Genomic DNA, 545,510 nt, shown 5'->3' with positions numbered 1-545,510 from the left:
GGGACAGTGAAGCTTGTTCCTCTTAGCAAAAAAAAAAAAAACAAACAAAAAATTCTGGACACCTCACATTGGAGGATAGGCACCATGCCAGTGTGTGTGCATGTTTGTGTGTTTTTCATGAGAGAGACAGCGAGAGCGAGAGCGAGAGAGAGAGCGAGAGAGAGATATGAGTCAGAGGGCATCTTGTTAAGCGTATGCAGAGAAAGAACAGTAGAGGGAGCTCTACTCTGTGGACACACTTCTCACTAAAGTTGTTTTTTAAAGTTGGTTAAAGGAGGGGGGGGGGTCTGTTGGCAGCCATCACATCACACATCAAGGCCCTCTCTCCTCATCTCTCACCCTTCCTTTCCTGCTCCTCTCACTATTCCCCAACTACCTCCAATCCTGTCTCACCTGTTCCCTCCTGTCTCCTCCCTCCTCTTCCTCACATCTTCTGATTCCATCCCCTTTTCCCCCCTTTCTCCTGCCTTCCTCTATTCCCCCCTTCTCCCTCACCTCCTTCTCTAACCTAGGAACGCAGGGGTCACTGTGGCCTAATCCTCCCCTCCCATAGCCGGTCTAATACCTCTTGCCGCCACCCCTGACATCTCAGACTTCACAACCTGCCGTGTCATGACCACCGTCTGAAGCCAGGGGGGGGGGATATAATTGACTCTGACACGCAGTCACTTTTCTCCCTCTCTCCCTCTCTCCCTCTTCTATATGTCTTTCCCCTTGGAGACAAAAAGCTCATATGAGAAGAGGCCAAGGGGACCACACAAAGCCAAAATGGCCGCCCACGAAACAGAAAGTTGAAAGGGAAACGAATGAAAGACACCTCCGGGTCTGTAAACTGTGTTCTGTGGGATCCAAAATAATTGTCAGCTAGCTGCAAAATTTTGGCAATGGCGGGTACATGTTTTTTTGTTTGTTTGTTTTTACTTACTTTTCGCTTTTATTGCATTGACTTGATTTTTATTTGCTTCAATTTGCAACAAGTGGCAGTTCAACCTTGGACTCCTCTACACTTTTGCCCAAGAAAGTTTGTTTCCTTAGTTTTCCCTTTCCTGATTGTAAAAAACACTCAGACACTTAAGGACATATGACCCCACACAAGACATCGAGAGAGAGAGACAGAGAGAGAGAGAGAGAGAGAGAGAGAGAGAGAGACAGAGACAGAGAGAGAGAGACAGAGACAGAGAGAGAGAGACAGAGAGAGAGAGAGAGAGAGAGAGAGAGAGAGAGACACACACACAGAGACTCAACCCTGGCCTGCCTTTCTTGTTGAACCTGCAACACAAATGTGAATTTAACACAAAAAAAGCTCCAGACCAAACATCCCTCCACCTCTTCCTGCTGTGTGTCTCTTGGTTTCTGTCATGGCGTCATGGTTTCTGTCATGACAGTGGCATCTCTCATGCTATGAGAATTACACTATATGTACAAAAGTATTGGGACACACCTCATAATCATTGAATTCAGGTGTTTCATTCAGACCCATTGCCACAGGTATATAAAATCAAGCAGCTATCGGTCATTCTGAAGAGTTGAGTGAATTCAAGTGTGGTACTGTCATAGGATGCCACCCTTGCAATAAGTCAGTTCATGAAATTTCTTGTCTGCTATATATTGCACAGTCAGCTGTAAGTGGTATTATTGAAAGGTGGAAGTGTTTAGGAACAACAGCAACTCAGCCACGAAGAGGCAGATCATGTAAAGTCCCACAGCGGGGGTCAACGAGTGCTGAGGAGCATAGTACATAAAAGTCGCCAATGCTCTGTTGACTCAATAACTGGAGAGTTCCAAACTTCCTCTGGCATTAACATCAGCACAAAAACTGTACGCCGGGAGCTTCATTGAATGAGTTTCCATGGCCAAGCAGCTGCATGCAAGGCCTTACATCACCAAGCACAATGCCAAGCATCAGATGGAGTGGTGTAAAGCACGCTGCCACTGGACTCTGGAGCAGTGGAAACGTGTTCTGTGGAGTGACGAATCACACTTCTCTGTCTGGCTGTCTGATGGACAAGTCTGGGTTTGGAGGATGCCAGGAGAACATTACCTGCCTGACTGCATGGTGCCAACTGTACAGTTTGGTGGAGGAGGGATAACAGTATGGGGTTGTTTTTCAGGGGTTGGGCTAGACCCTTTACTTCCAGTGAAGGGAAATCTTAATGCTTCAGCATACCAAGACATTCTGGACAATTCTATGCTTCCAACTTTGTGGGAACAGTTTGGGAAGGGCCCTTTTCTGTTCCAGCATGACTGTGCCCCAGTGCAGAAAGCAAGGTCCATTAAGACATGGTTGGGTGAGTTTGGTGTGAAAGAACTTGATTGGCCCACACAGAGCCCTGACCTCAACCCTATCGAACACCTTTGGGATGAACTAGATCGCGAGCCAGGTCTTCTGATCTGACATCAGTGCCTGACCTCACAAATGCTCTTCTGGATGAATAGGCAAAAATTCCCACAGACACACTCCAAAATCTTGTGAAAAGCCTTCCCAAAAGAGTGGAAGCTGTTATAGCTGCAAAGGGGGGACCAACTCCATATTAATGCCTATGGATTGAGAAAGACCATGTCATAAAAGCTCCTGTAGGTGTAATGGCCAGGTGTCCCAGTACTTTTGTACATATAGTAGTGTATCCGCCAATCGCCAGCCTGATGCACTGTCATGTATTGTGGAAGTTATGGGGCAGGACCGGAGACCCAGTTCGGAGTTCCCGTGTCTGCTCCATTAAACCACATCGAAGCATGATGTCAGAAGTAAAGAACTAAAGTAAAAAGAAAGTAACAACTATCACAAAATGGAAGGACTCAAGCCACCCGCTGCACTTGACCTACTTCACAGTAATCTGTTGGGAAAACTGCAGAAGATTCCGCAAGGGTTTGAGCTGTATCTAGTTGCAACGGCATGCGCTAGCAAGCCAGCTAAGGTACAGTCCTCTCTATTTCTTCACGTAGCCAGCGAAGAAGTAGTAGAAGTGTACAATACCTTCACATTCGAGGATGCCAATGACTAGGATAGTCTGAACAAAATAATGGAGAAATTTGAGGAGTACTGTAACCCTAAAAAGAACATAACTTATGAGAGGTACAAATTTTTCCACCTGTGTGCAAGGGGAAACGTCCATTAGCCAGCACATTACAGAGCTAAAGCTAAGGGCGAAGTCATGCAAGTTTGGAAAATTGCAAGAATCCCTTATCAGAGACAGGGTTGTCTGTGGGATCATGTCAGATGCAATGAGAGAAAGACTTTTAAGAGAAGTTGACATTACTCTCGAAAAAGCTATCCAAATATGCATTGCGTCGGAAAATGACAAAAGCCAAAATTCTGCAAATGTATGACGAGGAGCGTAACGCACAAACCTCTGCACATGAAAGCAAGCACGTAGATGCATTGAAGCAGACATGCAGAAATGAACAGAAAAATAAAACCAAAGAGAGTGAAAAAGACAAAGCAAGCAAGTTTAATTGCAAAAGATGTGAAACTGAGCATGCATCATCCAATTGCCCTGCATACGGCAAACAGTGCAAAGAACTGTGAGAAAATGAGCCACTTTGCTAAGATGTGTAGATCAAAGTGCATGCGGTTAATGACGATGACATCACAGATCAGAGACCCAGTCTGTTCGTCGGTGTAGTCAGCCACAGACGGATGGACAGTTGAATTGAAAATAGCACGCAAATGTGTAAAATTTAAAACTGGATACTGGTGTACAAGCCAACGTAATTCCTTACAGCCTGCTGCAGAGAATTGGGAAAAAGAATGTACTTAGACACACAAATGTGAAGCTGTCTACTTAAACTTGAGACAACATACCTGTGAAAGGAAAGTGCAACTTGACATTAAAATATAAGAACAAAACTTTGTAGTGGAATTCATTATGGTAAAGACAGATGCTGAACCAATCATGGAAATTCATACATGTGAGGAAATGTGGCTCATCCAGAGAGTGATGGCATTGAATAAAAGTGACAAAATTGACATTTTCAGGGAATATGCTGGTGTGTTTGAGGGCATATGTTGCCTTGAGGGAGAGCACACAATACGAGTAGATGAAATGTGGTTCTGAAAGTCCACCCACCTAGAAAATTCCAGTCACTTCCAGAGAAAAACTCAAAACAGAATGAACAGAATGGAAAAAATGAAAGTGATCAGAAGGATTGAAGAGTCCACCCAGTGGGTGAACCCCCTGTGTAATTGTTGAGAAGTCTAACGGGAAATTGAGAATCTGTTTAGACCCCTGTGATCTCAACACAGCGGTCATGAGAGAACACTACCAGCTACCAACAGTAGATGAAATAAGTTGCAGACTCTCCAAAGCCAAATACTTTACAGTGCTGGACGCAAGTTCAGGTTTTTGGCAACTCAGGCTAGATTATGCCAGCTCTCACCTTTGTACATTTTGACACTCACTTTGGCCGCTACAGATTCCTCCGACTCCCATTTGGTGTTAACTCGGCGCCGGAAGTGTTCCACAAGGCGGTGAGGCAGCTGTTCGAGGGAATTGAAGGTGTTGAAACCTACGTTGATGATATACTCATCTGGGGCGAGACAAAGGAGCAGCACGACTGCAGACTGAGGCAAGTGTTGGAGAGAGCAAGGGCAAAGAATTTCAGTGAGTAAAGAAAAAATGTAAGGTTGGCATGGAGGAAATCAAATACCTAGGTTACATTCTCTCAAAAGATGGTTTGAAACCGGATCACAGTAAAATAGAGACTGTCAGAAAAATGCCTACTCCAGAATGCAAAAAGGATGTGGAGTGATTCCTAGGCATGGTCACATTCCTAGCAAAGTTTATTCCAAATTCGTCACAACACACTGAGCCATTGCGTAGACTTAGAAGAGATGACATCGCCTGGCAGTGGCAGGATGAACATCAGCGCGCATTCAACAAGCTGAAAACAATGCTCACTGAAGCCCCCTTACTCAGGCACTATAATGTGAGACTACCAGTAACCAGTCTCTGCTGATGCATCTAAAAGCGGACCGGGAGCTGTCTTACTTCAAGAGGACAAGCCAGTAGCACATGCATCATGCGTGTTGACTGAAACTGAACAGCGCTAAACGCAGATTAAGAAAGAAATGTTAGCAATTGTGTTTTGGGGCAGAATGCTTTCACCAGTTTGTGTATGGGAGAGAGGTCAATGTGCAGCCTGACCACAAACCACATCGAAACGGCGTCTAAATCACATGAGCTGAGCTCAATCTGCTGTGTGTACACCAGATCAGCAGTGACACCGGTGCTCTTTCTACTGATTTCAAAATCAGAATCGTCATATCTTTTTGCATTGTGTGGTAAAGGAAACAGAGGATGAAGAGTGCTCTGAGGCAGACTCCGGTGACTACAGCAGTACCAGCTACTCACATCCCACACACAGCGCTTTTATGGAGCTGCTCTGACACGGTTGCCATCAAAGCAAAATTGTCTACGAATGCTCTTCTTGACTCTATTTTTAAGTCTTTTCCGGCAAGTCCGGACAGAAATGTGTCCGGGCAGTGTGGCTCAAACCCTTGACCTCCTAATCACTGGTTGTTTGTAATGTTGGCATTTAAGGAATTGAAGCCCATTCTACCAATTGCCCTTGTTTTACATCCATTGAGTCTGAAACATATCATTAAAATCCTTGTTTGTGTGTATCATGTCTGTGTGTAAATTTGTTGTGGATTACCGGTCTCATTTGCAGCAAACCCCACAAACTTGTGTATATTTTGTTTTATCTTGTTTAATTTAATGACTATTGATATTTTTTCACTTTGATAATTATAATAAGTATTCTAATCTTTCTTTTTATTTCAAAGGATTGTTAAGGTGCCAAATAGGTAAAGGCATTTTTTTTTCTTTTTAATTTTGCACACACACACACACACACACACACACACGTGCGCACGCACATATGTATACACACACAGAACTGGACATGCATGAAATCCTTCACGTGAGAGCACATGCTCATGGAATTAGGAATCCCTTGCCCATCAACATCACACACACACACACACAAACACACACACACAAAACCACGCATGCACGCACACAACACTGTACATTGGAGGAGAATATATACACAGGAATAATCCAGGCATTAAATACATATACAGTGCTTTGGTATGACATGATTGGTTGTGCAGTCTGGCAGTAATGATATACCTGAAAGCTGAAGAGATGACTTTAATAACCACTGAACCTCTGACCCTCACTGTGTGTGTGTGTGTGTGTGTGTGTGTGTGTGTGTGTGTGTGTGTGGTGGATATAAGTGGGTTGGGGGTACATTTAAATTCTGTGTGTGTGTGTGTGTGTGTGTGTGTGTGTGTGTGTGTGTGTGTGTGTGTGTGTGTGTGGTGTGTGTGTGTGTGTCTGTGTGTGTGTCTGTGTCTGTGTCTGTGTGTAAAAGTGGTTGAGGTACATTTAAGTTTTCTATGTATGGATATGTGTGTGTATGTGCTATGTGTGTGTGTTGATTGTGTGCAGTTGGGGTTTGTTGTAAGTATAAGTATACCCTTGCCTCCTGTTCCTTTAGGTATGTGTGTGTGTGTGTGTGTGTGTGTATATGGTTTGTATAACCCTAACCTTAACCTACTTAGCATGAGACACAAGTCTGGTCGTATCACTCTTCTGGAGGTGAAAACAAACAGCCTTATGTTCCCCTCACCCTGATCTCTGACCCCGGGGCCTGTATCTTCCTCCCCTTCACGTTCAAACATGTTGTCGATAAATTAAAACGAACCAATAAATATTTCTGCTATTCACTGCAGCCTTTACTTCTTTCCATCACTCACATCTCTCAGGTCATTCCAAAGGTCACAGAAACGGATGTTTTAATTCTGTTGTCTTGGCCACTGCAGTGTTGACTCTTGACCTCGTCGCTGGTACTGACTTTTTTTTTCCTCCCGTCTTGTCTTTTTTTCTCACCCAATTGTACTTGGCCAATTACCCCCACTCTTTCGAGCCGTCCCAGTCACTGCCTCCACCTCTTCTGCTGATCCGGGGAGGGCTGCAGACTACCACAGGCCTCCTCCGATACATGTGGAGTCACCAACCGCTTCTTTTTCGCTTGACAGTGAGGAGTTTCACCAGGGGTACGTAGCACGTGAGAGGATCACGCTATTCCCCCCAGTTCCCCCTCCCCCCGAACAGGTGACCCGACCGACCAGAGGAGGCGCTAGTGCAGTGACCAGCACACATACCCACATCCGGCTTCCCACCCGCAAACACAGCCAATTGTGTTTGTAGGGAGGCCTGACCAAGCCGGAGGTAACACGGGGATTCGAACCAGGATCCTCGTGTTGGTAGGCAACAGAATAAACTGCCCACGCTACCCAGACGCCCCCTGGTACTGACTTATTACGTTGTGGTCTCGGAATGGCAGAAGCTTTTTGTACCATTTCCCTCATTGTGAGTTACTGTGGAGGAGATTACTGGCGAAACACCTGCTATGGAAGTGCAAACAGAACATGGTCACACCAGCTGTGTTCCTCCACCCTGCCGCACCGCCCAAACATGACTTTGTCTTGTAAAACTGAGTACCGTTCAGCTGACCTGACACCCAGAACAGCCACAGAGGTCTATGGGTCAGTAGAGTGGGCTTCAAAACAGGAACGTTGCCTGTTCAAATCCCCCACACATGCTGAGAATATCTGGGGGGGGGTCCCCAAGTAAATGTATATTACTCTACCTTACCTCAGACACTCCAATACCACCGAGGCACCCATGAGCAAGGCACTTAATCCCCCAACTGTTCGGTGAAATAGTTGTATGACTCTAAGTCTATTGGCTCTGGAAATGAGGAGCACTCACCCCCTTCAACTCGTCAACTGTGCCGAAGATTCCTTTTAGCAAAGGCACTTGGGTTCAACTGCTCCTTTGAAGCTGTTAATTAAGTAGTATCTTTATAGGCCTTCATTCACTATGTATGTAAGAAGCACTTGGAGACTGTTTTTGTCATTTAAAGTGTGTTGTAAATAAAATAAAATAGAATAAAATAATAATGGAACCACTTTACAATAAGGCTCACTGTAGCTATAAAGATTTCATAAATGGTTACTAATTACTTTATTAATGGTTAATAACTCATTTGGATAATGCATTATAAATCAACAATAAAATGTTATATTGCACGGATAACAAGACTTTTTGGGTTGCCATGTTGGGAGTCACATTTTATTAATGCAAGAGTCTCTCCATAGACATTTTCTCGGCAACCATGTGACTGGCGAGGACTGTCAATTCACGTTGTCACTGAGAGGGTGTACAAATAACACAACTTGACAATGTCACACAATGTATACACAAAACATGATTTCTGCACAGTAGTGACGGCTGCTACAGCTACAGTTAGGTTTAGGATCAAGGTATTGGTTAAGTTTACGGTTCGTTAATGAGGCCGCCCATACAACTATTCAGCTATCTTTGTCTAAGCAGGTCGTTTCCAATTTATGGGGACTCTCCCCATGTGGTCTCCCAACCTGGCAACCCAAAACGTTTTTATTGATTAGTTATAACAACTTATCAATTTTTTTAACAAATAATGAGCTATCAACTCTTCATGAAGTAACTCTTACTAAAGTTAACTTTGTTAAGTGTTACCATGAAAAAAATCATCACGATTATCATTGTTGTTGTTGTTTTATTAAGCACTTGTGTTCAGCAAGTCTTCGCCAGATTAAAGAAGGTGATATTTGAACCAAACAAAGGCAGGAAATTTTGTTCAAGGCAACAGGGAAAACAGATACAGATGTAAAACAGCCATCACAGAAAGCACATTTGCAACATGCTGTTGTCAAACCCCGACAAGGAATACTAGCTCTGCAGCACTAACACACAATTATCCATGCACCGGGGCAGTGCTGACTCTAATAGGTTCTGAGTCTGTGTGAGGTTATGATGGCCACCACTGCACACATGTTTGGAGCGAAGACCCAGGAGTCCACCTCCACACAAAACAGCATTCCTACGTCTAACTTCCCACTGGCAGACTCATGTGATATCACCTGACCTTCTACTGTACCGCTATGAGCCAGCATCTCTCCCTGTCTATCTCAATATCACTCTTTTTATCTATGACATGCTCATGCACACACACACACACACACACACACACACACACACACACACACACACACACACACACACACACACACACACACACACACAGGATACTGTACACAAATTTCGGGAAAACAGGTTTCAACTCAGCTAGACAGCTGAAGTGACAGATAAACAGCATGATTGTGTAACCCAGGGTCATGTCAGGGAACTGCGGCATATCATTTGCACAATGCATAGCCACATACTGTATGGAAGATGAGTCGGATAATACAGCAATATCACAAAGATTAAGTTTGGTAAACCACTAGGCCGAACTGGATGTGCTCCTATATAAACATGTAGCATCTATCATCATCTTGCTTGTGTCAAATCGTAGATAAATATTTACATCGATGTAAACATGTCAGTAAAAGGGTATTGCATTCTTACTGGAGGTATTCCATGTTTATAATTTAGCATCTTCCAGAAATGCAGAATATAATAAAAATCGGTGACCAAGACAAACTTTTTGAGACAGCTGAGTTTACGCCGTTTCTATGAACATACACACCCCATGAAGTGACAGTAGGGAACTTTTTCAACATGCATCTAATCTTGGCACACAGACCTCCAAAATAAACCTTGCAAAGTGCATGGTTATTTGTCACTCAATCTGACACCGCTGGTCAATAAATGAAATCCTGACTCTCGGGTAAGGATCCGACGAGTGGTGCAGAGCTGGTGAAACTGTACAATAGATCCATTTTTAACCATTTGTGAGGCAGTTTTAGTGCCTGGCTAAATGGATCACACCCACTTCCAATGATTTAGCTAGCTGTTTACTATCACAAAGAAATCTACTTTAGCCACGCTGCAGTCCGGAGAATAGGAAAGAAGAGTAAAATAGTTTTAACAGCACATCACCTCATAACGTGCCACTTATATCACCTTTACATATTCAAATTGTGGAGCTTTAGTAGGAAATTAGTATGAAACAATGACCAGTCAGTATGGCAAACAGATGAAGAAAAGGTAGAGAACATAAGAAGATAGAAGAGTTTGTAGGATGTGGTTCAGTGGGCTTAAACACACACCGTCTGTGGGAAAAAGTTCATTCACTGGTTTACAGCCTGCCGCAGCCTTATAGTCGTGTGTAAAGTGCAGTGAAAACCCCAGAGGTTAAACAATGAAATGCAGAACAAATATTACAGTCATACTACTTAATGTGCATCACCAGCATTGCCCCTGACACATACACACACACACACAACACACACACACATACAAACACACACATGCGCACATGCGAAACTATCGACTCACAGCTGTTTAAGCTGGCAACATTCAAAATAAACTATTCAAATGAGAAGTGTTGATCTTTGCTGGCTTACTTGGATGTGATATATCTCCACACAGCTCCCTGCTCTGCTCCTGGTGGCATCCTTGTGCATGGTGGTGTCCATTCTCGCCGACATCTCCGCTTTGAGGAACTTCTGCCCTGCTTGCATCTCAAGTGTGTGTGTGTGTGTGTGTGCACGTGTGTGTGTGTGTGTGTGTGTGTGTGATCTGTAAACGTCCGTGCCCACAGTCCCAGCCACTCTTCCAAATTGCTTTCTCTGTCTCTTTATTCGATCTGTATTTGTCTGTCTTCTTTTTCTCCTCGTCTACTCTGTAGTCCTCTGTTCTTCTTCTTCCTCCTCTTCCTCCTTTCACTCTCTCTCTCTCTCTCTCTCGCACTCTCTCTCCAAGTATGAAATGCGCTGTTCAACAGGTGTGTGTGCGTTCTCTGTAGATGCGGAGCAAAAAGATAGAGAAATTGAGCTCTCTGAAGTTAAATGTCCCACTCATGAGCCTCTGATCAGTCATGAGTATGCTCCATCTCATAAGGGCTCAGAGCATCACCAGGCTCGCTCCCAGGACCTCACTCCCAAACACACTGGTTCTCCAAAGGTTCTTCCCCCCCTTCATCCGGGACTCCAGCCTCACTCTTGTTCATCAGCCTGCCTGATGGATGGTCTGGTCTCTCTGTTCGTCTGTCTGTGTAGCTAGTGCACTGGTCCAAGTGGCGGGATTATTAGGTGCTGTCCTGTTCTGGTTGAGTGCCCTCTTTCTCTCTGGGTGAACTTGTCGGCGTTGGTCACTTCCCCTCCTTCCCTCCTCTCTACTCCCCCTGACTTGTTGGGCTGGCCTGTCTGGCCCCTCAGAGTAGCTTCCCATTGGCCGGGCAGGTGAAAGAGAACATACAGGGGGAGGGGGCTGACGGCACAGGAAGGACCGACGGGGGTGACGGATGGAGGAAATGTGTGTGTGTGTGTGTGTGTGTTTGGAGGTAGGGTTGAGGGGGGGGGCTGGCAGAGATTTCCAGACAGATTTTTTTTCTGCGTGGGAGGGGGATCAAAGTGGACATATGCGATGGGGTAATGTGTGTGTGTGTGTGTGTGTGTGTGTGTGTGTGTGCGTGCGTGCGTGCGTGCGTGCGTGCGTGCGTGTGCGTGTGAGACTGCTGGTGTGGTGCAGTGTGATGGAGGGGAGGAGGGGGGCTAGCTGATGTGTTACAGAAGAGTTGGTCACATACTGACTCAAAAACAGTCCCATACAACACGCATTCTCTCTCTTGCTTGCACACAAACACACACACACACACACACACACACACACACACACACACACACACACACACACACACACACACACACACACAGATCGTATCTTTGTTCATATCTGCCAGGTCATGCTCTTCGTCTAATAAATCACGAGCAATAACATTTCTTTGAATCTGAAAACATCTTAATTTCCTCCTCCTCAGGGCTGATTTCTCAAAACTCCCCCTTCTCCTTCCCCTTGTCATCCTCTGCAATCCCTCACTTCCCCAATCCTGTCCTCCTCCTCCTCTCTTCTTCTTTAACTCCACAAGCTCCTCTATCAACTCTCCTGCCGGCCATCCCGCCTCCATTCATCCTCTTCTACCCCACCTCCTCCGCCTCTGCTTTACCCACTCCTATCTCACCTCCTCTTTTCCTCCCTCCTCCATTTCCCTCTGCTCTCCCAGCATCTTTCCTCTTCTGCTCCCTCTCCCCTTCGCACTCCTCCTCTCCTACTGCGCCTGCTTGACTCAATCCTCCTGAAGGTGAACAGCCAAGGAGAAGCAGAGGAGAGGAGAGAGATTAAAAGGGAGTTGGGATGAGAGGAGAGGAGAGGTGAGAAAAGGAGGGACAGAGAACTCACAGAGGAGACGCAGAGGACAGTGGGAATAGCACAGCAGATTACTGTCACCCTCTTTACAGAATGTCGGACTTGAAACAAACAGTCAGGGCACAGACAGACAGATAGATAGATAGATAGATAGATAGATAGATAGATAGATAGATAGATAGATAGATAGATAGATAGATAGATAGATAGATAGATAGATAGATAGATAGATAGATACACAACCCCCTAGCCAGAAAAACTGAAGTTACAAAAACAATACCGAAACAGCTCCTCTATAGTCGGCGTGTGTGTGTGTGTGTGTGTGTGTGTGGTGTGTGTGTGTGTGTGTGTTGGCCTCTGCCTGTCAGTGTCACTCTGTGCTCCTCCCCATTGACAAACACTACACTGGCCTTGTTCCCCTCCGCCCATTGCCAACCCCACAGACTATTGGTATTCAAATGGCCGTGTTGATATGAAAATAAATGTCATTGTGCTGTCTCGTGTAACTCACCGCGGCAGCCATGGCAGATAATGACTGAGCATGTCTGTCTGAGTAGCACTGACCTGCTCTTTTGTTTGGAGTGTCACACACACACACACACACACACACATTCACACACACACACACACACACACACACACACACACACACACACACACATAATTGAAAGAGTGTTTTTTTTTTCACTTTGTTGCTTTATTTTTTTCTCTGTCTGGCTGACTATCAATTTATTTCTCTCTCTTTCTCTCTCTGTCAAAGGTTTCAAGTCTGTTCAAGTCTGTAAAATATCTCATCTACACGTTTCTGTGAAGGAGCCTACACACACGTGTGTGTGTGTGTGTACATTTCTGTTTTAAGTGACCACTGAGTTTACAGTGGGTGCCCATAATATATGACTGACTGAGCATATAAAGGGTATGGAACATCTTTGTACATATAAACTGTGTGTGTCTGTGTGTGTGTATGTGTGTGTGTGTGTGTCTGTGTCTGTATGAGACACACAAAGAAAGCAACAGAGCCTGGTAATTTTTGCATGGTATACTATATGTGCTCAAATGTCAATGTTTGCATAAGTGGGTGTAAAAGCTTCTATGCAGTACTTAGGGCAGTACTTTTGTTAAATACCAAGGGTGTTCTTTGCGATATTGCAGCATTTTCCATTGAGCTTTTCGTTATCGCGACTTCAGACTTGGCACCAGAAGAATAGCTTGATGGAAACAGCTACTGTGTGTCACATGTACTGTAGGAACCTGATCGTTGACATGGCCCCCCACCCAGCTCCACTTACAACGGGGGGTTTGGGGTGCGAGGAAACCAAAACAATGGCAAACCAGATACACTGAATATCATTCTGCCACCGCTCCTTTTGTCTTTTTCTCTTATTTCTCTCCTCTCCCCGCCGGCTCTCCCCCATCCATTTATCTCTGTCTGGAGTTGGTTGGTGCTAGGAGGAGGTGGGGTACTGTTTCTGGAGACACAGTTGAAAGGATTACAGCCTGGATGGGTTCAGTCATCCTCTGAGTGTATGACTGAATGTGAGCGAGAGCTTGGCTGGAGAGGGAGAGAGGGAGAGAGAGAGAGAGAGAGAGAGAGAGAGAGAGAGGAGAGAGAGAGAGAGAGAGAGAGAGAGAGAGAGAGAGAGAGAGAGAGAGACAGACAGACAGACAGACAGACAGACAGACAGACAGACAGATAGATAGACAGAGAGAGAGAGAGAGAGAGACAGACAGACAGATAGACAGAGAGAGAGAGAGAGAGAGAGAGAGAATAAAAACATGACAAACTACTAGAGTTCTAGAATGGAACAAGGCCCGGGGCAAGCTCAGAGGTCGGGGATTAAGAGGCTTCAGATCTACTCATCCGTCACATTTCAATGGGACTTTTATCATTAGATGTCACCAGAGCCCTTTAAAGTGACAGTCTGGATACAACGAAAAAGTACACAGATTTTGCTGACACAGCTATTGGATCCTCTTCCAGGAGGATTTACTGTTATTTGTGTGTAATGTCATTTTGTTGTACATGAATCCAGATTTTTTTTTAGTTGCTGCTTTTGCTCCCTAGACAGGAATCCCTATTTTCTACCATGTGACTGGTAGGGTTGATGATTTTAAAAAAAAAAACCCTTAGAGGATTACATGAGAAGTGCTCATCAGCAACATCGACGTGCCTGTTTAACGACGAATGACTTTCACCCCTCCACACTAATATGTGTTCAAATGAAAGCTGCTTTATAAGGTTAACGTAGTACATGGTTTCAGCTTGTCCATGCCCAGTACATACTTTTGAAAAATGATTAATTGGGAGTGTAAAGCAAAGTGGGAGAAATGGGTGCATCTCTACAACTGAGGGTGTGGAGCTGTATACCTCTGACTCCTGACAACCGGTCAATTATTTATTCATTCATTTATTTGTTTATTTTTGTTTTTGGCAATGTGAAGCACTTTGGGTGTCTAGGAAAGCGCAATATAAATGTAATGATTATTATTATTTTATTTTTTTTTAGCAGGGGAGGTCAACTGGGGTCAGCCTATCTCAAAATCTCCATTACTACATCACCACTTGAGGTCAGAGGTTCAACAGCGGTGAAAATTTCAACTGAGAGAGGGCGGCACAACTACGTTTTTTTTTTTTTGGTGAGTGGTTTGGTAAAAGCACATTGGTCAGTGTAGACATCATGAAAGAAACGAAAGAAAGAAGCCAATTTTATTTTGTCATTGTAGGTTACAACGAAATTGTATGTTACAATGAATGTCTTTTGCATTAACCCATCCTATTGTATAGGAGAAGTGGGCAGCTACGGCACCCACGGACCAACTTCAGTTCTTCTTTCCATTGCCTTGGTTAGGGGCACGGACAGGAGTATTTACCCTAACATGCATGTCTTTTTGATGGTGGGGGGAAACCGGAGCGCCCGGAGGAAACCCACAGACACAGGAAGAACATGATGCAAACTCCACACAGAAAGGACCAGGGACGGCCTGGGGTTCGAACCCAGGACGGTCTTGCTGTAAGACAACAGTGTTAACCACCGGGCCACGATGCTGCCACCGATGTCCAGTATTGATCGATTGAATCATTGTAGAAGGTGTCTGTAGGTCAAACGAGTTAATTTGGGGTTTAATTACGCCTTAAGTGTTTTGACAGTTGAACATTTGTTCAGTAGAGCCCTGTTTATCTATGGCATTTAATTTGTGAAATATTTTGAAATGTTAAAAGTGTCTGTTATTCTTGGGTAACACAAAGCAACAATCTTTTAAACGATTGTATTAAGGACTAAAAATTTCTCTCAGGGCATAGAAACATGTTTTTCTTGCCGTTTGAGTAAATCGAATCTGATTGGTTCATCGCTTAGGATAAATTATGGTTGTCATCCAAGGGGTGAAATTTATCCACAATACAACCATGATATATGAGCCAGGTTGACTTGTTGTCGGACACAAGTCGAAACATAAAGGAATCACTATGCAATTAAACAGAGAAACAACGGAACATTCTTTACTCGGGGCTGAAACACCAACGCTGGTGAAACATAATATAAGACTATGGAGTCAATGACAGAATTTAATGCAGTATCAATCAAAGCTCATGTCATTGCATTACTGTGGGTGTTTCTCAATAAGAGCCCCGATGAATCATTGGATCTGCTTAATAACCATGCTTTCATCTCTGAATTCTCTCGTCAGAATCAACAGATTTGTTTTTCATTGAACTTCCATTGAGCCACTTTGGAGCAACGCACAATATAGGACAGGCTGACGAATCGCTACTGGAGAAGATTCAAGTTTCCTGTTGAAGAGTGGCAGTATTTCTCAAACTTTATGGCTCCTATCCCATAAAAATAAAGCAAAATCTACTCAAAATCCCCTACTGAAGGCACAAAAACCCAGAACTATGAACTATGACACCAAATGATGATTTTTATATTCCCTTTAGAGGCGATTTTATTCGATTAACTACACACGTAGCCAAGTGGCTGTGAATGTTCACGATTGTATGCAGCTCACCCATGCGTCTGGGCAATCCCAGGTTAAGCACCACCGGAAAGAGATACTTGTATTTTGACGGCATGTGAAGACTTGTTTGGTGTTCCATCTCAAAGCTTGATCCTAAAACCCCTGCCCTGGCTCCATCCTCATATGTGTTTACGTTTGCCTGGCGCTCCAGTTTCAGTGGTTAAAAGGGCTATGTTTTTGTATATGTAAGGATTACACTCTCGCTGTTGTCACACCAAGATGAGAAATGTCCGTTTGTCTTGGTTGGATGTTTAGAAAGGCAGAAGGGGAAATTGTAAACCAGTGAAGACAGCAGTGATACTCACTTAGCATTTTAACACACACTTTATAGAGACCTACATATTTAAACCCATGAGGCATTTCCATTACAATCTGGCAAGGGATCATCGCAAAAACAAATGTCAATTTCCCCCATTCAACACAACCAATCACCCTTCTTGTAGACCTTTTACAAAGGAACACAATCTGGCATAAGCACAGCCCACCAACCGACTGACTGACCAACCAACCCATGGGTCTGGGTCTGGATTTGACTAATTGGATCATAGCTCAGTCAAGCTTTGATAATACCTCACAGACAGTTGACAGGGACAAGCTAACAAAGAGTTTAAAGGCAGCGGAGGGCAAGAAAGACGTCCAATTAGTGTCCGCCTCAGTGCCCACAGCACAATGTCTTCATTTTTAAACCTGTCACATAAAAAAAGCCTTCGTATTCAATATTCCATGTCTTTGGAACAACCCACCTCTGGAGGGGACACTGTTAGCAAACTCTGCACCTTCTCCATGGTCACACCAGAGACTCATTGCTGTATTTTCATATTTAACTGATGACTTTAAAGGGCTTTATCATTAGGAGGTTTTAGCTAATGGATTATTGTTTGACAATGTACTAGTACTGGCAGAAGAAGTAGTAGTTGTATGAGCAGTAAAAGTAGAAGTAGAAGGTCATAGTAGTAGTAGCAATGTCAGCATTTATATTATGATTTGTGTTACATAGCCTCTGTCCGGCCATTAGACAGAGCAGTTTCCTTAGACAAAAGAGAGACGGTTATAGTAGCATGCAAGCCAACCTAATTATCACATCAGGGGAGAGGGGAGCTGGGTTAATGACTATCTGCAGCAGACAGCCCATGGCTATGATTAGAGTAGTGTGACATAACAGCTAACCATCAAGTCCTAAGCTTAGGTAAGCTGCACAGTACAGGCCAAAAAGTACTGTAAAGAGTTTTTATGTTTCTTTTTGAAATTGATGCACGTTCTCACCATTTTTACATGACTACACACACTTCTGGGAATCATTTGCACCACCACTGCAGGAGTTAGGCCAATGTTAGCGCAAGTTTCTGGGTTTTTTTTTTCTTCAATTTCTTATGTTTACTGTAATATATACACCTTAATAACATCTGTCCTTAACTGTGGAGGGGTATTTATGCCTCGGATTAGCTTAGTTCCTTTAACTGAAGCTTAACAAATAATTAAATCGCAGTTTACTGTACATACAGGCATCGTAGTAGTACTTAGCCTACCGTCTTCTTAAAAACATTCCTGGTCAGTGTTCTGTGCCTCGTGTATTTATTTATTTATTTTTTTTTACTGTTAAATCTATAATGGTAAAAAAGGGGATTAGTGTCTGTTGAATAGGCTTACAGGTGGATGGGAGCCATACGTTTTTTTTTTCCCCGTATCTCAATGTTAGCTTTGACTTAATTATTTGTTTTTTACACTGGTATCAGATCATAAGTACTGTCTGGTGGATTAACCTGTGGAATTGGGACTTCAACATTTGTACTTCATGTTTTTACATCAGAGGGTAGAATTTAATTATGAATAACTGAATGAAGATGAATGACTGGTATTGGATCATGCATACGCTGTGATATAACTTTAAAGCTGGAATCTAGCTATTAATATGAATATTAATAACACCGATGAATATAAAAAAAGTATTTCTGATTTTTTTTTAAATTCATCTGGACCATGGAGAGAGGCTACATAATACTAACTAGTTTACTTACCATAGCTGGAGACGCCCTCTTTAAACCATTATTTACATTTTAGACTGGGTAGGACAAATGCTGGTGCAGCAGCAAATACGTTTCCATATAGTTCCATGTAGTTTGTAATACATTAGATTACCTGTGTTAGCTTTTGTCCGAGGACGCCAATTTTACAAAGGTAGGAACGGTCTACTGCCAAGCTGACAGCGCACAAACAACAATGGATGCAACATCTTGTTTGTAGTTGTTGCTGCCAGAGGGGGGGATATCACAGATTTCAGCTTTAATGAGCGAGTAAGCAGATGTCCCAGTAGCTATGCAAGATAACCTAACCAATTACAAGTTTGAATCCCATCTGAAAAGATTTAGGTGGAATAACTGAACCAACCGACATGGACTCCCCTACCTCAATCTCTACAGCAGTGTTTCCCAAGACAAACCTCAAGTACCCACTGTCCGACAGATTTTTATTGTGACATCTGCCTACATAGGCCTGCTTGATCTTACTCAGGCTATCATATTATAGCCCTAAATTATGCCAGGTGTGCTCAATCTGAAACAATTTAGAACTAATTTGTTGAGTAAGTACAAGCAGGCTTACCAGTGCAGGGTTACTTGCAAAGCACTACAACACTATTTACACTGCTGTCCACCAGTAGTGGTACAAGATTGTGAGTGTGGGGCAGGACGTCACTGAAGAAGCGCTAAGTCAACCTTCCCTGGCTGAATAAAGATGAACAAAAAGCATTGCAGTGTGATCATTTTTCATATTCTCAGGCCCTCTGGGAGAGGGGTGGCCTAACTAGGTGTTTTGTATAAGTTAGGTTGTAAGTGCCATCCTGTTACTTTTGCTAATTTTATCTCCTTTGGGGTTTTAAATTTCTTACTCACTGCCCCCCCCCTTACTCTGCATCTTAATTTATAATCCTCCTAATTCAGGTAGCTTTATCTCTGAGTTTTCTGAACTTCTATCCATTGTCGTGCCTAAATATGACAGGGTGCTTATTCTTGGTGATTTTAATAGTCATGTATGTTGTTCTTCCCGTTTCCTCATCTCATATTTTTTAGACTTTATAGACTCTTTTATCCTCCTTCAATCGTTAAAGTGACTACACATTCCAAAGTTCACATTTTAGACCTTGTACTCTCATCTGGTTTCTCTCTCAAGTGTCTTAATCTGGTGGATATGCTTGTAACTGACCATAAAGGTGTTGTTCCACTACAGCTCGCTATTCCTAGTCACTATCCTAAAGGACACTTACATTCTCAATGCTGGTTCTGCAGTTAAATTCTGGGACACGTTTAATTCATCATCCTTTAATCCTTCTATATCCCCTCTCAATCCAGATGCACAGATAACTTCATTCAATGATCAGTGCCTATCCACCCTCAATCAAACTGCACCATTTAAAACTAGAAAACAAAAATCAAATAACCTCCCCTGGCTGAATGATCCCACTTGAGCCCTTAAAAAATCTGAATGACAAAGGAAGGTCAACAAGTCCAAAAAAAGCACATAACACTCTACCTGCCTTTGTTGATTGGTGCGATGATAACTTCCTTGAACTTAATGTGTCAAAAACTAAGGAACTTATCATTGATTGTGGAAGAACAGTGATAAACCCAAAGCTCACAGTGATAAACCCAGGAGTCTCCATGGACACTGATGTTCACGGATGACATTGTGATCTGTTGCGAGAGTAGGGTGTAGGTTGAGGAGAGCCTGCAGAGGTGGATATATGCACTGGAGAGAAGAGGAATGAAAGTCAGAAGGAGCAAGACAGAATACCTATGCATGAATGAGAAGGAAGACAGTGGAATGGTCAGGATGCAAGGAGTGGAGGGGACAAAGGCATATGAGTTTAAATACTTGGGGTCAACTGTCCAAAGTAACGGGGAGTGCAGGAGAGAGGTGAAGAAGAGAGTGCACATAAGGTGGAGTGGGTGGAGAAGAGTGTCAGGAGTGATTTGCGACAGAAGGGTACCAGCAAGAGTTAAAGGGAGAGTTTACAAGGTGGTTGTGAGACCAGCTATGTTATATGGTTTGGAGACAGTGGCACTGACAAAAACACAGGACGTGGAGCTGGAGGTGGCAGAGTTGAAGATGCTAAGATTTTCACTGGGAGTGACAAAGAAGGACAGGATTAGGAACGATTATATTAGAGGGACCGCTCAATTTGGACGGTTTGGAGACAAAGTAAGAGAGGCAAGATTGAGATGGCTTGGACATATGTGGAGGAGAGATGCTGGGTATATTGGGAGAAGGGTGCTGAATATGGAGCTGCCAGGGAAGAGGAAAAGAGGAAGGCCAAAGAGGAGGTTTATGGATGTGGTGAGGGAAGACATGCAGGTGGCTGGTGTGACAGAGGAAGATGCAGAAGACAGGAAAAAATGGAAACGGATGATCCGCTGTGGTGACCCCTAACGGGAGCAGCCGAAAGTAGTAGTAGTAGTAGTAGTAGTGATAAACCCAAAGCTAGCACTATATATGACGAGGATGTTCCAATTATTGACACTTATAAGTACTTAGGAACTGCGTTCGACTCCCAACTGAAGTTGGATGTAAACACAGATTCAATTATCAAGCATGGACATCAAAGAATTCACTTATTGTGGAAGCTTAATTCCTTTAATGTCTGTAACACCATCTCATGTATTTTCTACCAGTCATTTATTAAAATTCTTTTAACTTTTCCTTTATTTGTTGGTTTAATGGGTTGTCTGTGAAGGACAGGAATAGCCTAAACAGTATAGTTGAGATCTGCTCCAATGTAATCAGAATCCAGCAGAGAGACGTGTGCTCCCAATGGGAGAAACGTGTGGCCCAGAAAGCAAAGGAATTATTAGCCAATCTGACCATGTCCTGTCCAGTGAATTCACTGTAATGCCCTCAAGCCAGCGCTATAAAGTATGCCCTTGGAAAACGAATCACTATTCTAAGTCCTTCATTCCTTCTGCTATCAGGTTGTTAAATGCCAAGAGTACTCATTTTAAATGAATGCTTTATATTGTTTTAAACCACAATAGTTGGTTTATACCTTGTTTGTTTTTCACATGGCTTGTGGGCCTATACGTTCACTGAATGTTGCACTGGAATGTAATGTGCAATGCATCTTAGGATGCTTTATCTATTTATTCTTTTAACCTATGGGAATTTTTATCCTTCACCTGGTCCTCGTGTGAGTCTGCATGCAAGGCCAGATGAGGGTGACAGTTTGCATCTCTTGCCCATGTACTGATCTGTCTATTGTCTCTGACATACTGATGATTGCCACTTGTCTGAGTTTTGTGTATGGTCTGCGTAGATTGTAAAACTGAATTGCCCTTCTGGGATAAATAAAGTTGCCTGAATCTGAATCTGAATAAAAACCAAATGTTAATTTACCAGAAAGCAGATAAGGATGCGGGATCGGTTTACTTCTCTGAATTGATCTCTAGAAATAACCACAATCCTTAAATTATCTTTAGGGTTATTTATTTATTCTGTTATTAACGGTCTCTCCACTTCATTTTCTGAACCTGACATTGAGCTGTCCGAAAAATGTCTTGCTCATTTTGTAAATAAGGGGGAGAATAACAGGTCCCAAATCCAGCCTGGTCCTTGCATTTGTTCCATTCCCCATGTTAATTCTGCCTCCCATTTTAAACTCCTCCTCCTGCATCTTCGACATCATCTCCACTAAGCTGCTCAAGGAGGTATTTTCCACTGTTAGCCCAGTTATTCTGCAAATTCTTAATAATTCTCTGGCCTCTGGTTCTTTTCCAGATAGATTTAAGCATGCCATTGTTCATTCATTGCAAAAGAAACCTAATTTGGATCCCCTGTCCTTAAGTAACTACAGAGCAATCTCCAAATTGTCTTTTTTTTCCGAGGCTCTATCTTTTAATGGATACTAATAGTGTTTTTAATAGTTTCCAGTCTGGTTTTAGAGCACTTCATAGTACAAAGGCAGCTCTTGTTAAGGTTATTAATCACCTACTGCTGACTGTATACAGAGGTGACGGCTCGATTTTAGTTCCTTTAGACTTAAGTGCTGCCTTTGACACAGTCAACATCCTCTTACATCACATGGAGACTTGGGTTGGCATCAAGAGCTCGGCTTTTAGTTTTTTACATTCATATATCTCCAACAGAACTTTTTCTGTCATTCTGGGTAACTCTACTTCCTTGATGGCTCAGTTGAGTTGTGCTGTCCCTCAAGGCTCAGTTCTTGGCCCCCTTCTGTTATCATGTTTCAATGTTATATCCTTCTCTCACTCAGACGTATGACTCATTTTTTTTTTACATGGGGAAGGTGGTCGTGTGGCTCTGGTGGTGTCTGGACACTGCTTGGCATTCTCCTCATCATATACTTAATATATTTTATAATTCCATTATAATTCTGTTATCCTCTTTCAATGTTGTATTCTGTAAATTGTGTAAACACAACATCCATTGCACGTTGTCCGTCTTGGGAGAGATATCCCTCCTCTGTTACTCTGACTGAGGTTTCTTCCTATTTTTTCTCCGTTAAAGGTTTTTTTTTTAGGGAGTTGTTCCTTATCCGATGCGAGGGTCTAAGGACAGGATGTTGTGTTGCTGTTAAGCCTCCTGAGGCAAATTTGTAATTTGTGATATTGGGCTATACAAATAAAATTTACTTGTTTTGACTTGACTTTTCTATATACATGCAACCTCTTGCCCAGGTTATTAAAAAATCATGATGTGTTTTACCATTTCTATGCTGACAACAGTTATACGTGCCACTAAAACACACAGATACAAGGCAGCCTAGCAAATCCTACAACTTGCTTCTCTAATTTTAAATAATGGATGTCCAAATGTTTTCTTAAATTTAATGATGATAAGTCCAAGGTCATTCTGTTTGGTCCCCTAAATTCCATCAGCCCTTTTGGTACTAACCTTGGTGGTCTGTCAAATAGTATTAAGCAGGCTGATAGGAATGTAGGGGTAATATTCAATGCTAACCTCTGTTAGCATCTCTATAATCAAATCAAAAATGTTGTTCAGTCATGTTTCTTCCAGCTCAAGATTATCTCTAAAATCAGATTATTTTTTATCAATTGCTGATCTACAAAATGTTGTACATGCTTTTACATATTCTCAGCTTGCCTATCGTAATGCACTTTTTTCTGATATTCGCCAGGGCTCCCTCCACTGTCTCCAGTTGGTACAAAATGCCGCTGCTCGGCTCATTACCAGGACAAGAGAGGCATGATCATGTCACTCCTGTGCTTGCCTCCCTACACTGGCTCCTTGTTAGATTTCGAATTGATTTTAAAATTTTATTGCTCACTTTCAAGGCCTTAAATTGTCTTGCTCCTAAATACATCTCTGATTTATTGACATGGTATATGCCCTCTCGACCATTGAGATCTGCACATGGAGCCCTGATGGTTATTGCCAGGTCTCGGTTTGTTACAAAGGGTGATCGGGCTTTTGCTGGTAGAGCCCCCACACTATGGAACTCTTTCCTGTTGAGCTAAGACGAACTAAGTCTCTAGTTTCTTTTAAATCTTGTCTCAAAACTTTTCTCTTTGTGAAAACTTTTATTTTTATTTATTTATGCTATTTTTATTTTGTTCCTATTTATTTGGTCTTATTTGTTTATTGTCTTTACCTCCTCTGTGCTCATGTCCTTTGGTTTTGTTTTCATTTTTGCCTTGTCTGGTTTTATTTCTTCTGTAAAGCACTTTGTAACATTGTTAAGAAAAGTGCAATAAAAATAAAGTTTATTATTATTATTATTATTATTACTTCTTTCACGTTTCCTGTTTTACATCCTGTAGAGCTGGGTCCAAACTATGGACCTGAGGCACTATAGGGCAGATGTCACTTGATTGACAGTACTCGTCATAATATGTGGGCTGTTCCAAGTAGGACAATCTTCTGGACTGCACTGATGTTGATGTTTCCTGGGGTACGGTTGGTGAACTTTTCTATTCCCTTCTTCATGAGTCCTAGAGCTCCGATGACCACTGGTGTTGTTTTGGTATTCATTCCCCACATCCTGTTGATTTCAATCTCCAGGTCTTTGTATTTGGTCAGCTTCTCTGTGACTTTTACTGAGGTGTTTTTTTCGGATGGTATTGCCATGTCGATGAGCATGCACCTCTTTTGCTTCCTGCCCTTGATAATGATGTTGGGCTTGTTGGCTTTTATCTCTCTGTCAGTGTGGATGGGCATGTCCAGAGGATGGTGACATAATTGTTTTCAGTGACTGTTTTTGGCTGATGTTCGTACTACTTCTCAGTCGTCTTGATCTTGTAACTCCTGCAGATCTTCCAGTGCAGGTATGCTGCTGCCTTGTTGTTCCTGAGACAATGTGGTCAATGGTTTCTCCATACATTCCACAGATTCTGCATTTTGGGTCTTTTCCATCTTTGATGATGCGATGGTGATAGGATCTGGTTGCCAGGCTCTGGTCTTGTGCAGCAATTATCAGGCCCTCCGTCTCTGCTTTCAGCCCGGTGCTCCTCAGCCACTGGTGTCTTTTGTTGGTCCACGTCTGCATCTTTCATTCTTTTTGGGTATTTCCCGTGCATTGCTTTGTCCTCCCAGGTGCCGCTGGCCATGATGTTTTGCCTTCTGTTTCACTCATTTGGCATAGATGTTGCCTCATTTTCTGTTGGTGGGGTTTTTGGGACATCAAGCTCTTTCTTGAATTGCACAGCTTCTTTATTGATGGAGTAGATCTGATGTTTTGCTATTCGGAGGAGTGGGTCATTTGTTTTTGTCAGGTATGCATCCAGCCCGACAGTGGTAGTCTTGAAGGTCAGTTCGAGTTGGACTAGGCCTCGTCCTCCTGAAACTCTTGGTAGGTACAGCCTGTCGACATCTGCTTTGGGTGGTGCATCTTCTCCATGGTCAGCATCTTTCTTGTCTTGGTGTCTAGCCTCTTGATGTCGTTCAGTTTCCAATTGATGATGTTGAAGCTGTACAACACTACAGGTATCGCTACGGTGTTGATAGCTTCAATTCTGTTAGCCGCATTGAGTTCGCTCTTCAGTACCATACGCACTCTCCTGTGGTACTCTTTCCGGATCTTCTCCTTCATGGTTGAGTGTTGTATGCTGTCTCCTTCGTTCACTCCTAGGTACTTGTGTGCGCTATCTTGGTCTAGCTCTTTAATTATGGTGTCAGTGTCAAGGTCTAAGTCTGCAGTCTTGGTAAGTCTTCTTTTCTTGAAAGTGGCTTTGGCACACTTGTCAATTCCAAATTCCATCTTGATGTCGTTGCTGAAGGTCTTGACGATGGTGAGTAGACCCTTCTGCTGATTGTTATCCTTGGTAAACATCTTGAGGTCATCAAGGTAGAACAGGTGGGTCAGTTTGCCATTCTGTGATTTGTGCCCATAGCTGCTGTTGTTCAGTAGATTGCTGAGTGGTGCTAGTGCAAGGCAAAAGAGCAGTGGTGATAGTGAGTCCCCTTGGAAGATTCTGCTTCTGATGTTGATCAGACTTGATGTTAACGACCCCTCTGCATGACGGAGATTCAGGATGGTCTTCCAGGTCTTCATGCTCTCCGTGATGAATTTGACAGTTGTTGGGCAGACTCTGTAAATCTTGAGGCTCTTCTCTATCCAGGAGTGTGGCATGCTGTCAAATGCCTTCCTGTAGTCAAGCCACGCTGTTGACAAGTTCTTTTTTCCCGATTTGACCTCTTGCAATATGGCTTTATTGATGAGTAGCTGGTCCTTGCATCCATAGCTACCTTTCTTACATCCCATCTGTTCAGCTGGTAACAAGTTGTTTTTGTCGAGGAAGCTGTAGGTCCTCTCTGTGATGATGGAGGTGATGATCTTGTACATTGTTGGTAGGCAGGTGATGGGTCTGTAATTATTTGGGTTCTGTGTCTCCTCACTCTTCAGGAGCAGGTACGTGGTTCCCCATGTGAGCCATCTGGGACATTTCTTTGGATTCTTGATGATATCATCGCAGGCCCATGCGAGGTCTTCATGGATGCTGCGCAGGTTCTTGAGCCAGAAGTTGGCAATTCTGTCTATCCCTGGTGCCTTCCAGTTGTTGGTCTTGTTGATAGCAGCAGTGGTCTCAGTGGTGTTGATGTCTGACCATTCTTAGTGCTGTATATATTTGTATTGTTCCTGTTGTTGCTGGATCCATGTAGCTCCCTCATTGTGTCTTTTGTTGTTCTCCCAGATCTTACTTCAGAACTCCTCGACTTCTTTGATTGTAGGTGGTTCGTTGATGTCTATCTTATTCTTGCTCAGCTCACGATATAATTTTTTGGCATCTTCTTTGAAGATCTTGTTTTGCCAAAAGAACTTGCTCCTCTTGTCGAATCTCCTGAGTCTCTGTGCCTTTGCTTGAATCTGTTGTTTTAGCATCTCTTTTACTATTGGTATATCATTCTTCTGTTTGATGTTGAGCTTTCATTCCAGTTGTTTTCTTTTTCTCTCTTTGATGTTGGAGTTTTTCTCGACTTCACTCAGGAGTGATAGTTGTCTCCACAGTTTCCTAATCTCCTTCTCAATTTCCTCCTTCCAAACTGGTTGTTTTCTCTTCTGTTTTTGTTATTGTCTTGGTCTTTTTCCTACTGTATCTTCTATGGCTGAAGCGGCTGCATATGAGCTGGTTGATTTCTGTGAGGTTCAACGGTCTTGTCATCTCACGCTTGATGTTTCGGATGGCTTCGTTGGCGAGTATGACAGCTTCTTTGGAGTGGTGGTCTTTCTGATCTTTGGGATTATTAGTCGTTCTTCAATAGGAATATCTTTCAGGGTTTCCCATCTCTGCCGGATAATTACTGTCATCTCTGCTTCTTTCTCGTTGTATTTTTCCTGGGCTGCCTCTACTTGGTGTTGTACTTCTGGGGGGTCTGTGATGGTGGTTTCTGCTTGTTCTTCTTCCTCTTCACCAGTTCCTGCTGTCTTGTCTGGTTTGTTGATATTTAGCTCCTCGATGCTTGTGTTGGGGATGCTCTCTCTGATCTTTTCTCTTATGTTTTCAAGTTCCCGGTCTGTTAGTCTTTGGTTTTTAATGATGTCGCGCCTGACATGGGAGTTTCTTGGCATCCAGATTCAATCTTTCCATGGGGTGTTTTTCTCTCCAGATGTTGTAGGCAGCTTTGGACATTGACGTTACTGTCGGTTTTAGTGAAGCAGTATAGAAAGTTTCCATGACATCTTTATACTCTTCCCTAAATCATTTCTGTCTTGTTCTTTTTGTTGGGTTTTTAGTTGTTGTACACAGAAGGCCACTGTGAGGAGTGTCCTCGGTGTGGTGTTCCTCTAGTATTTGGTGGGTAGAGTTTGTTCCAGTAGCAGACTTTTCGATCCCAGCCTGGTCCCTCACTGGGGATCACGGTCTTTGCTGATCCGCACGATGACCAATGCAGTATGGTGATTTAGTTAGTTGTAATTGCATCATTGTGTTTAATTGTCAGAGCCCCTTTGGCCGCTTGTATTGCTGGCTTGCCATACTTGCGTTGCCCGGTCCATGGAGAAGTTCATAATAATAATTTTTATTACCATTATTATCATTATTTGTGGTCATCATGAAATAATTGCTTTTCCATGACTTCAAACCTGATTACAGCTTTATCAAACTGCCCTTCATCCCAAGGGGAGATGTTGTTGGGGATGATGGGAAATGGCATGCCCCTCGTTAGCTCAAATGATTTTTAAAAGATATTTCTCCTTGTGAGAAACAAATTCATGACAAGAAAATTTGAGAAGACCCATCAATTCTAATTCCCTTCACTGCACTTTTTATCAAATTTGGACAAATCACCAGCTTAGCTTATCCCCTTATCAAACTGAATATTATCCCCTTATAAGGGAAGGATCTCCAAATTTGATAAAGCTTTGCTCTCAATTGTGTTTTCAGAGGCCAGCGCTGACTGACAGTTGATGCGTTCGCGGCCCCGGGTTAACAATCTGAAGACTCTCCCAAGGAGTCAGATGAGTGACAGGGCACCTGGCACAACGCCACATCATCACTCCTTCTGTCTCTCTCTGTCTCGCTCTCTTCCCTTCTTTCTCCTGACACCCTCTCCATCTCTCTTGTTATGTTTTGGTGTGGTCATCACACCCTCTCTCTCTCTCTCTCTCTCTCTCTCTCTCTCTCTCTCTCTCTCTCTCTCTCTCTCTCTCTCTCTCTCTCTCTCTCTCTCTCTCTCTCTCTCTCTCTCTCTCTCTCTCTCTCTCTCTCTCTCTCTCTCTTTCTCTCTCTCTCTGTTCTTCTCTCCATCTGGTTTGTTTGGGGCTGTCTCCCGGGTCGGATCATTTCATATTTTCCCCTTCTGTCTTCTCCATAAGCGTGTTTATCCTACTGCATTGCTTCATGTCCTCTCTAATAAAAATGATAAATCCACAAAATCTCTCCACATGCTTTGGTTTTCTGTGTGTGTGTGTGTGTGTGTGTGTGTGTGTGTGTGTGTGTGTGTGTGTGTGTGTGTGTGTGTGTGTGTGTGTGTGTGTGTGTATTTGTGGAGAAGGGTGACCTGTCCCTGTGTAGTAAATAATACCACAACCTACATTCATGATGACATATGAAATATGTGGAAAGCTGTTTTCATACATATCTACACAACAATTCAAACACATATGGGCACAAAAGCATAAAAAGGCACACACCCAGATGCATGCGCACGTCACTTACCTCCAGCAGGAAGGTCAACTAAAGATACAGACACACACATACTGTACGTAAATCCTTCAATGTCTCTGCAGGATATGCACTATGAAGGTTGCCATAACAAGCTGGAGCTGAACACGCTCAAAACAGTGGAGATGACAGTGGACTTCAGCAGGAGTCCCCCAACAGTGCCCCCCACCCCACCATACTCAACAGTGCGGTGTCTGTGGTGAAAACCTACAGATTTCTAGGTTCCACAATCTCCTAGACTTAAGATGGGCATCCAACATAGACACAACAATCAAAAAGGCCCAGCAGAGGATGTACTTTCTCTGCCAGCTCAAGAAGTTCAACCTGCCTCAGGAACTGTTGATTCAGTTCTACACTACAATAATCCAGTCTGTCCTCTGTACATCCATCACTGCCTGGTTTGGTTCGGCCACCAAACAGGACAGGGACAGAGTACAACAAATAGTTAAGTCTGCAGAGAAAATCATTGGTGCCAACCTGCGCTCCATTCAGGACTTATACACCTCCAGAGTCAGGAAATGGGCAGGCAACATCACTGCTGTCATTCAAATGAACGCTTCACACTGTTAAATAAATCCAACGATTTTGTATATACTGTACTGTATATTGTATGTATACTGGTACGCTGTCATGTTCATCTACCTCAGGCATGTATGTAAGGAACCTGCTAACATCTATTTCAGCATCTCTGATATATATTCTCCTTGTATGATGACATGATATGAGATGAGATGAGAGATGAGAGATAATATATTCTCTGCACCATTGCACTTTATCACCTCTTATTTCACCAGTATAAGTCAATCCTTGTGCATATATATCTGAAGATTGTTGTGTTGTAGTGTTGTTATTCCATGGTAAGTACACTGACTGAGCCAGGAAACCAGAGTCAAATGTCATGTATGTGCAAACCTACGTGGCCAATAAAAATTATTCTGATCCTGAATATTGTTATCATATCCTCCACTTATGATATGAAAGTCAGTAAATGGTTTAATTGATAGATATTACACTGATCGATTACATGCATCAAACACCAACAAAGCCAGATGAGGGAACCACAGATGCCTTACCAACACCAAAGGTGTCTTGAAGCGATGTCCAATCTTATTTCCACCATAATATGCAATGTTTCAAAGCATCTGTGTCTAAAAATGAAGGTCTACAGGCAAAAAGAGTTGTTTTTTCTGTCAGAGAGCAGGCTGTGGTGAGTAAGACTCTAGTTGTGGCGAGCGTCCAGGTAGCGTAGTGGTCTATTCCATTGCCTCCCAACACAGGGATTGACGGTTTGAATCCTTGTATTACCTCCGGCTTGGTCGAGCATCCCTATAGAATAAAATTGGCCGTGTCTGCGGGTGAAAAGCCAGATGTGGGTATGTGTCCTGGTCGCTGCACTAGCGCCTCCTCTGCCCCACCCCCCCAAAACCAAAAAGATTTTGGGCTGGATAAAAGCATAGGCTGCTTTTGGGGTTTTGTGGAGCACAATGGGTAGATCAGACTGTAGCACCAGCACTGTTGAGGAATGATGTTTCATTCCCACTGGTAAAAACTAGAACAAAAAAAAACAACAACCTGCAAACAGCTGTAAGGCTGATGATGCTGGTGAAAGTGACCTCAAGCAGCATTTTGATCGACTGTCATCTTTCATCCATCCCCATCTCAAAAAATGACCACATGAGAATTCAACCTCAAAACAGTCTCAAAATGTAGCAGCCCTTTGAAATCCATAAGCCATCATAAATCATTCCCAGCAATCCAACTACCCCCCACTGCCACCACCACCACCAACTCTTGTAATGACTGTAAATAGGCCAAATTATTCCTTGGAAAATGCAACACGGGCCATAGGAGAAAGAAATAATACTATCTGGGTCACATTACCGTAGTGTTGGAGGTATGACATTTTGGACGACATTCTCCAAACGAAAACACGACTGCAGATATGCGGCCAACTTTTGTGGCTGGCTGTTTCATGAACTCATACTGGGAGTGGTTTAGATTAGTTAAATATAACTCACATATTTGTAGTGTAAACTTCTAAAGTTTACACACCCTTTTAAACACCATTAAATCAGAACTATTTCATTTTTAAACAAGAAAAACAAGAAGGGAACTTGTCTGCCAGCATGTTAAAAATTAAAAGTGAAACACTGTGTTATAGGTTTGTAATGTGTGTGTGTGTTGTGTATGTCTGAGTATGCACATTGTGTGTGTGTGTGTGTGTGTGTGTCTGAGTATACACACAATTTGTGTGTGTGTGTGTGTGTGTGTGTGTGTGTGTGTGTGTGTGTCTGTGTGTGTGTGTCTGAGTGTGCACACTGTGTGTATGTTTGTGTATACCACTGTGCACCAATGTGTGTTTGTGTGTCTGAGTGTACACACTGTCTGTCTGTGTATGCCACTGTGCATCAATTCGTGTGTGTGTGTGTGTGTGTGTGTGTGTGTGTGTGTGTGTGTGTGTGTGTGTGTGTGTGTGTGTGTGTGTGTGTGTGTGTGTGTGTGTTTCTTCCATGTGAGTGTGAATGTATCTGCATGTATGTGTGTTTAAGTGTGTGTTGGCAGTGTACTGGCCGCTGAGAGGAGGAACAGTCTGTTGTTGAGCACTGAGACTCAGGCTGACAGAAGAGCTTAGTGCTGAGCTGTAGTATCTAAGTTACTTCCATCAGGTCTACTGAAGGGGTGCATTTCAAGAAAGGGCAGACATAAAGGTCAAAGGTAAGTCAATGAACACGTCCAAAACCAGATAAGGGTAGAAAGATCCACCCGCATGTGAAGACACATCTTCAACATAATCAAGAGAGCCAGAAAGAGAGAGAGAGAGAGAGAGAGAGAGAGAGAGAGAGAGAGAGAGAGAGAGAGAGAGAGAGAGAGAGAGAGAGAGAGAGACAGAAGAGAGAGAGAGAGAGAGAGAGAGAGAGAGAGAGAGAGAGAGAGAGAGAGAGAGAGAGAGAGAGAGAGAGAGAGAGAGAGAGAGAGAGAGAGAGAGAGAGAGAGAGAGAGAAAGACAGAGCGTGGGGGTAGACTCGTATGTCCTTAACACATGTCAAAGACAGACAACTGAGTATTCCTGTAGTTGATGGAGGAAAAGGGCCCATTTTCTATCATTCATGTTGACTTTCTGGACACTGGTGCTTTGAGAGAGAGAGCAAAGATTTGACTCCACTTTAAGGATCGGAGCTTATTTTTGCCCTGCCTGATGTTTCCTATTAAGACTTTGCCCCTTTGGTACTCACTAGCAAAGCACAAACTAGCCGAGCCTGACCTCTACAGTACCCCCACGAAGGCAATCTCCCAACTTTTACAACAGAACAGTCATTTACCACTTTTAGGAGACTGCATTTAGCACCTGTAGGACTTCGGTATCTCTGAGCTGTAGATGGGGGAAACATGGCCATGGGGGGCAATTAAACGAAATTACTCTTAACTACAGATTGAGAGAACATTTAGGAAAAAGGGAACTGGTGACAGGAAGGAGTAAAAGTGTCCACAGTTTGCATGTCGCCTTTATATGTGCCAGTCATGAACATATAACTTCACCCACCTGCATTGTTTTATGGCTTTTAATAGGTGGATTTGAACAATGGGGCAAATGTCTATTAGCTGTGACAGATTGCCTGACCTCACCCTGAACTGCAGTAATGTGCAATGATGAAGGTAAACACTCCTTTTCTTTTTCATTACATTCAACATCTCTGCTTATTTAAGGTAATAATCAACAGGTAGCTGAAGGGAAGATAGAAGAATTTGGATGGTTTTTACATAGCGAGTAAATCGTACACAGCTAAGCTCACACCAAGGTGACCGTGCAAGCTAGCACCAAAATACATGCAATCACATGGTAGCCTATGGTGAGTTTCACAAAATAGAAAACAAAACACCCAAAGACAGTTACAGCTTGGTCATTTAAATAACTTTTAGTCACTTACAATTGGCAAATGAGGCAAGATTTAGTCCCTTGCCCATGATGGGGACTAAACCTAGGAACTTCTGGATATTGGATCTCCTTTCTACAGCCATCATGCTGAGATGCAATAAAAATGGGTCTCTATTTTTTTTCAAAATGTTTTATGTATAACCCTTATCTTTTAGTGTAGCGTTTAGATGGTTTGCCTGACAAGAGCTCCATTCTCAACCTCCAAGGTCCCCTCAGCAGGTAAACATTCCTAAGCTGGGACTCCGGCAGGGAGATCGGGTGGTGGAGCGGAGGGCAGCATCCACCAAAGTATACTGCCGAGCAGTGGGATATATCTCCCTTAAGGGGCTTAGCTAGCGAAACAGTTTTACACCTAGATAAACATCTGATCCTATCACATGTTTATCTAGGTGGTCACAGAGTCATAGAGAGACAGGGTTTGGCCGCTGGGCAGTTTCTGGAGGAGGTATATTTGTGGCCGACACCTCTTCAACCCCAAAAAACAAGGCAGCAGCACACCCCTCCACCACCACCCCTGCCCCCAGTGGTTCAGCATGACCTAACTTTCTCTCAGTGGCTCTGGGTTCCCATTACAACAGCATATAAAGAGTGACTATGATTTACACAAGGAGTTTCACCTGCGGCTTACCTTCCACCTCCAGTTGTATAATGTGAATTCAGTTAAGTCTTCCACTTCACTCGAGAGTGATTTAAGCTCGCTGATAGTTTTCTTTCTGTCAGTCTGTGTGTTGGTACAATTTTTATTTCTAGACTTTTAGTTTTTTTTTCATTCTTACCTGCTTCAATTAGCCATTTGTCTCCCTTCTTCTTTTTTTTTAGCTGTGCAAGAGAGCCATGTATTTTATTCTGCTAAATAGCTGAATAAATCAGCCATAAGTAAGTATAATTTAATTACTGTAATGCAATATTACAATGATTAAAAGAAATGCGTAGAACAATGTTTTTTCAAAGAGCAAGAATAGGAAACAGGGTTCATTGAATTCCATCAGCAACCAGTATTTTGAAGTGATTTATTGCTTCAAATAAGGTCTTTGCACCATGCTACAGTTGTAACAGCATTTGTGCAGCACGTGTGACGTCCGAAAGGCAACAGAGCTCCAAAATGTGCGTGACATGCCAGTCATCATACTCAGAAAAAACACTTAAGAAATCCCAGCTAGCCTTCGGCACCCCGGGGGAAAAGAATGCCTCAAACTACGATGATTCAGCACTCAGGTTGTGGTCTGGGTCCAAATAGAGGCATTTTTTTACACAACAAACTGCAGCTGGTGGGAGCTTTTATCCAAAGCATCTTAAACTGTCATGCCCATATTAACTAACCACAGGGCCCTGCATGTTCAGTGCGCCCGCACATAAATAGAAACTATTTTAAGGAATATAGCTGATGGCTTCAGAGATTGCGCTTAGTGGACCCCCCTATCAAAAAGTTGTATAAGTCCTTAGTCCAGTGCACTTTTTTTTCATTATGGTAAGTGGTAAAATGGACTGCACTTAAAAATTGCTACATAAAAATGTAACTCAGATATTTTAGAGAAGAAAAAAAGACTATGTATCATTCCAATTGAACCTTTTTTGATGTTCACAAGGGAAAAATAATTAAAACCTGAATACAGCTGTGCAATTATCTTGCACAACCGCAATCCTTTTTTTGGTCCGTTTTTGGTCACTTGTGGTATCTCAAATCTTTCAGGTCCCAAGGTCATTTGCCCCACTTGCCTGGCCCGTAATCCTGCTCTGTGCATCATCACTGTTAATAATATGGATTCAATATTACAAGTACAAAAAACAAGAAAATACTTAACAGCTAAAAATACCAAATCCTTGTGCATTTTACATAAAGATTAAGGAAATCCTGTCAGTTTGAATGCCATGCTCTTCCCATTATGCCCCCGCCCCGTCTTTGTTGGTGTCACGTTCTACCGGTTGAGCTGCAGGGCAGCACCTTTCTCATTGATGAAGCTAAGATATGTATACCATTCTGCAAATACAGAGTCCTGCATTGACAGAGTGATGTTTGAACCAGATGGGAGTAATTCAGTGCTTTTTTTTTAATGCCGCACATGCCTTATTGGCCCCGGGTCAGAACTAGGGGGGGGTCAAGTGTTGTTGTTGGAGGTGAGGGAAAGGGGGCTCTGGTCTTGGCAGACGTGCCTGGGCTTGTTTCTGCCTGAATTTCATCCCAGAGGCTGCGGCTCATCTTCACCTCAGCTTTACTCAGATGGAGAGAGGGGGAACCCTGGGCCGTGCAAGGTCTCATGTTCTCCAAAAATAGTGACGTGATCAGGGTCCGCGGTGGTGCAGCGGTCTAAGCATCGGCTTTGTGTCGATGCAGTTGCCCACTGGGGACCGGGGTTTGCGCCCCGGTCTCGTCAGATCCGACTATGGCTGGACTCGATGAAGCAGCAATAATTGGTAACGCTGTCTTCGGGAGGGGGGCGGAGTCGGCTTCTGTTTGTCACATGAATGTGTCTGTGTGTGTCGGAAAAAGCAGTGTATTCTGTCCTACGTGTTTGTGTCCATGTATAAACAGGCCGACAGATAGCCAACATGAAGAATCCCAAAGAAATACAGAGTCCCGGTCCAAGTTGAGGAACTTTACTGAAGAACTTTGAGAATTCAACCTTTTTTGTAAAAAGACGATGCTCTCCAAGGCACAAACGTAGATAGAAGCAATAAACACAGGAGCTGGGCAAACATATGAAACTCCGCATGGAAAGCTGGACTGTACTGTTACCATGACTATCAAGCAGGAAACTATTTCCTGAATTTAAGTCACGTGAGAAAGGCTAGGGGGAGCAAATTAACTTCAAAATAAAAGTACTCTTCTCACATTCTAATAAAGTAACGTCACACTCCCCGCCTGGTATAATTACTATACCACTACCTTAAACTAACATGAGGAGCATGTCTGGAGAACACAAACTAACTCAGTCCATATCTTCAGCAGGCATGAGTAGGACTGTCTCGGAGACAGGCCTCAGGAAGGTCTTTGTAGATCCATATTTTGTGACCTTGAGCTCAATCTTCCTGACCTTTCCATCCTGGCCAGGGAATGTCTTTGTAACAAGAGCCAGGGGCCACTCGTTCCTCGTCACTTGATTGTCCTTCAGCAACACTAGGTCGCCCTCCTTGGCGTTAGGACGCATGTCCTGCCACTTTCTGTGACTTTGGAGTGTGGGGAGGTACTCACGCCTCCATCGGTGCCAAAAGGTGTTGGCGAGATGTTGCACCTGCCTCCACTGCTGGCGGTGGAGATCTTTGCTGTCAAAGGTCCCCGGAGGGGGAGGGAGAGTACACACCTTTTGCGTCAGTAGCGAAGCAGGGGTCAGGAGGAAGGGAGATTCTGGGTCCGAGGAGATTGGTGCGAGGGGCCTGGCATTGATGATTGCCATAACTTCTGCCATTAAGGTAGACAACACCTCATGAGTAAGGCGTGATTGGCTGGTTTCCCTGAGTATGGAGTCAAGAATACGTCTGGAGACTCCAATCATACGCTCCCAGGCTCCTCCCATATGGGAGGAATGAGGAGGGTTAAAGATCCATGAACACCCTTCCTCACCCAAGTACTTCCTGACGTTGGGCTCTTCGGGATCTGTGAGGAGCATATGCAACTCCTTGCAGGCGCCTGTAAAGTTTGTACCACAGTCAGAACGAATCTGCTTCGCAGGGCCTCTCACTGCAAAGAATCGTCGTAAGGCATTGATGGAACTTGATGTATCCATCGATTCGATGAGTTCGATGTGCACAGCATGTGTGCTCATGCACGTGAAGTGGACTGCCCACCTCTTGATGTTAGTTTGACCGCCACGGGTTCGTCTTGTGGTGACAGCCCAAGGACCGAACACGTCGAGTCCTACGTAGGTGAAGGGTGGCTCTGTGCTCAGACGGTCGGAGGGTAGGTCCGCCATTTTCTGTTCGGCTGTCCTCCCTCAAAGTTTGTTGCAAGCCACGCATTTGCGGAGGATGCTGTTAATGCACCGCTTGGCTCCGACGATCCAGAATCCTGCTGTGCGGATGGACCCTTCCGTGAAGATACGACCCTGATGTTTGACTCTCTCATGGTAATGCCTCACAGGGAGCATCGCAATGTGGCTGCGAGCTGGGATGACGACTGGGAACTGTTCTCTTGTGTCGATTGCTCCATGCTTGAGCCTTCCCTCTATCCTCAGAAGACCATCTTCATCCACGTAGGGGTCCAGCTTCCTTAGAGGACTGTGTTTGGGAATACTTTTCCCAGCAGCCAAGCAGGTGAACTCTTCTCTGTAGGTCTCTCTTTGCACACAGCTGATGATGAGTGTCTCTGACATTGATAGCTGTTCCGCTGTGCAAGGCTTTGTGTGACCGGTACAGGTTTTGAGGTTGTCTTCCACAGCAGCTTTTTTGAGCTCCAAGATGCGGGTTAGGGATGCGATAGCTCGCACAAGAGACTTCTATAAGGAGAACCGCTCAAAGCGATGAGATCCCAGGTGAGCTGGAGGGACGGAGAAAGTCGTGGCATGAGAACGCACCTCACTGTCAGAATCCGGGTCGACGAGTTCGTGAGGCTCCTCTTCAGGAGTATGAACTCCGTCAAGTGGGGTCAGGAAAGGGGGTCCTGTGAGCCATGTAGTGTTTGTTAGCTCGGCGGCAGGTACCGATCGGGTAGCATGATCCGCTGGGTTTTGAGCTGTGTGGACGTAGCTCCACTGTTCTGGTTTGGTGAACTTCCTGATTCGCTGCACTCTGTTGCAGACATACACATAGAACCGCCTGGTCTGGTTGTATATGTACCCTAAGACAACTTTGCTGTCTGTGTAGAACCGCATCGTGTCTACACTGATGTCCAACTCCCTCTACACCAGCTCTGCCATTTCCACTGCCAGCACAGCGGCACCGAGCTCCAGTCTTGGGATAGTATTAGCGGACGAAGGTGCCAGTTTCGCCTTTCCCAGGACAAAACCGACATGACACTCTCCATCACTGTTGATCACCTTGAGGTAAGCTACCACGGCGATAGCCTTCACTAAAGAGTCAGAGAAGACGTGGAGCTCATTCCTTTGCACGGTAGATGATAGGGTGGTGGGAGTGTAGGCTCTTGGTATCCTGATGTCTTTCAGGTCTTCTAATGAATCTTTCCACATCCTCCATTCTGCTTCCTTTTCATCTGGTAGAGGGGTGTCCCAGTCGAGAGCTTCATTGCAGGTGAGTTCTCGCAGCAGAAACTTTCCCTGAATGACGACTGGAGCGACGAGACCGAGGCGGTCAAACAAGCTGTTCACCGTGGCTAGAGCACCTCTGCAGGTGAAGGGCTTCTCTGTGGCCGTTGCTCTGAAGGTGAAGATGTCGTGCTTGCGTTCCCAGGTGAGTCCCAGGCTGCGTTGGATGAGGGTGGAGTTGTCGTCGAAGTCCAAGTTTTGCAGTCCCTTTGCATGGTCTTCTGGAGGGAAGGCCTCCAGGACATCAGAATTGTTTGACGCTATCTTATGGAGTCTCAGGTTTGAGGCAGCAAGCATCTCCTGTGTCCTTTTCAACAGGTCGATGGCTTCTGTGGCTGACGGGAGCGACTTGAGGCCGTCGTCGACGTAGAAGTCGCGTTCCACGAAGTGCTTTGCAGCCATTCTGTGTTCCCTGGAGCCGTGTTCTGCTGCTCGGTGAAGTCCATAGATGGCGACAGCTGGGGATGGTGAGTTGCCGAATACGTGGACTTTCATGCGATACTCGACAACCTCTTGGTTGGGGTCGTTGTTGTTGAACCACAGGAAACGCAGGAAATCTCTGTTGTCTTCTCGAACGACGAAGCTGTGAAACATCTGCTCGATGTCTGCTATGACAGCCACTGTTTCCCTTCGGAAGCGCAGCAAGACTCCCAGCAAGCTGTTGTTCAGATCCGGGCCAGTAAGTAGCACATCATTCAGGGAGATGCCATGATGTTGAGCGCTGGAGTCGAAGACAACCCTGATCTTGTCTGGCTTTTGAGGGTGGTAGACGCCGAAGATAGGTAAGTACCAGCACTCACTTCCCTCCGGTAGTGGTGGGGCCAACTCAGCCTGGTCGTAATCAAAGATGTTTTGCATGAAGGTGACGAAGTAGGCTTTCTTTCCAGGGTGCGGCGGAGAGAGGTAAGTCTGCTGAGAACTTGGTCTCGATTGTTCGGGAGCCGTCGACGAGGGGATCGGAATGGGAGAGGCGCCACCCAGCTGTTGGTGTCGTCCATCACCATCTCTCTGTCCATGAACTCCAGGAACAGACGATCTTCGATGGAAAGCCCCACTTTGTCGTCATCTTTAGTACTCTGGAAGATAGTGCTGCCTAGGCTGCAGTCATCAGGGACTGGGGTGTCATGTTTGACGCTGTAAGGAGGAGAGGTGCTGTTCTGTGCTTTGGAGCTGAAACTTTCCTTGACCTGGAGACGGTTGGGGCACGGAGTGAGGAGAGATGGCCTTCCGTTTTCGAGCACGCTGGTGTGATAGGAAGTCACAGCTGCTGGCTTGTGGGCTGAACCCAGGCACACGTCCCCTATAACCACCCAACCCAGGTCTAGACGTTGGGCATAGGGGGCGCTGGGAGGACCATTGTGTTGCTCCCTGACTTTATGGACCTGAAGGATGTCGCGTCCCAGAAGTATAAAGATCTGGGCTTCAGGGTCCAGGTGAGAGATTCTGCGAGCGATGGACTTCAGGTGGCTGTGGTGCTGTGCAGCTTCTGGGGTCGGGATTTCTGACCGATCGACAGGCATATGGTTGCACTCGATGAGTGTTGGAAGCACCACACTTATTTTTCCATCCAACGACTCCGCCAAGAACCCTGTGGCTCTTCTTCCAGATGTCTAGGTGACTCCTGCACATGTGCGCAGCGTGTACGGTGAGTCTGAACCTCTGATTTGGAAGAGGTTGAAGATTTCAGACCTTGCCAGAGATCTATTGCTCTGGTCGTCCAGGACGATGTAGATGTTAGTAGCTCTGTCTGGGTGTGCTTTGGGGTATACCTTCACCAGGCAGATTTTGGCACAGGATCTGAGGCTTTGGCCTCTGCCACAGACTTCTGTGCATTTAGAGGTGACTGCTGGTGGAGGCGCCTCCTCTTCACCCTCCCTGCCATGCTCTGAGGTGGGGTCCTTGTCTTTTTTGTCCCACGGAGGGGGTCCAGGGTGGAGCGCCGCTATGTGGTCATCGCTCTTGCATTCGCTGCACTTCAAAGTTGCCTTACAGTTCTTCGCCAGGTGAGTTGTGGAGGAGCAACACCTGTAGCAGGCACCATTCTCTTTCAGAAAGGCTTTGCGCTCCTCAAGAGGCTTGCTTCGAAAACCCCGACATTTCTTTAGAGGATGGGGCTTCTGATGGATGGGACATTGTTTCCCAATGTCGTCAGGCTTGCTGCTCGAACTGCGTGACTGAGAAGCTGAGCGGTTTGTTGAGACCTCTGTCTTGTGGGTGGAGACATGCCTTTTGGCATGTCTTGATTCCTTTTCTGATCGCTCATGTTTTGAGGACCCTGAGGAGGACTTGTTGGACGTTTTCAAGGGAGCTGAAGGGAGAGTAAAGCTGGGGTCGTTTCTTCTGCGTGCCTCGCTGCAGAGAAAGTCTGCGAAGAAGGTGAATGGGGGGAAAGAGACATGGTGCTGCTCTTTGTACTGGGAACCCTTAGTTATCCACCTCTCTTGTAGACTGTGTGGCAGCTTCTCAACGATTGGGTTGACACCCCTGGCGATGTCCAGGTACGAGAGCCCCGGCAGGTAGCCCTCATACTTAGCAGAGTCTAACTCCATCAGCAGGTCTCCCAGTTCCCTCAACTTTACGGGGTCTTTCTGAGAGATTTTTGGAAAGTTCTCTAGCCTCTCGAAGAGCGCTCTCTCAATCACTTCAGGGGAGCCATAGCACTCTTCTAGGCGTTCCCAGACAAGTTGTAGGCCCACTGCAGGGTTGGCGATGTGCACAGAGCGAATCCTTGTAACATGCTCTGAGGACATTTTTCCTAACCACTTTGTCAAGAGGTCAAGCTCCTCGCTGGCAGTTAAGTTCAGTCCTTCAAAGGTGTTGAAGAAAGAGGACTTCCACGTCCAATAATTTTCTGGGCGCTCGTTGAACTGGATGAGACCAGAATTCACAAGCTCTCAGCGCACCAAGTACCTCGCAATGTCATTCATACCAGTCGTGTCATCACGATGTGGCTGCGGTGAGGCTCTGAGAGGAGAGTGGTGCAGCTGAGCAGGAGGAGGCTGAGGAGGGGAGAGCTGAGCAGGATGTTGGTGATGTACTGCAGGTGTTGACCTCGCAGGTTGCTGTGCCGGAGCTGCCGGCGCTGACCTCGCAGGTTGCTGTGCCGGAGATGCAGGCGCTGACCTCGCAGGTTGCTGTGCTGCAGCTGGCATTGACCTCGCAGATTGCTGTGCCGGAGCTGCCGGCGCTGACCTCACAGGTTGCTGTGCCGGAGCTGCAGGCGCTGACCTCGCAGGTTGCTGTGCCGGAGCTGCTGGCGTTGAACTTGCAGGTTGATGTGCTGCAGCTGGCGTTGTGGTTGCAGGTTGCTGTACTGCATGAACATCGTTCGTGGCTGAGAGGTGAGGGGCTCTGAGCGGCGTATATCGTTCTAGTTCTGGGGGCTCCTTGTAACTAGTCTGTAGCTGAGAGTGGTGTTCGACGTAGTCACGTGTGTGTCGAAGGCTGTTGCTAACCGATTTGTATTGACTCTTCTCGCTTCCCTCACGATCTTCAAGTTCAGCCGCTTCTTCGAGAACTTGAGCTTCTGCTATAGCTGCCGCTACCTCCTTCTCATGCCCCAATGTTGATAACTCGGCGGCTATTTGAGCTTCTTTAACTTTAATGTCAGCTGCTAGACGAGCCTCTTCTGCCTTTAATTCAGCTTCCCGTTGACCGTAGGATGCACATGCGTGGACAGCTTCGACTTTGGCGCGAGCCCTGATTGCAGCTTTGCCAGTTGAGGAGGTTTTAGATCCAAATGATGAAGCGGAATGTAGAGATGCAGCGTCAGGTGAGCGGTCCTGTTTCGTCTCATCACCTTCAGTGTTTCCATTTGTTACGCCGTTGTCCATCATTGTTTATTGATCCTGTTGCTGTATTGCCCGCCGTGAAGTCGTCTTTTTACTATTCTGTCCTACGTGTTTGTGTCCATGTATAAACAGGCCGACAGATAGCCAACATGAAGAATCCCAAAGAAATACAGAGTCCCGGTCCAAGCTGAGGAACTTTACTGAAGAACTTTGAGAATTCAACCTTTTTTTTGTAAAAAGACGATGCTCTCCAAGGCACAAACGTAGATAGAAGCAATAAACACAGGAGCTGGGCAAACATATGAAACTCCGCATGGAAAGCTGGACTGTACTGTTACCATGACTATCAGGCAGCAAACTATTTCCTGAATTAAAGCCATGTGAGGAAGGCTAGAGGGAGCAAATAAACTTCAAAATAAAAGTACTCTCCTCACATTCTAATAAAGTAACGTCACACAGTGGTTCGGCCTGGAGTCGCCTTGTCACGAAGGTGGCGAGGCGTCTCCTTCGAGACTGCCGGCTGGAGAGATGCAGTTGGCGAACACATGCAGTACGAGGCTGGGTGTTTGAACTAATATAGGGATCGATTGGCCACTAAATTGGGAGAAAAAGGGAAAAATCAGAAATAAATTTAAAAACAAAAGAGTGAAGTGATCCACGCTCACTCGCACACATGTACACACTCACACAATGTAGAGAATAAATCTTGAGTGCACACAGCCCCACAGATATGTACACATCTGCATGCAAGCACTCACGCATACTCACACACTCTCACACACACACACGCACACATACACATTCCATACTCACACTGTCCCACAGACCTATATTTCATCCTTAACTTGTGTGCACTGTTTTCCCTATTCCCAGTACGTATATTTACTGCTGAGATAGAGAACCCTATTCTTTCCCACTCAGGGGAGCTTTGAAATAGAAGCAGTGATGAAATATTGGCCTACAGTCATAACAGGACAGGTGAGCTGTGTACATGAGAACATAAGCAAATTCTCTCTCTCTCTCTCCTATTACAGGTAGACGGATTGTAGAAGTCATGTTGTTTCGTTGCATAGCTGCTATACTCAAGTATAGCTGTACACTGACCCTGACACCGAGACAAATTGGGGAAAAAAATAACTTTTGTTTGAAGAAGTTATGACAAATGGCCCAATATTCAGTTTGTTGATAGCGTAGACTTGTTTAGCAAATAATTGTCTGATGGGCGAATGCACCGCTTACATGAGTGGATACTTGTATGGTAGCAATTAGTGTGTACAGTGTTAATGTTGGATGATGCAGGGATACATGCTACAGTGGCTACCATGTACTGATGGCACATAGACATGGCAATGGTCTGAAGAATAGAATAATCGGTTTGTAACCAAAAAGTTGCTGGGTTCATTCCCCTGAACTGGTTGGAAGAAAATTGAGAATGGCAAGGGAATGAATGAACGAAGCTTTACTCTCACTCACTGTTGAGGTACCTTTGAGCAAGGCAATTAATACTCAACCCCTCCAGTGAAGCAGCTCATTGGCCTATAGTACTGGGCAGCTCCCAAGTGTGAATATAAACCAGTGTTGCTGAAATAAGGCATTTGCGCTCAGCAATGAATACAGCTTTATGTCATATAAACTATCTCTGTCTTATAAAAACACCACTCGGAGAATGCGAAAGCTGGATTCTTCGTCCTGGTAATTTTTTTTTTTGTCCGTGGCAATGTGTCTGTATGGGCCTTGATGAAATAGGGAGAAGGGAGAGGGAGACAGAGACAGAGAGGAAGAAGTGGGAGGATGGCAGATGGAAAGAAAAAGTACATAGGTCATCAGTCTTTTCATCCTGACTTGAAGGGAGATTTCGCTCGGAAAACTCGTGCTGTGTTGGCAACGTGACCTGTAAGTGACGCATTCTTCACTACAAGCCAGTGGGGCGGGGGGCTTTAGAGGTGTGTGTGTGTGTGTGTGTATGTGTGGGGGGGGGCATGTCTGATAGCGCACATCTGGTTTGCAAATGTAGTTTTTAATGAAAGCAGTCTGTGATGGGGCGACACAGCACATCTTCACTTTTGAATTGCATCTTTTGGCCCCAACTCCCTCTTTTGCTCTCTCTCCCTGTCATCACCATATTCTCTTTCCCTCACGCACTCCGATACGCCTGTTCCTTTCTCTCACCATTTCTCACCTCCTGCGTTGGCCGATAACCACTCTGACAGGAAAACCACACCCTGCAACCCTAAATCTATGTCATCTGTTACCTGAATGCAAACCTGTGCTGAAAGCGCTGGCCATAGCTTCACCATTTCAGGGCAAAGACCATTAAATTAATCCCTGATGATTATTTTTTTCATTGCTATAATAAGAAATAATCCAGTGGCCATTATTGAATATTAGCTCAAAAACAACCACTGTTTTCTGCAAACCAGGTTTTCTAGAGGACATTACCATGACTTCATTAATGGTATATAAATTCACTTTTCCTCCTCGTAGAAAGTTACTGACCTGATTTTAATGGCATTAGATTCATTCCTTTTGGATTGCAGCCATTACAGACCTGACATATGATCGAGGGTCTCATTAATTTCATTTACAACGGCAATCATCACCCTTCTGAACCTGACTGGGTGAGCATTAGCTAGCTGTCTGGTTCACTGCCAATGGGTGAATTAGCGATTCCTGTCTAAGTCAGTTAGCCGAAAGCGCTAATGAGGCCCATTTATCTGCACCGGAGACAGGGTAAATATTGTGCTTCATAACATTTGCCACTAATGGCTAATGGCTCAGCATGCTAAGCTACCAAAGGATCAGCCAAAGGAGAAGAGGAGGAGCCAGTTTGACTGGTTTAGCAAACACAAGGTCAAATTAAAAGTCAAAGATTACGAGGCAGGGGTGGTCGAGGTTATAGGTTAGACAAGCAGGCTAAGAGAAAATTAATGAGAAACGCTCACCTCTCTTGTCACTAACCACTGTCGAGTCCCCTTGGAGCAAGGCACTTGGTGTCTAAGTGCTCCCACGGTGCTGCTCTGTAGCCAGCAACATCAAAGACTTTCATTGCAATGAGACGCTGTGAGGTGGGAACATTTTTTATTTTTTATGAACTTTGTTTATTCAATTTTCCACACACGTCACAGCAATAAAATAAATGCACTTGTAATTTACAATGTGTTATTAAGTTGCAATGTGAGAAAAATCAATTCAAAAATAAATGAATAAAATAAAATAAAATAAGACAAAAATAATGTGAACTTGGTCAGTTTGATCCAGAACAAAGTCAAAGTCAAAGTGTCTTTATTGTCCCTTACAGGGAAATTAGTTTGCAGCCCATATAATAAAACTCTCACACAAAAACAAAACATACAAACATCAAGGCAGAATTGACAACAGGACATAGTGGGCAAGGAGAACCAAAGGATTTCAAATATACAGACCAAGGAAGCAAGCAATCTGCAGACAACAGATGAATACTATCTACCATTTAACAACTGAATGGCAGTGGGGACAAAGGAAGCCTTGTATCTCTAAGTCCTAATACAGGGCATCCTCACCCGATGACCTGGGGGTAACAGCTCAAACTCTGGCCGAAGGGGGTGACCTTGGCACTCCAGAAGGGAAGTAGTCTTTCTGAATACCTTCCTATTATAAAGGTCAGTAAACTGGGCTTGACTTCTCCCTGAAATCATACTAGCCCATTTGATGAGTCTATCAAACCGTTTTTTATTGGCCAGGATTAAGTTACCAAACCAAGCAACAATACAGTACATTAAAACTGTTTCAATAAAACTTGTATAAAAGACAGTCATCATCCGGGGGGGAGATATTAAATGTCCACATTTTCCTCAGGAAAAAAGTCCTTGTTGGACCTTCTTTTATGTGGAAGCAACATGAGTTTCAAAGCATAATTTTTTGTCAAAAACAACCCCCAGATATTTGTAGCTGTCCACAAGCTCAATGTCAGCACCTTTAATACTGGTTGGTACAGGACTAGGAGGAGTCTTTCTAAAGCTGATCATCACGTCTTTCGTTTTAAACAAATTTAAGTGGAGAAAGGACTCATCAAATCAAGATACAAAATCATCGACCACAGGTCCATGTTGTTCCTCCTCCCCTTCAAGAAGACTTACAATCACTGAATCAGCCGCAAATTTGAATATGTGTCTATTGGTATGGTTGCTGCGACAGTCATTAGTGTACAAGTAACGGGGAGAGGCAACAGCCCTGAGGGGAACCGGTTGAAGAGTACAGCTGATTGGAAAAAGAGCCATTAACCCTCACACACTGGGACCTATCAGTCAAGAAGTCCAGTATCCAGCCAACTAGATTAAGATCCAGACTGAAGAGATGAATTAGCTTTTCTGCTAACAGATGTGGCTGGATCGTGTTAAAGCCTGAGGAGAAGTAAACAACAGCCTGGCATGAGCATTTGTCCTCAAGATGATGGTACAGAAAATGTAATAGTGTTATCATGAGATCTAGTACACCCTATCGGGCCTGCATGCAAATTGCAGTGGATCAAGGGATTTCTCCACCTGTGATAAAACCTCATTTTTAATGAGCTTCTCAAATATCTTCATGATTAGAGATGTCAGCGCTACTGGCCTATAGTCATTTATTGTCACAGGGGGTCTAGTCTTGGCAATTGGGACAATTGTGGAGTGTTTGCATAATTTAGGGACCCTCTGTTGCTGAAGGGATCATGTGAAAATAGTGTGAAATATTCCACACAACTGTTCAGCACAGGTTTTAAGATCCTGGCCACAGATATTATCAGATCCAGGGCTTTTGCTTGACTTGATGACTTGGAAGTGTTTTCACACACTTTTGATATCCACAATCAAAGCTGGGGAGCTCTAGTGCTGTTCTGTAATGCATTCAATTTATCTGTGAAGTCATGATTATCAAACCTTAAGTAAAATTTAACTCATCAGCCAACTGTTGATCTGAACATGCCACAAGCATCATTACATAGTTATATAGCATCATTACCCTGTAGGCTAAAAGTATCACTAAGATGGTCTTTATTCAGGAATAACTGGGGAGGTAAGTTTTTCTGCATACATGAAGAAAGGGCAATGGGAAAGTTTATAACTGTGTGAGTGTGCAGCTATGCATACATTCACAATCGAACTGTCACAATAAGTAAAAAGGTAATACCAGTCCAGCATGTGTAAGGAGGAGACAAAGTGATACTATGATTGCCCTCTGCAAAAGGAGGACTATATGGGCTGCAACTGTGGGGGCTGATGCTGAGGCTACAATAACTGTGGATTGCCATAAAAGGAGAAACCCTTGAAAAAAAAAAGGTTTGCAGGAGCTATCCCAGTAGAGTGCATTGTCTGAGTAATACAGCTGTGTGTAGGCATTTTAAAGTGCTTACTCTCAATAGCACTTAAGGGTACGAGTATAAGGAAGCAAGGTAAAGCCAACATTTGTTGAATATCACAAACTCCAATCCAAAAATAAAATAAAAAAAGACACCTGCCCTCCAAAAAAGGCCATTTAAACAAAAGAAAGAAGAAGAGACAATTTGTCATTGTAAGCAAGCACACAATGAAATTCATCCTATGCATTTAACCCATCCGATGGTATAGGAGTAGTGGGAAGCCATTGTGCCGCACCCGGGGACCAACTTCCACTTCTTTTTTCCTATTGCCTCAGTCAGGGGCAAAGATAGAAGTATTAACACAAACATACATGTCTTTGAAAAGGAAAGAAGAAGAAACAAAAATAATTCCCAGGGTAACCCAAGAAAGCCATGGTCATTTTTGGAAGCTCTGCGGTCCTCTGCCCACATCAGCAACTACACACTCGGTTTGGCATTGAGCTGTGTCCAGTAAATGTCAAAGCAAATGGGTCAGAAAACATCCCTTGCTCAGGTCCTGCTGAGGCAGGGAAATGAGTGGGAGCTGATCTGACCTGCAAAGACGAGGACAAAAAGCAAATAAGCATGGAAAAGAGCACTGCGGAGGCCCATATTTACAACAAGTCCTCCAATACTTGTAAGAAGTAAAGGTAGAATGAGTAGGATTTTCCTAAAAATCAATGTATAGATTCACACAAAAATAATCCTTCTCAATCATCACTTATGACCCACTAGACATGTGTGACGGTGTCTGTATCTGCAAACACCCTGTCCTCTGCCTGCATTTTCCTATGGTACGCTTCTGGGTGTTAAACTTTGGGCAGTGGGACTCTAAAAAAGCATAGCAACCAGGTGCCAGATTGAGATCGAGGAAGCTACGACAATTGCGAACACAACGCTGAAAAGATGCAAATATAGCGAGACAAAATGCCAAGCACACAAAACCCGTTCCAAAATGAGAGGGAATCTGGGGTTGGCTCTCACCCGCTGGCGAGCACCGAAGGAGACGATGGGAATGAAGAGTGACGTGGAGCTGGCCTGTACACTGGGATGTGTTCTGGAAACTGTGGTGAGGGGGCATGTCCTTCTAGTGTTGTTGAGCCGTGGAGGGGAGGGGCCAACTTTGATTGTTGCGTTTACAAGCCGCAACCTACAAATCCTACTCAGTCTACCTTTAAAGTACTTAACGTGCTGTGCTCCCCCCTTTTTTTGGTACACCTCTGCATCACTGCTGCACTGCAGCTGCGTCGCTGTCATGTGGAAATATATAGAAAATCTTTGGCTGCTGTAACAGACAACAATCTGGGGACTTTTTCTGACTCCTGTTTACAGGAGTCACAAAGTGCTTTGGTTAAGATGGACAAAATTAAAGGGTACAAGCTGCCTGGCCGTCGCGGTACCAGTGTAGAAATAACAAGAGGTTCTAGACTTCTACAAGAACTTCTGCTGTTGTGTAATTTGAACGGGAAGATAAATGCATGAAGTATGCCTTTGACAGTGGCTATTTCTTTTCCCTTCCAGCAAAGTTCTAATCAGGTCTTTCTATTTTCTCTTTTTTGTTTGTTTTATTCCCTCATAAGGCTCAGGAACACTTTTTGCTGTGAGTCTTGGCTGGAAAAAATGTCTCTCAGGAGACACAAGATGATGGACAACTCCAAAGCTGGTGACAAAGAAGTTGAGTTTCAGCAAAATGAAAGGAGATGGAATATGATGTATGTTGTGACCTCTGACCCCCCCTCTCCCCTCAATGTGGATCTTTGCATGTTTTCAGCAGAGACGTGTGTGTGTGTGTGTGTGTGTGTGTGCACGCGTGCGCGCGCAGTGCAGTGCAGTGAAGCATAAGGCTGTCACTGATTACTCAAATCTGCTCTGAGGTCGCCATCTCCATCTCTGTCACTTACCATTTCTCTCTCTCTCTCTCTCTCCCTCCCTCTCTCTCCCTCCCTCTCTGTACATCTACCTCTTACTTAATCTTTAACACTATTTCTGTTTATCTCTTCATCTTGTTCCCCTTCCTCCTTCCTCATTCCTTTGATAAGTGTTGCCCCTGTTGTGTGATTGTGTGTGTGCATGTGTTTTAATGCGTGTGTGTGTAGACGAAAGTGAGGAAGCGAGACTGAATGTGTGCATGTGTTTGTTGTGTGAGGGAAAGAGAGCTGGCATAAGCACATATTTTGTTTTTTGCTTGTTTTTGTGTGTTTGTGTGTGTTTCGAAATGTGTGAGTAGATGAGTGAGAGATAAAGACTAAAAGGGGAGAGAGAGTAAATGAATGTCTGTGATTGTGAGTGAGGTCACGATCATGTACAATTGTGGTGTGTGTGTGTGTGTGTGTGTGTGTGTGTGTGAGTGAGAGGGTTCACATGTAGTTTTTGCTCTGGCATATGCCCTGGTTCTTTGATTTGTCTCATTTCTGATGCCGCAGGTCTCGGACAAAGCAGAGCACAGACAACCAGGATCATTCTCTCTTTCTCTCTCTCTGTCTTTGTTTTCTTTCTCTCTGTCTCGCTCTGTCTCTGTATCCAAGCTGTCCGACGACATAATCTCCTCAAAATCTTAAATCTCCTTGAGTGCACAGCCGTCTCTGTCGTGGCCCGTTTCAAAATAACACGCTCTCCATCTCTTCTCTAATCGCAACCACGGGGAACCAGATAAAGCAATCCTCCAGATGTGAGGTCGGTATACAAACAACCGTCAAAATTCGGTTTTCTTGTTGAATCGCTAGTTTATCATAGTTGCTGATTCGCCAGGACTCTGACATTTGTTTGCATCGTAAACTGCTGGACACTCAGCCCTTTAGACGTGTTTGGCCTGGTCATCGTCCAAAAAGAAGTTTAGCTAAACAGCAACATGCAGGAGGGGATTGATGTAAAAATATAGGTTACTGTGTTCCATGTACGGACAGATTTAAAGCCTCACACCTTCTCCGCCCCTGCAAGTCTTAAATCTCACTGACAGGGCATGACGTGCACCACACCCGGGGAGATTAGGCTGCGGAGGACATCTCCCTATCCGAGGCCATCTCAGGCGATGCTTCCTCAAGATCTTGTCTCACCTACGTGACTGATTTAGAACAAATTTCATCTGCTCGTCTGCAGCAGGTGAGTTTGCATGAATGCCAGAGGGGACGGCACATGGGGGTGGGTATCTACAGGCTTGCACCTGGTTGAGATTTAAATGCCCATACCAAAGGAATTGTTCTTGGAAGAGCATATAAAAATATGTGAACCTTTCCTCCTTGGGAGTGGATGCGAAATGCTCAGCGTTAGACTGCGATATACGCACACCTAGAATGAGCCTCTAGAAGATAAAGAAGATGATTCCGTGTCCATTAAAGTTGCTTTTGATTATGTGCAGATTTCAATGAACACTACCTCTTATAAATTATCATATTGGTAATAAAACATACATTTTCTATCTCTGATTTGTAGTCCAGCTAAACAGGAATCAAACTAGAGAATATATCTTTGGTAAGAAACATCAAAAGAATGCATTATCAGTAGCTATAAAAGCAGAATAACGCTGGAAAAGTCAGATGCTTTCAGCATAGTATGCTACTGTTAAACACTCAGCATCTTTTTCTGAAATATATACATATACTACATACATAAAATTATTCACACATTCATTAATATTCGGTATCACAAGTATGTCGTCAAAAGGGAAAAGAAAGAAAGCTGCTTTATTTTGTCATTGTACAATGACATTTGTTCTCTGCATTTAAGCCATCCTATTGTATAGGAGCAGTGGGCAGCTGTGCTGCAGTGCCCGGAAACCAACTCCAGTTCTTCTTTCCATTGCCTCAGTCAGGGGCACAGACCCTAACATGCATGTCTTTTTGATGGTGGGAGGAAACCGCAGCGCACGGAGGAAACCCACGCAGACACGGGGAGAACACGCAATCTCCACACAGAAAGGACCTGGGACAGCCTGGGGTTCGAACCCAGGACCTTCTTGCTGTGAGGCAACAGTGCTAACCACTGAGCCACCGTGCTGAAAAGTAGGTAAGATATAAACTGTACTGAAATGCAAACTATCACATCCAAGACTTAACCAACGTCAATTTGCAAGTTTGTTGGGCTTTCTAGTGATAAATCCAGTGTCCTCAACAGCTGCATCACAGCACGTCAACAGAAATGTTCAGTGGTAACAGATTTTCTCGCTTTGAATGAATGAACTTCCATTACAGAGTAAGACATTCTACCACTCCAACGCTGTGTGGGGGGCTGGAAGACTGACCAGAAGAGTTCACAGTATACGTCAGTGGGCTCTTCCTTCGTAATAATATCAACATTTTCTTCACATTCCTCACATTATCAGCTTTGGTGATCGTAAAACTTGTTATGAAACAAGATAAACAAATGGCATTCCTCAGGAAACGTGTTGGGAAATCCATCTAGTAACCCGCAACGTAGGTGACAAAAAAAGCGCAGCTTCGGCCAAAACACTTTATCTGTTTTATTAAAGGAAGCATGGGAGTCGTATTTGGCCAAATGTGGCCATGAACAAATCACTTTGCTAGCAAAAGTGTCATCTCTCATTACGTTCATAGGGTAGTGTGTGTGTGTGTGTGTGTGTGTGTGTGTGTGTGTGTGTGTGTGTGTGTGTGTGTGCGTGCGCGCGTGTGAGAAAGATAGATGGAGAGCGATATAGAGACAGAATTATGAATCTCTGCTTTTTGTATTGTGTGTATTGTGCTGTTGAAATAATGAATATGTACTGTGTTTAAACACTCCCACTGGGATTTATGGGAATCAAGTGAGAACTATTTTATCTCTGTTGGAATGGTCTGATCCCAGCTCAGTAACTGGGTCTCATAAATAACACACACACACACACACACACACACACACACACACACACACACACACACACACACACACACACACACACACACACACACACAATGGCTATAGCGATGGGCACCCAAAGGCAATTTAGACAAACGCACACAGAAATAAAAATTTACATGTATGTACAAATATATACAAAAGCACACACCATCACATTCACACATTTTCACCCACACATACACACACACACACACATTTCCATGCCCGCCCCCCACACACACACACAACTCTCATATATTCTAGATTAACAGACAAATATTTTTTCATGTGTGTGCAGAGGCACAGGCTTTACAAGCCAAAATCTCCAAACCTGTATGGAGTTTGAAAGAATGAAAGGGCCGACCCTGCTGGCAACAGCAGCCGCACTGGGCAACCCACTGGGCTCCACCAAGGAATTCCTCTGGGACTGTAAAAACGAACCCGCCATAAAAGTACCAGTTGAACTGAGCCAACGACAACTACCAACCCATCTCTAAAGTGACAGTCACAAGTGTCCTTCTTCAGTGTCAGTCACATTCGCTCAACTATGCATCCAACTCAGCTTAGGAAAATTACATAGAACTCTTGTGGTTGAAGGCCATTACAGTCTTGATGTCTGCTTATGACGCTCTTCCCCATGGGTGAAAGTGCCTCACTTTTTATCATTAGTCATTTCATTTACATTCCGAGCACTTTACAGTTTTATAATTAGATATCTGTTGAGGTAATAGTTCTGTTGGGAGTTAATCCTAGCCATATCAATTCAGCCCCTACGTAATGGAATGCTAAACCTGGCCATGTCAGGAATCAGGGACACTTTATTTATCATTTCATTTCATGTACTTGTGTCCATGAAATTAAATGAAATATCGTTTCCCCCAGCCCACAGCAGTGCAACACAAAGACAAAAACACATATCCAAAAATTACAAGACCATATATTCCTCCGGGTGCTCCGGTTTCCTCCCACAGTCCAAAGACATGTAGGTCAGGTGAATTGGTCATAGTAAATTGTCCCTAGGTGTGAATGTGTGTGTGTGTGTGTGTGTGTCCGCCCTGTGATTGCTTGGCAGCCGGTCCAGGGTGTCTCCCCGCCTACCGCCCAATGACTGTTGGGAAGGGTTCCAGCATCCCACAACCCTGAGAGCAGGATACGAAGTTTGGATAATGGATGGATGGATATATCAAACTAAAAAAAAAAAAATCACTGCCCAGGAGAACGAATGCAGTTTGACTGTTGGAACTGCAGGTCTGCATGAGCTAACAGTTAGCTTAGCCTGCCCGGCTTCTGTCAAACCACCCTCGGTGTTTCGTCCTCAGGCACAGCTCCGGCAGGGCTGAGGTCCCTGGGCTCCCCCAGCCGATCCAAAGCCAGCTCTCCCAGCCAGACACCTTCAACACACTTCCCCACACTCCACACGACAACACTGAAAACACAGTCGACGCTAGGCGAGGCCGCCGCCAGACCACCCTCAGTGTTATCAGAACTGCCGGTCTGCATGGGCTAGCAGCTAGCCTAGCCTGCCCCGCGTCCCGTCAGACCATCCTCGGCACTTCCTCTTCAGGCGCAGTTTCGGGCAGGGCCATGGTCTCTGGGCCCACAGGACACAGCAGACCAAGCTCTCCCAGCCAATTAATTCAGTGACAGCTCCCAGCCATCAAACGAAGAAAACTTAGACACAGACGTGGACAAAGACACTGCATGGACGTTACTGGGTGAGGCCGGCTGTTGCAAATGTAAGTTCGCGCCGCCATTTTCCCACACCAGTACTGGGTAAGGCCACTGCAAACATGAATTCATGCCACCATCTTCCCATGGACGTGCTATGCTCTATCCATTGAACAAAATAACACCATAGATTGTGTTCAATATTTGGGATAAAAAGATAGGTAAAGCTAGAGTGTTTTGACGCTGAACTGGTTCCCTATAGCACAGGTTGATACAAGCAAAACCACACTGCTTTATCATGTATGTTAACACAGAGATGGGTTGGAAGGCTAGGCAGAGGGAAAGTTATGGGATCCCCTTTGCACAGGAACCATGTAACATCATGTTTATCTACAGACGATAAGTGAAGTAGGTCAAGCCCGACATAATTTTTGCTTGTGAGGTTGGCTACTGAGTCCCTGCATGAATTACTTGCCTATTTTTCTGGAGTTGCTGAAGGGCTGAGCAACCTCTTATAAATGTCACGACATCTCATAAACATCACATCAAACTGACACCCCTCTTGTAAAAAGTAAGACCTTCAGTGACTGAGCAGTTTTACGGCTGAACATAATTCAGGTCATGAGCAAAGTTCAGGGATTCTTCTCATCTGAGGTTCACAGGCAAAGTCGTGCCCTTACTATTCACATTTAATTTTTCTTCCAATGCCATCACACACACGCACGCACGCAAACACACACATATACGTATATATATATATATATACACACACACACACACACACACACACACACACACACACACACACACACACACACACACACACACAGAAACAAGTTCCAGTCTGCATATTTGGCCTTTGTTTTCTAAAAGGCATGGTGAAAACGTTTTAGCATAAATTTGCCATTACAGCGTGCCTCTTCTGTTCTACATTATAATATTTGAAATTGGCAAAAAGCCTTTGTAGCCTCGAAAGTATTAAAAGAGGCCAGATGTAGAAAAGCAGGCTGAGGGAGTTAAGGAGTTTGATTTGGTAACCCATCCCAACTTTGCCTGACCAGCCATGACATGGCCGGACAGGGTAGCCTCAATCCAGCTCAGCTCCATGTACCCTGGTGATGTGACTCCAGATGGGGATGGACAGCAGCAGTATGAGGGGGGTTGTGGTATGTGGAGAGCTATGCGGATTTGAACAAAATGAAGTAGAGCAGAGGTAATTCACCCAAAGGGAAGAGATGGATGGATGGATGGATGGATGGATGGATGGATGGATGCACCACTGGATGGGGGTAGGGCACATTTTTATAGACACAGTGGAAAGAATTAATAAACAGATGGATGAGAGAGAGAAAAGCAGGAATTGGAAGGATGTGGTTTTATATGTTTCTACCTCTTTACCGAAGCATGTTGTACAAGCTGGAGATGCAAGAGACTTTTCATTGATCCCAGAGCAAAGGGGGGTTACAGTCATCTGAAAGTGAATTGATGAAAACTTGAAAAACTTTTTCCAGATCATAAATGACAAAACATGACCTCATTCGGCAATCGTTTGCTGAAATCACAGACAGAGGCAGATGAGTTTGTGGGTTGATCAAAGTACCAAACATTTCCCTCCCGTGCCGAGAGTAATTTCACTCGGGGGTGCTGCTGATTTGCATTATGTTAAATGTTCAAAACAATCAGCACAAGGCAAATGACAAAGAGAAAGACATTTTGCTATGTGTGAGTGTGTGCTACATGTCAGTGTATGCCTGCTGTTGTCACTGAACTATATATTATAAGGTACATGTCTCCAGCCAGTCTTGCTATAAATGCTATGAATACAATATGTGCTATCTTTATGTGATGTGAACTTCATCCCTGCGATCCCAATGAGATGTTCTTCACACAATGCAAACGAGAGCTTGTTCTACGGTTTATCATTCAGAAACATGATTCTGAGCTAGTTTACAAAGCATTTCTGAGCCATTAACCTAGATGCTATGTGCTGTGAGTCCTAGTTTTGAACAATCACAGACCTTTTTTTCCTGACTGGGAGGAACCAACAGCGACACAATTATGGATGCTGGATTTTATTTGTGTGCAATTTCCTTCACCACCAATGGAGCTAGAGTATAAATCAAATGTTTGCAAATCCCCGTCAGAAAAAGAGTGTAAACATCCTTTCGGACTAAACTCTTTAGCTCAGTTATTTTTTCTTCCTTCACATAATTTTTGCACTGCAATTCTCATTCGTATAAAACAGCATATGGTTTCAACCACACAACTATCAGGAATATTGTTTCCCTCAGCCCACAGCAGTGCAACACAAAGACAAAAACACATATCCAAAACCTACAAGAACACTTGTATCCAAACTAAAAAAAAACAACAAAAAAAAACTGCAAAACTACAAAAACATATATATCCAACATATCCATAAAACATTTTTTTTCTTTTTTACTGTTCAGGGGAGTGAGTGCCAGCAAGGATGACTGTCAGAACTGCCGGTCTGCATGGGCTAGCAGTTAGCTTACGCTGCCCCACTTCTGCGTCCTGTCAGACCACCCTTGGTGTTTCCTCTTTGGGCACAGCTCCGGGCAGGGCCGCAGTCCCTGGGTCCACAAGATGAAGCAGACCAAGCTCCCCCAGCCTATCCAGCGCCAGCCCTCCCAGCCATCAGACAAAGACACAGACGCGTACAAAGACACTGCATGGACGGCACTGGGTGAGGCCGCTGCAAACGTAAGTTTGCGCTGCCATCTTCCCACACTGGTACTGGGTGAGGCTGCTGCAAACGTAAGTTCGCGCTGCCATCTTCCCCCACCAGAAACGCCACCGTACTCCACCATATCCATTACGGTTTATATAGTGTACTGACTGCATCACCTTATACTTCTGTCATCCCTTATGGATATGGATCAGCCTTCAGCTGTGATTGGACAGTCTGATCTCTGGTTGGTCGGGACGCCTGTTCGGGGGGGAGGGGGAACTGGGGGGAATAGCGTGATCCTCCCACGTGCTACATCCCCCTGGTGAAACTCCTCACTAAGGCCTGACCTGCCTTATTCCGTTCTTGCTATTGGACAGTGATGCCAGATGTGACCGGAATGTGATCAATGTGAACAAATTGTGAGGAGAGGTCATGTACATGCAAAAATCATGATATGCTGTCCCAGAGCATGTGATCAACATGTGCATTTTGTTCATGGGTACTGTCAGCGTGATTATTAAGTACACCTTCTTTGTAAATATCAACCAATCCTTTTCTGCCCTCCTTGCTTGGTTCCCTCCATCCACCCATCCATCTACCTCTCCTTTCTACTGTATTGATCAATCTATCCATATCCTCCCACCTCCACCTGTTCATCCACCCATTTGGCTTCTAGTTATTAAAGACAGTTTATATTCAACGATGTTAATAGTAAAAAAATCAAAAAAGAATCTGTATGCTTTCTATTTGCGGGTGGTTTCCTTATTTAGTATGGAGTGCTCTCCGAGTGGATTAACTAAAACCAAAGCAATCTCAGAACCCATCGGCTATCATCTGACGATGATTTAGCTATGTGAATATTTACAATGTCTCTGTCTGTCTATTGAATCTAGAGATTAAACCAAAATGACTGAAACACTTAAAATCCATCTTAAAAAATGGCCAGTGACAATTTAGACCACAACCAAAATGGCTGACACAGCTCATCTTTGTGACATAAATCTGAATTAATCATTTATTCATCTCTGCCACCGCCCTGCAATATGGACATAAGGAGCATTTTATATTTCCAAAACGGTTTGTCTTCAGTTAAAACTTAATCACAGGTCATTTTGTACACATGATGTGCTGTTGCACAGGAATTTGGCTGTAGAGGAGCAAAACACATGCGGTATCATTCAAGCTCATAATGAAATGACTATTTCTTTTAGGCAATTCCCTGTGGCTCAAATGGCTTGCAGAAGTATCTGTGGTATGTTGTGGACTCTCTCTCTCTCTCTCGCTGTCCTTCTCGTTCTCTCTTTCAGACAGGCCTGTATCTTGGACGTTTCCAACATATATATATATATATATATATATATATATATATATATATATATATATATATATATATATATATCTTGGACGTTTCCAACATATATATATATATATATATATATATATATATATATATCTTTGTTTAAAGAAACACTCAATGATAGGGAAAGTGCTCAACAAATAAGGAGCAAAATAATCTGTCAGCTGGTGATTGCTTATGGCAGGAAACAGGCTTGTACTGTCTCATAAAGAATTTACTTGACTCACTGGATTATATATATATAATACCTACATTCTCCAAGCCACTAATCAATGTAACCACCATCCCAGACTTCTCCAGGAAACCCCAGCATGTGGTCGCTCCAGAGAGAGACCCCTCATTGAATGACAGAGATTAAAAATACCCATCTGATTGACAGAACGAAGGTATACTTTTTATGTTACTCAGTCTCTCATTTCTGAACAACAGAGTGTTTACATCGGGAATCAATCTGTATCCAAAAAAAAGATCCTTTTCTCTTTTCTTTTTTTTAGCAATAAAGCGCATCATCACACACTGTTACAGATGAGCTCAATCACATTTCAGACTTTACATCTTAATGGATCACTTACAAAAACCTGGCTGAAAATTGATATGTTGCATATATAAAAAATCTCCCTCTCACTCTTTTTCATGTGGTGTGTGTCTTCCTCAAGCTTGGGTCCTCTACCAGAGGCCTGGGAGTGTGAGGGTTCTGTGCAATGTCTTAGCTGTTCCTAGGACCACACTCTTCTGGACAGAGACCTCAGATGTTGTTCCTGGAATCTGCTGGAGCCACTCTCCCAGTTTGGGGGTCACAGCTCCTAGTGCTCTTATTACCACTGGGACGACTGTTGATTTCACCTTCCACGTCTGATCTAGTTCTTCCCTCAGCCCTTGGTATTTCTTTAGCTTCTTACGCTCTTTTTTCCTCATGTTGTGATCACTTGGGACTGCTACATCAATCACTACTGCTGTCTTCTGTTCCTTGTCGACCACCACAATGCCTGGTTGTTAGCCAGCACCTGCTTGTGAGTCTGGAACTTGAAGTCCCACAGGATCTTAGCTCTGCCATTGTCAACCACCTTTGCTGGTGTCTTCCATTTGGAGTTGGGGACTTCCAGTCTGTATTTAATCAGTACAGATATTCCTATACACTATCCCAGCCACTTGGTTATGCCTCTCATTGAACACTTTTCCAGTTAGCATTTTACTCCCTGCTACTAAGTGCTGGACTGTCTCAGGGGCATCTTTGCACAGCCTGTGTCTTGGGTCTTGTCTGTTGTGGTAGACCCCTGCCTCAATCAATCTGGTCCTAAGTGCCTGTTCTTGTGCTGCTATGATTAGAGCGAAAGGAAGTTTAATCAGTTCATCCAGACACAACTTTTATTGAGAGAGAACGTTTCATCACTCATCTATGATCCCTCGGTTCAGAGATGGTCATTCCCTTTTCACATAGATGGCCTCTTTGACTCCCTGTTCAAACCAGCGTTCCTTCCTATGAAGAATGCGCACATTCTCATCCTTGAAAGAGTAGCCACTGGCCTGTAGATGGGTGTAGACTACAGAGTCCAGGTCTGACATGTATGCTTTTCTGTGTTGTGCCATCCACTTGGCCAACATCTGCTTGGTTTCCCCGATGTACAAGTCACAGCAATCTTGCTGGCAGTTAACAGCATACACTATATTGCTCTATTTGTGCTGGGGGACCCAATTCTTGGGGTGGACCAATTTCTGGCGCAGAGTATTTTGGGGTTTGAAAGCAACTGAGATGCGGTGTTTGGAAAACATTCAACTTTCTTTGATTTTCTTACCAGGATTATTGAGCATGCATAACGACAATATGATCAAAGCCTCTGTGCTGTCCTTCAGTCCAGCCTTTTCTAGCCACTGGTAGGATTGCTCAATATCAAATGATAAATGAATAAATGAATTCAAATGGTAAATGAATTCAAAATGGCTGCCACCAAGTGACTCAGTGGAATGAGTCACTGCTTGAGCCTGAGATAAAGACAGCACACAATGAAAGAACGTCTCACCATCCAGTCACAGCAGAAGAGTCTGACTGAAGGGTCTTTGGGGTCAGCATCATAGTGATGGGGTGTAACACTGTGGTTTAATGTGATTCACGTTTGTCTCCAACAGAAACGGCCACTAAAGGACACTGTTGTATAGTTGAGCTGTCACAGCATGTAAAAGCAATTTAAGGAGGTGATTGGTACATGTTGGTTGGGCTATGTTCAAAGCTACATACAACCTATACTACAGTGTACTGTGTATGTATTGCATTTCTACTGTGTAGTATCAGTTTTGAGTATGTAAGAAGAGTATGGATGTATGTTTGAGTATGCAGCTGGTGTTACTAGACAGACACACATGCCCCACAATGCACTGCATCTGCACAACATCCATCAACTGTAGCTCCATACAATGGATGTCTCGGCAACAGATGCAACTAATACATGTATGGAAATTTTATAACCATTTTTCCTATTGTCGAAACATTTAAACTAGTTTTATTACCTGTGCATATGCTAATGATTTTGCCTGATGTATCTGTGAATTATCTATGTGCAGTAGTCATTTTACAAAACTGCGTTTTCAAAATATTGGTTAAATATTGGTCTATAAAATCAAGGTGAGTTAACTGCCATTTAGAGTTTGATTGTGAGAAATCACTATAGTCATTGATGTCTACTGAACACATAAGAGGTGTGAGTTAGCAAGCCACCAGGCTAGCTAGCTGGCTGGTATTAAATACCTCTGAGGCAAGTCTTTGTCTATGAGCATAATACCTTTGCTGTCATGTAACACTATTTGCAGGTGATACAGCTGGGTAAAGAAACAGTTGGAAAAGGGAAGATTTTATGAATGGGAAGAAATGGTCATTCAGATGTATAATATACTGTTTGAGTATTCTGTCATTTTTGGGTGATAATATGTTTAATTACTACTTGAGTATGCAGTATATAGTACATACACACTGAGTATGTAGTGTGGTAGTAACTGTATGTGATTTCAAATACAACCTTAGTTTTATGATAGTCTTTAAATATGCCACCAGCAACTCTCAATAAAGAATGTTAAATGATTATAGTATTGCAAGTAGTATAGTACTGTAACTAGCATTCACTCATTCATTTCACTTTTTATGCAGTTATGTTAATGTGAATGCTAGGGTTGCCAACATTGTCACCATGTTGCCACGGCATTGACGGTATGTATGCTGTGTGAATTGTCCCCATTGTCACCATGGTGGCACCATTGTCACCATGGTGGCACGGCATTGAGGGTATGTATGGTGTGTGAATATACAGTGTATACTCATATTCTTATTCCATTGGAAAGGCAAGAAATGTGTATATTCCATTTATTCTATATGTAGCTTTACTAAAACTGTATTATTATATAAGTTTGTGTGAATAAACCTCAGAATAAATTATTAAAGAAATCAAAATTTAGACCTTCACAGCAAAAAAGAACAAAAAAAAGAACAAAAAAAGAGAGAGAAAAAACATTTCAAATGCAAAAGAGGAAGGGGCATGACTCACCAAGTCTGTTCTTCCATGGATATTTTTTGCTGCTCTTGACTGATTCAAGCAGCCCTTTGTCCTTTTGCACAGTCAGAGAGAAATCCTTACATGACAAGACACAGTTCACTGATATTTGAAGTTCATTTTCAATCAGCTCTGTGCTGCATCTGTTTCTTGAGTCAGACCATTTAATGGTCATCAGAGAGAAAATCCTCTCTACAAATGCATTTGAGCCTGGCACACTGAGGACAAATGAGACAATCCTGAACATGTTGGTCAAGTTGACTGACCTTATGTTTTGGAAAACTGCCACCCACTCCTCACTGATGGATTTTGTGGTATCCCGTCCAGTTTTCTGTATTTCCTCCCGGCTAGCACAAAACTTCATAGAGTTGGTCCATACTGACTGTCTCTGTCATTTTGAGGGCAACCATAACCTGCTCCAGGTCAGTGAAGGAGAGCCCCTCATAGAGGCCGATTGGTTTCAGCTTCACCAATACATTTTCTCATGAAAAATCAAACAACATGTATGCAATGGCAGAGTCATAGAACATCAAGTCCTGATGCTTCTTGGACCTCTGTGCTGGCACTTGTTTGTCCATCAGCTGCTTGGTTTGGTATCCAAAAAAAAACTCCTGTTTCTGCTGAAGCATCTTCATTTTGAACTTTCGGACTTTCTTGTAAACGTCTGTGATGAAGAGCTTTGTCTCCTTCAGCTTTTTTACAAGTTGGTCAAAAACACCTCCCACGATGTGGAAAAAGCACAGATAAATCTCAGCAGCTCCAGTTTTTTTCTCCCCCTCAAAAATCCTTTCCTCATCCTCAAAAATCCTAGAGTGCCACGGGACAGGTCTCCCCAAGGGATCTGAAGTATGAAGTAAGAGCTGGCCAGCTTTGCAGGAGACAACTGACAGCTGGATGAAGAGAGAGCCATCGTGTGCAAACATTACGCAGAATTTCACACCACTGAGTGTCAACAAAGGCAAGAAACGCAATTTTGTGACTCACAACAGACATGGTCCATTGCATTGGTAAGGATATGTTGGAGAGGAAAAATTAAGATAATTACCTGTCATATTGCCTCCTCACTGCAAAACAGGAACACATGGGAAACAAAAGCAGACAGATTTATTGAAAGCAACAAGACAAACCCTTGAACTAAGTTTTGGTTGATTAAGGCTTTCAACCATTTTTGATTAGCTGCCGCACATCATAAGTGCATCTTCAGACGTATAATGATTAGAACATGTACTTGCAAAAAAAAATAACAACAATCTAACAGAAATTATTTCTTTTATTATTTTGCTACATAACGATAACCAGTAGGGGGTAAGAGGCCGACTTACTGAAGAGACTGTACCATGGCAAGCTACTTTATTACAGGTAGTCCCTGGGTTACGAACACCCAATTTACGAACGCCCGTACTTGCGAACCAACTTCCGTAAAGCCTTTTTTTAATCGAGTTACACACAATGGTTCGTACTAACGAACGGATGGACTACTTTGCGCGACGCTCATAACACTTCATGTTTTAGGCGGTTCATCGGCCCGAGGGAGAACAACGCCATAACGTCGTGGCCATTTTAAGTCAGGTCGCGTAATCATTGTTGTGTGCCACTGTAATTTTTTGTGCGTTTGCCTTCATAATCATGGCTTCAAAGCGTAAATCTGATGCAAGTGACGGTGATGCATCGAAGAAAAGGAAAATGATCACGATTGAAAACGAAAGCGGAAATAATAAAGCATTAAGAGAGAGGTGAAACGCTCATCATTTTTTCACTTACCCGGTGAGGCGAGCCCCGAGCGGGCTCTCGTTTCTGATATCCAGCAGACGGCCTCCGCCGGTCGCAACCCGCTCCGGGTACAGTGGCAGGTGGGGAGTTTGAAATGTAAGAAATGTTTCTTTAAACTTTTTATACCTGGGCGTCTGGGTAGCGTAGGGGTCTATTCCGTTGCCTACCAACACGCACATCGCCAGTTCAAATCCGTGTTACCTCCGGCTTGATCGGATGTCCCTTCAGCCGTGTCTGTGGGTGGAAAGCCGGGTGTGTGCTGGCCGTTGCACCAATGCATCCTCTGGTCGGACGGGGCGCCTGTTCGGGGGTAGGGGGAACTGTGGGGGAATAGGGTGATCCTCCCACGCGTTAAGTCCCCCAGGTGAAACTCCTCACAGTCAAGTGAAAAGAAGAGGCTGGCGACTCCCAATATTTTTTTCCTAGGAGGAATCCGGGAAGTTCCCGCCATCAGGCGCTAGGATTGGCCAGATCTGCCTGCCAGTCAACTTTCCGGATTCAGCCCAAGAAAAAAAAAATCGCTTACCGTACACACAGTTAAGTTGGCACAGTTAGCTTGGTTGCAAACGTGGCTAATGGCTAACAGTTAGCTAGCAAACGTGGCTAGGGTTAGGGTTAGGGTTAGGGTTGTTGCGCGTTCGCATCGGCCTTGACTGACAGGCAGATCTGGCCAATCCTAGCGCCTAAGGGCCGGATACAATTGGGGAGAGAGAAAAAAAAAGGGGGGGGGGGTCCAAAAAAATGTTTTTATACCTATACACACATTCTCTCTCTCAATTGTGTACTGTAGTTGCACTTATTATCATTTACTGCATTATTATACTTATGATGTTTTAGGTAAAATATATAATTTAAACTACGACAAACATGTGACTAATTAATGCTAGCTGTGAACTGTACATAACTGTTCTGATTTACATACAAATTCGACATAACAGACTCAAAAACAGGACTCGTTCGTAACCCGAGGACTACCTGTGTTGGTGAGAGGTTTGTTTTGCCGTGTTGTGTTTGTCCATCCATCCATTTTCCGAACCGCTTACCCTGCTCTCAGGGTCGCGAGGATGCTGGAGCCTATCCCAGCAGTCATTGGCAGGCAGGCGGGGAGACACCCTGGACAGGCCGACACACACACACACACACACACACACACACACACACACACACACACACACACACACACACACACACACACACACACACACACACACACACACACACACACACACACACACACACACACACACACCCAGGGACATGTTCTGTCTATGGCAAACAGTGTGGATCACAGATTGGGCTTTACAGCCAGAAGAAGACTCACAAGTGACAGAGGCAAGATTGTCATCGTCGGACACGACGGACAACCTTAAGCAAGTAAGCAATGTATGTATGTATGCATGTATGTATAATGCTCTGCTTGATATAATAAGTTGTCTGATGTGGTTTTTTTCAGCAAAATAATTTCAATTATCTTGTTAAAATCTTTAAAATCACATCTATTCCTTTACCCTCATTAAAAAAAATCCAGAATCTATGAATATGCAAATTATCCCCACCATCAATTCAAATCTCACCCACCCCCCAGGCCCCTCGGCAAGTGGTAACATAGTAGTAATTCAGCCGTACATGTACAAACCGGAAAATAATTGTGAAGAAGAGCAAATTGGACAGGGTCTCATAAAAGTGGATGTATCAGAATAATAATGTATTTTATGTATTGCTCTCTACAACGTTAGAAAGGCAACAGCAATAGATTAATGAGCCTTTGGCTTGATTATCAATCAGCTAATAATGTGTTGCTTAATGTTAGATAAACCTTGGTCCCGCTGCACCAGCTCTGACAAGTTATCTGCCTTATGAAGATAAACACTCAGATGCGCAGTGAGGAAGAAACACTTTGAACACCATAGAAAGTTTCTTCTGTCGCCCTCAACGTCCACCTAGCCTGCAGCCAGTCTCTCTCTCTCTCTCTCTCTCTCTCTCTCTCTCTCTCTCTCTCTCTCTCTCTCTCTCTCTCTCTCTCTCTCTCTCTCTCTCTCTCTCTCTCTCTCTCTCTCTCTCTCTCTCCCGACCTACATTTACCTCACCAGCTCAGCCACAGTCCTGTTTTCCATCAGGCTCATCAACCCAGCAGTATAAGAAACACTGCTCTTCAACCACTCATCACCAGATCGTTGTTTGAGCTACTACGTTAGTCTCATGCGCTTGGCCGTTTCAGAGTATTTTCCCAGTGTTGTTATTTGTTAGTTTAATCGCCTTTTCATTGTGTTTAGTATTGCCACTCTCCGGTTCATCTGCATGCCTGGCTGCCTCGCCTGCTGGTCCTCGAGCTCGCCCCTTCATCCGCCGGTCTGCCATGGCCTGGCTCTGCTATCTGCCTCTGCCTCTACACCATCATCTCTCTGATGCCTGCCATCCTCAATGAACCCCTTTTCCCTGCTTGCCTTCATCCCTTGTCTGGCAACTGTGTTTACTAGTCTCGCCCTTAACAGTCTCTGGAGAAAGAAAAAGGAAAATAAACTTACCAGTTGACCAACATGTCTGTTCGTACCCGCTGTGTCCCCAGGATAAATGGATGGTACAGCATCAGGCTAAAATATAAGTTCCATGGTAAAATTCATCTGCTTTTGTGATAAATTTTCAAAACAGTGCTCTTGAAAATGATTACTGCAAACCCGTGTTTTCTCTAGAAGTTTGGCTGGACATTAGGATTTTTCCAAATAGATTGCATCCATTTCTCTCAGATCTTCAGATCCTTTGGTAATAAATTAAGGCTCACTGTTTCTCTTTTTGTAAATTTGCAACCAAAAACAAAACACGTCCCTGCCATCATTTTGAAAGTAGTTAAACTGATAGCTGGCAAAATGATGATAAGTAGCTAAACCTGGCTTCTCTGGCTCACATCACTGAAGCGGGTGCAAATGATGATATGTAAAGCACCACCCCGTCCACTAACGGGATTGGTTCCTTAGCCTTGTGATGTATGAAATCCTGCCTGACTGAATCAGTTTTTGAGACTGTCCTTGGTACATTGGAAATTTCAAAGCCTCTATGCTCAGTCATGGTGATAAGTGCTTATTTTGCTCCTGGTATGTCTTGTAACGTTACCCTAACATCACATGTTAACAAGGTTAAAAACTTGATTTTCATCAGAGGGGGTCTTAAACAAAAAGAAAACTAAAAGACAGTTCAAATATGAGGAATGGCACAATGTAATTTGAGCTGACTTTTTGACTGCTCCAGCACCGGTACCATAACAGCACGAATAAACGTTCATCACAATCCAAGCGGAGGCTGACTTGAACGGGTTTTCACAAATGATGGCTCACTTGATCTGAGGTCAAGTGAGCCATCTTATTTACTCTCTTTTTTACATACTCTTTTTTTAACTTTTTTATATACTCTTATTTAATACAGTACTGCAAGAAGCAATTTACATAACAAATAAGCCTATACATTGGGCCACCACCTCCACAGGTTACACCACACATGAAAGCATAAACAACACCCTTTAGGCTACATCAAGAACCAGCATGCATAATTATACAACTATATGCGTGCTCATCCAGAAACGTAGCCACAATTACAAAAGTGCAAACAATACCACCTTATATAGCACAGTGAAAAAAGCAGGGGAGACCTTTTCCCAAGATAGATAAGTGGATTTATGAACTCACCGCTGGAACAGCTGGAGTCTAAATTTTGCACATTGCTAAGTTTTAGTTTTGTTTACCGCCAAGAAAAACCCACATTAGTGCCACCCACCTAACGTTTCTATGTAACTATTAGTTCAACCTTGTAATATAATTGATTGGCTGGTCATAGAATGCGGATATGGTAGTCGTTTTTAGTTGGCTATTCAGCAGGTTGTTATTTTTACTAAGAAATTGTTTCCTAGATGCAAACTATCACTGTATTTTTTGCTTTATTTTGCATTACATTATGTCTTCCATTACTAAATTGTATGACTTAATTTTATTTATAGCTGTAAAAGTATTTCACTTTTTTTTTTTTTTTTTTTGGTCAAGGGGAGAATTCAGCTGTGGTGACAGCGACCTTATTGGACAGGTCTGGACCCTTACGGCCCACCCATAACACCAACACTGCTCCTATGCCCCCTCTCTTACATCACAGCTATGTACACCGTGCCTAATAGCCAGACCAATCATTGTTTGGAGATTGAATGCAAAACACAATTGAGGATATAGCTACATTACACAACCAGCTAACGTAGACTGGAGCAGCTAGGAGAGGCCTATGGCAAAGCTTAGGAGGCTCAAGATGCTCTTCCTCCCTCCAGTAAATTAATTCTGAATGCTAGGAATCTACAGCTAAAGCTAGCCTGGAGGATAGCGGGGTTAGCAGAGCATTTAAAGCTACGCAGAGATAAACCTCTGCCTGTCTCTCATCTCTTAGTAGGGTTCCCAATTCTCAAAGATTGTATGAGAAGACCCCAGATTTAAACAAAGTCTCCTTGAAATAAAAAAATTAGTCCAGGAAGATTTTTTTTTTTACTATCTATGAGTAAATGGTTGAATGCAGACAGTGGGCACTGAATTTGCATTGCTGTCTTACAGTGCATATCATATTATGGCACATATGCAGCAATGTTAATGTATCATAGATCATCATTGTAATTGAATTCAATAGTGGATTTTCTTTCTTTATCATAACAGCATTCGAGATAGTTGTTCAAGAACTGGGCTACAGCATTTTAGGTCATGTTTGCACTATGTGCATTTTATGTCCTCTCTTTGTGTAAATATCACTGCCTCATATGTACTTTATGTCCATTTGGACAGCGGCATACCATGTCCAGCAATCGGGGACATCTGTCAACTCAGCACTTTTAAACTCTTAAAACAAAGTCAATATGCTTCTATACTGAACAAGTTGCAGTATTTTACCAATATTGATTGCATCAGCTCCTTTATGTAGCACAAATACCCATTTTTCCCTCCTTATGTTTGGTTAGCTCACAAAAAAGCAAGTTGATGTCAGGTGTAATCCTCTGAAACCCTTTTTCCAACTCAGAAAAAAAAACAAGTTCGGGGTCTGCTTTTTGTTTCCGTCCACCTGGCAGCTGCTTCCTATAACTGTTTACGTAAAAATCGTGCCTGCTGACATTGGAGAATTTGGAGTAGTGTGAACATAGCCTTGGCTGACACTGAAATCCAGTGTGACAACGCGTACAGCAGTAGAATAAGTTTAAATTTGTATGACGGTACGAACAACCAATGCTAGAAAAGGTCAAGGGTCAGGAACATAGCATCTACTGCAGCGCAATGAAATTTTTTTTTACTTCAAGTGTTGAGGTAAGTAAGTAGAAAAGGAGGGTTAGCGAGGAGGGGTTATATGATTCAGAGACCACGATGGGAGGTAAATTATTTTCTTGCTTTCCTCCTCCTTACTGGGGCCACATAACTCAGTTTTACAATTTCAGCTTCTTCGTTCATTTTCAAGTGAATGTTTCTATCATAACCTTTCCTTTAGTTCAGCTCACAATAACACTTTAAGAGAGCAGCAAGGGAGTGCCAGTTCCCTCCGTGCTTGTCAGAATGACATTTGATATGGTTTCTCACATGTTTACCTAAAGCTACCTGCTTAGAGTGGGATTCCCATAATACCACTGATCTAGTTTTGTAATATGATAAACTGCAATGTGATTTGGGAGACAAACTGGTATTAGCGCGACATTCCATATCTGCTGTATTTTATGAATACAGGTGCAGAGGATTAAGTCCTTTAAAGTTAAGGAGAACCAATGAGAAGACAAGCTTCAGTTGATATAAAACGTTCTGACTGAATGATCTCGCTCCCACTGAAAACTACCATTTCCTAATCAAATGCTGCATTTCACAACACTGAAGGCCACAACATGGTGAGTGACTTGTGATTACATCACAAAACAGCAGTGTGGGGGGGGGGTCTGTATCATGAAGCTGGATAACTACATCAGCCAGATAACAGCACTGAGTAAAACCTGGAACAGCTCTTTTTACTTCAGTCCATGTTCCAGATTTGGGGGATACTGGATTTTACTCAGCAAAATCATCCCGTTATCTTCACTACCCTACTTTGTGATACAGGCCCCTGCTTTTTCTGGTTGATGACCCTGGTTTCACAACAGAGAGGGGGCGTGGAGTGAGGGGCTCCTTGATCATGAAATAGGCATTTTGTGGGAGTTCTCATTGACCCTGGTTTGGTCCTGCTGAAGGTATTTTGGGTGTAGTCATCCTGAATTGAGCTTTTCAAAGTGTTATATGCTATGACCACTGGTACCACCCAGTGCTGTAAATATACCCACTCATGGTAGTGTTTGATGCTATCAATAAAATCATCCAAATAATTTGTTATTTCCCTCTTGTATTGTGTTAGAGAGTTATACAAGGGATCTGAATGGAAAACACAAGTCATTCCTGAGTTCGTGGATCTTAGAGCACTGTAAGGAGGGAACAGAGACAGATGTTGGGCAAACAGGTTGAACACAAAGGGGAGGAAAATGATTTGCTTTAGTGTTTGCGTTGGTGTGCGAGTGTGTGAAAGAGGAAATAACAGGTCAGAATTTTTCCAGAGACATAGAAAACGGTAAAAAATTGCTAGGGATTTGGTTAAGGGTGAAGGGTGAAGGGTGAAGGTCAGCCATGAAAGAATAATGTGTCAAGGTTTAAGTTGTAAGGCAAAAGCATGTCATCATACAAAGATATATTAAATAGATTCATATTGTTTGTGTGTGTGTGTGTGTGTGTGTGTAGCTAGCTGTTAGATAGATAGATAGATAGATAGATAGATAGATAGATAGATAGATAGATAGATAGATAGATAGATAGATAGATAGATAGATAGATAGATAGATAGATAGATAGATAGATAGATAGATAGATAGATAGATAGATAGATAATTTTATTAGCCACATGACCAAGGCCAGTGGAATTTGTAAATGACTTTTAAGGGAGATCGCAAGCGAGACATGCACGTGTAAATCCTCTTTATTTGGCCATGCGTGTTTATTCATACATGGAATTTAGGGGTTCTCGATTTACTTACATAGAATAACAACACAGTAATCTTCAGGAATATATACAAGGAATGAATATATACAGGTGAAACAGGAGGGCAATCGTGTAATGGTGCAGAGTGCAAAGATGCTGGAATAAATGTTAGCAGGTTACTTATATATACATGAGGTAGGTGGACATGGCGGGATATGCATGTATACATGCAATATACAGTATATACAGCATGCTTAGATTTATTATGAAAATATTGAGTGTTCATAAGCGTGATGGCCTGCGGAAAGAAACTGTTCTTGGGTCTGGTTGTTTTGGCGTACAGTGCTCTGTAGCGCCTACCAGAGGGGAGGAGTTGGAAAGGGTTGTGACATGAGTGTGACGGGTCTGCAGTGACGTTGCCTGCCTGTTTCCTGACTCTGAAGATGTGTAAGTCCTGAATGGAGGGCAGGTTGGCACTAATGATTTTCTTTGCAGTCCTGACTGTCCATTATAGTTGGTTCCTGTCCTGTTTGGTTGCCAATCCAAACCAGACAGTGATGGATGTGCAGAGAACAGACTGGATTTATTGCAGCGTGGAATTTAATCAACAGTTTTGCATTTCCTGAGCTGACAGAGAAAGTACATCCTCTGCTGGGCCTTTTTGATGATTATGTCTGTGTTGTGTTGGACACCCTCTTTAGCTCCTGAGAGATTGTGGATCCCACAAACCTGAAGGTTTCCATAGGATGGGAAATGGTATGGTGTGTAAGGCAAGCATGCTTTATATGTTATGGTGTATGATCCATGGTGTAGGTCACAGCTGAGCCAACACAAACACACTTCTCACACCAGCCCGTATAACACCAGAACCAGAATAGATACAAAAAAAGTTTACAAAGCCCTTCTCCCCTTTAACAAGTGTGTGTGTGTGTGTGTGTGTGTGTGTGTGTGTGTGTGTGTGTGTGTGTGTGTGTGTGTGTGTGTGTGTGTGTGTGTGTGTGTGTGTGTGTGTGTGTGTGTGTGTATTCTTAACATGCTGGTTAGTGGCACATGTTGTTGTGACTTGACATCAGCACATAATTAGTACAGTGTTAAAATGTCGTACACAATAAACCTCAGGGCAAATGAGACACACGCAAAATAGTGGCCGTCACTCAGGCTGCGTAATCACGGCCTGTGTATATACAAAATACCAGCTACGTAACCATCCAGAAATGTGTTGAACAGAGTCAAAATAGGGTTTAAAAACGTGAGGAAATTGACTTGGTGGGTTTCTCACTTGGAAATAACTCACATTTTATACATAATTTTTGAGTATATATAATTACCGGGGGTAACAGATAAAAATGAATAAAATACACAGTTTTAACTGTTGCAAATCTTCATCTTGGTCCTTCGAATTTAGCAGGTCATAAAAACAGGCATATGTATATATGCTGGGAAGTGATGTGAATTATGTCCAATGGATATGGATCATTATGCAGCAAGCAGTTACTAATTTCAGTTACACATTTTCTGATTGGACAAAACAAATTCCCATTATTTCTCATTATGCACAGCTAGCTGCACTGCTTGCTACGTATGTCCTATGTCACGTCACTGTAATGATAGGGAAGCTATTTATCAGACCTCCTTGTTTGCTCATTTGTTTTATCGACTATATATACTTGTTTCAGCAAAAACTTTTGCATCAGCATTTGTAACCCTCATGAGAGACGAAAATAACAAAACACGAGTTCCAGAGAACAAGAGGAGTAAAAAGAGAGGAAAGACACAGAGAAGGATTGACAGAGAGAAACAGAGAAAGGAGGGCAGCACAGTTCTTGGTAGATGTGTGTTTCATTTCTACACAGATGACAATTGAGGGATCTATTTGGGTCATAGATGTTTCACATTTCCTTTGTGCCAAAAAGGAGAAAAACTCCATCCACACATGTTGGAGTTCAAGTAAGGGGAAGGTCTGTTCAACTCAAGTGGCATACCACAGAGCAACAGCCAAGAGAAACATTAATATCTGCCCCACTGCATCAGAGAAAAGAGAAGATATCGCAAATATGATTCACTGAACTTTTTCTGGCGTGAAGTTGATCCAGGGGGAAAAGGTATTCCTCAGATTTGACCCCAGGTATGCAAAGCCATCTAGATGCAGAAAGGAGGACTGTTGTGGTCCTACTGTGTATGAGCTGGAACATTGATAAAGAAAGCTGAGGTTTAATTAGTAAATATGTTTTTCAGCAGTTTTAGGTATGACATTTATTTTGATGCCCAACTTCCTGTCTAATCAGTTACATCACGTCATGGGAGTTCGGCAAGTTCCTGTCGTCAATGTGTTTGAGAGCAGGGGCGCCCGGGTAGCGTAGCGGTCTATTCCATTGCCTACCAACACGGGGATCGCCGGTTCGAATCCCCGTGTTACCTCTGGCTTCGTTGGGCGTCCCTACAGATACAATTGGCCATGTCTGCAGGTGGGGAGCCAGATGTGGATATGTGTCCTGGTCGGTCAGGGGGGAGGGGGAACTGGAGGGAATAGCGTGATCCTTCCACGTGCTACGTCCCCCAAGTGAAACTCCTCACTGTCGGGTGAAAAGAAGCGTCTGGTGACTCCACATGTATCGGAGTAGGCATGTGGTAGTCTGCAGCCCTCCCTGGATCAGCAGAGGGGGTGGAGCAGCAACCGGGATGGCTCGGAGAGTGGGGTACTTGGCCAAATGCAATTGGAGAGGGGGAGGTGAGTATGAGTGCATAAGAGCAAAATGGGTTCAATTTCAACAGAATCTTCTTCATTCCTCTTTTCATAACCCTTAACGTGGCATTATCAGTGAGTGAATGCTGAAAATGTTCGTGTTAGCTTTAATGTGTTATTTTAAAGAAAAAGTAGTTGGATTGTACTGTTATTCGAGTTAGTCTGTTTTGCTAACGTTGCTACTGCTGCAACGTTAGCAGCATTTCCAAGTGGTATCATTGCTTGCGCCGCTGTCGCAGACAACCAAATTGCTTTCTGTTTATTAGCAGTCTGGCTACTGTCGCCGATGGTCTCATTATTCTATAGCCATTACACTGTGCAATGTACATTTACTTAATAATGTTAAGTTAAAGCAAAAGAGTTGTCTACTTCCACTTTAAATCCTGCTGAATACAACACCTGCCCGTTCCTTGGAGGATGCTGAGAAGAGTTTAGGTGGTGGTTTAGTTCAATACACACATGTACATTGAATGAGAATGGTATAGTATATATTGATGGGTAGAGCATTGCACCCATGCTGCCAGGATGAACAGGTTTAGTTATCACTAGGGGCTACATAAAATTAAAATATGCACACGTGGTACTTTTCAGAGTTCTGGGGAGGAAAAAATCATCCATAAAAAATGCAAACCTGTTATGTTAGAGGCAATTACAAAGGCCCGACAATGACCTATGTTCTGCACACACACACACACACACACACACACACACACACACACACACACAACCATAAACAACCACATACAGGGAAACAACCGGCTTCACACACATATGCACATACATAGAGCCAACAGCTTTCATCAATACATAGAGTTATTATAGGCACCTACAAACAGGGTAGCACTAATATGTATGTACAGATATTACAATACATGCACACACGCACACACACACGCACATACACCCACACACACACACACACACACACACACACACACAGGACAGGACTCATTATGGGCCAAAAGTGAATACATTCTGATCAATAAGTTGATGCTCTTGTCCAAAGTGACTCAGAATGAGTCTGCACCAGCAGGGGGAAAAAAGCAGTCAGTCTGACAACATATCAAGCAACCAATTATAAGGAGGTTAATAGTGTGAGCTATAGCATGCTTGGTGTGAGGAACAAAGAATTTGTTTGCTTTGTTTTATTTGATAAAACAGTGAAGAGTCACAAGAAAGACGAGTCATGATCCAGAGAACCAGAGATAGACACCAATTTACAAACTACAGACCGATTTCATTATTGTCACAATTCTCTAAAATATTGGAAAAACTATTTGCTCCTAGACTAGACAAATTCATTGAGAAGCACAGCCTGCTGACCGATAGCCAGTATGGGTTTCGACCAAACAGATCAACATCTCTGGCACTGATTGAATTAATAGAAGAAATAACTAATTGCATAGACCAAAAAAAGTTTGCTGTGGGAATATTTATAGATCTCAAAAAGCTTTTAATACTATTGATCACAATAGATTAATAGACAAATTGGAAAGGTATGGTATCAGAGTGGTGGTTCAGAATTTGCTAAAAAGCTATTTAAGTAACAGATACTAGCAGTTTGTAATGATAGGTGAACATAAATCGTTATGCATGATATTACTTGTGTTGTACCCCAGGGGTCGGTTTTAGGTCCAAAACTGTTCATCCATCCATCCATCCATTTTCCGAACCACTTATCCTGTTCTCAGGGTCTCAGGGATGCTGGAGCCTATCCCAGCAGTCATTGGGTGGCAGGCAGGGAAACACCCTGGACAGGCCATCAGGCCATCACAGGGCCGAAGGAGTCTAACTGTTCATTCTGTATGTAAATGATATATGCAAGAGATCAAAAATATTGAAATTTGTTTTATTTGCTGATGACACAATATATTTTTTCTGGTGAGAATTTACAGCAGCTTTTGGAGGTTACCACAGTAGAAATGGAAAAATTAAAAAGGTGGTTTGACAAAAACAAATTATCCTTAAATCTCGACAAAACACAGTTTATATTCTTTGGAAATTGTAAAATGAACATCAAAGTAAAAGTGGTGATTGACAATGTCCAAATAGAAAGAGTCTATGAAAATGAATTCCTAGGTGTGATACTAGACCACAAAATCTGATGGAAACCTCATCTAACATATGTGCAAGCAAAGCTGGCAAGGAGCATTGCAGTCATGAGAAAAGCAAGACACATTCTGAATCATAAATCATTCTACACTCTGTATTCTTTTATTTTACCACATCTGAACTATTGTGTGGCGGTATGGGGTAACACCAACAAAATCAACCTATAACCATTATGTATACTACAAAAAAGAGCCATAAGTTTAGTTAATAATGTAGGATATTGTGAACACACCAACAAGCCATTTTTAAAGTCCATTGCCTTGAAGTTCAGGGATTTAGTAGAATTTAACACAGCACAAACAATGTTCAAAGAAGAAACAATCTACTACCAAGTAATATACAAAAAAAATTCTCAGATGGAGAAGGGGAATATAATTTGAGAGTGAAATTAAACTTCAAGAATAGGTGTTTATACAACTTTGATTCGTTTATTCAATCATTCATTCATTCATTCATTCATTCATGGGCATGAATGAATGAATTTCAATCTGTGGGATAAAATTGTGGAACATTCTGAGCATGGAACTAACCCAGCCACTGAGGATGCACAAGCCAGTTTATTCTTAGTGCCGGTCCCAAGCCCGGAAAAATGGGGAGGGTTGCGTCAGAAGGGGCATCCAGCATAAACTCTGTTTATTCTTGTTACATGACATTAGGATGTTTAATTTTTAATGATTCATTTTTGATTAAATCGCAGCCTTTTGCAGTTACATAATTGCACAGGCTGACATGTGTGGAGGTGTGGGAAGATAGTGACGCAAACTCACATTTGTGGCGGCCTCACCCAGTACCGACTATGCAGTGTCTTTGTCCACGGGTATGTCTAAGTTTGTATCATCGTGTGAATTTTTATTTTGATCATCGATTTTTTTTCCATTTAATGGCTGGGAGAGCTGGTGTTGGATCGGCTGAGAGAGCTTGGTGTGCTGCGTCCTGTGGGCCCAGGGACCACGGCCCTGCCTGGAGCTGTGCCTGAAGAGGAAACACCAAGGCGGTCTGGCGGCAGCCTTGCCTAGCGCCGACTGTGCAGTGTTTTTGTTTGCGTCTGCATCTGTGTTTGTGTCGTGTGGAGTACGGGAGAGGTGTGTTGAAGGTGTCTGGCAGGGAGAGCTAGCGTTGGATCGGCTGAGGGAGCTTGGTCTGCTGCATCCGGTGGGCCCAAGGACCACAGCCCTGCCTGGAGCTTTGCCTGAAGAGGAAACACTGAGGGCGGTCTGACAGGATGCGGAAGCAGGGCAGGCTAAGCTAACTGCTAGCCCCTGCAGACCGGCAGTTCTGATGGTCATCCTGACTGGAGTTCGTTCTCTGGACAGAGGAATTTGTTTGGACTGTGTTGCACTGAGTGGACTGTGTTGTTAACTGTTTGTGTTTTTTTGCTTTGTTCTCTCTGTTTTTGTATTTTTTTGGTGTTGTCATTTTTGGGGAAATTTTGGATGTGTGTTTTTGTCTTTTGTGCTGCACTTCTGTGGGCTGGGAGAAATGAAATTTAATTTCTTTGTGTATGCAAGTACATGTAAGAAATGACAAATTGTTCCTGATTCCTGATGCGTTTCTTTTTTTTTCTTTCACTCATGTGTTTTTGATGTTTCTTTTTTTTCTCCTATTGTTCACAGTTGTTGAGTTTGTATTGGGCAGCACAACTTGCATTGTATTTGAACTATACAGTACAGTGGGAATTGAGTTTGTAATGTATAGTAGCTGAATTAAATTAAGAGTAGGTTAGAAGGGGTAGGAAAAAAGTGTATACTTCCTCCTACTCCTTTTCCAACATGTAACAAATAATCTGATGCATATGGAGATTTGTTTGCTGAGCTTGATGTGTGGATGTGTTGATCACTTCAGATTATTGGCAATGGCTTATCTGTATGTTATATCCTGCTTATTTACATGCTTGAAATAAATAATTATCATCTCATGATAAACAGAAAAGTCATGGGCCAGATTTGAACCTCAGACATCGCAGCTTCGCCTGCACCTGCATGGACTGGGAGTGGCCTGAATTCTTCTGTGAAGTTCTGTGACAGTTCATCATGTAAGAGATGGGGGGGGGGGTCAGATTGTGTTCACTTTATCTTTTCATTCATGTAATAAGCACTGTAAAAGAACAAAAAAACGCAAAACAGATATCCAAACATTTATGGTCATCATATGATAAAGGGTTGAGAAAACTTAACAGTATGCAGACTGTAGCCTTTTCTTCTTTTTTTTTTTACAATCAAATTGGAGATTGGAAGGTTGCTGGTTCCAAACCCTCAAGCCAGCACGGGGGAAAATGAGGGGGAAAAAACTGAGAAAGTATATCTGAGGTATTTCTGACAAAAGCACTTAACAGCTGCAGAGGCTTGGCTAGCTCCAAGCTGTCAGTGCGTATGAAAGGTGTTGATGTGGAGCAGGGCGGCACAGGAGAAGAGTAGACATTTATGGTCAGTTCATTTTTTAATTAAAAAAAAAACAGACTAGAAAATAAAAAAGTTGAATTCTTTGAATATCATATGACAAAGTTTTACAGGATAATAAAACATTTTTAAAAATTGCCAAAATATGTGTGCCATTTGCTAAAATATACTGGGTAAATAACTTGGTTTAAAAAAAAAAAGAAGACTGAAAGCCACAAAATTTACTTGTGGTGAAGCTGAGGGGTTCATTGCTCATACAACGCTACCTCTTTGATGACTGTGTTTTATTATCTTTGCTACGCAGCGAAGCGTCTGCTCAAATGAAGTTTTGGATATGGTTGTGGTTTGTATGGCCATACTAAAGTAGAGAGAGATGAACATGTGCTTACCCAATTCATCTATATCATCTATACCAATTTAATCTAATTCAGGATTAGATTAGATTAGATTAGATTAGATTAGATTAGATTAGATTAGATTAGATTAGATTAGATTAGATTAGATCACAGGGCTCTGGAGCCTAGCCCAGCAGACATTAGGCAAAAGACAGGGAAACACTACTGAAAGGTCACCAGTCCATCACAGGGCAATCGACACAGTCAATCACTCACCATTCACATCTATGGGCAATTAGGAAATTGCTGTTCATCTGACATGCACGTCTTTAGGAGAAAACCTATGCAAACATGAAGAAAACAGGCAAACTTGACACAGATAGTCTGGAATTAAAACCAGAACCCTTGTGCTGTAGGCGACAGTACTAACCACGAAGCCACCATGTCGCCCTTACCCAGCACAACGGAAATTTATTCCTTTACCAAGGGGTGGAGGTCACCATATGAAAACATTGGGAAAGAAATACATAATTAGAAACCCATCCATGTCACATTGGCACACGTGCACACACACACACACACACACACACACACACACACACACACACACACACACACACACACACACACACACACACACAGAAGGAAGCACACGTGCACAGAAACATACATACCCACTCACACAGAGAGCGGCTCTGGTCTGTGTACAAAATGACAGGGCTGGCTCACGTCTTTCTCCCATTAAGGAAATGGTTTGTGGTACAAGAGGTTGTTTTGAAAGAACCATTACCATCTAATCTGAGCTGGTGTTTTCATTCCTCTATCTCCATGTGGGACCACTTGCAGAGTTCTATCTGCCTTTACTGGTTTCAAGGCAGAAGAAAGTGATTTTAATCAAGAAATGTTTAAGGGTCATGTGGTTGTTGAGATATCAGGGCCATGCCATCCAGTAAGATGCCTGGAATGAAGTGGTGAAGGTTTTGAATGGTGGGTTTTGGGTTGAACACCTAAGCATCGCTCTCTTTCTCGCCGTCATACAAACACACACACACACACACACACACACACAGTTTTGCATTTTTAAGTATTGAAAAGATCAATCACGATAATTCATGTCTTTATGCATGCTCAATAATCCAGGTAAGAAAATGGCAGAGAGTTGAATCAGTTCATCTGGACATAATGTTTAGTGGGACGTTGTGTCCAGATGAACTGATTCAACTTGCTGCGTCGGTCATGATGTTGTCAACATTGTTTTAACCAATGCTATTTGTTTCCAGTCAGTGAACTACTCCATCATATGAGAATATTGTAGAAATAAACTATCTACACAATTTCAATTTATTTTCAGTTTTCGTCTTTACTCTTTGTATAGAAGATCCCCAAAACTACTTAACCACCTTGAATAGTCATTTCTGTATGAAACCTTAGAAAGTAGTGTTTCCTCTTCACAATGTAATTTAATGTCCTTCATCATCATTTAAGCATACCGCTGAGTAAATACCTCAGATCAGAGCTGCAAATTTGCTTAACAATAAAACCTTGCCTTGATGTGACCTAACAGGCTGTGTCCTATAATATTGTTAATTATATTGCAAAAGCAACAGTGTTTTTTGTTTTTGTTTTTTTCTTTTTTGGATAATGACAAACACACTTCTTACGCCAGCCCGCGTGACATCCACCGGGTTGGATACAAAGACCAGTTTGCAAAACCTTGTCAGCCTTCCAGCACTTCTGTGAGCATATGGTAAGGTCTGCTACTCCCTTATTTAGAAACCATGCCTTCACCCCCGCCCCATATCCCCTCAGAAAGTGTTTGAAGCCCCGAGGGTCAGGTCGATATTGTCAGGCACTTCGGTTCCCACAACAAACAGGCCCGCCTGAAATCTCCAACTAATCATCACAAACGGTCATGAGATGCTCGGATACACCCGACACACTGCATTGACTCTTACACAACCACCGCCTGGCTTAATACTACTTTGTTAATCGACCTGAGGTTTTGCAAGAACCTGCCTATGTTTTGTAAGGCTAGGATGCCCCCGACGCATTCTTCAAAGATGGCAGTGAGATATTGTAATGCTACTCAAATAGAGAAAATGAGGCATCTGGGTAGCGTGGCAGTTTATTCCGTTGCCTACCAACATGGGGATCGCCGGTTCAAATCCCTGTGTTACCTCCGGCTTGGTTGGGTGTCCCTACAGACATAATTGGCCGTGTCTGCGGGTAGGAACCCAGATGTGGGTATGTGTCCTGGTCGCTGCACGAGCGCCTCCTCTGGTCGTTCGGGGTGCCTGTTTGGGGGGAACTAGGGGGAATAGCGTGATCCTCCCACGTGCTACATCCCCCTGGCGAACCTCCTCACTGTCAGGTGAAAAGAAGCGACTGGCGACACCACATGTATCGGAGGAGGCACATGGTAGTCTGTAGCCCTCCCTGGATCAGCAGAGGGGGTGCAGCAGCAACTGGGACGGCTCGGAGGAGTAGGGTAATTGGCCAGATACAATTGGGGTGAAAAAGAGGGGGAATCCCCCCCAAATAAAAAAGAGTAAATGAAGGAAATACAGTACTCATCCAAGCTGACCGCGCCCTGTTCGTCCAAGAAAAGAAGACGACACCCCAGATTTTAGAGAAGATGGCAGTCGTGTTTCTTATAGATAGATAATGTTTTTAAAGAGATTTGTTTTCACCTTTTTTACAGAGCCCCACATACAGTGAATACATGTACACATACACACACCACAAGTTACACATAGAGAACAGTTAGACAACTATACATTAACATGAGATATTATACTGGGTTTCCTCAGATGTAACACAGGTTGCTAGCTCTTTTGTCGACATAGATGCTAATGGACTGTTGCAACTGTTCCAGCAGCTTTGGCGAGTAAAGCCTATATGATTCATTGTCCAAGATTACTGATATTACAGACATTAACTTTGTGGTCACAAACACATCCTCAGGCCCAGAGACACGGATGAAAACTCTTTAAATGTGAAATGTAAGTGGCACCATGTCAGCGCCTTCCTCACCGCCGAATCACAATGACATGGTTGAACCAGGCAGCTGCTGATGTTATAGTAATCTGTTAGTTCGAGTCTTCAGTGAGCTTGGTTTGCCATATCTCCTTTTTAATAACAACTTTTTTTTTTTGGATTTTTCCCCCTTTTTTTCCTCCCCTATTGTAGCTGGCCAATTATCCCACTCTTCTGAGCCCTCCCGGCTGCTGCTCCACCCCCTCTGCTGGGTGCAGACTACCCCATGCCTCCTCCGATACATATGGGGTCGCCAGCTGCTTCTTTTCACCTGACAGTAAGGAGTTTCGCCAGGGGGACATAGCACATGGGAGGATCATGCTATTACCCCCAGTTCCCCCTCCCCCCTGAACAGGTGCTCCGACCGACCAGAGGAGGTGCTAGTGCAGCGACCAGGACACATACCCACATCCGGCTTCCCACCTGCAGACATAGCCAATTGTGTCTGTAGGGACGCCCAACCAAGCCGGAGATATCACGGGGATTCAAACTGGAGATCCCCGTGTTGGTAGGCAACGGAATAAACCACTACGCTACCCAGACGCCCCAGTAATGACAACTTCTATGCTTCCTGTAGCTCAACAGTACCGGCTTTACTCTGCCATATTTTGCTGCTATGGGGACGACACAAACTGCTATACAGCATATTAGACAGTAACCATTAGAATGGTTCAGATATTTGAGGATTATTGCTTCACAGAGACCACTGCCCGAAAGGGAGATTTATTTACATGTAAATCTTCAGGATTTTGCAACTTTAACCACTTTTATTCTTTTGAACTTGTCTCCCAGTATTTACCTCAGCTTCTTTTTATGCCCTGTTTGTAAAACACTTTGCAAACTGACCGTAGATAAGTACTATTATAAGATTTTTTTATTATTATTATTAACTGTGAAAACATTATGCTGCCTTACTGTCATGACCTTCAGACACTATGCAACTTCACTGTCATTCACACTCTCCCTCTCTCCTCGCTCCCTGTCTGTTCTGTTTGAGGATGACCGCTTCACAGTAAACACAGATTAGACAACCTGATAGTTTCGCCTCTAGGCCATGTTTTTTTTTTTTGTGTGTGTTTGTTTTGTGTTCGCGTGCATGCCTGGTGTCATCGCATACACTCAAGTTAATTTAGCAGCTGCGTGGTCCGAGCCGTGTTTGTCGCAGTGTTGGATTTAAACACGTCACCCCTTATGAATGGAGCTGATGTGCGCACTTCTCTGTGGGTGTGTGATGGAATGCATGTTGACAACATTTAAACCTGGTAACCCTATAATACTTGTTACACAAACCACAACACACACACATGCACACACACACACATGCACACACACGCAATGTTTACATGCACACGAACACAAGTGGCTGTGGGGTCAGTGGCTCCATACAGTATGTGAGGTATTCATTAGAGACACTTTACAGGCTGTCAGCTCATATTAGTGCCTCTATAGAACGATAAAAGTCACTTTGTTGCACTGCTCTTTATCAGTCCATCAGTTTATCTGTCCATCCATCTGGTTCTATCTATCTATCTGTATGTTTATTATATTTATCTGTTGCCTTGTTTCACTGCCGTTTATTGTAAAGCGACTTTGAGTGTTAGAAAAGCGCTATATAAGTTTGATTTATCATTATGTTTATTATTATTATTATCTACTGTACGTATCTATATATCTATGTGCTTAGTCTTACACTCAAGTGAAAATACTTTTTATTAAATAAAGCATTTTGTGGAGCGCTTTTAATCACAATGATCTTGGAAAGGCCATGAATCTATTTAGCACACAAAAAGACCATACACATACACTGTCTCTACACTCTGTCACACACTACTCTTGTCAATGCAGATATGTTCCTTTTTGTTTTGTCTCAGTCTTTCTCCGGTCATTCTTTACTTCTTTCACCAGAGCTCTAATCCCTGATTTCACGACTCTCCTTCTCCATTACCCTGAAGCGTCATCCTTTCCCTCCTGTCTCTCGTCTTCCATCTTTGTCACCCCCTTTTTCCAACTTATCATGCCATTATATCAGTCCCAGATGTTGTTTTGGAAGTGCCTCAACAAATAAACACAGGCACTGAATGCACGCAGCGGCGGCATGAGCATCATGAGGCCAGACAGCACTGCTGATTACACACAGCTGTGTGCAACAGGTAAACCATGCACGCCTTAAAATATGTACCTCCAGCCTGCTCAAGCTGCTCATATTTACCAAGAAAAAATGTTGGCAGTGTGTGTGTGGCAGAAGCAAGGACCGTGTTTTTCTTCTATTTAACCTACTTTTGATAATTACCGGGACAACTTTTATTGTATGACCTAAATTCTGCAGCTAATTGTCAAGATAAATGGCAAATGGACATTTTATATAGCACTTTTCTAGCTGCAACAGCCACACAAAGCACTTTACAATCAACGAATGCCTCACATTCACACACACACCGAGGTTAACCATGCAAGGTAGCAGCCACTTTATCTGGAACAGTTAGGGGTTAGGTGTCTTGGTCAAGGACAAATCAACATTTTTCCTCAGGAGGAGCTGAGAATCAAACCGGCAACCCTCGTTACCAGACGACCTGTTCTACCTCTGAGCCACTGTCTCCCATTTCCATACAAGATACATTTTACGATTTGTGTTTGCAAGCGGAGCGTCCTCCCATCTGTCTTCAAATGGCTTCCTGGGGATACACAATTTAGATAATCCTAGAGACGTGTGACAGCACTGGAGCGAAGAAATGGCTGGATTGCAGTTTTCTACTTTAAGTGGTCGGTTGCACGTTATTAAATGCAGAGGGAACTGCCACAGGGGAACACTTTTGCATTACTTTTCTAAGGAGTTGGTTACAACAGGAGCAGTTTTTTTTATTTTTATACAATGAAGAAATTGTGCTATGAACAGAAAGGCTACAGATGCACCTAGTTATCTACAGGTCTACAATATTACAATGCAATATGAAATGAACAAAGTACTGGCCTCCAGATTTCACCAGTTTTACTCATCCATGACATGCGATGAAGGCTTAAATGCTGCGGACATTGGTCCAAAGGCTTTCAAAGAGTGGAGGAACAATACTGTTTTTTTCCCATTGGGCTTAATAGAACTGTGTTGTGTGTAGCTGGCAACCCAGTGGCCTCGTGCCCATAAAACAGATGGAGAATTAGCATGTTGGGCACAAGCCCAGGAGAGCTATGTTGCAGAAATCTCCTTAAGAACCCACTGAAGATCTGGCTGGTTAGGATAACTTTACATTAACCCGTGCAGAAAAATACAAGCCACAGCTTAAGCAGCTCATTTGCTTTGTGTCCCAGTTTCTAAAATAGTCGAAATTATGGTTACTAAATACTCTAAAATGCATCAGGAGGGACTTCTGGAAATTCTACCTATGTAGTAGCAATCGTAGAAAGAACCATTTGCAGAAGATAATATGGTAGTAGTAGTATGCAGTTGTATCTTAATTATTGCACTTGTACAAATTATACTCTATAACATCACATTGCTTACTGTTTCTAGTAGTCTGAGGTATTGAGGGAGCACACCAACAAAAATTGCAACAGATGTTTTGACAATGTGGATGAGTAAACAATCCATTTTGTTCATAGAGTATAAAAAGTACATAATCGGTGATGCTTCAGCCAAGTTTCTATCTAGAGGGATGACAGAAGACTCTTGAACCAAAATGAACTTGTCCATAGAGCTCATCCAAACACAGAGAAGACTCATTCAACTATCAAAGATGTCTGGGGAAGAGGGAAGGAAAAAGAGATGGAGGAAAAGGTAAGAGGGGGGAGAGGGACAGTTGTTTTGGAGTAAAGTGGGGTACAGTATTACCTTGGAAGGAGGAGGATTTTGTGTCAAATCACTTGTGTTGCCGTTTTCTTTTTTGCCAGTACTGATGTTGTTTGTTGGGATGGATATAGTTTATCTTTCAGTAATCATGAAATGGAGCCCTTTTGCAGAGACTGTACATGGATACTGACATGCATGAAACTGCTTCCAGTCACCAGGCAGATGATGTTAATTTCAATGAAAGGCTGATGGTTCCTGTAAGAGAACTCTCTTTTCCTTTTCCTCCTCCTGCCGGGACGTCAAAGTGCAGGGTTGGTTACAGACAGGCCCCCCAGAGCAGGTAACATCCTTTGTCTTCTGCCCTTCCATTTATTTTGAAGCAGAATGTACCGAGTGTTGAATTTCTGTCCTACTGATAGACTATGTGAGCCGGGCTAAGACCGGTGGGAGACAAACTAGTTTTGTGCTGTTGCCATTGCAAAACATCAACATAGAATTCATCAAAGAAGACAGTCTCAGATCAAATCCAGCCTTGGATCAAATCTTGCCAGCCCCCCACCCTGTGTCTCTCCCATGATATATACCTTAAGCAAGGCACATATATACTTGATCAAAGACTCCTCAGTAGTGTGGATGCTTGCCAAAATGGAGGCTTGATAACTTTAACCAGACTGGACTGCAGCTTTCTGAGTGTGTGTCTGTGTAAGCATGTGTGTTAAGGGGAATGGATTTGTGTGTGTGTGTGTGTGTGTGTGTGTGTGTGTGTGTGTGTGTGTGTGTGTGTGTGTGTGTGTGTGTGTGTGTGTGTGTGTGTGTGTGTGTGTGTGTGTGCGCGTGTTTTACATGGCCTCAGTGATGAACACATCCCAAATTCACAGTATAACAAGGTATGTTGACAGCATACACACCATGAGTGTGTTTACTAAACACTGCTGTTCCTCTACTAAATGAATAATTCTTAAGAAACCTTTAGATTACCAAACTGCTGGCATTGTTCTAATACTTTCCAACAAACCTGATGAGGTTGCCTTTTAAAGCCAAAAGCCTTGTTAACTAAATATATAAAACACATGTTCACATGAAACAAGGACACACATTATCAGATGCAAAGCACAATTGTTGTGTGACTTTGTTGTGAACAGAAAAATACGGGATAATTGTCTTGAGTTCATAATTGAAAGTAGCCCTAGTACTGAATGCACATTTTGAGTTGAGCAGCTAACATTATTTACATCATATCCTGATTGGATGCTTAACATTGACATTGTAAAACAAATGCTTATGCACCGGTTCCACAGAGCTCAAGTTAGCTCATCTGAATCATGTTTTTAGCGAACCGACAACCCCAAAAAGCAAGCTGACACTTCAGAAACACTTAAAAACATTTACCAAAAGATCAATATGTTTGAGCACGTTAAAGCTGACAGAGATGCAAGTAAGATGTACTCTATCAATGGAGTTTCTGTGAAATCCTACTTCAAATGTAACCATGTGGAAAATAACAAGTGACTGAATATGAGAGAGGCTAAGAGAGAATAGTGGTGGTGGTGCAGGGGAATATTTTTTGCCAGTATTCTTTCCAATGAGGGTTATAATGCTAATTGAAAAAAAATAAAATAAAAACACCAAATCTTTAACATCGTACAATAGCATGGTACAGCTATATCAGTTTGTGAGTGAGTAGGTTCAAAGCCAGGTCCGTGAGGTACTTTGCATCTACAAAGTTGTCCCATCAAAAAAAAAAAAGCTCAACGTTCAATATTCCAATCTTTTCCGTAAAAGTGCCATCATTCTGCCATTATTTGTTTTAACTCTTGAGAATCAAAGAATAACTTTCTAAGAGCAGCTACCACTTATTGTAAATGGTAGATACTGTATCATATTGTGAAACAGAACTTTTCAAAAGTATGCGCTGCATAAATCAGCCTTTATTTTGCATCAAGAGCCACTGGATTCCATTCGTGACACAAAGTTCATGTGTATTATAAAACAAAACCTAAATACACCTCTGGCCTTTTTCCAGTCACAGTGACTGTACTCTCTCCTGACCTTCACCCCAGTGACGCAGGCTTGGTTCTGTGCCCATGGCCTTGCCTGGCCTTGGATTTTCCCTGTCAGGATGACAAAGACAGGTATACATCATCAGTCATCAGTATGTGCCTGCGGATGATTTCATTCATCCCTTACTCGATTACAATAATCAGATGGGTGAACTGCCTGCCCTTCTATGTCTCTCTCTTTCTGTCTTCTTTTTTTGCCATTTGCAAAGGACGTGTTGTTAATAACACCCCGACTAACTAATCAAGTTATCTTGTTTGCTCCGTGCCTGCGCACCGTGTTGCGATCATATCCTCATATCCTCGGATGCTGAATGAGCGGCGTGACGCAAGCGGTCAGAGCAGGGCCCATGTGAGGGGCATGGCACAGGGACATTGGCACGCTGTTCACAAGCTACATGGGGTTGCAGTGAAATATTGTCTGGTCATTCCTGGAAGAGAATTGGTCCAGAGGGATTGGTCCAGTTTTACCGAAGGGCAGAAGAGAAGAAAGGAGGAGAGAGGAGAGAGAGAAGTGAGTGTGGAAAGTCCGATTTCATCTCAGGCCAACGCCAGTCATCCCAATTAATCATCATCCATCTGGATGCTGGCGCTGAGAGAGGCCCGGAAGAAATCTGTGCCAGTCGACTGGTCCATCCACTCACAACTCAAACACAAGAGCAGCAATGCTCCACTTTTCTGGAGTCAGTCATGTCAGAACTCTTATTTCCATCTTAACTTGAAATTCTCCGTGGTGAGGTTCAACAGGTTATTTCAAAAGAAGGTCATGAGATGAGAGGAATATTCTTTTTGAAATTCATTCAACACACTAAACGAAAACATAAAGCAAACATGGCACTCAGTTCAGTTTCCCCCTTTTTCAGAGCTGTGAGCAACAGTTGAACTCAACGATTTCTGGCTTCCCTTACACACTGCCTTGGTGTCTCTCGGCCAACTCTCTCCGCCTGCTCACCGACACTTAAACATGCTTCAAATGAAGTAGTTTGTATGACTCGCCATCCAAACATGTCAGGCGGCAAAGACATTCATACTTTTCTGAATGGCAAAAGTCATAAACTGAACATTACGGTGAGAAGTCTTTTTTATCACAATACAAAGAGTCAAACAAATGTGGATAAAGGCAAACACCAGTTTTTCCTCAAAGCTATCATGGTTAGCAGTTGGCAGTCAACACAGTGGTGAAAATAGTCATGTGAAGAATGAGCAGATAGAATTTGCAGACGACTTGAAATCCTGCCTACTTTCACACCTAAGCACACCTGGCTAATCACTGTGGAAAATGAGCATTTGAATTAAAGTTCCCATGAAATCAAAATAGATGTTTAAGTTATTTTATCATATATGGCTTGCACTGATCATCACCTATACACCAGTATCTGGCCCAACAATGATGAAAAAGTCATTTTGTAGGTATTCTTAATGGTATTTTTAGAGTTTGTCATTTCCTGGAAAATGTTAAAAAAAAGTCTTGATGCATGCTCAATAATCCAGGCAAGAAAATCAAAGAAGGTTGAATCAGTTCATCTGGCTACAACGTTTATTGATAGATATGTTTCATCATTCCACTCACTCCATCGCTGAACTCGACTGATGAAACGTATCTGTCAGTAAAAGTTGCATCCAGATGAACTGATTCAACCTTCTTTGATGACAAAAAAAAATGTTGATGACTCATCTTGTATATACTAATTTTGCATCCATTGAAACACTTTCTCGAATTTTAATGTCCCTCCCCCTTAACAGTTACTGACCAACACACAGAACCTACGAGCAGGCTAGCAGTTATGTGTGGTTGCTGTTTTCTAGCTGGGGAGATCTGCGAGAAGGACCCGGTATGTGTCCAGAGTCGCCGTTGCACACCCCTCTGCTGGTCCACCTTCCAGTACAGTGTCAGACACTGTCTCGTGGGGCCCCCTTCCATCTGTGGTGCATTCAGTGCTAAAGGCTACTGTAAATGCCAATTAATATCCATGACAAGTCCCTCCCTAACTTCCTGTTTTTACAGAAAATATGTAAATATATTGAATCAAATAGCACTCTGCTAGCTGTTTCATATGAATTAAAATTCATAATTCAATTCAGAAGCTGCCGCTCACCTTAACACTATGAGGCCCCACTCCCTCTCTGGCCACTGCAGCACTGAGTCCCTTCAAGGATACTGATCCATATCGTTTCATTTACACCAGAGTTAAGCATTAAACCTGCAGAGGTTTAAGAGTGTTCAGGAGTGCCTATTGTGATAGTCTTGATCAGGTATGTCATAATCCCATTTCTATCAAGTCAGGGTCCAATATTTGGCATTCTTATCACTGGAGCCAGAAGCCAAAGTCAACCGCCTTTTGTATGTTAAATTCCTCAAAGGAGCTACAAGCACTAGCGATGATTGCATCATTAATGTACAAGGTGCACACATAGGAAGATAAAGATCTTGGAAACAATGCAAGACTTGAGTCAATGAAGAGAGAAGTCACATCATTTCTCCTCTCTGCTTAAGGGGTATGCCAAATATTCCAAGCATGCATGTGGGTGTGTGTGCATGCTGGGGGTGGGTGTCATTGTCATTTTGAGATTAAAATCAATTTGAAGACATGCAAGCAGTATGAGAATGTGGCTGGACAGGCATGGAGTTGGGCAAGATGTTCACGGGTTTTGTTTACTGGGTCCTCTTCATTCTCCGGCACCACTGACCTAGATATGGTGAGACGGTACCAGAATCTGCTGGCACAACTCTCATGCCCTTACTTGGTACGCACACACAAACACACAAATAATCTCTATGCTCTCTCATACACATCTCTTGTCAATACAATTGTGCTTCTATCTTTTTTGTGTGTCTGTCATCTTCATCTCGTTCTCGTCTATCCTTTTCTCCGTCTCTTCCCTACAAACACCCCCACCCCGTCTTCCCCTGTCACTCTTCACTGTAAAGAATAGCAAAGAAACACCAGCACAAAAAGCAAAAAATTAAAAACCCAAACACACACACTCTGCTCAAATATTTACAGTCCGACTCAATCCATGACAGGTTTAGCAAAGTGTCGAGGACTTTTTATCATTGCAACCCAACAGTGTTTTTCCATTTCTTTTTCTTTCTTTCTTTCGTTTTTTTTTTTTTTGGTCCCTGTAGTCTCAGCTGGGTAAATAAACTAAGCCGGTCCAGCGATGTAGCACCGTCAGTTTGACAGGAATGAGCCTATGGAGCCTTAACACCAACTAATTCCTCAGTCTCATTAACCCGCTCGCTCTAAACAGAGTTTTCCTGGCACACGCGAGATGATATCTGCAACATCTCACTCTTTGACACAAGCTTTTAACAAAAGCCCAATAATGGCTATTACAGATAGGCTGGCCAAGACAAACAGAGCGATTCCACTCCCACATCACGTGCAGCAGCACTCACTGATGTCACCCTAATCGTGTTCCTCTCAATCCCTTCCTGGCATGTTGACTCATTTTCTTACTTTCTCTGGCGATTGGCCATGTTTGATCAACTCCTGCTCCCTTGTAAATGGATGCAGCAACAACACCTGTTACCCTGGCAACAAGACTGTTTTACAAGATGATCATGGCGGAGGGATCCAGCAAGCCAAGCGAGCCCAGCGGTGCGCTTGGATGGAATTAGTTCCATGTGTGGAGGACTTGGATGGTCAACTGGAACGATAGACAACTGATCAGTGTGTGTGTGTGTGTGTGTGTGTGTGTGTGTGTGTGTGTGTGTGTGTGTGTGTGTGTGTGTGTGTGTGTAAACAGGCAGGGCGTGGAGCTAAAACTTATCGACTCAGTCTTACCTTTGACATAATAGTCGATGAATGAAAGCCCTGGAAGAGATTGAAGGACAAAAATTGAGCAGGCTGACTCGGTGGGAGCATTCCAGACCACTCTACGTGCTATAATTCTACAAAGCCAAAAACAACGTGGGGTTGGCTGTCAAGGAGTCCCCACTGGGTTGCAAATTTAACAGCTGTATTCATCAAGATAGAAGTATTCACCAAGTTGTAAACAATGCATCCACACCCCTGGCCAGCGCACGGCATCACTCATTTAATGAGTTACAGTTTGCGGCAAACCCCAGAGTTCATTGCTTCACTTTCAATTTTATACCTTTGTTTTCTCAGGAAAAACAGCATCTCCATAAAGCAAAACGTGCTTATTTATAACACTTCACTCTCGGTGCTTTCATCATACTATTTTATAGGCCGCTAAAGTTTTTCTCTTCTTTGTTGGTCAATCGGTTTTTCTGCACTGTAGGCTGGCTACCTTCAGTTTCCAACAAAAGTTGGTATTCCTGATCCTTCCATGCCATGTTGGTTTGTAACTTGATAATGGTGACCAAATTACGACTATATCAGAAAACAATGAGACGACAACTGTGTTCATCTCTACAGTGAAACAGCACGACAACAGTGAGTTGGGATTGACTGAGATGCAGTGAGGCTTTAACCAGATACTGTGCTATATCTATTTACCTGGTCTGACAGACAGTCATTCCTCTCAGTCAAACATGTGTTTGTGTATGCCTGGATCTGTGTCTGTCTGTGTGCATCAGTTGTCTACTGCACGTGTACATGTACATGTGTATACCAGATCAAGCACATGTATGCCGAGGTACTGTGTTTTTTTATGGTTTCATGTTCACTTCAGCATGTCTCTACACACTTAGTTTATGTGTGTGTGTGTGTGTGTGTGTGTGCGTGTGTGCGTGCGTGCGTGCGTGCGTGCGTGCGTGTGTGTGTCTGGCTATCTGTACTACAATATAAGTAAATGTGTGTCATGCAGCATTGCAATGTGCCTCCCTGCCTGTGTGTTTAGTTCTGATGCAACAACCCAGGCAGTGTCTCCATTCATTAGCGAAGGACTCTGAGGCCTGAATCTGCAAGCCTGAGAGCGCGCACTTAAATGAGCAGAGGACATCATCCTCAGTCTTAGAGCTATGTTAGCGATAATGTCAGTGTGCAGGAGGAGAGAGACAGAGAGGGGGAGAGAGAGAGAGAGAAGTCACAGGAGCAGTGAGATGTTTATGGAAACATGTTGAAAGTGGCAAGAAGAGAGAGAGAGAGGAGTTCACAGAGCAGAAAGATGGACAGAGGGGGCCAAGAGAGGTAAGAAGCTTGGAGAGATGGGTGCGGGTGATATAAATGGAGGGGAAGGAGGAATGAGGCAGAGGAAAGAACTCCAGAGCCTTCAGGAGGTGCTCCGAGGGTAGAGAGTGGCAGCACATGTGAGGGGTGGCGCAGCGGGCAGAGAGAGGAGGAAAATGAATGCTAACAAGGCAGACTAGGACAGAGAAAATAATGAATGAATGTGTGTGTGTTTTTGTACCAGGTTTTTCTATCCTGATGGGAACTAAATGTCCCCATTAGGATAGAAAAATATGCAAGTAAAGTTTTATTTATATAGCATTTTTAAAAACATACAGTTACAAAGTGCTTTACACTCAATCAGAAAAATACGAGTAAATACATAAAATAAATTGAATGAATATAAAACATGGCACAGGGAGTAACAGACCAAGCTAAAAACAAACCAAAACAGAAGGCAGGGATGGGGATCTATAAAAAGGCTTGCCTAAAAAGATGGGTTTTTAGAAGCCACTTAAAATAGTCGAAAGACTCAGCAAATCTAATGGATTGGGGAAGATTATTCCAGAGGCTTGGGGCTAAAACTGCACAGGCGCGGTCACCTTTTGTTTTGCAGTTGGAGTGGGGGATAGATAAAAGACTGAGGTTTGAGGACCGGAGTGGTCGGGAAGAGGAATAGGGAGATCGGAAATGTAATTGGGGGCAAGCTCATGCAGTGCTTTAAATGTGATCAATAAAATCTTACAGATTATTCTGAATTTTATGGGAAGCCAATGGAGGGATGCAAGAATAGGGGGAATATGGGACCTACGGTTAGTTCTAGTTAGTAGTCTAGCAGCTGCATTCTGAACCAACTGTAGAGGATTTATAGTAGCTTGGTTGAGGCCAGAGTAGAGGGAGTTACAGTAATCTAGACAGGAGAAGACAAAAGTATGAATTAATATTTCAATATCCTTAAAAGACAAAATATTTTTGATTTTTGCAATATTTCTTAGCTGAAGAAAACAGGATTGGACAAGCTTAGTAAAATGGTGATCAAAAGACTCTGGTCATAGATGATACCAAGAGTTTTAGCGGTAGGTTTGATGTTTGAAGGAAGTGGACCAATAAACTGAACTGCAGTGGTGAAGTTCTCGGGACCAATTAAGAGAACTTCAGTTTTGTCAGGGTTTAGAGGGAGGAAATTAAGGGACATCCAGTCTTAGTTGGCAGCTAAGCAATCATGAAGGGAGGACAGTTGATTCAGGTTATTGGGTTTGGCAGAGAAATAGATCTGATATCATCAGTATAACAGTGGTATGACATGTCTTGAAAGTGACTAAACAAATGACCCAGAGGAAACATGTATAAAGAGAAGAGGACTGGCCCAAGGACAGATCCCTGAGGGACTCCACACACTAGGGGAGCTGACAAGGATACATGATTGTTAATACAAACATTAAAATATCTGTAAGTCAGATAAGAGCGAAACCAATTTAACATTGTACCAGAAATGCCAACCCAGTTCTCCAACCTATCAAGTAAGATGGCATGATCGATGGTATCAAAGGCAGTGGTTAAATCTAGAAGAATAAGAGAAGAGTATTCACCTTTATCAGCATGCATAAGAATGTCATTGGACACTCTTAGTAATGCAGTCTCAGTACTATACTTGTAACAAAAGCTGGATTGAAATTTATTAAAGATGTTATGCCTCTCGGTCAGCTGCAGGATTTGGTCCTCAGTAATTTTTTCTTTTTTTTTTTCTTTCTTTTTTTTTCTTTTCCTCTTTTCCTGTTTTTAAACAACATACACCCAAACAAATTCACAGAAAAACAAACAAAGTAAACATACACAAATTAAAAACAAAACAATCAGACAAGACACATAGCCATAGAGTCCATATGAATATTCATGCAGAGTATCATCTATTTCAATGTCCACATTCCATTTCTGTGAAGAATAAGCCCCAGACCTCCTTAAACATGTTCTCTCTACCCGCCACTCTATAAGTGATTCGTTCATATGTTGCCATCTTATACATTGTTTCCATCCATTCATTGTAGGTTGAAGGAGCAGAAGATTTCCAGTGTCTCAGATTGATTCTACAGCCAGTTATCAGAGCCAGCTGTACCCATAGTTTCATACGATTAGACATTCTGACATTTTCTGGTACCAGACCCAAAAGACACAGTGCTGGGGTTTTAATCAGTGATAACTTCAACATCCCGTTCAGAAAAACAACAATGTTGTCCCACATACATACTGTCTTCTCAAAATAATACAGTAGATGTACTAAAGTCCCAGACTCCTCCCCACATCTCCAGCGAGCATTATTGTCCCTTAGTTTCAGTTAGGCCAGTTTACATGGGGTCCAGTAGCTTTTATTGATCACCTTATAATGAATGAGTTGTGACTGTGCTTCACGTGAGCATTTATGCCACAATGCAACAATCTTCTCCCAGACCTCTGTCGAACTCTCCCCCCCAACATCCTTTTCCCAACCCATTTTCAGGCCCTCTAGTTGTGGCATGTGTGCTTCCCTAATATGCACATAAAATATTGAGCCCCCCCCCTTTTTCCCATCCACGTTGTATGGAATAGATCCTGTATTCTAGTTTGTGGATTCAATTCAGATTTTACCTGGCCCAATATACAATGCCTAATTTGCAAAAATTTCCAAAAGTCCGATTTGTCTAGATTATATTCTGTCTTCACTTCCTCAAAGGATTTCATTCCGTCTTTCCCAAACAGATATTCAAGGAGATGTATACCTGATCTAGCCCACCTTTCCCACATGAATGTCTTCTTGCCTATGAGAAGCTTCTTATTGTACCATATGGATACTTTAGGTGTGAGATATGTATTGGATTTCATAATATGATGTGCCACTCTCCAAGACTCCCGAGCAAAAGATAACACTGGTTTCCTGAATGGTATTGCTCTTCCCATTTGTGTCAGAGATGCCTCTAGGGAGGAAGGATATATCAGTTCTTCTTCTATCCTTACCCAAGCAGGAGCCTGGTCTGGAGGAACATTCATTTTAGAAAGTTGGGGAAGAGAGAAGACATAATGGTACCAGTCAATCTTTGAGAGTGACAGGCCCCCCTGTTCTTTAGCTGCGTATAACTTAGTACGGTTAAATAAGGGCTTTTTCCCCATCCAAATAAAGTGCTCAATTACTGTGTTGTACTGTTTTAACAACAAGCGCGGGAATGATAAGGGTAGCATGTATATAATATATTGTGTTTTAGGTGCTATAATCATTTTCAACAGGTTTATTCTACCCAACAGTGATATATTCATCTTAGTCCAATTCTGCAACAGAGATTGACTGTTTTGAATGATAGGAGCTATATTCGATTCCATTATCTTATTCAGACCCGGTGTTAGTTTAATCCCCAGATATGTTAGGCCGGACGGCATCCATCTGAACTGCCATTTTTCTCTAATGACCGGTGGGCATAATTTGGATAGTGGCATGGCTTCTGATTTTGTCCGATTGATTGTATATCCCGATATCTCAGAGAAAGAGTCAATTACTAAATTAATTTCTGATGCAGCCATTTCAGGATTACTGGATACCACTAGGATGTCGTCAGTATATATAAAAAAAAAGTTTATGTTCTTCCCGACCTACTTGTATTCCCACTATATTCTTATTCGTGCGTAAGGCCAGTGCTAATGGTTCGAGAAAAAGAGCAAAAATGTGAGGCGAGAGAGGTGAGCCTTGCCTAGTGCCACAGCTCAGCTTAAAAGAGGGTGACATGATGCCATTGTTGAGAACAGTGGCCATCGGATCTGTATACATTAGCTGAACCCATTGTAGGAATGATGGTCCAAACCCATATCTCTCTAGAATAGAAAAAAAAGGAAAACTCCACCTTATCAAAGGCCTCTCTGCATCTAGAGAGAAGGCAACCACTGGGTCTTCTCCATTTCTCGTTTTCCACATCAGATGCAAGAGTCTGCATAAATTATCAGCTGAGCTCCTCCCCTTTACAAATCCAACTTGATCTGGATGTATTAGAAGTGGAATAACATCCTCTAGACTGGTTGCTAGAATCTTGGCCAACACTTTTTCATCCACATTGATTAGTGAGATTGGTTGAAAATTACCACAGTACTGCGGGTCCTTCCCTTTCTTATGAAGTAAAGTGATTACTGCTGGTCTCGTGCTTTCCGGGAGTTTACCTTTCTGTAAAGCATATTGATAGACAGCAGTGACGTGTGGTGAGGTTCGTGGCTGGTGAGGCACTGACTTTTTCAAAGTCAGATTTACAAATATATGAACCCAATATAGTAGCTTCAATTCACCATTCATTTGGTGCAGGGGCCCGTCTGTCATCATTAACATCATCAAAGCCCCAAAAAGCCTCCCTCACTTCACATGCCAACTCACTTCTAGCCACATAACGCAAAATGACAGAGATCTGGGCTTTGTTTGTGACATCTGTTGTCTCGTCTACTTCTACAACAACAAATGGGGCTGCATTAATCTCCTTTTTTATATCATTTCTTATCACATCACCGATTGCTTCAATTAAATCGTTCTGAATTCTGCCAGAAAAGCCAGAAAACACTGTGGATGTCTAGCTAAATGTCTAGCTAACCTTTCATCTTTCTCAGCAAAAGCATGTAATAGTTCTACATAGTTGCCACGATTAGAAGAGCTTGCACTCTCACCGTTACCACGAAATGCCAGTTCCTGTTTGGCTAGGAAGCAGGTTGCATTTATGAGGTCTTTTAAAATCTCTCGGTTTTCCTTTACCTTAGCATTGTGGACGGAAATATTTAGTCTCCGTTGTTAATGCAAAGCCAAATCTATTCTTGAAGAGCCAAAAGTTTTCAAAGCAATTTGGCTTTGAATATGAGTAGTTTATCTTTCATGTTTGCTGAGGCTTCTTGGTAGATTTTTCAAGTCACAAAATCCCGTGTTAGTCCAGACATTATCGCATGTTGAGAACAAAAGACAGGGAAAGCAGAAAAGGCGGTTTCTTGTAGCACAGCCACACAGCCAGTTTTTTCAGGTGTACCACCACTCCATTTGAAAAGAGTGAGTTATCTTCTGTCCCGTTGTTTGAAGCAAACCTTTTAGCTCCGGCGGCATTGGTCTTCCATCATTTATCACTTCACTTTTTGATTGAAAGTCCAGTTTTGAGAAACTTTTGAGCTTAGATATAGAATCTACCATTTTTGCAGTCAGAATTTTTTTTCAAAATAAACGAACTGCTGTAGTGAACTTGACTCTGCGTTAAAGAAGAGCAACAGCGTAAGAAGAAAGCATCCTGTAAACCCAAGGCCTCACGCATATGCCCCCTTCAGTGAAGCAGAGGTACTGGCTGCCTCATCTCATGCTTTTTCAGTGCGGTTTTATGTAAGATCAGCAAGACTAAATATGTTATACACATACATGAAATAAATTAACTATTTTAAGGAAAGTGAGGACATATAATAAAAGTGTCTACAAACATTACATTGGTGACAAACAGTGAGAAAGCAAAAGGCATGCGCTCAACCCAGTTTGTGAGGGATTGCACAATCCGAGGTGAGGCTCCACTCCTCGCTGCCTCAACTCGCGTATCTCCCCTCTAATTGAACAGGAAATATGCAAATTCAGCGATTTTGATAATAAAAAGGGGGGGACATAACTACATACACAGGTGCATGATCCGTCAAAACTATATTACCAATTGTAGCACTAAGCACTTGGTTAACGAAAGCCCTAGATATAAGAAAATAATCAATCCTAGAATATGTGGCATGGGGGTGAGAGAAAAAGGTATAATCTCTTTCTTGTGGGTGTAATAACCACCATATATCAATAAGTCCCAGTTCTTCCATCATCAACTCTATTGCGGCCATTGATGCAGACCTATAGCTGGGTCAGCTTGATTGAGAGGATTTGTCCAGTTTCAGATCTCTAACCTGGTTGAAGTCTCCCCCTACAATTATATTGTCGTTCCCCACATTTCTAATTATATTGCAGACATCATGGAAAAAATCTGGCAATACTGAATTCGGACCATAGATATTAGCCACTGTCACTCTTTGGCCTTCCATTATAGCATCTAAGATGACCCATCTACCTTCTTTATCTGAGATGTGCTTCAGCACTTGGAAGTCTACGTTCCTCTTAACAAGAATAATCACCCCTCTCTTCCTAGCAGGGAATGTGCTATAATAAACCTGTCCCACCCAGTCTCTTTTCAATTTGTCAGATTCCTCCTCATTCAAATGTGTTTCCTGAATAAGGGCTATATCAGCCTTTTTCTGTTTGAGAAATGTTAGGATTTTTTTCCTTTTAATAACATGTGTGCACCCCGCTATATTCCAAGATACTATTTTAAGAAAACCCATACTGAATTATTGAAGTATCTGCATAAAAAATAATATTTGCCCTATATGCATTTATCCCTCGGATCTGAAAAATATATAGCCTACTTGCACTGCAATTAGTAGGCCTACTGCCTGTATTCGTAGACTCATTATGGCTAGACATCGGACACATAACATGAGCATAACCTACAGGACTAAAAGACACAACAGACAAAAAAAGAAAAACAAAACTGAACACTAGCTGGCCTCCATGCCAGTCATTCCCATAGTTTAACTTTAGTGAGTCCATGGAACTGGTTGATCCCGTCGAAGGCTCCACTACTGGCTAGCCAACTGACTCAACCCTCAGTCCTTAACACACAACTTAGTGATTGCATAACGTTTGGTAGGCCTACCCAGGCTGCAAAATGATTAATTTCCCTTAGTCCCTACCTCATGGCTAACATATTCCTGTTTCTATAAACAAGTAGACCTACAGCAACGACCTCAGATTAATACCAGAGAGCCCCAGTTAATATCCCCTGCGGTATAGGCTTTCCTGTCTCTTTCGCTCCCCGCCTACCATAGACCGGAGCTATTTATACATGCTGGTGGAAATAATGACACGATAAAAAAAAACCAAGACATGGTCCACCAGTAATAATTATGAACTCAAGTGTCACGTTACAAGTATAAGCAAATACAAAGCGTGTAGTGTAAACTACCCCGCTAGCCTGTAGAGGGAGGACAAACCTTGCCCACATCTTGTCACGCTGGTCAGCGGCAAAGAAAAATAAAGTCCACCGGTTAGGCTACCTTTCGCTGTGGTTTCCACTCGATACAGTCCCGTCCATAAATGGTGACATCATGGTCCTGTTTTCTGCGAGTGCTCTCTAAACCAAACAAATAAGAGTTGTTGCTGTATCAATGTCAATTCAATTTCAAAGTCAGTTAGCCGAGGTCTCGAAATCCCAAATTAATCCTCGCCATCAGTGAGCTCACCTCTTTCCACAGAGGCCCCTGTTTTATCTCCCAGGCGGCTGAGAAAGAGCCTAGCTTCCGCCGGGCTGGAGAACTGGTGTTGCCGCTTGTTAAGCGTGAAGGTCATCGTGGCTGGCTATCGCAGGGCATAGACGATCTTGCGTGCCTGCAGCATCCGCCTTACCTCATCGTATTTCTTGCGTTTCTCCTGTATGTCTTGGGCGTAGTTTTGGAAGAAGTAAATCCTCGCGTTTCTCCAGCTCACTTCTTTCTCCCTCCTAGCTGCTGCTAGCACTGCAGACTTAGCCTTATCTCGCATAAAACGAACGATGGTGTGCCTCAGTCTGGAGTTGTCATTCGGGGGTAGGCCCACACAATGAATCCTGTCAGCTATGTACCACTCATCCACGTTTATTCCCAAACTCTCCTGTAGCAGTGTTTTGAGAAAGGCATCATAATCTTGGCCCTCCGCCCCCTCCTTGATACCCAAAATCCTGATGTTCTGGCACCTGGAGTAGCCCTTCAAGGTTGATAGCCTATCTCGCAGCAGCCTGTTTTGCTTCACCATTTCCTCCATGACTGGGCCCTGTTTAGCGTTGTCATCCTCCAGCACTGATATTCTTCATTCGGCCCCGGTAGTTCTGTCCCCAAGCTTTTTAACAGTGTCATTCAGAGAATCCATTCCACTTTTCACTCCGGATACATCTTTAGCTAGAGTCTCAAGGATGGTCCGAATGCCCTGTAGTTCAGTAGCCACTTTAGCTAGGTGAGGGCTATCCGTAGCTTCACGCTGCGTCGCCATCTTGCTCGTTGGTTCGGTAGAAGTTTTAGTTCGCTGATTTTGAGGCGGATTACGAGTAAAATAATGACTCTTTTGGGACATATTCAATCATGTAACCGCGAGGCACAAAATAGACGGAATTACACAATCATAATCTAGATTTTTCTGAGAGTTTTGTCGAATTGGCCAGACCCTACATCTCCTATGCAGCCATATTGGGTGAGCGTACCATGTGACTCCCCGTCAGTAATTTTTTCAAGGATTTTGGATAAAAAAGAAAGTTAGGAAATTGGTCAATAATTCTCTACACTTGTTTTTTGAGGAGAGGATGAATATAGGTATTTTTGAAATAGTTAGGTACGGACCCAGATGTGAGTGAGCAGTTGATGATAGAGAGCAGTCTGGGACCTACACCAGGGAGGAGGGATTTTAAAAAGGTAGTATAAGTAGTATTTTATTTTACAGAGAGTGTATTTCGATGTGTGTGTGTGTGTGTGTGTGTGTGTGTGTGTGTGTGTGTGTGTGTGTGTGTGTGTGTGTGTGTGTGTGTGTGTGTGTGTGTGTGTGTGTGTGTGTGTGCACATGCGTGCATGCATGCATGTGCGTGCGTGCATATGCACATGCTACAGCACTTGGGGCCTGATTTTTAGGTGGTATCTGACCTCACACAACACAAGGTCTCAACTGAAAATATTACAGAAGACAGTATTCATGTATAACTGGTGAATATTGATGTCATTCCTACAACCCCCCCCCCCCCCAAAAAAAACAAACAAGCCCTGTGATTTATGGACTAAAATAACATGAAAGACCTATGAATAAAAACAGAAATGGAGGTTTGGTAATGAATGGGGGGGGGTATGAGGCTGTGACAGCCAGTCATATGATAAACCACATCCGCAACCAGCTCTTTATCTCAGATCTGATGATTAGATGAGAGGTTAATGAATCATAGCAAATGATCTTTATGATTTGTGACTGTCTGTGTATTTCAGAAAGATTGGTGTGGCTCCTTTTCCTTGAGAAAGTGAGCTAACTTTCAGTTGCCTGATGCTGATGTGGGCTGTCTAAATATGAGAAACCTTTTCATTACGGAGGAGAGGGAGGCTTTTTTCTGCAAAGCTGAAACAGGGGGGAGTTCATGGCTGGGAGAACAAGAGGCCAAAACAGGAAGAATTATTCAATGTTTCGTCTGATCCCTCTTGATTTCCAAATCACGTTGGGGGGTTTTTTAGCACGTATTTGAGTCTGTTGTTAAAAGCTTGCATGCTCATAAAGATGAAGGATGAGAGGTTTCTTCAATGACATATGGGCCTTTTTTATTCCAAGCTTCTTTTTTGATTAATTCTCCACATTTTAGAATAATGTGATGCCCAATTCCGATATCATTTAAAGGTGAATATATTTCTCTGATATATACTAGAAATCCATAGAAGTCGTCCCTCTTCCTTGTCTTCTGACTATTTTCCTGACTACCTCTTTGGACACAGAGGTATTATTTTCTCCATGGCATCATGGAGAAAATAATACATTTTCTACATCAGTCAAACTAACGGAATCTGTGCTTAGGGCAAGTATAATTTCTTTGGTCGAGCTTCAGTTTTTTTTGTGTGATTTATTTCAACTACTTGTAGGCTGCCTTCTTACTTCTTAATTGCTTACATGCCTACTTCTTAATTCATGTCATGTTTAAGGTGATCTGTGTGAGTGACACAGCCAGTCTTACTTTGCTAGTAACAGGCGTAGCTTGAACACAAGTCAAGGAAGTCGTGCCAAGCTTCATTTTGATCGGTAATGTACGAGCAAGTATTGACAACAGTCGGTAGTTTTGTCAGCGTTTGCTCATTGCCAAGCCTAAATCAAACAGACCTATCATTAATTTTATTAGCTGCAGCTGAGTTTATCCTGCTTTGCTTACACTGGTCCCAAGATATCAACCCAGCACTTATAGATGGGTTTTCTCCTTCAGATGGTAGCAAACTTACTAACGTGCTATGGGGTTTAGTTGTTCTTTAAAAGCTCCAGAAATCATCCACCTTTGATGACTTGGGACACAGTTATACTGTCCAGACTGCAGGTATTATTCCAGTTCAGCTAGCTTAGTTTAGCCCAGAGGGAAACAATAACTTCTGCCTTTGGCATTCATGTAACTGTAAATGTGACATTTCAGGAAGTAATTTTGCTCAGAGCCATTTCTCCAGATTACAGGGCGGTGAGTGCTGCGGTGGCGTAGAGCCACCGCTCAGCGCCACGGACTTTCGTCACCTCACAGACATTCAGACAGGTGTTTCACTTGGGCCGTTGTCACAATTTATTGTCTTGGTGACTGACAGGGGGGCGGGCCGGTATTACACCTAGTGTGTAATTGTGGCTGCTTTTGGCAGCTGATGGCATTGCTGTCATTGTGCTGCCTCGCCTGATACATGTAGTGACACACCAAGTGCAGAGCTGGAGAGAGAGTGAAAGAGAGGGAGAGAGAGTAAGCGAGAGAGAGAGAGAGAGAGAGAGAGAGAGAGAGAGAGAGAGAGAGAGAGAGAGAGAGAGAGAGAGAGAGAGAGAGAGAGAGAGAGAGAGCGAGAGAGAGAGAGAACTTAATGGGGGGGAGGAAAGGAGTTTAAAACATACCGATGTTTGAAATGACAGCAGGTGCGCCGGAATTGTTTCAGAAGTGGGGGGGGGGGCAACAATGATATACTATATGCGTGTGCAGGGGTGTACTGTATAGTGCTATAAGAGTGCACTGGAGTGCAAGTCCGTATTTGCGATTTTAGTACAATAAAACATGTTATTGAAGACACGTGTCCGCCCCATCTCTTTACTTTGTTGCAGTTAGGCAATCTCAATGTAGCATTCTGTGTTGAGCTTGAGCGCTTAAGTAATACATTGTATTCAGTTTTGAAACCCACTCTTTCTGCTGCCTGCCCAAGGGGTAGCGGTATAATTCAAACATAAACCAGCTAGTGCATGTGGGATTAGTTACAAACATTTCTTGTTCAATTAGCCTAAACTACGAGTTTACAAGACAGTAGCACTATAGTAGCGAGTAAGCAGTAGTAACGGCAATGTTGCCATGTGTTCAGCAGCGCACATCTGTACCAAAGCCATATTTAACTAAAAATCAGAAAAACAGCTTATTGCTTCATCGTCACATTCCTCACCAAAATTATTTAGCCACTGGTAAATTATTTTGGCTGCTATGTAGGCTACAATGCATTTGATTTGTGTTGCAATGTACCCTTTGATTGGATTAAAATGTGAATATTCTTCCTGATTTATGTCTGCGTGTTTTATTTGACCTAATTTCTTAGAGTGGACGGGAATGATTGAAATGTCTTTTTACCGTACGTGTAGCAATATAGGGGCATTAGTGGGGATACAGGGATTCCTGACTTTAAAAAAATGCGGAAAGAGGGTAAAGGGGGGGGCAATGGCCCCCTGCACCCCCCATGCCGGTGCCCCTGAATGACAGGGCATAATTTAAGAATCCCAGTTATATTGCTGTGTGTGTGTGTGTGTGTGTGTGTGTGTGTGTGTGTGTGTGTGTGTGTGTGTGTGTGTGTCAGGTCAGAATATGTGCATGTTTCAGTATGTTTTTTGTGTGTTCATGTTTGTGCAATTATAGCCACTGTTGAAGTGTGTTTGTATGCAGATGTATGGGCACATTTGCACATATATTTGCATTTTTTTTGTATATGGCTTTACATGTTTATGCATGTGTGTATATATATGTGTGTGTGTGTGTGTGTGTGTGTGTGTCCATGTGTTTAACTATTTCTGACAAATACCTTTATTCCATTATTTCTACAGACAATGCCCCCTCTTTAAAAATCAACATTTAATTGCACCTTATCTCTCTTCATATGGTATCACTGATGCCTAGTGGTAAACAGAGTTCAGAGAGAACTGACAACACATTGCCAAATCGTTCACACTATTCTTCATACACACGCTCATGCATGTGCATATGCCTCACCTGAGCCAGGGTTCATATCTGTGATGGGATTAAATGACAGACATGAGCAAAGAGGCGTGCTCTGGTGGACGCTGTACAATTGTCACCCCAGCAATACATTAACGACCCCAGTTCTCAGCCCAAAGGCTGCTGCCTCCTGAAATGGAGGTTAATTGTAAGCTGGTGATCATCACCGGCCAGATGAGCCATGTGTTCCCAATTGAAATGGGGTGGAAATTTTCACCGCCTCCAGAACAAACTATGCTGCTGCCACAGCATCCAAATGGTGTAAACCCCAATCTTTCATCTCTTACTCCAACCCAGATCCGCACCTTGCTCCAATGCTACCCATCAGCACACACACACACACACACACACACACACACACACACCCACATACACCATGTCATCCTATACTTACAGGGACCCCTCATTGACTACATTCATTCCGTAGCCCTTAACCCTAACCTTAACCATCATAACTACATGCCTAATCTTAACCCTTACCCTTATTTTAACCTAATCCTTATTCTAACCTTAACTCTAAACCCAAGTCCTAACCCTAAAATAGACCCTTTTCCTCATTGGGACCCATAAAGTGTCCCTACAAGGTAGATGGTTTCAGGTTTTCTATCCTTTTTTTGGGGGGGGGGATTTTTCCCCCTTTTTCTCCCCAATTGTACCCGCCCAATTAGCCCACCCTTCTGAGCCGTACTGCTCACTGCTCCCCCCACCAATCCGGGGAGGGCTGCAGACTACCACATGCCTCTTCTGATACATGTGGAGTCGCCAGCCACTTCTTATCACCAGATAGTGAGGAGTTTCGCCAGGGGTACGTAGCATGTGGGAGGATCACGCTATTCCCCCCAGTCCCCCCCCCCCGAAAGGGCACTCCAGCCAACCAGAGGAGGCACTAGTGCAGCGACCGGGACACATACCCACATCCGGCTTCCTGCCCGCAGACACGGCCAACTGTGTCTATAGGGACACCCGACCAAGCCGGAGGTAGGCAACGGAATAGATCACCACATTACTCAGACACCAGGTTTTTCTATCCTATGGGGATGTTTGGTCCCCATTAAAATAGAAAAACCTGGTGCATGAACGCACATGTGCATGCACATGCGCGCACGCGCGCACGCGCGCACGCACGCACGCACGCACGCACACACACACAAGTTTTGAGAAAAGTATTTTGTTCAAAGGCATTTTAACAGTAGCCTTGAGGAGGATCAGAGTGTTTGGTCCGCCGAGACAAAGAGGAACATGGTGCAATTTTAATCTTTACTTTTGCAAAAACAAATGCAGCACAATTTAATTGAGTTGTTAACTCCAGTGGAGCTAAAGAAAGGAGTTAAACTCCTTTGTGCAGGGTGCCACCAAAGACCTCACTACCTTACATCACTTTCTATCTCCCCAAGAATAGTTCTGATGGTACATTTCAATCCCATCAGCAAATCTCACTGACTGTGGTTGTCTTCATTATACTTCCCTGTTGTTTGTTTAAAAGGAGTTTAGGTCATGTGTACCTCGACAGTAGAGGGGGTCGAAGTTTCACAACTGATTTAGCCTAGTTAATAGGCCATGGTTAGGGTTAGGGGTTCAATGTCCGGTGTAGTCCATGGTATTAGCACCGTAAGGGTTAAGGGTTTAATTTGACACTGAGGCCACCTATCCTGAAACAGTACGCACATGGTACGTATTGTATGACGCTTTGGATACAAATGGTGGGTTTATTTTGCGTTGTGGGGTGATGTTGGCCCTTTCTATTGGAGGGTTGATTGGAAAAAGCTTGTCACACGTCAGTGAGAATGAAGGATCATTGAGGAGAAGCCCGTTTCAAAACACCAGCCCTGTACACAACATTGCTCATGGTAGCGCAGGCAATATGGGAGCCAGAAGAGACGTAGCCATCATATTCCTCATGATCCTTTGGACAGTCTGCTCATATACTAGGCCAACTTTCCCTTCATTTGTCTCCTTGGACCTGGCTAAGCCTAATCCGATTCCTGCCTCTGGACCAGGTGTGTATATCTCTCTATGTGTATTCAAATGAGTGTGTGCACGTGTGTGCACTTGTGTATACTGTACGTCTCAGAGCGGATTTATAATAACAGGCTTTATGATGAACAGCATCTTGTGTGCTTTTAGTTCATACTGGAGCTGAGTCGAAGAGACAAACAGTGGGTTTAGGAACCCATCAACTACTGGAAATTTTCAAACAGGGCTTTGAAGCAGCACAATACTCTAAGGATATACAGTGCTGCTTGAAAGTATGTGAACCCCTTGAGCAGTTTAGATTTTTCTGTTGTTTTACCATGATTTTCTTATTCTATCATCACCAGTTTTTATGTATGAAATGTCAGATATATATTTATCAATTTCATGTACTTGTTTAGTGGGACTTGTTTAAGTAGCCCAAAAACTACATGAAACATGGAATTAGTGTATGTGCAAAAGTAAGTGAACCCCCAGCTGCATTGGTTAAGTCAAGCAGGTAACAGACTCAGGTGAAACACATTTGGGTGCTTAATTAATCATTTAAGCAGACCAATGAAATGAGACATCCTTGGGAAAGGGTTTGGCCTGCACTAATTAAAAGAGAGAGGAAACCAACCAAACTACTGTGGTCCCATACAAATCAACAATGCCGAGAGCAAAGGAGATATCCGAGGACATGAAGAAGAGGGTAGTGATAGCCCATCAGTCTGGGGAGGGATATAAGACCATCTCCAAAAGATTCCAGCTCCATCCATCCACTGTAAGACAAATAATGTACAAATGGAGGGCCTTCAACATGACAGCAACTCTGCCTAGAAGTGGACACCCATCAAAACTATCACCCAGAAGCACCAGAAAAATAATAAATCAGGTAAAGGCCAACCCACACATCACCTCTAGAGAGTTGCAGACCTCTCTGGTAGCATCTGGGACAAATGTGCATGCGTCTACAATCAGACGAAAATTGAATAGCCATGACATTCATGGGAGGGTTGCTAGAAGGAAGCCTCTGCTCTCAAAAAAGAACAAAGCTGCCCATTTCAACTTTGCCAGAGAGCACTTGGACAAACCAGAGGCCTTCTGGAAGTCCATTCTCTGAACAGACGAGTCCAAAATAGAATTATTTGGTCACAATCAAAACCAACATGTTTGGAGAAAAGCCAACACTGCATATGAAGAAAAGAACCTCCTCCCAACAGTGAAGCATGGTGTTGGAAATGTGAAGGTCTGGGGCACCTTTTCTGCTTCTGGACCTGGACGACTCCATATTATCCAAGGAACCATGAATTCTCCGGCGTATCAACAAATTCTTGACCAGAATCTCCTGCCATCAGTCAGGGAGTTGAAGCTGGGACGAAAATGGATTATGCAACAAGACAATTACCCAAAGCATTCCAGCAAAACTACAAAGGAATGGCTTCAGAGAAAGAGGATTCGTACTCTGGATTGGCCCAGTCAAAGTCCGGATCTTAATCGAATTGAAATGTTGTGGCAAGACCTGAAGAAGTTGGTACATACCAGATGTCCCTCCAACCTCTCTCAACTGGCTGAGTTCTGCAAGGAGGAGTGGGCAAAAAGCCCCATAAGCAGATGCGAGAGACTGGTTAGTGGTTACAGAAGACGTTTGATTGAAGTAATGGCTGCAAAAGGAGGAGCCACAAGCTACTAATACAAGGGTTCACATATTTTTGCACATGTTAAATTTTCAGTTTTTGTGAAATAAACAACCTTTGTTGAATTAAATAATGAAAATATATCGCGTTTTGTGTGTGTATCCATTATTTGGAAGGTGTGCTTTACAAATTGGGATTTGGATGTATGTGTCATAAGCTTATTTTAATGTTTTTTACAAAAACAGTGACCATGTCTGGAGGGTTCACAAACTTTCAAGCAGCACTGTATATCAGGAAAATGCCTCCTGCCAAGTGAAACAAACACAGGTGTGCAGCCCCCGTCAGGGCCCAATTACCTTACTACATGGGATAATTTCATGTCGTTGGAGGGGCGATATTCACAACACACTTCAAATGACTGAGGAAAAAAAATCCATAAAGAAATTAATAAACCAACAGGAGTGCTGCATTATAACCAAAAGGATTTTGAGAGGTTATGATAATGATCTTCATACTACAGCTTTACTTCAAAGCCTAAGATTTTGTAACGGAGCCACTCAATATAAGATCCCCTTACAACAAATTTTGTATTTGTCAGGATTTTGTTGTTTATTATCAAACAACTCAGACTTTTTTGTTTTTAATAATAACTGAGATTTGGCTTAGTGAAGGTGTCTTTGTCCCTTTATTTGAACACTTGCCCCTAATTTTTCCTTCCTTCACCAACCTAGAGTTCGGCTATCGTGAGAATCAGGAACATTTGTCATTTCATTCCATGTACCTGTGCACATGAAATGAAAGGAAATATCGTTTCCCCCTAGAGTGCAACACAAAGAAAAAAACACATATCCAAATAAGAACACATATATCCAAACTACAAAAAAATAAAAAATAAAAGATAAAAACTACAAAACATATATCTAGCCATCCATCCATCTATGATCCAAACCGCTTATCCTGCTCTTAGGGTTGCGGGGATGCTGGAGCCTACCCCAGCAGTCATTGGGCGACAGGCAGGGCGACACCCTGGATAGGCAACATATAAAACATCCAACATATTAAAAAAAACAAAAATTCACTGTCCAAGAGAGCAAACGCCAGGATGTCGGGATTGTGGTCTGCATGGGCTAGCAGTTAGCTTAGCCCGCCCCACTTCCGCGTCCTGTCAGACCGCCCTCGGTGTTTCCTCTTCGGGCACAGCTCCAGGTAGGGCCATGGTTCCTGGGCCCACAGGATACAGCAGACCAGGCTCCCCCAGCCGATCCAGCGCCAGCTCTCTCAGCCATCAAACGAAGACACAAAATTAGGCGCAGACGTGGAGAAAGACACTGCATGGACTGTACTGGATGAGGCCACCGCAAACGTAAATTCGCGCCACCATCTTCCCACACCGGCACTGGGTGAGACCACTGCAAATGTGAACACCACCATCTTCCCAGATTAATCAGATTAATTCCTGATGGCCTGTGGTGATTTTAGCCTGTCTGCAGCCATGGCCCAAAGTGCAAAAAAAAAATATGAATGATACAGACTTGTATGTTAAAAGACAGCCTACAGCACAGAGGAACCAGACTGTTAATCAAAGCTATGTATAGTGGAGTCCAGGTTAGTGAGCCCAGGCCCCTATTGGTTGGTCCATTGCTAGTCGTGAAACATGATAAATTAAACATTACCAACATCTGTCAATCGATCAGTCTTTTGATACTGATATTGGTGTGATTTTCTTCAGTGCCACCAGCAGCAATAGTTGGTGCAAAATCATCCAAGTGTTTTAAAATTAGTGCCCTGTTCATAGCCATGGACACTACAGCGTTTCTGAGTGTGGCTCAGTGAGTCAGAATAAGATCAACTCACTAGTAAGCTACCATGCTAACAACTACCTATTCATTCATTCATTCATTATCCAAACAACTTATCCTGCTCTCAGGGTCACAGGGATGCTGGAGTCTTTCCCAGCAGTCACTGGCCAGCAGGCGGGGAGACACCCTGGACATGCTGCCAGTCCATCTCAGGGCCGACACATTCATACCTAGGGACAATTCAGTATGGCCGATTCACTTGACCTGCATGTCTTTGGACTGTGGGAGGAAACCGGAGCACCATTTCTTTTGGAGTTTTTTTAGAATTAGTATCTTGGGGTGGCACGGTGGCGCAGTGGTTAGCACGGTTGCCTCACAGCAAGAAGGTCCTGGGTTTTAGCCCTGGGGTAGTCCAAACTTAGGGGTCGTCCCGGGTCATCATCTGTGTGGGTTTCCTCTGGGTGCTCCGGTTTCCTCCCACAACTAGCTATTATTAAAAATAAAAACAAAAAAAAACCCTTTACCTTAAACCCCATTCATGCATGCTGTCTAACCCATAATTCTTCCATCAATTTTATGTATCTGGCTCATGTGTGAATACGAGCTGGAGTACATATTCCAAAAAATTGCACTTGAAATTTGTCGATTCAAGACCTAATAACATTTACGTAAAAATGACCAAACGGTGAATTTGAGTTGCGATATTTTATTGATCCCAATAGGGAAATTACACTCTGCATTTAACTCATCCTAGCTGTGTAGCTAGGAGCAGTGGGCAGCCGCTGTGCAGTGCCCAGGGACCAACTCCAGTTCATCTTGCCATGCCTTGGTCAGGGGCAAAGACAGGAGTATTAACCCTAACATGCATGTCTTTTTGATGATGGGGGAAACCAGAGCAGCAGGAGAAAATGCACCATAGACACAGGGAGAAAATGCAAACGCCACACAGAGCATGACCTGGGATGCCCCCAAAAGCCACCAGAATGCAATATCAATTTTGTATAAGAGAGAAGCTAGGGAATCAGTCATAAGGAATGCATCTGAGACTAGTTCAAATTTTTCTGAAGTGGAATATTCTTTTGCAAACTAGCACGTAACAACATATTTATAAATGTCTGGAAAATATGCCAGCTAAGAAATAGACCAAAAATGGACTGTCTTAGAAATAAGACTTTGACTCTGAGTCGATGGAGAGGATGAGCTCAATAGTCAGCTGTGTTGTACAGTTATATGGAAACTGGAGAGTGCTGCCATAAATAAATATGTCAAAATAACGTTAGTTATAGATGCTGTAGTTTATGATCTAAAAGAAATTCTATAGGAGCGGGGAGCAAGATAGAAGACATGTCACGTGTTAACAAACGCTATCTATAAATCTCCCAGATAGAAGCTGTATGTGTGAACAGGGAAAACCACTGGTGGTGCTGGAAAATATCACTCCAACGATGTTAAAGGATGTATGTTTGAAAGCGGCTATAACAACTTAACTGCAGGTACATAGGAATATTAACAACCTGTACACAAGGAGGTCTTCATCCAGGCTACAGATTCACTGGAAGTTTCAGTTGTCACATATGTAGTATAATAAATGTAAATTCTTCTGCAAAACTTCAGCTCTCCTCTTTATATTTGCGTGTGCCCACAGCACTCCCAAAGACTTTTGGGACTATACTTGATTTTTCCAAATAGTTCCTGTCTTTGTTCTATGAACACCTGCATACATTTTGTATTGTATCGCCTTAGAAGGAGCAACCGGCTTTTATTTTTATTTTTTACATTGTTGAGTTATAAACATTCTAAGCCCTCTGTGTTGTTGAAAATGTGTAGTGGTGTGTACTTTCTCCTGAAAATGCTAAGACAAAAAAAAAATTGCACTGTGAAGACAGGTGAACAACCCGTTTTTAGAAAAGCACAGAAATTTACTATGGGGAAAATATTCAAGGTTGAAGGCCTTTAAGGAACACTGTGACTATCAGAGGTCATTCATATTAAATGTTAAAAAGCACTGGGTTCCAATGGAACAGGTTAGAAATACAAATGTGTGTTGTGCAAATCGACCTGGGCCTTTACCTCATGTTTTTGCCAAGGTTTTTCTTTTGTAAGACTCTAAGTGAGTCTGCAAAGATGCTGCTCCTACATGAAGGAAGTGGGGGAGGGGTGCAGCGCTGTACGACAAAGAGATGATGGCTGAATGTTTCCTTGAAAAATCGATTGCTCCTGACAGATGTCCCCTACCGACAAACAGGAATCTCTCAACCGTCCATTGGAGCATCTGTCAAATGACAAGACCCAAGTAAAAGCAGCCATCCACTCTACATGTAGGATATGCACTCACACACACACACACAGACACAGACACAGACACAGACACACACACACACACACATATCATCACTCAAATGTGTCCACCAGGAAGTTTCAGATCTAGCTTCCTTTTCGTGTTAATTCCAACAGTGTGGCGATGCTCTAATGCAGATTCCTGACAGCCCTGAGAGGTTTAACTAATTTTTAGCACTCTGAAACACTTTGTGATTAAAATTAGAAACACTTTGGGGCATCCGGGTAGCGTAGTGGTCTATTTCGTTGCCTACCAACAGAGGGATCCCCGGAACAAATCCCTGTGTTACCTCCAGCTTGGTCGGGCGTCCCTACAGACACAATTGGCCGTGTCTGCAGGTGGTAAGCCAGATGTGGGTATGTGTCCTGGTCGCTGCACTCACTAGCGCCTCCTCTGGTCAGCTGAGGGTGCCTGTTCGCGAGGGGGGGGGGCTTGGGGGGAATAGCATGATCCTCCCACGCACTTCGTCCCCCTGGTGAAACTCCTCACTATCAGGGGTAAAGAAGCAGCTGGTGACTCCACATGTATTGGAGGAGGCATGTGGTAGTCTGCAGCCCTCCCCAGATCTGCAGAGGGGGTAGGGCAGCGACCAGGACAGCTCAGAAGAGTGGGATAATTGGGGGTCCTTGGTGGTGTAGCGGTCTAAGCATCGGCTTTGTGTCGATGCAGTTGCCCACTGGGGACCGGGGTTCGTGCCACGGTCTCGTCAGATCCGACTATGGCCGGACTCAATGAAGCAGCAATAATTGGCAATGCTGTCTTCAGGAGGGGGGCGGAGTCAGCTTGTGTTCGTCACGTGAATGCGTCTCTGTGTGTGCCGGAAAAAGCAGTGATTCGGCCTGGATTCACCTTGTCACGAAAGTGGCGAGGCGTCTCCTCCGAGACTGCCAGCTGGAGAGATGCAGTTGGCGAACGCATGCAGTACGAGGGTGGGTGTTTGAACTAAATAGGGCTCGACTGGCCACTAAATTGGGAGAGAAAAAAGGGAAAAATCAGAAATAAATTTAAGAAAAAATGAAGAGTGGGGTAATTGGCTGGATACAACTGGGGAGAAAAGGGGAGGGGGGAAAATCACACAAAAAAAAAGAAATTACCAATACTTCAACATTTAGCAAAAGTGCATTGTGCTTCAAATGGTTTCTTGCTATTCTCATAGTAACAGCAATTTGATGAGCAATTCTCATATGCATTTTTCTCTTTTTCTACTGATAGCTATGAAAAAACACACAAAAAAGCCCAGTCGATATAGAGGCTAATCTTTCCATACTGTAGATCAGGGGACCTTAAATCTCCTTCGCAGGGCCTTAGTATTTTAGTCTTGTTCTGCTACCTGATCTTAAGAAAACATGCCAGTGTTCTTGTCTTGTGGGGGCCCACCAAAAGCAGGCCTGTACCATATTCTGGGGCCCCAAACCGAAGTCCAAAAAACACTGCAGACAGATACAGGGCTATATTCACATTAAGAGCTCACAATTGAATCTGCGTGTTAGAAATACTTCCTCAAACACTCTCTCTCGGCACATTTCTTTGGGAATGGGAATATAAGTATTCCTATAGTAGTGCTGTTACCTTACTTTGTGAGAAAATGGAGGGCCTGCTTTGTATGTGGGTCATGTGATAAGCCAAATCACCAAACATTAACCTTGCCTTCCTCCCAACCGCCTAACCTCCTCACCTCTTCTATCGCCCACCCAAGAAGGCTAATGCTCTCACGACCTGAGTTCCACCACAGAGCAGCTGACAGGTAAACACAGACACACACACACACACACACACACACACACACACACACACACACACACACACACACACACACACACACACTTTCAGTCCTTTCCCTTAACTTCTGTCTTCCTTATCACTCAAATATATACATACTCTAGATGGTCTACACACTCACACACATGCTTTTCTCTCTCTCACACACGTGCACACACATACACACATGCGCATGCGCTCACACAGTCTCTTTCCCTTTAATTGCTTTTTCATATACACCCTCAAAACAATCTCTCTCTCTCTCTCTCTCTCTCTCTCTCTCTCTCTCTCTCACACATGCACACACGCGCACACACAGTATATACATATACACACACAAACACACACAGTTCGTCTCCCTCTTTCCCTTTCTCTTTCACACTGTTTATCATACACACACTCAAAATAATATCGCTCACACACACACAACACACACTCCCACACAAGTCAGAGCCCTCGGTGTCGATCCCCGCCTCAGTTTGAGAACGGGGCCTATCAATGCTGAGAAGCAGGTCAAGCATTCTGTAAGTGCAGCAACGTGAAATAATTGCAACACAGACGGCTCCCTTCTTACCATTATATCACCCCCTCATCCCTCCAACCCCTATCTCACCCACCCACAATCCCCCATGCCACTCAGAACGACATGTTTGTTGTTGTTTTTTTAAATTTCTTTTAAAGGCAACGGCCTCCTCTGATGCAAAGTGTTGAGTGGTTTGTCTTTGAGGGAGAGGATGGAGTGGGGGGGGGGTGACTCATTTGAAAGGATGGACAGGTTATGAAATCCTGAGTGACAGAATGATTAGCAGCCCCAGGCTAACGAGGAGCCTGGTTGGTACGATCTCTCTGTCTCTCTCTCTCTTTCGCCGTGTGATGTCCAACACGTATTAGGTCAAATCAGCTGTGAGGCTGTGCTCAGAGATCAAATCGCTTTTCAAGTTTGATCCCATCACTGGTACCTCGTCCTCCAACACCACCCATATGCCTAATGCTGCTTTTAAACATGTGGGGGGGGGGGTGGAAAGAGGGCAAATTAGGGGAGCAGGGAAGCAACAGAATGTATATAGTATATGTGTGTGTGTGTGTGTGTGGTTGAGTGTGTATTTGAATATTTGAATATATATTGTATGTAGGAATGTGTGAATGTTAACACGGGCAAGAGAGGAGGGACGGGGGGGGGGTGACTGAGGGCAGAGAGGGTTCACAGGCAGAATCCCCACCAAGGGTTGTTTTTAATGAGGGCCATTGGTGTTACCATCAGCTGGTCTACTGCCCTTCTTTCATGTGGGATCTGTGCTGCTAGCATCAGTCCGTTGTGGGATTAATACCAGGCACTTTGATGTATGTCTGTGGTTCCCAGGGCCCAAGTGGATATCTTGGGGGCAACTTGGATCAAACCATCAGTTGATATCTAGCAATAGAAAGTCAGAAAAACCAATGTGTCTAAATTGTAGTTTGGCAGAGGCCACAGCCATGTTGGGTAACAGACACCGAGATCATAAAGGACTGGAATCAGAAAGCCCTGAGGATATTCAAGGCTCTCTACTGGCATGCACGTATTTAGCAAAAATGGGGCGTCCAGGTAGCATAGCGGTCTATTCTGTTGCCTACCAACATTGGGATTGCCGGTTCGAATCCCCGTGATACATCTGGCTTGGTCGGGCATCCCTACAGACACAATTGGCCGTGTCTGCGAGTGGGAAGCTGGATGTGGGTATGTGTCCTGGTTGCTGCACTAGCAACTCCTCTGGTCGGTCGGGGAGCCAGTTCATGGGGGAGGGGTTACTAGGGGGAAATACCGTGATCCTCCCACGCGTTACGTCCCCCTGGTGAAACTCCTCACTGTCAGGTGAGAAGAAGCAGCTGGTGACTCCACATGTATCGGAGGAGGCATGTGGTAGTCTGCAGCCCTCTCCGACTCTGCAGAAGGGGTGGAGCAGCAACTGGGACGGCTCGGAAAATAGGGTAATTGGCCAAGTACAGTTGGGGAGAAAAGGGGTGGGGGTTGTTTTAAGTAGCGATTGTGGAAAAAAGGCTAACGGTATTCCCTCTATGCTGCTGATGAATCATGTTCAGTGGTGCGGCCGTTTCAGTTACAAACAAAAAGGAGCAGTCCTGTGTGTGTTTGCACCAGCTGACCTGGAATCTGATTCTGTTCTCAATCAGATATTGGCCCGTGGTGATAAAAAGTTTACTTTCCGGACATGATGAAGATAAAGAAATTTTATATTGTCAACGACTTAGGTTCAAATTTTCTAAAACAATGTTTATAAACAATTCACTTTAGACCAAATTACCAGTTGTCATTGTTATGCCATTTTCTATACACATGTGCCTGATACACTAGGACACTTGCTTTTAGGGCGAGATTTGCCTTTTGTGTGTCAAGGGGTCTTTTTTTCCCAACCAAACAAAGAGATTATGAAGGGTGAACATGCAACCGTCATTCTCTGTTGCCCATGCTCTTTTCATGCTGTGGTGGTAGCCCCAGGCTGCAACCACTTAACATCCAGCCATGCCTCTACAGTACATGTATGTTGGCCTTTCTGGGTTTGCCTCAAACCCTGACCTGGGTGGAGGGAAGACGCTATTATCACACCACTTTCCAAAGACGTCGAGTCCTCTGGGGTTGTTGCTAAATCAAGCAGCAGACTAGGGGTTCCTTGATAGCAGAAAAAAAAATAATGATAAAAAAAATCTCAAGAGCATTTTTCGCAGAACCCCCTTATGTTAAAGGTTTGAGAAGTATCATCAGTGTTAATGAACAGCTTATAACAATAATAATAATACTAACAATAACAATAATAAAGGACTTTGTGTAGCACTTTTCTTAACATTGTTAAAAAGTGCTTAAGTAGTCTCTCAGTGGTTGCCATCTGAAGGTTCCCCCTTTTGCTTTTTAGAGTGCAAGCTGTCAATCCAATTATTTCAATACCTCCACCCCACTAAATGTGGGAGGCAGGCAAATGAAATGGGGGAAGGAGGAAGGGGTTGTATTTTATTGTTTAGAGCGATATCTATACAAAATATATAATGTGTTTTTTTTTCAGAAACCGTCAATGGTGTTGATAAAAGTATGCAACAAATGAGGGGTGGAATATCAATATAGATGTAGGAAAAAAACTTTTAACACATAGCAGTACAAGCTTGTTTCGTGCATCGCACACTCACATATATATATATATATGCATATGGCTTCCTATTGCGTTAACTTCTGTCAAGTGAGTTGACCTACAATAAATGATTCAGGAAGTAGCTGGATGTTAACAGAGGGGTAGTTAGACAAGCTCTGTGTCAGACATCAGGAGAGGGTTAACGAGACAGCATGGCTCAATTAAGAGCATCATTAACGAGGAAGTGATTTGAAAAAGGATTGTGTGTGTATATGTGCGTCTTTGTGTGTGTGTGTGTGTGTGTGTGTGTGTATGGGGATGGAACGTTTTCGTTCTTGTAGAAACATGAGAGAAATCACCCGAGGATGGGTAGTGACCCACATTTGGGAGAGGAAAGAATGGAGGGCAGTCCCCGTCCCCCAACTGGCACCCCCACAGACCCCCAACCCCAGGCAGCTCACCGCTTGGTTCATTACCCATGATAAACATGCCTCCTACCCCCAACACTGATACAAACACGTGCACACACACACACACACACACACACACACACACACACACACACACACACACACACACACACACACACACAGGGCGCTCCCTGCCCCCTCCGTCAGCCTGGCATATACCTCTGACCAGATTCCTTCAGTGCGCTAACCAGATACATAACTACACACTGTTTCCATCTGTTGGAATGTGGAGTACACAGTAAGGCAAGCAATTCTTTTGTTTGCCATATGGTTTGCAGCCGGGCTGGTTCAAAACAAGGAAGCAAGTTATCTCAGGCAGCAACTAATTAACAGAAAAAGTCTTTACGACCTACAGTAAAAAAATCAATTGAGACTAAGATGATACCCACGGAGCAACGATTTGATAGCTGGGAAGTAAGTGTGATGAGCACTGTGAATATTGACCACAAGCACAGTCTGGAGAAGGATGGTGTAATTAACTGCCCAAATTTGTTAGAAGCTGATTTTTACTAAACCACATTCAATTTCAAGGATTGATTGTTATCCAACTTCCAATGAGAGTGATACTAGAATGATGTAAATTTATATACCTCCAAAATTTGAAGAAGCCAAAAATTAGATCATTAAAGCCCCTATTAAAGTAAAAAGTGTCCTCACAATTTCCCATTGACATTTTAAAGTAATGAGAGTGAAACGCTTTAAAATAGAGTTCACTGATCCATTTGATTAAATTTAGGAGAGTATTGAAGGAACAGATTGTCTCCTTGCCCAATAAGTGCATATATCTCCACTTTTTATCCATCCATCTGAGGGAACAACAAGTGACTCCTTTGTTTACCATGTGGTCATGAGGCAAGAAACATCTTGCAAACAACCAAACGCCCATTTACATGGAAACAACCAGTCATTGATAACCTAAGATTTTGTGAACTTAACAACCAGCTCTAAGGTTTACTTTGCGCTCCGCGCAAACTTTACGGTGAATGTGAGCTCATCAAGACCTTAAGAGCCTTGGGCTGGGACTTTGCACACCACTTCATGCACACCTATACTGTAACGATAGCATATTAAATACTGGGGCAGGCCACGCCAGTTCCTGTTAATCTTTTAACCAACCTTAGGGCCAATGTGTTAACTGATCATGGTTGTTTCCCAGTCTCCTATTAGCAGACAGGTGTACTTTATACCTCGAGGGGTTTTGACACCCCCCCCCACCACCAAGGTGGTCTCCTCTCACTCCAGGTTGATGCCTGAAATCTATTCAACCTGACACTTTGGCTGTGGTAGGCGGTGTACTGTTAAAACGCGTCTGTTTCCAGTTGTTCTTTGGGGCTACACCCTGCCAGCTTTAAACGGAGACCCCCACCTTGATGTGTGCAGTGGTGTCATCTGACCCCCAGGGAATTTGAGTGCACCCTCCTTGAAGGTGAACGTTTTGACCGTGGTCCTTGCCACGCTTACCTTTACTATCTGATGGCTGTGCTCCTCTGCTCTGCATCGGCTGTCAGTGCCAGTTACTGCTGCTTCAGCGGGGGGCTGGCCAATGTCCTTGGGCGGCAGTGCTGTTGGCAGCTGCATCCAGGACAAAAGAAGATACACAGCGCCGTCGTGAGTTCAGCTGAGCACCGTCGCTATTGGTTAGAAAGGAAACAAAAGAATATGACAACATGCATTGTGTAAGAAATATATATTTTGAGACCCATACTATATGAATGATATATTTAAATGTGGATTATTTGAGAAACAACAGCAAACTCACTCCTTAGATGAATGAAATATAATGGAATAACACACATAGTAGACACAAACACATACAATGAAATGAAAAAGCAACATAAAGTGTCTTAGTAAGGTGTTGGGCCTCCAGAACAGCTTCAATGTTCCTTGTCATAGAGTCTACAAGTCTCTGAACTCTACTGGAGGGATGGACACCATTCTTCCAAAAGATATTCCCTCATTTGGTGTTTTGATGATGGTGGTGGAACGTGCCATCTAATACGTCGGTCCAAAATCTCCCACAGGTGCTCAATTGGGTTGAGATCTGGTGACTGTGAAGGCCATAGTATGGGATTGACGTCATTTTCATCCTCATCAAACCATTCAGTGACCCCTCGTACCCTGTGGATGGGGGCATTGTCGTCATGGAAGAGACCACTCCCATCAGGATAGAAATGTTTCATCACAGGATAAAGGTAATCACTCAGAATAACTTTGTATTGATTTGCAGTGACCCTTCCCTCTAAGGCAGGGATAGGCAACATGGTCCAGAAAGGTCCGGTGTGGGTGCAGGTCTTTGTTCCAACCAAGGAGTTACACACCTGAGTCTAGAAATCAAGGTCCTTCGCAAAGACTATTGGTTGACTAATAGAATCAGGTGTGTAACTGCTTGGTTGGAACAAAGACCTGCACCCACACTGGACCTTTCTGGACCATGTTGCCTATCCCTGCTCTAAGGGGACAAGTGGACCCAAACCATTCCAGGAAAATGCCCCCACAGCATAACAGAGCCCCCAGACCCCCCTCACTGTACGGGCAAGGGTTCAGGTTTTTCCTTTAATTTGTCACCCGTCTGTATATATAGTATATGAGACACAAACACTGTTTTAAAAATCATAGTCTAATACTTGTTCAAATCATTCATATCATTTGTGGAAGACCACTTATAGTAGCGCTTCAATGTTGGTGATGTGCGCTGTGTATGGGATTTGCAGCATTCTTCTATATGCTCTAAATTCAAGGGCTTACAGATGAGCGTAGTGGAGGGAGGGGGAGCTGCGATGGATAGGAAATGGTGGAAGAGACCTGCTGAGGCATCAGCTGTGCTCCTACGACCTCCATAGGTTATGGAACTGATGATGATGATGATGACATAGTAGTGGCTGTAAATCGTGTTCGGGACCTTTAAACATAAGGAGGCGCATCTCATCCCTCAGACATAGGGTAAGAGGGGAAATGATGAGATGTCTCCTAAAACATACTGTAACGTGCATGGATAAGAAGACACAGTTCCTGTAGTTGCGTTGTCCCCCCGAATTCGCTACAATACATTTTATTTCAGCATTTTTATCTCGCATGAAAAAAGGGTCTAACATGAATCATAAAAAGTATTTGATTGAGAAAATCACTTTTATTCTCTCAAACTCTGTGGAAGCAGCCCTACATTGTCTGCTACACCTGCATGTGGTTGATCAACTGCCATCGAGTGAAATTACATCTTATTGCATCCAGGGATGAGCAGCATGATCCAGAAACTGGTGGAATTTGCCTTGTGATTTGGCGTCCCCAAGTGGGTGCAAAAAAACATCCTGGTTAACGTCTGAAATTTGCAATACACGTAATTATATTGACGCAAATTTTGACATAAATCATGTAGACTTACATCGTACAACACAGCCATACATGTAAATTAGATGCAGCTCTTCTGAACTTTAATCTGTATTTTATGTACAAAGTTTTGCTGGCAGAGAACAGTTATGTTAGATCATGAGGCCATTCTTCTTTCTTTTTTTTTTCAGGAGAAATATGTTTTTTACCATTTGAATCTTGTTAAACTGGGGAAAAGGTGATGGAGGCTAAAAAGGTAAGAGCAAGATTTCCAACGCATCATATCCACATTTGTCTATAACTACACACAAACTGCACCAGTATCGCTTCTTTTATTTCATATCGCTTGATAATCAAGCTAAATATCAATGTTGTATCCTACACTTTAAATAAAATAGCTTTCAGCTGGAGAGACCTCACATGTGCTGCATTTACAACTTTATTTTTCTTCTTCTCTGACACTGCAACAAACATGCAGGCAACCCACTGTCCTCCTTCGCATCCAGCAGTCCCCAACTGCAACAACAGGACACAACATTTCCCCCTTTCTTGAAGGAATAACTCTGCATGTGAAACAGCAAAATAAAATTATGTATGAACTGTATGAACAGAACAGTATGACATTTTTGGGTTTTTTTTTCCCACATAACTATCTTTTACTTACAATTAGAACAGTTCATATACCCTGTATCAACTTCATCTTACAAAGTCTGCTAACCACTGTGGTGGTCTTCTGGCTCTCATGTTGCACCTAGCGTCTGGTCCCTGTACATTATGCACATTCTCTGCCAAAGTGAGCCCATCAAGCACAGTCTCATTGTACTCACTGGTATAAGCTAGAGTCTCCTTTGGGAAGCGCACCAGCTTTGATGCATTCCACTTCCGACCATTGCTGAGAAGGTACGTACTCGATCCAACTTTCTTGATGACTGTCATGGGATGTGTGTATCTGGACAATCCCTTGTAAACATGCACAGGTCTCCAGACCTGTACAGCATCGTTGACTTTAAAGGTGAGTACTTTTGCTCCTCTCCTTCTGTCTGTGTATGCCTTACTCTTTTGTTGCTTGTGTCTAACAGTCTCTTTAACTTGCTTGTGTGGTGTAGGTTTGTGTGAGACACGAAGGATTTTCAATTTTGTAGGCATCTCTCTATTCCTCAGTAACTCGAATGAAGTGGTCCCTGTAGTAGCATGTGGTGTAGCGCGATAAATCTGTAAGAACTCTTTTACTGCTTGTTTCCATGGTGTGTGCATTCTTTCTGCAGTCTGTATACATTCTCTCAGTACCCTCTTGAATCTTTCAATGGCTCTGTTTGCTTTTAGATAGTAGACACTGGAGTGTAGGTGTTTTAGCTCCTTCTCCCTGCGAAAGTTTGTGAATGCATGGGAGGTAAACTGACATCCATTTTCAGAGACTATATAGACAGGGTTGCCTTCGCAGCTGAACATTGAAGCCAAAAACCGAATTATCACCTCTGTCGTGATTGCAGGTGCGAATGCGACTTCTGGACACTTATTGTAATAGTCTGAGAGTGATGGCATAACGACAGTCCCATGTAGCATGCTCAAAGGGACCTGTTATGTCAATGGCCACCTTTTCCCATGGCCCATCTGACAATTCCACAGCAGTAAGTGATGCAGGTGAAGTCTTGTCATTGTACTGGCATGATACACATGAAGCTATTCTACACTGTACACATTTGTCCATTTGTGCCCACCAACATAGTTCACGCAGTCTCTGCTTAGTACGCACTATTCCCTGGTGCCCCTTGTGTGCCAAATCTATCACTTTGGACTGCAGTGAAGAGGGAACAACCAGGCAATCAACACCTCTTATGACACATGCAGGGAGGTGTGTCGAGGGTGTCTGGCTGGGAGAGCTGGTGCTGGATCAGCTGGGAGAGCTTGGTCTGCTTCGTCCGGTGGGCCTGGGGACCACGGCTCAGCTTGGAGCTGCATCCGAGCAGGAAACGCCAAGGGCAGCCTGACAGGACATGGAATCAGGGCGGGCTAAGTTAACTGCTAGCCCATGCAGACCGGCGGTTCCGACATTCATCCTGGCTGGCATTCGTTCCCTTGGACAGTGATTTTTTTTGTGTAGTTTGGATATGAGTGTTCTTGTAGTTTTTGGATGAGTTTTTGTCTTTGTGTTGTACTGCTGTGGCTGGGGGAAAAGGCCTTTCGTTTCATTTCATATACGCAAGTGCATGAAGTGAAATGACAAGTAAAGTGAATCAAGTGCAACTGGACTTGGTTATATATATCTGTGAAGACGTTTCGCCTCTCATCCAAGAGGCTTCATCAGTTCGTGCCTTTCTGACTAGACCAAGCTAGTCTGACTGGCTGGTGATGAAACTCAAGATATTTAGCCTCTTTGGAGTCTTTATCAGAGCTATTGATGTCAATGGCTTTTTTGTGTTTCGATGTTTAGCAACGATAGTCGTTGGAGGTGTTCGTTTCGACTTCGTTAGTGCTCCACATGAGTCGTTGGAGCCATTAGTGACCGACTGTTGTTCTTGGAGGCTAAGCTTTTGAGTCTCCTGGGTAGAGATGAATGGACGGCATTGCAAGTTGGAGATAGGTGGTGTCGCAGACCTCCTCCTCTGTTGAGGGATGGTTTTCCCAGTTTCGCATAGATGGCTTCTTTCACCCCTCTTTCAAACCATCTATCTTCCCTGTCCAAAATATGTACGTTGCTGTCCTCGAAGGAGTGGGTCTTCTCCTTTAGGTGTAGATAGACTGCTGAGTCTTGTCCTGAGGAGTTTGGCCTTCTGTGTTGGGCCATCCATTTGTGTAGTGGTTGTTTGGTTTCTCCTATGTATAGGTCAGTGCAATCCTCATTGCATTGTACAGCATACACAAGATTGCTTTTCTGGGTGTGTGGTACACGGTCTTTGGGATGAACCAGTTTTTGTCGGAGTGTGTTGCTGGGTTTGAAGTATACCTGGATGTGGTGTTTGTTAAAAATTCTCCTGAGTTTCTCGGAGACCCCAGAAACATACGGGATGACTATGTTATTCCTTCTGTTCCTCTTCTCCTCATCGCTCATCCGGTTGGTCTTTCTGGAACGTGCTGCAGTTTTCACAAAGGTCCAACTGGGGTAGCCGCAGGTTTTTAGAGCTTCCCTCAGGTGTTTGTGTTCTTTCCGTTGGGCCTGAGTGCTGCTGGGCACATTGTCAGCTCTGTGTTGCAGAGTTCTGATGATGCCCAGTTTGTGTTGCAGAGGGTGGTGTGAGTCGAAAAGTAGATATTGGTCTGTGTGTGTAGGTTTTCTGTAAACCCCAATGTGGAGGCTCCTGTCTTCCCTAATGTGGACGTCACAGTCCATGAAGGGCCAACTGTTGTTCTTTACGTCTTCCCTTGTGAACTTAATGTTCTTGTCCACTGAGTTGATGTGTTTGGTAAACGCTTGCACCTCTTGTGTTTGGATTTTGACCCATGTGTCGTCCACATATCTGAACCAGTGGCTCGGAGGTGTTCCTCTGAAGGAGTTCAGGGCCCTGTGTTCTACCTCTTCCATATATAAATTGGCTACAATGGGCGATGCTGGTGAGCCCATTGCACAGCTGTGTTTCTGTCTGTAAAACTGGCCCCTGAATTGGAAATATGTAGTGTTCAGGCAGAGGTACAGTAGTTGGCAAATCTGGTCTGGGCTGAGGTTGGTCCTATTGTGGAGGGTGTTGTCACGTAGCAAACGTTGCCTCACAGTTTCCAAAGCCTCCATGGTTGGGATGCAGGTGAATAATGAGGTTACGTCGTAGGATACCATGTCTGTGGATGTTCTCATTCATCCAGGTCATGGTTATCCAAAGGAATTGAATCAAGTGCAACTGGGCTTGGTATATATCCGTGAAGACGTTTCGCCTCTCATCCAAGAGGCTTCATCAGTTCGTGCCTTTCTGACTAGACCAAGCTAGTCTGACTGGCTGGTGATGAAACTCAGATATTTATCCTCTTTGGAGTCGTTATCAGAGCTATTGATGTCCATGGCTCTTTGTGTTCCGATGTTTAGCAACGCCCATTGTTATCAGAGGTATTGATATGCGTGGCTCTTTTGTGTTCCGATGTTTAGCCACGCCCGTCGTTATCAAAGCTATCGATGTCAATGGCTCTTTGTGATCCGGTGTTAAGCAGTGACGGTCGTTGGGGGTGTTAGTTTATATATATAGTATATGTGTGTGTGTGTGTGTGTGTGTGTGTGTGTGTGTGTGTGTGTGTGTGTGTGTGTGTGTGTGTGTGTGTGTGTGCGTGTACATACGCCAAGCCCATTCATTCACACACAAGTTCTTGCTCTTACTGGTTTTCACAAGATTAGAAAAAAAACATGGTTATATTGCAAGTCGCACCAGTGCGCCTAGGTTTAAAATTTACTCCCACTGACGCCAAAACTAGGTGCAAAATGCGACCAAATTGTCGCATTCTGGAGCCCTAGGAGCTATGAAGTCAACCTCCAGTAAGGCAGTACTAAAAGAAGCAGGAGAGACACCACTGAAGTTAAGAAGAGAAACTCGCTCTTGCATATTGGGTCAGATTAAAAGGAAGTGGGGAAGAAAACCTTACAAAGAAGACGTTACATGATTGTTGGGAATATTCTAAGATACAGAGTTATGGGTTTGGGTGGGCAAGAGACAAAAGGGCGAGGACATATGGAATGGAGGTCTTCATATGGAATGGAGGGTTCACCAGGTCCACCCCATATTTAAGTAGCATACCCCCTTGGCTGTCCCCAGAGGTAAAGATAGACATGAGTATTCTGGGGGAAAAAAGAGAATGGTGAATGAATGAATTGGAAGTTGAAACAAGTGTGTACCTGAGAAATAGTTATCACAGTTGTCTCAAAATCTACACAGATGGTTCCAAGAGCAAACAGGAATGTGTGGGAATTGGTGTGTATGTCCCTGGGTTTATATTTCCAAAAGAACCTCTGACCAGTTATCAGTATATACAGCAGAAATAGTGACAGTCATTATTGGGTTACAGTGGATTGAAGAGGTCAGACCTGATAGTGTGGTTAATTTTACAGATTCTATAGCAGTCTTGGAAAGTATACAATCAACAAAAACTGTCAGAGAAGATTTAATCATTGACATTTACCAGAATTTGCTAACACTACACAGAGGTGGTACAGATGTACAATTCTGTTGGGTACCAGCACATGAAGGACTGAAAGGGAATGAGTGTGCAGATAAACTAGCAAAAAGGGCATTGCAAAAGGAAATAACAGTATCAGTTCGACTTGGAAAGGGAGAAGGAAATGCAGTGATTAAGAGGAAAGGAATGGAGATATGGCAGAAAAGGTGGGAGGAAGACCAGAAAGGAAGGGGGTATTACAAAAAATAAAGATATGTCGTAACAAAGAACTCTAAAGAAAGGAACAAAAGGGAGGAAATCATAGCAACAAGACTAAGATTGGATCACACAGGATTAAATGGCACTTTGTATATATTGGGGAAAAGAGACAGTTATAATTGTGAGAACTGTGGAATTAAAGAAAACACTGAACATGTAATATTGCATTGTAACATGTATGAAGTGGAAAGAGGATAAAGTCTTAGAGGGGGGACAGGAGTGGAATCTGATGGGGATAGTGGGAACAAAAGGAGAGGGAGAGGCGATTAAAATCACCAGGAAGGCACTATTTACTTTCTTACGTGACACAAGGTTGATGGGTAGGATTTAAGAAATAGTAAAATGACCAGATTATACACACTCTTGTACAGTAGGTGCCGGTATGCACCTTAAAGTTGTTTGCCATCCGCCAGTATACCGAGAGAATAAGTAGAGGAAGAAGAAGAGGAAGAAGAAGAAGAAGTTGCGTTACCCCGAGCGCCTGCATGGCCATGTGGTGCAGCACTCCTAATGTGGCTAAGCGGTTTTTTCCTTCCTTATCGCCACTGTCGCTGCTAACGACCCATATTGCCTTCACAATTTCGCGCGAAGATGGCCGCAAATAACAATACGACCAATGTGCTTTGCAAACTGTGCGGACTTGCCTACACTTTACCGGGTAACATTTCACATTTCCTTTTGTTCTCGGTTCCTTTCGCATTGCGGTTATTAACGTTGGTCGAGTTCAATTAGCTTGCTAGCTAGCCAATAACATGCTGTTGTGTACTTGGTGTGTTCACGTTTAACGAGAGGCGGGACGGGAGTGGAATGTGATGGGGATACTGGGAACAGAGGGAGGGGGGATTAAAATCACCAGGACGGCACTATTTACTTTGTTAAGTGAAGCAAGGTTGACGGGTAGAAAATGACATGATGTTACACACTCTTGTACAGTAGGTGACGGTATGCACCTTAAAGTTGTTTGTGATCCGCCAGTAAACCAAGAGAAGAAGATGAAGAAGAAGTTGCGTTACCAACCTGCGCGGGTTGACGCTAGATCCAATGGGGTGTAGGCACGGAGGTAGACGTGATTGGTTGTTGCGTCGGCCAATAGACAGCGCGGAACCTCGAGGCGCACTGACTGCCAGACCGACAGACAGAACAATAGTTGGGGCGAATAAAGTTAACGTTAGTTAGCTAGCGATAGCAATAGCGGTAGGGTTAGGGTTACAGTACGATCTGGCAGAGTTAAGGTCAGTTGTAAGCTAGCTAGCTAAATGTTTCAGTGCGCATCGTTTGTTTCAAGTCAGCGCGCTTCGAGGTTCCGCGCTGTCTATTGGCCGATGCAACAGCCAATCACGGCTACTTCTGTGCCTACACCCCGTTGGAGCTAGCGACAACCCCCAGAGCGCCTGCGTGGTCACGTGGTGAATCGCTCCTAACTTGAAAAGGCGTTTTTTTTCCCTTATCGCCATTTCCCCTGCTAACGACCCATATTGAGTTCACAATTTCGCGCGAAGATGGCCGCAAATAACAACACAACGAATGTGCTTTGCAAACTGTGCGGACTTGCCTACACTTTACCGGGTAACATTTCACATTTCCTTTTGTTCTCGGTTCCTTTCGCATTGCGGTTATTAACGTTGGTCGAGTTCAATTAGCTTGCTAGCTAGCCCATAACATGCTGTTGCGTACTTGGTGTGTTTACGTTTAACGAGAGGCGGGACGGGAGTGGAATGTGATGGGGATACTGGGAACAGAGGGAGGGGGGATTAAAATCACCAGGACGGCGCTATTTACTTTAAGTGAAGCAAGGTTGACGGGTAGAAAATGACATGATGTTACACACTCTTGTACAGTAGGTGACGGTATGCACCTTAAAGTTTGTGATCCGCCAGTAAACCGAGAGAAGAAAATGAAGTTGCGTTATCAACCTGCGCGGCCTGACGCTAGATGCAGTGGGGGTGTAGGCACGGAGGTAGACGTGATTGGTTGTTGCGTCGGGCAATAGACCGCGGAACCTCGAGGCGCACTGACTGCCAGACCGACAGACAGAACAATAGTTGGGGCGAATAAAGTTAACGTTAGTTAGCTAGCGATAGCAATAGCGGTAGGATTAGGGTTACAGTACGATCTGGTAGTGTTAAGGTCAGTTGTAAGCTAGCTAGCTAAATGTTTCAGTGCGCATCGTTTGTTTCAAGTCAGCGCGCTTCGAGGTTCCACGCTGTCTATTGGCCGATGCAACAGCCAATCACGGCTAATTCTGTGCCTACACCCCGTTGGAGCTAGCGACAACCCCCAGAGCGCCTGCGTGGTCACGTGGTGCATCGCTCCTAACTTGAAAAGGCGTTTTTTTTCCTTATCGCCATTTTCCCTGCTAACGACCCATATTGAGTTCACATTTTCGCGCGAAGATGGCCGCAAATAACAACACAACGAATGTGCTTTGCAAACTGTGCAGACTTGCCTACACTTTACCGGGTAACGTTTCACATTTCCTCTTGTTCTCGGCCTTTGGCGTTGCGGTTATTACGTTGATCGTGTTGAATTAGCTTGCTAGCTAGCCAATAACGTGTACTCGGTGTTCTCGTTTAATACTAGAACGACCGTCATTTCACTCCTGCCTAAAACGAGCATGGTCGGTCAAATTGACGGCTGGTTTTTAAACTATATTCTGTCGCGATAAATCCCAAATTGAGATATTAATGCATTGCATATGTTAGTATGTGTGTTAAGAAACGACTGACACCAAAGTTAAAATTTTTACAACTTAAATACTATTTTTCAAACACTTTAAAATGGCCGCTGTCCAACGCCTGTAAATACTGCAATGCTGGGGTAGTAGTCATGGTGCGTCTGAAACGGCGTCTGTAAATAGACATGTTGGCAATAATCAGAAATCAAGCCTAGACTATCACTCTGCACTGGAGAACGCTTTTTTTCTAGGACTGAGCAATGAAATCCCGAAGGATATGATGTGACCAACACACGTCGTAAACGCGCAAATTACGTGCGGTCAATTTTGACCGGTCATGGTCGTTTTAGGTAGATCTTATAACTTTTTTGTGCAATTGATCTAAAACTCCTTTTAATCCAAATATATGCCATTTTAGGAGATTTAAGGAAGTGGCGGGGCGGTATCTTTTTCACGAAGTTAAGCTTGAAAATCCAAAACGGACAGATGAACGTCTGGTCGTTTTAAATTCAAGTACTGGTGCCACTTGGGGATTTGTATTTGCTATTAAAACAGGTTTTTTTCTGATGTTATAGGTGTACATCACTCTAAATGTGAGTATTTCTTTCGCGAATTTGTGTTTCACAGATGATGAAGTTTCGGGTAATCTGCCCCATGTGCTGCTGTGTGGCCATATCTACTGTTCCGCCTGCCTGGAGTCCCTCGAATTCGCCAAGGTCATCCTTTGTCCTGAGTGCAAGGTAAAGTTCAAGCAATTATTTTTTTTTTCTCCCCGGTTGTACTTGGCCAATTACCCCACTCTTCCTAGCCTTCCCGGTCGCTGTTCCACCCCCTTTGCCGATCGGGGCAGGGCTGCAGATTACCAAATGCCTCCTCCGATACATGTGGAGTCTGCCGCGAGCCGCTTCTTTTCACCTGACAGTGAGGAGTTTCACCAGGGGGACGTAGCGCGTGGGAGGATCATGCTATTCCCCCGAGTCCCCCCCTCCCCCAACAAGCACTTCAACCGACCAGAGGAGACGCTAGTGCAGCAACCGGGACACATGCTCAAATCTGGCTTCTCACCTGCAGACATGGCCGATTGTTTGTCCCCCCCCCCCCTTTATTGACTAATTGACAGCAATTGGTACACATGTCACATTTTTTACAGTATGAATGACTACAGTACAAACAAAAATGCCAGGGGGGTAGGCCAAATGAAAAATAAAAAGAATATAAAAAGGAAAAGAAAAGAAAAACATTTAAGATCACAATTCATTTACATACATATTTTACAGCGAACAGATGTCATTACAGTTTTTTGGGCCTAGAATTAATACTTTTTATGTACTGTTCAAAGCCTTTACAAATAAAAAAATAAAGAGGGGTCTTTGGTTTGTAAACTTGCACTTAGGTATATAGAATTTAGCTAGAATAGATTTATAATATATGCTCTTTCCTCAAATTTATTGTCATAGACAAAATCTGAAAATAATATACTCATAAAACAATGCAAAATCCATGTAGAAGATGTCGCTGATGAATTTTGGCACATCTTTCCATGAGTTCTAGAATATTGACAATGCCAAAAAAGATGGGGCGCAGTTTCTGGATGAGCTGAGCATAAAGAACAATTTATATTTATATCGGCCTTCAGTTTCTTGAGAAAATGCTTTGCAGGGTAAAATTTATGTAAAATTTCAAAGGAAACCTCTCATCTTATTAGTAATAAAGTATTTGTGAGTCAATGACCACACTTTTGACCAAGGAATATTCTTGGCAGAGTTGCTCCAATAAGTAGTGACATAAGGCTTTGTGACAACCTCACTCTGAAACAAAGAGCGAATAGCTTTGTTATTATTCTTGCAGGATGGTGAGAAACACATTTTCCCACAAGGAGAATCAGCAGGATTAACCAAAGGAATATCTTCTTGAACTAAACCCTTGCACAAAATTACAGAACCATTAGGAATAGGAACCATTATCAGAGCAAATTCCTTAATTGTGACAGGAAAATTGAAATGAGAGATGAATTCATTGTAGTTCATAAGATGGCCTTCCAGGGTAATCAGTTGACTCACCAAAAAGTTGTTTCTGTCAAACCAATTCTTCAGAAATATACTCCTGTTTTTATATAAGATATCCCCATTGTTCCAGATATAATAATGTTGTGGTGAGAAATTGCGCTTGTAAATTAATTTCCACGCCAGTTTTGTGAAAATTTTGACAGCTTAACTGATATTTTATTTATTTTATAATCGCATACCAATAGGAAGGGGAGCCCTCCAATTTGGTTAAAACCAAATTTGGGAATGAAGTTCCACATGGAGGAGTAATTTTTCAAAAAATGTTCAGGGTAGAGAAGTCCAAAAAGTCAAGACCACAATTTTTTGCAAGATTTGATAAATACAGATTTTCTGATGTAATGAATATGATTTTTCCACAAAAAATTAAAAAAAAATTTGGCAGGTTTGTTTTCAAGGAAAAGAGTGGATGCAACATAAACAAGCCCTAGAAATACCTTCAGCTTTTGATAGGAGGACACGTCCCTTCAAGGACAGATCTCTGTTAACCAGCGATAAATTTATTTTCCTCCTTTTTTTTTAATAATTGGACTAAAATTAAGAGCACGTCTGTCCTCTTGATCCTTGGTTACAAGAATGCCTAAATAATCAACCTTTTCCTTGACAAGTTATCATCAATAGAGATTATGTCACAGCTTTTTAAAGCAAATAACTCGCATTTGTTTAAATTCAGACAGCGACCTGAAGCTTTTGAAAATACATCAATAATTTTGATAGCAGGCTTTACTGGCAAAGCATTTTTAAAATATTTCAACCTGCAATATAGACCCTTCTAAGTTACTTGATTTTATATAGTGACAAAAGGCTTGTGTAACAATTAGGAAGAGGTAAACAGACTGAACAGCCTCGGCGTATACCTCTTTCTAGACAGAATCTTTGAGTAGTACCATCTCTTGATTTCACAGAGCTGTTACCATTTGCATAGAGGGGTTTCATGGCATTGCAAAAGTATGTTCCAAATCCAAAGTTTTCAAGAATTTGCTCGCGTGTCAGACAGCTTTTTGGCCACACTACAATCATGGCTTTTAATTAGATCAACCCGAAAGTTGGACAGTCCTGTAAAAAAGGAACTTGTTTTGTCCGCGATGTCCGGGTGCTTCCTGCACATGGTGCAAAACATTTTTGGTGCAGTCTCCTCATTGCTATCGTCCTTGCCCTCAATGGATAGCCATTTGAAAGTCTTTGACCAGTGCGTTTGATATTTCCGTTTTCGTTTGGTGCTGTCGTAGCTTTTGTTATAGTCAGAGGAACTGCTGGTGCTTGCACAGGGACCCTCGTCAGCTGTCAGGTCTCGATAGATTAAATCCATATCTCAAAAGCGAATACATGCCTCCTTCAGCTTCGACGTGATGCAACTAACATAAGTTAGTTGGCTAAATAGACTAAAACAACGTTAACGATGTTTTAATTTTGCTTCCATCTAAAATATGTCAATAGTTATCCAGACTATCTAACGTTAGCTAGCGTTGCTGCTTAGCTAGCTAGTTAATTTTAGCTAACATAACCAATGTGGTTGTTAGCTAACATTAACTAGCTAGCCAACGTTGCTGCGCTAGTTAATTTAGCTAACAGCTAGCTAACCAATGTGGTTATGTTCACTAACTATTCTAATAAATCAACTACCTCAGCCAACAGTACATTAGTACACTCTACTAATTAGCCAGCTAACTTAATTTAGCACTTACCAATTGCCATAACTTGTGGAAGTTGTTCTTGGGGTCGCTGTCGTAGAGTCCACTGTACGGGGTAATAATTCCAGAGACCTCAGCTCGCAGACGTCCAGCAGCACAGATGCGAGTGTGTATGCACCAGTGATAAGAAGCAGCAGCGATCCCGCCAGAAATTCAAGAACCAATTGGAATGTCTAATATTGCGTTTTCAAGAATAAACCGCAAATGAAGATATTATTTTGGTATTTACAGCCAATGGTGAGCTGACAGAGGAGGGGGGGAAAAAAGGTTGTAGACAGTTTAACGTTAGTCACTTGTCCGCCAGGCTTTTAAGTATTAACAAGCGGTAGCCCAGGCACTTTATCTGCTTGTCCCGGGTGCCTGGGCTACCGATTTGTCCACCCCTGGTGTAGCTGGCAGAGACGGGAACTCCTCCTTGGTTATGCAACGGACCTCCAAATCACCTCCGTCTTATGAATAATAATGGCCACGGCTAGCGAGTGCACACGCTAAGCTAGCTTTCTTGTGTTCACTTGAAAGAGATGAGGGCTCACGTTTTTTCCCCATTTCAGGATAAAATCTTTGTGCGCTGAGTGAAGAGTCTCACTTGAACAATAAACAGGCAGATAATCTTGATAAATAGTAGGGTTTTCGCAAGTCTATCAAAAGTCTGGTGCACAGCGTCGCAAAGACGGTCCGGTCCGCTCAGGCTGCCATCTTGAATGGTCCTCAGTCACAGCCAATTGTGTCTGTAGGGACACCCGACCAAGCTGGGGATTTGAACCAGCAATTCCCGTGTTGGTAGGAAACAGAATAGACTGGTCTGCTACCCGGATGCCCAAGCGATGATATTTTGCTACGAGACTACTGTTGTAAGTTCAAAATGACACCAGGTCAGGTGAAGTTCTGTTGTTCCTGCTCAGCAATTTTTTGTTGAAACATATGTCGTTAAAGAACGACCAAGACGATTATTATGACCGTTTTGGATTTTCAAAGTTTAATAATTTTGTGAAAGAAAAAAAAGATACAGACCTGCCACTCCCTAAATTCTCCTAAAATTGCATATATTTGCATTTAAAATGAGTTTTAGATCAGTTGCACACAAAAAAAAGTTATGATAAGAGCTACCTAAAACGACGACGAGCAGACAATGACCGTCTCGTAATTTGCTTGCGATCATGCATGTCATGTCACTATTTATGACGTGTTTTGGTCGCGTCATTTCCTGCACGAGGTTCATTGCTCTGTCCTAGAAAATAACTAGCGTTCTCCAGTGCAGAGAAATAGTCTAAATTTGATTATTGCCAATATGTCTGGTTACAGACGCCGTTATAGACGCACCATGACTACCACTGACGCATTGCAATATTTACAGGCGTTGGACTGTGGCCATTTTAAATTGTTTGAAAAATAGTATTAAAAGTTGTTAAAATGTTAATATTGGTGTCAGTTAGTTTCTTAACAGACATACTAACATATCTACTACTACTACTTTTGGCAGTTCCCATTAGGGGTTTCCACAGCAGATCATCTGTTTCCATCTCTTACTGTCCTCTGCATCTTCCTCTGTCACACTAGCCACCTGCATGTCCTGTCTCACCATGTCCATAAACCTCCTCTTTGGCCTTCCTCTTTTCCTCTTCCCTGGCAGCTCCATATTCAGCATCCTTCTCCCAGTACATACCCAGTATCTCTCCTCCACAAATGTCCGAACCATCTCAATCTTATCTCTCTTGCTTTGTCTCCAAACCGTCCAACCTGAGCTGTCCCTCTTATACACTCGTTCCTAATGCTGTCCTCCTTTGTCACTCCCAATGAAAATCTTAGCATCTTCACTCTAACTTTCTTTATTTTAATGAAATTTTACTTTTTAATTTTATTTTTAGTTAAATTTTAACTTCACTTTAACTCTGCCACCTCTAGCGCCACCTCCTGTCTTTTTCTCAGTGCCACTCTCTCCAAACCACATGTAACTATATAATATGTACACTATATGTACAGAAGTATTGGGATACCTGGCCATTACACCTACAGGAGGTTTTATAACATCCCATTCTAAATCTATAGGCATTAATATGGAGATGCCATCCCCCCCCCTTTTTTTCTTTTTTTTTTGCGGCTCTAACAGCGTCCACTCTTCTGGGAAGACTTTCCACAAGCTTTTGTAGTGTGTCTGGGAATTTTTGCCCATTAATCCAGAAGAGCATTTGTGAGGTCAGGCACCGATGTCGGACAAGAAGACCTGGCTCGCAGTCTCCATTCTAGTTCATTCCAAAGGTGTTTGATGGGGTTGAGGTCAGGGCTCTGTGCAGGCCAGTTAATTTATCCACACCAAACTCACCCAACCATATCTTAATCAGGGTATCCGCGGAGTCTTAAAAAGTCTAAAATCGTAAAATCTCAATTTTAGGCCTTAAATTGTCTATTTTAAGTCTTAAATGGGATTTTGACAGGTCTTAAATAAAAATTGACTAACGTTACTTTTATAAAGTTACAAAGTTAAGTCTCACTTTTATTTTAAGAAATTTTTTGATTACACTGTAACAAAACTACAAAACGGAACAAGCATGGAACCAATAATCACTAACGTTAACTGCAGCCCGGTCAGAATTTATCGGCGCACAGCACACCCAGCATGAGGGCTTAGCTGGCCAGGCAGGTAGTTGAAGTTGGCAGAGACAACGGACGAAGCAAAGCGAGTGTGAAACAACGGCCTTAGCGAGCGTGTACTTAAAAAAACGAAACCCAATGTTACTTGCATACAACAGGTAAGTGCAAGTTTAATTATAGATGATTAGAGAACAGTGAATTCAGTGCGTGGTTGAAGCCTGCTGAAAACCAATTTCAAGCCCGCTGCAACTTATGTAAAAGAACTTTGCAACTTGGGATGTTGGGTATAAAATCATTACAATCGTATGCAAAGTCAGAGAAACACAAAGCGGCCATTAAAGTGCAGCAGCAAATGCCCGCTATCAACCAATATTGTCGTACATCAGGAGTGGGAGCTTCAAAATCTGACCCCAACACAACGCATTCTGCAGCTCCTCCAGTTAGCGACCTTTGGACAGCATTTGGATCTACGCCAACATTGAAAGCGGAGGTGCTATGAATATTACACACGGTGACTAAACATCAGTCATATAACAGCAACGATGGCATCGGTGAGCTGTTTACAACCATGTTCCCTGACTCTTGACATCGCTAAAACCTTCACCTGTGGAAAGGACAAGACGACGTACGTCACGCGATTTGGACTGGCAGACTTCATTAAGAGAGACCTTATCTCCAGAATTAAGGGCCCATTCGTGCTGATGTTTGACGAAAGTCTTAATCAAACCAGCAAAACCAAGCAGTTGGACCTGCATGTACGGCTCTGGTAAGGTGAGCAGGTACAGTCGAGGTACCTGGGATCACAATTTATGGGACATTCTACCTCCCAGGACATACTGAAACATGTCAAAGTAAGTAAATGTTTTATTAGCAAGCATTACATAATTTTACTGTCCCATCAATTGTTCTTTTTTTATTAGCAATGCTGTGGCAAAGTGTAGTGATTTATCCTGTCGCATGTAGTTCACTTGTTTGTCTAATTTTGTTATTGTTTTAATCATCCCTTAAGTCAGTGGTTCAGAAAAGGGGAATACATTCTTTTCACTATAATTCCATCCATAAAAACCAAACTCTTATCAGATGAGGACAAATTATTATTAAATGGGTTCTGTTTTCTAATTTGTCAGTTTAGGGGTCTAGTAAAGGGCAAAGTTTGAGAACCATTGCCTAAAGTGCAATACTAACTAGATATAAAATTATAAAGAACTGAGTAAGACTCAGACACTTACTTGAACTTGACCCAGAAAAGTGTAAAGGTTTTTCTCTTTTCTTTTTAAAAAAAAATGTATTTATTAATTCTTCTCAGGAGTGTGTGGACCAATTTAACCTCAGGAACCTGGTGTCAGTCTCAATGGATGGGCCCAACATAAACTTCAAGTTTTTGGAAATTTTCCAGCAGGAATATGCTGAAGAGTATGGAGGTGCTCAGCTTGTTTCTGTGGGGAGCTGTGGCTTTCACACATTACACAACGCTTTTAAAAGTGGCTTCTCCATGTGGCAGGTGGACAAACTTAAAAGCCGTGCACACACTGTTTCACAATGTACTGCTAGAAGAGAACACTACAGTGCTATCACCAGTACCACCGTCTTCCCTTTATTCTTCTTTGGTCACCGGTGGATAGAGAACCTGCCTGTGGTAGAAAGGGCTCTTGCAGTCTGGCTCCCACTTCAGCAGTATATGAATGCGGTGAGAAAAAAACAAATCCCAAACCCTGAGACAGCATCCTTTGACACAATAGAAGCAGCCCTGAAGGATCCACTCATCTTGGCAAGACTACATTTCTACATGACTGTCGCCAGGACCTTCAATCCCTTTTTGAAGAAGTATCAAACACACGAGCCAATGATGCCTTTCCTCAACAGGGACTTGGCTGAGTTGAGCAAAGTAATGATTGTGGATAGCACTACACATTATCATCCCAAAGCTCTTGACACTGATTAGGCTTAATTCATCTGTACACTGTGTTACTGAAGAATAGTTACATTCCTCACATTTAGTTCATACATTATAATTATGATGCACCTGTATAGAGGAGACATATTTACTTTTTGAGTTTGTCTTTTGACAGGGTCTTCTTAGACGCTTTATCAAGAGAGAGGTCCTTCAGGACATCACTACAGTGCAGCTAACCAAACTTGATGTAGCTGACAAGAACTGGCTCCAACCAAAGGACATTGACATCAGCTTGGGTGCTGAGTCTGCCCTCAAGGTAGTGTGGTAATTTAGAAATTTCATTTTATCATTTATGTTCAGGATGCATGTAGCATATATCATTTTATTGTATTTACACATATTCCCCTTTTCAGAGCAGCAAATGTTCAGAGCTCAGAGTCCTTGAGTTTAAAATGGACTGCATACAGGGACTATGTAACATCATCAGAAAAGTGCAGGAGAAGAGCCCTCTCAAATATCCAACAGTTTGGCAGATGGCTTGTCTGGACCCCTCTGTCATGTACAGAGACCCAGACAGATGCAAGAGGCAGATCACGTGTCTTGTTCAGACATTTCTGCAAGACAAACAGCTGACAGGAGGTGTTTCTGCTGGTAGGAATAGTTCTGGAATAGGCTTTGAACAAAAGTAAGAGGTCCACATTCAGAAATATTCTTTATATTTATTTGACCTGTTAGTGTAGTGCTGTAAAAAAAAAAGTCAATGTTTCAGCCAGACATTTTTTGCTCAACCTTTATAAATAGACAATTACTAATGGGCTTATCACAGAAATAAACATTTCACATAAGCAATTGTAGCACTTTTCTACAGGTTTCTCCATTTTATCTGTTTTGTGTGCACCTTTTCTTATGAGTGTGTATCTCTTACTTGGTTGTTTTCTGTTCTGGTGGTCCTGCGCCTGTTCTGTGTGCAGTGGCTCATTTGTATTGGAATAGGCTTTGAAATTGTACATCTTCGTAAACAAATGTAGTTAGAGCAGTGACTTTGTTCACCACCATTACAGGTTGATATAATGTAATGATTAATCTATGTACTTTCTCTTCACTTTTTCCTTTTTCATCTGTTTTGTAATAGGTGACGTCATTCTTCAACAATATGAAGCTTTCCTGTCCCTTGAGAGCAGAAGTGAGGAGTTCTTCTTCCCACCGATGCAAAAGATACTGGACATCTTCCTGTGTGGCTTCCTTAGCAAGCTCTATCCTGAGCTTTGGACTTTTTGCCAGAAGCTGCTCATTTTGTCCCACGGACAGGCCTCTGTGGAAAGAGGCTTTTCTGTCAACAAAGAAGTTGAGACTGTCAACATGCAGTAGGACACGATGGTTGCACACAGACTTGGTGTGTGACTTTGTCAGTCAATATGGAGGGGTTATCACGGTTCCTCTCACAAAAGAACTCTTGACATCAGCAGCATCAGCCAGGGGTCCGGGTATCGTATACACCTAGATCAAGAGAGAAGAAAGCAAGAGTCTGATGCAAAGGCCCAGAAAAGAAAGGCTGCAGAGGATTACCTGGAAGAGCTAAAGAGAAAAAGGAAAACCCTCCAAGAAGTTTCTGAAAGTCTGGCTAGAGATGCAGACATGTTTGCAGAACAGGCTGAAGGCAAGACTAGAAGTCAGATGGCCCAGCTCATAATGAAGTCAAATGCTCTGAGGAGGGGCTGCAAGGAAAAATTAGCTGAGCTCAAGAACATTGTGAAGGAGATTGAGGTCAAGAGAGAGGAGCTCAGATCAACGTATCCTAGTCCTTGTGTGCGCACACAGACACACACACACAGACTCAGACACACACATAGTGTAGGCATTAGCTGTAGAGTTTGTATTAAGAGTTGTTGGTTATGAGTTCAGAATACAAAACCAACAAGAGTTCATTGTTATCCAGCGTACTACAGGATAAGGTACGTTTTTTGCGTCATTCTATATGATTTCTGGGAACATGGTTGTAAACAGCCCTTTGTCTTCATTTGTAAAATTACACTTGAGCTCTGTATAGTCATTAATAAAAATATTTTGCAAGTAATTAAGGGACTCCTTCGTATTTTCCTTTGTCCTTCATACTTTTTTTTGCCAGTATGGACAGCACAAACAGGCTCTAACAGGTACTATTTAATGAAGATGCCAGTTGGGGACCTGTGAGGCGTCTGTTTCTCAAACTAGAGACTCTAATGTACTTATCATCTTGCTCAGTTGTGCAACGCGGCCTCCCACTTCTTTTTCTACTCTGGTTAGAGCCTGTTTGTGCTGTCCTCTGAAGGGAGTAGTACACACCGGTGTAGGAAGTCTTCAATTTCTTAGCAATTTCTCGCATGGAATAGCCTTCATTTCTAAGAACAAGAATAGACTGTCGAGTTTCAGATGAAAGTTCTCTTTTTCTGGCCATTTTGAGCGTTTAATTGACCCCACAAATGTGATGCTCCAGAAACTCAATCTGCTCAAAGAAGTGCCCATCCAACCAATCCAACTTGTGGGAGCTGCTTCTGGAAGCGTGGGGTGCAATTTCTCCAGATTACCTCAACAAATTAACAGCTAGAATGCCAAAGGTCTGCAATGCTGTAATTGCTGCAAATGGAGGATTCTTTGACGAAAGCAAAGTTTGATGTAAAAAAAATCTTATTTCAAATACAAATCATTATTTCTAACCTTGTCAATGTCTTGACTCTATTTTCTATTCATTTCACAACATATGGTGGTGAATAAGTGTGACTTTTCATGGAAAACACAAAATTGTTTGGGTGATCCCAAACTTTTGAACGGTAGTGTATGTATACGGGTACAGGGAAAAAGATTTTAATGTATAGCAGTAGAGGCCCTTTTCGTGCGTTTCGCACTCATCAGCTGCTAATAATGCTAATTTAGCAGCTGATGAGTGTGAGACGTACGAAACAGGCCTGTACTGCTATGCATTAAAATCTTTTTTCCTGTATCCGTGTTGATATTCCGCTCCTCATTAGTCGAGCACTCGACACCATTGACGGTTTCGGAAAAAAACGCTATATATATACACTCACTGGCCACTTTATTAGGCACACCTGTCCAACTGCTCGTTAACGCAAATTTCTAATCAGCCAATCACATGGCAGCAACTCAATGCATTTAGGCATGTAGACATGGTCAAGACGATCTGCTGCAGTTCAAACCGAGCATCAGAATGGGGAAGAAAGGTGATTTAAGTGACTTTGAACGTGGCATGGTCGTTGGTGCCAGACGGGCTGGTCTGAGTATTTCAGAAACTGCTGCCATGGAAATTGATGTTAAATTTGGTATTGTGGCTTGGAGGATTAATGGATATTAAAGAGCCAGTGACAGTGGTAAGATGAACAATGAAAATCTTTTTTGTTCTCCACAGGTGGAATCTACCCTTTCTGAGGGTGGTGTGTACGGGCTACAGGAGGACAGCAGAATCATTGGCCTCATCTACATGGCCAAGATGAAAAGGTACGCATGGATACTTAAGATTTTTGAATAGCATCTTCTTGAATCTTCACAAAATATTTGCACCCTATCAGTGAAGCTGGTAGAGGAGAAAACTCGTGACATAGTTATTCATCTACCAGTTGCTCTTCAATGCTAGGGGTGTTGGGCATTTAGTCACCTTTATTTTTTTGTACAAGTTATGCTATTGTTGCGGATCATCTCGGATGTCGGTGCTTCTATGAATGCACCACCCTGGAAAACTTATCAAACCAATCTGCCCTTGCAGCTCCATTATCCTGGAACAGTAATGAAACCGAGAAAAAAATAAAGGTAACTAAATGTTATATGTGACAAATCAAACATTAAAAAAAATTAATGAAAATAAAATCTAACGCACCATGGTATGCTTTGGAAAATGGCGGGAGTTGTTTGGGGTGACAGTGGCTCGAAGGTAGAGCAGGTTGCCACTTCAAGCCTCAGTTCTTCCTTGCAAAAATGTCTGTGTCCTTGAGCAAGACACCTAAGAGCTAATAGCCCCCAATGAGCTGGTTGGTGTGCATGAGTGAATGTGAGGCATTCATCGATTGTAAAGCGCTTTGAGTGGCTGTTGTAGCTAGAAAAGCGCTATATGAATGCAGTCCATTTAAAATATCTGCTATTTGTAGTAAATAGGTTAAAAAAATCAAAAAACACTGGTAGGGTCTTTTAACATCGAAAGGAATGCTGCAATTTTTGTCTTGTGTCTGTGAAGTCACCAACGGATGTAACCTTGATGAATCAGGTGAATCAACCGAGGCAGGTATTTGAACTGTTATTGGCTAATTGGGAACTTGCGTTTTGGGACGGTGCTTGGGCCATGATAGATGACGATTTGTGAGTTTAAGAAGAGACATCGAGATGAATATACCTACTGAAAAACACCCATTGTGTAACTGGTTTGGGGAATTGATTATGGTGTATGGGTTAATATGTGGAATGTTAGTTTGTGTCTGAAGGGGGCAGTCAAAATAAGATGTACTAAATATACAGCTAGGGATGCACTGATACCCACAACCAGTATCGGTCCAACTCGGGAAGGACTCAGCAAGAAATTTTTCCATTCTCAGCTGAGATGGATGGCATTGCAGTGCAACACGTGTCCTTCGGTTTAAAGACATTAATTATTAAGAATTTTGTTATTCTACAGTATTGCTATTTGTTAAGCATTTACCAAAAGGTTTGGTGTGTTTTATTCCTGTTTGTAATTCCGAGGGATTTGTTTGAACAAGGTCCTATCTATGCACTTTTTGTGACATAACGGCTTGTGACAATTTGTTCTTATCATGGATAAATTATAGCTACATAAATGCTCATTATAATAAGCACCAAATCCGAGACGATGCCTAACAAAGCGCTGTGAAACAAAAGCGCAGAAACGGCATGCTAGGCGCCGAGATTTATATTTATAAGACTGATATTTATTGATGATTTCTTAATTGTCATTTCTCAGTGCTCGCATATGTTGAAATGAAATTTGTCCTCTGCATTTAACCCTTCCTATACAGTAGGAGTAGTGGGCGGAGCAACTCCAGTTCCACATTCCGTCAGCTATTATTATTAGCCTGTAACAACAATACTTTTAATGAGATAGCCGCAGTGGCGCCCCCAGAAATGTTTCATCGGCGTGGCCAAATGGGGCCACTGAAAATCTTGGGGTGGCACACCAAAACCAAAAGCCATGACGGAATTTCGGGAATTCTGTTATGCTGTTGTAGTATACTGTATAGGCTAGTTGAAAACTGTCAATATGAGAGTTAAAAAAAATACATTATTGATTTAAATGAACAGCACCTAATGTAAAATATCAGATAGAAGCATATTATGCATAATCAGAAGCATATTCTGCATATGCGGCTCGTGGCTGGGGGGGCCAGTAGTATCAGGGTGGCCGTGGCAACCCCTTGGGGGCGCCACTGGATAGCCGTAACAGTAGGCTTACCAATGTAATACGCCAACATTTTTCTGACAATCGACGAACTGTAATAAATGGAACAAGGTAGCACAATTATAATGATAGCAGCATACATTTCAATAAACAATTTAAATGAAAATAAATGAATGACCTTACATAGAATAAAATTAACTGTAATAAATAGAACAAGTTAGGCATCACAGTTATAATAACAGCAGCACACATTTTAATGAGCAGTTTCTTTCCAAACGTTCAATTAAAATTTAATAAATAAGAAGCTACTCTCTTGTAATTTGGAATGGCGACAGCATCTGCTGCTTCTCTGAGCTGTTGTGCAATTTTGACTCTGGTAAGGCTCACTTGTATTACTTTGGTTTGTAAAACGAAGGCACAGAGTTCCCACTCCTGAGTTATAAAGTGACAGGTGACAGCCATCTACACTTCCGTACTCACCAAGGTCCAAATGTCTGTTGTGAAACTTCACTAGAACGACCGGGATTTCACTCCTACCTAAAACGACCATGGGCGGTCAAAATGACCACTGGTTTTTAAACTCTATATTCTGTCAAGATAAATACCCAATTGAGATATTAATGTATTACATATGTTAGTATGCATTTTATGAAACTAACTGACACCAAAACTAACATTTTAACAACTATAATACTATTTTTAAACAATTTAAACTAGAGAGACATGGTCGAACTTGAATAGCAAGTGAAAATATTACCTGAAAAACAAAACGGAAAATGCATATTGCTAATCTCACAAACCTAACAAGGCCTATACAACATGAAATGTAAAAAAAAGAACTGAAAATAAAACGGTCCCAAACAAGGACTGGAACTTTTAAACTCTATATTCTGTCAAGATAAATACCCAATCGAGGTATTAATGCATAACATGTGTTAGTATGTCTGTTAATGAAACTGACACCAAAGCAAAATTTTAACAACTTTTAATACAAATTTTCAAACAATTTAAAATGGCTGCTGTCCAACGCCTGTAAATACTGCAACGTGCTGGTGGTAGTCATTGTGCGTCTGTAACGGCGTCTGTAACCAAACATGTTGGCAATAATCAGAAATCAAATTTAGACTATTTCTCTGCACTGGAGAACACTAGTTTTTTTTCTAGGACAGCACAATGAACTTGACGAAGGAAATTATGTGACCAAAACACGTCTATAAATAGTCACATGATTCGCACAATCACGTGCAAATTACGAGATGGTCATTTTGTGACCGGTCATGGTTGTTTTAGGTACTTTTTTTGGTGTGCAATTGATCTAAAACTCAGTTTAAATGCAAATACAGTGGTGCTTGAAAGTTTGTGAACCCTTTAGAATTTTCTATATGTAACCCCTACCATATAGGTAGGGCCTGGGTTCTGCTTTAAATAAGTGGCGCTATTACCTGAAGTAATACACTGTTGAAATTGTTACCGAGTGTTTCTTAATACTTAGATTATAACTATTGGCGGTGCCTCCATTAAATGTGTGGAAGTAGTTTGAATATGACTTCCTTTTAAACCTTTAAATGTATTTATATTTTAATACAACTATGAATTGTCTATTCTAAATGTCTATGACGACGCAACACATTTGCTTTAAATTCAAATATACCAAAAGGTAGGTATTTATTAACCGGATGTTAATGTAAAATATTTGTAGTTTGCAATTATCAACAGTCAATAATAATAATAAAAATAGACAATGTCACAATATGTATAAACACATGGCTCAAAGCCTGTTCCAATTCTATTCAATAATAATTAATATTTCCAATAAAACTCTGTTGTCAACTCAATCAATGTAAAGACAAATTGTACATGTACCAATAAAACTGTGGGCTCACACACTCTCACAAAATGTAGCGCAGTCCAAGTGTAACGTTACCGTTGCAGGCCTGACGTTGCTTGTGAGTGGTGAGGCCTTAAAACTGTAATTGGCCGCTTCGCTTGTTTCTGGACACAAGCATAAACAAAATAGCATGTGCTTAATTTCAGTACTCGCATATCCGTGGAAAAGGAATGGGGAAGAGGTGGCCGAAGAGCGGTGAAGAGAGGCGTAGAGAGGCAGAGATGGGGGGTGAGGGGTCAAGCACTCTGCTGCAAGCGCAGGAGAATGACTGAGGGCGCGAAGAAACCACCGGACAGTCACAGGCACACCAGGGGAAGGAAACGGTCTCCGCAGTCGTTCAACGGAGAACTTTCCTGGTCCTTGGTCTCTCACCTTCGACTATGTCCAAATCCTGAATCAACAGGATACACTGAGCTACCAAGTCCAAATACCATCTCAATTTGATCTAGTATCAACTTGTCACTTAAACTAGCGTTAGCAACCTAGCTAACATCACTATGTTAAGCTAACCGCTTGCCGCGATTAGCTATTACAACATTCATATTACACTATAACGGGGAGTTACAGTTGACAAACATAACAAAAAAAACTTTTACCTCTTGTACATCCAGTTAGTACATACATCCCATGGATAACGCTCTGTTGATCCCGACGTTATGTACAAACAGCTCACAATACAGAATAGCAGCTTTCCTCAGCAGTGTCCTCAAGGGTTCTGATTCTTTACCTCACGCGACCTAACATTGTAGTACTAAGTCCCGCCCCTCTATCTCGGCATACATTTTGGTTGGCTAAATATTACAGACGTACCAATGAAAGAAAAAGGAATGAATGACATTTATCATCACGTTAGGCTGTAAACCTAACAACCAAGCTAGGAACACGTACTGTATATTGTACACATCAAATAAACCAGGCTCATGAATGAACTCACATTAGAGCTTGTAAGTTGTACATATCATAATTTATAACCATTGTAAATAAACGTGTACATAACCATGAAATGAACTGTAGCTTATTTATTGAATGTACTGTAATCTTATTTATTCATTTAACTTTTTCTGTTTTAACTTATTCATTAAATGCTCATAGCTCACTTTATCCACTAGGCTACATATATTTCTGCATAAATATGACCTAAAACATCATCAGATTTTCACACAAGTCCTAAAAGTAGATAAAGAGAACCCAATTAAACAAATGAGACAAAAATATCCTACTTTGTCATTTATTCATTGAGGAAAATGATCCAATGTTACATATCCGTGAGTGGCAAAAGTATGTTAACTTTTGCTTTCAGTATCTGGTGTGCAGCAATAACTGCAACTAAATGTTTCTGGTAACTGTTGATCAGTCCTGCATATCGGCTTGGAGGAATTTTGGCCCATTCCTCTGTACGGAACAACTTCAACTCTGGGATGTTGGTGGGTTTCCTTACATGAACTGCTCCCTTCAGGTCCTTCCACAACATTTCGATTGGATTAAGGTCAGGACTTTGACTTGGCCATTCCAAAACATTAACTTTATTCTTCTTTAATCATTCTTTGGTAGAATGACTTGTGTGCTTAGAGCCGTTGTCTTGCCGCATAACCCACATTCTCTTGAGATTCAGTTCATGGACAGATGTCCTGACATTTTCCTTAAGAATTCGCAGGTATAATTCAGAATTCATTGTTCCGTCAATGATGGCAAGCTGTCCTGGCCCAGATGCAGCAAAACAGGCCCAAACCATGATGCTACCACCACGTTTCACAGATGGCATAAGGTTCTTATGCTGGAATGCAGTGTTTTCCTTTCTCCAAACATAACGCTTCTCATTTAAACCAAAAAGGTCTATTTTCGTCTCATCCGTCCACAAAACATTTTTCCAATAGCCTTCTGGCTTGTCAATGTGATCTTTAGGAAACTACAGGTGGGCAGCAATGTTCTTTTTGAAGAGCAGTGGCTTTCTCCTTGCAACCATGCCATGCACACCATTGTTGGTCATTGTTCTCCTGATGGTGCACTGCAAAAAACAATGAACTTAAATACAAGAAATAAACACTGAATTTGAGGGGGAAAGTACTTAATACTAGTGAAATTATCTGTCCACGCAGCAAGATAATTTTACTTGACAAGAAATCTTAAAATAAGTTGGTTCCAGTCTAGAAATAAGTAGGTTCGGATAGTGTTCAAAGGCTTGAAATAAGAAGAAAGTGCTAGTTTTTAGATCAAATTACTTAAGACCAGACTTGCTACAGCGCAGTAATAAGTGAAATACACTGAATATTAGCAAAAATGTTTTTTATTTATTTCTAATTTTTCCCCTTTTCTCCCAATTTAGTGGCAAATCGCTGTCTATTCTAGTTCAAACACCCACCCTCGTACTGTATAGGTTCGCCAACTGCCAATTATTGCTGCTTCATTGAATCCGGCCATAGTCGGATCTGATGAGACCGAGGCGCGAACCCCGGTCCCCAGTGGACAACTGCATTGACACAAAGCCGACGCTTAGACCGCTACACCACCGCGTCAGGGGAGGGTGCCCCAGACACAGCCAACGCTAAACCATACACGTCAGAGCAGCTGGATGCTGTCAAAAAAAATCAAGAGCTGTAAAGATTACTACCAAATTTTCGGAGTTGAAAAATATGCAAATGAAGCAATTAATTCTTAACTCATTTTTTTGCATTCTTAATTTTAGCACATTGAAAAAGGAACAAGAAATCAAATCACTAATTTAAGTGGAAACCCCAGTATATAGTCCACAACAACAGTTTGTTATGAAAGGCTGCCACCCTTTAGTCATTCATCTGTCCATCCATTATCCAAACCGCTTATCCTGCTCAGGGTCATGGGGATGCTGGAGCCTATCCCAGCAGTCATTGGACACCAGGTGGGGAGACTCCCTGGACAGGCTGCCAGTCCATCACAGGGCCAACATACACACACGTTCACGCCTTGGGATAATTTAGTACACGAGTGTTTTGAACCGTGAAGACCGTATCGAACGATTCAGAATTCGATCCAGTATCGTCCCACCTCTAAATACAACATATGCATAAAGTGTATGTTTAACAGTGCAATATGTATAGTTTGTTTAGTATGTTTTTCATGCGTATTTCTGCCTGTGATTGTGTATTAGTGATATATTTTTTGTCCCATATGTTAATTACAACATCAGCATGAAGTATGTTTAATATCTCAATGTGTATAGTCTGTTTTCCATGTATATGCATGTCTGCACTATGACAAAAATTGCTTCCAAAGTGCTAATATACGCAAATGCAAAACACTGGTTTAATAGATTTGTAATAGTATGTTTTAGTACCGTGTTTCAGATCACATATATTGCCATGTTCAAATGTTCTACTTTTTTTTACTATTATTTAGCTTCCGCTGGCATCTTTCTGGATCTTCTTTATAAACTCTTGCACTTTGGTTGGGGTTTTGAAAGTGTAGGTTTGTTCTTTGTGTTACCAAAGCTCTCGCTGGGTGAATCACTCCATATCAGATCCCTACATTGTGCATTCCTGGCGGACCAGGTTGAATTGTTTCCTCAGTTGGTGTGTTCGTGCAGCTAGGTCCAAGTTAAACCTTACTTGCTGGTCATTGTACTGAATGTCTTTTTTTTTTTTGGCCTGTGTAGCAACATGACTGCCAGCTTGCCCTTGTAATTGAGGAACTTCATTACTAGTGTTCTTGGTGGTGCCTTGGTGTCCCTCATCAGTCCGATTCGGTGCACCCTTTTTAAAACAACTGACCTCCAGTGCGCGCTGGAGGTTGCGTTCTGATGAAGCCAACAAACCACATCATCTGTGAAAAGCAGAGATGCAATTCTGAGGTTCCCAAAACGGACACACTCCTCACTTTGGCAAGATCTGATAATGGAGCTAACTTTGTGAGTTCAAATTGGGAGTTGAAAGGGGCCCTGCATGAAGTCAATCAAGGCAAAATCCAGAAATCACTCCTGCAAGAAGGTAAAAAGTGGACTTTCTATTCTCATGAAGCATATCATGGAGGTGTTTTGGAGTGCCTCATACAGCGGTCAAAAGAACACTGTTCAGTGATGAAGCAGCAAATGCTGGATGATGAGACCCTGCAAACAGCTCTGTGTGAAGTAGAGGCTATCTTAAACAACCGTCCTATCACATCATTGAGTGACGACCCAAATGATCTCGAAGCACTAACACGCAAACACCTCATCCATCTTAAAGTGAAACCAGTACTACCACCTGGTCTATTCAAGAAGGAGGATTTGTATGTCCACAGAAGATGGAGGCATTGCAATACATTGCAGATTTGTTTTGGAAAATGTGCATCAAGGAATATCTCACTATGATGCAGGAATGTTAAAAATGGCACAAATCACAGAAGTTTTGCCATAGGAGACCTTGTTTTGTAATGGATGATACATCAACCAGGAGCTCATGGGATGCATCATAGAAACACTGGGCGATTCCCAAAGGATTTGTCTACTGTGTTCGTCTCAAGGCACAAACATCTGTATTGGAACGACCAATCACCAAGCTGTGTCTTCTGTTTGAAGCAGTGTTGAAGCCTTTACAAAGGTTTCACATACAGGTAGTCCCCGAGTTAGGAACTCCCATACTTAAGAACTTCTGTAAAGCCTATTGTTTTAAAAAATGGAGTTAGACACAATGGTTAGTACTAACGAACGGACGGACTACTTTGCGCGACACCCAAAACACTGCAAATTTTAGACAGTTCATCAGCCCAAGGGAGAACAACGCCACACCATCATCACCATTTCAAGTTGTGTTGCGTAAACATTGTCATGTGCGTTGTGTTTTCACTTAAATTTTTCATGTGTTTATCCTCGTAATCATGGCTTAAAAGCGTAAATCTGATGCAAGTGATGGTGATGCATTGGGAAAAAAGGAAAACGATCACGACTGAAATGAAAGTGGAAATAATAAAGCGTTCAGAGAAAAGTGAAATGCTCTTATCGTTTTTTCACTTAACCAGCGAGGCGGGGAAAGGAAGACCCACAATGTAAGCAGTGTGAGCACAAGGAAGACCCACAATGTGGTCGTCGAAGTTGCTGGCCCCCCATGTTGCGCACACTAGGCGCAACATTGATGGTGCGCTTGCATCCTTCATCTGTCTAGTTGACAGTGACATGCTGGCTCACATCGTGGCATGGCATTGTAGCTGAGGCACATCTGGGACCTGACAGTGGCTGAACTAAAAGCTTTTCTTGTCATACTTTTCATCCAGGGCGCACTGTCTAAAGGCATGGAGTTGTCCAAGCTGTGGTCTGAAAAATGGGGCATCCCGTTTTTCAGGGAAAACATGTCCAGTAACCGCTTCAAGGAGATCATGCAGTTCCTGTGATTTGACAAAAAGGGAGACCCGGCATGTACGTCTGCAGGATGACAAGTTCGCCCTGATATCAGCCACCTGGAACAGGTTTGTTCCAGGTTTAAAGTAAAACAGGTGTAAACTGGTTTTGCTCTTAGGTGCTCGTTTTGAGAGAAGATGCACTTATGACCTCTGATGACTAGTAGTTCTCCTGATTTCCTACGTTAAATGCACTTATTGTAAATCGCTTTAGATAAAAGCATCGGCTAAATTACTAATGTAATGTTTGTGGAGAACTGCATAGCCTGCTACAAACCTTGTGCCGACATCACAATAGATGAGCAGCTGTTTCCCACCAAGGCCCAGTGTAAATTCCAGCAGTACATGGGCAGTAAGCCAGACAAATTTGGCATCAAATTCTGGCTTGCTGCAGATGTACGCAGCAAGTACATGTTAAACGGGGCTCCTTATCTGGGTAGAGATGAGACGCCGCAAAGAGGTCTGCTCTTAGGAGAGAATGTGGTGTTGTCTCTGGTGGCTCCCTGCCTGGAGAAGGGTAGGAACATCACTACAGACAATTTCTTCATGTCTCTTGAGGCTGGCCAGCATCTTACAGAAAAAGAAGACCAGCCTCGTTGGCACCCAGGGGAAAAGGAAGCGTGAGATGCCCCCCTCCGCAAAAGGGAAGGCAGAGCGGTTCAGCACCAAGGTGCTGAAATGTGGTGACGTCACACTCTTCATCTACCAGGGGAGGCCAAATAAGAATATGTGTGTATTGAGCTGCGTGCACACAGCTGTTGGCATCACAGATGGGCCGAAGTCAAAGTCTTGTCACGTACTACAATAACACCCAAGTATGGCGTGGACATCTTGCATCAGATGGTACACATGTACTCGGTGAAAAGTGGTACGTGCAGATGGCCAGTACCAGTGTTCTACAACATCTTGGCCCTGGCTGGGATCAATGTCCACATCCTCTACAAGGAGTGCACTGATGCCAACATAACCCAGAGGAACTTCCTGCTTCTGCTGGGAGAGGAATTCGAGAGCAGAGTTTATGAAGGGGAAGTTTGCCCAAGGTCCCAGTCAGCAGCTGAAGATCACAGCACCGCAGCAGACATCAACACGGAGGCAGTGCCAGGTTTGGAGAGGCTGCAACAAGAAAATCTGGGACTGTTTCAATGGTTATTTTCAGTTCTTTTTTTGTTATTTTTCTTAGATTAGCAATATGTGTTTTCTGTTTTGTTTTTAAGGTTTGCCTTTTTTCATTGTTTTTTAAAAGGTCTGGAGTTCATTCCCAGTATTTACATTTGCATTTGATAGCTGTTCATCGGAACTCTCAACATCAAGTCCATAGAGGTGTCAATACAAGTGATGGAGGCCATCATTAGGCTGAAAAAGCAAAGGAACTATCAGATGGATAGTAAACACTTCAGGAGTGGCCAAATCAATATTTTGTTACATTCTTAAAAAGAAAGAATGCACTGGCAAGCTCAGCAACACCAAAAGGCTTGGAAGACCACGGAGCACATCTACAGTGGATGATCACAGAATTCTTTTCCTAGTGAAGACAAACGCATTCACAACATCTAGTGAAGTCAAAAACACTCTTGAGAGGTAGGGGTATCATTGTCCAAGTCTACAATCAAGAGACGCCTGCATGAAAATAAATACAGGGGGTTTATGACAAGGTGAAAACCACTGGCGTCACTTAAGAACAGGAAGGCCAGATTAGACTGTGTTTAAAAACATCTAAAAACCTACCCAGTTCTGGAACAAGGTTCTTCGGACAGAAGAAGCATTGATTAACTTGTACCAGAAGGATGGAAAGAGGAAAAGTGTAGAGAACAAAAGGAACAGCTCATGATTCTCAGCACACCATATCATCTGTCAGACATGGTGGAAGTAGTGTTATGGAATGGGCATGTATGGTTGCCAATGGAACTTGGTCAGTGGTGTTTATTGATGATGTGACTACTGACAGAAGTAGCAGGACAGATTGTGATCTTTATAAGACTATACCATTTGCTCAGATTTAGCCAAATGTCACAAAACCGAGAGGACGGCGCTTCACACTGCAGATGGATAATGACACAAAACAAGCTGAGAAAGCAACCCAAGAGTCTCTCAAGGCAGAAAAGTGGAATATTCATCAGTGAACAAGTCAGTCACCTGACCTCAACCCAATTGAGAAGTTTTTTCACTTGCTGGAGATCAAACTAATGGCCAAAAGACCCACAAACAACCAGCAGCTGAAGGCAGCTGCTGTTAAGTCTTGGCAGAGCATTTCAAAGGAGGAAACTCAGAATTTGAAGGTGTCGATAGGTTCCAGACTTCAGACAGTCATTGACTGCAAAGGATTTTCCTCCAAACATTAAATATAATTGTTATAATCATAGTGATGTTTGTTTGTCCAATTATTTTTGAGCCTCTGAAAATGGGATGACCCTGTATATCCATGGCTGTAATTCCTGAACAGTTAATGCCATATTTTTATCCAGCCCCTTAAATTAAAGCTGAAAGTCTACTCTTCAATCACATCTCAAATACTTCATGCCAAATCCACTGTGGTGTTGTACAGGGGCAAAATTACAAATATTGTGTAACTGTCCAAATACTTATGGACCTAACTGTATATAAAAGAGTGAAAAGTGTGTGACAAGATGTCCTGGTCTCCCCTATTATAGTTGTTAAAATGTTAATTTTGGTGTCAAGTCATTTCCCAGCAGACATACTAACATATGCAATGCATTAATATCTCAACTGGGTATTTATCTTGACAGAATATAGAGTTTAAAAACTGACCATCATTTTGACCGCCCATGGTTGTATTAGGTAAGAGTGCAATCCCGGTCATTCTGCTGTTGATGGCAGTGAACGCTACAGTCTATATATTAAGACAAACATTTGACTAATCAAGGTTTTTTTTTTACCTATATACACATTCTCTCAGTTATAAATACTGTACTGTAGTTACATTTATCATTATTACTACATTATATTTATGATTTTTTTTCTTTTTAGGTAAATTATATACTATATACGAATATGACTATTGGACTAATTAATGCTAGATGTGAACTTTACATAGCTGTTCCCCCTTACATAAATTCAACAGACTCAAAAATGGAACTGACACCACCTATCTCCCACTTACAATGCCGTGCTTTCATCTCTACCCAGGAGACTCAAGAAGCCTAGCCTCCAAGAACAACAGTCGGTCACTAACGGCTCCAACGACTCATGACCACTGAATGGAGCACTAACGAAGTCGAAACTAATACCCCCAACGACCGTCGCTGCTTAACATCGGATCACAAAGTGCTATGCACATCAATAGCTCTGATAACGACGGGCGTGGCGAAACATCGGAACACAAAAGAGCCACGCATATCAATACTTCTGATAACGACGGGCGTTGCTAAACATCGGAACACAAAGAGCCATGTACATCAATAGCTCTGATAACGACTCCAAAGAGGATAAATATCTTGAGTTTCATCACCAGCCATGATTTTGTTTATTATACCTTCAGGTTACATATTTTTTCGTAGACTTGGTGCGCAGGCCATGGACTGCCCAACCTTTTACTATTTGTGCACAGGTAATGTAGGCGAGTTTTTCAGTAAAATGTTGGGAACTGAAGCTGTGGTTGAGATAGTCTTTAGACCTCGTTGGGTGCTTTTTTTATGGCATGAATGAATTTTTTCGCTTTATGGAGCAATCACCGAAAGTTGAATCAGTTCATCTGGACACAGCATTTGTTGAAACGTTTCATCGTTATCTGAAACGTTTCTCTCAATAAACGTGTCCAGGTGAGCTGATTAAACTTTCTGTGATTTCCTTACCTGGATTTTTGAGCATGCATAAAGACAGTTTAGAGCAATGTTTGGTACATTTTTGAGTGTGTTAAAGAAATGAATGTGATTTTTGAAGTGACGAAGTTCTTGAAAGTGAGTTGGAAACGACCACTTAATGTCCGTTTTTAATATCAAAAAGCCAACACAGTGAAGTGTAAGGTTACAGTGGGACTGATCTGATTTTTAAACTGCACTTATTTGTTTTGCCCAAACAGTAGAACCAAGTGTTGCAGAGAGTATGAACAGTCAACTTCCATGGAGGATGAAGTCCAAACGGAGGATACAGAGGAGGTAGGATGTAGAGATGTAACGGTATGAAAATTTGATATCACGATTATAGTGACCAAAATTATCACGGTTATCAGTATTATCGCGGTATTGTTAAAATGTGCTGAAAATGTTCAAAAAGTACTGATACACACAGGGAAATCATTTCACCAAGTTTTATTTTGAAAACCACAAATAAAATTAGCAGCACTGTGCACTTTTTGTTTGCATAAACATTAAAATAATAAAAATAAATAAAATAATAACATTCCTTATGTAAACATATGGAAAAAAACATACAAATGTGCATTAAAGATGTCACCATGTGGCCATGAGAGGTAACTGCACTTTTGCACATTGCAAATAAGAAAACGGCAACCAAAAAGACATTTCTTCACATTTTAACAAGCTTTGGATATAATCTGCATTAGGAATGCTGTTTTGGTAAAGATAAGAATATGAAACAGTTTTATTTAGCTCAGTGCTCATGTTGAACATTAGGGCTACTGTCACTTTAAGAAGATCGCAAATTTCTGTGTATGTGAACCAGGAAGTGTCTAGATTTGTGAGTGTTGAGTTGGTGGTGATTTTGGAGACTGAAGCTATACAGTTTTCTTACCGTAGCCGTAGTAATAACGTGGCAGTAATAGCCAGCCTAAGTTATAATTTAGGGAATTATTATTTGATTACTCCTGTATGAAGATTTCGCTGTGGAACCGGAATACATTTTCGTTTTGTTATCTTTTTACACCGGAGTCCTGTGGAGGTTTTTTCCTTGCTTTTCCTTAAAAACGTACTACGCACGAGTAGCAAACTTTAGCCAGTGGGACGGACCGTCGGCCCTCACAAAGAGTAATGTTTGGTAACATGAAAGCTCAAGTTTACATTATTGACAAGCTATTAGCAAGTTAGACCTGCAAACCATGACATTTTCCCCCATTCCGAAGTCCCCACATCAGGCATTCAGCTAAAAGTTAACTTATCTTGCATTCGCTGTAAAGTTGTGGATGGTGGTCACGGAGATGACTCATAAGATTAGAAGTGTTGCCCCCTTTCGCAGCGATTTTCTTTCTGCATGTTCTGCAGACAGGGTAACCATCTTCGATCAGTTTTCCCTCGGCACTCTTATGCTACGTTCAGACCAAAGGCGGCGAGAATTTTTTGGGCGGCGCAAATGCATGCAAAGTCAATGGGAGGAGGCGAATGGGCGGAATAATTCGCGGCGAAATTACGGGCGGCGTGAATTCGGCGAATCGAGCGACAAACGCACCTTCGCGGGAGTTCAAAAATGTCCAACTCAGGCGAAGATTTCGCCAGGCGATAGCCAATCACCTTCAAGTAGGGATAGACCCCGCCTTCATGTTGGGAAAGAATACACGCCCCCTATCCAGAGTTCCGGTGAAATTCGCCAAGCTGGGCACGTCTCCAGTTTATGCTATGAACCCAAACCGAACGCTGACGCCGGTTTCGGCGGCGCAAGTTGATATAAAGCAAAGCCGCTGCAACTGATCTCTGTCGCTCATCCATGATGATCACAAGTAAACAAAAACTGCTCGTGTGTGGTATTTGTTGTGTGCGGTCTAGCAAACTTGCTAGCAGCGTTGGTGTAACTAGACTGCTTGTTGTGACATCAACACAGCGAATTCGCGTTCTGTTCGAACACACCTGGCGGAGCTGGCGGCCAAACTCTGGCGAACAAAGTGGCGCCAACTCTCTCGCCGCCTTTGGTCTGAACGTAGTATTACAAAAACCAAAATACGACCACACTTCAGACTTAGTCCTCTTAGTAGGCGAAAAAATCTCCTGAGCGCCGTCACTGCCTGTGCCTTCCATGTTTCATTGAGGCAAAACAAAGCCACGTTGTATGCTGCGCCTGCGCGCCTGCGTCTGAGAGACTATGCTGGACAGTATTTACCGTGAGTTTTTCAAAGCGCAGTAATCAAACATGGTTTTAACGATAATTATAATTTGGAATGGTAATACTACCGTTGGGAATTTTACCGCAGTTAATCATTAAACCGGTAACCGTTAAATCCCTAGTAGGATGTCATCATTAGTGTTATTGGTAAATTAGTCAGGTAAAACTATGCATGTTGCACATGTGACCGTATGTAAGACGAGGATACAGGCAAATACGTGAGACAAATTTAAAAAAAGGGGGGGGGTCTATTCTGGCAGAAATTACTTAAAAACTATATATGTTGAGTGTGGCGGTTGTTTATGAATGTCTAGAATGAAGCAGTAAGATCTGCGCACTTAAGTTGCTCCCAAAAACTAATTTATTGGCAATGTTTCCAATAAATTAGTTTATGGGAGCAATTTAGTATACAGACCTTACTCCATTCTAATTTGGTAATTTTTGTCTTGCACCTTGATATTTTCTGGATGTGCGCATACTTGGTTCCTCTTGTGTTTATTCCTGTGTCTATTTTCTAGTCTGCAGGTGTAGACATTATGGAGAGTGCAATAGATGAGGCCCTGGCACAGGCTGCAGAGAATCTTGCCCAGCTAGAGCACATCCAACAGGTGCTCTATACATACTGTATATTTGTTCATGCACAAACACACCAATGCACACACACGTTACATGGCCAAAAGCATATGGACATCCCTTCTAATGAGTGGATTTCATTGTTTCAGCCACACCCACTACTGACAGGTGCATAAAATCAAGCATAAAACCATGCAGTCTCCATAGACAAACATTGGCAGTAGAATGGGTTGTGTTGAAGAGCTGTGTGACTTTCAGTGCGGCACCTTGATATTTTCTGGATGTGCATATACTTGGTTTCTCTTGTGTTTATTCAATTTCTGTCTATTTTCTAGTCTGCAGACGTAGACAATATGGAGAGTGGAGTTGATGAGGACCAGGCTGCAAAGAATCTTGCCCAGCTAGAGCACATCCAACAGGTGCTCTATACATACTGTACATTTGTTCATGCACAAACACGCGAACACCCATTACTGACACGTGTGTAAAATCAAGCATAAAGCCATGTAGTCTCCATAGATAAACATTGCTAGTAGAGTGGCTTGTGCTGAAGAGCTGTGTGACTTTCAATGTGGCACCTTGATATTTTCTGGATGTGCGGCATACTTGGTTCCGCTTGTGTTTATTTATGTCTATCTATTTTCTAGTCTGCAGACGTAGACAGTATGGAGAGTGCAGTAGATGAGGCCCTTGCACAGGCTGCAGAGAATCTTGCCCAGCTAGAGCACATCCAACAGGTGCTCTATACATACTGTACATTTGTTCATGCACAAACAGGCAAACACCCATTCTGACAGGTGCATAAAATCAAGCATAAAGCCACGCAGTTTCCATAGACAAACATTGGCAGTAGAATGAGTTGTGCTAAAGAGCTCTGTGGCTTTCAGTGCGGCACCTTGATGTTATCTGGATGTGCGCATACTTGGTTTTTCTTGTGTTTATTCATGTCTGTCTATTTTGTAGTCTGCAGACGTAGACAATATGGAGAGTGGAGTTGATGAGGCCCAGGCTGCAGAGAATCTTGCCCAGCTAGAGCACATCCAACAGGTGCTCTATACATACTGTACATTTGTTCATGCACAAACACGCAAATACACACACGCACACGCACGCTACATTGCCAAAAGCATATGGACATCCCTTCTAATGAGTGGATTTCACTTTTTCAGCCACACCTATTACTGACAGGTGCATAAAATCAAGCATAAAGCCATGCAGTCTCCATAGACAAACATTGGCAGTAGAATGGGTTGTGCTGAAGAGCTGTGTGACTTTCAATGTGGCACCTTGATATTTTCTGGATGTGCACATACTTGGTTTCTCATGTGTTTATTCATCTCTGTCTATTTTGTAGTCTGCAGACGTAGACAATATGGAGAGTGGAGTTGATGAGGACCAGGCTGCAAAGAATCTTGCCCAACTAGAGCACATCCAACAGGTGCTCTATACATACTGTACATTTGTTCATGCACAAACACACACGCACGCTACATTGCCAAAAGCATATGGACATCCCTTCTAATGAGTGGATTTCACTTTTTCAGCCACACCCATCACTGACAGGTGCATAAAATCAAGCATAAAGCCATGTAGTCTCCATAGACAAACATTGGTAGTAGAATGGGTTGTGCTGAAGAGCTCTGTGACTTTCAATGCGGCACCTTGATATTATCTGGATGTGCGCATACTTGGTTCCGCTCGTGTTTATTTATGTCTGTCTATTTGCTAGTCTGCAGACGTAGACAGTATGGAGAGTGCAGTAGATGAGGCCCTGGCACAGGCTGCAGGGAATCTTGCCCAGCTAGAGCACGTCCAACAGGTGCTCTATACATACTGTGCATTTGTTCATGCACAAACACCCAACACCCATTACTGACACATGCATAAAATCAAGCATAAAGCCCGCCAGTTTCCATAGACAAACATTGGTAGTAGAATGGGTTGTGCTGAAGAGCTCTGTGACTTTCAATGCGGCACCTTGATATTAACTGGATGTGCGCATACTTGGTTTCTCTTGTGTTTATTCATGTCTGTCTATTTTGTAGTCTGCAGGTGTAGACATTATGGAGAGTGCAATAGATGAGGCCCTGGCACAGGCTGCAGAGAATCTTGCCCAGCTAGAGCACATCCAACAGGTGCTCTATACATACTGTACATTTGTTCATGCACAATCACGCAAACATCCATTACTGACACGTGCGTAAAATCAAGCATAAAGCCACGCAGTCTCCATAGACAAACATTGGTAGTAGAATGGGTTGTGCTGAAGAGCTCTGTGACTTTCAATGCAGCACCTTGATATTATCTGGATGTGCGCATACTTGGTTTCTCTTGTGGTTATTCATGTCTGTCTATTTTGTAGTCTCCAGACGTAGACAATATGGAGAGTGGAGTTGATGAGGCCCAGGCTGCAGAGAATCTTGCCCAGCTAGAGCACATCCAACAGGTGCTCTATACATACTGTACATTTGTTCATGCGCACACACACACACGCACGCTACATGGCCAAAAGTATATGGACATCCCTTCTAATGAGTGGATTTCACTGTTTCAGCGACACCCATTACTAACACGTGCATAAAATCAAGCATAAAGCCATGTAGTCTCCATAGACAAACATTGCCAGTAGAATGGGTTGTGCTGAAGATCTGTGTGACTTTCAACGTGGCACCTTGATATTTTCTGGATGTGCGCATACTTGGTTCCGCTTGTGTTTATTCATGTCTGTCTATTTTCTAGTCTGCAGACGTAGACGTTATGGAGAGTGCAGTTGATGAGGCCCTGGCTCAGGCTGCAGAGAATCTTGCCCAGCTAGAACACATCCAACAGGTGCGCTATACATCAGAATCAGAAATACTTTATTCATCCCCGAGGGGAAGTTGGGTCCTATTAGAGACACTCATGCGCTAGTAAAGAAAAACTAACAAGATAACAAGAAATAGAAATAAGAAAAATAGAAGATAAAATAAGAAATAGAAATATTTAAACAAATATGCACCATGCTCCAGTGTATAACATCCTATCTATACTGTATTAGTGCATTATGAAACAATAGGCACATACTGTACATTTGTTCATTCACAAGCACTCAATGCACAGACACACATGCTATATGGCCAAAAGTATATGGATGTCCCTTCGAATGAGTGGATTTCACTGTTTCAGCCACACCCATTACTTTCACAGGCGTAAAATCAAGCATAACGCCATAAAACAAGCATAAAGCCATGCAGTCTCCATAGACAAACATTGGCAGTAGAATGGGTTGTGCTGAAGAGCTCTGTGACTTTTAAGTGTGGCATTGTCATAGGATGCCACCTTTTCCAACAAGTCAGTTCATCAAATTTCTGCCTTGCTTGCCTTGCTTTTCTCTTTCAAACATTCATCTCTGTGTCTCACTACAGGGAAATGTTCTCTGCATCATCCTCACAAGCTTCTATTTCATTACTCCAGCCAGTGTTGGCTGGCAGTCGTAACGCTTGCGTTTGGGACAGAACAACCTGCTTCCCCTTTAAAGAGGGAAAGGCGTCACTTGTCATTGGAAAAACCACTTCTCGCTTTACTCAGAAAGCTGAGATTCTCTGACTGCCAACCTGTGTGTCCATCTTGACAGCCCACCAGTGCAAGCTAATCTCTTGGTCACCAGGTGCTGCTACCTACTGTGTTGGTCAGTCAAACAACCTGTTTTCTTTACCATAGAGAATAGGCTCTGAGAGTGTGTGTTAGCTGCCTCTATGCAACTAACATGCAACTATTTTGGCTAACCATGTTAATATTCACAGCATAGTAAGGTACCAAGCTATGCAAACACCAATGGGAACCTCCATACTAGCTAGGTCAGTTTAGCTCACCATAGCCACCCAACCATCAATGAAAGTCTCTTTGCTGTACAGATCTTCGACAGTTTTCATTCCCTTGTCAAACCAGGTTTGGAAGGTGAGATCAATACATGATGGGTTAAACAAGTGGTTACGACTTATTGGGGAATGACAGAATGGTTTGTTAAGACCACAGTGCCTCCTGAATTGCATCCAAATCTTTATAGTGTGCGTAACAGTGGGCATAGAGCTTACAACAGAGACAAGAGGTAAGCCTGAACATACTAAAGAAATAAAGAGACTGCTGGGAAGAGGACATCTCCATTTGCGCCCAAAGAGGAGTGTTCTCTAGGTTGGGCCAGTAGAGAAGCTTCTGAAGATTACATGCCCAGTAGTAATGAAAACTTGGAAAGGCCACCCAACCCTACAACTTTGGCCATTGGACATACGCTTACTTAATGCACCATAGTTTGTTTCCCCATAGAAAGAAGGATATAGCCTGGTCTAATTTTGTGAAGAAGCAAAAATTCCCACAAACACACTCTAAAATCTTGTGGAAAGCGTTGGGGGACTCCGTATTTATGCCTATGCCTATGGATTTAGAATGGGATGTCATAAAAGCTCCTGTAGGTGTAATCACGGGTGCAAACTTGTTACCTTACGGCAAAATTCGCCATTTTTAAATGAAAATAGGTCATTTATGTGACTCATATAGATCCGGGGAGGTTTTTTTGAAGGGGGGGGGTCTGTGAGCTGGCATTGATAGTTATAGGCCTATATTGAAAGCGAGTGGCCAGCTGCATTTCTGTTGTGCAGATGACGTTTTTTCCTCTTTTTTATTTTTTATTTTACTTTATCCAACAACCAACCAACGGCATCAACAAGTAGCCTACCAGCTAGCCTACCAGCTAATCGGAGGCAGAGTAAAGCGGATCATCACTTCTACATCACTTCTGATTTTAGATACGTTTGTCAGGCGCGCGCTGTTTGCTGTCAAGCTCAGTCGGCTAACTTCACTTACACTAAGCTGTCATCGAGATCCTGTCCTTCTACACAGAAAGACGCAATTCCCTTCACACAGGTGAAACAGTTTACGCATTCAGTTTACAGAGGACACAAGTATGCTCAGTGGGACACCAACATAAGGAGGAGATAGATATATATAATGGTAAGTGAACTGTTATGTGGGTTTCTTGTTGCTTTGTTATTTAACGTTTAATGTTAGTGGAACTACCACCATCAGCGGTCACTCTGAGGCAACAGCGTCACGAATTTGTACTAAAAACGTAACTATAGTAAAACCAGACAACATTTGATATAACAATGTACCTCAATTTGTAGCTCAAATTGTCCTCGAATCAATTCTGGTTTTCAAATCCAACAGTGTGATTTCGTTTTTTAGCGGGGTTGCTAATATTGACGATAGCACTGCAAATCCCATTCAGAGAGGTAGGCTACTACCGTTAGTGGTCAGCAGCTTCAGGCTTACTAAATTTGCAAATAAAAGGCTCAAAATTTGGATTCAGACTGTCTTTGGTATGTACTTGTGGGAGAGTCGTTTAGTTTTTCGTTGCTGTTTAGAATTTCAGTTGGGGGTGAAAAAAGGTTTAAATATGTGTGACTGCTAATGGTAGTAGTATACCTCTCGAGGTCACCGTTAATGTTGGTGTTGACGCTACCTTAAGTGATTGACTATTCCCTTATTCCTAAGTAACGTTAAAGCACATTGAGTTGCAGTTGTGTATATGTGCTGTACAATTAGCTTGCCTCGTCTATAACTTTAGCATCAAATTTGACCAGTCCAGGTAGCCTAACTTTATTGCTCACCCAGTTCAATTTGTTTTCAGAATGACAATGAGAGATGTTGAGGAGAGAGATGCCCTTACTATGGCTCAGCTTGAGGCAAGAGTCGGGTGCATGTGGAGCTGGCCCTGGATGAAGCTCGACTGCAAAAGTGAGGTCAATGGGAAGGAATGTGTTCCCAATGTCCCGGTTCTTTAAAAAGATTGACAAGCCAGGCCGTGCCAGATGCAGTCTCTGCTGCAAGGAAATAAATTATGGGGCCAAGGGCTCCCATGCCCTTTCGGCTCACTGTAAAATTGATAAGCACAGTCAAAAGGTCATGGCTATCATGACCACACGTAGTGTTATGGAAGGGACAACACAGGGACCATCACAGCAGGGCACAGCAGAGCAAGGCCCATCACAGATGGGAAAAGGGTGAAGGTGCCTGTCGCCCTTTTTGAAAGGGTTGCAAATTCTGAGGTGAGTGTTAGCCAGTATGTGCTAGTTGTTATCTATATTGATATAGGCTAGATCATTAAAGTCCCTCAACTTCAATAAGCAGAATAGGAAGTCCCCCAAGGATGCCCCGTAGTACAGTGAATCACAGTATTGATTTGTTTAATGCTGTCAAGTTTATTTATCATGATGTGCTTTGTAGGTGGTGGAGAGGGGGGGGGGAGAGAGAGAGAAAAAAAACTCAAGATTTTTGTGTTTTTCCAGGCAATGGTTCTTGGAACTATTGCGGAGCATTCCCTCCCCCTGTCTGCAGCTCCAGTAATTGTGGAGCTCGCCAAGACACTGGCACGGGATAAGCCTCCCGGACATCCAGTGCTGAGCAAAGCAGGAAGACTGCAGTGGAGGAGGACAGGGCAGCCAAAATGAGGCACATTTCTTCTCAAAAGAGGAAAAAGGCTCTGGAAGTACTGGTGCAGGCAAAGAAGAAAATAATGTGCTTTTCTTGGGTGGGGTGGACAGGAGGAGAGGTATTATTTATTTTATTTTTTAATGTAATTTTTTAATTGAATCTCTGCCAACAAAAAGTGTTTGGTTCAATCTTGGCTTTTAGATTCATATTCCTGTTTCATTCATGTTCTCTTGCATTCATATTTACTGCAGCTCCTTAGGTCGGCAGGTTATAAAATAAATGTCATAAAATAAATGTGTGGCAAATAAAGAACTCTTAATGTTACTGGAGGGCTGTCCATAGTATCTCTTTATAAAATAAATGTCCCAATCATTTATATTCACTCATTGGATTGCTGTGTATTCTCTTCAGTTGTGGTTTCTCTCTCTCTCGGACACAGCTCTGCACTGTTTTAAGTTCCCCAACTTTGTCCCCCTTACATTACTTTTGTAGCAGTAAGGTGAATGCTAGGGTGAATTTTTTTCCCCTATATCCTCATGCTAAAATCGACTCTACAGCCATTTTAAAATTGATATTTACTTTTTTGGGGGGAGGGGGCACGCCCCCAGACCCCCCCCCCAATAGGGTCCATGTTCTTGTCACCTTTTTCACCCCTGATGAGTTTGCACTCCTGGTAATGGCCAGGTGTCCCAGTAGTTTTTCCATATAGTGTATACTGTGGTGACCCACATATATATAACGAGAGACATTCACCTAAGAGGACGGTGTACCTTTAAGGGAAGAGGCGAGGGGTCAGATAATGCACTTCCGGTTCATGGTTCAGTGTCGTTGTCGAATGTATGACATGCTAAGTTGGAGCTAGTAAACTACCTCGACTACGTCTACTCTCACGTCTCCTGTCTCGTTGTTTTCTAACTCCACATTGGTGACCCCGACGTGATCGAACTACTAATACGAGTATGTCTGACAACGAAGACGCCGGGAATAATGCTGCTGCGGTACCCGCTCCCGACGCCGGTGCGAACAGCATGGCTATTGCTAACGCTAGCATTTACGCCGCTACTGTGAAGCTACCCGACGTTTGGCAGCATAATCCACGGCCGTGGTTTCAACGTGTGGAAGCCCAGTTCCAGCTGAGAGGGATAACGCAGGATGCAACGCAGTACTTCCACGTAGTGGCGGCGTTAGACGCGTCGACAACGGCGCGAGCAATGACACTGTTGGAAGCTCCGCCAGCTGCTGGCAAGTACGATGCTATAAAGACATTCCTCCTGAAACTATTTGAACTGTCGGAGCTGGAGAAGGCAGACCGTTTACTGTCCCTGAATGGCCTCGGCGACGGCAAACCGTGTGAGTTAATGGAAAAAATGCTGTCTGTGCTGGGATCGGCTGATCCGGCCTTTCTTTTCACACACATTTTTCTGAGGCAGCTCCCCGCACCCGTACGCACAGCACTGGCCAGTTCTCCTCTCGCCGCCTCCCAAGGACTACCGTTCTCTGGCTGCTGAAGCAGACAGGGTTTTCCTGGCCAACCGGCAACAGTTTGTGCATGCCCTGCTACCCCACAAGACCGCCCCACCATCACCTGTGTACGACTATATGGACACCGCGGCTGCGGTGACAGCCCGCCGCCAACCTGACGACGGGCTCTGTTATTACCATGCCAGGTTTGGGGCAAAAGCAAAACAGTGTCGCAAACCCTGCAGTTACAGGGTTCAGGGAAACGCCAAGGCCGGCGCTTGTTAACGGCTATGGGTGCCGGCCGTGACTGCAAGCTGTTGTTCATCAGAGACTCCTTGTCGGGCCGGCGGCTGCTGGTTGACTCTGGCGCTCAACGCAGCATACTACCAGCACAAGCTGTGGACATGATGACCGACAGTCACGGCCGACAGATGGACGCTGCCAATGGCACGTCCATTCGGACGTACGGTATCAGACATGTGGACGTGTGTTTTGGCGGCCGACGTTTCGGCTGGGACTTTGTGATGGCTGCTGTATCCACCCCGCTCCTAGGTGCGGATTTCCTCTGTGCTTTCAACCTACTGGTGGATGTTAAAAACTGTCACGTGATTGATGCCGCCTCTTTTGCGTCATACCCCTGCACGCTTGGGGGGGCTGGAGCGCTGTGCCTCGCTAACACACTCTCCACCGGGGATCCATACCAACGCCTGCTCGCAAATTTCCCCGAGCTCACCACACCCACCTTCTCCTCGGCAGTGGCCAAGCACAGCGTGGAACATCATATCCCCACAGTGGGCCCCCCGGTTTACGCCCAGGCCCGACGCCTCGACTCAGCCAAGCTCGCAATAGCCAGGGAGGAGTTTTCGACTATGGAGCGCCTCGGCATTGTCCGCCGTTCTGACAGCCCGTGGGCTTCCCCTCTTCACATGGTTACTAAGGCCGACGGGGGTTGGCGCCCGTGCGGGGACTACCGTCGCCTAAACAATGCCACAACCCCCGACCGGTACCCCATACCGCACATACAAGATTTCTCTACCCACCTGGCGGGCGCTGCCATCTATTTCAAAATCGACTTTGTGCGGGGGTATCACCAAGTGCCGGTCCACCCACTGGATGTCCCAAAAACGGCTGTCATCACACCCTTTGGGCTCTTTGAGTTCTTACGTATGCCTTTCGGCCTTAAAGGGGCGGCGCAGACGTTTCAGCGCCTTATGGATTCTGTGCTCCGCGACATGCCATTTTTGTTTGTGTACTTAGACGACATCCTCGTGGCCAGCGCGTCGGCGGAGGAACACATGACGCACCTCAGACAGCTGTTCGACAGGCTCAGCGAACACGGCCTCATCATCAACCCAGCTAAGTGTCAGTTCGGGGAGTCGTCCATCACCTTCCTCGGGCACCACATCACTCCACAGGGGTCCGTTCCCCTCCCTGCCAGGGTTGAGGCTGTCACCATGTTCCCCCGCCCCCGCACTGTACAGTCGCTGCAGGAATTCCTGGGCACGGTGAACTTTTATAACCGTTTCCTGCCCCATGCCGCCCACATCATGCGTCCCCTGTATGAGGCCCTGCGGGGTAAGAAGTCTAAGGACGAGCTGGACTGGTCTTCGGGGATGGACGAGGCTTTTGTGGCCGCCAAGACTGCGCTGGCCAACGCTGCGCTGCTAGCTCACCTGTCGCCTGCCGCCCCCATAGCCCTTACAACGGATGCCTCCGACTACGCCGTGGGGGCCGTGTGTGAGCAGTGGGTGGGGGGGGGCTGGCAGCCGTTGGCGTTCTTCAGTAAACAACTCCGTGAGAGCGAGCGCAAATACAGTACCTTTGATAGGGAACTACTGGGTCTCTTCCTCCCAACCAGACACTTTAGGTTCCTATTGGAGGGCCGACAGTTCACCGCTTTCATGGACCACAAACCGCTGACGTTCTGTATGGCCAAAACCTCAGAACCGTGGTCTGGGCGTCGGCAGCGCCATCTCGCGGCGGTTTCGGAGTTTACCACGGACATACAACACGTGTCGGGCAAGGATAACTTCGTCGCCGACTGCCTTTCACGGGCGGTTGTTAACGCCGTTCACTTGGGACTCGACTACGCCGCTATGGCAGCGGACCAAGCCAAGGACGCGACCGTTCAAGACTACCGGTCGACCCCTACGGCGCTACGGCTGGAGGACGTGACGTTCGACGTGGCCAACACCACCCTCCTCTGTGACATCTCCACCAGTCAACTGCGCCCCCTGGTGCCTACTTCCTGGCGGCGCCGAGTTTTCGACACCGTCCGCGGCCTTTCCCACCCGGGAGTGAAGGCCTCGACCAAGCTGGTGAGAATCAAGTTCGTTTGGCCTGGGCTCCGTAAGGATGTTAGAGCCTGGGCCGGCTCGTGTGTGGCGTGCCAACGCGCCAAGGTGCACCGCCATACCAAGGCCCCTTTGGCGCTGTTTGTGGTTCCAGAGAGGCGGTTTGACCACGTCAATGTTGACCTGGTGGGTCCCCTGCCCCCCTCCCGTGGTTATACGTTCCTCCTCACTATTGTGGACAGGGCCACCAGGTGGCCAGAGGCTATTCCCTTGTCCTCCACGACGGCAGCAGAGGTAGCACGGGCGTTCATCGGCTGCTGGGTGGCCCGTTTCGGCACGCCTGGTGACATTACGAGCGACCGGGGCTCCCAGTTTACCTCGGAGCTCTGGACGGCGGTCGCTGAGCACCTGGGGGTGAAGGTCCACCGCACTACGGCGTACAACCCGCAGAGCAACGGACTTTGTGAGTGGTTCCATCGGGACATGAAAGCCGCTCTGCGGGCAAGCCTCACTGGCTGCGACTGGATGGACTGGCTCCCGTGGGTCATGCTCGGCCTGCGTTCGGCCCCGAAGGAAGACCTCCAGACCTCCTCCGCTGAGCTGGTGTATGGCCAGCCCCTGCAGGTTCCGGGGGAGTTTCTTCCGGATGCTACGGCTCCCTGGTCGGCCGCCTCTCACCTCAGTGCGTCCCGGAGCGCTGCCGATGCCTTCGCTCCCGTTCCGATGTCTCAACACTGCCTCCCCCGGTCCTACGTCCCCAAGGATCTGCCATCGGCGAGGTACGTCTTCATTAGGAACAACAGCCATCGGTCCCCGCTGCAGCCCCCGTACGACGGGCCCTTCCGCGTCCTGGAGGCGGGGGATAAGAACTTTGTGGTGGTCATGGGGGGCAGGCCGGAGCGGGTCGCTATAGACCGTCTCAAGCCCGCTCACTTGGACATTGGGGAGCCAATGCAATTGGCCCTACCCCCGCGGCGGGGGCGCCCTCCTAGGTCGGCCCCGGCACCTGCCTCTGTTCCTGCTTCGGCCCCGCCTATGGCCCGGGTTTCGGCCCCATCGGTTTCCCCTCCTGTGAAGCGCAGCCGTTATGGCCGCAGGGTCCACCCCCCGACTCGTCACCTGTTTTCCCCGTGACTTTGCACTATGTCATTGACTGTTCTGTTGTAGAGTCTATTTTTATGTTCATGACTTGCGCTTTTGCTGTTTTGCATTGTTTTGTGTAGGTGAATTCTGGGGGGGCCTGTGTGGTGACCCACATATATATAACGAGAGACATTCACCTAAGAGGACGGTGTACCTTTAAGGGAAGAGGCGAGGGGTCAGATAATGCACTTCCGCTTCCGGTTCACGGTTCAGTGTCGTTGTCGAATGTATGACATGCTACGTTGGAGCTAGTAAACTACCTCGACTACGTCTACTCTCACGTCTCCTGTCTCGTTGTTTTCTAACTCCACAATACTGTATATATAGGTACATTGGGCATGTATTTATTTTGGTTGGCATACGTGCAAGTATAACAATGTATGGGTACATCTTGGACTGTGGCCTCGTGGGGTGCAGGCGGTGTTTGAGGGCAGATTGACATGTTGATTTGGTGTATTTCCAATTGACCATTCTTTTTCCCCCCTTTTTTTCATGTTATGTATGTTTTTATGTATGTACAAGTATTTTGTACTTGTATCTTTACTTATTTAATTCACTCATTAGTATTATTATTGCTGTTGGGGTTGTTTTCGGTGTTAGCTATTAGAGAGAGGAAATGGTTATCGGTGTCTTTCTCTTTTCATTTTTTTTCTTCTTGTGTGCTTTTGTTAAGGTGCAGGGGTTGGAGAAAACAAAATATGAAAAATGGTGACCTGTAATCCCAGTATGTATTGTTTATTTGCATGTTTTTCACCAGTAAAAATATATATTAATGACGACAACTGTGTTAGCATATATCAATAGACAGGGCGGCCCGTGGTCCCATCCTTGGCACATGTTGGCTCAAAAACTATTTGGCGCAGGGTTTGTCTCCTGTCACTAACTTTTCCCACTGGCCAAAAAAACCCACTAACAGCTGCCTTTTTACATTGACCAAAGGCAGACATTAGCAGGTTTTTTGTGGGGGGTTTTGGCCAGTGGGAAAAGGGTATGAGAGCCACTTATTTTTCAGGTGTCTAGAATTTGGGGGAAGACCCAAAGGCAGATCACAATATGGGAATTGGGCTTTCTACCCTCAGGTTTTGGCACAGATTTGAGCTTGCTTGGTCAGGCCCAAGTTGACGGCTAGTCAAAGTCCTGACTTGAACTACATTGAGATGCCGTGGCAGGACATTAAACGAGCAATTCATGCTTGAAAGCCCTCCAATGTCACGGACTTACAGCAATTCTGCAATCACGTACTTAGAGCAATTCTGCAAAGAAGATTGGGCCAAATTTACTCCACAGTAATGTGTAAGAATGATCTCCAATTATAGAAAGTGTTTGGTTGCAATTGTTGCTGCTAAAGGGTTGCACAGCCAATTTAGTTCAAGGGGGCAGTTACTTTTTCACATGAAAGATATGGGTGTTGGATAACCTTTTTCCCTTCAATAAATGAAATTATCGCTTAAAAAAAGTTTTCTGTTTCTTTGTGTTCTCCTTGTCTAATACATTTTGTATAAGGATCTGAAACCATTCAGTGTGACAAATATGCAAAATTAGAGGGAATAAGGAAGGCGGCAAATACTTTTTCATGGCACTGTGCATCTCCTGATCACAAGTGGTTGTATATGCTCTCTCCAGTGAGGGCATGGGCATATTTATATAGACTGGACAAAAGCCCTTAGGAGGTCTGGCCAGTTAGTTATGTATAAGCCCCATACTGGCAAGCCCACTAGTAAACAATGCTTCTCCCGCGGTATTGTGGGAGCAGTTTCTTTGGCCTACACCAGCAAGGGGCTACAACAGCTCAGCCATGAAACAGTAGGTCACACAAGCCCACAGAATGGGACTGCAGAGTGCTAAAGTGTGCAGCATATAAAAATAGTTGCAACATTCACTACTGAGGGCTAAACTGCCTCTGGAAGCAACGTCACCACAAGAACTGTTGGACCGGGAGCTTAACGAAATGGGTTTCTATTGCCGAGCAGTCGCACACAAGCCTAAGATCACCATGCACAATGCCAAGCTTCAGCTGAAATGGTGTAAAGCACACCACGATTGGACTCTGGAGCACTGGAAATGCATTCTCTGGAAGGATGAATCATGCTTCACAATTTGGCAAGTTTGGCTGAATCTGGGTTTGGGGAATACCAGGAGAATACTACCTGGCCGAATGCACAGTGCCAACTGTGACTTTTGGTGGTGGAGGAGTAATGGTCTGGGGCTGTTTTTCATGGTTTGGGCTATGCCCCTTAGTTCCAGTGAAGGGAAGTCTTTAATGCCTCAGCATACAGTGACATTCTAGAGAATTGTGTGCTTCCAAATTTGTGGCAAAAGTTTGGGGAAGGCCCTTTCATGTTTCAGTATGACAGTGCCCCTGTACACAAGGCGAGGGCCATAAAGACCTGTTGGTGTGGAAGAACTTGACAGGGCTACACAGAGTCCTGACCTCAACCCATCCAACACTTTGGGATGAATTGGAAAGCTGACTGCGAGCCAGGCCTTCCTAACATCAGTGCCTGACTTCACTAATGGTCTTGTGGCTGAACGGTTAGCGAATCCTTGCAGCCATGTTCCAAAATCTAGTGGAGAGTCTTCCCAGAAGAGGGGAGGCTCTTTAAACAGCTAAGGGTTGACTAACTCCATATTACTGCCCATGGTTTTGTAATGAGATGGTAAACAAGTACATACACTATATGTACAAATGTATTGGGACACCTGGCCATTACACCTACAGGAGCTTTTATGACATCCCATTCTAAATCCATAGACATTAATATGGAGTTGGTCTCTCCCCCCTCCCCCCTTTGCAGCAATAACAGCTTCCACTCTTCTCGGAAAACTTTCCACAAGATTTTGGAGTGTGTCTGTGGGAATTTTTGCCCATTCATCCAAAAGAGCATTTGTGAGGTCAGGCACTGATGTCGGATGAGAAGACCTGGCTTGCAATCTCTGTTCTAGTTCATCCCAAAGGTGTTCGATGGGGTTGAAGTCAGGGCTGTGTGCGGGCCACTCAAGTTCTTCCACACCAAACTCACCCAACCATGTCTTAATGGACCTTGCTTTATGCACTGGGGCACAGTCATGCTGGGACAGAAACGTGCCCTTTCCAAACTTCCCACAAAGTTGGAAGCATAGAATTGTCCAAAATGTCTTTGTATGCTGAAGCATTAAGATTACCCTGAAAAACAACCCCATACCATTATCCCTCCTCCACCAAACTGTACAGTTGGCATAATGCAGTCAGGCAGGTAACGTTTTCCTGGCGTTCGCCAAACCCAGACTCGTCCATCAGACTGCCAGACAGAGAGGTGTGATTCATCACTCCACAGAACACCTTTCTACTGCTCCAGAGTCCAGTGGCAGCGTGCTTTACACCACCCCATCCGACACTTGGCATTGTGCTTGGTGATATAAGGCTTGCATGCAGCTGCTCGGCCAGGGAAACCCATTCCATGAAGCTCCTGGTGCACAGTTTTTGTGCTGATGTTAATGCCAGAGGAAGTTTGGAACTCAGCAGTTATTGAGTCAACGGAGCGTTGGTGACTGTGAAATATCTCGAAGGGAAGAAATTTCATGAAATGACTTATTGCAAAGGTATCTAGAAGGGAATACATTTCACGAAATGACTTGACAGTACCACGCTTATTCAAGCATGGTACTGTCATCCTGTGACAGCACCACGCTTGAATTCACTGAGCTCTTCAGAACGACCCATTCTTGCACAAATGTTTGTAAATGCAGACTGCATGGCTAGCTGCTTGATTTTATACACCTGTGGCAATGGGTCTGAATCAAACACCTGAATTCACTGATTAAGAGGTGTGTCCCAATACTTTTGTACATATAGTGTATGTGTTGTTCTGGTTTCCACATACTTTTGGCCATGTAGTGTGTATATATAAACCTTGCAGAACAAAGCTTGAAAAAACAAAGATCAAGGAGTCAAGTGATAGCTGTTTTGATGCTGTCCGTAGTAAAACCGTTTTGATTCTCACAACAGTTGGCAGTGAAAACGTCAGAGGGAAAGAAGTTGGAAGTTCAAAAGAGGCACAAGTTGTCTCCATGGTGCATTCTCCATTACAGGAAATCCTCAGCTATAATTGTGCTGCCCTATGAAACAAATATCAGTTTGTGAAGGATAAATGTTAAAAACAAGGAAACTGACAAAAAAACGTCACACTTAAAACATTTTATAATCTGACCATGTTTCCTAATGGCAGTTGGCATTTTGGTTGTTTTAATTCTAAATCTTCCATCTGTCCAGACTTTGCTGAAGGGTTTGGAGGCTCAAGTTAACAGAGAGAAGTCACGGCTGTTGATGGAGCTGAGCAGCGCTGTGGACAGGGCCACACAAATCCTTCATAAGAGGTATTAGAATGAAGCTGTATACTACTACTACTACTACTACTTTCGGCTGCTCCCATTAGGGGTTGCCACAGCAGATCATCTGTTTCCATCTCTTTTCTGTCCTCTGCATCTTCCTCTGTCACACCAGCCTCCTGCATGTCCTCCCTCACAACATTCATAAACCTCGTCTTTGGCCTTCCTCTTTTCCTCTTCCCTGGCAGCTCCATATTCAGCATCCTTCTCCCAGTATACGCAGTATCTCTCCTCCACACATGTCCAAACCATCTCAAATCTTGTCTCTCTTGCTTTGTCTCCAAACCGTCCAACCTGAGCTGTCCCTCCCTAATCCTGTCCTCCATCACTCGCAATGAAAATCTTAGCATCTTCAACTCTGCCACCTCCAGCTCCTCCTCCTGTCTTTTCGTCAGTGCCACTGTCTCCAAACCATAAAACATAGCTGGTCTCACTACTATCTTGTAAACCTTCCTTTTACTCTTTTTGGTACCCTTCTGTTGCAAATCACTCCTGACACTCTTCTCCACCCTGTTTGCACTCTCTTCTCAACCTGTCTTCCGCACTCCCCGTTAACAGTTGACCCCAAGTATTTAAACTCGAACACCTTCATCACTTCTACTCCTTGCATCTTCACCATTCTGTTGTCTTCCCTCATTCACGCATGTGTGTATTCCATCTCGCCCCTACTGACTTTCATTCCTCTTCTCTCCGGTGCATACCTCCACTTCTCCAAGCTCTCCTCAACCTGAACCCTACTCTCGCTACAGATCACAATGTCGTCCGCGAACATCTTAGTCCATGGAGAGTCGTGCCTGATCTCGTCCATCAACATTGCAAGCAAGAAAGGGCTCAGAGCCAATCCTTGATGTAATCCCACCTCCACCGTGAACCCATCTGTTATTCCAGCTGTACACCTCACCACTGTCACACTGCTATCATGCATATCCTGTTGCACTCCTACATACTTCTCTGCCCTCCCGACTTCCTCATACAATACTACACCTCCTCTCTCAGCACCCTGTCACATGCTATCTCTAAATCCACAAAGACACAATATAACACCTTCTGATCTTCTCTATACTTCTCCATCAACATTCTCAAAGCAAACATCGCATCTGTGGTGCTCTTTCATGGCATGAAACCATACTGCTGCTCACTAATTGTCACCTCTCCTCTTAAACTAGCTTCTGTTACTCTTTCCCATATCTTCATGCTGTGGCTGATCAACTTTATACCTCTGTAGTTGCTACAGTTCTGAAACCATTCAGTTCATGAAACCATTCTACTTGCTAATCATCACTTCTCTTAATCTAGCTTCTAATGCTCTTTCCCATATCTTCATGCTGATCAACTTTTTTTTTTTATTTGGAATCACATATTAACAGCATTTTGACATAATCATCTTCAGTTAGATCCTTTTATAAAGGGATCTCTCTTTTCTGAATCTCTGATCTACTCTTTACAGAGCAATTATAGAACATGGTGTGTTTTTCCATTTGAGATAAAAGAAAAAAGAGAGAAAAAGTACAAAAACCATACGTACATAAACAAATTTAAACAAAAGGACGTTTTGGGAAAATTTACAATTTCCACCTCTCAAAATTTTTCAAATTTAATTTCCTCAGGCCTCATGGAGAAGGTAATTCTTTCCATCACAAAAATGTCATGAATTTTATCATACCAGTCCTCTAGAGATGGGGTGTCTAGCTGAAGCCATTTCTTCATAATTGCTTTTCTAGCAGCTACATTCAATATTACAAATAAGTAACTAGTATTAATGTTTGTGGGTGTTGCATGTAATAGACCAAAGAGGAGTTCATCCCAATTAAAAGTAATTTTTGTCCCAAATATAGTCACTAATTCTGGTTGAATTCGATTAATCTTTCACCCCCATGCAACAAAGATGCAGTCAGTGCTGTGTTTGTTCAGGAGAATACAAAGTTGAATTAATTAAGTGTAAACCGCTTTGAGTGGCTGTAGCAGCTACAAAAGTGCTATAAACAATGCAACTTGATTGATTGATTGATTGATATAAATCTTATGCCAAAAGGTATTTAACTCTTGGGCAGGCCCAAAACAAGTCGTAGTGATTGGCTTCCTGGGAGCTACAATTTCTCCAGCAGCTGGGAGAGCCTGAGTGGTGAGATGTCTGAACAGGTGTGATGAAATATCTACTAAGACTCTTCCAGCCAAACACTCTCCATGAGGTTGCGCTTGTTATCCTCCATTGAGATTTGCAATATATGTTTCCCTTTCCCATTTTTGTTTTATGTAGGTGGTACTTGCTATTTTAATCTCCTGAAGTCCCCTGTATAGCCTAGAGATTATTTTAAGCCCTGAATCCATGCTATAGGCACTAACAAAAACTTTCAATAAATTATTTTCAAATGCCTTTTGACTCTCTAGCATAAAACCGTTAATGTTATGGCGTACCTGAAGAAATCTATAAAAGTCACTATTATTTAACCCAGGTAGTCTTTTCGAAGTCCCAAAATGCTCAGCGTCCCCTGATTAAAAAAAAAAAAGGTACAGTATAAGGAGAGGCCCTGATTAGCCCATCCTTTATAACTCACATCTAATTTGTTTAGGGTAAAGTCAAGGTCGTGAGAGCACCATCTCAGAATTCTTATCTGTTCAAACCAACGATTCTTAGTGATATTATTTAGCCATGTTTTCAGAGATGAGTTAGTCTACTTATTACCTATTTCTATTAAGTTTTTTTATTAGTCTTTTATCCCCTGTCCGTGCCTGACTTGGAACTTCCCCGGACATGTTCTTCAATTTCTTTCCATCTCGCTTGGTAATCAGAATTGCGCCGATATATAATAGTCCTTTAGGCAGGGGAGTGCAAGTCCTCCCTTGTTCTTCATCAGCTGAAGAGTTTTAAATCTTATCCTTGGTTTTTTTCCCTTGCCAAATGTACCGCGATATTAATTTATCCCATTCATTGAATTGTTTGTCAGTTATTTCATTTGGAAGAGTTTGAAACAAATATCATACCCTAGACAAGATACTTATTTTTACTGACTCTATTCATGACTCAAAACTTAATATTGGAATTAAATTCCATCTTTTTATGTCCTCCTTTATTTTATGACTTAGCAAATTAAAGTTTAAGGCATACAACTTTGTTAATTCTTTGGGGATGTTTACTCCTAAACATCTCATGTGATCTAACTCCCAATTTAGTTGGATTTTAGAGTTTATGATCTGGCTAGGCAGAACCAGAGTTAGACAGAACCAAAGTTATCTAAGAGTGACAATAATTTCAGAATTCAGCTCTCTGGGTTTGACAAGTAAATTCAAATGTCTGCAAATAGAGAAATTTTATGTTCTTGACCTAGCAGTTTTATACCTGTAATATTTTTGTCCTAAATGATCCCCTGGTTTAACGCTTCAATACATATTGCAAACAGTAATTGACTTGTTGGGCAGCCCTGTCTTGTCCCTCTTTCCAGGCTGAAAGAATTTGATATGGCTCCATTTATTTTTGTTCTCGTCTGAGCTATTATACAGTGCTTGAATTATTTTAATAAAAGTCTGGTGAAATCCAAATTTCTGTATTACTCCCAATTGACCCGATCAAAAGCTTTTTCTTCATCAAGACTCAGTAGTACTGCCTGTAGTTTATTTTTAGCTATGTGTTCAATTACATGTAACTTTCAGCGAATGTTGTCTTGTCTGCCTTTGCTGAATAAACCTGCCTGATCTAGACTTATTATTTGGGGGAGATCCCCCCCCCAATTCTTTTTGCCAGGATGTGGGTAAAGATCTTATAATCTTGGTTCAGAACACTTATCAGCCAATAGCTTCCACATTCAAGTTTATCTTTACTCTCCTTTGGTATCAAGGAGATTGCTGCTGCTTTCCAAGATGGGGGAATTATACCAGTTTTGAGCACATGGTTATATGTGACCTTCATTGTAGGGATCAACAGATCTTTCATTTCCTTGTACCACTCCAATGGAAAAACATACGGTCCTGCTGCCATATTGGGTTTTAAATTTGATATTGCCTTTTTGATTGCCTGATCTGTAATTTCACTAATTAGAAGCTTATTTTGTGGTGGAATGAGGAAGTACAGCAAAGTATACAGAGGAAGAGGTTGGCAAAGAAGAAATGGAATAGTCAGAGAGATGAAGAAAGTAGACAGGAGTACAAGGAGATGCAGCGTAAAGCAAAGAGAGAGGTGGCAAAGGAGAAGGCGTATGGTGAATTGTATGAGAGGTTAGACACCACGGAAGGAGAAAAGGGCTTGTACTGATTGGCTAAACAGATGGACCGAGCTGGGAAGGCTAAACAGATGGACCGAGCTGGGAAGGATGTGCAGCATGTCAGGACGATCAAGGATAGAGGTGGAAATGTGCTGACAAGTGTGGAGATTGTGGTCAGAAGGTGGAAGGAGTACGTTGAGGGGCTGATGAATGAAGAAAACGAGAGCGAGAGAGAAGGTTGGATGCTGTGGGGATAGTGAATCGGGAAGTGCAGTGGATTAGCAAGGAGGAAGTGGAAAGGCAGTTGGTCCTGATGACGTCCCCGTGGAGATGTTTAGGAGAGATGGCAGTGGGTTTTTAACTAGATTGTTTAACACAATCTTGGAAAGTGAGAGAATGCCTAAGGAGTGGAGAAGAAGCATACTGGTACCGATTTTCAAGAACAAGGTTGATGTGCAGAACTAAAGCAACTACACAGGTATAAAGTTGATCAGCCACAGCATGAAGCTATGGGAAAGAGTAATAGAAGCTAGATTAAGAGAAGAAGTGATGATCAGGGTTCCTCGTTTTCTGCTGGATCGCCAAGTCAGCTAGTTGATCTGTTTCAAAAGGGAAATTGGGTTTTTCAGAACAGTCACAGGTATCACCCTCTCTGCCATGTCCACTGTTGGTCTCTGCTGTGTTGTACACCACTGTGCCATCCTCATAAAACACTCTCATTCTGGCTGAATACAGGGTCTGGAACCTTATTTTTCTTTTCTTGAGCACAGCTTTTGCGTCTGCGTATTCCCTCTGCCTCCTCAGCTCTGGAGCATAGTAATAGTCCAAATATGCCCTTTGTCCTTGAAAATCGAACCCTTTTTTCTGCCAAGGCAGAAAGAGACTGTAAATTCTACTATATAATTAAGCATTTTTCCACTGCAATTAATAACATCCACAGCTGAACTCGGAATCAACAAGATACTGCGTGTAGTTCATGATAATGTGAATTTCATGCCCCGTTTATCATGACTGAGTTACAGGGAAAGGCACATTTTGATGTGATGAGGGGAGAAAATTACAGTAAATAGAAGCAGATTTCATGTTTGCACAACTCATTAACCCTGAGCAAACTAGAAAAGCAACAGGACAAAAAATACTCACGCTGCCATGCGGGTACAATTGGCTGTAAGGACGTAGACGGGTTTGTTTATGATGACCCATGCCTCGTACATAGCCGTCTTGTGTCCTTGTCTTTGACTTTGCAAGACTTCGGATTTCAGGACACAAAACTCGGGAGTCTGTGTCATGGTATTTTACATTTTGTATGTGACCACAGACAACATAGTTGTAAGCATCCAGTGACTTGTATGCCCGTAACTTCTCTCTTGTGTATACACTCGGTTTCTCCACCAAATATGTATATATATATCTGGCCACTGGATATTAGGCCACTTAGTAACGTCTTGCACCCACTTGGTAATACCACGTGGTAATACCACGCGGATCTGGAAGTCGGTTGCCGTTCGCCAAAGTTAATTTATTCAGGTAACTTTCGCGATCTTTTGGCGTTAATCCCCTTGCATAGTTTGACAAACTAGCTAACTCCGCCATACTTCCGTTGCCTAAATGCGCGCGCATCCACACCTACGTCATCACTGTTTACAAACTGTAAAAGGGTCTATTTTTAGTGCTGTAAAATAGGGGAGCTCCAAACCTTTCATTGATAAATCTTCCATGAAGGTAGTCATTGTTATCATGCTTTCTTCAGCTCCTTAATATACTCCATATATTCTGACACTGTGGCATCACGATCGCCCCTCTAAATCAGTCATTTTAACCTGAATTTGCATATAGAGCTTCACCAGCTCAGACAAAACATCCTCCAATGATTGGATTCGAGTCTCAGTCATGTTGATTCGCTCCTCTGCTTCTTCAACCCTTTTGTAAATTTTATTAATATCTTCTCTTATGTAATTGCTGAATGCAGTCCTTTCCAAAATCACATAGCTCTTTCAGGATCAAGCCCATGTTAGCATGGTGGTTCGGCTCCAAGTCTGTGACCGACTGGATACCGTCCTCTATATTGTTACTAGCTTGTGAAAGTTTTTCATCCTCTTCTTCCTCATGTTCTTTACTTTGTGCAACACATTTCTTCCCCTTTTTAGGCATTTTCGTTCACCCGCTGTATCTACACTTGCTTTAACACATTTTTGAGAAAAATCGAGTTATATCGGGCAACTTTTAAATCTTGATGTCGGGAACCTATCGCTTTATGCTGCCATCACCTAGCGAGCTAGCCCGGAAGTCCAGTTGATCAACATTATACCTCTGTAGTTGCTACAGTTCTGCACATCGCCCTTATTCTTGAAAATCGGTACCAGTATGCTTGTTCTCCATTCCTCAGCTTTCCTCTCACGTTCCAAGATTGTATTAAACAGTCTAGTTAAAAACTCCACTGCCATCTCTCCGAAACACTTCCATGCCTCCACGGGTATGTTATCGGGACCAACCATGTTTCCACTCTTCATCTTCTTCATTGCTGCCCTCACTTTCTCCTTGCTAATCCATCACACTTCCTGATTCACAATCCCCACATCATCCAACCTTCTCTCTCTTCTTCTTCATTCATCAGCCCCTCAAAGTACTCCTTCCACCTTCTCAAGACACTCTACTCACTTGCCAGCACATTTCCATCTCTATCCTTGATCGCCCTGAGGTTGAAGCTGTATAAACATTCACTAATTAGTGTGCTGCCTTTAGCGAAAACAAGTGTGCTTTTAAACTGCCCCCCCCCCAAAAAAGAATCCCTAAAGAAAAGTGAATTGAAGCAAACATTTTTTTAATAATTTTTTTTCACATTTTCTAGTTATTGCATGTGAATAGTCTCTTCGAACAGTGCTTACTGTAACAGTGAGATATTTTTGAGCTTGATTTTCGTGTTCTGTGACTGATGAAATTGGGTTTCTTTGCTGTACTTAACCTTCTGGTAATGATTAATTGTAGGTTCATTGCTGTATAACGAGGGGTTTCACAGAAAGTCGACTATCAAAACCACTAGTCGACACAGTGCGTAGTTGTAGAGGAGTCATTCATCTGCTTTTAGCACTGTGCAGTAATTAAGCAGTGGCAATGCATCTACACCAGGTACGCACCTGGGGATGCTGGTGATTCTAACTCAGATTTGTTTGATTTGAACAATTATTCTTTCCGTTATGTCATATTAAATAAACAGAATTTAAGGTATTAAGAGAAGGAAAGACTCCCACTATCCCTGTGTTTCGGTGTGATGAAGTGACCATGTTAACTAGTGACTTTAGTGACGGCAGCTGTTGAAAACACGAACAGAACATGTAGTGTCCTCCTAAAAGCCTTTTAATTTTACTTATTTTTCAATCAATTTTAAACTCACACTCATCTGTGTTTAAAATCTATGCTAACCGTTTACACAAGTTAAATTGTGCTCAGCAAGACTCATTCACCTCTCATAATGTTTCTTATAATGTGGAAAACAAACCACAGCTGGCAGTGCAGCAGTATTTTGTACCGTTATCCTAAATCAGATAGTGGACCCATATTCAAGTATTTAACCTGTAACGTTATAATGTCAAATTCCTGATTCAACGCTAGCTGTTTTGCTAATCTGTTTTTCTCCACATTGAAAGTAACTTCAAGAAATCTGAGTGCTTCTTTTTGGCAACACCGTTTTACTTATTATGACAAAAAGGACCAGACGAATATATACTGTATTGAACATTCAATTTAGGCTTTTCAACAGCTGCTGTCACCACGACAACCACAGATGCACTCAGCTGAAAGGCACCACATTATGCAATTTTTTACCTTAAAATAACAGCTTCAAAATCATTTTGATGGTACACTGACTTCACTGACTTCGCCATCCTAGGAAAAAAAATATTGCTCACAGGAGATCATACCCTCTTAACCCAAGTTAAATATTGCAAGAACAGGTGCTCGGGGCATGGAGTGGGAATGAAAGAGGGACAATTTTCCCTATTTATTACAAGTCGGTGTACCATCAAAATGATGTGACGCTCTTAATTTAGGGTAAAAAGTTGCATAATGTTGCATTAACACGGTCACTAGTTAAACTGAAACACATGCAAGAAAGCAGTCACATTGTTACTGCAGTCAAACTCTCAGACAGGCTTGCGGAGGGTTTAGTCATATCAGATTGCGGCTCATTTGTAAACAGCCTCTCAGAGCCAGTTGAAGACTCTGCTGTTTCATCTACCCCTCAGATTGGTCCCACCTACATTAGTTATCCCTTTACTGGTTGTATTTTAGACATTTTTGACAAGAATTGATTGTTGTTATTGAGTGAAAAAATATCTTCTGTGATTAATCCCCTACTCGACTACTTTTTGGGAGGAGTTGATGACTAATAAAATGGAGCAGTCGTGAATGTCCCATGTGTAACCATGTTGATCAAGCTTAACACTAGAACGACTGGGATTTCACTCCTACCTAAAATGACCATGGGCAGTCAAAATGACCGCCTGTTGTTAAAGTCTATATTCTGTCAAGATAAATACCCAATTGAGATATTGATGCATTGCATATGTTAGTATGTCTGTTAGGAAATGACTGAAACCTAAATTAACAATTTTAACAACTAAAATGCTATTATAAAACAATTTAAACTTCAGAGAGACGTGGTCGAACTTGAATAGCAAAATCGAAAAAGTGAAAATATTACCTGAAAAACAAAATGAAAAACACATATTGCTAATATAACAAACATAACAAGGCCTATAAAATGTGAAATGTAAAAAAAGAACTGAAAATAACTATTGAAACAGTCTCAAACAACAACCGGGACTTAAAAACTACTAGAACGACCATGATAAATAAATACCCAATTTAGATATTAATGCATTGCGTATGTAAGTATGTCTGTTAAGAAATGGCTGACACCAAAATTAACATTTTAACAACTTTAATACTATTTTCCAAACAATTTAAAATTGCCGCTGTCCAACGCCTGTAAATACTGCGACACCTCAGTGGTAGCCATGGTGCGTCTGAAACAGCATCTGTAATCAGACATGTTGGCAATAATCAAAAATCAAGTTTAGACTATTACTCTGCACTGGAGAACACTAGTTTGTTTCTAGGACAGAGCAGTGAACTTCGTGAAGGAAATTATGCGACCAACACACGTCATGATGTGCACGATCACATGCAAATTACGTGCGGTAATTTTGACCGGTCATGGTCGTTTTAAGTAGATCTTATAACTTTTTTTTTAATTTTTTTTGTGCAATTGATCTAAAACTAATTTTAATGCAAATATATGCAATTTTAGGGCCATTCAGTGAGTGGCAGGTCTGTATCTTTTTTCTTTTTCCACAAACTTATTAAACTTTAAAAATCCAAAACAGTCAAAATGGCCGACTTGGTCGTTCTAGTACAAATTCAAAAAGTACACCTGTTTTTACCAAACCGTTCTTTTCGACTGTCACTTAAAGATGAACAGGCTGCACTCAAGACTTGCACTGAATATGTAGGCATGCTGATATTTCTAAGAACAAAACTGTCGTTTTGTCCTTCCACAGTTCTATTCAAGTCTACATCATTGGGACTTAGGACTAACATTTTGTTACATTCACATATGAATTGAGTAAAACATTCTAAAATAACGTGTTTATTTTTTTTTTTTTATGTATACTGTTTCTTTTCCACCCAAACGAAACTGGTGCTCAGGTGCTGTCACACAACATTTGACAGTGCCTAGCTAAATGACATAAGGATTATGACGTATGTAATATTCAGACTGTCATCTCAAATAGGGAGACCAGGGCAAAGAGAGTTTTGAGCAGAGAGTCTTATTTAGTTGCTCTGAAATGTCTTGGCCCTGTAAAAAGGCCCAGCCATGATAAAAATCTAAACCTGGCTCTGTTAAATATCAGCGCACTTACAAATAAAACCTTCTCTATAAATGATCTTATCTGGGAGGAGAAGCTAGATTTTATTCTTTTAACAGAAACTTGGCTTGGTTCAGATGCAGCTGCCCTTCTAGCTGAAGCCTCTCCTCCAAACTACAGTTTCATTCACTCTATACGTGAGGGTAAGAGGTGGAGGGCTGGCAGCCATTTTCTCAGATGTTTTTAAATGTAAGCGCTTGCATCTAGGCAGTTTCTCATCCTTCGAGTATCAGGCGATCTTATTAGAAAGTCAGTCTTCTGTGTTACTGGTTACTATTTATCGGCCTCCAAAGCATACAGCCTTATTTTTACCTGAAATATCAGAACTACTGTCGATTTGTTTTACTAATTATGACAGAATTTTAATTTCTAGGGACTTGAATTTGCATGTGGATAACGTCTCGGACGGCAAAGCTATGGAGTTTGTACAGCTTCTGCTTTCCTTTGATTTTATTCAACAAGTTGTTGGGCCAACCCACAACCTTTGCCACACCGTAGGTTTAGTGATCTCTAGAGGGCTGAATATTGATGTTGACAAGATTGTTGATACTGATTTATCAGATAACTACTGTTTGTTTTTTCACATGATTGTCTCTGACTTAGCAAAAAACAACACAGAGTGTATCATAAAAAGACGTTTTCTTAGTCCTTCTGCGGTCATTAACTTCCTTCATCACCTGTGCAGTATTCCTCTGTCAGCTGATATATCCTCAGTGCATGATAAAGTTAACCACTTCAACTTTAAACTCGAGTCAGCTGTCAACATAGTGGCTCCTATGAAAACTAAGGAAAAAAATCACAGACTACAGTAATACCCTGGAAGACTGAGCAAATATGTTTGCTCAAGAGGGATTGCTGTAGAGCAGAGCGAATATGGGAAAAAAGTAAGCTTACAATCCATGTCGAGATTTTTAGAAAATCTATATTTGTTTATAACAATGCGCTGCGCAAGTCAGGCTCATTTCTCTGGCATTATAAATGAAAACCGGAACAACTCCAGTCTTATTTTCCACAATCATTCACCATATAAATCCTCCCCAGTCTCATGAGCAGTTATGACCTGCATCCAAATCAAAATGTAATGAGTTTGCATCACTCTTTGATAATAAAATCATTAATATCCAAGCAGGTATCATAAATAAGGTTGTTAATCCAAACAGTCAAACTACTAGTAACGATTCTCGGCGAAATCTAATTTCCTTTTGCAAAATTAGTGAAGAGGAACTTTGTAAAACCATCTTATAGGCCTATTACTTCTAATCTGCCTTTTCTGGGCAAGATTTTGGAAAAGGCAGTGTGTAAACAATTGGATGGGTTTTTGCATGAAAACAAGATTCATGATAAATTTCAGTCCGGTTTTAGAAAAGGACACAGTGTTGAAACAGCGCTTGTAAAAGTAGTCAACAATCTCAGAGTGAGCGCTGATAATAAAAATGTTTCCATTCTTTTACTCCTTGATCTGACGGCTGCCTTCGATACAGTTGATCATGATATACTTTAAGACCGCCTTGAGAATTGGATTGGCCTTTCAGGCACTGCCCTGTCATGGTTCTACACATATCTCAGTGGCAGAAGCTATTTTGTTAGTCTTTCTGACCATGTGTCAGACAAACATGTAATTTTCTCAGGTATTCCGCAGGGTTCTATTCTTGGTCCTTTATTGTTCTGCCTGTACATGCTGCCGCTTGCGAAAATTATCTGTGATCATGGAGTGAATTTCCATTTTCATGCTGATGATACTCAGTTATATTTATCTGTTGCGCCAAATGACCCCAATGCTCTCAATCCCTTGATGAATTGTCTGTCTAGTATTAAACTATGAATGAGTGAAAATCTTCTCAAATTGAACAATGACAAGACAGAAATTCTCATTATAGGCACTAATGCACAGAGAAAAATGATATCAAGTAGAATGGGAAGTCTGGCTGTACAGAATAAGACTGTAGTAAAAAACCTGGGTGTCATCATTGACTCTGAGTTGGATTTTAAATCACATATCAACAATGTTACAAAGGGTGCCTTTTTTCACCTAAAAAATATTGCTAGAATTAGACCCTACCTCTCCCTGGAAGACGCCAAAAAGGTGACGCATGCTTTTATCTCTTAATGTCTACACTATTGCAATGCACTTCTTACTGGTTTACCCCAAAAAAAGTATCGATAAGCTGCAACTAGTACAGAACGCAGCAGCAAGGGTTGTAACAAAAACCAGGATGAGAGATCACATTACCCCAGTTTTAGCATCTTTACACTGGCTTCCTGTAGCATTGAGGATTGATTTTAAAATTCTTTTACTTGTGTTTAAAGCTCTACATGGTTTAGCACCCTCATACCTATCTGGCTGCTTATCTGATTATGTTCCGAGCTGCTGTCTTAGATCCTCTGGTGCTGGCCTGCTCAGTGTCCCTAGAATGAACTACACTAAGTATGGCGAAGCAGCATTTTGTTTTTATGCACAGACGGCTTGGAATAGATTCCCACAACAAATAAGAGAAGCAACATCCATAAATAGTTTTAAGAATCAGCTCAAGACCCACTTTTATGCTCTTGCTTTTAATTAATTCAATTTTATTTCTTTTACTCTTATTTTTTTATCTTGTATTGTGGTTTTATTTCTTGCCTTGTTTTGTTTTTTGCCTAGATCTGTGTTTTATTACTTTTAACTTATTTTATCTGTATTGTTGAGTTTTATTGTTTCCCTTGTTTTTAGTGTAAAGCACTTCGAACTGCATTTTATGTATGAAAGGTGCTATACAAATAGTTTATTATTTTTTATTATTGTTTTTTATCTCCTTTTTTTTTGCTTTATATTGTGATTTATTATTTGTATTATGTCTTTAACAAGTACACAATTGGCCACTCAGCTAAATTCCTTGTATTTTCAAATATACTTTGCCAATAAAAGGTTTTTGATTCTGGAGATTATTGTGAGGTTTGATATGGAATTATTTCATTAGTAAGAGCATGACAGTTGCACTTCCAAGGTCAGGGGTCCCAATCTGTGTGAAAGAAGTTGAGCATTGTTGGTGCTTTCATTTGCTTTGTTACCTTCCTTGATTAAAAAAAAAAAAAGGTACTGTGACGTTACTTTATTAGAATGTGAGAAGAGTACTTTTATTTTGAAGTTTATTTGCTCCCCCTAGCCTTCCTCACGTGACTGAAATTCAGGAAATAGTTTCCTGCCTGATAGTCATGGTAGCAGTACAGTCCATCTTTCCATGCGGAGTTTCATATGTTTGCCCAGCTCCTGTGTTTATTGCTTCTATCTACGTTTGTGCCTTGGAGAGCATCGTCTTTTTACAAAAAAGGTTGAATTCTCAAAGTTCTTCAGTAAAGTTCCTCAACTTGGACCAGGACTCTGTATTTCTTTGGGATTCTTCATGTTGGCTATTTGTCGGCCTGTTTATACATGGACACAAACACGTAGCACAGAATAGTAAAAAGACGACTTCACGGCGGGCACTACAGCAACAGGATCAATAAACAATGACGGACAACAGCGTAACCAATGGAAACACTGAAGGTGATGAGACGAAACAGGTCCGCTCAACTGACGCTGCATCTCTACATTCCGCCTCATCATCTGGATCTAAAACCTCCTCAACTGGCAAAGCTGCAATCAGGGCTCGCGCCAAAGTCGAAGCTGCCCGCGCACGTGCATCCTACGGTCAACGGGAAGCTAAATTAAAGGTAGAAGAGGCCCGTATAGCAGCTCACCTGAAATTAGAAGAGGCTCGTCTACTAGCTGACATTAAAGTTAAAGAAGCTCAAATAGCCGCCGAGTTATCAACATTGGGGCATGAGAAGGAGGTAGCGGCAGCTATAGCAGAAGCTCAAGTTCTCGAAAGAAGCGGCTGAACTTGAAGATCGTGAGGGAAGCGAGAAGAGTCTATACAAATCGGTTAGCAACAGCCTTCAACGCACACGTGACTACGTCGAACACCACTCTAAGCTACAGACTAGTTACGAGGAGCCCCCAGAACTTAAACGATATACGCCGCTCAGAGCCCCTCACCTCTCAGCCACGAACGATGTTCATGCAGTACAACAACCTGCAACCACAACACCAGCTGCCACACATCAACCTGCAAGTTCAACGACAGCAGCTCCGGCACTGCAACCTGCGAGGTCAGCGCCTGCAGCTCCGGCACAGCAACCTGCGAGGTCAGCGCCTGCAGCTCCGGCACAGCAACCTGCGAGGTCGATGCCAGCTGCAGCACAGCAACCTGCGAGGTCAGCGCCTGCAGCTCTGGCACAGCAACCTGCGAGGTCAGCGCCGGCAGCTCTGGCACAGCAACCTGTGAGGTCAACACCTGCAGTACATCACCAACATCCTGCTCAGCTCTCCCCTCCTCAGCCTCCTCCTGCTCAGCTGCACCACTCTCCTCTCAGAGCCTCACCGCAGCCGCATCGTGATGACACGACTGGTATAAATGACATTGCGAGGTACTTGGTGCGCCGAGAGCTTGTGAATTCTGGTCTCAGCCAGTTCAAAGAGCGCCCAGAAAATTATTGGGCGTGGAAGTCCTCTTTCTTCAACGCCATTGAAGGACTGAACTTAACTGCCAGCGAGGAGCTCGACCTCTTGACAAAGTGGTTAGGAAAAATGTCCTCAGAGCACGTTACAAGGATTCGCTTTGTGCACGTCGCCAACCCTGTGGTGGGCCTACAACTAGTCTGGGAACGCCTAGAAGAGTGCTGTGGCTCCCCTGAAGTGATCGAGAGAGCGCTCTTCGAGAGGCTAGAGAACTTTCCAAAAATCTCTCAGAAAGACCCCGTAAAGTTGAGGGAACTGGGAGACCTGCTGATGGAGTTAGATTCTGCTAAGTATGAGGGCTACCTGCCGGGGCTCTCGTACCTGGACACCGCCAGGGGTGTCAACCCGATCGTTGAGAAGCTGCCACACAGTCTACAAGAGAGGTGGATAACTAAGGGTTCCCAGTACAAAGAGCAGCACCATTTCTCTTTCCCCCCATTCACCTTCTTCGCAGACTTTCTCTGCAGCGAGGCACGCAGAAGAAACGACCCCAGCTGTACTCTCCCTTCAGCTCCCTTGAAAACGTCCAACAAGTCCTCCTCAGGGTCCTCAAAACATGAGCGATCAGAAAAGGAATCAAGACACGCCAAAAGGCATGTCTCCACCCACAAGACAGAGGTCTCAACAAACCGCTCAGCTTCTCAGTCACGCAGTTCGAGCAGCAAGCCTGACGACATTGGGAAACAATGTCCCATCCTTCAGGTCCATAAAGTCAGGGAGCAACGCAATGGTCCTCCCAGCGCCCCCTATGCCCAACGTCTAGACCTGGGTTGGGTGGTTATAGGTGACGTGTGCCTGGGTTCAGCCCACAAGCCAGCAGCTGTGACTTCCTATCGCACCAGCGTGCTCGAAAATGGAAGGCCATCTCCCCTCACTCCGTGCCCCAACCGTCTCCAGGTCAAGGAAAGGTTCAGCTCCAAAGCACAGAACAGCACCTCTCCTCCTTACAGCGTCAAACATGACACCCCAGTCCCTGATGACTGCAGCACTATCTTCCAGAGTACTAAAGATGACGACAAAGTGGGGCTTTCCATCGAAGATCGTCTGTTCCTGGAGTTCATGGACAGAGAGATGGTGATGGACGACACCAACAGCTGGGTGGCGCCTCTCCCATTCCGATCCCCTCGTCAACGGCTCCCGAACAATCGAGACCAAGCTCTCAGCAGACTTACCTCTCTCTGACGCACCCTGGAAAGAAAGCCTAAGATGAAAGCCGACTTCGTCACCTTCATGCAAAACATCTTTGATTACGACCAGGCTGAGTTGGCCCCACCACTACCGGAGGGAAGTGAGTGCTGGTACTTACCTATCTTCGGCGTCTACCACCCTCAAAAGCCAGACAAGATCAGGGTTGTCTTCGACTCCAGCGCTCAACATCACGGCATCTCCCTGAACGATGTGCTACTTACCGGCCCGGATCTGAACAACAGCTTGCTGGGAGTCTTGCTGCGCTTCCGAAGAGAAACAGTGGCTGTCACAGCAGACATCGAGCAGATGTTTCAGAGCTTCGTCGTTCGAGAAGACAACAGAGATTTCCTGCGTTTCCTGTGGTTCAACAACAACGACCCCAAACAAGAGGTTGTCGAATATCACATGAAAGTCCACGTATTCGGCAACTCACCATCCCCAGCTGTCGCCATCTATGGACTTCACCGAGCAGCAGAACACGGCTCCAGGGAACACGGAATGGATGCCAAGCACTTCGTGGAACGCGACTTCTACGTCGATGACGGCCTCAAGTCGCTCCCGTCAGCCACAGAAGCCATCGACCTGTTGAAAAGGACACAGGAGATGCTTGCTGCCTCAAACCTGAGACTCCATAAGATAGCGTCAAACAATTCTGATGTCTTGGAGGCCTTCCCTCCAGAAGACCATGCAAAGGGACTGCAAAACTTGGACTTCGACGACATCTCCACCCTCATCCAACGCAGCCTGGGACTCAGCTGGGAACTCAAGCATGACATCTTCACCTTCAGAGCAACGGCCACAGAGAAGCCCTTCACCCGCAGAGGTGCTCTAGCCATGGTGAACAGCTTGTTTGACCCCCTCGGTCTCGTCGCTCCAGTCGTCATTCAGGGAAAGTTTCTGCTGCGAGAACTCACCTGCAATGAAGCTCTCGACTGGGACACCCCTCTACCAGATGAAAAGGAAGCAGAATGGAGGATGTGGAAATATTCATTAGAAGACCTGAAAGACATCAGGATACCAAGAGCCTACACTCCCACCACCCTATCTACCGCGCAAAGGAATGAGCTCCACGTCTTCTCTGACGCTTCAGTGAAGGCTATCGCCGCGGTAGCTTACCTCAAGGTGATCGACAGTGATGGAGAGTGTCATGTCGGTTTTGTCCTGGGAAAAGTGAAACTGATGCCTCCGTCCGCTCATACTATCCCAAGACTGGAGCTCTGCACCGCTGTGCTGGCAGTGGAAATGGCGGTGCAGAGGGAGTTGGACATCAGTGTAGACACGATGCGGTTCTACACAGACAGCAAAGTTGTCTTAGGGTACATATACAACCAGACCAGGCGGTTCTATGTGTACGTCTGCAACAGAGTGCAGCGAATCAGGAAGTTCACCAAACCAGAACAGTGGAGCTACGTCCACACAGCTCAAAACCCAGCGGATCATGCTACCCGATCGGTACCTGCCGCCGAGCTAACAAACACTACATGGCTCACAGGACCCCCTTTCCTGTCCCTGCCTGACGGAGTTCACACTCCTGAAGAGGAGCCTCACGAACTCGTCGACCCAGATTCTGACAGTGAGGTACGTTCTCATGCCACGACTCTCTCCGTCCCTCCAGCTAACCTGGGATCTCATCGCTTTGAGCGGTTCTCCTCATGGAAGTCTCTTGTGCGAGCTATCGCATCCCTAACCCGCATCTTGGAGCTCAAAAAAGCTGCTGTGGAAGACAACCTCAAAACCTGTACCGGACCCACAAAGCCTTGCACGGCGGAACAGCTATCAATGTCAGAGACTCTCATCATCAGCTGTGTGCAAAGAGAGACCTACAGAGAAGAGTTCACTTGCTTGGTTGCTGGGAAAAGTATTCCCAAACACAGTCCTCTAAGGAAGCTGGACCCCTACGTGGATGAAGATGGTCTTCTGAGGATAGGGGGAAGGCTCAAGCATGGAGCAATCGACACAAGAGAACAGTTCCCAGTCGTCATCCCAGCTCGCAGCCACATTGCGATGCTCCCTGTGAGGCATTACCATGAGAGAGTCAAACATCAGGGTCGTATCTTCACGGAAGAGTCAATCCGCACAGCAGGATTCTGGATCGTCGGAGCCAAGCGGTGCATTAACAGCATCCTCCGCAAATGCGTGGCTTGCAACAAACTTTGAGGGAGGACAGCCGAACAGAAAATGGCGGACCTACCCTCCGACCGTCTGAGCACAGAGCCACCCTTCACCTACGTAGGACTCGACGTGTTCGGTCCTTGGGCTGTCACCACAAGACGAACCCGTGGCGGTCAAGCTAACAGCAAGAGGTGGGCAGTCCTCTTCACGTGCATGAGCACACGTGCCGTGCACATCGAACTCATCGAATCGATGGATACATCAAGTTCCATCAATGCTTTACAACGATTCTTGGCACTGAGAGGCCCTGCGAAGCAGATTCGTTCTGACTGTGGTATGAACTTTACAGGCGCCTGCAAGGAGTTGCATATGCTCCTCACAGATCCCGAAGAGCCCAACGTCAGGAAGTACTTGGGTGAGGAAGGGTGTTCATGGATCTTTAACCCTCCTCATTCCTCCCATATGGGAGGAGCCTGGGAGCGTATGATTGGAGTCTCCAGACGTATTCTTGACTCCATGCTCAGGGAAACCAGCCAATCACGCCTTACTCATGCGGTGTTGTCTACCTTAATGGCAGAAGTTATGGCAATCATCAATGCCAGGCCCCTCGCACCAATCTCCTCGGACCCAGAATCTCCCTTCCTCCTGACCCCTGCTTCGCTACTGATGCAAAAGGTGTGTACTCTCCCTCCCCCTCCGGGGACCTTCGACAGTAAGGATCTCCACCGCCAGCAGTGGAGGCAGGTGCAACATCTCGCCAACACCTTTTTTCACCGATGGAGGCGTGAGTACCTCCCCACACTCCAAAGTCGCAGCAAGTGGCAGGACATGCGTCCTAACGCCAAGGAGGGCGACCTAGTGTTGCTGAAGGACAATCAAGTGACGAGGAACGAGTGGCCCCTGGCTCTTGTTACAAAGACATTCCCTGGCCAGGATGGAAAGGTCAGGAAGATTGAGCTCATGGTCACAAAATATGGATCTACAAAGACCTTCCTGAGGCCTGTCCCCGAGACAGTCCTACTCATGCCTGCTGAAGATATGGACTGAGTTAGTTTGTGTTCTCCGGACATGCTCCTCATGTTAGTTTAAGGTAGTGGTATAGTAATTATACCAGGCGGGGAGTGTGACGTTACTTTATTAGAATGTGAGAAGAGTACTTTTATTTTGAAGTTTATTTGCTCCCCCTAGCCTTCCTCACGTGACTTAAATTCAGGAAATAGTTTCCTGCCTGATAGTCATGGTAACAGTACAGTCCAGCTTTCCATGCGGAGTTTCATATGTTTGCCCAGCTCCTGTGTTTATTGCTTCTATCTACGTTTGTGCCTTGGAGAGCATCGTCTTTTTACAAAAAAGGTTGAATTCTCAAAGTTCTTCAGTAAAGTTCCTCAACTTGGACCGGGACTCTGTATTTCTTTGGGATTCTTCATGTTGGCTATCTGTCGGCCTGTTGATACATGGACACAAACACGTAGGACAGAATAGGTACCATATGTATTGTAAAGGACTGCAGATAAAAGCATTACTCCACCGTTGCTGTATGTATGTATCTATGTATTTAAGTGATTTGGGAAAACATCCTGTCATTTTCATCTCAACTGCAGGGGTAGGGCCAAAGTAATGACCCTCTGGAGTGCTTTTCAATTTTGTCAACAGGAGGGAGGCGCTGTTGAGTGTGGTCACAAACATAGAGGTGCATTTCTCCTTTAGCCAAATGGAGGTGTTCCGCATCCAGAAGAGGATGAAGGACCTAGAGATCGCCATGCAGAAAGCCAGGCAGCTGCGTTGCTTCCCATCCCTGGAGCGCTATTGCAACCTAGATGAGGTATGGGACATTTAGTTTTATCATCCATCCGTCCATCTATTATCTTTAACCGCTTATCCTGCTGTCGAGGTCTTGGGGATGCAGGAACCTATTCCAGCAGTCAGTGGGCGGCAGGTGGGGAGACACTGGACATTGTGTTGGTATTATCATGTTGGTATACATAAGTGTTTTTTGTTATTTTATATTTTTTGTACTGTATTTGAGTAATACACTGTGATATATTTTTTCTACTGAGTTCTGTGTAACATATACTAGTTTTGTGGAAAAAAATTCCTCCCTGAGAACAATAAAGTCTTATCTGTTTATTGTTTATTGTTAATAAACAGTCTTATCTGTCTAGACATAGGCATAACCACCCAATAGTACTTCATCCAACTGAGCTCCATTTTCTAAGTTCACGTAAACACACACTTGCTAGTCACACATTTTTTCATCTAATTTATTCCTCATTAAAATGTGTGCGTGCGTGTGTATGTGTGTGTGTGTGTGTTAATGTCAGCTGCTGGAGACTTTAAAGACTCCTCTGGATAACCTATCGTTCGATATGAGCTGTGTCACTCTGGGCTCTGGACTGAGGTTGGTAGTTTGAAACCTGCTATTAAATCTTTAGATGGGTGTTACCACCTGTCAAATCATGGTTACATTTTGGCTGGTTAACTTGTGTTCCCAACCAGCCATTGTTTGGAGGTGCTCTTCTGTTCTCTTTTCTCTTCTGTTCTCTTTTCTCTTCTCTTCTCTTCTCTTCTCTTCTCTTCTATAAATGGATTTGGTCGGTAAACTCTGGTTGCTAGTCAATGCACTGGAAAATCAAGTTTCCTCCCATCTAAAGCCATTTTATCCACATTACTTTTTATAATTGTTAGTCAAATGGGGATTCACTGAATTCTACTGTTTTCATCGATTTCAGTGGATTCATGTTCACGTTTTTATGTGTGCATAAATGGCTGTCTGTATGCCTGTGCACATTTTTAGTTCTGTGTGTTTGTGGAGACGCATGTGTATTTGGTCTGCCTGCACTATGACTGTGTTCCTGCATTCCAGCTGCATTTTCCATCCTGAGGATCTAACTCGGAGTCTGAGCTTGTCTTTGACAATAAGTGCAGGTGAACCAGAGCTGTAAGTCAACACATGCACAACTCCCTTTACTCTTTTTGTTTTTTAACTGTTTTTAAACATTTTTTTTGGAGGGGGGGTGTCCAATATTTCGAAAACACTACTGAAGGGTACAGTTACTCCTCAAACTAAACTGCATATCATGCTCACATTTATACCTCCATAACCAGATAGAGATCTTGTTAACTGGCTTGGGTTGACTATGGTTCTGTTTGCAAGTGATGTCAACTGTCTTTTTTTTACCTTTTTAGTAAGCCTTCCCCTTTCCAGATTTTGTTTGTTTTACGTCAATCAGTTCACTTCACACTTGAGTTAAGCATGATTAATTTCAAGTAGAAACATTTACTTCATTTCAATTTAAATTTTTGATTTCGTGTTTTGACCGACTGATGCATTTTTAGACACACATTTCAGGCATTTGCTGAGCTGTGACCACAGTGGCTCACAAAGAGACTATCTTCATATCATTTTGAAATGAGGTGTCTTATTTTTGTAGTTTGTCAGAAGAGCCTCCTCCTGGACTCCAGCACCAGGAGCCCTTCTTGCATGGCAGGACACGTCCTGGTCAGGTCAGGAGGGGCAGCAGCACCTTGCCTTGTCACAAAAAAGCCTCCATCCCTCAACAGCAGGACCAAGACAGCCAACGTTGGCAAATCTCCCCCCAAAGACCATTTCCCAGTTCCAGCCTCACTCACCAAGCTACTGCCCCAGAGCTGGAAGCACCAGACGTCATTATCGAAGAGGTTATCCAGGAGGAGCAAGAGCAAGGTTGGGAGAAAAAAAAAGTTTGGTATCTGAGGAAAAAGGTGGACATAGTGAATTTTATTTGTACTTTGACTGTTTTATTAGCTTTCTTTGTTTATACCCAGTATATCCTTTGGTTTTCTGCCTTGTTAGAAGTATCCAGACCCAAAAAGTATTGACCTTTTATTGTTTGATTCTATTTTTTTCCTGCTGATCTACAAAATGTACATCATCTCAAACTTCTCAACAGTTTGCTGATAATTAAAAACCAAAATTGTGAGATGTAAAAAGTAATAATACCCCTTGGAACTTAAAAGCAAACTTTGCTTTGGTATAGCCTTACCTACTCACCGAATTTTGTTGATTGCCAGCTGTGTAGGAAATTGTATCACCTATTTTCAATTAACTCATGAGGATAAATACCCCTTCTCTCTATGAGGACCAACAGCATGGTGGAAATTTTCCACAAAACAAACCACAGTAAAGATAAAAGAGCATTCAAAACAAGCCAGGGATCTGAAACCACAAATCTAGGTAAAGGTATAACACCATCTGAAAGGGGCTTAAAATATATTGGAGCTCACTGCAATCCATGATACAAATGTGGGGGAAAAAATGAACCTACAACCATGCTGCCGAGGTCAAGCTGCCCCTCTAAACTTGACTAACAAAAATGGCGCTTGTTAGTGAGCTAATGTGACGCCTACTGTCATTCTGGGTTGCAAAAGCCTTGTTGCTGCAATTGAAGATGATGGTAAAGGCTCAACAGTTTCTAAGGCATGCACAAAGCCTTAATGGAAGAGTGGCAAGGAAGAAGCCCTGGCTGGAAAAAAAATACATACTTGTCTGTAAAAAAATGTTTGCAAAACATTACTTGAAAGATATCGCAAAGATGTGACAAAGTCTTGATAGTCTGTTGAGTCTAAAGTAGACATTTTTGGCTTGAACGCAAGTGGTAAGTATAGTGTAACTCCAACACTGCATGTTAGCCATCCATCCATTATCCAAGCCGTTTATCCCAATTGGAGTCGCGGGATGCTGGAGCCTATCCCAGCATTCATTTGGCAGTAGGTGGGGAGATACCCTGGACAGACCGTCAGTCTATCCCAGGGCCGACACATTCACACCTAGGAACAATTTAGTATTATTATTAGTATTTAGTATTAGTAGCAGTTGAGTAGGGTGGCACGGTGGCGTAGTGGTTAGCGCCGTCACCTCACAGTAAGAAGATCCTGGGTTCAAGCCACGGAGTAGTCCAACCTTGGGGGTCGTCCTCTATGTGGAGTTTGCATGTTCTCCCCATATCTGTGCAGCCCATCATACTTCACAATCCCAGTATACCTTCCTGACAGCCCCTAACTGAAACAGTTAATTTGTTGACGCTCCCTAAAGAGCAAAACATGCGACAGGCCGTGACGTCACCGCAGCAACACAGAATCAGCGCAAAGCTCAGGAAGTCTGTTGTTCTCCGCAGAATGTGCAGCATAGCAGAGCGGCAGACCAGACAGAAGAAAACAAAAGGAGTGAACATAAAGACCTGAGGAGCGAACATAAAGACCTGAAATCTGAGCATATGGACTTGAAGAGTAAATATAGAGACTCGGAAAAGAGAAACAAAGAAAACGATATCACAGGAGTAATGGAGGATACAGAGGAAAATTTGGCGGCACCGATAGAAGAACAGGACTTCGCATTGGGGGTGAACGCTGGAGGAGAATACTACTCATCGCTCTGTATGAGAGAGGAAGAGTCCTGTTCTTTTTTTGTAACACCCCGTTCTGAGAGAGCACCGATCCATGCTAAAGCAATACGCACAGCCTGTCTGGTCCTTGAATTTGTGGTAGGGACAGAACTGCTTTTTTTTTTTTTTCTTGGAACTGAGTGCCCTCATAAAGACTTGCTGGGTACCCACTTTATTTAGTTTATTTTTCTTGTGGACCTCTTTTGGGTCCAGTGTTGTTGTTATTCTGTGTCAACTTTTTGAGTCATCATCAGATAAATGGTCAGCTGTGCCACTGTGTCCGTGATTATTCCGTTATCAGAGGTTTCAAAAGAAGTTAAAATAAAACAAGCCAGTCTCCTTACGATCCTAGAATTGAGATACGGGCCTTATTTCCATCTTAGGTAAAATAAGTACAGTGGGTTACATCAGTGGCGAGCCAGCCAGGAGACTGGTTATATACTCTGATAACAGGAATTAATTTTTTTTTTTCGTCTTTACAATATTTTGCATGCTAAAGAACCCAAGGTCAAAATGGAACATTGTAACTGTTGTGATATGCATCGGCAGAGCTGCCTTTTTGTCTCTGGTATTGACGAAATGTATTCAGATGACTACATCACTGATGTTTTTAAGGACCATGGTGACATAGTGAAGTGCATAAGAGTCCCTGATGAAGGAGGTATACCTAATGGGGGGTTTCTTATCCAGTACAGGGATGAAAGAGCGATAGCTTGTATAGATCCAGACTTCTTAGGCACAACATTTAGTCCTGACGATTTTAATGAATCATGGCATGTTACCGCCATACAAGAAGGAATAGTTCAGAAACCTGAGGAACTAAGAAGCGTAGATGAACAAATGTTTGTTGCAGCAGTAGCAGGCCTAAGCAGGACCAGTCTGATCCAGATGCTCCAAACTCAGCTTTCCAGTCTTGAGATGGTTGGTGATACAGCCAGCAATAAGGACAATAATGATAAAGGGGCTGAGACACCTCAGAGGCCATCATGTCTAGATAAGAGTCTCATCAACCCACCCAGTGTCCAGAGAGTAGTTGTCAAGCATGTAATAAAAACTGTATCTCAGTCCTCGCATGTCAGCAAAATCCGCACCTTCTCGGGAAGAACACCAAAGCCCAATGGAGAGGTTGATTATGAGACGTGGCGCACTCAAGTAGAACTGTTATGGAGCGCCTCTTCCAGCCCAGATACCCAAAAAGTCCAAAAGATTTTAGAGAGCTTATTGAGCCCAGCTAGTGACTTAGTCAAAAGTCTTGGTTATCGACTCCGCACCTACTCTGTACCTCACCCAGCTTGACGCAGCTTTTGGGGTAGTAGCCAATGGAGAAGAGCTGTATGCAGCATTCCTGGGTGCAAACCAGAATGCTGGGGAGAAACCCTCTGTCTACTTGACTCGCTTACACGTGATGCTCAGTAAAGCTATTGCGGGGGGGGGGGGGCATGTCCATAGAAGGTTCACACAAGCAACTCATCAGACAATTCTGTAGAGGTTGCTGGGATCAAACGATGCTCAATGAGCTCCAGCTTGAACACCAAAAGCCTAACCCCCCATGCTTCCCTGAGCTGTTGCTACCCCTCAGAAAGCAGGAAGACGGACGATTGACAAAACTGAACAGAATGGAAGCACCTTGGAAGCGCCAAAGCTATGTCTCGCATGCACTCGGTCTATGGCCTGTCCCACCGTGATGAGGAGTCAGATGAAACTGAAGCTGTTTTTTTTTTTTTTTTTTTTGCCAGAAGGCAGCCAAAAAGAGTCTTAACTGAGACCCAGAAGCTTGCCCAGGAAGTGGCTGATCTAAAGAAACAACTTGCTCCCTACAAATCAGCATCAAGGCCCAACGAAGCAAACACTCCCATTATGCCCCGAGCCTGGTTATGCTTTAAATGTGGAGAAGATGGCCAGTTTGCCGTCCAGTTTTTGAATGAACCAAACCCTGCTATTGTACGTCAGAAGAAACTTAAGCTCAGCAAAAGATGTGAACAGTGGAGGATGCAACATCAGGGCCAGCCCAACTTCTCTTTAAACTTGAGTGGCTCCTGCTGCAGGGCGTTCAGGAGCCGTACACCCCTTTTTATCTAGTCCCATGCCAGCTGACCTGGAAGCGAATGTAGTGAAGGCCGAACAATATATCTAGAATGGTTCACCCCTTGGTTGGAGGCCACCCCATGGTCATGAAGGGCCACGTTGCACCACAACAGTCCTTGTCGAAGGCGTTCAGTGTAAATGTATTTTAGACACCGGGTCGCAGGTTACTACGGTCTCAGAGACCTTTTACTCAGACCATCACTCATCTTTACCTGTTGTCCCTATTGACGCACTGCTTGAGATTTTGGGCGTTGGTGGGCAGCATGTCCCTTACATAGGTTACACCCAAGTCCTTATATCACTCCCAAAGAGTGTTACCGGCATAGCAGAGAATATTTCCTCCCTGGTTCTCATTGTACCTGACTGTGACTTTAATGGAGAGATCCCCTTGCTGGTTGGGACCAGTGTACTTGACAGATTGTATCGGAATGGAGTTGAATGAGAAGGGCTGAACTTCCTATAGGAATGTGGACTCAGTGCAGAATGTCTCGTGCTATTCCATTACATTGCTCAGACTCACAGTGAAGAAGAGGAAGCAAGGCTCGTGAAGCTGCTTGGACATCACCCAATTGTCATTCCAGACGGACAAAGAATGTGTGTACCAGGAGGTGTTAGGATGAAGACGTCCACACTTCTCTTATGTGTTGGAGCCTCTTACAACCTCTCCTCTGCCAGGTGGCATCTTCCTTGTACCAACACTACTGGACGTTCCCTATCAGTCTTTCAGCAAAGTCCCCGTCCTCCTTCACAATATAAGTTCACATGATATCACACTGCACCCAAACCATGTGATAGCGGGAGTGATGATGGCTCAGTGTGTTACACCTGTGAAACCTGATGACACTGCTATATCCTGTGGCCTTCCAGACCATGAACACAGAAAGCCCGCCGAGTGACAAAGTATCATGCAGTCTGGAAGACTCCCATTCCAGCGGAGTGGAAGAAATGCATCGCGGACAAGTTGAATACCATGCCTGAGGTGTTTGCACTTGATGACTTAACCTATGGTTGCACCTCTGCAGTCAGACATCGGATAAGACTTCAGGATGAAACCCCCTTCAAAGCAAGGCCCCGGCCTGTTCACCTATGTGATAGAGAAGCTGTTAAGCAACATCTTGAAGAGCTACTGGATGCAAGGATCATAAGGGAGTCGGAGAGCCCATTCACTTCCCCCATAGTAGTGGTGAAAAAGAAAAATGGGAAGATCAGACTATGTGTGGACTATCAGAAACTGAACATGTGTACAATCAAAGAAACCTTCTCGGCCCTTAGCGGAGCTAAATGGTTCTCTGTTATGGACCTCAAGTCAGGTTACTATCAAGTTGAACTCGCTGAAGAAGACAAACACAAGACAGCATTCACATGCCCGTTGAGTTTTTGGGAATTTAACCGCATGCCACAGGGCGTTACCAATGCACCCTCCGCATTTCAGCGGTTAATCGAGAGATGTGTGGGAGACTTGCACCTGAATGAAGTCTTGGTCTTCCTAGAAGATTTGATTGTCTTCTCAGACACCTTGGAGGAGCATGAAAACAGGTTGTTGAAGGTGCTGAATAGACTCAAGGACTATGGTTGAAATTGTCCCCTGACAAATGCCACTTCTTCCAGTCTTCTGTGAAGTACCTGGGCCACATTGTAGATGCCGATGGCATCCATACTGACCCGGAGAAGATATCAGCCTTAAAAGACTGGCCAAGGCCCACCAATCGTAAAGAGCTCAAGTGCTTCTTAGGGTCACCATTGACAACACCGTGGTGACGCCAACTCGGACTGCAAGGAATCTGGGTGTGATCCTGGATGACCAACTGTCATTTGCTGCAAACTTTGCATCGGTTGCTCACTCCTGCAGATTTCTCCTCTATAACATCAGGAGGACCCATTCCTCACCGACGAGACGGCACGGGTGCTCATCCAGGCTCTGGTCATCTCCCGGCTGGACTACGGCAACTCCCTCCGTGCTGGCGCCCCAGCGTTGGTCATCAGACCTCTGGAGCTTGTTCAGAAAGCTGCAGCTTGTCTGGTGTTCAACCACCCTAAGTTCTCCTACACAACTCCCCTTCTTATGTCTCTACACTGGCTCCCAGTAGCTGCTCGCATCCAGTGTAAGACTCTGGTGCTAGCCTACAGGGCAGTGAAAGGAAGCGCTCCTTCCTATCTCCAGGCCATGGTCAAGACCTACACCCCCACCCGACTACTTCTTTCTGCTGCTTCGGGACACCTGGTTACCCCATCGCTCAGAGGCCCCTGCTGCCGATCGACCCGGTCACGTCTCTTCTCTGTCCTGGCCCCACGGTGGTGGAATGAACTCCCCACTGATGTCAGGACAGCGGAGTCGCTGCCCATCTTTCGGCACAGGTTGAAAACTCACCTCTTCAAGAACTACTACCCTGTTACTTGCTCTTAGCACTTATTGTATTCACTCTTTTAAAAAAAAAAGTCTTTCTTGCACTTTTACTTTAGCACTGGTTTTGCTCTTAGATGCTTGTTTAGAGAGAAGATGCACTTATGACCTCTGATGACTAGTAGTTCTCCTGATTTCATACATTAAATGATGCACTTATTGTAAGTCGCTTTGGATAAAAGCGTCGGCTAAATGACTGTATTGTAATGTAATGTTTGCGGGGCACTACAGGCACTTCGTACGAGACTGCTCAAAGTTGGCAAAGCCGTTGAATGGTCTCACTGCTGGCTACGTGGGCCCAAGGAAAAGAGGAAAGGATTATAAGAAAAAACCTCACACTCCAGTGAGCCCCAGCCAGCCTTTTGGAAATGAATGGACACCGGATTGCGAAACCACTTTCAGAACGCTCATAGGCAGGTTAACCTCAGCACCTGTATCGGCTTTCGCCAACCCCAACCTCCCTTATGTTCTCCACACAGATGCCTGTGGAAGAGGCCTGGTACAGCCCTTTATCAAGAGCAAGAAGGGAAACTTAGGGTCATAGCCTATGCTAGCAGAGGGTTATCCAAAAGTGAACACAACTATCCAACGCACAAGTTTGAATACTTAGCACTGAAGTGGGTTGTGTGCGAGAAGTTCCATGATTGTCTTTATGGTGCAGAATTCACAGTCCTCACTGACAGTAATCCTCTCACCTATGTGTTGACCTTTGCAACACTCGACGCAGCAGGCTACCGCTGCTTTTCTCAAGGAAAAGGAGAGGATCGAGAAGTTTCGCCAACGTGTGCTGGACAGGCATAATGAAGTACTGTCGGAAGACACCTTTCACTGCCCTCTGCCAAATACACTCACTTCGACTAGAGGTCTGTGAATATCCCCAGGAACCCCTCGCCTTAGCAGAGTCCCTAGTAGTGGGCTCCTCTGCCATTCCCCTGAGTTACATCTGCCTTGCACAAGGAACTCTTCCGGAGATGACTCAAGAGGACTCACATAGGACACAGAGGGCAGACCCATCCATAAGAAGTGTCATCCAGCTCATTGAGAGAGACACTAAGCCTTCATTCAGAGAGACCAAACTGGAGCTACCAGAGGTCAGGTTCTTCCTCAGGAATTGGAACGAACTCAAACTCAAAGATGGAATCCTGTTCAGGAGATATGTTGACAGAGGAAAAGAAGGCTAGCAGTTAGTCTTGCCCGAGGAATACAGAGCCAAAGTATTAGAAGGTGTTCAAGATGAGTTGGGGCACCTTGGTTTTGAGCATGCCCTTAACTTGGCCCACGCCCATTTCTGCTGGCCAAAGATGGCTCAAGCGGTCAATGTGAAGTGTCACACCTGCGAGAGATGCTTCCGAAGAAAAACAAACCCCAAGAGGGCTGCTCCGATGATGGAACATCAGCACAAGCTACCCCCTTGAATTGGTGTGCATGGACTATTTGTCTGTTGAACCAGACAACAAAGATAGACGAAATGTATTGGTGATTACAGACCACTTCACCAAGTTTGCTGTGGCAATTCCCATGAAAGACCAAAAAGAAAGGACTATAGTTAAAGCGCTCTGGGAGAACTTCATCGTTCACTACGGGTTCCCTGCCCACCTTCATAGCGATCAGGGAAGAGACTTTGAAAGTCACACCATAAAAGAGCTGTGTACCTTGATAGGAGCAGAAAAGGTAAGGACTACTCCCTATCATCCTTTTGGGAACCCAGTCGAAAGATTCAACAGAACCCTGCTTGGCATGCTTGGAAGACTGGAGGACAAAGACAAGTACCACTGGAGAGACTTCGTGAAGCCCTTGTCCATGCATGTAATTGCACAAAGAACAACACCACCGGCTACTCTTCTTATGAGATGATGTTTTGCAGGCAATTAACCTAGTTCTGGGATTCCAGCCACGGGAATCAGGCCAAGACTCACTCTTAAGTATGTAAAAAGCCTTTAAGAGCGGCTGCGGGAAAGCTATGCTCTAGCTGCATAGAGTGCACGGAAGATGGGAGAGAAGACTATGACAAGGGTCAATGCTAAGGTCAGAGCAGCAGAACTGATGGGAGGTGACAGAGTCTTAGTGCAAAATGTCAACATCAGAGGGAAACACAAGCTTGCAGACAGGTGGGAGAGAGTGATCTATATAGTGGAGAAGAGGATGGGAGATGGACCAGTCTATGTCATCAGGCCAGAAAAGGGTGATGGCCCCATATGTACCCTACACAGGGACCTCCTCTTACCATGTGGATTTCTACCTGTCACCGATGGGAAGGAAGCTGGGCAAAAAGGCCCGTCTGAGATGATGAGGTTGAGATCCAGAGAGTGGCCAGCAATGAATACAAGGGGCAACACACTGACCCGTGAAGAGGATGTTGATGTCTACAGCAGCAGTGATGAAAAGGAGCTTGTGGGGATTCACAGGCCCGAAGTGACTGTGTTGAGACCCTTCATCGAGACTGTGGAAAGGAGAGTCGAGAAAAGCCCCCCCCATAGACTCGGATGGGGCCTGGAGCAGACTCCTCCTGTTGACAGCTTGGAAGCTGCCAATGGCAGTACCCGTCATGCCCTGAACCATTCACCCCAAAGAGAGATTCGGCAACATGAAATGGAGCCTCTTCATGACAACCTTGAGTTTGTGGATACAGCTCAACAGCATGAGTGCGATGACAGATCAGATCTCACAGCTGTAGATGGTGAAGTAGCTGTGCCCATCAACCCTCCGCTTCAAGATGAACAGTCAGAAAACAGAGTCCCACAAACTGAAATCAAAAGGTCAAGCAGACTGGGACAACGGCGTGGTAGACTGCACTACAACAGCCTTGGGGAACCCTTGATCCTGGCCATTGCTGCATTTTGCAAGAGTCTGGAAGGCCTCCTCCAGTGACCTGCCGAGTGGCGGATCCATGAAGGGACTCACACGTTCTAGGGAGGGAGTATGTAGCCCATGCCAATTCACAATCCCAGTATACCTTCTTGACAGCCCCTAACTGAAACGGTTAATTTGTTGATGCTTCCTAAAGAGCAAAACGTGTGACAGGCAGTGACGTTACTGCAGCGACACAGAATCAGCGCAAAGCCCAGGAAGTCTGTTGTTCGCCACTGAATGTGCAGCATAGCAGAGCAGGAGATCAGACAGAAGAAAACAATTAGAGTGAACTTTGAGACTTGAAAAGTGACCATAAAGACCTGAGGAGCGAACATAAAGACCTGAAATTTGAGCATACAGACTTGAAGAGTAAATATAGAGACTCAGAAAAGAGAAACAAAGAAAACGATGTCACGGGAGTAATGGAGGATACAGAGGAAGATTTGGCGGAATCGATAGAAGAACAGGACTTCGCATTGGGGGTGAACACTGGAGGAAAAGACTAATCACTATTTAAGAGAAGGGAAGAGTCCTGACTGTTTTTTGTACACCCTTTTCTGAGAGAGCACAGATCCACGCTGAAGCAATACCCGCAGCCTGTCGCCACCCCCCACCCCCACCCCCGCTCAAGAACGTTTGGTCCTTGCATTTGTGGTAGGGACAGAACTGCCCCCCCCCCTTGAACTGAGTGCACTCAAAGACTTGCTGGATACTCACTTTATTTAGCTTATTTTTCTTGGAAACCTCTTTTCGGTCCAGTGTTGTTGTTATTATTCTGTGTCAACTTTTTGATTCGTCATTAGATAAACAGTCAGCTGTGCCACTGTGTCCGTGATTATTCCATTAACAGAGAGGTTTTAAAAGAAGTTTTTCTTTCTTTAAAAAAAAAAAACCAAGCCAGTCTCGTTACGATCCTAGAATTGAGATACCCCTGTACTGGGCCTTATTTCCATCTTAGGTAAAATAAGTACAGTGGGTTACATCCGCTTGGGTTTCCTCTGGGTGCCCCAGTTTCCTCTCACAGTATAAAGACATGTAGGTCAGATGAATCGTCCATACTAAATTGTCCCTAGATGTGTATGTGTGTGTGTGTGTGTGTCGGCCCTGTGATGGCCTGGCGGCCTGTCTAGGGTGTCTCCCCACCTGCTGCCCAGTGACTGCTGGAATAGGCTCCAGCATCGCTGCGACTCTGAGAGCAGGATAAGTGGTTTGGATAATAGATGGATGGATTAGTATTAGTAGCAATTTAGTAGGGAGGCATGGTGGCGCAGTGGTTAGTGTGATCGCCTCACAGCAAGAAGGTCCTGGGTTCGAACCCCAGAGTTGTCCAACCTTGGGGTCATCCCTGGTCGTCCTCCTTGTGGAATTTTCATCTTCTCCCAGTGTCAGCGTGGGTTTCCTCCCACAGTCCAAAAACGTGTAGGTCAGGTGAATCGGCCATACTAAATTGTCCCTAGGTGTGAATGTGTTGGCCCTGGAAGTAACGCCACCCCCACCATAAAGTTTGATGGTTGATCATGTTATGGGGATGCTTTTCAGCAGCAGTTGCTGGCAATCTGGTCTGGTTTGAAGGGAAGCTGAATGGCGCACAATGTAGAGAGATCCTGGATAGAAACATGCCCCTTCTGCAAGAATGGTTTAAACTGGGGAGGAAGTTGTCTTTTTCAGCAGGATATCAGCCTAAAGCACTTTGCCGGAGCAACTCTGGAGTGACTTAAAATGAAGAAAATTGATATTTGTCTTGATGCATGCTCATTAGTCCAGGTATAGTATCTCAGAATAATTGAATCAGTTCATCTGGACCCAAGGTTAGGTGGGTGAAACATTTCATCTATCATCTAAATGACTTTGTTGGCCTCAATTGACTGCAGGTATCCCCAACCTTATAAACGGCATAGTAGCATTACAACCGAAAGTGGTGCTCTGACACCAGCAGGGTTTTTCACAGGTTTTTCACATGTGATTCGACTCGAAGGCTTTCTTGAAAAAAGCTCCGCTGTCTATGTGCAAGCTGCCTTCTTCAACAAGTTTCACTGTCACTGAGCTCGTGCGCCATGGTCACTCTGAGCTTGCTCTTCGCAATCGCAGGAAATCTCCGACATGACATGAAATAGACCCATAGATATGAAGCCAAACTGTTAAATAAGATACTGATAACCTGTCTATTAACTCGATTACTATTGGTCCAAACCTCGGAAATTGCAAGAAAAAGGGGCTGAATGGGCTGAACTTGAAACAAGCTGTTAAAACACTTTCGGAGAGGATTTGAATTTCTGTTTTTTTCTCAATTCTTATCGTTTTGCTGCTGGTAATTTTCCTTTGGCGCTGGCTAAAACCTCATTGGGGAGCACCAAAAATTCCTGTATGCAGGAAAATCTTTGACCAATATTTATGTGGAAATTGCCATGACCATTAGAGTTACAATCGCCACGTGTACTACTCGTAGTAGATTGGGAAATAGCTGCAATCACAGCACTGTAAGAGGACAACAGATGTACTCTTAAGCCTCCCTCTTCGATTCAGGGATGGCTGTTCCCTCTTCACATAGATGGCCTCTTTATGTAGATGGCTTCCTTGACTCCCCGTTCAAAGCAGCGCTCTTCTCTATTAAGGATGTGACATCCTCATCCTTGAAAGAGTGGCTGCTGTGCCTGTAGATGGGTGTAGACTGCAGAGTCCTGGCCTGACGAGGTAGCTCTTCTGTGTTGTGGCATCCATTTTGCCAGAGTTTGTTTGGTCATGTGTTTATCTGACAGTGACACTTCACCTAAGTTTTTCCATGTTAGTTTTACAAGCAAAACCATGAAACTTATATTAAAGCCAATTTCTTCTGATTTTGCTACAGCACTGGTGTATCCCATTACAAATGTGCCATTTTTATGCTTTATGTTAGAACTGGGGAGAAATATATGAGCTCACTATCATTTTCTGTCTTCTCTAGACTCTGACCATGTGGCTGATCTTGATGATTTGAAAGGTAACAGTGCATATTCATAACATAAAAAATAGTATAGCCAGCCGCTCTGATGGCCGAGCGGAATAAACTGCCGTTCTTGCAATCCGCTCGTCGTGTGGCTGGGAGGTTCGTATCCCAGACTCACTGTAACCGGTCACGGCCAGAGCGTCCACGGGGTAAGGCATTCATTAGGCCACCCTTACCCAAGGAGTAGTGGGTGTAGATCGGTGTAGTGTTTGGGGGCTCGTTGTTCTCCAGCGACCCCTCTGGCCCATCCGGGCACCTGCAGCCAAGCAACCGAAAGCAGCTCCTTCGCGGCCTGAAGGTAATGCAATCCATGTGAGGCTTCAGCGTGTAAAATAGCGAGAGCAGCTGACACAAGTTTGAAGGAAGCTGGCGTTATGACTGTCTCCTTCCTGTGGAAACGTGAGCCAGAGGAGTTATTCGACAAGAGTTCCAGCCATATGGCATTGGGTTAATTGGGTGGGATAAGGGGGAAAATTAGAAATAAATTTATAAAACAAAAAAAAAATGGTATAGCCATGCTCAGGTTTGTGGAAGAATACTAGCATGTGATAGTTCTGAAAGCTTTTTTGTGAGATGTACGCTAATGCCTAGTTCACACTGACGGGTATTTTTGAAAAGGGGTTTTTTCCTGCTTCATTCTTAAAAAAATATCCCATCCACACAAGCAGTTGAAAAAAGGTCTCCGTCCAAAGGAAAATGCAAAACCATATGCTACTTAACACAGTGGAAGCGCTGTCAAGAGTCGTCAATTTTATTTGTATATCCCAATATCACAAATTATAAATTTGCCTCAAGGGGCTTCACAGCAACACAACATCCTGGCCTTAGGTCTTCGCATCGGATAAGGAACAACTCCCTTAAAAAAAAACAACAACAACGGACAGACAAAGGATGACTGAAGGAGGAGAAGGGTGGCTACACTTTTTTCTGGAAAGCAAAAGCTTCCGCCAGGATCCATGTCATTGGATTTTCCATCAGGAACCAGATCATCAGCCACTTGTCTGAGCTTCCTGTGGGGATCAGTGAGCATCGTCTGGTGCATGCCAACAACCAGATGGCAACAGTTGTGAGTGCCTATGCCCCTACTTTAGACTCTGAAGAGGAAGTAATAGAGACCTTCTTTGCCTGCTTAGACGAGAAACTGTCAGGAATCCCCAAGGAGGATAAGATTATTCTGCTAGGAGGCTTCAATGCCAGGGTGGGCCGGGATCAACACCTCTGGAAGGGCGCTATAGAAAAGGGGGGGGGGTCAAAAGTTAAGTCTGTTTGTATAGCCCAAAATCACAAGGTAGACCCGTAGCGCTTTACAATGAAAACAATATACAACAATATACGACAAATAAAGAACTTTATATTTGCTTACACAAAATATTCATAAACATATGGGCATAACACCAAGATGTGTATATGATGACATCAAACAGATTTCCTTTGACAGAAGAGAAACCTTGAGAACGCTTGCATTTCGTTAATCTTGCTAATGTTGCATAGAACCTTTTTTTTTTTTTTTACTTGCCTAAAGATAACTCCTATGACCGGGGCCCGTCAGACATATCAATCACCCCCTCCAAACCCAACCACATGGGCAACACGCTGTCCGGCTAACACTTCAGGGGGGAGGTATTGGTGGGTTTCCACTTGAAAACCTCACCTCATGGCTCGACTGATGCTAAATTTGCTAACGTTGGCAAAGCTATCTATGGCACAGCTAGCAGACTTTAGGGAAATGCTCTCTAGGTTGGGTAACCGCTGCTACGTCACTTAGAAGTTACCACTTCACCCTGGTTTATTACTCAGTTGCTCGACAGTTACCAACCACCAACATGTCAAGTTGTGAAACGGCTTTCTTCTGTGTGCAATTTAGACCCTGTATCTGTCGGGTACCACTCAATGGAGGCTACCGAGTTAGCTAAGCTATCTTCAGGAACTAACGCCTATTCCCGTGGCTGCAAAATGTTAGCTAGCCTAACCGGGTAGCAAGGCATTGGGAACATCAACTCCAATTGAGTTCTGCTTCTTAGCAAATGTGCTCAGTATGACCTCACCATCACTAACACTGTTTAGCCAGAAAAACAAATTTAAGACATCTTGGAGACACCCTTGCTCTTAACAGTGGCATCTCCTTGACTATGTGATTGTACAAACCAGGGACCGCTGTGACGTGAACATCACAAGGGCCATGATCAATGTAGATGACTGCTGGACAGATCATCGCCTCATACGCTCCATGATGTCCGTCAAACTCGAGAGGAAGATTCAAAAGACGTAGATCCAGCCAAAACTGAACCTTGACAGCCTGAATGAAACTGCCACCCAGCAGTGGCTTCAGGCCTCTGTTGGGGAAATCCTTCAACAGGAATATCCTGATGACATTGAGAAGCACTGGAAAATGCTCATATCCACCATCCTCGACCCCAACAAAACCACCCTTAGGTATACGTCCAGAAAACACCAGGACTGGTTTGATGAGAATGACACAGAGATAGAACAGCTCATCACCAAGTAAATGAAGGGCCTTTTGTGCCTGGTAAAATTATGTAACCTGTGAGGCTAAAAGAGTGGCTCACTCCAGAGCCAAAGCGGACGTCAAAAGATGGGTGGGGAGCTTAAGAACTCTGGGTGGACAGAAAAGGCTGTGGAAATCTAGCGACTGGCAGACTCGGGTGACACCAGAGGCATTTTCAGCTCTACTAAGGACGTCTATGGTCCAAGCAACCGTGGCTTACACCCCCTGCGCTCAAAGGACAGGCAGGAGCTGCTGAAGGACAATGAGTCCATTAACACCCGATGGAAGGAGCACTTCCAGGAACTCCTCAACTGCAACGGCACAGCTGAACCAGACATTGGCAGCCACATTCCCCAGAGTCCCATCAGAGAAGACATTGCAGAACCTCCCACCATGACAGAGGTTCAAGATGCCGTCAGGAGCCATAAGAACAACAAGGCTACCGGTCCAGATTGATCCCAGCTGAGATCTTAAAGGATGGTGGACCAGAGCTCCTGCACCACATCCATGTGCTTCTCTTCCTGAAGGTCTGAGAAAAAGAAGAACTTCCCTCAGAGCTCAGGGATCCTTTAATAGTGGCCATATTCAAGACGGGACAAGGTGGAATGTGGGAATTACAGAGGTATCTCACTCCTGTCAACAACATGCAAAGTCCTCGCTCGCGTTCTCCCAAACTGACTGCTACCACTGGCTGAAAAAGTATTCCCAAAATCTCAGTGTGGTGCCTCCCATCCAGAGGTACAGCAAGACATAATATTTACAGCACGCCAACTCCAGGAAAAATGCTATGAACAAAGGCAGCCTTTGTACATGGTTTTCATAGACCTGACAAAGGCCTTTGACTCAGTAGACCACCAGGCTCTTTGGAGCATACTATCAAGACATGGCTGCCCTGAAAAATACATCCGAATATTGAGGCCTTGTACATGACTGCATGTCAGTCACAGCGCTTAGCAACAGCAGCTCTTAGTCAGAGCCCTTCACTGTGGAAACGGGTCAAACGGATCCATCATCGCGCCCACCCTATTGCCATCTTTATTGTTGCCATACTCTACCTCATTGGTGGAAGATCTGCCACGGGGGATCCCAATCCTATACAGAACTGACTGCAGGCTCTTCAACCTTAATAGGTTCAAGGCCAAGAGCAAAGTTTGCAACACAATCATGGAGCTTCAGAATGTAGACAACAACGCCATCACAGCACACTCTGCAGGAGACCTCCAGGACATTCTGAATGCCTTTGCCAAGGCATACAGACCCTGAATCTAGCATTAAACATCAAGAAGACCCAGGTCTTATATCAGCCTCCACCCAACCAGCCATCTACCCAGCCCACCATAAAAATGGACAACAAAATTATTGAAAACGTTGATCACTTCCCCTAACTCGGCAGCCTTCTCTCCTCAAAAGCTGACATTGACTCTGAGGCCACCCTTCGCCTGAGTTGTGCCAGTGGCACTTATGCCAGACTCTGGAAAAGTTGTTGAAGACCGATACCTAAAGGCCTAAAAAAAAAAACCTCCCGGTCTACAGAGCTGTTGTTCTCGTCAACCAGCTGTATGGAGCAGAGTCATGGACCCACCTACAGCAGGCACCTGAGAGCCCTGGAGCAATAGCACCAAAGATCAGATTAGAAAAATCCTGAGGATTAGCTCGAAGAACAGACGCACCCACATCAGCGTTCTGGAAGAAGCCAACATGACTAGCATCACCACCACAATAGTCTCTCATCTCATCTCATTATCAGCCGCTTCTTCAGGGTTGGGTCGCGGTGGCAGCAAGCTAAGTATGGCACTCCAGACATCTTTCTCCCCAGCAATGCCCTCCAGCTCCTCCTGGGGGGTCCCAAGACATTCTCGGGCCAGATTGGACATTTATTCCCTCCAGTGAGTTCTGGGTCTACCCTGGGGTCTTCTCCCAGTTGGACATGCCCAGAAAACCTCCAAAGGAAGGTGCCCAGGAGGCATCCTAATCAGATGCCCGAACCACATCAACTGGTTCCTTTCAACGCGAAGGAGCAGCGGCAGCTCTACGCCTAGCTCCCTCCGGATATCTGAGCTCCTCACCCTATCTTTAAGGCTGAGCCCGGACACCCTACGGAAGACACTCATTTCAACTGCTTGTATCCGCAATCTTACCCTTTCGGTCACTCGGGTTGGAACGAAGATTGACTAGTAAACTGTGAGCTTTGCCTTCCGGCTCAGTTCCCTCTTCACCACAACGGTTCAGTACAACGTCCGCATTACTGCTGATGCTGCACCAATCCGCCTGTCAGTCTCCCTCTCCATCCTACTCTCACTCATGAACAAGAACCCAAGATACTTGAACTCCTTCATTTGAGGCAGCAACTCATCCCCAACCCAGAGGGACCAATCCACCATTTTCCGATAGAGAACCATGGCCTCAGAATTGGAGGTGTTGACTCTCATCCCAGCCATTTCACACTCCATTGCAAACCGCCCCAGTGCATGCTGGAGGTTGCGTTCTGATGAAGCCAACAAAACCACATCATCCGCACAGCCCGGAGATTAAATTCTTAGGTTCCCAAAATGGACACACTCCTCACCTTGGCTTCGCCTTGAGATCCAGTCCATGAATATCACAAACAGAATCGGGAGACAAGGGACAACCTTGGCAGAGTCCGACACCCAACAAAAACGTGTTTGACTTTGTGCCAAGAATGTGGACACAGCTCTCACTTTGGTTATACAAGGACCAGATGGCTTGTAACAACTGCCCCGGTACCCCATACTCCCACAGTACCACCCACAGAGTGCCTGGGGTACACGGTTGTAATCCTTCTCCAAGTCCACAAAATACATGTAGACTGGGTGGTCAAACTCCTATCCCTCCCTCAGCACTTCCACAAGGGTAAAGAGTTGGTCTGTTGTTCCACGGCCGGGGCAGAATCCGCATTGTTCCTCCTGGGGCCGAGGTTCAACAATCAGTCGGAGCCTCCTTTCCAGCACCCTAGAGTAGACGTTCCCAGGGAGGCTGGGCAGTGTGATGCCCCAATAACTACTTCAAAGATCTCTGCCAGGGTTATAGGTGGGGCTTCCCCGAGTCTTCAGACTCTACTTCCTCCACTGAGGACATGTTAGCCAGGTTCAGGAGCTCCTCAAAGTGTTCTTTCCCCACCGCCCGACAACATCCCCAGTCCGAGTCAGCAGTTCCCCTACCCGGCTGAACACAGCCTGCGTCAAGCCCTGCTTCCCCTTCCTGGGTCGACGGATGGTTTGCCAGAACTTCCTTGAGGCCAACCGAAAGGCCTCTTCCATGACATCGCCGAACTCTTCCCACATTCGAGTTTTTGCTTCCGTGACCGCCAAAGCTGCAGCCCTTCTGGCCTCCTGGTACCTGTCTGCTGCTTCAGGAGACCCCTGGGCCAACCAAGCCCGAAAAGCCTCCTTCCGCCTGACGGCTTCCCTCACCGCCGGTATCCACCAGTGGGTTCTTAGGTTGCCACCTCGACAGGCACCGATGACCTTATGGCCACAGCTCCTACCTGCCAAATCTGCAATAGAGGCTTTGAACATGGCCCACTCAGACTCAATGTCCCCAGCCTCCCTCAGGATACACAAGAACTTCATCCGGAAGTGGGAGTTGAAGACCTCTTGGACAGGGGCCTCCGCCAGACGTTCCCAGTTCACCCTCAGTACACATTTGTGTTTGCCAGGTCTGTCCAGCAGCCTTCCCCGCCATCTGATCCAACTCACCACCAGGTGTTGATAAGTTGACAGCTCTGCTCCTTTTACCACCACAATAATGGAGCACCAAATACGATGGACAGGCAATGTCGTCTGCTTGTCCAACACACATCTCTCCAAACAGATTCTGTCCTCCCAGCTGAAGAAGGTCATCGAGCTGCCAGTAGGCAAAAGAAACGTTTCAAGGACAATATCAAGACCAGTCTGACAAAGTTCATCACATCGAGCAACTAGGAACACATGGCGCTGGATAGGCGGTCCTGGAAGAAATCCGTGCAGGAAGGAGCTGCACGTCATGATCAAACTCCACTGTGCCGCAGAGAAAAAAATTACAGCACTGCAAGGAGAGGGAGAAAAAGGGCTCAACTAACACCACTTTCCCCTGTCCACACTGCACCAAAGATATGGATCATGGCTCGGCCCCTACAGCCATCTGAAGACCCACAAGTAGACACCACAATGGAGAGGACAGTCTTATTTGCTTCGAGTTACCGCCGGTGACTGAAAACAGCTTCTGGAAATCTTAATCCTGGAAGGAGTTTTCCAAAAGGTCTGTTTTCAGTGACCTAAAATGCAGTTTAATTGTGGACAAAAGGTCAAAACGCATAGAAAAGCTAGGTTTTCAAAAATGCCCATGTACATGTGGACTAGGCATAAAATGTTTGCCTCCAACTGGGAGCCCTAGAGAAACCTCAAATGACCCCTTAGATTTTGTGTGGCAGTGTAACATTTACAGAAAATGTTACCCATGTGTTAACCCCTCTGTGTGCTGTTGATTTGTCAATAGCTCCTCCCAGTACCACTGCTTTTTCTTCTTCTAGGTTTTGAATAAAGGCGCAAACAAGACTAACCTTACAAGTACTTGCATATTATGAGCCCAAAAAAGTCCACCTCTCTCTGGCTTATACTCCTTAAACCAGCTTCTGTATCTTGGCCTTTTATTATTATGAAACGCAATCATCTTTGAGATGCAGGAATATTTGTTTCCTTTGTATTGTCAGGATGCTATGACTTAAACCTTATTTCCCACATTTTTTGCTTATGTTTTACTTCTCTAGGAATAATAATGATAATCGTTACCTTTATATAGCATATTTCTAGACACCCAAAGCACTTCACATTGAAGGGGGTAACTCACTTCAACCACCACCAATGTATAGCAACCACCTGGTTGATGCACGGCAGCCATTTTGTGCCACGACGCTCACCACACATCAGCTTGAGGTGGAGAGGGAGGAATCATTGAGCCAATTACATGGGGGGGATGATTAGGTGGCCAGATGGAGAGAGCCAGGTTGGGAATTTTGCCAGGACACTGGGGAACCCCCTACTCTTTGCGATAAGTGCCATGGGATCTTTAATGACCACAGTGAGTCAGCACCTCAGTTTAACGTCTCATCCGAAGGACGGCATCTTCTACAGCACAGTGTCCCCGTCACTGCACTTGGGCATTGGGATTTGATATTTGTTGTTTTTGTATTTTTCTTAAAAGGACCAGAGGGAAGACTGCCCCCTACTGGCCTACCAACACCACTTCCAGCAGCAATTCAGTTAGGTAGATAGACTTATTAGAGATAAGATAATGGTCTTAATAGAGACTTATTGTATAGTTGCACTAATTTTTATGTTGTTTCGGATAAGGTTAAATAATGGATGACCAAAAAGCAAATGTAAATGGTAAAATCAGTTATGCACATTAAAGCATAGTGAACATTGCAGTATTATTAGGAATTTAGGTTAGGTTAAATTGAATGCCTAATCTTTTTTTGTGGAACCCCTGCTCCCTCATTGCAGCTTTCCCATTTACTGGTCCACAGTTGGCCAGTGGTAGGAGGTTCAAGAGGAGAAAGAACATTGACACCCCAATCACAAAGGAAAAAGGTACTGGAAAGATTTATGAATATTGCTGCAATCAAAGATTAATGTTCATAAAAAGGTTGTTGAAAATTTAGTTTTTCACAAGTAGTAAATAAAACGGTCTTTGCCGACAGATTTCTGTGTTGTTGACTTGTGTAATAAACCCAAAACTGATACCAGCGATATATTTCTAAGTACCACTGTAATCTGCTGCTTCCTCAGTCTCATCTTTGTCGCTTTTCATTACAGATTTCACCCCTAGACTCCCTTTACACCTCTCTTCCTCCCTTATCCTTCAACCTTTAATCCCAGTCAGTGAGTTGGTCCTGGTTACTCATGTAGTGAACCCCAGTCACTTCTATATCCATTATGTGGCTGGAAAGAGAGAGGGCATGAAGCTGTTCAAGAAGATCAACCACCTCTGCTCTGGAGATGGGAGCCGCTTCTCCCTTGATGACACATTGGAGACTGGTGTGTGTGTGTGTGTGTGTGTGTGTGTGTGTGTGTGTGTGTGAGCGCACATACACGAGAAGAATTAGGGTTATGTTTAACTTACACAGGTACTGTTGAGGTTAGAATAATACAAAAGTATTTCTACATGTGCAAGGCTGTGAGTGAGTGAGGGGGGAAAACTGATGACTCCTGTTACATTAGGTCGATTCCTTATGACAATTTTTGTCCCTTAAAACATTAAATAGTAACTAAACCTCAGAGAATTTCACTGAGTTTGCTGACATGTACAAATGAAAACCATCTTAAGGTTAAAAACATACTGGGCTGGTCTTGGTATTCTGTGATGTAGGCATTGCAGGATAAACTTAGTATAATTATCTTTTGTTGAAGGAGGTAACTAGATGATTCGAACGCCTTTGCGAGAACTTGACACATTATATCGCATCATGCTAACTGTTAGGTAAGGCTGTGGTTGAGAGGAACCAGTGGGTATGTTTCTATTCAACTGTATAGCAAATTAACTTTTCTAAATTCACAAAAAAACCAAATGCGAGTTAAGTGTGTTTCCATCAGATCTGTTTAAGTGAATAAATCCCTGAACGTAGTTTTACGTGTTCTACATCAGGGGTCCCCAACCTTTTTTGCACCGCGGACTACATTTAAAAACATTGCAACTCACCAATATCACTGAATCAATAGGAGTCCTGAACTTGTTTCCCTGCAGTAAGACGGTCCAGTTGAGGGGTGATGGGAGACGGTGACAACCAAAGGGTGTTTCTTATGTCCAGTCTATTCCGCTGTTTTGTTTTCATTCCGGAAAACCCTGCTTCACGGAGATATGATATTGGAAATGGAAGCAAAGTTTTCAGTGTTTTCGTGGCTTTCTCAGGATATTCAGCCTTGACTTTGATCCACAATGTCAGCAGAGACATTACGTCAAACATACTTCTCAGCCCACTGTCATTTGCAAGGTCGAGGAGTTGATCTTCTTCCCGCTCTGACATGGACAATTTGCCGGGGACATTCACAAATGGGTCACGGATCCATTCCTTTACATTTTATTGGGTCATCTGTGGTTGGGAAGTAACGCTCAAATTCTGTTGACAGCGAAGCCAGGTGATCGCGCACCAGCTGGGAGAAGGATGGTGCAGCCTCAGTCTCCCAAAATCCCAGCTAATGTTTGGAACATGTCAAATGTGCCCCTGTCCACTCGCCGTCCTCACAGTTCCAGTTTTGCTTTGAATGCAGACACTTTGTCTGCCAACTTGAAGACAGCTGTCATTCTCCCCTGAAGTGACAAATTGAGTTCATTGAGGAGATTGAAGATGTCACACAGATAAGCGAGTTTTGTTATCCACTCCTTGTCACTGAAGTGTGCTGCCAGCGGTGACTTTTGTAGCGGCTCTCTTAACTCAAAAACCCTGGCCAGGGATCTCCCCCTTGATAACCACCTGACTTCAGTGTATAAGAGAAGGCGTCTGTGCTCTGTATCCATTTCCTCGCAAAGCTGCTCAAACAGACCTGAGTTAAGGGCGTTATTAAAATGGTAATTTTAATAACGTCACTCAATACGCTGTTCAGATCAGGTGACATTTTTCGGCTTGTCAGCATTTCTCTGTGTATCACACAGTGTGTAGACTGGCATTCAGGAGCAACCTCTTCGACTTGGGTAGTGAAACCAGACAGCTGTCCAGTCGTAGCTGCAGCCCCATCTGTGTATATTCCAACACAGAATGACCAGTCCAGTTTGTTAGACACGTAGTCATCCAAAGACTTGAACAGTTTTCCCTCAGTTGTGTTAGTTGGCAGCAACAAAGCACACAAAATATTCTCATGCACATCGTCTTGTAATATATATCGTACATAAACCAGCAATATTGCCTTGTTGTCGACATCGGTAGACTCATCGACCTGGATAGCATACAACAGTGACTCATTAAGCCGCTCCAACAACTGTGCTTCTGTTTTTCTCCGCTATTTCATTGATTCTTGAAAATGTGGTAGCTGAAAGAGGAACCTTTGCCATCTTGTTAGCTACTGCTTCCCCCAACAGTTCACGGCACATGTCCTTGGCAGTAGGCAGAATCAATTCTTCGCCGATAGTGAAAGGCCTCTTAGCCTTAGCAATGCAACTAGCCACTAAGTACAGCACTCTCAGAGCAGGAGCATTTGTAGAGGTGGTGGCTCTCAGCACTTGCTTCTGTCCTGCTTGCTCGCATTGTTTTCGCTCAGAGAACTCCACAGGTTTGTCTTTAAGTGCAGGGTGCTTGGACTCAAGGTGCCAAAGCAGTTTTGAGGGCTTCATTGCCTTATTAATTTGACAGCTTACCTCCACATATCACACACTGGGGGCTCAGAGCATGCAAGTCACCGGTCGCGATAAAGCCTTATTTTAGGTATGACTCGTCGTATTTCGTATTGAAGGAAGCTTTCTTTCTTTTCTTTCTTTTTTTTTCTTTTTTTTTTTTTCTGTCTCGGCCTCTGCTGTCTCTGCGTTATCATCGTCATTAGACCTTTTATCTCCTCTACCTCTTCCGAAGAAACTCTCAAGTGACTTTTGTACTCATGGTAGCTAACTAGCTGCTAGTAGTGAGTTGACTGAGTGCACCTGAATTATGAAGTTAGTTACCATTGGTCTGCCGAATGCCACATGAATGAGTGATAAAATTACATCATTGTACACACTTCAAGTATCCGTTTCAAATTAAAAGCCCTCTAGCTTTTATTTGAATATTGTATATCATATTGTTTCTTGCGGCCCAGTAGCAAATGCTTTGCGGCCTGGTGCCGGTCTGGGGTCCAGTGGTTGGGGACCCCTGTTCTACGTCAATGTCCTTACTTCAACACACCACAAAGGTAGACCAGTTAAATAGCTGATCATGTGATTAAATTCTTGTCGACTTTTTTTTTTTATCTAGCACTTGCATTTCCATCAGCTATTTGGTGTGTGTATTCCTACAAGCAAAAACCACCTCAAATGAGTATACTTTTTATATATACAGTGCATCTGGAAAGTATACGCACCCTTTAACTTTCCCCACATTTTGTTATGTTACAGCCTTATTCCAAAATGGATTAAATTCCTTTTTTTTTCTCATCAATCTACATACAATACCCCATAATGACAAAGTGAAAAAGGTGTTGTAGAAATTTTTGCAAATTTATTAAAAATAAAAAACTGAAATATTGCATGTACATAAGTATTCACACCCTTTATTCAATACTTGGTTGAGGCACCCTTGGCAGCGATTACAGCCTCAAGTCTTCTTGGGTATGAAGCTACAAGCTTGGCACACCTATATTTGGGGTATTTGTCCCATTCTTCTCTGCAGATCCTCTCGAGCTCTGTAAGGTTAGATGGGGAGCGTTGCTGCACAGCTATTTTCAGGTCTTTCCAGAGACGTTCAATAGGGTTCAAGTCTGGGCTCTGGCCGGGCCACTCAAGGACATTCACAGACTTGTCCCGAAGCCACTCCTTCGTTGTCTTGGCTGTGTGCTTAAGGTCGTTGTCGTGTTGAAAGGTAAACCTTCGCCCCAGTCTGAGGTCCTGAGCGCCGTGGAGCAGGTTTTCATCCAGGATCTCTCTGAACTTTGCTCCATTCATCTTTCCCTCGATCCTGACTAGTCTCCCAGTTCCTGCCGCTGAACAACATCCCCACAGCATGATGCTGCCACCACCATGCTTCACTGTAGGGATGGTATTAGCAAGGTGATGAGAGGTGCATGGTTTCCTTCAGACGTGACGTTTGGCATTCAGGCCAAAGAGTTAAATCTTGGTTTCATCAGACCAGAGAATCTTGTTTCTCATGGTCTGAGAGTCCTTTAGGTACTTTCTGGCAAACTCCAAGCGGGCTGTCATGTGCCTTTTACTGAGCAGAGGCTTCCGTCTGGCCACTCTACCATAAAGGCCTGATTGGTGGAGTGCTGCAGAGATGGCTGTCCTTCTGGAAGGTTCTCCCATCTCCACAGAGGAATGCTGGAGCACTGTCAGAGTGACCATTGGGTTCTTGGTCACTTCCCTGACCAAGGCCCTTCTCCCCCGATTGCTCGGTTTGGCTGGGCGGCCAGCTCTAGGAAGAGTCCTGGTGGATCCAAACGTCTTCCATGTACGAATGATGGAGACCACTGTGCTCTTCGGGACCTTCAAAGCTGTGGAAAATTTTTTGTACCCTTCCCCAGATCTGTGCCTCGATACAATCCTGTCTCAGAGGTCCACAGACAATTCCTTTGACTTCATGGCTTGGTTTCTGCTCTGACATGCACTGTCAACAGTGGGACCTTATATAGACAGGTGTGTGCCTTTCCAAATGATGTCCAATCGATTGAATTTACTAGAGGTGGACTCCAAGCAAGATGTAGAAACATCTCAAGGATGATCAGTGGAAACAGGATGAACTTGAGCTCAATTTTGAGTGTCATAGCAAAGGGTGTGAATACTTATGTACATGCAATATTTCAGTTTTTTATTTTTAATAAATTTGCAAAAATTTCTACAAAACCTTTTTCACTTTGTCATTATGGGGTATTGTGTGTAGATTGATGAAAAAAAAAGGAATTTAATCCATTTTGGAATAAGGCTGTAACATAACAAAATGTGGGGAAAGTGAAGGGGTGTGAATACTTTCCGGATGCACTGTATATATAGCCCAATGACTGCTGGGATAGTTTCCAGCATCCCATGACCCTAATTAGGATAAGCAGCTTGGAAAATGGATGGATGGGATTTTGTTTTTATATTTTTATTTGTTTTGTTTTGTTTTTAATTTTGTGTTAACATTCAGGCTTTTCCCATTCGAAACATCAAATTTTGCCAAAACTGGCTTGATGGAAACCTCACTGTTGACTGAGCCTGTCAGAGGAGTTGAGACTCCAACTGAGCCACCCACCTAGCCAACCTGTTGCCACTTCACCACCAATCATAAAATTTGATACAGTACACGCTCAACCGGGAGAAATAACTCCCATAACCCCCCATCATACACATTATTCCCAGTTCACAGAAAGTTGAATCGGTTTATCTGGACACGTTTATTGGCAGGAACTTTTCATCACTCATCCAAGTGACCTCGTCAGTCTGAACTGACTGCAGGTATTCCCACCCTTATAAACTGCACAGTAGCACCACAACCAAAACCAACGATTGGTTTCATATGCAAATAGGTGTGACCACCAACTAGAGTTTCAATGGCCATGTGTACTATTCAGAGGATTGGGGAATAGTTGCAATCACAGCATTGTAAGATGGCGACAGATGTACTCTGAGCCAGCCAGCCCCCCCCCCCCCCCCCAGTTCAGGGATCGTCGTTCCCTCTTCACATAGATTGCCTCTTTGACTCCCTGTTCAAACCAGCGTTCCCCCCTATCAAGGATGTGCACATCCTCGAGAGTGGCCACTCACAGGGTCAAAGAAACCATCTACGTGAAGAGGGAACGACCATCCCTGAACCAGGGGGGCTAAGAGTACATCTGTCGCCATCTTACAATGCTGTGATGCCAGCTGTTCCCCAGTCCTCTGAATAGTATACAATGGCCATTGAAACTCTAGTTGGTGGTCACACTTATTTGCATATGAAACCAATCATTGGTTTTGGTCGTTGTGCTAGTGTGCTGTTTATAAGGTTGGGGGATACCTGCAGTCAGTTCAGACTGACGAGGTCACTTGGATGAGTGATGAAACATTTACCCCAATAGACGTTGTGTCCAGACGAACTGATTCACCTTTCTGTGATTTTCTTGCCTGGATTATTGAGCATGCACAAAGACATTACTTCCAGTTATACACAGAAAAGTACACAAGTACTTGGAGAATAGAAATTCCCTTTAACAGAACTGCTTTTCTCATTGTAGATGTAAAGATGCATTGATGGGTTTGTTTGTAACTTAGCAAATATTAGATTACTTTAAAGAGATACTTTCATGCTGTTTCTGAGCACATTTATAACACGGGTGGTTTGAATTACAACGGAAAGGTAGGTGTGGTTTTGTGTTTTCATAGCTATTGGCTACTGAAATTCAGGGTGGTCTTGTGGGTGTGACCAGGTGGGCTAAACACGGGCTAAACCGCTTGCCGTAGAAAAACGAGAAATTCACTGGTAACAGCCCCCTTCCTGCTCTGTCGTCACTAAAAAAAAAAAAAGGCGAGCGACGAGACCACTGATAGCAGCTTTGAGTTTGCGGATGTGGAAGTGCAAGACAGTTCCTCTTTCTCAGTGGAAGTTTACTCACCTCACAAATATGTTGCTCAGCCAATACAGCTGTATTCCTTTGAGCCAAAAGGGTGTGTCTCCGCTTTTATAGTGTCCCAGTACAGACACGCCCTCTGTGCTAATGATAATTCGCGATGCTGCAAGTTACCACATTTTCGCCAACCGGGAATCAGTTACTCGACCGCCGATATCTCTCGTCTGGCCATAAATGTGATTTTAGAGCTACCGTTTGTCTCATCGATCACATCCACACTCCTTACATTGATTAACAACAGGAAGAGGCGGATTTTGGTGCAAGTGTCTCTTTAAAATAAGTATATCTGTCACTAGTAGATGTCTATCATGTAGCTTATTAGAAGATGTAGATGTAGTAGATGTCTATCGTGTAGATTGTGTGTGTGTGTGTGTGTGCGTTTTCATATCCCAATGATGGTTTTAACAGCCAATTGCTCAGTATTTCATAAAACAAAATTATGTACAAAATCTAAATTCTAGTTGGGTGTCTGTATGGCGTGGCGATCTATTCCGTTGCATACCAACACGGTGATCGCTGGTTCGAATCCCTGTGTTACCTCCAGCTTGGTCGGGCGTCCCTACAGACAAAATTGTCTGTGTCTGCGGGTGGGAAGCCGGATGTGGGTATGTGTCCTTGTCGCTGCACTAGTGCCTCCTCTGGTCGGTCGGGGTGCCTGTTCGGGGGGGGAACTTGGGGGAATAGCATGATCCTCTGTTGCGCTACGTCCCCCTAGTGAAACTCCTCACTGTCAGGTGAAAAGAAGCAGCTGGCAACTCCACATGTATCGGAGGAGGCATGTGGTAGTCTGCAGCCCTCCCCAGATCGGCAGAGGGGGTGGACCAGCGACCGGGACAGCTTGGAAGAATGGGTAATTGGCAAGTTGGCCAGATACAATTGGGAAGAAAAAGGAGGGGGGGGGGTTCAATTCTTGGGAGAAATTTTTGCTGGAGGACAATTTTAAAAACCTTAATGTTAATTCAACCCCACAGGCTACGGAGGATATGTTCAGCAGTGTTTACACACAGTATCTTAGAGACTAGCTCATGTCCTCTTTTGGTCTTTACAGGAGTAAGTGGTTTACATCCAGCTTTCATATCCCACTGTTGTGTATCCCTGTAAACATGTATTCTTCAGAAAGGACATTTCTCTGCTCAGCCCACTAATTTCATCCTGCCTCTCTACTGAGCTTTTGATATTTTAAAACCTCAAAAGAATCTTTCATAAACAGTATAAGTGCTTTTCTGGGTTATCATAAATTTGATGTGACACATACATGTACCAACTTGGATGGGATTTTGTGTGTGTGTGTGTGTGTGTGTGTGTGTGTGTGTGTGTGTGTGTGTATATAAACACAGCCATCACCTCGCCTGTGTGTGTGTCTCTGGTTCCCTGTCAGGCTCCATGGTCTTAGTTAAGAAGGAGGAGGAGTGGTGGTGCAGGGCCTCTGTGACAGAACTGTTCCAGAAGGGCTGCCAGGAGGCGGTGGCTGTCTGCCCCATCTCTCTGCTGGCCTACTGCCATGTCTTCTTCCTCGACTATGGCTTCACCTGGAGCATCATACCCCAGAGGTACACGCACAAAAGACCTCACACATGCAACAAATATTTTTATGCCTCTGGAGGAACCGCACGCAGAACACAAAGAAATGGTTTCATTATGGTTTGTGTATGTTTAGATATAGGTGAAGGTTTTTTCAATTATGAGGTTCTGGCTCGACTTTTTTATTTTTTCAGTTTCAAATGAAATATTTACTATAACAAGCAAAAATGTATTCATTTATTTAATCAGGGAGGTATTTTCTTAATCTATATATCCACACACACAGTCATACATGCCCTTTTGCCTTCTCCAGCAAAGAAGAGACTACAGAATCTTTAATGGAGGGTGTGAACGAACGTCTCAGGAAGGCAGAGTTGTCTGAACTTAGGTGCATTGCTCCTCAGGCCATCAAATGCTGCCTAAAGGACATAGTCCCTGCTAATCAGGTAAGAAAGACTGCTCTAAGACATGCATGGGGGGTGAAATAGAGACTAAGTATGAACAATACGTTAGAGTAGCAAATCCCCTGTCATCACTAAACCCACAGGGCTTTACTGGGTTTTTTGACAGATGAGACGATGATGTTTAAATACCAGAGATTTAAATGCTGAGGGGAAAATCGCCCATTTTTAACCTTATCTCTGTCTATCTGCAAAAGGGATAGCACATGAAAAACACCTGCAGTTTTTCGTGATCATTTCCGCATCACTGGAGCGACAGTGAAACAGAGCTTTTTTTTCTTTTCTTTTTTTTTCTGCCAAGTGACATATTGTGATGTCGTTTGGTTGTCATCAGTTGCCTTTCATCTGTCCAAAGCCAAATAGGCTGACTCAGGATAGCTGCACCTGCACATACTCCACTACAGTTAGTTTTTCAATTACTTATTTAGCAGATGCTTTTGTCCAAAGTGACTTACAAGAGTCAGCAATTACATAGTCAAGTTTTACCAACAGCCATCGCAGTGCTAAATAGTATTATAACCAAGAATGCATGTCATGTTAAAGGCATTTAAAGTATGATTTCCTTAGATCAAAGTTTTTGTAATTGTACTAGTAACCATATAGGTGGTATTAGCAGAGGTAGTACTGTAAAATATCCATATTTGTGTGTGTTTGTGATCAGACCACTGGCTGGGATAAGAAGGCACAAATTGAATTCCGTCATGTGATTGGCTCTTCGGCGGTGGAGATGCAGGTCCTTGGGCAGGAGAAAGACTACCTGCTGGTAGATCTAAAGAAGGCCCTTATGGATTGTGCCAGTAACATGCCAGTCTCCATCCGCGAGTACCTGGTTTTAATTGAAGTGGCCCGGTAGGTATATGTTCCCTTACTTGCATATACAACGTGCAAGGAAAGTAGTATAGGCAAAAAAAACACCACCTAAAGGATTTTCCCCTTTCGCAGTGCCACATTTGAAAATGTTTAGTGTATTTATTTAAAGTGTAAAATAAAAATGTTGGCTGTCCTTGGGTAGGTGTTTATACCTTTTCCACTCTAACTCAATTGCAAGAATTTTTGCACTGAAAGAGCCAGCATTCTGATAATCATAAACACCAATCTTAAATGCATGTTAATTAATGTATTTCTTATCACTTTTCCCTAAGTGTTGGGTTATATCTTAAGTTTACGTGAGCAGTGCATCAAATCAAATTCCTGGTAATGTGAAAAACTACTTGGCAAAAAGAAAAAAGATTCTGATTCTGTTTAATGCTCTGTCATCCAAAATTCACCTGCTAATATATACTGCTGTGAAGAAGAAAAAAAGAAGAACCGGGATTACGAGAGTAACCTGAAGATTGGAGCTTGCTCTTACTGCGAATTGGTCTCCATGCTGTGTAGTGAGATGAGCCTCCTGAATTTGCACCCGAAATGCTGTCAGAACTTTCATTTATAATTTACACCGCAGCCTCTATAATTCTCAACTGGGAAAGAGGCTGAAAAAAGGCATAGAGAAAACATACATATTCGTACAGGACCAATATTATCAGATGACATCTGTTTGCTGAAATATGGTAGGTAATTTGTGCAGGAATTTTTACTCAGCAAATTACAGACATGGACGATTTGCACGGGATTAAGGTCAGACAACTTTCACAATTATATCAAATTACTAGATGTCCCCAGGTAATATTAGTCCTGTACGAATAGGGCTTTGGTTGTCTTTAGGCTCTTGGTTTTAAGAAGTTACGCATTTTGGGCTGATATTGTTGTTTAAGCCCACGCCCACCCCCCCAAAATATGGCTCCTAGTCAGTCCTCAACAAACGTACAGTGATTGCAGCAAACTAATGTCCACTGAAGGAGTTAGAAAATGACAGATGTTGGCAAGCATGTCAGGTATCTGCTGCCTTTCTACTAATACTACTACTTTTGGCTGCTCCCGTTGGAAGTTGCAATAGCGGGTCATCCGTTTCCATCTCTCCCTGTCTTCTGCATCTTCCTCTGTCACACCAGCCACCTGCATGTCCTCCCTCACCATATCCATAAACCTCTTGGACCTTCTTCTTTTCCTCTTCCCTGGCAGCTTCATATTCAACATCCTTCTCCCAATATACCCAGCATCTCTCCTCCACACATGTCTAAGCCATCTCAATCTTGCCTCTCTTGCTTTTTCTCCAAACCGTCCAACCTGAGCGGTCTCTCTACCATAATCGTTCCTAATCCTGTTTTTCTTCATCACTCCCAATGAAAATCTTTGCATCTTCAACTCTGCCAGCTCCGCCTCCTGTCTTTTTGACAGTGCCACTGTCTCCAAACCATCTAACATAGCTGGTCTCACAACCATCTTGTAAACCTTCCCTTTAACTCTTGCTGGTACCCTTCTGTCGCAAATCACTCCTGACACTCTTCTCCACCCGCTCCACCCTGCCTGCACTCCCTGTTACTTGACCCCAAGTATTTAAACTCATACGCCTTCATCACGTCTACTGCTTGCATCCTTACCATTCCACTGTCCTCACTCTCATTCACGCATAGGTAGTCCGTCTTGCGCCTACTGACTTTCATTCCTCTTCTCCAGTGCATACCTCCACTGCTTCAGGCTCTCTTCAGCCTGCAACCTACTCTCGCTACAGATCACAATGTCATCTGCAACATCATAGTCCACGAAGACTCCTGCCTGATCTCATCCGTCAACTTGTCCATCACCATTGCAAACAAGAAAAGGCTCAGAGCTGATCCTTGATGTAATCCCACCTCAACCTTGAACACATCTGTCATTCCAAATGCACACCTCACCACTGTCACACTGCCCTCATACATATCCTGCACCACTCCTACTCTTTCCCATATCTTCATACTGTGGCTGATCAACTTTATACCTCTGTAGTTGCTATGCTTCTCCACTCCTCAGGCATCGTCTCACTTTCCAAGATTGTGTTAAATAATCTAGTTAAAAACTCTACTGCCATCTCTCCTAAACATCTCCATGCCTCCACAGGTATGTCATCAGGATCAACTGCCTTTCCACTCTTCATCCTCTTCATAGCTTCCCTCACTTCCTCCTTGCTAATCCACTGCACTTCCTGATTTGCTATCCCCACATCATCCACCCTTCTCTCTCTCTCGCTCTCATTTTCTTCAAAAATCAGCCCCTCAAAGTACTCCTTCCACCTTCTCAGCACACGCTCCTCGCTTGTCAGCACATTTCCATCTCTATCCTTGATCGCCCTAACCTGCTGCACATCCTTCCCAGCTTGGTCCCTCTGTTTAGCCAAGTCATTTTCTCCTTCCTTTGTGTCTAACCTCTCATACACCTCAACCATATGCCTTTTCCTGTGCCCTTGCCACCTCTCTCTTCGCTTTACGCTGCATCTCCCTGTACTCCTTACTTTCTTCATCTCTCTGACTATCCCACTTCTTCTTTGCCAACCTCTCCCTCTGTATAATTTGCTGTACTTCCTCATTCCACCACCAAGTCTCCTTGTCTTCCTTCCTCTGTCCTAATGACACACCAAGTACCTTCCTAGCTGTAACCCTCACTATTTCTGCAATGCTTGCCCAGCCATCCGGCAACTCACTACCAACCAGTGTCTATTTTAACTCCTCCCTGAACCTCACACCTTCTTCAGCTTCCACGTTTGGTCTTCGGCTCTGCCTTCACTTGCTTCCTCTTCTTGGTCTCCAAAGTCATCTTACAGACCACCATCCCATGCTGCCTGGCTACGTTCTCCCCTGTCACCACCTTGTAGTCTCCAGTCCCTTTCAGATCGTGCCTTCTACATAATATATAGTCCACCTGTGCGCACGTTCCTCCACTCTTGTACGTCACCCTGTGTTGCTCCCTCTTTTTTTTATGTATATTTTTTATCGGTGAAAAACAAGCAAACAACAAACAATACTGGGAATACAAGTCACCATTTTTGATATTTCCTTTTCCCACCCACCCTTCCACCCCACCCAACCCCTGCATCTCAACAAAAGCACACAATACAAAGAAAAAAAGAAATATATATATATATACGTGTATAAAAGGGGAAGACATATGAGCCTTTGGAAATGCTGGGGTGCTGGGTTTGGCAAAGTTGCGAATTTGAAAATACCTAAACAGATCAGAATGTTCTAGTTTGAACGTGGAACGTAATTGTGTAAAGCTAACAAACAGGCCATCAACATAAAGATCACCCAGGCAGGATAGGCCTTGTCTGCGCCAGACGGCAAATCTCGAATCAATCTTGGCTGGTTGAAAGAGTTGATTGTTGCAGATAGGTGTAGCTAGGGGCAGAGAAGTCCAGCTGAGCTGTTGCTTAATTTGTTGCCAGATTTTCAAAGTGGTAATTACTATGGGGTTAGAGGAGTGCTGTTTAGGCTTAAATGGAAGACTGCTACACACCAATGCTTTTAGGGATGAGGAATGACAAGAGTTAGCTTCTAACTGAATCCAATTATCATTAGTGTCTGAGATCCAGAGTGCAATTTTATGCATGTTAGCGGCCCAGTAATATAATTGAAAATTTGGTAGACCAAGTCCCCCCTGTAACCTCCCTCTGGAGCAAAGATTTACGAATTCGTAGGATTTTACCCCCCCCCCAAAATTTGAAATTATTGAATCCAATTGACGAAAGAAATGTTTAGGTAAAAAAATAGGTAGGCGTTGAAGTAAGTATAAGTATCTGGGGAGCACGTTCATTTTAATGGATTGTACTCTACCTGCTAGGGAGAGGGCTAGGCTGTTCCATCTCTGCAGATCAGTTTTCACCTTTGCTGTTAGAGCCGTAAGATTTTCCTCACACAGAGAGTGGATGGAAGTTGTAATATTTATTCCTAAGTATTCCTAAGACTTTAGCAAGTAACTTTTCGTCAACATTAAGAAGCGAAATCGGTCGATAAGAAGAGCATAAATTGGGATCTTTGTCCTTTTTAAGGATCAGTGAAATAGAGGCTTGAGTAAGTGTTGGTGGTAGTGTGCCTTTTTGGAGAGAGTCCTCGAACATCTCCAAAAGCAGAGGTGCCAACTGATTGGAAAACTTCTTATAAAATTCAGCAGGATAGCCATCCAGTCCCAGGGAGTTCCCATCCTGCATTGACTTGATGGCATCCATTATTTCATTTAAATTCAGAGGTGTCTCCAGGTTTTTGTGTTGTTCTGGCATTAATTTAGTAATATTGAGCCCATTAAAGAAATGTAACATTTCAGTATCATCAGGTGAGTCAGATTTGTATAAATCAGAATAATAGGCTCTGAAATTCTCATTAATTTCAGAGGGGTTAGATGTCAGTGAACCTGAGTTACTGGTTATTTGAGAAATTTGCTGTGAGGCCATCCTCCCCTTCAACTGATGTGCGAGAAGGCGCCCTGCCTTATCCCCATGTTCGTACAATGTTCCCCGAGCTTTAAGCAGCATCTTCTCTGCATCCTTTGTGGACAAAAGATTGGATTCAGTTTGGAGAGCAAGTCTTTCCTTGAACAGTTCAGGAGATGGTGAAATGGAACATCGGCGGTCTAGATCAGCTATTGCCTCTGTAAGCTCACGTTTTCGTCCCTTTCGTACCTTATTATGGTGAGCAGTATATGAAATTATCTCACCCCTAAAGAATGCCTTAAGGGTTTCCCTTAGTAAAGATGGACTGGTATCATCAGTTTTGTTAGTCTCCACAAAGAGGTCAATAGACTGGGTGATAAGATTACAAAATTTAGCGTCAGACAGAAACGTGGAATCCGATCTCCAGAAGTGACTCTCTCTATGATGGTTTTCAAGGCTCAAGTCCAGTATCACAGGGGAGTGGTCAGAATCATCTATAGAGGAGTATTCAACTGAGGTTACTGCGGGAAGAAACGTCTTATCTATAAAAAAAAAAATCTATACGGGAGTAAGAATTATGGACATGTGAATAAAAAGAATAGTGCCTATCAGTTGGATTAGAGAATCTCCATGGGTTGACAAAGCCGCACTGATCCATAAAGGTAGCCAGCACTTGCGACATCTTGGAAGGTGTAACTGTTCTCGAGCTAGATCTGTCTAGACTGGGATCCATCACACAATTAAGGTCTCCTCCAAATATTAGCTTGTGAGTGTGTAAATCGGGAAGCGACGATATAAGTTTCTTCATAAAATCTACATCATCCCAATTTGGGGCGTACACAGAGACAAGAACAACCGGAGTTTGGTAAAGGGAGCCAGTTACTATAATATATCGCCCGTTAAGAGTCACAGATGATGTTAGAGGGAATAAAATTTACTTTTTTATTAATCAAGATGGATGCTCCTCTCGTTTTAAGGTTGAATGTAGAGTGAAAAATATGACCTATCCAGGGTCTGCTAAGTCGTTGGTGGTCTATTGTACGCAAGTGGGTTTCTTGTAAGAATATGATGTCTGTTTTTAAATGTTTCAGGTGAGAAAATACTCTAGCATGCTTCACAGGTCCATTCAAGCCCCCTACGTTCCATGAGATAATTTTGATGGAGCCTCTCACTCTCACCGAACTGCTTGGGTTATTCGTCATAACAATCTCTGAAAGTCAAATGATAATGGGATACGGTGACTTGGTTCAGTTGAAAAGTCGTCAGGCATACGTGCAAACCCAGTAAGGTACTGCAGCAAGAAGAGTGATAGACACATGCCAATCTGAATGCAAAAAACAGGTAATGGGCAAAAAAACAAGCAAAACAAAAATATACACCCCCCCCCCCCCCGTACCTATGCTCATCTTCCCACCTATGATGAGCTGCAGGCAAAACTATTTATTAACTTCCGGAATAACTAAATGAAAGCACTATCCTTCTTATTCCTCTATCCTTAAAACAGAGAGCACTACCGAGCTTGCATATGTACTGTAAACACACATCAACAGATTTAGAAGTAAAACAGGAACAGAGCAGACTAGCACAAAAATGCCAGAAAAAAACAACCTAGTATATGTGTGCACGCCCACATCTACATACCCATACATACATATGCACATGCAACTATATACACACACGCACACATACACGTATGCACACGCTTAATCGCACACGCAAACACACAAAAACTCCGCACCATTATCTTGAAGGGTCAAAGCCGTTTAAGAAGCAGGTTCTGATTTTGAGATGACTGCAGTTTGAAAAAATAAAAGTCCGAAGTAGACTTCTATGTTCAGTGGGTGGCGTAGTTGTCCGAAGGGACTCCGTTTTTTGTGTACTTGGTTTGAGGAAGCCAATATCATGGCGATCACGGCAGTGGTGGAAAAAGTCCAATTGTAGTGTCCGGAATTAATATTTAGTCCACATGTCCATATTCCAATGGCAGAGGTCCGCAATCCAAAATCAAACGTTAGTGTTATAACGAGGAACTTTCGTCGGGTTGAAATAATCGCATTTCAAAAAAAAAAAAGGGCCGAGGTGCACGGTAGCCAAATCAGCCGCTCACCGTGAAACCTGGAATTATTTAATTGTTTATATAACTGATGCCTGGCCCGGACCGAATAGGAAAGCCTCGGCAGTATTTCAGGAGCCGTGTACGTTGCGAGCTTGTTTACTCATATCAATTTGCCAGGTGTTGGTTGTAGAACATTTCAGCCTCTTCTGCGGTGTGAAACTTGTGCGCCACGCCCTGGTGTGTTAGTGTAAGTACAGCTGGATGGCGGAGTGTGAACTTAATACCTCTCTTGTAGAGTTTGGACTTTATTCTGAGGAATGTGGCGCGCTTCTTGGCCAGCTCGCTGCTCATATCTGGAAAAATAAAGATCCTTTGACCCTGATATACAAGTTGCCCTCGTTTTCTCGCTAGGGTGAGTACCTGGTCCCTCTATTTGTAGCGTAGAAAGCGAAAGATCATGGGTCGGGGCCGTTCTCGTTCCCCTGGTTTTGCTCTCAACATGCGGTGTGCCATTTCAAGCTCTGATGGTGAGGTGAACGACTCGTCTTGCAATATGTCAACGAAAAATGTAGACACAAAATCTGTGGCCGAACGTCCCTCGTAACCTTCGGGTAGTCCAATTACTCTGACGTTGTTCCGACGAGAGCGATTTTCGAGGTCTTCTGTCTTGTGTTTAAGATGAAGGTTTTCAGTTTGGAGTTGTTTCAGCTGTGTTTCAATGCTGGTTAGCCTGTCGCTATGGTCGGAAAGGGCAGTATCCATCGTAATCATACCAGAGCCCAGATCTTCCACCTTGATTCGAACCGCATTTAAGGTCGCTTGAATAGGAGACAGTGAGGCTTGTATTTAGGCAGAAATCGCTGCTCTATTCTTCTCCAGTTCAACTATCAGGTCGGCGATGGTCAGAGCGGAGTTAGCTACTTCTGCGGAAGCCATTGTTAGCTTAGGCTCTGGAGGTATGGTAGGGCCCGTGGTCGTAGGTTTTCCTCTCTGGGCGCCGGTCCTATTTTTGCCAGACGTTGTTAAAATTTATATTGTAGCCCGTTCCTGCAACACTGAATGAATTCGCGATTTACTGTTGATGTGAATAGTAAGGATTTACGAAATCGCTCGGGAGCTGCTGTCTGTACGTCTGCTTCACTCGGTCGCCATACCCGAAGTCCCGTGTTGCTTCCTCTTCTTGAAATATGTATTCACCACAACCATTTCTATCCTTTTTGCAAAATCCACCACCATCTGTCCTTCCACTTTTCTCTCCTTGACATCATACCTACCCATTACCTTCTCATCTCCTCTGTTCCCTTCACCAACATGCCCATTGAAGTCCACTCCAATCACCACTCTCTCCTCCTTGGGTACACTCTCTACCACGTCATCCAACTCACTCCGTAATTCTTCTTTCTCTTCCATCTCACACCTAACTTGCGGGGCATATGCGCTGATAACATTCATAAATACACCTTCGATTTCCAGCTTCATACTCATCACTCTGACACTCTCTTCACCTCCAGCACACTCTTGACATACTCTTCCTTCAGAATTACCCCTACCCCATTTCTCCTCCCATTTGCACCACGGTAGAAGAGTTTGAACCCACCTCCGATGCTCCTGGCCTTGCTCCCCTTCCTCCTGGTCTCTTGCACACACAGTACAGGTGCATCTCAAAAAATTAGAATATTGTGGAAAAGTTCGTTATTTTCCGTAATTTAATTCAAAAAGTGAAACTTTCATATATTCTAGATTCATTACACATAAAGTGAAATATGTCGAGCCTTTTTTGTTTTAATCTTGATGATTACGGCTTACAGCTCATGAAAATCAAAAATCCAGTATCTCAGAATATTAGAATATTACATAAGACCAATCCAAAAAAGGATTTGTAATACAGAAATCTCGACCTTCTGAAAAGTATGTTCATTTATGCACTCAATACTTGGGCAGGGCTCCTTTTGCACGAATTACTGCATCAGTGCAGTGCGGCATGGAGGCAATCAGCCTGTGGCACTGCTGAGGTGTTATGGAAGCCCTGGTTGCTTTGATAGCGGCCTTCAGCTCATCTACATTGTTGGGTCTGGTGTCTCTCATCGTCCTCTTGACAATACCCATAGATTCTCTATGGGGTTCAGGTCAGGCGAGTTGGCTGGCCATTGAGCACAGTAATACCATGGTAGTTTTGGCATTGTGGGCAGGTGCCAAGTCCTGCTGGAAAATGAAATCAGCATCTCCATAAAGCTTGTCAGCAGACAGAAGCATGAAGTGCTCTAAAATCTCCTGGTAGACGGCTGTGTTGACTCTGGGCTTGATGAAACACAGTGGACCAACACCAGCAGCTGACATGGCACCCAAATCATCACTGACTGGAAACTTCACAATGGACTTCAAGCAACTTGGATTCTGTGCCTCTCCACTCTTCCTCCAGACTCTGGGACCTTAATTTCCAAATTAAATGCAACATTTATTTTCATCTGAAAAGAGGACTTTGGACCACTGACCAGTGGTCCAGTTCTTTTTCTCCTCAGCCCAGGTAAGACGCTTCTGACGTTGTCTGGTTCTGGAGTGGCTTCACATTAGGAATGCGACACTTGTAGCCCAGTTCCTGGGCACGTCTGTGCGTGGTGGCTCTTGATGCACCGACTCCAGCCTCAGTCTACTTGTGAAGCTCCCCCAAGTTCTTGACTTGCTTGACAATCCTCTCAAGGCTGCGGTCATCCCTGTTGCTCGTGCACTTTTTCCTACCACACTTTCCCCTTCCAATCAACTTTCCATGGACAGCACTCTGCGAACAGCCAGCCCTTTTAGCAATAACCTTCTGTGGCTTATGGGGTATGGTCAAGAGGAAGATGAGAGACACCAGACCCAACAATGCAGATGAGCTGAAGGTCACTATCAAAGCAACCTGGGCTTCCATAACACCTCAGCAGTGCCACAGTCGATTACCTCCATGCCACACCGCATTGATGCAGTAATTCGTGCAAAAGGATCCCCGACCAAGTATTGACTGCATAAATGAACATACTTTTCAGAAGGTCGAAATTTCTGTATTATAAATCCTCTTTTTTTTTTTTTTTTTTTTTGGTCTTATGTAATATTCTATTATTTTGAGACACTGGATTTTTGATTTTCATGAGCTGTAAGCCATAATCATCAAGATTTAAAAAAAAGGCTTGACATATTTCACTTTGTGTCATAAATCTAGAATATATGAAAGTTTCACTTTTTGAACTAAATTACGGAAAATAATGAACTTTTCCACAATATTCTAATTTTTTGAGATGCACCTTTATACCTACCTTTCTTCTTTCCATCATGGCAGCCAGCTCTCTCCCTTTACCAGTCATAGTGCCAACATTCAAAGTTCCAACTCTCACCTTCACACTCCTACCCTTCCGTCTCTCACTGCCTTTGGACATGCCTTCCCCCTCTCCTTCTCCTTTGCCCAACAGGAGCATAGTAGTTTCCACCGGCACCCTGCTGGTTACCAGTACCGATGGCGGTCGTTGGTAACCCGGGCCTTGGCTGATCCAGTATGGAAATGTTATTTATGATCCAAATATTTGATCTGGCAAAGATTTTACGCCGGATGCCCCTCCTGATGCAACCCTCCCTATTTATCTGGGCTTGGGACCGGCACTAAGAATGCACTGGCTTGTGCATCCTCAGTGGCTGGGTTAGGTATCCGCTGCATTTGTTTTAATTTTACTTGGCATGTTTGCAGCCCTCTAGTAGAAATAATATAGCCCCTTTGAAGATGTTTTACGTCTCAATGTGACTGTCCAGTTAAATCAAGGAAAGTTAGATAAAAATGTCTTTTCTGATAATTTATCTCTGACTTTGTTTCTCCCTCTCTCTTGCATCTTTCTTTATTTTCACACTGTCTCTCTACCCATCTTTTGGCTGTCTCTCATTCTTGCCGTCTCCTGTTTCTCCCTCAAGGTTTTATTCCCCGGTGATATGTGATAGAAAGCCACTGCTTTTTTACCCTCCTGTCTACCCACTGGTCAACATAGAGCTCAATGCTGTGGTGACACATATCAACAGTCCCTCTGACTTCTACATCCAACTGGTACCCCACCACCACACACACACACACACACACACATGCATATTGACTAAATATGTCATTTATTGATTATAGTTCTGCATTTAATTAAAGTACTTACACTTGGATTTCTTTATAACGTGATCTGCCTATACAAAGTGTTTATACACACACATATATATATTAGGGCTGGGACTTTAACGCGTTAATTTGATAATTAATTATAAGAAAAATAACAGCGTTAAAAAAAAACTCATTTTAATTTACACTCCAGTCAACACGGAACGCCTCTCAGTGCACTCGTTTCTGGCATACGGGTTATACCAATGCACCGAGTGACGTCAGTCAAGCGGAAGGCGGAGTAGGTCAGGCTAACAAGTTAGTATGCTAACAACAGATGTGATGGGCGACAAGGATGACACCGCGTTGCTTAGCTCTGTGGATGGGAAATTTACGTTTAAAAAACGGTCGGATGGAAGCCTAGATAAGAGCACTGTTGTGTGCAGACTCTGCAACAAAGAGTTTGCATTCCACCGCAGTTATTCTAGCCTCCGGTATCACCTAAATGCAAAACACGTTGCAGCTAGTACGAACACCGGAGCTAACGCTAATGCTGGTGCTCCTAGTACAACCAAGCAGTCGCCAACCGACTCTCCACCAGATGACGGGTTTCAAAGCCAAGATGGGTAAGTCCATGTCTGATAAATTAACAAACTCACTGGCGAAATGGATTGCTGTGGACTGTAGACCACTTTCGGTGGTAGAAGATCAGGGGTTACAAAAAGTACTGTGGTTACAAAACAAACTTGTTTTGAACAAAATAAACAGGATTTTGTTGTTTAAACTTATGTATGTGTCTATTCATTGATTTAGTCATCTAACAAGAGCTGTTTGAATTGAAAAATGTTGCTTCTGGCGTCAAATATCAATATGCGATTAAAATGTGATTAATGACGATTAATTAATTACAAAGCCCATAATTAATTTGATTAATTTTTTTAATCAAGTCCCGCCACTAATATCTACTCATATATTTTCGGAATGTGTGTGTGGTGTTAGTGTAGATAGCGGGACCGAAAACTAAAGCACTTATGATCCTAATTCTTCTTGGAGGTGGTAGGTATTGTTCCAGGGAGTAAGGGAAAAATCCCAGAAAATTAAAATTATGCATAATTATGCATAAATGTGCAAAATAGGCATTTTTCTAAAAATGGGTAAAAACCACTTTTCTCGGCATTTCAGATGATTCTGAGCATCTTTGATTTTTTTCACCTATAGTGCATCCGGAAAGTATTCACACCCCTTCACTTTCCCCACATTTTGTTATGTTACAGCCTTATTACAAAATGGATTAAATTCCTTTTTGTTCTCATCAATCTACACACAATACCCCATAATGACAAAGTGAAAACGGTTTTGTAGAAATTTTTGCAAATTTATTAAAAATAAAAAACTGAAATATTGCATGTACATAAGTATTCACACCCTTTGCTATGACACTCAAAATTGAGGTCAGGTTCATCCTGTTTCCACTGATCCTCCTTGAGATGTTTCTACATCTTGATTGGAGTCCACCTCTAGTAAATTCAATCGATTGGACATGATTTGGAAAGGCACACACCTGTCTATATAAGGTCCCACTGTTGACAGTGCATGTCAGAGCAGAAACCAAGCCATGAAGTCAAAGGAATTGTCTGTGGACCTCTGAGACAGGATTGTATCGAGGCACAGATCTGGGAAAGGGTACAAAAAAATTCTACAGCTTTGAAGGTCCCGAAGAGCACAGTGGTCTCCATCATTCGTAAATGGAAGACGTTTGGATCCACCAGGACTCTTCCTAGAGCTGGCCACCCAGCCAAACTGAACAATCGGGGGAGAAGGGCCTTGGTCAGGGAGGTGACCAAGAACCCGATGGACACTTTGACAGAGCTCCAGTGTTCCTCTGTGGAGATGGGAGAACCTTCCAGAAGGACAACCATCTCTGCAGCACTCCACCAATCAGGCCTTTATGGTAGAGGGGCCAGACGGAAGCCTCTGCTCAGTAAAAGGCACATGACAGCCCACTTGGAGTTTGCCAGAAAGCACCTAAAGGACTCTCAGACCATGAGAAACAAGATTCTCTGGTCTGATGAAACCAAGATTGAACTCTTAAACCTGAATGCCAAGCGTCACGTCTGGAGGAAACCAGGCACCTTTCATCACCTTGCTAATACCATCCCTACAGTGAAGCATGGTGGTGGCAGCATCATGCTGTGGGGATGTTTTTCAGCGGCAGGAACTGGGGGACTAGTCAGGATCGAGGGAAAGATGAATGGAGCGAAGTACGGAGAGATCCTTGATGAAAACCTGCTCCAGAGCGCTCAGGACCTCAGACTGGGGTGAAGGTTTACCTTTGAACACGACAACAATGCTAAGCACACAACCAAGACAACGAAGGAATGTCTTCGGGACAAGTCTGTGAATGTCCTTGAGTGGCCCTACCAGACTTGAACCACATTGAACATCTCTGGAAAAATCTGAAAATAGCTGTACAGCGACGCTCCCCATCTAACCTTACAGAGCTGGAGAGGATCTGCAGAGAAGAATGGGACAAATACTCCAAATATAGGTGTGCCAAGCTTGTAGCTTCATACCCAAGAAGACTTGAGGCTGTAATCGCTGCCAAGGGTGCCTCAACCAAGTACTGAGTAAAGGGTGTGAATACTTATGTACATGCAATATTTCAGTTTTTTATTTTTAATAAATTTGAAAAAATTTCAACAAAACCTTTTTCACTTTGTCATTATGGGGTATTGTGTGTAGATTGATGAGAAAAAAAAGGAATTTAATCCATTTTGCAATCAGGCTGTAACATAACAAAATGTGGGGAAAGTGAAAGGGTGTGAATACTTTACGGATGCGCTGTATATAAAAAAAAATTTCTGGGACTTAGAAATGATTTGGCATTATGCAAAATATATGCATTTTTGCAAAAATGCACTTATGATCCTAATTTTTTTGGGAGGTGGTAAGTATTGTTCCAGAGAGGACCAGAAAAATGGCAGAAAATTATAATAATTATGCCTAATTATGCAAAATATGCATTTTCTAAAAATGGCTTAAAAACCACTTTTCTCGACATTTCAGATGATTCTGAGCATTTGGGGGGAGGGAGTTGGAATGGGGGGGTAAACCACTTTTCTCGGCATTTCGGATGATTCTGAGCATTTGGGGGGAGGGAGTTGGAGTGGGGGGGGGGTTAGGGGCAGGGGGAAGGCGGTTAGCTGGCAGGATGAAGAGGAGGGAGATTTAGACGGGTGGATAACCAAACCGCTACATTGTAGCAGGGTTCTTCTAGTGTGTGTGTGTGTGTGTATATATATATGTGTGTGTGTGTATATATATATATATATATAGTTTTCTTCCAAAACCATCAATGGTGGTGTTATAAGTGCTCAACTAAGGAGGAGCGGAATATCAATACAGATGCAAGTTTTAGTACGTTGCAGTACAGACCTGTTTCGCGCATCGTGCACTCATCAACTGCAAGTGCGCATGAACAGGCCTGTACTGCAACTTTAAAACTTTTTTCCCCTGCATCTGTATTGATATATATATTCCGCTCCTCATTTGTTGAGCACTTTTACCAACACCATTGACGGTTTCCAAAAAAACGCTATATATAATCCAGTGATTCAATTAAATTCTTTATGAGACAGTACAAGCCTGTTTCATGCCATATGCAATCATCAGCTGTTAATTAATCTACTCGGGAAAGAACATCATGTTCTTTCTTCATTAAATGAAACCCTCAATGGTAGAAAAGTGCTCAACATATACACTACCGTTCAAAAGTTTGGGATCACATTGAAATGTCCATATTTTTGAAGGAAAAGCACTGTACTTTTCAATGAAGATAACTTTAAACTAGTCTTAACTTTAAAGAAATACACTCTATACATTGCTAATGTGGTAAATGACTATTCTAGCTGCAAATGTCTGGTTTTTGGTGCAATATCTACATAGGTGTATAGAGGCCCATTTCAAGCAACTATCACTCCGGTGTTCTAATGGTACAATGTGTTTGCTCATTGGCTCAGAAGGCTAATTGATGATTAGAAAACCCTTGTGCAATCATGTTCACACATCTGAAAACAGTGTAGCTCGTTACAGAAGCTACAAAACTGACCTTCCTGTGAGCAGATTGAGTTTCTGGAGCATCACATTTGTGGGGTCAATTAAACGCTCAAAATGGCCAGAAAAAGAGAACTTTCATCTGAAACTCGACAGTCTATTCTTGTTCTTAGAAATGAAGGCTATTCCATGTGAGAAATTGCTAAGAAATTGAAGATTTCCTACACCGGTGTGTACTACTCCCTTCAGAGGACAGCACAAACAGGCTCTAACCAGAGTAGAAAACGAAGTGGGAGGCCGCGTTGCACAACTGAGCAAGAAGATAAGTACATTAGAGTCTCTAGTTTGAGAAACAGACGCCTCACAGGTCCCCAACTGGCATCTTCATTAAATAGTACCCGCAAAACACCAGTGTCAACATCTACAGTGAAGAGGCGGCTGCGGGATTCTGGGCTTCAGGGCAGAGTGGCAAAGAAAAAGCCATATCTGAGACTGACCAATAAAAGAAAAAGATTAAGATGGGCAAAAGAACACAGACATTGGACAGAGGAAGACTGGAAAAAAGTGTTGTGGACGGATGAATCCAAGTTTGAGGTGTTTGGATCACAAAGAAGAAGGTTTGTGAGACGCAGAACAAATGAAAAGATGCTGGAAGAATGCCTGACGCCATCTGTTAAGCATGGTGGAGGTAATGTGATGGTCTGGGGTTGCTTTGGTGCTGGTAAGGTGGGAGATTTGTACAGGGTAAAAGGGATTCTGAATAAGGAAGGCTATCACTCCATTTTGCAACGCCATGCCATACCCAGTGGACAGCGCTTGATTGGAGCCAATTTCATCCTACAACAGGACAATGACCCTAAACACACCTCCAAATTGTGCAAGAACTATTTAGAGCAGAAGCAGGCAGCTGGTATTCTATCGGTAATGGAGTGGCCAGCGCAGTCACCAGATCTGAACCCCATTGAGCTGTTGTGGGAGCAGCTTGACCGTATGGTACGCAAGAAGTGCCCATCCAACCAATCCAACTTGTGGGAGCTGCTTCTGGAAGCGTGGGGTGCAATTTCTCCAGATTACCTCAACAAATTAACAGCTAGAATGCCAAAGGTCTGCAATGCTGTAATTGCTGCAAATGGAGGATTCTTTGACGAAAGCAAAGTTTGATGTAAAAAAAATCTTATTTCAAATACAAATCATTATTTCTAACCTTGTCAATGTCTTGACTCTATTTTCTATTCATTTCACAACATATGGTGGTGAATAAGTGTGACTTTTCATGGAAAACACAAAATTGTTTGGGTGATCCCAAACTTTTGAACGGTGGTGTATATATATATATGTCTGATAAAAGATTTGAATCATAACATTATCAGCTATATTGCAAAGCATAAATGATGAAATATGTGCAGCCATGCAACTAATACTTATCACTAATCAGCAACAGTTTATTTGCAGATTTCAAATTGGCAGGCAGAACTATACCAAGGAAGTTTTTTTTGTGTGTCTAGAATTAGCTGTTTTAGATTATCATTTGGATGGGAAAATGCCTTGATCTGGTCAGTGAAGTTATATCAACTACCTAATTCGTTGAAGCGGAAGCAGTGAAGAGGTTTTGCTGTCTCACATTTTCTCACCGTCTCTTAAGGTTTCTTTTTCCAGTGTCTGTCTTACCGTCTCTGGTACGTGTTATGACTTTCCGTCTCTCTCTTTCTCACTCTTTGTCTGTGTCCCACTGTCTCCACCTTTTATCTTTTATGTTCTTTCATCTGTCTCTGCCTCCAACTCTATCCCTCCCAGGTTGATGACATGGAGTTCATGCTGCTGACAGAAAAGATGCAGGACTATTACAGCTCAGCCTCAGCAGACATGGATGATGATAATCTCCGGCTGTACCACCCCACCCTAGAACAGGCCTGTGTGGCTCCTTTTGATAAGGCCTGGTACAGAGCCATGATCACAAGTGAGTATTGGGATGTGTGTGTTGTTGGGGTGGGTGGGCTAATATTTGCAATTATGTGGTACAGTTAAGGTCAAAATTATTAGCCCCCAAGGAACTATGGAACATTTCCCTAAAATTCTGCCCAATGTTTGCATCATTCATAAAACTTTACGTCATAAAACATTCATCAATGTTAAGGCCCCTATTTGGTACATTTTGGAATGTAAAATAAATCTTCAGGTTTGCGTTATACCACATGTAGTGAAAAGTTGGGGTGGTCAAAATTATTAGCCCCCATGTGATTTTTTTTGTTGTTTTGCTTTCAAAACACACCTGAGCAATCAATCAGCTTTCAAACCACACCTGAGCAATCAATCAGCATTGAACTTTACTTGAGGGACTCCAATGAACAGGGCTGGTGGCACTTGAAAACTTGATTGAGAGGGACTGTTCTTAAATTCTTGGTAAGAAGTAATTTCATCATGCCAAAAAGTAAAGAAATCAGTCTGGAACTCAGAAAGAAGATCGTGGATGCTCATCTTAAGGGGGAAGGCTTTACTGACATTTCCAAGCATTTCAGAGTGTCTAGAACAGCTGTACGTTGCATCATTGCAAAATACAAGGAGACACATTCTGTTAAACTAACCTGGGCGTGGTCAAAAATGCAAGATTTCAAAAACTTTGGAGAGGGAAATAGTCAGCGATGTCAACAACAATCCCCGGATCTCTGCCAAGATGATTGTAGCTGAACTGGCCTCTTTTGGACTTGATGTTTCAAGGAAGACTGTTGTGCGGGCTCTTCACCGTGGTGGGCTTCGAGGTCATCATCCAAAAAAAAAAACTCCATTGCTCACACAGTGGCACATCAAAGCCAGACTGAAGTTTGCCCGTGAACATTTGAAACATGGGCATGAGTTGTGGAAGTCTGTCCTTTGGTCTGATGAGACTAAACTTGAGCTGTTTGGGCACATGGATGTTGTTTTTGTTTGGCGAAAGAAGTGAGAGGCGTTCAACCCTAAAAACACAGTTGCCACAGTTAAACATGGTGGCGGGAGCATAATGCTGTGGGGCTGTTTTGCTGCTTCAGGCGCAGGAAACCTTGTTATGGTGCATGGGATCATGAAAAAGAAGATTATGTTGACATTTTGAAGGATAATGTAAAGAAATCTGCTGCCAGTCTAGCTTTGGTCGCTGCTGGGTCTTCCAGCAAGACAATGACCCGAAGCATACATCCAAGTTGGTCCAAAAGTTTTTGAAGGACACCAAATTCAAGGTCCTGGAGTGGCCCTCTCAGAGCCCAAATCTCAATCCTATTGAGAATCTGTGGCGGAAGCTCAAGGTTCATGTCCATGCTCGAAAACCACGCAATTTGGATGAGCTGGAACAATTTGCCATGGAAGAATGGGCTAACATCCCTCAAGAGACATGTGCCAACCTAGTTAGGAACTACCATAAGAGGTTGTTGTCAGTTGTGAGTCAGAAAGGTTGCACTATTGACTATTAATTGTTAGAGGGCTAATAATTTTGGCCTTGTCATTTTTGTTTTTCTTGTTTCAGTTCAGTGCATCAGTAAAATATCTTAAGCTTAGTGGAGATTTTGTCTTTGTTCTTTTGAAAGCAATTAAACTATAAACACTTTTGGTTATGGTCATTTCCATGGAAAAGTTAAGGGTTTTGTTTAGTTTCATAAATGGGGCGAATAATTTTGACCTTAACTGTATATTGGAGCAAAGGAAAAAGTCTTTTCTTCTGTCCTGTGATAGACTTGTTACTGTTTTTAGGCAGGTGTTATCCTTCAGTATAAGAAGTTTGAGCCTAAAGAGGGGGTTTTGGCAATTCTTTTTGGAACTAAATCCTCTGCTGCATGCTGCATAAAGACACTTAAAGAAACACCTTTGCTCAAATGAGATTTTAATCGTTCTGAAGATTTTGTTTGTTGTAGTGTTTTGTTTGTTTGGTTTTTTTTTAAGACTATATTTTGGCTTTTTAGCCTTTATTAGAAAAGGATAGTGGTGCTGCAAAGGTCCCAGGCTGGATTTGAACGTGGGATGCCTTATTCAGGTCTGAGCCTTTATAATAATAATAGTCATTACATTTATGTAGCGCTTTTCTAGACACCCAAAGCTCTTCACATTGAATGGGGTAACTTTGTCTGACATCCTTTGTCTGACTGAGACGTGGCTAAACCTGCTGGTGCCAGACAGAGTTATATGTCCAACCGAGCCCTTTGTTTTTCGGGCGGACAGAACAGAAGAGTCCGATAATCCAAGGGTGGAGGAGTCTGCTTTATTATCAACCGCAACTGGTGTAACCCCAAGGACATTAAGATTCTTTCTCGTTCCTGCTCGCTGAACCTGAAGCAGTTGACGATCTCATGCCGTCCACTCTACCTTGCCCGGAAGTTCAGCTCAGTCATCACCACATCTGTATATATTCCACTACAGGCAAAAACCAATGTAGCACTATCAGACTTAGATGATGTGCTATGCTGACATCAAAACAAGTACCCAGACGCGGCTATGGTGGTGGCAGGGGACTTCAGTAAAGCGAACCTAAAAAAGAAAAGTCATGCTGAACTTTCATCAGCACATTACGTGTGCTACCAGAGGGGATAGAACTTTGGATCACTGCTCCACACCGTTCAAGAGAGGCTACAAGGCTGTCTCTCCCCCTCCTTTCGGAAACTCTGACCATGCTGCCATTTCCCTGCTTCTGGCATACAGACAAAAGATTGCACGTGAAGCGGTAGTGACGACGGACGTGAAGCAGTGGTCCGACCAATCAGAGGCCGAGCTTCAGGACGCTCTGAGTGACGTTGACTGGGAGGTGTTCCAGTCGAGTTCCAGTGACGTCAGCGAGTTTACGGAAGTGGTTACAAGCTTCATAGCAATGCTTGTCGATACCATTGTCCCCACAGTAAAAGTTAGGTCCTTTCCTAATCAAAAACCGTAGGTTGATAAAACCATCCGCGATGCTGTAAACGCACGCACTGCTGCCTAAAACTACGGTCTTGTATCCGGCAACATGGACGAGTACAAGACAGCGTTCTACAGTCTGAGAAGGGCGGTAAAAGGAGCTAAGAAGAGGTACAGCGATAGGGTGGAGGCACGGATGGAGCAACGTGACACCAGATGTCTATGGCAAGGACTACAAACAGTAACAGTAAGAGAACATCCCCCGCAATTGGGAGTACCGATACATCCCTAGCGGACGACCTGAACTCCTTTTATGTACGTTTTGAGGCTAGCAATAACAGCGCTAGCTCGTCGGCTAGGAACGACACTGTTAGCATAGCCGAGCTATGTCCTACAGCTGGGGATGAATATCCACTCTCGGTGACTGAGCATAGTGTGTGGAGGTCTCTGGCAGGGGTGAACACAGGGAAAGCTGCTGTGCCTGATGGCATATCCGGGCGAGTACTGAAGACCTGTGCTAATCAGCTAGCTCCAGAGGAGAGGTGACGATTGGCAAGCAGCAGTTTTTTTATGCCACAAAAGAGCACTACAGATGCAATGTTTGCTCTGAGAATGTTAATGGAAAAATATTGAGAAGATCAGAAGGGGTTACATTGTGTCTTTGTGGAATTAGAGAAAGCATATGACAGGGTGCTGAGAGAGGAGGTGTGATATTGTATGAGGAAGTTGGGAGTGGCAGAGAAGTATGTAGGACTGTTGCAGGAGTGGGACAGTGGTGAAGTGTGTGGTTGGAATGACAGATGGGTTCGAGGTGGAGGTGGGATTACAGCAAGGAATAGACTCTGAGCTCTTTTCTTGTTTGCAATGGTGATGAACTGGTTGACGGACGAGACCAGGCAGGTGATCTGTAGTGAGAGTAGGGTTCAGGTTGAGGAGAGCCTGGAGAAGTGGAATTATGCGCTTGAGAGAAGAGGAATGAAAGTCAGTAGGAGCAAGACAGAATACATATGTGTGAATGAGAAGGAGGATAGTGGAATGGTGAGGATGCAAGGAGTAGAGGTGATGAAAGTGTATGAGTTTAAATACTTGGTGTCAACTATTCAAGTAACGTGGAGTGCAGTAGAGAGGTGAAGAAGAGAGTGCAGGCAGGGTGTAGAGGGGTGTCAGGAGTGATTTGCGACAGAAGGGTACTAGCAAGAATTAAAGGGAAAGTTTACTTTACAACTTCAGAGAGACATGGTCGAATTTGAATAGCAAAATTGAAAAAGTGAAAATATTACCTGAAAAACAAAATGGAAAACACTTATTTCTAATCTAACAAACATAACAAGGCCTATAAAACGTGAAATGTCAAAAAAAAGAACTGAAAGTAACCATTGAAATGGTACCAAACAACAACCGGAACTTAAAACTACTAAAACGACCATGGGCCATCAAAAATGACTGAAATTTTAATCTCTATATTCTGTCAAGATAAATACCCAATTGCGATATGAATGCATTGCATATGTTAGTATGTCTGTTAAGAAATGACTGACACCAAAATTAACATTTTAACAACTTAAATACTAACATTCAAACAATTTAAAACACAAACAAATTGAACTTGGAATATTTATTGTGAATAAGTCAAATAAAACATTGAAAAAAGTAGGCAAACCTGAAAAACAAAACAGAAAACAAATATTGCTAATGTAAGAAAAATAGCAGTATCTATAAAAAGTTAAATGGGGGGGGGGGCGCAAAATAACCGTTTAAACAGTCCCAAACGACGCCAATCCCACCACATGCATGCACACTGACACACATTGGGAAGCTCCTCCACTACCACAATTAGCGGTCATAGGCAATGCAAACCACGTCTCTTCTTCACTCACCTTTGCCACACAGGTGTTTGTGGCATTTAGTGCAGATTTCCCAAGTTCTGTTCTTGTAGCCTCTTCGAACCTGGCACTGCCTCCGTGACGGTGTTCGCTGCGCTGTTGTGATATTCGGCTGGTGACTGGGACCTTGTGCCAACTTCCCTTTCCTAAACTCCGCTCTCAATTTCTCCACCAGTAGAAGCAGGAAGTTCCTTCGGGTTATGTTGGCATCAGTGCACTCCTTGTAGAAGATGTGGGCATTGATCCCAGCTAGGTCTAAAATATTGTAGAACACCGCTACCGACCATCTGCACGTACCACTTTTCACCACGTACATGCGTACCATCTGAGATGTCCATGCCGCACTTGTCGTTATTGTAGTACGTGACAGACTTCGGCTTCGAGTTCGGCCCATCCGTGATGCCCAGGGTTGTGTGCACAGTGCTCAATATGCACACATTCTTATTTGGCCTCCCCTGGTAGATGGTGAGCATGACGTCACCACATTTCAGCACCTTGGTGCTGAACGGCTCTGCCTTCTCTTTTGCGGAGGGGGGCATCTCACGCTTCCTTTTCCCTAGGGTGCCAACGAGACTGGTCTTCTTTTTCTGTAAGGTGTTGGCCAGCCTCAGAGACATGAAGAAATTGTCTGTTGTGTTGTTTCTCCCCTTCTCCAGGTATGGAGCCACCAGAGACAACACCACACTCTCTCTTAAGAGCAGACCTCTTCTCCGCGTCTCTTCTCTACCCAGATAAGGAACCCTGTTTAGCATGTACTTGCTGTTTAAATTTGCAGCCAGCCAGAATTTGATGCCAAATTTGTCTGGCTTATTGCCCATGTACTGCTGGAATTTACACCAGGCCTTGGTGGATAACAGCTGCTCATCTATTGTGATGTTAGCACCAGGTTTGTAACAGGCAATGTGGTTCTATACAAATCTGTTCCAGGTGGCTGACATCAGGGCAAACTTGTTATCCTGCAGACGTACATGCCAGGTCTCCTTCTTGTCACACCGTAGGAACCGCATGATCTCCTTGAAGCGGTTCCTGGACATGGTTTCGCTGAAAAACGGGATGCCCTGTTTTTCAGACCACAGCTTGGCCAACTCTATGCCTCTAGACAGTGTGCCCCAGATGAAAAGTATGACGAGAAAACTTTTAGTTCAGCCACTGTCAGGTCCCATGAGCCATCACCAAGCTGCCAACATGCCTCAGCTACAGTGCATGCCACGATGTGAACCAGCATGTCGCTGTCAACTAGACACATGAAGTATGCAAGCGCACTGTCAATGTTGCACCTAGCGTGCGCCATGGGACTGGCAATTTCGGTGGACACATTGTGGGTCTTTCTTTTTCTAGGATGATCAGTTGGCAGGGGGCCCTTCCACACCGTCCCGTCTTTCCTCTTTACCAGACCTAGATCGGGAAGACCAGCTCCGTCAGCCGTGGGCAGGACATCTGTGTCTGTAGTCTCTGGTGGAAGCACAGACCTCTTTTTCCTCAGTGGAGACTCACATTCACCCTCAGATGAGGATGAGGACGACCTGTTTTCATCCATCCAGGAATGGCCGCCATCACTCACAACCTCCGACAGCTCGCCTGCATCGGAATCGCCACTGTCCAACACCTGTTAATACTGCAACACCTCGTGGCATTCATGGAGCGTCTGATACGGCGGCTGTACCCAGACATGTTGGAAATATTCCTTATCAGACTGTTACTCTGCACTGGAGAACGCTAGTGAGTTTCTAGGACAGCGCGATGAATGTTGCAAAGGAAATGACACGACCAACACACATCATCAATAGTGGACAACCGAACATGACGTGCGCCATGACACGCAAATGACGAGCCGTCTTCTTGACGCCTCATGGTCATTTTAAGTAGCTCTTATCATAACTTTTTTTTTGTGCAATTGATTGAAAACTCATTTTAATGCAAATATGTGCAATTTTAGGAGCATTCAGGGAGCAGCAGGTCTATATCTTCTTTTTATTTTTCCTCTCACAAAGTTATTTAACTTAGAAAATCCAAAACCATCAAAATGACGGCCTTGGTCGTTCCAGTGTTAACCGTGCCTATGTCTACCTGGATAAGCCAGCAAGCACTGCGAGGGTCATGTTCTTTGACTTCTGTAGTGCCTTCAACACCATCCAGCCGTCTCTATTGGGTGAGAAGCTGACAGCAATGCAGGTAGATGCCCCCCTTGTGTCCTGGATTATTGACTACCTTATTGGTAGACCACAGTATGTGTGCTTGCATACTGTATGTCAGACAGAGTGGTCAGCAACACTGGGGCTCTGCAGGGGACAGTCCTGTCTTCCTTCCTTTTCACCCTCTACACCATGTATTCTGCCACCCCTATACGCCCTGCATAAGCTGGCAGATAGACAACTCCTCCAGTCACCACGCTGAAGAGGGTGCTTAGTTCCATTCCGTTCAGTGGTTGACTGGAAGTAGGGTAAAACTACAAGAGAGACAAGAAAATAAGTATATAAAGTTCAATACCTCAATAAAAATGACTGAAATAATATTTGAGTTTCAAGTGTGTTACTGCTGTGCAATTTTTAGCATACACTTTATTATTGACCAACTAAGGTGAGTATTTTGGCTAAACTGATGACAATGGATTATCACATCCAACTAATTCGCTAAAGTTAGCATTCGCTAATAACCGCACATGTAATATGAACTCATACAATAAAATATGAAATATTACATCAAGCCAAACTAATATGACTTAAGACTTGTGTTAAGAAAACTAACCTACCGACAGTTCATCCAAAATCATGAAATGTATCCATCCATCCACTATCTTGACCACTTATCCTGCTGTCAGGGTCACAGGGATGCTGGAGCCTATTCCAGCAGTCATTGGACAGGCCGCCAGGCCATCACAGGGCCAACACACACACATTCATTCCTAGGGACAATTTAGTACGGCCAGTTCACCTGACTTAATCTCTTTGGACTGTGGGAGGAAACCGGAGCCCCCCAGAGGAAACCCACGCAGACACAGGGAGAATATGCAAACTCCACACAGAATGACCCGGGATGACCCACCGAGGTTGGACTACCCCGGGGCTCGAACCCAGGACCTTCTTCCTGTGAGGCGACTGCGCTAACCACTGCGCCACCGTGCCGCCTGCATGAAATGTATGTAGAGGAATATCGATATCGTGAACAAAATGTCTCGAGGCTTTTTCCAAGTTTTCTGTTAACTAATATACACTTCCTGTACTGTCAATATTGTATTGATGACATCAGTGAACAGAAAACTCTTTTAAAGAGATGGTACACATTAACTATACTGACAGCACACTCCCTGCCTGGTAGCCTAGGATACTACTACCTTTGCCTGTAACAACCCAAATAAAGAAAAGCTGACCTATCATTCCTCTGCGGGAAGGAGTGTCAGTACTTGAGTTATAGCTCTTAGGAAAAACTTCATCCCTTCTTTATCCACAACCTTGATTTCCACCTTACGGATTTTTCTGTCATCACTCGGGAATACTTTGCTGATGTGCCCTAATGGCCTGCCGTTCCTTTTGGACTGAGAGTCTTTTGTAAGCACTACAGTCCCTTCTGCGATGTTCTCCTTGGTAGCCTGCCACTTTCTTCTGGGTTGAAGCGTAGACAGGTATTGTTTCTGCCACCTGTCCCAAAAGGTGCTTGCCAAGCTCTGCCCCCGTTTCCATCGGTGCCTGTAGAGGTGAGTACCATCAAACTTGCCTGGAGGAACAGGACATGGACCAGACCTCTGTGTAGGTAGAGTTGTAGGTGTCATAATGAAAGGGTCCTCTGGATCTGTGGAGACAGGCATCAGAGGCCTGGGATTCACAATGGCAGTCACCTCGGCCATTAATGTGGTAAGCACTTCGTGAGTAATTCTTAAGAATCCCATTCGAAGCATCATAGAGTCCAGACTTTTACAGGTAATGCTAATCATCCGCTCCCACGCACCCCCCATATGTGAGGCATGGGGCGGGTTAAAGATCCATGCTCTGTGAGAAACTTAAGACACTTTTCTCGTACAAGTTGGAGGGGGTGTTCAACTCCGCATGCTCCTACAAAATTGGCTCCTCGATCGGAACGTATCTGCTTCACTTGACCACGAATGGCGATAAAGCGTCTCATGGCGTTTATGAAGCAAGACGTGTCCGTACTCTATGATCTCAATGTGGATTGCTCTGATGCTTAGGCAGGTGAATAGCACTGCTCATCTCTTATTGTTGGCATGGCCTCCCCTGGTGCGCCGGGTAGAGATGGTCCAGGGCCCAAACACATCAAGTCCCACATATGTAAATGGAGGTTCAGTGCTGACTCTGCCCATGGATGTCTGCCATTTTCTGCACTCACATCTGCCACGAAGCCTTCGGCATGTAACACATCTGAAGATGAGGGAGCATACGGATCTTTTAGCTCCCACAATCCAGTAACCTGCCATGCATACAGCACTTTCAGTTAAATGCCGCCCCTGATGGTGAGACTGCTCATGATAACGTCTCAGAATGAACACTGCAACGTGATGTCATCCAGGGATTATGATGGGATTCTTCTCATTATGTCCAATGTTTGCTTGAGAACTGTCAGCAGGCCATCCTCTCCTATGACAGGATTCAGGGCAAGTAGGGGGCAATCTTGTGGGAGGCTCTCACCATTTCTAATGCACCAGGTCTAGTACTCTCAGGCCACTGGCATGAACTTCTGTAGGGAAATCACTCATGACTTCTTTACAGTGTGAGGTGAGCTCGTGGAGCCTTAAGTTAGAACAACCCAGCATCTTTTGTGTTGTTTTGAGGAGGTCGATGGCAGCTGCAGCGGTTACTAATGACTTTAAGACATCGTCAACATAGAAATCTCTCTCCACAAATTCTCGGGCATCTTCTCTATACTCTGCCTCACCCTCTCTTGCCGCTTGTCTGAGACCATAAATCACAACAGCGGGAGAGGGCTGTTGCTAAAAACATGGAACTTTCATCCTAAACTCTATGACAATCTTGCTTTCGTCATTATCCTGATACCAGAAGAATCGGAGGAAGTTTCTGTCTTGTGGTCGGACAACAAAGCAGTGGAACATCTGCTGTATGTCTGTAGTAATAGCCACTGCTACTTTGCTGAAAATGACTATAAAATTAAGTAATAGCCACTGCTGCTTTCCTAAAAATGACTATGAAATGATATTAGTTTTAAGTGTGTTACTGTTACGCAATTTCTAGCATACACTATTATTGACCAAGTACAGTGTGTATTTTGGCTAAACTAATGACAACAGATTATCACATCCAACTAATTCGCTGGTGTTAGCATTCACTGATAACAGCACATGTAATATGAACTCATACAATAAATTACGAAATATTACATCAAGCCAAACTAATATGACTAACAAGTATGACTTAAGACTTATGTTAAGAAAACTAACATACCGACAGTGCATCCAAACACATGAAATGTATGTAGAGGTATATCAATATCGTGAACAAAACGTCTCAAGCCTTTTTCCAAGTTTTCTGTTAACTAATACACTTCCTATACTGTCGATATGGTATTGATGACGCCATCAGTAAACAAAAGACTCTTAAAGAGACAGTACACCTGAACTATACTGACAGCAAACCCCAGACTTCAACTGCCACAAAGAGTCCTGCCATCTTAAGAAGTTCTCTGATGACTCTGATGCTGTTGTCGCATGCATCAGTAAGGGGCAAGGAGGCTGAGTACAGGGCTGTGGTTGGAAACTTTGTCACATGGTGTGAGTGGAACCATCTGCAGTTCAACGTGACTAAGACAAAGGAGCTGATTGTTGATCTGAGGAGGGACATGACACCAGTGACCCGTTTCCATCCAGGGGGTCAGTATGGACAACTGTGGAATACTGCAAGTACCTGTTGGTGTATTTAGACAATAAACTGGACTAGGCTAAGAACACTGATGCCCTCTACAAGAACTGACAAAGCGGTCTCTACTTTTTGAGGAGACTGAGGTTCTTCAGAATCTGCCAGCCAATGTTCAGGATGTGGTATGAGTATGCTCTCCTGTTTGCTGTTGTGTGTTGGAGCAGCAGGTTGAGGGTAGCGTATGCATACAGGCTCAATAAAGTGATCCGCAAGACCGGTGACGTTGTGGGGGTGGAACTGAATTCTCTGGCAGTGGTTTCTGAAAGGAGCACGCTGTTGAAGTTAATGTGCCATCATGGACAATGTCCCCCATTCACTCCATGACAGGCTAAACAGGCACAGGAGTACTTTTAGTAATACCAACGATGTCACTAAAGTTACACGATTGGTCGGCTGGCCACCCTTAACAACGGCCAATGTCTTTTCAGTGATCATGTTACGGCTTAATTCCACGTGCACAGCTGCCTTGCGTTCCTCTGGAGCTAATCACAGCCATACTAGACAGTGCTTGTGATTTTGCCAGACGCACCACAGCATGTATCAGAAGCAGGTCTCTGCTCTGCGCTGCTAAAAAATTGCGTCTAGTCTATTTTTGACAAAAGCCACATCAAGCTGTACAAAGCAGATCGAGCCGGACAGGAATTGGATACAGGAACGGTCAAGTTTCAAAATAAAACACCCTGTGCAGAGTGCAGATTCCTGATCGTATATCACATCACTACATCAACATTACATCATAACCTGTGGCACCATGCCAGAAGTCAGAAGTAGGAAATAAACAAACACAATTAAAATAGACAAAAACAAAACCATTTAACTATTAATTCTGCTTACTCATGGTAGAATCAGAAAAATCAAGAAAAAATGACCAAGTCAACAAAATCGGACAGGCAAAACTCTCCGTTTCTGAAACGCTCTCGGTGGGGTATGAAGCAGAACAAAACTGCGTTGCAGACACGATGTCATAGAGCCATGCCCGGTGGAATCAAGGCATTAGATGACTGAGTGAAAAAGTTACACGATTTGGCTGCTGGATCAGGTGACCAACGACATCACTTAAGTTACACGATTGGTCAGCTGACCAATGACATCACTGGCAAACAGAACTATGGTATGAACGTAGCTTAACCATGTCATGTGTTATACTACTTTCGTATACTTTAACAAATATTACTGGGACCACTACAGAAAATTGCAGATGAACATTTGATATCCAGGAATTCACATTGTAGACACTACCACTGACTATCCCTCTAAAAAATTGGCCACAGTTTCGAACATGGACCATACACAATCCAGCCATATACTAGGTTTTGTCCTAGTCTTGTTTACATCACAAAAACCTACCGATTTAACGGGTTTGTAGACTTTTTATATGCACTGTATACCAGCTGTTTCACAACATTGTTGAAAGATTTATCGGCTCGTTAGTTATGCTTTTTAATTGTTCATTCATTCATGTCCTATTCAACATAAGCACTGGAACAAGATCGTACAACTTTCTGCAAATATAAATCAGCTGTATCGACAATGTTATTAGTGGCATTTCCTTTGTCGTATACCCTCTGGAAATTCCATCTTAGAGATAGGGTGAGGAGCTCGAACGTCTGGAGGGAGCTCAGAGTAAAGCCGCTGCTCCTTCGCATCGAAAGGAGCCAGTTGAGGTGGTTCAGGCATCTGATTAGGATGCCTCTTGGGCACCTTCCTTTGGAGGTTTACCGGGCATGGCCAACTGGGAGGAGACCCCGGGGTAGACCCAGAACCTACCGGAGGGGGGCTACATGTCCAATCTGGCCTGGGAATGCCTTGGGATCCCCCAGGAAGAGCTAGAGGGCGTTGCTGGGGAGAGGGACGTCTGGAGTGCCCTACTTAGCTTGCTGCCACCGCGACCTGACCCCCAGAGAAGCGGCTGAAGATGAATGAATGAATGTTAGGGTTAATACTCCTGTCTGTACCCCTGACTGAGGTATGGCAAAATGAACTGGAATTGGTCCCCAGGCGCTGCATGGCGGCTGCCCAAGGATGGGTTAAATGCAGAGAAAGAATTACCCCACATATTAATAAATTTGTAAAAAAAAAAAAATTTAAAAATTCACCTACGGTGACGAGCATGCTCCCAACTTTATTTAATCCAAGGTCTAAGAGTACAGTGTCATTCTTGGTTTGAGGCCTGACCTTACTGTTTTAATAAGAGCACCAGGCATTATACCAGTGTTCCTTTTTGTTACGTTCTCTTATACAAGGCTTAATATCACATTGTCACTATCCCAATTAGTTTAGTGGTTATGATGGGAACCAATACAAGATTTGACCGTTTGTTAACAGGCGTATATGTATGGGCATGCATTTGTGCTTGCCTGTCTGTAAACAGGTTTTCCAGGGGTCAGAAAAGTAGAGGTTCAGTATATGGACTTTGGCAACAAGCAGATCCTGTCCTTCCGTGACCTGAGGAAGATCAAGGATGAATTCTTTGACCTCCCTGCTAAGGTGAGAGCAAACCTAACCGTTTTATCCCTCATAGATTAAATGATTGATTGGTTGACTATAAATTTGTATTTTGTGGCTGGAAAATACAGAACCAAACAGAAGTAAAAGCAATGTTTTTATCCCTCAGATAGATAAAAGGATTGATTGGTTGACTGATTGATTGGTTTTTGTACTTGGAAAATACAGAAGCAAATGAGCAATTTCAGTAAATCATTTGATTTTGAGCATAACTGGGGAGACCTAATTGATATATGGGTCTGTTTTCCAAGTCCTCTTTTAATCTTCCCCCCAACTAAAATGTTCCTAAACATGAAAATTAATGAATTAGTCTTGACTTCAGAGTGGGGGGAATTTCTGTAGTTGAGCCTGACTGCTGACCTTCCTGTGGTCAAAGAAATTTAAAAAAGAAAAATAGAGAGAGAGAGAGAATTTTCAAATTAGATCAATAAACTAATGCATAGCTATTCATCATCATAACGTGAGGCTTGTGCAGTAATTAACTGGTCAGACAGGTTCCTGTCCACTAGGTCATAAGGAATATGGACAAAGCAGTGTCAGTCAGGAAACTCCTGAGCAAAGAGCCATTAGCCACGTTTTCACGGTACACCAATTGTACTCCAGTCTGTGCTGCTCATCAGCCCCTCTGCTCTGCTGCTTATTGTGCTGGCTTGTCTGCTGCTTACCCACCTCCACTCCACCTGCCACCTGTTGCCTACTGTGTGGGAGATTGTGCTTAATATTTTGATAAATATCGTGCATTCTCGGTTCAGTCAGTACATACAAGCAGATCTGTTCGTCGTCAAAGCTAAATATCGTATCACCGCTCTAATGGAAACCAAAAAAAAATCTTTTTTTTTTTTCCTTCCACATTTTTCCTTAAGTTGACTCGACCAAACTGTCATTAAGCTAACCGAATGTGTCTCCTCTCTCTACTCAAGGCCATTCGGTGCTGCCTATCAGATTTGTCTCTGCAGCAAGGAGAAACCTGGAGTGATTCCTGCACCGACCGATTTATCAGCCTAGCTCACCAAAAACTGGTCATTGTTGTTGCCACAGGTACTGTGTTTGTGTGTGCGTGTGCGTGTGTGTAGATGGACCTTCGGATACAGACAGGTTTACAAGCGATGCACATCTTGGTTTGATATACGTTGGTCTGATATACCTAGCTAGATATTATATCAATCTAATAGTGATATGATATGAGACTAGATATCATCTGGGATTTTGGATATCAATATCTTGATTTAACTTAAATGTTGTCATTCTGCGGTCTTCAAACTTGCATTACAGTAAAGTGATAACATTTTCTTATTAGACTTATTAACTGAGTGAAATGAACAGTGAATGTCTACCAATTTAGTCATCATATCCGCATTACTAATCATCTCTCAATTTTTATGCCTCCGCACGGTGATAGCCATGGCCAAATAGATGTTTTCGAATCCCATTCTTGTGAACGAGATATCTCAGGTACCCGGCACAAACATCCACTTGGACTCAAGGATGAACTGATCAGAATTTGGTGGTCAAAGATCAAGGTCACTGTGACCTCAGAACTCGAGTTCATACGCGAAGTATAACAAAGTTTCACATAAATGTCGAATATGATAAAAGATGAAGTGATGACATTATAAAGGTCAACTATAGTGTGACATCATAATGTTCTGCAAAAACTCTTTTCCAGTCATTATTTAATGCCATAACTCGGGAACAGAAGGGGAGATTGTGAACATGTTTCACATTTGGTGGGATACTGAATTGGTGACACTACTCTCGGTTGCCCACTTTGAAACTGGTGATTGTATAGACCTCCTGTGCCGCTATGTTGAAGATGTGTGTGAAGCGTCCACGTTTTAGAATTTGTAGCTTCTTTGCAGCAACATCCATATCTGAAGTATTGTCTACTTTCATGGCTACAACTTCGTGTTTTATCGGAATCAGCTTTATTGGCTAAGCATGTTAACACACGGATTTTGTTTCTCACAATAAACTTACACACTAATAGACATAAAGCCAAATAAGAACAGCAACGCTGAGGCAAGGGGAAAGACAATGAATAACAAGCTAGACAACAACAAAAGGAATGGTTTTCCAAATACATTTGACTAGGGAAGTTTGCTTACCACTGTAGCTGAGAAAACAATCTTGCAATGAATGGGTGCAGAGCCTGGGCTGAAATACTGGGGAGGTTCGTCCGCGGTGGTGTAGCAGTCTAAGCATCGGCTTTGTGTCGATGCAGTTGCTCACTGGGGACCGGGGTTCGCGCCCCAGTCTCGTCAGGTCCGACTATGGCCGGATTCGATGAAGCGGCAATAATTGGCAACGCTGTCTTCGGGAGGGGGGTGGAGTCGGCTTGTGTTCGTCACATGAATGCATCTCTGTGTGTGTTGGAAAAAGCAGTGGTTCAGCCTGGATTCGCCTTGTCATGAAAGTGGGGAGGCGTCTCCTTCGAGACTGCCAGCCGGAGAGATGCAGTTGGCGAACGCATGCAGTACGAGGGTGGGTGTTTGAACTGAAAAAATAGGGATCGATTGGCCACTAAATTGGGAGAAATCAGAAGTAAATGTATAAAAAAAAAAAGAAATACTGGAGAGGTGATGAGCTGATTGAAGGCAGGTGTTGCATGAGCTGAGTCACTTTGTTCATAGAACAGCAACCCAAATCGCATCATGGTCACTGTAATTAGGAAGCAGTTTGCATACACGGATTTTGTTGGTTGCTATACACATTAAGTCTATTAAGGTATTTTTGTATAGCCCAATATCACAAATTACAGATTTGCAGTGGGCATAACAGCAACACAACATCCTGTCCTTAGACCCTCTCATCAGACAACAGGGAGAACAAATAGGAAACCTCAGGGAGAGCAGCAGAGGAGAGATCTCTCCCACGACGGACAGCGTGCAATAGATGTTCTGTTTACACAATTTACACAATACAACATTGAAAGAGGATAACAGAATTATAATGGACTTATAATTTTTTATATTTTTAATTTGATTTAATTTTTTTTTTTTTTTGGTTATACATTTATTTCTGATTTTTCCCTTTTTTCTCCCACTGCTTTTTCCGACACAGCCAGAGATGCATTCATGTGACAAACAAGCCGACTCCGCCCCCCTCCCGAAGACAGCGTTGCCAATATTGCTGCTTCATCGAGTCCGGCCATAGTCAGATCTGACAAGATCGGGGCACTAACCCCGGTCCCCAGTGGGCAACTGCATCAACACAAAGCCGATGCTTAGACCGCTACACCACCGCGGACCCATACTTATAAAATTTATGAGGAATATGATGCGCAGGATGCCAAGCAGTGTCCAAAAGCCATCGGGACAGTCCAGGACCCAAGCCACGCGACCAGCATCATTATGTAAAAAATGTAAACAAAATTATATGGATTTATAAAAATAAAATGTGATGAGGGGCATGGCAGGCAGCGTCCAAGTGGCGACCACCATCACCATGGAGACCTGGGAGGAGAACGGACTGCACATGCACACAAAGGAGACTCACATGACACCATTCACACACAGAAAAAGACAAAGGAGAAGACATCATTCAGAGAGAGAGAAAAGAACTGAGAGAAGAAAAAAGTTTGCAATAGTCATTAGTCATAATCTATACTCTAATCTTTTCAGCAGAACAGTGGTTGGTAAATTCATTGAGACATAAAACCAACCCGCCATGGAGTATAGGTTGTGAAGCACTCAGCTTAAAGACAACTATTTGTAAGCTAAGGCAAAAAGATGAGATTTAAGTTTGGATTTAAAGGACTCAACAGACTCTGATTGGCTGATGGCAGCAGGCAGGTTGTTCCACAAGAACGAAGCCCGATAGGAAAAGGCCCTGCCACCAGCTGACTTCTTTTTAACTTTGGGCACACACAGGAGCCCTGTATTTTGAGAGCAAAGAGCTCGAGGTGGAATGTACGGTTTAAGGAGATCAGACAGGTTAGATGGGGCTAGCCCATTTAGGATTTTATAAGTCAGCAGAAGCACCTTTTATTCTGATCTAACATGGATAGGAAGCCAATGAAGGGAGGCAAGAATTGGTGTAATATGGTCAAATTTCCTAGATTTAGTTAGGATTCTAGCAGCAGAATTCTGAACCATCTGAAGACTTTTGTACTAGAATGTGGCAGACCTGAAAACGGAACATTACAGTAATCGAGTCTGGATGAAACAAATGCATGTATTAGAGTCTCTGCATCAGCCATGGAGAGAAGACCAAATTTTAGCTATGTTATGTAAGTGAAAAAGGCAGTCTTGGTGATTTCTTTAATATGCTTATCAAAGGAAAGGCCGCGATCAAACGTAACACCAAGACTTTTGGCTGCCACACTTTGTTAAACCACAGAGTTGCCGATTGTTATCTTTACTTGATCAAATTGGTGTCTGTGTCTAGCAGGGCCAATGACCAGCATCTCGGTTTTATCCGAATTTAAAAGCAGAAAATTAAGTGACATCCAGTTTTTCACAGTAGCCAAGCAGGCCTCTAAGTTAGTCATTTGAGTATGATCATCAGCCCTTAAAGGCACATACAGCTGAGTATCATCAGCGTAGCAGTGGAAATTTATTCCATAACTGCGTATAATTTGGCCAAGAGGTGTAATGTAAAGAGAGAAAAGTAGAGAGCTAAAAACTGAGCCCTGAGGCACACCATATTTAACGTCAGAAAATTTTGATATGATATTACTATAGCAGACACAATGTGTTCTTCCAGATAAGTAGGACTTAAGCCAAGAGAGAGCTACGCCAGAGACACCAAAATTACAATTTAATCTTGCGAATAGTATACAGTGATTAATGGTGTCAAAGGCTGCGCTGACGTCCAGAAGTAGAAGTAGAGAAGTGGAATCAGTGTCGATAGCTAGTAAAAGATCGTTCACCACTCTGGTCAGAGTAGTTTCAGTGGAACCATTTTTATGTGTTGTGAATTTCGCATGCTGTTGAAAGCCGTGTCTTTTCCATTATTTCCTGGCCGAGCGCACAATGGTGCTCAGTGAGGAGGTCAAGGTTGAAGTCACCAACAGTCATCGATGACCTTCCAGTTGCACTGATGACCTGTACTAAGTTGTTAACACTAGAACGACCGGGATTTCACGCCTACCTAAAACGACCATGGGCGGTCAAAATTACCAGTGGTTTTTAAACTCTATATTCTGTCAAGATAAATACCCAGTTGCAATATTAATGCATTCCATGTGTTAGTAGTATGTCTGTTAGGAAACGATGGATACCAAAATTAACATTTTAACAACTATAGCACTATTTTTAAACAGTTTAAACTTCAGTGAAACATGGTCGAACTTGAATAGCAAAATTGGAAAAAGTGAAAATATTACCTGAAAAACAAAATGGAAAACACCTATTGCTAATCTAAGAAACGTAGCAAGGCCTATAAAACGTGAAATGTAAAAAAGAACTGAAAATAACTATTGAAACAGTTCCAAACAATGACTGGAACTTAAAAACTATTAGAACAACCATGGGCCGTCAAAATGACCGCCCACAGTTTTTACACTCTATATTCTGTCAAGATAAATACCTAGTTGAGATATTAATGTATCGCATATGTTAATATGTCTGTTAATAAATGACTGACACCAAAATTAACAATTTTAATACTATTTTTCAAACAATTTAAAATCGCCACTGTGCAACATCTGTAAATACTGCAACGCCTCAGTGGTAGTCATGGTGCGTCTGAAATGGCATCTGTAACCGGACATGTTGGCAATAATCAAAAATCACGTTTAGACTATTACTCTGCACTGGAGAATGCTAGTGTGTTTCTAGGACAGAGCAATGAACTTCGCGAAGGAAAGGTGCGACCAACACACGTCATAAATAGTGACATGACGCGCATGATCAAATTATGAGCCATCTTTTTAACGGCTCATGGTCGTTTTAGGTAGATCTTATGTATATTTTTTTTTTTGGCAATTGATCTAAAACTAATTTTAATGCAAATATACGCACTTTAGGGGTATTCAGGGAGTAGCAGATGTGTATCTTTTTTTCCCCCCACAAAGTTATCCATCCATCCGTCCATTATCCAAACCGCTTAGCCTACTCAGGGGCGGGGATGCTGGAGCCTATCCCAGCAATCATTGGGCAGCAGGCGGGGAGACACCCTGGACAGGCTGCCATTCCATCACAGGGCCGACACACACACACATTCACACCTAGGGACAATTTAGTATGACCGATTCACCTGACCTACATGTCTTTTGAACTGTGGGAGGAAACCGGTGGACACCCATGCAGAACACGGGAAAAACATGCTGACTCCACACAGAGGACCACCCAGGACAACCCCCAAGGTTGGACTACCCTGGGACTCAAACCCAGGACCTTCTTGCTGTGAGGCAACCACACTAACCACTGCGCCACCGTGCTGCCGCATGGAGTGCAATGGTTGGTAAATATTAAAAGTTGTCTCTGAGCAAAGCCAACATTATAGGGTGGGACACCACCATCATTATTTGTCTGACCAAATTCGATTTCATTCAGAATTTGGCAAATCAAATGTATAACTGATATTGTGGTCTATGTAATCGATTGCATTGAATGCAGTCGATTCATCATCACAAAGTTATTAAACTTTTAAAATCCAAAAGACAGCCTTGGTCATTCTAGTGTTTAATGTGTTGTAGAATAGAGTCATTGAGGAGCTGGGTGGTCTATACACAGTTACAATACGAGTCCACCCTCTTCACTTGTCCCTGGATGACAACTACGACAGGGGACCTCCTGTTGCTCTGGTAGTCCAACACAAACTCATTGGTTTTCTTTCATAGCATTCGTTTCGTGTCTCATTACGAGTAACGCCCCGGGTGTGCCCTCAACAGAAACCTTTATTACATTACGCCAGCCAATTAGCTGTCCTTGATGACGTGTATGTCATAGGAGGCCACTAGCCTTCTCCAATTATAAAGGGCTGACTTACCATAACTCACTATTCATAAACCTCTCCTCGACTCACAGAAGCTAACGCCCACAATGGAACAGCCGCTCTGGAGTCTAGCTAAACTATTCACAGATACGAGTTACCAACTCGGTCGCCGAATGCTTGGCTCTGGGTCGTTTGTTCAGTTCATAGGGCAGCTCGAGCTTCACTGTAACCAAGTAGCAGCTCGAGCACTGCAACTAGCTAGAAGCAATTCTAGTTGTCTGCGTCCAACTAGTGGTTAAAGTAACAATACTCCTCACTAGCCAAACCAAGAGTAGCAGTACTCCCCGCTTGCTAGGTAGCCATACCTCACGCAGTTAGCCCTGCAGAGTAGAAATACTTAAATGGTTAGCACTCACACCAGCTACACGGAGCTACATCACTGTTTACCCAATGGAGCAATGGAAAGTAGCAATATTTTTTCCCAAACTCACTAGCTGAACAGTAGAAATACTATGCTTTGTATCACACGCCACTTCCAGCTTCAAAGCCAGTGGGCACGTATAGAGCTATTTGTGCACGGCCACCTGTAACTGTTTACACAACTCGGCTAACGAGAAGCTTATTAGCTCTCATGCCTATAGTAAGCTAACCAGGGCTACACCACGGAAACCAACGGCCCCTACTACGGGGGACAATCCACAGGCATGAGCCTGTCCTGCAGTAATAAAATATCACAATTGAACTCTCACACGGTGTGTGCATCCCATCTTGGACTACAGCACACTTGGACAGCTCTAGGTTCACCTGGGGAGTGCATCAACTATGCCTGATTCTCCCCCAGATTTTTCATCATCGACTAGCGTGTTCAGCTAACCTGTTGGGAGGGGATCCCCTCTTTGTAGTTACAGTGAACAAGAACAAGCAAGAACAGTGTGACTTCACTGTTAGCCTGGAACAATCCACCGCTGCAGACATGAAGTGGGGTGACGAACTCGACGCTCTTCTCTCCCCCTTCCACAAGAGGTGATGGGAGGACTGCCTCGCAGGGGATATACCAAAGTCAAATCAAGTCAAGTCAATTTTATTTGTATAGCCCAATATCACAAATCACAAATTTGCTTCAAGGGGCTTTACAGCAACACAACATCCTGTCCTTAGACCCTCGCATTAGAAGTCAGCTGGTGGCAGGGCTTTTTCCTATCGGGCTCCATTGTTGTGGAATAACCTGCCTCCTGCCATCAGAAAATCAGAGTCTGTTGAGTCCTTTAAATCCAAACTTAAAACTCATCTTTTTGCCTTAGTTTGCAATTATTTGCCTTTAAGTTGAGTGCTTCACAACCTTTACTGGATGGCGGGTTGGTTTTCTGTCTCAATTAATTTACCAACCACTGTTCTGCCGACGAGATTATCGAGTATAGATTACAGAGTATAGATTATGACTAATTGATGACTTAATTGATTATGGCTAATGACTATTGCAAACTGTTCTATTCTCTAACATGTCTTTTCTCTCTCTGAATGATGTCTTCTCCTTTAGCTTTTTCTGTGTTTGAGTGGTGTCATGTGAGTCTCTTGCGTGCATGTGCAGTCTCCGTGGTGATGGTGGTCGCTATTTGGATGCTGCCTGCCCTTCCACTCCTCACATAAGTTTTTCTTTTATTACGTGATGATGCTGGTCGCGTGGCTTGGGTCCTGGACTGCTCCGTTGGCATGTGGACACTGCTTGGCATCCTGTGCATCATGTTCTTCATAAATTTTATGTCCATTATAATTCTGTTATCCTCCTTCAATGTTGTATTATGTAAATTGCGTGAACACAACATCCATTGCACACTGTCCGTCTTGGGAGAGAGATCCCTCCTCTGTTGCTCTCCCTGAGGTTTCTTCCTATTTTTTCTCCCTGTTAAAGGTTTTTTTAGGGAGTTCCTTATCCGATGAGAGGGTCTAAGGACAGGATGTTGTGTTGCTGTTAAGCCCACTGAGGGAAATTTTTAGTTTGTGATATTGGGCTATACAAATAAAATTGATTTGTTTGATCTGGATAAGGAACAACTCCCGAAAAGAAACCCTTTAACAGGGAGAAAGAATAGGTAGAAACCCCAGAGAGAGCAACAGAGGAGCGATCTCTCTCCCAAGACGGACAATGTGCTTGGAGAGGATAATGAGGCGGACAGCGAGTCAAAGGGGGGTTCAGAACTGCTCATCGCTGATGATGAAGATGACTACTCCCCCCTGGCACTATTTTGTCAGGCTGCAAAGCCCTCACCCATGGCAGCAAACAAGTAGCAGGATGGGGACACCTCATCCATGGCTATACTGGATATGGACATGCAGGACAATCTAAATGCGTCGCTGTGAATCTCAATATCCCATAATCCTCCGTACAAGCAGTCAACTAGATTTCGCTATGACGGGAAAAACCTGCCCAAGGTGAAAAAGTCGGGAAAATGGCTCCTTTCCATCTTCCTGGAACTCCTGGATGAGCTGGCTGCTACATGGGGAGACAAGCACCCCATCTCCAGTGGCTCCCTACTCGACTGTGAGGGGATGGTGGCAGAGGAGTTGCATCATATGCCGCAGGTGGAGCCAGTTGTGGCCTCTCATCTTCACCCCACTACTCCGATGTCAGCATTTGGGTCCTCCCTGCTCTCCAAAACTGGCTGCGTTCAGTCCAGTCTGACGGATAAAAGCTACCAAGAGGCCACCCTCTCTGTCTGGATCCTGTATGCATCTTCACTCCTAATGGCCTACCAGGCAGAGCTGGAGGGAGAGATGACAGCGAAACCGTATGTGAAATTTGTGTAGGAAATTTGCATCATTACTGTCTACACCTTAGGCAGAGCAGTGGATTTGATGGTCCTGCAAGAAAGAGCCAGGTGGCTAAATCCCACCAACCTTGCCACTAGGGATAAAGAAGATATCCTGGATATGCTGTTTGTCCCACAAATTCTCTTGGGCTCGGCAGTATCCTCCATGACGAAAAGATGCGAGGATAAGAAAAGGGAAAATGAAGCCCTCAATCTCTGCCTGCCCAGGAAGGTTTAGCCAAGCACTGCAGGTCCCCCTCAGCAGATGTTTGCAGAAGCAGTGGTGCGCCCCATGCCTGGCTACAGGATCCCCAAGCTTCCCAGGGCACAGTGTTCTTCAGGCCACTCCCGGGGCTTCACATGCTAAGACCACTTATTCCCCCCATAACTCCATCGGGGGGAGCTTTATCTCCCACTGGTGGGGTAGAGATTGTGAGGGCCAGGCCACAGATGTGTCACCCCAAGAGAGCGCCATTACACCATGGGTAAATTGGCCAACCAGTCAGACTAGCTTGGTCTATCTAGTCAGAAAGACACGAACTGATGAAGCCTCTTGGATGAGAAGCGAAACGTCTTCCCGGAAAAATACGAAGTCCAGTTGCACTCGATTCAATTCCTTTGGATGGCCAACCAGTCCACTTTCAGTAAGAAAGGCATGCACAGAATTAGAATGGGTGTAAAAAAACAATAGACAGGGGTTACTGACTGCAGTTTGCTATTGTTCCGCCTCAGTTTAACAAAATAATCTATTCTCCAGCTTGGGGTGGGGGGGGGGGGGGTTCGGCTCAGCTCGGCTCATATTTTACAAGAGGAGATCAATTCTCTGGAGAAAGCCATAAGAATATTCCGCCTGCTCAGAACCAGGACAGATTTTATTCAAGATCCCTCCTAACCCCGAAGAGGCAGGCAAGGCGTCCGAGCTATCACAGGAAATACAAATTCAGAACGTTGACACACATATATCAGGCAAGGCGTCCGAGCTATCACAGGAAATACAAATTCAGAACGTTGACACACATATATCTTCTGCGTTTTTGTGCACTCAGGAGATTGGTTTATGTCAATCGAGAGGCACATATTTCCACATTCCCATATACCCCTCACACAGGAAATATCTGCATCAGACATGGGCAACTGGCGGCCCACAGACTGCATTCGGGGCCCCGTCCTCACTCAGTACTTCCTGCTGGTCAATTTCCAAATATCAATAAATTGTTGGTTTCGCAGTTGTTGGAAGCAAGCGGGCCATTGAACCACATTTGAACCGGATCCCAATTGTAATTTTACTGTCCACAGATAGAGGGTGCTCCCTCGAAACACAAGAGGCCTGTAGCCAAGCAACTGCTTGCACATGGTCTCATCATGATCTCGGCGGGCCTCTTCCATGACAAGGAGAGACATGAGCGGCAAAAAAAAGAAAACTTGACTGGCAAAAAAAAGAAAACTTGACCTAGAGAATAATGTCTTCCAGGCAAGATGGGGAAACAGAATATCTTTTTACGGAATTCAAAGGCAAACCTATGTGTTTAATGTGCCTGGAAACAAAATCAGCCATGAAGCATTTCAACTTGAGTTGCCACTACAAGACCACGCAAAGACACAAATGTGGCATTTACTCCGGAGGTGCCAGAGCTCGGGCTGGACGATGAACCGAATTTCAGTTACAATTTTGGCTTCCCACGATCATAAAAACAAGATGATCGAAGTAAAACAATTATTATGCCGCATGCCGCGACGTGTAGGCCAGTGTTAGGTTGTGCTGTCAATGCAATGCACCCGTCTTTTCCAGCTAGTTGTGTACCCCACCCCTCCCCTAAAGCTCAAACAGTTTAACTTTTCCCGTTCATGTTAAGAGGTTGGAGGGGTGGCATGCGTTTTTCAGTCTTCGAGTGAAACAACGTTTAGAAGATGGCAGAAAGGCGGCCTTTGGTGGAAAAGAAAGGTAAAACCAATTCAGTTGCCTGGAAGCATTTTGGTCTGGGGGTGTCGGACTTGGAACAGATTAGAATAGTGTGCAAGATTTGTCACATGGTCGTGTCTGCACCCCAAAGCAACACGACCAATTTGTTTAATCACCTGAAGTCCACTCACAAAGTGGTCTATGACGAAGTTATAAAGGAGCAAAAGACACAAAAAGGTAAAAGCTCGTCGACTTCAGCCAGTGCCACCGCAACAAAGTCTTCTATTAAGGAAGGACACTCTACAATGCCACCGCAAATCCCACCAGCTCCAGAAGACATCAAGAGATAACAGATGCTGTAACATTCAGGCTATCCAGACATGTGCCCTATCAGTACCGTTAGCAACCCGGGGTTCAAGAAACTAAACACTTTGGACAAGCGTTACATGTTGACATCGCGTTAACATTTCAGCAGAGTTACACTGCCTGCCCTGTATGATAAATGTTGTGCTGAAGTTGCAAAAGATGTCTCTACAGCAGGGTATTTTGTCATCACAACGGATTTATGGTCAAGCCGCACCATGGAGCCGTATATAAGCCTCATGTTGCATTACATCGATGCAGAATTCACCATGAGGACAAAATGTTTCCAAACTGCATTTTTCCCTGAAGAGACGACACAGGGATAAACATCGCCGATGGTCTGAGGCAAGCGATGGCTGCATGGGATTTAAAGGAGGAGAACCTCGTCTGCATTACTACTGACAATGCCTCAAATGTCAAGCTGGCAGCTGAACTCAGTGGCTGGATAAGGCTGCAGTGCTTCGGGCACAGACTCCTCTTGGCCATAGGTGAGAAGTTGTCCTTCCTCCTGATTGTGTGACATATGTGATGTCATTTATATTTTTAAAAAAAAGCCTTGGCAGCCAGGTGGTTTCTTTTTTTTTTTTTTTTTTTTTTTTTGGTCAATGCATGTTAGTAGTGTTTCTTGGAATGCTCATTTTGGCCACAAGTGCACCACTACAGTTTATATGTTAACACTTGTAATACTGATATTGATTATAACAAAGCGTGGTAAGTAGTTTTTGCAGTAGGTCGTGGCTATGAGTGCACTAGAACACAGTTGGTGATATTTATTTTTATTTGTTGTTTTTACATATTACTATTATTTTTTTATTTGATTTTAGTTTATTTCTTGTTTTTCAGTTCAATTATATTTTAAGTTCAAAGTCATGTTTTAATGGTTCAATAAACGCATATGTTTTCAAATCAGTGAATAATCGTGTTTAATTGGGATTTCAATATCAATCAAAATAATCGTGATTATGATTTTTGCCATAATCGTCCAGCCCTAGCCAGAGCCGCTATCATCACTGACTGTAATGGCTTGAATTACTTGGGACAAAAAACAATGAACCTACAAGCCATGAGGAGGCTGAAACCGGCTAGAACTTACTAATTGACACGTCCGTGTTGAAGTAGGCCACTTGTCAGATCAATGATTGAATTTCCACAAGGTCTGTTGCAATAATACTCCACGAGTGTATTTATTTACACCACAAAAATATCCGATGCACAATTGCATGAAAGATGCAAAGCAAACGGTACAACCTTGACAACTGCACAACAAACGACATGACGTGATGGTCAAAAACTTGTTTGCCCTCGCCGGTAACAAACACACCTGAATGTCATCAGGACCATACACATTATATAGACAGGTAATGCATTTCCGCTCTGACAGGTAGAGCCACGTACTGGGCAATAAAGGGAACTGCCATCAAGAACCCAGTTTCATAAGGAGGCATAATGCATAGAATGATACATATTGCATAACAATAGAGAAATGCAAGCAAAATAAATGAAATATGAAATGTGGCACTAAACCAGCGAATTGGCTCTAACACGCCGGCCCCTAATTGTTACATGTTGGCAGGCGTAACAATTACACCATGTAAATGCAACCAAAGAGCCAAAGTGTGCCATAGGGAACAATATTGCGTTAACAGTCTCAAGTCTGTGAAACTGCTGCCTCGTGCAAAAGACAAAGCTTGGTTACTGGTCGCTCCAACACGTTAGATTTGGTCTTAAGACGCACTGAGCGCACCAAGCCGTTCTTGTCTGGGAAGGTCTCCAAAACTCTGCCGAGGAGCCAAGAGCCTCGAGGAGCTGCAGAGTCGACCACAACGACGATATCTCCAGGTACAAAATTTCTCCTGGGTTGACTCCACTTTTGCCGTTCTTGAAGGAGAGGGAGGTACTGCTGTACCCATCTTTTCCAGAAAAGTCCAGAAATATACTGAGCTTGCCTCCACCTCCTCTTCATGTACAAATCCTCCTTCACAAAGAGCCCAGGCAGTAAGACTGGCTTGCCTTTAATCAGGAGAATATGGTTGGGAGTGAGCGGTTCAAGATCGTTAAGATCGTCGGAAAGTTTGGTGATGGGGCGGTCGTTTTATATTGCCTCCACTTCGCACAAGACAGTGTGCAAATGCAAAACGACGTAAGAACCTTCCTCACCATCCGGATAACTCACTCCCATGCGCCTCCGTGGTGCGATGCTCCTGGTGGGTTGAAACTCCAGTGAATTCCATCTTGGAGCAAGGCTCCCTTCAACCGTTCCTGATTCAGAGCTGCAAGAACCTCCTTCAACTCTCTCTCCACTCCCACGAAATTCGTTCCATTGTCAGATCGCATCTGAGATACCTGCCCTCTTCTGCAGATGAATCTCCATATGGCGTTGATGCATGCATCGGTATCCAGAGATGGCACCACTTCCAAGTGTACAGCTCTACTTGAGAAACAGGTGAAAATCACCCTGTGGCGCTTACACATACTTCGGCCTCTCTTCACTTCAAACAGCCCGAAGTAGTCAACTCCAACGTTTGGGAAAGGAGGTAAATCAGGCAGAAGCCTTTCCTTGGGCAAATCTGCCATCTTCTGTTCTCCTACGCTTGCACAGTGGAGCCTGCAAAAGCAGCACTTTCCAATGATCTTCCTCACAGCTGAATTGGCGTTTGTGATCCAGAACTTCTTGTGAAGCTTCAACAGTGTATGATTTCTTCCACTGTGTCCCAGTTGTTCGTGGATGTGCCTCAGAATGAGTGTGGAGATGTACTGATCTTTAGACAGAACAAGTAGATGTTTCGTTTCTTCAGGCATCGCCACTCTACTCAGTCGTCCGCGAACTCTCAAAAGACCATCATCCAATCGTGGGTCCAGCTTGTAGATCACACTGTCTCTTGCAAGTGATTCTCCAGCTGATAATGCAGCTATTTCCTTCTGGAACCTTTGTTGCTGACGGCTTCCAATAGGTCATCCAATGACAAGGTCTGCCCTCTCAGGGCTCCTTTTGCCTTTCCCATCTCTGCCTCAATGTGCCTGGAAGAACCACGTGTATCCTTCTCATGGACCTTAACAGCCTGCAACTCCCTCCTCCTTTGTACCAGCCCCAGAACAGTCCTCTTCACCTTTAGAAACCATGCCACAGCTGTCTTGAGTTTCTTCCAATCGGAGAAGTAAGTAACAAGCTGTTCTGTAGCATTAGGTGTGTCTGTGATGATCGTGTTCACGACAACAGGCTTCTTGACCTCTGGATCATCGCTGGCAACAATGCAGTCTGCTGTATAAGTAGGCCATTCATCCACAGGCTGAGAGAGGAACTTTGGGCCCTCAATCCATCTGTCACCAGTCAGCAGTTCTTCAGCTTTCATACCCCTGGATGCATCATCAGCGGGGTTGTCTCCCCGCTGATGACGGGGTTGGTGTTGATGTACTTCCATTGAGACACGTCGGTCATTTCTCTAATGGTTGACACCCTGTTTGCGACGAAGGTATGAAAGCGCTTGTCCTTTTTTCTTATGAACTTGATCACTGACATGCTGTCTGTCCAGAATGTTGATTGATCCAACGGCAGCTGAAGCTCAGTCTTCCAACATCTGGTCCACTCGGACTGCCAGGACCGCAGCTGTCAGTTCAAGACGAGGAATGGTTATATGTTTCAGAGGTGTGACTCGCTTTTCCCAGAAGGAATGAAATATGGATTCTGTTCCTGCTATTCTGCAGCCTAAGATAGGTAACAGTGCCAAATCCATGTTCACTAGCGTCAGAAAAATTGTGTAAATTCTGCAAGAGTGGGGCGTCCAAAGTCTTTAGGCTTAACGCATCTGTTGACTTTGAATGATGTCATTTTTTCCAGTTCCTCCAGCCATCTTGTCCATTGATGTGCAATATCTTTGGGAATGTCATCATCCCAGCTGCACCCTCTTCTACACAGCTCCTGCAGCATGGACTTGGCAGGCAGTGTAACTGGGCTAAGGAAGCCCAGGTGATCGTACACTGAACTCACGATGGACAGCATACCTCGCCTGGTATGCGGTTGCTCCTTCTTCACCATCTTGAATTTAAAGGAGAGTGTTTCCACACACCACAGTAGCCCTAGGGCTTGCTCCATTGGAAGCTCATCTCTGTCCAGATTCAGCTCTTTCAAGTCCCTTGCCCGGTGCTCTTCTGCAACTGACTGCAGCACTGACCGGCTGTTGCTGGTCCACTTGGTCAATGTGAAGCCGCCTCTGACAAATCTCTGAAAGAGCTTGGACCATGGCCACTACCTTCTCCTCTGTGGGTAGGCTCTTTAAACATCGTCAACATAAAAGTTTCGCTTGACCGTGTCAACAACATCGGCAGCAAAGTGATTGCGATTGTCTTCAGCTGTCTTCTTTAGTGCGTAGCTCGCACAACTTGGGGAAGAAACTGCCCCGAACAGGTGCACCATCATTCGGTGTTCCACAACTTCCAGACTTGTATTGCCCTCAGGCCACCAGAGAAAGCGAAGAAAATCTCAGAACTTTGACCTGGTAAAACATTGACTTTATGTCTCCCAGGAACGCTACTGGGTCCTGTCTGAATCTTACAAGAACACCAAGCAGCGAACTGGTGAGATTAGGGCCTTGTAACAGTTCACTGTTCAGTGAAGTTCCCTGGTATTCAGCACCGCAGTCGAACACCACCCTTAAGTTGCCCTTTCTTGGATGATGCACACCATGGTGGGGAACATACCAGACTTGCCCAACTCCACGATCCAGCTGATGCTGAGGCACTTCCTCAGCATATCCATTCCTGATAACGTCAGTGAAAAAGCTGGTGTATTCCTTGTGAAACGTTTCATCTTTCTTGAACCTCCTCTGTAATCCAAGTAGTTGTTGCTTGACCACACAGAGGTTGTTGGGAAGAGCAAGCTGGTCACTTCTGAAGGGCATCTTCACACTATAGTGTCCATCCGTGAGCTGTGCTGATTCATCCATGATCTTCAGAAATCGAACATCTTCTCTTGACATTCCCTTTTCTTCTGAATTCCTTTCGTTGAAATCATGGTTATATTTGTTGCTCAGCATCTCTTCCAATCTGCTCACGGAAATCCTATTGACATTGGCCACTGGAAGCCCATTTTCAGAACCATTATCTGCTCTAACACTGACCTCAAAGGAAAAATACAGCGACAGCGGAGCCTGTTTACCAAACCCACGTCTACACAGGAGTCCTCTCTCAGGGAGGTTTATGCTGTTTCCCTTGAGCTTGCTAAAGCAAAGAAGCCCTTGTCAGATGGTGAAACTGAAGCTATGTGCAGTAGAGATGGCTAAAGCTTTTGGAGATAACATGGCTGTGGGTGAGCTTCAATGGCTTTCAGTGGCTTCATCGGTGTATTTGTGAACGGGTGAATGTGAAGCATACATTGTAATAAAAAGAGTGCTTTGAGTGATTGATGGACTAGAAAAGTGCTATATAAAATGCAGTTCATTTATTATTTTACCATTTTAAGCTAAATGCATGTTTACTTGAAACATCATGGAATGGGAGGGCAGAGTAGAAATGCACTACAAACGTGAATATTAGTTCTTAGACTTAGACTGCTTTTATTGAGATCAACTGCTGTACCAAGGGTTATGGAATTGGGTCGGATTTGCTCTCAAGAGGCAGCCTGCCTATGTGGAGTGGAGATTTTATCTGAAGGTGATAAAATTATTTGGGAGAGGTACAGTCAGACAGAGGCCCTGTGATGGCCTGGTGGCCTGTCCAGGGTGTCGCCCTGCCTGCCGTCCAATGACTGCTGGAATAGGCTCCATCATCCCCGCGACCCTGAGAGCAGGATAAGCAGTTAAGACGATGAATGGATGGATGGACAGTCAGACAGATAGATGTCTTTGCAGCTCGTGAGAACTCTCAGGGCCCATCTGTAATTTTGATAGCCCCATGTTGGACGGGGAAGCATTAGTTAGTGGACATAATTCAACTTTTTTGTGGTCAGCTGGCCCCACTACCCCTCCACAGAGATCTGCTGTCTCAGGCGCAGTGAGAAATATTCCACCATTATCCAGAGAGACTGGCTCTTGGTCTGGCCCCTGAGCAGTCTAATTTGACAACAATGGGGCTTCTTCAGAATGTTATTGATAAGATTCAAAAAGCCAAAGCCCCATCGACTAGGTCACTCTATGACTGCAAGTGTTTGAGGAGTGCTGCGGGTGGGATAAAGCCATTCCCCCTCAGTGGTCTGTATTGACGATTCTGTCTTTCGCGAAAAATTTATTGGAAAAAGATAGAATTTTTTTTTTTTGGATTTTCCCCTTTTTTTCTCCCCAATTGTACTTGGCCAATTACCCCACTCTTCCGAGCCGTCGCTGTCACTGCTCCACCCCCTCTGCCGGGCCGGGGAGGGCTGCCGACTACCACGCCTCCTCCAGTACATGTGGACTCACCAGCCACTTCTTTTAACCTGACAGTGAGGAGTTTCGCCAGGGGGATGTAGCACGTGGGAGGATCATGCTATTCCTTCCGGTTCCCCCTCCAAACCCAAACAGGCACCCTGACTGACCAGAGGAAGCGCTAGTGCAGTGACCAGGACACATACCCACATATGGCTAACACCCGCAGACACGGCCAGTTGTGCCTGTAGGGATGCCCGACCAAGCCGAGAGTAACACTGGGATTCAGACCAGCAATCCCCATGTTGGTATGCAATGGAATAGACCGCTACACTACCCAGACACCCAAGGTAAAGCATGTCTACCATCAAAGTTCACTTAGCTGCCATTTTGGCTTGCCATATGGGTTTTGACGGTCACACAGTTGACCAACATCCACTGGTGTGTCGCTTCATGAAGGGTTCATGTAGGAAATTGCCTTAGGTGAGATCAGGGGTGGAATCATGGGATTTGCCTACTGTCCTGGAAGATATCTCACAGACACCTTTTGAACCACTAGAACAGGTGGCTATGAAAATTATGTCTTTAAAAGATTGCACTGCTGATGGCCTTAACCTCTGCAAAGAGCAGGTGAAATTCATGCTCTGTTTGTAAATGATGAATGCATGCACTTTGTAATTGATGTTTTGAGTGTATGTTTTCATCCTAACCCAGCCTGTAAGTGCATACCAATAGAGCTGAAATCTTTCAACCCTCCACTGTTTGCATCTACAGAACAGAAATGGCTACATAATCTGTGTCCTGTCCAGGCTCTACAGACATTTGTGGACAAAACAGTTAATTTCAGTAAATCTGATCAGTTTTTTGTGTCTTGGGCAAAACCTCACAGGGGAAATCCAGTTTCAAAATAGGTGCTTTCTGAATGGATAAAGTGGGGACTATTGCTTTTGCGTATTCTAGTAGAGGCTTGCAACCTCCAGCGGGTCTGCGGGCACACTCATCTTGAAGTTTGGCATCATCATGGGCACTTTTCAGGGGTGTCTCTATTCAGGACAGTTATGCAGCAGCTAGCTGGTCTTCACCTCTTACTTTTGCTAGGTTCTATAGCCTAGATGTTACAGCACCCTCGTTGGCTCAGTTGGTGCTAAGTATGAGGTTGACTGAAGATGAGGATTTCACACGAGAATAGGCCTGAGGGTTCGGGCTGTTTCTCACTTCTAAAGTGATCCAGGGGTTTGTATATCCCTTAGTGAGACACAAAATGAATGCTATGAAAGAGAACTTCAGGTTATTTACATAACTCCAGTTCTCTGAGTAGCATGAGTGAGTTTCTTGATGCATGCTCAATAATCCAGGTCAGGAAATCATAGAAAGTTCTGGACATGTTTATTGGGAGAAACGTTTCGTCACTCATCTAAGTGACTTCTTCAATCTCAACTGACTGCAGGTGGTATCTACTACTACTAATACGTTCAGCTGCTCCCGTTAGGGGTTGCCACAGCGGATCATCCGTTTCCATTTCTTCCTGTCTTCTGCATCTTCCTCTGTCACACCAGCCACCTGCATGTCCTCCCTCACCACATCCATAAACCTCCTGTTTGGCCTTCTTCTTTTCCTCTTCCCTGGCAGCTCCATATTCAGCACCCTTCTCCCAATATACCCAACATCTCTCCTTCACACATATCCAAGCCATCTCAATATTGCCTCTCTTGCTTTGTCTCCAAACTGTCCAAGTTGAGCGGTCCCTCTTAATATAATAGTTCCTAATCCTGTCCTTCTTCATCACTCCCAGTGGTATCCCCACCCTTATTAACAGCAGATTTGCATAATGAATGAACCAACAATCGGTTTCACATGAAAATATCCCTGACCATTAACTAGAGTTAAAATGGCCATGTGTACTATTCAGTGGGATTGGCGAATAGTTGCAGTCACAGCATTGTAAGATGGTGACAGATTGTATTGATTGTAAGATGGCTGTCGCCATGTTTTGTTGTGTTCCCACCAAACGCAAAGCGAATTTTCGCCTCGCTTTACGTGCGTGAGTTTGCTCGCAGAATCATTGGTTTTTATTCGCGTTACTCATGCGAGTTTTGCCGCAGGATCGAGTATGTGAACCTGCGATGATCAGCTTGTTCTCCATTTTCTGACTCAACAGGATATCAGTGACGTCAGGAGAATCTCAATGCTGATAGGCTTTCGCAACAGCGTCATGCGAATTTCTCACTCAAGTTGAATATTTTCAACTCGCACTAAGATGCAAATGACATGAAATTCGCGCATTCACGCCATTCGCATCGTGTTATTCGCGTCGCCTAGCACGAATACATGCAAATTCGCATCTATTTGCATCTTTGCATTGACTTTATATGTAATCTCATCACGTGAAAAAATTGCTTCGCATTTGGTGTAAACACAACATTACAATGCTGTGATTGCAGCTGTTCCCCAATCCTCTGGGAATAGTACACATGGCTATTGTAACTCTAGTTAATAGTCACAGCAGTTTGCGTATGAAACCGATCATTGGTTCGATCATTATGCAGCTGTGCTGGTTATAAGGGTGGGGATACCTGCAGTCAGTTGCAACTGAAGAGGTCACTTAGATGAGTGATGAAACTTTTCTCCCAGTAAACGTTGTGTCCAGATGAACTAGTTCAACTTTCTGGGATTGCATCAAGACGTTTTGACTCATTTCGTCAAGGATTTCCTTAAACTTGTACATGAGTACAAGCGAACAGCACTTAAAATGGCAGACTATACGAACCACCTGAAATTCAGCCACAGGTGCAGACAGAATGGGATTTCACCCAAGAGCCTGCAAATGAAGTCTTTGGTCAAAAGCCACTGAGCTAGCAAGATCCTCCAGAAGGCACAGAGTCAGCTGTTGAATGAACAGGTGAGACAAACAATTTTTTTCCATCGACACTTTGAAAGCCAAAGAGCAGATCCAACAGACTTAAGTCGCATCTAGATGAGACCACTTTCCAACTTGTGATTGAGTTCACGGAGAAGGCTCGTCTAGCACAACATGGAAAGTTGAAAACCAGGCAGCAAACGAAGTTGGACCTACTTGCTGAGAGCCAGAGACATTGGCAGATGACAAACGGTGTGCTCAATGGCAGACAGAGAGATGGACGCCAGACTACATGCCAGTGATGTGGCGAAGTGCCTGAAGAATCTGTCCGACAGACAACTCACCCAGGCAGAGAAGGACATCCTTGCTAAGGGGCTGAATTTTGCTGCCATGCTGAGGCAAATTCCGCTAGTGGAACTGATCACAGTGATGGAATTGGTGATCCGTAACAACAACGTCACAGACCCAGAAGTGGCGCAACTGCAGATGAAAGTTTCAGCTTGCCTCAGCAATGCGAAGCTGCTACCGTCCAACATCTGAGGTGAGAGTAATGCACTCAAGACTAAGGATAATAACATCATCATCCTTCCGGCAGACAAAGGCAGATGCACGGTTTTATTAAACCAGACACTTTCATGAGAAAGTTATGACGCTGCTTAGTGGCATGAATACTTATGAACCCCTGATATGAGATCCAGGCAATGGTTACAAGAAAAAGGTGATAGGTTGTTTGAAGCTATTAGAACAGGACAATGCTATTGACAAAATTTTGTACCATAGATTATACCCAGGGGAAGCTACACCTAGTTTGTATGGTTTACCTAAAAAACATAAACAGGATGTGCCATTATGGCCTATTGTTAGTATGATTAACTCAGTGACCTATAATGTCTCTAGCGTCTATTCTTAACCCGTTGGTAGGCAGTAATGAATGTCACATTCAGAACTCTTTGGATGTTGTGGATAAGGTGAGGGACATTATGGAGCGGGATCAAACGTTGTTCTTTGATGATGTTACGTCTTTCTTCACGTGCGTTCCAGTTGATGAAGCAGTGGAATGGGTCTATATGAAATTACAGGACGACCCCACCCTTAGCATTAGGATCACCCTTAACCCTGACCAAGTTTGTCAGCTCCTGAAGCTGTCTCTTCAGTCCATGTACTTCACATACAGGGGCCAGTACTATAGGCAGAAGGATGAGTGTGCTATGGGTTCCCAAGTTTCACCCATAGTGGCCAACCTCTATATGGAGGTTATGGCTGGACCCAAATATCTTGAGTATTCGGATATTTGTTTGTCGTTCGTTGGGTAGGTATTCAGTTTCAATTTTGGGATTTGGACTTTTTTTCCTTTATTTTTTTTTTTCTTTTTTTTTGCTGAATGTACAGGTGCATCTCAGAAAATTAGAATATTGTGGAAAGGTTCATTATTTTCTGTAATTTAATTCGTAAAGTGAAACTAATATATTCTAGATTCATTACACATAAAGTGAAATATGTCGAGCCTTTTTAATCTTGATGATTACGACTTACAGCTCATGAAAATCAAAAATCCAGTGTCTCAATATTAGAATATTACATAAGACCAATAAAAAAAAGGATTTATAATACAGAAATGTCGACCCTCTGAAAAGTATGTTCATTTATGCACTCAATACTTGGCCGGGGCCCCTTTTGCACGAATTACTGCATCAATGCGGCATGGCATGGAGGCAATTGGCCTGTGGCACTGCTGAGGTGTTATGGAAGCCCAGGTTGCTTTGATAGCGGCCTTCAGCTCGTCTGCGTTGTTGGGTCTGACCCCCCACAGTCTACACACATCTACAGACCAGTGGCCACTCTTTCAATGATCAGGATGTGCACATCCTTGATAGAGAGGAACAGTGGTTTAAACGTGGCATCAAAGAGGCAATCTATGTAAAGCAGGAACGACCATCCCTGAGGTGCCTAAGAGTTCATATGTTGCCATTTTACAATGCTGTGATTGCAACTATTTCCAATACTCTGAATAGTACACATTGCCATTGTAACTTTATTTAATGGTCATGGTAATTTGCATACGAAACTGATCGTTGCTTCAGGTGTTTTGCAACTTTGCTGTTTATAAAGGTGGGGATACCTGCAGTCAGTTGAGACTGAAGAAGTCACTTAGATGAATGATTAAACAGTTCTCCCAGTAAACATGTCTAGATGAACTGATTCAACTATCTGTGATAAGTGAGTGTCTCACCAGACCACCCTCTTTTCTGGTGTGAAGCGAGGAAGAGGTGGCTTAATTTTTGAATAGTGAGTGATGGTATGTCAGTCCTTATATAAAGGACCAGCCCTCTCTCTATGTAGAGAGAGGGCTGGTGGCCTCTTATGGCCCACACATCATCAAGGCCAGCTAATTGGCTGGCGCAGTGCAACAAAACCTTGTGTTGAGGGCATGCAAGGGGCATTACCCATAGTGAGACACTCACTCTTTTTACTTAGAGAACCAGGGTTATGTAAATAATCTTAATATTTGCTGACATTTACATTCAGGTGATTATCGTTGCCCCATGTGATGAAGGTCTCTATTAGTCCTCTGTACTACTACTACCACTTTCGGCTGCTCCCTTTAGGGGTCACCACAGCGGATCATCCATTTCCATCTCTTCCTGTCCTCTGCATCTTGCTCTGTCACGCTAGCCACCTGCATGTGCTCCCTCACCACATCCATAAACCACCTCTTTGGCCTTCCTCTTCCCTGGCAGCTTCATATTCAGCATCCTTCTCCCAATATACCCAACATCTCTTACTCTGCACACATCCAAGCCATCTCAATCTTGCCTCCTGCTTGGTCTCCAAACTTTCCAATCTGAGCTGTCCCTCTTAATACACTCATTCCTAATCCTGTCCTTATTCATCACTCCCAGTGAAAATCTTAGCATCTTCAACCCTGCCACTACAAGGTCCGCCTCCTGTCTTTTTGTCAGTGCCACTGTCTCCAAACCATATAACATGGCTTTCATTTTAACGCTGGTACACTTCTGTCGCAAATCACTCCTGACACTCTTCTCCACCCACTCTACTCTGCCTGCACTCTCTTCTTCACCTCTCTTCCGCACTCCCCGTTACTTTGAACAGTTGATCCCAAGTTTTAAACTCATATTCCTTCATCAGCTCTACTTGCATCCTCACCATTCCGCTGTCATCCCTCTCATTCATGCATATGTATTCCGTCTCGCTCCTACTGACTTTCATTCCTCTTCTCTCCAGTGCATACCTCCACTTCTCCAGGCTCTCCTCAACCTGCACTCTACTCTCGCTACAGACTCCTGCCTGATCTCATCCATCAACCTGTCCATCACTATTGCAAACAAGAAAGGGCTCAAAGCCAATCCTTGATGTAATCCCACATCCACCTTGAACCCATCTGTCATTCCAACCGCACACTTCACCACTGTCACTTTGCCCTCATACATATCCTGCACCACTCCTACATACTTCTCTGCCACTCCCGACTTCTTCATACAATACCACACCTCCTCTCTCGGCACCCTGTCATATGCTTTCTCCAAATCCACAAAAACACAATGTGTAACTCCTTCTGATCTTCTCTATGCTTTTCCATCAACATTCCCAAAGCAAACATCACATCTGTAGTGCTCTGTCGTGGCATGAAACCATACTCCTCCTCGCTAATCGTCACCTCTCCTCTTAACCTAACTTCTATTACTCTTTCCCATATCTTTATGCCATGGCTGATACTGCTGTAGTTGCTACAGTTCTGCACATTGCCCTTATTCTTGAAAATTGGTACCAGTATGCTTCTTCTCCACTCAGGCATCCTCTCACTTTCCAAGATTGTGCTAAACAATCTAGTTAAAAACTCCATTGCAATCTCTCTTAAACACCTTCATGCCTCCACAGGTATTTCATCTGGATCAACTGCCTTTCCACTCTTCATCCTCTTTATTGCTGCCCTCACTACCTCATTGCTAATTCACTGCACTTCCTGATTCACTATTCCCACATCGTCCAACCCTCTCTCTCGCTCTCGTTTTCTTCATTCATCAGCCCCTCAAAGTACTCCTTCCACCTCTCAGCACACCCTCCTCGCTTGTCCAACACATTTCCATCTCTATATTTGATCACCCTAGCCTGCGCCGCATCCTTCCCAGCTCAGTCCCTCTGTCTAGCCAGTCGGTATAAGCCCCTTTTTCCTTCCTTAGTGTCTAACCTCTCATACCACACACCTTTACCTTTGCCACCTCTCTTCGCTTTACAGGAGTCAGGAACACTGTCATTTCATTTCATTATGCTACATCTCCTTTTATTCCTGTCTACTGTCTTTATCTCTCTGACTATCCCACTTCATCTTTGCCAGCATCTTCCTCTGTATACTTTGCTGTGCTTCCTCATTCCACCACCATGTCTTCATTCCTCTGCCCAGGTAACACACCAAGTACCTTCCTAGCTGTCTCCCTCACTATTTCTGCAGTGGCTGCCCAGCCATCCGGCGGCAACTCATTACCACCCAGTGCTTGTACTAACTCCTCCCTGAACTCCACACAGTAGTCTTCCTTCAACTTCAACCATTTGATCCTTGGATGTGCCTTCACTCTCTTCCTCTTCTTTGCTCTGCCTTCACTCTTTGGTCCTTGGCTCTGCCTTCACGCTCTTCCTCTTCTTGGTCTCCAAAGTCATCCTAGCTGATGCGGTCTAGCTACGTTCTCCTCTGTCACCACCTTGCAGTCTCCAAACCCTTTCAGATTGTGCCTCCTACATAAGGTATAGTCCACCTGTGTGCATTTTCTTCCCTCCACTCTTACACTTAATCCTGTGTTCCTCCCTCTTCTTTAAATATGTATTCACCACAGCCATTTCTATCCTTTTTGCAGAATCCACCAACATCTGTCCTTACATATTCCTCTCCTTGACACCATACCTAACTATCAGCTCCTCATCTTCTCTGTTCTCTTCACGGACATGCTCACTGAAGTCCACTCCAATCACCACTCTCCCCGCCTTGGGTACACTCCACCACTTCATGCAACTCACTTCAGAATTTCTTTCTCTTCCATCTCACATCCAACTTGCAGGGCATATGTGCTGATAACATTCATCAACACATCTTCGATTTTCAGCTTCATACTCATCACTTTGCCCAACACTTTTCACCTCCCAACACATTCTTTACATACTCTTTTCTTGAGAATTACCCCTACCCCATTTCTCCTCCCATTCGCATCGTGGTAGAAGAGTTTGAAACTTCTTCCAATGCTCCTGGCCTTACTCCCCTTCCACCTGGTCTCTTGCACCCACAGTATACCTACCTTTCTTCTCCATCATATCAGCCAGCTCTCTCACTTTACCAGTCATAGTGACAACATTCAAAGTTCCCACTCTCCCTTCCACACTGTCAACTCTTCCTCCTCTCCCACTGCCTCTGGACATGCCTTCCCCCTCTCCTTCGCCCAACAGTAGCATAGTTTCCATCGGCACCCTGCTGGGCAACAGTACTGGTGGAGGTCGCTGGTAACCTGGGCTTTGACCAATCCAGTATGGAAATCTGATTTATGATCCGCATATTTGATTTGACAAAGATTTTACGCTGGATTCCCTACCTGATGCAACCCTCCCCATTTATCCAGGCTTGGGACCGGCACTAAGAATGCACTGGTTTGTGCGTCCTCAGTGGCTGGGTTCTCTCAGTTCTCTGTTCTGTACTCCTCTGTAAAAATAGTCTCTTAAGTGAAACCAGCATGTTTCTCCCTGGAAATTATTCACTGGAATTGTACATGTCAATATGATAACTTCCATTTCACTAAAAAAAAAATCCACTTAATACCTTTCATTAAATGAATTACTTCAAAGTTTTCTCTACAGATATTATGAGTCTGGACAGACATGGATTTAAACTGCAAACTTTACATGTTGGTGGAGGTATACAACCACGAGGCGGTATTTCTAGTTTTGAGTGTAAATATCTTATAGTCATCCCAAGGTATTCAGTCTAAATTGTCATGATATGTTATTTTGTCAATATCGCCCAGCCATACCCAGTTCTGTTTGTATCACTCATTTGTGTGTATGATATTTTGCTTCAGCCTAACCTTATACTCTCAATGTCCTCTCCCAAGAGGACAGATCAATCTAAGTTCTCTGTCTCTTTCTTTCTGTCTGTCTACCTTATACAGTATGATACTATTAAACATAGCATCTTCAGTCGTCTTCCTCTAAAGGCTGTGTAGTGACAAGAATTTGGCAATATAATTTGGGTAATTATACAAATCAAGTTGAGTCAATTTTATTTGTTTAGCCCAATATCACAAATTACAAAGGTCACGATTCAGTATATTGTGGTGTATTATATAATACTACAAACACTGTGCTGCGCTATATTGACAAAAGTATTGGAACAACTGGCCATTACACCTACAGGAGCTTTAATAACATCCTATTCTAAATCCATAGGCATTAATATGGAATTGGGCCCATTGCCTTTAATTGCATTATCTCTGTATTAACACAGCATCCTTCCAACCAACCACAAGGCACCATGAAAATTGGTTATCATACTTCAGATATTTTTTTGTCTGTCTATATTTTGCCATTTCTATTCATTTTTCTTATTTGCAACTTCTAAAATGTGCATTAAAAACACACCCACTAACCCTTTACTTTCCCTAACCTGTTAGATAGGCTAGGTGGCTGTCTGTTTTTCTGTGTGTGCATGCCTGTGATGTAGTGGAAATACAAATACACAAGTGTAAGATTATTTCTCCCTTGTCTCAATCCAGAGATGGTACCGAAGACCGTGCCCCAGCCTGTCAGGCTGTATGAGAGCAGCTTCGATGGGCCAATGAACAACATTGCTGACCTGTTGGTCACAGAGAAACTTGACTGCTTCGAAGAGAGGTATGAGACTTGATTTTTATTTATTCCCTTCCTAAAGATCTTTTCGCCATTTCTGAAAAGATCAAGCGGAGTTCTGTTCCAGTTTTGGTTGTAAAGGTCAGAGGGCTTATTGTAAGTAACTTGACAAAAACCTAATGGCAAAGCTCAATTTTTATACAGAATAGTATACTTTACAGTAACATATTGGACAGTTTGGAGACCAAGCAAGAGAGGCAAGATTGAGATGGCTTTGACATGTGTGGTGGAGAAATACTGGGTGTATTGGGAGAAGGATATGGAGCTGCTGAGGAAGAAAAGAGGAAGGCCAACGAGGTTTATGGATGTGGTGAGAGAGGACATGCAGGTGGCTGGTGTGACAGAGGAAGATGCAGAGGACAGGAAGAAATGAAAACGGATGATCCACTGTGGCGACCCCTAACAGGAGCAGCCAAAAGTAGTGATAGTACTATTACTACTACTGCTACTACTGCTACTACTTCTACTACTACAGAAATGTAACTCAAAGCGCTTTACAGAAATGTAAAGCGCTTTGAGTGGCTGTTGCAGCTAGAAAAGCGCTATATAAAATGCAACTTGATTGATTGATTGATTGATAGTAGTAGTTGTATACTTTACAGTAATAATTGTCTCTTTACTTGCTCTCTTTTACAATAAATCTGTTCTGTCCTGTAGCAATATCAGCTACAGCAGCGTTTCCCAATTCAATACTCAAGCCCCCCCCTGTCCGACAGATTTTCATTGTAACCTTGCATATTCAATTCAATTCAGTTCAATTCAATTCAATATACTGTCATTAAAAACAATGTGCAGGCACATGTTAAAAATGAAATGAGGGCTGTGGCTTCACCAAACAGTGCAAGACAGACACAGACAAACACAGCAAACACAATATAAGATATACACACATGAAGACCAAAAGCTAAAAACAAGTTAAAAAAGAGCAAGAGTACAAAATATTTAAAAATATCCACAGACATTCAGTGGATGGCCAGGTTCAGGTGGGCAACAGCTTGTGGAAAGAAGCTGTTTTTGAACCTGGTAGTGCGGGCTCTGAGGCTTCTGTACAGCCTCCCAGAGCTCAGGGGGGAGAACAGTCCATGGTTGGGGTGGGTAGGATCTCTGCTCTTGCTCAGATCCCTTCGAAGGCAGCGTTTGTGATAAATATCTTTTATGGCTGGGAGCTGGGTACCGGTGATATGCTGGGCTGCCTTGACAACCCGCTGCAGAGCTTTCTGGTCTACTGAGGTGCAGTTGCTGTACCACACTGGGATGCAGCTGGTCAGGATGCTCTCTATTGTGCAGTGGTAGAAGTTGGTGAGAATTTTGGGGGATAGACAGGCGCTCCTCAGCCTCCTCAGGAAATGCAGGCGTTTTCTGGCCTTTTTCACAAGGGCCTGGGTGTTTAATGTCCACGAAAGTTCCTCGCTGATGTGGACTCCAAGGAATTTAAAGCTGGAAACACGCTCCACTTCTACCCAATTGATGTGTATGCAGTGGCGCCCCCAAGGGGTGGCCACGGCCACCCTGATACCATCCCTGCCCCCCCCCGCTGGCCCCCCCCAGCCATGAGTCGCATATGCAGAATATGCTTCTGATTATGCATAATATGCTTCTATCTGATATTTTACATTAGGTGCTGTTCATTTAAATCAATGTATATTTTTCTTAACTCTCATGTTGACAGTTTTCAACTAGCCTATACAGTATACTACAACAGCATAATACAATTCCAGAAATTCAGTCATGGCTTTTGGTTTTGGTGTGCCACCCCAAGATCTTCAGTGGCCCCATTTGGCCACACCTATGAAAAATTTCTGGGGGCGCCACTGTGTGTATGGGGGAGTGGCTTCAGCTTCTAGACCTCCTGAAGTCCACAATCAGCTCCTTTGTCTTCTGCACATTACGGACAAGATTGTTGGTAGTACACCATGATGTTAGGTGCTGAATCTCGTCTCTGTAGGCCGTCTCGTCATTGTTGGTGATACGGCCAATGACTGTGGTGTCATCTGCAAACTTCACTATAACATTTGAAGGGTGAGTTAGCAGGCAGTCGTGGGTAAAGAGGGAGAAAAGGAGGGGGCTCAGAACACAGCCTTGAGGGGCACCTGTGCTGAGGATCAGGGTGCAGGAGGTGTGGTCACCTAACCTAACAGACTGAGGTCTGTTGGTCAGGAAGTCCAGGGTCCAGTTACAGAGGGAGGGATTGAGGCCAAGGGAGAGGAGTTTGGTGGTTAGTTTGGCGGGGATGATAGTGTTGAAGGCAGAGCTGTAATCTATAAACAGCATCCGGATGCATGTGTTGTTAAGTTCAAGGTGGGCCAGAGCAAAGTGCAGGGCAGTGGCAATGGCATCCTCAGTAGACCTTTTGGGACGGTAGGCGAACTGATGTGGGTCGAATGTGGGGGGGGATAATGTTTTTGATGTGAGCCAGAACCAGTCTCTCAAAGCACTTCATGGCAATGGGGGTGAGTGCTATGGGTTGGTAGTCATTCAGACATGTGGATGTTGGTTTCTTGGAGACAGGAATGATAGAGGTGGTCTTAAAGCATGCCGGGACTATAGATTGGGACTGTGAGAGGTTAAATATAGTTGTGAAGACCTCAGCCAGCTGGTTGGCACATTCCCAGAGGACCCGACCCGGTATGCTGTCCGGTCCGGCAGCCTTCCATGTGTTCACTCTGCGCAGTGATTCTCTGACCTCTGCGATTGATAGAGTGAGCACCTGGTTTTCTGGGTGGCTGGGGATTTTTGTGGCTGGGTCAGTTTTGTCCTTGTTGAAGCGGGCATAGAAATGATTTAGCTTGTCTGGCAGGGATATGTAGGCCTGCTTGTACTTACTCTTTCAATCATAGTACTTGATTATTCCGATTGTGCCAAATCTGAAATAATTACATGCCATTTGTTTGAGTAAGTACAAACAGGCCTACTTATGCAGGGTTGCAGCAAAAATCTGCAGGACAAGAGGGGCTTTTAGGACTGAATTTGGAAACACTATGCAACAGGATGGCACCCATGGAGCTAGTAGAACGTTTGCTATCTTGATCGTCATTACTTTAGCAAGGTAAATTCTGGCTGACAGGGCAGCATGAACTAATGTCTCTCTGTTTCATGGCAGTCTCACTAGACAAGTTGCCTCGACGCTGCCCTAGATGACCTTGAGAGAATATATCTATGGTTGCCCTTGGCAACATTATTTACTTGTATAACAGTGTAGAAAAGTGGGTGGAGAGTCACCAATTAATTAATTAATCAAAGACTGGTTTTGACATACAGTGTGTATTTTCTGTGAACACGTCTGGCAGTACAGCTAGATGTCAGCTTGCTCCAACTGACCTGTGAGAAGTAGCATTCTGTGTTTCTAGGCATCAGATATAGAGTAAGAAGTCTGGAGACAAGAATAAATCATCAGTTCTTTGTAATAATAATAATGAATAATGATGATGATAAACTTTATTTATATAGCTTTTTTCTTAACAATGTTACAAAATACTCAACAAAAGGAATAAAACCAGACAAAGGCAAAAATGAGGATAAGACCAAAGGACATGAGCACAAATGGGGTAAAAACAATAAATTAGTAAGGCCAAATAAATAGGAATAAAAACAGTATAAATAAATATCAAACATTTCAAAAAGTTTTCACAGAGAGAAAAGTTTTAAGAACAGATTTAAAAGAAGCTCGAGATTTGGTGTATCTTAGTTCAGTGGGCAGAGTTCCATAGATTCAAAAAATGTTATTTGTTATGTCTCATTATAAAGGGACAACGGATGTAAATTCGCAGTATTGCTACAATTCGGCATGTTACCGTGTGTATCTGCGATACCAGTGTTCATTAGTTAGCATTGTCCCTATTCAAATAAACAAACAAATAAATACAAGTACAAGAGAGTAAAATTCTTGTGTTTTGACTCCTCAACACTGCAGCAACAACAGTAACTGAACAACAAAAAAGCAGTAATAATAATAAATAGTGCGCGGTGTATGTAAGGTGCTGTGTGTGTGGGTGTCTGTGTCTGTGTGCGTCTGTGTAGGCCCAGCCTTAATAAATGTGCATATGTGTGTGTAGTTGTTTGCATATTTGTGTGTGTTTGTGTGTAAACTGATTATCTGCAGAAGACCATAGGTCAGTACAAGATCTATTGTGGGGGCTCTAAAAGCAAAAGCCCGATCACCCTTTGTTGACAAACTGTGGCCGGGGAATAACCAGCAGGACTTCACCTGCGGATCTTAATTGTCGAGAGGGTGCATACCAGGTCAATAAATTAGATGTATGGGCGTCTGGCTAGCGTGGCAGTCTATTCCATTGCCTACCAACACGGGGATCTCTGGTTCGAATCCCAATGTTACCTCCGGCTTGGTCGGGCGTCCCTACAGGCACAATTGGCCATGTCTGCAGGTGGGAAGCCGGATGTGAGTATGTGTCCTGGTCGCTGCACTAGCGCCTCCTCTGGTCGGTCAGGGCGTGTGTTCGGGAAGAGGGGGAATAGCATGAGCCTCCCACACACTACGTCCTCCTGGTGAAACTCCTCACTGCCAGGTGAAAAGAAGAACTGGCGACTCCACATGTAGGAGGAGGAGGCATTGTGGTAGTCTCCAGCCCCCCCCCCCCAGCTTGGCAGAGGGGTGGAGCAGTAACCAGGATGGCTCGGAAGAGTGGGGTAATTGGTCAGGTACAACTGGGGAGAAAAACGGGGGGGGGGCAGATGTATTTAGGAGCAAGACCATTTAAGACCTTAAAAGTGAGCAGTAACATTTTTAAGTCAATTCGAAATCTAACAGGGAGCCAGTGTATGGTGGCAAGAACAGGGGTGATGTGATCATGCCTCTTTGTCCCGGTAATGAGTCGAGCAGCTGTGTTTTGAACCAACTGGAGATGGTGGACGGAGCCACGGTTGATACCCGAGTAAAGTTGGAATAATCAAGCCGAGAATAGATAAAAGCATGTACAACTTCTTGTACCTCAGACATTGATAAAAATTATCTAATTTTAGAGATTATCTTGAGCTGGAAGAAACATGACCGAACAACATTTTTGACTTGATTATCAAAACAAAGGTTCACATTGAATATTACCCTCAAATTCCTAGGAGCCTGTTAAATACTATTTGAAAGACCGCCAAGATTAATACCAAAAGGGATGATGGAATTCGGGGGACCAAACAAAGGAATAACCTCAGACTTACCGTCATTAAATTTAAGAACATTTTGGGACATCCAGGATTTAATATCCGAGGCAAATTGTGAGATTTGCTAGGCTGCTAATATCTGTGGATTTTAGCGGCATGTATAACTGTTTGAGCATAAAAATGGTAAAACGCATCATGATTTTGAATTCACACAGCCAAGAGGCAGCATGTATATAGAAAACAGAAGGGAGCCCAGAACTGAGCCTTGAGGGACACCACAACTCAACGAAGTCATCAAGGAAGTAGTTACCCAAAACAACAGAAAGTTGGAGAGGTATGAGCGTAATAAACTAAGAGCCAAGCCCTTGATGCATACCCAAGTCTCCAAGCGATGTAAGAGGACAGCATCATCGACTGTGTCAAAGGCCACACTTCAGTCTAAAAGAACTAAAATCAAGCAGTCACTTCTGTCTGCTGTCAGCAGTAGGTCATAAATAACCTTAACTAGAGCTGTCTTGGTCTTGTTATCCTCTTTCGATTTTGTATTTTCTGTACGCACAACATCCATTGCACATATTTCCATCTTGTGAGAGAGATCCCCCTGTTGCTCCCCGAGGTTTCTTCCTATTTTTTCTCCGTTAAAGGTTTTCTTTAGGGAGTTGTCCCTTATCTGATGCGAGGGTCTAAGGACAGGATGTTGTATTGCTGTAAAGCCCACTGAGGCACATTTCTAATTTGTGATATTGGGATATAAAAATTGACCTGATTTGACAATGTCATTCAGATTTTCTACAGTCTTTTAAAGGCTGAAGTGTGATTGTTCAGCCAAGGGAGGATATTTGATTTGTTTCCTAGTTTTAAACAGTACAATTTGATCGAGGATGATCCAGGTTCTGCTAGTCCGGGGGCTGCTGGTCCTACACATACAGATGCTGTTGTAGAGTTTATTGAAAAGTGTCACACTGATAGTATTAACTATGATGTAATGAACACAGACTGTGTTCATTACATCAGAATGCAGAATGTTCTCTGGAGGAGGAATGTGAGATGTTGATAAAGACTCTTCTAATGACAAGAATAGGAAACCTGATGATGTGTTTGAGCCTTCTAGTAAACCTTCTACTGGCGACAGGCATGGGTGCAAGTCCATGAATACTGGGATGGCTTCCAGTGCTTTACCTGTGCCCCCATCCATTGAGTTAGTGGTTGTGTCAGGAAGGGCATCCGATGTAAAATTTTGCAAAATCATAATGCGGATGACAAGACCATATTGGGCTGGTCGAGGCTCCATATGGGAATGGTCGAAACCTTGGTTAAAAATGGCCACCATTGGTGTTGTGCCGTCACAGGGTACCAATGAAAACTATAAAATCCGCTGTGGCGACCCCTGAGAAACAGGGAATAAGCTGAAAAAAGAAGACGAATTTGATAGAGGATGGATAGGCACTGACCATTGAATGAATTTAACAGTGCATCTGGATTGAGAGGGGATATAGTAGAATTAAAGAATAATTAATTAAAAGCATCACAGAATTTAACTGTGGAACCAGCATTGCGAATGCGAGACTGTCTTGTAGGGTAGAGACTAGGAATAGAGAGCTGTTGTGGAACTTTAAAAAACAACAGCATTATGGTCAGTTACAAGCATATCCACCAGATTAAGACACCCGAGAGAAACCAGATGAGAGTACAAGGTCTAAATGTGACTTTTGGAATGTGTGGCCCCTTTAACAGATTGAATGAGGTTAAGACTCAGTAAGATCTAAAACAAAAATGTGGTGAGGGAATGAGAAGGATAACATACATGAACATTAAAATCACCAAGAATAAGCACCCTGTCATATGGCATGACAATGGATAGAAGCTCAGAAAACTCAGAAATAAAACCAACTGAATTGGGGGCCCTATAAATTAAGATGTAAAGGGGACTTGCCAGTGATTAAGAAAGTTAAAGCCTCAAAGGAGATAAAATTACCAAAAGTAACAGGATGACACTTAAGACCTAACTTATAAAAAACAGCTAGGCCACCCCCTTTTCCAGAGGGCCTGGGAATATGCAAAATCAGGGGATCTAGCCTCAGTCAGAGGAACAGTGTCCCCTGGGGACAGCCATGTCTAGGTAATCAGAAAAAAATCAAGCTCATAAGAAACATGATAAAGGACTTATTACCAAATATCTCACAATTTCTACCATTAGATATGCTGTGTGGATGAGAGGCCTTGTGTCGTCTGTAGGGGGGGGGGGGGCTCCCAGTGGGGGGGGGAGGACTCCCAGTGAGAGGGTTAACAACAGATGAGGCCAGTGGAGGAAGCAGAACTGTGGGGGTTCCACCATAGGGGGAGATGGAGGTTCTGGGAAGGAAGTGTTGGTTGCAAACAATCAGTTATTCTGCATTCTTTATGTTCTTTATTAAAAAGGGAAAAAAATCCCCCTTCAACTTAAAATTATTTTCTTGAGTTAATTTCTTTTATTTTTGTTGTATTGGTCCTTTTATTTTTGTTGTATCAGTGTATTGTTATATTTTTTGTTGTATATGTATGAAGTTAGAATGATGAACATTCAATATTGATGAGGGGAAAAAGCCAATGATTTAGTCCCCAAGTGTTAGATGCAGGTGTTGTGAGTTTTGAGTACAGTGAGCATTTGACATATTCTGCTTATTCTTCATACTCTGGATCTTCCACAGACTGAGATTGGAGGTTAAATTTGTAGCTTCAGCTTCAGGGTGTTTTTAGGCTCTTGAGAAGAACAGCTAAAGAAATGCCCTGTGATGGCCTGGCGGCCTGTCCAGGGTGTCTCCCTGCCTGCCGCCCAATGACTGCTGGGATAGGCTCCAGCATCCCCGTGACCCTGACAGCAGGATAAGCGGTTTGGATAATGGAGAATGGAGTGGATGTATCAGTCCCATTATTTCACTTAAAATTCATTTTGTATTTCTGATGTACATTTTTCTGTATTCCACCATCATTATCATACCCCCATTCTCTGATTGCCACTCTCTTCCCTCCTCCTCTCCATCCCTTTCCCTCACTCTTTCATTTATCCATAATGTTGTCAGACACTTATAATAACGATCTGAACCTGTCAGTGGCAAAAACAAGCACTTCAGTGGACATACTTTGAGGTAGACAAAAGCCCCGTTTGATTACATTGCAGCAGCTGTTTAGTGGTTGCCGGTAACCACTTACTCCTTCAGTATTGGCCCATTCCAAAGATGTTTGTTCCTATTAATTATTCCAACCCTAAAAAAAATCCTGAGTTAAGAGTTCAGCATTTTCAGCTTCTTTAGGTACTGACTTCAGCTTCCAACTGCCACTATTACACTTTAACATGCATGATTTTCAGTTAGGTAATTAAATGCATTTCAGTTCATATCAGCTGGTTTTATTAGCCATTTTCAGCATTGCTTCAGCAATTTTCTTAAGCTTTTAGCTTCCTCATTTTACTTTACCAATTCAGCTGTTTTTGCAGCAATTTTCAGCTTTTTCGTTCTGCTATCAGCATTCTCATGCATTTTCTGCAGGAAATGCATTTTCTAGTTTGACTACCTTTTCTTCCTGTCAATCATTCTTCCCTCTTTCCCACCCCACAAACAATTCTGTCTCTTATGACCTCCTCTTTTCTTCATTGTCCCCTCCTACCATTGCCTGAATCCTAGGAATGCCATGCCCCCCATCGAGGAACCACCTGTCTGGGACCCTCCGTTCGAGAACCTTTTTTTGACCGCCAATGGGGAGTGTTTCACAGACGATAGTGCATCAGGCCCATCACCCCCCATGGACCAGGGTGCGGAGCTCATGGAGTTTCAGCCCAAGCTGTGGCTCCCTGCCTCCCTTAACAAGCTGCAGGTTCAGGTCACCCACGTCAATTCACCCAGCAGTTTTTTTGTACAGCTCATCCAGAATGACCACCAACTCAAAAGGTCAGCGCTTTTAACAGAACATCTGCATTACTAAACATGTTAACACTGTGGTAGTCAATATAGCAGGATTCCACTATACTTAGATGTCTCCTTTTTGGGACTGCTAGCACTTTCTTAGCATTGTGCACAGGATGCTACCCATCTTCTCATAAATGTCAGAGATGGTTAGTTGGTTAGGCTATGTTTTTTTTCTACTTCAGAATGTTGTTCACATCCTTGTATTTTTTGCTGAGCATCACACCAAGACAAACTTTGTGCAGATTTACTTTGCTACCTATAAACTTGAACTGTAAGGACTGAGTGTGTGTACACAGTGGGGCTGAACAATTTGGGGAAATAATCTAATTGCGTGTTTTTTTTTTTGTTTTTTTTTTTAAACAATATTGCTATTGCGGTTTAGTATGCGATTTTTTTTTTCAAAGTTCATTTTCTTCTGTGTTATCTACTAAATACAGCAATAAATCATTCTGTAGTATGACCAACACATCAGTCAACATATAAACTGTTCTTCCATGTAGTCCAGGCCTACTTGTTATGGTGAAATGAGAAGAATTGATGCATGAATTGACGCGAATAACATATCTTCATTTAACTATTTAATTGTAAAAAGAAAAACCTTCAATCACAGTAGAATATTGACTAATTGATTTAATGTTAAGCCTTGTAAACATGTCATGTAATTATCATGACTTTAGCTTTTTAATAAAATCTGAGAAAGGAATAACAGCCCTGATGTGAACATCATGAAAAAAAATGTGAATCTTACTGATTTCCAGTCAGTAACAGTAACAAATCACACAAACTAAAGTGCAGAAATATAAAAAATAACAAATCTGTGGCTCTACCACTCTAAAAATATTTCAGTTCAATTCAATTTATTGTCATTAAAAACAATTTGCAGGCACATGTTAAAAATGAAATGAGGGCTGTGGCTTCACCAAACAGTGCAAGGCAGACACAGACAAACACAGCAAACACAGTATAAGATATACCCACATGAAGACCAAAAGCTAAAAAAAAGTTAAAAAAGAGCGAGAGTACAAAATATATATACTTCTCAGTCAACATTCTCAAAGCAAACATCGCATCTGTAGTGCTCTTTCGTGGCATGAAACCATACCGCTGCTCGCTAATCGTCACCTCTCCTCTTAACCTCACTTCTATTACTCTTTCCCATATCTTCATGCTGTGGCTGATCAACTTTATACCTCTGTAGTTGCTGTAGTTCTGCACATCGCCCTTATTCTTGAAAGTTGGTACCAGTATGCTTTTTCTCCACTCCTCAGGCATTCTCTCACTTTCCAAGATTGTGTTAAGCAATCTAATTAAAAACACCACTGCCATCTCACCTAAACATCTCCATGCCTCCACAGGTTTATCATCAAGACCAACTGCCTTTCCACTCCTCATCCTCTTCATAGCTGCCCTCACTTCCTCTTTGCTAATCCACTGCACTTCTTGATTCACTATCCCCACATCATCCAATCTTCTCTCTCTCATTTTTTTCATTCATTAGCTCTTCAAAGTACTCCTTCCACCTTCTGTCTACTTTCTTCATCTCTCTGACTAGCCCACTTCTTTTTGCCAACTTCTTCCTCTGTATATTTTGCATTACTTCCTCATTCCACCACCAAGTGTCCTTGTCTTCCTTCTTCTGTCCAGATGACACACCAAGTACCTTCCTAGCTTTCTTCCTCACTATTTCTGCAGTTGTTGCCCAGCCATCCAGCATCTCTTCACTACCACCCAGTGCCTGTTTTAACTCCTCCCTGAACTCCCTCTTCAACTTCCACCATTTGATCTTTGGCTCTGCCTTCACTCGCTTCCTCTTCTTGGTCTCCAAAGTCATCCTTCAAACCACCATCCGATGCTACCTAGCTACATTGTCCCCTGTCACCACCTTGCAGGCTCCAGGGACTTTCAGATCGTGCCTCCTACATAAGATATAGTCCACCTGTGTGCACTTTTCTCCACTCTTATTCGTCACCGTGTTCCTCCGTCTTCTTGAAATATGTGTTCACCACAGCCATTTCCATCCTTTTCGCAAAATCCACCACCATCTGTCCTTCCGGTATGGCAACCTGGCTAAAATGTGTGAGATGGCATGCAATACAGTTTATCCAGTGTCTTTACCAAAGTCGTAAACTCGGCCGTTGTCATGTTGAGGGGTATCATATCTTTCCCTATGAACTCCGCTATGGCCTGAGTAATGTCGCGGTGCCGTTTTGAATCTCTTTCATTTGGAGATATACTCGAACATTTCGGTCAGTGATCCCTGCTGGCTGGTATTCAGCCTACCTGACACTGGTGGTTGGGTTTGTAGCCATGCAGTTGTCATACATGGCCTTGTGATGCTTTCTTAAATACTGGAACAGATTTGTAGTGTTGCCCTGTGTTGAGCTATGGTAGCAAGGCACGTTCCGCAAAATACCTGACTCTGCAGCATCTTCTTTCCTTAATCCAAAATAGGTCCAGACAACCGTACAGCTAAAAATATACAAATTGTATATTTATTATTTAATTGTATTTTGCTTCATGCTAACCAGTACACTTGAATCAGTGGCTTCAGACACTGAAAATATTACTGACAGTTTTATTATGCCTTCTTGTCCCCTTTGAATGTTGTGGACTCAAAGTTAACACTTTCTATGGAATGACCCAAATGCTAGCTAGATGGCAAGACTGTGTAACCTACTATGAAATGGCAAGGAAAGTATGAGCTGTTTTTGGTTACAGTCGATTTGAGTTTTGGTGGCATTCTAGGGGAAACAGGTTAAAAACATACACAGCTGGCTAGCTATGTCTTACCTTTGCCATTCTGAGGTACATCCCCCTGCTGTGAGCGTAGCACCGCGATTCTGTAACCCAACCAGCTACAGAGAACTGGTAAGCATCCAGACTTTTGTATGCTTTTAGGTCAGCACCTGTGTATGGGGACACTCCGTTGGTAAAATAGTGGTACAGATCGTGTGGATTGAACTCGGGCAGACTGGACGATTTTGCTAGGTCTGTGAATACATCGGTAGGAAGAAGGTACGGGTCGGTAGCTAACCCTGCTATCGCTAGCTTCTCCACATATCGCTCTTTGTGCCGTCCTACAAGGTGACTCACTTCACAGGGCAACTCCAAAACATTACTCTGACTATTGGTAGCCATCACTTAAATTTAAACTATAATAGCTACTCATCCGTTGCAATATTTTGTTTGTTTTTGTTGTTCGCTTTTGAATTTCCCAGTCTATCACTTACTGCCGTCTGTCATGGCGCAGTCTCCCTCGTCACGTGATAATTGTGACATGTCTGCAAAGGGTGAATATAACTCATAGACTGGCAATGTCTCCTCTACTCACAAGACATGAATGGTATGAGAGTAAAGAATATACACCGATCAGCCACAACATTAAAACCTGCTTGAACCAGTTTTTCATGATTAAAAATGCTTTAAACTGTATACACTTGTCTATAAACACTTACTATTTCATTATTGATTATGATATGTGGACTTACATAATAAGATAATCATAAGTGAATTGCATTCAAAAATAACATTTTTAGACGAAAATGGTAATTTTGTAAGTACATTGGGAGGGGTGGGGGCATTATTTTGTTATTTAAATAAATTGATACATACTGGTGTTCGTGATGACATCTATCTTACCAGGTGATCCAGGTCCTGCAGAATTTTTCATATTTAAAAAAAAAAAGATCACTTACCATATTTAAAAATGCATGGGCTCTAATTCCACATTAGTTTCACCCTTCTTCCCGTCATTGGAAATACATGGTGCTGCATGTGGTGAAACTGATTAAATTTAAAGCAATTTTAATCATTAAGTAATTTAAGGTAGGTGGTTTTAAATGTTGTGGCTGTATAATATTCAAGAAGTAATTACAAATATATCCCCCCTCCCCTCCCTTTTCAGATTGTAGGCGCCATGTTAGGGGGGGGCAAACATAAGAAACTGGAAAGTTCAACAGGGTCCATCCCGAAGATCAACCCTGTATTCTTTCAAGAACAAGATTTGCGGCCAATCCAGGCGGAAACACTATTCACAACCTTCATCGTTGAGCACAATTTACCTTTGTCTGTAGCTGACCATGCTGGACCACGATTTAAAAAGATGTTCCCCGATAGTCAAATTGCCAAACAATACAACTGCGCCAGAACCAAAACCAAAACACTTGCCTTGAGCGACAAAAAGAGCATCAGTGATGTTGTGCGCCATTGCCCATACACTATTGCAACGGATGGGAGCACAGACATGGATGATGTTAAGTTGTATCCCGTTGTTGTCCATTTGTATGATGCCAGTGTTGGCAAAATAGTAGTACTACTGCTCAAACTTGTTGAGTGTAGAGCTTCTACTGGACGAGGCATCTATGATCTTATTGACTGTGAACTCAAAAAAGAGGAATACCATGGGCTAACTGTGTTAGCTTTGCAGCTGACAATGCTGCGGTAATGCAGGGCTTAGGGGAAGGTGTTGCAGCATTCATCAAGGCAGAGAATCCACAAATTTACTTAGTCGGTTGTGCCTGCCATCTCATGCACATAGCTGCAAAGAAGGCTGCCAGACAGCTCTGTGTTGGTATTGAGGACCAGCTTATCACAATATACTATTACCTTGACAAAAGCAGCAAGAGGAAAGCCTTGCTGCGTGATATACAATTGATTTGCAGTGTTGACGTGTGAAAGATACTGAAACTGGCCTCTACGAGATGGCTGTCCTTTGGTCAGTGTGTGATTCAGCTGCTCCAGCAGTGGGAACCTCTGACTCTGTTCTTTGCTGAAGAGGCAACAGGGAAGAATAAGAAGCCAGTGCTCTCCACAGCCCCCACCCTGAAGGCCAAGTCCTCCACAGGCCCCACACAACCCCCACCCTGAAGACCAAGCCCTCCACAGGCCCCACCTTGAAGGCCAAGCCCTCCACGGCCCCCACCCTGGAGGCCAAGCCCTCCACAGGCCCCACCCTGAAGACCAAGCCCTCCACAGGCCCCACCCTGAAGGCCAAGCCCTCCACGGCCACCACCCTGAAGGCCAAGCCCTCCACAGGCCCCACCCTGAAGACCAAGCCCTCCACAGGCCCCACCCTGAAGGCCAAGCCCTCCACAGCCCCCACCCTGAAGATCAAGCCCTCCACAGGCCCCACCCAGAAGACCAAGCCCTCCACAGCTGCCAGCCTCACTCAGCCCAAGTCAGCTGGAGAAACACAGCCCTCACCTTCCAACCCAGCAGAGTTTAACCTGAATGCGTTCCTCTTTCGCCAAACAGAGGTTGGTAAGAAAAAAGACAAGGCAAAAGAAAAGGAGAGGGAACAAGAAAACAAAAAAGAAATTACAAAACCAGAGAAGGTTTACAAGTTCCTAAGTGAGCCTCATTCCAAGATGTATGCGCTCTTCCTCAAGCAGGCAATTCCCCTGTTTGACACTGCAAACCAGTGTCTTCAGAAGGAGGAGTCTTGCATTCAAACATTACTTTTCACATTAGAGCTGCAGCTTCAGAAAATTCTGCTGGCATTCGGCAAAGTTGAACATGTAATGGGAATGATGGATGAAATTCGAGGTAGAAGCAAGCCTGCACTTTACAGAAAACGGGACTGTCAGCTGGCTGATGAAGACCTGTCTATTGGCCATGAGATGCATGAATTCATAGAGAGCCAAGGTAACCTACAGCTGACTGATTTTTTCAAAGACGTCAGGAGCAACTTCCCACAGCTGCAGATTATATGGTGGCAAAGTTCCCCTTTGGGGATGAACTGCTGCAGCATGCAGGGGTCGCAGACATGCATAGATGCCAGACCACAAGTTTCTCCTCTCTCAAGTACTTCATTCACATATTCCCTTGCCTCCTGCCCAAGGACGTGAGTGTGGATGCAGTTGATGGTGAATTTAGGCTGTTACAGGCGACAAGCCTGGGTGATGGTATCTTTTCCAAGAGGGCTGATGAGGCTTGGAGGGAGGTGGGTCTTATGACAACAGGAGGGAGAAAGCTTTTTGCTGGCCTGTCTGCTGCCATGTTGGGGAGCTTGGTCATTTTTCACAGCAATGCAGATTGTGAAAGAGTCTTCGGTTTAGTATCCAAAAACAAGACACAGTATCGTGCCAGCCTCAGCACTGAAATTTTGAGTGCACTTGTTATCAGAAGGGTGATGATGGCTGCCAAAAGCACTATATGCCATACAGAGGTTTACAGTGATACACTGTTAAGAGCAGCAATGTCTGCCTCTTATGAGGCTAAGCTTAAAAGTGCACCTGGCACTTAAAGTTGGACACCCTGAGAAAACTTTTTGAGCTGATAAACTGTTCTGGGGGGTTTTAGGGTGCTTGAGTGATTTTAGGCCTCCATAAAACTTTTCAGTTTATTTGGGCTTCAAACTTATTTTTATTTTTTTACCCGATGCAAGCCTACTAACATGGTGAATAGTCATGAATCCCAATGACTGGTGGTTTTGTTTTTTGATTTCAGTATTCAATAAATAAGTGGGGGGGGGGGGTTTCACAATGTACTGCGTGATGTCTTTTTTTTCAGCATGTACTTTCGGCACGCACACAAACACAAATTATAATTTTTTTGTATGTGCGCACACGCAAAAATGACTACTAATTTTTATTCTTTAGGGTTGGCAGGTCTGGCAATAGGATAAACAAATCCTGAAACCTTTCAACCTTGGGGGGCACACGCTGGCTACCTCACCTTCAGAGTACTCACTGCTTTATGCAACAGCTTTAGGCCAGTGTTTGCACATTTTGAGCATATAGCAGAGGCAAAGGCAAATGGTGCAGACATGATTGCCAGGGTTCGTTTCACTTGTAAATTTTTTGAAAAGCTACAAGTTACTGCACTTTGTCTTCTTTTTACTGGACATTCTTGACCAGTTGTCATGCCTGAGCTTAAAATTGCAAGACAACGCCACAACATTGAGTGACGTCCATCAGGCTCTGGGGAAGACTTATCTTTCTCTCACAGCAATGCAGTTTTCACCAGGGCCACACCTTGATGCATTTTTGAAGGAGGCTCAGGGCGGAGTTTTCCAGGAGGTACAACTCATTGGCTGTGAGGATGGCAAGCTTGAATACGAGAGAAAGAAAGTTCCTCAGAGCATGGAGAAGTACCTCAGACAGCGGTTCGACTTTTTTGATCAAGACCTGCTTGCAGCTGCCCAGGTTTTCAACACCTGCAACTGGCCAAAGAACCAAGAGGATTTGGCAGTGTATGGCAATCACCACATCACCACACTCTGCCAACACTTTTGGCCTGTGCTGGAAAGAAATGGATGCAATCTTCAAGAAGTACAGGAAGAGTGGATGGATTTAAAAGCACTTGCACAGCACCAACAGTTCACATTTGATGCCCCTGCACTGATTTTCCAGGATGATCACAGGTAGAGATTCGCCCACATCAGCCACCTGTTTGAAATTGTTCAAGTCCTTCCCATGGCCACAGCAGTGTGTGAGCGTGGATTCTCAACACTGAAAAGAGTGAAAAACGATTGGCAGTCCAGGTTGAGCACTGACATGCTCAATAAACCTTTGTCAAGAGCCTTTTTGACAGCAAGAAAAATGGGAGCCTTAAGAGTCCCCATACGAGATCTGGAAGAGCACCTAAAGAAGACCTACTCTGATGTCCGGAGACATGAGCCAGTCACCATCCCGGATGACATGCCACCAATTCACCCACCTGACCACCATATGGATACAAGACCCCCCCCCACATGGAGCGAGGTGGAGAGGACGGTAAAGCAGGCAAGATCGATGTCAGCTCCTGGGCCCAATGGTATTCAGTATAGACTATAAGAACACTCCTAGAGTCCTGAAATACCTCTGGAAGCTGATGAAAGTCGCATGGCAGAAAAGAGTCATACCCAGGGCATGGCAAAGAGCAGGAGGCATTCTGATCCCCAAGGAGAAGAACTCTTCCTGCATCAGCCAGTTTCACCAGATCAGCCTTCTTAATGTAGAGGGAAAGATATTTTTTAGTGTGATTGCCCAAAGGCTCTCCACATTCCTGCAAAGAAACAACTTTGTCGATACATCAGTGCAGAAAGCCGGGATCCATGGCTTCTCAGGATGTCTGGAGCATGCTAATATCATCTGGCACCAGATACAAGCTGCCAAGAAAGAACGGAGAGACCTGCACGCGGTTTTCTTAGACCTTGCCAACGCTTTTGGATCAGTTCCTCACAAGATCCTGTGGACGGCGTTTGATTTTTTCCATGTCCCCAAAAATATCACAGAGTTGGTCAAGACCTACTTTCAGGATCTGCAGTTCTGTGTCACAACACAGAACACCACCACCACTTGGCAACATCTGGAAATAGGCATTATGGCGGGCTGCACTATTTCCCCTCTGGCGTTCACCATGGCGTACATGGATGACTTGACCACCATAGCAACAGCAAAACCATGCACCAGGCGCCTGCTGCAGAAACTCCAGGAGAACATCAAGTGGGCACGAATGGAGTTTAAACCAAGTAAATCTCGCAGCATCTCCATTGTCAAAGGCCAATTAACAGATGAACGGTTCTGCATTAGTGATCAACCAAACCCCACAGTCCGGGAGAAGCCCATCAAGAGCCTCGGACGGTGGTACAATGCAGACCTCAAAGACACCCAGCAACTGGAGCAACTTCGCCAGGATACAATCAGTGGCCTCAGGCAAATCAACAACACTGCACTGCCCGGGAAGTTGAAGCTTTGGTGCTTTCAGTTTGGGCTGCTACCCCGACTCATGTGGCCAATAACCATGTACGAAGTCTCACTATCTCATACCAATCACTTGGAGAGGCTAGTGAACTCGCAGGTGAGGAAGTGGCTTGGACTGCCAAGGTGCCTCAGCAGTGTTGGACTCTACGGCAATGGAGCCCTCGCACTGCCAATTTCCAGCCTGGTTGAGGAATTCAAATGTGCCAAAGTGAGACTCGACATGTCCCTCACAGAATCCTGAGACCCGGTAGTGAGAGGAGTTGCTCCAACCCTAGCAACAGGGAAGAAATGGACCCCGACTGCAGCTGTACTGGAGGCGAAATCTGCCCTCCGCCACCGAGACGTAGTAGGCCATGTTCAACAAGGCAGAGGCGGCCTTGGCCTGGGAATAAAAACACCTACCTGGCAAAAGGCGACTACTACCGAATGGCAAACTATGGTGGTTGAGGAGGTTCGCCGACAGGAAGAAGCAACCAGATGTGCTAAAGCCGTAGCACAAGCCAAACGGGGTCGCTGGATGAGGTGGGAGGGTGTTGAAAAGAGGAAACTCACATGGAATGAGCTCTGGAGCATGGAATCAAATAGGCTGAGTTTCATCATCAAGGCCACATATGATGTCCTGCCCTCTCCCATAAATCTAAATCTCTGGTTTGGAGAGAATCCATCTTGCTCCCTGTGTACAGCCCCAGCAACCCTCAAGCACATCTTGGTTGGCTGCAAGACCAGCCTTACCCAAGGCAGATACACCTGGCGACACAATCAGGTGCTCAGGTGCTTGACAGCTGAACTCGATTGCAAGAGGGTTTCCATCAATGCCCAACCCTTCAACAACCAGGAAAGGCCCCAGCGTTTTCCAGCTTTCATTCGGGAGGGGGATAAACTGAAGGCCAACCCTTCACTTCCCAACTTAGGCTCACTAAACACGAATTTGGCTACATTTAGAAGTATGTGTTATAGGTTTTCTACTGCTTTTTGTAATGTTTTCATTACAGACGTGGCTGACCTAGGCACAATGCTGGGAGGGAGGGAGGCAGGGATGTAGGGAGCGAGAGAGCATGTATGAGGCAGAGGCATGGGGGAGTGCGAAAAAGAGACTGAACTAAGAGACAATGTGTGTATGTTTACAAATGAACTTGAGTTTTCAATTAAATAAATAGTTACATATTTTCATTCTGTTAATGTCTTTATTTATTGATGTGTCACAGTTAAGGAAGGCTGTGTTAAGTTGTGTTAAATTGCGTTTTCTGTGTTTTTACATTTGGGCCACCAAAAAGTACTTTGGCCACCAAATTTAGGGGCTTGGTAGCCCATGGGGCCAGTGCTTGAAAATATTAGCGTCTATCCCTGAACACCTGAAATATTGGTTTATAGTCCAAAAGGTTGCCGTTTCAATGGGCATATATTTTTTAGATGTCTTTGTGTCACCCAGTTGTAACCTAGGCATCCATTCTGCACACCTTTCTTAGCAAAACAAGATTTCACTCAACTGATCTTTATCAGGCACAATTTTAGTTCTCATGTTTTATAACCTAGGTTTCATGTGTCTTGTTTTTATAATTTTTTTTTTTTCCTATTGGATGGTTTTGTCACCCCTATCTGCTATCCCCTGTCCTGTGCTCCCTGCTGTTTCCAGGATTTGGGAGCTGTTGAAGCAGGAATATGGGACTACAAAGCCTCAGAAGATAGAGTGGGAGGCAGACATGCCCTGTGCTGCCCTCATTAATGGGGTCTGGGAGAGAGGCCAGATCTGCACCAATGACACATCAAACAACATCGCTGAGGTATGACCACTGACATTGACTCCAAACTGATAGAACTTCCGGGAATCAGTCCTTAAAGTGCAGCCTGAAGCATGTATTTCCCCAGTGCTTGTATGGCATTTGGGGCAAGTCCAACCCATGTAGCGTTATCCAACATGCTGACTCTTAAACCATGATGGAAGAAAAATCAAACCAAAATGTACGTATGTATAAAATGCGACAAGTTACAACCATGGTAGTTAGGGTTTAAAGTTTAATTGGATTTTATGCAAGTGTACATCCATGCTGAAAATGTATGATCCTGTTGTACGAAAAAGTGCTGTCAAAAAAAGTATATCCTAGAAATGAAGGAAATGGTGATTCTGTCATCCCCTGGTGCCTGTTACCAGGTGGTGCGTTATGATTTTGGCAGCAAGGCAAAGCTTCATATCAGCAACTTAAGGCCACTTCAGCCAACCCTGGTGGGCTCTCTGGCCCTGGAGTGTACCCTCAGCGACATCAGGTTACACACACACACACATCACAGCTCTTTTCTGTTCTGGCCCCACAGTGGTGGAATGAACTCCCCACTGATGTCAGGACAGCGGAGTCGCTGCCCATCTTTCGGCACAGGTTGAAAACTCACCTCTTCAAGAACTACTACCCTCCTACTTCTTCTTAGCACTTATTGTATCCACTCATTTTAAAAAAAAAACTCTTTCTTGCGCTTTTACTTTATCACTAGTTTTGCTCTTAGATGCTTGTTTAGATGTACTTATGACCTCTGATGACTAGTAGTTCTGATTTCCTACGTTAAATGCACTTATTGTAAGTCACTTTGGATAAAAGCATCGGCTAAATGACTGTAATGTAATGTAAATACAGTCTGTGCCAGTCATACACAGGTGCATATGATTTCACACAGTCAGGCACTAACACATTTGCGAACCTTCACATCTGTGCACTGTTATACATACTGTGATATGGCTACAAACTTTGATGCAGATTGGAATCCCAACTGGCAGTATCTTTCCACTTACCCCTTTCTTTTATACTCTCTCTCTTACACTCAACATGTCTCTTGTCTCTCAATCGCTCAGACCTGCAGGAGGTTGCTCCACTTGGACAGCCACAGCCTGTGACTTCATCTCTTCCCATCTGACAGGAGCCTCTGCTGTCATGTCAATCAAGGTTTGCATCTCTCTGCGTCAGTCCTTAGTGGGGATACCAAGATTTTGAACTTCGATATCATACTTGTACAAATTTTGACATTTGATACCATTTTGATACATGGGCAAAAAAATCCAAAAATAGAAAAAAAAATTACTCAGTGATTTCTGTTGACGAAGATAGAAGAAAATCTTATGGATTAAAAAAAAATCAATGTATTTGATAACCCTAGTCCTTGGTCCTGGTCCTCTCCTTTTTTCTTTTTTCTTTTTTTTTTTTCCCTCTTGTGTTCCTGTCCTGTCTTGTGTTCCTGTAGATGTGACTCGTACATGCGCGAACATAAACAATTTACTCAAAATGGTCGCATAACAAACCTTTTCTTTTTGGGAAGTGCAAGTTTGTATTGGACATAGTCGCATTCATGCGAGGGTCCACCTGGAGGACCGCGCGTCCACTGACTGACAGGCAAAACGTTTTTATTTGGAAGATTTTTTTAGCTTGAGCGCTGCATATTAAAAACTTTTTTCCCATATTTCCCGTTCAGTCAACTTGGGTGCTGTGCAAAAGTCATAATGGTAGGAAAACATTGGTTTTTCTGTCTGTTCATGTGTGTATCTGTCCACTGTTGATCTCACATACTACTGGGTTTGTCAGGCCAATACATTTTGTGCAGTTATAACTGTATGATCAAGGACCTCTTTGTTGTTGTGGTGGTTCAAAACCTTTGGAAAATCTTCTTTTACACTGCAATTGAGTGCTAGCTCCTCAGCTGTCCAAGCACTGAGAAGGAGAGATACGCAGGCAGTGCCTCCGTATTTTCCCTTCTCACGTTAGACGAAAAAAGGGGTGATTTGTCACCATGTCTGAGCACCAGAGAAGGGAGATGTGCTTGGCAGGGATCTGCACTCGAGTGCACTCTTCTAGTTTTATCTTTCTTTCTGTCCTCTTCGGACCCCCTGCCCATTTTGACCAAATGTTTCTTTCCTTGTCCCTCCTCTTCTCTCCCCTCTGTTCCTACAGTTCCGCTACAGAAACACTTTTTTTAAATTGTGACCATCACCTCATTAAAACTACATACTGATTTTTAACATTTTATCAATATAGAGGTGGTGTTTTTAGTTTTTTACTTATGTCTTTTCAACAAGTTTTTACAGTTTGTCGAAATAACTGTACCCTTGTACTTACCAGATTTTCTCTTGGGAATCAGTAAAGTTCATCTTGCCTAAATAGACAAAAATTTGAAATGGGAGTCTTACATGATATGAAACAATATTTTGTTTACTGGCTCCTGCCCTCCTCTCATCTATTCTCTTCTCTCTCCTTGTTCAGGAGCCAACAGATATGGGTCCCATTCCTGTCAGTCTGATCTGTTCTAACAGGGCTGGGCAGGATGTCAGCATGGCAGACTTGCTGGTCAACGAGGGCCTTGCGCTCAAGCAGAGGAAACCAAGGTGTTTTTGTGTGGCTCTGGGTGATTTTGTCTCTGCTTAGCAGTGCCTATGTCCATGCACACAAACATATGGTTCAAAGACATCTGTTCCTATTTTCAACCCTGTTAGTTTATCCTTCTTGCTTTATTTTGATCAGAAAGGTGAACACTACACACCAACTGCTCAAGTTCAGAAATTACGTATCCCTCTGTTTTTGGTATCTGTCCGTAGAGACATTTCTCCTTACCTAGCCATCAGTCCTTCTACACATTTCTTTTACCCATCTGTATAGATGTCTATAATCTATTGAACAATACTACTACTTTCGGCTGCGCCCGTTAGGGGTCGCCACAGCGGATCATCCGTTTCCATTTCTTCCTGTCTTCTGCGTCTTCCTCTGTCACACCAGCCACCTGCATGTCTTCCCTCACCACATCCATAAACCTCCTCTTTGGCCTTCCTCTTCTCCTCTTCCCTGGCAGCTCCATATTCAGCATCCATCTCCCAATATACCCAGCATCTCTCCTCCACACATGTCCAAGCCATCTCAATCTTGCCTCTCTTGCTTTGTCTCCAAACCGTCCAACCTGAGCGGTCCCTCTAATATAATCGTTCCTAATCCTGTCCTTCTTCGTTACTCCCAGTGAAAATCGTAGCATCTTCAACTCTGCCACCTCCAGCTCCACCTCCTGTCTTTTCGTCAGTGCCACTGTCTCCAAACCATATAACATAGCTGGTCTCACAACCATCTTGTAAACTTTCCCTTTAACTCTTGCTGGTACCCTTCTGTCGCAAATCACTCCTGACACACTTCTCCACCCACTCCACCCTGCCTGCACTCTCTTTTTCACCTCTCTACTGCACTCCCCGTTACTTTGGACAGTTGACCCCAAGTATTTAAACTCAAATGCCTTTGTCACCTCCACTCCTTGCATCCTCACCATTCCACTGTCCTCCCTCTCATTCACGCATAGGTATTCCGTCTTGCTCCTACTGACTTTCATTCCTCTTCTCTCCAGTGCGTACCTCCACCTCTCCAGGCTCCCCTCAACCTGCACCCTACTCTCGCTACAGATCACAATGTCATCCGTGAACATAATCGTCCATGGAGACTCCTGCCTGATCTTGTCCGTCAACCTGTCCATCACCATTGCAAACAAGAAAGGGCTCAGAGCCGATCCTTGATATAATCCGACCTCCACCTTGAACCCATCTGTCATTCCAACCGCACACCTCACCATTGTCACACTTCCCTCATACATATCCTGCACCACTTCTACATACTTCTCTGCAACTCCTGACTTCCTCATACAATACCACACCTCCTCTCTCAGCTTTCTGTCATAAGCTTTCTCTAAATCTACAAAGACACAATGCAACTCTTTCTGGCCTTCTCTATACTTCTCAATCAACATTCTCAAAGCAAACATCGCATCTGTGGTGCTCTTTCGTGGCATGAAACCATACTGCTGCTCGCTGATCATCACCTCTCCTCTTAACCTAGCTTCTATTACTCTTTCCCAAATCTTCATGCTGTGGCTGATCAACTTTATACCTCTGTAGTTGTTACAGTTCTGCACATCGCCCTTGTTCTTGAAAATCGGTACCAGTATGCTTCTTCTCCACTCTTCAGGCATCCTCTCACTTTCCAGGATTGTGTTAAACAATCTAGTTAAAAACTCCACTGCCAACTCTCCTAAACATCTCCGTGCCTCCACAGGTATGTCATCAGGACCAACTGCCTTTCCACTCTTCATCCTCTTCATAGCTGCCCTCACTTCCTCCTTGTTAATCCACTGAACTTCCTGATTCACTATCCCTACATCATCCAACCTTCTCTCTCTCTCATTTTCTTCATTCATCAGCCCCTCAAAGTATTCCTTCCACCTTCTTAGCACACTCTCCTCGCTTGTCAGCACATTTCCATCTCTATCCTTGATCGCCCTAACCTGCTGCACATCCTTCCCAGCTCAGTCCCTCTGTCTAGCCAATTGGTACAAGTCCTTTTCTCCTTCCTTGGTGTCTAACCTGTCATACAACTCACCATACGCCTTTTCCTTTGCCTTTGCCACCTCTCTCTTTGCTTTACGTTGCATCTCCTTGTACTCATGTCTACTTTCGTCATCTCTCTTACTATCCCACTTCTTCTTTGCCAACCTTTTCCTCTGTATAATTTGCTGTACTTCCTCATTCCACCACCAAGTCTCCTTGTCTTCCTTCCTCTGTCCTGATGACACACCAACTACTTTCCGAGCTGTCTCCCTCACTATTTCTGCAGTGGTTGTCCAGCCATCTGGCAACTCTTCACTACCACCCATTGCCTGTCTTTACTCCTGCCTAAACTCCACACAACAGTCTTCCTTCTTCAACTTCCACCATTTGATCCTCGGCTGTGTCTTCACTCGCTTCCTCTTCTTGGTCTCCAAAGTCATCCTACAGACCACCATCCGATGCTGCCTAGCTACGTTCTCCCCTGTCACCACCTTGCAGTCTCCAATCCCTTTTAGATGGCGCCTTCTACATAAGATATAGTCCACCTGTGTGCACTTTCCTTCACTCTTGTACGTCACCCTGTGTTCCTCCCTCTTCTTGAAATATGTATTCACCACAGCCATTTCCATCCTTTTCGCAAAATCGACCACCATCTGTCCTTCCACATTTCTCTTGTTGACTCCATACCTTCCCATCACCTCCTCCTCCCCTCTATTCCCTTCACCAACATGTCCATTGAAGTCCGCTCCAATCACCACTCTCTCCTCCTTGGGTACCCTCTCCACCATGTCGTCCAACTCACTCCAGAATTCTTCTTTTTCATCCATCTCACACCCAACTTGCGGGGCATATGCACTGATAACATTCAGCAATAAACCTTCAATTTCCAACTTCATACTCATCACTCTGTCTGACACTCTCTTCACCTCCAGCACGCTCTTGACATACTCTTCCTTCAGAATTACCCCTACCCCATTTCTCCTCCCATTCACACCATGGTAGAAGAGTTTGAACCCACCTCCGATACTCCTGGCCTTACTCCCCTTCCACCTGGTCTCTTGCACACACAGTATGCCTACCTTTCTTCTTTCCGTCATGTCAGCCAGCTCTCTCCCTTTACCAGTCATAGTGCCAACATTCAAAGTCCCAACTCTCTCACCTCCACATGCCTACCCTTCCTCCTCTCTAGCTGCCTCTGGACATGCTTTCCCCCTCTACTTCTCCTTCGCCCAGCAGTAGCATAGTTTCCACCGACACCCTGCTGGTTAACAGTACCGGTGGCGGTCGTTGGTAACCCGGGCCTCGACCGATCCGGTATGCAAGTCTTATTTATGCTCCGCATATTTGATTTGGCAAAGATTTTACGCCAGATGCCCTTCCTGACGCAACCCTCCCCATTTGTCCGGGCTTGGGACCAGCACTAAGGATGCACTGGCTTGTGCATCCTCAGTGGCTGGGTTCTATAATCTATTGAACAGTGGTTCTCAATCCAGTCATCAGGAACCCATAGGGCGGTTAGGAATGGAAGTGGCGCTGTTGCTGAATGGAGGTGGTGAATGGAGGTTGCTGAATGGAGGTGTTGCTGAATGCTGTTACTGAATGGAGGTGGCTCCATTAGGAATCGAGGTGGTGCTGGTGCTGAATGGAGGTGGTGCCATTCCTAATAAATTTTTTGTTCAAACTTCAGAATAGACAATTTATTAGAATAAAACCTAGTATATGTCATTTTTTGAAAAATAACAGCCAAACGTCTGCATTATTATCAACGAGAGGTTTAAGCAGAGATAGTCAAAACACAACCATTTGGGATAGTTTATATCATAGCCATTTCACTCACTTGCAGCATGTGTTGGACTAAGCTATCATTACAGATGTCATTTATTTGTCATAATGCCCATCTGTCAGTCTAAACATTGAACATGCAAGTCTAGTCATCTCTTATCTATCCATTCATTTGTTCGCTCAGCTAACCACAGTAGTTGTGCAGCTATATCATTTTTGTTCTTGGGTTTTTTTCTCCAGACAGTATCTCACAAATGTTGCTTAACATTCTTCTAGAGAGACTGCTCTGCCGAAACCAGAGAAAATTGTCAAGGAGTCCCAACCAGACGGGAGTGAAAAAGATGGCACTGAAACAGATGGCAAACACACCCCTCCTGATCCCCCTCTACCTACTCCCCCTCCTGTTGCCCCTTCTGCTACCCCTCCCACTGCCTCTCTTGCGTCCCCTCTTGTTGCCCCTGCTGCTGACTGTCCTGCTTCTTCTTCACTCCCCATCCCATCTGTCTTTGACTCCAACCTTCTCTCTGCTCCAGAGTCGGCCCACTGCGCTCACCTGTCTACTGAGAAGGTGAGGAACCACACACACACACAACAGGCAAATTTCTTATTCATAAGGATTTTTAGAGTACCAACAGAACTTCTGGATGGTGGTGAGTAATCCGCTAGAGTAGATGGTAAAATAGACTACTAGCCACAGGCAAAAACATTATACTCAGCAGTGCAGGGATGAAGACATCAATACTCCCATTAGGATGGTTATGGAAGATGGCAGAGTTGAGGAGAGACAGCAGATAAGAGCTAAGGCGAGAGTCCGTTCAAGTTTATTTGTACATCCCTAAATCACAGTTAAAGTCTCTGTTGGCCTTTACATTCACACAGTGAAAAACAGCTTTACAGCAAAATGACAGTGGATGTCACTCTTCCTTAGACCCTCGGTTTGGATGAAAAACACTTACTGAAAGCGGTTCATACCGACATGTAGTGATAATTAAACAAGGCTAAAGAAAAGTGGTAGAGTGGTCGAAGAGGATTTTATCCCTGAAATATAGAAGGATATTAGGAGGTTTAGAGGTGAAGAATATAGTTGGTGTGCAGAAAAAAAGAATTCTGCACACCAACTACACTCACTGGCCACTTTATTAGGTACACCTTGCTAGTACCGGGTTGGACCCCCTTTTGCCTTCAGAACTGCCTTAATCCTTCGTGGCATAGATTCAACAAGGTACTGGAAACATTCCTCAGAGAGTTTGGTCCATATTGACATGATAGCATCACGCAGTTGCTGCAGATTTGTCGGCTGCACATCCATGATGCGAATCTCCTGGTCCACCACATCCCAAAGGTGCTCTATTGGATTGAGATCTGGTGACTGTGGAGGCCATTTGAGTACAGTGAACTCATTGTCATGTTCAAGAAACCAGTCTGAGATGATTCGAGCTTTATGACATGGCGCGTTATCCTGCTGGAAGTAGCCATCAGAAGATGGGAACACTGTGGTCATAAAGGGATGGACATGGTCAGCAACAATACTCAGGTAGGCTGTGGCGTTGACACGATGCTCAATTGGTACTAAGGGGCCCAAAGTGTGCCAAGAAAATATCCCCCACACCATTACACCACCACCACCAGCCTGAACCGTTGATACAAGGCAGGATGGATCCATGCTTTCATGTTGTTGATGCCAAATTCTGACCCTACCATCCGAATGTCACAGCAGAAATCGAGACTCATCAGACCAGGCAATGTTTTTCCAATCTTCTATTGTCCAATTTTGGTGAGCCTGTGCGAATTGTAGCCTCCGTTTCCTGTTCTTAGCTGACAGGAGTGGCACCCGGTGTGGTCTTCTGCTGCTGTAGCCCATCGGCCTCAAGGTTCGACGTGTTGTGCGTTCAGAGATGCTCTTCTGCATACCTCGGTTGTAATGAGTGGTTATTTGAGTTACTGTTGCCTTTCTATCAGCTCGAACCAGTCTGGCCATTCTCCTTTGACCTCTGACATCAACAAGGCATTTTCGCCCACAGAACTGCCGCTCACTGGATATTTTCTCTTTTTCGGACCATTCTCTGTAAACCCTAGAGATGGTTGTGCGTGAAAATCCCAGTAGATCAGCAGTTTCTGAAATACTCAGACCAGCCCGTCTGGCACCAACAACCCTGCCATGTTCAAAGTCACTTAAATCACCTTTCTTCCCCATTCTGATGCTCAGTTTGAACTGCAGCAGATCGTCTTGACCATGTCCACATGCCTAAATGCATTGAGTTGCTGCCATGTGATTGGCTGATTAGAAATTTGCGTTAACGAGCAGTTGGACAGGTGTGCCTAATAAAGTGGCCGGTGAGTGTATATTCTTGGATGTCATGACAGCGGAGTCATTGCCCATCTTTCGGCGCAGGTTGGAAACTCACCTCTTGAAGAACTACTACCCTGTTACTTGCTCTTAGCACTTATTGTATTCACTCATTTAAAAAGATTAAATTCTTTCTTGCACTTTTACTTTAGCACAGGTTTTGCTCTTCGATGCTTGTTTAGAGAGAAGATGCACTTATGACCTCTGATGACTAGTAGTTCTGATTTCCTACGTTAAATGTACTACTTGTAAGTCGCTTTGGATAAAAGCGTCGGCTAAATTACTAATGTAATGTAAAATGGTTTGGGGCTAGATAGGGAGTTTAGGTTCCAATTTATCAGAATGAGTTTTCATACAAGAGCAGGTAACATCAGGGTATGGATATGAGACATGAAATATTCCTATAAATGTGTTTTTGTAGAATTGCCACTCAGTAGGTAACAACATCAGAGCAGGCATGGGAAACTACTGTGACTGCTACAGAAAACTGAAATATCTCATCTGTTTCAGTTCAGCTTTCATTTTATCCATTGGTCTGTCTCTACCTGTATCATCTCACTTGCTCACTCACGCGCACACACACACACAAGCAGGTGAGGACTCAATTTTACCCTCCCCCGGCGCTTCCCTGCCATGGTCTGCAGCAGATGACCATCACTGCCATTGGAGATGACAGCCTCATTTACGCCAGGACGCATTATGCAGGTGCTGTAACTCACTCAAGGTCATATTGACATTCATTTTCTGAATATTCTGATTTCAGTATAAGGAAATATTATAATTGGTTGTATCAGGAATGTACACTTGGTATAGCGGTTTTCTAAAACCGAATTACAATGTAAAAAGGGTCATTTGTAGACACCACACCTTTTTCGTTACTTGCACAATGTTTGTTTTTTTTTTTGCTTAGCGGGATGCAAATGAAATGCTTAAGCAATAAATAAAATTTAGCTTGATTGATTGAATTATAGGATTTACTGAGATTTTTTAAAATGAAAGATTCCCTTTGGGCTTGAAAAAAATTTTCTGCACACCATAATCCATTGTTTTGGGAGCTGTCTGAAGCACCCGTCCCCTTTTTATGATTTCAGCTCTTAAAATTATGTTTATTTATCTATCCGTCCAACTCTGCATGTAATGGAGTATTTGAGGGAGACCTGAACATGTTTAAAGAATGACGGATAGATTGACAGATCATCTATTTTCACCCATTTCATGGCAGCATTGAAAAACACCCTACCTCCATACAGAAATGGGTTATTTCTTTGCCTTGTCAGCGAGGAAAAGTTGCTCATGTCACAGTCAAAGTTGTAGTGGACCCCATAAACTTAAGTTTATCCAAAGTTTAATGGTGAAGAAAAATTTACCCACAAATCGTTCACAAATCAAGTGAGCACCGTATAATTTTCTGTCATGTTAAATTTCTGTATTTGTTAAAAATGTACCTACAAACCAATCCCTCCCTTGTTTGCATCATGAAAATTGAATCCCTTTCATCTGGGTAAATTAGTAAATGAAAGAATATCTTAAAAAAAACTGAATGAGTAAATGCTTGCTACATCAGGATGTCAACTGGAGCAGCTGAAACAGCAAATCAACTACGACATGAAGACCTTCCTCAGACAGAAGCACTACACCTGGAAGTCTGTCCAAGGCTGTGCTGTCAATGGAACTGATATGCTGTGGCACCGCGGGCAGGTGCTGGAGGTCCATGGAGAACAGATCAAGGTCAGGAACTAGTGCACAGTCTCAAACACCCACATAAACACCCAAGTGTAGCAACGCTTATTATGATTCCTCTGAGCTGCAGTGGCTCAGGAGGTACAGCAGGTGCTCAGCAATTGGAAAGTTGCTGGTTTGATCATGGCTCCTCTCACCTCATGTCAAAGTGTCCTTGAGCAAGACACTGAACCCCTTACTGTCCTGACGAGCAGTTTTGGTGTCTTGCGTGGCAGTCTCTGCCATCTGTATGTGTGGATGGGCATTACTGTTTGGAACTTATTCGAAAAAGGTTGAAAAAAGCTGTGTCGAAATGTAAAAATACTGTTTCTTTACTTGTCAAAAGACGTCTTGAAACATTCAAGATTTTCAAGACAACGTTTGTTCTGACCCTGGTGTCTCTTTCAGGAGTTTTAAGCCCAAAGAGCTACAAATTTATCTGGGGAAAAAAAATCTGTCAAGGATATTTAAATGACAAATTTCACAAGTGATTTACAGGGGGGGGACAAATACAGATAAAAACATGATTAATTACCAAGGATCCATAAGCACTGCAAGATCAAGATACAGAGCTTGTGTGTGTGCGTGTGCGTGCGTGCCTACATATTTTAGTCAGGTTATCCACGGAGTCTAAAAAAGTCTAAAATCACAACATCTCAATTTTAGGCCTTAGATTGTGTTAAATTGTCTATTTTAAGTCTTAAATACGATTTTGACAGGTCTTCAATAAAAATTGACTAACGTTACTTTTATAAAGTTACAGAGTTCAGTCTCACTTTTATTTTAAGAAATGTTTTGATCATGCTGTAACAAAACTACAAAATGGAATGAGCATGGAATCAATAATCACTAACGTTAACTGCAGCCCGGTCCAGAATTTATCGGAGCACAGCACACCCAGCGTGAGGGCTTAGCTGGCCAGGCAGGTAGTTGAAGTTGGCAGAGACAACGGACAAAGCAAAGTGAGTGTGAAACAACGGCCTTAGCGAGCGTGTACTTATAAAAACAAAACCCAATGTTACTTGCATACAATGGGTAAGTGCAAGTTTAATTATAGATGGTTAGAGAACAGTGAATTCAGTGCGTGGATGAAGCCTGCTGAAAACCAATTTCAAGCCCGCTGCAACTTATGTAAAATAACTTTGCAACTTGGGACGTTGGGTATAAAATCATTACAATCGCATGCAAAGTCAGAGAAACGCAAAGCGGCCATTAAAGCGCAGCAGCAAACGCCCACTATCAACCAATATTGTCGTACATGAGGAGTGGTAACTTCAAAATCCGACCCCAACACGACGCATTCTGCAACTCCTCCAGTTAGCGACCTTCATACAGCATTTGGATCTACACCAACATTGAAAGCGGAGGTGCTATGGATATTACACACGGTGACTAAACATCAGTCATATAACAGCAACGATGTTATCGGTGAGCTGTTTACAACCATGTCCCCTGACTCTGACATCGCTAAAACCTTTACATGTGGAAAGGACAAGACGGCGTTCATCACGCGATTTGGATTGGCAGACTTCATTAAGAGAGACCTTATCTCCAGAGTTAAGGGCCCATTCGTGCTGATGTTTGACAAAAGTCTAAATCAAACCAGCAAAACCAAGCAGTTGGACCTGCATGTACAGTTCTGGGAAGGTGAGCAGGTACAGTCGAGGTACCTGGGATCACAATTTATGGGACATTCTACCTCCCAGGACATACTGAAACATGTCAAAGTAAGTAAATGTTTTATTAGCAAGCATTACATAATTTTATTGTCACATCAATTGTTCTTTTTTTTATTAGCAATGCTATGGCAAAGTGTAGTGATTTATCTTGTTGCATGTAGTTCACTTGTTTGTCTAATTTTGTTATTGTTTTAATCATCCCTTAAGTCAGTGGTTCAGAAAAGGGGAATACATTCTTTTCACTATAATTCCATCCATAAAAACAAAACTGTTATCAGATGAGGACAAATTATTATTAAATGGGTTCTGTTTTCTAATTTGTCAGTTTAGGGGTCTAGTAAAGGGCAAAGTTTGAGAACCACTGCCTAAAGTGCAATACTAACTAGATATGAAATTATAAAGAAAAGAGTAAGACTCAGACACTTACTTGAACTTGACCCAGAAAAGTATAAAGGTTCTTTTCTTTTTTATTTATTTATTTATTTATCTATCTATCTTATCAATTCTCAGGAGTGTGTGGACCAATTTAACCTCAGGAACCTGGTGTCAGTCTCAATGGATGGGCCCAACATAAACTTCCAAGTTTTTGGAACTCAACATGCAGGAGGACACAATGGTTGCACACAGACTGGTGTGTGACTTTGTCAGTTTCTATGGAGGGGTTACCAAGGTTCCTCTCACAAAATAACTCTTGACATCAGCAGCATCAGCCAGGTCCAGGTATCATATACACCTAGATCAAGAGAGAAGGAAGCAAGAGTCCGATGCAAAGGCCCAGAAAAGAAAGGCTGCAGAGGATTACCTGGAAGAACTAAAGAAAAAAAGGAAAACCCTCCAAGAAGTTTCTGAAAGTCTGGCTAGAGATGCAGACATGTTTGCAGAACAGACTGAAGGCAAGACTGTAAGACAGATGGCCCAGCTCATAATAAAGTCAAATGCTCTGAGGAGGGGCTGCAAGGAAAAATTAGCTGAGCTCAAGGACATTGTGGAGGAGATTGAGGTCAAGAGAGAGGAGCTCAGATCAACGTAGCCTAGTCCTTGTGTGCGCACACAGACACACACATAGTGTAGGCATTAGTTGTAGAGTTTGTATTAAGAGTTGTTGGTTATGAGTTCAGAATACAAAACCAGCAAGAGTTCATTGTTATCCAGCGTACTACAGGATAAGGTACATTTTTCGCATCATTCTATATGATTTCAAGGAACATGGTTGTAAACAGCCCTTTGTCTTCATTTGTAAAATTACACTTGAGCTCTATATAGTCATTAATGAATATATTTTGCAAGTAATTCTGGGACTCCTTCATATTTTCATTTATATCCTTCATACTTTTTTTGCCAGTATGGACGTGAAATGGGTCTTAAATTGCATTCATGGTGGCCTTAAAAAAGTCTTAAATTTAACTTATTGTAACCTGCAGATACCCTGTTAGTGCTGGTGCGTGTCCATACATACACTACATGGCCAAAAGTATGTGGACACCCTTTCTAATTAATGGGTTTGGCTATTTCAGCCACATCCATTGCTAATAGGTGCAAGCATACAGCTATGCAATGGGTCATACTGAAGAGCTCAGTAACTTTCAACTGGTCTGTTATAGGATGCTACCTTTCCAACAAGTCAGCTGGTCAAATTTCTTCCCTGCTAGATTTTCCCTGGTCCACTGTAAGTGCTGTTATTATGAAGTGGAAATATATAGGGGCAGCAACAGCTCAGCCATGAAGTGGTAGCCCACACAAGCGCACAGAACGGGACTGCCGAGTGATGAAGCATAAAAATTGTCTGTCCTCGGTTGCAACACTCACTGCTGAGTTCCAAACTGCCTCTGGAAGCAACGTCAGCACAAGAACTGTTCGTCGGAAGCTTCATGAAATGGGTTTCCATGTCTGAGCTGCTGCACACAAGCCTAAGATCACCATGCCCAATACCAATGCATTTTCTGGAGTGGTGTAAGGTAAACTGCCATTGGACTCTGGAGCAGTGGAAACTTGTGTTCTGGAGTGATGAATCACGCATTACTATCTGGCAGTCTGATGGACCAGTCTGGGTTTGGCGGATGCCGGGAGAACACTGTCTGCCCCAAATGCTTTTCCAACAAGCCCCCAGACACACGCTGATACTGACACTGGGCACACACACCCCCCACCCCCTTTGAACACTCTCCGCACTACATGACATACACCTACACACATGAACAAACACACTCACATGCACAAACACAGCACAATATGTCTATCTGCCCTACTATGCCCTCTGTTCATAGACACTATACTTTGCATAAAGCCTGAATTAACCTGTAAATAACTCTTATTCTACAATAACTTCTCATTCTGTAAATATCTTTTTAAATTTCTCATTTAACATTTTGTAAATAGAGTACTTGCCATATTCCCAGTGTTTCCATGTTAATGCACCTTATTTCACCTATTTTTAAAGTATTTGGCAGTAAATATGATTCGGATGGTCTGGGGCTGTTTTTTGTGGTTTGGGCTAGGCCCCTAAATTCCAATGAAAGGAAATCTTAAGACTACTACTACTACTACTACTTTCGGCTGCTCCTGTTAGGGGTCGCCACAGTGGATCATCCGTTTCCATTTCTTCCTGTCCTCTGCATCTTCCTCTCTCACCACATCCATAAACCTCCTCTTTGGCCTTCCTCTTTTCCTCTTCCCCGGCAGCTCTATATTCAGCATCCTTCTCTCAATATACCCAGCATCTCTCTTCCACACTGTCCAAGCCATCTCAATCTTGCCTCTTGCTTTGTCTCCAAACCATCCAACCTGAGCTGTCCCTCTAATATAATCGTTCCTAATCCTGTCCTTCTTTGTCACTCCCAATGAAAATCTTAGCATCGTCAACTCTGCCCCCTCCAGCTCCGCCTCCTGTCATTCATCAGTGCCGCTGTCTCCAAACCATATAACATAGCTGGTCTCACAAGCATCTTGTAAACCTTCCCTTTAATTCTTGCTGGCACCCTTCTGTCGCAAATCACTCCTGACACTCTCCACCCTGCCTGCACTCTCTTCTTCACTCCCCATTACTTTGGACAGTTGACCCCAAGTATTTAAACTCATACGCCTTCGTCACCTCTACTCCTTGCATCCTCACCATTCCACTGTCCTCCCTCTCATTCATGCATAGGTATTCCGTCTTGCTCCTACTGACTTTCATTCCTCTTCTCTCCAGTGCATACCTCCTCCTCGCCAGGCTCTCCTTGACCTGCACCCTACACTCGCTACAGATCACAATGTCATGTGCAAACATCATAGTCCATGGAGACTCCTGCCTGATCTCATCTGTGAACCTGGCCATCACCATTGCAAAGAAGAAAGGGCTCAGAGCCGATCCTTGATGTAATCCCACCTCCACCTTGAAACCATCTCATTCCAACCACAATCATTCCAACTACAGCATACAAGACTTTTTTTCTTTTTGATTTTTCACCCCCTTTTTCCGCTCCCCAATTGCACCCAGCCAATCACCCCACTCTTCCGAGCCGTCCCGGTCGCTGCTCCACCCCCGCTGCTGATCTGGGGAGCGCTACAGATTACCACATGCCTCCTCCAATATATGTGGAGTTGCAAGCCGCTTCTTTTCACCTGACAGTGAGGGGTTTTGCCAGTGGGACGTAGCACATGGGAGGATCACGCTATTTCCCCCAGCCCCCCCCCCCTCAAACAGGCAACCCAACCGACCAGAGGAGGCACTAGTGCAGCGACCAGGACACATACCCACATCCTGCTTCCCACCTGCAAACACGGCCAATTTTGTCTTTAGGGATGCCTGACCAAGCCGGAGGTAACACTGAGATTTGAACCGGCGATCCCCATGTTGATAGGCAATGGAATAGACCGCCACACCAGCCAGACGCCTGCACACAATGACATTTTAGAGAATTATATGCTTCTGTATTTGTGGCAACAGTTTGGGGAAGACCGTTTTCTGTTTCAGCATGACAATGCATGCCCCATGCACAAAGCGAGATCCATAAAGACATGGTTTGACGAGTTTGGTGTGGAAGAACTTGACTGGGCTGCACAGAGTCCTGACCTTAATCCATCCAGCACCTTTGGGATGAATTGAGATGCCGGCTGTGAACCATGCCTTTACCCCAACATCAGTGCCCGGCCTCACTAATGCTCTTGTGGCTGAATGGGAGCGAATCCCCGCAGCCTTGTTCCAAAGTGTAGTGGAAAGCCTTCCCAGAAGAGTGAAGGCAATGCCCCCATGCACAGAGCGAGATCCATGAAGACATGGTTTGCTGAGTTTGGTGTGGAGGAACTTGACTGGGCTGCATAGAGCCCTGACCTCAATCCATCCAGCACCTTTGGGATGAATAAGGATGCCGGCTGTGAACCAGGCCTTTTCCCCAACATCAGTGCCAGGCCTCACTAATGCTCTTGTGGCTGAATGGGAGCGAATCCCCGCAGCCATATTCCAAAATGTAGTGAAAAGCCTTCCCAGAAGAGTGGAGGCTGTAATAGCAGCAAAGCGGGGACTAACTCCATATTAATGCCCATGGTTTTGGAACGAGTCGTTCAACAAGCACTTGTGTGGTATTCGGGTTTCCACATAACGTCTAGCCTTTTAGTGTGTGAATACACTATACACCTTGCAGAACAAAGCTTGCCAAAACAAAGACCCAAGGAGTGAAGTGACAGCTATTTTTATGCTGTCAATAATAAAACCATTTTGATTCTGTCAACAGTTGGCAGTGAAAACGTCAGAGAGACAGAGTGTGAAAGCAGTTTTTTTTTTTTTTTTTTAGTTTGAAGTTCAAAAGAGGCATATAATTGTGCTGTCCTACAAGTCGAGCTTTTTATAGCAGCAAAGGGGGGACCAACTCCATATGAATAGCCATGGTTTTGGAATGAGGTGTTCATCAAGCACGTATGGATGTGATGTCTGGGTGTACATACTTTTGATCATGTAATGTAAGTTTATATACTCTTTATTAGTCAACATTTAATTAATGTAATTGGCCTTAACTCAAACTTTTGAGGGACTGTTTTAAAATGGGGGTTATGGATTAGGTTATATTGTGGTGTAGGTTAAGGTCAGAATTAGATTGAATGTTAGTCAGTAATCCTTTGTGTGTTGTTAGGTATTTTATGTGGACTATGGCCTAGTAGAGAACATTCCTGTGGCCCATGCGTACCCCATGCTGCTATATGAGGACGTGCCACAACTCTGTATACCCTGCAAGCTACAAGGAGTCATTCTAGTAAGTGAGAGTGTGTGCATGTGATTGCTTTGTAAAACCTCACAAGACATATAGCTGCATACTTAGATTTTTCCTATGGAGAATGCACCTGTGAGGATGTCACAGATACATTTTATAAGTATAAGTATGGCTGTAGAGAAATGGTTAGATATCAATCTTATGTCTGTCATCACATCTCTCTCTCTCTTTTGCTCTCGCTCTCTATCTCGGTGGGCAATGTGTGGCAGCAAGATGCAGTGGATCTGCTCAGAGAACTACTGCTTACCCGCTCTGTGGATGTGGAGGTCTTGGTAAGGCTTAAGTAGAAACTTTACAACAATATTGTATTGATGCATGCTAGATATTCCAGGTAAGAAAATCAGAGAAGGTTGAATCAGTTCATCTGATACAACTTTTATTGACAGATACGTTTCATCACTCAACTAAGTGACATCTTCAGTCTAAACTGTCTGCAGGAATCCCAACTCCTTATAAACAATACAGTTGCATAACGACCGAAACCAATGACCAGTTTCATATGCAAATATGGGTGTGACCATCACCTAGAGTTTCAATGGCCATGTGTACTATTCACAGGATTATGGAATGTTTGCAATCACACCATTGTAACATGGTGACAGATGCATAACGACCGAAACCAACGGCCAGTTTCATGTGCAGTTCTGGGTGCGACCAACCAGCCTTTCAATGGCCATGGTCAAACAGGCCATCTATGTTAAGAGGGAACAACCATCCCTGAACCGGGGGGGGGCAGCTTAGAGTACAGCTGTCACCGTCTTACAGTGCTGTGATTGCAAATATTTACAAATCCTCTGTGAAACTCTAGTTAATGGTCACACCCATATTTGCAGATGAAGCTGGTCGTTGGTTTTGGTCATGCATCTGTTGCCATCTTGCAATGCTGTGAATGCAAACATTCTCTAATCCTCTATGAGTAGTGCACATGGCCACTGAAACTCTGGTTGGTATTCGCGCCCATACAGTGCATCCGGAAAGTATTCACACCCCTTCACTTTCCCCACATTTTGTTATGTTACAGCCTTATTCCAAAATGGATTAAATTCCTTTTTTTTCTCTCATCAATCTACACACAATACCCCATAATGACAAAGTGAAAAAGGTTTTGTAGAAATTTTTGCAAATTTATTAAAAATAAAAAAACAGAAATATTGCATGTACATAAGTATTCACACCCTTTGCTATGACGCTCAAAATTGAGCTCAGGTTCATCCTGTTTCCACTGATCATCCTTGAGATGTTTCTACATCTTGATGGGACTCCACCTGTAGTAAATTCAACTGATTGGACATGATTTGGAAAGGCACACACCTGTCTATATAAGGTCCCACTGTTGACAGTGCATGTCAAAGCAGAAACCAAGCCATGAAGTCAAAGGAATTGTCTGTGGACCTCCGAGACGATATTGTATCGAGGCACAGATCTGGGGAAGGGTACAAAAAAATGTCTACAGCTTTGAAGGTCCCGAAGAGCACAGTGGTCGCCATCATTCATAAACGGAAGAAGTTTGGATCCACCAGGACACTTCCTAGAGCTGGCTGCCCAGCCAAACTGAGCAATCGGGGGAGAAGGGCCTTGGTCAGGGAGGTGACCAAGAACCCGATGGTCACTCTGACAGAGCTCCAGCATTCCTCTATGGAGATGGGACAACCTTCCAGAAGGACAACTATCTCTGTAGCACTCCACCAATCAGGCCTTTATGGTAGAGTGGCCAGACGGAAGCCTATGCTCAGTAAAAGGCACATGACCGCCTGCTTGGAGTTTGCCAGAAAGCACCTAAAGGACTCTCAGACCATGAGAAACAAGATTCTCTGGTCTGATGAAACCAAGATTGAACTCTTTGGCCTGAATGCCAAACGTCACGTCTGGAGGAAACCAGGCACCTCTCATCACCTTACTAATACCATCCCTACAGTGAAGCATGGTGGTGGCAGCATCATGCTGTGGGGATGTTTTTCAGCGGCAGGAACTGGTAGACTAGTCAGGATCGAGGGAAAGATGAATGGAGCAAAGTACAGAGAGATCCTTGATGAAAACCTGCTCCAGAGCGCTCAGGACCTCAGACTGAGGCGAAGGTTTACCTTTCAACACGACAACGACCCTAAGCACACAGCCAAGACAACGAAGGAGTGGCTTCAGGACAAGTCTGTGAATGTCCTTGAGTGGCCCAGCCAGAGCCCAGACTTGAACCCCATTGAACATCTCTGGAAAGACCTGAAAATAGCTGTGCAGCGACGCTCCCCATCTAACCTTACAGAGCTCGAAAGGATGTGCAGAGAAGAACGGGTAGGTGTGCCAAGCTTGTAGCTTCATACCCAAGAAGACTTGAGGCTGTAATCGCTGCCAAGGGTGCCTCAACCAAGTACTGAGTAAAGGGTGTGAATACTTATGTACATGCAATATTTCAGTTTTTTATTTTTAATAAATTTGCAAAAATTTCTACAAAACTTTTTTCGCTTTGTCGTTATGGGGTATTGTATGCAGATGGATAAGAAAAAAAATGAATTTAATCCATTTTAGAATAAGGTTGTAACATAACAAAATGTGGGGAAAGTGAAGGGGTGTGAATATTTTCCGGATGCATTGTATTTGCACATGAAACTAGTTGTTGGTTTCAGTCGTTATGCATCAGTTTAGACTGAAGATGTCACTTAGTTGAGTGATTAAACGTATCTGTCAATAAAAGTTGTATCCAGGTGAACTGATTCAACCTTCTTTGATTTACAACAATTTTGACCACAGATCATGGGGGCTTGCAGGTTCTTAAAGTAACCATACACTTTCGATACTCTACCTGCAACAAATTATTTTAAATTGGGAAATCCCAAGGGCATCTGGGTAGCGTAGTGGTCTATTATGTTGCTTACCAACACGGGGATCGCCAGTTCGCGTCCCCGTGTTACCTCTGGTTTGGTCGGGCGTCCCTACAGACACAATTGGCCATGTGCGGGTGGGAAGCCGGATGTGGCTATGTGTCCTAGTTGCTGCACTGGTGCCTCCTCTGGTCAGTCAGGGTGCTTGTTTGGGGGGGGGGGGCAAAACTCCTCACTGTCAGGTGAAAAGTGGCTGGTGACTCCACATTTATCGCAGGAAACACGTGGTAGTCGGCAGCCCTCCCCGGATTGGCAGAGGGGGTGGAGCAGCAACTGGGACGGCTTGGAAGAGTGGAGTAATTGGCCGGGTACAATTGCAGAGAAAAGGGGGGAAATCCAAAAAAAATTGGACAATGCCCTCTGAGTCTTAAATAATTTTTTATTACGTTTTTTTAGCTTTTATCTTCCAATCATGTTTCGAGAAGTATAAAATGCTCTACTTGATATAATAAATTGTTTGTGTTTTTCCTGCACAATAAGTTCAGTTAACATGTTAAAACCCTTAAAATCACATCTACTCCATCTCCCTCATTAAAAAACATCCGGAATCTATGAATATGCGAATTATTCCCACCCTCAATTTACCCCCCTGCACCCGCGCCTGCTGCTGCTTGGTAAGTGCTATTATAGTAGTAATTCAATTCAACCGTACATGTGCAAACCAGAAACCAATTTCGAAGATGATGAGAAAATTGGGACAGGGTCGCATACAAGCAGATGTATCAGAATGGTAATGTGTTTAATGTATTGCTCTCCACAACGTTAGAAACGCAACAGTAATAGATAATATGAGCCTTAAGCTTGACTATTTTATCAATCAGCTAATAAACTGGACAACGAAGATTTTGCTTCCTGAACACTTTTGGGTGTATTTTATGGATTTTTGGCTGCTGATCACAAAAATCACCTTAAAATTTTCCTATCACATACCATATTGTTGATATAACCAATTTTTGTAATTTCCCGTCATATTTTAAGTCTACTAGTATATTGCCCACAAAGCAAGTTGTTTTGGTCAGTCCAATCATGCCTGGGTATGCACTCAGTGTAGGTGCTATGCAAAAGTCAATATGCTGGTGTGACAAAGTGGGTGATAACACAACCATTTTTCCCATCATAATCTCAGTTGTTACCAGGTGATGGCTTTCCTTGCCACAGTGGTGCAGCCTTAAACTCAGGTGCTGCTGATTGACCCTGGGGAGTATTTAAGCAGTAGGTTTGGAGTTGTTAGGGGATAGGCTGTCAGGATGTAGATGTGTGCATGTGATGTTCATTTAAGTTCTAGTATTATGAGTTGAGTCTTGTTCAATTAAGTTGAGTTAACTGTTAATTTGTTTATTTTGCTTTGTACATTTTTTTTTTCACATGTAGCTACACTCTGTAAATAAATCACTCTGGTTAAATGGAAACAGTTCTGAATCTGCTACCTACATTTTAGCCACTCAGGCCAGGCTTTTTCCTGGGAAAAAACTTCAGTTATTGAGAACCATACAGTAGGATGACATGGTGGCTGGCAGAGCCATACTCCTTGTGCACTTTAGTCTGTGTGGTTTGTTACTGTAACTGACTGGATATCTGCAGCCATACCAACATGTACCCTGGCTCTGCCAAATGACAGAAGCTAAACAGCTTTGGGCTTGGCTAGTACTTGGATGGGAGACCTCCCACGAAAACTGTGTTGCTGCCAGAAGTGGTATTGGTCAGCTAGTAGGGGGCAATCTTACCTCTGGTCCTAATAAAAACAACAAATATCACATCCCAATGCCCTAGTGTAGTGACGGGGACACTATGCTGGAGGAGATGCTGTCCTTCGGATGAGACGTTAAACCGAGGTCCTGACTCACTATGGTCATTCAAGATCCCATGGCGCTTATCGCAAAGAGCAGGGGGTTCCCTGGTGTCCTGGCAAAACTCACAACCTGGCTCTCTCCATCTGGCCACCAAATCATTCCCCCATGTAATCGGCTCAATGATTCCTCCCTCTCCACCTCAAGCTGATGTGTGGTGAGCGTTCTGGTGCAAAATGGCTGCCGTGCATCACTCAGGTGGGTGCTACACATTGGTGTTTGTTGAAGTGAGTTACCCTCTTCAGTGTGAAGCACTTTGGGTGTCTAGAAAAGCGCTATATGAATAATATAATCATCCATTATCCAAACCCCTATCCTGCGCTCAGGGTTACGGCGATGCTGGAGCCTATCCCAGCAGTCATTGGGCGGCAGGCAGGGAGATACCCTGGACAGGCCGCCAGGCCATCACAGGGCTCACACACACATATTTACACCGAGGGACAATTTAGTACGGCTGATTCACCTGACCTACATGTCTTTGGACTGTGGGGAGAAACCGGAGCACCCGGAGGAAACCCACACAGATACGGGGAGAACATTCAAACATAATCATTATTATTGTTATTATTAAATATTGTTTTAGGCATGGCTGGGCATGCTTATTCAGGTTCGATGCTGGCAGACATGCTGTAAAAGCTGCTCGCATTTACAGATGCTGTTTGAACACATGTTGATGCACATGTTCTTCAGGCAATAGCATAGTGAGTATACTCAACAATAGGATTCATTGTCTTCAGGAACATTTAAAACGGCAGAAATGTCTCATCAATGGTGCAACAGCTGCGATACATTCTGTTACATTTGTGGCAAGTATACGCCTAAGGCTCAAAGACGCACCATGACTGCACTTATTAAGAAAGCCTATGCACTCTACTTCGGATGTAAAATTGGTAACCAAGAGAAACCCTGAGCTCCTCACATTTGTTGTGCAACATTTGCAGTCAACCTGAGAGATTGGCTCAGAGGTACTCGGACATTAATCAATCAATCAGTCAATCAAGTTGCATTTTATGTAGTGCTTTTCTAGCTGTAACAGCCAGTCAAAGCGCTTTACATTTCTAGTCAAATCTGAATTTCAGACACTCATTACAATAGAACACAAGCCGTTTTCTGTACAATTGCTATCTATTTCGAATGCATAAGGCCACCGAAATGTGATTTACAACGTCAATGCCATTTGCAGTCCCAATGATATGGTGAGAACAGAAGGATCACGTGACCGACTGTAACTCCTGTCTGACCAATGTATCTGGCTTCTCTAACAATAAGAAATCTATTGAATACCCATCTGCCTTCAACCACGAGACCAGTGCCACATGATGACAGTTTGCCAGTACCGAAGCCACCTGAGACATGGAGCCTTGATGAGGCAGATGAAGATGCCACAACGCATGAACCAAATGTGGAAAACGACACTGATCCAGATGTTGAACCCTTTATGCCTGGTTATCATCATCTGATAACACAGCCAGAATTAAACGACCTGGTCAGGGACTTAGATTTGTCAAAAGCTAAAGCAGAACAACTTACTTCAAGATTTCAAGGATGCGGTTTGCTGTCACCAGGTACAAAAATTTCTGTTTCGGAACTCTCAAGAACATTTGACAAACTTCTTTAGTTGACAACCTCTGTTTCTGCGCTGACATTGGTGGATTGTTTATGGGTTTGGATTGTGTGCATGACCCACAGCAATGGAATCTTTTTATAGATTCGTCAAAGTTAAGCCTGAAATCTGTCCTGTTACACAATGGTAATGTCCACATTCAGTACCCATTGGCTACGCAGTGCACATGAAAGAAACCTATAATAACATACAACTGTAGTTGAAACATAGAGTACAACAATTACGACTGGAACGTGTGGTGATCTAAAAGTATTGGCACTGCTACTAGGAAGGCAGCTTGGATATACAAAGTACCGTTGTTTCTTTTGTGAATGGGATAACAATGCTAAAGAGTCACATTTTATATTTATTCAATCTGTTTTATGTATTTATTTGTATTTTGTGTATGGAGTGCAAAGCACTTTGTAACTGTATGTTTTTAAAAGTGCTATATAAATAAAACTTTGCTTGCTTCCTTGCTTACATTACATTAAAAGAACTGGCCACTCTGTAAGCATATCATTCCAGGGCAGAAAAGCGTGGTGCATAAACCACTTGTCGATCCAACAAAGATATTTCTGCCTCCTCTTCATATAAAACTCGGGACTGATGAAAAATTTTATGAAAGCAATGAACAAAGAAGGTGATGGATTTCGCTAATTGAGACTGATGTTTCCAAGAATAACTGATACTGTGTGTGCAAGAGACCAGGTGGAAGGGGAGTAAGGCTAGGAGCATCAGAGGTGCACACAGGTGGACTATATCTTGTGCAGTAGGCATGATCTGAAAGGGTTTGGAGACAGCAAGGTGGTGACGGGAGAATGTAGCTAGGCAGTATCAGATGTGGTCTGTAGTATATCTTTGGAGACCAAGAAGAGGAAGGGAGTAAAGGCAGAGCCAAGGATTAAATGGTGGAAGTTGAAGAATGAAGACTTGTATGGAGTTCAGGGAGGAGTTAAGACAGGCACTGGGTGGTGAAGAGTTGCCAGCTGGCTGGGCAACCACTGCAGAAATAGTGAGGGAGACAGCAAGGAAGGTAATTGGGGTGTCATCAGGACAGAGGAGAGAAGACAAGGAGACTTGGTGGTGGAATGAGGAAGTACAGCAAATTATACAGAGGAAGAGGTTGGCAAAGAAGAAATGGGATAGTCAGAGAGATGAAAAAAGTAGACAGGAGTACAAGGAAAAGGCGTATCGTAAGTTGTATGAGAGGTTAGACACTGAGGAAGGAGAAAAGGCTTGTGCCGATTGGCTAGACAGAAGGACTGAGCTGGGAAGGATGTGTAACAGGTTAGGGCGATCAAGGATAGAGATGGAAATGTGCTGGCAAGGGATGAGAGTGTGTTGAGAAAGTGGAAGGAGTGCTTTGAGGGGCTGATGAATGAAGAAAATGAGAGAAGGTTGGATGATGTGGGGATAGTTAATAAGGAAGTGCGGTGGATTAGTAAGGAGAAAGTGAGGGCAGCTATGAAGAGGATGAAGAGTGGAAAGGCAGTTGGTCCAGATGACATACTTGTGGAGGCATGGAGATGTTAAGGAGAGATGGCAGTGGAGTTTTTTTAACTAGATTGTTTAACAAAATCTTGGAAAGTGAGAGGATGCCTGAGGAGTGGAGAAGAAGCATAATGGTACCGATTTTCAAGAATAAAGGCGATGTGCAGAACTGTAGCAACTATGATCAGCCACAGCATGGAGATATGGGAAAGCGTAATAGAAGCTAGTTTAAGAGGAGAGGTGAAAATCAGCGAGCAGCAGTATGGTTTCATGCCACGAAAGAGCACCACAGATACGATGTTTGCTTTGAGAATGTTGATTGAGAAGTATAGAGAAGACCAGAAGGAGTTACATTGTGTCTGTCGATTTAGAGAAAGCATATGAAATGGTGCCGAGAGAGGAGGTGTGGTATTGCATGAGGAAGTCGGGAGTTGCAGAGAAGTATGTAGGAGTGGTGCAGGATATGTATGAGGGAAGTGTGACAGTGGTGAGGTTGGAATGACAGATGGGTTCAAGGTAGAAGTGGGATTACATTAAGGATCGGCTCTGAGCCCTTTCTTGTTTGCAGTGGTGATGGACGAGATCAGGCAGGAGTCTCCATGGACGATGATGTTTGTGGATGACATGATCTGTAGTGAGTAGGGTGCAGGTTGAGGAGAGCCTGTAGAGGTGGAGGTATGCACTGAGAGAAGAGGAATGAAAGTCAGTAGGAGCAAGACAGAATACATATGCGTGAATGAGAGGGAGGACAGTGGAATGGTCAGGATGCAAGGAGTAGAGATGACAAAGGCATATGAATTTAAAAACTTGGAGTCGACTGTCCAAAGTAACGGGGAGTGTGGAAGAGAGTGCAAGCAGGGTGGGGTGGGTGGCGAAGAGTGTCAAGAGTGATTTGCAACAGAAGGGTACCAGCAAGAATTAAAGGAAAGGTTTACAAGATGCTTGTGAGACCAGCTGTGTTATGTGGCATGGATGAAAAGACAGGAGGCAGAGCTGGAGGTGACAGTTGGAGATTCTAAGATTTTCATTGGGAGTGACGAAGGCCAGGATTGGGAACGATTATATTAGAGGGACAGCTCAGGTTGGACGGTTTGGAGACAAAGCAAGAGAGGCAAGATTGAGATGGCTTGGACATGTGTGGAGGACAGATACTGGGTATGTTGGGAGAAGGATGCTGAATATGGAGCTGCCAGGGAAGAGGAAGGCCAAAGAGGAGGTTTATGGATATGGTGAGAGAGGACATGCAGGTGGCTGGTGTGACAGAGGAAGATGCAGATGACAGGAAGAGATGGAAACTGATGATCCACTGTGGTTACCCCTAACAGGAGTAGCCAAATGTTGTAGTTTCCGAGAATAACTGATGCCAAGCTTGAGGAAGGTCATTTTTTTGGTCCACAAACCAGGCAAGTCATCAATGACAGGGAGTTAGAAGATTTGTTAGTGGGGCCAGAGAAAATAGCATGGAAAGCATTTAAGGATGTTGAGAATTTTCTTTCCAACTGCAGAGCACCAAACTACATTGAGCTGCTTGACAACATGCTTAAAGCATACAAAACCATGAAGTACAACATGTCATTGACATTAATTTTCTGCATTCACACTTGCTGATCTTGGTGCAGTCAGTGACGAACATGGTGAAAGGCTTCACCAGGACATTGTGACCATGGAAAAGAGGTATCAGGGCAACTGGAATCCATCAGTGCTGGCCAACTATTGTTTGACACTGACACAAGAGGCACCAGATGCTGAGTACAAACGAAAATCAGCTGCAAAACATTTTAAGCTCAGTTGAACTAACACAATGTGTCAGCATCGTTATGCGATTAAACATGTTAAATTCAATAAAGGTGGCATGGTGGTGCAGTGGGTAGTGTGGTCGCCTCACAGCAAGAAGGTCCTGGGTTCAAGCCCCGGGGTAGTCCAACCTTGGGGGTCGTCCTCTGTGTTGAGTTTTGTGTTCTTCCCGTGTCTGCGTGGGTTACTTCCGGTTGCTCCGGTTTCCTCCCGCGGTCCAAAGACATGTATAGTAGGTCAGGTGAATCGGCCATTCAAAAAGTTGTTCCTAGGTGTGAGTGTTGGCCCTGTGATGGCCTGGCGGCCTGCCCAGGGTATCTCCCCGCCTGCTGCCCATTGACTGCTGGGATCGGCTCCAGCACCCCTGCGACCCTGAGAGCAGCATAAGTGGTTTGGATAATGGATGGATGGATGGAAATTCAATAAAAGTTATTTTAATGTTTCTCCAAATTCCTATGTGATGCAGCAAATCTGAAATTATTTTTGTGTTCAGCTTGACATTGTCTATCGTAATCTCTCCTTTTTTTTTCCAGGAAACAAAACGTTTGAAAAAATGTGTTGTCCAGTGAAATGTGTTGCTAATGTTGGATAAACCTTGGTCACGCTCACGAGCTCTTGACAAATTATCTACCTTGTAAAGACAGTCAGATGCAGAGTTAGGAAGAAACACTTTGAACACCATTAGCAAGTCTCTTGTCATGCCCTCCATGTCCACCTCACCTGCAGCCAGTCTCTCTCGCTCGTCTCGCTCTCTGTCGTCTGACCTTCAGTTACCTCACCAACTCAGCCACACACATATTTTCCATCAAGCTCATCAACCCCAGCAGTATAAGAAGTCTGGCTCTTCAACCACTCATTGCCAGGTCGTTATATGAGCTGCATTAGTTTCGTGCGCTTGGCAAATCTTTCAGAGTATTTTACCAGTGTTGATGCTTGTTAGTCGCATTGCATTGTCATTGTTTAGTGTATTGCCACTCTCCAGTTCGTCTGCCTGCTTGCCTACCAGGCTGCCTCGCCTGCTGTTCCTCTAGCTTGGCACAGTCCAGCTGCACTCACTTCTTTGTCCAGCGTGGCTCTGTTATCCGCCTCTACACCATTGCCTGCCATCCTCTATGAACCCCTTTTCCCTACTCGCCTTTGTCCCTTGTCTGTGTATTGAAAATGGGTTCACTGATCTCGCCCTTAACAGTCTCTGGAGAAAGGAAAATAAACTTCCCAATTGACCAACATGTCTGCTTGTATTCGCTGTGCCTCCAAGATGAATGGATGGCACAGCGTCAAGACTTAAATATCTTTTGTAGCAAAACCCCTCTGTTTTTGTGATAAATTTTCAAAACAGTGCTCTTGAAAATGGCTATTGCAAACCTGCGTTTTCTCTAGAAGTTTGGGACATTAGGATTTTCTCAAATGAACTGCATCCATTTCTCTCAGATTTTCAGATCGGAAAACAAAATGCGTCCCTGCCATCATTTTGAAAGTAGTGAAACTTGCAGCTGACAAAATAACGATAAGTAGCTACACATGGCTTCTCCTCTGGCTCGCATTACCGAAGCAGGTGCACATAATGACACATAAAGCACCACCTCGTCTATTAACGGGATTGGTTCCTTAGGTTTGTGGCATGTGAAATCTTACCAGACTGAATCAGTTTTTTTTAAGTCTGTCCTTGGTACACTGCATTTTCAAATTGGACGTGATCAGCCATGGCATTGACTACTTATTTTGTTCCTGATATGTCCTGTAATATTACCCTAACATCACATGTTAACAAGGTTAAAAAATTGATTTTAATTGGGGGGTCTTAAACCATATTGGAAAATATGGTGGAGGAGCAGCCAGTCATCGCGAAAAGGCATGGTTGGCTAATTTTACTGTAATTGTACTACTGTTTTCTTTCCCATGCTAGGAGCTACCCAAACACCCGAGAGGCTGTCTGACAGTTCAGATTTATTTGGATGGATTGACTCTCAGCAGGATCCTCTGTCACCAGCAACATGCCTTTGTGGACCCAACTGCTCCAGAACAGGTTTGTGTGTCCCCATGGGTTTGTTTGTTTCAGAATTTACCCACAATCCTGCAGTGTCAGACTACTTACGTTCTCAGGGACAAAAGCAATGCTATTGATTTTTTTTAAAACTATTTTTAATGAACTTTGCATATTTTTCACACATGCACACACACAAATAACAATAAACTAAACAATGAACATATTTAACAAAGTAATAGAACAAAAACACATCGGACAAAAGGGGAAAAAATAGAAGCACTCAACAACACAGCAATTTCAAAATAACTTTGCACCTTGATGTCCAAGGAACTCCAACAAAGGTTTTTTTTTTTTTTTGTTTTTTTTTTAATGTTCTTTTAGAGCACGCCTATTGCGGGTGTAAAAGCAAAAGGAGATATACAGCAGAAAATACATAACTATATACATAAAATATTTAAAGAGACAGCTAAAGGTGAACAGAGCCTGCAGGGTTGAGCCAAGTCCGTATTCATCTAGACAGCATTATTGTTTGTATTTTTGTCTATTTATTTATTTATTTATTAGCCATTTTCCCGTCTTTCAAAATGTCCTTCTTTCATCTGTAACCTGTATGTGAGATCCTCCATCCCTACGATATCGTCTATGATGGTCAACCATTTTTTGTGGTTTGGTGCATCCGTCCTGAGCCAGTTCTTTGTGATGGCCTTCTTTCTAGCAGCAAGGAGGATCTTGATCAAATATTGGTCTCCCTTATGCACGGCTCCTACTATGTGTCCCAAGTATAGAAAAAGACAGGATCGGGAGATTTTGTAACCCAAAACTTTTGTCCTATTTAAAATGTCTGGTATCAATATTGTTTTTAGTGTTATTTACAACTTTTGGCGTTTAATGTTTCTTTTGGTTGTTTCGTTGTTTTCACTATGCTATTTATTGATTGGTGCATATATTTTTTTTCAATCTTACATTATTTTTTAGAACTGAAATTGTGATCCTCGTCTTCACTTAGTACCCAAGTTAGTGATCCACAAGCGTTAGAGGTTCAGATAATCCTGAGTTACAATCCGTGTCTCGGAAATGCTTGTTGTAATATTGTTGTTGATTTAATGTTTTTAAATGGGTTTTTTTTCCTTGTAGGAACACAGAGGGATGTGTTCTGACCTCTTCCTGGATGACTGGGATATTGACACTGAGGTATTATGGAAGTAAAAATTAAGAAACTTGAATTGTAAAGAACCTCTAGCATCAAAGCAACATACACGTGTATTCACCCAAGTGTACCACTACAATTGTGAGGATATTCGCTTAAATGTCCTTATGCCCTTGCTGCTAGATTTAACCTTTGCAATTAGAGTTCATTATAGGTTATCATGTGATCGGGAACAAAACATAAGATTAATAATGAAAAACCTTTTGTTTATTTAATTAAAATGGACACAAAGAAATGTCTATCGGCAAGACATGCCCACAGGCAGCAGATAGTAACAGGCAGGAGTGGTGTCAGATGGTTTTGCTGCTTCCAGTGTGACTTCACTGTAAGATTGATGATTTTGTGCCCAGGGTCTGAAGTTGCCAGACAGTCCCAGGCTGGGGACCTTCACCTACTCCGCACTGCCAGAGGAGGGCGAGCACTTCCCGGTCAGGGTTAAACACCTGTGGACCCCCAATGATGTAAATATTAACCACAGATATACTCTTCATAAATATATGCTGTTTACTCAATACTAAACTTCTAGTGATGCCAACTTAAGAGGTGTGACACTAACTGAGGCTGTTCAAACCTGGCATTTGAATGTGTCCTGAGTGATCTGATAACAAGTGGACATTTCTAGATACAGTTCTGAACGCAAGCAATGCAGCCTCAAGAAGTCTTGAGATCGAATCACTCAGGATGCATTTTGAGGTGGCCTCGGATGCATGTGTAGTCTCTACGCAAATGTATCCCCGTCCACGTCGAAAAACCGCCTAGTCATCACCTAGATCTGGACACAATCTGGATATATCTGGGTTCAAAATACTAGGTCTGAACAAGCCCTCTAAAATGAGATGAAATGACCTTGAGTCACTCAGGAGACAGATTAATTTAGTACAGGAACAAAACATGGAAGTCCAAGTTGGTGAGTGAAAGGTTGAAAAAAGATGAATAAGTAAACTTAATCTTATATAATCTTAATGATGTAAATAAAATTTCCACTGGCTTAAAAATTCTTAAATACAACAAATTTATAGTTCAATTTATGTGGTATATCTGAAGATTTGCAAATGTGTACATAAACCAGTATCAGAATTGCAGTTGTCTGCTGCTTTACCATGTGTGTGCATGTTTGTGTGTTTCATACCATAAAACAACTCATTTATTCTAGCTTTTATCAAGTGGAGATGTCTATTTACTCTGTCCTGCAGTTGTTTCTGTGGGCTTTGGATGGTTCTGCTGCTGCTGAGGTGAAGGTTGGTGGAGAGACTTTGGTGGAAGCTCTGGCCAGAGTTACTGCAAACATAGACAGTCTGCCCCCGCTCTCCAATTTCTATTTTGGTAAAGCCCTAGCTGGACTTGTTATATGTATACATTTTCTACAATATACTACAATATACATTTTCTACATCTTTTTTAAAGTTGGGAAATTTCACAAATGTTTGGGAAAGTATCGCAAACTTCTTCAATTCTAAATAAGCAACGTTTATACAGTTGTTATACTCTTTGGCCAGTTGCTCTGATGTTTACTGTGGGAAAATAATTCCCCCAGTCATGATGAGGTATAGATAGCCTCATCGACATCCTTAGGCCAGAGAAGAGTTTTTGTCCACAAGCACCTTTTAAAATGCACTCCAGAATCCATCAGCCACTTTCTTTGACTTCCTAGCCAACTAGATTTGAAGAAAAAAGTTGAACCTTTAGGACGATGGTTTGTTTTCTGCCAAACCAGTTGATGGGAGTACATTTACCAGCAGTTGGAAGGCACTTTGGAAAAAAGAGTTTGAAAAAAGAGTTTTAATAGCAGATGCAAAAATTTCAAACTAAAATATTTGTTCAAAATGCAAAAAAAAATGTGCTTACGTATAAAGATCAATTTTCAAAGTTAATACTTCGAATCCATTCGTGTTTACATGTTTTGTATTTGATTGTACCATATTATGCATATCTATTAATATTTATCAACAAAAATTACTCTGCATGAATGTTGAATGAATTTGGATTGAATGTGCTATGTCTTTATCATTGTATGTTTTCGTAGAGGCTCCGTGTCTGGCAGAGTATATTGATGGCAAGTACTACCGAGCCAAGGTGATGGACTTTTCCATCAGGGACCCTGTCTTGATCATAGTGCAGCATGTGGACTTTGGCTCAAATGACAGTCTTCCTATTAGCAAGTAAGAATCTCACCCTAGATTTTACCTTCTTTTTACTCTTGAACAGAGGGAATCTTAGTTTACCAAAGTCTTCATATTATTGTTTCAGTTATACGAATTTTGCTCCTAATAGTGCAACAGACTCTCACATACCTATTTCTTTATTAAATACATTGGTTTGTGTGTGTGTGTGTTTTTTCGTTCCTTTGCCTCAGGCTGCGTCAGATGCCGGCAGAACTGCTGCTGTTCCCTGCCAAGGCTCTGAAGGTGCATGCGGCAGGGTTCAAGGCTCCCAGGGATCCTCCCAAGAAATATGTGTTGCCCTACTGCCCCCAGTGGAGCATGAAGGCTGTGAAGCTCATGTCTGAATTACTGCACCAGAATGTCACAGCCTTGGTTCTGGTATGGATGCCAAATACAGACCATCATGCATTCTCTTGCACAGTGGGGGGGGGGGGGGGACTTGGCTACACTCGTTGAATAAAAACATTAAGCCAGGAGAGGCTGAGCTGTACAATGATTTTGACAATAGTTCAGACTAAAGATACGGTTTCATTCATTAATACACAGGATCCACAGGTTAAATCTCTTCTGCTGTTATTTAGGATGCTACACAAAAAACACAACTCAGCAAACCAAGACAGAAAATTTTAACCAACTTCTCTCACTTGTATCAGCATAAATCTCCATAAACCCGATTTCAAATGGCTACTAGCCTGCAACAACCAATGAGAGTGCTAACACGAGTATGTATTCTTACACTTAATACCAACAACTTTAAGCTAATGGGATGGCTGTCACTACAGGCTTGAAACAGTTCGCTCAGTAGCTAAAGACCTACTTGCAACCTTTGGCTACCAAACTGCAACAACCAACAAGAGTGCTAACTTGAGTATTTCACTGGGGTTAAGTGGCCATCTTCTATCCAGATGTTTGTTGAATTAGGCCCACAACACTTCCAGAAGGCTCAGCTTTGAGTTCTGGCGTCCCTGAACCACCTCCCTCCAGAGACACATGCGATGCCCTCCACCTACCACAAACCTGCGAGAACATCTCATGGCGACTCCCCCAAATGAGCTGATTTCTTGTCATCCAAAGCCTCTGACTAGCCATCCCCGTTGTTTCAGACAACTCCTTTAGGGTTAATCTCAGAGCGACCTCAAATACTTGATTCTAGAAAAAACATCATTGATCTCACTACAACCCCTCTAACATCTTTTAATGCCAACCATGACCCCCTGACTCATGCCTTTTAGTCGTCAACACAAAACAGTCTGATTTTTAATATTAATGAGATGATGAACGTTTTCTCGTGTTCAAATACTGGGTTTACTGAATGACATTTTTGTGAAAATAATATCTGAATGAACGGTTATGTGGTCACTGGTGTGCAAATATGTCTTTTACCGCAGCTTCTAATGTGACCAAACCAGTTGGAAGTTATTAGCAGTGGTAAAATAATTTTATTTTGAAACACACTTGGTAGTATAATCATTACCGGGAACCGTTTGTGTAGCTGTCAATTTCACTAAGACACTTTACACACAGTTTTCCTCCCATTCACACAGGGTAAGTTTACTGTAAGGAATAAACCTTTTGTAACCCCAGTCTCCAACACAAAACTCAATGCTTGTATATTGCTGCAGTGCCAATATTCAGTTATAAATCATTTACATTCAAATGGCAGTCAGTTCTCTTGCCCTTGCGGTCCATAATGGTGCTTTCTCTTAGTGCCTTTAGTCACACAAACATCACCAAAAACTAAGGATATCTTGTCAGAAAACATATCTCCTCCCTATGTCTCTTCCAAATCTTTTCAGTTAAAATACATAGCTTCATAATTATTAATTGTTGCGAGTGGATTCATTTTGATCATCTCCTCTTCTTGCATACATGCAGACCAGAACACCGGATCTGACTGTGGTGCTGTATGATGAGAAAGGAGACCTGCTTCACCTGCCTCTGGTAGCCAGCGGCCTGGCTGAATTGGATTGAACCAGAGAGCATTTCCTAATTCATGTGGGTTATGTTCAGGTTTGTTCCCAACATTGACCTTTTTTTGTTGTTTTTATCTAATGATCTCAAATCAAGTTGAAAGTGAATATAGCACTCCTTAACAACAGTCATACCTGAGCAAGGCTGCAGTAACACTTAACCACCCCAGCTTTTTTTTTTAGGTCACATTCTGCTCTGAATGCTTATTGTGGCAGGATTGATCACTTACTTATTAGGTTTTTGAGGATAACTGAGCGATTTTTTTTAACAACCCTGAATTCTTAATGTGCCTTGGTGCAATTTGATGATAGAAGATACATTTAAACAAGTGGAACTGTAGTGAATCATTTCTAAGATGCTTCCATTTCAGCTCATGCCTTTACTCACTCCTGCTGACCTTGACAATGTTGGAACTGTTTGCATTTCATAGTGACTGGTGAAATAAACCTACCTGCGTTTAAGTGTTGAAGCAACCGTTTATATTCATTTTGTCTTTAACTGATGTTTTATTCTTCTCTCTCCCCCCCGGTAGGATTGCACCCGATGACAAGTTTTGTCATTATGTCATACTAAATATCACAGTCTTTAAATAAAGCAGTTTCAATTTTGCAGTTTGTGTGAGTTTGCCTTTCTGAATGAGAACCCTTCCATTTAAGCAGATTGAAGAACTCTACCTACCTGTTAACCCTTCATGCAAAGTTCTATTCTTGTTTAACACTAATTCCACATGTTCTATTTTTTCACCTCATCTTTACCAACAAGCATACAAAGCAAAGCCACTTTGTGTTTGTTATTGTTGTGTTCTCAATGGGTAACTATTTAGAAACTGTTCCTGTGCAATGAACCATCACAAACGTACTGGCATAATGATTCCATTTCCAAAACCAAAAAATTTACATTTATTTTACAAAATAAACAGTTGGCTGAGAAAATAAGTATAAAAAAAATTTTCCAAATTGAAATTGCTATTCATGGGGCGCCTGGGTGGTGTAGCAGTCTATTCCGTTGCCTACCAACATGGGGCTCATCAGTTCAAATCCCCGTGTTACCTCCGGCTTGGTCAGGCGTCCCTACAGACACAATTGGTAGTGTCCGCGGGTGGGAAGCCGGATGTGGGTATGTGTCCTGGTCACTGCACTAGCACCTCTGATCGGTTAGGGCACCTGTTCAGGTGGGAGGGGACTAGCATGATCCTCCCACACGCTATGTCCCCCTGGCGAAACTCCTCACTGTCAGGTGAAAAGAAGCGTCTGGCCACTCCACATGTATCAGAGGAGACGTGGTAGTCTGCAGCCCTCCCCGGATCGGCAGAGGGGGTGGAGCAGCGACCAGGACGGCTCGGAAGAGTGGGGTAATTGGCCAGGTGCAATTGGGGAGAAAAGGAGGGGGGGGAATAAAAAAAATTGCTATTCACACCGGCTAAAAAAAAAAACATGTATCATTCTGTATATCTGTCGAATACCCAAACACACAAAATACAATGAAGCAGTACTTGCCTGAACATGCCATGCCAATGAGCCTGTCTGGCAAAAGCGTTGTTGTTCTCTAAGATGGTATTTGTAAACCTGTGTAAATGCTGAATCATCCTTTACATACAAAATTCTGAAAGAGGGAAAGAAGACTAGAAAATGACCACCACGGACACAGTTGCCTCCCCAAATCTGTTGATCTAAAACATCTGGGTACCAAACACATCATCCTTTACATACAAAATTCTGAAAGAGGGAAAGACTAGAAAATGACCACCACAGACACAGTTGCCTCCCCAAATCTGTTGATCTAAAACATCTGGGTACCAAACACATCTTTCCTCTACCTCAGGGACCAGATAAAAGATTTAATTTGTGTGTGTGCGCAAATTGTATTAAATCAGTTTTTCGGGGGAGTGTTAACTTACATTTGGTAGGCAAATGTGCTACCCCCCTCCATATGCACACCCCACTGTAAAAAAAGAAAAAAGCTGGTCTTTGGTGTTGGTTTCTGAAAGTGTTGGTGTCACACTGTTAAACAGCAAATCTAACTTCAGGGAGGAAGCTCATGCTGTGATGTTATTTTCTCTTGGGGAAATTAAGCTTGGGTTCCCAGTCCAGCCTAAGATCAGGACTCCTTCACCCATTTTGGTTGGAAGCACAGACAAACACCTCCCTTGTCACCAGCCGCTCCAAGATACCCTACCAACATGGCATGACTTGAAATTTTCTCAAATACTAAAAATTCAACAACCACTTTATAGTGATTAGAGCCAGGCTTGCTCGCCAAGGGTACAGGTGTGCTGTAGTTTGGTCGAAGTGGCTTTTGTGACATTTCCCAAGTAATCAATGATATCTGATGTTCCTGTTAACTTTTGTACAGTCTGATTCAGCAGTCTTTGAAAATATGTTGTATTTTAACAGAATGTCCCTCAGGACCCAGTAAAACCAGGTGGAGGTGGGTGGGGAGCTGAACTGAACTTCCACCCTGAGCCTCACTGTCCCTACACCTTGGTATCCATGACAATGTTGCCATCTTTATCTTTGACCCTGACCCGTCCGGTAGGATAGCGGGTCTCCTGTCTGCCATCCGTATAGACGGTCTTCACCGTGCCGTCTGGGTACTCTCTCCTCTTGTAGTCAGCTGTGTGGATCTCTTTTTGACCTGTGTTGAACTGGATCTCCTTGCTGCCGTCCCTGGATGAGAGAGAGAGAGAGAGAGAGAGAGAACATGCATTGAGCCTCATTTAGCATTAGCAGTTAGAAAGCAGGTTTTTATCATATACATGAATGGATCCATTGAAATTACAAGATTAACTCCATTAAGTGGGTATGTGATTGGAGGGTTATATCCTGTTCATAGATGGTGGCTTTAATTTGTGTTGAACAATAAATGTGAATCTTTGAACTAGGTATGCACAGTGTTTTTGGCTGGCACCAAATTTGTCAATTCTCAATGGATACAAATGTATAAATTCATTTTGCTTTGGAACTATGCTTTTAATTAAATACAACAGTAAAATTCCTGATATTTTCTGCTGGAGAAAATGGTTTGGAAACAATGAAATGTCTCTCCCCACTGCTAGCAGTACTTTATTTACTTTTTTTATGTAAAATAACTGGGAATCCCCGTTGGAAGTGACACTTGAGTGGCGCACAAGCGCTCTTTCATCGAATACCACTGACTTCATCTCCCATAAATACATCCAACCGAATGCTGACTGTTCTGGGAAGTACAAACCACCAGAAAATGGGTAGCGTTTTGTTTATTCTTGCTATATGACTTAGAGGTTTTGATTCAACATATCGTGGTGAGGGGGCACGGTGACGCAGTGGTTAGCGCAGTCGCCTAACAGCAAGAAGGTCCTGGGTTCGAGCCCCAGGGTCGTCCAACCTTGGTGGGTCGTCCCAGGTCGTCCTCTATGTGGAGTTTGCATGTTCTCCCTGTGTGGGTTTCCTCTGGAGGCTCCGGTTTCCTCCCACAGTCCAAAGACATGTAAGGCAGCTGCACTAAATTGTCCCTAGGTATGTGTGTGTGTGTGTGTCAGCCCTGTGATGGCCTGGCGGCCTGTCCAGGGTGTCTCCCTGCCCGCCGCCCAATGACTGCTGGAATAGGCTCCAGCATCCCTGTGACCCTGAGAGCAGGATAAGCGGTTCAGATAATGGATGGCTGGATGAATATCATGGCAAGCTAGTGTGGAAGGAGTCGAGAGGCAGAAATTTCTATTTAATGGCAATTCCCGTGTCCCATACACCGCATGACCCTGGGAATGCTCTTTTATTTGAACACAGAACTACAACAATGATTTCCCCCCAAGGTCTCCACTGGACACGTTAGTCTAAGTTGAACCCCCAAACAAACACACAACCACAATAATCAAAACGATTTCAGCATACACGTTAACAGTCCCACGAGCCCTTGTGCTCCCCCAGCACAGAACTGATAGAGCGACCGCCCTCTCTGGTCGCTACATAGCCCCCTACCTGAGGGGTCAGTTGTCCTTCACAACCCAGTCACCCAAAACAAAGTCCCTCAAATGTCTAGGGTGCCATCGCTAGCAAACAGGCTGCCAGGGACTCGCAGGAAGTGCAACTGAAGGGGACTCGCACTGATTGGCGCATGGGGTGCTGCTATCACTCCCCTCATCAACAAGTGGAGTAAGGAGGGGCAGTACAGGGAGAGTCTGTCCTGGTGAAGCACCAGTATGTGCGCCTGGTACACCACCTCAGACAGGCCATGACCTACCAGTGGCTGTGAAGCTTGAGGGAAATCGCCTTCTTGTGGATGAGACAATACACCCATACCTTGTCCCCTGGCATGAAGGCCTGTCCAAAGCACCAGCTGTCATAGGTCCTCTTCTGCCGCACTCAGGAGTTGGCCTGGGCCAAGTGGGTGTAGTCGTGGACCACCTGCAGGAAATCCCTGTCTTTGGAGGTAGTCCATTTCTTTTCCCCCGGCAATCTCAGGCTCGGGGGGGCCTCGACTCCCAGACGTGCACTGGCTGGGCTCCTGGACAGCAGTCAGGTAGGACCACAGGGGCAGGTGGTGGTCCCAGTCCCGCTGGTGAGGATGGCAAGCTAAGTGGCCAGGGTGTGGTTGAACTGCTCCACCAGCCCATCACTTTGAGGATGGAGTGTTGTCATCATCTTTTTCAACCCCAGCCGCCGGCATACCTCACGGAAGACCTGGGACTCGAAGTTCCACCCCTAGTCACTGTGGAACTCGGTGGGAACATCTCCACCAGCCTGTCTGCTGTTGTGGTAGAGCTCTGATCCGGCACCACATATGGCTCTGGCCACTTTGTGAAGTAGTCCATAGCAATGAGGATGTAGTGGTTGCCGGAGTTGGTGACAGGAAAAGGTCCAAGGATGTCCACCCCTTCTCGCTCCATTGGGGCCCCCACCAAGTACTGCTGCAGTAGGGCATGGAAGCACTGTGTTGGTCCCTTCTGAGTGGTGCAGGAGTCACAACAGTGCATGTGTAGCTCCACGTCTCACCAGTAGAACTGCCGCCTGAGACGGTGGAGGGTCTTGGCATTCTCGTAGTGCCCCGCCCCCACCAAGCCATGGACCATCTGGAGAACCTGGGGACGGGACACCAATAGCTGTAGGAGGTTGCTCCCTCGTCTGGCAGCTTGCCACCTCCGATGCGCCAACCTACATGGAGCTCAAAGTTGCCCCATTGACAATGGTAGGCCTTTACCTCGGGCCCAAGCGCTGACACCTCTGTACACCCGGGGCGCCGCCCCGTCTCCAACCAACTCCTCACCAGCGCCAGGGTCATGTCCACCTCCTGCTGTTGTCTCAGTTGCTGCGTGGTCAGTGGAAACTGCCTCTCGTTGCTGGCAGTCTGGACGGCTGCCATCGTCCGCGTCATCTGGCCCCGCTCCTCTTGCTGCTGGCAGTAGTGGCAATCCAATGCTTTACAGGGGCACTGGGAGAGTTGACATGATGTCATCCCGCCCGATACTGGATTTCAAAGTCGTACCCTTGAAGGGCCTCCAGCCATCAGGCCACCTGGCCCTCAGGGTGCTTGAAGTTCAGGAGCCAGGTAAGTGAGGTGTGGTCGGTGCAGATGAGGAAGTGGCTGCCATGCAAATACGGCCAAAAGTGCCCTATTGCTAGAACCACTGGCAGCAGCTTGCCTCAGATGATGCAGTTGTTATTTTCTACCCGACTTGGCGTGGAGTAGGCCACGGCACGCTCCCCATCTCCTCCCCACTAGGAAAGGCCAGCCCCGATCCCCACACTGCTGGCATCAGTGTCCATGATGAAGGACTTTTTGGCATCGTAGTGGGCCAAGTAGGCCAAGACTGGGACTTCAGTTAGAGCCGCCTTGAGTCGGGTGAAGGCTGCAGCACAGGCGTCATCCTATTTGAATGGTTGGCCCCTGTCAGTCAAGCGGTGGAGTGGACTGTCGATGGTAGTAAAGTCCCGGATGAAACGGCGGCAGTATGACGCCAGGCCCAGGAAACTTGGCAGCTCACCAACATTAGCAGGGGTTGGCCAGTCATGGACAGCAGCCACATGTACTGACTATGTGGCCCAGGAAATTTGTCTCCCCCTTCAGTAGGTGACACTTGACGGGGTTCAGATGTAGCCGGGCCCGACAAATGGCGGCATGGACCTCACGCAAGTTGGACAGGGGTCCGTCGAAGTTGTTGGTGTGTAATAGCAGGTCATTGAGGTACACGATGTAATGGCTCCGGGGTACATCCACCAGCACCCTCTATCAGCTGCTCAAACGTAGCTGGTGCATTGCAAAGCCTGAATGGGATGACGCGGAACTACCACAGACCCTGCCCAATGATGAAGCTGGTCTTCAGTCTCGCGTCAGGGGTCAACTCCACCTGCCAGTAGCCGCTGTGCAGGTCGAGGGAGCTGAACCAGCTGGACCCCATGAAGTCGTTGAGGGCATCGTCGATTCGAGGGAGCGGGTAAGAGTCCTTTTTCTTTTTCTTTTTTTTTTTAACGGCATTAATGCATCGATAGTTCACACAGAACCACCAGCTGCCACCTTCTTCCTCACCAAGATGGCCAGAGCCGCCCATGGACTGTCGGAGGGCTCAATCACCCTGGCAGCAGCCATCTCACGGATTTTGTCCCACCTGCCGCTTAGCGAGGGCTAGCCGATGGGACCACAGATGGTTGGGCTGGGCAGGGCCGGTCTCGATGGCATGCTGGACCAGCGCAGTCTGCCTGCACTCTTCGTCTCTAGCAGCGAAGATGTCTGCATAGTCATCGAGGAGACATTTTAACAGGTGGCGCTGCTATGGGTCAAGGCCGTTACTGCCGCATTGCCATAAGTCATGTATGGCCTCAGTTGTCTCAGCGGAGGGCAGGAAGGCAGGCTCAGCGGTCAGGGCTGAGGCAGGTTCGGGTAGTGCAGGGCTACTGACGGTGAATGTGCTGGCAGGCAGCTTGGATGGTGGTCTGGGCAGCTGGGGCACAGAAGCACAGGGGCTCTGTGCCTGCTGGGCGACAGCTGCTTAGCGACTGGCTCATTGGTCTGTGGGTCTGTTGTTGTCCTGACCGGACTAGAGCACCACGGTCTTCATGCCGAGGGTGACGGAAACCCCGGACACATTAACACGGACTCCCCAGCAGGTCCAGGCTGATGATGCAAGGGTCCAGGACTGGGCATGGCGAGGTGAATGTGCTCTGGCATGAGTCCCTGCAGGATAGCGTGGAGGGCCAGCTCCTCTGGCGGCTGCGTTGAACTGCGGGTAACCATGTTGGGCGTGCAGCTGCACATCCGTGGCAAGGTTCCCAGGTTCTCTCCCTCTTGGCGTCGGTGGCTGGCTAGCTGCTCCCTGTTCTGGTCAGTGAAGGGGCATTGCCCAAATCGCCTCTCCGGCGCCATGGTCAGGGCCTGGAGGTCCCGCTGCTCCACTGGGGCTAGGTCGAGGAGTATCTGCAAAGCCTTTCCCTCCAACACCAGAGTCAGGTGGATGGCAGCTTCTTCGTTGCTCCATCCGCAGTGTCATCCTGTTGTGCTTGGCTGGTGTTCTATGCGCAGCAGCCCGCCCAGTTGCTTGGGGGCAGTCGGTGGCAGCAAGTGTTCCCCTGTATTGGCCCTCCTGGCCTTTAGGGGGCGGTGGGACCATGGCGCACTGGAGCCATCAGGGTGAGCTGGAAAACTTCCATCTCTGGTGGGCTCTATCTTTTGCCATGCCAGATTTTCCAAGTGCCAGTGGGTCAGTGTGGGGAAGCCTGGCCCGAGTGGCTAAAATGTAGGAGGCAGATTCAAAAGTTTCTTATTAATAAAACGATTTATTTACAGGGTGTAGCTACAGATGAACTGGACAAACTCAACTCCCAATAATTGAGCTTAAACAAACAAATAAATGAACAAAACTCAATTCACAACAATTGAGCTTTAAATTAACAAATAAATGAACAAAACTCAACTCATAACAATTGGAGCATCTCGTGGACACATCTACACCCTGACGTCCTACAGCCCCTAACAACTCCAAAGCTACTGCTTAAATCCAGGGTGCCCAACCAGTCGGGGCTGACTGCCAGTCGATCGCGAGATGATTGTGAAAAATGGAGTTAGATTTGGGGGGGAGGGGAGATTAATTCATTAAAAAAATCGGCAGTCCCTTGTGGTCACATCTTGATTGACATCGAATCTGACTAACCATTGAGAGAGAGGCAAGGTCATTTTGCCACAGTTTTGGAAGTGTGGTTGGAGTCATTCTCCATTTGGAAGACCCATTTGTGACCAAGCTTTAACTTCCTGGCTGATGTCTTGAGATGTTACTTCAATATAGCCACAAAATTTTCCTTCCTGATGATGCCTTCTATTTTGTGAAGTGCATCAGTCCCTCCTGAAGCAAAGCACCCCCACATGATGCTGCCAACCCTATGCTTCATGGTTGGGATGGTGTTCATCGATTTGCAAGTTTCCCCATTTTAACTCCAAACATAACGATGGTCATTATGGCCTAACAGTTCAATTTTTGTTTCATCAGACTAGAGGCCATCTCCCCAAAAAGTAAGATCTTTGTCGCCATGTGCAGTTGGAAACTGTAGTCTGGCTTTATTGTGGCAGTTTTGGAGCAGTGGTTTCTTCCTTGCTGAGCAGCCTTTCAGGTCATGTCAATATAGGACATGTTCTACTGTGGCTATAGATACTTTTGTACCTGTTTCCTCCAGCATCTTCACAAGGTATTTTGCTGTTAGGGGATTGATTTGCACTTTTCTTGCCAAAGTACATTAATCTCTAGGAGACAGAACACGTCTCCTTCCTGAGCAGTATGATGGCTGTGTGATTCCATGGTGTTTGTACTTCATACTATTGTTTTTACAGATGAACATGGTACCTTCGGGCATTTGGAAATTGCTCCAAAGGGTGAAAAAGACTTGTGAAGGTCCACATTTTTTTTTCCTCAGTTCTTGGCTGATTTCATTTGATGATGTTAAGCAAAGAGGCACTTAGTTTGAAGATAGGCATTAAAATACATCCACAGGTACACTTCCAATTGACTCAAATTATGTCAATTAGCCTATCAGAAGCTTCTAAAGCCATAAAATTTTCTGGAATTTTGCAAGCTGTTTAAAGGCACAGTCAACTTAGTGTATGTAAAATTTTGACCTACTGAAATTGTGATACAGTCTGTATACAATTGGAAATATTACTTGTCATGCACAAAGTAGATGTCCTAACAAACTTGCCAAAACTAGTTTAAGATGAAATTTGTAGAGTGGTTAAAAATTAGTTTTAATGACTTCAACCTAAGTGTATGTAAATTTCTGACTTCAACTGTAGATATGGTTAATAAGTTCAAAATACATACACAACATACATATCACATTTGTGTGATTTAAACAACTGTCTGTGCAGATTACGCTTCACTAAATGGGACAAAAATAGACTTGGAAGTGTAAAAAACGTGACATGCGAGTGAGACGTCAAAAAATGCTTTCCACATGGATTGGCCTGAAGATTTTAAAAGCTGACTTATTAAGGCTTTTTTTGTAGTGGTGTTTAGTAGCTTTTTATGAAAATTTCAATAAGAATTTTTAATGCCAGTGAAGAATTCATCCATCCATTATACAAACCACTTATACTGCTCTCGGGGTCGCTGGGATGCTGGAGCCTATGCCAGCAGTCATTGGGCAGCAGGCGGGGAGACACCCTGGACAGGCCACTTGGCCATCACAGGGTCCACACACACACATACACCCCTAGAGACAAATAGTATGGTCGATTCACCTGACCCGCATGTCTTTGGTTTGTGGGAGGAAACTGGAGCACCCAGAGGAAACCCATGCAAACACGGTGAGAACATGCAAACTCCACACAAGGGATGACCCGGGATGACCCCCAAGGTTGGACTATCCTGAGGCTCGAACCCAGGACCTCCTTGCTGTGAGGTGACCACACCACCGTGTCGCATGAAGAATTGAAAGAAAAAAAATGATTTAACTTGCAATCACACACCTTAAAAAAACAATATATTGCCCTAATAATGTTCTTGGAAATACCCGAGGAAGGTCAACTATTAATCAATGTTTGCAGGACTCAATTTTTAATCAGCTAACTGAAACTTTGCAGCATCTCTGAGCGAGGCTTGGGCATAAAAAACGTTTTTAACAATATTTTCCTCTAAACATAGAAAAAGGCTCAACTTAGAAAGTTGGGAGTTGGTTTCTGACTTACGGGTTAACCAGTATGATGGTCCCATCTGTATGCATACTCTCCTCTTTGCCATCTGGATACAGATTCTTCACAGTTTGGTCAGGGAAGATGATCTCCTTACGACCATCCGGAAAATGCTTCTCTGCACAGGAAATGCACACACATGTATATTCCTCAACATTGACAAAGTGCGTTGTTGCAGTGTTTGTTACTGCCCATTACTAGAAAGAAAGAAGACTTATTTTGTCATTGTAGGTTACAATGAAATTTGTTTTCTGCATTTAACCCATCCTATTGTATAGGAGCAGTGGGCAGCTGTAGCACCTGGGGACCAACTCCAGTTCTTTCCATTGCCTTGCTCAGGAGCACAGACAGAGGAGAATTAACTCTAAATCCATGTCTTTTTGATGGTGGGAGGAAACCAGAGCACCTGGAGGAAACCCATGCAGACACAGGGAGAACATGCAAACTCCACACAGAAAGGACCTAGGACTGCCTGGGGTTCGCACCCATGACCTTCTTGCTGTGAGGCAACAGTGCTAACCACTGGGCCACCATGCCGCCCCAGCAGGTGTAAGAATTGACAATATGGAAATCGGGCATACAGCTTAAGCTAAGACTTAAAACTGGTTGTTTTTTTGGTCCAAGACCAAGATCCATTTACTTCTACTGTTTGATTCATTTGTTCATTCATTCATTCATCAAAGACATTGGCTAGTTTACCAGGCTGAATGCCTGATGGAGTTGACCAACTTCTAGGGCCATTAATAGTCTGAATGATGTACAAAAAGGGAAGGAAAAAAAACAAAACATGTGAGATGACTTTGATGGTCAAATATCTGATTGTCTCACCAGTCTGGTTATTGGGGAACTGCAGGACCTCCATGCCATCAGGGTAGGTGGTGTGTGTGGTCTGGGTATCAATGTAATAGTAGATCTGTCATGGAAGAGGACAGCATGGATCAAGATGAAAGAAAAGATCAAATTCACCTGAGGATTAATAAAATGTATTGGTGTTCTTTTTTTTTCCCTATGGAAGTAGGCATTTCCTAATTGTTCCAATGGAATTTACAAGTGTATGTGTAGCAGTGTGGTGCTCCGCCAAAAAAAAGTGTTCAAACCTTAAATGGATTTTAAATTATATTAACAACAAAAACTTGCTTACCACTCTCTGGTCAGCCATGACCTGTTTGGTGTCACCATTAAAGAAGCTGACCTTGGTCGTCAGTCTGTCCGCCGACATTTCCCTCCTGGTTCCGTTCGGGTAAATGATGAGGCATCCTCCACCAGGCAGGGCCTTCTCCATCTGAACAGAATCATGAGTTTAGTCAGCAGGTGCATCAGGATTCTCATTTAATCTTAGGTTCTCAAAGACATGAGTAAAAAGACACAAGTAAAAAAAGATGTTGAGAAGAGCCTTTTCTTCCACTACAACATTTTTCTAATTACAGAAACCTTGGTGTCTGCCTACAGACCTCGCTGAGCTCTTGTCTCCTGACTGAAAACAAAGAAAACCACATCTTTCAGTCTTCTTGTCTTGGCATTGTTTGTGCAATTGTATCCTTAAATTTTTGCATATTCTATGAATACTGCATTTTATGAGTTGGTATAAACCCCACTTCTCATTACAGTTGACTCGTTCTTTAACAAGTAGGTCTTGCCACCTTCATAACCATCTAACGCATGGGATCATGATTAAAATCCCGCATGCTCGGCCATCTGTTGGATCAGTATAGTGTATGACTTGAGGTCTGATCATTATCATTATGCTTCACAGCCAGGGCACACATTGTGTTATTATCAAATCAAATACATTTTATTTGTATAGCCCAATATCACAAATTACAAATTTGCCTCAGTGGGCTTAACAGCAACAAATTTGCGTCAGTGGGTTTAACAGCAACACAACATCCTGTCCTTAGACCCTCTCATCGGATAAGGAGCAACTCCCTAAAAAAAAAAACCTTTAACAGGGAGAAAAATAGGAAGAAACCTCAGCGAGAGCAACAGAGGAGGGATCTCTCTCCCAAGACAGACAACATGTAATGGATGTTGTGTTTACGCAATTTACACAATACAACATTGAAAGAGGATAACACAATTATAATGGACTTATAAAATTTATGAAGAATATGATGCGCAGGATGCCAAGCAGTGTCCAGACGCCATCGGAACAGTCCAAGTCCCAAGCCACGCGACCAGAATCACCATGTAAAAAAAAAAAAAAAAATTATATGGATTATTAAATAAAAAGAAAATGTGATGAGGGGAATGGCAGGCAGCGTCCAAGTGGCGACCATCATCACCACGGAGACCTGGTGTGTGTTATAGTGTGGCTTTATTTGCTAGTGACTGGGTTATGGCACTTGTCTGACTGCTACGTTCCATCCAGATTTAGTTGAGGTTCTAAAGGTGGCCAGATGAAGGCCAGACCACAAATTGACCCTGGCCAGAGGAAACGAGGTATCAGCAGAGTTTAAAACCTGCTGTAATCACTCAACACATAGAGATCAATGTTATCTATATAGTCTTACCTTTCCATCAGGGTGTGAGATGATATCCTGGTCTGACTCTGGCTCTTTGGACTCATTTGATTCTGGTTCACTTTGTAGGCAGACTCTTACCTGTGAAGTTGTATTTTAACAAAAAAAAAAAAAATTTTGCATAGTGAGCCGAATGCTGGACTCAACACAGTCAAAGGTAACTGGTGCAAATGGACACAACATCCCTACACATGTGACATCTTTGCGAGTGTGTGTGTGCTTTTAACTTGTTGCAGCAGCTACTGTACGCCATTGCTGCTCTACCATGAGGCTATGGGATGTTGAGAGTTTGTATGTAAAGGGTTTACATTGTTCAAAGAATTATTTGAACTGTCCATTTGAAGGTCCCATTATTTTTGTATCATTCCTGTCAGTTTGTCTGAATGCCAAAGAAAGACACCTCTTTGCTTACTGTGCTTAATGAAGTCATTTTGGATCATGAGTGATATTCTTACAGGTGATGAGTTCTGAATGTGGTCCTGGCTTCTGGTCTGGTGTGTGGGCCCCTCATCAGTACTCCTCACAGAGACTGTGGGGGTAGAGGAGCCTGGCCCCGCAGGTTTCCTCAAGCTGCTCTTCATCCCTGTCAGGAATCGAAAGGAAACAGCTGCTTGAGGTGGAATCTCGTCCGTGGTCACAAGATTCCATAGGATTTAGCTCAAAGTGATAATTCGATTTGTACGATATATTGAGTTAGATTTTTATAGATCAAAATAACAAAACGGTTTTGGTCAGGGGTTTTTTTTTCGGGGGGGGGGGGGTTCCTGTTTGAAATTGTTTAAGAATAGAGATTCTTCTGTGGTGTGTGGGAAGACGACACACAGACACGGGACACAAGATGGCGAGCCAGACCCACGGACTACATTTCTAAGGATGAGGATGCAGGTCAGGTGAATTGACCATAGTAAATTGTCCCTAGTTATGAATGTGTGTGTGTGTGTGTGTGTGTGTGTGTCGGCCCTGTGATGGCCTGGTGGCCTGTCCAGGGTATCTCCTCGCCTGCTGCCCAGTGATTGCTGGGATAGGCTCCAGCATCCCCGTGACCCTGAGAGCAGCATAAGCGGTTTGGATAATGGATGGATGGATAGATAGATCAAAATGATTTCACTGTTTTGCAGCTCACAAACACTTGGAGCGTTTATGGTTTCAAGATTCTCATTTTTACTAATTGTAACTAAACCTTGCACACAGTTTTAAAGTCCTAGATTTCAGTTTTGTTTTTGTTTTTTTATTATGCAAAAAAAGTTTACTGAGTCAAGGCATCTCTTAAATAACACTCTGCCTAGTACAACGAAAGGCTTCTGCTGCTGTTAAGCAAGCAGCTCTGGGAGCACTTAAAAGTTAAGTGCCTTGCATAAGTCAAGTCAAGTCAAATCAATTTATTTGTATAGCCCAGTATAAGGCATTTAAATGTTAAATGCTAGGTTTATTAAAGTTTGCTGTACCTGTAGTGCCAATACTGTTTTTCCTAGGGCCCCCTCTAGTGGCTGTAGCACAGCTGCTTTGAGGAGGACTGTTTTCTCTTGTATCCGGTGGGCTCTGACAACAAAGAACAGATCACATTCATTGTTAAAAGCATCATTCACAGAAAGATTAAGAAATAAACAGGCTGCACAGGTATGGAAAAGTTGTGAGGAAAATTGTGATCATTTATGGGTCTTCAAAACTTAAGGAATAGTAAAATAAGAATGTTATTCCAAAGAATAAACATTCTGTTGAATTATATGGCTCACCCACAGTATAGAAAAATATAACTTAATTTAATGATGACCATCTTGCAAACAAGAAAGCAAATCAAGTTCTGGAAAATTTAATTTTGAGTGAATAAGAACCTGTGGCATAGGCAGATGTTGGTGGGCACAGAAAATCAGGTGGGCCTAGCCCAGCCAAGACCAATCATACCTAATAGGTTCTGAAACGCAAATGTTAACCAAAATAAGCCATTACAGCTATACTTGCCTGAATGCACCACAGTTTCATTATACAAGCCTTATACATCATCAGAGGTAAAATTACAAGCCAAGACAAACATTAACAGCATCGTATAGCCTGGCGATCGGGGAAGACAGTCGCTGGACTGATATGTGCTGGGGAAGCGCAAGGGATTGTGGGATTTACAATCATGTTCCGATCATTATTTTGTTAATGTGTCATTTTCTTATTATTGTTTGTTTGGGGATTGACTCAGACTGGGTAGACCACTATGTTACTGACTGACTGTAGGACCGTGACCAAGACTGATGTGTTCCAGAGTGACCTCGCTACGGGAAGCCATTGTTCGGCAACCACTGGGGAGGGGCAGAATAAAGGAGCACTCCTGGGCTCGTACGGTGTATGGGACACAAGAGCTGCCATTAACTGAATCCTTGCCCCTTGCTTCTCCTTTCCCATCAGTTCCGTTCGGTTCTGAGGGAGTGTTAAAATTAAATAGCGCTCTAGGTGGTCATGTGTTGTATGGGACACGAGAGTTGAGATAAAGAGATCTCTATCTCTCATTCTTCCACGCTGGCTTGCCACATTGGTGTCAGAACTGGGATTGAGTGAAGAATGGAGAGGGAGCTCCACAGACTACAGTGGGCCATTGAGCAGACCCATTGGCACTTGGCAAGCGAGGAAGTACCGCCACCCCCAAGAGACCAGGAGGACCAGCCCTGAATAGCTGGTGTTTTGGCTGCCAAGGAGCCTTCTCTGGTAAAATGTTAGTGTGGGGACCTCTTCTGAGGAGATCTTTTACCCCTACACAATTTAGTCCTAAGTTTATTCTGTAGGTGAGAAGGTAAAAGGTTGTAAATGTGAAACCGAAAACAGTGCTACTTTAAAGTGTATGACATAAGAAATAATCTATTCTACGCTTTACTATGCCCACATCAGTAATTGGTGGTTTAAATATTGCCATTTTTCCAAAGCGCTATATAAATGTAATCCATTATTATTATTATTATACAAATTTCCTTTAACTTCATGCCATAATACAACATAATAACTGGGCCCATTCCTTGGGCCTAGGGTTAGAAGGAGGTAGAAGTCTATTTGATGGATAGTGCCTTTCTTAGGATATGGTATGTTCCAAGTAGTGCAATCTTCTGTAATTCTTGTATTTTGATGTTACCTGGGATCTGTTGGGTGTATTTCTCCATCCCTTTTTTTACAAGTCCCAGGGCTCCGATCACTACTGGTACTGTTGTGGTTTTCATTTCCCACATTCGTTCAATCTCGATTTCAAGGTCTTTATATTGTGACAGTTTTTCAGTTACTTTTACTGAGGTGCTCCTTTCAGTCAGGATGGACATGTCGATGAGTAGGCAGCTTTTTTCTTTTTTGTTCTTGGTGACGATGTCTGGTCTGTTGGCCTTTATCTCACGATCTGTCTGTATTGGCATGTCCCATAAGATTGTGATGTGGTCTTTTTCTATTACTGTTTGGGGCTTGTGCTCGTAGCATTTTTCTTTTGTGTTGATGTTGAATTCTTTGCAGATGTTCCAGTGCAGGTATGTGGCGGCCTTGTTGTGTCTTTGTAGGTATTCAGTTTTGGCCAGCTCAGGGCACCCTGCCACGATATGGTCAATGGTTTCCTGGAATTGACCATATCCTGCACGCTGGGTCTGTGCCATCTTTGAAGATTTTGCTTCGATAGTAATTGGCCTTGATGGCCTGGTCTTGGGCAGTGATGTGAAAGCTCTGTTTCAGATTTCAGCCCAGCTGTTTTGAGCCATTGGTTGGTCATATGTTGGTCTACATCTTTCTCACCTAATCTTTTTGGGTATTGCTCGTGCATTTGTTTCCTTTCCCATTTTTGTTTCATTTGTTCTTGGGCATGACACTTTGCTTTTTGTTTGACTTTTCAGGCGTGGATGGTTGTAGAGTCATTTTCAGGTTGCAGTGTTTCAGGGAGGTTGACCTCCCTTCTGAACATTGTGGCTTGGTTAGCTACGGAGTACTTTTTTTGTCTTTCATGCTCTCTAGCAATCATAAGTCATTTTTTGGTGTTAAGGTAAGTATCTAGACCTATTGTTGTTGTTTTGTAGGCAGTTTCTAGTTGGATCAGACCCCTGCCACCCTTGTTTCTTGGGAGGTACAATCTATTCACATCTGATTTTGGGTGGTGCATCCTCTCTAAGGTGAGTATTTTTCTTGTTTTTCTATCTAGTTTCCTGTCAACGATGTTGAAGCTGTAAGTTACGACTGGTGTAGCCAGGGTGTTGATGGCTTCCATTCCGTTGGATGCATTGAGTTTGGATTTTGTTACCATTCGTATTCTTCGGTAGTACTCCTTTCTGATCTTTTCTTTCATTTTGGCATGTTGTATCCCGTCCCCTTCATTCACTCCCAGGTATTTGAATGTGCCCTCTTGCACTAGGTCTTGGATGGTGGTGTCTAGGTCAATTTGGATGTTTTCAGTGGTAGTAAGTTTTCTTTTTTTGAATGTAGCTTTGGCACATTTGTCTAGTCCAAACTCCATTTTGATGTCATCACTGAAGCCTTTTACAATGGTCAAAAGGCCAGTTTGTTCTTGGTCATTCTTGACAAAGGTTTTCAGGTCATCAATGTAGACTAGATGGTTAATAGTGCATGAACCTGTAGTATAACCATAGCTGGTGTTGTTCAGGAGGATAGTGGAGTAAGAGCTATGCAGAAGAGGAGAGGAGAAAGAGAATCGCCTTGAAATATGCTGCTATTGATGTTGATCTGCCTTGAATGTAGCGTCCCATCTGTGTATTTTAGAACAAGGATTGTTTTCCATTGGCCCATATACAAGATAGCTCCGCCAAAGATACATTTCAATAAATTCCAATAAAAGGTGCAAAACTGAGGTTGCATAGTGTTTCAAACATGTAATTTTTACCCTTTATCAAGTTATCCTCTTATCCCATTTTATCCTTTTTGCCTCTATATTATTAGTGTTATTATAAATGTTAATATTATTACTTCTATCGCTATCATGTTAATAAGGGTATGATGAAACTAGACACCAGGTATCCCAAAAAAGAAACAACTTAGAATGTTGGAAAATAGATGTTAAACATAAGAATAACTAGGCAATCTAAATGATATCAACCTCGAAGCTAAATTATCATACTCCAAATACAACAAACTTTTGACCCAACATAATGTCAAGTTAACAAAAGTTTAAGTAGAGGCGGTAGTTTTGTTCAGGCATGTGTGACAAAGTGAGATGTGACTGTGATAGACTGGCGGCCTGTCCAAGGTGTCTCCCCACCTGCTGCCCAATGACTGCTGGGATAGGCTCCAGCATCCCGCGACCCCAACTGGGATAAGTGGCTTGGATAATGGATGAATGTGTGACAAAGTTTACACATCATTCACTGTGAGTTTTTTACCATTAATGTAGGCAAATGGACCTTGAAACCCCCCCCCCCCATCTTTTCTTGCCTGTTCAACTGAAGGCCAAAGCTTGTTCCTGGCATCCTTAATTCCTTGAGAGAGGTCCTCCGGTATCCTGATGTTCTTTTGCTTCAGAACAGCTCATGGCTTGGCATCCCTCCAAATGTCCCGGTGTATGCGAGAGACAAATTGCACAATTATACGCCAAGATATTATCAGAATGTGGACCTAGTCTGTGCACAATATCCACAGAGTTGGAGAGCTGGTCTGCAATGTCCGAAGAAATCTCACTGAAAAGGCTGATTACAAGCTGTTTCACATTCTCGCCTGCTCACTCATTCATCCCTGCAACTCTCAGGTTCCATCTTCTCTTATATGCATCCAATTCTTTACATTTGTCATGAAGAGTAGCCTTTTCTTTTTCCAACCTCACGACTCTACCGTCAATGGAATCCACTTTTTCAGCTACGGTTTCCATCTGTCTGCCTAAAGAGTTGAGAGTCAGCAAGGTTGTTTATCGACATACTGTTAGTATTGACACCTGCTTCCACAGATACCAGTCTCCACAAACATTCCTCTTGCATTTTTTCCACATGTAGCATCAGTGCTAGCATAGCAGAAGGAGCTTCAGGAGTATTGGTATTGGGTTGTATCTTCTTAGCAGGGAGAAAGGAAGGGGTTTCAGGTAGCGGAGCAAGTTCTGCTTCAGCTTCATCAAATCTGGTTTCTAAAGATTTTTTGGCATAACTGTGCATAACGTTACGAATTTCTTTGTCGGATTCCATGATCAGCACACGTGGTAAATAGCAAGTCACTCAGAGTCTGGCAGAAACCTTCAAACACAATATTAGCCTAAATTGTGGATGTTAAGAGGAAAGAAAATGTATCAGAACACGTTTGGAGTAGTTAAAGAGCAAGATCAAGCGCCAAATACTTAAACTCAGAATTTTATCGATAGAGCTTCTTGTCTCTGATGTTACGCAGACACTATCTTGGTCCGTCCGGCACTGAGGGTCATGTTGGAATGCGGCTGATTATACTTGTTCAGGGATACGCGTGATACAGGAAGCTGCAGAGGACAGGGAGAGATGAAAACCAAGTAGTACCGGCTGCAGCCTGCGGGAAGGCGGGGTTGGATGTCCAGCCCCTCCCATAGGTCCAGCCCCGCCCACAACCATTGCATCAACGTGCTTCGTTCCCCAACCCACATCGATTGCTCACCATGCTTTTAATTTGACATTTTACTGATAGAAACATATACATACTGCATTATCTCTCATTTTAATACAGTATCTCTGTAATACAGTAATAATACAGTATTAGGCAAATGTAGGCAATATTCCAAACCATTATCATGAGACAATATATACATACGGCGTTATCTTTTCTTTTTCTTTTTTTGTATTTTCCCCCTTTTTCTCCAGCCAATTACCCCACTCTTCCGAGCATCTCAGTTGCTGCTCCACCCCCTCTGCCGGTCCGGGGAGGATGCAGACTACCACATGTCTCCTCCGATGCATGTGGAGTCGCCAGCCACTTTTTTTCACCTGACAGTGAGGAGTTTCATCAGGGGGACGTAGCACGTGGGAGGATCTCGCTATTACCCCCAGTTCCCCCTCCCCCCCGACCGATCAGAGGAGGAGCTAGTGCAGCAACCAGGACACATACCCACATCCGGCTTCCCACCTGCAGACACGGCCAAATGTGTCTGTAGGGACGCCCGACCAAGCCGGAGGCAACATGGGGATTTGAAACAGGATCCCCATGTTGGTAGGCAATGGAATAGACCGCTACGCTATCAAGACGCCTTCTTATCTATCATTTTAATACAGTATCTCTGGTTGTATTAGGCAAAGGAAAAGGTCACGTAAATCCTAAAATTATGGATTTGGATTTTGGATAAATTTACGAAAATAAGTTCTGTAGCAAACAAAGGCTTATAATATTGACATGTTTTGTTCACCAAGATAATCCCCACAAATCAACCCACTTTTTAACAAATTTTGATCCACACAGGCAATTAATAGACGTCTGAAGCACATAATAGCTTCAAAATTAACAGTCGTGATATTAACAGCCATAATTTGTGTTGCAGAACAAAACGTGAAACTCTCAGGCTTATGTTAAACACAGGACATTATTTTCTGCATAAATCGCTGTCACTGTCAATCTATTGTGGGTGGAGTGGACCTGTGGGCGGGGCTGGATGGCCAACTCCGCCTTCCCGCAGGCTGCAGCCATTACCTCCTCATGGAAACGGATGAGCCGCGACCCCTGTGGTGACCCCTAACGGGAGCAGCCGAAAGTAGTAGTAGTAGTAGGGATACCTGGAGCTGTAGAACCTGTCAAGTTCTTATTCTGACACAAACAGAAGGAACAGTGCCTGGAGATATATAAGCTCAAGAACTTGGGATAACTGGTGAGCATGATGATATGCTGTTTTTACATTACTAATTGTAATGGGAGATGGTTGTGCTAGCTAGCTAAATTTACTTTGATAATGTTTGTTCTAACATTTTCTTGCTATACTTAACATTGTCAGTGTCCCACAAATGTTGACGTGATACACGTTTCCCTCATTAAAAGTAACAATAAATATTAAAACGATCAACAGTAATGCCCTTTCAGTCATTAATGTGTACAACGATGTATACATGTAGCTACATGTATGACTACCGTTAATCTCGTCACTGCATTGCATTTACACAGAGGACGAGGTTCAAAAGAAATGAAATATTTGAGAGACAAATCCATAAAGGAGAGGAAAGTGGACAAGGAGAAGAGAAGTGGCTCTGAGTGAGGAAGTCAAAGGAAATGGAAATCATGAACCTCTTAGTTTTCTGGGGCATTTTCTTAGGGACAGGCAGACTTCATCAATCATGGCCCAGGCCCCAAATCCGAATTTACTGAGGTAGATAATAAGAATGAAATTATCCACAGATCTAATTTCAGTCAATCCCACAAGTTTTTAAGTTGTTGACAATGGTAGATCGAATAACAAATATTGATTTTAATTGTTTTGAGTTTTACAATTAAGGCAAATGTGAACAGAATTGAGTTACAGTAATAAAAAAAAGTTTTGCCAATATTTTGCCTTAGTTTCATGATGGTAAACTGGCATACTTATTTATTTGGCAAGTATAAGTTGGTCGCTGTAGAAAAATGATTTTATTTGGGTAGCTGCAAGGTGATGATACAGCTTGGATAATTAAAATATATTTACCTGTGTAAAATATATTTACCTAATACATAAGTATTTATCTGATAAGCCCCATCTCAAAATTTATTATTCTGCTAAAAAACAAACTTTGACTTAACCTCATAGGAGAGCCAAGGTGAGTGCCTCATAACCCTCACCCTGGTTCCAATGCAGCCAGACCCCCACGCCAGGGGCAGCAGCTAGCCAGTAAGCAGCCAGTCTGCATCTCCTCTGCCTGTCACCCTCGTCTCCACTGGGTATGTCCCCATGGGAAAGAGGAAGAGGAGTACAGAGCCAGACCTCTCCAAATTCCAGAAGAGCATTCTCAGCAACCTAAGTAAACCGCAAAACTGATGAACTGTATTTCATGAGTTTTGTTAGAACATTTACAAGATTGTCCCAACAGAAAAAAGCAGAGGGAGTTCTCTACGAAGCCGAGTTTGACTGGAATGGGGTTACAATCATTGCAGACAGGGGTGACAGACACAAACACATTTTTGTGTGATAACGCACACTTTTGTTTGCAGTTAGTATAATTTTCATATTATTATATTTTTTTCAACAACAAAAAAATGTTTACCTGTCCCACAGACTTTCCACATCACTTTTCAGGTGGTGTCCACTTTGCAAAGACCTTCCTATTTATTATTGTAGTCCTTGCCTGGTTTAAATATTGCATTTTATATTGAAAAGTAGTTGTATTTTTATGCATTCAAATATTTTAATACATGTTTTTTATTGTTTTCAAACATGTGGTAGTGATTAATAAACTAATCTTCTGAAATGAGGCAATGAAGCATGTTTTGTTAAAAATATGTTTATTGCATCCAAATGTAGGCGTATCGTGACTATTACCAAATTGCTTTTGTCAGATATTAAATGTGTTCCTGCCATGACACTGCACCTTCAGTGGACGAGAAATACTCTTGTGAACTTCTCTGATGGTGATAGCCTCTCGTGAGGCGTTGTTGTTGTTCATTCAGCTGAGATCCCTCTGATGCTACATGTGGATGGTCCTCTGTCAGATCTGCCCTCAAAAGGTTGTGGAGGATACAGGTGGCTTTTACTGCTTTCTCTGCCATTTCTGGGGTCACTCCCACTACTCTCCTGCACAGCTGCCATTATGTTGAAAGTATACCAAATATGCATTCCACCATTCGTCTGGTCCGGGACAGCCTGTAGTTGTAGAGCCTTTTTTTTTTCTCCCTATGTTTTGGCCAGGATGTGGTCACATCATGGTGTCATCGGAGGGGAAATGCTTCATCAGCAACAAAAACCTGTGGCATAGGCCCCAAATGTTCAGTGCCAGGGAGAGATGTGTCATCTGGTATGTCAAGACTGCCCTGATGACGAGCTCTTCCAAATGCCGAAACAGCCAATGAACCACTGCCGCTGCTTCAGCAATAAGCCCCCACCATCCACCACCTTGAGGCAATACTGAGCATTTACAACAGCAAGAAACAAGATTGATAAAGATCCCTTATAATTAAAGTATAGGGATCCGCTGGAGGCAGGGGCCTGGATCACTATATGCTTACCATCCACTGCCCAAACACAGCTGGGGAAATTCCACATCCGCTGGAAATCAGCTGCAATTCCTCTCCAGCATTCCCTGGTAGGTTTTGACATGTATTCTCCTATCAGGTTATCCCATATGGCTTCACAAACATTTTTAATAATGCCTGCAACTGTGGAGTGACCCACACGGTAACTGAAGGTGATGGTCTTAAAGGAATCCCCAGTTGCAAGATACCTGTAACAAATATACATATATTGAGTGAGTGTGTGTGTGTGTGTGTGTGTGTGTGCATATAAAAATAAGAATATGACATAGGAGGATTTAAGGACATTCCTAGATTTGGCATGTGAGTAACTGGCTGAGGCTGGGTTGTACCAACAAGGATTAATTTAATCTAAGATATATAAGTAGCCCACTCATCACTTGGCAGAGAAGTTCAACAATTTAATGGTAAAACATCAATTTTTTAAAATTGAATCCTTGCTGGTGTAACCCAAATGCATAGACCAGATAATCACTGGCAAAAGGATTATTGCTTTGTCTATGACTTTGAAAGAATTTCTGATTATCTGTTTGGAAAAAAAGTAATTCAACATTGCCTTTCAACTTCTAATTACCTTAGACAAATGCACAGCAGTTGCGCCGGAGAGATGTTTTCACGGCAGAAGTTCTGTTTTTTGATACTCAGGCCAACATTTGTCAGACGTCAAACTGATCTTTGTCCACTCTGAAATAAGCATTGGACATCCTATCATCCAGACGAAGCTCCTTGATCAGTTGCTGAAATTCTCTGTATTCTTCTCTTTTTTTGGGGGCTTGAAAGACGAGATGCACCCAGACACGGCGGGGGTTTTTTTTTTTCCTTTTCCAAGAAAAATCGAACAGAAAAACCGTGAGAGATTTACGGTGCTGGAAATCCATTTATCTTTGTTTTGATTTTTTCTTATAGTCAGTGAGGTTTACTACTAAATTACCACAACTTTTCCACATGAATGGCCAAATCAACAGAATGCCACAAACCTGTTGTGTGAATTGGATTAATTTCGTATTCCACGTGGCTTTTGGTTGATTATAAACGGCAGGCACGACAGTACCACAACCTCCCAAGTACCTTGGATAAAGGTTCAAACGGCACGGCTGGCGTTTTCCATGTGATTTTAGATGCAATGTGAATGGCCCCTAAAAGTGCCAATGGAGAACCCCCATATTAGTCCAAGGACACTCACAGCAAATTTAACCCCTTTGGCGCTGGACACTCTGCCACTGTCAAAGATTTTAGGCCCCTCCCTCTTCTCGCTTTCCATTTCTCCATTTGTGAGGCCCTTCTTCCAGGCACTGAGGCGGAGCTTCTCCAGGGTGTGGACCTTCAAATGGTCATGGGAGTTACAGATTAAATTATAGAATTACAAACTGAGGCCAAGAACATGACTATCGTATTAACAAGGTCATGAGAGAAGGGAACAGGACAAAAGAGTCACTTATAAAAATTGGCAAAATCATCTGAAATATAATTTTTAGATATGATCTTCTAGCCCCAATAGAGCAACAATGGTAACACTTTATTTGAACACTTTATTTGACCAAATGACACTTAATAACACAGTCAAACATTGATTAAAAAGACTCATTCATGTTGATGACAGGTGTCATTTCATGGTTTTGACGGTGTCATGTCAGTCTTATGCATACCGCTTCAAATAAAGTGTTACCCATTTTTTTAAATAAATCGTTATTTTCTCAGATATGGACTTCCCATGTGAAAGTACTTTCAAAAGGATGAAAGGTCACAACCATACCTCTTCCCGGAGGGCGCTGTTCTCGGCACTCAGGGAGTCTATCTGTTGTCTTAGGCGGTTGTGTGTGATGGACCAACGACTCTCCTTCCTCCTCAGCTCCTCCTGCATGGAGCTCAGCTGCTGCTTCAGGAACTGACAGGAGGAGGGGGAGAGAATGAATTCATACAATTATTGGAGAAATTACTTTTATGACTTTTAAAACTGGTCTAGGACTGTTCAGACTATTTAAGTTGTACAGCACAGGGCATGCTGTTTGAGATCAAGTAGAACATAATAACTTACAATGTGAGTGTCCACACAAGGGCTGAAGTAATGATTTGGGATTTGGATTTCATGACAAATTAAATATCTATAAGAGTTTTATTCTATATTGTTGACTTTGGTAATAACAGTACATTAGACAGGAATTTAAAAACTTTTAAACCCCTTGATTTCACAGCACATGCAATTACAGCATTTAGGAGACTGTAGGGAGTTTTGGTTTTTATGCAGAGGGTGGCATAAGTAAGTTTGAGTATAGTAGATACAGTAAATAAAATGTTTTTGTGTTTTTCAGTTTTAATGCCATGAAATCTACATGTGAGAAGACATGTCAATTTTATTTTTATAGCACAATAGCCTCAGTGGGCTTTACAGCAACACAACATCCTGTCATTAGAACCTCGCATCAGATAAGGAACAGCTCCCTAAAAACTTTATTGGCAGATCCATTAAAATATATCACAAATATGAAATAAGCCGATAATAACAACTACAAAGCTTTGTATCTTAATCTGAGAAAACATAACCTAAACAATAAAAAAATGCCAATGTGTAATATTCAACATCTAGGAACATAAATTACAGAAATATTTGACATTTTAAAAAGACACACGGCTTTCCAAGTTGTTAATACCACCAATGACACATTCAAATAGTCTTTTTTCACAGTCTGAGATGATTCTTGTAAAATGGGAACAAGTCACACAGGAGAAAGGTGACGAAGGCAACTCCAAAGGCCTTTCGGTTTATATAATACTTGCATGAAAAGGGGTCTTTCCGTATATAAATTTATCATTAAAATAATAGTATGCAATCTCAATGTAAATATAGCAAAATGCTCAAACAGCAGTCTGCTCCACCAAATGCCATTACAAAAAAAAAGACAAAACTGAAAAACTGAGCTCTAACAGTCGTCAAAATAGCGAAGTACAACCAGCCAAGATGTTGCTAGCCTAACCATCCAGCGCTGTACTTGAGAGCTCACTGAAGCATCTTACTTTTAAATGCTTGGAGCTTTGGGGATGGTTTGTTGCCATCCAAGTTCATCAACACTTTCTGGAAGAACTCAAATGTGAATTTGAGTGCCTGGGGATAGCTCAGGTTGAGTGTGTAAATCAGTCCAAAAAGCATGGCACCTATAAAGGAAATACTTCCCAGTTCACACGTCTCCACATCTATCGGGGGAGGCATGTGGTAGTCTGCAGCCCTCCCCGGCTCAGCAGAGGGGGTGGAGCAGTGACCAAGACGGCTCGGACAAGTGGGGTAATTGGACAGGTACAATTGGTGAGAAAAAAAATCCAAGGGGGAAAAAAAGTACTTAGTGAAGGCAATGCTTATAGGGGACCGATCCAATCTAAACACCGATGGTGTCATTATTCTATACCCATTGTGCAATCAACACTTACTTCATAATAATAAGTTGAAGCAAAAAAGTTGTCTACTTCCACTTTAAATTAATTTCCTCAAGGACAATAAAAATGTCTATTCTTTAATTGGTTAGATCCTACTTATAATCTTTGAAAACGACTATGTAAAAAAAGTTTGTTAATCTGAGTGGTTAAATATTTAAAAGGGTTGCCTCCTAACGGTCACTCTACAGTGTCTCGAATGAAGCAATGTCCACACATCAAATAACGTTTGGTGTTCCGTTTTTACTGTGGTCTGCCATGCATACACAATCCCTTCCATCTGGTGCATTTCCTGAATCTCCCGGATAGGTCAGTGATGTCATCACCTAGCATCGTGCTGGACTAGACCATTACTGGATCATACCATTATATCCTGACCTATGGATATTACAGTTAAAAGGTGGGTTGACATTCCATTACATCCAAATGCATCTGTGCATGTAGACATCTGTATGTATGTGTGTGGGTATGTGCCCGCATGTATACGTGTTTGTGTGTTTTTGGGTCTCTGCATCTGTCTGTCTCACCTGGATCTCCTCTCGTTCCTTCTTGTCCGGGATGGCCCGGGCAGCGGAGGAGTGTCTCTCAAACACCTTACGTGCCTTCTGGAGCTTTTTGGTCTCCTCTTTCTTGTGCTCTTCAAACCTGGTCAGCTCCTCTGCCTTCCTCTGTTCAAACTCCAAATGCTCTTTCCTGTAAAATATACTCGTTAAACTTAATACTGAGCACATCTATATTCTATATTTTTCTCTTGAATAATTCTGAAGTTTTGATGACACAGTCCAGCACCCCAGGAGAGCATCAAAAAACTCTTAAAATTGACTAATTGAAACACTTATGGTTCACGTTTTATATTTTTCAATTCATCAAAACTTGTTTAGCTAAAATTTGCTTGAGATTTGGAAAGCGATATGATTAGTAACTCTCACATACAGAACAGTTTAACTTGTGTTTTGTTAGAGCATCTTCTTTGGTGTCTTTCCTGAGCAAAGACATGTGCTACAACCAGCCCACTGAACTGCATCTATGAAGGCGATGACCTTATTTTTCAGGAAAATTGATCCAAACTAGATAATGTGCATGCAATTTCAATTTCAATTACTTATGCAAAATAAATTAACTCAAATAGCACAGCAACAGGTTGAGGAATGGTAGTCAAGAAATAAACAGTAGACTATTTTTGGAAAAAAAAGGTAAGGCAATATTTAAGTAGGAGGCAAAAAAAAGTAAGGCAATATTTAAGTAGGAGGCATGTTTAAAGATGTTTAAAGATGAAGTTTTGGCCAGTGACTGTGTTACCTGAGGTTTTCTTGGTTTCTCTCATTCTCCTGTCTTATTCTGGTCAGGACAGCATTTTCCTTCTTGAAGCGCTCAATCTCTATCTCCAGCTCCACCAGTCTCTCCCGCAGTTGTCTGGATTGGACCTGCTGGCCTGAGAGCACAAGGACATATCCATTTAAACACCCATTGACAAATCAAAGACCTTGCATAATTAGTACACTGGCAATTAGAGTTAACAAAACGGTGCATTTTTTTTTACTCCAGTGTTGCTTCCCTCCAATATCTCTGATATTGGTATTACTGTGTTTTGCTTCTACAGTGGGCTGATGCACTTTCTTATTGCATTACATTCTGTAATTGACCTAATGTTACAATACAATTTGATACCAGTGATCAGCATCATGTATCTGGAATGGGACATCAAATCTTTTAAACAGTTATCAATGAGTGATCAGCAAGTTAGGCACAATATTGTGCATGCTTATTCATTTAATCTAGTTGGCAACCTGGAGCAATAATATCCCTCACATTTCAGAAATTACAAAATATCGATTTTGACAGTGTGGAAGTAATGGCTCGGCTGTTGCTCTCAAACTTTGACACCTGGAAAACCATCCAAGTCAACAAGCCTACCAGAAATGTCTTCACACAATCTCAAATAATAAAATTGTTGGTGCAGAACTGAAAACCAGGGTCCACATTCACCAAGTATTTCTGAAAAGCTTTACTAATTTAACACTATTTGCCTCTCACTTGACTTGACCAGTCAAGCAACACAAGGACTTTCTCACAGAAATTTGAATCAGTTCACCTGGACACAGCATTTATTGGGGGGTGTCATCACTCTTCCAAGTGACCTCTTCAGTCTGATCAGTATGTGTTGGATTATGGTAAAATATCAACAATCAAATGTCCCCCATCACCAATTGCAATTTCAGTCTAATACTGCTTTCATACTGGCCTAAAAAAAAACGCTAACATCCGCCTTTTTACATTGACCAAAGGCAGACATTAGCGGGCTTTTTGTGGGTTTTTGGCCAGTGTGAAAGGGGTATAAGAAGTCTAATCTTGTCATTTTTCACATCCTCCTTGGTGAACTTGATGTGGTTGTCCAGAGTTAATGTGGTCAGTGAAATGTGGTACGTCCTAATATTTAAATGTAACCTTGGTGCCATCCACAAATCTGAACCAATGACTAGGTGGTGTGCCTGCATAGGACAGCAGAGCCCTCTTTTCCACTTCCTCCATGTACAAGTTGGCCACTATAGTGTTAAGGGTGGTCCTATAGACCCCTTATCGCATGACATAAAAGTTGCATTGTAAACAAGATGCGCGCGCAGAAAGTGAGGCAAAACATAGCCGAGTAACAACGTGCGCGTCTGCTACTACTACTTTTGGCTGCTCCTGTTAGGGGTCACCACAGTGGATCGTCTGTTTCCATCTCTTCCTGTCCTCTGCATCTTCCTCTGTCACACCAGCCACCTGCATGTCCTCCCTCACCACATCCATAAACCTCCTCTTTGACCTTCCTCTTTTCCTCTTCCCTGGCAGCTCCATATTCAGCATCCTTCTCCCAATATACCCAGCATCTCTCCTCAACACATGTCCAAACCATCTCAATCTTGCCTCTCTTGCTTTGTCTCAAAAGAGCTGTCCCTCTATTATAATCGTTCCTACTCCTGCCCTTCTTCATCACTCCCAATGAAAATCTTAGCATCTTCAACTCTGCCACCTCCAGCTCTGCCTCCTGTCTTTTCGCCAGTGCCACTGTCTCCAAACCATAGAACATCGCTGGTCTCACAACCATCTTGTAAACCTTCCCTTTAACTCTTGCTAGTACCCTTCTGTCACAAATCACTCCTGAAACTCTTCTCCACCCACTCCACCCTGCCTGCATGCTCCTCTTCACCTCTCTTCTGCACTCCCCGTTACTTTGGATAGTTGACCCCGAGTATTTAAATTCATACGCCTTCGTCACCTCTACTCATTGCATCCTCACCATTCCACTGTCCTCCCTCTCATTCATGCAAAGGTATTCCGTCTTGCTGCTACTGCATTTCATTCCTCTTCTCTCCAGTGCGTACCTCCACCTCTCCAGGCTCTCCTCAAGCTGCACCCTACTCTCGCTACAGATCACAATGTCATCCGCAAACATCATAGTCCATGGAGACTCCTGCCTGATCTCATCCATCAACCTGTCCATCACCATTGCAAACAAGAAAGGGCTCAGAGTTGATCCTTGATGTAATCCCACCTCCACCTTGAATCCTTCTGACATTCCAACTGCACACCTCACCATTGTCCCACTTCCCTCATACATATCCTGCACCACTCCTACATCTCTGCAACTCCCAACTTCCTCATACAATACCACACCTCCTCTCTCGGCACTCTGTCGTATGCTTTCTCTAAATCTACAAAGACACAATGCAACTCTTTCTGGCCTTCTCTATACTTTTCAATCAATATTCTCAAAGCAAACATCACATCTGTGGTGCTCTTTCGTGGCATGAAACCATACTGCTGCTCACTAATCATCACCTCTCCTCTTAACCTAGCTTCTATTACTCTTTCCCATATCTTCATGCTGTGGCTGATCAACTTTATACCTCTGTAGTTGTTACAGTTCTGCACATCGCCCTTGTTCTTGAAAATCGGTACCAGTATGCTTCTTTTCCACTCTTCAGGCATCCTCTCACTTTCCAGGATTGTGTTAAACAATCTAGTTAAAAACTCCACTGCCATCTCTCCTAAACATCTCCATGCCTCCACAGGTATGTCATCAAGACCAACTGCCTTTCCACTCTTCATCCTCTTCATAGCTGCCCTCACTTCCTCCTTGCTAATCCACCGCACTTCCTGATTCACTATCCCCACTTCATCCAACCTTCTCTCTTTCTGATTTTCTTCATTCATCAGCCCCTCAAAGTATTCCTTCCACCTCCTCAGCACACTCTCCTCGCTTTTCAGCACATTTCCATCTCTATCCTTGATTGCCCTAACCTGCTGCACGTCCTTTCCAGCTCAGTCCCTCTGTCTAGCCAATCGGTAGTCCTTTTCGCCTTCCTTAGTGTCTAACCTCTCATACAACTCACCATACGCCTTTGCCTTTCCCACCTCTCTCTCTTTGCTTTACGTTGCATCTCCTTGTACTCCTGTCTACTTTCTTCATCTGCAAATATGCAGATGAAGAAGTGATATCACATGTTGCCAAACATTGGCTGGTGACTGAATACCTCATAGACACACCAAGTATACAGTGGCTTGCAAAAGTATTCATACCCCTTGAACTTTTCCACATTTTGTCACATTTCGACCACAAACATAAATATATTTTATTGGAATTTTATGTGAAAGACCAACACAAAGTGGCACACAATTGTGAAGCACAAAGAAAATTATATATTTTAAAAAAAATTTACAAATAAAAAACTGAAAAGTGCGGTGTGCAAAAGTATTCAGCCCCCCTGAGTCAATACTTGGTGGAACCGCCTTTTGCTGCAATTACAGCTGCAACTCTTTTGGGGTATGTCTCTACCAGCTTTGCACATCCAGAGACTGAAATTTTTGCCCATTCTTCTTTGCAAAACAGCTCAAGCTCAGTCAGATTAGATGGAGAGCGTTTGTGAACGGCAGTTTTCAGATCTTGCCACAGATTCTCAGTTGGATTTAGGTCTGGGCTTTGACTGGGCCATTCTAACACATGAATATGTTTTGTTTTAAACCATTCCTTTGTAACCTTGGCTTTATGTTTAGGGTCGTTGTCCTGCTGGAAGGTGAACCTCCGCCCCAGTCTCAAGTCTTTTGCACACTCCAACAGGTTTTCTTCCAAGATTGCCCTGTATTTGGCTCCATCCATCTTCCCATCAACTCTGACCATCTTCCCTGTCCCTGCTGAAGAGAAGCACCCCCACAGCATGATGCTGCCACCACCATGTTGGACAGTGGGGATGGTGTGTTCAGAGTGATGCGCAGTGTTAGTTTTCCGCCACACATAGCGTTTTGCATTTAGGCCAAAAAGTTCAATTTTGGTCTCATCTGACCAGAGCACCTTCTTCCACATGTTTGCTGTGTCCCCCACATGACTTCTGGCAAACTGCAAATGGGACTTCTTATGGTTTTCTTTTAACAATGGCTTTCTTCTTGCCACTCTTCCATTGTGCAGTGCACGACCAATAATTGTCCTGTGGACAGATTCCCCCACCTGAGCTGTGGATCTCTGCAGTTCGTGCAGAGTCACCATGGGCCTCTTGGCTGCATCTCTGATCAGTGCTCTCCTTGTTCGGCCTATAAGTTTAGGTGGACGGCCATGTCTTGGTAGGTTTGCAGTTGTGCCATACTCTTTCCATTTCCGGATGATGGATTGAACAGTGCTCTGTGAGATGTTCAAAGCTTGGGAAATCTTTTTATAGCCTAACCCTGCTTTAAACCTCTCCACAACTTTATCCCTGACCTGTCTGGTGTGTTCCTTGGACTTCATGATGCTGTTTTCTCCCCAATATTCTCTTAACAAACCTCTGAGGCCGTCACAGAACAGCTGTATTTGTACTGAGATTAGATTACACCCAGGTTGACTCTATTTAGTCATTAGGTCAACATTTGATCATTCAGCAATCATCAGGCAACTTCTGAAGGCAATTGGTTGCACTCAGAGAAAAGGGGGCTGAATACTTTTGCACACCGCACTTTTCAGTTTTTTATTTGTAAAAATTTTTTAAATCATGTACAATTTTCTTTGTACTTCACAATTGTGTGCCACTTTCTGTTGGTCTTTCACATAAAATTCCAATAAAATATATTTATGTTTGTGGTCGTAACGTGACAAAATGTGGAAAAGTTCAAGGGGTATGAATACTTTTGCAAGCCACTGTATTTACGAAAGAATGGATGAAGGCATACACGTCTTTAGAAGCATACGATTACTTTGTTGGCGGACACCTCCAAGACTGCTTTTACCATCCATTGTTGTTGGTAGTTTCGGCTGCTCCCGTTAGGGGTTGCCACAGCAGATGATCCATTTCCATTTCTTCCTGTCTTCGGCATCTTCCTCTGTCACACCAGCCACCTGCATGTCTTGCCTCACCACATCCATAAAACTCCTCTTTGGCCTTCCTCTTTTCCTCTTCCCTGGCAGCTCCATATTCAGCATCCTTCTCCCAATATACCCAGCCCTAACTTGCTGCACATCTTTTACCATCCATTATCGAAGGAAAACAAGTTTTGCTTCATCAAATCAAAGGTAAGCCCTCTTAATTTGTTTGAATTGTTTGTATTCAACAAAAGTTGAATTGTTTGTACGGTTGTGAGATCGAGGCTGGAGTCAAATTATGATCTCAAACATCATGACACAAGAAAGCTGATGGAATCGTTGTCAAACTTGAGGAAGGCTAGGCATCAACAACTCAAACTTTGGTTTGGCAGTTGCTCTACTAGGACAGTATCACATTTAGCGCTGTTACTTACATATGTTCAATCACAATACTTACTTATAAGAAACAGATACACACCACATATGAAATGTTCTCCACAAATCTTCGCGTTTGATATTTGCTCTTCTGACCACGTCTTCCAGTCCTTCCAACGGATCGCATGAATCCATGCCTGTATTCTTCATTTTTTGATTTGATTTTTCCTTTTCGGCGTGCGATAAAAATGCAGATGCTTGTTTTTACCATCTTTACGATTTGTACAACCGACAGCGTTCGAAATTAATGTAGTAACGTTTACAAACACAAGACTCGTGGCCCCTTTTTGCCTCACAATCTGCACACACATTTGGAACATGTAAACAAGGGAACCCGTCTGTTGCTAACAGTGTTGTCCTGTAATATCATACAGACCACCTCCACTGCTTAATCAACAGGAACACACTTGAAGAGAGACTTAACATCATAAGAGACCATTGTTTCATCCCCTTCCATAATAATGTCCCTGGGTTTCCTCCAGGTGCTCCGGTTTCCACCATCAAAAAGATATGCATGTTAGGGTTGATACTCCTGCCTGTGCCCTTGACTAACGCAATAGAAAGAAGAACTGGAGTCAGTTCCCGAGCACTGCAGCTGCCCACTGCTCTTATACAATAAGATGGGGTAAATGCAGAGAACGAATTCATTGTAAGTATACAATGACAAAATAAAGTGGCTTTATTTCTTTCTTCACCTCATCCACAAAATCCATATTGTTCTGAATGTGATGTTCATTACTGCCTACCAATGGGTTAAGAATAGATGCCAGAAAAAAGATGTTATAGGTCATTGAGCTTATCATACAAACAATAGGCCGTAATGGCACATCCTGTTTATGTGTCTTAGGTAAACGATACAGACTAGGTGTAACTTCCTGTGACAAAATAGGTGAGAACACACCATTTGTCCCATCATCCTAATCATTACCAGGTGTTGGCTTTCCCTGCCAAAGTGGTGTAGCCTAAACTCAGGTGCTGCTGATTGACTCCAGGAGTATTTCAGCAGTTGCTTTGGAGTTGTTAGGGTTGTAGGACGTCAGCGTGTAGCTGTGTGCACGTGATGTTAATTTAAGCTCAATCGACTCTGTGCATAATCGTAGTCCACTGACTTCCTGTTTCTATTGCAGCAGTCATACCAGTTTACTGTTTGTTGGCGTGTGCCACCAACAATGGATTATTTTTCGTGATGCCTGGAAGATTTACCATGGATAAATGTCAACGACATGCACAGAATTGTCGACAAATTTTCACCTGCACCTACCAGCAAACGGGTGAAAAACTTCAAGTTGTACATATCAAGTTACGTCCACAATTCAAGTGTGCATTTTAACTTCTGGAGTGATTCTGAATTGCTGGTTCATCTAGAATAGAGTGAGTATCATCTTTCTTGCTTAACAAGTTGCTATTAGTCTTATTCCAGCTGCTTGAGTATTAGTCCTTTTCTCTATACAGCTGCTACTGGTTCCTAGTGGGAACTAGTGGGATCTTATTCTAGCTGTAGTTGTTTTTCACCTAGTGTGTCCTTAAATATTTCTTGTTACCTAGCTGTTTTGACTAAGTTATCCCTTTAGCTTATAAATATATTCCTTGGTAACTTGCTGTTTGCAATTTTAATTGTATTGTGTGAGGTTTGATAGAGTTTCACATAAGTGACCAGTTTCTGGGCAATAGGCCTATTTTCAGTGTACCTCTTTGGCCAATTGGGTATTAAGTGGCCAGGGTTTGGCCTGCACTCATGGCAGACAATTGGCAATCGGTGTTCTTTAAATCACTGCTGCTCCTTGGAAGCGTCAGCTTCCAAGCGTCAGGCATACAAGTCTAGGTTGAACGAAGGCTATAGTGAACAAAGGCAAGCGCGACTTTGTCAAGCCAAGACTTTGTCAAGCAAGGACTGCTCTTTTTAGATCCGGTCAGTCATCTGTATTTTGTGTACCTAGTATAGACTATATGTTTCCTTCGCATTCCTGTCCTTTCCTCTTCCCAGGGCTGGCATAGACGTTGGGTCACTCCTAGGCGCTGTGACCCTACCAAGCTCATCTATCCCACTCTCTCCACTCACGTTGAGCAAGTGGTGACGGAAGAGCTCTGGAATTGCCAGTCTGCGGTGCCAAAAGCTGAGTTTATCTCAGGCTACGCATCCTTGCTCTCCCTCAACTTTCTTGCTGCAACTGAGACCTGGATCACACCAAAAAACACTACCACACCCGCAGCTCTGTCTGATGTGTACTTTTTTTTCTCACACTCCCAGAGCTGGGAGGCGAGGTGGTGGTACTGGCCTGCTAATCTCCCTGAAATGGAAATACTCTCTTGTTTCCATTCTACAATTTTCTCCGCCCTCTTTTGAATTTCATGCTGTTACTGTCTCTTATCCAGTCAAACTTACCATTGTGGTTGTGTACCACCCACCATGCCCCCTTGCTGAGTTTCTGGAGGAGCTCGACACACTTGTCTCGCACTTCCCTGTTGATGACTCTGCACTTATCCTTCTCGGTGACTCTGGTCAGGCTTCCCCACACTTTCCCTGGGTATAATCTATGGTACAAAATTCTGTCAACAGCATTGTCTTGTTCTAACAGCTTCAGGCAATCGATCACCTTTTTCTTGTAAACACTGCCTGGATCTCATTTCAGTATTTATGTCACTAAGTAACGTCATAACTTTCTCATGATAGTCTTGTCTGGTTTAAAAACCTAGTGCACCAGCCTTTGTCCACCGAAAGGATGATGATGTTATTGTCCTTACTAAGAGTTGTGATTGCATTCCTCTCGTCTCGGCGCCTTCGCATTGCTGAGGCAGGCTGAAATTTTCATATGCAGTTGCTTTTGGGTACGTGATGTTACGGATCGCCAATTCCGTGGCTTTGATCAGTTCCACTAGTGGGATTTTCCTCGGCATGACAGCAAAATTCAGCCCCTTAGCAAGGATGTCTTTCACTGCCTGGGTGAGTTGTCTGTTGGGCAGATTCTTCTCTGGCGTGTGTCTCTCTGTCTGCCGTTGAGGGCACCGTCCATTGTCTGCCAATATCTCTGGCTTGAAGCAAGTAGGTCAAACTTCTTTTGCTGCCTGGTTTCAACTTTCCATGTTGTGCTAGACGAGACTTCTCTGTGAACTGAATCGCATGTTGGAAAGTGGTCTCATCTAGATGCGACGTAAGTCTCTGTTGGATCTGCTCCTCTTTGGCTTTCAAAGCGTCTGGTAAAATTTATTTGTCTCACCCATTCGCTCAACAGCTGGCTCTGTGCCTTCTGGAGGATCTTGGTGGCCCTTGACCGAAGATTTCATTTCCAGGCTGAGGCTGAATCTCAGGTGGTTCCTGTAGTCTGCCATCTTGCGTGCCGTTCGCTCGTACTCATGTAGAAATTTAAGATAATCTTTTCCATAAATTAGTCCACCCCAAGGATCGGGTCCCCCAGCATAAAAAAGCAATATAGTGTATGCTGTTAAGTGCTGGGAGGACTGCCGTGAATTGTACAACGGGGAAACCAAACAGATGCTGGGGAAGAGGATGGTACAACACAGAAGAGCTAACGTGTGAGGCCAGGACTCCACAGTCTAAACCTATCTACTGGCCAATGGCCACTCTTTTAAGGATGAGGATGTGCATATCCTTGATAAGGAGGAACACTGGCTTGAACGGGGAGTCAAAGAGGCAATTTATATGAAGAGGGAATGACCATCCCTGAACGGGGGGGGGGGCTAAGAGTACATCTGTCACCATCTTACAATACTGTGATTGCAACTATTTCCCAATTCTCTGTGAATAGTACACATGGCCATTGTATCTCTAGTTAATGCTCACGGCAATTTGCATATGAAACCGATTGTTGTTTTCGGTCTTTATGCCAGTGTGCTATTTATAAGGGTGGGGATACCTGCAGTCAAGTTGAGACTGAGGAGGTCACTTGGATGAGTGATGAAATGGTGTCCAGATGAACTGATTCAACTTCCTATGATTTCCTTACCTGGATTATTGAGCATGTATAAAGACATAAGGACTTTCTATTATAATTCTTGTTACTGGCAGTAATAGTGCTGGTGGCATATTAGTATTGTTTTATCTCACCTGGAGCCTCTTCAGCTCTTCGGGGCTCAGAAGGTACAAGAGCCTGAGGAGATGCAGTTTGGACGTTGGGCTTCAGCGAGGGAAACAACTTCGTCATGAGCTGGGAGGTAGGAGAAGAATATGCCTCTTGATTGGCTAGACTGACAGTCATGACCTTATCAGATTCTGCCCCTTTGGTCACTGCCACCTTCCGTGTCAGAAGCCTCCCTGGCGGAGAATTGGTGTTAGGTTGTGCCTTGGAAACTACCCTGATTGCTCTGCTGTCATTAGCGAGGCCGACATGAGCATCCTCAAAGTCGTTCCAGGTATCATCATCATCAAACACCAGTGCACCACGTTGCCTGTCATTGTCCTCTGTTAATGTGTTGTCATCAGGGTCAGTGGAGATGTGGTCACTCTCTCCATTGTTCCCATCCGTCATGTCCGAAACAGTCTCCCTGCAACTGTCCTGGTCCTGGTATGACCGCTTGTCATAGGGCAGGTTTGACGGTGCAGGGAAGTAAAGGTTGCTGGGAAATGTGGGTTGTTTGACCACCACTTCCTCACCTCCAAATTCAGAACTGCTGCAAGAGACATCAGAGATCACCAGCTTGCTTTCACCCCCATTTTCGTCCACTTTCTCGCCATTCTCCTCTTCATCATCCTCATCTTCATCACTAGTTTTACTTTTTTGTAAGTCATTTTTCACCTTCGGCCTAGATGCTTGTGACTCAGAGGAGTGGCTTTTAGATATGATATTTACATTGCTGCTGCTAACACTTCCACTACAGATCTGTGCTTTAGGGGGAGATTTGATTGGGGTGGAGGAGAGCCGTCGGTGGTGGAGCCCCTTAGCAGCCTGCAGCTGTCGTTGCTGCTGGTCCATCTGAAGAATCTAAGAGCAAAAAGTAGAGCACAGTTTTTAATTAATGACACAGAAACCAATGGTTTACAGGCAATAAAAACACTGAATAAACCTATTAAAAAAAACAATGTGAGGATACAGGGAAAATGCAGGCTTCACATGTAAGGCTAAAATCAAGACAATATTGTGGTGCTATCTCTGATTGTGTAAACAATTTGGCCACATTATCCTGGAGTGAGTTGCATAAAACTACTAAGATAATTAAAGACTAAACCTGAGGTAAAAACTTAACCAGCCACAGGAAAATGGTAGAAAAACGAAAATAAGACAACGATGAGTCAATACAACATAATTGCTCAAAGAGATCAGTAATCAAATAAGTAGGGGGAGTAAAAGTACCTTTGTGACAAAGGAGGAGTTGGAGGAGAAGGAGAGCTCCTCAGCAGCTTGCTCCAGTAGTTCAAATTCTCCCAGCTCTACACTTTCCTTCTGCCCGTCACAGTCCCAATATCGAAGTTTCTCCTGGAATGACAATTCAAAGGAATCCTCCGGAACCAGTCCTTCTCTTTCTTTCTCCTCTCCTCCTCCTCCTACCACCTTGTCTGACCCCGTTCTTCCAGGTTTTACCTTGAAGCTGCCAGATCCACTGTCTCTGACACGGTCACTGTCAGCCTTGCCTCGCCCTCCTAACACGCCCACCTCTCTAGTCACAGAAACTGGGTGCACATCACGAGTCCTGGGCTTCCTCACTGTATGACCAGACTGACCCGGTTCGCCCACCCTGCTGCCGTTTTGGTCCTCTGCATGTCCAAGCCGACACATCAGTTGATGTTTTTGGTATCGCCTCCCCTCTGAAAACGTATGAGTTGAATCTGCTCCTTCCATGTTTTGTCTCTGGTGGCTACCCAGGACTTTGGCATGCACTAACTTGCTCTCTGCCCTGAAATCCTGAGGAGAGCAGGGACCTTTTGGCTGATTCTCCTTGTTGACTACGGCTGTTTTACGCTGGATGGGGATTCGCTGGCAACTGCTAGTGGTAATTTTCTGGAAACCTGCAGGCTCCGAATTGCTCTGGGAGATTGTTCTGGACGGGGGTTTCAATCTGGGATCTTTCTTCACCTCCCTCTTCAGTATGGAAGCTTTGCAGTTGTAGGTGAACCTGGACAGGCCCTCACCTCGCTTTAGAAAGACCCGCTTGGGAGGGGCACTTACCACATCAGCACTTTGGGTGTTCTGTTAGGGCCAAGTGACAAAACATGGGTTTTTAATATCAAATTAATACTAGACATAATTGTATAATAGAATCTTCTTTTATACAATCTATGAACTCGCTCGACCAACGTTACTCTCTGTCACTGCTAGGGGTGTAAATAAGTTTCCTCACGATACAATATTATATCGATTCTTTGGACAACGATACAATATTGCTGATAGTTTAACTACATAGATGCAAGATGGTTTGTCTGTTTTTCGGAAATCTAAGTACTATATTGGCTGTAAATCCGTTAGCAAATCTGATGATTTTTGTCAAGTAGATGTATGGAGATGATATAATGGATAATGGGGATGGTACAAAAAAGCAGTGGGTATTGGCTTTACTTGCATTTGATGTAAGAAAATGTATAATTAAATGAAGTAAGGCACAGTTGCTTAATGTTTGTGTTCTTGCAATAATTACAAATGCTTTTTTTTTGTCCATTTACATTTATTTGCAATAGCATATTTGACAACCTTTTTTTTCTTGTCTTTTTTTATTGAAAGGTTTTTAACCTTATGGCTTATGCCTTATGATTTTTGGCTAATGACTGATGGATCAAATCAAACTGCTGAACCTGCCAAAATAAAAGGAGGGGGAAAAAGAAAAGCTTTTTGGTCATTGAGTGGAATCCAGTTTAAAACTTTCGGGTAGATGCATCAATCCCTTTCAAGTGGGGAAGCTGCACATATTCCAAAAACATAACTTGACGAGTAGTACCAACAATAGATTCTAACCAATTTGCATGAGCATTACTGTGAAAATCTAATCTAAGTGAAACATGACAGCCATAGACTACTCAAAGAAAATAAATCACCTTACGATCTTTGTTAAGCAATAAGCTATAAAGACAGGTGGAACAGCTGTCTGACACAATTTGAAAAAAGGAAAAAAAATGTCCAACAGCGTCAGATGAAGGACGCCTCCACTTGCAGCCTTCAAATGAACAAACGGGTAGGGATAACATAATTGCTATTAAATGATCAGGGTGCACAACTGCATACAGTTTTTGGTCTAGTTTTATGAATTGGCATTGCTTTTCAGGCCCCATCGATCAGACAGCAACCACTGAAGACGGCTTGTTTGTCATTTAGTCACTGCCCTGTTTTGTGAAATACTCGTTAGAAATCAGTGCAACAAGAACGTGCATATGACCCAACTGCCAGTTCCTATTTGTGTACGCTTTGAATTGCGCTTTACAGGTTAATTATTTACTGAGGTGAATTCTCAAGGAGGCAGACCATTAAATTAGCAAAATAAAAGGACAAAAATCACCCCCAAAAAAAAAAAATCACCCAAAAAAACCCAGCGCCAATCGCCGATTGCTGATATATTACTCCTGCACTCTTCTAGTTCTACCTTGATACCAGCAGGCAGCAACATCACATGGCTAGATAGTGACACCATGCTTTTCCATGTCTTTTACACCTTTGTTGATTAGTAATTATCATGTTTAGCTTGTTTATTCATTTCACCTTTTTGCCACAAGTTTGCACTGGAGCAATCACTTGCTTTCATTTCTTTTTTAATCTTATTTTCTCCCCAATTTTACTTGGCAAATTACCCCACTCCTCTGAGCTGTCCCAGTCACTGCTCCACCCCCTCTGCCGCTCCGGGGAGGGCTGCAGACTACCACATGTTTCCTCCGTTATATGTGGAGTCACCAGTTGCTTCTTTTCACGTGACAGTGAGGAGTTTCACCAGGGGGACGTAGCACGTGGAAGGATCACGCTATTCCCCCCAGTTCCCCCTCCTCCCGAACAGGCACCTCAAAGGACCAGAGGAGGCGCTAGTGCAGCGACCAGGACACATACCCACATCCAGCTTCCCACCCGCAGACAGCCAATTGTGTCTGTAGGGGCAACCGACCAAGCCGGAAAGCAACACGGGGACTCAAACCGGAGAGCCCCATGTTGGTAGGCAACAAAATAGACTGCTATGCTACCCGGACGCCCTTGCTTTCATTTTTTGTACTAACAAAATATGGGCATCAACAGTCAGCAGGAGAACCACTTTGCTGTTACAAGCCTACAAGCTACAAGGAAAAACCTTTTGTTCTATCTAACCTGTTGCTCCTGGGCCAATCGAAGCCTCTGTTCCTCCAGCCTCAACTGCTCCTCCAACAGCTCCTCAAACGTCTGCTTCTGACCACTGATACCTGGCTTTATGGGCCTGGGGGAAGACAGACAGACACACACACACACAAACTTAAATACATATACAAGGAACACATTCAAGCAGACATAAGTGCATTCAAACAAACACCTACACACATCAAACAAATCCAAAAGACAAATGTGCTCAAACACAAGCACACACACATTCAGACTTAAGCATGCAAATATACAAACATACACACAGAAAACTACTACTACTACTTTCGGCTGTTCCCATTAGGGGCTGCCACAGCAGATCATCCGTTTTCATCTCTTCCTGCCCTCTGCATCTTCTTCTGACACACCAGCCACTTGCATGCATTCTCTCACCACATCCATAAACCTCCTCTTTGGCTTTCCTCTTTCCCTCTTCCCTGGCAGCTCCATATTCAAAATCCTTCTCCCAATATACCCAGCATCTCTCCTCCACACATGTCCAAACCATCTCAATCTTGTCTCTCTTGCTTCGTCTCCAAACCATCCAACTTGGGCTGTCCCTCTAATGTACTCATCCTAATCCTGTCCTTCTCCCATCATTCCCAATGAAAATCTTAGCTTCTTCAACTCTGCCATCTCCAGCTCCGCCTCCTGTCTTTTTGTCAGTGCCACTGTCTCCAGATCATATAACATAGCTGGTCTCACAACCATCTTGTAAACCTTCCCTTTAACTATTGCTGGTACCCTTCTGTCGCAAATCACTCCTAACACTCTTCTCCACCCACCCCACCCTGCCTGCACTCTCTTCTTCACCTCTCTCCTGCAATCCCCGTTACTTTGTACAGTTGAACCCAAGTATTTAAACTCATACGCCTTCGTCGCCTCTATCCTTGCATCCTCACCATTCCACTGTCCTCCCTCTCATCCATGCAATATGTATTCCGTCTTGCTGCTGACTTTCATTCCTCTTCTCTCCAGTGCATACCTCCACCTCTCCTCCACCTGCAACCTACTCTCGCTACAGATCACAATGTCATCTGCAAACATCATAGTCCATGCAGACTCCTGCCCGATTTCATCCATCAACCTTTCCATCACCATTGCAAACAAGAAAGGGATCAGAGCCGATCCTTGATGTAATCCCACCTCCACCTTGAACCCTTCTGACATTCCAACCACACACCTCACCACTGTCACACTTCCCTCATACATATCCTGCACCACTCCTACCTACTTCTCCGCAACTCCCAACTTCCTCATACAATACCACACCTCCTCTCTCGGCACCGTCATATGCTTTCTCTAAATCCACAAAGACACAATGTAACTCCTTCTGGTCTTCTCTATACTTCTCAATCAACATTCTCAAAGCAAACATCGCATCTGTGGTGCTCTTTCATGGCATGAAACCATACTGCTGCTCGCTAATCGTCACCTCTCCTCTTAATCTAGCTTCTATTACTCTTTCCCATATCTTCATGCTGTGGCTGATCAACTTCATACCTCTGTAGTTGTTACAGTTCTGCACATCGCCCTTATTCTTGAAAATCGGTACCAGTATGCTACTTCCCCACTCCTCAGGCATCCTCTCACTTTCCAAGATTGTGTTAAGCAATCTAGTTAAAAACTTCACTGCCATCTCTCCTAAACATCTCCATGCCTCCACAGGTATGTCATCAAGACCAACAGCCTTTCCACTCTTCATCCTCTTCATAGCTGCCCTCACTTCCTCCTTGCTAATCCACCGCACTTCCTGATTAATATACATATTAATATTAATCATATAATATATAACAATTAATTTTCCTGATTAATAAACACACACAGAAAACATGCAAACAAATGTGCATAAAGACACACTGAATATATTCAGTCCAATATGTATAACCACACACACACAGCAAACACCTTCCAACAGACAAATGTGCATATGCACACACACAAAATCAACAAAAATATTGAAACAAAAAACATTTTAAAAAAAACACACATGCATAAATTGCCTATGAAATCTCCAACATCTGGTATGTGCAGTACTCTGCTGCTTCACTGAGCCATGAGTCATGAGTTACATAAATTCAGTTTATATATCTTATAAATCCTTTAGTGCCCTTCCTGAGGTGTCTCCCATTTTTGTTAGGGGTTGTGCAAACATTCCCTCGCCCAAATTGAAGGCCTAAGGGTGTCCATGTTATTTATGGCAATACTGTACTTACAATACTTGGCAATACTGTAGTTCGTCATAGTCATGCCAATAAAGTAAATTGAATTTAAATTTACTGTATCTCTTTCTCACTATGTAAATATAAAGCCTTACAGCCATTCAGCAACATATCTGTATTATGCAGACTAACGAATAACAAGAAAATGACATGCTTCGCATGTACTGTAACAACAATACAGGAGTTCATTTGTGAAAATGGTTACCTGTCCTTTAAGCTGTTCTCTTCATCACCATGGTGGTCTTCAGTGATGGACTTGCCATTATGGGCCATTAGTGTAGCTTTATGCCTCTCAGAAAGGTTTATATCCAAACTCTTTTCTTGGTCCTTTTCTGTGGAACTTAATATATCTGTTCCTGACAGAATAAAATGTATTAAGAGGTTCATATAGGTGGGCCAAGTACCTTGTTCAATGGCTAATATGCACAATTTATGTAAAAAAAAAAATTTTTTAAAAAAAGCTGTCCCACCACCTGCCTGGCTGTCCCTCTCCTCATGGTCTTGTTCTCTTCGTAGTGGACCTTTCCTTCCTTCCTGTGGCGACTTCGTGACCGTTTGAGGCGCACAGGGAGGGGGACGAGGGGCTCTGTGGTGATTAATGGTGGGGCTGTATGGCACTTCACTATGAGGAGAGGCTCCCTGAAGTGTGGTCTCTTCCCAGTCTGCTCCTGAGAGCCTGGACATCTCTGTGTAATCTGCAAAATGCATTACTGCATTACATTCAGCTGTCTATGTGGACAGAGACGGAGATGTTCTCTGCATATGTCTTTTTTATATATATATATACGTATATATACTTTAATGATCCCCGCCCATAGGGAAATTCCTCTCTGTATTTAACCCATCCTAGTTGTGCAGCTAGGGGCAGAGGGTAGCCTCCGTGCAACGCCCGGGGACCAACTCCAGTTCGGCTTGCCATGCCTCAGTCAGGGGCACAGACAGGAGTGTTAACCCTAACATACATGTCTTTTTGATTTATTTACGCTAGTAAAGATGATATATATTGATAAGGTTTACAGATATAGTTTACTTTTCATGAGCATTACATTAGCTGGCTGACTTTTCTTAAACCGGAGAGTGAAAAGATCATTTTGAATATGACATTGTTAAAGTTATCAGATTGCTTGGCTGAAAGTATCGTTTCCTTGCTTACCTGCGTCACAGTGCTGTGAGCCATTCGTTACTCCCAGCAGCCTTTTCTGTTCCTCCTGTAGGCGAAGAAGCTCCTCCAGCTGATGGGTTTTCAGCTGGTCCTGCATTTGCTGCTGCCACTGCTTTAACTAGGGAATGCACACAGGTGCACACACACATACACGCATATACCCTTAGTTTGATTCCTCCAAACCCACCCCTAGTGTTTCTCATACAGTTTGACTTGTGTCCACTAACAGACAGACTACTGACACAATATTTCACATGAAATAATAAATACATTTCTAATCTTTACATATGCGCTTGCATCTTTTTAGGGCTTGGGTCCACAGTCCTTGGCTGCCACTTACCTGTCCAACATCAATAGTTAGTCAGAAGAACAAGCAAACGAGTGAAGGGAAGCAAGCAGATAGTATACTTACATGCAAGAATGTGTTGTGTAAAGATATTAGGAAAACAGAAAAAAAGTGACACAAAAACATAGAAATCCAAACTAAATAACTAAAAATAAACTAATTCACACCCCTAAGACATTTCTTTCTTGACAGTGCCAACACTTCATTACACATCACAGTATTAACACTGATTTCAAATCTGATTTCATACATTCTGATTTTTGATTTTCTGGATAGGCTATTTCAAGCCAACAATCAGTCATTCTCTTGGCCTATTGCTTTTGAGACTGCAATGTCACAACAGATGTAAGCTGTAGACTGAATCGCAGGTACAAGGCAGTGTGTGAAGAAGTATATTTTACACAGGGTTTTGTTAAAACAGTCATAGCGTTTTTGAGCCTGCTGAGAGTACGTGTAGAGGTGGATGCTGAAATGCACTGTGGAGCTTTCTTAAGGTGTTGGGGTCTAACTCAGTGAAACACCAGTGAGGGAGTGTGCCTTCTATGAAGGAAATTGGCGTAACACATTAAGAATTATCTTTATTTATTGTGTATTTGATTCTCTATACCATGTTGGTCAAATCTGATTTAAAGAAGGTCTGTGCATTCTAGTACTAGGCTCTGAACTCTCAAGAGAGGGGTAAGGAATATCTAAGATGAAGGGATGGAAAGTTTTTTTTCTCCACTTCCTGTCTTCTGTTCATTTCTTACAATGTCTTGTACAACTAGGAGCTGTCATATAGAGAGCTCTTCAAGTGTCTCTCTGTTTCTCCCTGTAGTCCAGGGTTCCCTAATTAGTTTTCCTCAAGGGCCAAATTATGTCATGCATGCCAAGCCAAGGGCCAAAACGTCCGGGTTTTTTTTTTTCCTCCATTGCACCAGTAAAAGTTGTTTTATGTACAGATCGTGTTGCTGCTATTACGATTATTATTATCATCATCATTAGTAGTAATAGTAATTTAGGCCTGGGATTCTCAAAGACTGTGTTGAAGGTCAAACGAGGGGGAAAAAATGCATTATTTAATCAAAATAAGTCCAAAACCAACCATTTAATTATGGACAAATGGACAAAAATAAATGGATGTTCATTCACCAATCAGTGAGAGTGACAGGATAAGGCAATCCTTCTGATGTCAGGCCTGCATTCTGTTGTGGCAAGCCTGAGGCATTGGCCAAGATGTGCATTGGAGAGTCTTTTTCTTTCCTGGTTCTTGACTGAGTTCATTGAAGAAAACGATGACTTACATATAGGTACATGGAGGGGAAAATTGTGAGGAGCATTGCAATTGTGCTCACGTTTTTGAATTGAGCTTGGGGAACCCCGTTGATCCAAAAGTCACTTATCCTAATGTCCTTGTGTTGTGCTTTGAGCAAATCAGATGTTCCCGTCTCCAAGACCTCCTTCTGAAGAGTTCTCATCCATGGAAGGTACCAGCCTTTTGGCCTCTGCAGTCCACTAGCTATCAGCCAAAACGGAGAACGGCTGTCTCAAGAAGAGGAGGATGTCACCTGAGAGTTTAGGGGAGCCTTCAAACCGTTCTTTTAAGTTTTCTGCCAGGCTCGTCACGAAATCCTTATTTGCTGGATCCTCCCACATTTCATTCATCACGCAATGCTCCCAACCATGGAAAGTGCAACTTTCTCCTGTGAATGTCTCTCTCCAAAAGGTTCAGCTTTGATGGAAAGCTTCAACCGCCTCATACATGTCCGCAACACTGTGGTTCTTGCCTTGTAATTGCAGATTGAGGTGATTTACATGAGACAAGATGTCACACAAAAAAATAACATATGCCATCACCTTATTGTCACTCAAACACCTCTGATATTCTTGGACTTTTTGGCTCCGCAGTCCAGATAAAAACGACACAAGCTCATCACACAGGTCACACACCCTCTCCAACACATGGCCTTTGCAGTGCCAGCGAAAATCATTATGCAGCAAAAGATCCTTGGGTTCCGCTGACATTTCCTCCAGCAATTCTCCGAAAAGGCAGTGTTACAGACTAGAACTCTCGCGAATGAGATTTACCAGTCTCGTCACAGTATCCATCGCTTCTTTGATTTCCCCAACACAGTTTAGCACACAACACTGATTTGTGAATAATGCAATGAAATGCTAAGAGTGCTGGGCTAGCAGTGGCAAGCCTTCTTACCAAGCCCTTGTGTTGTCCCACCATTGATGGAGCCCCATCAGTGAAAACGGACACAATTTGCTCACATCCAAGCCATTCAAACTGTTATTCATTAAAGATGATTTCCCCAGTTGTGCACCCAGGCAGAGGAAGCAAACAAAGTAGGTCTTCCCATCAAAAAATCTTGTGAACACAGATAGCTGTTCCATATTGGTTCAGTCACAGGACGAGTCTATGGCTAGTGATATGGCTTCTACTTTCTTCAAATCAGTGAGTAAATTGAAAAAACACTCCTCCGCTAAACGTTCTACTGTACTTGTTGCCGTGTTAGCCGACAATGGCACAACTGTTTTCTTGTTTTTCTCATGACTTAAAACTTCACCATCCATATCAATTACATACATTTTAATCAACTCAGCATCAGCAAATGGCTTCTTAGCTTTAGCAAGGTTCCATGAAACATGCCGGAATGCAGCCGTTGCACTCTCTTGTGCCAACGTTGATTTACAGATAGTAGAAACGAAGTGCTTGTATGATGTTACCATATTTGCTATTTTTTTGTTTGCGGTGATCTGATTTTGTAAGGTAGTTGGCATTAAAATTGACAGCATTCATAGTGTTGAAGTGCTGCTTTAGATTATCTGCTTTGCAGACAGCTACGGTTTGCATGCATATCAAGCATGTCGGTCTGGCATTGGCATGATCCGGTAAAATAAAACAAGACCGATCAGTCCTGTCAGAGTTGAACTCACGAATATCCTGGTTGACAATGCGTTTTTTCATATAGGCAATGTTCTTGGTTTAGGACAGTTAGTGGGGCGGCATGGTGGCCTAGTGGTTAGCACTGTTGCCTCACAGCAAGAAGGTCCTGGGTTCGAACCCCAGGCCGCCCCAGGTGCTTTCTGTGTGGAGTTTGCATGTTCTCCCCATGTCTGCTTGGGTTTCCTCTGGGTGCTCCGGTTTCTTCCCACCATCAAAAAGACATGTTCGGGTTTTTTTATGGTTTTTTTGGGGGGGGGTCCTCCCGAGCCATCCCGATCGCTGCTCCACCCCCTTTGCCGATCCAGGGAGGGCTGCAGACTACCACATGTGGAGTTGCCAGCCACTTCTTTTCACCTGACAGTGAGGAGTTTCACCAGGGGGATGTAGCATGCGGGAGGATCACGCTATTCCTCCCAGTTCCCCCTCCCCCTTTTTTATGGTTTTTTTGGGGGGGGGGTCCTCCCGAGCCATCCCGATCGCTGCTCCACCCCCTTTGCCGATCCAGGGAGGGCTGCAGACTACCACATGTGGAGTTGCCAGCCACTTCTTTTCACCTGACAGTGAGGAGTTTCACCAGGGGGATGTAGCATGCGGGAGGATCACGCTATTCCTCCCAGTTCCCCCTCCCCCCCGAACAGGCGCCCCAACCGACCAGAGGGGGCGCTAGCGCATCGAGACGTTAGGGTTAATACTTCTGTCTATGCCCCTGACCAAGGCAATGGAAAGAAGAACTGGAGTTTGTCCCCGGGTGCTGCAATTGCCAACTGTGCCTATACAATAGCATGGGTTAAATGCAGAAGACAAATTTCATTGTAACCGAACAACTGTACAATAACAAAAAACAAACAAACAAATAAATAAAGTGGCTTTATTGGTTATCTGTGACTTAGCTGGTGAGTGGCTCTGTGTAGTCAAGGACCGTAGAAAGCGCACAGTACATTTTACATCTACACGCGCTCTACAGCATAGGTCAAGTGTATGTGTGGGGTAAGGCCAAAATAAAGTAGAGCAGCACGCACGGGCAGCATGGTGGCCCAGTGGTTAGCGCTGTCGCCTCACAGCAAGAAGACCCCGGGGTTGTCCAACCTTGGGGGTCATCCCAGGTTGTCCTCTGTGTGGTGTTTGCATGTTCTCCCCGTGTCTGCAGTGGGTTTTCTCCGGGTGCTCCGGTTTCTCCCACCATCAGCAAGACATGCATGTTAGGGTTAATACGCCTGTCTGTGCCCCTGACCGAGGCATGGCAAGACAAACTGGAGTTGGTCCCCGGGCGCTGCATGGCAGCTGCCCAGTGCTCCTAGCTTCACAGCTATGATGGGTTAAATGCAGAGCATGAATTTTCCCATGGGGATTAATAAAGTATATCAAAATCAATAATCAAAATCAAACTTTATTTCACATGTTGCGCATTTTATTTCACGTTATGACAGGTGCGTTAGTACCAATGGATCAGTATGGGCAAGACATTTGGCTCTCCGCTTATTGAGGGTCAGGGCTGTAGTCTGTGTCTAAGTGCTTTGTAATTCTATATGTTCCACCTTGGCTGGAGATAACCAGATGTTTAACCAACCTATGAAATTAGGCATGGGAAATGTATATTCATTAGTTGGCTAAAGTTGACCAATGAATAAGTCTTTCTTTGTCTTGAAAAGGTATATAAGGAAGACAACTCCATTGTGTCTTTTGAGAAATACAGGGCAGTGGCCCATGAGGTGGTCTGACTTGTATTTCTCTGTATTGTATAAAACTAATTGTCTTGTGGTGACAGGCATGGGCTTAAGTCCATATATACTGGGATGGCATCCAGCGCTTTACCTATGCCCCCATCCATAGGGTTGGTGGTTGTGTCAGGAAGGGCATCCGACGTAAAATATGTGGATTGACAAGACTATATTGGATCGGTCAAGGCCCGAGTTAACAACAGCCGCCATTGGTGCTGTGCCCTCACAGGGTACCAATGGAAACGATAAAACCCACTGTAGTGATCCCTGAAAAACAGGGAACAAGCCGAAAGAAGAAGTATAAAACTAATTGTCTTGTCTCTGTATTGTACAATACTAATGGTCTTTTAGCAATCAACCATCGTTGTTTTGTGTAATTATTTCTGAGTCCACAGTGTACACAGGTAAAGTTCCATGACACTTCTCAATAACCCCAATGACATGACAGCACACACAGGCTCAACCCACCAAAAGCCGGGTTAGGCTGCATAGTAAGTGATGCTGTCTGTGAAGATGGACCACTAGATTCATGACAAAGTAGTCAAATGTTAGTACACGAGGTCAGGACATGGATTAACACATTAGCTTGTTGTCTCAATTGGTATTCATGCTTACTGTGGACTATAGCGCTGGGGAGTGTATTATCATATCATGTGTATTGGTAAAACAATGTCCTTAATTGTTCCTACATAAACCATTCAATGATTTAGTGCTCATTTTCTCAAGGAATACCCACTTCCTAGTGACAAAAATGCTTCACCTTTCTTCGAGTGCATAATCTCATTCCCTAGGGTATTTAACGAGAGATGAAAACGCTAAACACATTAGCCTCTTTCAAGAAGATTCTTTACAGTTAGAGAAGGAACATGAGCCTGAGAGGTATGGGTGAATTTTGAAAATTGAAAACAGATCATACGCTGAATAGGTTTAATGCTGAAATCTGGTATTTTTCTCCATAAACAGGTATTTTATCCATCTGGACAATGGAACCAGGTTACATAAGACTAACTGCCATGTTTACTGTGGTTGGAGACACTCTCCATATACTGCTGTTGAAATGTTTGCCCAGTCAAGCAGGAAAAAGGATTGAAAATGTAATGATGATGTGGTAATGCTCCCGTTGGACAGGTAGTGTACCAATTCTACAACCAATATTACAGTAGAACAGTCTTGTCTTGTTGTTTGATGTCGTTTGTAGTGCTGGGCAATTTGGAAAAAATTATCACGGTAATGATGCAGAATTTTATACGATATATCTTCGTCTTCTTTTGGCTTGTTTCCTGTTTCCCAGAGGTCGCCACAGCAGATTTTACAGTTTCCACAGCACCAGTGGCAGTCGTTGTTAACCCGGGCCTTGACCAATACGGTATGGTCTTGGCAAAATATAATGATTTGGCAAAACTTTACATCAGATGCCCTTCCTGACACAACCACTAACCCTACAGGTAAAGTGCTGGATGCCATCCCAGTATTCATGGACTTGCGCCCATGCCTGTCGCTGTATTTCTATATATATGTTTGGTAACTTATAGTATAATATCAAACCAAAACTAGTTTTCAGATAATTCCTCTCATATTTCAGACCCCATTTTTAGAGGAATACTTGGTCATAGATTCTCGTTATCATTAAGTTAAGATACAAAAATTGTGTACCACGGCATGCCATTTTTACAATTGTGGTAACTGTTATCTGCTGAGTTGACGGCACTCAAGTGGCTGCTACACCTCACTGGTAGTTTTGGCTGCCTCGGGGAGGGCCAGATCAGGGAAATCACGAATTTCAACTTTGTAAAAAAAAAAAAGAAAAAGATATCTTACCTGTTCAAGCTTCATCATCAGGGAAAGCTCGTGTGATTTGCTTGCAGGATCTACAAAAATATCCAGTTTCCCTGCTGACTGCCTGTCGGACATAACGTTGACGCTGAGGCAACTGCTGTTCGTAGAGGCCGGCAAAGGAGCGAAGTGAGCGCTGAAGGAGTCGTCGGGTCCCCGCGGCGGAGAGCCCCGGCTCGGTCGGAGGTGTCGCAGAGAGTCGCCCAAGTCCAGGCAGGGGTCCAGGATCACCCCGGCTCTGGAGCTGCTCGGCATCCACCGGGCGACTAAGTCTGCCTGAGAGAACTCCGATCCAGGTGGAGATGTCATGACCAGGTTCACTGTCAACCGGCTCGCTAATCCAGGGTTAAGAAAGCAGATTATTGCGACAGGTTAAGTGTCAGACATCCATTAATAAACGTTGGTGACATTTATAGAATACACCCGGGTCTGGAAAAGGCTACCTATAGTAGCCGGTTTACGTGGATAGAGTTAATCACATAGCAAACATGTCACCGGAGATGTGTTTGTTTAAAGGGGTGTTGTTGTTAGCAACAGCAGGAGACACGCAACTAGACTCGGTGGTTGAATTACACTGTTATATGCTATTTATCTTTCCGTTTAAACAACTTTGCAAAGTGCTGCTATGCCAGTAAGCGCGTCTTAAAACACAGTAATCAGTAAGCACGTCTAACGCTGGAGTTTCCAGTACGCACGGACTGTAGCTAACTACTCCGTAGGCAAGCGCAAAAAGTTTCGAATGAAGTTATCGGAAATCGCAATTTAGGAGAGGGTGCAACCATATTAACTAAACAGCATCAGTAACATGCATTATTTACCTGCAATAAAGACGACGGTTTTAATTAGTCGTGATATTTATCGCGCTAAAGCCTGGAGATAAACAACGGCAAACGGCAGGAGTTTCAAAACCTGCCGCCATAACAAAACAAACCCCCGCGAGTAAAGGAAATAACCCCTCCCCGCCTTTCCAATAAGTATTGTTGCATCTTGGGTAGTGTAGTGTAGTTAAAATTGCTCAAACGCGAATCGTTTCAGCCATGTTTATATTTTGGAATTTCAGTTTTGTCATACGTTAATATTTTGATAGTATTAATTTCCGTTCGTGATATGGGCCAGTTTGATTTTGGCCAAGCATGACGGTAAAGGATACGTCCAACCGTGTTATAACTTGATCGTACCATTAACGCCTTTCAAGTCTGAGCATTTTAATCCCTCTTTAGTACGTTTGCGACGTGAGACGTAAACAAATAAATGCAAAGCATTAAAAATCGCTATCAAACACACCTTTTTTTCGAGCACCGTGAACAAATATGAAAAGTAAAAGCTTGTCAGTGCCGCGTTTGACCGTGTTTGTAATACATGAGAGGAATAACTCTGATACCAATTCTATTCCTTTCCCTTTTCATTTATTATTTCTATTTTTGTTCTATTTTTTATTACGTTCCATTCACTTTCATCCAGTTTCTTTCACCTGCCTATACCAAAATGTTTGAACGAATCAGCTCCTTCAAAATCACTTCCAGGTGAACTCGCGGTGTTTCAAACAACAAGGTTAACATATTGTAATATATAATAGGTTAACATATTGAAAGCTATAAACAAGCTGTCTGTTAACAAGGCAAGTGGCTTATATCATATTACTGCTGAACACCTTAAATATGCCAGTCCAAGGATAGCTCCTCTCCTTGCTATTTGATTTGCTGGCTTTATGGTCCATGGCTTGTTAACAAAACTACATGTTGTCTGTGGTGTTAGTGCCAGTCATTAAGGACAAAGCTGGTAAAGTATGTAGCCTAGAGAACTACAGGCCTATAGCTCTAGACAGCATACTGTCAAAAGTCCTAGAAAGAATACTGCTGGATAGAGTACATTAATTTATCAACTCCACGGATAACCAGTTTGGTTTTAAAGCTAAACATGGCACTGGCTTATGTATATATGCCTTAAAGGAAATTATTAACAAATACAGAGGCCAAAACTCATTGGTTCTTGTGTGTTTTATTGATGCTTCTAAAGCTTTTGATCGTGTTAATCATAGACAGTTGTTTGTTAAGTTGAGTCAAAGAGGGGTGCCAAAGTACTGTAGCGAATTCGGGGGACAACGCAACTACAGGAAGTGCCGCGGCCGCGAGGCGAACCCGTATCGCCCGCACCGCAGGAGACATCGCTGACCGCTGGACTAAGGGGTCAGCCCCGCCCCGCGAGCCAGCGGCCATCGTGTCTTCTTATCCACGCACGTTACAATACATTGTGAGAATTCTGGCTTATTGGTATGCCCACCACACTATGCAAGTGAAATGGGGGTAATAGTGTTTCAGCCCTATTTGGGGTTAGCAATGGTGTCAGACAAGGGGGAATTCTGTCTCCAGTTCTCTACAATTTATATATTGATGATTTGTCCAAGCAGTTGAAAGCCTGTAACACTGGGTGCATGATTGGTAATACCTTGGTGAACCATGTATGCAGATGACCTTGTCATCCTTAGTCCCTGTAGCGCTGGTCTCCAGCAGCTCCTTGATATATGTTCTGTGTATGGTGTGGAGCATGATATCAGATACAATGCTAGTGTAAACTACTAATAAGACACGTTAGGCCCTAGCTAACGGGTATGACCCTTTAGTCGCGCGGTTAGTGATGTCGCCTTGTGGCGCAGTACACCCCGTATCGAATCTCGCACCGGGCAAGAAAATAACCGGTTACACTAGTAAGCGTGTTGTCATGATCAGCAGAACCAGAGAGGTCAATCATCTAAAACTTCCTGATTTTAAATTGTCTGATAATACTCTTGGGGTATGTAATAAGGTGAAATATCTTGGACATTATATTACTGAACAAATGACAGACGATGATATTTATAGGCAATGCCGCATGATGTATGCACAAGCAAACACTCTGTGACACAAGTTTGGGATGTGTTCGGTTAATGTGAAGATGTCTGTTCAGAGCATAGTGTACAACACTAATGCACACCTGTGGTCAAACTATAAAAAAGCAAGCTTACAGAGGCTTCGAGTAGCTTATAATGATGCTATGGGAATACTGCTAAAAAGACCTAGATGGTGTAGTGCAAGTGAAATGTTTGTGGCTGCAGAAGTCAATACCTTTCAGGCTCTTCTAAGACATCTCATGTATAAATTTATTTGCCGGCTCAATGACTCTGATAATGTAATCATCAACAGTTTAACTAAGATAAGATTCGGTGCCACACGCTACCAATCCCGGCAGTGGGACCACTGGTATAGCTGCCTTCTTATAAGACACTGATTTGTTCCATTTATGTTATTTTACTGTGTTTACTCTTTGTATTGTCTGGAGTTTTTCTTTTACCTATTTGTCTTTGTCTGTTATGGACCCTGGGTCTGCAATAAAATTTTGAATTGAATTGTAATGTGTCAATTATAAGTCAGAGACAAGAGTTGAATTCTTTGTCTTTATTTAATCATCCGAAACTGCGTCAAGAGGACAGGTGCAACGTCTCCCTCAAAAACGAAAAATTCAGCACGCACACTTACCGACATAAGATGCATTCCCGTGATTGGCAGAGAGCAGAGACGAAAGACTGACTCCACTAATCCCAACAGTACAGGGTCGCTACAATTCGGGTTCACCACCAGGGGGATATGTCCCCCCCTTCCTCTTCTTCTTTTTCTTCTTCCGCTTCTTCTTGATTTTTTTTTATCAAGACTTCAAATATACAAACACATCAAACAAAGCCAGTATACTCTAAAACAACAGAGTAGGCTAAGAACAGTACATCAAACATGTCAAAGACAATGAGAACAAATCAAGGAAACAGAAATAGAAAATTAAAAAGAGATCAAATAAAACAGGACAATACAATATTCTTCTTCTTCTTCTTCTTGCCATTCCTAATGCAATCTTTAAAAAGCCGTGAGGGATTGCTTTTCTTTTGAACTGTGATTTTGAACTGTCCAAGATACTGTTACGTTTATGCGCCTTTCATAAACAAGTTTTGCAATATTGGAAACTATTGTTTAGACACAACTTTATCCCCCATGCAGTTCTAATTTGGAATAATAGATGTGTCCTGTTTAAGGGAAAATCTTTGTTTTTGGAAGAATGGTGGAAGAAGGGTATTTGGTCCATTGCACACATCATGGATGACAGAAGCAGTTTATTGAATTATAATGAGTTGTGTTTGAAATATAGTTTATCCTCCTCTGTAAAGGTCTATGACATGGTTATAGGTGCGATCCCTATACAACTCAAGATGATGGTCTCACGTGTCTTATTTACTCCACTGTCAGCCCCACACTTCGCCCCTTAATGATTGACGACTTAAAATTCGCTGACAGAACCTGCAATAATCTCTTTATCAGAAACTCTCTGTTGAAGATATGTTATCCTAACCCTTTAAGAAGGAATTATATTTTAGACATGTACTCATATTTGAATGCCCATAAAATTAGAAAAAGATACATTTCATTCCCTACCCCCCCCCAAAAAGCCAAAGAGGTTCACTTCAACATAATTGATATTTACCCCTCCAGTGAATTTATAAGATTAAAATTCAATGTAGTCTGTAATTTCTGTCAATTTTGCAAGACAGACATAGAAACAACGGATCATTTATTTTTCCACTGTAACGTTTCTTATAATTTCTGGTATAATTCGTATGTATGGATGAAGTCTAGCATTGGTGCTTTACCTCCTTTTCTACTAGTAAAGTGTCAAATTTGGAACGTTTATGGAAGATAGAAAGTTAGAATTCTTGATGAATAATGTAATCATTTTGGCAAAATATTTTATACACAAATGTAAATATTGCAAAACGCAATCCCGTTTAGCAGCCTTTAAAACCAATTAGTAACTTTGTCCAAATCTCTAAAATGTATGAAAAACAGAAATGCCCAAAAATTCTTTGCATTTGAACTATTTAATCTAATTTAACCCCTAGAATATTGTATTGTCCTATTTTATCTCTTTTTGATTTACTATTTCTGTTTCCTTATTTTGTTTCTCATTGTCTTTGACATGTTTGATGTTCTGTTCTTAGCCTACTCTGTTGTTTTAGAGTATACTGGCTGGGCTTGATGTGTTTGTATATTCGAAGTCTTGATTTAAAAAAATCTTCATTGAAACGTTTAAATTCTACATACAACAAACACAGAAGGGGGGTGGAAGTAAAGAAAATGAAGAATTAAATAAATAGAATAAAATACATAAATGAAAGGGAGGGGAGGGGTTTTCCGCAAGTCAGAGTTCCATAGCATTCTTCTTTATTGACCTCAGTGATGAGAAATAATGACAGTTCCCTATGAAATACACAGAAGTTTGGCTGCGTTTTCAGGAATCTGTTCTTATGTGTAAAGAACTTTCCAAGAATAATAATCGTGTTAATTGCCTAACCATGTGTTCCATCTTTCACAAGCATGCCTAAAATCACATCCTTTTTTTTTTTTTGTTCAGAGAAATTGTCATATTTAGGAAACAACCGGTAATGCAGATCTCCCCAAAAGGCACCAGCAAACTGACATTCATGAAACACATGTTCTGCTGTTTCAGTGTTCATTGCAAAATGAGCAGTTTTTAAAGTCTAAAAATGTCCTAAAAATTCTCCAGAAGGATATATTCCATTGAGAATTTTAAAGTGCGCTTCCTTTATTTTTGGTGCAATTAGAAACTTAAAAAATTTTGTTCTCGATTTTTCAACCTCATCTTTGGAGAAATATTGTAAAAATTGAGTTTCTGTTTGATGAAAATTGATATAATTCTTTGACAAAGACTCTCCAGATTGTGATGTTGGGCAATTTTAGACCGATGAGATCATGTCCATTCACCAAAAGTTTGATACAAGTTGTAAGACATCACTATTTTAGAGTGTGGGTGTTGTGCTCGCGCACCAAACCCCGACCCGTGTGGCGAAACCCAAGGCAGACAGACACAGGATGACTTCAAAATCAAAAAAAAAAAAGGTGGTTTTATTGTGGGAGGGGAATGTATGGTGCGAAAAACATTCTGTTAGTGGGATGTGTGAATAAACTATGTGTGGTGTCCCGTGGTTTGCGTGTATAACTATGTGTGAGTGTTCTTAGCCTATGTGTGGTGCGGTACGTAAATGACAAGGGGGTGTTGAAATAATGTGCGTGCACCTGGCGAGAAAGTCCAGTCCGTGATCCAAGAGGGGTTGTCCGAGGCAGTCCGGGTCCGAGATCCGGGAAGTCGAGTCCTAAAGGAGGGGTCCAGGTAGAGGGACAAGGGGGGAGATCGCAGGAGAGGTCCGGTGAAAAACGTGAAGGTCGCTGGGGACGAGGGAGACGCGGGGAGCCGTGGAAGTCGCGGAGGGAGGAAACAGAGACACTGTGGAGTTAGAAAACAACGAGACACGAGACGTGAGAGTAGACGTAGTCGAGGTAGTTTACTAGCTCCAACTTTGCATGTCATACGTTCGACAACGACACTGAACCGGAAGTGCATTATCTGACCCCTCGCCTCTTCCCTTAAAGGTACACCGTCCTCTTAGGTGAATGTCTCTCGATATATAGATGTGGGTCACCACACAGGCCCCCCCAGAATTCACCTACACAAAACAATGCAAAACAGCAAAAGTGCAAGTCATGAACATAAAAATAGACTCTACAACAGAACAGTCAATGACATAGTGCAAAGTCACGGGGAAAACGGGTGACGAGTTGGGGGGCGGACCCTGCGGCCATAACGGCTGCGCTTCACAGGAGGGGAAACAGAGGCAGGTGCCGGGGCCGACCTAGGAGGGCGCCCCCGCCGCGGGGGTAGGGCCAATTGCATTGGCTCCCCAATGTCCAAGTGAGCGGGCTTGAGACGGTCTATAGCAACCCGCTCCGGCCTGCCCCCCATGTTCACCACAAAGTTCTTATCCCCCGCCTCCAGGACGCGGAAGGGCCCGTCGTATGGGGGCTGCAGCGGGGACCGATGGCTGTCGTGCCTAATGAAGACGTACCTCGCCGATGGCAGATCCTTGGGGACGTAGGACCGGGGGAGGCAGTGTTGAGACATCGGAACGGGAGCAAAGGCACCGGCAGCGCTCCGGGACGCACTGAGGTGAGAGGCGGCCGACCAGGGAGCCGTAGCATCCGGAAGAAACTCCCCCGGAACCCGCAGGGGCTGGCCATACACCAGCTCAGCGGAGGAGGTCTGGAGGTCTTCCTTCGGGGCCGAACGCAGGCCGAGCATGACCCACGGGAGCCGGTCCATCCAGTCGCAGCCAGTGAGGCTTGCCCGCAGAGCGGCTTTCATGTCCCGATGGAACCGCTCACAAAGTCCGTTGCTCTGCGGGTTGTACGCCGTAGTGCGGTGGATCTTCACCCCCAGGTGCTCAGCGACCGCCGTCCAGAGCTCCGAGGTAAACTGGGAGCCCCGGTCGCTCGTGATGTCACCAGGCGTGCCGAAACGGGCCGCCCAGCAGCCGATGAACGCCCGTGCTACCTCTGCTGCCGTCGTGGAGGACAAGGGAATAGCCTCTGGCCACCTGGTGGCCCTGTCCACAATAGTGAGGAGGAACGTATAACCACGGGAGGGGGGCAGGGGACCCACCAGGACAACATTGACGTGGTCAAACCGCCTCTCTGGAACCACAAACAGCGCCAAAGGGGCCTTGGTATGGCGGTGCACCTTGGCGCGTTGGCACGCCACACACGAGCCGGCCCAGGCTCTAACATCCTTACGGAGCCCAGGCCAAACGAACTTGACGCTCACCAGCTTGGTCGAGGCCTTCACTCCCGGGTGGGAAAGGCCGTGGACGGTGTCGAAAACTCGGCGCCGCCAGGAAGTAGGCACCAGGGGGCGCGGTTGACCGGTGGAGATGTCACAGAGGAGGGTGGTGTTGGCCGCGTCGAACGTCACGTCCTCCAGCCGTAGCGCCGTAGGGGTCAACCGGTAGTGTTGAACGGTCGCCTCCTTGGCTTGGTCCGCTGCCATAGCGGCGTAGTCGAGTCCCAAGTGAACGGCGTTAACAACCGCCCGTGAAAGGCAGTCGGTGACGAAGTTATCCTTGCCCGACACATGTTGTATGTCCGTGGTAAACTCGGAAACCGCCGCGAGATGGCGCTGCTGACGCCCAGACCACGGTTCTGAGGTTTTGGCCATACAGAACGTCAGCGGTTTGTGGTCCACGAAAGCGGTGAACTGTCGGCCCTCCAGGAACCTAAAGTGTCTGGTTGCGAGGAAGAGACCCAGTAGTTCCCTATCAAAGGTGCTGTATTTGCGCTCGCTCTCACGGAGTTGTTTACTGAAGAACGCCAACGGCTGCCAGCCCCCCCCCCACCCACTGCTCACACACGGCCCCCACGGCGTAGTCGGAGGCATCCGTTGTAAGGGCTATGGGGGCGGCAGGCGACGGGTGAGCTAGCAGCGCAGCGTTGGCCAGCGCGGTCTTGGCGGTCACAAAAGCCTCGTCCATCCCGAAGACCAGTCCAGCTCGTCCTTAGACTTCTTACCCCGCAGGGCCTCATACAGGGGACGCATGATGTGGGCGGCACGGGGCAGGAAACGGTTATAAAAGTTCACCATGCCCAGGAATTCCTGCAGCGACTGTACAGTGCGGGGGCAGGGGAACATGGTGACAGCCTCAACCCTGGCAGGGAGGGGAACGGCCCCCTGTGGAGTGATGTGGTGCCCGAGGAAGGTGATGGACGACTCCCCGAACTGACACTTAGCTGGGTTGATGATGAGGCCGTGTTCGCTGAGCCTGTCGAACAGCTGTCTGAGGTGCGTCATGTGTTCCTCCGCCGACGCGCTGGCCACGAGGATGTCGTCTAAGTACACAAACAAAAATGGCATGTCGCGGAGCACAGAATCCATAAGGCGCTGAAACGTCTGCGCCGCCCCTTTAAGGCCGAAAGGCATACGTAAAAACTCAAAGAGCCCAAAGGGTGTGATGACAGCCGTTTTTGGGACATCCAGTGGGTGGACCGGCACTTGGTGATACCCCCGCACTAAGTCGATTTTGGAATAGATGGCAGCGCCCGCCAGGGGGGTAGAGAAATCTTGTATGTGCGGTATGGAGTACCGGTCGGGGGTCGTGGCATTGTTTAGGCGACAGTAGTCCCCGCACGGGCGCCAACCCCCGTCGGCCTTAGTAACCATGTGAAGAGGGGAAGCCCATGGGCTGTCAGAACGGCAGACAATGCCGAGGCGCTCCATAGTCGAAAACTCGTCCCTGGCTATTGCGAGCTTGGCCGAGTCGAGGCGTCGGGCCCGGGCGTAAACTGGGGGGCCCACTGTGGTGATATGATGTTCCACGCCATGCTTGGCCACCGCCGAGGAGAAGGTGGGTGTGGTGAGCTCGGGGAAATTTGCGAGCAGGCGTTGGTATGGATCCCCGGTGGAGAGTGTGTTAGCGAGGCACAGCGCTCCAGCCCCCCCAAGCGTGCAGGGGTATGACGCAAAAGAGACGGCATCAATCACGCGACAGTTGTTAAAATCCACCAGCAGGTTGAAAGCACAGAGGAAATCCGCACCTAGGAGCGGGGTGGATACAGCAGCCATCACAAAGTCCCAGCCGAAACGTAGGCCGCCAAAACACACGTCCACATGTCTGATACCGTACGTCCGAATGGACGTGCCGTTGGCGGCGTCCATCTGGGGGCCGTGACTGTCGGTCATCGTGTCCACAGCTTGTGCTGGTAGTATGCTGCGTTGAGCGCCAGAGTCAACCAGCAGCCGTCGGCCCGACAAGGAGTCTCTGATGAACAACAGCTTGCAGTCACGGCCGGCGCCCATAGCCGTTAACGAGCGCCGGCCTTGGCGTTTCCCTGAACCCTGTAACTGCAGGGTTTGCCACACTGTTTTGCTTTTGCCCCAAACCTGGCATGGTAATAACAGAGCCCGTCGTCAGGTTGGCGGCGGGCTGTCACCGCAGCCGCGGTGTCCATATAGTCGTACACAGGTGATGGTGGGGCGGTCTTGTGGGGTAGCAGGGCATGCACAAACTGTTGCCGGTTGGCCAGGAAAACACTGTCTGCTTCAGCAGCCAGAGAACGGTAGTCCTTGGACGCGGCGAGAGGAGAACTGGCCAGTGCTGTGCGTACAGGTGCGGGGAGCTGCCTCAGAAAAATGTGTGTGAAAAGAAAGGCCGCATCAGGCGATCCCAGCACAGACAGCATTTTTTCCATTAACTCAGACGGTTTGCCGTCGCCGAGGCCATTCGGGGACAGTAAACGGTCTGCCTTCTCCAGCTCCGACAGTTCAAATAGTTTCAGGAGGAATGTCTTTATAGCATTGTACTTGCCAGCAGCTGGCGGAGCTTCCAAGTGTCATTGCTCGCGCCGTTGTCGATGCGTCTAACGCCGCCACTACGTGGAAGTACTGCGTTGCATCCTGCGTTATCCCTCTCAGCTGGAACTGGGCTTCCACATGTTGAAACCACGGCCGTGGATTATGCTGCCAAAAGTCGGGTAGCTTCACAGTAGCGGTGTAAATGCTAGCGTTAGCAATAGCCATGTTGTTAGCACCGGCGTCGTCGTTGTCAGACATACTCGTATTAGTAGTTCGATCACGTCGGGGTCGCCAATGTGGAGTTAGAAAACAACGAGACACGAGACGTGAGAGTAGACGTAGTCGAGGTAGTTTACTAGCTCCAACTTTGCATGTCATACGTTCGACAACGACACTGAACTCACTGTGAACCGGAAGCGGAAGTGCATTATCTGACCCCTCGCCTCTTCCCTTAAAGGTACACCGTCCTCTTCGGTGAATGTCTCTCGATATATAGATGTGGGTCACCACAACACGAAGATAAGACACTGGGGAATAAACAGAATGCAAGGAACGCTGGAGGGCTTGTCAGAGCTTTACCGCAGGGTTCAGTACGTCGAAGCACGGAGTGGTGTTCTGGGAGACTTCTTGTAGAGGGCTGCCTGATTGCCGCAGGTCTGCCTGATGGATGATGGCAAACACCTGGTGCAGTGCAGCGCTCGTCTCCTCAGAGCGCGAGCCGAGCGCTCGGATGTTTCCGGCACGTCCGAGCTGGGGGAGTGGCTTGAACGTGCCGGGGAGGCAGCTCGGGGCGGTATAACCACAACAGTGGGATTGCTTTGACAACCGTATAATATTGTTTTCGGTCATTTAAATTAAATTTTGAACAGAAAATCTCATACCGTTTCCTGTATTTTCAATTAAGTGTATTACAGACCATATTCCTTTCTCAGGCCATTTTTTTATAAAATAATAATAACAAACTTTATTTGTATAGCACCTTTCATACATAAAATGAAGCTCAAAGTGCTTTACATTAAAAACAAGGGAAACAATAAAACTCAACAATACAGATAAAATAAGTTAAAAGTAATAAAACACAGATCTAGGCAAAAAACATAAAACTGTAGTGGTTATGGAGATACATAATTCCCCTTATTGAGCTAGTAGGAACATTGGTTTACAGCTGCTGTTTTCTCAGTTCGGGTTTGCAGTGACACACTTCCGCTGCGGGGTTTTTTGGGTTGTTGTAATGGTGGAAGGAATAAATGGTGCACGTTGTGTAGCCGAAAGAGAAAGTTGTCACGACTCCTGCTTGAGCTCCTCTACAAAACAAGGCAAGAAATAAAACCACAGTACAAGATAAAAAATAAGAATAAAAGAAATATGAAGTAGAATTAATTAAAAGCAAGAGCATAAAAATGGGACTTGAGCTGATTCTTAAAACTATCAATGGACGTTGCTTCTCTTATTTGTTGGGGAGTCTATTCCAAGCCGTTGGTGCATAAAAACAAAATGCTGCTTCGCCATACTTTTTGTAGTTCATTCTAGGGACACTGAGCAGGCCAGCACCAGAGGATCTAAGAGAGTGGCTCAGAACATAATCAGATAAGCAGTCAGATAGGTATGAGGGTGCTAAACCATGTAGAGCTTTAAACACAAGTAAGAAATTTTTTTAAATCAATCCTCAATGCTACAGGAAGCCAGTGTAAATATGCTAAAATGATCTCTCATCCTGGTTTTTGTTACGACCCTTGTATTGTATTTAGAAATCACGTCAGGACACAGCGCTGTCGCTCGACACAACCTCTCCGTGGCATTCTTTATTTAGACTGACACAGCATCAAAGGCAGACCCGATCAAACAACCCAGAGCCCGCAGGCATCACCAATCGATCCCAGCACAATAGAACAGCACCGAATCAAATGCAGCACTGTCGATGTGTGCATACATAACATCCCCCCCCCCCCCCCGGCAGGATTTCAAACATGAAAGGTTGACACAAAGTCCTCTAGGTGGCCAGGGCGTTAACATGTGCGAACAGGTCGCGGGGCGGCCTGAGGCTGGGCAGGCCGAGGTGGGGAGGGAGATGGCAGGGGAAGCTGAGGCCCAGAAATGTCTGGGGCCCGTGTAGGAGCTGCATGAAGCCCCGGGGCGTCTCGCCATGCTGAGGGAATGGCTATGGTTGTGTCACCAGCTGTGTGTGGCGGAGCTGACACCTTCCGTAGACGACTGGAGTGCCACCGAGTGCCATCGCTGAGGAGGTAAGTGGCTGGGCCCAGCTGACGGGTGACTTGGAGAGGAGAGGACCAGTATGAAGCCATTTTATTGTCCCTGTGGGGCCTGCGGACCCTGACCCAGTCTGACACATTGATGTCTGGCACCCTGGTTCGTTTTGACTGGTCAAACCGTTGCTTCATCCGCGTCTGCTGACGAGTGACTGAGGCTCTGACCCCAGAGGGAGGTGCCTGAGGTGTGGAGGGGCGGAGCCTGTCAAGGGGCATGCACAGTTCCCGGCCTAGCATGAGAGAGGCTGGGGAGACGCCTGTGGTCGAGTGCTGTGTGGCCCGATAGTGCAGCAGAGTGTGACGGATGGCCTGCGTGAAAGAGCACCCTTGGGCCATGTGTGCTCTGAGGCCGTTCTTCAGTGACTGGTGAAAACGTTCAACGCCGCCATTGGCCTGGGGGTGGTAGTACGCAGTGCGTATATGACGGATGCCCTTGCTTTCGAGATAAGCAGTGAACTCAGCAGAGACCAGCTGAGGGCCGTTGTCAGTGGTGATGGCCTTTGGGAGGCCCCAGCGAGAGAAAAGAGAGTCCAGGAAGTCGATGATGATCTGTGAGGTCACAGTGCCGGAAGTGGTGAGTTCAGGCCATTTTGAGTGTAGATCGTAGGCGACCACCATGAAGCGTTGGTGGTGGGGAACTCCATGGATCTCACCACAAATGTCCAACTGCAGGTGTTCCCAGGGCTGAGAGGGCCAGGCGAGAGGTTGCAGGGGTGGGGGAGCCTGGTGGCCAGTCTTGCCACTCACAAGGCAGGCAGAACAGTCCTTCACCAGAGCCTCAATATCTCTGTCTATCCCCGGCCACCACACCAGGTCTCGGCAGCGCTGTTTCAGTTTCACAATGCCCAGGTGGCCTTCATGCGCCGTATTCAAAACACGTGCACGGAGAGCAGCTGGGACCACTGTGCAAAACCCACGTGCCACGCAGGTGTCGTTCCAGCAGGAGAGCTCCTGTCTGACTCGGGCGAACGCAGCCAGCTCCTCTGGGACCTTGTGAGGCCAGCCGTTCTGGATGTAGGTGCGGAGCTGGGAGAGGACAGGGTCCTGTTCGGAGGCTGCCCTCAGCTCCTGCAGAGAGACAGTGGCCTGGAGGGGTGTGTGTAGCATTTGGACAATGTCCTTTTCCACACAGTCAGTGTCCGTCTGTGGAGCTGGGGTGGAGACAGAGCGAGAGAGCAGGTCGGCGACAACATTGTCTCTGCCTGGGGTGAACTGCAGGCTGAAGTTGTACTGGCGGAGGCGGTCAGACCAGCGGTGCAGCCTCAGGGGTTTGTGGCCTGTCCCAGATGTGGACAGCAGCGCTGTCAGGGCCTGGTGATCTGTCCTGAGGGTGAAGGAGCGGCCCTAGAGGTAGAGGTGCCACCTTTCACAAGCCCAGATACAGGCTAACGCCTCACGCTCACCCACGGAGTACCGCTGCTCGGTCAGGTTGAGGGCACGGGAGGCGAAGGCAATGGGCTTCTCCACACCGTTCTGGGTTTGAGACAGCACGGCCCCTATCGCTGTGGCTGATGCGTCACAGGTCACAAAGGTGGAGCTGGAGATGTCGAAGTGAGCCAACACTGGTGGTGAAGTCAGTTGAGTCTTGAGATCACGCACAGCGTCACTGCATGCCTTTGACCACACCCATGGCTCGTCCTTACGCAGCAGCTGGCGCAGGGGGGCTGTGGTCGCAGAGTACTGGGGAAGAAACCTCAGGTAGTAACTTGTCATACCCAGGAAGGAGGCGACCTGGGCGGCCGAGCTGGGCTCAGGGATGGCCTGAATGGCGTCCACGTTGGATTGTAGTGGAGTTACACCGCTCGCTGACAGCCGGAACCCCACGAAGTCGATGGCTGGCACAGAGAGGACACATTTCTCAGCATTGAGAGTTAGCTTGTGCTTGGACAGGGCTGCGAAGACCATGTTAAGGCGCTTGTCGTGGATTTCACTGGTGGGCCCGTGTACCACTATATCGTCCAGATAAATGGCCACGCCCAGTATGCCAGCCAGCACGGAGACCATGATTTTCTGGAAGCAGCAAGGGGCGGAGCTGAGACCGAAAGGCATCCTGGTGTAGCGAAACACTCCTGCATGTGTCACAAAGGCTGTGAGGTTTCGGCTGCTGGGGTGGAGGGGCACCTGTAAGTACCCCTGTCTGAGGTCGAGCTTGGAGAACACCTCAGAGCCATAGAACTGAGCAGTGAGTTCTTCTGAGGTGGGCAGTGGATACTTATCAGGGACCACTGCCTTATTTACTGCACGTAGATCGACGCAGACATGCAGGCCCCCCGACTTCTTCTTAGCCATGACGAGGTTTGAGACCCAAGGTGACGCGTCCACCGGTTCAATGATGCCAGCTTCCAGCAGTTGTTGCAGCTCGGCGGAGACCCCATCACGGACAGCCAACGGGATGCGGCGCAGTGGTTGGATGACAGATTTCACAGCAGGGTTGAGGAGAGGTTGATGGGTGAAGGCGGAGAGGCAGCCCAGCCCCATAAACAGCGATGGCCACTTCTGCTGCCAAGGTGTGGCGACAGTCAGGATTGCTGTCCCCCTTGTGTCTAAGAGGGAGAACCCCAGAGCGGAGAACAGGTCCAGGCCCATCAGGTTGGCCCCACGGCGTGCCACATGAAAAACTGCATTGGGCACCAGCTTGGTTCCATAGCGGACAGTCAGTTGGAGAGAGCCAACCAGATCGATTTTGGAGTCACCATACCCACAGAGGACAGCTGAGAGTGCGGACAGTGGCAGTGAACCGAAAAATTGACTGTAGGTATCAACATTCAGGAGAGACACACTTGCACCGGTGTCCAACAGCAGGGGGATGCACACATCATTAATGTTGACTGTGCATGATTTGAATGACACTGGCCCAGAGCTCACCTTGTGAATGACGGCGGTTGAAGACTGGGGGGTGTGGCCCTCTGACCCAGCCGGGGAAGATCGACAGACGTTGGCAAAGTGATTGTGCTTACCGCAGCAACGGCCACGGGCAGGGCAGTTCTGAGCCCTTGAAACATGAGACCGAGACCCACAGTTACCACAGGACTGTTGAGGGCGGGGCCGAGAACGCCGTCGTTGCAGTTGCAAGACGTCCCCAGTGGAGTCGGCGCCCGCCTCGCTCTGGTTGGGTTGCGTCCCGAGGGGCAGCCGTGAGTAGAGGGAGGAGTCGTTGGCAGCTTGACTGGAGGTGGCCACTTGCTGTGTATTTAGCATAGCAGCACACTCAGCTGCTCCCTCAACCTGTAGTGCGATGGTAATTGCTCTGGACAGCAGCAGATCGTCTTTTTCCAGCAGGAGAGTCTCACGCACCTTTGCGTTGTTGGTGTGTTCGATTAGCTGGTCGCGAACCATCTCGTCCTGAAGCGCGCCAAACTTGCATGAGCTAGCTAGCCCTCGCAAATTAGCTACGTACTGCCGCACAGACTCACCAGGCAGTTGGTGTCGCTGACGGAATATAAATCGCCGAAGGAGGGCACTCTGTGGAGCAGCGAAATGGGTGCTCATAAGTCCCACAGCTTCGGCAAAGTTTGTGACGTTCCCCAGAGACCCGAGCACACGATGACCCTCTGCTCCCAAGCAGTGTAGCAACAGAGCCGTCTTCCTAGCCTGGCTCACGTCGTCGAGCCCTGAGGCGATGATGTAATTTTCAAAACTATGTAGCCAGCGAGTCCATGGTACCGGAGGCTCGCCAGGTAATGCCAGGAAGGGGCAGGTGGTGGGAGGGAGATATCAGCCATCCTCGTCGCCAATATTGTATTTAGAAATCACGTCAGGACACAGCGCTGTCGCTCGACACAACCTCTCCGTGGCATTCTTTATTTAGACTGACACAGCATCAAAGGCAGACCCGATCAAACAACCCAGAGCCCGCAGGCATCACCAATCGATCCCAGCACAATAGAACAGCACCGAATCAAATGCAGCGCTGTCGATGTGTGCATACATAACACCTTGCTGCTGCGTTCTGTACTAGTTGCAGCCTATCAATACTTTTGGGGGGTAAACCAGTAAGAAGTGCATTGTAATAGTCTAGACGCGAAGAGATAAAAGCATGCGTCACCTATCTGCCGTCTTCCAGGGAAAGGTAGGGTCTAATTCTAGCAATATTTTTTAGGTGAAAAAAGGCACCCTTTATAACATTGTTGGTATGTGATTTAAAATCCAACTCAGAGTCAATAATGACACCCAGGTTTTTTACTACAGTCTTATTCTGTACAGCCAGACTTCCCATTCTACTTGATATAATTTCTCTCTGTGCATTAATGCCTATAATGAGAATTTCTGTCTTTCTTTGTTCAATCTGAGAAAGTTTTCATTCATCCATTGTTTAATACTAGATAGACAATTCATCAAGGGATGGAGAGCATTGGGGTCATCTGGCGCTACAGATAAATATAACTGAGTATCATCAGCATAAAAATTGAAATTCACTCCATGATCACAGATAACTTTCGCAAGCGGCAGCATGTACAGGCAGAACAATAAAGGACCAAGAATGGAACCATGCGGAATACATGAGAAAACTACATGTTTGTCTGAGACATGGTCAGAAAGACTAACAAAATAGCTTCTGCCAATGAGATATGTGTAGAACCATGACAGGGCAGTGCCTGAAAGGCCAATCCAATTCTCAAGGTGGTCTAGAAGTATATCATGATCGACTGTATCGAAGGCAGCCGTCCAAGGAGTAAAAGAATGGAAACATTTTTATTATCAGTGCTCACTCTGAGATCGTTGACTACTTTAACAAGCGCTATTTCAACAGTGTCCTTTTCTAAAACCGAACTGAAATTTATCACGAATCTTGTTTTCATGCAAAAACCCATCCAGTTATTTATACACTGCCTTTTCCAAAATCTTGCCCCGAAAAGTCAGATTAGAAATAGGCCTATAATTGCTCGCCACCGATGGATCAAGATTATTCTTCTTGAGTAAGGGCTTTACTATAGCTGTTTTCAGTGAATCAGGAAAGATGCCTGATTCTAAAGAACAGTTTACAATATCCAAATGTAACGACCCTCAATTGTGCAGGTGTTTGTGATAGAGATTCAGACCAGGGGTTCCTAACAGTGGCTTTTATTGCCTGCATTCACAAATAAAACAACAATCCATGACGTTTCTGCTGCAACGCGACTGCATACAAGTCTCCAGCGGAGATGGTCTAGCTGTCTCGTGCATGAGCTAGCAAACAATGTTTCTCCTGGCTAACCTCATGCGTTGCATAGCATACTAAACTTACATGGAAATCCAAATGCACAACTCATTAATCTTCGTATAAACAAAAGTACAAAACAAACCAAACAAAAAGGACAGACAGCACTGGCATAGCGCACTGAGTGATCGTATAGTTTTAACATGGAAATTCTTGACTCTTGCAATATTCATAACCAAGTTCTTACACATTTACATTATACATAAACCACGTACCTGCATTCACAAATAAAACAACAATCCATGAGGTTTCTGCTGCAACGCGACTGCATACAAGTCTAAAATAGCATAAAAACCAAAATAAGAACAATGCTCTCCATGACGCACAGCGCAGCGTGGTTGCCGCCAAAATTATACTTTAACTCGGTTAAAACACTTACAAATCACTTTCTATCGTTACTTTTCGAGAGCATTAGTTAGTACAACTTATATACATTTATATCCAACCCTTAGTTTGCAAAGAAAAACATGTTCATTTATTAAAATATCAAATTATTCACGGAGCGCTCCCAAAGCCTGCTTACCTCCAGCGGAAATGGTCTAGCTGTAAGGTACGGGTAGCGCAAATGCCCAAAATGTGTCAAAGCGAGAGTAAATAGACAAACAGTCGCGCAGCCTCATATTTAACCTTAGTGAATGCGGTACAACATCTGGGGTTTACACAAACCATCAAAAAGCGTTGATTACAATAACATGTTAAAATACAAATTTTGGGAGAATTCACTTTATCTGAGTGAGGTCATTTTCAACTCTGTTACACAAAACATCCCCAATCAAAGTATCTAAGACCTATTTAAAAAAGGCAGTGGGATTGCATCCAGAGAGCAGGTGGATGACTTCATCTGCAAGATAGTTTTACGAAGTTCCTCTTCACTAATTTTTCAAAAGGAAATTAGATTTCCACAAGAGTCGTTACTAGTAGTTTGACTGTTTTGATTAACAACCTTGTTCATGGTACCTGCTTGGATGTTAATGATGTTATTATCAAAGAATGATGCAAACAGTGATTTATTTCTAAATACCACATACCTGCAATTCCACAATGGGGTGGTATGGGGGGTAAAATTATGCTTGCAGATCCTTTTCCAACATGGTAATATCTGTTGATGAAACATGGATAATTTGATAGGGATTTTTTAAGGTCATAATCACAACGAAGAAGAAGGTTGATGCCTCCAAGCTTCATGAAAATTTGACTTGGGATATGGAACCATAAGCTGTTTTCATTTTTCACAAAGCATCTTAACCATTAATTTTATAGTACTGTAATGAGATGTGGGGTTGGTCGATATGGAGGTTGCTTTGCTGTGTGGGGAGGGGCAGCTAGAGGTGATGGACTGATCAAGCTTAATTCGGAGCGTTGTCTGGGACTTGGGAAGCTGACAAAAGAGAGAGCCGAGGACCTGTTCAGGCTCTCTCCTGGAGTGGGGCCTGGTGGATGCCACGGGGCACATTGCCCAGCCAAGACTAAATGGCAGCGTGCTCGTCTTCCTGGGGGGTGGGGGCCGTTCGCGACTTATAGTGTCGCCGGCGGCGAAGACAGTAAGGTAGGGGAAAAGTTCTAGTGTGAGGAGGGGAGGGCTGTCGTCTCCTGTAGGTAGCGAGGTGGTTAAATTAGTGGAAGTGAGCCAGCCGCCACCGCTTCCCAGCCAGGACCAGCGTTCGGCTCGCCGCCGCTCACTGATAGAAGGCTCCGTCCCTCAGCTGCTTCCCCGCGGCATTGGATGGCGCCTCCAGCTTAGACCCCGGGGTGGGGTGGGGGGTGTCATTGGCTCCGCCAGTTGAGTTTCACTTTTCCTTTTACTAAGTACTAGCCATTGTAATTTGTTATGTGTTCGAATGTGTAATTTTAATTAGTAGTCCAGTAAGGGGTGGCTGAGCTGCGGGGTAGAAAGGGGTGTGAGAGAGGAGAATTGAGGCAGAGTTCCTCCTGTGTGTGCTGCATGAGGTTAAAGGGGAATTGCCGTGGGCATCTTCTGCAGTGTTGGTGTGCTTTACAAGTGGTTTGCAGTGTAATCTGCCTTGTGTGCCGTGTGCATCTGAATCCTCACTGAGTGATATTGCAGTGGAAGTGTATGCTGCGATTTGATGAGGTTAAGCCTCACCCTTGAAGCCCAGGACTGCCCTGTCCCTGCCCCCCCCCCCGCTCTAGGATTGTTTAAATTATGCTGTGATTTATGAAATAAAGATTAACTAATATTTTTGTAATCAGTTGTTGTTTGTCATTTTTCAGCCTCTTACCCGGGTTAACCGGATTCATTTTAAGGTCCACTGCTCCTGGTAAAAACATCCCTAAAACAAACTTTATTACAGTACCATTAATACATTCAATGTCAATGGCTTTTAGCCATCCTTCGTCATAGTCTTTAACCATAATTCCTTTTCTAATGTAGTGTGCTTTTCTTTTCCCCATATAATTAAAGTTTACCTGGTTTATTGCTTTCATTAAATTTTTAGGGCGTGACATCGAGTAAACTGGGTAAATGAATCCTGAAATACATTCGGCCAATAATAGAGATATCTCTTTTGAGACCGGGGGGTATAAGTGTTAGATGTACATAGTTGGGGGAGATGTTTTGCTGTTCTTGGGGAGGGGAGGGGGGGTTACACTGTTGCCGGGTCAAGCGTTTGTCTTTGGACAAAGACCCGTGAATCGGGTTTAATGGCGGTGTGTACGGCGTGGCTGTGGCATAAAGCAATAATAACGTAATAATGCAATAATTTGGACTAAAGCAACGCTGAGTTGTAAATTTCGAAGTGTACTTTTTTAATAGCGGTGAACGCTACAATATTTAGTATTACCATTGTTTTCCACTAAACGCAGAAATAAAGCAGAATTCATTGGTAATTTTCCATCCAATAAATTTTTTCCACGTTTCTCCTTTTTCGTTTTCCTAAAAACGTTTACTCTTTTTAATTAAATTTGAACTTTTGCACTGGAAGGTATGACCCGGAAGCGTTCCTCGTACTTTTTCATTGGTCGATAAAAATTTCAATTTCTGTTGCTTGCCGACACAGAGATCAGAAACACGTAACTGCGTTTGTCTTAACGATGGAAAGAGTTTTGTGCAACACCCATGGTAAGTATTTTAGAGACAGAGTTTAGATGGAATAATCTCAGATCTCTTATTGTCACGTCTCCCATAGGTTCTCGGTAAGAGTCCAGTAACATAGTTAAACTAAAAAGGGGGTATGTCTGTTTGTCAAGGGTTTGGTTGATCCCAAGTTAGCGTCGTCCACAACCTATCGCTTCGTATTCTCAGGTTGCGCTAAGCCCTTTTGAGCATGATCGGTGTCATTTGAGTTGCTTATTTGTCGCTTATATGTTTTCAAGAATAAGGGCGATGTTCAGAACTGCAGCAACTACAGAGGTATAAAGTTGATCAGCCACAGCATGGGAAAAAGTAATGGAAGCTAGGTTAAGAGGAGAGGTGACGATTATGTCTGTGAATGTTCTCATTCATCCAGGTCATGGTTATCCAAAGGAATTGAATCAAGTGCAACTGGACTTAGTATATATTCTTGGTATATATTCGTGATTCATTCACGAATATATACCAAGTCCAGTTGCACTTGATTCAGTTCCTTTGGAGGTGACGATTAGCGAGCAGCAGTATGGTTTCATGCCACGAAAGAGCACTACACATGCGATGTTTGCTTTGAGAATGTTGATTGAGAAGTATAGAAAAGACCAGGAGTTACACTGTGTCTTTGTGGATTCAGAGAAAGCATATGACAGGGTGCCGAGAGAGGAGGTGTGGTGTTGTATGAGGAAGTCGGGAGTTGCGGAGAAGTATGTACAGTGGTGCTTGAAAGTTTGTGAACCCTTTAGAATTTTCTATATTTCTGGACAAATATGACCTAAAACATCATCAAATTTTCACACAAGTCCTAAAAGTAGATAAAAAGAACCCAATTAAACAAATGAGAAAATATTTTTTACTTGGTCATTCATTTATTGAGGAAAATTATCCAATATTACATATCTATGAGTGGCAAAAGTAGTATGTCAACCTTTAGGATTAGCAGTTAATTTGAAGGTGAAATTAGAGTCAGGTGTTTTCAATCAATGGGATGACAAGGTGTGAGTGGGCGCCCTATTTTATTCAAAGAACAGGGATCTATCAAATTCTGATCTTTACAGCACGTTTGTGTAAGTGCATCATGGCAAGAACAGAGGAGCTTTCCAAGGACCTCAGAAAAAGCGTTGTTGATGCTCATCAGGCTGGAAAAGGTTACAAAACCGTCTCTAAAGAGTTTAGACTCCACCAATCCACAGTCAGGCAGATTGTGTACAAATGGAGGAAATTCAAGACCATTGTTACCCTCCCCAGGAGTGGTCGACCATCAAAGATCACTCCAAGAGTAATGTGTGTAATAGCCGGCCAGGTCACAAAGGAACCTAGGGTAACTTCTAAGCAACTAAAGGCCTCTCTCACATTGGCTAATGTTAATGTTCATGAGTCCACCATCAGGAGAACACTGAACAACAATGGTGTGCATGACAGGACTGCAAGGAGAAAGCCACTGCACTCCAAAAAGAACATTGCTGCCTGTCTACAGTTTGCAAAAGATCATATGGACAAGCCAGAAGGCTATTGGCAAAAAAATTTGTGGATGGATGAGACCAAAATAGAACTTTTTGGTTTAAATGAGAAGCGTTGTGTTTCGAGAAAGAAAAACACTGCATTCCAGCATAAGAACTTTATCCCATCTGTGAAACGTGGTGGTAGTATCATGGTTTGGGCCTGTCTTGCTGCATCTGGGCCAGGACAGCTTGCCATCATTGATGGAAGAATGCATTCTGAATTATACCAGTGAATTCTTAAGGAAAATGTCAGAACATCTGTCCGTGAACTGAATCTCAAGAGAATATGGGTCATGCAGCAAGACAACGACCCTAAGCACACAAGTCGTTCTACCAAAGAATGGTTAAAGAAGAATAAAGTTGATGTTCTGGAATGGCCAAGTCAAAGTCCTGACCTTAATCCAAACGAAATGTTGTGGAATGTCTGCTCACCTGAAGTGAGCAGTTCATGTGAGGAAACCCATCAACATCCCAGAGTTGAAGCTGTTCTGTACAGAGGAATGGGCTAAAATTCCTCCAAGCCGATGTGCAGGAGGAACAGTTACCAGAAACGTTTAGTTGCCGTTATTGCTGCACCAGATACTGAAAGCAAAGGTTCACATACTTTTGCCACTCACAGATATGTAATATTGGATCATTTTCCTCAATAAATAAATGGCCAAATAGAATATTTTTGTCTCATAGTTTAATTGGGTTCTCTTTATCTACTTTTAGGACTTGGTGAAAATCTGATGATGTTTTAGGTTATATTTATGCAGAAATATAGAAAATTCTAAAGGGTTCACAAACTTTCAAGCACACTGTAGGAGTGGTGCAGGATATGTATGAGGGAAGTGTGACAGTGGTGAGGTGTGCAGTTGGAATGTCAGATGGATTAAAGGTGGAGGTGGGATTACATCAAGGATCGGCTCTGAGCCCTTTCTTGTTTGCAATGGTGATGGACGGGTTGATGGACGGGTTGATGGACGAGATCAGGCAGGAGTCTCCGTGGATGATGGTGTTTACGTATGACATTGTGATCTGTAGCAAGAGTAGGGTGCAGATTGAGGAGAGCCAGGAGAGGTGGAGTGAAAGTCAGTAGGAGCAAGACGGAGTACCTATGCATGAATGAGAGGAAGGACAGTGGAATGGTGAGGATGCAATGAGTAGAGGTGACGAAAGAGTATGAGTTTAAATACTGTCCAAAGTAACGAGGAGTGCAGAAGGGAGGTGAAGAAGAGAGTGCAGACAGGTGGAGTGGCTGGAGAAGAGTCAGGAGTGATTTGCGACAAGGTTACCAGCAAGAGTTAAAGGGAAGGTTTACAAGATGGTTGTGAGACCAGCTATGTTATATGGTTGGGAGACAGTGGCACTGAGGAAAAGACAGGAGGCGGAGCTGGAGATGGCAGAGTTGAAGATTATAAGATTTTCATTGGGAGTGATGAAGAAGGACAGGATTAGGAACGAGTATATTAGAGGGACAGCTCAGATTGGACGGTTTGGAGACAAAGCAAGAGAGGCAAGATTGAGATGGCTTGGACATGTGAGGAGGAGAGATGCTGGGTATATTAGGAGAAGGATGCTGAATATGGAGCTGCCAGAGAAGAGGAAAAGAGGAAGGCCAAAGAGGAGGTTTGTGGTGAGAGAGGACATGCAGGTAGCTGGTTTGACAAGAGGAAGATGCAGAGGACAGGAAGAGATGGAAACGGATGATCCACTGTGGCAACCCTTAACGGGAGCAGCCAAAAGTAGTAGTAGTACATTTATCGCTTATATGTTGCCAATTATTTTGTTAGTGTGTTTATTTGTTTTTATTGCTCATGTTTTTTTTTAACATTTTCAATGAAATTGATTGATTGGTTGATTGAGTAGTGATTTCTATTCACTGAATATGCTTTCCTCCTCACAACCAGGCAGCTTGTGCATGTTGAAAACCGGCATGAAAGAGGGACCGAATAAGGGCAAAAGCTTCTATGTTTGTACTGACAAGCGAGGTTGTGATTTCTCCCAAGTGGCAAGGTAACATTCAAAAGACATACTTATCCACTCACATATTGTCACCTGAAATATCTGATGTTGTGGGACCAGTGTCAATACTGCTGCTAATGAGGGTTTTCACTGATTTAGTGCTTTCTAGGCCATTCAGGGTTGATTTCAAAACTGGGTGAATCAGACTGAAGGTGCTATGTGACCTGTGAAAGGTAGTTGCTGATATGTACAGAGGCCCTGAAGAGTTTCACTTGAGACCGAGTAAAAAAAATATGTTCTTTTCCGTTTGTAAAGTGAAAAGGACTGACAGAATAAATGTGGTTTCAAATGAAGTTTGCAATCCATAAGATATTTTTTTATTTTCATGAGAAAAGTGTTAGTTTCCTGCCCTGATTTATACTCTTTTTTCTTAATTTGCATTATTCATCATAATTATATGCAGCGTCCCACCATCCCACTGCCTCCATCATGAAGACTCCATGGTGGAGCTCCAAGCTCTCACCTACAATCAGCAACAGCAGATATGTAGGTAAGTGTGTGTCTATGCGTGTCTTTGGTGTGGTCAAGTGTTAAGAAAACAGCAACTTTTTGTTTTATTTTGTTTTGTTCAGCAATTTTATTTCTGTGGAAACAAAATGATGAAAAAAAAATTAACCACAGTCAAAAATGTTACCACACAAATGTCTTTATGCATACTGAATAATCCAGGTAAGAAAATCACAGAAAGTCCCTTTGTGAATAGTCACAGAATGTTGAATCAGTTCATCTGGACACAGCGTTCCTCTGTGAATAGTACACATTGTCATTGTAACTCTAGTTAAAGGTCGCAATAATTTGCATGTGAAACCGATTGTTGTTTTCGGTCATTATGCCACTGCATTGTTTATAAGGGTGGAGATACCTGCAGGGATACGTATGGGCAGCACCGTGGCCCAGTAGTTGGCGCTGTCGCCTCACAGCAAGAAGGTCCTGGGTTCGAGCCCCGGGGTTGTCCAACCTTGGGGGTCATCCTCTGTATGGAGTTTGCATGTTCTCTCCGTGTCTGCGGACGAACTGGAGTTAGTCCCCACACGCTGCACGGCAGCTGCCCACTGCTCCTAGCTACACAGCTAGGATGAGTTAAATGCAGAGAAAGAATTGCCCCACGGGGATTAATAAAAGTAGTAAAAAGAAAAAAAAAAGTCAGTTGAGACAGAAGAGGTCACTTAGATGAGTGATGAATTGATCCAACTTTCTGTGCTACACACAAATGTTTGTATACTTTCCGGTTTACCACAATATGCTAAAAGCATTTTAGGTGTTGAAATCGATAAAGTGATAGAGAGGCCTTCCAACTAAGTAATACAGCTAATCATGTGGCATGGTAGACCAGATGCAAGTGATTGTGCCCAGGCCGATTTGTGGTGAATTCAATTAGTTTTGCATTCAAGCTTTGGCACACTGCTGGGGCTGAAGCCAGTGCTTCTTTCGCCCTGCAAATGTGTCCTCTCACCTGTATGAACCAGATGGATTGTGTTTCAGCAGCATGTTAAGTGACTTATCTACATGTCCCCTTTCAGGTTGTTCTTCCGCTGTGTTGTTGGGAAGACGGCAGGCCAGAGGTGGTGTGGAAGTGTGCCCTACACTGGAGTAAGTGAGCAGGTCACCCTGCACTTTTACACTCTTCATTACATTCCCCCATAGGTGAATGTAATGAATGTAGGTGAATTCCACTAGACCAACTTGGGGTTGTAACTACCACAAACGCCATTCTCTGTCCCAGTGCCTCTAGTTCACCAACTACAGAGGACATTGTATCCTTTCAACAAAACATCTGTATACGTAATCTACCTAGTATTTGAAATACACACACTTGAGTCAATTGGACACCAGATGTGTCCAAGTCACCATTGTTTGAATTAGGATTGCCAACTTTTTCATTACCAAATAAGGGACAAAAGGTGGTGTTTCGCGGTGGTGTAGGTATGATGTTGAGTGAATATACAGTGTATTGTTTTAAGACATTTGTCATAATGATAGCTAATCTCTTACAGTCAAATTAAAGATCAATACACAACTCTCATGCCTTGGCCGCATACGGTAGGTTTAATAATAGTTTATTCATTTACAGCAGGTACCTTTAACATAGTCCTTTATTTGAACCATTACCTATTACCTTTACTATTAGTCTAAGTCAAAGCACTTGTGATTCTTGCACTGTAGGTTAGAAAAAGTTATCCCCTTCTTGTTAATCCTACAAGGGACAAACTAGAAGTAACAATAGCTTCTGTATGCTGTAGGTTTGCAGAGGAATCAAATGGCAGAGACTCACAGAAGGTGCACCCTCTGTGTACACAAACAGTGGTGGGGAATGAGTGCTTCATATTGTTATTCACTAAAACTATATATAAGTTGGAAATCACAACTTGGACCCTCACAACAACAAAAAAAACCCCAAAACATTTAAATGCAAAAGAGGAAAAGAAGGGCATGCCTCTGCTCAACAAGTCTACTTTTTCTGTAGATATTTTTTGCTGCTCTTGACCGATTCAAGCAGTCTTTTGTCCATTTGTGAAGCCAGAGAAAAGTCCTTACATGACAAGTCACAGTTCACAGATATTTGAAGTTTGTTTTTGATCAGCTCTGTGCTTCATCTGTTTCTTGAGTCTGACCATTTAATGGTCATCAGAGAGAAAATCCTCTCTACAAAGGCATTTGAGCCTGGCACACTGAGGACAAATGAGACAATCCTGAACATATTGATCAAATTGGCTTTCCCTATCTTTTGGAAAACTGCCACCCACTTCTCATTGGTGGATTTTGTGGTATCCTGTCTGGCTTTCTGTATTTCTTCCCTGCTAGCACAAAACTCTTCATAACCACCTGCAACCACCACCTGCTCCAGGTCAGTGAAGGAGAGCTCCTCATGTAGGCCAATCGGTTTCAGTTTCATCACATTTTCTGATGAGAAATCAAACCACTTGTCAATGTATCCAATGACAGAGTCATAGAACTTCAGGAAGTCCTTTTGCTGCTTTGATCTTTGTGCTGACCTGACACTTGTTTGTCCATCAGCTGCTTGGTCTGGTATCCAAAAAAGATCTCTTGTTTCCGCTGAAGCGTCTTCGCTTTGAATTTTCCCACCTCCTCGTAAACATCTGTGATGCAGAGTGTTGTTTCCTCCAGCTTTCTAACGAGTGTATCAAAAACGCACCCCACATTGTGGAAAAAGCACAGATAAATCTCAGCAGCTCCAGTTTTTCTTCATCCTCAAAAATCCTCTTCAGTGCAACAGGACAGGTCTCCCCAAGGGACCAGAAGTATGAGGTGAGAGCTGGCCAGCTCTGCAGGAGACAATCAACAGCTGGATGAAGAGACAGCCATTGCGTGCAAACATGACACAGACTGTCATACCACTCAGTGTCAATAAAGGCAAAAAATGCATGCAGTTCCTCTCTTCTGGAAGCAAATACTGAGAAGTGGCTGTAGATCTTTAAAACGAGTAACTCAATATCCATTGAAAGCTGATCACAGGCGTGCTTGCGGGTGTTATGAGCTATGTCAGCTGGGCAATTAGCTTTCAGAATGTGACTGTTTGCACTGCTCTATAACTGGTAAACGGAGTGGTGTTTTCCAAAGTTGACATTGGCATTATCTGCTGCATAGGCTATGATGTGTTTAATATCCAGTTCATACTTTTACAGACGGTTCATCAGAGCTTGATGTATACCATTTGCAGTTTCATCACTGTCTTCATAAAAGTCAAGTAACTTGCACTGCACTCCATCAGACACAGAAAACTATCTCATGCACACTGGAAAAAATTTTCTATTTCCCTTGTTTGAGGCATCGGTGGCAACCGAGTAAAACAGGCTCACCTTCAGTCGGGGACAGATCATCCAGAATATCCCATGCAGTCTTTGGTCCTAAAACATTCATTGTGATCATCTCAGCTTTCGTTCTTCCCAAATGCATCTTCTTCACAACATTTGAGTTATGAAACAACGCACCGTTGAGCTTAACAAGACAGTTGGTGCTGTTGTAGCCGAGTCCATGTTTAACAGTATGATACATATACGAGGCTTCACTTGCCACAATTTTGTCATTTTCCACAGTAGATGCCACGAAGAATCCACCGATATTGCTTGCATCTTTAGCTAGTGTGGCCTTCTTGTGCATTTCTGTGGAAGCATGCTGAGTCAGGTCATTCTCACCTCCATGGCCAACTGAAAATGTCCTGTGACATAAAGTACAGAAGGCTTTTACTGAGTCACCACTGATGGGCAGTGACTCAATGAAAACAATGGGAAGCAATGGGAAGTAAAAAAGACCTATGTCTTTTTTACTTCTCATTGCTTATTGTAGCTGCACAGTCTTTTCTTTTTTGCAGGTTTATCCATATTTCCACATGCCAAACTGACTGAACAGCACCAGACATTGCTGGAACTTTTTCTGTTTTTGAAGGAATTGGCACATTTACAGAGAAGACTGTACATGTACAACTGATGCGCGTTAGGGGGGCTGTGAGTGGATGATGACAAGTGATCATTCTCACCCATCGTGATCACCATTGCTGCTACTGCTGTTGTGTCAGATTTGATACAACTGTGAGAGTGCCCTCTGGTGATTAGAGTAGAGTAGCAGTCAATAAACGGGACAAGGGAGGTCACGTATGGGACAAATCAATTTGGCCCAATATAAGGGACATCCCGGCTAATATAGGACAGTTGGCAACCCTGGTTTGATTCTTAGGTCAGCCTCAAGTCATATTATCCACATTGAATTCAAGTGGTCCAACTTTCAAATGTTGTCTCAAGACTTGCTTGTCTAGGCCAAATCACTGCCAGTCATGAGCTGTTATTTAGTGACTGAAGTCTAACTAATGTACCTTGAAGTTCCTCTTTTCAAGGATTAATGTGTTCTTCCGTCTCACTTCTGCCTGTCTTGTTATTTGTTATCCATATAACAAGACAGGTAAAAGGTATATCCATCCACGATTATATTCCTGAAAAAAAACTTTTGCTACCTATTTTCATAATGGCCACCATGTCTCTTCCTTGTAGCCAGAGAAGGAGAAGCGGAACCCTCTTGCTGACAGACAGCTACAGCCCTCCTGTCTGCCACCAGTCCGAAACCCTTTCAAAGTTCCCAGCAATACAGACAAGGATTCTGGATTGAGGAAAATGCTAAACAGCGGAAGTGGGGAGAATGGAAGAGACAGAAACACTGAGAGAAAAGGAGAGAAGAAGGACAGACAGATGAGTCTGACAGATGGACGTAAAGAGAGTCACCCAACAGGAAATGTTGGTGGTAAAAATGCATTGGAGGAGGAAGCAAAGTCAAACCTGTCTGATTCATATCGAGATAAACAACAACAAACACTGGGGGTGACAATTAAGAAGAGCGTTTCAGATAAAAAAATAAATAATCCCCAAACTGACAGGGAAAAAAAGATAGTGGATGAGCCAAAAGTTCCAACCAGCCACGAAGATGGAAGCGAGGTTAAGAATAAAAATTCTGCCTCCAGTGTTTTATCCATGCATGCTGACCAAACTCCAAATACCTCAAAGAGTTCTCAAAGAAATTCGCCTCATCAAACATCTGGCACTCTTGAAAGTACTGGGACACGTTCTGGAAAAGATGTCAACCTGGAGGGGAAGGAGACCACGCCTGCCCTCACAACCCAAGGCACCACACACACTATCACAAACACTAATCATGCCAAGAATATCCCTAAATGTAACAAATCAGCACAACCTTGCTTCTCTCAATCCAAAGAACACCAAGATGCACCCAAATATGAAAATCAATGCGACAAACCTTTTATAACCCAGGAGAAGTCTAAAGAACCTATCATGACCACCCAGTTTAGAGATGATGATGATGATGATGAAGATGATGATAATATCCAGCTGGTGTCAGTGAAGCCAGGAACTAGGAAGACTCCCTCTGTGGCTCCAGCCCAGAAGAAGACCCTTACCTCCTTCCCAGGGTTCCAGCTTGCCTCCCAGATGAAACGTCAGCAGGAAGACCTTAAAGGGCTACACAGTCTGCTCTCTGCCCAGCTCAAACAAAAAAAGGTGAGGGACCTACACTTTATGCATGTCTTTGTATGTGTATATTTTTGTTTGTCTCTTTGTGTGCATGTGACTGTGAGAGCTCACAGCAGTGCTTGCTTTCTGAGAGCGGTATTTCCCTGTATATTGTGAGGTATCAGTGGCATACAGTAACATCGAATTTTCATTTTTTTATTTGTTGCCATGTATTCACCTGTTCAAAACTACTGAAGATGCATTAGTGCTTGTGTGCAAGAGCCCTCCTTCATGTGAGAGAGCACTCTTTGTTACTGATATTATCGCAAGATCGGACAGATTATGTGATATGCAAGAAGACTGCAAGATGGTTGGCAACACCAGAGCAGTTAAGGTGCTAGCTGCAAAACAACTTTGTGTATTGAATCCCCAATGGGTTAAATTTCTTCTGTATAAACTCATGTATGAATGAATTTAAGTCAAGATATGGCGATAGACAAAAAATATAAGTTTCAGTGTCAAGTCTTTGTTACTGTATGCCAGCGCAGAAGTACTGCTCAGAGCCAACAAGCCACTATTGTGCCAAACTTGCATAGTGTAGCTGTAATGATAAACATTTTTACAGTATTGACTGAAGCAAGTATTCTGGTCTGAGCTTATTCCAAGATCACCTCATGCATTTAAGCTTGGGCTGCACAGTATTGGGAAAAAAAACTCACATTGTGTTTTTTTTCCTGTAATTATGTATGAACATAAATAAATAAATAAAAAAGTATATATATATATATATATATATATATATATATATATATATAAAATGTGTGTGTGTGTGTGTGTCGGCCCTGTGATGGACTGGTGGCCTGTCCAGGGTGTCTCCCTGCCTGCCACCCAATGACTACTGGGATAGGCTCCAGCATCCCGTGACCTGAATTCGGATAATGGAATGGAATGGAGTTTTATTTTTATATATATATATATATATATATATATATATAAAAATAAAACTCCATACCATATATATATATACGTATATAAAATGTGTTTGTGTGTGTGTGTGACGTGCATGGATAAATAGACTCGCTAGCCCTTGGCTAACGGGTCAGAGCCTTAGTTGATTGGTTAGCGTAGTCGCCCGTGGTGCGAGAGATCCGGGTTCACGTCCTGGCTGTGGTGATTCCTGGCTGCCTCCCGAATCCACTACATTGGTGTCAGAAGTGGGATGGTGAAACCGTGAGGCCATCAGAAGTGCGTGAGCCCAGAGGCGTGGGGGAGCTGATATGCTGAAGCGCAGGGACGTGCTTCCCAAAGGAGGGGGGGGTAGTGTAACTTGCACGGATAAATAGACTTGCTAGCCCTTAGCTAACGAGTCGGACCCTTTAGTCGACTGGTTAACGTAGTCGCTCGTGGTGTGGGAGACACGGGTTCACGTCCCAGCTGCGGCGGTTCCTGGACTGGCCCCCGAATTTGCTACATTGGTGCCAGAAGTGGGATGGTGAGGCTATCGGAAGTTGTGCGCCCAGAGGCGTGAGGGAGCTGGTATGCTGAAGCGTGGGGACACTTCCCGAAGTAGGGGGGGGTAGTGTAACGTGACTGAAAAGGGACAAGGTAAGCAAAATTAATTTCAAGCAATTATTATCAAATATTTACTTAACTAGCAAGTATATATATTGTTTTTGCTGTGAACATTATTAGCTAACCTAGCTAACCTAACTTACAGCCAACCTCTATGAGCCACTATTTACCATTCAACATTGCAGAGACAACCCCACATCAGTACCATTTACTTAATTCTGTGTTTGATATCTTGCTGTTTCATGAAAAACATTTTTGATTTCAAAACTATGCTTCCTCAGAAGCAGGGGAAATGCCAAGTTCCAAATGATAAAAGGGCAGTAGATGTGTGGTGTGGTTTAGATATTCACTTCTATCAACCACTGGAAATACTAGTTGAAAAGATGTGTTAAATATCAAGTTTTCATTGGTCATTTAGATGTCAGCTGCTATAATGTACCCTTTTGTTCCATATATGAGAAAAAGTAAAAAAACAAACATAAAAACTGCTGTAATTGGAGATGAGTGTTTTCCATTTGATAGCAAACTATTTATAACAAATTAATTGGATCTACTTCTTTTTCTGTGCAGATTGACAAATCAGTGCTGGTGGTGATGACTGATCAGCAAATGTCTGATTATATTGGGTCATATGGTGACTGAGTGGCCGTGTTGACTTTTTGCCAACAAAGACAGTTGATAAAGAAGACCTTCTACGAACACTGAAAGACAAGATCAGTGTAAGAGGAAAGGGATCAAAACCAGTAAGAGCCCTGGGCGTCAAGACCACTGACTTTCCAAGGGGAGGGTATGCAATGGGTCAACATAAATAGAATGCAGAAGGGGAAAAAAACACCCGAAAACTTGAAATTGGATGGCTTTATTTTGCGACCAATGAATACCGTCAGGTTGGGACCAGAAATGAAGGAGACACAAAATGTGTATCGATGATAACAAGGACACAGTTTCACATGTTCTGAAAATAAGGAAGAAACTTTTTTTCCCAAATGGGCACTCCACAAAAGGGTCAGCCACTGAATTCACTTTTTCGGTGTGTGATTTCAAATGAAACCCAATTCCTGGGAGTCCGAGTAGCATAGCGGTCTATTCTGTTGCCTACCAATCGCCAGTTTGAATCCACGTGTTAACCTCCGGCTCGGTTGGGTGTCCCTACAGACACAATTGGCCGTGTCTGCGGGTGGGAAGCCGGATGTGGATATGTGTCCTGGTCGCTGCGCTAGTGCCTTCTTTGGTCAGTCGGGCCGCCTGTTCGGGGGGACTGGGGTGAATGGCATGATTCTCCCATGTGCTACATACCCCTGGTGAAATGCCTCACTGTCAGATGGAAAAAAAGCAGTTGGCAACTTCACGTGTATCGGAGGAAGCATGTGGTACCCTTCCTGGCTCAGCAGAGGGGGTGGAGCAGGGATGTCTTGGAAAAATAAGGTAATTGGCCAAGTGCAGCTGGGGAGAAAAAGGGAAAAATCCAAAAAAAAAGAAGAAAGAAACCCAGTTCCCATGACTGACACCATTGGCAAACTTTATAAGGAGACAAAACTTAGAATGTTTAGATTTTATATCTGCACAAACGAGATGGGAGGAGAGGAGGAATCCTCTGATGAAACAATTGCCCATGAGGAGGTGGACCATGTGGAGGGAAACAAAGGTGACACAGAGAACGGCTACTCAGTTAGATCACCATACAGAACATGTCATTAAATATGACACTTTGGAGTGGAATCCAGAAGACTGGACAAGATTTCGGAGGAATGGGTGATGATGTTGTTTGTCAACACAGAAATTCCACCTACAGAAGCATCTACACCACCAATTAATGGAATGTGACACTCTGGAGTGGAATCCAGAAGACTGGACAAGATTTCAGAGGAATGGGTGATGATGTTGTTTGTCAACACAGAAATTCCGCCTACAGAAGCATCTACACCACCAATTAATGGAGCTTCAGTTCTCTCCAGGGAAGACTACGTATTCGTTAAATCTGTCTACTGATGAGGACCTTCAAATTCAACTTGTTCTTCTAGATAGCCCATTAGCTTTGTACATCAAGCAACCTCCCAACAACCAATACTTGTGAAGATTAAATTACACAGAGAACATCCATTTCAATACTGAATGTAGCCTTCCAGAGTGATCTTGTGTCAGTCGATGACCTACTTGAGGTAGAAATGGTTCTGGCTAATGGCTCTAGTGAGAAGGGGGAAGACAATGACGGTGTGCTTCGAGATGTATTGAGTGAATATTGGGACACATTTATGATGACATGTACAACAGGTAGTACGGTTCGAGTTCATATGACTCGACATGACATGAGAACCACATTGAAAGACGCCGCAAAAGTGTTGTTCCTAGGGTATAACTGTGCATGCTACTTCTCCATTGCTTTAGCAAAACCATTCATGCTGCATTGTCTGGGGAAAGAGGCAACTTTGGAAGATCTCTGGGAAACCTTTCTTTAGTACATTCCAAAGGAGGAGACAAAAATAATTGAGGAAGCAATGCACAATGTCTCTTCAATTGCTGGCAGTGAAGACTTGATTGATTTTTTTTTTTTTTTGGATGCCCATGACATAAAGAGCCAAGTTACTGAGCAGAACTTTAGGCAAACAATACTTGAAATTGCCCACAGAGAGGTCATCCAAGATCCTGCTTATATATCTGACTACTGGAGAGAGGAACTGAAGAAGCTGAGACTGCCTCCAGGGGGTTTAGATGAAAGTGCTGTGTAACCTTTGCCCATCAAGCAAGAAGGTTATTTCTGTTGTTGAACCATCTGAAAGTTTGGGGAAGAGGGAACAGACCGTTTTTGACTACCTAAAGAAGTTAAAACGCCATTGTTCTGAAACTTGCCTGAAGCCATTTCTGCACTTCTGTACAGGTAATTTTTCAAGTGCTGTATATTGAGCTTCATTGTGTAAGTTTTAAGTTTTGCTCCCTGGAAGACACATTTCCTTTATCATCTGAGCCAAGAGTAACATACATAAAAAGGACATCGCACAATTGGTGTCAGCAGTTAACACACACACTTGATGCATTCTTTCTATATCTTATTAATGTTCAAGGTGCAAATGTCCTTGTGTCATACAGCCATCCATGTGCAATTTGTCGAACCATCTGGTGACTTTGTCCGAAGCCCCCATGCACACACCTGTGGCTGTGTTTTTGAGATCCCCCAACACCTACAGTTAATACTTGGAGATGGCTCAGGAGTTTAGTCAGCTTCTCGACCCCAATGTATGGGTGATGGACTTCATTTGAATTAAGGTGAGTCATATTTCATGACAATAGTGTAACATTGTTGTTAGATTTTTCCACACACCACACTTCAGCTTAGAAAAAAAAAATTGTTGAACTAAAACTGTTCAGCTGTTCATATTTATCTAGCGTCTATTAGAGTAGGAGTCTCGGAGTAGGATTACTGATCCATGCCTTGAACATCTCCGTATTGGCATAATTTCCAATTTAGGAATCTGATTTACAGTCAGTAATTTTCAGCCTGTGCCCCTTCTCAGATTTTTTTTATAAAATACTATGCAGGTTACAATGTCCCTATTGGTGGTCCAGGAGTTCAAAACAATTAATTGTGCTCTCTCTTTCCATCTCTCTAACTAGTCTTTGGCTTAACTGCTTATGTTAGCCAACTAAAATATGTAATGGTGTTCCCAACTAAACAGGTTAATATGGATCACATATGATCTTGATATATGTGAGCCGGTTCAGTGTGAGTCTACTCACTCGCTTGTCTTCAGCTTACCTATTTAAGTTGGTCAACTAAAACATGGTCTGGTCCTCCCCACTAAACAGATTAAGGTGGTCCATATATGATGTTGATGAGCCTTTTCAGTGTGAATAATTGGCACTCGCTCACTCACTCAGCCTACCTGTTTAAGTTGGTCAGCTTAATCTTGTTCTGGTTTTCCCCATGAGTTTTGGAAGCCTGTTCAACGTTGGTGATTGCTCTCTCTCTCTCTCTCTCTCTCTCTCTCTCTCTCTCTCTCTCTCTCTCTCTCTCTCTCTCTCTCTCTCTCTCTCTCTCAGCCTACCTGTTTAAATTTGTCAACTTAATCTTGTTCTGGTTTTCTCCACTGAACAGGTTAGGATACACTAAAAATGACAACATTTGGAGGCCTGTGGATTTGGATTTGGAGGCCTGTTCAGTGTGAGTGGCATCTTCAAAGACTGGTCACTGTAATTGTTTTTTCCTCTCTCACCAACACCCTTTCTCCTACTCACTCAGTACTACACTGATGGAACACAATAGTTTTGCATAACCAAAACAATGTATATGTTAAAATGAATGCATCAGCTGTTGGGGTTAATTCTGTCTAGTACTATTTACAACACTGCTGTTCTCTGCATCAGTTTCTGACACTTTGTGCTCACACACACACACACACACACACACACACACACACACACACACACACACACACAGAAGTAGCTTGGCATACATAAACACAAATATGCAAACTACTACACACACATATGCACACTTATTAAGGCTGGGCCAACACACACACACACACACACACAGCACCTTACATCACACACTATTTATTATTATTATTACTGCTTTTTTATTTTATTGCTATTGTTGCTGCAGTGTTGAGGAGCTGAAACTCGAGAATTTTACTCTCATACTTTTATAATGAGACGTAACAAAGAATCTTGAATATGTAGCCAACAATGAGAGAGGCTAATAAGATAACTGGCATATACTTAAATATTTAAGTCACTAATTGTCAAACTGACTAGCATACTACCTGCCTTGTGACTCTTAACATCTCATAAAAACCTCCCCTTCTCTCTCTTGTTCTTCCACTCTCTCCGCCTCCATGTAGCTAATGTTTTTCCTGGCTGATAATGTTGCGGCGGTGTGAGGTGGACAAGGCCAACGGTCATCTGAACAGCGCCAACTCTCACCCACCACACAAGCCCTCGCTCCACCACCACCACCATCCCCCAACATGTGGTTCTTAGTTAACATTTATTTGGTTGAAAATAAAATGCTTGATTCATTTAAATTTTTTGGTTCATGCAGTCAATTTATACTGCAAAATATGTAGATTTTACTGACAAATAGAGGCCGCACACTACTTTGGCCTGGTGAGTTTTGGGGTAGACTCACTGTGCCAAGTTTTGTTAAAAATCAGTGAGCTCATATGTATCACGTCTGCCTGGTCCATACATCGACACGCTCTTAACACCACAGTGTTAAAGGGATGCAATGATGACATCTCTTAAATGTATGTATAAATTAACAGCTTGATACGGGTCTCTGGGAAGATTCAAATGAGACTCAGCTATAAGAATATTGTATAATTCATAAACAACTGGGTCACATGGTATGGGTAGGCGAAAAATGCATTCATTCTTGCAACGCTGAAAATTGTCATTTTGAACTGGAGCAAGAAAGTCTGGTCCTGTAGAGTTCAGGCAACGTGTAAATCACATTGGGCTGACCACTGGGAACATTGGCATTCTTTGATGGTCTGATAGTGTGTGCATTCCAAACCTTTACCACGTCACCCAGCTCATCCTGTGAAAGTATTTTACAAAGCAATTAAAAGCTCTTCCGTTCAAAAATATGTATTAACAATCATTTGTATTGATCCCCCTCTTCTTCTGACACACTCATAAGCATCAAGACGCTATATCAAATCAACTCACTTGGATTAAACCCATAAAGCAGAACTGTAGTAGGCAATGAACTCATGTTTCACTTCAAATCGTAGAACTGTAGTAAGCTTTTGTCCAGAAATTCTCCATCGAAGAACCCATCGTCTTTGAGGTCAGAAAACAAGAATATCCAAAATTCCATGCATTCCTTTTGCAAGAAACCTCACCAATATTTAATTCATTGATTGGTAGTACTGGTAGTTTCCAAATAGCTGTCTAGGGTGTCACCAGGGGGATGGAGCAGAAGAGACATAGAATGAAGTAAATGGTGCTGATGTGGTGTTGTCTGCAATAGTGAATAGTGGCTCATAGAGGTAGGCTGTAAATTACCTGAGTAGCTAGGTTAACTAACAATATCACAGCAAACATGATATATACTCGCTAGGTAGGTAAATATTTGAGCAAATACATAATTGCTTGAGATTTGCTTACCTTGTCCCTTTTCAGTCTAAGTATGTTCTCTTCTGGGACTTTGCTCATTTGAAGGAACTCCAAAAGGTCTTCCTCCATCCTTCTCAGACTGACAGTATTCACATTATTCGTGTTAGCTAGCTGGCTAATCATTAGCTACATGTCATTGTGTCTAGATATAGCAGTTGTTTTTTTTCACCCTGCAGTTTTTTTTCCACCCCGCAGTTTTTTTCCACACTGCACGTTTTTTCCTTTCCCTCCTCAGATTTTTTTTTTACCCCTCTGAATTTTTTTTTTAATCTTCGTTTCCTTTCCCGCTATGCAGGTCCCTTAAGGGGCGCCAGATTTTTTTTTAATCTTTTTTTTTTTAATCTTTTTCTGCCATGCAGGTCCCTTAAGGGGCTCCATTAAAAAAAACACCTGGTCTTAAAGATAATTTAAAATTTTTAAATTCATACAACTGATATTGCTTTTCTTTTTGCAACAAAATCTTCCTTTTCGGTGTTTTTCTCCTTTTCCTCACTTTTTTTCAGGTTGTGGTCAACGGCTTGCTTTGGTTGTTTGATAAACTGATCGAGAATAATTGTGATAGGTGGTTCGCTATGCATGCAGAGCCTGCATGTCACTCACTAGCAACAAACTCTGTGTATCCAAGAACCCTTAGATTGGAGTAAATTGTTATAGCAGACAGACTTGTAGATTAGTCATGGAAAATGATAACCATGTGAGTTTTCCTTTTGTATCAAGCAGTAAAAAGTTGTGGCATGAGGTGTTTGATTTAATTTGCCTTACTTCACATCGCATGTCCTGCAATGTGACAGTTGCACATGCACATATCACAATGACGACGCTGAAACAATATACTGTGCAGCCCTAGTTTATGCATCTACAGTGCATCTACATCTCTGTAATAGGATTATTATGGCAACAACTTGTAATTACATCTGATAAGTCTAAACCTTGCAAACATTCAGTATGCTTCAAAACGCTGACACAGCCGATCTTGAAATCCCTCTTGTCCTTAATTTTCAATCTAATGATCAGTTTGTCGTTTTCACTATTTCCCCTTAGATCTCTGTCCATCTGTAATTTTCTGTCTGTTTATCTGCTTTTCTCTCACCTTCCATCTCCCTATAAGACCACTCTGTCGGTGGTAAATGTGTCTGCGCTGCCTGATAAAGGAGAGAGGCTGAAGACTCAAGTCAAAGAGCTGGAGGATGCCCTGGAGTCTCTGAGCCTCACTGTAGCTTCAGAATCTGGTAAGGCCCTTACTCTGAAACAGCTGTAAAATGAGACAGGCAAGGCAAATTTATTTGTACAGCACATTTCAGCAACAAGGCAATTCAAAGTGCTTTACATAAAACATAAAAGGCATTAAGACAAAATGTAAAAGTAACATAAGACAATAAAAAACATTAAAAAAATAAAGAGTGGGCGTCTGGGTAGCGTTGCAGTCTATTTCGTTGCCTGCCAACACAGGGATCGTCCGTTCGAATCCCCGTGTTACCTCCAGCTTGGTCGGGCGTCCCTACAGACACAATTGGCCGTGTCTGTGGGTGGGAAGCTGGATGTGGATATGTGTCCTGGTCACTGCACTAGCACCTCCTCTGGTCAGTCGGGGCACCTGTTCAGGGGAGAGGGGGAACTGGGGGGAATAGCATGATCCTCCCACGCGCTACGTCCCCCTGGCGAAAATCCTCACTGTCAGGTGAAAAGAAGCGCCTGGAGACTCCACATGTATCGGAGGAGGCATGTGGTAGTCTGCAGCCCTCCCCAGATCGGCAGAGAGGGTGGTGCAGAGATTGGGACAGCTTGGAAGAGTGAGGTAATTGGCCGCATACAATTGGGGAGAAAAAGGGGGGGAAAGCCAAAAATAAAAGATAAAGAATAAAGGTTACAGTGCAGTGCAGTTTAAGATGACAATCAAAAGCTTCAAGTTTGATTTTATAAAAGGCAGCGGCCAACAGGAAAGTCTTCAGCCTTGATTTAAATGAACTGAGAGTTGCAGCAGACCTGCATTTTCTGGGAGTTTTTCCAGATATATGTGGTGCATGAAAACTGAAAGCTGCCTCTCCATGTTTAGTTTTGAATTTGGGGACAGAAAGCAGACTTGTCCCAGACAATCTGAGAGGTCTGGATGGTTCATAGCATAGCAGAATTTCAGAAATGTACTTTGGCCCTAAACCATTCAGTGCTTTATAACCAAGAGCAGTATTTTAAAATCGGAGTTCTATGACGGACAGGAAGCCAGTGTAAAAAATCTCAGAACTGGAGTGATGGGGCATCCGGGTAGCGTAGCAGTCTATTCCGTTGCCTACCAACGCAGGGATCGCCAGTTCGAATCCCCGTGTTACCTCCGGCTTGGTTGGACATCCCTACAGACACAATTGGCCGTGTCTGCGGGTGGGAAGGCGGATGTGGGTAGGTGTCCTGATAGCTGCACTAGCGCCTCCTCTGGTCAGTCGGGACACCTGTTCGGGGGGAGGGGGAACTGGGGGAAGTAGCATGATCCTCCCGCATGCTGCGTCCCCCTGGCAAAGCTCCGCACTGTTGTTGAGAATTTGTTCAGCTGCTGGAAATGGGTTCCTCAAAGTTGTGAAGATTACCTTTCATCAAGAGACTAGAGCGTTGGAGACATACACTACCGTTCAAAAGTTTGGGATCACCCAAACAATTTTGTGTTTTCCATGAAAAGTCACACTTATTCACCACCATATGTTGTGAAATGAATAGAAAATAGAGTCAAGACATTGACAAGGTTAGAAATAATGATTTGTATTTGAAATAAGATTTTTTTTACATCAAACTTTGCTTTCGTCAAAGAATCCTCCATTTGCAGCACTTACAGCATTGCAGACCTTTGGCATTCTAGCTGTTAATTTGTTGAGGTAATCTGGAGAAATTGCACCCCACGCTTCCAGAAGCAGCTCCCACAAGTTGGATTGGTTGGATGGGCACTTCTTTGAGCAGATTGAGTTTCTGGAGCATCACATTTGTGGGGTCAATTAAACGCTCAAAATGGCCAGAAAAAGAGAACTTTCATCTGAAACTCGACAGTCTATTCTTGTTCTTAGAAATGAAGGCTATTCCATGCGAGAAATTGCTAAGAAATTGAACATTTCCTACACCGGTGTGTACTACTCCCTTCAGAGGACAGCACAAACAGGCTCTAACCAGAGTAGAAAAAGAAGTGGGAGGCCGCGTTGCACAACTGAGCAAGAAGATAAGTACATTAGAGTCTCTAGTTTGAGAAACAGACGCCTCACAGGTCCCCAACTGGCATCTTCATTAAATAGTACCTGTTAGAGCCTGTTTGTGCTGTCCTCTGAAGGGAGTAGTACACACCGGTGTAGGAAATCTTCAATTTCTTAGCAATTTCTCGCATGGAATAGCCTTCATTTCTAAGAACAAGAATAGACTGTCGAGTTTCAGATGAAAGTTCTCTTTTTCTGGCCATTTTGAGCGTTTAATTGACCCCACAAATGTGATGCTCCAGAAACTCAATCTGCTCAAAGAAGTGCCCATCCAACCAATCCAACTTGTGGGAGCTGCTTCTGGAAGCGTGGGGTGCAATTTCTCCAGATTACCTCAACAAATTAACAGCTAGAATGCCAAAGGTCTGCAATGCTGTAATTGCTGCAAATGGAGGATTCTTTGACGAAAGCAAAGTTTGATGTAAAAAAAATCTTATTTCAAATACAAATCATTATTTCTAACCTTGTCAATGTCTTGACTCTATTTTCTATTCATTTCACAACATATGGTGGTGAATAAGTGTGACTTTTCATGGAAAACACAAAATTGTTTGGGTGATCCCAAACTTTTGAACGGTAGTGTATGCTATTCTTGATGATGGCTCAGAGCACACTATCCTGCTCTCCGATGCCACACAGCACCTGGGACGGCAAGGAACAGCTGGAGCCCTGAAACTGCGGATGGTACACCAAGACATTAAGACAGTGCATGGAGCCTCTGTCTCCTCTATATCTCCTGCTAATAAGCCGCATAAAAAATTTCACATCCAAGATGCCTCGACCGCCAACCACCTCGGTCTGGCAGAGTACACATACCCATTGTCAACCCTACAACAAAAATACAGACAACTAAATGGTCTGCCACTACCTTCCCTCCACCCTTCCCTCCCAAGCAGCTTATTACAACCTATAGTTACATTTTAAGCTACTTCCTTGTGGTTCTCCATAATTATAATACGTTACTTTCCCTGTAACAAAAAGCAATCTCCTTCCATAAGCTATCGTGAGAACAAATATTAATAAAAGCAAAGTTTAATGTCACATAGCGTTTATAAATTCAGGACACTTGGACAAGGAATTGTAAAGTAATGATAAAACTGAATGGGTCACCAGAACAGGCAAAAGCTATAGTTGTCAGAGACATAAAAGATCTTGAGCAATATAAATGAATAATGATGAATATTATGGTAGATAGGTGGAAGAGTGGGGAAATATCATGCATTTATTTTAGCTGTGTTGTAAGGGGCAATGTTGTTTGTGAGTGACAAATCTGGTATAAGAAAATGGGTGAATACACAGATTTTAAGTCTTTTGACTTTGGTGTTCACAAACTTAACAAGTTAGAACATGACATTGATCCTGAGACCCACTTCTACCAGAACATTAACATCAATTGTGAATATTATTCTGTCGCTCAGGAATGCTACATCGATCACTACTGCTGTCTTCTGTTCCTTGTCGACCACCACAATGTTTGTTTGGTTAGCCCGCATCTGCTTGTCAGTCTGGAAATGATGTCTCACAGGATCTTAGCTCTGCCATTCTCGTCCACCTTCTGTAGTGTCTCCCATTTGGCCTTGGGGAATTCCAGTCTGTATTGACATTCATGTACACTAGAAACATACATACACCCAAGTCAGGTCAGCCTTTGCTGCTACCATTATAACAGTAGATGGTACTATCTGCATCTGTTTCTACTGCCTTGTAGATTTGCCTCTTTAGGCAAAGGCTAAGAGAAGGTAACTCCGAATTCAAATCCAAGAAGGCACTGGCAGCAGGACGCTCGATGGTGTTTGCCGCAGAAGAGCCCAATAGGATCATGAGCCCTATCGGACCAGTGGTACAAACATCGGATGACATGCAGAGGAACCACTCTGTTGGTCAATGGATGGCATCACACTTGACAAGTAAGCTGTCACTGCGGGGCAATCTCTTTATCTACTGAGCCTGTTGCACTACAGTGTACTACTTAGGAATGGGTTTTGAGGTCCAGAGAGACTGTTCAGCGGGGTCACAACACCGACTGTCTTAACTACTGTGCAAGGCGTGATGTGAGGAGAGCTCGAGGGGGAAAGCGCTTGCGAAGAGAGCTTGTTTACAAAGTCCTATGGTGACAGAATGAATGTGAAGGTAGCAGGCTTAAGGAGCTGGAAGCTACTAGTGGGACCTCTGCACATAGTTGACTCGCATGTGATGGTCGCAACTCTGTTGAATCCTGGGCAACAACAGGGTCAAGGTAGCTGTGTGAGGGTCTGAGCAGCCCTTTTCAGGGAAAGCACTGCCCGCCCCGTAAGGGGAAGCCCCTAGAAAAGGTGGGGTAAAAAAAAGCTTGCTCAGAAACTACCTGGCTGGTTCACCGCGGCCAGCAGGTCTTCACTTCAGCAATCGAAAATGCAAGAAAGTGAAACTGACTGTTGCTACATGGAACGTTCGGACCATGTTGGACAACCACACCAGACCTAAGAGAAGATCTGCATTGATTGCTAAGGAGCTAGAGAGATACCGCATTGACATTGCTGCTCTTCAAGAAACAAGAATTGAAGGCCAAGGACAAATACAAGAGAGCAACTACACCTTCTTCTGGATTGGAAGGAGAGATGCTGTAGTGGCCTTTGCCATTACCAACAGAATTGTGTCCAGATTGCCCACTCTACCATTAGGAATCTGAGTCTCCGAGTCCCTGTGGGGGGAGAATACTTCTTATCACTCATCAGTGTGTATACCCCAACCATGGCGTATCCAGATGAAGACAAGGAATCTTTTTACCAGAAATTGGCTGAAGTAGCGGACAGTGTACCAAGCACAGACAAGCTTCTCATTTTAGGAGACTTCAATGCAAGGATAGGCAAGGACCACTTAACCTATAAGGGTTTCATCGGAACGTTTGGCAAGGGCAGTAAGAATACCAGTGGCGACCTTATGTTGAATTTCTGTGCTGAATTTCTGTGTATCACAAACACCTTCTCTCAGCCCGAAAAGAACTACTTCACCTGGTTGCATCCAAGATCAAAGCATTTTCATTTGTTAGACCACATTGTGACTTGCAGGGCAATCTTGACAGAGGTACTCTCAACAAAGGTGATGCATGGAGCTCAACTGATCACTATCTTGTCCGAACACAGTTGTGAATGAAACTAAAGATGAAGTCACGAAAAATGCCCTGTGAAGCACTGAGGAAACTGGATACCAGTAAGCTAGCAAGCACAGAACATCAAATGAGACTAGCTGCAGCAATCACATCTGCTCTTCAAGATGAAGAAAAGGTTGCAACAGGCACAAGTAACATGGAAGAATGCTGGACACAAATGAAAGAGACCATCTATAGTTAAGCAAAAGAGATTCTTGGTCATCCAAAAAGAAAATCGCCAGATTGGTTCCAGGATCAAGATAAAGCAATCCAAGAACTGCTACAGGAAAGGCAAATGCTTCACAATGCCCACCTGAAAGAGAACTCTTGAGAGGAGTCAATCGGCTTTCAAGGCAATTAAAGCCAAAGTTCAGAAGGAGATTAGAGTGATGAAGGATAACTGGTGGAACAAGAAAGCAGAAGAGCTTCAGGCCTTAGCAGATCGAAATGATATGCATAGACTCTTCTCTTTCTCTGCACTGAGAGCCATCTACTGCCCAAGAAGCAATACGATAGTACCAGTAAAAACGGCAGATGGGAGTAAGCTGTGTACTGACCTAAAAGAGATCACAGAAAGATCGAAAGACCACTTCTGCACCCTCTTGAATCAAGAAGGATCAGCAGATCCAATTGCATGCCAGTGGCTTACAAGAAGGCCGATAAGAGAAGACCTCTGTGAGCCGATCACAATGGCTGAAGTAGAGAAAGCACTTAAAGACACCAGAAGTTGGAAGGCACCAGGACAAGATGCCATCCCATCAGACATCCTGAAGCATGGCGACTCAATACTTAAGTCAGAGCTACTAAAGCTCTATAATGCCTCCTGGCAGAACCTATGCCTTCCTCAAGACTTCAAAAATGCTGTGATTGTGACCATCAACAAGAAAGGTGAACGAAGCGATTGTGGAAACCACCATGGGATCTCACTTCTGTTGAGCGCTGAAAAGGTCCTAGCTAAGATCATACTGAACCGGATAAAGATCCTTTCAGAAGAAGTGTTGCCTGAAAGCCAATGTGGTTTCAGATCTGGTAGATCCACCACAGACATGATCGTCACCCTGAGACAACTCCAAAAGAAAGTGACCGAACAGCACCAGCCACTTTACATTGTCTTTGTGGACTTTTCAAAAACGTTTGACACTGTTGATAGAGAGACACTAGAAAGTGGTAGAGACTTATTCACTGCCTGCAGAAAATCACTATCATCAGACTTTTCCACAATGATATGACAGGGAAAGTATCAATTGGAGGAGACGTCAGCGTGCTTTCAATATCAAGCATGGAGTGAAGCAGGGATGTGTGCTTGCACCGACCCTATTCACGTTATATCTCGCTGCAGTCCTAGAAACAATGTCAGCCAACTTGAGAGGTGGCTTGTACATCAGGACCCGAACAAATGGAAACCTCTACGGTCTTGCGAGACACAAGGCGTCTACCAAAACAAGAGAACTATGTGTTCGAGAGCTTCGCTATGCAGATGACTCGGCTCTGGTTGCCAATGATCCTGGAGAAATGCAAGAAATGGTAGACCGCTTCTCTTCAGCGGCTGAAGATCAACGTCTCCAAAACAGAGCTTCTGTATGAGCCTCTCCCTCAGAAAAGTCCCGAAGAAGGTCAGCCCAGTATTTCGGTTAATGGAGCAACTCTGAAGACCTATCCGGGCAGTGCTGTGACAGATACAAACTCCTCTGACTTAGGGGGGCCACAAAAGCCTTTGGTGCCCTCCACAAACGACTTTGGTCCCACCATGACATCAGGCTGACAATAAAGATCAAGGTCTACAACACTGTTTTCCCATCTCTACTATACTCCACTGAATGCATGACCCTGTATCACAAGCACATGAAGAAGCTCACCAGCATACAGCTTCATCATCTGCGAAAGCTGCTGCGAATCAGATGGGAAGACAAGGTGCCCGACATGGAAGTATTGAGACATGCCGGTACTGTCAGTGTTGAAGCCCTAATAACAGCCTCCCAGCTCAGATGGGGCGGCCACATGAGAAAAATGCCAGACAACCGCCTACCAAAAGAGGTTTTCTACGAGGAGCTGTGCCAAGGAAAAGGGAAGCAGGGAGGCCAGAAGCTACGCTTCAAAGATGTGCTCGAACGCGACAAAGATCTGCAGCATAGATGACTCCAGCTGGGAGACAGTGACCCTGGACAAACAGAGATGGCACTCCACAGTAAGGCAATCGAGAACAGCTGTTGAACAAAAGAGAGAAGAAGCCTATGACAAGGCCCACCATGCAAGACATAACAGACCAACTCAAGCAACATTCGTCTGTGACAAATGTGTACGATATTGTCGCTCTAATGCGGGCCTGACGGCCCACAGGCATACTTGCCAAGCTTGAACTGCATCACAGTCATCATCGTTTCGATGGACTGCCGAAGAAGAAGAAGAAGAAGACTTAGACAACTTTATCTCTCTCTCAGATGGTATGCTTGCAATGTGGTTTTTGATGCACCTTCCACTGGGCTGAAAGAAAACATCATATGGAAGTCAGTGAGGCTGAACAGCTGAAGCAGTCTGTTGTATCTTAACAGAGTGTTCAGCCTGGAAATTGGTTGTTTTAAATGATAACATCCTCTCAGCTTACACGTATGGGAAATCATAAACAGTTAGATAACAAAGCCAAAACTTGCTTTGGCTTTGTTTTTCCTAATGATTAATGCTTGCATGTGTCTACACTAACATTGTGGCTAAACAGAACTCATTGGCTGAAATGTTTATAAATTAAGGGTTCATTACAAATGTTAGTGTCCCAGCCGATCTCTATGGTCCCAATCAACTGTCAGCCAATCTATGCCACCGCTGACCTAGAAAAGATAACATTTGTACCCTACAAATCATTCTTTTCATAGACTGCACAAAAGTGTAATAGTAAATCACTATTACATGAGCTAAAAGGTTGGATTTCTGTCGTGGCAACTTCTAGTAAGATGTAGCTTAATAAATATTGTGTCCATCAATGGTTAAATAAGTGTTCCAACTTGTCAAGAATCTAATCTTACTATTGGATTTGCCCCAGTCTGTCATTTTTTCCAACCTTAAATACAAATAGAAAATACTAAAGATATACCATTCAGTTAATAACCCTTACCTCTAATCAATGACATCTGCTTTTGAGGTGATTTGTGTCAGGAGTAAGGGTGTAAAATTTTGACTTTCTTGTAATGCCAATATACGAACCATTTTTTTTTTCAGAGTCCCAAGATGGAGACAGTGGTGGTGGTGATTCCAAATCAATGCCCAGTCAAATGAACCCGTTCCAACATCAGAGGTGTACCATCTTGCTGCCTGCCCCACCAGCCCCAAGCCCTCACCAGTACCAGGCTTCAGGCAGCTCCCTGGGCCTTCAACTCAGCCAGGGGTTCACCCAGATGTATGGAGGTAGGTTAGGGGTAGTTTTAAGGTGTAAAGAAAGATGGGATAAACTCCTGCTATCCCTTCCTCCCTCTCATTAGCCAATCTAACTAGGTGAAAAAACAGCTACAGCTAGAATAAGTAAATAAGACAAGTAAGTAAATAGAATAAGACAGCTACAGCTAGAATAAGATCCCACTAGGAACCAGCAACAGATGTATAGACAAAAGGACTAATACTCAAGCAGCTGGAATAAGACTAATAGCAATTTGTTAAGCAAGAAAGATGATACTTACTCTATTCTAGATGAACCAGCAATTCAGAATCACTCCAGAAGTTAAGATGCACACTTCGGGGAAGTAGATTTCTCACCCACTTGCCCAAAAAAACATTGATGTTGAACCCTGCACTGCAACTGTGTGTGGGTGTGTTGGGCAGCGGGTACATTTAAATCCTGGTTAGAGTAAGAGCCGGTTCCATGTTTGGATGTGAGTGTGCTGATTAACAGTGTTGGGGCAGAACAAGGGCCTGCGTCAGTGTAAGAGACGTAAGGGTGACTCCGGTTAATTAAAATGAAGCCTTGACATTTTGAAATTTTCCGTTATTTTTTCACATTACCATTCCATTTTCCTTGCAAAGCACTTGCAAGATAATTGAAATTGAAAATGTCTCCGTTTGTTTTTCAATGATCATTAGAATTGTTCATTATAGATAAACTAGCCTGAGCTCATTCTTGATTTTGATTTGATTGATTTTTTTTTTTTTGATATCCTGAATCCATTGCTCCCAGCAACAGGAACTGAATTTCAAAAAGAAATTTCTGACTCAGATTAAATATCAGTTTATTAAATAGTTTTCGAAGCCTCCGTTTTATTTTAATTTCTTTCTATTTAGTATTGTGGAGCAATGGATGTCATATTGTTCTCATGTGTTTCTCTTCCTGAGTATTAACTTTTCTCCAACCCTCTACCATTGTTTTAGTAGTCATTGTTAAGTTTAGATGTTGTTTGTGTCACTGTTCATTACCTTTTTGTTTTCTTCTGGGAAGCAGTGTTTTCAAGACCTTCAGGGTGCTTATATCTCACCCCCAAAACCTGTATTTCTTTCCTTTCTTTTACTGCTTTGTTTTTTGTTTTCTCTCTTGTTGTTATATGTTTTATTTTTTTGCAAATAAAATGACCTAAACCCTTCACATTACCAGCAAAGTCCCAGGCCCAGACGTTCTATGGCAGTCGGATGACAGAAAATCGTCTGTTAGCCATAGAAAATCCCACATGTGAGGCTACCAACCATCTCTATCGCTCACTGGAGTCCTGCCCGGGTCCCGACACTGAGGCCCCCAACCCAAAAGGCATCATGGTTAGAGCCCACTCACCCAGTCGGTCAGCTAGATGGTTACAGTAGCGATTTTGACAGATGTTTTTGCTCCACCTCTCCCTCTTTCCATCTCTCACGTTATCCTTTCTTATTTGTTTGGATGTTACCTTTATCGTGCCTTCTTTCTATTGCTCTTAATGGTCTTTTCCATTTGTTTTTCCTCTTCATCCTTTAATTGCTTTCTTTCTGTAATTTTTTTAAGAGTGAAAAGTGGGCAGTCCACTGACCTTTTTATTTATTTATCCTTGTATTTAAAATTTTTTTTTTTTTTTTTACCAAGGTTGATCATATTGCCAACATTATTTTGTCATTGTTTGATTGGATTTCTCTTATAATGCTGCCTTTTTGTGACTGGTTTTACTCAGGTGGACCTCCTACCCCACCAGAAGAAAGCTTTGGCCTGGCTGCTTTGGAGAGAAACCCAGGAACCATGTGGAGGAATTCTGGGTGAGTTCGCCTTCTTTCAGTGGAATGCATATTACGTTTCAAAATGTTTTATGTTTAAAGTGGCTCATTCTAGCTCTATATTTTTATTCTGTGGCTCCACTAGAGTAGCTTTGCGTGATTCATAGTTAAAAAAAAAATCCTTATTTATCTTGTACTGGCCCTTTTGCAGCCCCTTGGTTCATTCTGTCTGAAATGGGTTGTTTGGGTTATTTTCTCTTTAAGGCCCCCCACCCTAAAAGCCCACTTTATCCTGATTGGCCAACTTCCGGAAGCCTACTGAGGGGGCGGCACACAGTGCTTGTTGTATGGAATTCTGTTTTCCCGTTGAGATCTGTTTCCCCCTAGTCAGAGTTCAATACAAGACCAGGACGTCTGAGTAACTTAAACTCAACCTAACCCTAAACTTAACCTAATTTCAGCCTAACCCTAATGCATACCTTAACCTAATCATAACCGATAGCTAACCTGTTTCCATGCGAATGCTTTCGCCTGGGTAGAGGGAAACAGCTCTTGGTAGGGAAACAATACAACACTGGTGTAGGAGGTTCCGTAACCAAGATTATTTTAAGATTTTTTTTTTGGCATTTTCTGCCTTTATTTAATAGCGATAGTAGAGAGAGACAGGAAAGGCAGGGGAAAGAGAGAGGATGACATGCAGCAAAGGGGCTGGATTAAAACCCAGGCCACTGCGGTAAGGACTCAACCTTATGTAGTATGTGCACTACCAGGTGAGTCACTGGGATACCCCCCACAATTTATCTTTCTTGATTGGAAATGGCAACTTCTCAAATCCATCCATACATGTTTGAATCTGAATACGATCGAATATGAATGTGGACATCTGTAGCAACAAAGATTACAGCAGGACGTCTCTGGTAAATGTTACGCTCATTACCTCTTTATTGTGTGACAGTAGACTGTTTTGTGAGAACGTGTACATGCATTTATCAAGAAAACCATAGTTTGACAGACCTTTGGTTTGGAATATCATTTATCCTTGGTCGTTGTGAAAATAACACCACAATTTTGAGAGGATATGGTTGAAATAAAGGCATATTGGACTGTTCGGTGCATGGCTGTATTGTTTTGTGCAAATCACTGTTAGCTCCCTAAATAACTTTAACATGCCCATTGTCTGCACTTAAACTGTATTCACAAGCCATTTGGTCAGATTATCAATGCAAGACAAACATTTCTGTGATATAATGTTACTTACATCTTGCACTTCTGACTCTTCAATATGGCCCTTTACAGATGGAACAGCCCCATCTTTTAGCACCAGCCTAGCAGAAAATCCAGCTTCATATTGGGCTCTGTTGAGAAATGAGTCCTCTGTTAAGTGATATGAACAAACAAACACGTTGGCATATGGCTATGGTTGCCCCGGAAAAAAGAAACTCTAGCCATTGTTGTCTGGTACTTTCTTCTTTAGGAAAGACAAACAAATTGAAAATCTAGCATTGAACTGTGCCCAGTTTAGGAAGCAGTCCCCGGTAAAATGAAGGGGACACAATAAAAGTTTGGGGTTGTACTGCTGAGTAATAATGGTAAAAAAGAATTTTATCCTTTAATTCTTAATTTCGTCTTCCTTTGGAATTTCATACAAAGGGAATTTGCCTTTGCGCAGAAGGAAATAGCGTCTTCTCGACATTGGGACACACTAACCAAACTCTTCCCAGTCTCTACACTACCTAACTTTGTTTGAGTCCTCCCTCCTCCACTATACTTAACTTTGTTTGAGGGTGGGCCAAACTAGCCGCTAGGCAGGCATTATGAAAATGTGCTACATAGTGACATAGATAAGTAACGGAAGAAAACGGTGGACTACAAACAAGGCGTTTCAGGCAGTGTTTTCTGTTGGAGAGAATAACTCCCTTTGGCGTCGACTTTGGGCTGTGTAACTCTGCAGACATCTTACATGCACCTCCCAAATACATAACACACTAAAAGAAAGAGAAAAAACCCAAAAGCATTATATAGCCTCTTTAACATAAAAAATGTGTGTTTAACATAAATCACTGTTATCAGTGTTTACAAAAGGGAAAGTGAGAGAGCATGGAGGTTACCAAGCATATAAAATGACCCTAATCTTATTCATATGTTACAAAATTGTGAGGATGTTGCATTTTCAGGGTTTTTAAAGAAAAAAAAAGTCCATACTTTTCACTTTTTGTCCCTCAGCGGATGACATGGGCCTGGGGAAGACCTTGACCATGATTGCTCTGATCCTTGCCCAGAGGAAGAAAGATGAGAAAAAGGAAGACAAGATGCTGGATAGTTGGCTGTCCAAGAACGGTAGCCAAAGTCCTTCATTTCTTTCCATGTGATAAATGATAAATGTACAGTCTTGGTTTTTTTTTTTTTTTCCCCATCTGATCTACAGTTAATGCACCTTTTTGAATCCACTGATTTCTTTGAATCTGCTATGCAGGGATGAAAGTTCTCCATCGCTACAGCACATTTCTTTCATTTGAAGTCCATAGGTGCCATTTATGAGAGCAGTGTAGATCCTAGGAGGAAGAAAAAAGAGGGGGTGGTGGGGGGGGTTCCCATTCTCTATCTCGTTTGTGGACTTGGATGGTGTAAAAAAAAACCCAAAAAAAAAAACAGTGAGAGCTGTATCCAACCAGAAGTTGTTCTTCGCAGATTATTACACTCACTAGCCAATGGGATTGTTTACAGCGCGCGTGTGACACAGACCAGTGCAAAATATCTAAACACAGAGCATCAATCAACTTAAGCTAATAGTTAATAGTGATAGATCAAACATCAGACTTTGCCATGACGGAATAATAGCGATAAGATTAGCATTATTGTTAAATGTTCAATCAGTGAAAATTAGTTAACATAAACGATGGATAGATATTTTATTTTCAGTTTTATATTCAAGACATACACCAGATAAAACAAATAAAACAAATCAAAAGATAACAGACAAAAAACAACAAAAAGGGGAAAAAAAGAGCTGCCAGACATATATAGTAGGTATATAATGGTTCACAGCAGTTTTCAAGAAATCATACAGATATTACAAGAGTACAGATAAAAGGTAAAGAGTACCGGGTTGCATCATTACAGACTGTATTTAAAAAATATTTTTCTTTTAGCTAGTCAGTGAATGGACCCCATATGTTCAGGAATCTATTGGGTGCTTCAGATTTATGGAAGTGTATTCTGTCCATCTGTATGATTATGATAATTTTATTGACCCATTTCTGAAAGCAGGGGGGTGTAGGTGATTTCCAATCTGTTAGGATAATTTTCTTGGCAGCTACCATGCCAACCATCAATGCCGATTGTTCCTCAGGTGTATAACTTAACGCAGACTCTTAGCATCCAAAGAGTACCAGTTCTGGATCAGGAGGAATGTCCCTTTCATAGACTCTGGAGAACCACTGGAATATTTCACACCAAAATTTGTATAAATGAGGACAGAGCCAGAAAAGATGCGCGAGAGAACCTTCTTCAACTTTGCATCTATCACACAATGGAGAAACGGATGGGTAAATTTTGTGTAGTTTGGTCTTTGAATAGTGGAGTCTATGGATGACTTTGAATTGGATCAGTTTCTGTCTGACATTGATCGAGCAAGTTTGGATTCTAGTCAAACTTTCATTCCAAATGTCGTCAGACACTTCAAGATTCAGCTCAGTGGACCAGGCTTCCTTCAGATAGTTAGTAGATGCAGAGGTGGTAAACAGACACACAAAGCGAGGTATCAGATGTTTGGAGTCCGGAGGAAGTTGCAGGAGGTCATAGAATGGGCAACTCTCTGGCCTGTTTTCAAAATTTTGAATTTTGTCTTTGACATAATGCCTAATTTGGAGATAATGAAAGAAGTGGGAGTTAGGGATGTTAAATTTTGTTTTCAACTGATTAAATGATGCAAACTTTTTATCTATATATAAATCTACAAGGGTCCCAATACCTCTTTCCCTCCAGACAGCAAACGCCCCATCCGTCTGAGATGGCAAAAAGAAATGGTTATTACATATAGGAGTGTATATTGAGACATTAGGCAGTTTGTTAACACCTCTGATCTGATTCAGAATCCTAAGAGAGTTTCTTAGAATAAAATTATTACCAATCAGTTTATCATGGGATTCTGTCTTGTAAAAAAGTAGAGTGCAAAGAGAAGTTTTTTTTACTGCTGTAGTTTTAATGCTTAGCCACAAGGGGGAATTGTCTCCTTTCTAAGATGCCTTATCTGGGAATCCCCATTGCCAGTAAATCAAAGCCCTTGCATTGGCTGCCCAAATAGTTCCTAAATACAGGAAGGCCTAAGCCTCCCTCCTTTATTGGCTTCTGCAGATGTGCTTTGGCTATGCGATGAGCTTTATATCCCCAAACAAATGGAAAGATAACAGAGTCCAGTTTCTTAAAAAATGATGATGTCAGAAAGATTGGCAGATTCTGAAGTAAGTACAAAAATCTGGGGAGAGACACCATCTTAATTGCGTTGATATGCCCAACCATAGACAATGGCAGAATCCTCCACTTCTCTATGTTCAATTTAAGCTTTGTGAGCATATCGGCATAATTGAGTTTAAATAAGAGTTTGGGATTTCGTGGTATTATGAGCTCTAGATATGTCACATGATCATACTTTAGTTTAAATGGTAAAGCATTAAGGAAATCTGAATCTATACTGTTCGATAGTGGCATGAACTCACTCTTGCCCCAATTAATTGTGTAACCAGCGAGTTTGCCAAATGATTTAACAAAATCTAACAAGGGAGGAACAGAGGCTTCTGGGTCGGTGAGATATATCAATGTATCATCAGCATAAAGGCTCACACGGCTTTGCAGGTTTTCTATCTGAATACCCCTGATACTGGAATGATTCCTAATTCCTATTGCAAGGGGCTCAAGGGCTATGTCAAAAAGTAAAGGAGATAGAGGATCCCCCTGTCTGACCCCACATTGTAAGTCAAAAGGCCCAGATCTGTCACTATTGGTGATGATAGAGGATGATGGGCAGAGATACAGCATTTTGACCCATGCAATAAAGGAATCCTCAAACCCAAATCCGTGAAGTGTTTCAAACATATAGGGCCACTCTATCTGATCAGATGCCTTTTCGGCGTCGAGGGACTAGATGGCCGCTCCAGAGTCCTCAACCTGGTTGGTGTATAAATTGTTCAGAAGCCTACGTACATTGCAAAATGAGAATCTACCTGGGATAAACCCCGTTTGGTCAGGGTGTATAAGTGACGAAATATGCCTCCCCAATCTGTTGGCTCATATTTTTGTAACCAACTTTTGATCAAAGATGAGGAGAGCGATGGGTCTGTAACTTCCGGGCTCCATTTCCTCCTTACTTTTTTTTAACAAAATACATATATTTGCCTCGTATAGGGACTTAGGCAATCTGTTATTTTTAATGGAATCGCTAATCATCCGGAGTAAAAGTGGGGCAAGTGTCTTATGAAATTACTTGTAAAATTCACAACCAAACCCATCTGGGCCTGGCGCTTTACCAGAGGGAAACGTTTTATTGCCTCTATTAATTCGCTCTCTGAAAATTTTGAATCTAATTCTAACCTAGCTGACTCATCCAGTTTTGGCAAATTAATAGAGTCAAAGAAGCCGGCAAAGTCTGCACTAGTGGCCTGAGACTTAGCGGTGTATAATTCTGAATAAAATTCTTTAAATCGGTTGTTTATTTCTCTATGGTTAATTAACAAATCACTTGTTTTGGATTTAATTTTGTGAATTGCATGGCTCACCTGTTCCCCCTTTAATTGTCTGGCCAACAGCCTCTCCGGTTTGTCGCCCAACTCAAAATGTCTCTGTCTGAGCTTGAGTAAGAGTTTGCTAATGTTTCCACTGAGAATACAGTTCCACTCATATTTTAACTTCAAGAGCTTCTTGTAGAAGAGAGTTCCTGTAGGACTGTTCAAGAGAAGGGAATATATTCTCAATCTCCACCAACCGATGACGCTGTTCCCTTTCTTTGGAGGCTTCAAATGAAATTATATAACCCCTCATTACTACTTTGAGGGTCTCCCAGAGTATGGAATCTGACACCTCTCCAGTATCATTAGTGTCAGGGAACTCCTTGAATTGTGCTGCCATATACTTAATAAATCCTTGGTCTGTGAGCAACCATGGGTTAAAGCACCAATAATAACTTTGTTTGGGCAAATCAAGCTTCAGTTCTAGTGATACTGGACTATGATCTGATATTAATATGTTGTGATACTTAGTGTGATCAATGTTAGATACTAATTTTGCGTCCACTAGAAAATAATCAATTTGGTATATGACTTATGGACGTGAGAGAAAAACGAATAGTCTCTGTCCGTTGGGTGTTGTAGTCTCCAGATGTCAGCCATATTTCTTGATTTAATTAGGTTATTTAATGTTTGGGCAGATGTAATGGCAGGTGGGATGCAGGAGGAGAGCCTATCAAGATATAGGTCAAGGTAACAGTTAAAATCGCCTCCCATTAACAGATTGGTGGTGCTGAGATCTGGAATTAAATCAAACACTTTACAGAAAAAGTTTGGATCATCAACATTTGGACCGTATATATTCAATAATGTGACATGGAGTGAATGTATATTTCCAGTAATCACAATATACCTGCCATCTGGATCAGTGACCATAGAAACAAGGTGAAATTGAATATTCTTGCGAAAAAGAATGGCAACACCCCTAGCTTTGGACGTAAATGGTGATTGATAAACTTGAGAAATCCAATTAGCTCTCAGTCACCTCTGCTCTGTAGCTTTAATATGAGTTTCTTGTAGAAACATGTCAGCTTTCAAGGATTTTAAATGTGCAAACACTTTACCCCACTTAACAGCCTGACCAAGCCCCTGTACAGTCCATGAAAACAACGTTATATTACTCATATCTACCTGATTCATACTGTTCATCACTGACATATATATACAGCTGTGAAAGCAAAAACAGCCTAAAAGGCATATCAACGTGGAAACTAACAGTAGTGATAGAATTATAAATCTGGCAGCTCTTAACAACATTAAACATTGACAAATCCCAATCCCCTCCCCACCGACACTTCCCCAAATGAAGCGTCACTTTCCCCATCTCACTTAACGAAGACCACCTTGTGCATTCTGGAGGTCACATTCTGATGAAGCTGACAAAACCACATCATCTGCGAAGAGCAGAGATGCAATTCTGAATACTTTCAAAATGTTAACTTTTAAATCACAGAGGAGGGAAAGAGCTCACTTGCAATACAAGTTTTAAATTATTCAAAGGTTTGGAGGGATTTTGTTCTTTTGTTGGGTTGTGAAATTTGCATTTTTTTAACGAGATAACAGCAAAATAAAAAAATGGTAAACTTATAACCATAATGGTAACGTGTAGATTATAGGGTCGATGTGTTACTTTTGGTAATTACTTTACCTGGTATCAATTTGAATAATTCAATACTTTTATTTACATTGTTTTGCAGGGTTTGAGAGGTGAAAGCCATTATAGTGCTGTTAGACTCATGAATGTTTAAATCTTATTCCACTAGACTGCAGCCTGGTGGGTTCTAAGGGCACTCTAATCATTTGCCCCGCCTCCCTGATCCACCATTGGAAAAAGGAGATTGACAGACACGTCAAGAGAGGCCAGCTTAGTGTGTACCTCTACCATGGACCCAACCGCCAAAAGAGCACGAAAGTGTGAGGAAGCTATGCATATATTCACACACATATGCACCACGCCCACTATATACTACAGTACTGCTATCACTCTGACTGCTACCATGTATGTGTTAGACGGATACCTATTTTTCTTTCTATTTCTGCAATTCCCAGCACTGCTGTACATGGCTAAAAAAAACACTACAACAGCCAGAATTCATGAAGGCTACGGATGTAACTGTCAGTCTGTGGGCAACACCAAAATAATGTTTCTCAACGATCAGTATTTAATGTTTTATTAAGCTATAACTAATAAAAACTCAGGTTTAGTCTAATTTTCAGGACAAACAGGCCAGGATTCGGGACAACTGCTCGTAATTCGGGACTGTTCTAAGTTTTTTGGGACGTCTGGTCACCCTATCACTGCCCGATCTGAGTCAACCGTAGATGTGACTCGTGCATGCGCACAGTTGACTTAGATCGGTCAGCAACAGAGAGCAGCGTTGGTGTAGCGAGCTAGAGAGTGGATGAAGAGAGGGAGCAACAAATGTTTTCAGAAGGATTTAAATCACCGCAACCACCAGAGGTCCATCATACAGTCATAACTGTGCACAAAAAATATTAGGGTGATAGGTCTAGAAGTTTGCAAGATTAGCCACAGACAGACACACACACACACGCGCACACACACACACACACACGCGTGCAACCAAATGCATAATCCCTTCCAGGCTATCCGCCTGGCCAAGTTAGTAATTTGAGCTCTGTCTTTTGTGCAGGCTGGCTAGTCATGATGTGGTGGTGACCACATACAGTTTGGTCTGCAAGGAGGTCCCCATCCAGAAAGAGGATGCAGAGAAGCCCAGCAAGGATGCAGATGATGTGGTATGCAAAGTTTGATTTGTTATATTTTTGGGGGTTTTTTCTCCTCTGGCAGGAAGTGCATTATGACACACTTAATAGTCTACACAACACTAAAACAACTTATTTTCACTGAATACTGATGTATGTAGACACATCCAAGTCAGAGACATCGACCCTGGTGTTTATCTTGATAGTTAAGAGTAACCGATGTGATCTATATGCAGAGCAGTGAATTTCACCTGATTGCTGCTTCTGTGATTATAACTGCATTATTACAACCATGGATTGTTATAGACTTGGTCATGTGATAAAATATGAGTCACAACCCCCCAGCTATGCTCTTCTGACTTCTACTGTAAATTAAAAAAAATCAAATTCTGTTGAGGGTAGGAGTATTTGAGTGAGAGACGTATTGAAAGAGAGTGAGAGGATACTGTTATCGAGAGAGACAGACCAAAGTTTCATATTTTTGTATTTTTCAGTAGTTCTAATTTGGTATTGTTTTTTTACATAGATTTTGTTTGATTTCTCATTGTTATCTATGTAGTTATATATTGTTTTATAGTTGGTTTATGAATTATTGCTCTAGCTTCCCTCCATGGTTGCTGTTGTCTCAGGTGTTGTCCACAGTTGACTGAGGTTTTTCACAAAGGTAAAAAAAACTGCTGGCTGTGGTTTGATACTTGTAGCACATGCTGACATTCTCCACTGATTCTGGTATTTCTTAAAAATCTCAGATGGGGCCGCAGTCTATCTAAACTGGGGTGTTTTGTGTTGACCTTTAAGTGAGTTCTATGTGTTGCTGGTAGTGATGCACGAGTCAGGGTTAAAACCTGCACCCACCAGACCCGCTGTAAGAGCTAATCCGCCCTCTCCGACCCGCTAAAATATGCGTTAATCAACCACCCGAACCCGACCCGCAAACCTTCAAATTTAGTCCAAGCTACAGCAAAGTGAGCAGTGTTGCACTATTTCGTTTTTGGGCTGTTTTTCCAGTATAATACACTGATTGCAAGGCATAGCCTATTGAATGTTAGCCTGTTTTTATCTTTTCTCTGATTTAGTCCGCCATATTGTCAGCGGTAGCCTCTTCTTTCTGACCAAAAAAAGAGTTTTATCGCTGTAAACAAAAGCTATAGATACCACTCAGGGAAAAATCTCGTACAGAAGCCTCAATACTCTAAAACACATGCATTGACCAAAACCACAATCACAAACCAATGATAAAGCTGCTTGCTTGCATGCATGTGTGTGTTTGAGAGAGAGTAAGAGAAGCTGGACTAGTAATGCACAGCCTAGCCTATTGTGCACAATATTTCTGTAAATTATTTATAACTTACTCAGAACTCTGCTGTGTCACTTTTTGACCTGACCCGCCTGAACCCATAATATTTTCTAGTAAGTCCGACCCAAACCCACCTGATCCGTGGGTCCCACGGGTTGACCCGCGGGTCACTAGTTGCTGGGTATCAAGACTACCAGCCACTGTGGCTGCTGGGTGAAAGAAAAGTCACCTTCCCTGACAAGAAAAAGGCCAAACATACACATATGCACATCTGTGCATACTCACTTGGAATCATGATCCAGGGCCAGTTGATCAACCTCCTGTCTATATGCAGACTCGTCACCATCCCGGATAAGGCCAATGATGGTTGTGTCGTCCGCAAATTTCAGGAGTTTAGCAGACAGGTCACCTGAGTTGCAGTCATTTATATAGAGGCAGAAGAGTAGAGGGGAGAGCACACATCCCTGGGGGACACCAGTGCTGATTGTCCAGGTGCTGGATGTGATTTTCCCCAGCCTCACTAGCTACCTCCTGTCTGTCAGGAAGTTTTTAATCCACTGGCAGATGGGGGTTGGTAAAGTGAGCCAGGTGAGTTTTTAGTGAAGGATATCTGGGATGATGGTGTTGAACGCTGAGCTCAAGTCCACAAACAGGACCCTTGCGTATGTCTGTGGGGAGTTGAGGTGTTCGAAGATGTAGTGCAATCCCATGTTGACTGTATCCTCCGCTGACCTGTTTGCTCGGTAAGCAAACTGCAGCGGGTTGAGCAGGGGGCCTGTGATTTCCTTCAGGTTGGCCAACACCAGTCTCTCGAAGGATTTCATGACCACAGACATTGGGGCAATGGGCCTGTAGTCATTTAATCCTGTGAGACGGGGTTTCTTGGAGACCGGGATAGTAGTGAAGCTCTTGAAGCAGGAGGGGACTTCACACAGCTCCAGTGATCTGTTGAAGATCTGTGTGAAAATGGGGGCCAGCTGGTCAGCACAGACTTTAAGACAGGAGGGTGACACGCCATCTAGATTTGTGTTGAGGACGTGTGTCAAATGGTGCACATCCTCAACACAGATCCTGAGTGCAGGTTGGGGTTCGGTGGAGAGGGGCTGGCAGGGAGTGTAGTTGGTTGTGTGCTGTGGATGGAGAGGGTGAGGGGTGTGAAAGTCTGCTTTTCAAACCTGCAGTAAAACCCATTTAGATCATCAGCCAGTTGATGGTTCCCTGCAGTGTGGGGGGATGGTCTGCTGTAGTTGGCAATGTCTTTCAAACCACTCCAGACTGTTGATGGGTTGTTGGCAGAACACCTGTTTTTCAACTTTTCAGAGTAGCACCTTTTTGCCCCTCTGTTTCATTTACCGAGTAACTTTTTTCATTACGTTACAGCAAACAAAATATGATATTATAATTCAGTATCAGATAATGTCTGTGTATAAGAGGTACTAGAACAAGTCACCATCAACAGAAGAAAATATTAGATGGCAAGTTTCTACTGTATTCACTCTTAGATTCATGCTTTGCTGTATGTACTCCATGTTCGTTCACAGAATAGCACATTATCTCAATTTTGTATCTCCTCAGCCGTCGCACTCAATTCCCCTTTTCCATGTGACTTGGGCCCGTGTGGTTCTGGACGAGGCCCATAACATCAAGAACCCAAAGGTGCAGACCTCCATAGCTGTGTGCCAGCTCAGAGCCCAGGCCCGCTGGGCTGTCACTGGTACACCCATCCAGAATAACCTGCTGGACATGTACTCATTACTAAAGTAAGAGAACAACACTGGATACAGAGTTTAAAAAGGGGAAACAAATTCTATTTATTAAATAAATGGAAAGGTGAATTTTCTTTTTCTTTTTTTATTTCTTTTTATTAAGAAAGGTGCACAAAGGAACAACAAAGAATAGCACAACACAAAGGCTGAGACAAAGACCACGTCAGTGACTTTTATTTCTGAGGTTGTAGCTAGTACATTTGGTGGCAAGAGCCAGCTTTCTCTAACCATCATCATTCAAAAAATTTTAGCGAGGGTACAGTGTCATAGATGCAAAACACTGTTGTTATTGAGTCCAAGCAAGTGATGACTTGTTCAATTTGCATTCAGTAGACTCAGGTCAAGTGTCCACCAGGGACCTGTAGAGAAGCACTTAATGCATTTTCTCATATTTTTGTGTTTCTTTCAAAGAGAGAGTCACGCTTTGAGCATTCGATTTATTGCAGGGACCTGATCTCTTTTCAGAGCTTATTTTCATGATTGCTCCACCTCTTTTCAAAGTTGAAACAATTTAAACTTTTGCTTAAGTGCACAAGTAATCATTATAACTTCTTCCACCAACCAATAAGAATGAAGGATGAATGGGCCCAGAGAGCAAATAGAAGCTAGAGCTACTTTGTCAAAGCAAAAAGGAGAATTGAAAATGCTAAGTGGTTAATCTAATGTCATTTAATTTCGCACCAAATCATCAATTTGGCAACAGTAGTTGCTAGTAGCTCATAGAAGGAAAAATAGTATAATCCATTTAAGGGTTATGCACATGTGTTCTGATCAGAGTTGTTTAGTTTTACATGGTATTTGAAATTGTTGTGTTCATGAGTTCTTATTTTTCATTCTCAAGGCTCTCTCTGAACACACGCTAACTGGAGTCCTGCTATTGTTATTATTTTTTTGTGTTTTTTCTCACTGTTAAAGATGGACTAGTTAACCTTGAGTATATGAATGAGTGAGTCAGTGTGAGCGCTTTTCCAGGTCCATGAGTTGCTTCACACCTAAAAAGTTAAGCTGTTGCTGAGGCTTCTGCAGTGTCCGAGTTAAAACTCTACCTCAACTTTTCTCAGATGTTTTTTATGCTCACCCTCTTTGTTTCGTCTTTTCACTCTCCCAGGTTTCTGCATTGTTCTCCATTTGATGACTACAAACTGTGGAAGGCTCAAGTTGACAACGGCTCTAAGAGGGGAGGGGAAAGACTTAACATACTGACCAGGAGTCTGCTGCTCCGACGTACCAAAGACCAGCTAGACTCCTCTGGAGCGCCACTGGTAAAGCAACAGGCACCCAGACACCTACATACTTAAATACAAAAACAAAGGCGAGTACTTCATAATCTTTAAATTGGATCAGCTGAAACCTACAGGCCAACCGGTTGTACATGCATACACAACGTACAAAAACACAGATACACACAGATAAAATAATCTATGACAAAAAACACATAACAGTAAATTTATACAAACACACACAGAGGCTGTTGGTTGCAACTCAAGTTGATTTTTGAATGGCTTTAGGTGTCTCTTCCTAATCGCACCTGTGAGTTACACCATCTAAGATTGTCCAAGGATGAGCAGGCCGTGTATGATGTCATCTTCGCACAGTCCAGGTACACGCAGCATCTCACATGGTTTATTTTTCGTGTGAGACAAGATCGATCAAGAACACCTACCCGACTGACCCTCTCTAGTTCCTTTTGGATTTCAGTCCCATGTTTACTTACTGGGCTACTCTAATGGTGTTTCTTAAATGTTGTCTATTTTGTTGTTTGCTGTCATTGTAAATGGTACTGATTAGAACTACACAAATAATTGTATGTATCATACACAATACGATACAACAATATTATGTATCCCAAATTTTTGTGTTAATGCTAACACTGAAGTGTGTGCTGTGTGCAGGATGCATTTTAAGCAAATCCTCCCTTAATAAATACAAGTTCAAAATTACAATTATCTTTTCACACCTCGATAAGAAGTTATTTTTCCTTTTAGATCTACTCTACAGAACTACTTGAGGAGACATGAGGGAAATGATCTGAAAAAGGAAAACACATCTACCGCCAATCCCTTTGAAAGAGGCAAGATATTAGATGGATGATTTTCAGTCCTGCTGTAGAGCAAGGCACTAACTCTGTCTGGGTTAGGGGTTCCATTCTCTGTACGGCTTCATTGGTAGAGTGGGCACTAGCATTTCAAAGATTTGTTGGTTCAATTTCCAGTACAGCTCAACAGGTAGAGCAAGGCAGTATTCCTAATCAGCGTTAGGGGTTGCATCGCCAGTAGAACTGCCCATGTTCAGAATTTAAGCATTTAAATAAACGGTTTGACAGACATGTTTATGTAAAGATAAACGTGTCTGTCAAACCGCTTACATTATGTTCTGGAGGTCCTGCAAGTGCCAGTGGAGTTTAAAACAGTTGTCTCGGGGCGTCCGGGTAGCGTAGTGGTCTATTCTGTTCCCTACCAACATGGGGATCCCTGTTCCAGTCCCTGTGTTGCCGCTGACTTGGTTGGGCGTCCCTACAGACACAATTGGCTGTGTCTGTGGGTGGGAAGCTGGATGTGGGTGTGTGTCCTGGTCGCTTTACTAACGCCTCGTCTGGTCAGTCAGGGCGCCTGTTCGGGGGGGGTAACTGGGGGGAATAGCGTGATCCTCCCACGCGCTATGTACCCCTGGTGAAACGCCTCACTTTCAGGTGAAAAGAAGCGGCTGGCGATGCCACGTGTATCGGAGGAGGCATGTGGTCATCTGCGGTCTTCCGCGGATCGGTGGGGGGAGCAGCGACCGGGAAGGCTTGGAAGAGTGGGGTAACTGGCCAAATATGATTGGGGAGAAAAAACAGGGGGAGGGGGGGATAAAACAAAAACAGCTGTCTCATCTGTCCCCAGTTTTTAACTTGTGTCCATGTGCCGTAGTGTGTTAATTATATATTCTTTTTGAAAATTTATCTGCATTTGGAATGGACTGTTTGCAACCAAAGAGCAGAGTAGTTGTTCAGAAATGGCTCAACTGAGAATGTGAGTTTTTGATGGCAGAACCTAGGCCAAAATTTTTCGGACTCTATAGGCATGACATATGTAAAAGACAAAAAAGTGTCACAAGGGTCTTCCTATTGCTTAGAGAAACTGACCTTCAACCAGAGGACTGCGTTTCAAGCTCTTTGTATCAACAAGAACTCACCATGTTGAACTGCCCAGGGAACAAGGCACTGATTTCTGACCTTCCTGTGGAGGGGGGCCAGCAAAATAATAACTTTCTCTCAAGGGATTGATGAAGTGTCCTTTTGAAATCATAAAATTAAAAGCAATCTTCGGTTGTCTGTTGAGTCATACGCCTCCTAGTGATAGTGCGTGTATGTGTTTTTCTGTGTGTTTGTGTTTCCTCAGTCGCCACTGAATTCGGTATGTCCCAAGCACACATTGCTATGTCCTCCCAGAGACCGCAGCAGGCTACCAGCACGGTCCACATCTTGTCATTGCTGCTGCGCCTCAGACAATGCTGCTCTCACCTGTCCCTGCTTAAGAAAGTAAGCAGGAATACTCTAATGCATACGAAGTCACATGAATACATACTCTGCTGCTCACAAGTCTCTCTCTGTTACTCTCTCGCTTTCTCAAAAACCTTCAAATGTGAAGGTCAGGGTTCCTGCATGTGTAATTTACTGACAAATTTTTCAGTCTCGAAAATGGTAAAATTAATCAAATGTCCTTGAAATATTATTGAGGTCATGGTAAATTATCAAGTTCGGTTATACAATTTTATCTACTGAGATTGCATATTTTTAGCATGATATTTTACTGAGATTGCATATTTTTAGCTGCTGAGGTTGCACATAAGTGCTTGAAGTTTGGGGGTATGTTCAGTGACAAGCTAAAAGTTACACAGTCCATTGAGAGACTGTTGAGGCTACTGGATTTTTTAATTTCTTAAAAAGCGTGGGAGCCCTGAAGGGTTTGTTTGCTATTCTTGTGTTTGATTTAAAATCTGCCTGACAAGGTTTGTTGGCTGATATTTTTCTGTCTTAATCTTGTTTTCTCTCTCTCACTCGCGCCCTCATTCTCAACTGGATAGTTTTCCACAAAGCAGATATAAAACTTTTCTGGACACTACAAATGTATACATGGAAGTTTGCTTGTCAAATAATGATTTTAGGAGCGCTTCACTCCTCTTCTCCTTGTCTTGTAGCTATTGATTGAAAATTGCTATGCAAATATATTCATTTATTAGTCATTATCATACATTTTTGTTATGATTGGTGCTATTTTTGTTGTGGTGTTCTTGTGTTATGAAAGCAGGTGTCAAGCATGTTACTAAAACTGCCACAGTTAAGGTTTCGATTCCCACTTACATCTCCCATGTAAAATATATATAAATGGTAAATGGACTGCATTTTATATAGCGCTTTTTTGTCTACCGACCGCTAATGGTTTAGTTTGGCATTTTGATGATGTTGTCATTTTTATCCCTTAATTTTCCATGGTTATTACTTTCTCCCTCTCCCTTCCCCCTCCCTCTCCAGACCCTGGACCAGTCGGAGCTGCAGGGCGATGGGATCATCTTGACACTGGAGGAGCAGCTCAGCGCTCTATCCCTCTCGTCAGGCTCCTCCTCATCAGGCCCAGACCCCAAAGACACTGTGTCCCTCAATGGGAGGCAATTCACCTCACAGCTCTTCAAGGATACCTGTGAGAGCACCAAGGTGTGTTCTAGCTGTTTTCCAACTGTTTTCCTCACTTTATTAACACCCTGATCAGTATAACTCCAAGAACATGTTAGGGAGCTGTTTTTGCCAGTCGGAATTTGAGAGTGTTGTGCTTATGAAACTTTCCCTGTCCGCATTGATTAGAGTTCTCCATCGCTATGACGGATTTCCAACAATTGGATTCCAAAGAGGGGGCGGTACGGTGGCGCAGTGGTTAGCGTGGTCGCCTCACAGCAAGAAGGTGCTGGGTTCGAGCCCCGGGGTAGTCCAACCTTGGGGGGGGTCGTCCCGGGTCGTCCTCCGTGTGGAGTTTGCATGTTCTCTCCGTGTCTGTGTGGGTTTCCTCCGGGGACTCCGGTTTCCTCCCACAGTCCAATGAAATGTAGGTCAGGTGAATCGGCCATACTAAATTGTCTCTAGGTATGAATATGTGTGCGTGTGCGTTTGTGTGTGTCTGTTGGCCCTGTGATGTCCTGGCGGCCTGTCCAGGGTGTCTCCTCGCCTGCCGCCCAATTACTGCTGGGAAAGGCTCCAGCATCCCCGTGACCCTGAGAACAGGATAAGTGGTTTGGATAATGGATGGATTTTTTTTTCACTTTTAAAAAGTGGGAGTTGTCTTATATTTCAGGAATAGACAATTACATGTTCATTCATTACAACAGATATTCTTTTTGAATGGAGTTACCAGAGTAACTACGGTATTTTACAATGTTGCAATATGGGTTGTTGTAGCCTTAATGCTGCTAGGCTAGCGAGTGTTTTAAGTCCGGTCAGCACTGAAAGTGTTTCATTAGTCCGGTTTAACCTGCAGGAGTTTCTGGACATGCTGTAACGTGTTTTGCTGCCACAGAAGAAATACATAAATTCAGGACGAGTGAAAACGAGTTCTTAGCGTCTCCCGATGTCTTTGTTGCAGAAATGAACCAGGTAGAAAATCTGTCAAACAGCCAAGAATTACGTCTCTCACAGATGATGAGCTTAAAAAATGTTTAACTGTTAATGTATAATGTTAATGTCATAAAAATGTTAACTGTTATGGAAAATAATTATGCGAGAGGAATAAGAGTGAGAGGAATCGACTCTGCAGTAACTCTGTCGGCTGACTACTGGCCACTGGGAAAGTGAGCTGTCTACAGATGTCCAACCCAACAGCAACTTTGATAAGCATCCAAACACTGTTACATTGTCAAATGGCTATGGGAGGATGAAAAAATTGCAGTTCAAGTCCATTCACTATAAGTCTTGTTTTACCAATGTTATTTTGTATGGCGCACAGTGCGATCACTCACAAAAATATGAAGGATTACTTCAGGACATAGCGCTCACTTCATCAGTGAGCATATTTGTTTCACTTTTCTTCTTTCCAATGTCTGAGTATATTGTGAAAAACAACAATCTGTGTTGTGTTTTTTATGAATATTGTAATGATAATGTACAAGAAATTTGAATCATTTCATCTGGACACATTTATTGGGAGAAACGTTTCATTACTCATCTAAGCTACTTTTTCGGTCTCAACTGACTGCATGCTTATAAACAGCACAGTTGCACATTGCCCGAACCAACGATTGGTTTCATGTGCAAATTGCTGTGACTATTAACTAGACTATTTGCATATGAAACCGCCCCTCCGGGTGGGAGGAAACCGGAGCACCCGGAGGAAACCCATGCAGATTCGGGGAGCACATGTAAACTCCACACAGAAAGGACCTGGGACGGCCTGGCATTTGAACCCAGGACCTGCTTGCTGTGAGGCAACAGTGCTAACCACCGGGCCACCGTACTGCCCTTACATTATTAGCTTGTGGTTATTTTCTCTCCTAAAAATAAATAGAGATTCGGGGAGCACATGCAAACTCCACACAGAAAGGACCTGGGACAGCCTGGCATTTGAACCCAGGACCTGCTTGCTGTGAGGCAACAGTGCTAACCACTGGGCCACCGTACTGCCCTTACATTATTAGCTTGTGGTTATTTTCTCTCCTAAAAATAAATAAAATGATCTATCTCAATCTTTCCATCCAGATATCTGCCATCATCTCAGAACTTAATTCCATCACACAGAAGGGTGAAGATCAAAAAAGGTAAGGATTTTCAAGTTACCCTAGCTGATTCACTCATTCATCAAAAATATACTTTATTATCTTACATCATATTCATTCATACTTAGGTGGTGTATAGGTTTGAACTAATTGTCTCCCATCAATATTAAACCCTAACATTGGCAAGGTAGTCTGGTGACCTAAAGTTTGTCAGTTCACATCCTCGGATAGTCTGGCAAAATTTGTGATGGTCAAATTAAAATGAACAGGCATGGGCAAAAGTCCATGAATATTGGGATGGCATCTAGCACTTTACCTGTGCCCCCATCCATAGGGTTAGTGGTTTTGTCAGGAAGGGCATCTGAAGTAAAATTTTGCCAAAGCAGTATGCGGATACCAGATCGGTCAAGGCCCAGGTTAAGAACGGCTGCCATTGGTGCTGTGCCCTCAAGGGGTACCAATGGAAACTATGAAATCCACTGTGGTGACCCCTGAGAAACAGGAAACAAGCTAAAAGGAGAAGAAGAATCAATGAAAACCTCAAATAACAAAAGTTGCATCCTCAAACAAAACGTAAAAAAAAAAAGAAGTAAAAGGAATTTGAGGAACCTATAGAGATTTTTCAGGTATTAACTATAGAACCAGACCAGAATAGTTCATTAACCCTGAAGGTATTTCCAGAAACCTCTCATATATATGGAGCTTCTTTGAGGAGCTAATTGTCTCTCTTTGGATCTAAGAAAGATCTGTATTTGGAGTGTACTGAGCACAATAATTGGAACTGGGGAATTTCTAATAATATATAGGCTACAAGGAAAGCTGAGAAATAAAACAGAAAGCGTAAGTTTGTAATCACCACTTTTAGTTCACATGATCATTAGGCTGGCGTCTGATGAATTCAGGGAAGGGTTAACAGCCCAGGAGACCCATGGGAAAGCTTTAAGTGTTCCTCCCCCAGAAGGCCACTCTGACCCGGCAAGAAAATATACCTACTGAAAACCATGTAGTGTGTGAATCTATATGTCTGTGTGACTGTTATGTATGTGTCACTGGAAAATGAGGGTGCATGCTCCTTGAGTAAATACAGGTTTAAATAAGAATTGCCCATCTTTTTGTCCCCCAGTGTAATTGTGTCCCAATGGACCAGCATGCTCCGCATTGTGGCGGTCCATCTGCGTGTGATAGGCCTGAGGTACGCAATCATCGATGGGACGGTCAACCCCAAACTCCGCATGGACCTGGTGGAAGAGTTCAACACCAACCGCAAAGGACCAAAGGTAACCCCAACCCAAATTCTGCTGTAGTTCAGTAGGTAAAGAGTGGCACTAGTATTTTCAAGGTTGCGAGTTCGATTGCCAGTGTATTCCAATGGATATAGCATCAACACTGTCAGGGTTAGGTGTTTATGAAATGTCTGCACGCTAGACAAAGCACATTGGATGAGATGATAGAAGCATCCAGCAAGTGGTATATTATATGCTTTATTAACTCTAATCTTAACATGTGGCACCAAGATAAGAAATGTAAGATGCAATTTTACACATGTACCAGTTCATTTTCATTGATGTTTAATCAAACATTTTTTCATATTGGCTATATGCTCAACTAAAGTATTGAAGATGTAAGCTAAAGTTATACCTGGTAATGTTTTCTACTCATGTACTCAGAATTATATTTCACATCAAATTAACATCAGGCAAGAAACAACTTGATTCACCATACTTTTTGTTTCTTGTGGTAAACAATGTCAGTTATTACAAAATAAACAAATTTTACCCTACTGTCCTAATACTTCTACTTTTAAACAACCAGAACATAGTATGCACACACATATTTGGTTTTCTATTGATCATGTCACTCATTCTATTTTCTAATAAAAGAATATCTTATTTAATAGTTTGAAAAAAATCCTTTGTATACAAATGTTTTCATGTTGGGTTTTTTTTTGTTTTTTTTGTCAATATTGCACAATATTTGCACTGATTTAAACTGGTTAAGACTTAAGTTACAATGGACTTGGTCTAGTGAACTAACCTTTGTGTTTACAGAAAGTTGAATCAGCTCTTCTGGACACAGATGAGTGATGAAACGTTTTTTCCCAATATACACTAAGTGGCCTCTTCAGTCTCAATTGACTGCAGGTATCCTCACCCTTATAAAAAGCAATGGGGTTCCCCAGTTTCACCTATAGTGGCCACCTATAGTTTCACCTGTAGTGGCCAACTTTTATATGGAGGAAGTGGAAAAGAGGGCTCTGATGTCCTATCCAGGGACACCATCTAGCCATTGGTTCAGATTTGTGGATGACACCTGGGTTAAAATTAAATCTCGGGATGTACGACATTTCACCGACCACATTAACTCTGTGGACAATCACATCAAATTCACCAGGAAGGATGTGAAAAATGACAGGTTAGCCTTCTTAGACTGTGAAATTGCAATTGGGGGTCATTTGACTCTTGATGTTTACCATAATCCAACATATACTGATCAGTACTCAAGGTTTGAGTCTCATCATCCACTGTAGCACAAACTAGGAGTCATCAGGACACTGTACCACGGAGTTGACAACCTCCCCACTGACGCAGCAGCTGGGGAAGGGGGGAAATCCCTCATTAAACAGGCCCTGGTTAAGTGTGCTTATCCCTAACTGGGCATTTATCAAAGCCAGGAAGATGTCCAAACAGTGCACCAGCCAACTGAAGAGAGGATAAGGACAACAGCTGTCCAAGTCTAAACCTAAACCAATGGTGATTCCGTATGTGGCGGGAGTGTTGGAAAAGTTTAGACACGCATCTCAGTTGCTTTCAAACCCCAAAACACGCTGCACCAGAAAATGGTCAACCCCAAGGATCGGGTCCCCCAGCACAAACAGAGCAATATATTGAACACTGTTAAGTGCCAGGCGGATTGCTGTGACTTTTGTACATCAGTGAAACCAAACAGATGCTGGCCAAGAGGATGGCACAACACAGAACCTGTCAGTCCAGGACTCCGCAGTCTACACCCATCTACAGACCAGTGGCCGTTCTTTCAAGGGAGAGGATGTGCACATCCTTGATAGGGAGGAGCGCTGGTTTGAATGGGGCGTCAAAGAGGCCACCTATGTAAAGAGGGAACGATGATCACTGAACCAAGGGGGGCCTAAGAGTACATCTGTTGCAATTTTACAATGCTGTGATTGCAACTACTCCCCAATCCTCTGTGAATAGTACACATGGCCATTGTAATTCTAATTAATGGTCACCCTTATTTGCATATGAAACTGATAGTTGTTTTCGGTCGTTATGCCATTGTATTGTTTATAAGGGTGGGGATAGGATACCTGCAGTCAGCTGAGACTGAAGACATCAGTTAGATGAGTGATGAAACTTTTCTCCCAATAAATGTGTCCAAATGAACTGATTTAAGTTTCTGTGACTTCCTTACCTGGATTATTGAGCATGCATCATAGCCTTTGTACTAACTGGTATAATGTATTATATAGAAATTGTCATTGTTAGTACTATATATCATAGGTATTGTATTGATTCATGTGAAATTCATTGAAACGTAAGTATGAAGACTATTAATTTATGTTTTATGTAGTATTTACCCATTTTGGCATCTTATTTACATTAGATTTCTTTATACCAGCACCATAGTAGATAGTAAGGCCATAGTAAATTAAAGTCTCACTTTATATTTGTATTTGTAACAATTTCTGAAAGTTCTTGGCTTTATTTCTAAGGTGATGCTGGTCTCTCTTTGTGCTGGGGGTGTGGGGCTCAACCTGATTGGAGGGAACCACCTCTTTCTCATTGACATGCACTGGTGAGACATATGCACATACAAACTGACAGACTTGAAAAGACACGCAGACAAAAGGCTCTATGTATTCGTTATCAAATTTCCTCAAATCAGTTTAAGCATTTTCTAACACACATCACTCAGCATATCCTCCTTAACTCCAGATTTGTGATATTCTGCTTTTATGTGTTTTACTGTCCAAAAATTCCACAAATTGGAAATTATAGGGCCCCATCAAGCAGACAAGCTTCAGCACAGAAAAACACAAAGTGAACATGTCAGAGTCAAAGCAGACAGAGGGGGGGGGGGGGATTCAAGCAAAAAAAAGAAAAAAGTAAAACGCAAAGTTGAAAAAAGTGGCGTTAAGACTGTTTTGGACCCTGAATCACCTCTGTCCTTCATAGGAACCCAGCCCTGGAGGACCAGGCCTGTGATCGCATCTACCGAGTAGGACAACGCAAAGACGTCACTATCCACAGGTAAAAACTAAAGATTCACCATGAGAATCCCCTGAAGAGAAGAGAATTATGTAGGACTAACTTTGAATTGATGCAGCATCCTTTATGTTTTATATATATATATATATTCTTGTCACACATATACATCTTATATATTTCCATCTCATTTCTTACAATAGGTGCTGTTTTATTTTCTTATTTTGCTTTTTTTTTTTTTTATTCTATTCCTGATTTTGTTTTTCTTTATGCATCACACTTCATGACATAAATGAGGTTATCATTGACTTTATGCATGCTCAGTAATCCAGTTCAGAAAATCACAGAAAGTTGAAACAGTTCATCTGGACACATTAGAGAGAAACGTTTCATCACTCATCTAAGTGACCTCTTCAGTTTCAACTGACAGCAGGTATCCCCACCCTTATAAACAATAAAGATGCATAATGACCGAAAACAACGATTGGTTTCATATGCAAATTGTAAGATGGTGACAGATGTACTCTTAAGACTCCCCTGGGTTCAGGGATGGTCGTTCCCTCTTCACACAGATGGCCTCTTTGACTCCCCATTCAAACCAGTGTTCCTCCCTATCAAGGATGTGCACATCCTCATCCTTGAAAGTGTGGCCACTGGCCTGTAGATGGGTGTAGACTGCAGAGTTCTGGCCTGATGCGTTAGCTGTCCTGTGTTGTGCCATCCTCTTGGCCAGCTTCTGTTTGGTTTTCCCGATGCAGTCACAGCAGTCCTCCTGGCACTTAACAGCATACACTATATTGTTCTATTTGTGCTGGGGGACCTGATCCTTGGAGTGAACCAATTTCTGGCACAGCGTGTTTTGGGATTTGGTCTCAGTTGCTTTTTGTGTGCGTGTGTGCGTGTGTGCATGTCATCTGTGGGCAGGTTTGTGTGCGAGGGCACTGTGGAAGAAAAGATTTCCACCCTGCAGAAGAAGAAGAAGGAGCTGGCCCAGAAAGTTCTCTCCGGAACCGGAGCTTCCTTCACTAAGCTCTCCCTGGCTGACCTCAGAATCATCTTCGGTGTTTGACGATACTTGGGTATTTTACCCTGCACGAAAAAACAACCTTGCTATGCTTAGCTGTTGCTCTATCCAGTTATTGATCACTGGAAGAATTAATTAAAATGTTTTTTGAGAGAAACCCCTTATTTGAGACAAACAAGCTTTGTTTGGTTATGTGCTGATTTTATCTCTTAAGTGAGAAAACAATGCTTGAAAATATTTGTGTGTATTTATGTATGTACGTGTACTTAAAATATTTGTGTGTATTATGTATGTACGTATATATACCAAGTATATGTATACGCACACTTAAGAACTTTCTGCTACTGTCTAGTTGGTCTTTGATAAGATTAGGCAGGCAGTTACCCTCCTACACAGGATTTCATTTAACCTGCGTTTTCATGTAATTTATGAACAATATAACAGACACATTGGCCTAGCCGTCACTGACAGACGATGTTGTAAGGGCTCATGATGTATTACAGCACTGCCCTTGTTGCCTTTTGTCTGCTTAGTGCAAAAATATACAACAGGGATTGTGGAGCACAGCAACAGACATTAGGTATATACGTACACATATCACAAACTGGATTATTTTTTTATGGCCTGGCGGCCTGTCCAGGGTGTCTCTCCACCTGCTGCCCAATGAATGCTGGGATAGGCTGCAGCATCCCCGCGACCCTGAGAGCAGGATAAGCAGTTTGGATAATGGATGGATGGATGGCTGGGTTAACATAATCAAGTTTTAATCTTTCTTTATACATTGTGCATTTGTTAGATTGTATTTCAGTTTCCGCCTATTTCTCCCCCCTAAAAGCAAAAGAATCCCTTGTATTGCTTTAGTCAGTTAGAAATAATTAGAATATTTTCTTATTTAAGCCACTTTTTATCTTTAAATATTTTTTGGGAACTTTATTAACGATCAGACGATAGTGATTATTCAAAAAAAAGGGGGGGGGGTATTTGTTATTACATCGATTTCATAGAGTAATAAAACATTTCAATTTCTTTTCTACATGCATTTGGAGCCCTCTGTCACAAATCCTGGCATTAATGGTTCATAAAGGACTTGAGGCACTTGTATTTTTGGACATATTTGTGGCCCCTGTTGGACCTCGTGGGAAAGTTTCTTAATTGTGTTTTAACAAGCCTTAGCAAAGTACATCTGTAAGCCTATTTGTTGATGTATAGATGGAAAGGTTTTTTTTGACTAAACCTAAAAATATTTTCATTTTCAATGCCAGTGCCTGCCATGCATACGCCCGATAAGTTGATAAATTTATTCAACATCTCAAATACGGGCGTTAATAAAAATGCTGCTGAGGAAGCTGCACCTTGCATTTGTAATTTTTTTTTAATTGGGTTTTGCTGGATTATACAACATTTGTGTCGAGAACAAATACATTAGCCTTTTATAATGTCTATGCATAATCAATAATCCGGGTAAGAAAATCGCAAAAATACGAATCAGTTCATCTGGACACAACATTTATTGAGAGGAAACGTTTCATCATTCATCTAAGTGACCTCTTCAGTCTCAACTGACTGCGGGTAAACCCCACCCCAGCATGCGTCAAGACACTTACAACCAATACAGAGGCATAACGACCAAACCGACGATCAGATTCATATGCAAAATTTTGTTTTCGGTCGTTAAGCCACTGTATTGTAGCGAATTCGGGGGGCAGCCGGGACGCGAACCCGTCTCCGACCCGTTAGCAAAGGGCAAGCGAGTCTATTTATCCATGCACGTTACACTACCCCCCTCCTTCGAGAAGCGCGCCCCCGCGATTCAGCATATCAACTCCCTCGCGCCTCTGGGCGCACGCGCTTCCGATGGCCTCACGGTCTCACCATCCCACTTCTGACATCAATGTTGCGAATTCGGAGGGGGGGGGGCAGCCCGGGAAGCGCCGCAGCCAGGACGCGAACCCAGACCTTCTGCACCACGGGCGCCAACGTTAACCAGTCGACTAAAGGGTCCGACCCGTTAGCCAAGGGCTAGCGAGTCCAGGTAGGAAAATCAAAAGAAGGTTGAATCAATTCATCTGGATACAACGCTTACATTGATCTGTACGTTTGTCTATTGTTTATAAGGGTAGAGATACCGGCACGATGGCGCAGTGGTTAGCGCGGTCGCCTCACAGCAACAAGGTCCTGGGTTCGAGCGCCGGGGTGGTCCAACCTTGGGGGTCGTCCCGGGTTGTCCTCTGTGTGGAGTTTGCATGTTCTCCTCGTGTCTGCGTGGGTTTCTTCCGGGGGCTCCGGTTTCCTCCCACAGTAGGTCAGGTGAATCGGCTGCACTAAATTGTCTCTAGGTGTGTGTGTGTGTGTGTGTGAGAGAGAGAGAGAGAGAGAGAGAGAGAGAGAGAGAGAGAGAGAGAGAGAGAGAGAGAGAGAGAGAGAGAGAGAGAGAGAGAGAGAGAGAGAGAGAGAGAGAGAGAGAGAGAGAGAGAGAGAGAGAGAGAGAGAGAGAGAGAGAGATGGCCGGCCTGTCTAGGGTACCTGCCGCCTAATGACTGCTGGGATAGGTTCCAGCATCCCTGAGAGCAGGATAAGCGGTTCGGATGATGGAGATACCTGCAGTCAGTTGAGACTGAAGAGGTCCCTCAGATGAAACGTTTCTCTCATTAAACGTTGTGTCTAGTCGGAACTGGTTCAACTTTCTGTGCCTTTTTAGAACGTTCCATCAGAGAACAAAGACATTTAAAGCAGTGGGCACCGAACCCGCTAAACCCGGAACAATATCATACACACATACCAGCAGCAAAACAACAACGAAAACATAACGCTGGACAATTTTTTCAAAAGTTTTGCTTCCTGTAAAGAAATGACAGATTATGATAGGCAATGTCAAGCTAAACACATAAATAATTTCAGATTTGCTGCATCACGTAGGAATTTGGAGAAACATTAAAATAAACTTCTATTGAATTTAACATTTTGCATAACGATGCTGACACATTGTGTTTGTTTGACAGAGCTTAAAATGTTTTGCGGCTGATTTTCATTTGTACTCACCATCTGGTACCTCATGTCAGTAGTGTCCAACAATAGTCGGCCAGCATTGATGGAGTCCAGTTGCCTTGATACCTCTTTTCCATGGTCACAATGTCCTGGTGAAACCTTTCATCATGTTTGTCACTGACTGCACCAATATCAGCAGGGAAAAAGTCCAAGTGTGAATGCGGAAAATGAATTTTCAATGACATGTTGCACTTCTGTATGCTTTAAGCATGTTGTCAAGCAGCTCAATGTAGTTTGGTGCTCTATAGTTGCCAAGAACATTCTCAACAACATCCTTAAATGCCTTCCATGCTATTTTCTCTGGCCCCACTAGCAGATCTTCTAACTCCCTGTCATTGATGACCTGTCTGGTTTGAGGACCAACAAAATGTCTTCCTTAATCTTGGCATCAGTTGTTCTTGGAGACATCTGTCACAAATAGCGAAATCCATCACCTTCTTTGTTCATTGCTTTCACAAATATTTTCATCAATCTGAGTTTTATATGAAGAGGAGGTAGAAATATCTTTGTTGGGTTGACAAGTGGTTTATGCGCCACACTTTTCTGCCCAGGAACGAAATGCTTACAGAGCAGCCAGTTCTTTTTAATTTAATGTGACTCTTTAGCACGGCTATCCCATTCACAAAGGAAACGAGCTGCATTCCTGTGCCAATACTTTTAGATCACCACAGATGTTCCAGTCATAATTGTTGTACTGTATGTGTTTCAACTACAGTTCCATGTTATTGTAGGTTTCTTTCATGTGTAGCCAACAGTACTGTAATAGTACTATTGGCTAAAAACATAAAAATAGTAATGGTACCGGTACTTTCATGGCAAATGGGTACTGAAGGGTGGGCATTGTCATTGTGTAACAGGACAGCTTTCAGGCTTAACTTTGACGAATCTATAAAAAGATGCCATTAGGTATCACTTTATGCAGATGACCTGTTGTTATATATATCCAACCCAATAGAATCTATACCAAGACTATTACTTACCCTGGATAACTTTGGTCGCCTGTCAGGTTATAAGATAAACTATTCAAAAAGCATGCTGTTGGTAAATAAGGGTTTACCGCTTTAAGAGCAAGATCTGGGGTCGGACTCTGATTGGTTGGTAGGGAGGGGGAATGAGGAAGTTGTTGTTGTGTGGCGCGAACGGTATTGGGAGCTCCGCGCAAGTGAAAGGAAATATTATTACTGAGAACTGTGATATATTGGACCTATGTCAACGTTTTGTGCAGCTGTGAAGAAGGATTAAATGTGTTTCCAAAGAGAGAAGACTGTTTCAGTAGGCTATCTTATAAAGAATGACACACACACGAGTTGCTCAGTGCAGCCAAGTATATTCAAAGTGATGTAACATGTTCCTGAGCGCGGGTCATGTGTATCTAAGGTAAACTAGTGGATAGCCGATGGCATCGATCTATCTAGACCCGTAACATCCTCCTTTTCCAAGTATAAACACATACACATGAAGTTAGTGCAAAATAAAATTACTTTCATATACGAACAACCAATAACAGTGCAACAGCAGTAAATCTCTTCATATCCCATACCAGTGTAATAACCACAGTAGCGTATGATAACATTTCTCCTCTTTACCCCCTCTCTCCCACATAGCAACCATCAACATTATTCAGATTACATAGTGAGTTTCAGTGGAGGTTTAGACAGCCGTCCAACCCTTGTGTAAGTGTGTCCATCCGAACGCGGAGCGCCAACAGGAGTAGATGGCGCCTTGGGCATGGACCTGATGGGGCTCGGCTCGAACACAGCCTGAGGGGTCTCAATGACAGTTTCTGTAGCTGGATCCCCGTCCGGTGTGTGTGCCGCAGCGGGTTCAACAGGATCGTGCGCGGCTCGTGCAGCTGGCTCAGCCACTCTGAGATCGATCCTGTTACGACGGTACAGGGAGCCATCAATGTCCACAAGATAAGACCTCGGCGCAACCCTGCGGAGACAAGTTCCGACTCTCCAGCGGCCAGTGTTATCACCTGGCAGGGGCTTCATCCGTACGACTTCCCCAATTTCAAGTGCCGGCAATTCACGGGCAGATCTGTCATAGAAGGATTTGGCGAGTTGCTTCCTGTGGCGCAGCTTTTCAGTGACGCCCACGACAACAGCTGGTTCCAGGAGCTTGCTTGCCGCCGGGATGGACGTCTTCAACCGGCGGGACATGAGGCGTTGTGCTGGGCTGCTGCCCATGTTTTCCGTAGGTGTATTCCTCCAGTGAAGCACGGCTTTCCAGGGGTCTTCACCATCATGCGCGACCTTACGCAGAAGATTTTTTACAATCTTCACGGCCGACTCGGCCTTGCCATTCGCTTTCGGGTGTCTGGGAGAGGAGGTCACGTGCTCAAATTCCCACTCAGAAGCGAACCGTGTGAACTGAGCTGTGAACTGAGGGCCGTTGTCTGTAATAACCTTCTCTGGCTGACCATGTCGGGCGAACTGTGCCTTACATCGCTTGATGACTGTCTCTGCAGACATGTCGGGTAGAAGCTCAATCTCCCAAAAATCGGAATAGTGGTCGACTATTAGGAGATAGTCTTTCTGTCTGAAGCTGAATAGGTCCATGCTCAAGACCTGCCATGGCCTGGTTGGTACTTCGTGAGAGAGCATGGTCTCCTTTTGCTGATTGTGGGCGTACACATTGCAGGTCGAGCAGCTGCTTACAAAGTCCTTTATCTCTGACTGCATGTTGGGCCAGTACAATGTCTCTTGAGCGTGTCGGTAGCATGCATCACCCCCTATGTGACTTGAATGTATGCGCGTCAACATTTCTGGGCGGAGTGACTTTGGGATGATGACTTTTTGCCCCCGGAACAGAACTCCGTTCTGCACACTGATTTCATCCCTGAAGGGCCAGTACTCCCTAGCGATGAGGGGCGCTTCCTCCTTTACATCTGGCCAGCCCACGAGAACAGTGTTCTTCAGTGCCTGTAAGCATTCATCTCTGTCGGTGTGTCGTCTGATCTGTTCCAGCCGCTGGTTAGTCACATTCAGGTACTCTGCCTGGTTCACGTGCTGTATGTCTTCCTGCTCTTGTTGCAGAGAGCAGATAGCGTGTCGCTGATATGCAGTCCCTCTGCCGGAGCATCCAGCCGTAGCTCTGCTGAGCGTGTCGCTTATGAACATCTCTGGGCCTGGTTTGTAGATTACCCTCAGGTCGTAGTTCTGCAGAGTCATGAGCATGCTCTGGAGTCTCTTGGGCGCATTGAGAAGTGGCTTGCTGAAAATAGAGATCAGAGGCTTATGGTCCGTCTCTGCTGTGATTGGGTCGCGGCCATATAGGTAATGGTGAAACCTCTGGCAGGCGAAGACGATACTGAGACACTCCTTCTCAATTTGTGCATAGTTTTTTTCGGTGGGGGTAAGAGCCCTCGAGGCAAATGCAATGGGCTGACCTTCCTGCATGAGACAACAACCGAGACCGCTCTGGCTGGCGTCGCTCTGGATTGCGATTGGCTTAGTTACATCATAGTAGCGCAGGACGGGCATGGCTGTGGCCAGCGCCTTAAGCTCATGAACCGCCGCCTCGTGCTTAGGCAGCCAGTGCCAGGGTGTGTCCTTGTCCAACAGGCGTCGCAACGGCTCGCAGACAGTAGATAGATGAGGCATGAACTTGGCTAAATAGTTAGCGAAGCCAATGAGACGCTGCACGCCCTTGGCATCTGTTGGGTTCGGCATGTCAATAATGGCTCTCACCTTCTCTGGATCGGGCTTCAGTCCAGCAGATGAGAGAATGTGGCCATGAAACTGCACCTCATCCACCTTGAACTGCAACTTCTTCAGGCCGAGGCGAAGCTTGACCTCGCGGCAGCGTTCCATCAACGCCGCAAGCTTGACGTCGTGGTCGTCCCCAGCCTCCTTGTCTGTGTCCCCGCAGCCGACGACCAGGATATCGTCTGCAATGGGCTCAACGCCCTTCAGACCGGCGAGGAGCTCGTGCTGCTTGCGCTGATATACCTCGGGCGCCACCGATACTCCAAATGGTAGCTTGAGCCACCGCTTCCTCCCCCAGGGGGTCCAGAACGTGGTCATGAGGCTACTCTCATAGTCCAGTTTGCATTGCAGGAATGCATCCCGAGCGTCCACTAACGTGAAGACTCTGGCCTTGGGCAATTTATACAAAATGTCCTCCAAGGTAGGCATGATGTAGTGAGAGCGCTTTAGGGCTTTGTTCAATGGTTTAGGGTCAATGCATATTCTCAGCTTCTCCGGTTTTTTAACAATCACCATGTTGCTGATCCAATCTGTAGGATCTGTGATAGGCGCAAGGTGGCCGTCAGCCTCGTACTTGTCCAGCTGGGCTTTGACTGCTGCTTTCATTGCGATTGGGACATTGCGAGGGGCACTCTGTACTGCAGCAACACTAGGATCAAGGTCAAAATGGACCTCCCCAGGCACGGATTCCACAGGGGAGTTGAACACGTCACTGTATCTGTTGATAAGCTGTTCTTTAGTTAGGGCTCCTGGTTGTGTGTGTTCCATTTTGAGCACCTCCTCTGGAATTGTGAAATGCATGAGCCCTAAGCGTTCACAGGTGGAGCCTGACAGAAGAGGATGTTGGCTGGTCCTCACTATTTCGAATGAGAGCTTGTGTGTTTGGCCTCTCACAGTACAGTCAGTCTCAAAGGTGCCCATAGAGCTCAGTGTTTCCCCCGAATACAGCTTCAGTCTGGTGTCACTCGGGCGGAGAGGTGTGTTTGGGGCCAGTCTTTTCTTGTCTTGAAAGCCCATACATTGCAGGTGGCTCCAGAGTCCAGTTGACATTGTTGTGGCTTGTCGTGGAGTTTCAGAGTCACAAACCACTTCTTTCCTTTGGTGTGCACTGCGCCGATTGACTCAAACATGTACAGATCATCTGCATCATTACTATGCTCTGGGGGTTCTTCTGTGTATTCCACACAGTTTACCTTGCCCTCAGCATGCCCCTTTTTGCTCTTTAAGCACACTTTAGAAAAGTGATTAAGTGTCCCACATGACCTACATTGTTTCCCGAAGGCCGGGCAATGCTCTCTGCCCCTTGAATGCGAGCTGCCACAATATTTGCAATTGCCTGCATCTCCTGCTGTTCTGGGTGGATTGCTCTGTTTCCATTGGTTTTGTCTGGGTTGCCTAGCAACGGCATGCACTGCCTCCGGCTGCGGTGTTGTTGCAAACTCCATTGCTCTCATACGGATGTCAGTTTGCTCTGCTGCGCGACACATGTCAATAGCTGTGACCATGTTCAAATCCTTCTCTCTCAACAGCCTGCGCCTAACGGCCTCGCTTGCAACACCCAGGACTATCTTATCACGGATCATTTCATCTTTCAACTGTCCATACTCAAAGGTTGCTGCCCTCTCTCTCAGTCTCGTCACAAAGGTATCAAACGATTCTCCTTCCTCCTGCTTGCAACTCCCGAAAATGTACCTCTCGTATATTGTGTTTTTTGCTGGCTTGAAGTATTTCCCCAACTCTCTCAGTATGGCGTCAGGATCCCCTTGATCATCTTCTGAGAGGTTCAGATTGTGGCGGTAAATATGCCTGCATTCACTTCCCATCACACTTCTTAGAGTAGCCGCTTGTATTTTCTTGTCCTTGCCAAGTATGCCCGTGACGAGGACGTAGTCTTCATATTCGGCTCGAAAAATGTCCCAATTGACACTCCAATCGCCTGTGAAGCTCATCGGGGACGGTGGTGGAATATTCACGTTAGCTGCCATTGTATGTGATGCTATCGGCGCCGGTAATGCTAGCGTTAGCTCCTCTGTGACAACGTCTTCAGCAGAAGTACTTTGCTCTGAATCGGAATCCTCCGACATGTGACCTACTCAGGCCTACAAACTTAAACATGCGAGCTAGTAAAATAAGAAATAAGTTCTCCGACTTCTGGCACCATGTTTCAGTAGGCTATCTTATAAAGAATGACACACACACGAGTTGCTCAGTGCAGCCAAGTATATTCAAAGTGATGTAACATGTTCCTGAGCGCGGGTCATGTGTATCTAAGGTAAACTAGTGGATAGCCGATGGCATCGATCTATCTAGACCCGTAACAAAGACGGTGTCCTCGCCATTTTCAGATGAAGTGAACTATTGTACTGTGTTGGGTTGTACTCCGGAGTTTAGCTAGCTAGCACCAGGCAGTGACGGACAGCGCCAGCGAACTTCGGCCCTGGATCCGAAATAAATTCGGTTCCCCTGTATCTTCCAGCGAAGGTAGTCAGAAGACGGAGACAGGAAAAGTAACACTGGGGGCTCTTGTCCGGGATTAATTCGGTCTGCATCGGCGAGTGAACTCTAAGGAAAATATATGGTATTTCTGAAGAAGACAGCTAATCACAAAATGGCGGCAGCCCGCGGGAGCAATGTGACTGAAAGGGAAAGTAATTATCAGGAGACTAACTCGAATCCATTCATGGATCATAATGGTCAGCAGACCAATCATTTCATGCCAGACTATACACTACCAGTTTCAAGCACAAATCCATTTCTGACATGGGATGGGATGGTCAGGGACAGTGGAACTGACGTGCAGGATAGTTATAGCCATATCTATCCAGAAGAAAATGAACTGGTGTCAGGGGGCCAACCCAATGCCTGGGTATATCCCCAAACTGTAGCTTTTGTGGCAACACCCAGCAACAACCCGTTTGTGTCTGAACAGCCCGTGGGATATGCTGAAAGCACACCAATGCATCATATTCCATTTACTTCATGTCCTGAGCTCTCTCCCCAGCCATTCACCCCAGGGATGCCCGTTGGGAGTAACCGTCGTGTGAATGTGCAACCGACAGATTTTGACGCAACACCACCGTATGAACATGAGCACTCTCCACCTAGGTATGGCAGGTCCCGCATACGCCACACAGGTGTGCACCGTGACCCCTCCCCAGAAAGTGAGGATGACTTGGACAGACGTGAGCGCGTCCCCACACTGCGGCCTGGCCAATATGATGGTACCACCGCATGGAGAGAGTTCATGTACCGTTTTAAGAGCTGTGCTATAGCTAACCATTGGTCAGAAACCACCAAGGCTGTCCAGCTGAAATTCTGTCTAGTAGGTGCTGCTGGTGCCGTGGTCCACCAGAACCCCCGGTCTGCTAGATGGGATTACAGCCGTACTGTGGAGGAGCTGGAGGCCGCCTATGGTCCCACATCAGAACATGCTGCTGCAGTGGGCATCGAGTTGAGGCAACGGGTCCATAAACCAGGTGAGGCCCTACATGCTTTGAGAGATGACATATATGAAAAGGTATCAATCGTGTATGCTAACAGAACGGAGCAAGAACAAGATGCCATTGCGGTAGAAGTGTTCATAAATGCTATGGGGGACGCTGGCATTGTACAAAAGCTGTTAGAAGAGCGGCCCAGTACTCTGGCCCAGGCATATGAAATTGCCCATCGGTATGCAACCACGAAAAGAGCAGCAGAGAATGTAACCCAGCTCATGCTAACAGGGACCCGTAATATGACCGAGCAGAGGCCTAGAACAGCTACAGTGCGTGAATATGAGGAGGAAGAGCTTAAGAGCAGCGTGGCCGTCATAGTCACACCTGATGAGAGGCCTAAACCCTCCAATTCTCGTTCTCAGCCAGACAAAAGGGTGGTCGTAAAAGTATCAACTGGGAAGAAATCCGCTTCCATAATTGTTCCGGCATAGGGCATATGAAATGAAGCTGCCCCTCACCAAGACAGCCAAATATGGTTCAAACAGCCCCGGTGCCCCAGGCCACAAGGAACTTACACTCATCCAATGTGTTGCATCTTAGAGCTCAGGGCCAAGAGATGGGCATTCATGTACTAATCCATAACCTTGAGATGTGTGCTCTTTTAGATACTGGTGCAAGGAGAAATGTTCTTCCTGAGCGTCATTACAATGCTCTCGACCCTGAGATCCGACCCCCGCTTGAACCATCGATCGTGCAGTCGCTGCAGGGCATTGGACCGGAGAAAGTTCCAGTACTTGGTGAAGCCCACCTGCCCATCCAAGTTGCTAATCGAACAGTGAGCGTCAGCTTCATTGTCGCTGATGTAGCTGACACAGAGGCCATCCTCGGTAGCCCATTCCTAGAGCGGGCACGCGCACGTTTGGATTTTGGCCAACGTAAGATTGTGCTGTTCGGCGAGCAGGTAGCCTACTTCGACCCCAACAATCAACCCAGGGTGCATGTCGCGAGGATAGCCCGCACTACTGTTTTGGAGCCTGAACAGGAGTACATAGTACCAGGAAACGTACATTTCCGCGGACATGTACAGGGAAGCGTGATGATGAGTCCCACCAAAGGCTTCGTGGAGAAGCACCACGTGCTGGTGGCACGGGCCCTGGTTGAGGCTGGGTCCATGAAGCACATCCCCATCAGAATGTACAACCCTGGGAACACTGCTGTCACCATAAGGAAGGGGGCGGTGGCAGGACTCCTTCAATCGGCAGAGGCAGTACAAAACCCTACCACTGACATCGAGCATGATCCACCCACTATGGAGCTTCCCAGGATACCTGACCATCTCCAAACCCTGTATGCTCAGAGTTCAAATGAGCTCAACCTTGAGGAGCGATGTCAGCTAGGTCAGCTGTTGCAGTGCTACGGGGATGTTTTCTCCAGAGGACCCACCGACTTCGGCCGTACCAGCTTGGTCCAACATGACATCGAAACCCGGCCTGGCGCTCTAGTGAAACAACAGCCCCGACGAATGGCCACAGAAAAACAACAAGATGCTGACCAGCAGATACAGCAAGGCCTCGAGGCTGGTTTCACACGCCACAACCGTTAGTAGTGCAAGACTACTTTAGTAAGTGGGTGGAGGCATATCCCTTGCCAGATCAGCAGGCTGTGACGGTGGCCGCGGTGTTTACCTCTGAGTGGGTGTGTTGGTATGGAGCGCCATACACCCTCCACAGCAACGAAGGCCCAAATTTTGAATCTGAGGTTTTTTCAGAAGATGTGTGGGACTCTTGGTATCGAGAAGACCCGTACCACACCCTTCAGGCCACAGTCTGATGGCCAGGTTGAACGGTTTAATGCCACGCTTCAAAAGATCTTGGCCACCACAGCAGAGCGTTGCCATTGGGGCTGGGACCTCATGCTTCCCTATGCGGTCATGGCCTACAGAGCGACACAACACAGCTCGACTGGGTTCACTCCTAACATGATGCTGTGTGGAAAGGAAGTGACGGAACCCATTGACCTCGTCGCCGGCCTGCCTCCAGACTCGGACAGTGCAGAGGACGCTCCGCAGTATGTCACTCAGCTTCGCCAGCGACTACAACTCTCTCATCAGATCGCTAGGGAGGCCCTCGGTCAAGCTGTCACACGGGCGAAGAAACAGTACGACAAGGCTATCTGCCACACCGCATACAGCATAGGTGATGCTGTCTGGTATCTGGTTAAAGGGAAGCAAAGAGTTCAAAACAAAGTGAGGAAGTTCCTGCCTTCATATGATGGGCCATACTTCATTGTGGGACAACTGGATGACCTGGTGTGTCGCATTCAGAAAGGGCACAGGACAAAGGCAACGGTGGAACACCACGACAAGTTGAAACGCTTCAGGTCCCGCACTCCGATGGATAACAGCTGGGCCTTCAAACACGCACAAGTCTGGAACCCAGTTGAGGTCCCTCCTCCTGACATGGACACTGACATCGTCGACTCTGACCCAGGGTTGTCCAGCCTGTTCTCTGACGCAGCGGGTGGAGAGCCTGACAGCCAGCAACTAACCGAACTGGTCGTTGATGATCTTTCCAGTCCGGCCCCTCCTTCACCAGCTTCTCTCCACATGGATGTGCTCCCCCCAAGCAGTGGGGAAGTTCATGCCAGTGGGGGTAGTGCATTGCCGCGGAGTCAAGAAGGGACTGTTTCAGATTGTGGGTTGAGACAAACACCTACGAGGCCTAACAGGAGTAGGAGGGCTCCTAACAAATATGGAGAGTGGGTGGCTCATTGAACTGAATTGTTGAGAAAAAAAGAAATCAGTGTTGCTTGCACGCACACAAGGGGAAAAAATGCTTGCGATGACTTGTCATCATTTTGTTGTGCGTGTTTGCACTGTTGTTCAGTTATTATTGACGTTCTATTTAGGAGGAAACGTAAACAGTTGAGTATTAATACCTGGTGAAAAATGTTGTGAGTTGAAAGGTGAAACAGAAATGTTGGTCAGATATTTGCACTTATAATTCCGGTTAGAATTGAGAAGTGTCTTATTTTTTGGTGTTTCTGTTGAATGCCAGGATAGTTGAGTTATATAGTATGCAATGACCTGTTTGTGATCACATTAGGTGTGATCTGTTTCATTGGTTGACTAACATGCCTCCCTTACAGAGTACCCAAAGAATCAGTACAGAGAAAGCAAATGCACTACCCACCACCACTAACAGACTTACACCCAAAGGGAGATGCACAGGGATGCAGAACGATTCCTATGGCCTAATGGACTGTTCAAATGGACTGTTACTCCGTCTACCTCTCTGCATGGTACCTTGGAAGAGACAAAAAGGGGAAACAAGGACAATTGAAGTGTATCTATATGGCTCTGTGATCTGTCTAAGAAATGTATGATAGATAACTGTATCTGTGTTGGAGTGGAATTATGTGTAATGCCATCCATAGTGGGGGTAGTGTTGGTAAATAAGGGTTTACCGCTTTAAGAGCAAGATCTGGGGTCGGACTCTGATTGGTTGGTAGGGAGGGGGGAATGAGGAAGTTGTTGTTGTGTGGCGCGAACGGTATTGGGAGCTCCGCGCAAGTGAAAGAACATATTATTACTAAGAACTGTGATATATTGGACCTATGTCAACGTTTTGTGCAGCTGTGAAGAAGGATTAAATGTGTTTCCAAAGAGAGAAGATGGTGTCCTCGCCATTTTCAGACGAAGTGAACTATTGTACTGTGTTGGGTTGTACTCCGGAGTTTAGCTAGCTAGCACCAGGCAGTGACGGACAGCGCCAGCGAACTTCGGCCCTGGATCCGAAATAAATTCGGTTCCCCTGTAGCTTCCGGCGAAGGTAGTCAGAAGACGGAGACAGGAAAAGTAACAATGCTTTTTCCGATTAACCACACTGATAGAGACTACTCTAGCTTTCCATTTAAACTTGAACATGACGTATTTACATATTTAGGAATCAAAGTCACCCATACAATGGGGAGGTTATATAACCATAACTTCAAGACACTAATAGAACGAACAAAACAAGTTTTTAAAAAGGGGTCAATGCTACCAACTCCATTAGCGGGCCGCATTAATATAGTTAAAATGACAGTCTTACCCAGATTTCTTTATCTTTTTCAAATGATTCCCATATTCATACAAGACAACTTTTCAACAATTAGATAGATTAATTTCATCATTCATCTGGAACAATTCAAACCCCAGGACGAAGAAAATATACTTGGAGGTCCCTAAGGAGACAGGGGGATTAGGCTTGCCTAACTTTATTTGTTACTACTGGGCTGCGAACATTGTAAAACTTTTACACTGGACATTTACATATAAGAATCAACAGGGTACAGATTGGGTTCACATGGAACTCTTATCCAATCCTTTACCGATGTTCACCTCTCTACTACCACATAATCGTAACATACAAATAACAAATCCGGTGGTTAAAGCTTCACTTAGGATATGGCTACAGTTTAGGAGGCATTTTGGATTAAAGCATGCTAGCGGTCTTTTTCCAGTAGCAAATAATCAATTCTTCTCGTCATCTTTGTTAGATAACACATTTCAACACTGGCATAGAAATGGACTGGTGTTTTTCTGTGATCTATTTAAAGATGGAACATTCACCTCATTTGAAACACTTACCAAAGACCATAACATACCCAGATCCCATTTTTTTAGATACCTTCAAATCCGTAGTTTTGCCAAGAAAGTGTTACCCTAATTTCCGTATCTGCCACCCAGAAGCCAATTAGATGTTATTCTAGAGATGGATCCCTTTGGGAAAAAACGGGTCTCTATAATTTACACACTGATACAGGGAACAGATATCCTGGGACAAAACAAAAACTGCACGGGAGAGAGATTTAGGTGTAGAGCTTTCTGAAGAGGCATGGCGGGACAGCTTAACTCGTATACATACGTCCTCATTGTATATACGACATGGGTTAATTCAGTTTAAGGTGCTTCACCGTCTTCACTACTCGGGGGACAAGCTTGCCAGAATCTTTCCCACCACAGACCCTGGCTGTCCGAGGTGCAGCCATAGTCCAGCCTCGGTGGGACACATGTTCTGGGCATGCCCCTCCCTCAACAGTTATTGGGGACAGATATTTAATGTATTCTCACATATCTGTAAACAGACCATAACCCCTGATTTTCACACAGCCATCTTTGGCATACCGCCCCCTAACTGTAAGGTCACAACTTTGCAGCTCATTACTAGCATGTAGACTTATCCTATTTAACTGGAAGTCGAATAAAGCTCCATAATTTTTTGCAGTGGTTGAGGGAGGTGCTGTCCTTTCTACCTTTAGAAAAGCTCCGATATAAAATATGTAAAACCCGCAAAAACTTTACTTTGACCTGGAGTCCTTTCATAGACTTTATTGAAGGTTTTCCCTTTTATTGAATGTACTTTTTATTTACCTGGTTGTAACGACAATACAACCAGGTAATACAACTTTATATCGTCTTCAAAAATATGGTTATTATGTGGAATTGGAATAAGAAATCCCTGCATAGTCCTTTTTTTCTTTTTCTTTTTTTCTTTTTTGAGCGTTGGGGGGGGGGGGAGGATTCCTACACGTTTCTTTTCGTTGTTGTTGTTGTTCGTGTGTCTTGTATACCTGTTCCAAAAAAATTTGAAAATTGGAAAATAAAGTTTTAAAAAAAGGAAAAGATGCCATTGTTGTGGATCAGGCACACAATCCAAAGCCATGAACAATCCATCAATGTCATTGCAGAAACAGAGGTTTCCAGGCTGTGCAAAGAAGTTTGTCAAATGTTCTTGACGGTTCCAGAAGATAGACATTTTTGTATCTGGTGGCAGCAAACCCCCATCCTTGCAATCTTGAACCAAGTAGTTCTGCTTTAGGTTTTGACAAATCTAAATCCCTGACGAGGTCATTCAATTCTGGCTGTGTTATCAGATGAAGATAACCAGGCATAAAGGGTTCAATATCTGGATCAGTGTTGTCATCATGTGGCACTGGTCTCATGGCTGAAGGCAGATTGGGATATTCAACAGATTTCATGTTTTTAGTAAGGAAGCCAGATACATCGGTCAGACAGAAGTAACAGTCCATCACGCGATCCTTCTGTTGTCGCCATATCATTGGGACTGCAAATGGCATTGATGTCCGAGTACCTCTGAGCCAAGCTACTTATGTGTTCATTTTGTGTACTTACTTTGTAGTACCTTCAATTTTATAACTGCAGTGTTTACTGTGTTTGTATATTTCAGTTTCACCTTTTGGCAAGTAAACATCATAAACTTCACTCCGTCTCCTGAAATGATTGATTGCCGAAGAGTTTAGCTGACTGGATAGTTGGATTATTAATCAGATCCTCCGAGACCAGTACAACTCTTTTCTTCATCTTGAGTGGAGTTTAGCTTTGTGCTTAGTCTGCGGTTCTTACGCCCTCACGAGAACACTAAAGGGAGAGTTGCGTCAGGAAGGGCATCCGGCGTAAAGTCTTCGCCAAATCAAATGTGCGGATCATAAATAAGATTTCCATACCAAATCGGCCGAGGCAAGAGTTAAAGGGAAGGTTTACAAGATGGTTGTGAGACCAGCTATGTTATATGGTTTGGAGACAGTGGCACTGATGAAAAGACAGGAGGCGGAGCTGGAAGTGGCAGAGTTGAAGATGATAAGATTTTCATTGGGAGTGACGAAGAAGGACAGGATTAGGAACGATTATATTAGAGGGACCGCTGAAGTTGGACGGTTTGGAGACAAAGCAAGAGAGGCAAGATTGAGATGGCTTGGACATGTGTGGAGGAGAGATGCTGGGTATATTGGGAGAAGGACGCTGAATATGGAGCTGTCAGGGAAGAGGAAAAGAAAGCAAAAGAGGAGGTTTATGGATGTGGTGAGGGAAGACATGCAGGTGGCTGGTGTGACAGAGGAAGAGGCAGAGGACAGAAAGAAATGGAAACGGATGATCCGCTGTGGCGACCCCTAACGGGAGCAGTCGAAAGTATTAGTAGAAATCATCGAGCTTGAATCAATCCTGGAATGTGACCATTAAATCAGTCCCAACTAAAACAACACGGTGGCCCAGTGGTTAGCACTGTTGCCTCACAGCAAGAAGGTCCTGGGTTCGAACCCCAGGCTGTCCCAGGTCCTTTCTGTGTGGAGTTTGCATGTTCTCCCTGTGTCTGCGTGGGTTTTCTCCAGGTGCCCGTTTCCTCCCACCATCAAAGATGCATGTTAGGGTTGATACTCCTGCCTGTGCCCCTGACGAAGGAAATAGGGAAGGTAGGGGGGGACTGGAGTTGATCCCTGGGCACTACACTGCGGCTGCCCACTGCTCCTAGCAAAGGATGAGTTAAATGCAGAAGACGAATTTTGTTTTATGTATGTACAATGACAAATATATATATATACACTACCGTTCAAAAGTTTGGGATCACCCAAACAATTTTGTGTTTTCCATGAAAAGTCACACTTATTCACCACCATATGTTGTGAAATGAATAGAAAATAGAGTCAAGACATTGACAAGGTTAGAAATAATGATTTGTATTTGAAATAAGATTTTTTTTACATCAAACTTTGCTTTCGTCAAAGAATCCTCCATTTGCAGCAATTACAGCATTGCAGACCTTTGGCATTCTAGCTGTTAATTTGTTGAGGTAATCTGGAGAAATTGCACCCCACGCTTCCAGAAGCAGCTCCCACAAGTTGGATTGGTTGGATGGGCACTTCTTGCGTACCATACGGTCAAGCTGCTCCCACAACAGCTCAATGGGGTTCAGATCTGGTGACTGCGCTGGCCGCTCCATTACCGATAGAATACCAGCTGCCTGCTTCTGCTCTAAATAGTTCTTGCACAATTTGGAGGTGTGTTTAGGGTCATTGTCCTGTTGTAGGATGAAATTGGCTCCAATCAAGCGCTGTCCACTGGGTATGGCATGGCATTGCAAAATGGAGTGATAGCCTTCCTTATTCAGAATCCCTTTTACCCTGTACAAATCTCCCACCTTACCAGCACCAAAGCAACCCCAGACCATCACATTACCTCCACCATGCTTAACAGATGGCGTCAGGCATTCTTCCAGCATCTTTTCATTTGTTCTGCGTCTCACAAACGTTCTTCTTTGTGATCCAAACACCTCAAACTTGGATTCATCCGTCCACAACACTTTTTTCCAGTCTTCCTCTGTCCAATGTCTGTGTTCTTTTGCCCATCTTAATCTTTTTCTTTTATTGGTCAGTCTCAGATATGGCTTTTTCTTTGCCACTCTGCCCTGAAGCCCAGAATCCCGCAGCCGCCTCTTCACTGTAGATGTTGACACTGGTGTTTTGCGGGTACTATTTAATGAAGATGCCAGTTGGGGACCTGTGAGGCGTCTGTTTCTCAAACTAGAGACTCTAATGTACTTATCTTCTTGCTCAGTTGTGCAACGCGGCCTCCCACTTCTTTTTCTACTCTGGTTAGAGCCTGTTTGTGCTGTCCTCTGAAGGGAGTAGTATACACCGGTGTAGGAAATCTTCAATTTCTTAGCAATTTCTCACATGGAATAGCCTTCATTTCTAAGAACAAGAATAGACTGTCGAGTTTCAGATGAAAGTTATCTTTTTCTGGCCATTTTGAGCGTTTAATTGACCCCACAAATGTGATGCTCCAGAAACTCAATCTGCTCAAAGGAAGGTCAGTTTTGTAGCTTCTGTAACGAGCTAAACTGTTTTCAGATGTGTGAACATGATTGCACAAGGGTTTTCTAATCATCAATTAGCCTTCTGAGCCAATGAGCAAACACATTGTACCATTAGAACACTGGAGTGATAGTTGCTTGAAATGGGCCTCTATACACCTATGTAGATATTGCACCAAAAACCAGACATTTGCAGCTAGAATAGTCATTTACCACATTAGCAATGTATAGAGTGTATTTCTTTAAAGTTAAGACTAGTTTAAAGTTATCTTCATTGAACAGTACAGTGCTTTTCCTTCAAAAATATGGACATTTCAATGTGATCCCAAACTTTTGAACGGTAGTGTATATATATATATATATATATATATAGAGAGAGAGAGAGAGAGAGAGAGACAGACAGACAGACAGACAGACAGTGTGTGTGTGTGTGTGTGTCTTTTAACTTGAAAATAATTTCAAACAAACTTTCAAATAAAACCTGTCAAACATTCAAACCCATCTCAAACCAGGTCTCACCCTTCACTAGTCAGGCTCGTTGTCAAAATTGCAATTCTGGCACATAAATTGCCTTGCCAGGGGAGCGCTCTTCATGAGCCCACTATTTGCCTATCACGCATTGGACCCAAGTCTCTCTGGAACGGATGTTCGTGTAGCAGAAGTAAAAAGTACCCGCATGTTAATACGCTGAGGTTCGTCAAAATATTATGTTATTGTTCCCAAGGGAGTCCTGTTCTAACGCCCTTTAATTATAATGTAACGTGCATGGATAACTAGACACGTTGGTCCTTGACTAATGGGTCGGACCCTTTAGTCGACTGGTTAACGTTGTCGCTTGCGGAGTGGGAAAAACGAGTTCGCGTCCCGGCTGTGGCAGTTCCCGGACTGCCCCCCGAATTTGCTACATTGGTGTCAGAAGTGGGATGGTGAGGCCGTGAGGTCTTCGGAAGTGCGTGCGCCCAGAGGCGCGAGGGAGCTGAAGCGCGGGGACGCGCTTCCCGAAGGCGGGGGGTATTGTAACGTCCATGGATAAGTAGACACGTTGGTCCTTGACTAACGGGTCGGTCGACTTGTTAATGTTGTCGCTTGGGGAGTGGGAGAGACGGGTTCGCGTCCCGGCTGTGGCGGTTCCCGGGCTGCCCCCCGAATTCTCTACAATAGAAACGCCCTCTTATGGTGTTAGTTGGCAGTGGCTGTAATCGCTAAACGTCACTCGTGCCTTTTCTCGCGATCGGTGACGAGAGTGGGCGAGAGCGCCGGTCTGCGAGGGGATAAAGAAGTCTCTGTGAATGTTCTCATTCATCCAGGTCATGGTTATCCAAAGGAATTGAATCAAGTACAACTGGACATATATACCAAGTCCAGTCCAGTTGCACTTGATTCAATTCCTTTGGATAAAGAAGTGAGTTTGGAGAAATGCGTTGGCTTTGTTGAAAAGGTAATGCCAAAAGTTTCAAGTAACGTTCATACCAATTTGTGGAATAATTCCCGGGCTGTCAACTCGACATTCTGCGACGGGATGATGTTTGCCTGTTTCATGAGCAGCAGAAGAATCCGACACGGAGTTTTGTGTAACGCTAGCGAATTAAGTAGCATAGTAAGCTATACCGTGCATTCGTTAGCAGAGTGAATGGACAATAGGCCGCCCATTAGCTAACAAAGCTAACCAAGAGGAATCATACAACGTTTTCAACGAGGAAATGCTGAGGAAAACTAGATAGCACTCTTGAGCTACCAGGCCACTCAGAGTTCCTCTGGCCACGTTGGAATAAAGGACGCAGGAGGCTCGTCTCTCTTGTTCCGCGAGGGTTTCGTCAGCATGCACGGCTATGGATGCCTCACTCCAATAGACGCTGACTAACGGACGCAATAGAAACCGCACGTGAACCCATACATCCTGACAAGTCATTTGCTGCTGCGCAGCACACAGACCAAAGACGAGGGGCCACATTCGCAAATGGCTCCACACAAATAAGGCACAGGCACTCATCATCTGATGAAGAGGCATCTGGAATTTTTCTTTTTATACCTGCCGTGTTTTTCTTTGGTGATTTTGGTGTTTTAGATTTGGTTCCCCTGCATTTATTTTTGAACAGATTCATTCTACCTTGTGCCTGCCTTTCAGCCACAAGTGCCTCCTTCATTGGTGTGTCAATTTTTCTTGTTTTGTTTTGTTTTGTTTTTTCCGGTTGGCAGGCTAGTTTTCTTGGACCAGCTTTTGCTTATGGCCAAATGCCATCTGGAGTTGATTGGTGGGTGGAGCTGACATGACGAGGTGAGGTGGTGCTAATGGGCAGGGCTGGGTTAGTGCTGGTGCTGGGGCCTGGAAGTGCTGGGTTCGTGCGGGGGCCGGGAAGGGCTGGGTCCTGAAAGGGGCGATCTGAGACATAGGATGGTGCAAATTTTGTCTCCAAGAACACATCCCTGTTGTAAGGTTGCACCCCTGTCACCCGAAAGCCAGCCTGAATACTCAGTGGGGTTGCAGCCAGAGGATATGCAATTGTCACAATCCCAGGGATGTCATAGATTGTGATTATTTTCCCTGGGTTGCTCCTCATCCAAGAATCAGACATTGAGATTATGTGCCTCTTCAGTGGCCCATAAATGGTTCTGTCCAAAGGTTGCAGCCTATGTGAGCAGTGGGGTGGGAAGGAGAGCATAATAATTTTCTTTGGCAAAATTTAATCCATCTATGTAAAGATGGGAGCTGTGGTTTTCCAGAAGGAGGAAGCATGGCTTTTCCTTTGAACGCGTGTTCAACAAAATGATTGAGGAAATCCACAAAGTGTGTTTCCTTCATCCAGCCAAAAGGGTTTGCACCTCCTTTGCTGCCAGATGGTCCATGGTTGGGGAAGTGATCGCAGCAGTTCACCCAAGGGAATATGAAGTAGGGGGGAATATTGTTCCCTGTTGCTGAGATTGCACATGCTAGCATCACAAGGGCAGTGTTTCCCAACCCAGTCCTCAAGGAACACCTATCCTGCAGATTTTCTTTGCAACCCTGAATAGATACCTGTTTGTAGTTATTCAACCAATCAGCAATGAATTATGTCAGCCGTTGCACACCTTGCATAATTAAGTGCTGTGAGATGAGTGGTTGAGTAAGTACAAGCAGGGCTACCTATGCAGGGTTACAATTAAAATCTGCAGGGTAGGTGTTCCTTGAGGACTGGGTTGAGAAATGCTGCACTAGGGTACCCCCTTCGCCAGATGTCAGTGACCCTACTTGTTTAAACCTACGTCTGCCCATCAATCAGTCTGGTTTCTGCACAGTCATCACACTAGTTTCATCCATATTCCAGATGTCCCATGGTCCCAGGGAATGCCAGCCTAACACTTTCTCCATATTGTCAAAGAAAGCCTTGACATTCTCTTTGTTAAAGGCACTTGCCCTGGCAAGGCTATTTGGGTCATTCTATGAAACGTGTGCCATTTGGGTCCGTAACGTTTGATGAGATGCATAAGGCACAAAATTGTTCCAAAATTTGCTTCCAAGCCTTAAAGCTGTTAATTAAAGTATTCTTGTCAACATGATATATCAGAAAATACTATTCTTAAAGAGTAAAATACTATTTTTTAATCATTTTCCATTAGTACATGGCCATTTTCACATGTCCATATTGACCAACATAACATTTGCATCTAAAATATCTTCAAATAAATGTTATATTTTTATCAAACCTTTCTTATTTTCAGGAGTATATGCATGTCTCTGTTTACATCAGATATAATAATTTGTTGCATATTTGAAATACTGATGCTTTTATTCACATTTTGAATGGTCAGTATTTGTTTAGTTTAATACAAACATATATTTGTAGCATGCTGTTGTATTAATAAAGCCTAATTTTGATATATATTTTGGATCTTGTATCATTAACTCATGCCTACATTTACAGTATATCCAGAATCAACAAAAGTTTCTAATGTTGGATGAAGTCTAAAACCAACAGATCACAGTGAGACAATTATTCCATACCACCCTGTCACAGTGAACCACTCCGTCACAGGGTAATTTTGTAAAAAAATAATGAAAAGGGAGTGAAATACTCCATAAATTAATGTTGAATAACATTCTTGTTTTGGGGACTAATCAAATAAAAGTAACCTTTATTTGAAATGTTAAAGTGAATTAGTATTTTTTGTACAAACAGTGAGGTCATTGACATGTCGAATTCATATTTCAAGATTAAGTATCTAAAAATGAAAGAAATAATTAAATTATATACTAAATATTGATGGTTTCCAAAAAAGGACATTTTACTAGTAGGGAAACATTAGATTTTTAACATTTATTTCAGGCCTGTTACTCAAATGGTGTACATAATTGTCCGTGACGGGGTGGTACAAGAATGGCTCCCATGTCTGAATAAAAAGGAACATATTAATAAGGCTTTTATGCCTGAGGTGGGAAAATTTGTTTTTTTTTTGGAGGATTAATATGTCTTTAATGTTGTAGGAAAAAAAAGTTGTTCTTGATAAAAATTGCAAAGTGGAAATGGCACCTGTTTCATAGAATGACCCAGTTGCCTCTGGCTTTCTGAGAGAGTATAGGGTACCACTTAGGTGAATCGGCCATACTAAATTGTCCTTGGGTATGAAAGTGTGTGTGTGTGTGTGTGTGTGTGTGTGTGTGTGTGTGTGTGTGTGTGTGTGTGTGTGTGTGTGTGTGTGTGTGTGTGTGTGTGTGCGCGCGCGCGCGTGCGCGCGCGTGTCTACCCTGTGATGGCCTGGCAGCCTGTCCAGGGTGTCTCCCTACCCGCCGCCCAATGACTGGAATGATGCTGGAATAGGCTCCAGCATCTCAGCGACCCTATATGGATGGATGGATTTAAACCATCCGCTACTGGCCTTTTCTTTTTCTACCCAGGCTGGTAGAAACTGCAGCTCTTGTGCCACTGCAAATTCATATGCTAGCTTTTTCACCTCAGTTGGCGACAAACCAAAATAGATTTCAGCTGATCTCATAAGGTACTGCTCAAGCTGGAGCTCCAAGTCTGGGCTAAAAACCTGCTGTGGATATTTATACCCAACCACTGTAGCTGGGATGGCTGTCTAACTTTCTATTTCAGCTGCCGTGAATGTCTTAGTGTATCAAGCCAGCGTACCATAGTTAATGTTATAATCCTTTGCTGTACTCCTGATTGATTTATTTGCCAGCTTCACTTGTCTCACTGCCCTTAGCATCACTTCAGGTGGCGTTCTGCCATTTTCTGTTTTTCTTTCATAATCAAGTTGCATTTTCTTGACCATCTCTTCTCCTCTCCTTACCTGCCTACCTTCCTTCCTTTCTTTAAAAACACATTCACAAAATTCAAAATTACATTGAAATTCAAAATTGCAAAATTACATCTGTGTCTATGTATACTGGCAACTTGTCTCAATGATTTTGGAGCAAGTTGTCACATGTGATAACTTACCCCAAAATCACTGAGACAAGTAAATGATAATAATAATGGATTACATTTGGTATATACTAGCGCTTACCCCAAACTGCCATTTTTGCTAATGTTTAATTTGCTATATCTTAAAGTTAGCTTAAAGCAGGACATTAGCAAAGGTATAACGAGACACTTTATTCTCTCCTCTACCAAGCACAAATGTATAGTTGTGAAGATTTTTAACTAGAAGATTATTGCAAAAAAAAAAGTCAAGTTAAATTTTTTCATTTAGAATGTGAAAAATCATAAATCAGTGGTCACCTCCGTTAAGAGCAGAGGTGGCAAAAGTACACACATTCTTTACTCAAGTAGAAGTACAGATACTTGTGTAAAAATAAAGTCTAGTAAAAGTAGAAGTACTGACTCAACTTCTTTACTCAAGTTGAAAGTAAAAAGTACAGGCTCTGAAATGCACTTAAAGTATAAAAGTAAAAAGTACAGGCTCGGCCATTTCACCATGTCACCTTTACTTTTAGCCAAAGTTACATTATCGTTGTGTTTTAATTTAGTTGAAGGCACAGATTAATTTGAAACGTCTGGCCTGAAAATAGTCCTTGGAGAAAAGATAATTTTTTGAATTCAAATGTCCATGTCTTCCATCAAGGCACCTTGAATATTAGCCAGAGAAGTAGATCATTTTATGATAGGTCTATCCCCTGAAAATATGAAAAAAAAACATGCGACAACACCGGTATAGTCCTTTCCCCCCCAAATCGTTGAGCTCCACTATCTTTTTTTTTCAAAAAACTTTTATTTACAACAAACAGGTATACAATTGTCATACAGAGCAAAAACCGAAACAAAACAACCCCCTCCCCCCAAAAAAACAAAAAAATTTACAGACAAGGGGAGTTCAAAGTCCACTCGTTTTAAGTCCTCTCGGAGTTCAAATAAAATGTACTTTCTTTAAAATATCAAAAGTTTTTACAGCTTTTTGTTTTTCACATTTTCAGTTAAGGTGCCATACTGCTGGAGTTCAACAACAAATCGATGAAAGGGTTTGGAGTCAGACCATTTAGATTTGTGGATGTGGAATTTACCAAGAATAATCAAAAGCTGAATTATATAGGTAATATTGCTGTCCAGCCCATAAAACACAAAATATAACATCACATCAAATACATTAATCTGTACATTAGTACCAATTTTTCCATTTATAAAGTCTTGCATATCAATCCAAAATACCTTTGAATGGGTAAAAAAACATTACAAAAAACACAAGTATATTCCATATTTAGCTTAAATCTTTCCAAGACTTCTTTAGCGGGGTAAATTCGATGTAAGATCTTAAAGGATTCTGTCATGTCCCTGCCTCGTCAGGCCACCCCCACTACCTCACCTAGCTCATCTGGTTCATCGATCTCACCTGGAGCTCTCCAGAGCTCACACCTGACCGGCATCTCCAATCAGGCCAATCAGCCCATCTCGGCCAGGATAAGAAGCCGGTCTGCTCTGCAAAGAATGCCAGATCGTTGAACCACTAAAAGTGTGTAAGACGACTCTAGCGCAAGCTTAAACCCTTTGTAACCAAGCCTAACCCCTGTTCCCTGTGCCTCTGGTTTGACCTCCCTGCCACTGCCTGGACCACGCCTGTACGAGTACTACGACCATGCCAAGCCCACCGCCTGTACGAGAACCATGACCCTGCTAAGCCCACCGCCTGTCCGAGAGCCCTAACCCCTGTTCCCTCTGCCTCTAGTTTGACCTCCCTGCCATTGCCTGGACCACGCCTGTATTAGTACCACGACCCTGCCAAGCCCACCGCCTGTACGAGAACCACGCCCCTGCTAAGCCCACCGCCTGTCTGAGAGCCCTGTTCCTGCCTAACCCTGCAAAACAATAAACGTGCCCCTTTGGCTTTCCCCCCTTTCTGTATCACGTTCTGCTTTTGGGCCCTACATCTGGTCGCCCTGAGAGATACTTCTTTCACTTTGTTATTAATACAATAATTGTTTAGGATACAACAAGCTTTTTTTCCACTGTAAATCCCTCATAATAGAAGACCAAAAGTCTTGCTGCAGGAGGTGCAATAGTCCAAAGTGTTGCTGATGTGTCTGTTACTGCATGTTTTATTGCGAATATCAATATCGCCAATAAAGATTTGCCTTCTGTAAGGTTATAACACTTAAAAAGCTGAAGAGAACCCATGGGAATTGCATCAAAAATAATAGCATATTCTTTGGGTGTGATTGGTGTCTTACATTTTTGAAGAAATTCTGAATATGACAGTAGCTCACCATTTCTATTTCTCAATTGACCAACTAGTAAAACTCCATCGTCATACCATGAGTGATAAAACAGGAATTTATTTTTGTATAAAATGTCATTATTCCAGATAAAGTGCCTATGAGGAGTGAAATTGTGCTTATATACTGTAGCGAATTCAGGGGACAACGCAACCACAGGAACTGCCGCGGCCGGGTCGCGAACTCGTATCGCCCGCACCGCAGGAGACATCGCTCACCGCTCGACTAAAGGGTCAGACTCACTAGCCAGCGGCCAGCGTGTCTACTTATCCATGCACGTTACAATACCAATAACCATGCTAAAAGAGCTTGTCTATAGAAGTTAGCTAATGTAATTGGGATTTTGTCAACAGAAAAAATACATTTTAACAAAAAAAATCAATGCCACCAGTAGAATTAAATAAATGTGCAGGAAAAGCATACCAGATAGTGTTGGGATTCTTTCAAAATTCCATAAACCACTTAATCTTAAAAGTATTGTAACGTGCATGGATAAGTAGACAGGTTAGCCCTTGGCTAACGGGTTGGAGCCTTTAGTCGAACGGTATGCGATGTCTGCCGCGGTGCGGGAGATACGGATGTGGGTATGTGTCCTGCTCCCAGCACTAGCGCCATCTCTGGTCGGTCGGGCGCCTGTTCGAGGGGGAGAGGGAACTGGGGGGAATAGCGGGATCCTCCCACGCGCTACGGTGTACTGGAGGAGACGCCATAGTCTGCAGCCCTCTCGGGATCGGCAGAGGGGGTGGAGCAGCGACCGGGACAGCTCGGAATAGCGGGGTAATCGGCCGAATTCAATTGGGGAGAAAAAAGGGAATATTTTTTTTAACCTTTGAGTAGCCCCCTCTAATGGTGAAAATATTAGCGACGTGACAATTTACCCATGTGACAAGAAGCCCCGGTCTCCCCTATATGTAAATGTGAGCAGCCTGTCTGCCAGCACCTGACAAAGCAGGCCCAGGCATGCCTAAAACAACAGTTGCATAGCACCTACACTGAATGCATGCCCAGGCATGATTGGACTGACAAAACAGCTTGCTTTGTGGTCAATATACCAATAGACTTGAAATATTACGGGAAATTACAAAATTAGGTTATATCTACAAAACGGTATGTGATATGAAAATTGTATGGTGATTTTCGTGATCAGCAACCCAAATTCCATAAAATACACCCAAAAGTGTTCAGGAAGCAAAATCTTCGTTGTCCAGTAAACAGTAAAGAAAAACTCAGTGCCTCATTTACCCCCCCCCCCCACACACACACACAACTAATTTGTTAGATCGGAATATCTGAAAAGTTAGTATTTTTGGTGTGCATTTGTAATGTGTACGCAGTTTGTTTACAATTTGAAGTAATATGTATGCAGCTTGGGGAAGACATGCGATTCTCTAGTCTAGTTCCAAAAAGAAAAGGACATTGATACGCACTCAAGGCAAATAACTAATCACATTTTCCCAGCCGTGCCCGCGCTTTCTCTGTCGGCGCAGAGGGGGTTCTAGATTATTCTAATTACACCTGGACTACTGTTGACATCGACTCCGTCCTGCTCTCCTGCTCGGTCTGAAACCGGATTATCTGTGAGCTGATGGAGCCTCCCCTGTGATTTGGACAACCCGCCCAGTCCCTCCACCATCTTTATTTTGTTTTGTTTTTTTACTTTGCTAGTGTTTGTGCGACGTAGTGGCCGTTGTTTTGCAGCGGGCGGGAGCTGTGGAGTCCCGAGCTGCAGCAGGCTGCGGTCAATAGCCTGCTCGAACGTGCACCGCTGCGGTTTAGCTGGCGCGGCCTTCACTGACGTAGACGGCGCGAATTAACTGCTATCAAGAGAAATAAGCGAATTACGCGAAGCCGCCGCCTGAAGAAAAGGAGCTATGGAGACGGAGGTTGACAAGGTCGAGCCTCAAGACAGCGAACAAGACGAGGAGGAAGATGTGTACGAGGTGGAGAGGATTATTGACATGCGAGTGGAGGAGGTAAATGCTAAGCTAACTTGGCTGCATCGGCAAACATGGCCGTCTCACGACGTTTTTGCATCCGCGACAGTGCACTTATTTAGCCAAGCGAGCCCTCGGCGACACGTCGTGGTTGCCTTATAAGAACGTAATCGGTGTTTCGGTGCCAGTTGTGACATTAACTTGTCATTTGTTTCAGTCGCAGAGCGGGAACGGCCAGACGCTGTCCCTCCTCATGCACAACTTTCCCCGTGATGTCCGTCCGCTTCTCCCCTGCGGAGGCCAAGGACGGACGGTTGGCGAGCTTGCAGATAATTTATTCGCGTCGGTCTTTGCTCAAGCACAAGTGTCACATATGGAGTTGTTTCACCATGCATCACCACGCACAGTGGCTCGGTGTTAAGCAACAGTTGATATTACGCCAGTTACGCTTTGCCGCCGCGTTGTTTAAAACGCACCTTCTGACCAATTTGCCTTAAACGCCTCTTCTCTTTCAGGCTGATGTAAACCGTGACCAACGCTGTTTAAAGGTCCGAATCAAACTGCTCTAACGTCCAATTGCAGATTTAACCAGGCAGCCTTACTATGTGTGCGGCTAAAGTCTTAGCTTGTTGATTAACTTTTGTTAAATTTGTCCTAAAATTTATTTTTTTCCAGCGTCGCTCCCTCGCTATGTAGCTAAATGAACAGTATATTAATGGGGAAAAAACTACGTTTAAGTGAGATGCTTGATTTGGTTTAAAGCCACAGGAAATTCAAATGAGCAGTTTCAAATCAAACATCAATCTCTATACTGTGGTATTTTCAGTACTCTCATTTTTAGCTGGCTTGTACAGGGCTTTAGGTACATGTTGGCAAACAGTATTTCAAATATGCAGGCCTATTCATCACTGGGCATCGATTGCTTCAAACTTTCTCTCAGAGACAATTCATAGACTTCAGGGTGGTAGAAAGTCACCCACAACTACACGATGGAAGTCGCCTACGAGTGGGTTTTAATGTAGGCTCTATAATTAATTAAGGGTGGCATGATTCATTAAGGCGTGCACTTGTTAATCCATGGGATCTGAAACAAGTGCTCGTTTCTGTTAACAGCGGCATGGGCAGTGTGTACCCTTGTCTCTCTGTAGAGAACGGCACATAGATAAACTGAATGTATTTGTATTGATGATTTGTATGAATCTTGAAATAGATCAACATTGTGTGCTGAGATATAGAAGAGACCCATTTTCGTCATAGAGGGGCACAAGTTTGGCATCAGTTACCGATTTATCGGCTCAAGTTGTCCCCTTTTATATCACAGATGATTAACCCAGCTGGGTTATGCAGCTTGAGGAGGTATGGCATCTTTTAAGTCAAGAATATCGATTAACAATACGGGGAATGGGAAGTGTGCAGGAGAGAGCATACCCCTTGAGGAGGTAAAGGTGGGAAAGTGTTGGAGACCACCATCTCACACACTATTGAACTTGTCATATCTGGTGTATTGTAGTCATGCTCTGCTTCAAGCATGTGCTACATTTACACTTTAATGTTAACCAGAACACAAGCAATTCACGTGAGCATGCCATATACAGCGGGGTTTTTTTTAGGCCTCTAGGACTCCCAGTTTCCTGTTGTTCTTTGTTTTCCCCTCCGTTACTCCCTGTGTGTTTGTAATGTCCTGATCTTGAATACTCTTATAAGGTGGGATGCAAACGCATGTATTAGCGCATGTGAACATACACACAGACAAATAATGCTTTAAAATATAAAAGGATTTTGAGGGAACACTAAAGTACCTTCAAAATAAAGTCAAAGAAGGTTGAATCCGTTCATCTGGATACGACGTTTATTGACAGATACGTTTCACACTCATCTAAGTGATGTCTTCAGTCTAAACTGAATAGTTAGTTGCATAACGACCAAAACAACGACCAATTTCATATGCAACTATAGGCATGACCATAGCGTTTCAACGGCTATAGTACACATGGCCATTGAATCTCTAGCTAATGGTCACACCCATATTTGCATATGAAACTGGTCGTTGGTTTTGGTCGTTATGCAACTGTATTGTTTATAAGGGTGGGGATACCTGCAGATAGTTTAGACTAAAGAGGTCACTTAGGTGAGTGATGAAATGTATGTCAATAAACGTAGCCAGATGAACCAATTCAACCTTTGATTTTCTTACCCGGATTATGCATGAAAACACTTCGAAACAGGGCCATGTACAGTAAGCTCTGAGGTGGCCTTTCATGAAGGGTTCATAAACCCTAATGGTACTTCCAAGCCTGCATACTCTGGACCCCTCCGTGGCAGATAATTGAGTAGTACCACTACTCTGACCTAATGGACGACTAGTTTTTAGTTTGCTGTTGCATTATGTTTTGGGTGCATGCTTTTCTTTTTATTTATAGGCAGCAAAAAAAAAGTAGCAAACACTAACGGTGACAATGGACATTGGCTAATGGCTACAAGTTTGTGTGAGTTGTCTTGTCTGTTAACATTGCTAGTCTATGGTGCCTCCCCCCATAGTGATAGAGGAGAGAATTGAGATTGGTGAAACCAGATGATAGAAGGAAAATACCATCCCTGCTGTCAGTATGCCAGAGACATAGCCATTAAATGAATGTATGTGTTCGTCTTTCTGTGTGGCCTGTATTTGGATGTGGGCTGATGGCAAATAAAGCTTCAGTCACTAGCTAAATAAACATGCTACACGTGCTGTGAGTCCAGTATGAAGTGAGCATAAGAGAAATTGCACTCTGCCAGAAATGTTAGTTGTCAGTTCAGTTTAGGAATGACTACAACTTCTACAGCAGGTTTTACTGATGGCATGTCATATTTTTCAGAAACTGAAAGGAAGAGTGGAATAAGGCGAGGAAAAATGTTGACCCAACAAATTGTTGCATTATAGCGATTCTTTTTTTTTTCCCATAAATTTATTTCTGATTTTTCCGTTTTTTCTCCCAATTTAGTGGCCAATCGATCCCTATTTTAATTCAAACACCCACCCTCGTACTGCATGCGTTCGCCAACTGCATCTCTCCGGCCGGCAGTCTCGAAGGAGACGTCTCCCCACTTTCGTGACAAGGCGACTCCAGGCCGAACCACTGTTTTTTCTGACACACAGAGACGCATTCACGTGACAAACACAAGCCGATTCCGCCCCCCTCCCGAAGACAGCATTGCCAATGATTGCTGCTTCATCGAGTCCGGCCATAGTCGGATTTGACGAGACCGGGGCGCGAACCCCAGTCCCCAGTGGGCAACTGCATCGACACAAAGCCGATGCTTAGACCGCTACACCACCGCGGACCCTCATTATAGCCATTCTGTTCGTGTTTCGTGTGGTTTCATATTCCTAGTAAATTTAGACCTTTAAATGGGAATATCTGTCAGCATAAGAAGTCCCACATCTCCCCCCCTCTTTCTGATGAGTGAAACAGAGAAATGCGCACCCCCAGTTCAGTGATTGATTATGAGGGAGTGACACTGGAGGAGCTGCCCCGTGTCTTAAAGTTGACCTTGAGAATGGGTGGTTTACTGTGTCTTTGTGCTGAATAGACTTTGGTACAACATGCCGACTTCTCTCAATTGCCTATATGAATACACATATCTTAAATGGTTTTGCAGAACACTTTATTTGATGACATATTAGGATTCATTAATTTCACATGCTGTGTCACACTTTTTCATTCATTGTAATTGCTACCTCAGAAGTCCTAGCCACATGCTGTAACTGTGATCAGGTTGGGGAATTATCACCTGCCAAATGCAGGTAAATTATGACTAGCTGGCAGGTTGGTCTAGCAGCCACAAACTGGTAATAGGTACTTTGCTGCTCTGCTTGTGAAAGTAGGTTTCGAAATTGTGAACCCAATGTTTAATCTCTCAGATGGAGGCTGTGATGTCCTGCCCTGAATATGATGCTTAAGCTTGATCAATATATTTAAGTGTCAGATCATGGCCTTGTTGTCTTCTCTCTGCTTACAGGGTGAGATGCTCTACAGAGTGCGCTGGAAAAATTACTGCTCTGATGATGACACCTGGGAACCAGAAGCCCACTTGGAGGATTGTCGCGAAGTCCTCTTGGCTTATAAAAAGTTGGTGGCAGAGGTCAAGGTCAAGAAAGACGCTGAAGCTAAGAAGAGCATGGTAGGTCTACAGATAGGTCACCATTATAAAACACTACTGGTATAATCAGAACCTGTGTATATATTTAAGGAGCACTTAGTAGAATAAAACTTGATACTCATTTGATCAGAGATTATTCTTGTTCAGCAGCCATTGTTTCTGTTCATCTCTAGTGTACTTGTTTATATATATATATATTTTTTTTAATTGAGTTGACTCCTGACACTCCAGTGTGGACCCTACTCTTGCTCACATAGATTTCCTCAAGGTGCTTACTCTTCTACAGCCCCAAGAGTTCTCCAAAATTTCCTTTGGTGTCTGTGATACAGTGCCATTGCTTCAAAAAAATCATTCTCTGCTGGCTGACTGCTGATCAAGCATTACCGTAGCAAGCCCAAGAGAACACGAAGGTCCCCTATCTTTATTTGTTGCATTAAGGCTTTTATTGTTTCTATTTCCTGTATAAACGGAAATATATTTATTTTGTTGTATTTGGATGTACATCAGCATGAAAAAATTGACAAACTTCTAACATTGAACATAACTGTTTACAGAGAAATGAGGCTTGTTTTCAAAACAATACCTTTTTGACTCACGCTAGCTTAAATGGTATGGAAAGCAAGCTATTGTTGGTTCCGCTCATGTGATCCTTCAGTATGTTAGAAGGATTGGAAAGCATGACATTTACGTTCAATGGATCTTGATTTTTTTTTTTTTTTTATTAGATTTTTTCCCCCCTTTTTTCTCCCCAATTATACTTGGCCAATCACCCCACTCTTCCAAGCCATCCCGGTCGCTGCTCCACCCCCTCTGCCGATCCGGGGAGGGCTGCAGACTACCATATGCCTCGTCCGATACATGTGGAGTCACCAGCCACTTCTTTTCACCTGACAGTGAAGAGTTTCACCAGGGGGACATAGCGCATGGGAGGATCATGCTATTCCCCCCAGTTCCCCCTCCCCCTCGAACAGGCACCCTGACTGACCAGAGGAGGCGCTAGTGCAGCGACCAGGACACATACCCATATCCGGCTTCCCACCCACAGACACAGCCAATTGTGTCTGTAGGGACGCCTGACCAAGCCGGAGGTAACACGGGGATTCGAACTGATGATCCCTGTGTTGGTAGGCAACAGAATAGACCATTACACCACCTGAACGCTGCTGATCTTGATATATTTTTGATTTTTGTTATTATTCCACCTGTTACATTGGTTTTAGTTGGATTTTAAGACATATCATTATCAATTAGTGTAGTCCTTCCTCCGACCGGGTATGCTGCACTGCGTAAGCATGTAACTGAAAAAGAAAGATTTAGCGACATTTGATTTGCTACCTACAGTGCAGAAGGATGGAAAAACTTAAAAAAAAAAAGTCAACAAAGGTTTATCTATTAAGCAGGTAAATCTATTAAGAAACTCAGGCGTTTGTCACTTGACATTGTTTTTTCCGTTAAGTGTATGTAATGTAACCTATATCTTTCTGCCTTATTTCTTCTATACATTGATGTATACCCTTCCTCCTCTCCCGCTGTCTCTGGACATGCCTTCACTCGCTCCTTCTCCTTCGCCCAACAACAAGTATTTATTAAGATACTTTTTTAAAATATTAAAATTGTAAACTATTTGAGTTGTTAACTATATTTTTCCGAGCTTAAGCAATCATGGTCACAGCCTAATGTCCTAATGAAATGAAAAATGCCCTTAAAGGTGTTGCTATTGTAATATTTATTGTGAGCTTGTTAATGTAGCTATTTTCAAGATTATAAATGTAGCAAATTAGGGATGCTCAGACATTGGTACAGGATATCGCAGCAATACCAGATTAAGAAAGTGTAATTATCTGATTTTCCCCAAGACTAAAAATTGGATAAGGAAAACAAACACGTAACATGTCATGGCTCATGGATGCTTGTTTTCTTTGATGGTGAGAAAAAACAGATACAGCCTCAATCATTTTGCCCATTGAGCCCAGACCCCAGGTCAAAGTCTGCACGGTTCACGGTAATGGATTGGATTTGTACTCGGTATTGGCCGGTACTTAAAAGATCCTTACAAGGAATCGGCAGGGAAAAGGTGTTGTTGGTGCATCCCTAAAAATAATGCATACAGTAGGTCTATATCAACACAGTTAAATTTTATGAAGCTTGGTCCGCGGTGGCGTAGCGGTCTAAGCATCGGCTTGGTGTCGATGCAGTTGCCCACTGGGGACTGGGGTTCGCGCCCCTGTCTCGTCAGATCCGACTATGGCCGGACTCGACGAAGCAGCAATCATTGGCAACGCTGTCTTCGGGAGGGGGGCGGAGTCGGCTTGTGTTCGTCATGTGAATGCGTCTCTGTGTGTGTCGGAAAAACAGTGGTTCGGCCTGGAGTCGCCTTGTCACGAAAGTGGGGAGGCGCTTTCCTTCGAGACTGCCGGCCGGAGAGATGCAATTGGCGAACGCATGCAATACGAGGGTGGGTGTTTGAATTAAAATAGGGATCAATTGGCCACTAAATTGGGAGAAAAAAAAGGGAAAAATCAGAAATAAATTTATAAAAAAAAAAAAAAATTTATGAAGCCATGTATTGTTTTGAATCAACATTAGCTTTCCACACCATTAAAGCTGGCGTGACTCAACATTTTTTTTTATCAATTAGTAACAACGAATTAAATGGCAAACTAATCAAACAAATTGCGTTAAAAAGATCAGTTCTTACATTACACTTTGTACACTATATAACATGCATAGTTTATCTATTGTTAAAGTTTAACTGTACATATTTCTCCATAAACCTCTTTTTTTTTCTTTTGCTAATGTGCTTCTGATGCAAAGGTTTCCTTTTAACCCCCCGGGTTCTACTGGAAATAGAAATAATAGGTGCGGTCCAAAGTATTCACACCCCTTCACTTTCCTCACATTTTGTTATGTTACAGCCTTATTCCAAAATGGATTAAATTCCTTTTTTTTCCTCATCAATCTACACACAATACCCCATAATGACAAAGTGAAAAAAGTTTTGTTGAAACTTTTGCAAATTTATTAAAAATAAAAAACTGAAAGATTGTATGTACATAAGTATTCACACCCTTTGCTATTGACACTCAAAATTGAGCTCAGCTTAATCCTGTTTCCACTGATCATCCTTGAGATGTTTCTGCATCTTGATTGGAGTCCACCTGTAGTAAATTCAATTGATTGGACATGATTTGGAAAGGCACACACCTGTTTATCTAAGGTCCCACTGTTGACAGTGCATGTCAGAGCAGAAACCAAGCCATGAAGTCAAAGGAATTGTCTGTGGACCTCCGAGACAGGATTGTATCGAGGCACAGATCTGGGGAAGGGTACAAAAAAACGTCTACAGCTTTGAAGGTCCTGAAGAGAACAGTGGTCTCCATCATTCGTAAATGAAAAAAGTTTGGATCCACCAGGACTCTTCCTAGAGCTGGCCGCCCAGCCAAACTGAGCAATCGGGGGAGAAGGGCCTTGGTCAGGGAGGTGACCAAGAACCTGATGGTCACTCTGACAGAGCTCCAGCGTTCCTCTGTGGAGATGGGAGAACCTTCCAGAAGGACAACCATCTCTGCAGCACTCCACCAATCAGGCCTTTATGGTAGAGTGGCCAGACGGAAGCCTCTGCTCAGTAAAAGGCACATGACAGCCCGCTTGGAGTTTGCCAGAAAGCACCTAAAGGACTCTCAGACCATGAGAAACAAGATTCTCTGGTCTGATGAAACCAAGATTGAACTCTTTTGCCTGAATGCCAAATGTTACGTCTGGAGGAAACCAGGCACCTCTCATCACCTTGCTAATACCATCTCTACAGTGAAGCATGGTGGTGGCAGCATCATGCTGTGGGGATGTTCTTCAGCGGCAGGAACTGGAACACTAGTCAGGATCGAGGGAAAGATTAACGGAGCAAAGTACAGAGAGATCCTTGATGAAAACCTGCTCCAGAGCACTCAGGACCTCAGACTGGGGCGAAGGTTTACCTTTCAACACGACAACGACCCTAAGCACACAGCCAAGACAACGAAGGAGTGGCTTCGGGACAGGTCTGTGAATGTCCTTGAGTGGCCCAGCCAGAGCCCAGACTTGAACCCCATTGAACATCTCTGGAAAGACCTGCAAATAGCTGTCCAGCGACGCTCCCCATCTAACCTTACAGAGCTCGAGAGGATCTGCAGAGAAGAATGGGAGAAATACCCCAAATATAGGTGTGCCAAGCTTGTAGCTTCATACCCAAGAAGACTTGAGGCTGTAATCGCTGCCAAGGGTGCCTCAACCAAGTACTGAGTAAAGGGTGTGAATACTTATGTATATGCAATATTTCAGTTTTTTGTTTTTAATAAATTTGCAAAAATTTCTACAAAACCTTTTTCGCTTTGTCATTATGGGGTATTGTATGTAGATTGATGAGAAAAAAAGGAATTTAATCCATTTTGGAATAAGGCTGTAACATAACAAAATGTGGGGAAAGTGAAGGGGTGTGAATACTTTCCGGATGCACTGTATATTGTGTAGCAGCAAGGACAGGGAAAACCAATTACATGTGGTGCCAATGGCAGGTATTGTGTTGAATCCCTGTTAGTTGATGATCAAACAATGGCAAGTGTAGACAAGGATGACATGAAATACAAAAACAACACAGTAACTTGCCGTTATGCATGCTCAATAATCCAGGTAAGAAAATCGAAGAAAGTTGAGTCAGTTCATCTGGACACGTTTATTGGGAGAAACGTTTCATCATTCATATAAGTGATCTCTTCAGTCTCAACTGACTGCAGGTATCCCCAACCTTGTAAACAATACAGTGGCATAATGACTGAAAACAACGATGCAATGCTGATATCATAAAATGAGGTAGTTCATGAGAACAGATCTTTAAGGCAAATAATCGACTTTGACAGTTAAAAAGTCAAATAGAGCGGCTACTCTCTACTACTACTACTACTACTCCCGGAAGTGGTGTTGGTGGGCCAGTAGGGGGCAGTCTTCCCTCTGGTCCCAATAAAAACAATAAATATCAAATCCCAATGCCCCAGCGCAGTGAAGGGGACACTGCTGTAGGAGATGCCGTCCTTTGGATGATGAGACGTTAAGCTGAGGTCCTGACTCACTGTGGTCAATAAAGATCCCATGGCACTTATCACAAAGAGTAGAGGGTGCCCTGGCCAAATTCCCAACCTTGCTCTCTCCATCTGGCCCCCATGCAACTGGCTCAATGATTCCTCCCTTTCCACCTCAAGCTGATGTGTGGTGAGCGTTTTGGTGCAAAATGGCTGCCGTGCATCACCCAGGTGGGTGCTACACATTGGTGGTGGTTGAGGTGAGTTGCCCCTTCAATGTGAAGCACTTTGGGTGTCTAGAAAAGCGCTATATAAATTTAATGATTATTATTATTATTATTATTACTCAACGTTGTCTTTGTGCAGTGATTTGCCGTCTGACATGAGTGGTTCACACTGGTGCTCCTCATGTAGTTACATTGCTCATCTTTCAGCATGAAAAAATTCTGTTGATCAAATAGATATGTTTATACAGCTTCAGTCACAAAAAGTTAAGCGTTGCAAAATGTGCAGTGGTCTTCAAGGGTTAATATCATTCACCAACAAAATGCTGTAAGTTATTGGCTGTGGCTAGTACGATATAACACACAGACCAACATTACACTGAGTCTACATTGGTCTCAATACACTTCACTTGAAGAAAAAAACGTCATTTGGGGGGAGGAGGGTTTGAGTTTGTGCATTTTCATGGTGGTCGGTAAATGTTGTGTAACCCCTCTTAGGCGCTATATATAGTGTATTTAGTATTGTTTCTCTAGGGGCCTGAATTTGTTAGTGTGGCAGATGGTGTAGTCCACTAGGGTTATTTCACACGAACTTATACTGACTAAATGAAGTGGTGCCTCCACCTGGTATAACAAACCTCCAGTTGGGTGTAATTATTTCCCAAGAAAACGAAGTATAAACTCTTAGTGTCAGTAAAAACACTAGAGATAGAATATTGCATGTATATAAACCTATAATGAGAATGAACAGAATATACATTAAAGAAAGACAAAGTCCTACAGGAAGTGATTTTATATATAACTGGATGTGAATTGTCAAAACATGAAAAGTAAAGCACACCCAGTGACATGTAAAAGCAAGCTCAATGGAAGGATGGATTATTCCCAAAGACTAAAATGTACTATATAAATTAAATGTATACAGTTTGAAAAATGAATCACGGTTTGTATTCCAAGACTTAAGATAAAAATAATTGTACCTTTCATTGAATGAATATAGATGGTTCAAATAGGTAGTTGTTTCAAAAGAGTACCAACTCTTATCTTGAAACCAGTAAAAAAAATGGTAAATCACTTTCTCTTAATGCATTTAGTAATGTCAATGTTGTACTTCTCCAAAATATCTATGACTTCTCTTAATCAACAAACAGATCAAAAATAACTATAAAACCATTTGTTCCTACAACAAACAATAATAACCATGAGATGTAAACCCGAATGTGAACATGTGCAGACACTTGTATCTGGAAAACAAAAAATGTTTTCACTAATAATAACTGACTCTAAACCAGAGATGCTCACAAGTCATTTTTTGCAAGTCCAAGTCAATTCTCAAGTTTTTGAGTTAAGAGTCCAAGTCTCAAGTCTTTGAAGGGCAAGTCCAAGTTAAGTCTCAAGTCTTTGGTCACAAGTCAAGTCTCAAGTCCCTTATGGCTGTAATGAGCGTTCTATCAATTGCTGCATGCCATCCGGTCTGCTTAGAACACTGCATTGCAATATCTAAGGAATTCAAAGTATGTACTGCATTATTATATCTTATTTATCTATAAGCATACAGTATCAGCATTGATTAGTTGTTTGGTATATGATCACTTTAAACAGGCTATTACAATGCAATATGAAAACACACAGTGAAAGCTTTCCTTTAAAGTTAATAACTATTTTGCAACATTTTTGTTATTTTTTTGTTCTTCACACACAGGATACATGGTGTTGTTCGTCTGTGTTGATCAACGAGCGCCAATTATCAGTAATTTACTTATTGGCTGGATAGCACAACCTTCTCATGCGTAACATTTTTCAGTGTTTAAATTTTGAAGAAAAATTCTGAAGTGAAACTGAACTGACCCCAACCATGGTGCAACAAAAAATGACATAATTTGTCAAGAACAAAATATTTAACAATAATAAATAATAATAAAATAAAACAATTATGATAAAGCCTGCAATAAGATCAGACTGGTTGACCTTCTCTTAATACACTGGGTAGGGGCCACAAAACATGGTTACATTTGAAATGGTTACATTTCAGAATGGCAAAAAGAGCTTGACAGTTTGTTGCACTAAGCCTGGCTCGGTGAGGGCATATTATAAAGTCTCCGTGACCAAATACCCTCTCCACTGTTGCACTGGTGGCAGGAACAGTGAGCACTCTCATAGCCACAAGATAGAGCCTTGGGAAGACCTTTGTATGCCTTTTCCAGAAATCCAGGCAGTCCACTTCTTCTTCATCAGAGGACACCTGGATGTAGCGAATGAGCTCAGCCTTGACAGATGGGCCATGGTCTACATTCATCTTGTTGCTTTCTTTCTGTGATTGCGATATCCATGCATCCATTATCTGAGCCGCTTATCCTGCTCTCCGGGTTGCGGGGATGCTGGAGCCTATTTCCAGCAGCCATTGGGCGGCAGGCGAGGAGACACCCTGGACAGGCCACTGGGCCATCACAAGGCTGACACACACATTCATACCTAGGGACAATTTACTATGGCCGATTCACCTGATACATGTTTTTGGACTGTGGGAGGAAACTGGAGCCCCTGGAGGAAACCCACGCAGACATGGAGAGAACATGCAAACGCCACACAGGATGACCCACCAAGGTTGGACTACCTCGGGGCTTGAACCCAGGACCTTCTTGCTGTGAGGCGACCGCATTAACTACTGCGCCACTGTGCTGCGCAATTGCGATATGATAAACAAATTTATACATACATGTAGCGAATTCAGGGGCAGGTGGAAATCCATTGCAGCCGGGAATCGAACCTGGGTAGCCCGGACCACGGGTGACTGCGCTAACCAGTCAACTAAAGGGTCCGACCCGTTAGCCAAGGGCTAGCGAGTGTAGTCATCCGTGGTCGTTACATATATAAATAATACAAATTTGTCGTGTTGCTGCAACATGTAGCGACTTTCATTTTGTATGTTTTACACAAAACCTCTTTCTGCTCAATATCACTGAACTTGAATCCAAAATATTTCCATATAGCAGAGGTTGCGTTTTCTTTTTTTTTGCCACCAGTTCATCAGCGTTAACCTGCTCGTTGTCATCGGTATCAATTTTTTCCCTTCTTTCTGGTCTGCACACAGCACACTGATAGTCATGTCACCGTAGACCGCACACGCTTCACTGCCTAAACAGAGACTGATTGGTCATCTCTTAATTATGGACGTAGATATGCAGACTTCACACAAACAGATGTTCACACACGCACATTTTATTATTTAATGAAATCGCACCCTTTTGCGGTTATATAATTGCACAGGTTGACGTCGCAATTGTGATTAGATTAATCGTGCAGCAGTAAGCTGCAGGTGTGCTCGCTGCAGTTTACAATCATCTGTGGCCTCGCGCATGTGTAAATTTACGCATGATAATAAGGGAGGGAATGACATTCAGCTTGTCAGACTTTTCCTTAATGTTAATGCGCCAAAAAATAAAATAAAGATTGTTCACGAGTCCCAAATCTTGAGTCCAAGTCAAGTCTCAAGTCTTTTAAGGACGAGTCTCAAGTCGCTGTGTGTGTGTGTGTGACTTAAGTGCAACTTGAGTCCAAGTCGCAAACTTGAGTCCTCATCTCTGCTCTAAACAGAGCCCCGCATAGAATTATTTTAGCCTATATGATCAGTATCAACGTTGTCATGCGTGATGAGTAGTGGGAGTGACCCAAAGCGGAAGTAAAAAAATGACATGGCCGCTCTCTGCAGTTGTTTTGTGGTATTTCAGCTCAACTGCGTGGTGCCAATCACGTAGTTGGATTATGTGCTCCAATCAACAGTTCTGCAGCTAAAATATTGGCTCAGTTTGTTTTGCCGCACAATGGAAAAGTACTTCTCCTAAAAGCACAAAGTCATGCACATGCATGAATGAAAAAAAGATAATTAGGGAGACGATACAAAAAAATTGATGTACATTACCAGACGCCACAGGAAAGTGATAAGGGGACCCATCTTGTTATTCACTGCAGCGTTCTCCTTGCTTGCTATCTTACTTCTGACAGCACGAATAGTGTCCAGTGTCCCAAGGGGAAATCCACTTGCAACGTTACCAAACTAGTGGCTTTACTCAAAAACACACATGGCTAGCAGTTACACCAGATAAAGTGACTTCCAAAACTTAACTTGAGCTGTAAAGTTGAAACAATCACTTTATCCACAGCAAGATTTATGGATAATCCCAGCATACGGGTTTTTTTTCTCCATACCTTCTTGCTCTCTGAGCGCCCAAAAAATTTTACCCCCCCCCCCAGCATCATGGTAAATGTAGTCTCGTCCTTATGCATAACATACTATATTTATGGCAGATAGATCTGTCGGTATGTGTTGCATACGTGGTGTCTGTGTGTGTACACTTCACTAGGTATTATATATGGGGCTGTACTACAGTTGGGATGAAACAGCTAAAGTTGACAAAAAGGTCCATTTAGGGCCAATACATAAAACATCCATGTAGTGAATATGAATCCTTCTACTCTAGCACTAGCAAAATTGGGCAGGAAGAATTTCTCTAAAAACCATGAAGACATTTGATCATGTCTGAAAATGACATATATGGTTGTATAACTTTAGAATTCATAGAGCTAAATTACTCAGTCAACCTTCAGACACAGTAAATGTTCTTGACATACATGTTCCTGACATTCATAGTTTTTTTCCAATCAACTTCCAGAAACTGCCTACAAAGAGTGATGTGTTTGATGCAGATTCAGAGAGTGAAAACGACAAAGACAAGCCAAGCGAGATGCCTGTCAAGAAAAAGAAAAAGAAAAAAGTACGAGAGGAGGAAGAAGAACTTTCTCTGAAGGAGAAAAGAAAAAAGAAGAAAGACAAGCGAAAAGACGAGCTGATGAGGCCATTACCCGCACCAGAGACGGATGAAGATGACGAAACAGCTTCGACCCCACCTTCCCCTCCAAAGGAGAAAATGACAGAATTGAAAAAAAGGGTGCTTGACTCTGAGGAAGAAGAGGATGAGCTCGTTCCCCCCAAGAAACATAAGAAAGACAAGGGGAAAGATGGAGGGAAGCACAAGAAGGAGAAAAGCGAAGAGGGGAAGAAAAAGAGAGTTAAGAAAGATCGGAAGATTGAGTCATCCGAAGACGAAGGAACTGCACCCCTGGAGGAAGACCTCAGCGAAGGAACATCAGAGCTGCCAGAGGACACCGTGGCAGTGGAGCCTGTGGCAAAGCCCATTGAGAAGGCTCGATCAGAGGACAGGTCCAAACAGAAGCGAGGAAAGTCGGAACTAAAGCTGCAGGGCATCAAGGACCTCATCCACGACAAAAAGGGCAAGCGGCCTGACACCTCCACACACCCTCAGAAAGATGGTAGCGTGCAAAAGCTCAAGAGCTTCTCCTCCAAGGCCAGGGTTGAAGGAGCACCTCTTTCCTCTGATTCCAGTGACAGCTCCATCCTGCACAAGAAAGCCAAGACCAAGGGGCAGGAGAGCATTTCTGCACCATCTAAAGCCCCCTCTTCTTGTGCCTCATCATCCTCCTCCTCCTCTATTGCCACAGCAAGCACCAGCAAGGGTAAGGATGAAGATATGGCTAAAGAGGAAGTTGTTGGACAGAAGGACACAGCTTCCTCCACCAACCTGTTTGAGAAGTTCCTTTTGGACTTTGAAGCCAAGGACCGCCTACCCCGCAGACAGGCAGCTCACCAGCCATCCTCCACAGATGCCAGCAGCAGCAAATCAACAAAGGTACAAAAGAGGGGCGGCATGATTAATCATGCATTATTACCATGCCTTTTTGACATAACCGCAGTTATGGCATCCACAACTGGTAATTGTACAGTAGTGGCATATTGTCAGTTTCACATAGACCGTCCACTGTATATGGAAACATAAAATATAAAACGAACAGTGCAATAAATATTTTTCAGTGCCAATAATTTTTATTCATCAATCACATTGAACAAAATAAATAGGATTGTCATTTCTGCCATAATCATGCTGTCCTTAGATTTTAGTCCCAAGAGCTTTCAATGTTTTTTTTTTCCTACACCAATGTCAGCTTCAAGGGAAAATTGAAAAGAAGAACAAGTTGACCAAAGACTGTCCAGCTCAGAAAATGGAGCCCGAGAAGACAGAGAAAGCCAAGCAATTAGAAGGTGAGCAACATAAAAGGGAAATACTAATCAGTAATGTGAAAAGAAACCATATTATTCAGGACTGGCCTCTGAATTGCATTTGTATTGACCTTGGTTTTTTTTTTTTTTTCAGGAAAGCCCTAATATTATTTTAATTGTGACTTAGGTGTCGACCATTTTAGACTTTTCACTGTGACATTTAGACTGCAGATGTTGTCGTGGACTTGTTTCCTTGACCATTTTCATTGAAAATAAATATAAGTTCTCTTAAAGAATATAGCTCTCTTATAGCCATTACAGACCTCTTAGTTGAAGGGCAATTTCCATTTAAAGCAACAAGGTTTATACTTTTTTTACACATTGATGATGATTTGCTTCGCTTGAATTAAACATACAGCTGTCTTCACACATGAATGTTAAGTGTGAGAAGGTTTCATAAAATCAAGATAGTGGGAGTTTCCGTTTGTTTTTTTTCTGCTTTGTGGTTGTGTTCACCCCCCCCCCTCAATTTTCTCTAAGAGGTTTCCTGTTGTAAACTCACATTTTTACATTCAGGTATTTAGCAAACATTCTTACTTAGAGTGATATACAGAGAGTTGGCAGATTGGTGTCCAGCGCCTTCTTTAATTATTAGACCATCCAGCTGCAGATTGAACACTCAGACCTTGGATATGCTCATATCAGTGGTCTCCAACCAATGTCAGTCTAGAGCCATATGTTCGCAAGATTTCATTCCTGCCAATCACTACATAAGATGATGTCACTAATTAGCATAGCGTCAGGGAGGGGAGCGTGAATGCTGCAGTCCATTAAAATTTTTCTGGCATTCTAGGCAGATCAGTTTGGAAGCATGAATGTGGATGCTAGCAGGAAACAGATTTTCGTGTGGCATGTCTCAGAACTTGAGCAGAAAGATTAAATGTTACAAATGTGAGATAAAGTGGCAAATTTGTAGGCATACATAGTAACTAAACAAGTTTATATAAATACTTGTTTGATTAAACAGTTAACGTGAAGATAGTTGGGCGTATTAAAATTCATGAGACTGAAACTATAACTTGGTTTTATTATATTTAAGGATTAAAGTAAAGATATTTACCAATCACTGTGTATTTTGTGTTCCATGACATCTAATAGTTGGATGCCCAAGTTTCCTTGTAGAAGGTTTGGAATATGGACTTTGTGAGAAATGCAGCATATTTGGTGGAATCAGCTGATGTAGTGTTTTGTTTATGTAAGAACGTGCATACGCATTACCCTCCAGTCCCTCCAAAGGACATGGTAGGATGCCACTTTCCTGTTGACCATGTTGAACAGATGACTTATTTGTCCTATCCTGCTCCAGTCTCTAGACCTGGACAGAGTTATGGCTTCAGCCTCGACAGTGATGAGAAGGAAGGGGAGGAACCTCCCCAAAAGTCGAGGTTAGGGGAGGATTCCCGGGAACGGAGGGAAAGGCTGGAGGAAGCACAGCGGTCCAGCTGGGAGAAGAGGAACCCTGCCGATGATAGGCGGAGAAGGAGAGAAGACAGCGAACCCAGGCTCTTCATGGCATGCGATGACAATCTGGATAACCAGGACCATCTGGAGGGCACTGAGAAGCCTGGTATTTTGTGATGTTGTAGAAATATGATGATTTACACTCTCTAAATTAATTCAAAGTATGTCATTCCATCTGGTCTGTGCAGCTTCTTGAGTTTTTTTGTATAATTGCATAGGAGAGTTGTAGACTATCATTGAATATTTTCTGTGGCATCCAAAAAATTTACCTGTTGTTGAGTAACCAACTCTTAGATTATTTGTTTGTCTAGTCAGGTAAGACTAAATGAGAAGTCTCACTTTTTTTTTTTTTTTTAGAAACTACAATGCGTGTACAAAGAATTTTGTAGGCCATACTACACATTATTGTTGGCGCGTTTTAATTGGCAACACAATTTTTTTACGATGTGTAATGGGGGTCCCTCCGCCGTGTCTCTATTAGCCAAGGGGTCCTTAGGCCTGAAAAACGTTGAAGACCTCTTCAATAGATATTGACGATTCTTAACACTTCAAATTGTTCCATTAAATATTACGGTGCTATGTGCAGTTGGACAGAGTGGCATGCAGTAGATTGGCAAGGCTAAGATCTAATGTCAGTTCTAATCCAGCCTTGGGTTTGATTTCTCATTGAGTCTTTCAAAGGGAATGTAATTTAGCTTGAAAATTGTATTTCCTAGATATAAAGGTGCTTGCTATATATGAGATTCCGAACATTAATATAGCAGCAAACAACTATTTGCTATGTAAAGAGATAGTGGAATAATAGTGTCCTGAGCAGAGACAAAACACACTACCTGTGTGTGTGTTGTAACCCGAGGTCCTGTGTTCTTTGTTTTGGAAGCTGCTCCAGCCACACGTGGATGTTAGTGCATGTGAGGTAGCTAGTGTTAGCAGGATACTTGGCAAACTAATAATTATGTTACATGGATTTTGGTCACTCGACAGATTGAAGAAATATTTCCTTACCAAGCTGAATACGTTACTAATGTTAATAAAATAACTCTACTGTAAAAATCAGCATTCCAAACGAACCAAATAATAGCCAAGAATGCAAAGGGAGGGGGGAGGTTTGTTTTGGTCTGAGATGCTCATGCTGAATATCGTATATAGCACCTGTAATATTTATGCTATCTGAAAGCAAGTGTAGGTGTGCTTACTTCAATTTCACAGGTTAAAGTTTCACATTCTTAACTTTTTTAAGAGTTTTAAGAATTTGACACCCAGATGTCTCCTCACCATTCCTTTCCTAGGGTGGAAAATAAAACATCAGTGTGTCATATTTAACAACTGTAAGGAGCGTCAAAAAGTTAAAAGCATCTGTCTATTAAGTACATTTTGAAATTGATGCAAAGTCTCTTTCTGAAAGTATGGGGAAAAATTTGTTTGTTTTTTATCTGTTCAACAACCTAAGTATTGCTCTCTTCATTTGGGTCACAGACAAGGGCCAGGCCACTTTGAGTCTGGGAATGGACCTCAACCTGGACTGGATGACTCTGGAGGACTTCCAGAAACATCTCAATGGTGATGACGAGATCCTCTCTGCTCCCCCATTGTCTCCCAGTGAGTATTCAGTCACATTGACTGGCAATGTGTAAAGCCTTGCTTGTACAAGAACACTTGGGACAGGACATGTGGCTGTTAGTGGACACAATGGCAGTTCAGGGGATCAAAGCAACAGCATCAAAGTTATGGGGCGTTTTCTTTAATCCAGAAGAACCAGACAGAATATATGCCAAATAACTTTACAGTCACACCGTTTGATTAAAATCTTAAAATATTTCTGTTATTTTTGAGAATTGTATGTGTTCAAACTGCTTGGCATTTTGTCTTATTATTGCAATCTTTAGATTTTTTTTCGAATTGTATAGCTGTAATTTACTATTCACCCAAAGTTATTAATTTCTGTCTTTTTAGCTCATTGATATGTTTTTCTTTCCCTCCCTCCTTCCATCCTAAGGTGAGCTGCGAGAGGCCGTGAAGAGCGGTGACTACATGTCTGTTAAACTTGCACTCAATTCCAAAGAAGATTACAATCTGGACCAAGAGGTTAGTCTGTGCTTTCTCTCTGGATTTTGATCCACATTCTTCTTCCACTACGTATTCACACATGACCCACACCCTCTAATTGTTAACAACTGAGCATGTTTTCTTTAGTATTTTACTTTTTTGCGTCAACGCTGTTAGGTAATGTTGATCGTTCTTTAAACTGTACCTCAAGCTCTGCTGTGACCTCTTTGAATTTCAAATCCATACCAAAGCACATTTTATTGATTGACAAAGTTTGCACCTTGGTTGCCCCTGGAGTGTTTGTGTGTGAATCAGAAACATTTATTTGTCATTTCATTCCATGCACCTGCGCACATGAAATGAAATATCGTTTCCCCCAACCCACAGCAGTGCAACACAAAGACAAAAACACATATCCAAACTACAAGAACACATATATCCAATCTACAAAAAAAAAAACTACAAAAACGCATATATCCAACATATCCAAAAACAAAAAAAATTCACTGTCCAAGAGAGCGAACGCCAGGATGACTGTTGGAACTGCCAGTCTGCATGGGCTAGCAGTTAGCTTAGCCTGCCCCACTTCTGTGTCCTGTCAGACAACCCTCGGTGTTTCCTCCTTGGGCGCAACTCCAGGCAGGGCTGTGGTCCCTGGGCTCACCAAATGCAGTGTGGCAATGTGGGTGATTGTGTAATCATGGTGTGAAAAATTCACTTCCGTGGACGACTAGCATAAATCGGCATTGCTCCAACAGTAGAGAAAGATGCTGTCAAGCCTCTAGGGTGGATGCCTTCTTGGAGAGGGTATCTTCCCTAAAGCAGCCAACAAAAGTGTATAGATTTTTCTTGGTACAGTATAAGTTAGGTGTGGTATTGCAGTGTTGCACATAATTTCTCATGGAATTTCGTGTGCTCAGTGTCTTGACTCCTTCTGAAAGGAAGACTTAACATCGAGATGAAACTTTCTTAACCAATACAAAATGGTGGAACAAACCGATTAAAAGATGTCTGTGAATGTTCATTCATCCAAGTCATGGTTATCCAAAGGGGTTGAATCAAGTGCAACTGGACTTGGTATATATCCGTGAAGACCTTTCGCCTCTCATCCAAGAGGCTTCCTCAGTTCGTGCCTTTCTGACTAGACCAAGCTAGTCTGACTGGCTGGTGATGAGACTCAGAATTTATCCTCTTTCGAGTTGTTGTCAGAGCTATAGATGTCCATGACTCTTTGTGTTCCGATGTTTACCAATGCCCGTCGCTAACAGAGCCATAGATATGAGTGGCTCTTTTGTGCACCGATGTTTGGCCGCGATGGGCGTTGGTAAACATCGGAACACAAAGAGCCATGGACATCTATAGCTCTGACAACGACTCCAAAGAGGATAAATTCTGAGTCTCATCACCAGCCAGTCAGACTAGCTTGGTCTAGTCAGAAAGGCACGAACTGAGGAAGCCTCTTGGATGAGAGGTGAAACATCTTCACGGATATATACCAAGTCCAGTTGCACTTGATTCAACTCCTTTGGAAAACCGATTAAAAGTTAAATTGACATTATGCACAGTGGGTGCATTATCTTGTGTTATTTCCTTAAAGTGATACTGACATCAAAATCTGGAAATTCCTATTGATAGGCTATGTTCCGAGTTGGAATGTGACCACTCGAGAGAGATCTGTGATGGACTGTAGATGGTGTCCAATGACAAATTGTGCCAGTGGATACGTAGACACCAGTCAATTTGCATGTAGGGTTACACAGCCCTCTATACTATGTATGAGAGCTGTGGATAACTAGATCCATGTCAAACGTCACCATGCTACCGCTCACGTTTAAAACCCTAAAATAAAAAATGTTATATCCACGTACCTGTGTGTTATTGTTGTTTGTAACAGATTTTGAGTTATGAAGTCAAAATACTCACCGAATTGTGATATTAATCGACGTTTATCGGTCAGTTATCATGTCGGCGGACAGTAGCGGTAGCGCGGTGACATTTGACATGGATCCACCCACCCAGTAAGACAGTAGCCAATAGCTTTGAATTCATAAAACCATACCTATTTTCAGTTATGATTCAAACTCCCAATGTTAAACAATGTGTTCAGAAAGGGCATGTCAGTCTCTCTTTAAAGTTAATTTTTCTAACTGGCAAAGTCTCACTAATACTAGTTGAAAAGATGCATTCTTTCCACTAGCAGAAATTTTCACGGTCATTGAGATAAATTGTTGTCCCTAGTTTGGAGTTGTGGTACCTCCCTCTAATGTCTGAGAAAACCCTTCTGCTACACTGGGAAGTTACGCATCAAAAAGAATCGGGAGGAAACGTATTACAATAAGCCAGCGTACTGCAGCTCACATGTTTTGTTTTTTTACTTGAAATCATTAGCTGTTTATCACAATTTGACCAAAGTGACATTTGTGGAGTGTTCCACAGTTGCCTCCAAGCCACATGCAGATGACAAGATGTGCAAGAACAATTTCCAAATAATGCACCGAGTTATGGTGTTCTGTCATGTCAAGATCTACACCTATAGACTTTACTGCTTTAAGCCTGCTTATAATTCAGAGCCTCAAGACATTTTTCAGGACCCCTAAACAGCAAACAAGGTAAGAGTGTGGCTTCTAGTGTTTGTTTTTTTAAATGATTGCATGGAAAATAAAAAGTAACGCCATTTTGTATTTATTAATAATATTGATATGTCAATATTTACAGTTAATTGAGTACACCCATTGTTAACTCATGAATTATGTAGCAGACATACTTGAGGCTTTGAGTCTATTTGTCATGTTCAACAAGAAAATTGTAATGCACAAAAAAGTTTGAATACCTGTCTTAAATTGTAGAGTTTAACCATAAAATGTGCTAATCTATCTATACCTTATGTTATACATAATTCTAGATGGTTTATGGTGGAAGTATGTACATTGGAGACTTTAGTGTGGTCTTTTCTTGCAGATAAAGAGAATTTGTGAGCCCAAGAAGCCATTAACCTCATGAAGTCACTGGACAGGATGAACTATGATGATGCAGGTACATATATGCTCTCAGAACATGTTATATCATCATCATCCTCATCCTCATCATCATATTAAAATACAAGCAGCCTGTTGGCATGCACTAACTACCATGGCTGCAAGATTTTCTTTTTCTTTATGTATGTCTTGTAAATTTAGCTTTTATCTATTCCAGAAGGTTGAGCTATATTTCTGCGACCAATTTATCACCATTTGTGAAGTGCACTTTTTTTCTTTATTCTTTTTTTTTAAATTCTATGCCTGGCTTACTCCTGGAGTTTGATCATTTAAAATGTTTCGTCAGCTAAATTGAAGTTTGAGGGGTTTTTTTTGTCCCCACCCACCCAAATTGCCAATTTTCTGGGATTGGGGGGGGGGGGGGGCACACACACACACAAGCTCAGTCCAAAACTAACTTGTCCTTTTTGTATCAAAACATCAGAAATGGAATTCCATTATCTGTTTTGACAGAGGTCATGAATGTAGGTCGAGATGCATTGCACTCACTGTTTTGTACTTTGCTTGTCTCCCATTAAGCATTTCATCAAACATCCTATGACTAAATACCCATGGTGAGACTTTTACAATGTCAAAACGTTGTAGTCGCTGCTTGATACAATAAAAGCCATTAATATCTTGAGTGGCTCACGTGGTTTTTGTACTGAAGGCGTGAGAAGTTTCAGTTTTATTATTATTATACTTTTTTCTTTTTTTTTTTTAATCGCACTGGTGTTAGGCTAAAAGGGCAATGTGTGGCCCTTGCATTGACTTGTGTTTGAATGAGTTTGTATCTTTGGGACGGGGCATTGCCAAGGTGCTTATACATTACACGGCAGTTTAATGAGGTGTAGATGGTTCTCAGAGGACAGTTCTGAATATTTATATTTTGATTTAAGAAAAAAAAATCACTGCTAGAATGTAACTCAAAACCCCATCAGTTTTCCCCCCTATATTGTCAGGTTATTGGAGGGATTTTTCCCCCCTCTCCAAATTATGCAGAAAAACATTTTACCTATTGTCTGTGCTTTAAATTCACATAATGGAATTAATCATATGGTCAGATTTGGCTTACATATACTTGTTCTCTTGCAGGCGTGTGCAAGTGATGAGAAGAAATCATTTGAAGGAGACAAGAGCTTGATTGAAGAGAGAAGTTCAAGTGATGATTTTAGGTTGAATCTCTGCATGGACAATACAAGAGACGAACAGGATATTTTGAGAGTAAATGAGAATATCATGCAAGATTTGCGTGGTCCAAGACATGATGAAAGTATACCGAGAGGTTTTTCCTCCACAAACTCTCAGGCAGCCTTTGGGAAGAATGAAATTTTTTCAAAAAGAGGGAGGAGCCCAAGTAAATGTGACATCAGTACAAGCGACTCCATGAGTATTAATGCTGAGCTGCAAAACCCAGGAGAAAAAGGAAGGGTTGACTCAAATCATGGTTTACTGAGTGGATTGACTGTAAATTTTGACCATGCGAGTTCAAGCAGTGATTCAGAAACAATTAAGACTAGGGGAGGGGAAAGTCCAGTCAGTGAAGGAAAATCAAATGTTGGACTTGTGCGCATGGTTGATAAACTGATCCACACCGAGGAAGACAGTGTCTCCAGTGACAAGGTGGAAGGTGACTCAAAATCCACAGATCATGTTCTACCTGCTGACCTCAATGCCACTGGTAACCTGTCAGAAGTGAACTCAAAGGAAACTGCCAAAAAAAAGTCAGGTCGCTGCAGGAAAGCAAAGGAGAGGAAACAACCTACAAGATCGAGTTCCAGGACTACTAAGAAATTACTCATCACGACATCAAGTGCCGTGGATGACAATGAAGAAGAGTCTTGTAAAAAACACTTCTGTCTATACTGCAAAGCGCCGTTCTCACACCTGGTGAAACATTTGGAAAGAAAACATTCTGATGAGACAGACGTTGCCCATGCAGTACACTTTCCCAAAGGCTCCAAAATCAGGCAAGCTTTGCTTGATCAGATTCGCAACAAAGGTGATTATGAACACAATTATGAACTTCTCAAAAGTGGTGAGGGGGATAATGTGATCAAGAAACAGCTGAAGAATCCCACAGTGTCTGACCGTGACTACCTGCCATGCCAGTACTGCTTCGCTTTTTACCGCAAAACGGAATTATGGAAACACGAGAGGTCGTGCAAGGTGAGGAAGGGGGATCAAAAATCCAACGAAGGAACAAAACGACCCAAAGTACAGAATGCTGCCTCACGACTCCTTCCAGTGTCACAGTTCCTAACAGGAAGCTGTGAGGAAATAATCCACAACATGCATCAAGATGACATCTCCCGGCATGTCAGAAATGACCCCCTCATTTGCAAATTTGGTAATGCATTGTCTGCCAAGCATGACCGTGACAAGTCGCAGTTTGCTTACATTGCACAGAAGATGAGAGAACTGGGAAGATTTGTGCTTGCCATAAATGAGCTCGACAGTAGTGTTCAGTATTTGCATGAAATTTGTTTACCTTCCAGATTTGAATTAGCTGTTGAAGGGGCAAAGAAAGTCAGTGGTTTTGATCCCAGTTCCAGCAAGTTTAAGACTGTTTCCCTTGTCTCAAAGATTGGTTACTCTCTGAAAAGAGCTGCAGAGATAGCTTTCGGGGAGAGTCGCATGACTGAGGACAGCGAAACAGAGGGCCAAGTAAAAATGTTCATACAGCTTCTCGATACAAAGTGGAACAAGAGTTTTTCTCGCAAAGCTCTCATATCTGCCTCCCAAAAGCAAGAGATTAAGAAGGTAGAAATCGATAAATCAACATTGATAGAAGATTTGATGAAACTACACAGTTTTGTGCAGAAGGAAGGAGATGAAGCAAAGAAAGAACTAAAGGAAAGCCCTACTCCGTCATCATGGAGAAAACTCAGTGAGGCCATTCTCACTGAGGTTTGTCTCTTCAACAGGGGAAGAGTGGGTAATATTGGTAGAATGCTTTTGCAGACATACAACAGTCGAAAAAGTAAGAGAACTTTTGTGCCGTCTGCCGATCAAATAATGAAAAGCACAAAATTGGAGCTAGAGCTTGGCAACAATTTCGCCAGATTGGAACTTGAAGGCCAGTGTGGTCGGAACATGCTGGTCTTACTAACTGAAAGGATGGTGTTGTCAATCGATTTACTCATTGACAACCGAGAAAAAGCTGGTGTGCCAGCAGACAATCCATATGTTTTTGCACGAAATGAAGGCACCTCTTACATAAGGGGTTTGGATTGTCTCAGAAGGGCTGCAAATGAATGTGGGGTCAAGAACCCAGAGGCACTACTTTCCTCAATGATAAGAGAGCAGGTTGCCAGCTGCTGGCAGCTGCTAAGCCTCAGTGGAACAGAATTGGACCAAGTGGCTAAGCTGGTGGGATGGAACAGCCAGGAGTGTTGCAGGTTTTCAGAAGAACCATCACAGTTGGAGGAAGTGAGCAAACAACTACTCAAGATGGATCGAACTTTAAGTTCAGATCCTACAAACGCTACTGGAAATGGTGAGTGTCTTTTGCTTTGCTGTGGAGCCATTCATTTCATATGCTGTCTGATATAACAGAAATTGGATGGCAAATGTCCCATATTGTTAGAGTCAAATTCATTTAGGCTGTTGAGAAGCCTTGTTTTATTCCATTGTTGCCTTTTAATTTGCACTCTACTGATTGTGTGTCTCCACATTGTATATTTTTAGGAACAGTCTCAAGGACCACTTCAAAGAAAAGAGCATGGAGTGAGGAGGAGCAGGCTGCTGTTAAGCGTTACCTAGGCGAATTTATTACAAATATGAAAGTCCCGGGTAAAAAGGAATGCAATGCTTGCATAGCAGCTGAACCATCTTTGCACGGCCGCTCTTGGACAGACGTTAAAAGCTATGTGCACAACACACTACAGACAATACGAAAGAAATATTACCAGCGCAAATCTGGTGGTGATGTCATGTTCTTGAAGCCTAAGAACACAGAAGTAGTCCCAATCAAAAAGCAAGAGTTTGCAGATAACGATGATGCTGTTTGTAGTGTGACAACAATGCAGCCGACTGAGCCACACCTAATTACCACACCATTAACCACACAATTCCACCAAGAGATGACTCCAGTAGTCTCAGGGTATTCGCCAAGGAGTTGTGCCAGTACATACATGTCACATACAGATCAGCCAATAGTTTCCACTTTCACACCATTGAATGCAACAGATAGGCCTGTGGTATCTACGTTTGCACCACAGAACCCTATAAGTACACCGATGTCATCAGCATTTACAACGCAGAACACTATAAGTACGCCAATTCCTTCTTCGTACACACCACATAACACGAATACACCAGTTCCTCCTGCATATTCGCCACAGAACACTACAACTTCAACAATAATTTCTACTTTTAGTCCATTGAATGCTCCAAGTACACCAATGGTCTCCACGTTTACACCCCTGAACGCTCCAAGTACACCAATGGTCCCTACATTCAAACCACTGAACAACAGAAGTAGTCCTATTGTTTCCTCCTTCACACCTCTGAACCATTCACCACTGTACCAGACAAATACGCTAGGGCCCCCTTCATGTTCACAGGTGATTCCCCAAACGCAGGCGCCCTCGGTCTCTGACCAGGCGCCGGTTCAGCAGACATGTAAACCCCTGTCCCCTGCATTGGACCAAACAACTTCTCCTTTAAAGACTCAAAAGAGAACCAAGCGGTTGTGGCGTGAGGCAGAACAGGCAGCCGTGAGGCGCCAGCTTGGAGACATATGTAAACTGGTCAAGGCTCCTGGCAAAAAGGATTGTGATGCGTGTCTTGCTGCAGAGCCTGCCTTGAGTAGCAGGACATGGAGGGAAGTCAAATACTATGTACACAACACAATTCAGTCAATCAAGAAACGAGGCAGTGCATCTGCCCCCAAACGCATGGGTGGGCAGGATCCTGTGATCAATTCAGGCACAGAGTGGGAAGCTCCCGTTTATCTGTCCTTGTAAATATTACTCATAAACACTGTAGGAAATGTTAATGTATCTGCAAAATGGTAGGAGTGTGTCACACCACTAACACTGAAATGTATGGGACTTGGAAATTGGGCATTTGTTTATTATTGCTTAATATACTGGCAGTGGGGGTTTAATTGATGTGGACAGGAAACCATTCTGTTGGTATTTGTAGGTCACTTTGCTCCTATAATATATCAGAATAATGGTAATTTTAGAAGGTCCTGCAGGAATGAGAACATACAGTGGGGGAAATAAGTATTCAACACGTCAACTTTTTTTCCCCATTTCATTAAACTTACTCTATATGGACAAAAGTATTGGGACACTTGGCCATTACACCTGTGGGAGCTTTTATGACATCCCATTCTAAATCCATAGGCATTAATATGGAGTTGGTTCCCCCTTTGCAGGTATAACACCTTCTACTCTTCTGGGAAGGCTTTCCACAAGATTTTGGAGTGTGTCTGTGGGAATTTTTGCCCATTCATCCAGAAGAGCTTTTGTGAGGTCAGGCACTGATGTTGGCTCACAATCTCCATTCTAGTTCATCACAAAGGTGTTCGATGGGGTTGAGGTCGGGGCTCTGTGCGGGCCAGTCAAGTTCTTCCACACCATACTCACGCAACCATGTCTTAATGGATCTTGCTTTGTGCACTGGGGCACAGTCATGCTGGAACAGAAAAGGGCCCTCCCCAAACTGTTCCCACAAAGTTGGAAGTATAGAATTGTCCAAAATGTCTTGGTATGCTGAAACATTAAGATTTCCCTTCACTGGAACTAAGGGGCCTAGCCCAACCCCTGAAAAACAACCCCATACCATTATCCCTTCTCCACCAAACCTTACAGTTGGCACAAAGTGATCAGGCAGGTAATGTTCTCCTGGCATCCTCCAAACCCAGACTTGTCCATCAGACTGCCAGACAGAGAAGTGTGATTCGTCACTCCACAGAACATGTTTCCACTGCTCCAGAGTCCAGTGGCAATGTGCTATATACCACTCCATCCGACGCTTGGCATTGTGCTTGGTGATGTAAGGCTTGCATGCAGCTGCTTGGCCATGGAAACCCATTCCATGAAGCTCCCGGCACACAGTTTTTGTGCTGATGTTAATGCCAAAGGAAGTTTGGAACTCTGCAGTTATTGAGTCAACAGAGTGTTGGTGACTTTTAGGCACTATGTGCCTCAGCACTCGTTGACCCCACTGTGTGACTTTACGTGGTCTGTCACTTAGTGGCTGAGTTGCTGCTGTTCCTAAACGCTCCCACTTTTCAATAATACCACTAACAGTTGACCGTGGAATATCTAGCAGGGAAGAAATTTCATGAACTGATGTATTGCAAATGTGGCATCCGATGACAGTACCACGCTTGAATTCACTGAGCTCTACAGAACTACCCATTCTTTCACAAATGTTTGTAAATGCAGACTGCATGGCTAGCTGTTTGATTTTATACACCTGTGGCAATGGGTCTGAATGAAACACCTGAATTCAATGTTTAAGAGGTGTGTCCCAATACTTTTGTTCATACAGTGTATTTCCATCATCCGGGTAGGATAACGGTCTATTCCGTTGCCTACCAACACGGGAATTGCCGGTTCGAATCCCTGTTTTACCTCCGGCTTGGTCGGGCGTCCCTACAGACACAATTGGCTGTGTCTGCGGGTGGGAAGCCGGATGTGGGTGTGTGTCCTGGTTGGTCTGGGCGCCTGTTTGAGGGAGGGGAGGGGCAACTGGGAGGGAAAAGCGTGATCTTCCCACATGCTATAGCCCCCTGGCAAAACTCCTCACTGTCGGGTGAAAAGAAGCGGCTGGTGCCTCCACATGTATCGGAGGAGGCATGTGGTAGTCTGCAGCCCTCCCTGGCTCAGCAGAGGAGGTGGAACAACAATGGGACGGCTCAGAAGAGTGGGGAATTGGCCAAGTACAATTGACAATTGGGGAGAAAAAAAAGGGGGGGGGGCTTATTTGCAGTGCACCTATTCACATAAAATTAAGACCAGACATTGGTATTAACTCAGTAAGGCAACAAAGCTAAAGAAATCACACCATTCCAATCAATAAACAAGTTATATGCATTAAATTGGAATGACACAGGAAAAAAATATTGAACATGTTTACTGAAATGTATTAAATACGTGGTAGAGAAGCCTTTCATGATGACGGCTTCAAGACACTTCCTGCACGAAGAAACTAATCCCCCACAATCTTCAGGGGGGATTTTGGCCACTTTATTTTGTCATTGTTTGGTTACAGTGAAATTTGTTTTCTGCATTTAACCCATCCTATTTTATAGGAGCAGTGGACAGCTGCAGTGCCCAGGGACCAACTCCAGTTCTTTTTCCTATTGCTTTGCTCGGGCACAGACAGGAGTATTAACCCTAACATATGTCTTTTAAAAAAAAAATATATATATATATACACACACACACATTTATTTCCGATTTTCTCCCAATTTAGTGGCCAATCGATCCCTATTTTAGCTCAAACACCCACCCTCGTACTGCATGCGTTTGCCAACTGCATCTCTCAAGCCGGCAGTCTCGAAGGAGACGCCTCCCCACTTTAGTGACAAGGCGAATCCAGGCTGAACCACTGCTTTTTCCGACACAGACGTATTCATGTGACGAACACAAGCCGCCCCCCTCCCAAAGACAGCGTTGCCAATTACTGCTGCTTCGTCGAGTCCGGCCATAGTCGGATCTGACGAGACCGGGGCGCGAACCCCGATCCCCAGTGGGCAACTGTATCGACACAAAGCCGATGCTTAGACCGCTACACCACCGCGGACCCTAATGTATATGTCTTTGACGGTGGGAGGAAACCGGAGCACCCGGAGGAAACCCACACAGACACGGGGAGAACATGCATACTCCACACAGAAAGCACATGGGACAGCCGGGGATTCAAACCCAAGACCGTCTTGCTGTGAGGCAACAGTGCTAACCACTGGGCCACTGTGCTGCCACTAAGCAAACCACAGAACAGAGTTCTTACAGAAGTACTAATGAGCTGTTCTATGTCACAAAAGATGTAAAGACGCAAGCGCGTCCGCCATTGTTGTTTACCTGGAGCGGCTAGTGATCGCACGCTGTCAGTAATTCAATGGTGCCACAACGAAGATTGTCTTGTTTCAATCAATTGATTCAAATCTGTATTCGTTTATCACAAATGCAAAGCTTTGAAGAGTTAATCCGGCCTAATTGACAATAAAGAGTGTTGAATATCACACATTATCAGTGGCGAAATAGGCACCGTTTGTCCCGAAACATCAGCACAGAAGCGATCTAAACGGGATCTTACCATTTCTTCTTAGTCCCTTTATTTACAAATATTATGGGCAAACTAGGAATATCGCTCAAATCGAGAGAATATTTTGTACTGTGATTCAATAAAAAGACACAAAATTCCCCGCCATCGGACCTCACTCAGAGTGAGACTTGAACTGAACTGTTGACATTGAACTGAACTGAAAAGAAAGGGATACCCTCTTAAGTGTAACATTGCATTTATTAAGGTTAAATTGTTCATGTTACTGACTGTATATTGATGTTTTGAGTTGAATGGTGAATTTGAATAGTTTTTCCTGCAAGGTTTAATCTCAGAAGGGTCAACTTACCTGAAAAAGGGATTTTAGAGTGTAGATTTACCCGATTCGCCTAAAAAGAGTTAACTCGGAGGATAAAATAACTGAAACAAAATAGGTCTAGCTTGATAAAGTAGACTGTTATCCTAGGAAAAATATAGACCGGTCTCCTCTTAATTGGAAAATATAAAATAGATAATTGACTTAACTAATTAGAAAGCTGAACCTAAAACAACCTAATTGGAATTAAAAAGGGATTCAAACCAGGGATTTAAGTATATCTAAATGTATGAATGTGTAACACATAGCTGTGAATAGTTTTCATGTTCAAGTGAATTTACACTATTTTGTCATTAAATTGATAGCTTTTTCATTTTGTTATGTGTTATATAAATTTCAAGAGAATATTTTGTACTGTGATGTAATAAGAAAAAAATTATGTAACACTTGTTTCACTATCTCACACTGGACCAGATCTAGGCTCTGAAGGAGTGGTTGAGCAACAAAATAGCAGACCAGAGAAATGAAAAAGCTGTCAATTTAATGACAATTTTATCAAGCTAGACCTATTTTGTGTCAGTTATTTTATCCTTTGAGTTAACTCATTTTAGTGTTAAGTGAATCAGGTAAGTCTACACTCTAAAATCCCTTTTTCAGGTAAATTGACCCTTTGAGATTAAACCTTGCAGGAAAAACCATTCAAATTCACCATTCAACTCAAAACACTAATATACAATCAGTAACATTAACATCGACAGAATATTTTGTACTGTGATGCAATAAAAAGATGCAAAATTCACTGATGGAATCGGACGATTCTACCCGTCCTCGGCTCGATGGTGTCTTTGCTGTTACGACTGCAGTGGATGCCATGGCAGTAGTTAGCCCCTTTACGAATGACAACAGCATTTTCGCAACTCAATATGACTGACAATCCATGAAAACAGTGTGAAAACACACAAAATTTGCAATATTTTGATTTTAGCTCCAGTCGAACAGTAATGGCGGCGGTCCAGTGATGTCACATTACGTCTTACACGTCGCGAACATCATTGGTACTTCTGTACGATCTCTAATCTGTGGAGCAAACCATCTTCAAATGTTGAAGATTCCGGGGGGCCCACTGGGGAATCTTTATCTTCAGTTCCTTCCACAAACGTTAGATTGGGTTCAAGTTGGGTGAATGACTGGGCCATTCAAACACCTTTATTTTATTTTAAATTTATCCATTATTTAGCCAGGAGGGTCCTATTGAGATACAAGAGCTGCTCTTCCAGGGAGTCCTAAATTTTCTTTCTTTGGAACTAGTTGAGAGTAGGGATGGGTATCATTAAGATTTGAATGGTACTACTACTCTTACCAATACTGTTTATCTATCTGGTACTTAAACAGTTCTGTTTGTTATTTTCTAAGAGGAAAAAAAACAAAACAAATTAACAACAGAATTAACAGTGCTTTATTTTCTCATGTCTAGAAAGACTGTTACTTTTAATCATTAACCCATGTTTGTATAATTTAGTTAATTTAGTCAGTTTGTCTTAATTTCATGTGAGTAGCTGCACTAGAAATATGTTAAATGAGGAAAAAAAATTGTTGAATACTTACTTCCTCCACTGTATGTCCTTTGGATCAAGTTATCCATGAACTGATGCATGAATATAAACTGGAAAAAAAAGGGTAGAATCAAGGACAATTCTAGCTTTAGCTCAGAAATGTACAGTTTAGATGTTTGTTAAATGTTAGATTACATTTATATTAAAACCATACATTCATTGAATCGTGGCAGAGGCTCTCTACTCATCTAAATGTTTAGGTCATTTAGTTAACTTAAAACTTATTTACCCAGAAGGAAATTGTCATCTGCCAAACACTGATAAATTATGGCAGGTAAATTTTATTGTCCTGCAAGCTACTATGGCAGGAACTTAACAAGGTTCGTATCTGTTCTGAAGCACCTTGGTGGATTAAATCTGTAAATATGGCAGCTGAAATACATTGGACACCACTGGTCTCTGACTAATGGATAAAATGTTTGTCCCCTGCTTTGCATTTAGCCAAGGTACCCTTCAGTGGCTGTATATTTCTAGAGAAATTTCTACTGAACTCTCCCTCTCTAATGGGACACTCATCCAACTTTATTATCCTTATCCTTACTATCCTTGTGGATGTATGCTTGTCCTGTTTGTGTCGCATCAAAGCTGATAGATAAATGCAGACTAGCAAACTTTGGCAACCACTCCCTTCAAAATGACAGCTGTACATAGACCGCTTTACTCAATTACCAGATGTCTGGCACAATTGTCATATGGTAAACTTGCTATAGCCAGTAGCCTACATTATAGATGACCACTAATAAAAGTGGTAATGGCTTATGTTTTCTGCTGACATTAGAGAATTAGGATCTCCATGTGAATACCCCTTGTATACACATGGATACAATGTTGAAACATGCTTTTTCTTTAAGTATCGTTTCAATAAGTTTCTAATTTCTTTATTCTAATGGTTATTTTTGTTCTTTTATGGTATTAAGCTGTAGAAAAGTATGTTTTTACTTTTGTATCACTACACAGTAGTTAAGAGAATTTTGAGACATTTGATAATATGTATACTTTTTTTTCAGAATATGTAAGGACAAATTATACAACTTGGTATTCTTTTTTATCACATTGATATTGACAAAATGATTATGTGGAACTTGGTAAAACCTGCAGCATGAATAGTGCCATTCAATGGCAAAGTCACCCAAATGGGATTGGTTTGTGTGTGTTGTCCAAATTTGGCTACTCTAGAAAAGAAACCTTTCAGTTCTATGGTCCAAACAGGGTAGGACTTTTACACTTACTCCCAGTGAAAGGCTGATATATTTTGGCACTGAATGGTGCAGTTGTTTATTCTCACAGCTACCTTGTTAGGTACAGGGGCTGCATTTTTAAGAGCTTTGATGTTTTCTGTCTTTTCTCACAGTTTTAATTTACATACATCAAAGAAGTGATTAAAAAACTGGAATGCTAGAAACAAAAGGGTGGCATTTTTGAAGGTATCTTTCCCTTCATAGAGGGGGCTTGTAAAAGCATCTCACCAGATCTTTTTTAGGCTGGTGAGAAGGCAGAGGTAGCCGGTGAATGCTATTTTTTACCAACTACTGTGGCCAGTAGATTGACAGTTTCCTGCCCTGGTGTATGCGGAGTCAGTGCTAAAGACTAATTAATCAGGGACTTCTCCCTATCCATTTTAACTTCAATTTGCTATCCCATAGTCGGCATTTGCTACTAATTGGAGGCATGGTCGCACAGTATTAACAAAGATCTACAGCATTTTGTTGTGAATTCTGATTCTGTTGGTGTCACATATAAACCTTTGTCCCTTGTATATTCCTTTGTTGTTGGTGGAGTTAGCTCCTGAAACGGGGAAAAAACTTTTTTAGGCACATCTGTAATATCAATCAGATGTTATTATAACCAGGATTTGGTATTGACAGAGGATAAACTATGTAGGAGTTTTAGCCAGTTCTGTTCCCATGTTATTTCTGTACATTGGATAGAGTATTATCATAGCTCTTGTATAATTACACAGTGTGTGTCGCTCCTCACCCTGTTATAATCATGTTGCCTTCAGTTAACGCTGTTCATCATTTACTGTATGGAATCTATATCTCCGGCTTGGACAATAAATTTCTTGGCTTTAACTTCTAAAGCTGTGTACAACAAAGACCTTGTTGGGTGTGTGTGTGTGTGTGTGTGTGTGTGCGTGTATATTTTTGCGGTTGTGAGCAATCTTTCAGAAACTCTTTTGGGAGGGGAGTTACATTTTTGCTATTGCACTCAATTTGTTGGGTATGCCCAGAAACACGTGATCAACAGCTTGATGCATCACATACTTAAATGTACTGCTGCCATAGTTTCTTCATTTTGATAAAACACTGCTTGACACTTCACAGAAAACTGCTTAAGTATTTTTGTGTGTTGTTTCCATAAAATGTTTTACTTGCTCCTTTGACCATATTTTCGGAAGTATCTCGCTATTTCTCTCCAAGTTTGTCCTCGACCTGCCGTCACTGCTGTTTTCTTTGATTCACAATGCATTATGCTAGAGTGAAATGGTTTCACACCACTGATGATTCAATCACCAATTGTTTGGTGTGCACCAGAGTCTGATTGAGGCATTCACACCTACCAAATGAACCACACCAATGGCCAGGGTGCTCCAAGTTTGATTAGACCAAACTAAACAAGTTAGGTGTGAAAGCACCCATCTTTTTTATGAAGCAAAAGAAACGAAATAATATACACAATGAAGTAGTTTTGAGTCTGCACTGTACAGAGTTCTACATTTCTTTGCTTCCTTTTATTAAACAGTTGGCAAAGAATCACTGGACAACATTAAATTCAGATCAAAAAAATAGTGGAAAGAGGGTTTTGGTGAATGCATAATTCAAAACAGGTTCAACAATTCTTCAATCCAGACGTTTTTTGTTTTTGTTTTTGTTTTTTTGGATTTTGAGATACTTTATTGATCCCCGTAGGGAAATTATTTCTCTGCATTTAACCCACCCTAGCTGTGTAGATGGAAGCAGTGGGCAGCTGCCATGCAGCGCCCGGGGACCAACTCCAGTTCGTCTTGCCATGCTTCAGTCAGGGGCACAGACAGGAGTATTAACCCTAACATGCATGTCTTTTTGATGGTGAGGGAAACTGGAGCACCCGGAGAAAACCCACCGCAGACACGGAGAGAACATGCAGACTCCACACCGACGACCTGGGATGACCCCCAAGGTTGGATTACCCCAGGGTTTGAACCCAGGACCTTCTTGCTGTGAGGCAACAGCACTAACCACTGTGCCACTTACTGCCCAATTGCTGCCCAAAAAGACAATTCAGTGTATCTAACAAATGGTTCCTGTTAGGGATGCCCCCCGAAACCCGGTTCTAAACGGGAACCGGTTCTATATTAGTAAAAACCGGAGCATTTTTAAGATCCGACGTTTTCGGCTCTGCTATCGGTAGTTGGTAGGTACTCGAGAAATCATGGAGTGAGATTTATGTTGTGGCAAATGTGTTTTTCGAGGAATTTAAACGTCGCAAACATAATCTTGTTTGCCATTTTCTCCATCTCTCTGTCTCTCTCTCTTACTGCGCAAGGGGCGGGGCTGTGCTGTGCTCCACACACTCGCTCACACACGCACAGACAGCTCTGCTCAAGTGCTCATCATGGTGGAGAGAACTAAACGTTCAAAAGTTTGGGTATATTTTTCAAAAGTCGATGACAACAACGCTCGTTGCCACAAGTGCAACAAATCATTTGCCAGTAAGGGTGGCAATACAAGCAATCTGTCGAAACATCTTTTGTCGAAACATGGTATTAATCTGCAGAAATGCGGAGTTTTCGACTGCTTTGCTCATAGTGTTCCATCCATGTCCACTGCAGGTAAGCCGTATGAGCCATAGATACGGAGTTAACTAGGCTAATAACGAATTATTACGAATAGGCTAATAAATAAAATATAATTGCTTAGCTAATTGTTTAGCTGCAAATATTTGAAAGATTTCCCAACTTTTTGTAGATTGTCACCATGTCCCAGCCCACCTCTCCTCCCTCTACCACCATCGGTCCCAGCCAAGCCCAAAGTCCCTTCACGCTAGCAGCTAGTGAAGGATGACGGAGGATAGGGTGAACGAGTGTCACAGGGCTGTGACCCAGTTTGTTGTCAAAGGCCTGCACCCCTTCTCTACAGTGGAGTCCAAGGGCTTTAGGTAACAACTAATCAGTCAGTGTATATTGAGTTTTTTTTGAATACATAGTTGTCAAAAAGGGGAGTAGCTTTGTTATAAGTTATTGAAGCAGCTATTCCCACCACTCCACACAAATTTACAATAATTCAATCCTTTCTTTACTTTAGGGAGATGACCAATGCTCTCAACTGCAAATATACCCCTCCCTGCAGGAATGTCCTCAGTAACACACTGATTCCTGCCTGGTATAATGTTGAAAAGGCCAATGTTATCGCAGAGCTTAAAGATGTGCCAAAGTTAGCCATTACAACTGATGGGTGGACCAGCTTAACTCAGGACCACTACCTCACGGTTACAGCACATTACACAAGCCAAGGCAGTGTGAAACAAAAGGTGCTTAAAACCAGAGCTGTTTACCAGGCACAAACAGGAGATGTAGTGGCAGAGGAGATCACAGAAATTCTTGAAGAATTTAGCATAGAAGTTGGCAAGATTGTAGCAGTGAAAGTCGACAATGCTGCTAATATGGATGTCTCCATAAGGAAACTCCCATGTCCTGAAAATCGGATGCTTTGCTCATACACTGAACATAGCAGCGCACAAAATCTATCAGATCAGTGCCATTGACAGGTGGGCAGGAAGAATCAGGGCAGTGGTTGTCTGGATGAAGAGGTCATCCATGGCTAAAACAGTCCTGAAAGAAAAGTAACAGCTCCTAGGTAAGAAGCCAGTTCAACCTATTAAAGCATTTTTTTTAAATTCCCAATCAAATTTTAATTAATTTAATTATATATTCAAGTGTGCTGTGATGAAAAGTTTGTTTGTTTCAGACCTTCCCCAACACACAATGATCCTTGATGTGAAAACAAGGTGGAATTCTATCTTCCTTATGGTAGAAAGATCATGGAGCAATACCCAGCAATCCAAGCTGCATCCATGGACCCACGACTCAGGAAACAGATGGAAAAGGACAAATTGGGCCGGCTGAAAGATGAGGATTTCCAGAAGGCTGAGGAGTTTGTACAACTCATGCGTGTCATGTACACATCCACCCTGTGCGTCTCCAGTGAACAAACTCCCACCTGTGGCCAAATCCTCCCAATCCTCAGGAAACTTGAAGACCATTTCACAGTGCAGGAGGAAGACACGCTGTTTGTGTCGAGCATTAAAGAGAAGGTTTGGGGGAATCTCTCTGGACGTTACCAGGAAGACACCATCCTGGCCTTCCTACTCGAGGCGACAGTGATGGACCCCAGGTTCAAAGGGAAGATGGAGAGTGATGCCACCTGGGACCGGTTGAGGGAGGCAGCTGTAGCAGAGGAGGAGGGCCACACAGAGGAGCAGGGCCACACAGACCAGCAGCAACAGGAGTCAGAAGAAGAAGGAAAGGAGGAGACAGCCACTCCACTCTACAAACCAAGGAATGCCTTGGAGGAGCTGTTTGCTGATGAAGATATGGAGCTACGGACCACCATGCGGCAGAACACCTTGTCCGTCAGTGAACGAGTTGATCACGAACTCCAACTCTACAAAGGCCTGCCTTCCATCCCCATGTCAGAATCCCCTGCTTTGTGGTGGTGGGAAAAGAGAGGTACTCTGCCCCTGCTTACACAGCTTGCAACCACCTACCTCTGTGCCCAAGCCTCCTCCACCCCCAGTGAGAAGGTCTTCTCTACAGCCGGGGACACTATAAGTCAGGAGAGATCACGACTCCTGCCGGAGAAGGCAGATATGTTGATTTTTCTGCAGAAGAACTGTTAGGATAATGTTCTAGGTTCTTGTTTGTTTGAACTTCCGTTAGCCTTTTGCTGTAAAAATTAATTTTAATATATATATATATTTTTTTTTTTATCTTTATCTACTTTTATTTTTTTATCTTATTTGTTGTTGTTGAATGTTGAATGTTGATTATAAAGTCTGTAATTCAGACGCATTTAAAACATTGCTGCTGCTGTTGCTGCTGAATAAATATTTGTTTATATTTATATAAAGTTATATAATAGAATAATAAAGCAATGTCGATTCTGTTCTTAATTGTCTTTTTTTTCTTGCATAATAATCAAAAAGAACCGATAAGAGTATCGATAAAGTACCGAACCGATAAGCAGTATTGATAAGAGTAGTAGTATCAATAAAATCCTAACGATACCCATCCCTAGTTCCTGTAACATTTTTGCAAGGGCGGAACATTTAAATGAACATCAAATTGACAAGTGATCTTTGATTTTCACAGGGGTTCTTTTTTTTTGTTTCTTTAAACTTTTTAAATGCCAAAGTTTCATGTCATCCGACAAATTTTTCCACACTGAATTACAGTAGATTAAAATGTAGAATCAATTGAAACTTAAGCTCTCAAACTATGTAATACCTTTCCAAGACACAAACACACACTTGTGTATGAAGTGGACACATTGTTCTCTTTTACTTGTTCTGATTTTTTTTCCTCCATGTTCTTTGTTGACATTTCCCCAAGTTCCAGAGGTGTAAAAACCAGGTCCAGAAAGTAAAAGTCTAAACCATGTATTTGCTCTACTCATGCACTACACCAACAGATTCTAGTCATCGACACTCCTCAACTAGGTAGGGAAAACTAGTTAACGAAATCAGCTGGTTTAGTAACATGGTTGGAGCAAATACACGGTTTAGACATTTACTTTCTGGACCTGGTTTTTACACCTCTGTCCCCAACTCAAACTGTACAGTTTGGTTTTGTCAGCGAGAAACAGCTCTCTCAGGCACTCGCGAGCTCTTCATGCAAGTACAGGTCTGCAACCAAAAGCCTGCTCCTGCAGCACGTACTGAAGAGGAACATGCTGTTTTTTGTCCATTTCAGAGACCATGATGGAATACCTCACATATTCCATCATGGTCTCTGAAAGGTAGGTATATATAGGTACATTATAATTTGTGTTAATTTACACACAGATTTTCAGTCAATCTGATATGCAAACGAGCCTGTAGAATAGTGAAGTTGGCACTACTGCTTCTTTGCACAGGCACATTGCATTTACAACATTTAGACATTGCCTGTTCAAATTTTAATGAATGCTTTGCTTTGATTATTGGCTACTGAAGGTACAATATGGAAATAGACTACAATTCTACGTCTTCCTCTATTTCTCCATTATGTCTTGGCCAAAGATGCATTTCAGTGAAAGTTCAAATTGAGTCAATACAGGCAGTGATACAGAAGTAACAATGCTCAAAAAATGATTCTGACTAGGGCTGGGCAATATATCAATATTGGTATTGTGATTTAAGACTAGTGTTGGGCAAGGTACTTTCAAAATGTAATGTATTACATATTACCAGTTACTGTATAATATCACTGTCTGTGTACAGTAATGCTTTACTGATTACAATACTTTTGTGTTACTTTCACTAATATAACCGTATAACTGCAGAAGTACAACTAGGCATTATAAAATGAAAGAGTGTCATGTTTCATAGCTGGTAATCAAAGCACAGAAATTGTAAGTTTGTTGCGGTTCATTACAAAACCTGAGGTGGATGATATTGCGTATCGTAATGAAGCCATAGACCAGAAGCAGCTTATGTTAATTGCTATATTAACAATAGTGTGATGATATAGAACAATTCAATAGCCTAGACCTTTTTAAACAATGAATGGCCTTGGACACAGGGATGGACAGACAAAGGATCAGAGTCTGATAGATTGTCTTTATGCATGCGCAATAATCCAAGTAAGAAAAATTACAGGAAGTTGAATCAGTTCATGTGGACACAACGTTTATTGAGAGAAACGTTTCATCACTCATCTAAGGGACCTCTTCAGTCTCAACTGACTGCAGGTATCCCCACCCTTATAAACAATACAGTGGCATAACGACTGAAAACAAAGACTGGTTTCGTATGCAAATTGCCATGAGCATTAACTATAGTTTCATTGGCAATGTGTACTATTCACAGAGGATTTGGCAATGGTTGCAATCACAGCATTGTAAGATGGCGTCAGATATATCTTAAGTACGTAAGAGTACATCTGTCGCCATCTTAAGTTAGACTAATAAGAAGCAGCATATCACTTTACTTTTCTTATAATCAGGTTTATTAACTAATGTTTACTCCATATTTCCATCCTGCACACTACAGAGCAGTGAGGCTCCTGGAGAAACCAGCTTTGGCTATCAAATATCAAAGATTCTAGACAAATATACTTGCCTCATCTGCATGATCACAAACCTTTGGAGGGAGAATGGCTCTCCAAAAAGCATTGGATAGTCGGGATTCCTATGCATCCTGGAAAATTAGGAAATTTTTGACTTGTTTTCTAGTCATGGAAAACACCTGGAAAATGATAGAATTGATAAAATATCTTGGTAATATTATTTAGGTAATGGGAATTTGTAAAGTTAGATTACAAAATTTTATTTTTTGGCTTATTTAAATACAGAAAAGTAAAAAAATATTTACAAATGCATAAACTCGTAAAATAAGCAAGCCTTCATCCATTAAATCAACTGGCTTGCGCAGAGGATCACAGATGTTTTGGGCTACTCTGATAGCATGATTTATCACAAATTCAACAGTGAGATGTCAACATTAGGGCAAGTGAGACATCACTTCCCCTCTTTGTTGCGTTATGGGGAACAGCAACGAAATTCAACATACAAATTATTTTATATTTAACCCCTACCACACGGTTGCAACCAAATCACCTAACCAAAAACAGATTAGTGTTGTTCACATTTAAACGCCTTTCATCTATAATGCTGCAGCTCTTTGCCTGTATGTATGTCCATAGGACTCCAGTGGTATGTCCCTGAGCATGCTGGCAGCTGCAGGTGGTCAGGACGACATCCTCAGGCTTCTAATAAAGAAGGGAGTGAGGGTGAACGGGCGACAGAAGAATGGGACCACGGCCTTAATGCATGCTGCTGAAAAGGTAACATAGCACCACATATCACAATTTTACTTTGTGCAAGGGATAACGGCAGCATTTTGATATGAGCAATATGAATGATTTTACTGAGACCACTGACTATTTGATATTGGTCAATATATTGCCACAAGATTTTGTTCTTCAAATTATCAAGATTAATATCCAGTGTTCATAAGGCTGACCACAGTAGCCTTATCACAGCCTTTTAATTTCTTACCACAGACATGATAATTTGGTTTTATCTTTTAGCCGTAATAGTGAAACATGTTTTATGGGATTGACAATGCACTTGATGTAGGCTACAGTACACACACTCAACACTGCTACATTGGTGTCACACCTTTATCCTCTTAGAACTTCCTGACGACTGTCGCCATCCTTCTGGAAGCTGGATCCTATGTCAATGCCCGGACACTTGGAGGGGAGACGGCTCTAATGAAGGTATGCATTAAACCTAAAATACCTGCAGTAACAGAAAAGCACATTGTTTTAGGTATTTAAACTGATGCTCTCCTTCATGGTGACTTGGGACAGCTGCAGCAATCATGTAATTACATGTGGAGATGTTTCAAGAATAATTGGTACACAGGACCTTTTTTAATAGATTGTTAGATGTTATTGTTATTTTATGTTCTTTTATGCTCTTTTTTTGTCCATGTCTTTGTGTTTATATGCATTCAAAGACAAATGTCTAGTGTGTGTGTGTGTGCGCGCTAACTTGGCTGTCAGCTAACTTGAACAGTACATAGAGTGATCTTCAGTTCGTAGATAATTAGCATTGCAACAAAGAATCTAATGGTAATGGGTGCAAAGTTTAAGTTAATTTATTTAACACTTTAAAACACAAGCGGAGATAAGAGTAATAAGATGAATTCAAATATATTATACTTTCCTAAAAAATAATTAAAACGAGCCCTGAGGGTGAGTTCATAAAAGCAAGCTAGAACAGTGCCCTAAGAACGTTCCTGTTCCAGAAGTGTTTCAAAATGTTATTTAACAAAAAACATAGAGTGAAAGTCATTGTACTCCACATTTTGGTCATGGGCAGTGGATAAAACATAAATCTGGATTTGATTCAAACTCAGTAAATCCACAGTGTATGAAGTTTAATGCCCACTCAAAAAAAATGTTGGTACAATATTGAAACAAGGGACCAGCACTTTGTAAAGAAGGACAAGTGACTCATTCACCATCCTGTAGATTTACGTGGAAACAAACTGATAATCACTGTCAGATTTAAGGCTATAGCAAATCCAAGAATATCCAAATCACACTTTTTTGTAATTTCTCATTTTAATGGTTACAGTCTGTAGGACTGGATTTTCCATGGACTATGATACAGTGAACACTCAAGAAATGGTACAACATTCATACCTACATGATAATTTTGGAAACAAATTTTCCATTTGTTCATCCATTCATCTTTGGATTAAAGGGTATAACCTAAGATCAAGGTACCGCTGAATAAAATTCTTAGTGTTGTGAGTGAGTGTGGAGTCGGGTGTCTTGGAGTTGTGGCTGTCATTCCCTGAGACATGTCTGACGTGAGGAGCCCACATGACAAATCCAGTGACATATTTCCTCACCTGCACTATGTCCCTTTGACGCTCAAACTAGGCTCCAGGCATGACACCACGCCTTTAAAAGCACAAGAGATAAGTTGCACCATATCCTGGGTTTTGTGTAAATATCCCTTCCTCTCCTCCACTCCAGGCCTGTAAGAGGGGTAACACTGACATAGTGCGCCTCCTACTGGAATATGGGGCCGACTGCAACATCCTGTCAAAACACAAGAACACTGCCATGTACTATGCTAAAGTCAGCAATAATATGACGGTGTGCGATCTCATCAAGGACCACATCAACATGTGAGTACACGTCATAGCTTCCACCCACCCACATCACCATCTATTAACAGAGCCCCATCATGCAGTATTAGGAGTCAGTTTGTCAGTGGTTACCAGGGACATGCTTCCAAATTGGAGGACAGATGATGCTTCTCTTTTCATTTATACAGTATCACTTCTTTGTCCAAGATCCTGTTTTTTCCCATTTATGTGTTAATTCCAATACTTAAATGCTAAGAAATTGATTGAAGTGTTAATCAGAACCCATAAAAGTTTGTGTACTTCATATCCTGAAAATAATCCAAATTCAGAATTTTAAAAAGTAGTTTACAAAGCAGTTTTACGAGAAAAGAACACAAATGATCAAAAAGAGTAAAAGATGTAAAGGTCAAACTGAGCTGTGCATAACACCTTTTCCTTGTGTTGTTACAGCACATAGTTTGTTTGTAAATGTACGATGAGTTGGAGATATTTTCATGAAGTTTTTACTCAGTAATAGTCAGGACTCAGGCTGCTTTTCCAGGGTTACTAAACTGGATTTAGGGTAGTACAGAGTGTTCCCAAGAATTATTCAGAAAATTCCCATTTTGCTATTTTTCAACCTTCAGAGCTTGTAAGGAATGGTCTGGTGGTTATCTGTGTGTGCATGACATTAAAGTTTTGCTCTAATTAGAGGCATTAAATGACACTCACTCCTGACATTAAGACAGGTGCACAGGGAGGAACCTAAAAAAATGGTTTCTGCAGCACAGTGTGTGTATGTACCCTATGTAATAGATTGGTAGTTTGTAGTATGGCACTCTGGCTGAAGATCGCTATTCACTGGGTTCAGAATCATGAAATCAGAGTTCTTTACAGCTAAACCCTCTCATTTTTAAGTGTGCGTCTGTCTTGTTTGCTCACCATTTTAGCACTCTCAAATGATTCCACTCTTCTTTTTTTAATTTATCTCCTGTTTTCTTCCGTCTTACCCTCTTTCTCTTTCCTTTTTGCTGACTGTATAACCTCTATATCTTCTCTCCATCTCTCATCTATCTGTCACTTTCTCTTTCCTTTGTTTCACTCTATTCTTTTCTGCTTCTGCTCTCTTTCTTTCTCTCCCCATCTCTCTCACTCTCTTGCTCCCTTCCTCCAGGTTGTCTAGTGTGGCTGAGGACACCATCAGGGCATACTTTGAATCTCGACTGGTCCTGTTGGAGCCAGTGTTTCCTTTGGCCTGCCACAGATTGTGCGAGGGACCAGACTTCTCCATGGAGTTTGGCTACAAGTCCCAGCAACAACTAGAGGGTAAAACACCAACACACACGCACACAGCTTGGCAGGAGTAGGATGGGTTGTGTCCGGGTTTAAGAGCTTCTCCCTTTAACCAAATTCTCAGGGTTCAAACCATGTGTCACCAAGGAATGTTCCCTGTAGAAGTGACCTTAAACAGGACACACGGAAGCCCCACCAGCTAAAAAAAAAAAAACAAAACAAAAAAAAACAGTTGACTTGCACCGTGACCTCTTTGGAGAGGGCATTGTGTAAACAAAACCAAGGATTAGTTAATCACATTATTTTAAATGACGACAGTCAGGTTCAAAGAACAATTTTCTATTCTAAGGTGGGACTGTTATTAGTGTAGATGGGATAGTTTAAGAACTGATGCTGTTAATTGCATTACGGTTCCCTTTTTTCAGTTATTTTTAAGTTTAGCTGAAAGGAAAGCAGCCATACTAACATGTTTGTGCAAAAGAGAGAAAGAGGACAAAACAAAGGTTAAAACAAAAACTAGTGGATAAACAAAATCTAGAGCAATTTTAAACATGAAAGGAGTCATTCCAAAACAAGATAAGCAATACCTCAAAATATTTTTGTTTGTAAGTGAAAGTCTCATTTTAACTCATAATTAAAATTGCAACAAATAAACTTTGGCAGCCAATAAATTATTTTGTCAATGTAGGTGTTTTTTGTTTTGTTGTTTCTTGTTTTTTTGCCATTGGGAGATTAATCCATATCTAGTTTTGTACCATAAAGATATAGTCCTGGTTCATTGGTTTCTGTACCTGGATTATAATCCAGGTAAGGAAATCACAAAGTTGAATCAGTTCATCTGGACAAAACGTTTATTGAGAGAAATGTTTCATCACTCACCTAAGTATCCATGGGGATGGGGATACCTGCAGTCAGGTTTGTAGACGACACCTGGGTTAAAATTAAATCTCAGGATGGACCATATTTCACTGACCACGTTAACTCTGTGGACAACCACATCAAGTTCACCAGGGAGGATGTGGAAAAAATGACAGATTAGCCTTCTTAGACTGTGAAATTGCAATTGGTGATGGGGGACATTTGATTGTTGATGTTTACCGTAAACCAGCACATACTGATCAGTACTTAAGGTTTGATTCTCATCATCCACTGGAGCACAAACTAGGGGTCTTCAGTACCACCGAGCTGACAATGTCCCCATCCACACAGCGGCTGGGGAAGGGGAGAAATCCCACATTAAACAGGTCCTGGTTAAGTGTGGTTATCCTAACTGGACGTTTGTCAAAGCCAGGAAGATGCCCAAACAGTGCACCAACCGGTTGAAGAGAAGAGAAGGACAACAGCCGCTTAAGCATAAACCAGTGGTGATTCCGTATGTGGTGGGCATTTCAGAACAGTTGAAACACGTATTTATATATATATATATATGTATTTTTTTATAAAAAAAAAATTTTGTAATAACAAACAAAACAAAACAAGAACACATTTATGAAGGAAGCAATTCAATTAATAAATCAACCCAACCATAAAAAGGAAAAGGAAAAAAAAGAAGAGAAGAGAAAAAGAACAGAAAAAAAGGGAGGAGAGGGGGGCATTAATCAGGAGACAGATTTAAAAGAGTTAAAAAACATTAAAAAGGGTTGCCATCTGCCATAGAAGTTATCAGAGTTACCTCTCGCAGCATATTTGATCTTCTCTAGTTTAATCATAATAATCATACATGAAACTTATATAGCGCTTTTCTAACACTCAAAGTCGCTTTACAATAAATGGCGGTGAAACAAGACAACAGATAAACACAGCACAAATATACAGGGGTGGATGGGAAGGGGGGCTACGAGAGGGAGAAGCAGCAACCACACATGACGCCAGCAGTACTCTGCGCTTAAGAGGACATGGTAGCCCTGAGCCACTGAGTGCTGGAGGGAGCTTTGGTAGACTTCCAATGGAAACGAAGGTGGTGTCTCCCCAGTAAGGAAGTGAAAGCTAGAACATCTAACTGCTTAGAGGTGAATTGGTAGTAGCCTTCTGGGAGCCCAAATATGGTGAGACTTTTATAGTTTTTGAAAGTATTTTTGAAATAGTATCGCAGTAGTTATGCCAAAAACAAGATAATAATGGACAGAAGTAGAACATAGGGGTGAGATTGCAGGATGAAGCATGACATTTATTGCAACTGTCAGTGATATTGGGATAAATCTGTGACATCATGCTTTCGAAAATGAACCCTAAATAGTACGCCGACCTCTGGAGCTTGTTCAGAAAGCTGCAGCTCGTCTGGTGTTCAACCGCCCTATGTTCTCCCACACAACTCCCCTTCTCATGTCCCTACACTGGCTCCCAGTAGCTGCTCACATCCAGTTTAAGACTCTAGTTCTAGCCTACAGGGCAGTGAAAGGAACAGCTCCTTCCTATCTCCAGGCCATGGTCAAGCCCTACACCCCCGCCCGACCACTTCGCTCTGCTGCCTCGGGACGCCTGGTTGCCCCGTTGCTCAGAGGCCCTTGCTGCCGATCGACCCGGTCACGGCTCTTTTCTGTCCTGGCCCCACAGTGGTGGAATGAGCTCCCCACTGATGTCAGGACAGCAGAGTCGCTGCCCATGTTTCGGCGCAGGTTGAAAACTCACCTCTTTAAGAACTACTACCCTGTTACTTGTTCTTAGCACTTATTGTATTCACTCATTAAAAAAAAAAAAATCTCTTTCTTGCACTTTTACTTTAGCACTGGTTTTCCTCTTAGATGCTTGTTTAGATGCACTTATGACCACTGGTGACTAGTAGTTCTCCTGATTTCTTACGTTAAATGCACTTATTGTAAGTCGCTTTGGATAAAAGCGTCGGCTAAATGACTGTAATGTAATGTACTTTGAACTGTATGAGTGCGAGTCGAGCACAAGTTGAGCTTGTGTGAATTTTGTTAAGAGCAACGTTCCACCAGTCGTCATCCATGTTCAAGCCCAGTTCAAGCTCCCAGGCAGCCTTGACTTTAGTGGCTGGTGAACTGTTACATGACAGAAGTTTGTTAAAAACCTTCACAATGAGTGACTTTTGATGGGGATCGGGACTGAGAAACTCATCCCAGGGGAAAAGTGGAAACAAAGATTTAAGGCAGTGCCTAATTTGAAAATAACGAAAGAGAAGGTGGGAGATGAAATTCACATGATAGATTTGCAAAACTACGAAGGATACCGTCCTTATACAGATCTTTAAAAAATGTCAGGCCTTTGTCATGCCATACAGAAAAGGTGAAGTCTGTAGACGAGAGTCGAAATAAGTGATTCCTTAGTACAGGAGCTAAAGTGGATGCTGAAATAAATTTAAAATGCCTCCTGAACTGATACCAAATTTTGAGGGTGGAACGTACCACTTGGTTATTTGTAAAGCCAGAGGGTTGGTTGGAATAGGGGAGGTAAGCAGAGCCATTAGGGTAGATGAAACACAGGACTGTGCCTCTAACTTGCACCATGGCAGATCCGTTGAATTAAGCCAAAGTACTTTTTTTTTAATGTGTGTCGCCCAATAATACATCTGGAAATTTGGCAGAGAAAAGTCCACCATTGAATTTGCATCCCTGAAAAATTGATTTACTGATTCTGGGTGCCTTTCCACACCAATAAAAAGCCAGAAATGGCTTGATCAATTGTTTAAAAAAAAAAAAAAAACGTTTCGGCAGAAATAGGGGCAGACATTGGCACAGAAATAAGAATTTGGGCAAAATATTAATTTTAACTCTGTTAATTCTACCAATCAAAGACAAAGGTAAACGAGACGTGTATTTTCCAAATAACATGTCTCAGTTGCTTTCAAACCCCAAAACACGCTGTGCCAGAAATTGGTCCACCCCAAGGATCGGGTCCCCCGACACAGACAGAGCAATATAGTTTATACCATTAAGTGGCGGGAGGAGTGCCGTGAATTGTACATCGGGAAACCAAACAGACACTGACCAAGAGGATGGCACAACACAGGAGAGCTAACGTGTCAGGCCGGGACTCTGCAGTCTACACCCATCTACAGGCCAGTGGCCACTCTTTCAAGGATGAGGATGTGCACATCCTTGATAGGGAGGAACGCTAGTATGAATGGGGAGTCAAAGAGGCCATCTATGTGAAGAGGGAACGACCATCCCTGAACTTAGCGGGGGACTAAGAGTATGTCTGTCGCCATCTTACAATGCTGTGAATGCTACTATTCCCCAATCTTTGGTGAATAGTACACATGACCATTGTAATTCCAGTTAATGGTCACAGCAATTTGCATATGAAACTGATTGTTATTTTCAGCATTATGCCACTGTATTGTTTATAAGGCTGGGAATACCTGCAGTCAGTTTAGCCCGAAGAGGTCACTTAGATGAGTGATGAAACGTTTCTCTCAAATCTATCCAGATGAACTGATTCAACTTTTTGTAATAACTGAAGTGAGGTTTTGGAATAATGCCCAAACGAGCAGTGGAGTAGTGCAAACATTTATGGCCCCACTGACGTATGTTCGCACCATAACAACAATCGCAATTTTCTGTTGAACTACTCAAATAACCACAACAAACGGTTCAATAGCCATTCTACTCCCATTCAATTTCTATGGGTGGTACAGTATTTTCAGTTGTCGTAAGATTAAACAGTGCCATCTAGTAGCCTAAGCTAAAATGCAGTGTATTGGTCCAACAAAATTACATTGTAGAAGTCGCTTTTGACTAGTAAGTCGCAGGACCTGCCAAACGACTAAAAAAACAAAACAAAAAACTGCAACTTATAGTCCAGGAAATACGTTATATATGCACACACACAGCCCATAGGCATGCACCACTTACTACTCTCATTCACATAAACTCGGTTGTTTCTTGCAGCATAATTGCAGACCTTACATCATTTCATTTCCTTACCCTTCTTTATATACCAATCAGCCAAAGCATTAAAATCACTGACAGGTAAGTGAATAACATTGATTATCGCATTACAATGGCACCTGTCAAGGGGTGGGATATATTTGGCAGCAAGTGAACAGTCAGTTCTTGAAGGTGATATTTTGGAAGCAGGAAAAACCAAGTGTAAGGATCTGAGTAACTTTGACAAGGGCCAAATTGTGATGGCTAGATGACTGGGTCAAAGCATCTCCAAAACGGCAGGTCTTGGGATGTTTCTAGTATGCAGAGGTCAGTACCTACCAAAAGTGGTCCGAGGAAGGACATACAGATGATGAACCAGCAAGTCATGGGCGCCCAAGGCTCACTGATGTGCATGGGGAGCGAAGGCTAGCCCATCTGATCTGATACGACAGAAGAGCTAATGTAAGTGAAGTTGCTGAAAAAGTTAATGCTGGCTATGATAGACGGGTGTCTGAACACACAGTGCATCACAGCTTGCTGCGTATGGGGCTGCATAGCTGCAGACCAGTCAAAGTGCCCATGCTGACCCCTCTTTACCACCAAAAGTGCCTACAATGGGCACATGAGTGTCAGAACTGGACCATGGAGCAGTGGAAGAAGGTGGCCTGGTCTGATAAATCACGTTTTCTTTTACATCATGTGGATGGCCGGTTGCATATGTGTCGTTTACCTGGGGAAGAGATGGCACCAGGGTGCACTATGGGAAGAAGGCAAGCCGGCGGAGGCAGTGTGATACTGTTGGCAGTGTTCTGCTGGGAAACCTTGGGTCTTGGCATTCATGTGGATGTTGCTTTTTGACATGTGCCACCTACCTAAACATCATTGCAGACCAGGTACACCCCTCCATGGCAATGGTATTACCTGATTTCAGTGGCCTCTTTGAGCTGGAAAATGTGCCCTGCCATACTGCAAAAATTGTTCAGTAATGGTTTGAGGAACATAAAGAGTTCAAGGTGTTGCTTTGGCCTCCAAATTCCCCAGATCTTAATCTGATCGAGCATCTGTTGGACGTGCTGGAAAAACAAGTCCAATCCATGGAGGCCAAACATCACAACTTCAAGTACTTAAAGGATCTGCTGCTAATGTCTTGGTGCCAGATACCAGAGGACACCTCAGAGGTCATGTGGAGTCCATCCCTCGATGGGTCAGAGCTGCTTTGGCGGCAGGTGGTGTAAATGTTTTGGTTTATTGGTGTACATCTCCCTCTCTGTCATTCCCTTGCTCGCCTGTTCTTTATGTCCCTCCTCCAGCCTCGGGGATCCTCCTCTTCGTCTTCCACGCCAACTTCCTGAGTGAGATCTCAGCCAGGCTGTGCGGCCCATGCAGTGTTCATGCCGTGATACTCAATGACAAGTTCCAGCTCCCCATATTCCTGGTGAGGTCTTTACCAAAACAACGCTTCTAATGTGGATAAACACAGCTATAAGGCATATGTATACATACAAGCAGACACGTGCATTGTGTTCCTCTTTCTTTCTCCTTCCAGGACAGTCACTTCATCTATTCCTTCAGCCCAGTCCCAGGCATTAACAGGCTATTTATCCGTCTGGCAGAGGCACCCACAGCCAAGGTGAGAATGCTAATGTCACACATCTGCATATGCGCATGCACACTCACACACCTGTCAGTAGCCAAAGTCAATGTGCATATGTAGAGCCAAGGCAGTACCACGGTTTCCTTTCTGAAACACCACAACCAAAAGAGCTTCACGTTTTTTTTTTTTTTTTTTTAATTTTAGGCAGTAAAACTGATGCGCTTTTCCACAGTAACTTTCAGTATGTGCAACAGTGGGTTAAAGCTTCAGCTTTAAGATCAGTCATTTCAACCAAGTTTTCAAATTTTCCTTGAAATGTAAGAATAATCATGGAAAAAGAAGTGATGGGGAGAGTGAAAAGGAGCTGAAGTGAGCAGTAGAGAGAATTTTCATCACAACCACCAGCCTTTTCCAAAATGAACCCATGTTGATGATAAATTTTAACCTATATTATTAGCTAAGGTCCATCTTGCCTTGAGAAAAGGATGAAAACTTAATTTCAGACAAGTTGCTTTAATGTGTTGGTATGCGGCAATCAGCCTCATTCATGGACATTTGCTTGATTTTTGCCAGCACCCAGAAAAAAACTACTTGTATAGAAGACAACTAAACTTCCTTTTTAATCTTCTTTGTTAACTTCAGACCCACTTAATGTTTTGCTCTTGGTTTTCATGGTAATTCATGAGTTATCTGGTTTTTTTTTCTGGACTGTTGCTAAATTGTTGTATGGAACCATCTCTGGTGCACTGTTATACACTATACCAGACAAAGAACTGTACTTTCTTAAGAGGTAGAGGATTTTGATTTAAGAAGCCTGATTTATCAGTACAGGGTTTGATCCCCAGTGTCCTCTCCTCCCCTCCATATCTTATCTCTGCATAGGTCAAGCTTCTCATCTGTGCATACAGAGTCCAGCTACAGTGATGCCTCCCCAGGCCAGGTCAAAGGTTACACTAGGACTAACAACACATCAACTCTTGGGAACTCATTCAGACACACAAACAAACATACACACACCAGACACACATGCAGCCACAGTTGAAAATCTTTGCCAAGCTCATCATCATCTGAAGGTGGAGGATCTTGTCAGACCACAGCCTACATTAAATGGAATTAAAATCCCTCTTGCTTGCAAGAAACTGTTTTTCACCCTTCAAGAGCTGCAGCTTTATGATGACATCCTGGTCCTGTCCACATCACACCTCCATATTCACACTAGACTTGATGCACAATCCAGGGATCTTGTGAGATCAGCGCAGCAGTTTACATTTGCGCAACACTTTGCACAGCTATGTCCATTCGTCACTGACAGCAACTGCTGGACGTGCTTTCTGGGTGAAAGGCGGGGGCCATTTTGCAAAATATTTAACAGAAACATATCGACTCCCCCCTATCCTGCTGTGGTTCCCAAGACTAAAAACCCCTCCTGGATTGTGCCTTCCTCCAACTCGTTCCTACTTTTTTGAGTGTGTATATGATATATGCGTGTGTTAACTGTTTATAAGCCTAGCTTGTGTGTACATGTGCATATCTTTGATGTGTCGTTTGCAGTCTGGGTGCATTTTGAGAATGATTTTTTTTGTTGAGGGGGGGTGTTCAATGTTTTCATTTTGTTTTGGACCAAGCAAATGCTTTGCCCAATATTTTGATTGCACATCTGTTGATGGCATTTTACTTAACAGTGACCTTCATCCAGTGTGTTCACCTGCACATTTGGAAGTACATGGTAGAACATATAAGTGCTTATTGAACACCTGTAATACTTTCAAGGTTGTAACACATAACATTTTGTAATTATAAATTGTACAACTGTAATTTTACTCACATGTTGTTGTCACAACCCTGTAAGTCCAATATAACAGACATGTCACTTTAATACATTATACTTAGAATTGTATAGGTTGATGCACAGGTTAATAAACTGGAAATGAGGTCATTGCAAAATATCACCTTTTAATTAATGAAGCAGCTGTATTTGTTTTACCTACCCCTACAGATTTGCCCATTATATTTTTGGTCTGTACATATCCATATATATTTTATCTTTGGGATTGATGACTGCTAACGTTTTGTTGCTTTTTACCACCGTAGGAGTGGTTTTAAGTTATTAGGATTGTATAGTGCAAAGCTCTGTTTGTTTTTTCCTTAAAGGCTACAATGTCCCACCCAAGGCTGCCCAGTTATTTCACATATGGATTTTCAAAAGAAAAAGCTTCGGAATTGATGATTAGTGATGGGATCTGTCATTCATGCTCGATACAGCATCAGCACAGGCGGTTCTGTTTACTAGGCCTCTTTTGCCTACTGTGTCAAGCAAAAGTCACTTTTACACACCCCTTTCCAATCTTATTCAATAGGATCAAATGAAGCAGCTGAAATCAACTTGATATACATACTATAGGCCTAATGTGTCATGAATGCACCAACATTTTTCCAGTGCAGTTCTCATGTGCACATCTTATGTCAACAATGTAACGTCACTGAAGAACAGTACAGCGCGGGAACATATTTGTAGGTTAATGTTTGTTGTCTCCTGCAATATGAAGGAATTACTGTCATTGCTGGGATGTAATTTTAGAGGATGAGGCCTCTACATGCTGCCTTAATAGCCATATTTTTCAAGTCAGTTCATGTTGTGATTCTTTGCTCAACTGTATAAGTTGAGTAATATACTGGTATATGCCTCCCTGAGGCATATACTGGCTGTGTTTATTCAGGACTGTTAAAACCAACGGTAAAGTGTCAACAGCTTGATGATGGCCATAATTATGAAATAATTCCACATATTGCCTCTTCTCCTCAAACAACAATCATTTTTGTATTTAACTGAAGTTTACTAGCTGCCTGGGTACCTAATAAAGCAAAGTGTAAAAATTACACAGAACAAGACGACTAAAAATTTATGCAGCAGACAGAAACCCATCAGACCCTCGCATTTAATCTTGAGTCGTGGCACAGTGGTGATTGCTGTCATGTTTTATGATTTCGAGGTTGGGGTGAGTGGACATCCGTACGGTGTGTTGCACAAGCGTTATGGTGATGATTTCTGATTCAAATCTTTGGGGATAAAAGACTTGATCATAGCGGGTGCCTCGAATATAGGTTGTTAAAGTCGCAGTACAGAAGTCCTTTTCAAGGGTGAGGATATTTAAATCTCATAGCACGACTACACACCATGGACAGCCTGCCAGCTCATTTGGAGATGGAAGCCAAAGCAAATTCCATCTCGGAGCTCAAAGTCTGGAAGCAGTGTGAGTGGGCAATCTTCCCGCAAATTGCGATGACCAAATCTACCTCCACAAATCCATGTTTCTTTTTTAAAGATGTTTCGTACGTGATTCTTGATTTCCAGGGCGATATTTAAACCCAAGATATTTTAAAATATGAAATGTATATCCCCTTCCAATTTAGGCCAGACCAGAATGGGAGTCGATAGCTTAAACTGGTGCAATAAAAAGTCATATTAGTGAACACTTAATCTTGTTTTTCTTGAAGTCCCCGATTTGTGTTATCGCAACCATAGGTCATTTTGTTCATCTTGTTTCCCTTCTAGAAGTTACCAATGATCGTTTCACCCTCTGTATGCCTGGCACAGAATTGGTTCAGTGTGCATAGAGAGGAATAGTTAGTGAACGTGACCATGCTGTCTCTGTTGGCTCTCCAACCTGTCAACTTTTCTATATAGCACTATCTTAACACTTTATAAAAAGTGAATATGTTTCTATATTGGTGCCTTTGTTTCGTCCTACATCATTCAGACTGGCTGTTGCATTCAAATGGACAAACTGTGAGTGCCAGACAGATTCAAGTGGGAAGGTGGACACACCACATGCCTGCAAGATCTTGTGGCGTGTCAGATCCTTTTACTGAGCAGTCTTGTCGAGCATCAAAGATTGGATAAGTGAAACAACCACACTTAAAGACAACCATTTGTATGCTACCATTGCAATCTAGTGGCTTTTCTTCGCATAGATTCATAATTATTGCATCAAAGCTGGCGAGATTAGTAATAGTGTATAAATTGTCTTGTACATATGTCTGCGATATCTTGGATTCAAGTCAGGGTCCCCTGCTCTTTTTTTTTCTTTTTCCAGTCATGCCATTACACCTAATCTTCCTTAGATGTCAGTACATCTTTGTTGGATTTTTCCCCCCCTCTCTACTGTTGTAGGGTCGTGTCTGGACGGTAACTGTAGATTTGCAAAACTCGCAGCGTTTTTAGCCTGTGCGAGAGTTTCGCAAATCCGGAGTTACCATCTAAACACGAGCCACGAATGCTGTTTTATTCTGTGTAACTCAATAGCTGGAGCATGGCACCAACATTACCAAGGTTAGGGGTCACATGGCCCGTTCCAGCCACAATATGGACGGCAGAGGAGGTTTCTATAAGACAACAGTGCTTCACCAAAAAACAAAAAACTTAACACGTACCACATAAAACATCTCTTTTAGATGCCAACATTTCATTAGAATGACCATTTCCTCTGTGAATCAAGTAAAATAAGTGTCACTGTTTAAATAAAGAATGTGTCGTGGGTATTGCCCAACACAGCGCCCTCCACAGGTGGCACGGGGGAGTGTTCTGCTTCACTAACCCAATGCAAGTGAATTTAAGTTGACTAGTACCTCACACGTTGTTGATTGGACAGTTGTGATTTATGGCGCATGTTAATGCCCACCCAGTGAAGCAGTGCTTCATCTAGTCTTTCCTCAACCTGAAAATGATTGACACCCGTCTAACCAATCGGAGAACACCAGTTCAGCCGTTCTCCAATCGTCATCATACCTTTTGATATTCGAAGCGTGGTGAAAGATAAATATTAACCTAAGATAAATTAGCGATTACTATAGTAGTTTTTTGTGGTTCTTGTGTATATATATTGTAGCGAATTCGGGGGACAACGCAACCACAGGAACTGCCGCGGCCGGGAGGCGAACCCGTATCGCCCGCACCGCAGGAGACATCGCTAACCGCTCGACTAAAGGGTCGGACTCGCCAGCCAGCGGCCAGCGTGTCTTCTTATCCATGCACGTTACAATACACACACACACACACACACACACACACACACACACACACACACACACACACACACACACACACACACACACACACACACACACACACACACACACACACACACACACACACACACACACACACACACACACAAAATTCACTGGGTCCATGGTGGTCTCAAAAGTGCTCAACAGGGTAAGGAGCAGAAATAGCATTTTCCCGAAACCGTCAATGGTGTTGATAGAAGTGCTCAACTAATGAGGAGCGGAATATCAATACAGATGCAGGGGGAAAAAAACTTTTAATACATAGCAGTACAAGCCTGTTTCGTATACGAAACTGCCTATATTTTAACTGCCTGTCTTTCCAACTGTGCCCCAACACCACCCACTATATGATTTACATAAATTAACTTGTTATATTCTAAATGTACGCTATTTCAGCAGTGCCCTGGTCCTTTAAATGCATTTCATAACCAGCCCCAGTCCCTTACTCCATTGGTTGTAATGTTTCTACCCCGTTGGTTGTTATAGTTTAAATGTTTCTCCTCTGATTGGTTGCTGTCCACCGAAATTAGGGGCGTGACGCTGGGCAACGTAAACTGTGTTCTTTGTTGAATCACATTAGCAGCTGAGCAGATGAGTGCGCGACGCACGAAACAGGCTTGTACTGCTATATATTAAAACTTTTTTCCTGCATCTGTATATATTTACATATATATATCAAATATTATAATAATAAGTATTTTGTTCAGATCTTTTCTAGTGGGGAATAAGCCCGACTATGTAGGGGTATGATCAGGGATGCAAATTTGGTCTGACAGGTGCGGGGACCAACGTCGGCGATGGCCAGTCATTCCCAGAAAACAAGGCTGCACACACACACACACACACACACACACACACACACACACACACACACACATACCAGTTCAAACGCAAAATTAGGCTATCAGAAAGCCTATAATTCAAATTCCCTTTTAGTGCTGCCTATATTCTACATCCCTTTGTAGCTTACAGACTTCAATATAGGATCCAACGCAGGGTTTACAGTACCAGTCAAAAGTCTGAGTAGACCTGCTTGGAACCAGGTTATTCATGATTATCTATGCTTGAAATTGCATAAACTGGTCTATAAACACTTAATATTTAATTATATGATACATGAACGTATACATGTGGATATAATCAAGTGAATTGCCTTCAAAATTTTAATTTAAAATGAAAATATAAATAATTCACCAAATGCTAGTTAACAAAGAGTACATCTAACAAACACACTTTTACAAGTGTTCTAATTCCATGTTCAGTTCAATTCAATTCAATTTATTGTCATTTAAAACAATGTGCAGGCACATGTTAAAAATGAAATGAGGGCTGTGGCTTCACCAAACAGTGCAAGACAGACACAGACAAACACAGCAAACACAATATAAGATATACACACATGAAGACCAAAAGCTAAAAATAAGTTGGGAAAAAAAGAGCTGGAGTACAAAATATTTAAAAATATCTACAGACATTCAGTGGGTAGCCGGGTTCAGGTGGGCAACAGCTTGTGGAAAGAAGCTGTTTTGAGCCTGGTATTGCGGGCTCTGGGGCTCCTGTAGCGCCTCCCTGAGGTGGGTGGGATCTCTGCTGATGCTCAGACCCCTTCGAAGGCAGCGTTTGTGATAAATGTCTTTTATGGCTGGGAGCTGGGTACCGGTGATATGCTGGGCCGCCTGGACGACCCGCTGCAGAGCTTTCTGGTCTAATGAGGTGCAGTTGCCGTACCACACTGAGATGCAGATGTTATACACATTTCAGACTTTAAACTGACCTGGGATTCAGACCTGAAATCCCCTTGCTATAGGTGACCATTTCATAAACATTTATTTTCATTTAAAATAAAAAAAATGTGAATGCAATTAACTTATGATTATATGCACAGGTATAAGTACACATATCCTATAATGAAATATCAAGCATTTATAGACAAACATATACAGTTTGAAGCATAGATAATCATGAAAAACCTGGTTTTGCAGGTGTACTCAAACTTTTGACTGGTAGAGCTATATAAATAAAGTTGAATTGAATAGAGCATACAGTTTACTTAAGTTTATTGTAAAACTACAAACAGAATAATACATATGAATTCTATAATTTTCTATAAATTGTTATTAATACTCCATACTAATGATCTAGCAATGGCAGGTATATCAATAGCCTAAAGAGTCAGCTGCAGTGGACTAGTTGATTTTGGTGACTTCTGAAAGGAGAATATTGTAGACTACATTGCACACCTTCTACTTTTTTCCTCAACTATATTTTCAAGGCTGTTTTTAGGGGGAGGTCCAAGACAAGGCAATTTGCATTTTTGTAATAGGCCTACCTCTAAGAGCATTTTCCTGCCATTAAGGACCCCTTATCACTTGATGTGTCTCAGGCCTTTCTCCCCTTTTTTCCCTACCCCTACACACATTTATCATCACAGTATACTAGTATGAAAAATTATAAAAACTTATAAATAACATACAGTATCCAATAATGGCTTTGAGAGCATTAGTTTTAGTTTATTTGCACAATTGAAAAAAAAACAGCAAAGAAAGACATGAGGCAAATAGTAAGCAGTAAATGGTGCAGGTTGTGAAAAGAAACCCTAAGGGGCTTATACGAGGTATCTACCTATAATATTGTTTACACTATTACTACTATTTAGTATATTTAGAAAAAAGCTGTCTGTAAATTACTCATTTTTAAATAGATCTATGTTGTCTCTCGCTCTGTGTGCTGGTGTTCTGTCTCTCCGTCTCTCCTGTTGTTTCTCTCTCTCTGTGTGCTGGTGTCCGTCTCTCCTGTTGTTTCTCTCTCTCTCT

At 43.4% G+C, this 545,510-nt stretch overlaps 4 protein-coding genes and 1 long non-coding RNA gene across 5 annotated transcripts; 4 read left to right on the top strand and 1 right to left on the bottom strand.

The window, feature by feature from the left end:
• The first annotated feature begins 126,778 nt into the window (after positions 1-126,778).
• Positions 126,779-333,991, top strand: rnf17 (ring finger protein 17). Its single transcript, XM_056288888.1, has 39 exons — positions 126,779-126,845; positions 128,581-128,693; positions 139,591-139,679; positions 149,254-149,433; positions 149,584-149,915; positions 155,345-155,427; positions 155,728-155,811; positions 156,040-156,129; positions 171,008-171,111; positions 190,737-190,905; positions 191,405-191,481; positions 192,515-192,786; positions 212,830-212,916; positions 213,142-213,363; positions 220,964-221,135; positions 221,420-221,552; positions 222,229-222,416; positions 232,835-232,964; positions 238,848-239,010; positions 252,038-252,153; positions 253,092-253,209; positions 280,083-280,200; positions 288,987-289,250; positions 299,586-299,733; positions 300,102-300,214; positions 300,792-300,882; positions 302,191-302,312; positions 306,342-306,633; positions 309,006-309,117; positions 309,977-310,140; positions 316,916-317,033; positions 317,243-317,325; positions 328,571-328,690; positions 329,786-329,842; positions 330,209-330,319; positions 331,052-331,181; positions 331,882-332,017; positions 332,212-332,398; positions 333,896-333,991. The coding sequence occupies exons 1-39, from the start codon at positions 126,779-126,781 to the stop codon at positions 333,989-333,991; spliced, it is 5,451 nt and encodes a 1,816-aa protein (XP_056144863.1).
• On the top strand, positions 157,511-158,180 carry LOC130121224 (uncharacterized). Its single transcript, XR_008811027.1, has 3 exons — positions 157,511-157,527; positions 157,755-157,838; positions 158,132-158,180. It is a non-coding gene; the product is annotated as an uncharacterized LOC130121224 (long non-coding RNA).
• Positions 333,992-336,464: 2,473 nt separating the features above from the next.
• Positions 336,465-386,320, bottom strand: cenpj (centromere protein J). The gene is made up of 19 exons (XM_056288887.1): positions 386,212-386,320; positions 385,379-385,728; positions 378,556-378,682; positions 377,873-378,097; positions 377,608-377,758; positions 375,154-375,259; positions 372,232-373,065; positions 370,989-371,862; positions 361,480-361,612; positions 360,708-360,873; positions 358,511-358,642; positions 357,941-358,078; positions 348,099-348,192; positions 347,109-347,236; positions 346,645-346,734; positions 345,276-345,416; positions 344,963-345,047; positions 344,132-344,252; positions 336,465-336,657 (listed from the first exon to the last, which is right to left on the bottom strand). Exons 2-19 carry the CDS (start codon positions 385,700-385,702, stop codon positions 336,465-336,467), a joined length of 4,062 nt encoding a protein of 1,353 aa, XP_056144862.1. The 5' UTR covers positions 385,703-385,728; positions 386,212-386,320.
• A 19,803-nt stretch (positions 386,321-406,123) lies between these two features.
• Positions 406,124-458,471, top strand: ttf2 (transcription termination factor, RNA polymerase II). The gene is made up of 23 exons (XM_056288886.1): positions 406,124-406,151; positions 409,552-409,657; positions 410,070-410,156; positions 411,187-411,256; positions 414,670-415,686; positions 424,436-424,556; positions 432,889-433,074; positions 434,249-434,406; positions 434,790-434,871; positions 437,053-437,166; positions 442,370-442,520; positions 443,261-443,366; positions 446,206-446,390; positions 447,505-447,658; positions 447,905-447,996; positions 448,382-448,467; positions 449,777-449,916; positions 450,910-451,089; positions 453,118-453,176; positions 454,258-454,411; positions 456,865-456,947; positions 457,328-457,402; positions 458,282-458,471. Exons 1-23 carry the CDS (start codon positions 406,124-406,126, stop codon positions 458,424-458,426), a joined length of 3,579 nt encoding a protein of 1,192 aa, XP_056144861.1. The 3' UTR covers positions 458,427-458,471.
• Positions 458,472-486,541: 28,070 nt separating this feature from the next.
• Positions 486,542-541,263, top strand: mphosph8 (M-phase phosphoprotein 8). The gene is made up of 14 exons (XM_056289420.1): positions 486,542-486,881; positions 490,842-491,003; positions 500,928-501,962; positions 502,276-502,372; positions 503,697-503,957; positions 505,328-505,450; positions 505,848-505,936; positions 527,969-528,109; positions 528,461-528,547; positions 529,820-529,974; positions 531,089-531,240; positions 537,347-537,471; positions 537,583-537,666; positions 538,513-541,263. The coding sequence occupies exons 1-14, from the start codon at positions 486,780-486,782 to the stop codon at positions 538,552-538,554; spliced, it is 2,655 nt and encodes an 884-aa protein (XP_056145395.1). The 5' UTR covers positions 486,542-486,779; the 3' UTR covers positions 538,555-541,263.
• Positions 541,264-545,510: the final 4,247 nt, after the last annotated feature.

This window comes from Lampris incognitus, chromosome 11 (assembly GCF_029633865.1).
Source record: "Lampris incognitus isolate fLamInc1 chromosome 11, fLamInc1.hap2, whole genome shotgun sequence".
Lineage (NCBI taxonomy): Eukaryota > Metazoa > Chordata > Actinopteri > Lampriformes > Lampridae > Lampris > Lampris incognitus.
This window is presented reverse-complemented; position numbering and strand designations above follow the sequence as displayed.

What these genes read in the sequence shown, in the direction of transcription:
- rnf17 (XM_056288888.1), top strand. Translation starts at nt 126,779, where the DNA reads ATGGCCGCAAATAACAACACAACGAATGTGCTTTGCAAACTGTGCGGA. An exon ending in CTGACTTCTACATCCAACTG is followed by an intron (nt 232,965 to 238,847) that starts GTACCCCACCAC and finishes TATCCCTCCCAG; the next exon opens with GTTGATGACATGGAGTTCAT. An exon ending in ATGTCACAGCCTTGGTTCTG is followed by an intron (nt 332,399 to 333,895) that starts GTATGGATGCCA and finishes GCATACATGCAG; the next exon opens with ACCAGAACACCGGATCTGAC.
- cenpj (XM_056288887.1), bottom strand. Translation starts at nt 385,702, where the DNA reads ATGACATCTCCACCTGGATCGGAGTTCTCTCAGGCAGACTTAGTCGCC. An exon ending in TGATGATGAAGCTTGAACAG is followed by an intron (nt 378,683 to 385,378) that starts GTAAGATATCTT and finishes TGCATTCCCTAG; the next exon opens with TTAAAGCAGTGGCAGCAGCA. An exon ending in ACTCCTCCTTTGTCACAAAG is followed by an intron (nt 371,863 to 372,231) that starts GTACTTTTACTC and finishes TTTTGCTCTTAG; the next exon opens with ATTCTTCAGATGGACCAGCA.
- ttf2 (XM_056288886.1), top strand. Translation starts at nt 406,124, where the DNA reads ATGGAAAGAGTTTTGTGCAACACCCATG. An exon ending in AGTTTTGTGCAACACCCATG is followed by an intron (nt 406,152 to 409,551) that starts GTAAGTATTTTA and finishes CCTCACAACCAG; the next exon opens with GCAGCTTGTGCATGTTGAAA. An exon ending in CAGCAACAGCAGATATGTAG is followed by an intron (nt 410,157 to 411,186) that starts GTAAGTGTGTGT and finishes GTCCCCTTTCAG; the next exon opens with GTTGTTCTTCCGCTGTGTTG.
- mphosph8 (XM_056289420.1), top strand. Translation starts at nt 486,780, where the DNA reads ATGGAGACGGAGGTTGACAAGGTCGAGCCTCAAGACAGCGAACAAGAC. An exon ending in GCAGCAGCAAATCAACAAAG is followed by an intron (nt 501,963 to 502,275) that starts GTACAAAAGAGG and finishes CACCAATGTCAG; the next exon opens with CTTCAAGGGAAAATTGAAAA. An exon ending in TAATGCATGCTGCTGAAAAG is followed by an intron (nt 528,110 to 528,460) that starts GTAACATAGCAC and finishes TTATCCTCTTAG; the next exon opens with AACTTCCTGACGACTGTCGC.